The sequence below is a fragment of the Ambystoma mexicanum genome, chromosome 2q (assembly GCF_040938575.1).
Source record: "Ambystoma mexicanum isolate Mex_15411 chromosome 2q, UKY_AmexF1_1, whole genome shotgun sequence".
NCBI classification, from domain to species: Eukaryota; Metazoa; Chordata; class Amphibia; order Caudata; family Ambystomatidae; genus Ambystoma; species Ambystoma mexicanum.
The window spans coordinates 1,351,895,191-1,352,471,906 of record NC_090924.1 but is presented as its reverse complement, the minus strand read 5'-3'; the positions used below and the strand labels follow the sequence as shown (position 1 = coordinate 1,352,471,906).

General features: G+C 47.1%; 1 protein-coding gene across 1 annotated transcript; it reads right to left on the bottom strand.

The window, feature by feature from the left end:
- Positions 1-137,721: 137,721 nt before the first annotated feature.
- TRIM71 (tripartite motif containing 71) lies at positions 137,722-509,127 on the bottom strand. Its single transcript, XM_069648819.1, has 4 exons — positions 506,436-509,127; positions 270,797-270,964; positions 168,551-168,685; positions 137,722-147,870 (listed from the first exon to the last, which is right to left on the bottom strand). The coding sequence occupies exons 1-4, from the start codon at positions 507,222-507,224 to the stop codon at positions 146,419-146,421; spliced, it is 2,544 nt and encodes an 847-aa protein (XP_069504920.1). The 5' UTR covers positions 507,225-509,127; the 3' UTR covers positions 137,722-146,418.
- Positions 509,128-576,716: the final 67,589 nt, after the last annotated feature.

Genomic DNA, 576,716 nt, shown 5'->3' with positions numbered 1-576,716 from the left:
TCTGGTTACATATGGCGTTTAGGTCGCCACATATTATAATGTGGAACGTATTGTAGGTGGTTCGTATTTCATCGACTGTGGTTTCTATTAGGGTCAAGAAGTTTTTGGTCGATTGCAGCTGGGTTCCAATAGACATTTAGTATCGCTACTAGGATTTGATGTTGAGGTACTCCATTTGGAGAAGACTGTTTCCATGTTAGTAATAGTGCGAGCAGTGAGTAGTTTGAGACGACAGTACTTGTTATAGACAGGCCACTGTTGATGCGGCATGCGGTAAGCAAGGACGGACGACCAATCAGGGGTTTCGATGCTGGGGCCAAACGGAGGTCAAAGAAGTCAAGAGATGGAGTTTTAGTCAGCCAGGTTTCCCGGAAGCACCACAGATCGACTGATCCTAGGTTGACGTCGCCGGGTGAGGTTAGGTGCTTGAATCCTCTAGTGTTCCATGATCCGAGTCTAAGATCGTGAGGTGGGCTTTTTTGAGTATTCGTCGAGTCTTTTCATGAGTTGCTACTTTGATCGATGCATTGCAAGAGCATTTGGAAGCCGTGCCCAGAAGTCAGTTGAGGTTGATTATTTTGTATTGAGTGTTGGTGGTTGTTCTAGTGTTGGATGGATGGTCTTGGTAAGATTCTTATGTTGTTCATATCGTTCTTTGCGGAAATCTATTTTTGGATCCTGCTCTTCTTTGGAATCATCGTCGAGCTTAGTTAAGGTTTGGGTTGATTGAGGTGGAACTTTGGTCTTTGTCGATGGTGGGATATTTGGGTTTTGATATGCAGAGTCTGAATTTTCTTGCTGCGAGTGTCTGTGTTCGTAGGGACCTGTATTTGCCTTATGTTTTGGTCTTGAGTGGCGACCGTTTTCGTTGTTTTCTGATCGCTTTTTTCGTGTCGATTCAGTGGTTTTGAAACTTGAACGTTCGGAGATGTTTTTCTGTTGTGAGAGGTGATATCCCAGAGATCTAAAGTCTCTTTCTTGGTCTATCAGCTTGTTTTTAATCCTTCTTGAAGTGATATGGAGTTGGCATCTAGCTCTTCTGTGATAGTGACTTGGTTCGACAATCCTCAGATCATCTGTTGTGATTTGGGTCAATTTTGGGATGAGATGTATGAAGGTCAGGACTCCCCTTCTGTTTAATATGATTTCATCTTCGTTGTCTTTCGTTTGTTCCAGCTCCAGAACCCATTTTCCATAGAATTTTCAAATTTAGCGTGTTGTGAGTTTGTTGTAGGGTATTTGGGTCGTGGAGTGTAGACGGTGGATTTTCTTGGGCTCTTTCTTCGTTCGCGACTTCGCCGTGGTGGATCGTGCAAGTATTTTGTAGTTGGTCTATCCGATTTGTTTGTGCGCTCTAGTTGGACACTGTTTCCTCTTTCTACTCTTGGTTCACATTTTTTTTGGTCAACCTTCCAATTGACGCTTCTGATTTGTATGTTTATTTCTGTTTTTTGTTTATTTAGCGTCGAGCGTTCGCTCTTTTTTCTGCGTTCTTCAAGTGTTAGAAAAATCGGTGAATTTTCTAATAATTTTTTGTTGGTGTTGATGTGTCTCGCTTCGGTCTTGGATTGCGAGTCTAATTTGGAAAGAATGGTTTTATTTTCTTGTTGATGAGATGGGGTGCCCGAATCGGAAGTATATCCAGGTGCTCTGTGAGATCCATTAAATCAGAGTTTAGTACGGAGTCCACAATTGTTTTTGGAGAGCTCCTAGCGACCTGTCTTGTAGCTGAGGATCTGGAACTCATTTGGTTTTCAGTGTGTTGTCGGGGTTTGTTTTGAAAAGTCTGTTGGCTTGTAAGTAATGCACTAGATTTAGAGGCCAGGCTGGAATTGAGTTTTGTTGTCAGAAGTGCTTTATTTAAGGTGGCAAAAGAGGTGCCTCTACCCCAGAGGGGGTGTTTAAGCTTTTGGGTCTAATTAGGTCAAAGATTGAGCAAGGTTGTTCCATTGAGTCTTTTGCTGCTTTGCTTTTGTTTTCTTCGTCATCAATTAGGAGGGCAATGTTGGTGATTGATCCGTTTGTAGGCTGTGATGATGACTGTTGAAATTTTGGAGGAATTGAGATCGTTTTTTCAGCTTCGATATTTTTGTGTAAATTTTCAGCTGTAAGATCGATCGTTGGTGCAGCGACGTTGGGTTGATTGATTGTTCCATTTACTGATGATCGTTTTTCTAGAAGGCTCCTGGTCACTTCTATTTTCTGGAGGCGTGCATTTATATCGACCAAGCTCGTGCAAGGAATTTTCGGTGTATTTTTTTGGGTTGTGTAGACTTCAAGAAAAATAAGTTTAGTGTGGATCATGGATTGAAGTACTGTGTGGTCTTTCAGTGTGTCGTGGAGAGATTCGTAGAGCTTGGTGAAAGGCAATAGTTAATGCTGACATATATGACAGTAAGTCCGGTTTCTTTGAGGGTGTTTCACTTGTAGATGTGGATCGTTTTCTGGATTGACCATGAGTTGGGGTGGAAGGGATGTAAAAGCTCAATCTATCATTGCGCGGGTCATGGGCGTGGAATGATTTTCTCTTTTCTTTAAGTTCTTGGGGCAGGTGATTTGTGTGACTGGTTTTGTTGGCTTCTCGTTGTTTTTCTAGCTCCTGTTGGTTAAGGTTCTGCTGCACGATTAGGGATGAAGGGGGTGAGGTGATTTCATCCTGTAGGGTTAAGTAGAGTAGTGATGACATTGGAGGGGAGATCGTAATAGCTGTTTGTTTCTTGTGTTGAGGAACAGTTGGCACGGCCCCAGGCTCCGTGGCACGTTGTGGCTTATTTGTTGGTCGAGTATGGGGGATGGTCGATGGAGGTAGTGAGGGGGTTAGGTTGGAGGTAAAAATGGAATTTGGCCGAAGAGGAAGTAATCCGGAATCACTATGGAGATAGGTTTGTCTGGTATACAACCACTTTCTACATCAGTAGGTTTGAGTTTTTTTTTTCCCGTGAGCAGTTGGTTGGTTTTTGAGGGGGTTGATGTAATCTTTTCATTTTTATCGGTTTCCTGTGCTTGCTGAGTGGTTGGAGTTCCTGGACAGCATCCAATAATTCAATGTCCGTAAACTCATATGGGCTGCTTGTGCAGCTTTCGCCACTTTGTTTTTTCTTTTGGAAGAACTTTGTCAGTGTAGATAATGGGGAGAGTTTTGCTCCTACATTTTTCTCATTTGATGATTTTCCTTTGTAATTCCTTACTTTTAGATTAGCAGTGTTTTTTGTATCTTTTCCTTATTTTTTTAGTGATGTTGCTTTTAAGATGTCTTTTTCTTTTTCTTTTGGACATCGATTGCGTTTGACGTGGGCGTTTTGTTGGGTTGGTTGAGCTTGTTTTTGTGTTTTGACTTAGCTGCGCTTCCGGGAGGCGGGGGACAGGATCTTCAAAGGTTTCTGGCCGCTCCTGCTCCGATGACGCCACTGGCGGGATGTGCAGTTGACGGTCCACAGTAGAGGCTACCGGCTCCAGCCCGGGCGTCTCCCCTCCGTCCACACGCAGCTGCGGCAGCACCACTCTCCCACCGTCCACATGTATGAGGGCATGGACGACGCGAGGGGCCGCAGGCACACCACCGCCTACCGGCTCTGCGTCTGCAGATCGGGGGAGTCCTGAGTCTTCGATGGCCTCATCAGCCGAACTCCACGTGGGCCTCGTACCAGGACAGACGGAGGGGATCAATGGTGCTGGAGGGACCGCCGAGGTCTCCGTTGGTGATTTCAGATGGCAAGATCCGGACCCGCAAGAGGTCTGCTCCTCAACTGTTAACACAGCACTCCCTCTGGGGTGAGTCGGGAAGCGAGTGGGGAGAGACTTGGCGGCTGGGGTCATATTTGCCGGTCTGAAAATAGAGTCTGTATTTGTTTGTTCAGTGTTCGTAACCGATGTTTCCAACTCCTCTGTTGGTTTCAGGAAAGGATCAATAAAGGGTTGTGAGCCATTTGATGTGGACCACATGCTTTTGGTAGAAGTCCATGTGGATAATTTGGAGACTTTCTTTCCCACTTTGTTTCCAGTAGTTTTAGCAGTGGGTTGTCATGATGCCCGCTCCCGGGGAGCCGGTTCAAGCCCTGCGTCCCAGAAAGCGGACATCCAGTCCCCAAGGAAGGACCCAGCAACCCCATATAGGGGCCCTTTGGACAGTGTCCTGGCTCCTATGGCGCCAGGCTCATAAAAGGCATAAGTCCTGGTGCCACAGGCGCCAGGCTCATTATGGATGTGCTTGGGTGCACTTACCTGATGCAGACTAATTTACCATCGCGGCGTGGTAGGGGAAAGAAACATACCTGATTGGAGGAAGGATACATACCTGGAACTTCTTCCAAGGCTATTTAAACCCCACCCGAACAGCCACACGTGCTTCGCGTTGTTCTGCATCTAGTAGCTGGACGCTCACCGTGTCTGCTCCTGCATCCTGACTTCTGCCACGCCTGCCAGCATCCTGGATCACCTGCAAAGGAAGAGAAGAAGAGAACAGAAGAAGGAAAAGTCCTTACCTGCTAAATCCGCATCCCGGAGACATCTCGCCGACAATCCTGAAAAGGAAGACTTTTATTTAAAAGCTCATCGCGTCGATCGCTGCAGCGCCGCATTCCACTCACCTTTACTGTGCACCTCCATGTTCAGCAGCGATCATCCGGATTCGCAGTCACGCCCCAGCGCCTAGGAAGAAAAAGACCAGAACAAAAGGTGAGAGAGAGAAGGGAATAAGGAAAGCTAAATCTCCATGTTAAGATTTACCTGTTGATTCATTCCCTCTTCATTTCGGGTCCGCGCCGCATCCTGGCATTTCCAGACCCCGGCCCCTAAGGGGAAAAAGAGACATCAGCGTTAATGAGCGAATTAAAAGACATTACCAAAAAACGCTCATTAAAGACTTACCTGATTTCTACAAGGATTTCACCTCTCATCTCGGGTCGGTGCCTGTTCCCTGGCATTCCGTACCCCGGCCCCTATCGGGAAAAAGACACTAGAATTAGTACATTAATGCATGGATAGAAGGGGAACCTCTTATCAAAAAACTTACCTGGAAGCCAAGCAAGTTTGGTTCTCACCAATCTGAAAATCCAGTGAAGTAACTGGATACCAACGCGCCCCTGCATCAGAAGCAGGATGGAGAGCTCGTCCTTCCAGACCCTAAAGTGAGACGCTACGAGAAATCACAGAAGGGTTTCGATGAGGGTGAGAGGGGAAAGTGGGAGGCTGATTGCATTACCCCGCAGACAGTTAATCCCCTATTTTCGCCTACAGAAGGATACTTCTGCGAGCCAGACAAGCCAGATTTGGGGGCCCGGTCCAGTCCGTCTTCCGAACCCTGCGCATCACATTAGAAGAGGTCACAGCAGCGCGAACCAGGCCAGCGCCTCCGTGGGAGTCAGGTTAGCGTTACATGGGTTTAGCTAATTTAGTGAAGGGTGCTAAACTGCTTGGTGATTTTTGAAGTTCATCTTGAAGGAGTTTGCCGCACTGTGGGCGAGGTCGCAGGCTTTTCAAACGTCCATTTTCATCCTCCTGAGTGGTATGGGGGGGAGGCAGTCAGTCCAGTCATGTCAGTCATGCCAGCCATGACTGCAGGACTGCCACTCTCTGCCACTCCGCGTCCGCTCCGTGGTAGGTCCAAGGTTTTATGGTGTAGCTCCTCCTTCAGGTAAAGGTAGACAGAGAAAGCAGACCAAACAGAAGGAAGACTGCAGGACTGCCACTCTCTGCCACTCCGCCATACTACCATAATTATGTCCTGGATAGAAGGTTGATCATTCGCATTCACTGTTGGCACCAGATTGGCCTTGATGGCTCTGAGCCTGATTGGCCGTGTGGGTAGAGAAAAGTGATGTCCACTGCTCCTTAGCTGTTGTAATGGCGATCCTGTCCTTCACTTGCTCCACCGGGTTGTTATGGGCCTGTGCACCATTATTCTCTTTCCCTTTTTTAGTGATCTTTGGAGAACGCAATTTATTCATTATGGATTAATTTGTCATGGATAGAACTCTTTCCTTCATTCCATCGCTGGTTCCCACCGCTATTTCACTGAAAGTTTTTGTTATTCTTTTCATATCGAAATAGCTGGAACTGAATATATCAATTTTTACATTCAGCTCCGATAGGATCAACATATGCGATCCCACTTCATCTCTGATATTCTCATACAAAGCTACTTGCGCACTCCGAATGGAATTAAGCACCGACATTGATGCAGATGATAATTTTATAAACTCATCTGCTACATGTAGCGTATGGTGACGTATATTTGATCTACTTGCTTCCGGTCCTTGAGCTAGATTGCTAAGGGACATCAATTCAACCAATTCTGAAGGAGAACCTGCCAAAGGATCAGACTCCCCATAAAGCTGTCCTTGAGGGCTAGAAACCTCCCAGCTGGTTGTCCCTTCCTTCCGGATTGCCCCTGTAGCATGCGCGTATCCTCTATAACAACCTCTTCCACACAGCCTAGTTCTCCAACACCTTCTTTTAAGAAGCTGATATCACTCAAGTTTCTCTGACCTACATTCAAAACAGCATGCTGTTGAGTAGACTTAGCAACAGTGCTAGCTCCCACGGGTTTGAAGAAACTTTGGAGTCTCTGCAGAGCACTGGGAGTAGTCATGTTCTCCTCCATTGTATTGTCTGCTGGTCGTAGTACTTGTGCTGTATGCACAGAGACGTCATTTCACCAAAATGCCAGGGGTAGCGGAAGTGACATCACCAGACCCTTGACCTCTGGTCACATCACAGGAAGTGATGTCATTTGACCCCACCCCGAAGTGACATCTCAGGAAGCGATGGAACACGACTTTTCACTCCACAACAAAAAAGGAAGTGGCATCACTTAGCATTATTTCTGAGTACACTACGAAAAAGCTGGCTAGGATATCACTGTAAAGTGATATACATTTCATACAAGAATGGATCACCATATGTATCGTTAATATCAGTGCGTATAGGCCCATATTGCCAAATCACTGTGAACGCAAGCAGACATCCAAGGCCAAACGATAATGATGTGCTATTATGTAGCACGTACGCTTAATCGCTTCATATGGAACAAATATACATACAATATCACCCAACCTGTGTTGGTACTCATTTATCAACCTCGGCAGGATGAAAGGCTGAGTTGACCTTGCTGGGAATCAAACCTGCAACCTGCAGATCACATACTATGCAGCAGCCAGCGCTCAGCCCACTGAGCTATTTTACCAGCTATAGGCATCATTAAACCACCCACTCCAGATACAAAGAGCCACATGCTGCTGGCCACAGCCCATGAGCTGGAATGTTAAAATAAAAAACCTTTTGGGGGAGTTTAGGGGTAGCAAAGGAGACCACAGTGGTAGCAAATGACGACCATGCTTTGTGGTGATTCAAGCCGTTTGGTGCATTTGTTGCGTGAGGAGTGTCCCACAAGATATGTGGAGCTTAGCCGCCAGGTACACTGGTGTGCTACTTGTGACTGCTTTGTAGATGATACATGCAGTCTTTAATAGTATCTTTATCTGGAGAGGAAGCCAATGTAGTTTGCGTAGGCCGGGGGCGATTGTCAAATTTCCATGCACCCATAATAAGACGTGCTGCTATGTATGGACTGCTTTTAGGAGGGGTAAATTGAGCAACTGGGAACTCTGTCAGGAGAGCATTCCCGTCCCCCCCTTAGATGTGCGAGACCACAAGAACCTGCACTGCAGTCCGGAAGTCCTGCAGTGGGATAAAGAGTTTGATTTTTCAAAGGGTGGAGATTCGGAGCCAGGCTCTTTGGCCCTTCTTGGCTGTATGTTTCTGGATGAACAGGCTGCTATCAATGGTGAAGCATATGGATTTTACGGAGCCCAAGAGTTGTGGATCAAATCCTTCTAGGGGCACATCATTGGGCCATTGTTGAAAAGCAGGTTTTTAGTGGGCGGAACGATGAGGATGGATTCAGTCTTGGATGGGTTTAGTTTGAGGTAGGCAGACAACATCCAGGACTGGATGATGGCTAGCTAATCACAGAGACAAATGATGTCCTGGGCGCCATTTGCTCCCATGTACAACTGATCCGTGTATTGGTTGATGGCTATATTGGAATCCTTGAGGAGATTGTCCAGAGGCTCCATGTAAAGTATAAAAAGAATTGGTGAGAGGATGGTGCCTGGGGGGACCCCGCAGGAGACCTGGAGTCTGTTAGAACGCAACAGGATTATCTGGACGGCCTGGTGTCTGCCCAAGAGGTAGGCGGTAGACCAATTCAGGACAGTGCCAGAGAATCCCATTCTGTCAGCAAGGAGGGTGAGAAGGATGCAGTGGTTGATGGTGTGGTGTGCAGCCGAGAAGTGAAGGAGGCATGGATCGCCCTTATCCATTATTTGACGGGCATCATTCACCAGCTGGATGGTGGCTGTCTCGATGCTACACTTGTGGTGCAACTATGTCTGATAGTCATTTAGGAAAAGTTGTTAGATTCCGGCGAGTAGTTGTGTAGCGAGTACTTTAAGATTTTGCCAAAAACAGGAGGTTCGTAATGGGCTGGTAGTTGGCTAGGTCATCTGTTTTTTTCAAAAGAATTCGTATAAGACCAGTCTTGAGGGTGTCCGGGAATGACCCTTCTGTGAGGGAAGCAAAACAAAAAGGTGACCATCGTTTTTCAGCCTGTCAAGCCCTTACAGAAGGGGAAAGACCATATGCAAATCAGGCTTGGTCCCCCTCCAAAAAGGGCAGTCCAGCCTGAACTGCTTGGTCACAACCCTTCTGCACTAGATCACAAGCATGCAAAGAAATATTTCGGCCTTGTTGGGCATCATCAGTGAAGAGTAGCTTGGGTCTCCAGACCCAGCAGGCTCAGGACCCATGTCTGGGCATACCTGTACCACATTACTGTATAATACTGTTTAAATTCTATGTTTGTGTATCTTTACCAATTCGCATCTGCTGAATCCATCAAGTCAGATTTTCTGTAAAACAAAAGGGATCATTTTTACAGGCTGCTTTCAAGGGAGCAGATTTCTCTGCCAGAGTCAGATGTTGGGTTGGTTAAAGTAATCTGCAATTTGATGTTGCAGTTACTGACTGACACCATGCTGAACTTGTTGACCTTCAAATCAGCTTAAAATAAATACGAACATGAACTCATCTGGAACACTCTGGGTACACACAACTGTGTTCCTTTAACATCTTTAATGGGTTAGTGGCAGCAATGGCTAATGGGACTTGCACATTCCTTTTCTCAGGAGTGGAGTTCTGCATAAAACATGCAGCTTAGTTTAACCAGTGTTCAAACTGAGCTCACCATTTCAAGGTTACATGCAAGAGGAAACTGTTCTCTGTAATTTGTACTGGTAAGGACCATCAAATAAAGTGTAGGCTTATCCCCTAATTTAACTATCAGATGATTTAACACACAGTCCCATCTCCTCGTAGATTAAAACACTTAATATAGTTATGCTTAACATTAGTTTACATGATATTTCAGTGGAAGATACAATTCTGAGCTGGCATTCAAGGATTGGCATTACATTTATTAAAATAAGTTCTTACAGCTTCCATCATACCAGGCTTATAAAATGTTTATATTGCAACCTGCTGATGTAGCTGTTTTCTTTCATCGTCATTTAAGCACTTCTCATGAAAGCAGGAGTACATGACCTCTTTCATGCACTCATCAAAATCATGGAGTCAGACACAGGATCATGTCGAACTAGGACAAGATCTATGATTCTGGCATGTATTTCCTTTCAATGCAGCACATTCTCGCTGTGGCTGGGTCGAGTATTGTTGGCTTGACCGGTTTTTCATCTTGTGCCATTAGTGTGAGCTTTTCTACTGGTCTTTGTTCTGTCAATGTTTCCACCAAAGAACAAGTTACTTACCAACTGTAATGTTCTTTCGACTGGATGTTCCTCCCAGATATTCCTCATCTATGATAATTTGTGTTTCCAGCTTCGCTGCTTCTGAATACCTTTTTTGGCAGAGGGCACTGTGCACAAGGTTGAGGTGTCGATGTCCCTCGGTGGTCACCATAGGATGTTGCCATCACTCTCAGCATAAATAGCTTGTGCCGCGCCTGTTGGCTCCAGTTCTGTTTTTTCATTTGTTACATAGCGGAACCAGATAGGCGTTCTCTAGACAGAAAGCTCTTCGCAAAAACGCAAGTGTAAACCCATAACTAGTACTGTGGGGTAGGATGGGTGGGGCGATGAGGAATACGTGGGAGGAACATCCAGTCGAAAGAACATTACAGTTGGTAAGTAACTTGTTCTTCGAATGGATTATGTCCTCCCACGTATACTCGTCTATAATAGACTCCCAAAGCAGTTAGAGAATTGGAGGTGGGAGTACTTTTTAACTCCTTTCTTGACCAGAATTGAGTCCCGCCTTTGCGAATAGACCCTCCTGGGAGGATGAAGAGTCTAAGCAGTAATGCTTAACAAATGTGTGGATTGAGGTCCACGTTACAGCTGCACAGATGTCGGTCACTGCGACTCCCCTCCAAAGAGCCGCGATAGTAGACCTGCCCCTCGTGGAATGAGCTTGAAGCCCTTCCGGCGGATCTTTCCCCACCAGTCTGTAACACTCCATGATGGCTAAAGTTATCCAATGGGATATAGTTTGCTTTGTGACTGCTTATCCCAATTAGGGACCTGTATAACCAACAAAAAGCTAGTCATCTTGACGCAATTTGACATTCGCATTACATAAAAACTCAGAGTCCTTTTGGATCGAGTCTGTGTAGTCTCTCCTCTTCTTTACCCAAAGGAGGAGGAGGGTAGAAAGTTGGGAGCATAATTTTCTGCGACAGGTGAAAGTCAGAAACTACCTTCGGCAAGAAAGATGGTTTAACTTTAAGTATGACTGTCTTAATGAAAAATAGTATGGGGTGGTTTACATGAAAGAGCCTACAACTCGCTTACCCTGTGGGCTGATGTTAATGACACAAGAAGGGCAGTTTTAAATGTTAAGAGCCTTAAAGAACAGGAATGTAAAGGCTCAAAAGGTATGCCTGTCAGACCTTAAAAACAAGGTTTAAATCCCAAGCCAGGACATGGAATGGAACTGGGGGTACACGTTAGTGAGCCCCTTCAGAAACTGGATGACCAATGGCATTTTGAAATATGAAACCTCCTCAGAGGTTCTCTTAAAAATTGAAAGCGCAGCTAAATACCCCTTTATTGCACCTACCTGGAGCCCCAGATTGGCCAGATGTAAAAGGAAAGAGAGCACCACAGGAGTGCCACATTGAAATGCGTGAAGGTTGAGTGTTTTGACGTGTGGATGGAGAACGTGACCTTCCTCTTGCGAGAGAAGATCCTCTCTTTTGGAAGACATATTGGAGGGCAGATGGACATGTCCAGAAGCTCCAGGTACCACTTTCTCCTGGCCCAAACCAGAGCAATTAGGATCATTGATTTCCCAAACTTTCTCAACCTCCTGATTAAATGAGGAATCACGGGGACTGGAAGAAATGCATACAGGAGCGGAAAATCCCAGTCCACTACGAATGCATCCCCTTGAGCTCCTCTCAGGGGAAATTCCCTTGAGCAATACTGTTCGCAGTTCCGATTCACCTCGGTCGTGAACAGATCCACTTGAGGGGTTCCCCAAAGGGCGAAAATCTCTTGAAGGACTTTCTGAGCTAGCTCCTACTTGTGGAAGACTGTGCTCTGCCTGCTCAGAGCGTCCGCCGCTATGTTCTGCTCTCCGGCTAGGTGAACTGCCGATGGAGAGATTCCTTCTTGTAATGCACAGAACCAGAGCTGTATTGCCTCTCTGCACAGTGGTAGTGACCTTACGCCTCCTCTTTTGTTGAGGTAGTACATTGCCATTGTGTTGTCCGTCATTATCAGGACATTCTTTCCCCGTACAGAGGGCAGGAAGGCCTTCAGCACTAGCCTGGTTGCCCTCTGCTCCAAAAGGTTGATGTGTAGTTTGGACTCCGATGGAGACCAACGGCCACTGATTGTCAGACTGTTGGTGTGGGCTCCACACCCTGTGACTTATCTCCGTCCATGGTTGCCAAAAAGATTCTCCTCTGAGGATATTGTCATTGCAAGCCCACCATAGAAGGTCCTGAGCAACCCTGCTTGAAACTTGCAGAAGATCCGACATATTCCCCGAGAATTGGGACCACTGTGTCCTCAAGGCCCATTGAAAGGATCTCATTCTCAGTCAGGCCTCTGGCCCCAGAAAAATGCAGGATGCCAGGAGGCCCAGCAACCTCAGAAAATCTTAGGCCGACAGATGCTCTGCATTTTGGAATTTTGTTACCATCTGCAGAATCTGAAGAGCTCTTACCTCGGGAGGCGAGGCTTTCCCCTGAGGAAGTATCCAGGACTGCTCCAATAAATTGGGAATCTTTGGGATCGTATCATATGGGACTTCTTGAAATTAAGGGAGAAGCCCAGTCTGTGTAGGGAGTGGCAGGTGATTGTGAGATGTTCCTGGGCTTGCTCGGGGGAACGAGCCCTGATCAAACAATCGTCCAAGTAGTAGTAAACACGAATTCCCCCCCTCTGCTGAAACTCACTGCCACCACCACCATCAACCTGGTGAAAACCCTTGGGCGGAGGTTAGCCCGAATGGCAGAACTCAAAACTGATAGTGAGAACCGCCAACCGCAAACCGAAGGTACTTTCTGTGCTTGAGATGGATTGGCATATGAAAGTAAGCATCCTGAAGGTCCAATGATACCAACCAGTCTTGGAGTTGGAGAGCCTGAAGGATCTGAGAAAGGATTACCATCTTGAATTTGTCCTTCTTGAGGAACTTTTTCAAGTTTCTTAAGTCCAAGATGGGTCCCAATCCTCCGTCCTTCTTTGGAATGAGAAAATAAGGGGAGTACCAACCCTTGTTCCTCTCTGCTACAGGTACATGTTCTATTGCACCTTTATCTAGCAGGGTTAAAATCTCCTGCACAAAGTGTGGATCTGGAATTTTGGCAGAGCTGGCTCCCGGTGGATGATCCGGAGGCCTTTTCAGAAAGGGAAGGCAATAACCTTGGTCCACTGTTTCTAGTGCCCAGGCATCTGAGGCAATGCCCCGCTATTCCTTCAGATGCTGTGAGATTATGCCTTCCACCATGGTTTTGTGGGATAATGCCTCAGACCGGTCTAGGGGCGGCTGCAGCAGTGGCTGAGGGCAAAGATGCCACTGCTGAGGCTGATTTTGCACCTTTTCCTCGTCCACCTCGAGGAATCTTTATTTGTCCTTTCTGCACTGCCTGTCCTCTTCCTCTACCAGATGAGGGGTAGTATTAAAAAGAACAACCTCTCCAGGAAGATGACCATGAGTAGAAGTGCTCAGGTTGCAGAATGGAGGCGCTAAGACTTACCCACTGCCCTGGAGGTCTGCAGCTTCTCCAAACTTTTGTCCGCCTTGCTGCCGAACAACCTTGAGCCATCGAAAGGCATGTTAAGAAGTTTGGTCTGCACACCTGGTGCAAAGCCTGACTTTCTCAGCCACGCAAATCTGCATAGAACTGTGCTCGCAGCCATGGATCTTCTGACACTGTCAGCTGTATCCAACCCTGATTTGGTGGCACTCTCCCATCGCCTCCTTGCCGTCCTTCACAATATTCAGAAAGCCTTCCCTTTCCTCGCCTTCTGGAATATTTTCAGCTGCCCCTTTAATGCAGGTCCCACAGGGTATGCGTAAACCTGGCCAGGGTACAAGTGACGTTTGTGGACTTTAAGACCATACTGCACCAGGTAAAAACCTTCCGGGCCCAAGCGTCCACTTTCTTATCCTCCCTATCAGGGGGGAATAGAGGGATATGCCGACTGCCTAGACGCAGCTTGGATCACCACATTTTCAGGTGTGGGTTGTTTCCTGAGGTAGTCAAGATCTGAAGACTATGGTCTGTATTTTCTGGTGAGAATTACATCTCTGGCAGAACTAGATTCAGGTGCTTCCCAGTTTGCCTCTACCTTTCTCTGCAGAGCCCTGTGGAAAGGCATAACTGGATCTTTCTGCTGTCCCTGATCCAGAATATTGGTCATATCGTCTTGTTCAAAAGTAGGTGAATACCTAGTCCACCCCATACAACTCGTCACTCTGTTCATGAGGTTTCTGTACCCAGAATCGGCATGATCCATAGGGTCAGGTTTAGGGAACTCCAACTCTGGAGATGTGTCAATACCACTGGCAGAGTGGAGGGAGTCGGAGAGATCTCTGAATTTTGATTCTGGATCAACTAATTTCTCAGGTACATCCCTAGAGCCAAACCTGACTCCTAGAGGGGAAATATCTTCTTCTGAGGCACTCTCCTCCTCAAAAATGGAGGACATGGTCTTAAAAAAAGTCAGATCTAGGGATAGGTTAGGTCTATATACCTTTTCTTTCTCTGCTAAAGTCATCGAAGAACTCGACAGAATCGGCAAATGTGACGACGGTTTACCCGATGATGCGGTAGCCATCGAGGTCTTCAGAGTTGAAGTTATCGGCGCCAATGGAAACTTGAGGTCTTCGGCATTGAAGTAATCGACGACGATGGCGTTGACGAAATAGTCCAGGCCTTCGACGTCTTCGATAGAATCGGAGATGTACTCGATTCCCAGGCCGAAATCTTCTACTCCTTTGCGTCGGGTCATTGATGTTGAGACTCTGACTTACTACTTGTCGAAGTAGTTTTCGACCTGTCTGCGTCGTCCATCGGAGCGACCACGGTCTTGCTCTTGCGAGGCTCCTTTGAGGGGGTTGAGGCTGCGTGCTCAAAGATTTGCATAATTTGTGATCAAAATTCATCCCATTTTCTGGGAGAATCCGATTTGGTCAGACAACGAACCAGCTCCGTGGAGGAGTCTGAAGAAGGAGACCTATGGTGTCTCTTTTTTGATCTCTCAGAGGAGTTCGTAAAATGTTCTGAACGACTCCTTGATCTGGACCTCTTCCCGTGTTTATGTCAAGCGGAATCTTTGATTCCTCCGATCTTTTCACCTTCTTCAAAGAGCCCTTCAAAGCATCCCGACCCACCGCAAGCTTACCCTTATGTTCGCGAAGAGCTTTCTCTGTCATCGACTGGCAGGGGCCCGAGTCGCTGTTCCGGTGGTCGGGACCTAAGCACCAAAGACAAACTCGGTGGGGATCTGTGATGGACTCTTTGCCCCACAGTCCTTACACTTATTAAACCCCAAATTAGGGGTCGAATGAGTGGATAAAGACGACATTTTCTCTCATGAAGAAAAGACAAAGCGCGTCGTGTTCTCGAAGCAAAGGTCGGGAAAAACGGAACTGAAGCCAACGGGCGCGGCACAAGCTATTTATGCTGAGAGTGACGTCGACATCCTATGGCAACCTCCGAGGGACATCGACACCTCAACCTCGTGCACAGTGCCCTCTGCCAAAAAAAAAATTTCCGAAGCTGGAGATACAAATTATCATAGATGAGGAATACGTGGGAGGACACAATCCATTCGAAATATCAGTTTTGTCTTTCTCTTCCTGCAAATTAATATCAAATTGGTGTGCAGCACTGACGAATGGCAACACAGCACTGATTAGTCATCAGTAGGGAGAAGAGGATACTGGTTTCCTCCTCAGTAAATCTAGTATGCAATTGCCCCAGAAACATTCTTTTCATCCGGTAATTTTTCCTCATGAGGAAAATATTACTTCTTCTCAAGAGAATTGGTTTGAACGAAGGTTTGTGAGATCACATTTAATGTATTTTGTACCTTTTAGCTAGTACCCTTTATTTGGTGGTTTGAGTTTTGTAGTGCCTCTTGGGAACACCAACAGGTTTTTGTCTTGTGTGTTTTCCATTCATGTGCTTCCATAATTGCTTTTGTGTCTGACTCAATTTTAGATAGACCTGCCTTATTCGTCCTCTTGGTCATACACATGTGTATAGGTGTAGAATGCTTTAAGTGTTGAATTTCATTGCACAGAGATGAGTAACACCTGTTCTTGTTGGAACTATTTTGGTGAAAGACTGAGGACGACGTATCGGAATCATGGATTTCCAGATTGATATTTTATTGGTATTGCGCTCGTACACAAGTGTGTAGAGAAGGAACCAAGTACCCCCACCTCAATCGACCCGTCCCTTTTACCTGTATGCTGGAAACCAGAGTATGTGACATATACAGAACAGCTGAATCGACAAAGAGCAGAATATGGACTCAGTCCAGTGCCAGTCAAAGGGCCAGTACCTAAGAGAATCTGGGAGCCAAGGTACCCATTGAGATAACCTTATCTGCATTCAAAGAAACATGAAGGCCATCTGAACGAGATCCCTGAAGAAGCAGAACCAATAAACAGCAAGGATGAATGGTAGTATTACTAGCCATTGCCAGGTATGTGTTATATGGAGCTGAAGATGAAGTGCATAAAAAGATGCAGTGATCAGAGAATGCGGATATTCTAGAAGGCATCAAGAAAGCAATAAGGATAAGTGACATCTTGGGCCCAAGGTGAAGAAACTTATGCCACAGAAACAGATGAAGATATTAAATCATTTTACACTTGTACAGATGCAGAAGAAACACAAGCAGCAAAGTAGTCGTGAAGCTAGCTCTAAGCTTATAGTAAAATAGATTGCAGCAAGTGCCACGTATACATACAAAGGAATGAGAGAATTATGGACGTTTCCACTAAATGTATTAAAGCAGGTTGGATATTAGCACAAAGGCCTCAGTTCAGCGTGTCACAGTTAAAAAAGCAGACATTGAATTACAGAAGCGGAGCTCAGAAAGGCGAGGTTGGATGAGCCCCGGGAATTTAAGGTTTTATCAAACTGGAGTAAACTGACTTACAAAATCGTGTGAAAAAACAAACCTCCTGTCCAGAAGGAGTGAATATAACAAGGAAGACGTCAGAGGTATATTGGAATAAAATATTAAATACACGAAAAGGCTTGATTTTTATGGTCTCTAGTCACATGGAAGCATGAAGTTGGACGAACAAGATGGTCGCACCTACACCTGAAGGGAGACTGTGCTGCTCCCTTCCTAATTTTCTCAAGAGCTAAGAACACTCTCAAGGATGAAGTTAAAAGGCATAATTGACAGTAGACCACTGAGGTCATGATGGATTGATATGCTCATTGGTGGGAAGCCAAAGTTATGGCAACCTCACCAGCATCGGGACGGCCAGCCTGCAGGCTGCTAACGTAGATGGAAAAAAAGTACTGAAGACAGATAGAGTGCCAACCAATTGTAGAGGACCTGCATATTCAGGGGTCCTATAGTGTGCAAACCAATGGGACGTTGTGTATATAGTGACGTTCATAGTGGTCATTTTTAGAGGAGGGCTTATTTGCCCATCTGCTGTTAAGTAACACAGTTACAGTTACTTTTCTAGACTAGTATGGATCATATACTTAGATGTTCACTCAGAGAGCCAATCACCCATGCTTATACATTTTTGTAGTTTGCCACGTAGGATGATGTTGGTAGTGACGTAGGTCAACGTCATTGATGACACATTTTGCTTATAAAAGTAGTTTTTTCTTAAATGCATTGAGTTTGAAGATCGTGCGTTTGCATCGATGTTCGTTATGCTCCCCGTTTTAGATAATTGACATTAAAACAGTCTTCCTTTTGTCAACTTCCTGTCATGATCTCTGCTTCCAAAAGGTCAGGGTTTTCCCAACTCCCTTGGAAGCAGATTCATAACCCAGGTTCCGAGTGCCAACCAGTCCCAATTGGGACCTTTTGGACCCAGTCCTGGCGCCAGTGGCACCAGGCTCATAAATATGCCCAGTCCCAGCGCTGGAAGCGCCGGGCTCATAATGCTTGGGTGGACTTACCTGCAGCAGACCATGCTGCTTACTTGCCTGCCAGTTGAGCCTCTGATCCTCTTCTGTTTGGAACTACTTTTCCTATTGGGTGGGGCAGGAGCCACTCCCTAGGTTCAGAACACTGGAACTCTTCTGGAAAGCAGGAACTCTTTTCTTACCTAGGCGTGGCTGTGGAAGGAGACACCTAAGCACTACAGGAGGCTATTTAAACCACACCCGATGGATGAATCTTGCTTTGCGTTATTCTGCATCCTCTGCAGCAGAACGCTCATCGTGTCTTCTGCATCTGATCCTGGGCCTAAGGAAAAAGGCTTACCATCCTGAATCCAGTCTTCAGCAACACCTATAAAGACAAGAAAGAACAGGTTAGCATTACGGTCTTCAGTGACAGCTCTTCACTTACCTGGGCCATCGGCTGTCACCAATGCCTCGCGCTGCATTCTGAAAGACAAAGGCTTACCTACTCTTCGTGCGCTCCGGAGGTCTTCACACTGCATTCCGGCATCTGAAAGACAAAAGCTTACCAACTCTTCGCACGCTCCGGAGGCCTTCGGCGCTGCATCCCGCATCTGAAAGACAAAACAAGGTGCGTTTAAAGACGTTGGGGAACTTTAATACTCATGTGCCATTACTCCTTTCCATATCTAACCCAGTGGGTATTCCGGCACCCTGCAGCCGCTCCGAACTTGTACCTGCAAAATAAAAAGACAGTTAGAGCGCATCGTGAAGCAGGCAACAAGCGCTTACTTACGTGCTTCCAGGCGCTTCTATTCATCACACGGGCTCCATCTTCAACTCACTTCAGCCCGTCATCCACCATCGCCGGAATCCTGAAAAACAAGAGACATCATTACTAAAGACTTTAAAGACATTAGAATTACTCGAAACTTACCGTTCGTGCAGTAAACGACGGACAGCAGTCCTCTGAAGTCAAGAGGCCTGCTCCCCTTATCCAGTGAAGAAACTGGTTACAGCACCCTGCCCCGAGGCAGATGGAGAGCACGGCGTTCACTTACCTAAGACATCTTACCCTTCGAGTCAAACATACAGTGCACAGAGGTCAAGCCCAAAGAGCCAGCCGTGTGTTACACATCACCTTTGAAGATACGGTATACGCCCAGTCAAGACCGGCGCCTCTACGGGAATCAGGTGAGCGTTACAGAACGCAAAGCCTACCACAAAACTCCCGTCCAGGCGCTATGGAAACCTCGGATACCGACCAACTAGCCCAGTTACTTGGGGAACTAAGGGTAGAAGTGCATGCAGCCCGTCAGGAAACGAACGCTCTAAGAAGGGAACTGATTATTTCCAAGGAGCGAACAGATGATCTCGCTAGACAATTGCTACAGTCACAAGCCGGACAGACCCCGTTACCCGCATCTGGGGGAAATCTTCCTTCTACATCCTCTATGAATCCAGTGCAGATCAACCTACCTGGGAATGTACCTCTGGCTCCGCCCGAACGATTTTCTGGTGACCCAAAGAGGTTTGCAGTATTTATCAATCAGTGCCGGTTGCATTTCTTATGCCGGCCAGCAGCCTTTCCAACTGATCAAGCTAAAGTAGCTTTCGTGCTTTCGTACCTTAGTGGCAATGCGGCAGACTGGTCGATCCCTCTAGTAAATCAAGATGATCCGGTCCTCCATGATTTTCAAGCTTTTCAGCTCAGTATGGAAAAACTGTTCGCAAGACATTCACAGGGGCAGGCCTTGGACAATGAGCTTCTTTCGTTGCGACAAGGTAATCAAGACCTTTTGGCTTATATTGCGTCTTTCAACAGACTGATAGTGGAAACTCAATGGCCTGGGGACAAAAGGATTACGCTGTTTTATAGAGGTCTACGTGGAGAGCTCAAAGATGTGTTAGCCCAAGCAGTGAATCCCCCACAAGATTGTTCGGACTATATAGACTTAGTCGTTCAAATAGATCACAGACTGCAGAACAGGAAGGCCGATCGTTCCAAGTTTGATGCTCGAGTATTTTCCAAACCGCCAACTCCTTCCAAAGGAGTAGACTCCGGGGGAACCCATGCAAATAGGGGGTCGGAAAGGTCCTCTAACACAAAAGGAGCGGGAAAGGAGAAAACAGTTGCAATTATGCCTCTATTGCGGAAACTCAGGGCACCTTCTTCGAGACTGTCCGGTGAAACCTGCTAAGAAGGCAGTAGGAGCTGCAGTTACCAAAGTTACAAACTCTGAGCAGGGAAACAACCTCGCCCGACAAGAATAGAGGTCCTCTTGCCGAGCGTGAAAACCAGTTCCGTGACCTCGCATTTCGTGATACCTATGGTCCTCATTAGCCCTGATAATCCGGATCGATTACATGCAATTGAAGCTTACGTCGACAGCGGTGCCATCGGCAATTATGTGGATCATGAAATGGTTTTGAGGATGAATCTAACTCTTTGCCCCAAGGCTGTAAAGGACGTCATTACTACGGTGGATGGTACGGAGATAGCCTCCGGGCCAGTAACGCATACCACTCAAGAAGTGACGCTAATAAGTCAACATGGACACCATGAGAAGATCGTGTTCGATGTGATCAAGGCCCCTCAGTTTCAGATTATTCTAGGAATACCTTGGTTAGAGAAACACAATCCTCTGATCGATTGGCGAGCAAGAGCGGTCCAGTTTCCAGAATGTGTCTCTACTTGTCACCCTCCACCTGGTGTTGCACTGGCAGCAATTTCTTCAGAGACTCCCCAGTTACCTCCCGAATACCTAGAATACCAAGATGTTTTCCGGAAGGATCAGGCTAACTCTCTACCTCCTCATAGGTCTTATGACTGCCAGATAGACCTGATACCTGGATCTACTCCTCCTTGTAGTAGAATTTATGCCCTCACCGAGCCTGAGAACCTTCACCTTCGACAATACCTGGATCAATACCTGGCAAATGGGTTTATTCGTCCTTCCAAGTCCCCTGCTTCTTCAGCTTTGTTCTTTGTTCCAAAAAAGGAAGGAGACCTTAGAACTTGTATAGATTATTGCTCCCTGAACCAGATCACCGTTAAGAATAGATATCCGTTACCTTTGATCCCTGAACTCCTGGACCAAGTCAGAAAAGCATGCATATATACAAAGCTGGATCTTAGAGGAGCTTAGCACTTGGTACGAGTAAAAGAGGGCGATGAATGGAAGACGGCCTTCCGCACCAAGTATGGGCTATTTGAATATCAGGTCATGCCCTTCGGACTTTGCAATGCCCCGGCCGCCTTTCAATATTTTATGAACGATGTCCTCAGAGAGCTCATAGATGTGTGTGTTGTTGTTTACATTGACGACATCCTCGTTTATTCTTCATCGGAATCTGAACATCGGAAACACGTGAAAATGGTCCTCGAAAGATTGCGTCAACACAAACTTTTCGCTAAGTTGGAAAAATGTGTTTTCAACGTGACTGAAGTTGAATTCTTGGGATTCATATTATCACCTGGCGGAGTGCGTATGGATTCAAAGAAGGTCGATGCAGTTCTCAAATGGCCATCACCATCCTATGTAAAAGGTGTGCAAAGCATGTTAGGCTTCGCTAACTTTTACCGCAGGTTTATCCCCGAATTCTCTCGAATAGTCCAGCCCATCACTGCCTTGTTAAAGAAAAACAAACGTTTTGAATGGTCTACCGAGGCGGAACAAGCTTTCCAGGATTTGAAGACTAAATTTATCTCTGCACCAATCTTAAAACACCCTCGCCCCAAACTCCCCTACATCGTGGAAACTGATGCTTCAAGCCTTGCCAAGGGGGCAGTTCTATCACAAAAGGACCCGGTAACCAATCAGTTGCATCCCGTGGCATTTTGGTCCTGCAAATTCTCGCCTCCTGAAATCAATTACACGATTACTGACAAGGAACTTCTGGCTATCAAGTCTGCCTTTAAGGCTTGGCGGCATTATCTGCTGGGGGCCCGACAAACCGTTACTGTGATTACGGATCACCGAAACCTGCAATATTTGAAAACCGCAAAAGCCCAATCCTCTAGACAACTCTGTTGGGCATTATTCTTTGCCGAGTTTGACTTCATAATTACCTATCGACCTGGTACAAAAAACGGTAAAGCTGATGCCCTTTCTCGGATGGGAGTGGAAGAACACTTGATCAACCTTAAACCTGTACCAATCATTCCCGAACAAAGAATTCTGGGTGTAATCGCCACACAATCCATAGAGGAAGTTAAGGATAAAGCCAGGCAACTTGTAACTCCAGCAGACATACAGAATTGGCATCTGCAAGGAAAGGACTTTGCAGTAAAGGACAACTTATTGTATTTCCAAGAACGATTATACCTACCCAGCACAGATTTACAGAAAGAAGTAATCTCTTGTTATCACGATTCTTTAATGGAAGGACATCCCGGTATAGCCAAGACCTCAGAAAAGATCAAGCGCTACTTCTGGTGGCCGTCTTGGAAAAAAGATATCAGAGACTTTATAATGTCCTGTGGAGTATGCGCCCAAAACAAGAGTCAAAAGGAAAGACCAGCAGGCCTCTTACGCCCTATTGTCATCCCACCTCGCCCTTGGCATACGCTTTCTATGGACTTCATCACCGATCTACCTACATGCTCCGGATACAATACGATTCTAGTAATCGTGGACTTATTCTCCAAGATGGCGCATTTCATTCCGCTCAAAGGCTTGCCAACAGCAGCAACTCTGGCCCGAGAATTTCTCGAAAACATCGTCTGACTGCACGGTTTTCCTTCGGTTCTAATTTCGGATCGAGGTAGTCAATTTATTTCTCATTTTTGGCGAAGTTGCTGTCGGTCGGCTCAAATTGATGTGAGACTATCGACCAGTCACCACCCTCAGACCGACGGACAAACCGAGAGGACCAATCAAACTCTGGAACAGTATTTACGCTGCATGCTGCAACAAACTGAAAAAACTTGGAAAGACATCCTTTGGATAGCCGAATATGCCTACAATAACTCTGTCCATTCGGGAACTGGGAAAACCCCGTTTTTTCTTTTGTACGGCAGTCACCCTCGAACCTCGGAGTTGGATCCCCTCCAAGATCTTGAAACACCAGCAGTAGACTACCTGCATTCTACAATCACCCAAGCCTTTAAGGAAGCTGTTTCTCACCTTCAAAGGGCTGAAGAACAATACAAGAGAGGAGCAGATCAACATCGGAAGGAAGCCCCTCAATATCGAGTAGGGGATCAAGTCTGGTTATCCACCAAATATCTACCTCTAAAAGGGCCACGCACATTCAACCCAAGATACCTTGGTCCCTATTCCATCACTACCATAGTAAACCCAGTAGCGGTCAAGTTGGACTTGCCCCCGCACATGAAGATACATCCGGTCTTCCACGTCTCTCTATTAAAACCCGTGCAACCTCAAACCCGACTAACTAAATCTCCAAAACCTATCCTAGTTGATGGGGAACTCGAGTTTGAAGTCAAAAGCATTCTGGACTCCAAGATCTCCAAATCTAAACTATTTTACCTAATTGACTGGAAAGGCTACGGCCCCCAAGAGAGATTCTGGGAACCTGCTGAATATGTCCACGCTCCTCGCCTAATCAAAAGATTTCACCGAACATTTCCTGACAAGCCAAAACCCCCGGAGAAGCCCGGTTTGGGAGGGGCCTTGAGGGGGGGTACTGTCATGATCTCTGCTTCCAAAAGGTCAGGGTTTTCCCAACTCCCTTGGAAGCAGATTCATAACCCAGGTTCCGAGTACCAACCAGTCCCAATTGGGACCTTTTGGACCCAGTCCTGGCGCCAGTGGCACCAGGCTCATAAATATGCCCAGTCCCAACGCTGGAAGCGCCGGGCTCATAATGCTTGGGTGGACTTACCTGCAGAAGACCATGCTGCTTACTTGCCTGCCAGTTGAGCCTCTGATCCTCTTCTGTTTGGAACTACTTTTCTTGTTGGGTGGGGCAGGAGCCACTCCCTAGATTCAGAACACTGGAACTCTTCTGGAAAGTAGGAACTCTTTTCTTACCTAGGCGTGGCTGTGGAAGGAGACACCTAAGCACTACAGGAGGCTATTTAAACCACACCCGATGGATGAATCTTGCTTTGCGTTATTCTGCATCCTCTGCAGCAGAACGCTCATCGTGTCTTCTGCATCTGATCCTGGGCCTAAGGAAAAAGGCTTACCATCCTGAATCCAGTCTTCAGCAACACCTATAAAGACAAGAAAGAACAGGTTAGCATTACGGTCTTCAGTGACAGCTCTTCACTTACCTGGGCCATCGGCTGTCACCAATGCCTCGCGCTGCATTCTGAAAGACAAAGGCTTACCTACTCTTCGTGCGCTCCGGAGGTCTTCACACTGCATTCCGGCATCTGAAAGACAAAAGCTTACCAACTCTTCGCACACTCCGGAGGCCTTCGGCGCTGCATCCCGCATCTGAAAGACAAAACAAGGTGCGTTTAAAGACATTGGGGAACTTTAATACTCACGTGCCATTACTCCTTTCCACATCTAACCCAGTGGGTATTCCGGCACCCTGCAGCCGCTCCGAGCTTGTACCTGCAAAATAAAAAGACAGTTAGAGCGCATTGTGAAGCAGGCAACAAGCGCTTACTTACGTGCTTCCAGGCGCTTCTATTCATCACACGGGCTCCATCTTCAACTCACTTCAGCCCGTCATCCACCATCGCCGGAATCCTGCAAAACAAGAGACATCATTACTAAAGACTTTAAAGACATTAGAATTACTCGAAACTTACCGTTCGTGCAGTAAACGACGGACAGCAGTCCTCTGAAGTCAAGAGGCCTGCTCCCCTTATCCAGTGAAGAAACTGGTTACAGCACCCTGCCCCGAGGCAGATGGAGAGCACGGCGTTCACTTACCTAAGACATCTTACCCTTCGAGTCAAACATACAGTGCACAGAGGTCCAGCCCAAAGAGCCAGCCGTGTGTTACACATCACCTTTGAAGATACGGTATACGCCCAGTCAAGACCGGCGCCTCTACGGGAATCAGGTGAGCGTTACACTTCCTGAGTCGACTATTATTTAATGTGCAAGTAAGATCTGCATCCTCATCCATCTCAAGGGTAATTGCTTCTCATCAAAGGGGCTGGACTATCCAGTTCAAGTGTTTCAGAGTGCAATGAGGCAAGGGAGGGGAACAAGGGAGAACAAACAACAATCTTACTAGGCCTAGTGACATTGAGAATGCGCAAGTGCATGGGAAAGGGGAAAGAGCATGGGAGGGGGGAGAGGTGGAAAGTGCTAAGCAAAAGGAATTCAAATAAATAAAACATGAATAAATAATAAAAGCAACAAACAGTGGTAATGCAGCCAGCAAGTGGCAAGTGCTAGGTTTAATGCAACAGACTGTGTGTCTGATAAGTGCATAAAACGGGGTCGGGGGGTTGTAGGGTTACAGATACAGACCCCAGTGCAAGGAATTGCCACGAGGCAGTGCGGGTGGGAGGCAGGATGAGCAGGTACCTGGGCCCGAAAGTCAGAGGGTGACCAGGTGCACGATGCTGAGACAGAACAGATCAGCAGGGGAGAGGAGGAGAGAAGGCAGAAGCAAAGAGGAAGGTCTTGAGGTGCTTCCGGGAACCGGAGATGGTGCTCCTCAAGTTTCAGAGTGGCAGGGAGGCTGTTCCAGAGGGCGGTCCCAGCCGAAGACCGAGATCTACCCCCAGCTTGTTTCGTTGAAAAACGACTCACCCTGAGGGAGGTGGAGGAGCGAAGAGCTCGGGAGGGACGGTATTTATGGATAGACAGCTGAAGGTATTTTGGGCCCACACCACATCCAAGTAATGAGCTCTTACACTGTTCTCTGGGTCATACATTTTGGGGCCAGTGGCGCACATACATGAGGCAGTCCGAAAGCCACAGATGTTTATTTTAGCATGGAAGGGTAGGACAAGGTTTTGGTTTCTGTTGCAGAGGTGACATGGTTTTGGCTGTTTTTCTCTGCTTTTTGTCTCACCCTCCTTGGGGTGTTTACGTACTTCATATGTTTTTTTTTTCTTTTGCTTTCTTATACCACTCTTATGTGAGGTATCTTAACTGGAACAGATGACATCCACCAAGCGGTTCCCTTTACTACTCAGTGCCTTATTTAGGTACTCCCACCCTCCCTCCACCCTCCACCAGCTAGAGAGCCATTTCCACATGCAATTCCTCCTTCCCGCTGGGGATCTCTCTCAAACTCTCAACTTACCAGCCTCTATGCCATACACTGTTCAACACATTTCTGCTCCTGAGCCTGAGATTTCTGCATGCTTCACACGTGATCCAATCTTGATTGCATGGAAGAAACTGGCTGCCCCAGCTAGGATGGTGGCAACCCAAAAGGAGAAAATGAGATGTGTCCATGGGCACAAGACACTGCTGACGGAAGTACTCTATATTTGTCAAAAATATTATATGCATTATTTACGACCTGGCTGTTTCGTGGCTGAACAAATATGAAGTCGTTGTGTCTCGAAGCAGTTTCTTTCTGGTGTTTTCTCATATGCTATTCCATTCTGTGATTGAACTTACAGCTAAATAAAACAATCTAAAGAAGCCATGGACTTTCAGCAACATTGCGGAAAGTGCACATTGGTTATACAGGGAGTCCATTACTGATTTCCTCATTAGGACATCTACTAAACAAACTTTAGTAAACTAGGTTAAATGTTCTGGACCCACTAATAACGCCACTCTATGTATAGCTTGTGAACTCATGCCAAAACAAATACGGTGACACCCACATCACAGTTGTGGTTAATGTGGACTCTCCATAGGAAGAACCTTCAAATGCTAACCACTTTGTGACTGAACGGATGACAAAAAACATGAGAGTAGTCCATCGACTGGGAAGAGTACTGAGGGTAGGCTGTACACTAGTTCAAGGATAATATTACAGGAATGCCTCGGTTGACACCTAACTTTCAGTTTTATCAAACAAGTTAATACTCGGACCAACCTCTACATCGCGGGTTATGCACAGCATAAGACGCAAACCCCTTCATCCAACACTACAAATTAAACCTTATCTCACACTACCCCAAGGCTCACTTAAACCTACAGCCGCGATGTGAGCAATCGAATACTTCAAAAGCCTGTTAATTAGTGGAGTGGTGAGAGTTAGCGTTTCATTTGTAGTGCGAGATAATTATGTCGGATAAATACTTACCTTGGACAGTGTTAGTAAATAAACACTGACATTGCTAACCTGAGTGCTGAATTGTATTGAGTGCATGTTATGTACAAGTGTATTGTTTATTATTCTCTGTACATTAATTGTATTGTATGGGTCATGAAAATCCCCAGAACATGTATTAGTGTAGGTGTGCTTTCATTAAGAGTCACATTAGGTCTCCTATAGGCGACTAGAACATCACTGCCAGAGGTTTTGCATGGGGACAGAGGGCATTTAACAGCCTATTGAAATTCTGATTTTTATGGGAACCTTAGGATTGTTTTGTTCAACTGAACTTTATTTGATGGCGTCATATTTTCTGCATGTAGTGCAATGGCTATATGGCACATACATCTTGTTTAATAAGGCTAACTTTAAAAAAAATGTTTTTATTGGTTTCCAACAAAATAACGTAGACATTTGTAAATAATAGTCAAATGATATAGCCCTAATTTGTCCCCCCCACCATTCCTCCCAAACCCACCCACCAGCCTTTTCCACTTCAACGTCTACCTATGGTGGACGACTCTGCTAATAATAGTCCTTAATTGTGTCTTAATAGTCCTACACCACTGTGTGTGTTGGTGTATGTGTCTGAGTCTGGGTGTCATCCAGCATTGGGGCCATCAGTGCCTGCAAAATATGTGTACAGGCCTCAAACTCTACATTCTGGTCTTCTAGCCCCCGACGGGATGCTTCTTGCCATACCATGGGTTCCACAAACATCCATTTCTGGAGGTCTCTCAACCATCCACTTACTATTGGACCACTATGCGCTTTCCACCCCATTGCTATCCTTCGCTTCGCCAAAATGTATGCTAGGTCTTTTAACTTACTAACATGTCTCGCATGTTTTGGCCTCGGAAAGATTCCAAGCAAGCATGCTGTGGGGGAGATCGGAATCCATTGCCAACCCCACCTTTGCCAGGATTGGTGCTACTTCTTCCCAAAATTGGTCAATCTTCGCACAGGCCCAGAACATGTGTGCTTAATCTACATTACTCATGCCACACTTCGGGCAAAATTGTTCTGCTGCTTTGTTGAATTTGGCAATTTTCTTTGGGGTTTGATATGCCCCATGAGTAACATATAATTGGATCAACTGTAGTCTCGCATTTCTGGACACTTTCTTGTGATACCCTATAACTCTGCCCAAACTCTGTCAGACATCTGCTCCTGCAAGTCTACTTCCCAGCTGTGCCTCGTCTGCGCTAATGCTTCATTTGGCCTTGCCGTTAGTAGTTCATATAGTCTTGATACTGTGTGTCCCCCTTCTGAGATGCTATAAAGTGTTTCTATCGATTCATCTTCCACTAGTACCCGGTTTAATCCCAGCCATTTCAGCTTTAGCATATGGAGGAGTGAGGCATAAATGATATGTTGTCCTTCCTGTACTCCAGTTACTAAAGCAACTTCCCCAAAAGATATCAGTTGCCCTTCTTGCAATCAATCGCCTATAGTTGCCACCTCTCTGGGTTCCCAATACTTCCTCGCATTCAATCTGTGCTGCACATCATCACACTTAAGTTTCTGGGGAGAGTAGGGTGGTACCTTGTTCAAATCACAACAGGCCATATGGTCTTTCCAAGCCTCAACAAGGGGGGTTTGGAATCTCGTGCGACTGTGGTCCATACTATCTCCTTCAAGAAGAATGGGATGCATACCTGTTGTAGCAACTCACTGTCCCGGGTCTGTGGATCTGACAGCCAATTCACAACAAATTGGAGTTGACATGCCACGAAATATGTCTCCAAATCAGGCACCTTTCCCTCCCTACTCGTGTGGTCTCTGTAATTTCTCCAACACCAGTCTGCATCTCGAGTTGTGCCATAGGAAATTTCGACAGATGTTATTCAATTTTCTAAAAAAGGCTTTGGATATATTAGACGGAACATTGGTAACATAATGCAGCAGCATCGGAAGCACCACTATCTGTAACCGCGCTGCTCTCCCCATTAATGCAAGCATACATTTCTCTATTTTGCTCAATGACTTTAGTGTGTTTTGTTCATGTTCAGTTTTAGGGTTGTGAACAATATTTACTCCTAGGTATCTAAATGTATCTACTTCCCATTGGATCAGTAACACACTTCGGGGTTTCCCTTTGTATCCCGCTAAGGGAAACAGGCACGATTTCTGCGCATTTATTATAATACAGTGGACAGGTCCGTGTAGCGTTCTAGCACAATATGTATGGCAGATTTATTTATTTATTACATTTGTTACACGCCCAGACCCTTGGGTATCACAGCGAGGTTACAGACAGTTTGTTAAATTAAAATTCAGTGGGGATCATTTGCAGAAGAATTACAATCAGAAAAGTCATAGCAAGTTATTTACATACAGTGAAAGATAGAAACATCAGAGTATTTACAGGTGCTGAGGTAGTAGCATTATTCGTATTGGTTGAATAGCCAGGTTCTGAGTGACTTTTTGAAGCCCAGAAGGGATTCCTCTTTTTTAATGCTAAGTGGGAGGGAGTTCCAGTGTTTTGGAGCTAGGCATTGGAAGCTGCTGACCCCGCTCTGGATTTTCTGAATCGAGGTGTGGCGAGAAGTAACAGATTGTTAGATTTTAGAGATCTGGTGGCTTCTTATTTGGCAAGAACTTTGTTTAGATAGGATTGACCTTTGTTTTGGTTGCATTTAAATATGATGCATAGTGTTTTGAAGATAATTCTGGCTGCTATGGGGAGCCAATGGTGATCTCTTCTGGTTTTGGAGATGTGATCTGATTTTCTGATTCCTAGGGCCGCCTGTAGGGCTTTATTTTGTATCGATTGGAGTTTTTTTTAGATTGGTGCTGGAAGTGCCTAGCAGAAGGACTTTGCAATAGTCTAATCTAGACAGTATCAGGCCTCTAGCCAATATGATGCAGTTTACAGGGGAGAGGAATTGCCTGCTAAGGGTGATTAGTTTAGCTGTGTAGGTGGTGGATGATGAGAGGTTAGTGATGTGCTTGGTCATCGTGAGATTAGCATCCACGTAGACTCCTAGTGTTTTGACTTGCCTTAGAACTGGTATCGTGGAGCCGTAAATGTTAATGGAGGCGTAGTCACGGTGTAGGGCCCCTATTTTAGATTTAGACCCCACAATGGGAATCTCTGTCTTCTCATCGTTGAGGCATAGGCTATTTAGTGCCATCCAGTTTTGGATAATGGCGTAGATTTTGTTGATTGTTTCTGTGTCTTCGAGATAGTTCCCTGAGAGTAGAATGAGGATCTGGGTGTCATCTGCAAAATTCGTGTAGATGACACCCATATCATCTAGAGTAGAAAATAGAAGTTTGGTGTAGGCGTTATAGAGGGTGGGGTATAGGCAAGATCCTTGCGGTACTCCAATAGGGACTGGAATGGGGTCAGCGGCTTCTTTACCTATAGCGACTCTAGAGGTTTGTTCATCTAGGAACGATTTGATGCACATGGTGACGTTGGTGGAGAAGTTAAAATATTTAGCTAGGGTGGAGCAGAGTTTGTCGTGGTCAACAAGGTATAATGCTGCAGAAAGGTCTAGAAGTAGTAGTATGCAGAGTTGACCTGAATCCCTGATAGAGTCCATCTGAATTTAAAGGTCCAGTAGGGTGGTTTTGGTGCTATGGTTAGGCCTGAAGCCAGATTGTCTAGACCCTAGGAGTTGATTTTATTCCAGATGTGTGTGGACTTGATTGTACGCTATTTTATCCAGAATTTTCAGAAGGAAGGGGACTGTTGTTATTGGACGGTAATTGGTGGGTATTGTGGGATCTAGAGTGTGTTTTTTTTTAGTAGAGGAGTGACCCAGTCCTCTTTGATGTTGTCTGGGACCTGATTGGTGTTGAAAGATGCATTAACAAAATTGTTAATAATGGGTGTTAGAGGGTGGACACATGATTTGACTATTTGGGCTGGCGCAGTATCTCCTTTGCAATTAGAAGCTTTGAGTTTGGTGATGGTGTCCATGACTTGGACTTGGGAGACTGGAGTGAACGAAATGATGGGGATGGTATTGAAGATGGGATTAAGGGCGAGGTTATCCTTGGGAGGCTTGGTGGCTAGTAGTTGCTTTTTTGTTGATATTTTGGTTTGTTGGAGATTAGTTTTGGGGGCTAGGGCGTCTTGAATAGTGGTGCACCTTCCTTTACTGGTATTTATGGCGGCTGAGGTCGGTATGGGGTTTTCCAATTCTCTCAAGATTGAGAATAGCTCTTTGGAGTCAGAGGTAGCGTTATTAATTCGGTCGATATAAGCGTTGGCTTTTCAGCTGATGATAGCTGTTTTGTAGTTTTTGTTTGCTGCTTGAAAAGGGCTTTCAGTCTCTATAGTGGGGTGTTTTCTGTGTGCATGTTCGAGGGCGTGTTTCTTTCTCCTGAGTGTGACTAATTCTTTGTTAAACCAGAAACAAGACCGTTTCTCAGAGCGTTTGGTTTTGGTAGTTAGGGGGGCTACCGCATTAATGGTAGAGGAGAGGCATTTTTGATAAGTGTCTGCTAGAAGACAAGGGTTGTTTCTGGTAATAGACAAGGTGTCTAGTGTTTTGCTGATGATAGGGTTGAGACATTCAGGGGTGAACTTGCGAAGATCTCTAGCTTCGTATGTATTAGGGGCATTGGGTTCAGTGCAAGTAGGTGTGTCAGGGATGATGGTGAATTGGACATTGTGGTGATCAGTCCAATCTAATGGACAGATGGAGTCAATAGCGACTGTGGTATTGAGAGTGAGGATCCAATCTAGGGTTCTTCCCTTAATGTGAGTGGGCGTGTTCACTAGTTGAGTGAAGCTCATGTCTGTAAGGGCCGGGTGTAGGGCTTCAGCTTTGTAGTCTAGGCTGTCATTAAATCCTAAATTGACATCACCAAGGATGATACATTTGGTGTTGGGTTTGATGAGTGGGGTGAGCACTAGAGGTATGTCTATTTCGGGGTGGCTATTGGGGTTGGGTGCTCTGTAAATTACTATGAGGTTTATAGTTGTTTTGGCGTCTATGGCTGGTTTAGCTAGAAGAGGTTTATAGCCTGCGAGGTTTTCAATGGGGCAGGGTCTCAGCTGGAGTTTGGTTTTGGCTATAATGGCTACTCCGCCTCCATATGAGTGCGTTCTATCGGTTCTGAATATGGTATAGTCAGGTGGAATAGCAAGTGAGAGGAGGGGGCCTGAGGCTTGGTGTAGCCAGGATTCAGTGATTACCAGTAAATCTAGTTGCCGTTCTAAGATGAGGTTGTGGATTTCAATGGCGTGCGCTCCTAGAGAGCGGGCATTGATGAGGTCACCTTGAAGGTTAGTACTTGGCTTCAGCAGGGGCGTGACTGTTACCGTGGAGGTCTCATGGCATGAAATAGTGGGATCGATTTTGGATGTGGGTTTGGGCTTACATGAGTGGTGGGCTGCCACAATTGGTGACTGTTCCGAGGATGTGGGGTGTGATTTGGCTGCGTAGGAGTGGGCAAATGTACGTGATCTGAGGCGCAAACGTCTGGTCCTGCCTGTGACCGGACGGGGAAGATTTTCTTCCATATTGCTGTGATTGGTGATATGCTCTGAGGTATGTGCCTGTGTGAGTGTTTTGGTATCGAGTCTGGTATCGTTGGGGCTAGTGGTATTAGGCTGGTTGGTGATGGGTGGGAAGGGAGGAAGGGCTGGCAAGAATGGTGTGGGGCAGGGTATGGGGTGATGCCGAGGGCAGGTCTCTTTGAAGAGTCCATTTTTATGACTTGTATAGTAGTCACATAGGCAGGGCACACTGTAATGGATGATGCAGAAGGGGAACATAAGGACGGTCATAAAGCTTAGCATAGTGAAGGGGTACTCTGCGTAGACTATGAGGGGCTATCACGAATCACAATTTACAATCACAAATCAGTACAATTTGAAATCCTAGCGTGTAGAAGTATCGATATTACAGTAATCAAAAGGAGCTGGTTGTGGCTAACTCTTACCCACGTAAGTGAACATAAACATTTGAGTCATGCAACATAACGAATGCATTGGCTATATACTCTGTGTCGCTTATGAGACTGATTGCAGCACGGATCACTTGGGCTAGGCGCCTTAGTAGCGATATAGGCTCGGAGACATTTGTTCATGTGTATGAAGAGTGGGATGGGGCACGAATCAGCTAGACAGTTCATACACATTTATGCTATAGGAAGTAAGCTGTTGTGCAGAATGGTGCATATACAAAATGAGGTAGGCGAAGGGAAACTTTTCGGAGTGTTATAGTCTCTCGCTCAGCATAGGCATATGGGAACACTTTCACTGTGCGGAGCAGAGTATGTGAAGAGTAGCTGAGTTAGTTTAGCAAAAGTCTGGAGGTGAGCTAAAACACAATGTTCGTGTTGTCTATTGTGAAGAACAGGAAAAACTATTGCAAAGGTAGAGCTGGCGGCACTTACCGAGTCTTGGAAGACATATAGTTGCCAGCGCCTAACGTCCCGCCGCGGACAGGCGCAGACAGGCAGCACCATTTGTGAACGCCCTTAGTGATTCGGCCGGCTCACGCCTTCCGGTGGCCCTGCGTCACGGAAGCAGAGATGAGCAGCCTATCGGCCTTAGTACTAGTTGCCTGGCAACGATATAAACAAGGTGATGGTGGCCATTTTGGATATCCTCCTCGTGGTGCATGGAATCGGCGTGCTATAGCACCACTTGATAGCTGGTATTGGCACAATGTGGCACAGTGGCTTCCGGTATGGGGAAGCGTATGCAGCAGGCTTACCCATGACAATAAGGTAGGCAGAGGGGCAGGTCGGACGGCGGTAGAATGCACAAGGCTCAGCAGGGCTCTCTCTCCAGTGAGGCACGGCAGCAGTTTCAGGGGGCTCCTGCCCTCCTGAAGGCGAACAGGGCAGCATTTCAGGGGGCTCTCTGGATGTTGTAGATAAAGGTACGTATCGTCCACATATAAAGAAATCAGGTGGACGCCGCTGTGTATTCTAATGCCAGCTTCGCAATATTCTTTCCGTAAATATACTGCCAGCGGATCCAAGGCCATTATAAATAGCATAGGGGACCATGTACAGCCCTACCTCGTTCCTTTACCTAACCGCCACTGCTTTGAAATAGTGTTGCCTGTTGACTCTTGCCACTGGGTTGTTGTAGAGCACCTTTACCCATTTAATATATGTGGGACCTATACTGAAACTTTTCAATACCGTCAGTAGCCATGGCCATCTGACTGAATCAAATTACTTGACTGCATCAAGCAAAGCAACTGCTAGCGGTTTAGTGGTATCCTGTGTCTGATCTATGATATGGTGCAAACGTCTTAGGTTACATGTAATATTCCTATCTGGAACATATCCTGACTGATCCGGGTGTATGAGTTTGTGAATAATCGGCTTCTGCCTATTAGCCGTCAGGCCTGTTAGTATCTTCCCAACTTGATTGAGCAGCAAGAGGGGTCTGTAGGAACCGTGTTAAGTTTCGGGTTTGTTCGGCTACGATAATGGGACTATTAGTGACTCCTTTAACAACATGGTTAAAATGCATGTGTCCAGAGATTTATTCAGGATTGCCAATAGCGGGTCGTGACCTCAGCTACAAATTCTTTATAAAATTTGCTTCGTAGATCGTTTGCACCAGGAGTTTTACCAGTCAGCAACCCTCTTATATATATATATATTTCAGCTCATCCGAGGTAATGGGAGCCTCTAGTTTGTCTACTTCTTTGGCTTCCAACTTTCGCCAGCTCCCGAATCATACTATGCTCGGATTCGCTTTTATATAACCAGGGTAGTAAGCTTCCAGGTTTGTCCCATTCAGCGTGTTGTCATTCAACGCATTTCTTATAACTCAGCTTGCTCAATCTATCCCATTGTACTAGGCACTCCTGCTGTAGGCCGATGGTTTGAGCCTTTTTACCAGGTGGGTTCCTGGGGCCATTCATTGCCTCTAATTTAGCCTCTGCTTTTCGTAGGTGGCTCTCTATTGTATCTTGAACCCTGTTCATTTTTTGGAAATTGCCATCCCCCTGATCATTACTTTGAAGGCTTCCCATAATATACCTGCTGATGCAACACTTCCTGTGTTAGATTATCTTTCATGCCTTTCCTAATATGCTCCCGAAATGCTCTGTCCTTCAGGGATTTGCTTCTAAGTCTCCATGTTGGGATGCGCGCTCCTGGTAGTGGGGTGGGGGGCGGATCGCAAATTAATCACCGGAGGAGCATTATCCAACAGCACACGTGCGTTATATTCCACCCCCTCAAATTCGGCCCAGGTCTCCCCACCTGTAAAGATATAATTCAATCTGGTGTATAGATCTAGGGGAGCAGTGTAGTGCAAATAAACTCGGGTTTGCAGGTGTAAAGCCCGCCAGCCATATCTCTGAAAGTTGAAATGCTTGCCACAGCGCATTCAGAGCCTTGCCGATGGGGGCAGGATGTGCGTATTTGTCGTCAGACCTATGTAGCATTGGGTTAAGTGTACAGTTGAAGTACCCTACACATATCAGTGTACCATCTCTGGATGGGCTTATTTGTGAGTATAACGTGGAAACGTAGGCAGCAGTATCCTGGTGTGGCACAATGTGTTAATAATACAATATTGTCTGTGTTCCACCCTTCCTCGCATTCCAAACATCCGGCCTTCTTTGTCCTGAAAAGTCTCGAGCACCTTAAGTGGCAGATACAGTGCCACCCATATCAATACCCCACTAGCATACGTCGAGTATGCCAAGCCCAGCGTTATGCCTCTCCATTTCTTAGCCGGACATTTTGTGAGGTGGGTATGTTGAAGAAGTGCAATTTCCTTTATTTGACATCTCAAATATATCATGGCCCTGTTAGGTTTAATGTAATTGTTAAGACCACTGCCAGTATGTTATTTTAAGTTCCGCCATCGCACTTGCATATTCTAACACGTCTAGGAAGTCTTATGCCTCAGTTCAGCATACTATGTGTGGATCCATAGACTAACTCCCACCTAACTACCCCAACTCCCCTGCCCTCCCCCCCAAACAGTTGCCCAGCTCAATACCTTGTGCTCAGGCATTCCCACTTCTCGCATCCGCTCCAGGTACTTGTCCTAGCGTGCGGGGAGCAGTAGGCAGATACGGAACTGCTAGTATCCAAAAAAACAAATCCAATCTGGGGTGTAGGACGCTCCTCCATAGTGCAATCTAAGCTAGGCACTATGTTGTTGACTCCTGTAGTTCGCAAGTCTTAGTTCCTGAGGCATCTGCCTGGATGCCATAATACACTAGCGACTTCTTGTTAAATCCGTCAACTTCTGTCTACCCTGTATGGCCACTACTTGCTTCATCATCTCCATTCGCTTGTGCGTCTGTTCCAGTTGCCAAATTCTCCATGTCTATCATTTATCCACATCTTCGGGGTTATCAAAGAAAATGGCTCCCCCCTTATGTATAATTTTCAGCCTAGAGGGATATGCACTTTAGGTTTGATGCTTGCAGTCTTCTCTTGACTGTTATGTAGTTCATCCTATGTTTCTGTACTTGCAGAGTATAGTCTGGATATGTCGTTATAGTGGCAGACGCACAATGGATCGTACCTCCTTTACGGATCTTACCTTCTTCACGGAAGTGTTCTAGGATCTTTTTATTAACCTTATAATTCCGTATCCAAGCTATTATTGGCCACAGGAGGGCTCCAGGTGGAGGTTTTCTCATCCAAGACCTGTGCCCCCTTTCAACCGTGAAACCTTGGGTGAGGGTCTCCAGGGCCTATTTCTTTTAGCAGCAAGGTCTTATAAACTAGGTCGGGTTTGTTCCTTCTTCCCTTTCCGGGAGCCCAATGATCCTTACGTTTCTACGTCTGGCCATTCCTTCTGCACCTTCAGCTCTTTCCTCCCGATTACGTATTTGCTGCTGTAGTATCTTGACTTCTCCTGTGTTGTCGATCAAGCCGCTTGCATTTATTGCAACCTCCTTTTCAAGTGTCCCAGTCCGTTCAGCCAGTGCGCTCATGTCCTGTCTCATCAAGTTCACATCTATGCTGATGGCATCCATTTTGGACTGGAGGGCCACCTTCAAAGCTGCTATGGCCTCTAGGATCTGCCGATCTCCTTTCTCCTGCGACTGCTCCCCCCGTAATATTCGGGCAGTTTGCTTTTTTGAGGTTTGGACGCCATGGCCTGTTGCTGTGACGCTTGAAGAACTCCCAATCCCTGGGTGGTTGGTCACCTTAGGACTTCAGTGTCTGCTCACAGTTCTGTCTGAGTGAGCTTGTTGTCTTGCGTTTCTAGCCATATTATTCAACCCCCAGTGGACCTCACCCCTTTATGTATTCACCTTGTACATTTTAGGGTGTCACCCATCTTCAGGTCTGCTAGTGGCATCCTGCACGCAGTCTCTGTTGGATTGTCCCTTGCATGTGTCCCACCCACTCCTTTATTGAGGGATTTATCAAGCCTGTGGACTGCCACTGTAATTCTGTAACTCTTCCAATACTGCAACGTTAGATCATGTGCAAAAGAAGATTCCTCACAACTTGCTGCTGCAATGTTACATGTTTATGGTCGATCCTTGCGCCGCTGCCGCAATCTCAACGTCAATCAGCTTGTTATGTCCAGCCGGTAACTTGTGTCCGCCGCATTTTGTCTCCTTCCGTTTGCTTATTGTGACATACTTGTACTTCGCAAGCTCTTGTTCGTATTCCTGTGTAGCTTCACAGCTGGGACTTTCAAACAACCCTTTGGCTGCCACACATGGATCACTTCCAGCACCGCTGTAACTTGATCATGAGTTTGACCCAAGCACCCCTTATCTGTCTGGGGTAGTCTCTGTGCATGTAAATGTTTTGCAGACCACACTTTGTAGCCGGGACGTGGCCTCCGTGCGGCCAGAATTGTAGCTTACCACTGCTGTCGATGCTGTGACGTCGTCAGTGTAAACGACGCATGCGCAAGACTCGTTTTGGGTCGCGCATGCATGTTTTGAATAAAGAACGTCCGTGCGGCCGTTGCCGCCGGGACCCTGGAAAGCACGGACGCATGTGTCATGTCTCAGTGATTGTGTGCGTGTGAGTACAGGGTGGCACGAGGCACGGGCTCGCCCATCACATTGGCGATGAGGCGGGAGCCAACGGAGTGAGCGATTTGACACGCACCGATGTGTCAATTACCGGCATTTTCTTCTTTGTGCATCCCGAATCCAACGCAAGCAATGGCGATCATGTTATCTTCAGTGTGTAAGGCAGTAGCGGCCCGCGAGGGTGCTTGTGCGCTGCCCACGTGCTAAGGGATAATAGAACACCACATTTTTGGAACTTCTGCAGTTCTCCGTCCCAAGAGGACTGCAGTGCAACCTGTAACCAGAGGATTCTTGGTGATAGGATGGCCATCTAAGCACAGAAGACAGCCAGGCATTGGAACATCATTGCAGCACCGTGCCACCTCTGAGCATTTGACCAGGTGCGTCAACAATCTGTCCAAGTCAGGTTTGCGGCCTCTAATCCTGTCTAGAGGTGCCTGTGCGACCTGTGAAGATGACGGACAGTGATGGAGAAGCAACGGCGGCGCAGACAGTGGTGCGCAGACAACAGGGTTCATTGTTACCCATGCAGGAATTTGACACTTCGGGTCCACCTTCAAAATTGGGCCCAAAATGGTTGCTGTGGATAAAAAAAATTAGACATGTATTTCACAGCGACCGGAGAGACCAATGACGATGCTATGAGGGCGACACTGCTCTATTCGGCAGGGATGGACGTTCTCCGCATATATGAGTCTAAACCTGCAAGTAGTGACGTATGGTGCTGTTAAAACGGCCCTTAAGAACTATTTTATTCCTTTATCTAACGTGGACTTCAACAGATTTCTATTCTGTGGCGAGAAACAGCGGGAGGAGGAATCACTTGACCAGTTCTGCGCACGTCTGCGGCAGATGGCTACCACTTGTAGGTGGGACAATGAAGACGCTATGGTCCGCGATCAACTGATCCAAAGGTGCAGTTCGGGCAAACTGCGCAGACAGGTACTGCGGGAGCCGGGTTTGTCTCTTGTCCAAATATTAGACAGTGGCAGAGTGTTTGAGTTGGCTGAGAGGCGCAAAGATGGATGCAGCTGTGCGACCGGGCAAGGCTGAAGAGGAATTTGCAGTGGGGAGGCAAGCATTGCCGAAAGCATGATGGGACCAGAAACGCAAGGATGCAGCTCCAGCGCATGGATCAGCGACTATTTGCCAGTACTGGGGGTATGATCTGCCCCACTCCGATGACTGTCCCACCAAATCGAGAACCTGCGGCAGGTGCAATGGTCCTGGCCACTATGCCAGGATGTGTCGAGCCCCTGCACAGGTTGCCACGCAAAGAGGACCAGCAAGGCCAAGTGACGATGGGTTTAGGAGACAACGCAGTATTGCAACACTGGCGCAAGACGCCCAAAGACTAAATATCGCAGAAGAAGAGGAGGAGGAAGAGGTTTTTTTTATTTCGAATCTTGTGACAGGAGCACAGAAAAAGAGGCAGCCTAAATGTGTGGTTGACATTCAAGGTGTTCCGACACAGGTACTGATGTACACAGGCGCCTCTGTCTGTGTGCTTGCCACCGACCACTATAAGGCAATCCCGGGGCCACCACCATTGGATGTGTCAACGGCAAAGATTTTCACCTTTGGAGGCAACACTCCGCTACCCATTCAAGGGGTGTTTGTGGCACCTGTTACCAAGGGGACCAAGACCATCAAGGCCCGATTTTTCATCACAGACGTCAGCCCGCACTCACTACTCAGCTGCGCTGCATCAGAGGCGTTGGACCTTGTGCACTTTGCCCTCGAGGTTTACCAGGTGGACATAGACCAACTGCTGGTCAAGTTTTCTGGTATCTTTCAGGGAGTGGGCAAGCTGAGGGGTCCCCCAGTGCGTCTTCATATTGATGACACCATCCGGCCCACTGCCCTCAAACATCGACGAATCCCGTTCCACCTCAGGAAGCAAGTGGAGAAGGAGCTTCAGCTTCTAGTCGAAATGGACATCATTGAGAGGGTGGAGGGGCCGACGCCCTGGGTCTCGCCCATCGTAGTGGTGCCTAAGCCGAAACAGCCGGGTGCGGTACGCATCTGCATGGACATGCGCCTCCCGAATGCCGCCATTAAACGAGAAAGATATTTAACACCTACCCTCGATGACATCGTGGGGGAACTGCATGGGGCCAGAGTATTCTCGAAGTTGGATCTGAGGTCGGGCTACCACCAGCTAGAGCTCTACCCAGATTCCAGATATATTACAACATTTACCACACACAAGGGTCTCTATCAGTTTAAACGCCTGAGTTTTGGCATTTCAAAATGCCATCAGGGGAGTGCTGGCTGGCCTAAAAGGGGTACTCAATATGAGTGATGACATTTTGGTTTTTGCTGAGTCCAAGGCCGAACACATGAAGAGACTGGAGCATACTCTACGAAGGTTGAGCGAGTTGGGACTTACTTTACACCGTGAAAAGTGCGAATTTTTCAAGGACAGGATTGTTTTTTTTGGTTTCATCTTCCATGCCAGCGGCGTCTCGCCAGATCCTGAAAAGGTCAAGGACATCCGAGAAGCGGCGGCACCCCAGTCCCCCACGGAGGTACGTAGTTTCCTGGGGATGGTTACCTACTGCTGGCGATTCATCAAGGGGCTGGCGTCCCTGTCCGAGCCTCTCAGAGCACTGAGAATGAGGCCACCTCGGTCTGGGACAGGAGCGAGCAGGAGGCGTTTCAGGCAATCAAAAGAGCACTGACCGATCGAGACGCGATGGCGTACTTTGACCCCACCGCAGAATCGGAGATTGTGGTCGATGTCAGCCTGGTGGGACTGGGGGCTGTTCTTATGCAGGCTGATAACAGAGGTGACATGCGCCCCATTGCATACGCGAGTAAAGCTCTCGCGGACACGGAAAAACGCTACTCGCAGATCGAGAGGGAGGCGTTGGCCATTCTTTGGGGCTGCCGCCACTTTTGGCTGTACATTCTGGGCAAGCCAGTTATGGTTGTGACCGACCACAAGCCGCTCCTGCCCATTCTAGCGGGCTTGTCGTCAAAGCCCCCCCAAGGATAGAGCGCTGGATGCGTGCGCTCATCGTGTACGCGGTCAAGCTAGTATACAGACCGGGGACTAATAATCCTGCGGATTAGCTCTCACGCCACCCAAACCACGAGCAGGCAGAAGGTCCCAGTGAGGTGCTGGATTGCCAAGAGTTGGTGTACCAAGTGGTGGAGAGCGCGATGCCCATGGCTCTGTCCAGGATAGCCGTGGCCAAGGAGTCGTTGATGGACGAGGGGTTTCATATTGTCAAGGCTGCGGTGAGAAATGGTGACTGGAAGGAGGTGCTCCAAAACAACTCCAGTCGGAAAGTGAGGGCTCAGAAGCATCTTCAGGCACTCTGGAGGGTGAGGGACGACCTATCGATATCAAAAGATGGACTACTGCTGCGGGGAAGGCAGATCGTCATTCCACAAGCCCTGAGGAACCGCGTCCTGGAACTGGCACATACGGGACATCAAGGAATCGCCAAGACAAAGTTCCCCGATCTGGAAAGTCTGGTGGAATTGTATGTGAAAAGGTGTTTACCGTGCCAAGCGGCAGGTCCTGTTGAGAGGGCTCCGCCCATCAGTTCCATGGAAAGGAGTGAGAAGCCGTGGGGCATCGTCCATGCTGATTTTGGATCAACGGAGAGGGGCATGTACTTTTTGGCGGCGGTCGACCAATGGTCGAGGTACCCGCAGGTGGAAGTGGTAGAATCAACAGCAACCAACCACACCACCAGGGCGTTGGACAGAATGTTTGCAACGCATGGCTTCCCTGAGATGTTGTGCTCGGACAATGTACCCTCATTCACGGGGAGCCAGTTTGCGCAGTACTTGAAAGGAAAAGGCATCCAACACCGGAAGGTCTCGCCCCTCTTGCCTTGGGCGAATGGGGAAGCTGAAAGAATGATGCAGACCCTTAACAAAGTGTTCAGAATATCAGCCAATGGGGGGAATGACCTACAGCAGAGATTGGTCGAGTTCCTAAGGGAATACAGAACCACGCCCCATCAGTCCACGGGGGTCGCCCCAGCCGATGCGCTGTTTGGACGCTGCCAGAGAGGTTTGATACCCGAGATGGAGGGCCGGGAACCCGGGGTTATCGACAACGAGAAAATCCGGGAGGAGCGAGCTGCACGCAACGTGAAGGAGAGTGTGAGGAAGGGTTTGCAAGGAGGTGGCCGTAGGTGATTCGGTGTTAGTGCAGAATCGTACGTAGACCTGAAGGGAAGCTGTCACTACCATACGAACCCCAGCCGTGGACTGTTACCCATGTGAAGGGGACCATGGTCACTGCGGCCAATGAACGAGGTACAATCACCCGCAACCAATCTTTTTTTAAGAAAGTGGACGTTCCCTGTGAGGAGGCGGACCCTGACAACAGAGCCTCATTGGAAGCGGGGGCTGAGAGCCCTGTAGCGGATGCGCCACTGGATGTGCTGCCACGGGTGGAGAGCCCCGGTGTGATCCCCCAGAGCAGCCGTCGATACCCTGTGCGACATGATCGCAGACCGCCTGCTCGTCTCAAAGAGTATGTCCTGGACTCAGGAGACTGAGCCGGCGTCCAAGTCAGGTCAGCGACCCATGTTGGGTCCAGTTATCCAGTTATCTTTTTCCATGTTTTACTGTTGTGTTTGATGCACGTTTGTTTTGATTAAAGAAAAAAGGGATGTGACATCGTCAGTGTACAAGATGCATGCGTGAGCCTCGTTTTGGGTCACGCATGCGCGTTTTGAATAAAGAACGTCTGTGCGGCAGGTGCCGCCGGGACCCTGGAAAGCACGGACGCATGTGTCATGTCTCAATGATTGTGTGCGTGCGAGTACAGGGCGGTCCGAGGCACTGGCTCGCCCATCACAGATGCCATGTCCTTGGCAGCTCTGTTTCGCCACTCACTCCTCCTAGGGATAACACAGCACCAAAGATAGTGCCATGAGCATTCCAGTATTGCACAAAATACACTAGTGCTGCGGCTTCTCGTGCGTTTCCTGCTCTTTTCCCATGTCAGCAAACGCTTGGGGTGATTACTGTATCACAGCAGCTTATGCTCGCAAGCCCTCCTTCTGTTAGTTCAACTCATGTCAGTTGCAGCAAGGCCATTGTCACTCCGGCACGCCCACATATCAGCCATGCCGTGCTGCAGTGTCTACTCCTATGGGCTCCACAATCTCATGCCGGTGTTGTATGCTATCCTGCATCCCATGGTAGCTTGTGGGAGGCAGTGTTCGGCAATCTTCGGAGTCACGCTCACTTTGATTACCCCGCCCACCCACAGATGGCTACAGCCATACAAACAGCATCAAAATGAAAAATGAGAAAATACAGCGGCATAGCCCGCCCTCCAACAGCTCCCTTCCTGGGATTGGCCAGTGATGTCTTTGTAAGGTCCGCCCATGCTCATTCCTGTCATCTGTAGGTAGCTCCGCTCCTGCTCATTCCTGTCATCTGTAGGGGATGCAGAATATCATACAAACCAAGAGCGCAATGAAATGTTAGCTGTGAACAGTTCAACTCGTCAAGTACTACCCGTTTCCCAGTGTCCCATCCCCCCTGAGACACAAAGGCTGCGTAATAAACCCGACAACACGTTTCTTGTATCATAAGCAGCAGAGGCTTTCCTATGCATGATGGTGACTTTCCAACTGAAATGCCCCAGTCACCATGCAAATCTGTGACATTTAAAGCGAGCAACACAAAAAAGCACCATTTGAAAATGTTTTCGCACCCATAACGTCTAATAGCTTTATATCCCAAAACGTAAAGTGTGCTTTCGTGTCCTTAGTTGAATGTTCTTAAAACCATACATAACAACACGCTGGAGGTTTGTGACAAATCTCCCAACCTAAGTGAGTTTTTTACGCCTCTTTCATTGTGTGTCTGAAAGCGCTGAAAATAAATTGGGTAAATGGATATTTGGCATCTTGTAGTTTTCCATTGAGGATGTGGAAAATAAAGGTACGCTGATATTATTTTGGCATAACATGCTACTATAAGGATTTACAGGTTGCCATGATGCTTTACTATGCAATTTGTGGATTTTACAAGTAAACTCTATAGGACAGTATTATTGTAGGTCTTGACACCCAAAACTTTAATATTTGTTCCAAGTAAAGCGCGGAAGAAGGTGGCCGTGCCCAAATTGCACTGTGGTTTAAAATCCCTGCTTCGCTGTTTAGTGAAAGTGTGTGATCCTGGGCAAATAATGGAATCTCACACTGGGCCTCATTACAAGTCGGGCGGTAACCCTGCCGTGCTACCGGCGGGTTGCTGTCGGACTTGCAAAATTTACCAGCACCTGGCTTGCCATAAACACCAGGGAATTACGACCCCGGTGTTCCGGGAAGTCAGGCGCTGGTAAATGGCAAATCCCCATTCCCATTGAGTACCATAGGACTCAATGCAATGGGAATGGGGATGACGGAAGCACCGGCTTCTGTGAAAGTCTGCAGGCGGGTGCCTTTCTGCCCGCCAGGTCTGACCCTGGCGGGCCGGATTGCACCCGCCCGCAGACTCGTAGAGTGCTGGTCCGGTAACAACTATGCCGGTAAGCTTACCGGTACCGTTGTTACTGGTCCGGCACACTCGTAATGAGGCCCACTGACTTCAACTGCATAAATTGGAGTGCTCATAAGTGATTACATTTACACCCTCACACTAGGACAGTTTTAATAAGTATAGGGACAAATTAGTTTACCCTGGTGCTCCTCTGCTAGTGGCCCCAATACTGTCACATAGAATTGCATTATTGCTGCACTGGCCCTCTCCCAGTCTCGTATCACTTGATTTGACAGGCAGACATAGGGCCTCATTATGAGTCTGGCGGTGGCTGTGCCGGTAAAAACGGCACGGCTCCCGCCAGAGTAATTTTTGTTCCAGTGCCTGGCAATGGGGACTTACTGGGGCATTACGGCCCTGGGGGTCCCTACGCAGGGCGCCGGAAAAAGAAAATTCCCATTCCCATTCGAGTCCCATTGGATTCAACGGGAACGGGGAGGACGGATGCGTCCTTTCTATATTGCTCACTTTCTGAGTCTTACAGAGTGCACTTGCAGTGCTCGCCTTAGCTGCTGCTGGAGCCTGTCCTGCCGTCACTTTGAGGAAAACAGAAATATTATCACCTACTTTCAACACTGTTACCTCCACGTCAGCCACTTTCTTATGAAGAAGGACCATTCACAACTATTCAGCGGTCATTCAGTGTTTCAGCTCCCTGCTGGCTCGTGATAATTGGCAGCTATTAACATTATTTTTACCTCCATTATAATGTATGCCCTCCACCCTACAGGAGCCTCAGACTGATTTCTGCTCTAAGCAAGGGGAGCCCCCACCATCACGTTGAAATGGTCCTCCACACATCTTCACCCGTGCCTGCAGAGAACATTCCATTATGTTTAGAGAGGACATTATATCAGACCTATGTGCACCACTACATCGAAACTATTTTGCCGTTGAAAATCATGGCCCATACCGCACATCATAATGTTGAATATGCACATTTACCAGAGGTGTAGCATTCATACACTTACAAGAACAGTACGAACGATTTTGATAGCGCGGGTGCAAGATATCACGGCCTGAACGGACCTACAGTAATTTGCATCCCCTGTCTCGCTGAGGTTAATTCACACTAACAAAAGTGGTCAACCTGTTTTATATTTACTCAGGTGCCAACCAATGTAGAGGCACCATCTATCCCTTCCCTGGACACCCCATACCTTTTGATTGTGGGGGGTGCAACATATCATTGCCTGACACACCTACAGTAATTTGTATCCCTTACTTCCCTGGGGTTAACTCACACTAACACAAGTGGTCATCCTGTTTTATGTTTATTCTGGTCCCAACCAATGTAGAGGCTCCATCTAGCCCCTCCCGGAACACCCCAATACCTTTTAACTGTGGGGGGTGTAAGATATCATGGCCTGAATGCACCTATGGTAATTTGCATCCCCTGCCTTCCTGTGGTTAATTTACAGTGACACAAGTGGTCATCTTGTTTTCTGTTTACTCTGGTACCAACCAATGTATAGGCACCATCTAACCCCTCCCGGGAATACCCCCATACCTTTTGATTGTGGGGGTGCAAGATATCATGGCCTGAATGCACCTATGGTAATTCGCATCCCCTGCCTCCCTGGGGTTAACTCACACTAACAGAAGTGGTCATCCTGTTTTATGTTTAATCTGGTCCCAACCGAAGTAGAGTTACCATCTAGCCCCTCCCTGGACACCCCAATACCTTCTGATTGTGGGGGTGCAAGATATCATGGCCTGAATGCACCTACGGTTATTTGCATTCCCTGTCTCCCTGGGGTTAACTCACAATGACACAAGTGGTTATCCTGTTTTATGTTTACTCTGATCCTAACCAATGTAGAGGCACTATCTAGCCCCTCCCGGAACACCCCAATACTTTTGATTGTGGGGGTGCAAGATATCATGGCCTGGACACCTACGGTTATTTGCATTCCATGTCTCCCTGGGGTTAACTCTCACTAACACAAGTGATCATCCTGTTTTATGTTTATTCTGGTGGCAACCAATGTAGAGGTACCATCTAGCCCCTCCCGGAACACCCCAATACCTTTTAATTGTGGGGGGTGCAAGATATCATGGCCTGAACGCTCCGATGGTAATTCGCATCCCCTGCCTTCCTGTGGTTAATTTACAGTGACGCAAGTGGTCATCCTGTTTTGTGTTTATTCTGGTCCCAACCAATGTAGAGGCACCATCTAGCCCCTCCCGTGAACAACCCCATACCTTTTGATTGTGGGGGTGCAAGATATCATGGCCTGATTGCACATATGGTAATTGGCTTCCCTTATGTCTCTTGGGGTAATTCTCACTAACACAAGTGGTCATCCTGTTTTGTATTTACCCAGGGCCAACTAATATATCAGCACCATTTATCTCCTCACTGGACACCCCCATACCTTTTGATTGTGGGGGGTGCTAGATATCATGGCCTGAACGCACCTATGGTAATTTGCATCCCCTGCCTTCCTGTGGTTAATTTACAGTGACACACGTGGTTATCCTGTTTTGTGTTTACTCTGGTCCTAACCGATGTAGAGGCACCATCTAGCCCCTCCCTGGACACCCCAATACCTTCTGATTGTGGGGGGTGCAAGATATCATGGCCTGAACGCACCTATGGTAATATGAATCCACTGCCTTCCTGTGGTTAATTTACAGTGACACAAGTGGTCATCCTGGTTTGCGTTTGTGCTGGTCCCAACCAATGTAGAGGCACCCTCCAGCCCCTCCCGGGAACACCCTCATACCTTTTGATTGTGGGGGTGCAAGATATCATGGCCTGGACACCTACGGTTATTTGCATTCCCCGTCTCCCTGAGGTTAACTCACATTAACACAAGTGGTCATCCTGTTTTATGTTTATTCTGGTCGCAACCAATGTAGAGGTACCATCTTGCCCCTCCCTGGACACCCCATACCTTTTGATTGTGGGGGTGCAAGATATCATGACCTGATTGCACCTATGGTAATTTGCATCCCCTACTTCTCTTGGGGTCATTCTGTCACGCTCACCTGATTCCCACAGAGGCGCAGGTCTGGCTTCGAGTGCTGATGCTTCTTCAATGGTGAAGCGCAGGACTCTGAAGATGGACAGGAAGGGGCCCCTCTACTCTGGCTTCTATGGCTCGCAGGAATATTCCCCTGTGCGTGAAAAGGGAGTATTACCTACTGACGGAATAATGCTCAAGCCTCCCACTCCCTTCCAACCCTCCACGATACCCTTCCACGATTCCTGTGAAGTCTCACCTTAGGGTCTGGAAGGATGAGTTCTCCATCCTGCTTCTGATGCAGGGGCGCGTTGAAACCCAGTTACTTCACTGGATTGAGGTTTGATGGGAGTTCAAAATAAGCTTGACTATTCAGGTAAGGCGCTGTAAGAGTTCTGTTGCAAGTTCAAAAGTTCAAGCTTAATAATAATGTTCATTGTCTTTTTGCAGCAACCGCTAATGCTTATGTCTTTTTCCCCTTAGGGGCCGGGGTTCGGATTGCCGGAGATATGGCGCCGACCCGAAGTGAAACTTGCAGTTCCAGTAATGACAGGTAAGTTCTGGATGAGCGTTCAGGTAATGTCTTTGCATTCGCTCATTCAATGTCTTTGTCTTTTTTCCCCATAGGGGCCTGGGTCCGGAATGCCAGGAAGCGGCAGGACCCGAAATGAAATGGGAATGACCCAACAGGTAAGTCTTAGAAGGAAACTGAGCTTTTCCTATTCCCTTCCTTCTCTCACCTTGTTTTCTTGTCTTTTTCTCTCTAGGCTCTGGGAAGTGGGTGCGGATCAGGATGATCGCCGCTGAAGATGGAGGCGCCCAGGAAAGGTGAGTGATATGCAGCGCTGCAGCGATCGAAGCGAAATGCTTTTAAAATGATGTCTTCCCTTTCAGGATCGTCGGTGTGATGTCTCCGTGATGCAGCTTTAGCAGGTAAGGTCTTCTTTCTCTCCAATTCTCTCTTATCTCCCTTTGCAGGTGACCCAGGATGCTGACAGGCGTGGCTGAAGTCCAGAAGCAGGAGCTGACACGGTGAGCGTCCAGCTGCGAGGAGCAGAACAACGCGAAGCGTGAGTTGCTGATCGGGCGTGGTTTAAATAGCTTTGGAAGAAGTTCCAGGTATGTATCCTTCCACCGATCAGGTATGTATCCTTTCCCGACCACACCCAGGCGGAAAGTAGTCCCACAGGTACAGTAGTTCCATTCAGGCTTCAAGAGGGCCTGTATGTAGAAGCATGGTCTGCCTCAGGTAAGTGCACATTAAAACACTTGAACACATGTCTTGCTTTATGAGCTTGGCGCCTAAGGCGCCAGGACAGGGGTCCAACATGAGCCTGGCGCCTAAGGCGCCAGGACTGTGTCCAAAGGGCCCCAGCTTGGGCCCGCTGGCACCTCCCTGGGGGGAATGATGCCTGCCTCTGGGGTTGCTGGGTCGGACCTGGCTCCTTGGAGGTAGGCATCATGACACATTCTCACTAACACAAGTGGTCATCCTATTTTAGATTGACTCTGGTTCCCCTTAAGCGATGTATATGCATCCACTAGCCCCAAATCCTTTTGATCAGTGAGGTGCACAGAAGGTTGAACCAAGTGCTGAATAATCTGTGGATGACTTGCGTGCACTCTGTGTGGGAGTGGTAACCAGTGACTCCAGAGAGAGCTGTGTATGTGAGATGGGGTGGTAGTGTTGTGGTGCGCAGGATGTAGAAGAGGGGTAGGTGAAGAGTGTAGATGACAAAGGAGTTTGTTTGTTTACAATTTGTTTGTTTAGAATGTATTGTGTGCGCCAGACCCGGAGGTATATGGGCGCAAGAGCATAAGAAAACGTACATCTTAGTGGCAGGTTACAAAAAACGTACAGCTTAGTGACAGGTTACAGAGTACAGAGGTGTCGTTAATGAGCAGGATTAAACAATACAACAGTTTAAGTTAGACAAAATGGCACAATTGAAGCATGATTGGAAGTATATACAGTAGGGTAGGTTTGTAAGTTTTTCATTGGTTTCTATTAACCAGCTGATCAGGTTTTGCCTAAATTTGGCAAAAGATTGTTCCATTCTCATTGAGGTGGCTATCTCGTTCCATAGTTGTACAGCTGGTCCCTTCTTAGTTCAGTAGGGCGTTCCAGTACTGGGCTGCTTGCACAGGGAAGCAGTTTTTTTTAGTCGGAATCTAGGGGTTTGGAGGCAGAAAGAGTTGGCTGTTCTGGTTGGTTGTGCAGTGGTTTTTCTTATTATTCTATCCCTAAGGTGTGAGGGGCTGCATTGTTCAGACATTTGAATGTTAGTGTGACAATTTTGAAGGCGATCCTATCGCTCATTTTTAGCCAGTTGTATTTTCTCTGCACATTCGAGATGTGCTCTCTAGCTGGGAGGTTCAGGGCCGTTCTGAGCATGTTGTTTTGTAGGGTATGAAGTTATTTGATGATGTATTTATTTGTTCCTGCATAAAGTGCATTGCAATAGTCCAGTTTTGAGAGGATTAGTGCATTGACTAGGATAATGCAGCTAGCTGGTGAGAGGAAGGGTCTGCATGCTTTAATAAGTTTACCGGTATAGGCTGTGGATGAGGCCAGGGAGTTCACTGTATGTAGGCTACCTTATCCAGAATCTTCAAGAAGAATGGCACAGTTGTAATTGGTCTGTAATTGGTGGGTACAGCTGGGTCTAAGGTTTGCTTTTTGAGGAGTGGGAGCACCCATGATTCCTTTACGTTACTAGGAATAGTGCCAGTGGTGAAGGAGGCATTGATCAGCTTGGTGATAAATGGGGCTAGATCCCTAGCCGCATCTTTGATCAATTGTGCTGGACATAGATTGCCTTTGCAATTGGATGGTTTGAGTCCAAGTATTACTTTTTCAACCTCAATTATGGAAACTTTAGAGAAGTGATATTGGGTGTGGGGTTTAGTTTTGGGCGGTACTGTGGTTTTAGGAGGTGCTGTGGTAGCTAGTGACTCTTATTAATTCCATTTAATTTGGAGGTTTAGGACTTTATTCGCTAGTGCATGCTGGATTTCTGAGTACTAAGTTTTGTCTTTGATAGAATTGTCTTGGGCAGTTATGGGGCTTTCAAGTTCTCAGAGTATGGAATATAGCTCTTTCATACTGGAATTAGCTTGAGTGATTCTATTGTTATAGGTTTCTTATTTGGCTAACAGGATCTCCTTCTTATATTGTGATGAGATGTTTTGTAGTTTTAGTTCATTTTCAGGTGTAGGGGAGAGTTTCCAAATGTTAGCGCGTTTTCTTTTTTCTAGTCTAAGTTTTTTTAGGTAAGGAGTGAACCAGTTGTTCAAGTGATTAAGAGGTTTAATATTTCTTAGTTTGAGAGGGATGATGTTATCAAGAGTTTTGTTCATAATTTTATTGTATTAATCAACTATAAGGTTAGGATCTAGGTTATTTAGGGGTGGCAGTTTTAGTGTCTAATGTAAAGGATATCAAGTGGTGGTCTGTGCAGATTTGAGGTGAAATAGTCAGGGTAGATATATTACAATTGTGGTCTGCGACCCAATCTAAAATTCTCCCTCTGTTGTGGGTTGGCTTATTCACTCTTTGGTTGAAGCCCAGTTCTGTCAGAATGTTAGCTGATGCTATGGCTTGTTGGTCATTGAAACCAATATTTAGGTCATGTTTGGGATGTGTCTTTTAGGTTTTCTGAAAGAATCGTGGACAGTTCTTCTATGAATGTCTTGATGGGACCAGGGGGTCTATATATCAAGTGAATGTTCAATGTTCGGGAGTTGGCTGTGTGTATTTTAATGGGCAATGTTTTGCACGCTTCAGCGATAGGTGATGTAGAGCGTCTCATGCCGAGCTCCGTTTTGGCAATAATGGCGATGCCGCCGCCTCGAGTTTCACATCTGTCCATTCTGAGGATAGTGTTGTTGTTAGGTATGGCTAAGGATAATGCTGGGCCTGATGCTTCATGGAGCTAGGATTCAGTAATCGCTAAGAAATCAATCTTCAGTGGAGATGACTTCAAATATTTCTATGGCATGGGCGACTAGAGATCTGGCATTTATTAAGGCGCCTTTAAGTTTAGGTGTGGGTTTGACTGGGGCAGGATGTCTTGTTGGGCAGCTCATAGTTCTACCACTTTTTATCTGTAGGTTGTTGTGGCTATTATAGTTATGGTGGTTAGATTTAGGTGTAGGTTCAGATGCAATTTTTGTTCAGTATGGTATTGGTCTCGTATCTGATCAGAGGATCGAAAATTCTTGGTAGTCGTGCCCTTAGTCTATTGTTTCTAAGGAATGTATTGCACGGTGTAGTTTGGTATGGTGGCGTAGGTTGATGGTTGACTGGTTTAGGCGGTGGTAGTTGGTTTTTGGCCATGTTTATTATGCCTCCTGAGGAGGACATTGTATAGAGTATTACTAATGTAAGTAAGATGCACTGGAGTACTAGGTTGGACAGTGTCACGTGCATGATGTGTTCAGTGGATCTGTCTAGGGAAGTGCTCTGAGTCTACTAAATGTGTTAGATGGATGGATGGATGTGGTGGCGGACCTCAGAAATATTAGTGCCATATTATGTTTAATAGTTACTTGGTTAATACTGTGGGAATACCTAGGTTCAGATCATAAGGTGTGGCACATTCCACAATTATCTAGGCGATTATCAGAATGATATCTATTCTGAGCTATGGACATACTTAAATTCAAGTTTAGGTAGGTATAACCAAATTCACTGGAATGCCTGTTTATGGCGGTCATAGGTATGAAAGCAGTTCTAAGTAACTTATTAGTTTAGTTGTAAGTACATCTAGATTCAAATTTCAAGACATGCATTGGGAACAGGGTTGTATCTACACATGACAATAATAGGTATAGAGTAGCAGTCACACATATAAAATACAATTTACCAGCATATGGGCTAGCATACGGTGTGCATGCACAGGTGTGCACTTAAGTCGGTAGATTTACCTCCATTCAGATGCGCATTGGAGGCAGAACTAAGCTTATTAGTTTAGTTGTCGGTATATCTAGATTCGAATTTCAGCACATGCAAAGTGAACGGGTTGGACAAGGTTATGTCTTGGAGGAATACTAAGCAACTTAATAATTTAGTTGTAAATACATCTAGAATCAACTTTCAGCACATGCATTGGGAACAGGGTTGTATCTACACATGGCAATAATAGTTATAGAGTAGCAGTCACACATATAGAATACAATTTACCAGCATATGGGCTAGAATACAGTGTGCAGGCACGGGTGTGCACGTAAGTCAGTAGGTTCACCTCCGTTCAGATACGCATTGGTGGCAGGACTGCCGAGGGCAGGCGGGGTTGCAAGGATTCCAGGTCCCAGTTAGATCGTGCAAAAGTAAGAGTCACAGTGTGGGGTGAGTCACTTTTAGTTTTAGCCTAAATTTGTTAAAGAGTAGGTTAAGATAGTGGGTAGCACAATACAGCAGGCAGTTTGCTACTGCCCTTCCTCCAAGGCCCAGCCTTCAGACCACCTTTTTCATCAGACCCAGAAACACTCGCAACAACCTATGATGTTGCCATTAAAGAAGCTATCAACTCCATTGCCCCTCTCAAACCTCGCAAATCCAAACCCACTACCCACTCCAACTCTTGGTTCACCCCTGACCTCCTCACACTCCAAAATGAGAAAAAAGCCGCACTCACACAGTGGCAAACGTCCCACTCTGAAAAAGACAACATGATCTTTAAAGCCCTATCCACCAAATACAAAAAGGCAATCACCCAAGCAAAGGCCAAATCCTTTGAATACAGAATCTCAGAAGCCCAATCTAGCACAAAAGAAATCTTCGCCATTTTCATGGAGCTCGAGACACCCACTCCCGCTCCCCAGAATTTCATCAAAGACAAAGACTGGTGTGATGAAATACAAACGGCCATGCTAACCAAATTAAGCCTCCTCAAAAACAAAATACTAGCCACTAAACAAGCCTTACCCAATAAGCATATCCCCTTCCCACCACCTGCCCCAGATCTCCCCTACCCTTCTCCTTCAAACCCATTCAGGAAAAAGACATCATCAACATAATGAGGAACATCAAACCCTCTAACTGCAAAGGCGATGCATGCCCAGCCTCCATTATCAAAGACTGCACGGAAGCGCTAACTCCCTTCCTAACAGCCTTTGTGAATGCCTCCTTGACCACAGGGAAAGTTCCCGCCTCCCTCAAGGAAGCTTGGGTACGCCCTCTTTTGAAAAAGCCAACTCTCGATCCCACCTCACCCAACAATTAGAGACCCATCACCACTGTCCCATTCCTCCTCAAAATACTGGACAAAGCAGCCTACCTGCAGGTCCAGCACTTCATTGAAGAGAACAAACTCCTTGGACTCCGCCAATCTGGCTTCCGCCCCAGACACGGGACCGAAACCGCCCTACTTGACCTGAAAAACCAGATGGACGATGCTAGAGACTTGGGTAAACCAGCACTTCTCCTACTCCTTGACCTATCCGCGGCCTTCGACCTCGTGGATCATAGTGTCTTATGCCACCACCTTTCCTCCACTGCCAAATTCTCCCCAGAGGCCACAGCCTGGATCACCTATTTCTTACAAGACAGAACCATGCAAGTATTCTCTGACCTAGCCGCCGCATCACCAACCATTATACTTTGTGGTGTACCCCAAGGCTCCTGTCTCTCCCCCACCTTTTACAACATCTTCACACGACCCCTCTTCCTCATCCTCGACGCTATGGGCATATCCTACACCAACTACACCGACGACACGCAGATCCTCCTCACTCTCACAGGGAACTATGACACTGACTCCCTGACCCTCAACAACCTCTACAACACCATCCAAGCCTGGATGGCAGACAACGGTCTATGCCTCAACTCTGACAAGACAGAACTCCTCCTGGTAGGTTCCCCCGACACACTAAAAAATCTAGATGCCCAATTCAGCCACTTCACCATTGACTCCATTAAAATTCCGGTCTCCGACTCCGTCAAAACTCTGGGAGTCTACCTGGACTCCAGCCTATCCATGGATAGACAAGTCAGCGCAATAGCCTCAGCAGCTGCATATCATGCCAAACTTATCAACGCAGTCAGACCCTTTCTCTCCAAAGAGAACTGCACCAACACAGCCAGAGCCATCACCGGCTCTAGGCTAGACTACTGCAACGTACTCTTTCTAGGAACCTCCAACAAAAACTTAGAGAGACTACAAGTAATACAGAACAATGCTCTCCGGGCAGCCCAAGGCATTGCTAAAAGAGAACACATCTCTGAAGCCAGAAAACTAGCCCACTGGCTCCCAATAAATGAAAGGATTGTATTCAAAGCCCTGACACTGACCCACAAGTGCATTCACCTCACTGCTCCAGCATACCTCTCTCAAAGGATCCACCCCGTCTCCACTACCAGGCCAACCAGATCACCATACACCAACATGCTCTCGGTGCCACTAGTAAAAAGAGTAAAAGTGGGCAGATCCAGCTTCCCCTGTCTAGCACCCACTCACTGGAATGCCCTACCTCCCACTATCCGAGGGGAGGCCTCCCTCACCACCTTCCGCAAAACTCTGAAAACTACCCTCTTCACATAAGACCCGACACACCAGCATGAATACTTATCATATATGTTGTAATATACGTCCCAATGCAATATCTGTAACACCAGTATGATATCTTGTAGTATTCATAATGTGTTATCAATCGCTTTCATGCCTGTACCATGTAACTAAGTTATTGCAAATAACAGCGCCTCAATGCCCCTGGGCTTCTTGCGCGCTATATAAATATAAATAAATAAATAAAAATTTGCAAACAATAACAGTAATAGGCATACTAGCAGACTAAGGTGCGATCATTATAGCAACTAGTTAAAGGTGAGTGGTCAGCACAGTTTTGGGGTTGACTGGGGTGTCTGGACAAAGAGTTATTGGTACAGGGGCTCCTGGGCACCGTTAGATATCCTGAGCAGCAGCTAGGATCTTGGTTAACAACATAAGTTGCTGCAAGCGGGGGTCTTATTGCAGCGCTGCAGGAATTAGGGCGATACAAGGTTAAATAGGCTCGTAACCGTACTGCAGAAGTCAATGACGGTTGGATGGGTTATGAGGGATTTCAAGGAACAGTACCTTTGGAGATGCAGGAACAGCGTTCCTGGCAGACGGCAGGCACTGGCAAGGAATAGGCATGGACAGGCGTTGGGCCTTTGTTCTGGGACCGGCTTCGCCTTCCGGCGATTTCTGATTGGCTATTTGGTCCGTGGTACGCCCAATTAGCAGGTGGGGCGGGCTGCTGGCAGACAATGAGCCTTGGATGGAATGGCTCAGATAGCGGCAGCCATCTTGGAAAAGATAGAACCCTCGTGGTTCTGAATGGCGACGTTTAGCAGTGGAGGCTTTCCCTATGTATCTGCCTCTATTTCAGCAATTATATGGTCATCACCATATAATTATGTTGTAGTAGAGATGGTTAAAGTTCAAATGAGAGGTGAGTAGTGAGTGGTAGAGAGGGCAAAGGATATGGAGGAGTTGTAGAGGGGGGGGCATGACCGCCTGGTTGTCAGAGCTCAAGTTGGAGGGGCCCACTCCGGCAAAGAATATTAGGCACCATAAAGAGACCAAAAAGTGATCACATTAGCACAGTCATTCCTCATTCTCCTCTTCCCATAAAAAGAAATGGCGTCATTGATGAGTGTAGAATTACGGTTCCTCTGATGTACGCGTTAAGTCCGCTTCAGGGCCTACATCTAGGACCGAATGGGAGGTTTTTAAAGAGCAAATGCTCAACATGTTTAAGAAAGCAACTGCAGGTACGGGTGACTCCTCAAAGAAGCACCCTCCATCGGCTCCAGTGGTGCCCGGCCCCAAGGAAACTATGTCGGCATGTGAGCCCTCGGGTTCGGCGCTGACTGCTGGCAAGGTGTTGATGCAGCTATCAGTGCCAGCTAGTGTGGATCCGTCGGCGTCAATGTCTGACTTATCATACATGCCTCAGTGCCGATCTGATTGTTTTTGGGCACTATGGCTTTGATTTTCGGTGACGATGTCCACGAGCTGTTTGATGTTGATCTCGCAAATTCAGGCAATGGAGGCAAATACCTTTTCTCAGATGTGGCTGATTTGATGGTCGCCGTGGGAGAGGGGCTTTGAGATGCAAGTGGCTTGGACACTTCCTCTGATGTGGGGACTCAGCAAGTCCACCCCTATGGTCATGCAAGTGCAAAGTATCGTTCCACAGTGGACACGGGAGTGGATGCACTAGGTTGCAGTGCCCCAGCCAGAACTCGGTCAGGATATGATCTGACTGACATTTTGGATGAGGGAGCCTCTACAGAAAAAGCCATGCCTTTCAATATGGCCATTGCTGACTCCATCACCACCTTGTGGCAGAAGTCGTGTACCACAGCACCTGTGAATTCTTTCTTCACAAAGCAGTATAAGCTGGCAAGATGTGACCCAATATACCTCCCGTCTCATCCTAAGCCCGAGGGATGGTCATAAAAGCAGCCACCGTTAATACTGGACCATCCACGTCAACTTCCATTCTACCGATAGACGAAGGTAAGATGGAGTGTGTCGGTCCCTTCACTGTGGCCAAACAGTGCTCATTCCCCTGGATGGAAGTACCAGTCCAGGGGTGCCTGAGGGGCTAAATAAAAAAGAGCGCTGTGACTGGTGAGTTTCATAGAATGTGAGAAACCCGGTGCGTGTATGAAAGTTGCTGAGTTGCATTGTATTGAAGTGGTTGCATGCGATCGGCATGTTCTTGAAAGCCTCTGATCAAAGCAGAAGAACGAAATGAATGCAATGTTAGAAGTGGATTTTGTAGAAACAATATATCAGAGCGGTCACGTCTGAAGGAAATATACCTGTTCAAAAGTCTCTGATCAATCAAGGATACTAAGAAAGTAATATCAACTGTTAATGCTATGAAAACAAGAATGAAATCTGTGAATGAACAGCCGAGGGGAGCCAATGAAGTGTGAGAAAAATGCTGAAAGAGCAAAAGTAACCTGAACAAGTGGAAGTAAAGGCTGCAAATGAAAGCTAATGAAGTGGAATTTGGAAAAGAGAGGCAAAGAAGTGCCAAGAAAGAGAAATCAATAATCTATGAACTTGTGAGCTTCTGAGTTGGTCGTGAACCACCAAACCAATCTAAACCAAGGTGGAGGAAAGCTGGGGCAAGGGTAACTGGTTGAGTGACTGCTAATGGGTGGGGCGTGCTGCCTGTCAACTGCACCTAGACCAGGAACCCCCAAGAAGTCCAGGACAATTGTGAACACAACCCTGAAACAAGATAAAGCTGAACATTGTGAGGTTGTTTTGTGAACCAGTGCTTGAAGCTTGAGGAAGGGAACCCCGAGCTCCTTTGTAACATTGTTTTGTGAACCAGTGCTTGAAGCTTGGGGAAGGGAACCCCGAGCTCCTTTTGAACTTTGTATGGTGAAATCAAGTGTTCTTGAAGGGGCGTGGCTACGAGGGCCATGTAGGAGGATGCGATCTGGAGGAGCTCCCGAGATCCTGAAATGATCCTGGCGAAATAGTGCATAACAACGTGCCTATGACTGCTGAAAACACACATGTCGGTGTGTGAACGGTCTGACTATGCTTGGTGAACTTTTGGAAGGCGTGGGAGAAACGGTGGTGGAGTTTTGTGCGAAAAAGATAAGGAGCGCCGGAGACGGAAGACGAAACAAAATGGCCGATCAACGACCGGAACCAAGGAAGGAGCAGGCGGCACGGTGGTCGGGCGATAGGAGCGGACTGTGTGCGCATTTGTAACGTGCGTGGAACGCAGGTCCCCTGGGTCATGTCTAATAGAACAGTGAGACCGAAGGCAAAGCAGCCCACGTTGGACGACTTCGCCAAGACGTCCCCTGGTCTGGAAAGTTCCAAGAGCAAGGATAAGTCGCCTGCAGGCGGCATGCCTGTGACGGGTACTAACCAAGAGGTCCTGGCTGCCATTGCGGACTTGAAGGCGGCCTGGGAGGCTACGCTTGAACTGGCCGTAACTGAGCTGAAAACGGCATTGGACCTTAAGGTCGGTGAGGTGCAGGAGGAGGTGAATTTACTCCGGCAGGACCCTCGAGAAAGAGGCGAGCCCGAACACCGCGGATTGTGCCTCCCATAAGGCCGAATTGCATGCCCTGGTGCAGAGAGTGGGCAACTTGGAGAACAGGGCGGAGGAGGCGGAAGGACGCGCCCGACGGAATAACATTTGCATCGTGGGCCTGCCAGAAAGATCGGAGGGCCACGTTCCCACAGAGTTCATCGAATCTATGTTGTTGCAGGAGATACCCGGAGGAGACTTATCTCAAGGATTCGCGGTGGAACGTGCGCATAGAGCTCTAACAAGGAGGCCGCCGCCGCCGAGAAACCCACCTAGGCCAGTAATTGCCAAAATCCTTAATTACCGGGAGAGGATGCTAGAACACTTCCGCAAGGGAGGAACGATTACACGAGGAGCGGCAAACATAACGGCCTACCCGGACTATACCCTGACTGTGCAGCGTAGCTGTATGAACTTTGGGACGGTAAAGCGGAGATTGAGAGAGGCGGGCCATAAATACATGTTGCTGAAATTGAAAGTTTTTCCCAAACACAAGACTTTGTTTTTTGAGACTCCGGAGGATGCCATGGGATGGCTCGACGCGCAGGGATGTCCCCAGGAGCCTGACGTTCGGACGGGAAGAGGAGATGGAGGAGATAAGTAGTGCACGAGGAGGGCGCTACAAGATGGCACGGAATAGGTCTCTGGGACTTGATTATAGTCATTTGAGCGGCCTTAGGCAGAGAAGGTCAGACTGTTGCACAATATATTATGAGCAATGTGACTATTGTTGTAATTAGGGGAGCCTTGCAGAGCGGATCTCTTTACCCCACTTAGTAACCTTAGTTAAGTGGCCATTAGGGCGACTTCACCCTACTGAGCTCTGGGCATTGGTGATTGCAGGGCTAGATGTGCGGGTGCCTGAGTTCCATGGATGGAGCTGGGCAGCAGTTGGCGAGTGTGGTGTTGGGGAAGGGATGGGTAGAGGGTGGGGACGGAAGTGGGGAGGTTGGGGTGTACATAGTTATGGGGAGTTTGAGTTTGTACATGAGGCTACAAGAAAAAGCCAGAGGCTGTATCTGTATCGTGTGGGCAGGTGGGATTTGCTGCACGGAAGGGGGGAGGATACTTATGAGCTATGGGGGATCTTAAGATCGTAACGTGGAATGTCAGGGGACTCAATAGTTACTTAAGGAGGAACAAGGTCATGATGTATTTGAAAAGACAGAAGATTGATATTGCACTGTTGCAGGAGACGCATCTGACTCGGGAAAAGCTGGAACTGGTGGGGAAGAAGTGGAGAGGTACTGTAGTGGGTTCTCCGTATTCTGCCTACACTAGGGGATTCTTGGTCTGGGTGGCACTGCATGTTCCGCTCCAATTTACACAAGAGGTGGTGGATACAGAGGGGAGGATGGTCATATTGAAGAAGCACTGGTGGAGAATAAAGAGGTGTGCATTGTAAATAACTATGCCCCCAATCAAAACACGGCGGCATATTTTAGGACTCTGTGTACCAACCTGGGCACGTGTGTGGGTGGGGCGGTTATTTGGGGAGGGGATTTTAATTGTGTGCTGAACCCCAGGGTAGACAGATCTGATAAGATTGATAGGCCCAACCCAGCGGCCAGGGCATTGCAGACACTGCTCGACGACTTCAGGCTGGCAGATGTTTGGAGGCTGAAACATCCTAATGAGGAACAGTATTCGCATTACTCAGCCCCGCAACAACTGTATACGAGACTTGATTATTTTTTTGCCACGCCAGATGTGGTGGTAGAGACCACCCAAATAGAATACAAAGCGAGGGTCCTGTCGGACCACTCGCCTCTGGTCCTGGGATGGCAGTACTGCCGCCCCAGAGCGCGGATACCGACGTGGCGCCTCCGGGCTGAGGTGCTCAAGGATCCGGTCTTCAGAGAGGATATCAGGGACGAGATCATACATTATTTCGAAGAGAACGCTGGCAGTGTGGATTCGGTGGGCACGCTCTGGGAAGCCTTTAAGGTGGTATTGCGGGGTGCTGCCATTGCTAAATCAAAGGGCTTGCACGGTGGGGTCCTAACGGAGTTAGGAGAAGCTGAGGATGAACTGGAACGGGAACTCAATAGGGGAGTGGGGGATGCAGAGCCAGTACTTAAACTACAGCAGCGGTGTGCGGAACTCTGGGAAAGGCTCAGCAACCTTAACTATAAGAAGTATGTTGAGAGGCAGCATGCAGGTGGGGATAAAACGGGCCGTCTCTTGGCGTGGCTATACAAGAATGAAACCCCTAGGCCCCCGATTAGGACGATAACCAGAGAGGATGGAGAGGTAGCGAACACCCAAGAAGGAGTCAATGAGGCATTCTTAGATTATTACAGGGCACTATATGAGGACAAAGGGGGGGGGGCAGCCGAGAGGAGATAAGGGAAACTTTAAGAGATATGGGATTACCTAAGATTAGTGCCGAAGAAAGAGAGGAGCTGGATGCACCAATTACTTTGGAGGAATTAGAGGAGGTGGTGAGGCAGCTGTCCACCAGTAAGACCCCGGGTGCGTACGGACTTCCTAGCAAATTTTATAAAGCATATAGAGAGGAGGTACTCCCCCCCCCCATGCTAGAAATGCTTAATGAATCGTTTGAGGTGGGCCGGTTGCCGGAATCGCTTAGAGAAGCGATAATAATACCACTCCCTAAGCCCAACAAACCAGGGCATAGTTGCGGCTCCTATAGGCCCTTGTCAATCCTGAACCAGGACGGCAAGATATTGACGGCGGTCCTGGCTAATAGATTGCGGAGAGTTACTAGTAAATTGATACACCCGGACCAAACAGGTTATGTCCCCAACAGGAATATAACCCACAACCATAGGCGACTCCACTGGGTGATTGAATGGGGGAGCAAGAGCGAGGGTGAAATGGCGGTTGTGTCCTTAGATGCAGTCAAAGCTTTCGACTCAGTCAGGTGGTCGTGGTTGCTGGAGGCCCTGAGGGAATACGGGTTGGGGCCGGGCTATGTTAGGTGGGCGAAGTGGCTGTACAATGAGCCGCTAGCTAGGGTACAGGAGCAGTGATATCCGAGAGTTGGCAACTTAGCAGAGGCACCAGACAAGGGTGCCCCTGGTCCCCGATGTTATATATTCTAGCCCTGGAGCCCCTGGCAGTGTACCTTCGGCAAAAATATGACATGATAGGCATTGAGGTAGTGGGAGAGAAACACCCAATATCCCTGTATGCTGACTATTTGCTATTATATTTGAAATATCCGGAGGAAAATCTTCAATATATTCTGGAGGTAATGGAAAGGTATGCAGAACTGTCTGGCATAGCGGTGAACCCCAAACAAATCGAGCATATTCCCATTGGGTCGCTACAGAGGAACCCTTCCGGAGCGGTTGCCAGTGTTGCCGATACCATGGGCGGTTGGTTCCTTCTGCTACCTCGGAGTAGATGTGTATCACACGGTAGAGGAGGAACATTTGCATAACACCGAGGTGGCTGTGGGAAAAATCCGTATAAGTATGACGTTTTGGGAGAAGTTGCCGTTTGCGATGATGGGACGAGGGGTGATGCTCAAAATGGTGGTCCTGCCTAGGTTCTTACATTTTTTCAGCAATATTCCGTATATGATACCTAAGAAGTTTTTTGCCAAGCTGAATAGTATGTGCAGAGACTTCCTATGGTATGGCACCCGGAATAGAGTGGTGCTATGGAAGTTGCAGAATTTCTATGAAAGGGGGGGTATTAAGCTGCCTAATTTTGAGGCCTATTATGTAGCTGGTCAGTTGCAATATGTGGTCAAATGGCTCTCTGAAGAGGTAACTCCCGAATTTAGGCTGTTTGGACAGGACTGCACTCCGTTCTACCTGAAGGAAATTATTTGGTTGCCTAGGTCAGAAATGAAGGAGCGCCCGGGAATGATGTTGCTGGGGTGGAAGACGTGGCGTAAAGTATGTCGAATGATGGAGGACCCGTACCCGTGTTCCCCGCAGGTGCCGCTGGTTGCTTTGGCAGGGGAAGACAAACAACTAAGGGTGATAATCAGGACCTACTGGGAGTCGGTCGGGCTGGTTACATTGGGGGATGTCTGGCAAGAGGGGGCCATTAGGGATTTTGAAGGACTTATGTCACATACCTAAGGCTGGTGCAGAATATTCGTAAAATCTGGCCTGAGACTGTATTGGAGGAGGAACCAGACGCCACTATTGGGACAATATACGACATATCAGAAGGGGGGCATGAGATCTCTAGATTGTATGAGATGGTGATGACCCGGGTTGGGAAGGAATTGACGCATTTGAGGTTGGATTGGGAAACAGAGGTGGGAGCACAGATGGAAGATGGGATGTGGGAGCGTGCTATGGGATACCACAAGGTGGTGTCAAGAAATGCTAGATTACAACAAATACAGTTGTATATAACGCACAGAGCTTACATGACCCCGATGAGAATATCTAAGTTTGTAAATGTGGGACGACAAGCGTGCCCAAAATGCGATAAGGAAAATGCTGATATGACACACATGTTTTGGTCTTGCCCAGTGTTGAGAGTTTCTGGGGAGAAGTGGCGCAAAAACTAGCGGACAAAGGGGTCACGCTCATTATAGATACGGCCTGGGCCTGCCTGTTGGGAGGGTTTCCCAGACCACGGAAACTTAAACATGTTGGGAAATTGAAGGACTTGGCATATGTGCTCGCAAAACGAAGGATTGCCATGGGATGGAAGCAGTGCCATAAGCCACGGGTGGAGGTATGGTGGCGGGAATTGCAGAAATGGGCGGAGGCTGAAACGGTGGTATGGCAGGAGGCATGTAGCATGTGTGCGGAAGAAGAAGTGAGTACCCTGCTGGTATGGAGAATATTAATAGCAGGACTGTTTGGAACAGTAACAGATTCTGCAGTCTCAGAAGGAGGCGATACCCTGCCACACGCAGCAGATACGGAATGAGAAGGACAAACGAGCTCTTGAGGGGGGGAGGGATTGGGGGAGAAGTGGTCTTGACTAATTGATGTTCATGTGATTGTTGCAAAAAGCACTGCCAGTTTGGTTTGTATTGTTTGTTTTAAAAAAATAATAAAAACCGTTTAAAAAAAATAAAATAATAAGTGTTCTTGAAACTTGGGTAAGAGAACAGAACATTTGAAACCCATAATTGTTGGAACTGTATCCTGAACTTGGGGAAGGGAGCTAGAGACTGCTCCAGACCTTGGGCCTCATCATGAGTTGGGCACCAATACCGCTCCGCCGGATCACTAATACAAATCCTGCCGGCGCAATTATGGTAGTACAGCCGGCTGTAATAGCGCCAGCTGTAATAGCGCCAGCACCCAATCGCACTATTACAGAGTCATCACGAGTCCGGCGTAGGTGTTATTAGTGCCAGAAAACCTGTGGAAAATTTCCCGAAAATACCCCTAGCCAAATGCTGGAGGTAAAAGAACACAGGAGACAGCAAAAAGTGCCCAGGTGAAACCAATGCACATCAGAGGTCTACACAGGACCCACCCATGCACAACACACTCTCCGCAACACCATTACACCAGCAGGAGCAGGGAGGAGACAGCAAAAAAGTGCCCAGGGGAAACCAATGCACATCAGAGCCCTACACAGGACCCACCCATGCAAAACACCCCCCCCCCCCCCCCCAACACCATTACAGGAGCAGGAGCAGGAGCAGGGAGGAGACAGCAAAAAGTGCCCAGGTGAAACCAATGCACATCAGAGGCCTACAAAGGAACCACCCATGCACAACACACCCTTCCCAACAGCATGTTGCCATTTGGAGCTGGGAGCCTTGATGATGACACCTATTTGCTGCACCTGGAGCTGCAGAGGCCTGTCAACCAGCCCAGGGCCCAGGGGGTATTGGGGGGGAGGAGGAGGAGGAGACCAGCACCAGCAAGGCGGCCAGCCATCTCCAGTGTCAGGCCAACACCCTGGGCCCTGACTGAAGGGCAGCTGGTGACAAGTACAGGCTGGACAGGGCAACCATCACGCAGTTGCTGGACTTAATCCAGGCTGACATAAGCAGCCGTATAGCCATCAGCACTGCTGTGCCCCCATTTGTCAAGCTTGTGCCAGTACTACAGTACCTGGGGACTGGCAGCTACCAACAGACCGTTGGCATGATGCACGGCATGGCCCAGTCCACCTTCAGTGCTGTGTTAGGACAGGTTCTGGATGCACTGCTGCTCCATGTCAATGAGCAAATCGCATTGCCAGCCACACAGACACAGGTCACCCAGCTCAAGGGCCAGTTCAATGCCATTGGCCAAGTCTCGAACATCATAGCAGCCCTGGAATGCACACACGTAGCACTAGTAGCCCCCTGGCAACATGAGGCAGCCTAACGGAACCGTAAGAATTACCATTCAATGAACGTGCAGATGATGTGTAGCCCTGACCTAACCTTCACCAACTGCTGTGCCCGCTACCCAGGATCCACCCACGACTCCATGGTTCTTCACAACAGTACTCTGCCGGCCTACATGGAGAGGCACCAAGGCCAAAACACATTGATGTTGGCGAGTACAAAACTAGCCTCAAATGCATGCTAAAATTTCATCTGCTGGGGGCATACACAGAGGAATCCCTGCATGCCAGCATGCGACACAGGCAGCAAAAGCACTGCAACATTCCCATGGCAGAGCCTTGCACGTGAAACCTTGCACACGTTCAACACAGCAGAACACAGTCTGAATGTCACATAACAGTAAAAGCACAGTCACATACGGAAGCACAACTACCACTGAGCATCTTGTGTGTCACAGTGCTGCACCCCACCATGACACAGAAGAGACATTCCACCCTGGCCACTAGACAGCCATGCCAATAGAGTCCTAATGTAGGCATATTCACAAAGCCACCATACACGAGTAGTTGGAGTCATAACCATCCCTGAGATACTGACCCTTGATTTGGCAATCACATGCCTGGCCAAATGTACATGACCGTGCTAAGTAGCAAACGCAACACCAGCCATAGCGAATGCCATGACACATGGCCTAACAACGTGTTACATGAACATGCAGACATAAGGCTACCCCCATCAATTGATAATGGACAGAGAACTGTGGCATTTCGACACTGGGGTTGTGCATGCAGTAAATGGTCCATTAATGGATTCACCTTGCACAACACACACCACAATGAAAGTAACCAAATAGGAACTAGCGTGTGTATACAACATGAGAGTGACACACAAAGGAATCCACATATCAATTGATACACTGCTGCATGTAAACCTCAGGCCATGCACATCTCAGAAGGTGATGGATGTATGCCAACATTTCACTGAGATAGCAGGAACCTTCACAACGCATACTTGATTGTGCTGCCAATGTCACTGGTGACCGAGCCTTGTACACCCACTGAACCAACCTTGCCCTAATGTGCACATTCTCTCCCGTGCAGGTGAGACCAAGGTCCAAGGAGAGCATTCCTTGCTATCACCCCACCTTCTCTCTAAAATGCTAAGATCTTTTCTCGGTCCTTAAAGTTCATAATCTTCGCAATCATATGTTTTGGGGGTGCTCCTGTGTGAGGTTTCCTGGTCAGGGCCCTATGCACTCTCTCAATAACAAATCCCTGGGATAAGTTCCCTGCCCCCACCTTCTGGAGCAGTAGATTCTCTATGTAGTTTGTGGGTTCTCTCCCTTCCTCACGCTCCGGCAGCCCCAGTATAGGCTCATAGTTACGCCTGGCTCTTCCTTCTGCATCCTCGGCCCTTTGCTCCAGGGTGCGTATACGATCTAGTGCCTCCGTCATTTCACTTTGGGTGCTAGTTAAGTTTGCTGTATTACTCTGCACTTGCTGTTTTGCGATGTTGACCCTCTCTGACAGGCTCCTTACATCTTGCCTTAGAAGTCCCACGTCCACCATCACCGCGTCCATCTTATATTCGAGTGATGTTTTCAGCGCTGCTATGGCTTCGAGTATGCGGTCCTCCTCTTTTTCCCTTTTCGACCTGTGTGGGAGCGGATGCACTAGAACCAGCTTCTCTGGTGTCTTCATTTGGGGCGCCTCGTTCTTCCGGGTGAAGGCCTCCATGCTGCTTTGTTTTCCTTTCCCTCCTTTCTGCTTCTCTGACATGCCTGCGCTGGTGGCACTTTTTCGTTTGTGTCGGGGCCCAAGTCTCACTTCCTCTCTGCCGCCGCTTTCGTTTCCAGCGGGTGTCCTGGAGCAGCTCTCTGTCTACCAGTGTGGCCTCCTGTGTCGTGGGAGTACTCGTGTCGCTCCAGTGCTCTCCTGCTGCAGCTCTTGTTGCTCTGCACCTCTCTGCTTCTTCTGTGCCTTGCCCCACCAGGTCCGGTCAGGGCCCCGTTTGTGAAGAGAGACTATGGCGTGACAGCTGTGGTTGTTGCTGTGGCTCGCCTTTGTGCCTTGCTTGCCCGTCTCTGGTCCAGGCTCCCCTTGTAGCGAGTACCGTGGTGCACTGGTTGCTGGACTGGGCCTCCCCTTACATAGTCATTATTGGGGTTGTTTATGCTCCCATGTCCATTTGAGTCCAGGCACTCCCTTTTGCGGCTAGTGAGTGTGAGATTATGTGCCAATGGACTGTGTTCTCCCTCGTAATATAGCTTTTTCTTGCTATACGATATTGGTCCTCCTCGTCTACTGGTGCGAGCCACTGGCCACATGCTGATTGTCTGTGGCTTCTGGGTCCTATTGGTTATGTCCTTCCTCACTTCTGCCGTCAAGCTTCGTCCTCCTGTCCCACGTGCTGGGTCTAGCTGGGCTGGTTCGGGGATGGCCCCCACTGCAGCAAGTAACTGCGGTGATGTGACCGGTGGACTGTGTCTACCCTCCTGTGCGGGGTGTCATCAAGCGGCTCTGGTGGTCTCTGCCCAAAACTATGCTGCAGGTGGCCTGCTATTGGGCTATTACTGCTGGCGTGAGAAGCCTCAGTGTTTGCCTGTCTGCCCCCCTCTCCTCTCTCTTCAAATCATGTTTGTGCTGGTTCGGGCCAAGGTCCCTCCTGGTGAGCGGCCGTGAAGCCACAGTTCCCTGGGCTGCCCTCTCTCATGCAGGGTGCTGTCCGGTGGTAATTGGCCCCACTGGATCATACTGGGTAGTGGCACTCCTTGTTCTCCCTTCCTCTCTTTTGCCTCCGGTCACTTTGCGCGCCGCTGCCGCTCAGGTCCCCACCGCAATGTCTTGTGAGCGCCCCTGTTCCCACTAGATCTTCCTCTTTTCCCTGGGGGCTGTTTGTTACTGATAGTTCCCAGTGGGGGTGTAGGGGGTCCCTCCACCAATGTAGTGCTTACTGTGCCTTGTTTTTTTGGCGCACCTCGCAGCCCGATGCAGCCTGGCCTGCGGCTTCTCGTCCTCCCTGCTGCCTCTTTACGCAGCAGCACTCAGTCTGTTCACTTTGGCACTGGGGCTGTACCCAGCTTAAATGTTCACCCAAGGATAATGCGGCGGGCGTGCTTGAAGAGCCTGTGAGCGAGCTCTGTGTGCTCTTGGATTTCAGCTCACCCCGGCAGGTCTGCCATCCAGGTTCCAGCAGGTTTGCCTTCTCGAGCTGCTCGGCGGCGTTCTGTGCCCCGCTTGGTGACGGTGAAGTGTCTCTAGAGTGCCTTCTGCCTACCCACCTTTCCGGAGTCCCGACACTGGGGGCCCTGCTCTCCCCTCTCTCTCTCTCTCTCCTTACTCCTCGGCTCTATTTGTTACAGCCTCTCATGGGCTTCACTCGCCCGTTGTCCTTCGTTGCGGGTCCTCCTTCTCGCTCTCATTCCCGTGCTGCGGAGATCTGGTTTCACTTGTTCATGCAGTAGTGCGATCCCTGTCCGTCAGCCACCCCGGGGTGTTTACGGATCGCCTTCTTCCAGATAAGGGTCTGATTTCGGTGTTGAAGTGCCCCACTGTGCCGGCGCAAGGCGTCTGGTATCTCTCTTGTCCACCACGATGCCACTCGCAGGGCTAATCGAGCAAGGGCTCACCCACTCGATGTTGCATCTTCCATTTTGTGAGGCAGTGCAAGTCTTGCTTCGGGCTCTCTTCTGGCCTTTCCGTCTTCGCCCTGGCATCTCCCCAACTGTGCCTCAGACCTTTAGGCACCCTTTCTTCGAGTTGGCTAGGGTTGGCGTTGCGTTTTGTGCCATCCTGTCCGATCGGCTTGCCGGATCATGCGGGAGCCCTAGGGAGCTGCATCTCTATCGCATGGCCGCCAAGCCATGCCCCCTACAATGCATTTGTTATGCTCAATTGTAAGTGTTCATGCAATTCGGTATTCATGATGCACTCATATGTAGTTTCAAGTTTCTGCTCAGTTCGGTATTCAATATTTGTTTCAAAGACCGTTACCATTTCTGGTCTGTTCGGAGCGCCCCAGTGCCCAAGTGTTCCCTCCGACACTCACCGGCTGATGGCAGCTCCCTCTGACGGCCCTCGCAGCCTCTTTCTAGATGCAAGGCCGTCAGGTCTTCTGATGCAAGCCCTGCTCGCCTGCCGGTCAGTCTTCCCTGCACTCAGAGGCTTCTCTCCCGATGCGGACGGTGTTCTCTCTCTCTCCAGGCGTCTCCCACAGCCTCTGCTGCTCGCACTCTGTATTGGAGGCTCCCACACCTGTGCCACGACACGGCCCACTTGCCTTGGGCCACACAAGTTCTTCAGTGTCTCCGCGGCGACCTGGCTCCTGCGCTGGTCCCATCACAGCTGCCTCCATACATAAGGATTCTTCTGCTGGTCTCTCCTGCGCAGCCTCCCTGTTGTGCTTCTTTAGACCCTCATTTTATACACCTGCAACCAGCTAACAGGTTGCAGGTGTGTGTCTTTACTTGGGGTTGCCTGACCATGAATAAAGGGACATGCCTGACTCTCTGCAGGCATCTTCTTCGTCCCAGTACCAGAGTGGTAAAAGGAAGGTATAGTGTTTACTACTCTCAGTCTCCTCTTCCTTGTCCTAGAACATTTAACAGTCACAAGTGGGGAAATGAGGGGAGCAGTCTTGTAGTAGCCCATAAAGGTTGGGGGCGGGTTAGGTAGGTCATTTTAGGCAATGGGGGATACCATGTCCCTCCTAAGGGTACCCCAATTTTAACCCCTTTTTCTTTTCCACGTCCTCCCGCTGCCTCTAGACTGGCAAAATCTTTTATAATTTTCTTTGTCAATGGGGTAGGGTTAACAATATCCTATGGGGTAGGGTTAACAATATCCCATGGTTGTGTTTGGGATAGGGGATTCTTTGAGAAGGGAGTGTGCAATACTGTATCTCACCTGAGGACATCTCATCTCCAATCCCCAAGTATTCTCCACCCAGGTGCTCCCCCTCGCTTATCTGCCCCCATGGTTGGGATCCAAGAGTGATGGCCTTTCCCTGGCCACCTGAGAAGAGGTTCCAAGGGAATTGCATGTAAGGACGGCCTCAGGTTTCACGCAGTACCTAATGAAGCTGATACACAGAGCCATCATATGACAGTGGGTCTGCCACTTATGTGCTTGTCACAGTCTGTACAGAGCTATCACATGTCAGCGCGTATGTCTGCACAGTGCCTGACACATGTTATACACAGAGACTTCACATATCAGCGCATCTGTTGGCTATGTGCCAATCACATTTCATACACCGAGCCATCCCAAGCAAGTGAGTCTGACTACTATGTGCCTATCACAGATGATACACAGAGTGATTACAGGTCAGTGAGAAGGTGTGCTGTGTGCCTATCACGGGAGATACACAGAGCCCTCACATGTCAATGAATATGCCGGCTCTCTGCCTGTCACATTTTCTACACAGAGCCATCATATGCAAGTGAGTCTGTCAGTTATGTGCCTATCACACATTATACACAAAGCCATCTCATGTCAGCAAGTCTGTATGCTCCATGCCTATCACAGGTGGTACACAAAGCCCTCACATTGTAGCTACACTGTCACCAGTGGGCTTATCACACGTGATGCACAGACTCCTCATATGTCAGTGAGTCTGTCTGATGTGCCCCTTTCACATGTAAAATGCAGAGCTGTCAGGTCAGTGAGTCTTTGCCTATACTGGATGACACACAGAGCTATTACATTAGTGAATCTGCTATGTATTTATCATACACAGAGCCATGTCAGTGAATCTGCTGTGTACTTATCACACACAGAGCCATCAGTGAGTCTGTCTGCTGAGCTCCTCGCATGTTATGCACAGATCTATCACATGGCATTGAGCCTGTCTGACAGGCCAATACTATACCCATACCATCCAACGGGTCCTCCTTCGGCACCTGGGAGTCAATCTGATCAGAACCTAACAAGGTTTATACATATGTCTGTGGGGCCGTGTAAGGAACACATGGCATCAAACAGTAAAACAGACACAAGCGATCACAGTTCAAGGGTGTTTATTGAACTTTAATTGGGTTTGAAAAATCCCTATCTAAACCTAAATGTAAAGATGGGAGCAAGCTACGACCATTAAATCATAATAACCCAGTCCTAATCAAGTCTGTGAAAATAAAAGGGCCTATACTAATAAACCCATTGCCAATCCTTGCCTCTAAATACAAATAGTGTGGGAAACAATGTTATGCAAAAGAAAAATGTTCAAGAAATGATATGTCAGGATATTCAAGCCATTTGCTTCCCTTCCCCACGTTTTCAGCATGGGACAAGGCGTCAGACTCGAGCTTAGCACACTCACTGGGCTCTCTAGCACAAGGATGCAGCCAACCTTCAACATCAGGGCCTTCTGTGCCAAAGTCTCTTTGTCATTCAAAGTCTCTTATTACAGATGGCCTGATCCAACACAACAAACATTAAAGTTCCTTCCTTCTTAGGATTTCACATATACAACTTCTCAAGTGATTTACTGTTCACCCCGGGTCTTCCTCTGCCGCACTCAGACCCACTTTGACACACAATCTACAATTGGTATCCCTCTCCAGGGTCTTGACCAAATATTTCACATATACAACATCTCTACTTCTTCAAAATTGAAGACTTTCAACAGTGCACAGGATTTTACTTGACATATCGCAGAACCACTTCGATTAACAATTACTCGTTATCTTCTTTATATAACATTTTTTTCACTTTCACTTTTGCCGCTCCTCAGCTGAATACCTTACAGAGACCTTCGGTTTAGCACCCATGCGGCGGCGGGCCACTCTTTCAAAAGGTATTGTATCTTGTTTTAAAGTTGTCAGTCATCAGCAATTCACCTTTACTCTTCTTATCACACATGTTTTAACAATGTTCGTTCCAGCGCGCGCCATACAATGTTGCTACTTGCAATGTTGGCTTCAACACAGACCGGTCTTGTATCAGTCTCCCCAACTCACCTGCTGTGTTGATTTCACTCACGCTGCTTTGTTCTTGGAGCCAAGGATGGTACCACGGTGGCTGGTGATTCCCCCCGCTTTGGTTAGTGACGCGGGAGGGCCCCGGGTATCTCCCACACACAATGCAGGATTCTTCAGCCTGGTTCGTGGTTCCTGGAAAGAAATAGTTCCTTGTCGAAAAGCTTGCAACTAGCCAGGCACCGGAACATCCCACCACCCGTGACCTGGCTATGCACGCTGAAAACACACGGGAGGCACACAGAAAAAGAAGAGACACACCAAGAAGAGAAATGAACGAAACAGACGCTGTCACCCCCACACATCACAAAAACACAAGGACCCCTCCCCCAAATGCAACAAAATATAGAAGTGGAAGCAGAAGAAATCAGCAACCCAATAATTAATCGAACAGACCAATGCAATGAAGAAACAGTTCACACTGAACACCCACCACATCCAGAGAGCAACATGGAAGCATACCGACATAACAACCACGACACAAAGCCAATATTAAAAATGAAAATAAACTGCATCAAAATGATCCACTGCAATCTAATCAACGCAAAATCGATGTCCAAACATGCCACAGAGATATACGACCTACTGTGCGAACGAGGTATCGACATCCTATTCATTACAGAAACATGGCTAGATAACAACTACAAAATCACACTACACAGCTGCCTTCCTGACAACTTCAAGTGCTCACAGATAAACAGGAAAGACAAAAGAGGTGGAGGACTTGCAATGGCACACAAAGAGCATCTGAAAATAAAAACAGACGAACCACTAAACATCGTAAACTGTGAATCCCTAATCCTTCACCTGCCAATGGACCCCAAAACAAATATCAAATGCATTCTGGTTTATAGACCACCAACATACGACACAGCATTCGTGGACAGCTTCACAGAAGCCATCACCAACTTGGCCATCGAACACGAACACCTGACAATCCTTGGGGATTAACATCTGGTTTTAAGAAGAAAATGCAAACTTAAAATTTGCTAGTCAAGCAATCCAAGACAATGAGATTACATCAGCTGGCTAAAGAAGGAACACACGCAGCAGGACACATACTTGATACAATCTTCTCTAACAAACCTTATCGCCACGCCACCGCCAATACAGATACTCTGGAGCGACCACCTCATCATTCCATTTGTGATCAGGCAACCTGCCAAAGCACCCAAACAACCCAATAAACGTCTGACTGTCATGAGAAGAAACCATAAAAGATACTAACTTATTAGAACAACTAGAACTCACAATACCATCAACCATGAACCTCAACTAAATCGAACTCGATAGACAGAAAAACTTCATAAATGAATCACCGAACAATCAACAATATCTCCAAGGAAAAACCCTTCACCCCATCACACAAGAGAACAATGGCAAAATGGTTTACTCCCAATCACAATTTCAATGACAAATCCGCTCATACAAAAAGGAAATCCAAAAGGCAAAAAAGAAATACTACGACAACCGAATCACCAAAGCCACAAACACCCAAAAAGAACTGTTCAACATCATAAACTAAATGAGGAACCCTATTGGATGCAACAACACCCCAGTGCCTTCAGTGAAACTATGCAACGACCACACAGACCACTTCAAAATCAAAATCAGTGTCATCCACCAAATCATACAAAGCAGACCAGTCAACCAAAATACGCAACCCACTCCCCCAACCGAGGATCCCCAGAACACACTCCAAAGCTTCCCCCAAATATCAGTAGAGACTTTTGTGAAGCTGGTAAAAAATAGCAAAAAAAGCAGGCTCCCCATTGTACCCCTGCCCTACAGACATATACAAATGAATCCTCACACAAGGCACACCCTTGGAATGTTACAGAAACCTCTTCAACCAATCACAACAGGGAAAGTGCTGCGTTCTTTCAAATCGGTGTACATCAAACCACTGCTCAAGACGACGGCAGGCCACGTGGAAGACTTCTCCAACTACAGACCTATCTCGAACATCCCATACCCAGCAAAACTACTTGAAACCTATGTCTATGGTCTAACACAGGAACATATAGAAAAATACCAACTGCTGGACCAGGCACAAGTTGGGTTTAGACCTAAGAGAGGAACTGAGACGGCACTCTGCTCAATCTGTGATGATCTAAAGACAAATGCAGACTCTGACACAAGTTCAGCTCTGATACTTCTGGACCTCTCTGCAGCGTTCAACACAGTCAGCCATGACTTCCTCATTAAGACACTCAAAGAAATAGGAATCACCGACCTGGCCCTACTCTGGATTAAATCATTCCTAACAGACAGAACGGAAACCATCTGGAATAAACCTTTCATATCCACTCCAAAAGACACCAACTGTGGAGCACCACAAGGATCATCCCTAGCCCCACTGCTCTTCAATATCTACCTTATTCCACTAATCAAGCTAATTAAAAAAACACAGATTTACATGCTACAACTATGCAGACGACACACAAATCATCTACAAAATAGAAGATGCACAAGAAGAAAACTCAATGATGGAAGGATATCTACAAGACCTCTATGAATGGATTAACACTCTGCAACTCATCTAAAACAGGGCTGCAAGACTTGTCCTTGGCCTCAAGCCCAGGCATCGTATGTCTCCAGGACTGAAATCTCTACACTGGCTCCCAGTGGCGGAGAGGATTAAGCTCAAAACCCTTTGCATTGTCCACAAGGCCTTCTGGGTACTGGGACCTCAATACCTTCAACTCGCTCTTCCTAAATATCTTCCCCTTTGAGCTTTTCGCTCATCCACCTCCAACTCCCTCAGGGTCAGTCGCTTCTCCAAGCAGCAAGTTGGTGGTAGATCTCTCTTGTCTGCTGGGGCCTCCCTCTGGAACAGCCTCCCGGCCCCTCTAAGACTTGGGGAGAACCAGCTCTGGTTCCGGAAGCACCTCAAGACCTTTCTCTTTGCTTCTGCTTTCTCTCCTCCTCTCTCCTGCCGATCTCCTGACTGAATCTGAAACTGCACTGGTTACCTGGCTACCCTCTGACCTCGGACCCAGGTCCCCTCCCTGCCAGTTACACACCTGCACTGCCCCCCTGGAAACCCTTGCACTCAGGGACTGTTCTGTTATCCCTACAGCCCCGACTAGCACATGACACCTGATGGCTGCACTTACCGTTGCCACCTGCTGGCCGCACCTATTAAATTATTTATTGCCTTTATTGCCTTTATTTATCTTAATGTTATCCTATGTACCGCACTATCCCCTCCACTTTCCCTCTGCACTTTTCCCCTCCCCAGCATTTGCGCAATCTCAATGTGACCTGGCCTAGTAGGATCACTATCTTTGTTTTCCCTCTGTTTCCCCTCCCAGGCCTCGTCGCGCCTTGAAACACTTGTGTACAGGTGCGTTATAAATGCCATATCATATATCATATCATGGGTCAGGGCTTTGGCATTTCTTTGTCCTGTCGACTGTAGTGTGTGTCTATGCGGAGGCATATCTAAACAGAACCCAAAGACATACAAAGCAATGCCAGGACTGGCGTTCTTAAACCCTCCATGGGAGTATCTACCTTACTCGAGGGGCAGTTCACCCTATTGACACAATAAATAGTCTGTTGTTAGCACAGCAGGGTTTGGTTAAACTATGCGAAAGGGCAGTTCAAGAGACCAATTTGTTTCTACCCCAACCCCTCAATGGTAATTTCTGTTATGCAAGTCTGTCCACTCACTGACCATTTGTGTCTAAAACTCACCAGGGGCTATGCTATCCCTGATGCAGAAACACTCCACCTCTTCAAGGACTTTGCTCATGAATCAATGAGCCATACAAACATTGCATATCTGCACTAATAGTTGTATGAATACGTAAATGAGTTGTCTCCCCTGAAATTTAGAAATAAAATAAAGCCTTGTGCAAGCATATAGGTATGGGAACTCTTTCCGGAACAACTTATAACTGAGCATTCTGCTCACTTCTGCACTGAAACAAGTCCTGCCAGAAAAAACCTGCAAAATAATGTACTCTGACAGGTCATTGCAGCTGTCAGTCAGACTCCCAGGGTATGTGATGACAGCAGGTAAAGCTTTGCAATCACAGTTGTCCTAAGTATTCTCTGAAAAATCAACCCACCCCACTGGGCTTCATGTGTTCTACCTACAGGGTCCCAAAATCCAAATCCTAACCCACATTTTCTAGAACTGGAGTTGAAATAGTACATGATATCCTTCTAGAATATTCAAGGGTAAAAGGACACACATCTATCTAAGGATTGTTTGTATAGTGCCGCTCGCCCAAAGGCCTCTCCAGTGGTTTTAATTTAATCTGCTTACTTCATAGTAAATAACATTTTAAAATGTGACTGCAATATGCCCCCAGGGTGTCAAGTCCCCCAGGGGCACTAGTGAGAGAACACTTGGTACTGTGCAACTGTAAGGATGAATGTTGTATCACCTTTCTCTCAGCTGACCAACGAGAATGACCACTGCTTACCACTAAGAAGCCCCAAGAGGAAACACTTGAAAGAAAAACATATATTGTTATGTCCTATGCACCTGACTGATCAGGTTACATAATGAAGGTATTCCCAGACAGATAACTACACAAATTACTTTTTATTTTCCTTTAATCCCTTATTCAGATATACGCCCCTGCCTCCCTTTCCTCTACTTGGGTTTTCTGCCTCAGAGATAGCTATGAGCATGTAGGGTCAGAAAGTGATTAAGCTTTCAAATGGACCAACATAAATATAAAGCAGGATGACCACTTGTGTCATTGTGAGTTAACCCCAGGGAGACAGGGGACGCAAATTACCGTAGGTGTGTCCAGGCAATGATATCATGCACCCCCACAATCAAAAGGTATGGGGGTGTTCCCGGGAGGGGCTAGATGGTGCCTCTATATTGGTTGGGACTAGATTAAACATAAAACAGGATGACCACGTGTGTCCACGTGACCACGTGTGTCATGGTGAGTTAACCGCAGGGAGATGGGGGATGCGAATTACCGTAGGTGTGTCAGGCCATGATATGTTGCACCCCCCACAATCAAAAGGTATGGGGTGTCCAGTGAGGGGCTAGACGGTACCTCTACTTCAGTTGGGACCATATTAAACAGATTGTGTTGGTGTGAGTTAACCCTATGGAGGGAGGGGATGCGAATTACCATACCATAGGTGTGTTCAGACCATGATATCTTGCACCCCACAATCAAAAGGCATGGAGGTGTCCTTGGAGAGGCTAAATAGTGTCTCTGCAATGGTGGGACCATATTAAACATAAAACAGGATGACCACTTGTGTCAGTGTAAATGAACCCTAGGGAGGCAAGGGATACATATTACCATTGGTGTGTTCAGGCAATGATACCGTGCACCCCCACAATTAAAAGGTATGGGGGTGTCCAGGGAAGGGATAGATGGTGCCTCTAGAATGGTTGGGACCCGAGTAAATATAAAACAGGGTGACCACTTGTGTTAGTGTAAATTAACCTCAGGGAGTCAAGGATGTGAATACTGTAGGTTTGTTCAGGCCATGATATCTTGCACCCCCACTATCAAAATTGTTTGTACAGTTCTTGTAAGTGTATGAATGCTGCACCTCTAGTACATGTGCATACTATTCAACGTTATGACGTGCGGTATGTCAGGGCAAAATAGTTTTGATGTAGTGGTGCACATAGGTCTGATATAATGTCCTCTCTAAACATAATGGAATATTCGCTGCAGGCCCGGGTGAAGATGTGTGGGGGACCATTTCAACATGATGCTTGAGGCTCCCCTTGCTTAGAGCAGAAAGCAGTCTGAGGCTCCTGTGAGGTGGAGGGCATACATTATAAGGGAGATAAAGATAAGGTTAATAGCCGCCAATTATCACGAGCCAGCAGGGAGCTGAAAACACTGAATGACCGCTGAATAGTTGTGAATGATCCTTCTTCATACGAAAGTGGCTGACGTGGAGGAAACAGTGTTGAAAGTAGGTGATAATATTTCTGTTTTCCTCAAAGTGACGGCAGGACGGGCTCCAGCAGCAGCTCTGAAAGCACACACTAAGACTCAGAAAGTGAGCAATATATAAAGGAATATATTGCTGTGTTATTACACTGCTGAGTGGCAATATGGAGGCTGGTGCTAGCGCCCCCCCTGAGGCTCGAGGCCCCTTTTATTTGAAAAAGCTGAAAGGCCATGCCGCCGTCCCTGATTCTCTGCTAATGTGATGTCCTTGTTGCTTACTAGCAAAGTATACAGCAAACATGGCTGGGAAGAACCCAGCAGCTACGCACCCGGGATATACAGCTGCAGAGTCCTGTTAACATAAAACGATAAGTTCATAGCTGGTTTATAAATACACAAGTCCAAGCTGAGCCAAATACAACTCTTCCATTGGCCTGGATGTGGACGTTTGGCAGTAGATTGTGTTGCTGCAAAGCTTGCTTCGTGCCCCCATCTTTCCTCCAAGACTAGCTTGCAGAGTTTAAGTAAAAGGTATTACGTGCAGACGTAATGTTCTAGTTCCTGCGCACTGTTTGTTTTGAAGGGCTATTCCTGGCACCTTTGCTCCCAATGTTTGGTCCAACTCTTAGAGGCTCAATATCCTTGCATAACAGGACATAGCCGAGTGTGGGGCAGTATTCTGGAGGGCTCGAGCAACTTCAGTGGCTGGAAGCAACAGGGGAGAACATGTAATGTTGGTTCTACCACAGTTACTGGCTGGCGAGACTATGGGCCTCATTACAAGTTTGCCAGTCTGGAAACAATGGTACCAGTAAGCTTGCCAGTACCGTTGTTTTCGGACCGGCAAACTACGAGTGGGTCACCCGCTCGCAGACCTTGACGGATGCACCGGCACTGTTGCACACAGTGCCAGTGCATCCGTCCTGCCCATTTTCCGGCACCCTGCCGTAGGGACCTCCAGGGCCGTAATGCCCCGGTAAGTCCCCATTGCCGGGCACTGGAACAAAAATGACTCTGGCGGCGGCCGTGCCGTTTTTACCGGCACAGCTACCGCCGGACTCATAATGAGGCCCTATGTCTGCCTGTCAAATCAAGTGATATGAGACTGGGGAGGGCAGTGCAGCAATAATGCAATTCTATGTGACAATATTGTGGTCACTAGCAGAGGAACACCAGGGTAAACTAATTAGTCCCTATACTTATTAAAACTGTCCTATTGTGAGGGTGTAAACGTAATCACTTATGAGCACTCCAATTTTTGCTGTTGAAGTCAGTGGGCCTCATTACGAGTGTGCCAATCTGGTGACAATGGTACCGGTAAGCGTACCAGCATCGTTGTTACCGGACTGGCACACTACGAGTCTGAGGGCGGGTGCAATCCAGCCTGCCAGGGTCAGACGAGGTGGGCAGAAAGTCACCCGCCGGCAGACTTTCACGGAAGCCGGTGCTTCCGCCATCCCCATTGAGTCCTATGGGACTCAAATGGGAATGGGGATTTACCATTTACCAGCACCTGACTCCCCGGAACACCGGGGTCGTAATTTCTTGGTGTTTATGGCAAACAAGGAGCCAGTAAATTTTGCAAGTCCGACGGCAACCCGCCGGTAGCACGGCAGGGTTACCGCCAGACTTGTAATGAGGCCCAGTGTGAGATTATTTGCCCAGGATCACACACTTTCGCTAAACAGCGAAGCAGGGATTTTAAACCACTGTGCAATTTGGGCACAGCCACCTTCTTCCGCGCTTTACTTGGAACAAATATTTAAGTTTTGGGTGTCAAGACCTACAATAATACTGTCCTATAGAGTTTACTTGTAAAATCCACAAATTGCATAGTAAAGCATCATGGCAACCTGTCAATCCTTATAGTAGCATGTTATGCCAAAATAATATGAGCGTACCTTTATTTTCCACATCCTGATTGGAAAACTATAAAATGCTAAAGGCAAAATATCCATTTGCCCACTTTATTTTCAGCGCTTTCAGACACACAATGAAAGAGGCGTAAAAAACTCACTTAGGTTTGGAGATTTGTCACAAACATCCAGCGTGTTATGTATGGTTTTAAGAACATTCAACTAAGGACAGGAAAGCACACTTTACGTTTTGGGATATAAAGCTATTGGACGTTATGGGTGTGAAAACATTTTCAAATGGTGTTTTATTGTGTTGCTCGCTTTAAATGTCACAGATTTGCACGGTGACTGTGGCCTTTCAGTTGGAAAGTCACCATCATGCATAAGAAAGCCTCTGCTGCTTATGATAGAAGAAACGTGTTGTTGGGTTTATTACGCAGCCTGTCTCTCTCAGGGGGGCTGTGACACTGTGAAACGCGTAGTGCATGAAGATTTGAACTGTTCGCAGCTACCATTTCGGTGCGCGCTTGGTTTGTGTGATATTCTGCACCCCCTACAGATGACAGGAATGGGCAGGGGCGGAGCTACAAAGACATCACTGGCCAATCCCAGGAAGGGAGCTGTTGGAGGGCGGGCTATGCCGCTGTATTTTCTAATTTTTCATTTTGACGCAGTTTGTATGGCTGTAGCCATCTGTGCGTGGGCAGGGTAATCAAAGTGAGTGTGGCTCCGAAGATTGCCAAACACTGCCTCGCACAAGCTACCATGGGAGGCAGGATAGCATACAACACGGGCTCCTCCTCCGGTTCCGGGCATCGGCTGGCCTTTAATATATTATGCTTCTGTTTAAAGGGGAGCTCCGGCTGTACGTCTTCTATCCCTTCAGACGGTGCTGAACTCGCCGAAGCTAGTGCCCCTTATGTCCCACGTTGCTTTTCACCATCCAAACACAGAACAGTGCGCTATGCTATTCCGTGGGAAGTCTACAAGCAGGGGCCCCTCTTCCAATGCTCGTATCGCTGTCACGTCGCAGCCTTTGCATTTCTTTTTGTGACATTGTTTCATTGAATTTGAAACAGCTTGCAAGAGTTGGCATCAAGGGCATACAATTGACGTTTTTGTGGGCCAATTGTTCCATAACATCCGTAGCACATGCATTATCGCCATAAAGTGCATGAATGTGCTGGGTTTTCAATATTGCTTGTGCTTCTTGAGATAGTATACCAACTCTAATACTTTTTAAGATGTTGGCATAAGTGAGATCTGCAGATTGCCGCATGTCTTCTGTTAATTCTCTGTATTGGAAATGTTGCCAAAGGTTGACATTTCCAATGCTGCCAACAGTTTTACGGCAGAGTTTGTGTCCTAAGGTTTTAAAAATAGGCTCACCTTTCACTGGTGAAAACAATAATGTGTTTTCCTCCAAAGAGCTCTTCGTAGTTTGTTTTGAGTACTTCTTGTAATCTGAGGTGAATCAAAGCCAACATTAGGTTGGAGACCATGCTCACTTCGTCCATTAGTAGCATTTTCATTTGTTTTAATACGCTGCGTAGTTCCATTGCAGCTTCTGCAGAAAGTTTGTAATAGTCTAATTTGTTTTGGTGTTCTACTGGCAGGAGTAGTAATCGGTGTAAAGTGACACAGCCGATGTTGTAGGCAGCTAAACCTGTGGGGGCAGTGACACCAGCTGACAGTTTGTTGTTTGTCAATTGTTGAAGGAATTTGCTGATGATTTTGATTAAGAATGTTTTGCCAGAACCAGCTTCACCACTGACGTACAGTAGTATAGGTTTGTAATTTTGGCAGGTGCATTCTTTGTTTTCATGTTGTACACCACGTGCAGTTTCTTTTGTTACTTCCTGAAAAATGCTACGTTGCTCATTGTTTAGTTTTGATTGTAGTATAGTTAAGTCTTCTTTATCTCATACTGACACATTGGGCCTCATTACGACCCAGGCGGTAAGGGATTACCGGTACCGGTAAGGGCACCGGTGCCGGTAATCCCTTACCGCCCTATTCCGAGGTCCCTTTGCAGGTCCTCCCTTAATGGCTGGTAAAACCAGCTGTTAAGGACGGGACCTGCAAAGGGACTTTAGCGGTAATAACGGTACCGCAATTTGCGGTACCGTTATTACCGCCTTCCCCATTCTCATTGAGCTCTATGGGGGCTAAAATGGGAATGGGGAATGGCCATGGTGAATGGGGAATTACCGCCCCCACCAACCTTGGAATGGGGCGGTAATTGCTCCATTCACCATGGCGGAATCGGTAAGGTTTTGGAGGCAACCATGGCGCTAATAGCGCCATGGTTACCTCCAGGTTCGTAATGAGGCCCCATTTCTACTTCCGTCATAGCTAATTCTGCCTCATTTGTTATTAGTGGCTGTCCCAGTGGTTCTTGGCTTCCTGTTACAGAAGGTTAACTACTGTCAGGAGTGTCCTTATCTAGTTGGGCCTGGAGTTCTTCTTCGTGTTGCTGTTCATTGTGCAACATTGTTTTGTAGTGTGTTAAGTTTACATTGGTTATAGTGCTTTCATTTGCTTTGAAAGCGTCTTCGTAGGAGTCATAGTATTCTAGTATTTCTTCTTCTTTTCTCCATGGTTTAAAGAGTTGTAGCAGGGACATGTAATATATTTCTTTATGTTGAGGAGTCTTTAATGACAATTTGATATGATTAATTAAATTTGGTTTGGTGAGTTTTACTAAGCTACCTTCACAATTTTACACTCTGTATCTACCTTTTTTCATCAGGTTTTATATTATTTTTGTATGTGAAGTTTTGGGCTATGTGGTATAGACACATAGTTTCCAAAGTGGTACTTCTGTTTGGGTAGTATGTGTCCAGCAAATTGTTTTTTAAAATGTCTTGGCTATTGGGATCATGTTTGGCTATTGTTTCTATGTCGTTGTATGATTTCAGAACTCTTTTTCTAGATTTAGCAGGACCGAGACTTAGCCATACTATATTTTCAGATTTTCCATACAAAGCAGTACCGTTTAAACAATCTGCTGCTTCATAGGAGCTCCTATGGGAGAGCATTTTTATGCCCAAGCTGTATAATTTCTGCGACAGTGTTTTGTCTGATGACAGATCATTCCAGAGGTCTTGGAGCTCTGTTTTTTCTGCTTTGGTTAAATATGATGTAACCTATTGTGCAACTGCAGTGGAATTGTCTGCAATGTACTTCACATCTATGTTTGCATTCCATAAGTGGGCAATGATTGCATTGTAATCATTGATATATTTTTCTTCTTCTGTTCTTTTTATATAATATGTATTTTTAGGTGATTTACCTTTAACACTGTCTAACTGAAGACATGACGTTGTTTACTTGACCTGTTTTTGTAACTGGGCTATGGACACCAAAGTGCATTTGGTGTAGTATTTCCCTTTGTTTTTGTGACAAAAATATTTGCCACATTTATGTCTTTGAAATTGTAAATTTGTGCATGAAGATCACCATTTGTTGCTTCTGATGAAATTTCACAAGTGACATATTTTTCGATAAACTGTAACACATTGGCATCATTGTCTTGACCAAATTTAGGAGCATCTTTAATCCATAAAAGCATGTGGATATGTGGTGCTCCTCTGGCTTGGTATTCTTTTCTCCAAAAGAAGTGTTGCACTTCTCCAAGGGGAGGAACAGTTTTATTACAAATAAAGTGTAGCAAAGGAATGAAGCGATAGTGAAAATATCTTGAAACATTAACAGGATCTAGAGAACAAAGTTCTCCAGGTGTCAGTATATCTATGTTTGTTTTGTTTTTGTTTGATATGCGTAGGAAATCATGTAAATCTTTCAATGCATATTCTGCATAACTTAATGTAACAAACCAAGTGGGTGGGCCAAGGTTTCTGATCATACAACGTACATCTCCATGACTTCGGAACCAGTACTCTTTAGTACCACGCATGTTTGCTAATAGATTTCTAATACTTGATTGTAGAACCTCATCTTTTTGTTGCACTTTTTGTAATTGTGTAGCTGACATATTTTGAAAGTGGGTTCCTGATCCTAATGTGTGTGCCACTCTGTAACATAGAGTTGCTAGTTCACTTTCAAAGAGTAGGTGGAATATGTATTCCACATTTTGTCTAAATCTGGGATCTTCAGAATACATCTGTAACAAGCGGTATTCTGATGCTGTTATTTGAATAGGTCTTTTGTCTTTTGTACGTACACCATTTACTAAAATAATTAAAGATTATTACCTCTTCTCAGGTGGCCAGGGAAAGGCCATCACTCTTGGATCCCAACCATGGGGGCAGATAAGCGAGGGGGAGCACCTGGGTGGAGAATACTTGGGGATTGGAGATGAGATGTCCTCCGGTGAGATACAGTATTTCACACTCCCTTCTCTTAAAGAATCCCCTATCCCAAACACAATCATGGGATATTGTTAACCCTACCCCATTGACAAAGAAAATTATAAAAGATTTTGCCAGTCTAGAGGTGCAGGAGGATGTGGAAAAGGGAAGGGGTTAACATTGGGGTATCCTTAGGAGGGACATGGTATCCCCCTTTGCCTAAAATGACCTACCAAACCCTCCCCCAACCTTTATGGGCTACTACAAGACTGTTCCCCTCATTTCCCCACTTTTGACTGTTAAATGTTCTAGGACAAGGAAGAGGAGACAGAAGTAAACACTATACCTTCCTTTTACCATTCTGGTACTGGGACGAAGAAGATGCCTGCAGAGAGTCAGGCATGTCCCTTTATTCATGGTCAGGCAACCCCAAGTAAAGACACACACCTGCAACCTGTTAACTGGTTGCAGGTGTATAAAATGAAGGTCAAAGAAGCACAACAGGGAGGCTGCGCAGGAGAGACCAGCAGAAGAACCCTTATGTATGGAGGCAGCTGTGGTGGGACCAGCGCAGGAGCCAGGTCGCCGGCGGAGACCCTGAAGAACTTGTGTGGCCCAAGGCAAGTGGGCCGTGTCGTGGCACAGGTGTGGGAGCCTCCAATACAGAGTGCGAGCAGCAGAGGCTGTGGGAGAAGCCTTGAGAGAGAGAGAGAGAGAGAGAGAGAGAGAGAGAGAGAGAACACCGTCCGCATCGGGAGAGAAGCCTCTGAGTGCAGGGAAGACTGCCCGGCAGGCGAGCAGGGCTTGCATCAGAAGACCCGATGGCCTTGCATCTAGAAAGAAGCTGCGAGGGTCGTCAGAGGGAGCTGCCATCAGCCGGCGAGTGTCGGAGGGAACACTTGGGCACCCGGGCGCTCCGAACAGACCAGAAATAAAAAGCCACACCCCAGACCTCATCCTCATTGTGTTTCTGGCTATCTTACAGAACACAGTTCATTTCTGCTGCCAATTTTCCAGATTTATTTCTGAAACCTGATGGCATCCATGGCTGCGCTACTGCCACCTGGCGCTACATCTGCCTCAGCACCACCCCCATCCCCTCCATCACCACCACCTCCCCAAGGGCCTGAAGAGGGGAACAGGAGTGAGGATGCAAAGGAGGATGAAGAGGATGACGAGAATGAGGTAGTGGAAGTCACTACTACCAGCACTCGCCGTGAGTCTTGGGTGTGGCGGTTATTTACCATTCATGGTAACAGACCTAAGGCGCGTGCGAACCAAGTCAGCTGCAAAGAGTGCAAAATGGTGCTCAGTCGCGGGAGGCTTGGTTCGTACAGCTTTGGTACGACTACTATGAAGCAACACCTAAGGTCGTTCCACGCTGGGGCCAGTTGTAAGGTTGTAACTTGCGAAGAGCGTAGTAGGTTGACTTCCTCTACTACAGCATCCGTTTCCGATCCTGTCACCACAAGGAACACTCCTGTGGTACAGCGTATTCCTCCAGCTGCCTCACAGGCCATTCGCAATGCTGGTGACCCTTACCTTTCGATGGTCACAGTTGTGTGTATGTACTGTGACACAGTACTCTGCAGGGGGGAGAGACTTCGAAGTGCTTTTGAGACTCTGGACTCAGAGCACGAGAACACCTGCTCACTACTTAAGTCAGGCCCACTCTACATCTTCTTCTCTCCACCCATCCTTTCTTATCCCTGTGGTTGGTGACCACCCTTACCCTCCTTTACCCTCCTCTCCTAGTGTGTCGTGTGTAAATAAACAAAAAAATATATAAAAAAAACAAAAATAAAAAAAGGCTCTTTTCAGAGCCGCCTTTCACAGTTTAAAAATAGAAGTGAAAATAAATGAAGCAGGGCCTTGTGTATTTTTTTAGAAGTCCACGGACAGTCCGCGAACATCTAAAATCTTGGGGTGCAGCCCTATCATAACCATGCAGTTTTGTCTGGGAGGAAGTGGTGGCTCTGAAAAGAGCCTTTTGGTGGTGTTTTTTTGTGTTTGTAAAACTTGAAATGGTCAACACCTACTACAAAATGGATGCTGTAATTCCAAAAAAGGTCACAATGCATTTTGTACATTTCTCAGAAAAATCTGATTGCCAGCATAAGTAAGATGGACTCCATCTCTGCGAAAAATGTATGTGCTACGAAACAGAATATTTTCATTGTGAAAAGAGGACATGCCAACATCTCTTAGAAAGGCACAAACAGCCTTATTGACATTGCGCCTCGCTTCCTCCATTTGTGGACCAAATGAAGAAGAACGCAGCCACATTTGTCTCTGCGCAATCCGAGAAAAAATTACTTGAGAATTTGGAAACATGTCCATGACCTTCCCAAGTCCTTCTTTCATTGCAAATTGCAAAGAAATTCCAGACACATGTCCTAACCTGTTCCCTCCACAATGAATTACAATTATGTCTGGATGACGCTCTGTCTCCAAAGTAGCACAGAGAGGTAGCAAGTCCAACCACTTAATTCCACGTACTCCATGCCAGTGCACTTCCACATGTGGGAATCCAAGATCTACAGCTACTCCACAGCCTTCTGCATGCACCTTCAACCAATGTATCCACGAGTCTCCCAAAATCCAAACAATCTGTTTTCTGAAACACACAGATATAGCTATCTGTTCTTCTCTCAGGTAAAAGAGTATCTGGCAAACTCTCTCCTGGCACAACACACCCACTAAACTTTACTGACCAATCCCTTGCTCTGCTCATTCTCATTTGCATGCCTCCCCACCCCAAAATCCCCGGATGTAACACGCGATGTCCGCGGACTTCCGCCATGTCCGCGGACATATCGTAACATGGACAGTCCTTCTACTATTTCCATTTCACTCTCTGTGCCATTCCCTCATTGGACATAGCTAAGCAGTCACACGCCCATCCACCAATCACATCCAAGACCTCTACATCTAACTCCATCATCATAAATCAGCACTTCAAATGTACTGTTAATCACTCTGAGTACAAGTGTCATATCATTGGAAAGCACCCTCTACAAGAAATACTGTACAAGTCTTCAAGATTTCTACTTGCAGCTGCATGCATATCCATTTGCATGAACACAAACTACCGGTATGCATATTTTCAGTATAGTACACGTACAATTCTTATACATTCATATAAACAGATTAACTGACTTTTAGCTTGTATAACCTATAAAATGAACTTACTGTCATTTTTCCCATCTACTATAATCAACTGTCACTTCCAAACCTATCTGCTATTTAATTTCTTTTTACACACACATTTGCAAAGCATGTTGAACTAACATATTTAACGTAAAATATAAAGAGTGCACATAGTCAAACAAAATTGCATGCACACACTATGTTCAAATATCAAAAAACAATACTTGTACAAAAACATAAAAATCAATGTCCAAATAAACATCAGTGCTATATACAAACAAAATTACTAATTTGTTTCCTTTAAAATTGCAGTGAAGACCACTCTCCTGAAAAGCAGCCGCAGAATTTGAAGTACAAACAACAAGTAAGAAGAAACCTGCTCATTCCACAAAAAAAGTAAGTTAAATACCACCATAATATTTGTACTATTACTCAAAAACACTGTAGGGTTAATTCATGCTATTTCTGCACCTAAAAATCGAGATTGTGCCCCATACTGTCCACAAATCCCCATTTGTTAAACAGAGATTTACGGGCAGAATGGCGCACAAATTCCCATTTTCCAGCTAACAAATGACACAACCACTGGGCTTCATGTGTTCTACCTACAGGGTGCCAAAATCCAAATCCTAACCCACAGTGGTTTTAATTTACTCTGCTTACTTCATAGTAAACAACATTTTAAAATGTGACTTCAATATGCCCCCAGGGTGTCAAGTCCCCCAGGGGCACTAGTGAGAGAACACTTGGTACTGTGCATCTGCAAGGATGAATGTTGTATCACCTTTCTCTCAGCTGACCAACGAGAATGACCACTGCTTACCACTAAGAAGCCCCAAGAGGAAACACTTGAAAGAAAAACATATATTGTTATGTCCTATCCCCCTGACTGATCAGGTTACATAATGAAGGTATTCCCAGACAGATAACTACAAAAAATACTTCTTTATTTTCCCTTATTCAGATATACGCCCCTGCCTCCCTTTCCTCTACTTGGGTTTTCTGCCTCAGAGATAGCTATGAACATGTAGGGTCAGAACGTGATTAAGCTTTCAAATGGACCAACATAAATATAAAGCAGGATGACCACTTGTGTCATTGTGAGTTAACCCCAGGGAGACAGGGGACGCAAATTACTGTAGGTGTGTCGAGGCCATGATATCATGCACCCCCACAATCAAAAGGTATGGGGGTGTTCCCGGGAGGGGCTAGATGGTGCCTCTATATTGGTTGGGACCAGATTAAACATAAAACAGGATGACTACATGTGTCCACATGACCACATGTGTCATGGTGATTTAACCGCAGGGAGATGGGGGATGCGCATTACCATAGGTGTGTCAGGCCATGATATGTTGCACCCCCCACAATCAAAAGGTATGGGGTGTCCAGTGAGGGGCTAGATGGTACCTCTACTTCGGTTGGGACCAGATTAAACATAAAACAGGATGACCACTTGTGTTGGTCTGAGTTAACCCCAGGGAGGGAGGGGATGTGAATTACCATACCAGAGGTGTGTCAATGGGTCAAGAGATGTTTTTTTTAGTAGTGGTCGGACCCAGGCTTCTTTGAGGGAAGTAGGATTCAGCTTTGGCATGTGTGATGGCTGTTTTATATTCTCTAGCAATGGTTATGAAAGCAGTTTTGTTGGGTTCGGTAGGGTTTCTTTTCCATGTGGCAAGCAATACCCTCTTTTTGGAGCGAAGATCCAGGAGTGCGTGAGAGAACCAAGGATTCGAATGCTTAGTTTTCCTAGCTTTTTTGGCAGTAAGGGGGGGCGATGGTATCTACTGCCGTAGTTATGACCTGGTTAAAGGTGCTAGCTAGGAGGACAGGATCATTGGGGAATTATGGTTGCAGAACTGGAGCAAGCAGGTGAGGTAGGAGAGTATTTCGTCAGCTTCTTAGAGCTCCTTGAAAGTGCGGCAGGGATAAGGATGGTGGGTTTAGATGGTCCTGTGGAGGTATCGATGTGAAAGTTAATACAGAAGTGGTCTGACCAAGGGATGGGGGAGATGGTAGAGAGGAGAATGGGGCAGTTCTGTTGTGCAACCCAGTCAAGGGTACACCCTTTAATGCAAGTAGGCTTGGTGATGGCTTGGACAAACCCTAGCGCGGCTAGCCCTTTTTGTAGGGCAGCGGCATTGGTATCCTGGGTGTCGTCTAGCCCTAGATTGAGGTCACCCACTACTACTACTTTGGTTTTTTTCAGCTTGTATGAGAGTGGATGAGGGCTTCTTGGAAGTCAGTTGTTGGGCCTGGAGGGCGATACACAAGATGGAAAGCAATAGTAGAGTTGGGTGAAGTTTTGAGTTTGATGAGGAGGTATTCACGAGCTCCGTTTGCAGCGGAGGGTGGTAGGCCCCTCTTGGGAGCCTTTTTTCATTTATTGCTACTCGGCCTCAGGCCCTGGTGAAAGCCCCTGCCCTCCCCCTGTAGCCTGCTCCCACCCCGCACCCTCTTCCTGTTTGCCTGCACCCTCCCGACCCACCTCACCACCTCCTACTCATCCCTCGAGACCTCCTTTTGGCCCTTTCTCAAATTTCGTAAAGTGCCCCTGAGCACCCGTGTGGCCGTCTCCCCCAGCACTCCCCTTCTGGCCTCGCCTGTAGCCGCCATCTCCCCAACCTGCCCACCACCCTGATTTGCTGACTCACCTAGCCAATACTGACCCTCCCAGGTCAGCCTTCTGCCCGGCAGCCCCACTGCTAAGGACCCCAAGGCGACCCAAAGGCGAAGGACGGCTCCTGATATCTGCAGGTATCCACAGGAGAAGCAGGAAACCAGTGACCTGACGTCAACCAACAACTACTAAGTGTGGCAAGAGGGGGGGGGAGCGTGGGGGACTGAAGCAATTACTTCACGCCATACATCCTGCCACTCATACCTACAAACCCACTGTTGCAATTCTACAGAAAGTGTACATAATATCATCCAGTGATATAGCTGAATTTAGAAAGTGTACTTAACCACAGTATAGTCAAACATAGAAAGTGCAAATAACATCATCCTGTGCCATAATTGATTTTAGAAAGCATCCCAAAGTGTGGTATAGTCTAACTTAGAAAGTGTGAATAATATCATGTATTACCTCATTGTATCAAAGTTTAATTTAGCGGTGTCCCTAATAGCGTAACTGCGGTCTAGTCCAATCTACAAAGTGTTTCTAATAACCTCATTGTGCCAAAGTTGAATTTAGAAAGTGTGCCAGTAACATAGCTGTGAGCTAATTCAATTTTGCCAAAGTTGTATTTAGAAAGTGTGCCAGTACCGTAGCTGTGACCCAATTCAATTTAGAGAGTGTGCCTACTAGCGTAACTGTGGTCTAGTCCAATCTACAAAGTGTGTCTAATAACCTCATTGTGCCAAAGTTGAATTTAGAACATGTGCCAGTACCGTAGCTGTGAGCTAATTCAATTTAGAAGTGTGCCTAATAGCATAACTGTAGTCTAGTCCAATCTACAAAGTGTGTCTAATAACCTCATTGTGCCAAAGTTCAATTTAAAAGTGTGCCAGTAGCTGTGAGTTAATTCAATCTAGAGTGTGTACCCAATAGCATAAATGTGGTCTAGTTTGATTTAGAAAATGCATCTAACAACCTCATTGTATCAAAGTTGAATTTAGAAGTATGCCAGTAGTGCAACTGTGATCTTGTTCAATTTAGAAAGTGTGTCCAACAACCCCATTGTGCCAAAGTTCAATTTAGAAACTGTACCGGTCGCGCAGATGTGGGCTAGTTCAATCTAGAATATCTGTTTAATTATCCTCACTGTGTCAAAGCTGAATATAGAAGTGTCCCTAATAGCCTAAATGTGGTCTAGTTTAACTTAGAAAGTGGGTCTAATAACCTCATTGTGCCAAAGTCAAATTTAGAAAGTGTGCCAGTAGCGTAGCTGTGGGCTAGTTCAACTCAGAAAGTGTGTCTAATAACCCTCACTGTGTCAAAACTGAATTTGGAAGTATCCCTAATAGCGTATCTGTGGTCTTGTTCAATTTAGTAAGTGTGTCTAATAATCTCATCGTATCAAAGTTGTATTTTAGAAGTATACCAGCAGTGCGAGTGTAGTCCAGCTCAATTTAGAAACTGACCCCATTGTATCAAAGTTCAACTTCGAAGTCTGCCACTACTGCAACTGTGGCCTAGTTCAATTTAGAAAGCGTGTCTAACAAACCCATTGTGCCAAAGTTGAATTTAGAAAATGTACCAGTAGCGTAGCCGTGGGCTAGTTTAATCTAAAAAGTGTGTCTATTAACCTCACTGTGTCAAAACTGAATCTAGAAGTATCCCTAATAGCGTAACTGTGGTCTATTTAAATTTAGAAAGTGTCTCTAATAACCTCACTGTACCCAAGTTGAATTTAGAAAGTGTGCCAATAGAATAGCTGTAAACTAGTTACATTTAGTGAGTGTACATAACAGCATAATTGTGGTCTAGTTCAATTTAGAGACTGTACCAAATACCATAACTATGGTCTAGCTCATTTAGAAAGTGTGCCTTATTATCGACATTCTGCCAAAGTGGATTTTAGAAGTATGCCTAAAATAGCGTAACTGTGGTCTAGCTCAATTAGAGTGTGTCTAATAACCTCATTCTGTCTAAGTTGAATTTAGAAGTTTTCCTGTAGCGTAACTGTGATCTAGTTCAATTTAGAGTGTACCAAATAGCATAACTGTAGTCTAGCTCATTTCAGAAAGTGTTTCTAATAACCTCATTTGTGGCTAAATTGAATTTAGAAAGTATCCCAGGTGCATAGCTGGTGGCTTGCTCAATTCCAGAGGATGTACCCAATAGCATAACTGTGGTCTAGCTCATTCTAGAAAATCTAATAGCGTAACTGTCGACTAATTCAATTTAGAGTGTGAGAATAAAGTGTGAACAACCCCACCCAATGGTATAGTCGAACTTAGAAAGTGTAAACAATATCATCCTGTGGTATTGTGACCTTTAAAGTGTGGATAGTATCTTCCCGTGCTACTAGCGAATTAGATTATGTACCCAACCGCGATATACGTAAACTCAGAAAGTGTGAATATTATCATCCTGTGGTTCAGTTAAACGTAGAAACTGTCCCGAAATATAGTATAGATAAATCTAGAGTGTGGATAATATCATGCTGTCGCCCAACTGAACTTAGAAACTGTCCACAACTGTGGTATAGAACCACATAGAAAGAGTGAATAATATCTTGCTGTAGTTTACATTGAACCTAGAAACTATCCCTAACTATAGTACAGGTAACCATAGAAAGTGTGAGCAATCAATTTCCAGTGGTATAATTGAACTTGGAATGTGTGACCAAAATAATCCTATGCCAACTGTAACAGTTCAAACTTAACCACGCCATGAGTCTACCCAACCCACCAAGGTCCGTCGAAAGAGTGCCGCTCGCGCCCACCTCCTTTGCCTCTCGCCCTACTTCCCACCCCCACATCTTCAGCCCACTCCCTATCCAACCCTCAAGGCAGAAGAACCATTTCATCACATTCAAGCCCACACCTCATCCCCTATCCAAACACCAAGCCAGAGGATCCCGATGGCGAGCAGACCACCCTAAGACCCCAGTTCATCCCATCCCCTCCACCTACCCACCCCCTATCATCATACCCACTCCCCCGGCCCCTCCAACTATCGACCCGCCCAGCCTCCCAAGCACACCCCGCCATGCATCCACACCCCCGCCCTTCCCCTCATCATCTCCCACCAACTTCCTCCTCCGACCCCACTCTTTCCCCTCCCTATAAAAAGCACTTCTCGCCCTGGCAGGAACAGTAGCCGCCTCCCTTTCACCATCCAACCCCCCCCCCACCCTCTCGCACACCCCAACTGCAACAAAAGCCCTGAAGAGAAAATGCTCCTGGTCTCCCTCAATCGTTCAGTACCCCTCACCACTCCTCCCACGACCCACCTTCTCAATCTCCCAACCTCGATCATCACCACCCTCCCCGCCTCACCCTGCCTAAAACCCCTCTCCCTTGAATTCTCACCATCCACAACTGAAACTCCTAAACCCCTACACCCCACCTTCAAGTCCTCCGACCCAAATCCAACCAAACCCACACACCCATCCAACACCCCCCCCACACCCACCACCTCAACGGTCTTCCCATCGACCACCCCCTCTCTCACCAGTTTGCACACTCTCCCCTCATCCGCCTCCTTCCAACCCACCGCCTCCTTCCAACCCACCACCACCCCTCCAACCTACTGCCCCCTCTCCCATCCTCCATTTCTGCTACACCGACATCAACCTCCTGTACCGAAGTAAGATGCATCCTTTTTAATGCCCGATCTGTAGCAAAAAACAGACACAGCATCTTTGACCTCCTCGGCCTCTGACAAACCAGACCTAGTCTTTATCACGGAAATCTGGTTCTCCGACGACTTTGCCCCCATCCCCAATTAAGCCTTCCCCCCGGACTACTCCCTCATCCCAATAAACCGACCCACTAGAGGAGGAGGAATAGCAATTGCTTTCAAGTCACACTTCTCCGCCTCAATCATCGACAGCCAACCAACCATCCCTTCCTGCGAATCGCTTCTCGTAAAACTGTCCCTCTTCCCCCCCCCCACCCCGTTGGTTCTCCCACAGCTTGCTAATCATCTACAGACCTCCTGGCTATGACATACAATTTTCAAAGAACCTCTGCGACTCGATAGCCACCATCCAATTAAACCATCCGACCCCCACCCTTTTAGGAGATTTCAACATCTGGCTTGACATCCCCACAACCCTATGACCCACTCTCTGGTTGACTGCCTCGACGCAATTAACCTCCATACCCACATAAACGGAACAACTCACTATAAAAACACACCCTCGATGCCATCTTCAGCTCCCACGACCTGATACGTCTAAATCCTCCCACCCCTATCATCTGGTCTGACCATTTCATTTTCTCTTTCACCATTCGCTCACCCACCCCCCTCCCCGTGCCCAAACCAGAAACTCCAAATCTACGCAAATGCGGGTAGAAACTAAAAATCCTTCCCGACCTAGCCGACGCTCTCTTTCAGTATCCTCCCTCCTACCTGCCCACCCAATGAACACTTAACCTCTGACGCCTTTGACTCATGGATCAATACCGCATTATTCCCGCTCAACCCCACTTACAAACCATCCACTCGCCATGGTCCTTTTCGTAGATGGTTTACACCAGAACTGAAGACCGCAAAACAACTATATAAATCCCTCGAACGCAAATGGCGGAAAGACAAAACCCCACTGAGCAGATGCACCTTGGCTCATCGCCATCACCACTACAAATCCGAAATCCGGAAAGCAAAAAAAGCCCATTACAACTCCCGAATCCTGAACTGTGAAAACCCCAGCAAAGAACCCCACAAAATCATCTCCGAATTCACCAAACCATCATGTACCACCACCCAATCGTCCCCCTCACACACACTCTGCGACTCACTCTCTCTCCACTTCTACACCACTGCCCGCAAAAAACACATTCTCTAACCAACAAACTGGCCCTCCTGCACCCACCACACAATCAATCCACCCTACCACCACCCCTCACCTACAACCGCAATCCAACCGACCTTCGATCTTTCACTCCAATATCAACTGACCAATTTCTCAAACTTCTCTCTGCCCGCAAACCATCCGGCTCCCCGATAGACCCCTGCCCAGCTACAACCCTCAAAGAAATATTTACATCTACCTGTGCAGTAGAACACGCAAGAACCATCATAAATGACTCCCTCTCAGGAATTTTTCCCGACGCCTTCAAAACCGCTCATGTCAAGCCTCTTCTAAAAAACTTTCCCTCAACCCTCTCGACCCCAAAAACTACCGCCCCATCTCAAACACCAGGTTCCTTGCTAAATTCATCGACCGAACCGCCTACTCCCAACTAAATGCCTTTGTCGAAGCCAACAATCTCCTTGACTCCGTTCAATCAGGTTTCAGATCCTAACACGGAACCGAAACCACCCTAACCTCAATCTGGGATGATCTTAAAAACACTGCAGATTCTGCGGGATGCGCTGCACTAATCTTCCTTGACCTATCCGCCTCCTTTGACACAATCAACCACTCAATCCTCCTCAACCGCCTCCACTCCCTAGGAAATCGTGGAAACGCCCTCAGATGGATAGCATCCTTCCTCAACAATAGAAACCAAATAACTCTACTCTCCTCCTATGCTTCAGCCGCCAGACCAGTCAATACTGGAGTTGCACAAGGAGCGTGCCCATCAGCCCTCCTGTTCAACTTCTTTATGTCTACCCCTTCCACGAATAATCCACTCTCACAATATCCTGTGCTACAACTACGCCGATGACACCCAACTAATCCTAAAACTGCTTAATTTAAAACCCAACTACAAACCCGACCTCGCTGCCTGCCTCCTTGATGTTTATCACTGGATGACCACAAACCACCTCCTGCTAAATCCCTCCAAAACTGAAATTATTGTATGCGGCAACACCGAACTTCTTCCACGACCCCTTACCCTGGCCATTTGCCATTGGCAATTGCCCGACAACCTCAACCCGAGTCAAAAACCTAGGATGCACTCCCGACTCTGACCTAACCCTCTCGCACCAAGTCAACAATGTCTCGAAGTCCTGCCACTACCACCTTAAAATTCTTAGGGGCATTTTTCCATACTTCTCCTTTCCCAACAGACTCTCCGGTAATGTCAAGACTGGACTATGCGAACCCCACTACCTCGAAGTCCATGCGTACAACCTGACTAAAGTACAAAGAGCACAAAATGCTGCAGCCAAACCGCTACTAGCACTTGGCCCAAGAGAACACACCTCCCCAGCTCTCAAAACTCTGCACTGGCTTCCGGTTGCCCGAAGGGTGACCTTCAAAACCTTATGCATCTCCCATTGAGCAATGCATAAAACCGGACCTCAATATCTTCAGGACAAACTAAAACCCTACCATCCACCACACACTCTAAGATCAAGCTCTGCCGCCTCCTAGTAATAACTAAACTAAATAACTCAGTCAGGTTAGGTGGATCATCATTCTCAACCCTGGCCCCCACTCTGTGGAACTCTCTTCCACCCCACATCCGACTCACCGAAGACCTCATGTCTTTCCGCAAAATACTGAAAACGTGGCTCTTTCTCTAAAAAATCGACTCCTAACACAATCAGTATAACAGCAACAATAAACAGTAGCCCCCGGCTGCTGTAGATGAAGATGGAATGGAAAAAAAAAAAATAATTCAGCATCAAGACCGCGCCGTGAAAAATGAAACACTAAAACGGCTAGTGTAAATTAAAACGGATAAACTGAATAGAGCAAATGTAATGGATGAAATTAATGAAGTGGGTGAAACAAATGATGTAGATGCAGTTCAGTGAAACAAATGCAGTGGATGAAATGGATGCACTGGATAAAACGGATGAATCGGACGCAGTAGATGTAACGGGTAAAGAGGATAAAAGGCATGAGGCGGATGGATCGGACGAGGTGCGTGGATCGGACAAAGTGTGTGGATCGGACAAAGTGCGTGGATGGCACGGCTGGAATGGATGGACAGCTGGAATAGATGGAACAGCTGGAATAGATGGAACATGTGAAATGGATGGAATGGCTGCAGTAGATGGAACAGGTGAAATAACTAGGTTACTCACCATAGTGACCACCTTACTCCTAGTCCATAGTCCCCTTTCCTCCATACTTATGGGACATTCCTCCGTCCTGTGGGACGGGACCAGAGCGCTTTGCAAAAGCATCCAAAAATGTCAACATTTTTAGTCCTTCCTCTCTTTCTACACGGGGCCCGGCACGCGGCTGTAACCCCGCCCATCACAGCTCCGCCCCATGCATCGCTCATCAGTCCTTTTCTATCGCCAGGTCAGAGACCTTTTAGCAATAACAGAGGAACCTTATTAGAGGGGACGTCGAGCAGGCGTATGGAGGAAAGGGGACTATGGACTAGGAGTAATGTGGTCACTATGGTGAGTAACCTGGTTACACTCCTACGTCCCATCCCCTTTCCTCCATGCTTATGGGAGATTCCCAAGCACTCCTTACAGGAACTATGGGTGGATGGAAAAAAAAACATTACTGAAACAGGTTCTTCAGCACAGCTTGACCAAACTAAGCATCAGCTCTTGAACTCAGGTCTAGACAATAATGTTCACAAAAAGCTGATGGGGAGGCCCAAGTAGCTGCCTTTGCAATGGTCTCCCAGGGGACATATTTCTGAAAGGCGGCTGCCTTGCCCCGCACCAGGTGTGCATGAATACCTTTAGGAGGCTTCAGCCCTTGAACGGTATAAGACTCCGTAATGCAGGCCGCGATCCATCTAGAGATGGTCGCCTTAGAGACCTGGTTACCTTGTGGATTACCAAAGGTGACGAACAGTTGAGAAGAGCTCCTAAGTTCAGAAGTTCTGTCGACATAGAACTTAAGAGTCCTTCTAAAATCCAGACAGTGTAGAACCCTTTCCGCCTCTGAAGCGGGGTTCAGGAAAAAGACTGGCAGGGAAATAGACTGGTTTAGATGGAACTCAGAAACCACTTTCGGCAAGAAAGCAGGGTTTGTCTGTAGGACCACCTTATCCTTGTGAAAAGCCAAGAAGGGATGTTCCACCGACAAAGCTTTGAGCTCACTCACGCGCCTTGCCGAAGTGACGGCCACCGAAAGGACACCTTCCATGACAGGTGCTTGAGGTCCACCGTGGCCATTGGTTCGAAAGGCTTATGGCACAACGCCGTCAGGACCACATTTAGATCCCACGCCGGGTGCGGACTGCGAATCGGAGGATAAAAGCATGTCAAGCCTGCAAAATGTCTCTTAACCACTGAATTAGACAGTGTAAGAACATTGGTCCATAGACAGGTAGGCGGAAACCACCGAAAGATAAGTTCTCCATGACAGAATGTGAACTCCCGACTCTGCTAAGTAGGATACAAAGGACAATACCGTGTTGTATAATGTGCATGTTATCCGCAGACAGGCTAAGATGATCTAAAGACCTGAACTCAGGCACCATGCTGCCAAGCTAAGCGATTGTGGGGAGGGGTGCCACAGTTGTTGTTCCCCCTGGTGAAGAAGATCGGGGGGGGTCACCGGTAGCCTGATCGGCGGATACATTGACAGGTGTTGAAATTCTGAGAACCAAAACCTGGCTGGCCACCACGTGGCTATGAGCAGAATAGAACAGTTCACCGAGTTCTTCAATTTGCAAATCGTCCGATGAACTAGAGGCAGAGGCGGGAAGGCATAAGCCCTCATATTGTGCCACGAAATTTAAAGAGCATCCCCCAGAGAGGAGGCTCCCAGTCTGTTTCTGGAGGCATACAGAGGAAACTTCTTGTTTGCCGCCGTAGCGAAGAAGTCCACTTCCGGAGTGCCCCAGCGCAGGAAAATCCATGAGAGGACCTCCGCCCACTCGTAGCTGACTATAGTCCACCGACTGAGGGCATCTGGGGTGACATTCAGCTGGCCCGGAATGTGTACTGCAAGTAGCCAGACACCATGCTGAACCGCCCACTCCCAAATCTGGATTGACAGCTCCACGAGCGGGGGAGACTTGGTGCCCCCTTGCTTGTTGATGCAAAACCGACACCACATTGTCCGTGGGAATCCGGACCACCTTGTTAGCTACAATCGGTCTGAACGCCTTGACCGCTCGGAAAATCGCCAGGAGCTCCAGATGATTTATGTGGAGGCGCTTGTCCTGGGGCGACCAAAGATCCGAGACCTGAAGAAGATCCAACGTCACACCCCACCCCAGAAGGGAGGAGTCCGTTGTGACCGTTAACGTCAGAGCTGGGTCCTGAAACCCCGCCCCACCGTCAGGTTGCTGAGAGACGACCACCAGTCCAGGTCTGCTCTCATGGAAGCTGGAATCGTTATTAATTTGGAGTCCGGATCCACAGCCTGAAGCCAAGAGCTCCGAAGAGCCATCTGAGTCCGCCTCATCTTGAGGCGAGCAAGGGGACGCACCAAAACGCACGAAGCCATGAGGCCCAGAAGCCTCTGAAACCACCAGGCCGACATGCTCTCCGACTGTGCAAACATCTGACACATGGCCAACAGATCCGCCATTCTGTCCCCGGTCAGGTACACTCTGCAGTCGATCGTATTGCAGCGAAAACCCAGGAAGATCAAGTCCCGAGAGACCATCATGGAAGATTTCCGCCAGTTCACCGACAGCCCGGGGTGGAACAGGAGCTGGAGGAGAGACTGAAGATTGCAGGCGGCTTTCAATGGGCAAGGGCTGCGTAAGAGCCACTCGTCCAAATACAGATACACATGGATACTATGCAGAGGAAGATAGGCCGCGATCACCGACATCATCTTCGTAAAGACACGTGGTGCCGAACTTAGGCCAAAAGGAAGCACTCGAAACTGGAAATGCTCCTCTCCCACAGAGAAACGGAGATATCTCCTGTGTGGGCCCCAGATCAGGATATGCATGTAGGCACCCTGAAGATCCACCACGCTGAGCCAATCGCCCATCTGCAGGGAAGACCATATCTGGCCGGGAGTGATCATCTTGAATTTCTCTTGGGGTAGGAAAAGATTGAACCAGGAAAAGTCTAGGATGGTGCGCAGGCCAGCCAGGTTGGGTTTGGACACCGTATCCAGCCGGGAGTAGAAGCCCTCCCCTCGCTGCCCAAGAGGAACGGGTTCCACAGCTCTGAGGTCCTGCAGTTTCTGGACCGCAGCTTTTAAGGAGGGTGATCCCAACTGCTGGAAAGGAGGGTTGAAGGGTGGGGTAGGGGTAAGCGGAAGCCCGCCCGAGCGACTGACAAGACCCACCTCTCCTCGGTGATGGTCTGCCGCGCCTCCCAATGAGATGCAATGCGTCCTCCCACCGGGATCTCGTGCGATTGAGGATGACCCTCATTTGGAAGGCTTTTCAGTGGTGTTACCACCTGAACCGGAGGAGGAGGCTGAGGAGCGGGAGAAAAACCGAGTCCGTTGCTGCCTCCAGTGGTTATTACCCGAAGGAGTATCCCACTCTGCAGGATTTCCAGTCTAGGAAGCCCCTGAAACCAGAGGATGGCCGGCTTTGAGACAGCGTCTCTGGGTTCTAAAAGGGGTTTTAACCAGGACTGACAAGGACTTAGCTGTCTAGGTGCTGTCCTTCGTTTTGGTGAGCTCCACATCCGTAGTGGAATGAAAAAGCTCCTTACCGTCAAACGGCAGGTCGAACACCTTATCCTGCACCTCCTTCAAGAACTTGGTGGCATGCAACCACGCCTGTCGAGAGGTGTCAACACCCAGCATAAGGCCCCGAGCCGACGTGTCGACGTGATGAGCCGCGGCCTCAAGCAGATCCTGGGCCAAGACTCTGGCATCAGATAAACCTGCCTCAAAGTCTTCCAGCTTCTCGACCAGAATGAATTCCTCTAACTCCGACAGACCTTTCCACATCTTCATATTCGCCCCTGCTAACACCAGTTCCGCATTAGCCTGCCAGAGCTGCAAGGGCGAGTTTGCGAAAATCTTCCTCCCAAGGGAGTCCAGGAGTTTGTCCTCTTTCCCCAGAACCTGAGTCGCCGTCGTAGAAGAGGACGCTGCAGGTCTGGACTGCAAAGTGGCCGCGGCCACCACTGTGGAGGAGGGAGGCGGACAAGATGACAGGGCCACCTCTTACGAAGAATGCAGCCTGTATCGCGCGTCAATTTTCTTATTGACGAAAAGTCCTAAGTGTGGCTTTTCCCAGACCATGTGGACCTCTGCCAAAACGTCCTTCTACAAGAACACGCTCCGAAGGAGACAAGGTGAACGCCCCCAAAAGCACACCCTCCTGCGGAGCGGGTGCCACGGGCACTGGAACATCCAATAGGCACATGTCCAGTACCCAGTCATGAAAGGCTCTAATAGAGCGGGGCTGGTCTTCGCTACCCTGCTCGCCCTGCGCATCATCCGACAGGTCAGGATCCTGTCAGGCACCGCCTTGTCCACGGGGGAAAATGGGGGCAAGGGCACAAGGGTCGGTGGTGGCACCATAGGCAAGGGTGGCGCCGGCGGAACCACTGGTGGAACGGGTGGTGCCGCAGGCGGGCATATTTCCCTAAAAAGACCCTTGCAATACTCCCTCATGGGGTCGGTACGCATGAGCGTCTGAAATTTGCCGCAAAAGTCGTCCTCCGTAGACAGTTTTGGAACTGCCACAGAAGGCCTCTCATTAGGAGGATAATTCCAGGGACGCAGAGGGGAGGGTTGCCACACAGGCCCATCCCCCAAAGTGTCCACAAAAATCAAAGGTGCCAAACCCACAGGCAATGAGACATTGTGCGGAAGGGGCATCCGGGCGTTCCAATCGTAAACTGGACGAAACAGATACGCACAAGGAATTTTATGTTCACCCGTGGAACCAACTCCTACACCTGAGGCCGATGACGTAGTTGTAGGGGAAGCACCCAAAATGGCCACTGTGGTCGTGGCGTGAACGGCCGCCATTTTGCCATCACCTGAGGGGAACTGCGGCACATGTGTGTGAGGCAGGGGTCCCCGTCGGTGGGTCAGGAGTCTTAATTTTAGCCTTAACATAAGGAACCTCAGCCGAGCTGGTACTATGAGGCCTGGAATGTTTCTGCGACATACCAATAGCCAAACTAGCCTTCACAGGAAGGACCTCGGCACTGCCAGTAAACGAAGAACTTTCGCTCCTTGCCCCCTCAACAGTTCTGGCATCGCCACAAGGATGGGAACAGTGAGGAACAACTTTCACCGATTAGGCCTTGGCAGGCCTCTCAGAAATGTTGGTCACTTTAGCCTATGCACGAGGGACCTCCGACCCAGGTCCGGTAACAGCCTTACCAGCATGGGCCTCGAACATCCGTTCGGAAACACCAAGCCCAGCTGAGACCTCGGGGCGCACCCCGGTACTTTTGAGGGAAGCTGATAGCGAGGCCTCAGAGCGAGCTCCGGTACCCCACGACTCAGTAGAACTGGGTCTACAGGCAGCCCCCACAGGAGGGGCCTCGGAGCGTGCTCTGGTATCCACAGGCCCCTTACGGAGACCCTCGGAGAAAACTCTGGTACAATTATTAGGCCCAGAAGGCACCTCAGAGCAATCCCCGGTGACAGAGCGATCAACGCTCCTCCCGGCTCGGGAAGAGCCTGGAAAGGCATCTCCTGGCCGGGGTGCTCTGAAAAGTATCGAACTTACCAGGCGTTTCTTCTTTTCATCGATAAATGCCTGAAAATGCGAAGGAGGAGTACTTTCGAAACACCTCCTCCCACCGCTCCAAACGATGTTGCAGTGCCCGGACCGAAAGGGAGTTTCAATAAAAACAGGAGTCCCAACGGTGCTCCGGACCCAAACACTCTAGATAAAGAGGATGGGGATCCGCCCTCGCGAAGCATTGGTGACACGATGAACAATCTGGAAAGTCTAGTTTGAACGACAGACAGACTAGTACACGATCGCTAGCGAGAGCCAGAGAGGAGGAAAAAAAGGGAAGAAGATCTTCCGAGGATGCAAGCGCGTCCAGTCCCAAACGAGTGGAGAAAAGGACTGATGGGCGATGCGGAGTCGAGATGGGCGGGGTTACCGCCGCGTATCGGGCCCCGCGTAGAAAGAGAGGAAGGACTAAAACTTTTGACATTTCTGGATGCTTTTGCAAAGCGCTCCGGTCCCGTCCCACAGGACGGAGGAATGTCCCATAAGTATGGAGGAAAGGGGACGGGACGTAGGAATATGGATGCAACGGCTGTAGTAGATGGAACAGGTGAAATGGATGCAACGGCTGGAGTAGATGGAACAGGTGAAATGGATGGAACTGGTGAAATGGATAGAACGAATAGAGCAGATGGATCAAACAGAGCGGAGCGAACAGATGGAGTGGCGGGAACGGTCGAAATGGAGGGAGCAGATGGAACGGATAGAGCAGATGGAACGGCTGGAGTAGATGGAACAGGTGAAATGGATAGAACAGATGAAGTGGATAGAACTAATAGAGCGGATGGAACGGATGGAGCGAAGGGAACGGATGGAGCGAAGGGAACGGATGGAGCGAAGGGAACGGATGGAGCGAAGGGAACGGATGGAGCGAAGGGAACGGATGGAACGGATAGAACAAACGAGTATATAGAACAGATGGAGTGGATGGAACGGATGGAATGGACGAAGTGCATAGAACGAATGGAACGCTTGGAACGGAGGGAGCACATGTAACGGAGGGAGCGCTTCGACCGGAGGGAGCGCATCGAACGGAGGGAGCGCATCGAACGGAGGGAGCGCATCGAACGGAGGGAGCGGATGGGAACGGAAGCGCATGGAACAGATGGGAGCGGATGAGAGCGGATGGAATGTATAAGTGGCCAGAACCGATGGAGCGCATAGAAGCTGGAATGGATAGAAGATAGAACAGATGGAGCAGATGCAACGGAATTAACGGATGGAGTGGATTGAACGGATGAGTAGATGGAACGGATGGAATAGATGCAACGGAATTAACTGATGGAGTGGATTGAACAGATGGATTAGATGGAGCGCATAAAATGGATTGAGCGCATGGAACAGAGTGGATAGAACAGATGGAATGCTTAGAACGGATGGAATGGATGGAACGGGGAGAGTGCATGAAACAGAGAGAGTGAATGAAATGGAGAGAGTGAATGAAACGGAGAGGGTGCATGGAACGGAGGGAGTGGACGGAACCGATGGAACAGAGGGAGAGGATAGAATGGATGGAGCGGATGAGCGGAAGCAACTGATGAAGCGAGTAAAACACATGGAACAGTTCAAATGAATAAAAGGATAGAACACATGGAACTAAACAGATGAGGATAAAATGGATCAACAGATTGGATAGAGTATTTTACCTAGATGAAAGATCAAATGTTAGAATGGATGAAGAGACTAGTAAACTAAATGATGAACCAGACGAAATGTATGAACAGACGAAAATGAGTGAACGGACAGAGTGAATAAAACAGATAGAATAGATCCGTACTGTCCTTAGCTATAATGGCCACATCTCCCCCCTTTGTCCTACCCGATCCTGCCTAAATATGGTATAGCCATAGGGGACAGCCAACGAGAGGGCAGGTCCAGAGGTGTCTTGTAGCCAGGTCTCACAGACAAAGAGAAGGTCGAGCTTATCCCTAGTGATAAGATCATGCACATCAAGAGTGTGAGCTGGGATAGAGCGGGCGTTCACCAGGGCGCAGGTAAGGAGTGTGGAGGAGAGGCTAGATGGTTTGGCTGCAGAGGGTTGTGTGGGCCTTTGGTTAGTGACCATGGCAGGTGGGGCGACAAGCAGTGTAGAATCGCTATTTTCAGTAACAGCATTAGTTAACATAGTAACCAGGGCATCATTGACCAGCAGAACATCATTAGCATCAGTGATCAGCATGGCATCAGGGGCCTCAGTGACCAACATAGCAGTAGGGGCCTCAGTGACCAACATAGCAGTAGGGGCCTCAGTGACCAACATAGCAGTAGGGTCTTCAGTGATCAGCATTACATCATTAGCATCAGTGACAAACATGGCATTAGGCAGTGAGAATACATTCGCACAGATAGAACTTACATGTTGTGCTGTAGACAATGATTCAGCACGTACATCATTGGGGTTTGCGTAGCCTTTTTAGATGGCTGTGGATAAGCGCACAAGGGTCTGTTGTGGGAAAGAGGCATGTAGGGGCATGTACAGTAGTGACTCTTCCAATTTCTGGAGGTCCGTAGCTATGCATCTTACGGCCTGAAGTCACGCAGATACCATAAGCTCTGGGGGCATTGTGCGCGGCTTACAGGAGCACCCCGGTGTTGCTGTAGGTGAGGTATTTGAGTCATTAGGACTCATAGCATCTATGAGAGCGAGACGACTGACAGGGCGGGCCCTTTGGATAGCAACGGAGTTGCATCCGGCGTCGGAGAGGAGATTGTAGATGATCTGGCAGGCAAGCAGGCTGGCGTGGCGGTTAACGAGGTGTCGCAGGGCACACATTATACCGAGGTGGGCGTCCGAATAGCGATGCTGGGCTGGTAGGTGCAGAGCTGCTGGTTAGTAGTGTGCAGCAGAAGGTGCTTGTTTCACCATGTTGTGGGGGTGAGCAGTAGGGGCAGATGTTACGAGGCAGGCAGTGTGACCCTTAGCTTTGCGGTAGGCACGGTCTCCAGCATCCAGCAGCTCTGAGCAGCAGAGAGCTGCAGAGCGGGGCGACAGCCTTTCCAGTTGGCCTTCCCTCGGCGGCTTCGCCTCATGGCACACCTCTCCTCCATTTAAGTCTTCTGATGCTTGTGAATCTGCTTAGAATCTCATGCAGTGCACAGACTAGCGGGCAGTACCCAGAGTTGGTTGAGGGTTGTGAGAAGGAACAGTAGTAAAGACATGTCTTAGTACCACTTGAGAATCAGACCTAGAGTGAGCATCTAGGCAGTAGTGTTTTGTAAAGGTGTGTATAGAACTCCAGGTTGCTGCTTTGCAAAATGTTCCTCTTGAGTCATTTGCAATGAATGCTATGGATGCACCAGTGCCGCGTGTAGAGTGTCCTCTAGGCTTGAAGGGCAGCTCTCTCTTGGCAAGAGTAGCAGAATGTGATGCAATTTACAATCCAATTTGAGATGGCTAATTTAGAGACAGGGTCCCCTTCTCTACCAGCCGCCACTGAAACAAAAAACTTATTTGTTTTCCATAGTGGTAGTGGGGTTCTGGAAGAAAGTGGGTAGTTCCATTGATTGGTTGACATGACTTTTTTATTAATTGAGGCGCAAACCTTGGTTGAGTGCGCAGAACCACCTTGTCTTTGTGAATTGTGACAAATGGTTCTTGAACTGAAAGGGCCTGTAACTCACCAACTCTTCTTATAGAAGTCACCGCCACTAGGAAGGCGGTCTTGTGAGTGAGTGCCTTACGGCTAGCCTTATGCATAGGTTCAAAGGGAGATCCCAATACCACATTTAGGTCCCATCCGGGAGTTGGATTTGAAATAGGGGGATGAAGCCTTTTTAATCCATTCCATAAAAGCCTTCATTACTGGTATCTTCAACCACAACACCTTGTTCTGGGACGTAGTATAAGCTGAAAGTATAGCTAGGTGGACCTTAATTAAAAACTAGGCCCGTGTCAAGTAGATGAGTCGGGTATAGAACAATATGTGTTGGTGAGCAGTCTATGGGATTGATGCTCTTAGAATGGCACCAGATGACAAAGTGTTTTCATTTATTGGAATAGCAATGTCTGGTGTTCGGCTTTCTAGCCTCTTTTAGAATGTCCATGCATCTCTGAGGAAGTTGGAGGTGCCCGAACTCTAGGACTTCAGGAGCCAGGCCGCTAAAATGAGAGTTTGCGTGCATGGATGGAGTGTTTGCCACCTGTCTTGTGAGAGCATGTTGTATGGGCAAGGTAGCTTAATCGGAGGAGAGATAGTCATTGCCATGAGATGGGAGAACCAAGGTTGGCGGGCCCCCATCAGGGCCACCAGAATCATCCCGACTGGTTTCTGGTGCATCTTGTGCACTATCTTGTTGAGTAGGGGAGTCGGGGGAGCTGGGTGTTGGGAAAGCATAGATAAATTTCCCTAATTATGTTATCCAGAGACCGTTCCCCTTGACGCGGTTCTGTGGTTACCTGGAGGTGTAATCGGGGCATTAAGCGTTCTCCAGAGTTGCGAACAAGTCGATCTCTGGGAAGCCCCATTCCGAGACGTTGGAGACTATGTCTTAGTGTAATTGCCATTTGTAATCTGTCGGGTGTGGGAAGTCTCTGCTGAGCCCATCTGCCAGAAGATTGTGTTCCCCTGGAACGTGTTGAGACAGTAGGAACATCTTGTGTTTGAGAGCCCACTTCCAAATGTACTGAGACAGTTTGGATGGCCCTGGAGAAGTGCCCCAGTTTGTTCAGGTAATACATGGCCGTGGTGCTGTCCATGAGGACCAGTACTGTCTTCTCCTGTAGTTTTTGAGAAGCCTTCAGGGCTTTGAACACTGCTAACAATTCCAACAGGTTTATGTGGTTGGATGCTGCTGCTGGGGACCAAACACTTCACCGTGCAATGAAGGAGGTGAGCCTCCTCATCCCGTCAGAGATGTGTCCATAGTGATTGTGGCATCTACTGCAGGGCTGGTGAAGGTTTTCCCCTTCAAGAGGTTTTTCCTCAACTACCACTGCAGAGAGGGAACGAGGGCTGCTTAGACAACCACTGGATCGTCCCATTGTCCACTGGCCTGACACCATTGGCTGTTGAGCCACTCTTACATGGAGCACATGCGCAAACGTGCGTGTGGGACTAAGTAAACACAGGAGTTTATCATCCCTAACAGTTGCATGGCTTTGCGTACAGTCACCTTGTGACTGGCTACATAGTGAGGGATCTGGAACAGCATGTTTTAAACCCTCTCGTTGGAGGGGAAGATGAGGCGTCTTAGGTCTAAATTAGAGGTCCCAGAAATTGTTTGACTTGGCTGGGGTCTAGGCTGGACTTTTTCTCGTGTATTCAGAATCCCAGACTGAAGAGTAGATCTATCGTCTTTTGGGTGTTTGACAGCATGTTCCGTATGAATCCCCTGTTATTAGCCAGTCGTCGAGGTAAGGATAGACTGGAATGGGCTGCCTGTGCAGGTGAGCCTCTACTACCGCCAGCACCTTTGTAAATACCATTTATCACGCTTACCTGACCTCTGCGGGAGCGTCAGGGACCTCTGATGGATGGAAATGCTGGAGCGTGTTGAGTGGTACAATCTGCAGGGGGCTGCACCTACAGTAAGTGTACCGCTCACCTGGCATCCACGGGGATGTCACTCAGCCTGTTCTGACTTCTTACGACCTCAAACCCTTCCCTGGAGGCTATTCGACTGGAGACTGAGCCTGACACACAGGATTGGTAGAGTTTAACTCCCTATTGTCTGTGTGCTTGAACCCCTTCTTCCCCGGGGTCCAACCCTTCCCTTTGATCCACAGCTCACCTTGTTTTCTTGGATAGTGTGTCCTCCGTCCTGCTTTCAGCGCAGGGGTGCTTTGATTGATGCGGGCTCGTTGCTGCCTAGTTACTTTACTGGCAAGAGTCCGACAGGTAAGTATAATGAGTCTTTTGAACAGTTCTCTAACTTCGTTCCTTTCCTTTCTTAGATGATGGCCGGCGTCCGGGGATGGTGGCGTGCTACTGAGATGAGTAGCGCTGAAGGTGAGTGAGAGCGCGATGCGTGATGCACCCCTTTCGTATTTGTATTGAACTGAGTTCTTTTTCTGTGTCTTTTAGGTGCCGGGACGTTTTCAGCGTGGATGCCGGTTATGAAGAACAAATGCGGTGAGTAAGCGCGGTATGCGGCGCCTCTAGATGTTTCCACACTAACCTGGAGTGTCTTTTCCCTCTTGCAGATGGATGAGAAGTTCCGGAGACAGAGTTCCCCCAGAGCGGCTGGGATTCAGGTAAGCGTTTGAAGCTCGTACAGTATTTAAAAATAAGCAAAAATTTGCAGAATGCTTACTATGCCTTTTTTCTGTTCTTTTCCCTTTTCCTTAGGAAGCGGCTTGCCGGGATGGGAATGACATCGCCGAAGATGCCCGCAGAACAGAAGGAGTGATGAATGATGGGCAGAAGCGCCGCAAGGTAAGGCTGTTCCTAACGGTGTTCTTGTTCTTGCAGGAGCTGAGCCCAGAAGAAAGATGCAGGCCTACTGGAGACCGATCCGAACACGGTGAGTGTCACGCTGCAGGTGCAGAAAACGCAAAGCATGTTTCTCAGCCTGGGCGTGGCTTAAATAGTCTCTGGGTATCCCAGGTGCCTCTGGGCTGAACCACACCCAAAAGACTAGACTGCACATGCAGTTCTAGGAACCGAAATGTATGGAGCATCCATCTTGTCCCCATCAATGCACTACAAGCCCAATCCCCAATGTTATCCTATGGGAGCGAGTGAGTCTGGTGCCACAAGCGCCAAGTCTGACTCCAAGTGGGTCTTTGGAGGGATGGAGAGGCCCTTGAGGGCCATGTAGGTGATCGTGGCCTGGCTCCAGCCTGACATTTTGGAGGGCTGGGGATATGAGGGACAGGAATCATGACAGTAAGGTAACAAATGTTACCTAAAGAAATCCCAATACCTCCCTTCACCCCTGGTTACCTGGGCACTCCAACTGGACTCTTTAGCTCACCTGGGTTAGCTCACCTGGGCTTTGGCAATGGTAAGCTCCCGGTCCTGCCGTCTCATGCAAGGGCTCTTATCTTCTGTGGAGTTCGTAGATGCAACACCAGTTGCTTCATTGGTGATCAAACCCAGACTAGCTGCAGCTTGAATATGCAACTTGTTAGTCTATTAATGTAAAAGTCTTTCTGATACAGAAGCCTTTCTAATGTGAAAATCTTTCAGGGCCAGTTTCCGTTAACTTGGCTGCTTTGCCTTTCTGGAAATGTCATGAGGAAACAGTTGCCCTAGGAATGCAGGGACACAGTAACGTGTCTTCCAGGTGAGTCTTATTACAGGCACTGCTTGCGCGAGAAGCTGCAAAGTATTCTGATCAGCTGTGCGTAAGCCGCTGCTTGCGGTTTGCCTGGTATATTGTTATGCGCGCGTAGGACATTCGCATTGATTGTGTTTCACCTTGCCTTTCTTTCCACAGGAGCGCCGTGGTTCTGCGAGCTGAAACGCTGAGGTTGCTGGAGCTTCATTTGCCATGAGGTGAAGAAACGTGAGCACGTCAGCGTTTTAGAACAGCTGATTGCTTCCTAAGCGCGTTGGAACAAAGAAACTCTTGTGTGAAACAAATGATGAGTTGACTACAAGTCTTTGTGCGCGTATGCTGTTCACCTTCTAACGTTCTTGCTTTTTGCAGGTGCTGAGGATCGCCGGTAAACGTCACGCTGCTTACTGCAGAATAACGCGAAGCGTAGGAGGGAACCTGGGTGTGGCTTATATATCCAGCCACTAGAGAAGCTCAAAAAAGGAACCATGTCCCTCTGCACGGCCATCTTGGTGGAAACCAGGAAGTCCACCAGTAAACATGCCCTGAGAGTTAATCAAGCCAAACAGTGTCTATGACTAGGAATAATGCCATGCTTGCCAGGAGTGAGCCCAATTAGCCCTAATAAGTGTGTTATTGGGCCTAAAAAGTACCAAGATTATAGGATACCCACCCCTAGATGGTCTACAAGTGCATGCCTGCAGAGTAACGTTATTGGTGGCCATGACAGTATTCCCCCCACCACACTCCCAATGCCCCTCTCAAGGCTGGGTCCCCGGGCCCAGGTTTGGTTGGTTGGGGTTGATGGAATCTCCTGAGCAATCGGGCTGCATGGATGTTCTCACTGGGTTCCCATGATCTGTCGAGTGGTCCATACCCTTTCCAATCTACCAGATAGTATACATTTCTTTCGATCTATCTTGGAATCCAGGATATCTCTGACTTCATATACTCCTACGTCCCGTCCCCTTTCCTCCATACTTATGGGACATCTCTCCGTCCTGTGGGATGGGACCGGAGCACTTTGTAAAAAGCACCCAAATTTTCCCAAAAATGAGTCCTTCCTCTTTTTCTTGCGCGGGGCCTGGCACGCGGCCGTATCCCTGCCCTCCTTGGCTCCGTCCCACGCATCGCCCATCAGTCCTTTTTCTCCGCTCAACCGGGGCCGGATGCACTTGCATCCTTGGAAGATTCTTCCCTTTTTTCCTCTCTGGCTCTCGCTAGCATTCGTTTACTAGTCTGTCTATGTCGTTCAAGCTAGACTTTCCAGATTGTTCATCGTGTCACCGTCGCTTCGCGAGGGCGGATCCCCATCCTCTTTGTTTAGAGTGTCTGGGTCCGGATCACCGGTGGGACTCCTATTTTTACTGCGACTCCCTTCCAGTCCTGGCACTTCAACGTCGGTTGGAGCGGTGGGAGGAGGTGTTCCGACTAACTCCTCCTTCACATTTTCAGGCGTTCATCGAAGAGAAGAAACGCCCGGTAAATTCTTTACTTTTCAGAGCACCCCGGCCGGGGAATACCTTTCCGGGTTCCTCCCATGTCGGGAGGCGCGTTGGACGCTCTGCCACCGGGGTTCGCCCTGAGGTGCCCGTTGGGCCTAATCATTCTACCAGAGTTTTCTCTGAGGGTCTCCGTAATGGGCCTGTGTTTACCGGAGTACGCTCCGAGGCCCCTCCTGTGGGGGCTGTTTCTAGACTCAGTTCTACTGAGTCGTGGGGTACCGGAGCTTGCTCTGAGGCCTCTCTGTTGGCTTCCCTCAAAAATAGGACCGGGGGACGCCCCGAGGCCTTGGCTGGGCTTGTTGTTACCGAACGGATGTTCGAGGCCCGCGCAGGTAAGGCTGTTACCGGGCCTTGTGGTCCAAGGTCCCTCGTTCAGAGGCTAAAGCTACCAACAGTTCTGAGAGGCCGGACAAGGCCTTGTCGGTGAAAGCTGTTGCTCACCGTTCCCGCTCTTGTGGTGACACCAGACCTGTTGAGGGGGCAAAGAAGCAAAGTTCTTCTTTTACCGGCAGTGCTGAGGTCCTACCTTCGAAGGCTCAGTTGGCGGTTGGTATGTCACAAAAATATTCCAGGCCTCATAGTACCGGCTTTGCCGAGGTTCCTTATGTTAGGGCTAAGATTAAGACCCCTGATCCATCGATGGGGACCCCTGCCTCACGTGCCGCAGTTCCCCTCAGATGAGGACAAAATGGCGCCCGTTCCCGCCACAACCACGGCAACCATTTTAGGTGCTACCCTTACAACTACGCCATCGGCCTCAGGGGTAGGGTTTGGCCCCTTGGGTGAACATAAAGTCCCTTGTGCGCATCCTTATCGGCTGGTTTATGATTGGAACGCCCGGATACCTCTTCCGCACAATGTTTCATTGCCCACGGGGTCGGCACCTTTGATTTATGTGGATACGTCGGTGGAGGGCCCGGTGTGGCACCCTTCCCCGTTACGTCCCTGGATTTGTCCATCTCATGAGAGGCCTCCTCAGGTTCCGAAACAGTCCCCGGAGGACGCCTGTTTCAGTAAATTTCAAGCACTTATGCGCACCGACCACATGAGGGAATATTTCAAAGGGCTTTTCAAGGAGATATGTCCACCTGTGCCTCCGGCTCCATCCGTTCCTCCGGTGGTTCCGCCGGCACCTCCCTTGCCTGTGGTGCCTCCCCCAACTCTTCCGCCTTTGCCTCCATTGTCCCCGGTGGACAAGGCAGTGCCTGACATGGCTCAGCAGGATCCTGACCTGCCAGATGACCCTCAAGGCGATCAGAACAACAAGGACCTCCCCCGCTCATTCAGAGCTTTTCATGACCGGGTACTGGACGTTGCGGTGCCCGAGCCACCCGCTCCGCAGGAGGGCGTGCTTTCTGGAGCGTTCACCCGGTCTCCCTTGGAGTGTACCGGCCTGTCCTTACAGAAGGACATTCTGGCCGAGGTCCGAAGAGTCTGGGAAAAGCCACACTCGGGACTTTTTGTCACTAAGAAGATAGACACGAGATACAGGCTACATTCTTCGGAAGAGGTGGCCCTGTCCTCTTGTCCGCCTCCCTCCTCCACAGTGGTGGCTGCGGCCACTTTGCAATCCAGGCTTGCAGCATCCTCTTCCACGTCGGCTACTCCGGTCCTGGGAAAGGAGGACAAGCTCCTAGACTCCCTAGGGAGGAAAATCTTTGCCAACTCGGCCTTGCAGCTCAGGCAGGCCAACGCTGAATTGATATTAGCGGGAGCTAACATGCGGATGTGGAAAGGTCTGTCGGAGTTTGAGGAGTATAGCCCGGTCGAGAATCTGGAAGACTTCAAAGGAGGCCTATCCGACGCCAGGGTCTTGGCACAGGATCTCCTGGAGGCTGCGGCTCATCACGTAGACACCTCGGCTCGGGGCCTTATGCTGGGGGTAGATACCTCATTGCAGGCATGGCTGCATGCCACTTAATTTTGAAAGGAAGTGCAAGACAAGGTGTTGGACCTTCCGTTCGATGGTAAGGAGCTTTTTCATTCTACAACTGATGTAGAGCTCACCGAGACGAAGGATAGCACTCAGAGAGCTAAGTCATTGTCTGTCCTGGTTCAGGCTCCTTTCAAATCCCAGAGACCGTTGTCACAAAGTCGACCTTCCTCAGGTTTTAGGGGCTTCCTCGACCGCAAATCTCGCAGAGTGGATACCCCTGCGGGGAATAACCGCCGAAGGCAACAGCGGATGCGGTTTTTCTCCCACTCCTCAGCCTCCTCATCAGGTTCAGGTGGCACCACCACCGATAAACCTGCCAAATGAGGGTTTTCCGCACTCGCACGAGACCCCGGTGGGAGGACGCATTGCGTCTCATTGGGAGGTGTGGCAGACCATCACAGAAGACAGATGGGTCTGGTCAGTCGCTCGGGCGGACTTCTGCTTACCTCTACCCCATACCCCACCCCTCAACCCTCCTTTTCAGATGGCGGGCTCACCCTCCCTCAAGGCCGAAGTTCAGAAACTTCTGGACCTCAGAGCTGTGGAACCCGTTCCCCTTGGGGAGCGAGGGGAGGGCTTCTACTCCCGGCTGTTTATGGTGCCCAAACCCAACCAGGCTGGCCTGCGCACCATCCTAGACCTTTCCCAGTTCAATCTTTTCCTACCCCAAGAGAAATTCAAGATGATTACGCCCAGCCAGATACGCTCCTCTTTGCAGATGGGCGATTGGCTCAGCGTTGTGGATCTTCAGGACGCGTACATGCATATCCCTATTTGGAACCCACACAGGAGATACCTCCGCTTCTCTTTGGGAGAGGAGCACTTCCAGTTCTGGGTACTTCCTTTTGGCCTCACCTCGGTGCCGCGTGTCTTCACGAAGAGGTCAGTGATTGCGGCCTATCTTCGCCTCGAGGGTATCCATGTGTATCCATATTTGGACGACTGGCTCTTACGCAGCCCTTGTCCACTGGCAGCAGCAGGGCAACCTCCAGTCTCGCCTTCAGCTCCTGTTCCATCTGTGGCTGTTGGTGAACTGGCGGAAATCCTCCATGATGGTCTCAGAGGACCTGATTTTCCTGGGTTTTCTTTGGAACACGATCGACTGCAGAGTGTATCTGACCGGGGACAGAATGGCGGACCGGTTAGCCACGTGTCAGATGTTTGCGCAGTCAGAGAGCATGTCGGCCTGTTGGTTCCAGAGGCTTCTGGGCCTCATGGCCTCGTGTGTACTGGCTCTTCCTCGTCTCAAGATGAGACAGACCCAGATGGCTCTTCGGAGTTCCTGGCGTCAGGCTGTGGACCCGGATTCCAAACGGATAATGATTCGGATTCCATGAGAGTGGACCTGGAGTGGTGGTCATCTCTCAGCAACCTGTCAGTGGGCCCGAGGTTTCAGGACCCAGCCACCGCGGTGACGATCACAACGGACTCCTCCCTTCTGGGGTGGGGTGCGACGTTACATCTTCAGGTCTCGGACCTCTGGTCGCCTCGGGACAAGTTGCTGCACATAAATCATTTGGAGCTCCTGGTGATCTTCCTAGCGCTCAGACCACACATTGTCAACAAGGTGGTCCGTATACGCACGGACAATGTGGTGTCAATGTATTACATCAACAAGCAAGAGGGAATGAAGTCTCCCCCCCTCGTGGACCTGTCCATCCAGATATGGGAGTGGGCCGTGCTTCATGGTGTCTGGCTGCTTGCGGTGCACATCCCGGGCCAGCTGAATGTCACAGCGGATGCCCTCAGCCAACGGACAGTGGTCAGCTACGAGTGGGAATTGAAGGCGGAGGTCCTCTCATGGATTTTTCTCACGTTGGGGCACACCTGAGGTGGACCACTTCGCTGCAGCGGTAAACAAGAAGCTTCCTCAGTATGCCTCCAGAGGGGGGCTGGGAGCTTCCTCTCTGGGGGATGCTCTCGAGATTCCATGGTACAACATGAGAGCTTACACCTTCCCGCTTCTGCCTCTAGTTCACCATGCAATTTGGAAGTTGAACTCTGTGAACTGTTCCCTTCTACTCATAGCCCCGTGGTGGCCGGCCAGGTTTTGGTTTTCAGAACTTCAACACCTGTCGGTGTATCCGCCGATCAGGTTACCAGTAACTCCCAATCTTCTTCACCAAGGGGAACAGCAGATGTGGCACCCCTCCCCACAATCGCTCAGCTTGGCGGCATGGTGCCTGAATTCAAGTCTTTAGAGCACCTGAATTGGTCTACGGATAACATGTGTATTATCCAGGCAGCCAGGAAACCCTCGACCAGATCTCAATACAGGAGTAAATGGCTCAGGTTCTGCGATTGGTGTTTGGAGAAGAAGTTGGATAGACGGTGTTGTCCTTCGTGTCCTCCCTAGAAGAGTAAGGGGTTCATGTTCTGTCTTGCAGGACTTGCCTCTCAGCGGTTTCCGCTCATCTTTCCACAGACCAGTGTTCTTATACTCAGACTAATTCAGTGGTGAAGAGGCATTTTGCAGGCTTGACACGCCTCTACCCTCCGGTTCGTAATCTGCACCCACCATGTGATCTAAATGTAGTCCTGACAGCGCTGTGCCATAAATCTTTTGAACCAATGGCCACGGTGGACCTCAAGTACTTATCCTGGAAAGTGTCCTTTCTGGTCGCTGTTACGTCAGCAAGGAGAATGAGTGAGCTCAAGGCCTCGTCAGTGGAGCATCCTTTCTTGGTCTTTCACAAGGACAAGGTAGTCATACGGACAAACCCGGCCTTTCTACCGAAGGTGGTGACCGAATTCCATTTAAATCAGTCGATCTCCCTACCAGTCTTTTTTCCGAACCCTGCCTCTGAGGCTGAGAGGGTACTGCACTGTCTTGATGTCTGAAGCGCAGGTTCTACCTCGACAGGACTTCCGAGCTTAGGAGTTCTTCTCAACTTTTTGTGACCTTCGGTAACCCTCAGGGCAAGCAGGCGTCTAAGGCAACTATTTCTCGGTGGATTGCTGCCTGCATCACAGAGTCTTTCACCGTCCAAGGGCTGAAACCTCCTAAGGGTATTCATGCACACCTGGTGTGGGGTAAGGCGGCCGCGGTTGCCTTTCAGAAATATGTCCCCTGGGAGTCCATCGCTAGGGCAGCTACTTGGGCCTCCCCGTCTGCTTTCTGTAAGCATTATTGTCTCAACATAAGCTCAAGAGGTGACGCTCAGTTTGGTCAGGCTGTGCTGAAGAATCTGTTTCAATAAGGGGTATTTCCATCCACCCATAGTTCCTGTAAGGAGTGCTTGGGAATCTCCCATAAGTATGGAGGAAATGGGACAGGACGTAGGAGTATAACCAGGTTACTCACCGTAGTGACCACCTTACTCCTAGTCCATAGTCCCCTTTCCTCCATACGCCCGCCCTCCGTCCCCTCTAATAAGGTTCCTCTGTTATTGCTAATGGTCTCTGACCTGGCGATAGAAAAGGACTGATGGCCGATGCGCGGGGCGGAGCCAAGGAGGGCGGGGTTACGGCCCCATGCTGGGCCCCGCGCGGGACAAATTTTGGGAAAAATGTTGATGCTTTTTACAAAGTGCTCTGGTCCCGTCCCACAGGACCGAGAGAGGTCCCATAAGTATGGAGGAAAGAGGACTATGGACTAGGAGTAAGGTGGTCACTACGGTGAGTAACCTGGTTATTCCATTTCCCTTTCTACCACAACTGGGGCTGGTGGTGTTTTAACTCGAGTACCTGGTTGCACTGGTTTAAGTAAGAATGCGTCAAACACAGGTTGTAGCCGCATTCTGGAAGCTAAAGTCAGTTTCATCGCAACTGGATTGATCCCTGCTTCCATGGTATAAGGGCCCAGGTAATTCGGATGGAATTTTCGTGGTCCTTTCAATGGAATGTGTTTAGTGGCCAGCCATACATCATCACCCACTTTGTAATTTGGTGCTTATTTTCGATGGCAGTCAGCGAATATCTTGTGCACTTCTTTTGCTGATGAAAGTTGCTCAGTGGCTTCTTTCAATGCTTGTGAGATAGTGTCATGTAGAGTTTTTACCGCTGGCATCTCCAGAGTTTCAGGTGGATCAAAAACGGATCGTCATGGATGTCATCCATAAGGCATATAAAAAGGACTTAGTCCAGCAGAGCAGTGTGTTGAATTATATGCGTACTCTGCAATCCATAACACATCCACCCACGAGCTTTCTGTCTGATGGAGCATGCATCGAAGATACTGTTCCAGTGTCTGATTTGTTCGCTCTGTTTGTCCGTCGTTTGGGGATGATGTCTTGTGGATAGCTGTACATCTACATTTGCCAATTCGCAGCTTTTCCTCCAGAATTTTGATACAAACTGACTACCCCGATCTGACACTACCACTGCGGGAAAACCATGTAGTCTAACTATCTGTTCTAAGATATTGTTGTTCCCAGCAAAGGCAGTTAAGTCTGTGATAAAATCCAGTGATTTGGTCGTGCCATGACATAGGTGGTATCGGCAAAAGTCGTAAAGGGCATGCTGGTTTGTTTTTTGTGCCTTGTTCTGTGCACATATTCCATATGATAGGACATATTGGGTGATGTCCTTACGCCACGATGGCCACCAGTAGAAACGCTTTATCTGGGCCATCGGTTTGGTGACGCCTGGGTGTCCTTCCATCAGTGTGCCATGATAATCTGCCAGGATTCGTTCTTGCAATGCGTGCGTTGGGAGATATAGACGCACTTGATAATATGGTAACCTGTCTTTTATTACATAGTGAGAGTCTTTAGCAACCCAGATTAGTAACTCCTCTGCCAGGATACATTGTTGTACTTCTGCTTTCAGTTCTTCGAGAGGTGAGATTGTGGTTCCTAGTATACCCAGAAGCTTTTCCCCTGGGATGTCGTCTATGGGTTTGGGTGTACCATAGGCCAGGTTACCCTTACCTAACCGCGATAAGGCATCAGCTTTGCCATTGTGAACCCCTGGTCGGTATGAGATTACAAAATCGTATTTCCGCAGATATTGCACGTTTCTATGGTCTGTGATGATTGTAATAGTGTGCCTGGCTCCTAGCAAATAATGTCTCCATTCCTTGAGCACGGCTCTGATGGCTAATGATTCTGTTCGGCCGTGGAAAACTATTTAGACCAAAACGCCACAGGATGTAGTTGGCCAGTGTATGGATTCTTCTGCGAAAGCACTGCTCCCATAGCAACATTAGAAGCATCCATTTCTACCACATATGGGAGGTCCGGTCGCGGAAGCTGCAGGACTGGCGCTGTGGTGAATTTACACTTCAATGTTTGGAAAGCCTCTTCAGCTTCTGGAGACCGGTACAATTTCTGATGTTTTCGAAGCAAAAAGGTAATTGGGTTTGTTTTATTCACTTTTTATGCGCGCCAGACCCAGGGGCAGCAGGGCGCAGTGGCAAGAAAATGGAAAACTTATATGGTTACAACATAGCATAAGTACAATAAAAGGTCTTTAGAACACAAATAATTACAAAAAGTACAATGTTCCAGAGAGGTCAATCAAAGTCGCAGATGTAAAGAATTAATGTGAGTAAATACAGTGGGAGGTAGGTGATGCAGGTCAGCGAAGGTCAGTCTAAGTGAGAAGTTGAATGACATTTTGTCTGAAACGGGGGTAGTCCATTCTCAAGTCTTGTGGCAGTGAGTTCCAGGTTTTTGCAGCCTTTACCGGGAAGCTATTTCCACCGATCATGGTGAGTCTAAAGTTCGGTATTGTCAAGCAATTGGAATTGACAGCTCTAGTCGGTCTGAGAGATGTTCTCGTGTGGAATTTGTCAATCAGGTGTCTGGGGGCGGAATTATTGAGGGCCTTGTGGGTCAGGGATAACATTTTGAGTTTTATTTTGTTGTCCGTGGTCAACCAATTGTGATGGCGTCTGGCGGCAGATATATGGGATTGTTTGTTTATGCCTAGTGCTGCTCTCAGGGCATTATTTTGTAATATTTGAAGTCTGAGTTATTGTTTTATTGGCTCCGGAGTATAGTGCGTTGCAATAATCAATTCTGTAGAGTATTAAGGCTCTAGCCAGGATTAAGCAGCTCTTATTGGAGAGGAATGGTTTACTGGCTCTCCTCAGTTTGCATGTGTAGGCCGTGGCGGAAGCAAGGGATTTTAGCTGTTTATCAAGTGATATGGTGGAATCAAGATAGAATCCCAGGGTTTTTACATCCTTGGACACTTGGATGATATTCCCCATCTATGTTGAATGAGGAGAATTCCTGGCTTAGTTTTTTGATATTAGCTTGGGTGCCCAGGATAATCAACTCTGTCTTATTATCATTCAGACAGAGGCCATGAGTGGCCATCCATGCCTGGATGAGAAGATATACCTTGTTCACCAAATCCGTGTCTTTCACATGATCCCCAGAAAGCGGGAGGAGGATCTGTGTATCATCTGCATAGTTAGTGTAGGTGATACCGAGATGGTCCAGATCATCGAAAAAGTGCTTGGTGAAGATATTGTATAGAGTTGGGGAGAGACAGGAGCCATGGGGGACACCGCAAGAGATGGGGGTAGGATCTGCGCTGCTGAGGGGGAGAAGACTCATCGTTCTTTCACTCAGGAATGACTCGATCCATCTAATGGCTTCCGGGGAGAAATGGGCGGCGGAATCCAGGTGGCTGCAGAGGACTTTATGGGTGTATTAACTCGGTGAATCCAGGAATGAATCGACAGTAAAAAAATGTGCAAACCCTAAAAAACTCTGAACCACTTTCACAGATGTCAGTGAGGGCCAGGTGAGGATTGCATCTACTTTCCGATTGTCTATTCTGACACCTTGAGGAGTTAGGACAAAACCCAGAAACGTTACTTCCGAGACATGGAAGGAGCACTCCTCCAGTTTTGCATAAAGCTGATGTTGCTGCAATTTTTTTAAGGACAGATCGTATGAGTAACTTGCTCTTGGATGGTAGCAGAGTAAATTAAGGTAATATCATCAATGTACACTACTGCATAGACGTCTAACTCCTGCAGAACGTCATTCATAAAATATTGAAACGCTGCAGGGGCATTGCAAAGCCTGAAGGCCATTACCTGGTATTCATAAAGACCATATTTAGTGAAGAAGGCGTTCTTCCATTCTTAACATGCACTAAATGGTATGCACCCCTAAGGTCTAGCTTTGTAAAGATCCACGCATCCTTTGCCAGGTCCAAAAGTACCGGTATGAGCGGGAGTGGGTACCGGTTTTTGACTGACACGATTCAATGAGCGGTAGTCTATCCACGTTCTTAGGTCTCCCTCCTTCTTTGGCACGAAGAAGAGGGGAGAGGCTGTGGGGGATTCTGGTGGTCGGATAAAGCCATTAGCCAAGTACTGGTCAATGTAAGTCTTTAAATGATGATCTTCCTGCTCAGTTTGCATGTAGATCCTGCTGCAAAGAACCTGAAACCCTGGAATGAGGCCAATTTTGCAGTTGTACGGTCTGTGCGGTGGAAGAATGTTTGCCTGTTCTTTTTGGAAGACATCCTGGAATTCTGCATACTCGAAGGGCAACACTCCCACCAATCCTAAGGTTAGGCCGGCTTTATGGATGGTTTTTATCTGGTCTCCCGGAGCACGACCGACCCAATAGCACGAATGTTCACATTTGTCAGAGAAGGTTAAAGTCCTTGCACACCAATTGATGCAGGGTTTATGTGTTGCTAGCCAGGTTATACCAAGGATGATCTGGAATTGTGGAGCACTGACGAGATAAAATGAGATCTTCTCCCCGTGTCTGTCCTGACAAAGTAACGTGACCTCCTCAGTACAATGTGTCACTGGTCCTGATAACGATTGAGTGCCGTCAACCGCCAGGACATTCTCGGTTACTGGGTTGGGTCATATAGAAACCCTGATCTTATTTCTTGATTGTAATCCATGAAGTTGCCCAATGCGCCACCATCTATGTATGCTTCAAGAGCATGCATGCTGGAGGGCTGTTGGTGACAAATTTGGATCACAGGGACAATGAGGTGTGAGGTCATCTGTGCCTTCCCCTTGCTCGACAAGCGTACCTCTATGCTTGCCGGGCGTTTAAGTTTTCCAAACTGTCTCCTTCCTCTCCTTTATCTAAAGCTCCCACCGTCTTTCTTGGTGGTTTTACAGGACACTAGCGAAGAAAATGGCCTGCCTATCCACAATACAAGCTGTTGTCTCCTCTCTTTCACCCTTTGTAAGTGGACTTTGAACCCCTCCCAACTAGGCCAAAACAAAGTCTACTTTGGATTGGTCTGTGGGAAAAACCCCTGCAAAGAAAATGTAGGTGGCACTGAATCATGAACACAGCAAACTTATTGGGATCCCCTGTGAACCGTTCTGGGGGAACCAGTGGAATTGTACCTGGTACGACCAACTGAACGGGAGCTACTGAAGGTGGTGCTGAAGGGCCACCACTAGGTAGTGGGGCCTGCCCAGCCTGGGTTTGAAGCAACTGTCTGGCCAATTCCTCAGTATGATCCCTATTTACTACCAGCTCACGTCAGAGAGAGTTTGTCTCTGTTCGGGCAGAATGCATCTCCGCTCGAAGCTCTCCTAACAACTGGGACAGGTGATCAACTTCAGACGTCTCCATGACGCTCAGGCAGTGTGTTCAATTTGAGGCTTTGCGTTCTAGCACGCTTACCTGGCCTCTGCGGGAGCGTCTGGGACCTCTGATGGATGGAATCGCTGGGGCTTGTGGAGTGGTACAATCTGCAGGGGCTGCACCCAGAGGCATTGTGGCGCGGTTACAGTATATTCACTTAAGTACAGCTTAAAACAGATACTTCAATGGCAGTATTACAATTCAAGGACAGTGTTGAGGAGGTGTTCCAAGGTTACAGAGGAACAGTGTTGGAGACAATATGGTAACAGTCTAGTTGCAGTATTATAATTCACTGACAGTGTTGAAGGGGTGTTCCAAGGTTACAGAGGATAAGATATATGGCATTTATAATGCGCCTAGTGCATGGGAAGGCAGAAAGGGAAAAGTGTGCGTGTGGGGGGGGGGGGGAAGAGGGAGTGCAGCACATGGGATAATAGAATAAATAAACAATATGTCCAGCTAGTGACAAGTGCAAGGTAAGTGCAGACATAAGTGCTGGTAGGGAACTGTAGGGATACAGAAAACAGTACCCAGATGCGGGGGTTGCCAGGGAGGCAGTGCAGGTGTTCAACTGGCAGGGCCTGGGCCCGAGATCAGAAGGTTTGCCAGGTAACCAGTGCAGTTTCAGTCAGGAATTCAGCAGAGGAGAGAAAGTAGAAGCAAAGCGGAAGGTTTTAAAGGTGCTTCCGGAACCTGAGATGGTTCTCCTCAAGTTTCAGGAACAGTGTAGGGGACAATATGTTAACAGTCTAGTTGAATAGCTTGGTTTTTATCGCTGGTAAGCTCTCCGTCCTGCTGTCTCATACATGGGTGCTTATCGTCTGTGGAGTTCGTAGATTCGACACCAGTTGCTTCACTAGTGATCAAACCCAGACCAGATACGGCTTGAATATGCAACTTGTTAGTCTATTAATGTAAAAGTCTTTCTGATGTGAAAGTCTTTCAGGGCCAGTTTCCGCTGTTAACTTGGCCGCTGTGCATTTCTGGAACTGTCATGAGGAAACACCTGCCCTAGGACTGGAGGGACATAGTAACGTGTATTCCAGGTGAGTCTTATTGCAGATACTGCTTGCGCGAGAAGCTGGGAAGTGTTCTGATCAGTTGTGCGTAAACCGTTGCTTGCGGTTTTCCTGGTATATTGTTATGCGTGCGTAGGACATGCGCTTTGATGGTCTTTTAACTTGCCTTTCTTTCCACAGGAGCGATGTGGCTCCGTGAGCTGATACGCTGAGGTTGCTGGAACTTCTGTTGCTGTGAGATGAAGAAACATGAGTGCCAGAGTTTCAGAACAGCTGATAGCTTCTGGAGCATGTCGGAATGAAGAAACTCTTGTGCGAAACAAATGGTGAGTTCAATACAAGTCTTGGTGCACATATGCTGTTCAACTCCGAATGTTGTTCTTCTTGCTTTTTGCAGGTGCTGATGATCGCTGGTAAATGTCACGCTGCTTACAGCAGAATAACGCGAAGCGTGGGAGGGAACCTGGGCCTGGTTTATATAGCCAGCCACTCCCAGCCCTTAGAGAAGCTCAAAAGAGGAACCATGGCCCTCTGCACGCCCATCTTGGTGGAAATCAGGAAGTCCACCAGTAAACATGGCCCGAGAATTAAACAAGCCAAACAATGTTTATGACTGGGAATAACGCCATGCCCGCCAGGAGTTAGCCCAAATAGCCCTAATAAGTGTGTGCTTAGGCTTAAAAGTACCAAGATTATAAGGATACCCACCCCTAGATGGACTAAAAGTGCATGCCTGCAGAGTAACCCTATTGGTGGCCATGACACCCTTGGGGCTGAGGTAATGCTGAAGGGAAGGACCTTGAACTGATAGCGTTTGCCCGGGAGCATGGTGAGATCCTTTTTGGGTACAAGGAAGTCCACTGAATAAATACCCTCGTTTACCTGTAGAACATGAACGACTTCCATCGCACCCTTTTCTTGCAGGATCTCGTCCTCTTGCAGTAGGATCTTGAGATGTTCTGGCAATACGGGTCTGAGCACCTACTGGTTTGTGGCAATTCCCTCCCATTCATGCAAGAATGATACTATACGTCCCTCGACCGGAGAGGAATGGGAGGGGACCTGGACCGGCAAGTCATTTTTTAATTTGAGGCCGGGGAGCCTCTTGGGGTGGTACTTTTACCCCTTCATTTGCCACAGCGTTGCCCTTTTTGCTGATATTGGCTTGTGGCAATTGCCCCCTGTCCTGAGGACCATGATGTATTTCCCGTTACCTCGCTGATAGGGTCTTTGTGTAATCTGGTTTAGAGATTTTAACGTTTCATGTTTCTTTGTTGCTGTCTCTAAAGCCTCATCCACTGCCTTTCCAAAGCGGTTTGATTCTTCTACCAGCTTGTTAATGAGGGATGCCTGGATTTCAGGTTTAAATCCCGAATTTTGTAAACATGCGTGCCTCTTAAGCAAGGTACCTTGGGCCAGTGTCCGTCTCACTGATTCTGCAGCATCCAGGGTGTTTTTTAGGTTGTTCTGATTGACCTGCCTTCCCTCCGACACAACCGCCAGCAGACGTGATTGCGTTGGCTCTGGGTGCTTCTTGCAGGACCTCCTAGAGAAAATTCCACTGCACATTGCTGGAACAAGCCAGCAATGTGGTGTTAGCTAGCCTAGTGGAGTAGGCTGCGGATGTTGTAATGCACTTCCCAAGGGCATATAACATCTTGCAGTCCTTGTCTGGCGGTGTTCCTGCTCTCTACCTAGTAGTCCTTGTATATATAACGGGTCTGTTGGAGAGGGGCAAAAAGGTTTTTTGACTCTTGGCTTTACAGCTCTTGTTTGAGATGGAGTCAACAAAAAGAGGGGGCAATGCGCCTTTTGATAGAGTCCAACAGAAGTATCGCTTGACTTGAGCGTGGTTTTTCTTTTAAAATATCCTCTACAAAGTCTGTGTCTTGTACCGCCTCTTGAGTGGCAATCTGAAAGTGTTCAGCTGCTTCTTTAAAGATAGCATTGAATGCCATCTGGTGATCGATAAGAGAGACTTGTCTTAGAGGAGGTGAGGAGGGAGGATCTAAAACACTGTTTGGATCAGGGGTAGTGGACGGTGACCGTCATGGTGCCTCGCCTAATGGTTGTTCATCACCCCAATCTGGAGACTGGTCTATTGTCTCGTCAAAGGGACACTCTCCCTGATCATAGGGGTCCTGAAGGATATCCTCTGGCTCAGTTAGGTCAAACACCTCCTCATGAGGAACTTGGCTGGAAGTTCTTTGAAGTTTGGACAAAGTAGGATAGGAGTCTTCCTCTCTTGGCCTTTTAGGGGCGATACATTTTTCAGAAAAGTCCACAAACTTGGAGAGCTTGTTCATGTATCCCTCAAACCTATTTCTGGTCCACAAGGATGAACCAGAGGGATGTGGAGGTGCTTCAAGAAGGACTCTTCTTGAGGACTTGGTGTCTAGGCCTCCCTCTCCTCTGGTGTTTTACCCGACACATTCAAACGGTTCATGTCAAACCTTCTTGACCCTCTCAAGCCCAAAAACTACCGCCCCATCTCAAATACCAGGTTCCTTGCCAAACTCATTGACCGAACCGCCTACTCCCAACTAAATGCCTTTGTCGAAGCCAACAATCTCCTAGACCCCGCCCAATCAGGTTTCAGAGCCCGTCACGGAACTGAAACCACCCTAACCTCAATCTGGGATGACCTTAAAATGACAGCAGATTCCGAGGGACGCGCCACTCTAATCCTTCTTGACCTATCCGCCGCCTTTGACACAATCAATCACTCAATGCTACTAGACCGTCTCCACACCCTAGGAATTTGTGGAACCGTCCTTAAATGGATAGCTTCATTCCTCATAGATAGGTATCAAATAACAATACTCTCCACCAATACCTCCCAAGCCCGGCCAGTCGACACGGGAGTCCCACAAGGAGCATGCCTATACGCCCTCCTGTTCAATCTCTACTTGATCATCCTCCCACCAATAATTTATTCACACAACATCCTGTGTTACAACTACGCTGACGACACAACTAATTCTAAAAATCCTGAACGCAAAACCCAACTCCCGACCTGACTTCCTGTCTCCATGACATAGAACTCTGGATGACCCAAAGCCACCTCTCGTTAAACCCCTCCAAAACAGAAATCATTGTATGTGGCAACTCCGAACTTCTTCCTCACCCAGTACCCTGGCCATCCGCCATGGGCAACTCTCTGACCCCCTCCAACTCAGTGAAAAATCTTGGATGCACCCTTGACTGACCTAATACTCTCGCGCCAAGTCAACAACGTCTCAAAGTCCTGCCACTACCACCTTAAAACCCTTAGGCGCATCTTCCTATACCTCTCCTTTCCCAACAGACTCTCTGCGGTCCAATCAATCATTATATCAAGACTGGACTACGCAAACCCCCTATACCTCGGAGTCCACGCGTAACAACTGAATAAACTCCAAAGGGCAAAAAACACAGCAGCTAAATTGCTACTTGCGCTCGGCCCAAGAGATCACATCTCCCCAACCCTAAAGACGCTGCACTGGCTCCCAGTAGCCCGAAGGGTGGCTTTCAAAACATTATGCATCTCCCATCGAGCACTGCATAAAACTGGACCTCAATATCTTCAAGACGAGCTAAAACCCTATCACCCCCACGCACCCTAAAATCAAGCTCGGCCGGCCTCCTAGTCATACCGAAAACAAACTCAGCCAGGTTAGGCGGATCATCATTCTCAGCCTTGGCCCCCACACTATGGAACTCACTCCCACCCCACATCCGCCTGAGGATTTAATGTCTTTCCGCAAACTGCTGAAAACCTGGCTCTTCCCCTAAAACCATCCCGTACCAAACTAACCCAAACAGACTAACAGCATCTCAATAACTCAATCCAACAAACTACCTGACGCGAGAAATTGAAAGAAATTGAAAGCCAATAACCCCGAATATAAACTAGAATGGCAACCAGAATTACATGATTGTAATGATGATTTAAACTCCTAAAATGGACATAATGCATGAGGAGTGAACAAAGTGAATGGCGTGGATGAAATAGTTAGAATGGATGAAGCGTGTAGAACAGATGAATGCGCCGAGTGGAAGAATGCATGAGTGGAAGAACAGATGACTATATAGCTTGAATGTGTGTGTAAATTGAATGAGTATGTAGATCGGAGAAGTGTATAGAATGGATGAACATGTAGCACGAATGAGTGCGTAAATACAGAGAAGCGAGTAGAACGCAGAAGTGCGTAAAACAGATGAATATATGTGCAGGACGGAAGAGCGTAATCCGGACGAGTATGTGTAGAGCGGACGAGTATGTGTAGAGCGGACGAGTATGTGTAGAGCGGACGAGTATGTGTAGAGCGGACGAGTATGTAGAGCGGGTCAGTGTGGTTAGCGGATGAGTACGGAAGTGTGTAGATCGCTGGAACAGATGAATGTGCAGACCTGGCGAATGCATAGAGCGGATAAGTGTACAGAGCGGGACGAGTGTACAGAGCGGGACGAGTGTACAGAGCGGGACGAGTGTACAGAGCCGGACGAGTGTACAGAGCCGGACGAGTGTACAGAGCCGGACGAGTGTACAGAGCCGGACGAGTGTACAGAGCCGGACGAGTGTACAGAGCCGGACGAGTGTACAGAGCCGGACGAGTGTACAGAGCCGGACGAGTGTACAGAGCCGGACGAGTGTACAGAGCCGGACGAGTGTACAGAGCCGGACGAGTGCACAGAGCCGGACGAGTGCACAGAGCCGGACGAGTGCACAGAGCCGGACGAGTGCACAGAGCCGGACGAGTGCACAGAGCCGGACGAGTGCACAGAGCGGACGAAGGTATAGAACAGATGAGTTTAGAGATGAATAGATAGAACAGGATAATACTGTTGAATGCGTGGAAAGCACAAGTGCATAAAGTGGATGAGTGCGAGGAGCTGATGAGGGCGAGGAGCGGATTCATAGATGCATAGAATGGATGAGTGCGGGGAACGGATGAGTGCGGGGAGCACGGGAAGCGGGTGAGCGCGGGAAGCGGATGAGGGTGAGGAGCGGATGCACGCGGGGAGCCTCTGAGTGCAAAGACCAGGTGAGTGCGGGGAGCAGGTGATTGCGTAGTTTAGACGAAGGTGTAATGCACGCGAAGGATAAAGCAGACAAACAGCTAGAGCGGATGAGTTAGTAGAACGGATAAGCATGTAAAATGGATGAGTACCGAATGCATACAGAATGCGAGGAGCGGATGGATGTGCGGAGAGGGATGGATGAGCTGAGCAGAAGAATGTGTAGAGTGGAGGACTGCATAGAACAGACTAGTGGGTAGGGCCGGCAAATATGTAGAACATACAAATGTATACGAGCGAATGACTGCATATGAAAAAAGTGGAACGTAGAGGGGACGAGTGCGTAGAGGGGACGAGGGCGTAGAGGGGACGAGGGCGTAGGATGAGGGCGTAGAGGGGACGAGGGCGTAGAGGGGATGGGTGCAGACCATATAACCCCATCATATCACACAACCACGCTTATTCTCTCCTTTACACCACCACTCAGCTAGAACACAGAGATACTATGACACCATTCGGTAGAACTGTTCTCATACCAACATCCGCGGCACACTCCAAATCATCCTAAATAAACACTGCTGGTTACACACCCCCCAGCCAGGCGTTCTCAGGCCTAACACAGCCACATCCGGTCTGGATCAATCCTGCCAGAACGAACACATACTCCAGATCTCTCAACCACCACACCTACCGCTAAGAAGCAGCTATTACACGAATACTGCACCAGCTGCACACATACCGGTGCTCACACGCACCTTAACTCTCTCTACTGACCTGAACTTCAGTTCCCAAGGGCGTTCAACCTACCAGCGCCTTCAGACCATACCAATGGTATATAAGGTGCTATATAAATGCAAAATAACAATAACAATTTGATAATGCGCACCAAGCCCTTGGGCAGCTGGGTGCAGCAGTACAAGACGTCTCGAAGCTTAATTACAGTGCCTGCCATCGGCTGATACATGCATGTAAATATAAAGTAAACTACAGTATATAATACAGTACAGAGAGTTGCCAGGGGTAAAAAAAATAGATGGAATATCTAACATATGCATAGCAGGATCAGACTTAACATTGCGTATATTAGGTGCCGTAGTGGTCATGGAAGTATCAAGAGGGTAGAGTGGCCATGGGGGTGAGGGGGAAGGTTACAGGTCGTTGGTATGAAGTCATTTGAGAGCGTTACTTCTAAATCTGGCATAAGGTAGTGGGTGTCTGTTCCATGAGCGCGCAGCTTTGACCGGAAAGCTGGTTCCTCCCGCCGTAGTCAGTTTATATCTAGGGATTTCAAGCATAAATGTGTTAGCGGATCTCGTAGGTCGGGTTGAGGACCTCCTGGTGATTTTTTCAGAAAGGTACGGAGGTGCTAGATTATTTAGGAATTTGAAAGTGATAGATATGGTTTTAAGAAGGATTCTGTCTTATTTTTAGCCAGTGGGCCCCTGACCGGTATTTATAGATATGCTCTCTACATGGGATGTTCAACGCTGCTCTTAGGGTGTTATTTTGCAATCTTTGAAGTTTGTCAGTGACAGACTTGTTGGCTCCTTAGTATAAAGCGTTGCAATAGTCAGTCTAGACATGATAAGAGCATTGGCCAAGGTGAAACAACTGGCGCTGGACAGGAATGGTCTAGCAGCTCGGATACTTTGGAGGTGTAGGTTGTAGTGGAGGAGAGGGAGTTAACTTGCTTCTTAAGGTTGAGAGAGGAGTCCAAATAGAATCCTAGAGTTTTTACCTTAGGCATAACCTTAATGATGCGGTTATCGATATTGAAGGATGCGTAGTTCGGGGTGAGTTTTTTTAGGTTATGGTCAGATCCGAGGAGCAGGATGGGTGGCCATCCATGCCTGAATGAGGATGTATCTTATTCACCAAGGCCAGGTCCGCTTCATAGTTGCCCGAAAGGGGTATGAGGATCTGGGTGTCATCTGCATAATTTGTGAATTATGCAGATGACACCAGGCATTCAGGTGGGCTTCTTGCCTTTGCGTAGTTTGGGTGGTGCAATAGGGTCTAGTGCAATGGTCATAGCTTTGTTGAAGGTGCCCACTAAGGTGTCTGGGTCAGCGTTCTTCTCCAGGCCATTAATAGCGGGAAGGAGGAGGGGGATGAGTTTTTCAGTAGTAATATCTTTTTTACTTCTAGTAGCGAGTGGTGGTATCATTCTGATGGATTTGGGGCGGAGGAGATCAAGTGTGGCAGTGAAGCTTATTAAGTAGTGGTCCGTTCAGGGTTGAGGGACGATGTCGGTAATGGCAATGTTGCAGTTAAGTTCGGATACCCAGTTGAGGGTTCTACCTTTGGAGTGTGAAGGGGCGAGGACTTTTTGGCTGAGCCCATGGTCATTAAGTAAGGCAGTAGTAGAGTTTTAGACTCTAGACAGGGGTTGGGAACCCTCCAAATATTCTTCGACATGTCTTTCGACGTGTCTTTAGGCCTTTTTTCTGCTGAGATGATGTTTGCGAGACTCTTGCGGATCTCTAGCGTATCGGAGTGATTTCGACAGGCCGTTCGAGGGCGGCCGTTCATAGGGATCGATGGCCTTCCCGATGAGTCTGTTGACGAGGATCGGGGGGCTGTGTGCTTTCCTTTATGTGGTGTGTGTGTGTCCTTGTCGCCAAGGTGTACTTTCCCCATAGCAGAACCGGTGTCCTGCCTGCTGGGGACGGACATCTCAGAACTTGGCTGTCGCGCAGAGAGGTCAATGGCCTCTGCATCAGAGCGCACCCACTCTCTGGAACTCTCTCCCCCCTGACCTTAAAAGTGTGTCTATTACTGTCTTTAAAAAACAACTAAAGACATGGGGCCTCATTACGAGGTTGGAGCCAAGTACCAGTCATTACCCGCATGGAGCAAATACCGTGTCCGTGCTGGTAGTCGACCGCTAAAGGCGGCCTATTACGACTTCGCGGCCACGAGCTTTGCGCCATGCCGCTAACGACCATACCGCCCTGCCGGTAAAGCGTGAAAAATCGCCCTTACCGGCATTGCGCAAAGCTAGCTCCACCGCCATCCAAGCCATCACTATTAACGGTGACCGCTAATAAACGGAAACCGGAAATGGCGTCATCGCACAGAAACGAGAAACAGCATGGCGGCCATCTTTAAAAACACAATCCATTGCCATCCTCTGTAACCAACATGTCCCGACCCGCATTGCTGCGCAAGAAGGCCATATGGGCGGAGGTGGCGCAGAAAGTGAGTGCTGTTGGCACCACTCCGTGCACACCGAAAGACATCCGGAAGCGCTGGGACGGCCTGCGCTTACGCGTGCGCAGCATCCTCTCGGTCAACCGGAAACAGGGGATGGCTACAGGTGGTGGTGCAGACTCCCCCATCAAGTTGCAACCGTGGGAGGAGATCTGTGCAAGCACAATTGGGATGGAGGCCATAGAAGGAGTGGGGGACATGGAGCGAGGAGCCCAGTCATCAGCAGATGCAGGTAGGTGTCACAAAATAAACCCTCTAAAGTACAACATGTTGATGTCCCCCTGAACGGACAGTGCAATGATGGAAGGCAGTGTCCACCAGACACATTTTTGCAAGACTGCCTGCAGGCAGTGCACAGCACCAACTCGTCCACAGGCATGATGCACCCCATATACGTCTCTTCCCAGACGCATCCCTTCATTACCCACCCAAAAGCCAAGCAAACCGTATGTCACTACCCCAATGGCAATCTCCTGCCATTCCATAGAAAAACAGCAACCCCAATGCATGCCTGATGCACGTTGACCCATCACTAATGCCCTCCCTCTCTTGCTCCCCCACAGGCACGCAATCAGACACCGATGACCAGGACACCAGGGAGGATGCCTCAACGCCCCACAAGAAGGCCAGGGGTATGGAGGGACCAAACTGCTCCTCTACATCAAGGGGAAGAGGGCAACCAGCAGTATTGAGCAAGGGCAAGACACCCAGTACCTCCAGCACCAATGTCCATTACGGCCAACACCACCGCACCCACACCAGCCACCAACACCCAGGAGCCAGTGGCTGAAGGCACTGTTTCGGGTGCCAGGAGTATTGTTGGGGAGACAGCTGCCACAGCAGCCGTGTCCGATGATGAGGCAGAAAATCTCACACAAGGCACAATTGCTGCTACAGGACCAATGCATTCACCACAACTCTCACCAACCAGCATTGACAACATCAACAGCCAAGAGCTGTCACCTGGGAAGTCATGGGCCGCCAGTTTCAGCCCCCCGCAAAGCCTGCATGAGGAACCAACAATGGCAGTGGCACCTCATAGCTCCACCAGTGTCCCAATCAGCCAAGAGGGGATGAGGGCAATTCAACAGCGGCAGGAGGAGCTGGCAGGGCTGTTAACCCAGCATATCACAGAATATGGACATGCAAGTGATGAGATGAGGGAATGCGCCTCTTCCATCAAATCTGCTATTGAGACAAGCTCCAAAGACATTTGTAGCGAATTGGCAGCAATGAGGCAGGTCCTCTCCCAAATGGTGGCAGCAATGCAGGCCATGGTTCCGGCACAGGTGGCCGAACAACCTGCCCCATCGTCGAATGCCAGCTCCACAAGGTCCAGCCCCCTGCGTAGGTCTGGGCGAAACCTGTGCAGGTCGGCCAAGGGTCCACCTGATGCCGGAAGGGGTGTAGGTTCTGGCAAGCATCCTGAACTCATGTTGACTTGCGGTGCATGCGTTGCACACCATGTGTGGGGAAGTTGAGGGGGGAGAGGGTGTGTGGGGGAGTTGAGGGGGGAGAGGGTGTGTGGGGGAGTTGATGAGGGAGGGGGAGTGTGTGTGGGGGAGTTGATGAGGGAGGGGGAGTGTGTGTGTGGGGTGGAGGGCTTGTGCACTTTATGTTTCTTTAATACACCCGTTTGAAAATCATAATTCACATGTGCAGACATTGCTTATTGTGTACGTGTGCTTTATTGGTGAACAGTCTACAGTGTCCGTGTCCCTGACACACCCAGTGCCCCGAGTGCCACCTCCATGTCACACTCCCCATCCATGTGTGCTAGACACATTGGTTAAATCAGAGTCAGACGCATGTCACGTCCCTCCTGTGCATCGCTGCCTCCCTGAAGTGCAGCCCCATCTCCACCCTCCTCATCGTCAGGTGGTTGCAGTTCAGTATCAGGGGGCAGAGGCACATTCCGTCTGATGCACATATTGTATAGCATAACACATGCCATGAAAGATCTTGCCCACCTTCTCATGGCCGTACAGGAGTGCCCCACCAGACCTGCTGAGGCAGCGAAACTGCCTTCAAGAGGCCAAATGTCTGCTCAATCACCACACGAGTACGTGTATGCGCATGATTGTAGTCTTCCTCGTGCCTGTTTTGTGGGTTCCGGACTGGGGTAAGGAGCCACCTCTTCAAGGGATAGCCTGCATCACCTGCATGTGCGCACCAATGTATGTGTAAGTCATCACATCATATGGGACCTGTATCAATGACACCATAGCATGCATTTATTTCCTGTTTGCAACCACATATCCATGCATGAATAGAGACACACGATGTGACCGCTATGTGTATTCCTCTTATGGACAGGTGTGCCCGCCATCGTCTAGTAGGCGCCGGGGGTTCCTATTCCTTGCGAGTGCTCATGCACTGTGTTAGTCCACGCTGGTTGTTCCCATGATCTGGTTGATGTGCAGTAATTTCTATGCTTTCATCCTGTCATCGTTGATGGCAGTCTCATGATGATCTCACTATGCACGACAAATGGTGACATGCAGTTTTGGTGGACCTCTGTTAGTGTAGTGGTGTTTTAATGTATTTGGCCCTCATGTGACCCCTTTGTACGCAGCAATGGAGGACTGTCCTTTCTGTTGATGGTATTTAGCGAAGTGCATTGGCCATACTAATTGCTTGCATTGTGTTGCGGGGGATACGGTCCGATTATGTACAGTGCACATGTTGATGGCTATGGAATGGTTGTAACACTGAATCATTTTCATGGTAGGGCAGCTTACGTCTTGCATTTTGGGGTCAGGTCCAGCCTGGCCTGCTTTGGGGTATGAGCATGGTCCATTCTCTCAGGCACTCTCAGCCAGGTGAAGTATGCATCCCCCTCTATCCCCCCCTAATCTCAGCCAGGTGCACCCTCCCTCCCCCATCTCAGCCAGGTGAAGTATGCATCTCTCCCCCCAATCACCTACCCACATTGCATTTCCATGAGCCTAACATGCAACTCACCGAGAAGCCAGGAACTTTGCCCTGCATGTCGCTCCATGTAGCGTGGTATTGTGGAGTTCCGCATGACCATTGAATCATGGGTTGATCCAGGGAAATCGGGCACAACAATGTGTGATGATCTTGTTTGAGTCACATACCATTTGCACGTTGGAGTGGTATAACTTACGGTTGAGGTACACTACCTCCATGGCGTGTGGGACCACCAATTCCACATGGGTGCAGTCGATGGCGCCAATGCAACCAGGGATGCCGGCCAGTGAATGGAAACCAACTTTGGTGTTTGTGATCTACTGGGCTGTCCGTGGTAGGAAAATGTGGTCGCCTGTGTGCTTCAGGAGGACATCAAGCACTTCGTTCAGCGTACGAGAGAATAATGGTTGTGATATGCCATGCATGTGCCCCACTGTGTGCTGGTAGGTGCCTGTGGCCAGGAAGTGGAGCACAGACACTACCTTCAGAAGGGGTGGGATGGCGGTGCGTATTTCAATCAGGCTGACAATGTCGTCATGTATCATGTCCACAATGGTGGTGATGGTGTCCCGGTACAGGGTGCGGATCTGCTCAGGGGTTAGGTTGAATGGACTGGCTCTGATGCGAGGGATTGGGGGCTGCCTGTGTGGTACCACTGGCTGCACTGGTGGGGTATGCTGGCCCTGCCTAATCCTCATTCTCCTCCTGCGTCTCCTCTGTGCTGCCTGTTGTTGATGTTGCTGGAGTTCCACTGCAATCATGTCCTCCAGCCCCAGCATTGCTAGTAGTATGGGAATCATTTTGGTGTGCGACTGGGTGTGGGAAGGGGTGGGGTGTGCTCCTTTTGTGCTGGCCCAGTCTATATTGCCTCCATCTGTGCCGATTGTGTGCACCTATGGCAGTTGGGAACACTGCACATGGCCGTTTACGGGTGGTCTGCGTTGCCGGTTTTTGCTCCATGCCAGTAAGGTACTTTTCGGGCTTCAGTAGGCCGTTATTTGCATGTCCGCCTGACTTGTGATGTTCTCCTGTTTACGCCATGCCGGTATTGCCGGCATGAAAGGACGCATGCCGCTATTAGCGGCACTGTTAATTACGGTGCTGCTAATAGCGGGTTGGCGTGTCATAATCGTGCGGAGCGGTAAGCGATGCCGTTAATCCATTACCGGCATCGTTTTTCCCTTACCTCCAACCTCGTAATGACCCCCATGGTTGTTTGACAGAGTAACAGCCTAGCCATCCACTCTAACACGTCCTAGAATGCTAGAATCATTCTGTTTTAGGTTTTCCATCACTGTCCATACGAGCGCCCTGAGGGCGAACGGCGATACACAAAAAAATATATAGATTGATAGGCTGTCACTTACATCCTCGTCACTTAAGGCGCCGGCGGGGGAGCTACTGTTGCCCTGCTGCATGGCGCAGGCCGCCCACCACTTTACTTGCCATTCTTTTATCATTTTCGGATGTAAAAATTGGCAGGACCAGCAGGACTGCTCGTTGTGATCTCGAAGTAGACACTTATTACACCTCCGGTGCGTTTCTTTCCTTGGCTACTTGCCGTTAAAAGAAGGGCAACATTTAAAAAGGAGTCCTGTCCATAGCTCAGGTTAATAGCGACAGCGAAACCAGAAGGGAAAAGAGAGGGGAGAAGGAATGCATTCTTAAAAAGAAACAGAACCCTGGTCCTCACTCTCCCTACTGTGCAAACCTGGCTGGAGGGCCGAGGCCACACGGTCGACAGCATCGATCCAAGCACCAGCCACCGAAATCTGCAGTTGTCTTCAGCATTGCTTCAGAAGTCGTTGCCGGTGATGGATTGATGAATATTAAACGACCGAAGGTCGTGGGCAATTAAATTTAAACGTAGCAATTTTAGAGCTGTGCATAAGGCGACCAGCTAGCTGGGTGGAAAAAAACAATCTGAGGGACCTCGAAGCGCGAGGGATTTTGGGTACACTACACGTCAGGGATAGTGTTACAAGCACGCCCATGTCGACGTCCCCTTTCGATCCTGGAAAGACAAGTTGCAATACTCCGCGATTACCACTAATGTCAGACTATATGCACAGCATGTGATACTAATCAGATTTACAAGCATCAGAAATTCTGATATGTATAGGATTCATATAATTTAACACTAGTTACTAAGTGACAGAGCAATGTACAAAACAGGGTTGTGAATAAAGGGAGAGAACATTGAGGAGAGCCATGGGATGGGAGTACAATTAATAAAGTTGATCCCCTTTGGCTACCTGTATGCATATTTTCAAATTCTGGCAGGGGATTTTCAGCCTTTCAGTGCTGGGTTGAAATAGTGCCATTTATGAGGATTGTTTTGGGCATAAGACCATACAATTTACAAGTAACTCTCTAAAACATGTAAAAGTCCAATAGATGCCTGGTTACCAACAGTACGCAAAGCTGTGCCAGCACTGCTCCCGTGAAACACATACGAATGCCTTTGCAAACAATAAGTCATAATTATCATTTTAAACCATTTTGATGCTGCAGCCCTAAATATGTCTGAGGGAGCTGTACGTGAAAGCTACGCGTGTCCCATTGGTCATGTATCACAATCACCTGCATGATTCCTGCAGGGAAGGGAAGCGATCCTGTGAGGTGTTCTATGTAATACTGCCTCCTTCATAAAGGGCAGATGGATGGCAGGTTGCCACCCATTATAAATAAGTCGCACCTTGCAACACCCATACTCTGCTCAAAATGTTAATATAATGATTCATATATTGTCTGGTTGGGTTGTTAAATGATTTCTGCACGTTTCAAGTCATCACTATAACATTGAATGTTCTTTAGGCCCTGTGATTTACACCTTTTTAGCACATAACTTGATCATATGGTTTCCACATGTTCATTTTGTCAATCTTGCCAATTATTTTGACATACAAACCTTTAAGGGTAGTCAAAGTAGACTTTGGCTTTTCCTTGGCTGAATTCTGTGACCTGGCAATGGGAGCAATGTGGATAAATTGGGGCCATGCTAAACTGGATTTTATTTTTTTCACAAAGCAGAACGTGGTATGAATGTTTTAATACTGTATAACACACTGATTGAAATGGCGCTAAGATTGTTTTTGCACATGCAGCCTCCAAAAAAACCTACCCTTATTGAAATCCTGGGTGCAGATGCAGACACACCAACCAACAAAATGCAAAATATCTACCGTTCCCCTCTAGAGTGGAAATATGATTTGTTCTCTTCCAGCGTAAAAAGAAAATGTGCTTCTTTAATCTACTGTGCCGAAGTAACAGTGGGGGAAAAAGAGTAAGGTTGAGAGGCATTTTACAAAAATACACACAAATTGTAAAAATAATGTTCCCAAAGGAAGTTCTTTGCGATCGTAAAAATTACTGTAATGCAAAAATGCTGGTACAGAAGCATCCTTCAAAGTTGCCAATTAATTGATGGAAAACAATGTACAGTTGGTGCAATTGTGAAGAGCGCGGCGACTCCCATCGGTGAGTCGGTTGTAAGATTTTAAAACTGGTCCTGAATTTATGTCTGCCATGTCAGGTGTGCAGTTTGGTGAACTATGGTCTGCACTATCAGCCAACGTGATAGCCTATGTCAGCAAATCTGCCCTTTACAGACATGAACTTCCCGAAATCAAAAACATTGATCCCGTCTGACAGCATCTAAGTTGCAGTTTCAAGCTACAACCAGTTACTGAACACTGGTAGATAGCTGCAGTGTCAGCCTTTATAATGAATGTCTGGATTTGTTTCCTACATTCCGATATGCTTGCCAATTTTTAGGAGACGGCTACTGATTAAAAAATGACAAAGATGCTTTTGGAATTATTAATATCATGGTAAATGCATATGTTTTTATTTAAAGCACAAATAAAATGCACAAAAAAATCTTGGTATAAACTCTCATACTCATGGATATCACCACACCAAGTAGCTCTCGGTAGTAGCTCCCACCCATCGCCATTAACTGCAAGTAGCTATTGCTAATGTAAAGGTTGGAGACCTCTGGTCTAGGCCTTCGTGCATGCAGGTACGGTTCACTGTGCCATTTGCATGCTGCAGGTCTTGTGTGTGTTGAAGCTAGGTTACCTGCAAGGTTAAGTAGTTAATTAAAAACGTACAAAATAATCCCTAAAATTAAAATGGAAAGCCAAGTCACTTTTTAGCATTTATTTTGTCATGAGAAGGGCATGGTGTGGAAAGTTATTGTTGCATTGGCAACCATAATTCACTTATTTTATTTGCAAATCTTGCATTTTTACCATCATCTCCCCTCACATTTTCTTTCTCCTCGAGAATTCGAAAGGTTTTTCTTTTAGCATAGTTTATTATTTTGCCACCAATGTTTAAGCAGCAGATCACGAAAGGTATTATCAAGTCAATGAGCATTTCACCAGAAGCAAATTAAAAAGATAGTAACTGGACAAGAACCATTTCAATAACCACCATAGAACCTTTGATATTGGCCCACCCCAATATTGCACCCAAAACAAACAACATAACCCTGTTTTCATGAAAAAGAACATTTATTGATTACACAAAGTAAACTGCATAGGAACACTTTTAAAGTCCACAGAGACACTGACTTTATTTTAAGGCTGCCAGTAGCTGATATACCATCTCTTTGCTACGCCATTCAGCCTACTCCATGGACCGCGATGGTGGTGATGAATCGATGATACATTCAAAAGCCTCAATTTAATATATCTAAGTTCTAACAAGTCTTCTAAATTGATGTACAAAAACTGTCATGCATCCCACAAGCAGTCTGCAACCCCTCATGTTGAGAATTAGTGTGCACCCTAGTGGTAAACTTAAATGGATTCCTCACTTCTGTCTTTACCTGCCCCAGTTAAAATGCCATGGCCTGTGCCATTAGGATCAACCATCGCACTCTGAACAGCCTATTAAAACAGATGCGAGAGCTGCAGAAGCCTGCTTTTATGAACAGGAAGAGGCATCTATTAATCACAGAAACAAAAAGAGCCCGTGTGTAGCAGGACAGGATCACTACAAAGCAATTGGCTCAAGATGCCAAGCTTCCAGTATGCTTAAGACACCCGGATGGCAGCAGAGTTTACTGGCATTGTGCTTCAGACTTGGTAGTTTTATGAGGATAGCCACAGTGAAAAGGACCATAAAAGTGGCGACCAGGGGAGGAGGTAGGGGAAGGAAGCCCAGCTGCCATTTTAAGCATTTACTGCACTTCAGTCTAAAATGGCAGCAGGCTGGTAGAGCTGCCCTTGCTCTAGAGTCTGCACACGTCTCAGTTCTTTTGTGATTTCATAGCGAAATATAGGCCTTTCTTCTGCTAGGGAAAAAGCGCTAATGGGAAACATGACAGATAATGTACATTACAAGTATAAAAGGATACAGTCAAGTCTAGCTTCAGAGAAAAACAATGCAACACAGTTTTGGTGCCTAACATGCATATTGTATGCTTTATTTCACCTTTATTTTCCCTTGCAGTTTTCCAGTAGTAAATGTAGAGGGTAGAGGGCAGTGTCCCTGTCTGTCGGTGGCAGTCAAACAACCAATAACAAGCACTTTACATACTTCATTCTTAGAAGAGCCTGTGTAGGAAGCTTAGTGTTTCAGCAATAGTGGGCTCTGCGAAAGGAAGGAAATCATTTTAGGAGAGTGCGGTCTGCCGAATTATGATGCACACTTTGACATCTAGGTCTGTAACAAATGCGTGCTTAGGACCACCATTCAGTCAAAAGGCTTATGAGAGGGAGGCAAAGCACTGCAGGCACCTTGACATTAAGAGTCTAGGTGATACCTAAGTAGTGTGTGCATTTAATACACTGCCCAATCGGATTTACAGGACACAATATTGGCCCACAGATAGCTGCATTAGCTGCTGTCCGTGAACAAGATTTTTTTGTAGCTGCTTTCCAACATTAAAGTTTTCATATTGTTTACACACCGTCTTTCCACAGCTACTTGCTGGTGTCCAGTGACTACTGTGCAATACAGTGCAGATTACTGAAAATCTGACCGTGAATGGATGAAAACAGCACACATGCCCTGATTTTGGCTACACTAATAGATCTGGGTTTATACAACAATGGGTCACTGGTCTCTTACCCTACATAAGAGGTATACAAAAAGGGCATCTGAGGACCAAACACTATATAGTCATTCTTTAAGGTTCATGGTAGTAGGGCAATTTCGCCAGCAATAGAACTATTGGAAAAACAAGCTCTTCCAGCAGTACTTTATGTTTCAGAGATTTGGGGATATTCTAATACAACGTTACTATCTCCAATAGAGAATACCTTTCAGAAAAAGCTATTGCTTTTACCGAAAAATGCCCAACTTGGTGCAAATGGACCTTCAGGTGTGGCCTAGAGCTGATCCGATTGCACTTAAACCTGCATTATATTGGGTAAGACTTTGGTCCCCTCCAAGCTTAGTTCCCTATAGAGAGATGCCCTGACAAACTTTCTGCAACTGGAAGGTGCAAAGAGGTGTGATTTGATAAATTCATGTAAGTGTAAGGAAGCTGCTGTGTAGGCTGAATGCCAAATCCTTATGGGACAACCCTCTTGAATGTCAATATCTAAAGTCGAACTTGGAACAGCTAGAGGCACCAAGGTGCTCACTGAAGAATGGGCTAGAGTTTTTGCCTAGCAACAGGGTGGGAAATTGTAAACACATGCTAGACAAAATTCACCCCCCCTATGAACGCTCCTTATATACCCGTTTTAGGCTCGGGATTCTGCATACAGCTTCGAACACCCGGTCATGGTCGTTGTCAAGAAGTGGTGATTGCCCCCTTTGCGAATGAAACACTCATTTTATGCTAATTTGTCCTGTCGCGCAAAAATTAAGAAGTAGATATTTGAAAGCTGTATTGATTGGAGCAAGGGTAAGGAGCACCCGAGAAAATATGATGTTTTTAACTTGCACATTGGAGTGGAAAGTTCTGTTTGCCTCCGCCAGGTACCTGGTTACTAAGAAGGAGGATGATGGGTACTTTCTAAATTTTACACTGTAAGTGAGATGAGGCTGCAAGCTTGCTCTCCTCATAACAATGTACGTAGATTCTATTTTTAAGATGCATATATGTTTCTTAAAGTTATTGCGTGTATTACTATATAAAATTCTGTATAATTTGATTATCGATTGTTGTAATGAATTGTGCTAAGGTCTAATTCGAAAGAAGATTTAAAATAAAATTTATATGGAGCTACTACTAAAAAACAAAAAAAAAAACCTGTGTGTAGGAGGCAGATTCTGTAGAGGGGCAAAGAAGATAGAGGATGAACTGCAGTACATTATGCACAGCTGACCTTCAACCATGCTGTGCACAGAAACGCATTAGCTCTTCATGCAGTTTCCAACATAAACGGAAAGGGCCACTAAAATATAAATGGCATCTTACCCCATTGCCCTCCACCAGTGCAAACAGAGATTGTTTTAAAAAAATGTTCTCATTGCTTAGTATGATAAGCCCCATCGACCCTCCCCCTCCCCCCATGCTAACAACTGAAAATACATGTGCTCAAAAAAGCGGAAAACATGGCCACTGAAAAGCCATGTTCACTAACAACATTAAATAGTCTATCTTTTCCAGTACTTCTCAATAGGTCGTCAGGAGTGGGTGCTTTTTTCCTGTGGCAGTTCTCCAGTTGAAAATATTGATCATTTGTTTGCGAACATATTCAATTACTAGGACAAGCTGAATACCTCTTTTCCTGTACTGAACTGTAATCCTCTGTTGAAGTAACAATGGAAAGAATTTGTTGACTTTGTGACCAGAGTGGATCTGGTCACATCTACCCTTCCCTAATAACATTTAATAGGAGATATGAATTGCTCCAGGAAGAAGGAAGTGGTGCAGTAGTTTTCCCAGCATTTTCCCAACAATGGCCTTGAAATATTGCCAAAGCTTCCAGGCCATTCATTGAATTACGATATGCAAGGTGGTCCCTGCTGCATCAATGTCCATTAGGAACACATGTCAGGAAATATTGCAGCAAATACAGGGACTGTGCTTCAGAAATTGACACTTTTTTGCAGCAAAGCAAACATTTGTTTAACCTAGTTTGTCAATATAGTAATGACTTTATTCTCCTAATTTGTTGAATAACTTGTAAAGGAAAACTGCAAGGGGAAATGGCACAATGGATTCTGACCCAATTGAACACACTAAGGAAATGGGGGAATGAAATTGTAGAACTAGAAGCTGCACTTGATTGTATCCCCACACATTAAAGTATACAAAGGAAGACAACTGTCGGTTACTACATCTATAATACAAGTATCCTAAAAACATTTTCTTCGGTCTTAGTTATAGACAAACTTCAACACTAAAAACGACTCCCCTCCCGCCCCCAAACCCGAAACCCAATCAAAACAGAACATCATTGCCTTCAGAAAGGAACTATTACACAGATCTGCAACAAACATTTGGTTAAAGAAGTTACAAGAATGTTGGTTAAAGAAATATCACTACTTAAACATTCAGTCTACAAGCTCCGTCAAGAGTGCAGAGCTTCAAAAGGATCTACCTGAGTTTAAGATAATACAATCATTTGGGAGATGGTCTATGACCATGCAGACACACAAAGCTTTTAGAACCATTCTTGGTTGAATATTGACAGTTCGCCAATCTGGCTGGTTGGTTAACCCGTAAAATAACAAACCGACCCAAAGCAAATGTTTCTCATTAACTACAACCATGTTCAGGTTACCTACCATGAGAAGCAGCAAATGTTGCCATTCATCAAAAGCAATAAAGCAATTTCCAGAACTCGGAGATCACTAGTTTTTCAAACTAAGGATTTTTTTTTAAAATAGAAAAAAACCCAATTTCAACGTGATGATGACAAATACATGATGTAGGTGAATACTGGATTATATAGTCTGAGACAACATTTGTTTGGGCCCAGACAGGTAATAATCACAAATTGGAACAATGTTCTTTCATTTGAGAATTTGCTAAAACGTTTTCTTTGTGCATTTTAAGGATATCATACCAATACAATCGTTGCGATCAGGAAATCTTCGCGCATAACTTAAAATATTTTTCTCTTGTAGAGAGCAGACCTAAAGGTCTTAAGAGGATGCATGTATTATGCAAACAAAACCACTTCAAAATATGTTTTAAACAAACAACCAGTAGTTCTCCATAATACTGAAAAAGCATATTTTAAGGTTGCATAATTTGTAGTGGAACAATAAAGAGTCAAACGAAAAGCACCAGTTAAAGTTGCCTGAGACTGTTGTCTTTCCATACTAACAGGTATAAGCCAAATCAGAGTTTAATGACAGTGCATGTCTGGCATTTTTTGGTAGATACTTACATACAATATAAACATCTTTTATGCCAGAGAATGTACATTTTCAGTGCCATGCAGATTCATATCTATTTCAGAGGGTTAGTTTGATAAAAATTGAGGTAGATTGTTCGTGTGGAAGGGGAGAAAATGGAGGTAAAGACTTGGTCTGGTTGTTTGTATTTCTGTGTAGTGTTATTTTTTTTATCACAGTGACTTGGAATTACTTAAAGCATTGGGAACAAATACTAAAGTGAACACAACTACCATATTTGACAAATGCAAGTACCAGTGTTTTTTATACAGTTCCTAACTGTTTACTTAAATATCCCTCTGCATTTTGGCACTATGTGGAGATACTACATTTTGGCACATCTTCTGTTTAACTAGAACTTATCAAAATGCCAACCTAGAAACTAAAGCAGAGGAGAGCCAGCTGGATTAAATCTTACCAAAAAAAATAATAATTAAAAAAAAGAAATACATCATAAAAAATAAATATTGTTTGGCTTTACCACAAATGTGCTGGTCTAGCAAACCTCAGGCTATTTCAGAAGAGCCCTGATCTCATCTTCATTGTCAAATTCGTTCAGCCCCATTGTACTTTGCATTTTGATATTTTTTCTACAGTTTCCGCAATAAGTTACACTTAAATGGGTACCACAATGCAATTCCTACCTGAGATCACTGCATTTGATGAAAAACGATAAGCCAGCGATTGGGATACATTCAATTCAAATCTCCACACTATAGGCATTTTCTATCAATCGCCACTCAGTCACCAACATATCAATTCCTAGATCTCATGTTGGTTGTAATAGAGCAAACCCAACCATTAGTCCCACTGTGAAAGAAACATCACGTTATGGACAAAGTGTATTAAACATATCTAATTCTTTAGAATTAGAAAAATGTTGGATCAGGCCTTATTCGTTAGTACTTCCCGATCTTGTGTGTAATAAATTCCTATCCAACTTTGTGGATAATTTGAAGGGTGGATCTGAGAGAACAGGCATTTTCTTTCTTACTAAAGACTGGACTTGCAATGATCCTCCAAGGAACATGTAGAATTCCTTGATTTCGACCTACTGGTTGATCATCATCCTTTGTTGATATATTATTCCAACATTCCACTGCCAATGCACCGTTGAGAACAGTACAACATTTTTGTAACTCTTGCGGCAGATTCATTCTGAAGGCTTCCGACTCCTAATCCTTCAGTGGAATGCATAAAATGTTCTCCTTTTAATAGAAAATACTATCTATTTCAGTGGCAACAGTTACAATGGACAATCCCAATGGCAGAAGCATAACCAAAAATAAATTATATTTGGATTTAGACAGACAAGTGCTGGTTATGCCTTCTTCAAGTTCCCCTGCACTCTGGCAAAGGCTCTTTATTTCACAGGGAAAAAAATAGTAGGTTTGGGATTTTAATTATTTTTTAGAAACAGCACATTCACATTTTCCTCATCTACTAAACTCTGCCTCAATTGTTTGCTCTCTGTATGCGTCATATGGGCCAATTTTGCCCTGTTGCTAGATGTAACTAGATGCTACTGGGCGATGCATTCAATTTTACAGACTGAACTTCAAAGTCAATCATAAAAATTATGCCAAACCATTGCCTTCCAATGCTCGTTTCCACCCTTTGTTACACACAATAAATTTTGTTATATATTTTTTTTAAACAAAGATCCTTGGTAGGATATGCAACTCCATATTTTTTTAAATAGCAGAAGAATGCGCTTAGCACTATCCATCAACAAAATGGCTATAAGAATTACTTAAGGATATCATCCTGCCCACAATGCACGAAAGCGAGGACAAGACGCACTTTGGTGCAGATATCCATGTAAATGATCGGTGTATTTGTCAATACTGCACTAGAAGCAGGAAGACCCTGAACACGCAGGTTACCAAATTACCACCAGGGGAGAAGGCTGTGGGGGTCAACTGACTTTCAACCAGAACTGGTTCAAAAGAATGAAGACAGAAGGACTCCACCCCCACCCCCCCAGCCATTCCTATAACAGCTTAGAAAGACAATGTGCCTGATGTCGATTAGGAACATTGGAACTAATTTATTCAATACTATCCTCAATATGCTATCCAGGCTTCTCCCTGCCCAGTTAGGGTTCTAGAATAAAAATTAAAAACCCCATACATTTACTTAAATGTATGAGGAAAATGTTCAGTAACTAACGTGGAAGTGCCCTAGCAATTTAAGTTCTTTGGTATCTATGTGGGCATGTGTTGAACTGGAATCTCTCTAATCCCAAAATATCTGTGCAGCAAGTAGCCCATGCATAACTGCAATACACTAACTAGAATAAAACGTTGGAGGCCAGGGCAGCTATAACTAAAGGAACAACACAACCTGAGCTAATTCTCACAAGTTTAAACAGCCTTGTGAATTTGAAGAGACATTCTGGTGTGTATATATATATATATCCTCTTAGAAAGAGAATGTAATGTCTGTGTTGGTCAGCTACTGTTCTGCCACAAGACCTAGCAACTCTGACTTCAACAAAACAAGGGCAAGATACAAGTTAAGATATAAATAGAACTGCAGACATACTCAGGACATGCTTATCGAGAGGCTTGACTTCGATCCTTTTGGGGGATGGATCGCCATTACGGCAAAGTAAGCCTTCAGTCTGAAACAAAGGTATACAGTGCTGTTAGAGCCACTTCGCCCTTGATCGAGTAAATTAGTTAACACTTACTCATTGTGGTCTTTGGTGTGGTCCTAATATTAAACTTCACATTGTCAAGTGGTTGCAGTGACTGCCTTTGAGCATGATGGGGTAATGCAAATCTGAGAATTAGCTGGAAACACCCTACTCTTGGGGGTTGTGAGAAAGCCTTATTGACACCCAAACAGGTTTGCTACAACAGCATGTATGCTAGTGCTGAAAATCAAAACTGTAGCAAATGTTTGGAGATAAATCTAAATGCAGCAGCTTTCCCACTGTTGGGTGTACATTATTCAATACATGCCAAACAAAAACTTTGCAAAACCATGTGCGATGGCTGGAAAAACCGAGACTTCAAAAATCTGTAGAAATTGTGCTTTTAAAAAAATAAAAACATGATCTGTCCCAACACATGCAAAATAACCTTCTATTAAAGTCTGTGCATTTTAAAAATTAATACTTTTTTTGAAGCCATATGCACAAAACTGACAGAAATTAAATGTCAAACAAGGGTACGGTTTGGGGAAGCTGCCTTCTGCCTAAAAAATGATTTTCATTTATAAAAAATAAAATACTTATGTTTTGTGCATGTTTGGTATCAACTTCACTTTGAGGTATGAACATTAGAAAAAAAACCTTCCCACTCTCCCACCCGTGTTCCATACACCTATTAACAATTGCATCTCTTGCCATTTGATCCTAAAGCATTTTCAGGGCGCAGAGAGAAGGTCAAACTTCTAGGAAGTAGACGCTTGTGAAATAGGAACAAGCTAAGGTATATGAGACAGTGGAGGCCAATATATACTGAGCAGCATTAAGAAAAACAATAAACCATCTTTAACAACAAGGACACATTTCTACAAACAACTGTACATCTATTCTTAGTTTTTTGTTTAAAGTTTATCTTGTCACTGTTATTGTCCAACAATTAAATCTCCTGATGCAAACGCACATTTTTATGCAAATGCCCCCTTTCCTCCGAACCTGGGGTGGAGACAATCTATTTTCTGCACATTTTCTGTATAAAATAAAAGTTTTTTAAAAAAATGGAGGAAAAAAATAAAGATAAATGAGGTAGATATAATTGAATTAACGGGCTCATTCCCTGCAGAAAAAAGAGTAGTACACGTGTTTGCCAAAACATGTACGATGAGGTAGGTCTTAAGCAGTGTTGTATTTATGTTTTGGATCCCTGAGACATTTCTTCTTCACAACTTGTTAGAAGGCAAGAATTCGGTTGTTTCCAAAGTCCACCACAACAATCATGCCGTCTGGTGTAACTGCTATTCCTGAAGGGCGGTCCATCTGCCCAAAACCACTTCCTTGAGTCCCAAACTTGCATGAAAAGCTGCCATTAGACTCAAAGATTTGCACTCGATGGTTTCTAGAGTCTGCCACAATAATTCGCCCTTCTTGATCCACTGCCACGCCCTGAGGACGCAAGAACTGGCCATTGCTTGTGCCTTCTGAGCCAAGGAATCGTGCTGACTGGCAGTCTGGGTGAATGACCAATAGACGATGGTTGTTGAAGTCCGTTACAACGAGATGTCCCTCATGGTTGAATGACACGCCCCTGGGTGAGTCAAAGTGTTTCCAAAGAGCTCCCTCAAAGCCGTACTTGTTCAAAAACACCCCATCAGGCCCAAACAGCTGGATGCGGTGATTCCGGGTGTCAGACACCAGAATTTTACCTTCTACATTGACTGCCACATCCCAGGGGTAATTGAACTGCCCATTTTTGGTGCCCTTCTCCCCAAATTTTAGAATGAACTGCCCATCGAACGTGAAGACCTGTATGCGATGATTGTCCTTATCTGCTACCACGATCCTCCGAGAACCGTCACAGGCTACACCCGCAGGTCGATCAAATTGTCCGGGTCTGGAGCCCAAAGTTCCAAACTTGTGATGGAAGGTACCACAAGGCTTGAACACCTGTACGCGGTTATTACTTCGGTCTGCGACTATTATGTAACCTTCCTTGTCCACACAAACTCCCCAAGGACGGCACAACTTGCCTTCATGGTCTCCTTCCCCACCAAAAGAGAGTGCTGGAAGACCAATTCCAACATAACTGCGGCCCGATTTCACATTAACTTTGAATGGGCTATTTTCAATGTGTTGGTTACATACCATGACTGAGAGAAGATGCTCACCTTCTAATTGTGGCCGGTAGCTTACAAGATAGGTTCCATTCTGCTGATCACTTACATCAGCCCCAAATAAATTCCCATCAGGGCCTACCAGCAGCACTGTGACCATGTCTCCTCCCGAAAGACGCGTCTCCCCATCGTGATCATACCCAATTACAGTGAATGAGGCTACCTTGCCTTGCAGTGCACGCTTCAGACCTTCGCCACTTGCTTTGGTGAGTGGAGCAAAAGCCCCACTGCTAACAAGACCAATTGACTTAATGGCCAGATATAAAGCCTGGTCAGGTGGGGTAAACATGATTCTGTCGTCTTCTTGGGGCTGCAGGATTCCTCGCACAGTCTTCAACTCCTGGACCTGGGCCAGCATGCGATCACGGGCTAGAAGAATGTCCATGCTTCGTCCTTCTTCCAAAACTTGCTGAACTGCACTGATTGTATTGTCTAACTTGTTTAGATTTTGCCGCAATTTTTCCACTTGTAGATAGAGAGACTTGGCTTTCACTTGACGTATTTTTTCGACCTATGAAAAGAAATGAAAAAAAAATGTTTTAAAGAAATGTGATGAAACATAGCATGTACGTAGGATTTGTTGAGATGTACCCCTGATGTACAACTAAGCATTATCTTAAACTGTGGTGGTTCCGATGAGTAGATTTATATGAAATGTGATACAGTAGTATAAATTAAAAGAACAGGGTTCTCCAGTAAGAGGCAACATTTTACAAAACCACTGTACATCAAAGGAAACGTGAAAAAAATAAAATGCAATACACAATTGAGACAATTCTCTCTCTATTGTTCTTAAACCCTTTACCCTTGCCGTAGTTAGCCATACAGATTAAAGATTCAGTGTACCAGCCACTTTCACTCATTAACAATAAAATAAGCACATTCTCCTAGCAAAAACATGAAACAGACACATGGGAGTCTGTCTAGGTTTTTAGCCAGAGAGCAGCACAGATTATCGAATCAGATGAATGTCCTCACCTCGGAAACAAGGCAATACTGTACAAGGGTTCCAAACTCTGGTCAGGGCTGCCTCGGCTTGACGACAAGTGGGTAAAACAAACATCTATTATTACAGTGCTCAGTCTGTGTGCATGGAGTGCTATATAAACACTGCAAATTATTATGATGGTTGTATAAGTGAACCATGAGAGCAGTGGCAGATGAAGGAGCACTGATGTTATTACTGCTGGATCTAAAGAGGAACATTAAGTTAAATAAGATTCACTTACTTTGCATGAATCACGGTGTAAAGTAGTATTGATTTAAAAAAATGGTTTCAGAGCTAAACATTCTTTTACTCTCCTAAAAGCACCACCCTTTGGAACGGGAATTCTATTTTTACTACATCAAAAATCGATTTCACTACCTAACACTCAAATTTTACCCAGTGCCCTGCCTGGTTGGTCCACTTAATAGCTCCTAAACACATCTATCCCAAACATAGTTGATGCGTAAAGGGTGAAAGCGTGGAATTGCCTAGCTTCACTTGTATTATGTTGAGAAAAGATTTTAAACACTGAAGGAAACAAAATGGCACCAACATCACTGAACAATTCTTAGCTCCCTCTTACACAATATTGTATAGGTCTTACAAGATGTTTTGAAATCCATTACGGTTCATACACCAAGTCGCTAAAAAAAAAGTGCCTCGAGAACGACCTCTAGGTCGAAACATGTGTGATTAAATTGAGACTTCAAGAAGACTCATTTTGAACATTTCAATTTATTACACTCATGAGATCATTTGTCACTACTTTAGAAGGCAGTGCGCGAATCGCCTGTATCCAACCCAATTCTTTGCTAGAATTTGTTCAGATCCCTGGCTAGGGTGGGCTCTGTGGAAGGGTGTACGCTGCAAGCCTACTTTCGGAATAGTAGAGAGTGGTCATAAGCGCACAAGTAGGAACAAGTTACTTACCTGTAACTGTTCTCCAGCATGGGTCTGGCATGGATTCACATGCTCATGAATATTCCCCGTCGTCTGGCCGGGAATCCTCGGTATAGAAAAAAATCAGTATCAGTTTCGTTTCTGATCTGTCTTTCTTAGTAGTAATCAATCACTGGTCTCTGGGTCATACTGCCCACAGCCAATGACTGCCCTCTCCCTAAGCCCCGCCTTTGGCAGCCATCCTCAGATTTGGTAGCACGTAAAGTGGCAGCATGACCAAGTGAAGAGCCGCAGAAGGGTAGGCGGGAGGGTTTGCATGTGAATCCATGCCAGACTCATGCTGGAGAACAACAGTTACAGGTAAGTAACTTGTTCCTTCTCCAGCATGGGGTCTGGCATGGATTCACATGCTCATGAATAAGAGAATACATAGCAGTACACACATGCACAACCACCGGAGGTGGCAACAGGCTCAACATTAAGCAATACAACAACTCAACATTAAGCAACTCTTACCTCCTCACCAGGCTCACCTTAGGCTAACAGGTTGCGCAGCACTGCTTGGCCGACCCTGGACTCCTCCCTGGAGTCCCGATCGACGCAGTAGAATCTTGTGAAGGTGTGCGTCGACCTCCACGTCGCAGCCCTGCAGATGTCCAGCATGGGCACACCAGACAGGAACGCCGTGGTAGCAGCGATCGCTCTGGTCGAATGGGCTCTCGGATGGCCGGGCAGCGGTCGGTTTGCCAACCGGTGACAGTGCATGATGCACCCGGAGAGCCATCTGGAAATGGAAGTCTTCGAGAGAGCCTTCCCTTGATTCACAGTCCCAAAGATCACAAACAGCTGTGACGTCTTCCGAAAACTCTTTGTGCGGTCCACGTAGAACTTCAGCGCTCTAGCTACATCCAGCGAGTGCAAAGTCCTCTCGGCCGGCGACGGGAAGAAAACTGGCAACACCAAGGGCTCGTTGAGGTGGAAGTCCGACGGCACCTTGGGCATAAAGGAGGGGTGTGTCCTCAGCACCACCCTCGTGTCATGAAAAGTCAAGTATGGAGGCTTGCAAGATAGGGCCTGGATCTCTCCCACTCGTCGTGTAGAGGTGATGGCCACGAGAAAAGCTGTCTTCCATGACAGAAACTTCAAAGGCGCCGAATGCGTAGGCTCGAATGGGGCCCACATGAGCCTGGTCAGCACTACATTGAGCTCCCACGCCGGGCAGGAGCCTTCACCGACGGGAATGATCGGAATAGTCCCTTCATGAATTATTTCACCAGGCGATGAGACCACAAGGACACCCGTCCCCTAGTCCTGGTATATCGGGAGATTGCAGCCAGATGTATTTTGATGGAGGCGTGAGCCAGTCCAGCTTTGGCCAGCGACAGTAGGTACGGCAGTACTTGAGGGGCCGTAATCCGCTGAGGGTTAATCTTCTGTGCACGGCACCAGACAGAGAACCTCTTCCATTTATGTCCATAGCACTTGAGAGTTGAGGACGCCCTGGCCTTTGCAAGAACCTCTCTGCAGTCGGCCGGGATGTCGTATCCTCCAAACTCTAGTGCTGAAGGAGCCAGGCCTGCAAGTTCAGCGACTCCGGGTTGTGGTGAAGAATGGCGCCTCCTTCTCTGGAGAGGTGGTCTGCGTCCGTCGGCAGCTTAACTGGTGTGGACGTTGACAAGTCCAGAAGGTCCGGGAACCAGATCTGTCTCGGCTACGCCGGTGCGACAAGGATCATCCTGCACCGGGACCTCTTGAGCTGGTTGATGAGCCGGAGCAGCAACGGCAGCAGAGGGAACGCATAAAGAAATAGGCAGTCCCAGGGGAACGAGAAAGCATCGCCCATGCTCCTCGGCTGGGGGAACCTGCTGGCGAACCTCAGGCACTTGGAATTGTCGCAGTCGCGAAGAGATCGATTTGGGGTTCGCCCCATTGTCGGAAGAGTCGATCCACTTGATCCTGGCGTAGTTCCCACTCGTGGCACAAGCGCAGCTCCCTGCCGAGTGATTCGGCGATCAGGTTTTTTATTCCTGCCAGATGAAGAGGCCCCAGAAACATCCCTTGGGCGACAGCCCAATGCCACAGATCCTGGGCTTCCTTGGATAGGGCCGGGGACCTGGTTCCGCCCTGCTTCCGGATGTAGAACATTGTGGTGGTTTTGTCGGTGAAGATACTCACCCCCTTGCCCTTGAGGGACGGAAGAAAGGACCCGAGGGTCCAGAACACTGCACAGAGCCCAGCGGGCGTCGAGGAACTCTTGTAAGGGGCGCATCCGAAGCCTGCAAAGGCGCACCAGATAAATGCAGGAGGAGATCATCCCGAGGAGGGATTTGATAGATCTTACCCTGGCCATGTCCGTGGCCAGCAGACGCTGCACCTTGCCCAGAATGGTCCTGGTCCTTTCCTCCGACGGCGAGGCCAGCCACGCCACTGTGTCGAGCTTGGCTCTCAGAAACAGGGCGACTTGCGACGGAACCAGTTGGGATTTTGGAAAGTTGATGGAGAATCCCAGGTCCGTGAGCAGCTGGACGGTCTTCACAGTGTGCTCCCCGGCGAGCTCCCTTGCCCTTGCCCGGATGAGCCAGTCGTCCAGGGAGGGGTAGACGTGGATCCCCTGTAGGCGCAGCCGCGCCGCCACCGGTGCGAGACACTTGGTGAACACCCTGGGTGCTGACTTCAATCCGAATGGGAGGGCCTTGAACTGGTAGTGCCACCCTTGGACCACGAACCTGAGGAACTTTCGGTGTCTTTTTAGAATGGGGATGTGGAAGTACGCATCCTCCAAGTCTAACCATGACAGGAAATTGCCCTCCTCCAGCTGTCCCAGCACGTGCTGGAGGGTGACCATACGGAACTTCTGTGCCTTGATGTACTTGTTCAGTCGTTATAGGTCCAGGATGGGGCGCCATCCTCCTGTCTTCTTTTTTACGAGGAAGTACCTTGAGTAAACTCCAGAGCCCCGAAGCCTCTTTGGGACAAGCTCGATGGCACCCTTCTTGAGCATCGCCCTTACTACCAACACCTAGTTGAGGGACGTGATTTTCATTCCTGGCCACAGGTGGAACACGAGGGCACTTCTTATGAACTCGAGGGCGTGCCCTTGGGCCAGGGCGTCCAGCACGGTCGGTGGAGATGGACTCCCACACGCTGTCTAACCTCACCAGCCGGCCTCCCACCGTGGTGCTTCAGCGGGGGCCCGACCCCACGGTCGGTTTAATCTTGTTTGGAGGCCGCCTTGCCTCCTTGACCTCCCTTGTCGACGAGGGGCACCACCTGACTTGCCGCGTCCCCTGTAGGCTTCCTGGGACGAAGATCTTGCCGCTGGTCTGCCTCCGGAGCTCCGAAAGGACGGCCGTCGTTGTTGGAGCACTCCCAGTGCCCAGGCAGTCTCTGTGTCTGTCTTGATGGCCTGAAGGGACTCGTCAACCGCCTTCCCAAACAGATTGTTCCCGTCGAAGGGCATGTCCAAAACCTTGGTTTGTACGTCCTGGCGGAAATCCGTGGCCTTGAGCCATCCTCGTCGTCTAAAGCAAACGCTGTTGCCCAACTGACGGAAACCGGTGTCAGCGATGTCCGTTGCCACCGTGATGGCGTGGTCCGAAGCAATCTCACCCTCCTGTAGGATTTCAAGGGCCTCAGCCCTTTTGGCGTCCGGAAGTCCAACAGAGGGGCGATTTTGAACCACAACTCCCTGTCGTAGCGGGCTACGATAGCCATGGCGTTGGTCGCCTTGATAGTCGTCGCTGCGGATGAGATGATCCGCCCCATTGTGTCCAGCTTCCTGCCCTCGCCGTCCGGCGGGGAAGTTAATGTCTAGGCCGATGCCCCCCCCAGCTTTCTTCTTTGCCGCCGCTGAGACGACCGAATCCGGGGTAGGTTGCGCCCGAAGGCACAAGGGGGCAGCGTCAGGGACCCGGTACTACTTCTCGTACCGGTCCCTCTTTGCCGGCGTCGTGGCCGGGTTCTTGAGGAGGGCGAGCCCCTCATCCCAGATGTCATCAAGAAGCGGTACGGCGAGGACCATCTTCCTTTTAGCCTCGCGCCGTTGGTAAAGGAACCCTTCCTTCTCTTCTGGGCAGAGCTGGAAGAGCTCGGATGCCCTGGAAATCATGGTATGAAAGGATCCAATCTCGTCGGACGGGGACGCCCGAGCAGGGAGCGACGGGGGACACGTCCCGTCGTCGCCTCCGTCGTCATCTGTACCTGTTGTAGCCGTGTGCGTGCCTGTATCATCCCCGTGGGTAGTAGACCGGGGGAAAGGCAGAGCAGGCCGCAGAGGTGGCGTAGGAAGCGTCCTCCTCTTCTTATGCGGTGGACTTTCTGAAGGTCCTGGCTCCGGTTCCCCCGTCGGGTCTGGCTCAGGTACCTCCGTCGGGGGGAGGGGCAACCTTGTCCTTATCTCCGAGCAGAAGGACTGAATCGCTGACAAAATGGCCGCCGAAGTGTCCTGCGGCGCCGGGAACGACGGGCGCGAGGGCTCTTGAGGAGCCTTGTCGGCGACACCGTCGCTCTCGTCGTCGCCCTTGTCGGGATCCCTCCCGATGGGCTGGGCCTCTTCCACGCCTTCGATGAGCTCTTCTGCAGAGGTCGTGTCCGTATCCACGATGGCCACCAGCCCCTCCCCCACCTTTTCCAACGAGGACTTAGTGGGGGTCTTCTCAATGGGCCTGAAAGATGACTCCCTCTGCGGTGGCAGGGAGACTCTGGGTCCTGAGGTCGCCTCCACAGACAGAGCCAGGGCCGCGGCGACATCCTCAATCGAGGTCTCAGCAGGGTGAATTAAGGCCATCGTCACCTTCTGGACGTCTGGGGCCTTCACCTTGGGGGGAGGGTCCGAGCCTCGTTCCCCCTCTGCTGGAATCTTCGAGATCGACCGAGGCCTCTCCAGAAGCTTCGCCAGGTTCTTGGACTTCCTCTTACCCGAGCCAGAGCGTTGGCTCGTGGTTGATGGCGCCGGGGAGGATGCGCCCTGCCTGGCAGCCAAGGAACCCGACCGTTCGGCTCTCCCGGTGCCCGCGGACTCGCGGTGCTTAGCCTTTTGTTGGGCCCCCGTCGCCGGGGCGCTCTCACAGGACATAGAAGACCGCTCAGACTTCTTTCTCTTCTTCTCGCCTGACGGACTCTTCCCTTCCAGCCAGTTGGCGAGACGGAGGTGGCGATCCTTCATGGTCCGCTCCGACATGTTCCCACAAAAGGTACAGTCGTTCTCCGTGTGAGTCGTCCTCATGGAGACAGAGGCATAACGAATGCTCATCCTCCTTGAAAACATTCTGAAGCTGGCATCCAGGGCAGGTCCTGAACAGCTTCCCGGGCGTCGAGCCTCCTTTCTCCTGGGCCATGTCCGGGGTAGGCCCCAGAACTTCTGGAATCCTCCAAAAGCGTAACTCGACGAAATCTTCACCCTTGAGGGGCGTAGAAAACTCCGAAACAGATCCCCGATGAATGGATGTAGAACCGGGGGAGCTTGAGGCTCTATTTAACCGAAAAATGAGAAAAATCTCCCGAAAAAGCGCGAAAAACGCAGCAAAAGCTCGAGAGCTACAGCACGAGGACTCCCAACACTTGAACGTGCGGTAAAAATCTGAGCAAGGCTGCCAGAGGCGGGGCTTAGGGAGAGGGCAGTCATTGGCTGGGGGCAGTATGACCCAGAGACCAGTGATTGGTTACTACTAAGAAAGACAGATCAGAAATTAAACTGATACTGATTTTTTCTATACCGAGGATTCCCGGCCTGACGACGGGGAATATTCATGAGCATGTGAATCCATGCCAGACCCCATGCTGGAGAAAAATAACTTCCCTCGACCCAAAAAACTACCGCCCCATCTCAAACACAAGGTTCCTTGCCAAACTCATTGACCGAACCGCCTACTTCCAACTAAATGCCTTTGTCGAAACCATCAATCTCCTAGACCCCGCTCAATCAGGTTTCAGAGCCCAACACGGAACTGAAACCACCCTAACCTCTATCTGGGATGACCTTAAAAACGCTGCAGACTCCGCGGGATGCGCCGCATTAATCGTTCTTGACCTGTCTGCAGCCTTCGACACAATTAACCACTCAATCCTCCTTGACTGCCTCCACTCCCTAGGAATTTGTGGAACTGCTCTCAAATGGATCCCATCCTTCCTCAAAAATAGGAACCAAATAACCCTACTCTCCACCTACTCCTCCCAAGCCCGACCAATCGACACAGGAGTTCCACAAGGAGCATGCCCATCAGCCCTCCTGTTCATCCTCTACATGGCCACCCTCCCACAAATAATTCTTTCACACAACATCCTGTGCTACAACTAAGCCGATGACACTCAACTTATTCTAAAACTCCTGAACTCAAAACCAAACTGCCAACTTAACCTTGCTTCCTGCCTCCTCGATAGAGCTCTGGATGACCACAAACCACCTCCTGCTAAACCCCTCCAAAAGGGAAATCATGGTATGTGGCAACACCAAATTTATTCCACACTCACTACCCTGTCCATCTGCCATGGGCAACTCACCGACCCCCTCCAATTCTGTAAAAAACCTTGGTTGCACCCTAGACTCTGACCCCAACACTCTTGCGCCAAGTCAACAACGTCTCAAAGTCCTGCCACTACCACCTTAAAACTCCTAGACACATTTTCCCAGACCTCTCCTTTTTGCGACAGACTCTCCGTGGTCCAATCAATTGTAATATCAAGACTGGACTACGCTAACCCCCTCTATCTCGGAATCCACGCATACCAACTGACTAAACTACAAAGAGCACAAAACGCTGCAGCCAAACTACTACTAGCGCTTGGTCCAAGAGACCACATCTCCTGAGCCCTCAAAACTCTGCCCTGGCTTCCTGTTGCCCGAAGGGTGACTTTCAGCACCTTCTGCATTTCTCACAGAGCACTGCATAAAACAGGACCTCAATATCTTCAAGACAAACTAAAACCCTATCACCTGCGTACTCTAAGATCAAACTCAGCTGGCCTCCTAGTCATTCCAAAAACAAACTCAGGCTAGGCAGATCATCATTCTCAGCCTTGGCCCCAACGCTGTGGAACGCACTCCCAACCCACATCCGACTGACTGAAGACCTATTGTCTTTCCGCAAATTACTGAAAACTTGGCTCTTCCCCTAAAACAGACCCCAAACTCAAACTAACAAACTTGAGAACTGCACCGCAATGACTTTGCCAAAATGCTTGAGCATAAATAACAATGCAGCATCATGATCCGACCGAGAAATCTGAAACTAACAACCTCTATTGGTTAGCTAAAAAGGACAAACAAAACAGAATGAGTATTAAAAACAAAAGAAAACAAATCAAACCTGCAAAGTAGATAAAAAGAGTAAGTTGTACGAAGAGCAGTAAAGTGGATGAAATTAATGAAATGGACGAAATAAATGTTATGGACAAGAGGATCAATGTGGACATGAGAAATAAAGTCGATTAAAGAATAGACGATCCGAATACATGAGACAGGGGTAGTGCATGGGAAAGATGGCGAGCACGGAACGGATCGAGTGTGTGCGACAAGTGACATAGGCTGAACCGATAATGCAGAATGAATGAACGAAGTGAGTGGAGCGTATGAAGTCGGTGGAGTGGATGAAGCGCATAAAGCGTAAGAGTACGCTGAGCAGACGAGGGCGTAGAGCGGACGAGGTGCAGATGTAGGTTGTGGTGCGGATGTAGGGTGTGAGTGGATAATAGAGTGGATGTAGGGTGTTGATGAGACGTAGGGCGTGAGTGTTGAGCAGATGTAGGTTGTTGAGCAGATCTAGGATGTTGAGCAGATGTATGGTGTGATGGTGTTGACACAATGTGTGTTGAGCGGATGTAGGGTATGGTGCGGGTGTAGAGTGCGGAGCGGGTTTAGAATGCGGAGCAGGTGTTGAGTGCGGAGCAAACGGATGATGTATGAGGATGGAACGAGTGAAGTGGTTGGAGGGAACGGGTGAAATGGTTGGAAGGAACGGGTGAAGTACGGAGAAGAAACAGGTAAAGTGGGTGGTAGGAACAGAGGATGGATCTGGAAGAACGGGTGTTATATATGGACGAGACGGGTAAAGTATGAGGAAGGAATGGATGAAGTATGTGGACAAAAGTAGGGTGGATGGAACAGGGACAAAGTGGAAGGATCAAATGAAAAATGTTGGAACGGAAGAAGTATGTGAGTGGAACAGGTGAACTGGGTGGAAAGGGTGCAGTATGTAGATGTGGATGGAGCGAATGAAGCATGTGGATGGAACGGGTGAGGTATGTGGATGGAACAGGTGAAATACGTGGAAGGAAAGGATGTAATATGTGGAAGGAACTTGTGAACTATGTGGAAGGAACGGGTGATGTATGTGGATACAACGGGTGAACTGATGTAGAATGGGTAAAGTTGGTGGAACAGATGAAATGGTTGAATGGATGAAATAGGTGGATGAAGTGTTCGGATCCAGTGAAGTGGGTGGAACCAGTGAAGTGGGTGAACGTGTGAAGATGACGTATGTGGATGGATGATGCATGAAGAAAGGATAACGTGGCTAGAACGAATGAAGGAGCAGTGCATAAATTGGTTGGAGTAAATTAAACGGTTGAAGGACCGGGTTGGAGTGCTTGAAACGAAGTGGAGTGCATGGAACGGATTGGAGCACATAGAATGGCGTGACCTACGTGGAATGGTTTGGAGAGCATAGAACGTTTAAAAGAGCATTGAAAGGAACGGTTTGACAGTGCTTGGAACTGTCTGAGTACGTGGAACAGTCGGAGTACTTGGAACAGATGGAATACATTGAACAATTGGAGTGGGCTCCATCTCAAGCACCTAATTAAACCACCATATTCTCATCTCCACGCTTACTCTCTTCTTTACACCACCACTCAAATAGAATACAGCGATACTATGACACCATTCAGTATAGCCGTTCTCATACCATCATTTACCACATACTCCCCATCACTCTAACTAAACACTGCTGGTTACACACCCTCCAGCCTAGGCGTTTCTCCTCAGGTCTAAAGCAGCCAAAATTGGTGTGGATAACAACCTGCCTGAACGAACACATGCTCCTGATCCCTCAACCTCCACATCTACCGCTAAGAAGCAGCTTTCACACGAATGCCACGCCAGCTGCACACATTTCCAGTGCTCTCACACACCTTTTGACTCTCTCTATTCTCTCTACTGACCTGAACTTCGGTTCCCAAGGGCGTTCAACCTACCAGAGTCTTGAGACCATACCAATGGTACATAAGGCGCTATACAAATGCAAAGTAACATAACAGCAAATTCCAAGGGATTTTGGCCCTCAGACCTAGGTTCAGATCTCCTTGGTTGGAGTCCTCCCTCCTCACCAGCTTAAGAGTTGCCCATTCCGCAGCTCCCTCAGGACCCTGGCAATACTTACCAGTGTTTTTCCTATAGCCACCCAACAAATTAGTCCCAATAAGGTCTACAGACAGACTTTCTAAACTATCTAAAAGTACTTCAAGATTATACTTCTCTCTACAATTGTGCTGAATACTGGTTTAGATTGTGGTTTGGGATGTTTAGGGACACTTTACACTTTGTATATATGCATTCTTTCTGATTTTAACCCCTAAAGTGCGTTCGGTGGGCTCTCATCCTCCACACTACGTTCAGAGTGCGGAGGACGAGATAGCTCGTCCCGGCACTACTCATCTCTGGGGGGAGGGAGGGAGCGGATCCCCACTCACCCCTGCTGCTGCGCTTCTGTCCCCGACCCCCAGGCTGTGAAAGAGAAGACTTCCCCTTCTGAGCCTGGGGGTCAGGGCTAAGCCCTGATGGCATCAGAGCACGGTACGCCTGTAAGGTATATCCTCGACCAGCAATCACCACTGGACCACCAGGGAGTTGATTTTGTGAGTGGACCCCCAAGCCAAACAGCATCCCACTTAGATCGTGGTTCTACAGGTACGCGTTTCGTTTTTTCTGCTGCCCAACTCCATCTGAAGCAGCATGGCGCTCCAATTCCACACAGCCATCCCTGCCGCCCTCGATTCCCCGGTCCAGCTTCCCCTTCAGTCCCGCCTCCGGCATCCTCCCCCAGGCCCTGATTGGCTACCCCGACCGTGTTGTGCTGCAGGGCCTAACCCGTTGCACTCATGCTGCCTGAGCCACTTAGACCATGGTTCTACAGGTAAGCGTTTCGTTTTTCTGCTGCCCAACTCCATCTGAAGCAGCATGGCGCTCCAATTCCACACAGAGCCATCCCCGCCGCCCTCGATTCCCCGGTCCAGCTTCCCCTTCAGTCCCGCCTCCGGCACCCTCCCCCGGGCCCTGATTGGCCTATCCCTCCTCAACCTGGACACGACACGGGCAGCCCTCTGCCCAGCAGCCCCAATGGCTAAGGGCCCCAAGGCAAAGGGCGGCTCCAACAATGGCGGCTCCAAGATGTGTCTGCAGGTGTCCGCAGGGGACGCCAAGGAGGCCTGCAGCCAACAGACACCAACAAAAAACCGTGAGTGTGGCATGGTTGGGGAGTAGAGCAATCACTCTACTCCAGAAAACCCCGCCACTCTATCTTACCTACCAATAACATACAGTGCCATAATACTAGCATGTCCACTCTTAGACGGAACTGTGAATGTTAGCATGTCCACTCTTAGACGGAACTGTGAATGTTAGCATGCCCACTCTTAGACGGAACTGTGAATGTTAGCATGCCCACTCTTAGACGGAACTGTGAATGTTAGCATGTCCACTCTTAGATAGAAGCGCCAAATCTAGACAGAAGTGTGATTGTTAGCATATGCCACACCTAAATGGAGTTCTCAAGTTCGGCCTGCGCCAAATCTAGACGGAGATGTGATTCTTAGCATGTGCCACACTTAGATGGAATTCTCAAATCTGGCCTGCGCCAAATCTGGACAGGAGTGTGATTGTTGGCATGTGCCACACCTAGATGAAGTTCTCAAGTTCGGCATGTGCCAAATCTAGACGGAGATGTGATTGTTAGCATGTATCACACTTAGATGGAATTTCAGAAATGTGAATCTTAACATATGCCATTCTCAGTTGGAACTTCAGAAATGTGATTGTTAGCATATGCCACACTTAGATGGAATTCCCAAGTTTAGCCTGTGCCAAATCTAGACAGAAATGTGAAGGTTAGCATATATCACACTTAGATGGAATTTCAGAAATGTGACTGTTAGCATTTGTAACTCTTAGCATGCACCACACTTAGAATTGTGAACCTAGCTTGCACGGCATCCAGATAGAAATGTGACTGTTAGCATGTACCGGACCTAGATGGATTCCCACAATTGCAAGGACAGCAATGCCAACTAACCAACCAACTAACAATTCCACCCCTCTGCATACACCTCTCAAACTATAACCAAACACAACCACAAGCCTTAAACGCAGCATTCCGCACAAAATACACAACAACACAACAACAAAACAACAAAACAAACCACACATAGACTTGCACAACAGCACACAATGACTACGGACCATAAAACACCAAGCCCAGCCGACGGACTCACCGGGCTGAGGCTGTCAACAGCACATCACTGCTCTCTTGCACTTTTCCAGCTTACTCCCACTAACCCACCCCCTCTCCTCCCCTTTTTCAGAGCCGCCAGAGCGCCAGGGGACCACTTCGGTGGTGATAATGCGCGGTACAAATGTCCTTTAACATTAACATTAACACTTCCACCAAAAAAAAAATAAAATAAAAAAAAACAAACAAAAACAAAAAATGGTTCACACTGTTTTGCCTTCTTTGAGGGCAGATAAGCACCAGGGAAAAGATGTTGGGGTTTGTTTGTCCGTTGCCAGTCGCAGTACACCACCCGTCCTGGATCTGTGGCTGGCCACGTTAGAGCTTCACCCTCCGGAGAGCCTGCCAGAGATATATATGGGATACATTACTCACCGTAATCCTATTTCTGATGCTTGTATCTGCTTAGATTCACATGCTGTGCATAGGCCTACATCTAGTGGAAGCTGCAGAGTATTACAGTTTGTTTTTCGAAACTCGAAAAGGGGCGAACTAGGGTGTGCCAGTAATACTATCCCTAGTGTGACGTCCACTGTACCCATAAGATTGTTTTTTTCCTCTGTACTTGTCGGAAGCATAGTTGCAGAGTTCCCTGGCTTTTAGCCATTTATCATAAATTTAACAAAAAAACCCTGTTCCTCAAGTCCCACATCGAGATTCTGAAGATCGACACTGGTACTGGAGAACAAACAGCCGTTGAGACTGCACGATGGACTTTGGGTCTCAGAAGGCCTCTGGCCTCGGCCCTGCAAGTAGGGAGAGTGGGGTGTGGACATACTCGCACTCGTTTATTTTCCTACAAACACTCGCCCGCTGCCAGATATTAACATATCGAGAGTACTCCATTTAAATTCTGCCCCAAGTGCAACCGTAAATTCCCGTGGGTAGATAAGCATAACACCTGTAATCTGTGTCTTCCTAGGGATCACCCCGAAGCAAATTGCAGAGCTTGTAAGCTCTTCAAAGCAAAGACACTTAAGGACCGCTCCACCAAACGTTGGGCCCACTACGCCAGGCAGCTCGAGGCAATGGACGCTGTGCGTTCCTTCAGTGATGGCAGCAAAGCCGCCGTATCGGACGGCGAGGGCACAGGCGTGTCGTTAGGAACTCAAGCGCAAGCCCCCGACCTCGGAGGACTGTCCGGCGGGTCAGTTATGGGGACAACACCTGGCAGCAAGAGCACTACCCACACACCTTCATCTAAGCACACTAACCCCACCGAGACTCGACAAGTGTGTCGAGTGATCAGCAGAAAAAGGCACCGCAGCGATCGCTCTGCTTGACTGGGCCCTCGGACGGCCGGTTTACCAACCAGTGACAGTGCATGATGCAGCCGGAGAGCCATCTGGAAATGGAAGCCTTTGAGAGGGCCTTCCCTTGGTTCACAGGTCCAAAGTTCACAAACAGTTGTGATGTCTTCTGAAAACTCTTTGTGCGGTCCACGTACAACTTCAGCGCTCTAGCCACAACCAGCGAGTGCAAATTCCTCTCAGCCGACGACAAAGGCGAAACGAAGAAAACAGATAACACCAAGGGCTCATTGAGGTGGAAGTCCGACGGCACCTTGGGCATGAAGGAGGGGTGCAGCCTCAGCACTACCCTCTTTTAGTGGAATGTCAGGTATGGAGGTTTACAGGAGAGGGCCTGGATATCCCACTCGTCGTGCGGAGGTGATGGCCACAATAAACGCTGTTTTCCATGACAGGAATTTCAACAGCGCCGAATGCAGAGGCTCGAATGGCAGGCCCATGAGTCTTGTCAGCACCACGTTGAGTTCCCACGCCGAGGCTGGGGCCTTCACCGGCGGGAACGAGCGGCACAGTCCTTTCATGAACTCCTTCACAGTGAAACCACAGCGACGACCGCCCCGGAGTTCTGGTGTAGCGGGAGATAGCCGCCAAATGGAAATTGATGGAGGCAATTGCCAGCCCCGACTTGGCCAGCGATAGCAAGTACGGCAGCACTTGAGGGGGCGTAATCCGTAGAGGGTTGATCTTCTGTGCACGGCACCAGACAGAGACCCTCTTCCATTTATGCCCATAGCACTTGAGAGTCGAGGACACCCTGGCCTTTGCAAGGACCTCCTTGCAGTCCGCTGGGATATCGTAGCCTCCAAACTCTAGTGCTGCAGGAGCCAGGACTGCAGGTTCAGCGATCCCGTGTCGTGATGCAGGATGGCTCTTCCTTCCCTTTGCGAGAAGATTCGCGTCCGTCGGCAGTTTGACTGAGGAGGGACGCTGCCAAGTCCAGAAGGTCCGGAAACCATACCTGCCTCTGCCACGCCGGTGCGACGAGGATCATCCTGCACCGGGACCGTCTGAGTTGACTGATGAGTCGCAGAAGCAACAGCGGGAACGCATACAGGAACAGGCCATCCCAGGGAAAGGAGAATGCATCGCCCATTCTCCCCGGCTGGGGAAACCTGCGGCACTTGGTATTTGTCGCCGTCGCAAATAGACCTATCTGGGGATTGCCCCATCGTCGGAATAGCAGACCCACTTGATCCTGCTGGAGTTCCCACTCTTGGCACGAGCGCAGCTCCCTGCTGAGAGAGTCGGCGACTGTGTTCTTTACTCCTGCCAGGTGGAAGGGTACCAGGAACATTTCCCAGTGCCACAGATCCTGCGCTTCCTTGGATAGGCCTTGGGATCTGGTGCCCCCTTGCTCCCGGATGTAGAACATCATGGTTGTGTTGTCGGTGAAGACCCTCACCACCTTGCCCTTGAGGGACGGGAGGAACGTCCGGAGGCCCAGAACACGGCTCGGAGCTCCAGGACGTTGATGTGCAGTGACCTCACCTCCGGGAGCCAAAGGCCTCTTGCGTGGAGATCTCCAGTGTGCGCTCCCCATCCTTCCAGGGAGGCATCAGTTGTCACCGTCTCCCGATTTGTCGGGGTCTGGAAGTCCATACCTGCCGCTAGATGCGCACGATTGAGCCAACACCGGATTGCTTGGCGGAACGTCTCGTTGAGGGAGATCTTGTCTTCGAAACTGCCTGCTTCTTGCATCCAACGGGTGTCGAGGAACTCCTGTAGTGGTCGCGTCCACAACCTGCAAAGGCGCACGAGGTAGATGCACGATGACATCATGCCGAGTAGGGACTTGATGGACCTCACTCTGGCCGTGTCCATGGTCATCATCAGCCGTTGTACCTTGCCCAGGATGGCCTTCGTCCTTTCCTCCGACGGCGAAGCCAATCGCGCCACTGTGTCAAGCCTGACTCCTAGGAACAGGGCGTCTTGCGACGGTACCAAGTGGGATTTCGCGAAGTTGATCGAGAATCCCAGATCCGTGAGCAGTTGGACGGTCTTCGCTGTCTGATCGATGGCGAGTTCCCTTGACTTTGCTCGGATGAACAAATCGTCCGGGTAGGGGTATACGTGGATCCCCTGCAGGCGCAGCCGTGCCGCCACCGGCACCAGGCACTTGTTGAAGACCCTGTACACCGACTTCAATCCGAAGGACAGGGCCTTGAACTGGTAGTGTCGCCCTTGGACCACGAACCGTATAAACTTTCGATGTCCTTTGAGTATGGGGATGTGGAAGTAGGCGTCCTCCAAGTCCAGCGACGATAGGAAGTCGCCCTCCTCCAGCTGTCCCAGCACGTGCTGCAGGGTGACCATCTGGAATTTCTGGGACTTGATGTATTTGTTTAGACGAAGATCCAGAATGGTTCGCCAACTGCCGGTCTTCTTTTGGACGAGGAAGTACCGCAAGTATACTCCGGAGCCCCGAAGCCTCTTCGGGACGAGTTCTGTCGCACCCTTTTTCAGCATTGCTCGTACCTCCAGAAGTAGCTGTGGCACGTGGTTTTCCTTCCTGGCCACAGGTGGTATATGGGGACACTTTCCTTGGAATTCTAGCATGTGCCCCATGGCCAGCGCGTCCAGCACCCAACGGTCGGTCCACAGGTTGTTCCCGTCGAAGGGCATGTCCAGTACCCTGGTCTGAACATCCTGATGGAAGTCGGTGGTCGTGAGCCAACCGGGTCGGTGAAGGCAAACGCTGTTGCCCATCTGTCGAAAACCGATGTCCGTGGCCACCGTGATGGCGTGGTCCGATGCCACTTCGCCTTCCTGTAGGATTTCAAGGGCTTCCGACCTCTTGTCGTCCGGCATGAAATCCAGGAGGGGAGCGATCTTAATCCACAGCTCCGTCTTGCGCGCCGCGATCGCGAGGGCGTTGGCTGCTTTGATGACTCGTCCCATGGCGTCCAGCTTCTTCCCCTCGCTGTCCGGTGGGGAAGTGGAAGTTGATCCCTGTCGCCCCTGCCAATTTCTTCTTGGCCATTGCGGAGACCGCCGCATACCGGGACGGCTGAGCTCTAAGGCACATAATGGCGGAATCCGGGTCCCGGTACTACTTCTCATACCGCTCCCTCTTGTCAGGAGCCTTGGATGGGTTCTTGAGCAGCAACAGTCCTTCGTCCCAGATGTCGTCCAGTAACGGTACTGAGAGGACGGTCTTCCTCTTGGCCTCCGTCGTTGAAGAAACCCTCATTCTGCTCTTCGGGACAAAGCTGGATAAGTTCTGATGCCCTGTCGATCATGGCGTGAAAAGAGCCAATTTCGTTGGGGTTTGGGGGGAGGTGGGCCCGGGCAGGGCCTGATGGGAGATTCATCCCGTCGTCACCACCGTCGTCTGTTCCCGTCGTCGCCATCTCCGTTCCTGTCTCATCCCTCGGTAGAGGGAAAGGAGGTGAAGGCTGGAAAGGAGGGGGAGGATGGATTTGCCTCCTCTTGTTCGGTGGGCTTCCCGACGGTCCAGGCGCCGCTGGATCGTCCGCTGGGGGTAAGGGCAACCTTGTCCTTATCTCCGTACACAGGGTCTGGATAGCCATCAAGATTGCTCCTCAGTTGTCCAGTGGTGTTGGCATAAGTTGCGACAGGAGCGACAGCTGGGGAGTGGGGTCCTCGGTCTCTTCCACGGCATGCGGCTCCTCGTCGGCTCCATCGTTGCTCTCTACGTCCGCCTCGTCGGGATCCCTCCCGTAGGAGTGGACTTCCTCGAACCTCTCGTCCAGGATCTTTGCGACGCCAGCCAGCTCATCTTCATAGGTTGTATCTGTGTCTCTTATGGCTACTGTGCCCCCCTCCCCTCTCTCCTCCCGGAGTTTCACGAGGGTCTTCTCAATCGGTTGAAAAGATGATTCCCTTCGCCAGGGCTGCCACGACTATCGAGGCCTTAGCCCGGTGAATAAGGGCCTTCGCCACCTTTCCGCGCCTGAGGCCCTCACCTTGGGGGGAGGGTCGCTGCCTCGCTCCCCTTCGGCTGTCACCGTCGGGATCGACCGGGACTTCTCCTGAAGCTTACCCGGGTTCTCAGACTTACTCTTCACCGAGCCAGAGCGTTGGCTCGTGGTTGATGGTGTCGGAGACGTGGCGCCCTGCCTGGCAGCCAAGGAGCCCGAACCTTCGGCGCACCTGGTGCCCGCGGACTCGCAGAACTTTACCTTTTGTTGGGCCCCTGTCGCCGGAGCCCCCTCAAAGGTCTTAGAATTAGAAGACCGCTCGGACTTCTTCCTCTTCTCACTTGCTGCTGGGCTCTTCCCCCTCCAGCCAGTTGGTGAGTCGAACGCGATGGTTTCATTGTCCGTTCGGACATGTCCTTACAAAATGCACAGTACTTCTCCACGTGCGATTTGTCGTTGTGAAGGCAGTAGAGGCACCGGGAGTGCTCATCTTCCTTGAAAACATTCTGCAAACCGCATCCCAGGCAGTTTCTGAATAGCTTGGATCCAACAGGCGTTGTGTTTCCTTTGTCCTGGACCATGACCATGCGGGGTAGGCCTCAAAGATCTTCCGGAATCCTCCAAGAAGTGAAAACTCAACAAAAATTCACCCTTGAGGGGCGTAGAAAAAATCTGAAACGGGTCCCCGTTGATCGGAAGTAGAATCGGTGGAGCTTGAGGCTTTATTGACTGTAAATATAAGAGTAAACTCTTTGAAAAAAACGCAAAACGCAGTAAAAGCTCGAGAGCTATAGCACGAGGACTCCCAATACTCGAACGTGCGGTTAAAAATCTGAAGATGGCTGCCAAAGGAGGGGCTTAGGTAGAGGGCAGTCTTTGGCTGGGGGCAGTATGACCCAGAGTCCAGTGATTGGTTATTAGTAGAAAGACAGTTCAGAAACGAAACAAACTGATTTTTCTTTACCGAGGATTCCCAGCCTCAAAACGGGGAATATTCATGTTCATGTGAATCATGCCACACCCCATGCTGGAAAAATATGGCAATACCCAAGTCTTACTCTGAAAGAGCCCAAAGTATAAATCAATGTGCAAATGATGACCAGGGGAATAGGTATCCGGTTGGCCCAATTCAAACGCTACAACCGTGTCAGTCTTCTAATAATGGAGGAAAAAGGAAAGAAGCCATTCATGGAATTATCGTCGAGGGTATATTACCGGAAAACTATTCTGTTACGCTGAGAAGAACTGCAATTTAGCAGTTGTTCACGGCCTTACCAACGTTGGCTAGTATCTCCTCAGATGATTTACAAAGGGTTGATTTTGTTGATCGCTTTAGAGCTTATCAATCTATTGTCTTCATACAATCAAAGTTTATTCGTGATAGTATTATGAATGAACGAGAGAATTTCAGAATTCTTGGTTATGACATTTCTGAATACCTATGGGATCAGAGACTTGATCTGGGTGCGGTAGAGAGACCTATTGATGCCAGAGCGGAAATACAGCTCTTGAAAGATAAAATTAAAACTTCAGAGCAAACCAATAATTGGTCATAGTTAATGAAGGCATCCCAACAAAAGGGATTCTCAAACATCCGGGAAGTATGTACAAGTCCAGGCCTCACATTGATTTCCTGGAACACCATAGGCCACCATATGCACCTTTTCCAAACGCAGAACTGGGTTGTAAGCTTCAATCTTTCTTAATTGTTATATTACAAGAGACATGGTTGCTGGAGATCCCAGCGATGGAGGGGTATCATGTAATGTGTCAATTGGCAAAGCAAGGTACTGCTGGACGACCATTTGATGATAGGCGTTCTTTCCAGCCCACAAATACCAGACGCTCCTGCATAGACAGAATAAACCGGAGCAGGAAGATGAAGGACAAGGGAACAAAAAAGAAAAATCTCCCTATGATGCAAGAGCGTCTGACCACACTGAGAAAAGGACTGAAGGGTGAGGCGCGGGGCAGAGCTCACGGAAGGCAGGTCTACAGTCACGTGTGATGGCCCTGCATTCAAATAAAAGAATGAGACAAAGTTATTTTGATGCTTCAAAGTGCTCCGGTATTGTCCCGATGGACGGTATGTCCCAAAAGTATGGAGGGAAGAGGAGGACGTAGGAGTATGGCTAGCACTAACTTTGATACAAATTTAGGAAAGGGATTTAACACCAGAGTGTATCCAAGTACTGCATAGAAAGAACTTAATATTATCCAACTCAATGGTACTTATTTGATGGTAGTCACAGGAAGCAACACATTCAGCCACAAAAGAATTTAATCTTATTATACATAATACTCAATCTCTGAAGTAGGTACATTAACCCAGTGAGAGGATATCGGTTATAAAATACAAATGAAGCCATTAAAGAGGCTACTGAAGTTTATAATTTTGGGCAAAATGGCACAGCCGTCTTTTATAATGATAGGAAAAGGGGTAGCCAAGATGGCTGTCCGACAAAGGAAACTCCTTCAGTATGTTGACTTGTAGAATAATGCTCTATCTTACCAGCCAAGAACCCACTATTATTTATGTATTTGCAAAATAAAATCAATTGAAGCAACCACGGTTGTTAGTGTTTAAACAGAAGTAACGGAAGAATCATTGTACCTTCCACAGGAGCTCACATTCCCTTTCTTCAAGAGCTTTTTTATGTCTGCAAGTGACCGCCTTGACCTCTGATTGAACGACTTTGGCTTTCATTTCTACTTGGTCAGCCACAGCTTGGGCCTGCTCAATACTCAGCTGAAAGAAAAAAGATCAATTGAGCGAGTTTGGCACAACACATCGAAAGCAATACGATTCTACCTCATAACATGGTTTCTCTGAATGATGAAACCATTGTAGGGAAAAGCAAACATCTTTTAAATATTCATTCAGATGGAACCGACTCCTTGGTGAGAACATATTAATCCAGGAGCTAAGCACCATTCAAGGAAAGGAAAAGGTTTTAACAAGGGCATGTTGCTCTTACCCATACAACAGGGATTAAGACCAACGAGGGAAACAGAATCTACACTCTCCTCTACATGCAGCATGCTCAAAAGCTACACTAACTCGCCATGTGCATTAATCCTACTTGACATCTCTGGGGCATCGGTGCCATCAGCCACAAAATTCTGCCAAAAAGATTGATGGACATTGAATTAAAAGGAACCACACTTCGCATTGGATCACTTTTTCGTCACAGACAGGATAAACATCACACATGGCCCCACACCATCACCTGTGGAGTAGACCACAGATGCAGCCTCTTTTCACTTCTCCAATATATATGGGCTCCATGTTTGGAATGTAATAACTCTGGCCTCAACTGCTTGGAATACACAGACAATATCCAAACCATCTGCAAGCTCACAAACAACTCCACATCAAAGAAACCAGGTCCTAGCACATGCTGTTAGGCAGAGTTTGTATGCAGTACCCTTTGGGACCACTGCACACAACTAGGACTACAGCTGCAAGCAAAACCAGTTTTTGGTAGCGAGCTGAGCAGCCAGGCTGCTCTCAAGAGGGAATGTGAGCTTGCAAGGTGTTACACAAAGGTCTACAATGACAAGTATTCAGATAGACACCTATACTCAAGGTTTCTTGGTAAAAACACTTATTTATTTATTCCACAATCATTTATAAAGCATTGACTAAATGAGGCAACCAATATCACACAGAAATTATACTACAATACTCATTACTAAGCAGTTGAGCTCCCATGAAGTAGGAGCAAAATAGAATTGAATTAGGAGCAAAAAAAGCACAAGTTAATAAAACGAATAATACAGTTACTCTAAAACAGTGCAGATAGTTTGAGTTCACCAGAGGAGTTCATTCAATGCAATAGGTAGGCCAAAGTCAATGGGCTAGTGTTTTGTAAAAGTAAACACGGTTCTGGTCTTTAAAACGGAAAGTTCTTTGCCACGGTTCTTAGAAGTAGTTCACGGAGGAAAGGTTTGCATGTCGGGTCAGAAGCTGACTAGGCCTTCAAGTTGCCAAAGTTCCACAAACTTTCGCAGTGAGAGGTTAAGTTCTCTTGGTCTGGTTTTCACATTACCTTATATTGGAAGAAAAAGATGCAGCTGAAGACTTCTGTTACTGGAAGTTCCTGCATATTTCGCTGTTCCTGACCCTCAGTCGTGGGGACAAGAGGACATCGGGGGGCTCCTGCACTGCACGGGTAAGCTGGCAAATAGGAAAATCTTCGATTCCGTTTGCTGTTCTTCAAGCACACAAGCTGGTGCCCTTTCCCCCAGGTTAATCCTAACCAGCTCTGAAAATGGTATCCAGGTGGCTTACGAGTTGATCGGTCCTACCAACTCAAAATGAAGAAGTCGTCCTTGAAGGGCTTCTCTGTTGAGATGAACTTGGCGATTCGGACCCGCAGCAGGGCTCCGCTGGGCAAACCAACAGTCCAGTAGTTGCAGCAGCCGTCTTCTTCCAGCTCGTCTTCGGTTCTTTCGTTCCAGTGGTCGACTCTGCCTTCCAAGCCAAGAGACTCGCCTTTTAAACTGTTTTATCCCATTCATTCCAGCCTAGCTGCCACTCACCCAGCAGGGTGGCTGTCCTTGCTGGACAGTCAGCCAGCCAATCACTCCAGAGTGCATTTGGGTCTCCTAGGAGACTAAGCACAGGGAGTTTCGGGCACCTCCCTCACTTCATGCCCACCCCAGACACTCAGGTGCCAGAGGCGGTCTTCCGTCCTGAAGCCGCCAAAGGCACAGAAACAAAGGGACCAACCCTAGTTTGGCGTGCAGACAAAATCTAGAAGGACTTTTGCAAAATGAAATGGAGAAAAAAGAAGACCAGGACCTGTTTAAACAAAGGGGGCTTAAGCGCAATCTTGAAAAACATGGCTCCCACGATTTAACGCTACTGGTGTTCGTGGTTGGGAAAAATAATGGTAGTTCGTTGTAAAGCCATTCCACCAGCCATTTCGATAGGAAAGGGTAGCACTTGTCTGCTACATGAGTTTCTAGACATAGGGGATATTAGGTAACCCCTCCAGCTCTCTATTGTAAGACAGTGTGTGCTGGGTCTAGGAATTAAAAAAGACTAGTAACGTAAATTTACATTCGAGTGGATTGTGTCCTCCAATGTATTCCTCATCTTAGATGTATTCCATCCAGCTTTGCTGCTCTTCGGAAAATAAAATTCGCCAGAGGGCGCCGTGCGTCGAGTCGATGGTCCCTCGAAGGCCTCCGTCGAGGGTGACGTCATCGGGTGTATAAGTAGCATGCGTGGCGCCCGTTGGCCTCAGTTCCGTTTTTCCGTAGTTACGTTGCTTCGGACATTCGGCACGCCTTGAGTTCTGTGAAACTATATATATATATATATATATATATATATATATATATATATATATATATATATATATATATATATATATATATATATATATATATATATATATATATATATATATATATATATATATATAAAATAATGTCCTCGGGGTCGTGGTCGGTGTCGATGACGGGATCGGATTTCAAGAAATGCAAGTCGTGCGGCTCAAAAATGTCAATCACGGACCCGCACCGCGAGTGTTTGTGGTGCCTCGGAGAAGGGCATGACATAGAGGCCTGTTCAAAATGTCAGGCGATGACGGGGAAGGCCTTGCGAGAAAGGAGAGGAAAGCTACAGGTAGGTCGGAAGGATCGAAAAGCCTCTAGCGTCGAGTCGAGACCCCATGAGGAGAAATCTCCTCGACGCGAAAGGCATCGATCTAGATCCCGAAGCGATTCTCATCACTCGTCTTCGTCAAAAAAAATCAAAGAAACGACGCCACAAGCCTCCCTCCACCTCGCCAGACGAGTCGACGAAAAAAATAAAATGCCCCACGAAACATTCGTCTTCCGACGAGTGGGAAGCATTCAGGGTCAAAATGATGGAGGTGTTTGAGAAGGCGAAGCCTCGGTCCGCGGCTTCTTCGGAAGCCGGCCGGGAGCGTCATCGCCCCTACACTTGCGCGCCCTCGAGTCTGGGTGATCGTAAAAGGAAGGATAGGGAACCTTCCAGGACGCCGAGCGATAAACGCTCGAGTAGAGTCGACCGCTTGAGGTCACCGACGCTGTCTGAGACCTGTCACACCTTGAAGGGAAAATCGTTGAAGACTGCCTCGATGCCCTCGAAGCAGACCCTGTCGACGACCACTATGTCGTCGACGCCTTTATCGACGTCGAAACCCTCGGTGCCAAAGGCTGCAACCAAGCCAGGGCAGCCAGAAAAGGAGACAGTTAAAAAACATGTAATTTCTTCAGAACCTGGTACTAACACCTCTTCCTCCTCCTCCTCCTCCTCCTCCTCCTCTCCCAGAGAAGGTTTTCAAACCTCTCCCTAGGAAGGAGTTTTTCAAATCCTTGACCTCAATTTTTGAGGAACAGGAGAGATCCGAGGAGGAAAATGTACCTTTTGGATTGGAATATGGCACCCCAAATGTCCCAGAATGCTTGATCTCAGAGGAAAGCAGAATGAGGGATTTGGTGGAGTCTTTACATAACGCAAGTGGTATTGACACTGCTGAGAATGACTTTGGTAGACCAGATCCAGGAGAGCATGCCAGTCCATCCTGCCGTCAGTTAATGACCAAGGTGGTATTTTACTTGGGATGGGCTAGACCACCAGCCCAATTCGTCCAAGACGATTTAACAGACATATTGGACCATGGTCCCACTTAAGACCCAGTACTACCTTTTCATGTAGCCTTACAAAACAGGGTGGCCAAAAATGGGAAAACTCTGGATTCTATTCCTCCGGTAAATAAGTCCCTCGCATCAAAATACCGCCCAGCCAGTAGCAACCCAGGCTATCTGTCAAAACATCCAACTCCCTAGAGTCTGTTCATACAGGCAGCCACAGCTTTCAACAAACCTGCGTACCCGTCTATCCCTCCAGACAGGGACGATAAGCGTGTGGATGGTTGGGCATGGAAGGTATTTTCAGCTGGGAGCATGGCATTAAAATCTGCCAACTCCACATGTGCCTTGGCAAAATTTTCGTACACTCTGTGGGAGTGCATCGCAATGGCGGCGGAGCACATACCAGAAGGGGAAGAAAGGGAAGGTTTCCTAGCCATCGTTAGCGATGGAAAGGAGGCCATGCAGGAATCCCTTCAATCTGGATTGGACACTGCGGACAGTGTAAGCAGGTCCATGGGCACTAGCACGGTAATGCGCACGATTGCGTGGTTACAAAAGTCGGGTTTTGCACCGGACATACAGAACCGCCTTCTGAACATGCCTTTTGACGGGTCTCACCTTTTTGGCAACAAGGCTGACAAGAGCCTTGAGAGGTTGCAGACCTCAAAAGCAGCGGTCAAATCTTTAGGAGCTGCTATTAGGCAACCTCAGCCTTTTTGTGCGCAAGGACAATCATGGAGTGGACAATCCTATCATTATTACACCTCATATGGAAAGACGAGCGGAATGGCCAGTCAAAGGCGCCAAAGAAAGGCCACTCGTGGTGGACGAGGAAAACGTGCTAAGCCAGCTCCAGCTGCAGCCTCTTTGCCATCAGCGGCTGCAACATCCGCCACAAAACCACTTTGAGGACTTGCACCACAAAACACCTGTAGGAGGCAGGCTGTCGCACCATCTGCAAGAATGGCGAGCCATTACTTCAGATGTTTGGGCTCTAGAAATAATAGCCCAAGGCTACTGCCTTCCTTTTCTAAAGCAACCTCAAAGCAATCTACCAGGGAGACACCCGTTGAAGTCTTCAAACCCGCTCCTACAGCAGGAAGTTCTAACCCTGCTGGAGAAAGGTGCTATAGAACCAGTACCTGCAGCGGAGAGGAACAAGGGATGGTACTCCCTGTATTTTTTGATCCCCAAAAAGGTTGGAGGACTGAGACCCATCTCGGACTTATGAAACTTGAACAAATTCCTCAGGAAAGACAAATTCCAGATGGTTACCCTTTCTCAGATCCTTCAGGCCCTTCAACTTCAGGACTAGTTGGCGTCATTGGACCTCCAGGATGCTTATTTTCATGTGCCGATTCATCTCAAACACAGAAAATACCCGAGGTTCGTAGTTGGCGACTCACACTATCAGTTTCGAGTCCTGCCATTCGGGTTGACCTCCGCCCCGAGGGTCTTCACCAAGTTAATGGTAGTGGTGGCAGCGCACCTCAGGAGAGGGCGGATTCATGTCTACCCCTACCTGGACGATTGGTTGATCAGAGCGCGCTCTGCCGAGCAAGCACTGGATCATCTGAAAGTCATCTGCCACTTCCTCCACAAACTGGGCTTCTCCCTCAATTTCAAGAAGTCTCAAATGACACCTTCCCAACAGCTTCAGTACATAGGAGCTGTACTAGACACATCCTTGGGAAAGAGCTTGCCTCCCAAGACGAGGGCTCAAGACATTCTTCAAATGGTTTCCAAATTACAAAATGCCCAAAATCTCCAGGCTTACGACTTAAGGTTGCTCGGCCTCATGGCATCTTGCATCTTTCTGGTGCCAGAGGCATGCTTGAGGATGAGATACCTTCAATGGGCCCTAAAGACTCAGTGGTCCCAGTTCTCGGGTCAAATGACGGATCTTCTTCAGATACCGAACAAGGTCAGACAAGACCTTCTATGGTGGACCTGTACAGAGGACATCCTAAAAGGAGAACCTTTTTGGCAACCATGGCCGGAGATCACAGTAGTGACAGACTCCTCACTCCTGGGGTGGGGAGTTCATGCCAACGATTTGACAATCAACCGTCGTTGGTCTCCATCGGAGTCCAAACTACATATGAACCTTTTAGAGCTGAGGGCAATCAGACTAGCGCTGAAGGCCTTTCTGCCATCTGTCAGGGGAAAGAATGTACTGATAATGACGGACAACACAGTGGCCATGCACTACTAAAACAAAAGAGGAGGTGTGGGGTCACTACCCCTGTGCAGAGAGGCAATGCAGCTCTGGTATTGGGCGATTCAGGAGGGAATCTCTTTAACGGCAATTCATCTAGCCAGGGAAGAGAATATGACAGCAGATGCTCTGAGCAGGCAGAGCACGGTGTCCCACGAATGGGAACTGGCTCAGGAAGTCATTCAAGAGATCTTCGCCCTTTGGGGAATCCCTCAGGTAGACCTTTTCGCAACCAGTACCAACCGAAAATGCGAAAGGTATTGCTCAAGGGAATTTCCCCCGAGAGCAGCCCTGGGGGACGCGTTCGCGGTGGATTGGAATTTCCCACTATTGTACGCGTTCCCTCCAATTCCCGTCATTCCTCAGGTCATCAGGAGGCTGAGACGCTTCGGGAACTGCATGATCTTAATTGCCCCGGATTGGGCCAGGAGAACATGGTATCCGGACCTTCTAGATATGTCCATCTGTCCTGCAGTACGTCTTCCTCAGAAAGAGAACCTTCTCTCTCTCAAATGGAAGGTCAGGTTCTCCACCCAGAGGTCAGAACACTCAACCTTCATGGTTGGTATCTGAAAGGCTGAGATACAGGGATTGGAACCTTCCAGATGATGTTATGGAGGTGTTGCTTTCGGCAAGAAGGCCAGCAACAAAGTCTCTATACCGTTGCCGTTGTAAAAGGTTTTGCAACTGGTGCAGGGAAAAGAATGTCAATCCTTTTCGATGTTCTATTCCGGAAGTACTATCTTTCCTTCTGACCCTAGCACATAGAGGTCTGAATATCGGAACAATAAAACGTTACCTTGCAGCGCTTTCCATTTTCAAGCGCTCATCGGAAGAAAGCTCCTACTTCAGAATTCCTTTGATAACACAGTTCTTAAAAGGTCTCACTAATGTGTTTCCTCCTCACCCATTTCAAGTACCGATTTGGGATCTAAATTTAGTCCTAAAATTCTTAATGTGTGCCCCTTTTGAGCCTATGCACACGTGTCCATTAAGATTACTAACATGGAAAACGGCCTTTTTAGTTGCTCCAACATCGGCAAGAAGAGTGAGCAAATTGCAGGCACTGTCTTCTGGGCCACCCTATACTGTGTTCCATACGGACATGGTTGTATTGAGGGTTAAACCATCATTTTTTACCAAAAGTAATATCTGATTTTCATTTAAGTCAGAAAAAATTGTTTTACCCTCATTCTATCCTCCACCTCATCCTTCTAAGGAGGAAGGAAGATTACACAGACTGGATCCAAAAAGAGCTTTAAGCTTTTACATCTCTAGACTTTCTAGACTTAAGAGTGGACAACCAGTTGTTTATAGGCTACACAGGAAGGAAACTGGGTCAATCAGTAACAAAACAGACAATTTCACGCTGGATTGTACTTAGCATTTCAGAATGCTACAGACTAGCACAAAAAGACCCACCAGAAGGGTTGAGGGCTCATTCCACCAGAGGCATCGCCTCTTCCACAGCCCTTCAAAGAGGTGTCCGAATAAGGTCCATTTGCGAAGCAGCAACTTGGTCTTCACTTCACACCTTCTCAAAATTCTATAGCCTGGATGCTTCCCAGTCTAGGGAGCTGACTTTTGGAAAAGCAGTGCTTCATTCCGGCATCTAAAGGCATTGATTAAAAAAATCTGGCCCCTCCTCCAGAGAAAGTAACAAAATACTGCTTTGGTAGTCTAAGATGAGGAATACGTTGGAGGACACAATCCACTCGAAGAACAAGTTACTTACCAACTGGTAACGTTCTTTCGATTGTATGTTCCTCCAACGTATTCCTCATCGCCCTCCCAACCTACCCCTCTGTAGATTTTTCCAGGTAATTGCTATTTCAAATCTCGCAAGGCTGATACCTGTCTGCACAATCTACACAGTATAAGATCACAGGCAAAAAAAGGGGGAAAAACAGAACGGAGGCCAATGGGCGCTGCGCGTGCTACTTATACACCCAATGACGTCACCCTCGACGGAGGCCTTTGAAGGGCCATCGACTCGGCGACATCGACGCACGGCGCCCTCTGCCAAATTTTTTTGTCCGAAGAGCAGCAAAGCTGGATGGAATACATCTAAAATGAGGAATACGTTGGAGGAACATCCTATCGAAAGAACGTTACCAGTTGGTAAGTAACTTGTTCTTCTCTGGGAAGCAGTAGTTTATCCCATAGAAGGTATTTAAACCTTGGGATAGCCTAAAAAGGCTTTCCTGTGTTAATGCACTGAGGGTGCTGTGTAACACACATGAAAAGATGATGCCTATGGAGTTGTCTAAAACTCCATATTCAAAGAACACAAGAGTAAAACACACATCAAAATACGAGAGTGGGGAAAAGGGCACACACTCTCCAGGTAAAAATAAATCCAGTCCTAAAAATCCAGCAAAGTTTCTGGGAGTCTCTACGGTGAAGGGAATTGGCACATGTATGAGAATTCTCCCTAACGCATGACTCAAGCTTGTCGACACAAACAACCACAGATAAACTCAACCTAACCAAAACAATGTATGGTTGTGGCAGCACAGCCTGAAAACATGAAACCATCTTCCAATCCCTAGGCCCAAAGAAATGAGAACCTGTCAAAAGGTAATGACCAGAAACCTTAAACTCCTCATGGACAGCACAAACCTTATTTGACCTTGATGCACAGAACAAACGGCAGTCACTGCTCTTTTTTTAAATTATTTTTTTATTGTGTTTGATTCAAAAAGAAACTTTACAATTTATAACAATTCTTTCTGGCATAAAACTTTAAAATTCACGGTTCTTTTCATATTTACAGTAAACTTAAAAGGAAAAAAAGGAAAAAAAGAAAAGAGAAAAAAGGGAAAAAAGATATTCCATCAATTCCATACATAATTTCAAACATTATCACAATCATATAAACAATCCAATTGGAGATATAAAAACTTCAGTTCAAATTAATTCATTTAGAGCAGAAGAACAAGTTACTTTCTTACCTGGTAACGTTCTTTCGACGGGATGTTCCTTCGAAGTATTCCTTATCTTTGATATACGTTTCCAGCTTGCTGGCCTCGGACATTTTTTCTCTGTAGAGGGCGCTGCCCGTCGACGTCCGCCAAGTCGATGTCCCTCGACGGCCACCGTATCGGCGCCGACGTCACCATGCTCATAAATAGACACGCGCTGCGTCCGTTGCTCAGTTCCGTTTTGTAGTATAAGACAGACATGCCTGAATTGGTTAGTAACCTTGAAGGAGCGAAAGCTGCAACCACGATGGAAGTTATCACTGCGGGGATGGATGGGAGGGGCGATAAGGAATACGTCGGAGGAACATCCCATCGAAAGAACGTTACCAGGTAAGAAAGTAACTTGTTCTTCGAAGGGATTGTGTCCTCCGACGTATTCCTTATCTTTGATAGACTCCCATAGCAGAGGTATGTAATTAGAGGAGGGAGTGATAGTGTTATATATCCCTTTAGGGATGGACTGAGTGTAATACGGCTTTGCCAAATCTGGTCTCTTGAGCAGTGGAGGAATCCAGGTTGTAAAATTTTGTGAATGTATGTGCGGACGACCATGTGGCAGCCGCACATGTGTCCCGGACCGGTACCCCTCTCTGGAGAGCCGAAGAAACTGCGATACCCCTGGTTGAATGTGCCCTGAGGTTTTGGGGTGGCTCTTTCCCTGCTAGTCTATAACATTCCAGGATGGCCAAATTAATCCACCTGGAGATGGTTTGTTTTGTTATGGGTAGTCCCAACTTGTGACATGAGTATCCTACAAACAGCTGGTCTGCTTGCCTTATTCTAGCCATTCTGCTGATGTAAAAGCTGAGAGCTCACCTAGGGTTCAGCCTGTGTAGCCTTTCCTCCTCTTTCCCCGGATGGGGAGGAGGGTAGAATGAAGGCAAGGTAATTTTCTGAGTAATATGGAATTCAGAAACTACCTTTGGGAGAAAATTAGGCTTCACCTGGAGGACAACCTTGTCCTTGTGGAAGATTGTATGTGGGGGTTTACAGGAGAGAGCTTGAAGCTCACTCACCCTTCTAGCGGATGTTAGTGCTACAAGTAGGATAGTTTTAAGTGTGAGAAATCTTAATGCGCAAGAGTGAAGTGGCTCGAATGGAGTGCCCATTAAGAAGTTTAAGACTAAATTTAAGTCCATAATGGAACCTGGAATGGTTTTGGAGGGTAAACATTAGTCAGACCCTTGAGAAATTGTACCACTAGAGGAATTTTGAAATACGATGGTTCCTCCGGAGTGCGCTTGAAGATAGAAAACGCTGCGAGATAGCCTTGAAGGCCTGAGTTTGCCAAGTAGAGTAGAAACGATAGCACCGTTGGTGTACCGCATCAAAAAGGGTCGATATTCTCTTCCCTACACCAGATGCAAAACTTGTTCCAACGGCAGCGGTATAAAGACTTTGTTGCTGGTCTTCTGGCCGAAAGCAACACCTCCATGACGTCATCAGGGAGATCCCAATCCTTGTACCGCAATCTTTCAGAAGCCAAGCGTGAAGGTTGAGGGTTCTGATGTCTGGATGGATAACCTGACCTCCCTTCTGTGAGAGAAGATTCTCTTTGAGTGGAAGATGGATTGGAGGACAGATGGACATATCTAGGAGGTCCGGGTACCACGTTCTCCTGGCCCAGTCCGGGGCAATTAGGATCATGGTTTTCCGGAATCTTCTCAACCTCCTGATCATTTGAGGAATAACAGGGACTGGTGGAAATGCGTAGAGGAGTGGAAACTCCCAGTCCACTACCAACGCGTCTCCCAGAGCTCCTCTTGGGGGAAATTCCCTTGAACAGAACAGATCGCACTTCCTGTTGGTGCTTGTGGCGAACAGATCCACCTGAGGGGTTCCCCAAAGGGCGAAGATCTCTTGAAGGAATTCCTGAGCTAGCTCCCATTCGTGGGAGATTGCTCTGCCTGCTCAGAGCGTCCGCTGTCAAATTCTTCTCACCGGCTAGATGGACTACCGATAGAGAGATTCCTTTCCGAATTGCCCAAAACCAGAGCTGCATTGCCTCTATGCACAGTGGTAGTGAACCTACGCCTCCTCTTTTGTTGAGGTAGTGCATGGCCACCGTGTTGTCCATCATTATCAGGACATTTCTCCCCTGTACTGATGGCAGGAAAGCTTTCAGCGCTAGTCTGATCGCTCTCAGCTCTAATAGGTTGATATGTAGTCTGGACTCCGATGGAGACTAACGACCGCTGATGGTCAAGTCTTTGGCATGGGCTCCCCACCCTGTGACCGAGGCATCTGTGACTACTGTTATCTCCGGCCATGGTTGCCAAAACAGTTCTCCTTTCAAGATGTTCTCTGAATAGGCCCACCACTGCAGTCGTGGGCTACCTTGTCCGGAATCCGGAGGAGGTCTGACATTCTCCCTGAGAATTGTGACCACTGACTTCTCAGTGCCCACTGAAGAGATCTCATTCTCAGGCGAGCCTCTGGCACAAGGAAGATGCAGGATGCCATGAGGCCTAGCAACCTCAAAAAGTCGAAGGCTGGGAGACGTTGGGCATTTTGAAACTTGGTGACCATCTGTAGAATATCTTGAGCCCTCACCTCTGGTGGCGAGGCTTTTCCCAGGGAAGTGTCCAGGACCGCTCCAATGAACTGGAGTCTCTGAGATGGTATCATCTGTGACTTCTTTAAATTGAGGGAGAAGCCCAGTCTGTGAAGGAAGAGGCAGACATAATCTAGCTAGATCCAGGCCTGTTCCGAAGAAACGGCCCTGATCAGCCAATCGTCCAGGTAGGGATAGACGTGGATCCCTTCCCTCCTTAGACTCGCCGCCACTACCGACATCAGCTTGTTGAAGACCCTCGGGGCGGAGGTCAGCCCAAATGGCAGAACTCGAAATTGATAATGAGAGTTGCCAATTGCGAACCTCGGGTATTTCCTGTGCTTGAGATGGATTGGCACATGGAAATAAGCATCCAGAGATACCAGCCAGTCCTGGAGCTGGAGGGCCTGAAGGATCTGAGAGGAAGGACAAGTTCAAGATGGTAACTCTCTGAGGAACTTGTTCAATTCTCTTAAATCCAGGATGGGTCTCAGTCCTCCGTCCTTCTTTGGTATGAGAAAGTAGGGGGGAGTACCAGCCCTTGTTCCTGTCCGCTACAGGTCCATAATTTCCTGCAAGAGGAGTGGATCTGGAACTTTTCGGGAGCTGTTCCCCGGTGGATGACTCTGAGGGATGTGTAGAGAGGGTAGGCAGTAACCTTGGGCAACTGTCTCCAACGCCCAAGCATCTGACGTTATAGCCTGCCATTGCATCAGATGGTGAGTTAACCTGCCTCCTACAGGTGTATTGTGTGCAAAGGCCTCAGAGTAGTTTGGGGGCGGCTGATGCAGATGCCGAGGGTAAAGAGGCACCTGCTGCGGTCTTAGTACTTTTGACCCGTCCACCTCGGGTGGATCTTCTTTGGCCCCTTTGAGCCAGCTGTCCTCTGCCTTTTCCGAATGCGGAATAATAACGAAAGAACTTTACTCTCCCAGAGGTTCCTGAGGGGCGAAAAGGAGTTTGGCGGATAGCAGCTCCTAAGGATTTTGCTGCTGCTTTAGAAGTCTAACTTTTCCAGACTGTCATCAGCCTTTTTTCCGAATAACGAAGAGCCATCAAAGGGCATATTCAAAAGTCTGGCCTGTACATCTGGAGCAAAGCCAGACTTTCGCAACCACGCATGCCTGCGGATTGTTGTACTAGCCGCCATGGCCCTGCTGATACTGTCAGCGGAATCGATGCCAGTTTGAAGAGACTCGCACATGGCATCTTTGCCATCTTGAATGATGTTAAGGAAGGCTTCCTTCTCCTCTCCATCGGGTATGCATTCAGCCGCTGATGAAGCACACTCCCATAATGTGTGACTGAACCTGGCGAGCGTACAGGTGGCGTTGATGGACTTAAATGCCATACTACAGGCAGAGAAAACTTTCTTTGCCATAGAGTCGAACCTCCTGTCATCCCTGTCCTGTGGGACAGTAGGGTAAGCAGTCCAACTGCTGGATGAAGTTGCCGCTTGAACCACCAGGCTCTCTGGGGTCGGGTGTTTTGACAGGTATTCAGGGTCAGCAGCCGCTACCCTATACTTTGTCGACAGTCTTTTATTGACTGCTGGGATGACTTCGGGAGTCTCCCAATTGGAAGCAATTTTTCTTTGTAGGGCTGCATGGAAGGGGACCACCGGGTCCTCCTGTGGGCCTTTGTCCAATATATCTGTTAGATCATCCAGTTGGAAAACAGGTAAAGGCGCAGACCAACCCATAAACTCAATTATTCTTGCCATCAGGGTTCTATATGGTGTTTCTGCATATTCCCCTGGGTCTGGCTTTACCAATTCCACTTCTGGGGAAGTGTCAAGTCCACTGGCCTCATGAAGTGAGTCCTGTAGTTCCTTCAGCCTCCTTTCTTCAGAGGTGAAATCCTCTGCAGCAGGCAGTGAGGATCACTGTAAACCAAAAGTTTCTTGGTCAGAGTCTTCTCTTTCTTCATAAATTGAAGAAAGAACAGGGTATTCTCTCTGAAATGGAGTGAAGCCCATCTCTAGGGCTGAAGGAGCCAAACTCGTCGTCATCGGACGAGTAAATGTCGACGCCGATGTAACCGGTCCTAAAGGCGCTGAAAATGGCGTCGAAAAAACTGGAAGGGGCTTCAAGGAATTCGAGAGGATCGGGATCCTACTCGAGGGCATCGACGACGGTCTCGCCGTCGTGCCGGAGGCCCTTGAAAACACCATTGGCTGTGGAGCCTTGGTCCTCTTTCATCGGCGGCGTCGATGGCGTCGAGCCGATCGACCGATGCGTCGAGGAACCCTTCGACAACGGCGTCGATGGCGCCGACCCGTGCGTCGAGGGAATCTTCGACGACAGCGGCGAAGGAACCCTCGACGACGGCAAAGACGGTGCCTTCTTACCCGATGGCTCATGGCGCTCTCGGGTGGAATATTTTGCCGGGTGCTGCGACTCACTGCGTTTTGATTTTTTGGGTTTTTCACCCGGGCTATCACCCTCAGCTGTGTTCGAGGGGGGGTCGAGGCCGCGTTCTCAAAGACGCTTAACATTTTCTTTCTGAATTCCTCCCACTCGGTTTGAAACTGTGTTTGGTGGGACAGGAAACTCTTTCTGGGGACACTGAAGACGAGGAATGGGACCTTCGACGTCTTTTTTTTGTGTGTCTAGATCTCGACGAATGGTGGGAGCTGCTTCAAGATCTACAATGGGAGTGTTTGACGGCGAGGAGACGAATGCCTCGGCCAACAAAACCTTCGAGGAGGTTTTGGCTGACTTACCTCTCTCGAGCTTCCCCTTTCGCTCCTTCAGGGCTTTCGCCGTCTTGGACATACAGTCCTCACACTCCAAACAATGGTGTTCGGACCCTAAGCACCATAAACAGACCCTGTGTGGATCCATTCTTGATATTTTTTTACTGCAGTCTCGACATTTCTTGAAGCCGGATCGCAGCGTCGTCGGTTCCGATGAAGAAGCCATCGAGAACGCTCAGGAATATTCGTCGAATTAGATTTAGATAAACTGACTGAACTGAGCAACGACGTTCCGAGGCGCCACGAAGCGCGGAAAAACAGAACTGAGCAACAGACGCAGCGCGTGTCTATTTATGGGCATGGTGACGTGGGTGCCGGTACGATGGCCGTCGAGGGACATCAACTCGGCGGACGTCGGCGCGCAGCGCCCTCTACAGAGCAAAAATTTCCGAGGCCAGCAAGCTGGAAACGTATATCAAAGATAAGGAATACGTCGGAGGACACAATCACTTCAAAATATCTTTCGCAATTACTTTTAAAAAGTTGGTCAAACTAATTAGCAGCTTATAACTGTTCCCCCACATACACCTGTTCCATAAACTTAACCTCGAAAATTCAGTATCAGAATACAAAAAACTCCCCAAATGTCTAGTTCTTAATACATCGAAATGTTTACAGTAGATCACCAAATGTTTCAGCGATTCGATGTTACCATGCATTTGACAAAATCTACAGTTCACACTCTTGGAAGTAATCTGTGCACCTTTATCAACCCAACTAAGAATGCGTTCATTGGTAGAAAATTGATTTAATCGAAACCGCATGTATAAGTTCCTTTCTATAAAATTTGGAAATTAGAGTATATACCTTGGTAGAACGCCCATTTTCCTTCTGAATGGTGCACATTCTTTATACATCTTAAAGTTGCCAATATGATCAGATTGGCGACACCAGGTCAACAATTGAAATTTATGCTTGTTTGCAGGCGGACACAATATTGTTACGCTCACCTGACTCCCACGGAGGGGCAGGTCTGGTTTGGAGTGTTGTCGCTTCTTCTATGGCGAAGCGCAGGACCCGGAAGATGGACTGGACCGGACCTTCGAATCTGGCTTGTCTGGCTCGCAGGAATATATCTTTCTTTATGTGAAAAGGGAGTATTAACAATCTGCGGGAGAAAAAATAAGCCTCCTGCTCCCTTCTCACCCCTCTACGAAACCCTCCTGCGACCCCCACGTGACGTCTCACCTTAGGGTTTGAAAGGTTGAGCTCTCCATCCTGCTTCTCATGCAGGGGCGCGTTGTATCCAGGTCCTTCACTGGGATATTAATTGTAGAGGGTTCAAGTTTTGTTTTCCCGGTATAGTACCGTAAGGATTCTGTTAATGAGTATGATTCCGCAATAATAATTGCTCATTGTCTCTTTTTCAGGTGCGGAAACTATTCCGAGAAGAGCTGTGGAACCGAAGAATGAGACTCTGGTGAGCTTGATGAGAGTTCTCAGTGTCCATGTATCAATGCGCTCACTAACGCTGATGTCTTTTTTCCCCATAGGGGCCGGGGTCCGGAAATGCCTGGATGCGGCACCGACCCGAAACAAAGATCAATCCAGACGAAATCAGGTAAGTCTTTAATGGGCGTTTGGGTAATGTCTTTTCATGCGCCCACTAACTCTGATGTCTCTTTTTCCCCTTAGGGGCCGGGGTCCGGAAATGCCAGGATGCGGCACCGACCCGAAATGAAGTTGGAATAACCCAACAGGTAAGCTTTGCAATGGAAATTAAGGTTTCCTTGTTTTCTTTCCCCTCTCATCTTTATTCTTGACTTTTTCTCCCTAGGCGCGGTGATCTGGCTGCGAGTCCAGATGTCACTGTAGAACGTGGTGGTACCTTGTACAGGTGAGTGAAATGCGGCGCTGCAGCGATCGATCCAATGTGCTTTTAAATGGATGTCTTCCTTTTCAGGACCGCTGTCCTCGGAATGCGTTTTAGCAGGTAAGGACTCATCTTTACCCTTTTCTCTTCTCTTCTCTCTTTGCAGGTGTTCCAGGATGCTGGCAGGAGTGGCAGAAGACAGAATGCAGGAGCAAACACAGTGAGCGTACAGCTGCTAGATGCAGAACAACGCGAAGCGTGAGTTGCTGCTTGGGCGTGGCTTAAATAGCCTTCAAAGTAGTTCCAGGTATGTATCCTTCCTCTCAGGTTTGTATTCCTCCCCTGACCACACCCGTGTGGTTAAGTAGTTCCAAAGATAAAGTAGTCCCATTCAGGCCTCAGAAGGCCTGGATGTTGCAGCATGGTCTGCATCAGGTAAGTTAACACTAAGCACCTTTAACACTAAGCACCTTTAACACAAAGTCCCCTTTTATGAGCCTGGCGCCTATGGCGCCAGGACTGTGGCCCATATGTGCCTGGCGCCAAAGGCGCCAGGACTGAGTGCAAAGAGCCCCTACTTGAGGCTGTTGTGACTTTGCTTGAAGACATGATGTCTGCCTCTGGGGTAGCTGGGTCTTGTCTGGCACCTTGGAGGTAGGCATCATGACAGTACCCCCTGCCAAGGCCCCTCCCAAGGTCGTCCTTTCCGGGGGTTTTGGCTTGCTTGGGAATTTCCGGTGGAATCTTTGCACTAATCGCGGGGCGTGTACATGGTCACTTGGTTCCCAAGATCTTTCCTGAGGTCCGTACCCCTTCCAATCAACTAGATTGAAGAGTTTTGATTTTAACATTTTGGAATTCAATATGTCCTTAACTTCAAATTCTAATTCCCCATCGATTTGAATTGGTTCAGGTGGTTTGCTTAGTCTAGTTCCATGCTGCACCGGTTTTAACAGTGATGCATGAAAAACGGGATGAATTTGCATGTTGGCTGGTAGATCGAGTTTAAAGGCCACCGGGTTAATTATAGCTTTGATGGGATAGGGTCCAATGTATCTGGGATTAAAAGTCCGCGGTCCTTTGAGAGGCGAATGCTTGTGCCAGCCACACCTGGTCTTCAATCTGGTACGAAGATCAGCATTTTCTTTGTATTTTTTCTTGGCTTGTTGCAAATGAGTTGTAGCTTCCTTGAAGGCTCGGGTTATAGTAGAATGCAAATGATCAACTGCAGGCATTTCCAGGTTTTGAGAAGGGTCTAGGTCTGAGGTTCTAGGATGATGACCATACAAGGTGTAAAAAGGCGTTTGTCTTGTTCCAGAATGTACAGAATTGTTATATGCATACTCTGCGATCCATAGAATATCTTTCCAGCGGTTTTCAGATTGATGCAACATGCACCGAAGATATTGTTCAAGGGTTTGGTTAGTCCTCTCGGTTTGACCATCGTTCTGGGGGTGGTGACTAGTGGATAAGCGTACATCAATTTGTGCCAGATGGCAACATTTCCTCCAAAAATGGGAAATAAATTGGCTTCCTCGTTCTGAGATTAATATGGATGGAAAACCATGCATACGAACTATGTTTTCCAGAAATTCCTTGGCCAAGATGGAGGCTGAAGGTACCCCTTTTAAAGGGATAAAGTGGGCCATCTTGGAGAACAGATCCACGATTACCAAGATAGTGATATATCCATAGCAAGGAGGCAGGTGTCATGATCTCTGCTTCCAAAAGATCAGGACTTGCCCAACTCCCTTGGAAGCAGACCCATAACCCCGGTTCCGAGTGCCAGCCAGTCCCAATTGGGACCTTTTGGACCCTGTCCTGGCGCCAGTGGCACCAGGCTCATAATGATGCCCAGTCCCAGCGCTGGAAGCGCCGGGCTCATAATGCTTGGGTGGACTTACCTGCAGCAGACCATGCTGCTTACTTACCTGCCAGTTGAGCCCCTGATCCTCTTCTGTTTGGGACTACTTTTCCTGTTGGTTGGGGCAGGAGCCACTCCCTAGGTTCAGAACACTGGAACTCTTCTGGAAAGCAGGAACTCTTTTCTTACCTAGGCGGGGCTGTGGAAGGAGAGACCTAAGCACTACAGGAGGCTATTTAAACCACACCCGATGGATGAATCTTGCTTTGCGTTATTCTGCATTCTCTGCAGCAGACGCTCATCGTGTCTTCAGCTTCTGATCCTGGGCCTAAGGGAACAAAGGCTTATCATCCTGGAATCCAGTCTTCAGCAGCACCTGTAAAGACAAAGAAAGAACAGGTTAGCACTACGGTCTTCAGTGGCAGCGCATCTCTTACCTGGTCCATCGGCTGTCACCAACGCCTCGCGCTGCATTCCGGCATCTGAAAGACAAAGGCTTACCTACTCTTCGCATGCTCTGGAGGTCTTCGCACTGCATTCCGGCATCTGAAAGACAAAAGCTTACCAGCTCTTCGCACGCTCCGGAGGTCTTCGGCGCTGCATCCCGCATCTGAAAGACAAAAGGTGCGTTTAAAGACATTGGGCAACTTTATTACTCACGTGCCATTACTCCTTCCCACGCCGAATCCAGTGGGTATTCCAGCACCCTTCAGCTTCTCTAAAGCTCCGAACCTGTACCTGCAGGATAAAAGGGACAGTTAGTGCGCATCGTGAAGCAGGCTACAAGCGCTTACTTACGTGCTTCCAGGCGCTTCTATTCCTCACGCGGGTCCGATCCTCAATTCTCTTCAGCCTGTCATCCGCCATCGCCGGAACCCTGCAAAACAAGAGAGATCATTACAAAAGACTTTTAAGACATTTGAAGTGCCCAGAACTTACCGTTCGTGCAGTTAACGACGGACAGCAGTCCTCTGAGGTCAAGAGGCCTGCAACCTTATCCAGTGAAGAAACTGGTTACGGCACCCTGCCCCGAGGCAGATGGAGAGCTCGGCGTTCACTTACCTAAGGGGAGGGCGTTAACCTTTGGGGTTCTACAGGAGAAGAGAAAGGGAAGAGGAGAGAGGCACCCAATAACCCCAGTTTAGTAATCCCATATTTTCTATCTGCAGACATCTTACTCTTCGAGTCAGACATACAGTGCACAGAGGTCCAGTCCAAAGAGCAAACCGTGTGTTAGACATCACCTTTGAAGATACGGCATTCACCCAGTCAAGACCGGCGCCTCTGCGGGAATCATGTGAGCGTTACAGCAGGTCGGTAATAAAGTCCATTGACAAGGTGTGCCAAGGGGCCGGTGGAATATCCAAGGGTTGTAGGAGACCGGCTGGTCTCTTCTTTTGACCTTTATTTTGTGCGCAAACTCCGCAAGACATCACAAAAGATTTTATGTCTTTTCTCCAGGATGGCCACCAGAATTGTCGTTTGATCTTTTCCTCAGTTTTTGTGATACCAGGCTGTCCTTCCATTAATGTATCATGATAGTGAGCAATGACCAATTCTTGCCGTTCTTTGTTGGGCAGAAATAACCGCCCCTGGAAGTACGGTAAATCGTTATTAACGGAAAAGTGTGACCCCTTTTGAGTCCATTCTTGCAAGGCTGTGGAATTTAAAAGTTGTTTAACTCGAGTTTGAACGTCCTCTATAGTTTGTAAAGAGGTCAAGCCTAAAATTCTTTGTTCGGGTATAATTGGTACTGGTTCCAAGTTTGAATTTGTTTCATCCATTCCAATCCGGGATAAAGCGTCCGCTTTGCCATTCTTGCAACCAGGGCGGTAGGTGATTATAAAATCAAATTCTGCAAAGAATAAAGCCCATCGGGGTTGCCGGGATGATTGGGCTTTGGCCGTTTTTAGATATTGCAAATTCCTGTGATCTGTAATCACCGTAATGGTGTGTCTTGCGCCGAGGAGGTAATGATGCCAAGCCTTGAAGGCGGACTTAATAGCTAGTAATTCTTTGTCAGTGATTGCGTAATTGATTTCAGGAGCCGTGAATTTCCTGGACCAAAAGGCTACAGGGTGCATCTGGTTATTTTCTGGATTCCTTTGAGACAAGACAGCACCCATGGCCAAACTGGAAGCGTCGGTTTCAACAATGTAAGGGAGATCTGGGCGCGGATGCTTCAATACAGGGGCGGAGGTGAATTTGGTCTTTAGTTCTTGAAAGGCCTTTTCTGCCTCAGGAGTCCATTCGAAACGTTTATTCTTCCATAAGAGGGCTGTTATGGGTTGAACCACTCAAGAAAATTCCGGGATGAATCTTCAACAGAAATTGGCAAAGCCAAGCATACTCTGAACCCCCTTAACAGAGTTAGGAGATGGCCATTTGAGGATGGCGTCCACCTTTCGCGAGTCCATTCGGACTCCTTTAGGTGTCAGGATGAATCCGAGAAACTCGAGTTCTGTGGTATGAAAAACGCATTTTTCGAGTTTCGCAAACAGGTTGTGCTGGCGCAATTTCTCAAAAACTGCCCTGACATGTTTTCTGTGTTCGGATTCCGAGGGGGAGTATACCAGGATGTAATCGATATATACGATGACACAAACATCGATAAGTTCCCGAAGAACATCATTCATAAAGTATTGAAAGGCGGCAGGTGCGTTGCATAATCCGAAGGGCATCACCTGATATTCAAAGAGCCCATATTTGGTGCGGAATGCAGTCTCCCATTCGTCGCCTTCTTTTATATGTACCAGGTGATAAGCTCCTCGGAGATCTAACTTGGTGTATATACAAGCATCTTTTACCTGGTCAAGAAGTTCAGGGATCAGAGGCAGAGGATTCTTAATCGTTATTTGATTTAGGGTGCGGTAGTCAATACATGTTCTAAGGACGCCTTCTTTTTTCGGCACGAAGAACAGAGCTGAGGAAACGGGAGACTTTGACGGGCGAATAAAACCGTTGGCAAGATACTGATCTAAATACTGACGCAAATGAACGTTCTCCGGTTCAGTAAGAGCATAAATCCTACTACAGGGCGGTTGAGCATTGGGTACCAGGTCGATTTGACAATCGTACGACCGGTGGGGAGGTAACGTGTTCGCCTGTTCTTTTTGAAAAACGTCTTGGAACTCTTGGTATTCAACCGGTAGTTGTATCGTGGTGGAAGTTACTGTGGCCAGAGCCATATCTGGATTTCTTGGATAACAAGTCAGTTCACAATCAGGAAAGGTTATTCTCTATGCTCGCCAGTCAATTCAAGGATTATGTGTTTCTAACCAAGGGATTCCTAGAATTACTTGAAATTGTGGGGCCTTGATTACATCGAACACAATTGCTTCCCGATGTCCATCCTGTCCCACTAGTGTCATTTCTGTAGTGGAATGTGTTACCGGCCCTGAAGCTATTTCGGTTCCATCTACTGTAGTAATGACATCCTTGTTAACTTTCGGACGGAGAGGAAGATTAATCCTGGAGGCCAATTCACAATCTACGTAGTTTCCAATAGCTCCACTGTCGATGTATGCTTTTATAGCATGCAACCGCTGAGGCTGTTTCAGGTCCACGAGCACCATTGGCATGACAAAATGCGAGGTCAAAGAGTCTGTTTTCAAGCTCGGCAAGCGGACCTCTACGCTTGTCGGGCTTGACAGTTTCCCGATTCAGGTTCTATTAAATTGTTGTCCGTGGCTCCAACCACCTTCTTAGGTGGCTTTACCGGGCAGTCTCGTAGAAAGTGACCAGAAGCCCCGCAATAGAGACATAGTTGCTTTTGCCGTCTTCTCTCTCGTTCCTTCTGCGTCAATGGTCCTTTAACACCGCCGATCTGTATAGGTTCTGAAACGTCGGTACTCTTAGGGTTAGCGTGAGTTTTGATCAGCACTCGAGTTTCGAACTTGGACCGATCTGCTTTTCTAGTTTGCAGTCTGTGGTCAAGTTGGACCACTAAGTCTATGTATTCTGCGCAGGCTTGAGGTGGATTTACTATTTGAGCTAGAACATAGTTCTCCGCGCAGGCCTCGATGAAATAGTGTGATCCTTTTATTTTTGGGCCACCCCGTTTCTACAACCAGCCTATTAAAGGTGGCAATATAAGATAAGAGATCTTGGTTACCTTGTCGTAAGGATAGTGGTTCGTTGTCAAGGGCCTGTCCCTGAAAGTGTCGAGCGAATAATCTTTCCATGCTCGCCTGGAAGCTTTGAAAATCCTGGAGAATTGGGTCATCCTGACTTACCAACGGAACAGACCAATCGGCAGCACAGCCACTGAGATAAGATAATACAAAGGCTACCTAGGTTTGATCATTAGGGAAGGCCCCAGGTCTGCATAGAAAGCGTAGGCGACATTGGTTCATAAAAACAGCATATTTCTTGGGGTCCCCCGCAAAACGTTCAGGCGGGGCCAAAGGCATGTTTCCAGGTAGATTGATTTGTACCGGGTTATGCAAAACCATTGACGAGGCATTACCCCCAGAACTAGGTAAAGGAGTTTGTCCTGCTTGACCCTGCAACAATCGTTTGGCCAGGTCATCAGTTCTTTCCTTGGATAAGATTAATTCTCTTTTGAGAGCATTAGTTTCCTGGCGGGCGGAGTGTACTTCTGCGTTTAATTCCCCCAAAAGCTGAGCCAGCTGGTCTGTCTCGGAAGTTTCCATAGCGCCCGGGTGGGAAATTGTAGGTAGGCTTTGCGTTCTGTTACGCTCACCTGACTCCCACGGATGCGCAGGTCTGGTTTGGAGTGTTGTTGCTTCTTCTATGGTGAAGCGCAGGACCCGGAAGATGGACTGGACCGGACCTTCGAATCTGGCTTGTCTGGCTCGCAGGAATATCTTTCTGTATGTGAAAAGGGAGTATTAACAATCTGCGGGAGAAAGTATAAGCCTCCTGCTCCCTTCTCACCCCTCTACGAAACCCTCCTGCGACCCCCACGTGAAGTCTCACCTTAGGGTTTGAAAGGTTGAGCTCTCCATCCTGCTTCTCATGCAGGGGCGCGTTGTATCCAGTTACTTCACTGGGATTTAAGTTTTGTTTCCCCGGTATAGTACCGTAAGGATTCTGTTAAGGAGTATGATTCTGCAATAATAATTGTTTGTTGTCTCTTTTTCAGGTGCGGAAACTATTCCGAGAAGAGCTGTGGAACCGAAGAATGAGACTCTGGTGAGATTGATGAGTTCTCTGTGTCCTTGTATCAATGCGCTCACTAACGCTGATGTCTTTTTTCCCCATAGGGGCCGGGGTCCGGAAATGCCTGGATGCGGCACCGACCCGAAACGAAGCTCAATCCAGAAGAAATCAGGTAAGTCTTTAATGGGCGTTGGGTAACGTCTTTTCATGCGGCCACTAACGCTGATGTCTATTTTTCCCCTTAGGGGCCGGGGTCCGGAAATGCCAGGATGCGGCACCGACCCGAAATGAAGTTGGAATAACCCAACAGGTAAGCTTTGTAATGGAAATTAAGGTTTCCTTGTTTTCTTTCCCCCCTCACCTTTATTCTTGACTTTTTCTCCCTAGGCGCGGTGATGTGGCTGCGAGTCCAGATGTCGCCGTAGAACGTGGTGGTACCTTGTACAGGTGAGTGAAATGCGGCGCTGCAGCGATCGATGCGATGTGCTTTTAAATGGATGTCTTCCTTTTCAGGACAGTCGGCGAGATGTCTCTGGAATGCGGATTTAGCAGGTAAGGACTCATCTTTACCCTTTTCTCTTCTCTTCTCTCTTTGCAGGTGTTCCAGGATGCTGGCAGGAGTGGCAGAATGCAGGAGCAAACACAGTGAGCGTCCAGCTGCTAGATGCAGAACAACGCGAAGCGTGAGTTGCTGCTTGGGCGTGGTTTAAATAGCCTTCAAAGTAGTTCCAGGCATGTATCCCTCCTCTCAGGTATGTATTCCTCCCCTGACCACATCCGTGTAGTTAAGTAGTTCCAAAGATAAAGTAGTCCCATTCAGGCCTCAGAAGGCCTGGATGTTGCAGCATGGTCTGCATCAGGTAAGTTAACACTAAGCACCTTTAACACAAAGTCCCCTTTTATGAGCCTGGCGCCCATGGCGCCAGGACTGTGGCCTGATATGAGCCTGAGTCCAAAAAGCCCCTACTTGAGGCTGTTGTGACTTCCCTTGAAGACATGATGTCTGCCTCTGGGGTAGCTGGGTCTTGTCTGGCACCTTAAAGGTAGGTATCATGACAAATATAAAATCATCTTTAGAAATATTAGTAACTTCTAAAATGCTATCCATTTTCTTAGCAAAGTTAGTTAGTATCGATAAGGATCCCGGTTTTATTATTAGGCTGAGATCTACATATAACGAATTCCTAGGAGGACTTAACATCTTTCTATAATTATTCAATTGTCTCCAGTTCCACTTGGCAGAAAGCGGTAACAGTCCTAATTCATGTAGAAAAATTTCATTTGGAACCGATCTAGCAAGACCTAAAACTTTTTTCCACAGTTGCCCTTGAATCATATCCAGGAAATCTTCCATCCCAACCATGCATAGATCAAGAATGTATAGTATGCAAGGTTCGATCTTCCAACAAGTAAAATTGAATAATTGGTATTAAGGTGAAATTACAATATTTTCTGGACAAAATACACATTTGAGATATCAAAGGTTTAATTCGATCTCTCAAAAATTTAGACCACCAGGTCTTGGAATTCTGGTCTACGAGAGTATAACCTAAATATCGCAGCTCTCTAACCACTTCCAGCTCTTCTGTCCCAATTACCCAGTTGTATTTTTTAGTTATTTTCTTGCCATCTGAGAAAATCAGGATTTTAGACTTAGCTCGATTTATTTTTAGATTGTGATCCTCTGCAAAAAGGTAGAAAGCATCCAGCTTATTTTGTAACCCAAACAGGGTTCTATCAAGGAATAATAAATTGTCTGCAAAACTAATACTATTCAATTTAAGATGACCAAGTCTCACAGGCTAGCATATAATGTCTTTCCAAAGTATTTCAATCTGAGAGAGGTAAATATTAAATATTGCAGCCATAGAACATCCCTGTTTGAGTCCGATTTCAGTCGGAATTTCTTCTGTTAATGTTCCTAATTTATTTACACGCACCATATAATTAGTGTTCGAATGTAATAGTGCGATCAACGCCACCAAATGTACTGGGATCCCCAAGTAAATCATAATCTTCCATAATAAGCATCTTATGACAGTGTCGAATGCAGACCTCAGAACAATCGCAGCCAATAGACCGCTCCAGCTCCCTTTTTTTTTGTTTGACACTGAACAATTGATAGAATGGTAGCATTTAGAGTGCACCCCATATCTTTTCGGAAACCCGCTTGAAATTTAGACCGAATGTTAACCCTAAATAGAATTTCTTGGAGTTCCTTTAAAATAAGCTGGGAGAATACCTTAGCAGAGGCATCAGTTATGGCAATAGGTCTAAAATTTTGACAATCGTTTGAGGCACCCTTCTTGTAAATTGCAACTATGATTGCAGAACACCATGTAATCGGAATACTTTTTGTGGCAAAAATTGCGTCAAATTTAATCTTTAAAATAGGAGCCCAGAATTGCGGATCATGTTTCAACACACATGCTGGAATACAATCCGGACCAGATGCTTTAGTGTCATTTAGTTTAATAATAACTTCTGTCACATCCTCTATCGTCCGAGGACAACATTCCAGCATAACTTCCGAGTAATCAATAGAAGCAATATTTTGAAAAGATTTAGGAAGTGTGAATTTATCGCAGATATAGGTTACCCACGTAGCAGCTAAAATAGAAGGTTCACTTAAAAAATTTGAAGCATGCAATATCTGATCAGCGACCAGATGTTCCTGGTATCATGAGCCACTATATTATGCAGCATGCGCCGATTGTCCTTACGTGCCATATCTTGCCTAAAAACCCTAATCTGGTTCCTAAATGAAGAAATAACACGCTTCTTTTCCACACCAAACTCTGTAGAACTTCTATTTAAACTCCGTAATTTCCTCATTTTATAATTTTTTAGGCGTTTTAAATTATAAATTCTTTGATCAAATACATGTAGATGTCCGCTCAAAGGAGTGGACGGAGTACGTTCGTGTGCAATATCTAGCAAATTAGCTTGAATAATGTTACTAAGTTTGACTTCCATTTCTGGTTTCATTAGCTCAGAACTCCAATTAATGGATAAAAAAATGTACATCCTCCTTAATTTTAGAGATCAATTTACTACAAATGTGTCTATTCCATCTAATTGACAGACCTGGCCTGTCAGTCTCTATCAATCGTAAAGATTCTTCCTTTTCTAAACTCCAATTTGTTATATTTAAGCTAATGGAAATAGCAAAATGGTCCCCATAACCAAGATTTAAAATTTGAGTTGGTTCACATAAGGTATACAAATGTGATGATAGAAAAAAAATGGTCAATATATGAGCTACGATCGTCTCGTTTCCAAGTATACAAGTAAGATCCCTGATTGGGGTTGACTAATTGCATGTCCAACCCAACAAGTGTCACACCCACTTTTGACCATTTATCGTGGTGTTAGCCTCCCATTTTCATTACACATTAGATGAGGTTCAGCCCTATAGCAAGAAGAATTAAAATCCCCACCTATGATAATCCCAACAAAGTGTGTAGTTGCAAATATGTCTTCTATAATTCCATCTAGTACTTGCATTATTTGATCCCAAGTTATACAGGCTCTATTCCAATACAGGCTAATAATTACAAGAGTTAAGTCCTGAGGTCCCTTAGATTTTAATTGAATTACCAAGAGACTTTCATCTTGTAACATTAACTTAACATAAAAATTACAGCGATTGTTTACAAGGACTGCAATACCACCAGACGGCCTACCTTTTGGACCCCTGGTTGCTTACATAATATATGAACTAAAGCCCTCAATGTTAAAGGGAAACAGATGCATTGTTTCTTGCAGAAGAATTATTTCATGATTTTTACAAATTTTCTTTCACAGACCACCTCTGGAAATTTGCAAATCCGCAACAATTTCAGGATGTAATTCTAAGTTTGCCCTTGCTACGCTAATGCATCACCATTAGCCTTGACAGTTGGACATACAGTTCCACTTGGGCCAGATGTAACTCCATTTAGTGCGACCACTAATGCAAGGAATTGCTTCAGTGTGTTTGCACTGATGTTGAGCTCTGGAACCACCTGAGTATTTACTACTTTAGGAGTATCAATTACAGGCGGGGTTACTAGAAATTCTTCTGCATCCTTGGCATTCATAAAGACTGATGGAGTAAGACCCAATTCCATAAAATTCACTCTTTGCTCCCAGACCATCTTCATGATTAACATTGACTGGAAACCACATATACGATGATTAAAGTGATTGCCAAGCCGTATCCAGTCCAGATCATCTGAGCAAAGCGTTCTTAAGAGAGGAATGGATTGGAAAGTTTTCAACATAAATGCTCTGTTCAAACTAGATCTACCATTTATTTGCACATCACTTTCCCACCCCATAATGACTGGCATTCCATGGACCAGTATCACATCCTGTGCCAATTTATCACCACCAGACGAGGAATCACCTTCTTCATTAATCAACTCTGGTTCCATTTGCTCATCATTCACATAAGTTTTGGGATTGAGTCCAGATGTCACACTCGAAGCATGCTTCTTTAATTTTGCCAAAGATTTATTCTTTCCCTTAAAATCAGGATCCCCATTCTCATCTACAATCATTTCATCATCAGATTGATTATCACCATTAGTCTTTATATTTCTGTCTCTTTCACCAATTACCTCATTAATATTATCCTGGTTACCATCAGAATTGGTAACCAACGTAGTCAATTTCTTTTTCTTTTCAGTTTTCTTCCTATTTACTGGGTAGAATTGTGAGAGTGCAGATTGTACGCCCATAGTACCCATACTCAAGGATAAAGACTGACATTTTTGTAGGCAAGAGATTGCCATCTTTACCAGTCCTACTACCACTAGGACCATTTTCAGAGTTCAGATGTTTAATCTTTTGCGTACATTTTTTTGGCTTCAATACGTCTTTATTAGTACTATCTGGAATCAGATTGAAATGTGCCTTGTACTCATCCAATTGGTGAAGGTCAATACCCTTCTCCTCAACCGCATAAATTCATATATTATTACATGCACTAGATAATTTCACCTCAGCTCCTTTTTTTAGTTTCGCATCCATTTTTTTTTCTTTTGCATTTTGGGATTTGTTTCTCTTTGCTTCCCTTTTCTGTGCACATGCTAAAGTTTTCTTCTCTCTCCTTGTCAATACCACAATCTGTTTTTCGCACTCACTATCGGAGTCATGATCATTCAGACTGCCACTCATCTCTTCGTTTCTATCATCTGATAAGTCAATTAAATCCAAGAGCACTGATGGACTGTCTATTGCATCCCCACCAGGCACCGGCTCTACTTTCGGTGACAACAAAAACGTATTCCCATTGATAGATTCTCCTATAAGGGATTTTTTTACCACCTCAAGATCTAATTTCAAGAGTTTGAGGTCACTGCTTAAGGTACCTATAGCATTTATTAAGGAATCAGGATATTTGGGTTCTGGGTTAGACAATCGACCTGAAGTAGGAACCGCCATTTCAGCATATGTCTTCAACTCAGTATTCACCATTCTTCCATCCCCAGGAGTTTGTGTATAACAATCTTTAGGAGCTAATCTGCTTTTATTATATACTAAGTTGGAAACAACATCCCAAGTAAACAACAGCCCCCCTACTTTATTAACCCTACACAGGAGCTCAGTTACAATTGCTCTCGGATCAATTAAGTCTCTGTGCGTTCTTTCATGTCCCTTATCTAAAAGGTCCAATATCCTGGTAAGAACGGGGAAATCTACACCAAAACCTGGAGGATCACGAGCTCGTAAATCCAATTCCTCATCCACTCTTGCATCTTCCCGTACATCACCTTGATACTTCAAAACAGTCTTTTTATCAAATTGCTCAATTTGTTCAATAGGATTCATAAGAGGATTAATCATAGATACTGATGGCTTTGTAACATACTCCGAGGGTTTATCCTCAAGTCTATCTCCTTTGAGAGATTTTCCAGCATAATCACCATTCTCACTCAAATTTCCCGCAAAGGAGTGACAATTATGACCATAATGGGTTGGTAGACTGAACATGTGAACATCCTCTCTGCCCACCATTCTATTTGAGACTGGAGTGGATGGCCCCATAGAGAATCTCATTCTCTTACCCACTTCCATCTCAATAGCAGGACCGAGAATAGAGCAATCATTCAAGCCTCCTATCCCTCTGCTAGAACGATTTTTTGAATCCAGCTTGCTTCTCCTCCACTCATCAAGCACGGTCTTACTAGGACCAGTACAAGCAGGCAAGATGAATTCATTCACCTCTTTGACATTATATTTGATAGGGGAGGAGGCAAGATAGGTGGAGGCTCGAAGTACAATTTTAGGAACCTCAATTATGCCACTCGCCTTGTTATTGCTATGCACCTGATCGATTTTAGAGGCTTCAAAGGATGCCCCACCATCCTCGTTCAAACTCTAACTGTTCAATTTTTGAGGCATTCAAAGTGACCACTAATGCATCATTCGAACATAAGGCCTCCTCATTTTTAGAGGAATTCAAGATTACACCTTCCTCCATCATGCCCGGAAGTTGAGACGGATTATTGAGACTGTGTAAACTACATTCATAATCTATAACCGCTTCCTGATTAACCAAGTTAGCAGGATCTTCATACGAAGATCTTTCGTTTGATAACTCAATAGATGCCATAGCTGGACTCAACACCCCCTTAAGCTTCCTACCACTTCTAAGCCCATTAACCATTTTCTTGGGGCTAAGAGCAGCAGCTCGTGTAGACACAGTTCAAAGGCTATACAGTGTACAAACACTTAACACCCAAAAACAAATTTACAAGTTACAAATTTGGCCCGATTAATTACAGGCCATTGTGTGAAATGTATGAAATAACAAAAAAGAAAGAAACATTTCAATTATTACCAGCGTGATAACCGCATACCCGCCACCACGCCAAACAGCCCAACAGCCACTTCTTCCCACTTCCGATGCGCACGCGCGACGCTTGAAGTAGGAAGTGGCTTGGGGGCGGGCAGGCAGGGGGCAGAGCAAGCAACCACTGAGCAGGAGAAGAGAAGAAAAAAACAAAGGCGGGATTAATAACTTGAAAAAAAACGCCAACAGAGTGAATAGACGGGTAGAAACCGCGGTAGAAACCGCGGTTCGCAGTAAGAAACACAGGAAATGAGTCCACAATGTCATTCACCTTGTAAATGCGACCAATGTTGCGGCCAAAGTCAAAACGCATGCGGCTTCGACTTGCCGACAGCGCGTGTGATTCCAAAGCAATTCAAACAATCCAGGGAAACGTTCACGAAGCAGTGAGCAGTGAAGCAGAGTAACACAGCCCAACAGCCACTTCTTCCCACTTCCGATGCGCGACGCTTGAAGTAGGAAGTGGCTCGGGGGCGCGCCGGCAGGGTGTGGAGCAAGCAACCACTTGTAAATGCGACCAATGTTGCGGCCAAAGTCAAAACGCGTGTGGCTTCCACTTGCCGACTGCGCGTATGATTCCAAAGCAATTCAAACAATCCAGGGAAACTTTCTCGAAGCAGTGAAGCAGAGTAACACAGCCCAACAGCCACTTCTTCCCACTTTCGATGCGCGCTCTAGTACTCTCAAGACTGGACTATCCCAAAAGGCCTACCGGATTGTTTAACAGGTTAGGAGTACAAAACGCAGCTGTCAAGACAACAAAAATATGAATTACCCCAGCCGCCCTAACAAGCCAACCAGAATGCTATGGTTCAATAACGGTACATTGGCAGCGGTGCTAAATGTTAATCGAAAATGCCAAAGAGGATCGTCCTGCTCTTTTCTCTCTCACCCAAGCTTCCGAACTCTACCCACAGATGCCTTTGCATAGAGAACAATTACAGAGCCATTGGAAAATCCCAGAATAACTGGCTATTCAAATGAAACACTTAAAGGCACTGTTAAAAACTTTCATAACCCAGCCCCCTTGGACCAACACCAACAAACAGATCTCCCAGTCCTGGAGACATCGCCCAGATGGAAGTTACTCTTTCTTACTCTCTTCAACATGCCATGCATCCAACACAATGCTTCATCCAAGGACTTTGGGAGGTCAAACTCCTTCGAATCAATTTTAGCAACCCTGTTCCACACACAAAATTTTCACGAAAGAATTCAAGAGATCTGACTCATTAGGATCAATCTCCAAACACCTCTTTAGACTGATTCAGCATAGGGACTCTTCTCCCACAAGCAACTGAAAATGTTCAGCAAAACTTCAATATTCCAGAACCAAGAGTCTCCAAGAGGTTCCTTTTCACTTATCTAATCCCCTCTCCCCCCCTTCCCCCACAAGGCCACTTGCCCCTCAATCTCTTGCCACCTTACACAACGTTCAATAATAAACCTGTGCACATGGCAACAAGCTTCCTAGACAAAATACACACTAACAGAGAAACACTACAATACCACTGCTCACTCCTCCAGTCCAATCACAACCCGCCATGCTAGCAGGATTGACTTCCAATTGACTGGTTGTGTGCTCTCCCCTCTGAATGAAACATCCACCCCCAAGTGTCCCCACACTAACCACGTTTTCATAATGACTCTCTGGTACTTCAGTGCAGCACATATCAATTTCTCAGGATTCACAACTGCCTTTCTCCCATCCCACAAACATACATTTTATTTTGACGCGTCATGCTTAAGTCCACCAAAATAGCAGGAGAGCTCTACAAAAACAACTTTCCATCATATCTTGACAAGTTTCCCACAAGTCTATTCAGTATTCCACCAAGTAGAGATGCTCCACTCAGGAGCATCATGTCCGACTCCGTAGCCACAAGTATTCACCCATCCCAAAAGGTTTTTGAAGACGCATATCCATTTTTGTTGTTTAACGTCTGTAGAGCACAATATGCAACCACCAAGGATAGTCTCTTTTTAATAGGGCAAGATGGTGAGCAAAATGTGGCTTGTTCCCCTCTAACTAATAATTTCCTCCACGTTTTGACAGCCGTTTGGAAAGTAGAGCAAGCAGGAATGGTGGGTATTGAAGCTTTAGAGGTGTATGGCTTAAATACATTTGGTACAACATTCAGAAGTGGGTTTATTACATAGGGGCATGCAAAGCAATAATGGTGTGGAGAAGGGGCCTTCAGTAGGAGTCAGAGTACGCGAGAAGAAGCAACAACAAATCATTATGGTACCTTCTTTAGACTAAATGAATTAATTAACAAGCAGTACATTTGATTTTAAACTCGCCCTTACCCCTGACAACACAAGATAATTCAAGATGAGCCAGCCGAACAAAGAACTGACTCGTTTTAAGTTTTAACAAAAATTAAAATGTGAACCCCAAGCAGAAACTAAGCAGAAGGTCATTCAAGTGGAGCGAAGTCCCGAAAAAAAGCACAGTCTCTCACCCCGTTGGGACCAGAGTGGCTGGCAAAGGTCATCAAGTTTATGGAGGCGAAACATATTCACCTAGAGATAGGCACTTGAGTAACAATCAAGTAGCACGCAAAGAATAGTACATCTAATGCAATGTCAAGAGTATCCAAATAAAGGATGCAAAACTGGACAAGTACTTAATCCACCCCCTAACAATCCTGAATGGAAAACGTCAGACCCCATTCTGCAATTTCTACAACCAGTAGAAAAGGGTTTTAGGCAACCTCGTGCCATGTTAGGTCATATTAGATTTTTTATTTATACATATAGCAAAACAAATGCTTTGTATAACAGCAGCAAGTCATCAATACATATAGCCCAAGGATTAAAAACAGGTTGGATCAAAATCAAAGACATTACTCACAATATATATATATATATATATATATATATATATATATATATATACACACACACACACTACAGTACATTGTATAGTCGCTCAAGACAGTTTAAAATCAGTACTATCTGTTTGTAGAACATTGTCATAAAATATATCAGATTCAGATCCTCGCCACACAGGAATTGAGGCCATAGATCTTCTATTTCGCTGGGATCATAGCAATTGTTATATGACTTCATGTGTTTATAACGAACAGCATCCAAGCTTTCACAAGTAATTAATAGATGATGTAATGTCTCAGTTGTATTATTTCCACATAATCGACACATACGCTTCATATTGGATAATCGTGCACCTAGAGTATCGAGTGCCACTGATTTATTAAATTTCAGTAGAAGATATATTCTAACAGTTTGCGGGCTAGGGTATGCATTAATGTATTTTGGTGTTCTTGTTCTTAGCATTCGCTCTTGACAGTAGGATCCACTATGGGATTTAGTGGCAAGATTAGTTAACTGTTGCTCGTAACAGATTTCTTTCATTATTCCTTTGAGTTTTATTTTTATGCTCACGATGCTAGGATTACATTGTAAGGGCGATGAGCCAATCCACTGTAAGTGGATTTTTATCAGTTTGCCCATTATTCCAAATGAAGCAGGTCCATCCATGCTCAATATAGCAGCAACATATGGGACAATTATGGTGTCAACATTCAAACGTTTTAGTTTTTCAAAGTTAAGCACACAGTGACTTATAAAAACATGTGACATTCCCATTAGGTCAAATTCTAAGTAGATATATTCTGCGCTTACAGTAACTGGTAAACTGAATAATTTACGTAACAATCGAACTTCAAACCGTTCCACCAGCTTGATAATGTTATGTCCCCAGATGATTATTGCGTATAGTAATATGGCTCTGATTTTAGCTATATATATGGTCAGTAGTGCGGATACTGAATAGCCACAGTTTCTGCCAATAAATATGCTCAGAGCATTTGTCGCAATGATGCAGCGATTTTGAAGAGAAGTCCAATGGGAGTTCCAGTTCAAATGGTCATCCACAATGACGCCCAGATACTTGTAAGAATTTACTTGTTCTATCCTTTTGTTATTCAATTGCCAAACATTGTTTAGGATTTCTTTTTTAGTGAAAACCATCACTTTGCGCTTATCAATGTTTATGAGAAGCCCATTCTCTGAACAATATTTTTCTAATGCATTCAGCATATACTGAAGACCAGCAGGGGTATAGTCCAACAAGATTAGGTCGTCAGCATAGGCCAACCAGCCAACAATTACCTCTGATATTTTCACTGGGTTTGCTTTGCTCAAACAGAACGCAGATTGCATGTCAGACAGGTATAGATTAAAAAGAACTGCAGCTACTATGCAGCCCTGCTTGACCCCACTGGTCGTTGGCATTGTGGCCGATAGTTTGCCCTCAGCATTCAAGCGTATCTGTACTTTTGTATTAGTGTGCAACATCATCAGCATACGAAGAAGACCTAAAGGGATCCCCCAATTGTGTAACTTTTGCCACAGACTATTTCTCTGCACCGTATCGAATGCTGCAGAGAAATCGATGTATGCACAGTACACGTCAAGATTACGCTTGTGCTTGTGCTCGACCGCGGTAGTCGGCAATATCAGACCATGCACGGTTCCAGATCCCTTGCGAAATCCAATTTGGTTTGGAGGTAGAATATCTTTCTGTTATCCATACATTAAGTTCATGTAGAAGGACACGAGCAAAGATCTTGGATGACGTGTCAAGCATCGCTAACATACGGTAGTTATTAGGGGAATCCCAGGCACCTTTTTTATGGACTGTCAGTACATGGCTAGATTGCCAGGACTGAGGGATCAAACCAGCTAGGTCATATTACATATCTTTTATAGATAAATTCAGTGTCCATTTGCATGGCTTCATAGCGATTCAAGCAGTCACGTGAGCGGACCAGTTTATAGTGTTTTTAGTTTTCCTAGGACCCTAGTCCAACATTGCATAATAAAAGGCAATGTGTAAACACTGCATGATGGCAAACATTTGGCATACGCATGCTTTGCAGATGGCACTTAAGAAAGCACAGCAAATAGCCAGCTCATAGTAGACACTCCTTCGAACACCTGTCGGCCTGGGCATTGGGTAATGTGGATGTTCAGAAGTAGGAGGCGGATGCTTTGAGGACATTTTTACTGTATAGTTTATTTAATGTAATATCAGGCCTCACTTTCTCTGTGTCTATGTGGAGTTTCTACCTATTTTACTAAGGCGCTCATCAGTCAGCGTGAATGTCCAAAACAAGTATGTTCACTGTTCAAATCTAACCTGTCTGATCCTACCCCTAATACGACTAAGGCCAGGAGAATGGCTCCCTTCTCCCAGGTGCTGTTTTCCTTCGCTGGGGGTTTTTCTTGATTATTTGTTCTACTCAATAGACCATGTGTAAATAGTCGCTGCTTACCCTTCGAACTAAGTTCTGCGGTTCTTTTAGGGGACTGGCAGCTGCCTTGTTCTCTTTCGTAGAGATTATCTTTGTTATGCTTAAGTTACTTCTCTCTTGTAGGACTTCTGACACCCTTGTATATGATCCTCCTTTCTGAGTGTTTGTTGCCCAAATTTCACGTATTCCTGGGATGCTCTTTAGATTCTGTTATTTCTCATCTTCAGGCTACAAGGTGACCTTTCCCTCCCCACCCACCCCATGGCCCCACAAGGCCTTACGATTTCAACTCTTTCTATCCCACTCTGTCATTTGTGTGAGTCTCCATCTCATGAATATAGTTTTGGATTCATCTGCTTATTTCCAATTCTTTTTCTATTAGTACTGGGACGAGTTAAGTTAAGCTAAGTCGATTTTAACATTCCGGTATTACCTTTCCCTGTATTACCTTCCGTCCGGGGTAACGTTGCTGGTGAGCAAATATTGATTACTCTTAGGTTCACACCACAGAAATGGGTTTATCTCATTTAATCTCCTCCAAGAAGACCCATATTAGGGACACCCACTGGACTACCCCAGCAATATAAGCCTAATAAAACCTCCCCAACCGGACAACCCTAACTCGAAGCAGCAAGTGACCTACCCCTCCGATATCGCCTGACTAGACCACCCCCAACAGAGACCAAGTCCTATCGGACAATCCCCCATACCCAATCCCCCACACCCAATCCAACACCATAAGACAGCTCGGCCAAAAGCACAAAGACCAACTCTCCAACAAAGAACCGAAGAAAACCCAAACCAAAAACACACAAACTCAAAATGCCATGCAAATGAATTGGACCGAAGGAAAGAAAGAGCAGAAAGAACAAACCCCACTGAACAACACCGAAGACTCATGACGGCAGAACACCCCCCCCCACACACCGCTCACAGACAGGAACGACAACAGAAACATTGCAGAAATTAGAGAGATATCTCTTTACCCAACTCAATACCTTGCAAATAATCACTTACCAGAACAAGCCGACCCAACGTACAAATCAAGAACAAACAACCAAACACAACCGTGCGGATGAACGACGGACAAATCTAGAAATAACAAGAACATAATCAACGCCATCACTCCTTACATCACCAAAACAAGAGGACCCTCCGCTCAACAGCCACAAAATTTAGAAGAGGAGCCGGATGAAAACAAAAACCCAAGACTGAACCTAGAAGAGCTTTTCGACGACACAGGCACAACCGCACCAACACCTCATCTAGATACCAACCTTAACACCAGTCAGAAGACAAGGCTGACAGTAAAGCACAAAAATAACGACACCTTCAAAATCCACTGCAACCTAATAAACACAAGATCAATGTCAAAGCACTCAGAGATCTTTGACCTTCTCTCCGAGAAGGTCATCAACATCCTATTCAATCACAGAAACATGGCTGGATGACAACTACAAAAATCACACTCCAAAGCTGCTTCCCCACAAACTTCAAATGCCTTCAGATAAACAGGAAAAATAAAGGAGGAGGCCTCGCAATAGCATTCAAAGAACACCTGAACGTAAAAACAGACAAACCTCTCTACATCAACTGCGAAAACATGGTCATACACCCACCAGTGAATCCAAAAACAAACATCAAATTAATACTGGTTTACAGACCACCGACATATGATGCAACCTTTGTCGATAATTTCATAGAAGCCATCACCAACATAGCCAGTGAGCACCAACATCAAATAATCCTGGGAGACTTCAACATTTGGTTTGAAGAAAAACACGCCAACTCTCAAAACTAACTAATTGGACAGCTAACAACCATGAAATTACAACAGTTGGTCAAAGGGGCAACACGCTCGGCAGGACACACCCTTGACGCAATGTTCACCAAGAAAAAAAATGTTTTGAATGGATCGTGTCCTCCAATGTATTCCACATCTTTGACATGCAATGTCCACAGCAGTGCTGCTTCAGAAATGTTTTGGCAGAGGGCGTCCTGCATCGAGTTAATGTCCCTCGAAGGCCTCCATCGAGGGCGACATCATCGGATGTTATAAGTAAACGTGTTTGCTTCGAGAACTCTGCGTGTCTCGTGTTATCTACTTGGATAATGCTGCTTTTTCTACTCCGCCGACCCAGCGGTCAGGCTTCAGAAAATGACAGGAATGTAAGTCCAAGATGTCCATCACAGATCCGCACTGTATCGGTTTGTAGTGTCTGGGCGAGAGCCACGACACGGACGGCTGCTCGAAGTGCCTGTCATTGACTGCCAAGGCCTTGCGGGAGCGTAAGGGGAAATTGCAGGTAGGTTGGGTGTCCACACCCTGTAAATCCAAAAAGACTACTGATCTTTCCACTGATTACTTGAGGGGTGACTCTCCCCGTCTGAGAGTCCAGGGGATCTCGGTCCCGGAGTGGTCCCCGCCACTCGTCCTTGTCCAGGCACTCCAAGAAGCGGTGTCCCGTTCGCCTTCCCCGTCCTCGTCGGATGATGGCTCTGCGAGGAAAGTGGCTTGTCCCACTAAATACTCTACTCCGGAGGAATGGGAGGCATTCAAGGAGAATTCAATCTCAGGGCACTGTTCCGTCCGCGCCTTCGGTTGAAGCCGGCAGGGCACGGTCTCGGCCCAACGCTCACGCAACCTCGTGCCCGGGCAGTTGGCGCGATAAACAATCGGGAACCGCAGAGGTCCTGTTCTGACAAAATCGGCACAGACGTGCCAGATCCAGGTTGCGGTCTTCGTCCCCAACAAAACCGTCAACGTCTGGGAAGGTGTTGAGGAAGGCGTCGGCGCTGTGTCCATCAAGTGCGGCTGTTGGGCTTTGCCTGCGGTCAGGCCCTCTGAGCCTTTGTCGCCCTTGTTGACGCTGAGGCCGTCGACGCCGTCAACGCCATTGGGGCCTACAGGCCAGAATTTGCTGTTGGAGACCCCAGTGGCTGTGTATCCTTCGAGAAAGGCTCCAAGACTCAAGCCTATTCTTGAATCCAGGTCTGCTCCTGTATCTAGGTTGGAGTTCTTTCATTCTCTACAGAACATGGATGAGGAGAGGTCTGATGTGGAGTTGGAGCCTTTTGATATTCCTGGTGAAACACCTGAAGCTCCCGACATTGTCTTTTCTGAGGATAGTCAGATGGAGGATCTGCCTCAGTCTTTACATGCCGCCAGTGGTCTTGACACATCTCCTGAAATGGAGTTTGGAAGGCCAGTGCCTGGGGCTCATGCTGAATCCTCCTATAGGAGGTTGATGTCGAGAGTTACGGAGTACCTAGGGTGGTCCAGCCCTCCAGTTGAATTCGATCAGGATGACCCGACTGATATTTTAGATCAGGGTCCGTCCACTGACCCAGGGTTGCCTTTTCACATGGCGTTGCAGAAAAGGGTGGCTGCTACTTGGAACACCCCGGAGTCTCTTCCGGCGGTCAACAAGATCTTGACTAAGAAATACCGCCCATCTAGTAGCGACCCCATCTACCTATCCACACACCCCATTCCTAAGAGTTTGCTGGTTCAGGCGGTGACGGCCACCTCGAGGCAGGCGGCTTACCCTACCATCCTCCCGATAGGGACGGCAAGCGCTTCGATGGATGGGCACGCAAGGTATTTTCGGTTGGGAGTATAGCACTGAAATCGGCCAAACCCCACTGTGCCTTAGAATTTTTTTTCGCACACTCTGTGGAAATGTCTCTCTGGCGGCTGAGCATATTCCCGAAGGGGAAGAAAGGGATGGGTTTCTTGCTATTTTACAGGATGGCAAGGATGCCATGTGTGAATCCCTTCAGTCTGGGTCAGACACGGCTGATGGTGTCAGCCGGTCTATGGCAGCGAGCACCGCAATATGCAGGTTTGCCTGGTTGCGGAAGTCGGGTTTGCACCGGATGTGCAACTCCTAAAGCGAGTCCTGGCAACAGTTCTAGCCACAAGACGAGAGTTGGGTACATATGAAACAGCCGTTACGGAATGTGAACTGTGATGCTACCAAAATGCTGAGAGTCCAAAGTCTTACAGGTACCTTACGTTCCGTCCCCTTTCCTCCATACTGCATGGGCGATTACAGCTGAAAGCAGCCCCAAGGTGGAGAGGAGACCCTCCTTAAGGAAATGTCCGACAGCCGCATCTGACCTAGAACCGGTGTCCAAACAGTAATGCTTACAGAAAGCAGACAGGGTGGCCCAGGTGGCCGCCTTGCTGATGACCTGCCAAGGTACCTGCCATTGGAATGCAATGGCCGTGGCCTTGGCTCCGACAGTGTGGGCATGAATGTTGGCTGACAATGGCCTGTGCTGCCCCTCATATGCCTCCTTGATGGCGGAAACCATCCACCATGTGACAGAGGCCTTCGATGCTTGATACCCGGGCACTGACCCCCTGAAGGTTAACAAACAGTGGGTCCAACTTGCAAAGCCCTTGGTCATGTCCAGATAGCATTTCAGAGGGCGTCTGACTTCCAGACAGTTCAAGACCATCTGAGCCTACTCCTAAGGTCAGCAAAAAATGTAAGCAAGACTATTCCCTCATTTAAATGGAAAGCAGAGGGTACCTTAGGTAGGAAAGCGGGGCGAGTCTGCAGGACCACCCTATCTCTATGAAAAGTGGTGTAGGATTCTGAGGCCACCAGAGCCTGGATCTCGCTGATTTTGCGAGCAGAGGTGAAGCCCACTAATAAAGCAGTGTTAATGGTGACCAGCCTGATGTCCGCGGACGCCATTGGCTCGAAGGGCTTGTGCGCCAAGGCACCCAGCACCACATTGAGGTCCCACACGGGGTGTGGTTTCTTGATGGGCGGGTAGAACCTGGAGAGGTCTGCCAACGTCTTCTGACAATCAGGTTGGAGGAGGAGACGTTCTCCTCCTCGGAATCTCTGCAGGCCCCTAGTGCTGCCAAATAGGTGCAGCATGTGTCCACCTGCACGCCCGAGGGCGCAAGAGGGCAGAGAAGGAGAGCACATCATCCAGTGTGCACGCAAGTCGGTCGATCTCTTCAGAGTTTGCCCAATGACAGAACCTAATTCATTTGCTTTAGTACTGGCTCCTGGTAGCTTTGCTCCTGGCCCCCTGAATGAGCTCTAGGTTAGCCTGCAAGAGGATCAGGTGCTTGAGTGTGACCTGTTCAGGAACCACACTGAGAGGGCTAACTTCTGTGGAGCAGGGTGGACGACCCTGCCCCCTTGCTGCACCAGGAAAGGAGCTGGTCCCCTACAAAGGTGAATGGATGGTCTGTCCGTGAGGCTGAGGAGTTTGGAAAAACCACAGTCTCGCAGGCCACCATGAAGTTATCAGAATTACGCCGAGGTGACCAGATTCCTTTATCCTGCAGATCAGGCACACGCTGTCATGTCCTCCCAATGTATCTGGAATGCGTAGCCCTGGGAACCGGGGCCCTGCCCCTGCGAGGACGCGAACTGCTGGCACCTCCGGTTGTTGAAGGACTCCAGCAGTACCTGGTAGTTCAATTGCCACTCGTAAAAGTCTGATCCCAGATGGCTGAGCCTGTCCGCCTCTGGGTTGGACTGGCCCGGGAGGTTGACAGCCATAAGGTAGTTATCGTTATCCAAGAGAAAGTCTCTGAGCTTGTGTCCCATATGAGGCCCAGAAACTTCAGGTTCTGCATAGGTTGCAGCCGAGACTTCTTGAGGTTGATCGTAAACCCCAGGTCGTGGAGTGTGTTCATAAGTGTGTAGGAATTGTGGTGTACCGCCTCTGGGGATCTCACCCTGACAAGCCAGTCCCCCAGGTATGGGTAGACGTGGTGGCCCTGGGCCCGAAGAAGGGCTGCCACCGCATTCATGAGTATGGTGAATACCCTGGGGGCTGAGATGAGGCCAAAGTGTAGCACCTTGTACTGGAAATGGAGGCCCAGAATCCTGAAGAGCAGGAAGGCATGATGCGGCTGCCAAATTGCGAGGTGTAGGTAAGCGTCCTACAGATCCAGGGAGCACATCCAGTCTCCCCTGTCCAGTGTCTCTGCAATGAGTGCTGGTGTAACCCTGTTGAATTTTTGTAGAGGGAAGGAGAGGTTGAGGATGGGACAACTCTCTGGCCAGCCTAGTTCTTCTTTTGTATGGCGAAAATCCTGGAATAGAAGCCCGATGGGAGGCTGGGACTTCTTCCACTGCCTGGCTCTCAGCGAGCGACCAAATTTCCGCCAACAGAGTTGCTGTACCAGTCTGTGGGAGTGGAATGGAGGGAGGGACCGGTAGGCAAAACTACAAAAAGGATACAGGGGTCTGGAAAGTTTTCGCGCCAAAATTGCATGTGAAATGCAAGCCTGGCCCCCACCGGTGACGCATGGACCTGAAGGGACGCGTCATACCTTCTTTCCCTCAGGCTGCTCCAGGGGAGGGGGATTCGAAAAAGCCCTTTGCCCCTCCGCCCGCCCCCCCCGCCCGACTTCCTTTGTTATTTGCACCAGTGCTGACTAGAAGACTGGCCAGGCTGCCTTGACCTCTGCTCCTGGAAGCCCCAGAACCCGCTGAACGCCCTCCCCTTGTCAGAGTTTTGATGCGCGACTGGGTGTACGCCTTGGGCGTGGCCTTCGTTAGGATAGAAAAAGAATTCGCAGTTTGCAAGCTGTTCTTCTCTTCATCTAATTCCTCATCAGTGGTGGAGTGAAAGATCACTACCCTCGAATGGAAGGTGCAATATGAGTTCATGGACATCAGGGTTAAACTTTGTAGCCTAAAACCAGGCAGTCCTCATATCCGTGGCGATGCATATGGCCTGGCCAGAGGTATAGATGTGGGCCACGGTGGACTCCATGATGTCCTGCCATACCAGCTTGGCTTCTCCTAGCCCTGCCTTGAAGCATGCTTGGCTCTGCACCGGACGTTCTGGAAGGAAGTCCTCTATTTCCCGCCAAAGCCTTTGGTTAAAGGCTGCCTGCATGGCATCCGCGTTGGATTGATGCAGGTGCAGCTAAGTGGAGTACAGCTTCTTTCCGTACGCCTCCAAGTTCTCCCCCTCTTTGTCTAGCAGCGCCAAGGACGATGGAGGCTTAAAATAGAGTGACGCTGCAGCGATCACCGAAGAGTGCAGTTTAGGGTGTGCCGACAGCAAGAGTGGATCCCCCTCCATCTGCCTATACTTGGCGTTGAGGTTCTGTCCTCTTTTGTAAGCTATAATGGGGGTTTTGGAAATAGTGTCTGTAGTTGTGGGAACACTTACCTTATCAGTCGCTACTGGTTGACAGTGGCAGTTTTCACAGGTGAACACGGACAAACACCGATCGGAGCGGCTACTTCGGGAGCTACCTTTTACCTAGTGGCTTTTAGCCAATGGACCGGCTGCTGGGCTGGGGCTGCCCTGGTTTAATGTTCTTTAAAGGGTCTCTTGGGCCAATCAGATCAGGGGGGCATTGCGGTAGGTGGGAGAAGCAGGAGTCGGGGGAGGCACGCAAAGCACACAGAGCGTGAAAAGGGAAAGCAATCCAAAAAATGAATTCAAAAGGGCGTCAGACAGCACAGAGGACACCAGCTATACTGATGCACTGAAGCGAAAGTGGCGGAGAAAGTGCAAAGCAGGGCTTAGACCCTTGTTGTTGGCTTGATGGAGAAGGCCAATCAAGGAAGAAGGGCATTGCAGGAAGCAGGGGTCGGGGGAGGCATGCAAGGCGCACAGAGCATAAAAAGTGAAAGCAATCAAAAATAGGTGGTGTTACGTGGCTAGACTGGCCTACATTGGTGCAGCTAGTCTGGATATATATTTTAACTGCAGATGTCCAGACACTTGTGGAACACTCCTGTCTCCTGCACACCTGTTTGTATTGTGATCCTACACACGTTTATATATTTTATATCTTGTATATTAAAAAATAAGAGGCATTCAGTATTTCCTAAAATCAGCAGATTGTTTATATATGTGTATAATCAAACTACCTCATGTGAGAACATATATTCTTTCAATGATCATATACATATTTTTTCAAAATTCTTCTAGTACACAGAACACCAACAACCTTAATCTTTGAACAGAATGTTATTGATACATATAGATCTGGTGTTTTTTTCACTGTTGTGTGTTGCTCTGCATGTTTCGGTAAACAGTCTTCCCTTCATCAGAAGCTATCTATTCAATTTCACTTCTGTTTCTAATGTTAACAAATGCATATATAAATGAGAACTAATAGAAATACTTTCTTTCTTATAGATGGAACTGACAGAAGAACAAGTTACTTCTTACCTGGTAATGTTCTTTCGATGGGATGTTCCTCCGACGTATGCCTTATCTTGATAGATCATCTCCAGCTTGCTGGCCTCGGAATTTTTTTTCAGTAGAGGGCGCTGCGCATCGACGGTCCTCGACAGCCTCTGTATCGGCGCCGACGTCATCATGCGTATAAATAGACTCTCGCAGCGTCCGTTGCTCAGTTCCGTTTTGACGTTAAGTTGTTTTACATGAATTGGTTAGTGACCCAGAAGGAGCGTAAACTGTAACCACAAGGGAAGTTTTACTGAGAGGATGGATGGGAGGGGCGATAAGGAATACGTCAGAGGAACATCCCATCGAAAGAACGTTACCAGGTAAGAAGTAACTTGTTCTTAGAAGGGATTGTGTCCTCCGACGTATTCCTCATCTTGATCGACTCCCATAGCAGTGGTGTGTAACTGGAGGTGGAAGTAAAATTGCCATGTTTCCCTTCAGGAGTGAACAGAGTGCAACACAGCTTTGCCAAATCTAGTCTCTTGGCTAGGGGAGGAATCCAGATTGTAAAATCTTGTGAAGGTATGTGCAGACGACCATGTGGCAGCCGCACATATGTCTCGAATCGTTACCCCTCTTTGGAGGGCCAAAGAGGCTGCGATACCCCTGGTTGAATGAGCCCTAAGATTTTGAGGAGGCTCTTTCCCTGCCAGTTAGTAACATTCCAGAATGGCTCAAATAATCCATCTGGAAATGGTCTGTTTTGTTATCGGTAATCCCAATTTGTGCCCTGAGTAACCTACGAACAGTTGGTCTGCTTGCCTAATCCTAGCAAGTCTGCTGATGTAAAAGCTCAAAGCCCGCCTTGGGACCCTCCTATGCAGCCTTTCTACCCTTTCCCCGGATAGGGAGGGGGATAAAATGAAGGCAAGGTAATCTTCTGAGGGATGTGGAATTCAGAAACCACCTTTGGGAGAAAATTAGGCTTCACTTGTAGGACAACTTTATCTTTATGAAAAATTGTATGAGCGGGTTTACAAGATATAGCCTGTAATTCGCTCACCCTCCTAGCAGATGTCAATGCCACTAAGAAGACAGTTTTAAGGGTGAGAAACCTTAGTGAACAAGAGTGGAGTGGTTCAAAAGGAGTACCCATCAGGAAATTTAAGACTAAATTTAAGTCCCATACGGGAACTTGGAATAGTCTTGGAGGATAGACATTGGTTAATCCCTTCAGAAATTGTATTACTAAGGGTAACTTGAAATACGATGGTTCCTCTGCAGTGCGCTTGAAGATAGATAGCGCTGCGAGATAGCCCTTGATAGTGCCAACCTGAAGGCCCGAATTTGCCAAATAGAGTAGAAAAGATAACACCGTTGGTGTACCACATGAAAAGGGGTCAAAATGTTTTTCTCTACACCAGCTGCAAAATTTGTTCCAATGGCAACGGTATAAAGTCTTTGTTGCTGGCCTTCTTGCCGAAAGCAACACCTCCATGAGGTCACCTAGGAGGTCCCAATCCTTGTATCTCAACCTTTCAGATACCAAGCGTGAAGGTTGAGGGTTCTGATGTCTGGATGGAGAACCTGACCTCCCTTCTGCAAGAGAAGATTCTCCTTGAGTGGAAGACGAATTGGAGGGCAGATGGACATGTCCAGAAGGTCCGGTTTCCACGTCCTCCTGGCCCAGTCCGGGGCAATTAGGATCATGGTTTTCCGGAACCTTCTCAACCTCCTGATCATTTGAGGAATGACAGGGACTGGAGGAAACGCGTATAGCAGTGGAAACTCCCAGTCAACTACGAACGCGTCCCCTATAGCTCCTCTCGGGGGGACATTCCCTTGAACAAAACTGATCGCACTTCCTATTGATGCTTGTGGCAAAGAGATCCACTTGAGGGGTTCCCCAAAGGGTGAAAATCTGTTGAAGGACTTCCTGAGCTAGTTCCCACTCGTGGGAGACTGTACTCTGCCCGCTCAGAGCGTCCGCTGTCAAGTTTTTCTCTCCGGCTAAGTGTATTGCCGATAGAGAGATTCCTTCTTGGATTGCCCAAAACCAGAGCTGCATTGCCTCTCTGCACAGAGGCAGTGATCCTACGCCTCCTCTTTTGTTGAGGTAGTGCATGGCCACTGTGTTGTCCGTCATTATCAGGAAATTTTTCCCCTGTACAGATGGCAGAAAAGCCTTCAGCGCTAGTCTGATTGCTCTCAGCTCTAACAGGTTGATATGTAGTCTGGACTCTGAAGGAGACCAACGACCGCTAATGGTCAAGTCGTTGGTATGGGCTCCCCACCCCGTGAGTGAGGCATCTGTGACTACGGTTATCTCCGGCCATGGTTGCCAAAACAGTTCTCCTTTCACGATGTTCTCCTGGCAGGCCCACCACTGAAGGTCTCGAGCCACCCTGTCCGGAACCTGAAGGAGGTCTGTCATTCTCCCTGAGAATTGCGACCACTGAGTTCTCATTGCCCACTGAAGAGATCTCATTCTCAGGCGAGCCTCTGGCACAAGGGAGATGCAGGATGCCATGAGGCCTAGCAACCTCAAAAAGTCGAAGGCTGGGAGACGTTGGGCATTTTGAAACTTGTTGACCATCTGCAGAATATCTTGAGCCCTCACCTCTGGTGGCGAGGCTTTTCCCAGGGAAGTGTCCAGGACCGCTCCAATGAACTGGAGTCTCTGTGATGGTGTCATCTGTGACTTTTTTAAATTGAGGGAGAAGCCCAGTTTGTCAAGGAAGTGGCAGACATAATCTAGCTGGATCTGAGCTTGTTCTGGAGATACAGCTCTGATCAGCCAATCGTCCAGGTAGGGGTAGACGTGAATCCCTTCCCTCCTTAGACTTGCAGCCACTACCGACATTAGCTTGGTGAAGACCCTCGGGCGGAGGTCAGCCCAAATGGCAGAACTCGAAATTGATAATGAGAGCCGCCAATGGCGAACCTGATATGATATATTATATATGATATATGGCATTTGTAACGTGCCTATACACAAGTGTTTCAAGGCGCGACGAGGCGGGGGGGGGATCACGGGGAGACAGACAACGATCCTACTAGGCCAGGTGTCATTCAGACCGCGCAAGTGAAAGGGTAGAGGGGACTGGGAAAGTGCAGGGGGAAGGGCAGAGGGGGAAAGTGCTGTACATGGTTAGTAGAATACAAGATAAATAATAGGGCCAGCTGGTGGCAAGTGCAGGGAAGTGCCGGGAGAAGGGGCTGTGGGATACAGAGACAGTCCCATGGTGCAGGTAGGCAATGCAAGGGAAGAGTGTCTGGGCCAAGGACCAAGATCAGTGAGTGGTCCAGTAGCAGATTCGGTGCAGGTTCAGTGGTTTTAGCAGCGGAGAGAGGGAGAGAAAGCGGAGGCAAAGAGGAAGGTTTTGAGGTGCTTCCGGAACCGAAGATGGTTCTCCTCAAGCAGGGAGGCAGGAAGGCTGTTCCAGAGGGAGGCCCCTGCTGCGGAGAGAGATCTACTCCCAGCTCGTTGCTTGGAGAAGTGGCTGACCCTGAGGTAGTTGGAGGTGGATGAGCGAAGAGCTCGAGAAGGAGGATATTTAGGAAGAGAGAGTTGAAGGTATTTTGGCCCAAGGCCCCAGAAGGCCTTGTGGACAATACAGAGCGTTTTGAACTTAATCCTCGCAGCCACTGGGAGCCAGTGCAGTGATTTCAGTCCTGGAGAGATACGGTCCTTGGGCTTGAGGCCAAGTACAAGTCTCGCAGTCCTGTTCTGGATGAGTTGCAAAGGGCGAAGAGTAGAGGCAGGAAGATTTAGATAGAGGCTGTTGCAGTAGTACAGCTTTGAGAGAACCAGGGCTCTGGAGACAGTTAGCTTCTGGGGGAAGGAGAGGAAAGGAAGGATCCCTCTGAGGAGGTGTAGCTGGTAGTGTGACTTCTTAGAGACGTCAGATATGTGTGGAGAGAAAGAGTGTGGAGTCGAAGATGACCCAAAGGTTTTTTGCCTCGCAGGTAGGCACAGGAAGAGGGCCAAGGGAGGCCGGCCAGAGAGCTGCAGGGAAGGATGGAGTGGGTGTGCCGATAAGTAGAATCTCAGTCTTACTGGCATTAAGGCAAAGGTCGTTGGCGGCACACCATTCCTGGATAGCAGAGAGACAGTCAGAGATGAGGGAAGGGGAAGAGGAGGCTGAGGGTAGCCTGAAAATGAGCTGGGTATCATCCGTGTAGCACTGAAAGTAGGGACAGAGAGCGACTATGCGGTGAGCAAGAAGTGCCGTATATTGGCTGAACAGCCAGGGGGAGAGGTTAGAACCCTGGGGGACACCACAGGTAGTGAAAAAGATGTCAGAAAAGAAGGAACCCAGTTGGACCTGGGAGGGTCGATTGGAGAGGAAGGAGGTCAGCCACGCCAGAGCCTGACCAGTGATACCCAGGTTATCACGGAGACGGTTGAGCAGGATGGTGTGGTTGACAGTGTCAAAGGCAGAAGAGAGGTCGAGCAGGTCCTCACTGATGTTCAGGAGAGCAATTTCCGTGCTTCTGGCAGCTCTGAAGCCAGACTCATGGTCATGAAGACTACCAACAGATTCAGCATGGAGATTAAGTTGGGAGATGGCCAGTTTCTCAAGGAGCTTGCCCAGGAAGGGAGTGATAGAAATGGGCGATAGTTAGCTGGGCAGGAGGGGTCGGAGGAGTGTTTCTTAAGAAGGGGGTGCACAAGGGAGTGCTTGAGGGGGGGGGAAGGGAAGACTCCTGAGGTGAAGGAGTGATTGCAGAAGTCAGCCAGGGCAGGAGCCAGGGAGTCAATGTGTTCCTCGATATTTCTGGAGGAACAGTGGTGGACCTGTTTTGACGAGACTTTCATAGATCGGACTTGTCTCGAAACCTCGTCAGCAGAAAAGAGGGGAAAGGCAGAGAAGGAGGGAGGAGGGGTGGCTGCAGAAGGGCCAGAGGGAGAGCAGGGAATAGAGGGGGTGGGGGGAGGTGATAGGAAGAGAGTGAGGACAGGATGTCCTGAGTTTTTGAAATGAAGTGAGAGGCCAGTGCCGTGCAGGGGGCCTGAGAGGGGACAGGAGAGGTGGAGATTGCAGCAGTGTTGGCTAGCTCCTTGCAGATTTTAAAGAGTTCAAACGAATTGTTAGATGCCGCAGAGATGCGAGCTTGGATAATGGCTCTCTTCTTAGTGAGAACGGAGAGCCCGTATTGCCTTTGGAGCAGGCGACAGGCCAGTTTGTCAGAGGATGAACATGAAGCACGCCATTTCCTCTCTGCCACTCTGCACTTGTGTTTAAGAGTGACGAGATCCGAGTCATACCAGGAGTTACATTTGGCTTTGGGCTTCAGGCGGATCCTCATGACAGGGGCAAGGATATCAAGGGTATCAGATATAGCAGAGTGGAGAGGGCTGTGTCAGGGTGGGAGTCAGCCGAAGTGGGGAGGAGGGGGCGAAAAGGTGGTAGCAAAAGCTTCAACTGACACGCGCTTTATGGGTCGGATGACCGCGAAGGTGGGTGGCAGTGATGAGGGTGGCTTTGCCTGTGGGGAAGGGAAGGTGAGGTGGGAGGATAGGAGAAAGTGATCACTCCAGGAGCGAGGAGTGGAGAGAGGGACAGAGAGGGGAAGGTCCGAAGAGATCAGAGCATCGAGAGTGTGCCCTGCAGAATGGGTCGGCCCAGACGGGAGAATAGAGAGAGAGAGAGTCGCATAGGTGGCGAAAGAGTCCAGAGGGAGGACAGGAGGCATGAAGATACCTCAGGTATTTCCTGTGTTTGAGATGGATTGGCACATGGAGATAGGCATCCTGAAGGTCCAGAGATACCAATCAGTCCTGGAGCTGGAGGGCCTGAAGGATCTGAGAAAGAGTTACCATCTTGAACTTGTCCTTCCTGAGGAACTTGTTCAATTCTCATAAGTCCAAGATAGGTCTCAGTCCTCCGTCCTTCTTCGGTATTAGGAAGTAGGGGGGAGTACCAGCCCTTGTTCCTCTCCGCTACAGGTACCAGTTCTATGGCACCTTTCTCCAGCAGGTCTACAATTTCCTGCAAGAGGAGCGGATCTGGAACTTTCCGAGCGCTGTTCCCCGGTGGATGACTGAAGAATGCGTAGAAAAGGCAGGCAGTAACCTTGGCAACTGTCTCCAATGCCCAAGCATCTGACGTAATAGCCTGCCATTCCGTCAGATGTTGAGTTAGCCTGCCCCCTACTGGTGTCTTGTGAGGAGAGTCCTCAGAGTGATTTAGAGGCGGCTGATGCAGGTGCCAAGGGTAAAGAGGTACCTGCTGCTGCGGCTTTTGTATTTTTACCCCGTCCACCTCGGGTGCCTCTTTTTTGACCTCTTTGAACAGACTGTCTTCTGCCTTTTCCGAATGCGGAATAAAAGCAAAAGGACTTACCTCTCCAAGAGGTTCCTGAGGGGCGATATGGCGCTTGACGGATTGCAGCACCCAGGGATTTTGCTGCTGCTTTGGATGTCTAACTTTTCTAGGCTGTCATCCGCCTTCTTAACAAACAAAGAAGAGCCGTCAAAGGCCATATTTAAAAGTCTGGCTTGTACATCTGGAGCAAAACCAGACGTTCGCAACCACGCAAATCTGCGGGTTGTAGTACTTGCCGCTATGGTCCTACTGATGCGGTCAGCAGAATAAATGCCAGTTTGAAGGGATTCGCACATTGAGTCTTTACCATCCTTAATGATGTTTAGAAACACATCCCTTTCTTCTCCCTCTGGGAGGCAGTCAGCCGCTGATGAAGCACACTCCCAAAGTGTATGGCTGAACCATGCGAGCGTACAATTAGCATTAATAGATTTCAACGCCATGCTACATGCAGAAAAAACTTTTAGTCATAGTCGTATCTTTTGTAATCCCTGTCCTGTGGAACAGTAGGGTATGCCGATCTACTGCCTGATGCAGTTGCTGCTTGAACCACCAGACTCTCTGGAGTTGGATGTTTAGACAAAAATTCAGGGTCAGTAGTAGATACCCTGTATTTGGCTGACAACTTCTTGTTAACCGCCGGGATAACCTCAGGAGTTTCCCAGTTAGCCAATATTTTTCTTTGTATGTAATGCAGCGTGAAATAGAACCACGGGATCCTCCTGTGGGCCTTTGACTAAGATGTCTGTAAGGTCATCCTGTTGGAATGCAGGTGAAGGTGTAGACCAACCCATGAATTCTAGGATTCTTGCCATTAAAATTCTGTAAGGGGTCTCAGCATGTTCCCCTGGGTCTGGTCTGGCAAATTCTATTTCTGGGGAAGTATCTAACCCACTTGCCTCATGTAAGGATTCTCTAAGGTCCTTCAACCTATTTTCCTCAGAGGTAAATTCCTCTGGTTTTGGTGTTGCAGATCTCTGCAACCCAAAGGGTCTTTCTTGATCTGAATCCTCCCCTTCCTCATAGATTGAAGACAAAGGTCTGAAATGATCAGACCTTGGAAATGGCTTAAATCCCATTTCCAGAGCAGAAGGGGCTAAATGTGTCATAATCGGTTGGGAAAACGTCGACGTCGTCGCGGACATTAAGGCTTCGAAAACACCGAAAAAGGCGTCGAGAAGATTGGAAGTGGCCTCGAAGAACTCAAGAGGATCGGGATCCTACTCGAGTTTGTCGATGACCTCTAAGTCATGTTAGAGGCTCTGGGTATGACCACTGGCTTTGAGGTAGTGACGGCCGTGGGTTTGCTCTTTTTCGGCATCGATTCGATCGACCTATGCGTCGTTGAGCCCTTCGACAATGGCGTCGATGACGTAGTCCCTTTTCTCGAGGGTTTGTGACGCTCTCGAGTAGTTTCTTTCGCCGGGTGCAACGACACGCGGCGTTTAGATTTTTCGGGTCTTTCACCCAGGGAATCACCCTCAGCTATCTTCGAGGGGTTCGAGGCCGCTTTCTCGAAGACGCTAAGCATCCTTTTACGGAATTCCTCCCACTCAGCCTGAGAGCTATGTTTTGTGGGGCAGGTGACTCTTTCCGGAGAAACAGAAGACGACGAGGAAGGGGATCTTCGACGTCTCTTACTTGAATGCTTGGATCTCGAAGAGTGATGGGACCTGCTTTGAGACCTAGACTGGGAAGGTTTCCTGTGTTGGCGAGGAGACGAATGTCTCGACTCTGCCGAGGAAACTTTCGAAGGAGTTTTAGCCGGCTTACCTCTCTCAAGCTTCCCCTTACGCTCCTTCCTGGCTTTTGCCATCATGGACATGCAGTCCTCACACTCCGAACATTGGTGCTCCGATCCGAGGCACCACAAACAGAACCTGTGAGGATCTGTCAATGGCATTTTCTTTCCACAGTCTGGACATTTTTTGAAGCCGGACCGTGGAGTCGTCTGTTCGGGTGAGAAAGCCATCGAGTAAGAGTTGGTTTATTCGAGGAATTATGAAGAATATATTCTCTGACTAACGAACTGAGCAACGCGATTCTGAGGCCCACGAAGCACAGGAAAAACAGACTGAGCAACGGACGCTGCGTGAGTCTATTTATACGCATGATGACGTTGGCGCCGATATGGAGGCTGGCGAGGGACATCGACGCACAGCGCCCTCTACTGAAAAAATATTTCCGAGGCCAGCAAGCTGGAGATCTATCAAGATAAGGAATACATCGGAGGACACAATCCCTTCGAAAGACATATCTGTCATGATTCTTCAATTGATAATCACCTGGATATGTTCTGTTTCTGCTTTCAAATCTGCTGGTTTTCTACTGGATTATGCAACCTAGTGTCAAGGTTGCTTTTCTCCCTTGCACCAAACTACATTTTATAAATACCTAGAGTGACAACAAAGAACGAGGTGTGCACCTAGACAAACAAGGATTGGGCATTGTGAAAACTTTGCTCACATGAGGGTGTGACACATCAGCTTAGGGAGTACCCCACAAGAAAGACAATATGTCTTTTTCAACAATCAACACAATCACAAACATGCGACAACCCTAGCATTCGACGAAAATGAAGCAAACTGCATTCTAGCACTAATAAAAGATATAGAAATCATTACACCAACAACCCACAATCCATAACGGTTGATATAGCAATTGGAGAAACTCATTAGAAGGGAGATATCTCACAAATGACATGCAACTACCCTTGCTCAATACTATCGAGCCCCGAGTCTTTTGGTTGTAGCCCCGGATAGAAGCTCAGGGGTTACAACCAAAAAGGCTAGCTAACCCTCAGCCCTGACAGTCCCAAAATGAGCATAACCCCGGATCTTTTCCAGACCTAACACCCCTGCTTAAACGTATATCTGAGGCTCACACTATAAAGAGAACCCTGACTTTGTGAAGAGATGGGAACATATATTAAATAAATGTTCACTAGATTTAATCCTATTGAAAAGATAGCGAAATCAGTCACAAATTGGGATAGTGAAATCAAAGAACAGAACTAGCAAACTTCAAGAGTAAGGAGGAGCTACAAACTATCCAAGAGGAAGTCAACCAGAAGGTTATAAAAGAGACATCGAGCAAACAAAGGTAAAAAAATTCAGAAGGAGCACACTTTACTACTCACAGGATATTGTATATACGTGGCAAAAACATTACCAATTATTGAGACCAACTCGGAATAGAAAACACCACAACACCCAAAAACACCAGGACAGGAGGAGAGTGACCAATAAAACGAGAGGAGAACGGAAACATGACATTGCCGAAAGTAACACATCTAGACTCATCGCAAGAAGCTACAATCTCTAATGCCCAACCGGCCTATTTTTTAGAAAAAGAAAGACAAGAAGAGGTAACAAGACACTTAAGGTCAAGAAACAAACAGAACAGCTAGTAGTCAATATATCCTTCAAAGGTTTATCAAAAATAAACCTGGCGTGTTAAACGTATGTTTATTATTTATTCTGACAAAATTCAAACCTATTGGAAGAAAAACATCAATTTACACAGATTGATATGTAAAATGAGATTGAAGGTATTTTTTTATATCTACAACCACCAATAGAAGAACCGATAACACATTAAATTGTGCAGATGAAACCAAGGAGCCAGGTTGACCCATAGGTCAACTTGGCCATTAAACTGTTCGAGGGACAGATGCTGAAGGATCTGAAAAAGGTGAACTTCACTAAAACATCTAGATACAACATCAGACGTCACCAAAGTCAGATCATAAAAGATCTAGCAGATCTAGCAGTACAATAACATTGAAACCTGCTGACAAAGGAGGAGCTATTATCATGGACACAACCTTTTATGATAAATAATAGTTACTCACTGCAGTGACTAGTCCCCTTTCTGCCATACTGCACTGGGGCCTCCCTCGCTAGGGACGGGAGACGGAACCTTTTTCATCAGTAAAAACCTACTTCCCTTTAAATTTAGAGGCGAGCGGGGGCGCGGCCCTGGAAGCATGCGCTCCTCTGACTACACCCACCGGCGCCACTCCACAGTCCCCATTGTGTCGACAATATTAGCATTGCCTAATGACGCCAGTATTATTAGGGGGGAGGATCTGCATTTGTATTTTATTTATTTGTAAAGCGCAACCGAGCCCGGGGGCATCTGGGCACTGTTCGTAGGTTACACACAGTTAAGCACAGGCAGGAATGACAGAACTGGCTTACAGAATGATACTCAAGGTTATATAGATATGTTACAAATATACAAAGATACAAGTTCCCAAGCCAGGTCGAAGATGATATATGTACAACAGGGAATGTAGCTTAGATGGTTAGTTGAATAACAAAGTTCTCACTATAGCTCAAGCTTAATCGCAGGTCGGTTACAGTCTTGCGCATGGAGCCATCATTTATCCTTCTTGCGGAATATAAAACTATGGTTCACCAGGCCAAATGCCCCTGATAGATCGAGTAACAGAAGCAAGGCTGATTTACCCTTATCTTTTAGAGTCTGAATTTGCATCTTTAGATCAATCCGCACCGTTTCCGTCCCACGTCTAGGTCTGAATCCCGATTGTCTCAGAGCTAGCAGGTTGTTGGATTGTCTTTAGCTTGGATAATGGCTACTTTGTAATTGAATGAAGCTGCAGTAAAGATATCCTTGTTAGTTACTGAAGGTGAGCTTTTCCAGGAAGATTCTGCTTTTCTTTTCAATTTTCTAAGAGACTTAAGGTGGGGAGTGTACCATTGAGGTGAGCACAAGGTTTAGATTTGCGTCGTTTTAGGGGCGCTATGGTCTGGATGGCCTTCAGGATGGTTTCATTGTACAAATCAACTAGTACTGTTGGGTCGGAATGCGATATAGTTGCGTGAGTAATAGGATGTAATACTGGTAAGAGATTCTCTAAAGTGAGACTAGGTTTTCTTCTGGTCATCGCAGCAGGTGCTTGAGTTTGAAGTGTAGGTGGTGCTACATCTTCAATAGTGAATGTGGTTAGGTGGTGGTCAGTCCAGGCACAAGGGATATTAGAGAGTATATCGATGTTTCAGTTAAGGTCTGCTAACCAGTCTCACGTCCTTCCTTCATCATGGATTGGATTGGTAATGCGATGTATGAACCCATGTTCGGCAATAGTGTCCTTAAGGGCGCCCGCTTTAGGATCATGAAGACCTAAATTAAAATCACCAAGGATGATGATTTGGGAGTTGCTTTTAGTCTTGGTGGATAACAGATGTGAGATGTCATTTATTTTCAAAAGGTAGAGGTTGGTCCTGTAGGTCATAGATCAACTGAATTGCAATGGTGGATGCCGTGGAAGTAGATTGTTTAAAAGTTAAAGGTTCTGCTGTAGGTAGAGGTTGCTTGTTAATCATTCTTAGGCTTAGGGCTATTTTATAAATGAAAACGAACCTCCTCCTTTGGAATTGTTGACATCTCTATCAGCGCGTAGGGTAGAGTAGCTATCCAGGATGCCAAGTGCAAGAGAGGGGCCCGATGTTGGATTTAGCCAGGTTTCTGTGATGGCAATGAAGTCCAGGTCATGAAATATTATAATATCAGCTATGTCTAGTACTTGAGCTTTGAGTGAACTGGCGTTAATGAGGCCCACTTTGATGGTGATAGCCAGGTTACTTAGTTTGGCCTTCGGTATCATCCGATTGTTCCTAGGTGTAATAGGTGCAATAAGTGGCGTAGTAGCCTCCGCAATAAGTGGCATTGTCTGAAGCGGTAGTTACTGCAGTACTGTCTTTGTTAATCTGTGCGTAAAGTTGGTGTGGAAATCTTAACCAAGTCTGGGATTTCGATCTGGTATAGAGCAGATGGCGGTGGGACGCCGTGTCGGTGTAGGTGCAGTACTGCTGTCTTTGTGGTGGGACGTATGGAGGAAACGGGACTATGGACTAAGAGTATGTCAGTCACTACGGTGACTAACTATTAAGGAACAAGTTACTTACCTGTAACTTTTGTTCTCCAGCATGGGTCTGGCATGGATTCACATGCTCATGAATAATCCCCGTCGTCAGGCTGGGAATCCTCTGTAAAAAAAAAAAATCAGTATCAGTTTCGTTTCTGATCTGTCTTTCTTAGTAGTAACCAATCACTGATCTCTGGGTCATACTGCCCCCAGCCAATGACTGCCCTCTCCCTAAGCCCCGCCTCCGGCCGCCATCCTCAGATTTGGTAGCACGCCAAGTGGCAGTATGACCAAGTGAAGAGCCGCAGAGGGGGAGGTTGGAGGGTTCGCATGTGAATCCATGCCAGTCCCATGCTGGAGAACAGTTACAGATAAGTAACTTGTTCATTCTCCAGCATGGGGTCTGGCATGGATTCACATGCTCATGAATAAAAATACATAGCAGTATACACATGCACAACCACGGGAGGTGGCAACAGGCTCAACATTAAGCAATACAACAACTCAACATAAAGCATCTCTTACCTCCTCACCAGGCTCAACTTAAGCAAACAGGTTGCGCAGTACTGCTTGGCCGACCCTGGACTCCTCCCTGGAGTCCCGATCGACGCAGTAGAATCTTGTGAAGGTGTGCGTCGACCTCCACGTAGCAGCCCTGCAGATCTCCAGCAGGGGTATACCAGACAGGAACTCTGTGGTAGCAGCGATCGCTCTGGTCGAATGGGCTCTCGGACGGCCGGGCAGCGGTCGGTTTGCCAACCTGTGACAATGCATGATGCAGCCAGAGAGCCATCTGGAAATGGAAGTCTTCGAGAGAGCCTTCCCTTGATTCACAGCCCCAAAGTTCACGAATAGCTGTGACGTCTTCTGAAAACTCTTTGTGTGGTCCACGTAGAACTTCAGCGCTCTAGCTACATCCAGCGGCCGGTGTCTAAGGCGATGGGAAAAAAACTGGTAACAACAAGGGCTCGTTGAGTTGGAAGTCCGATGGCACCTTGGGCATGAAGGAGGGGTGTGTCCTAAGCACTACCATTGTGTCATGAAAAGTCAAGTATGGAGGCTTGCAAGATAGGGCCTGAATCTCTCCCACTCGTCATGCAGAGGTGATGACCATGAGGAACGCGGTCTTCCATGACAGGAACTTCAAGGGCGCCGAGTGCATAGGCTTGAATGGGGCTCCCATGAGTCTGGTCAGCACCACGGGGCAGGAGCCTTCACCGGCGGGAATGAACGGAATAGTCCCTTCATAAATTCCTTTACCAGGCGATGAGACCACAAGGACGCCCGTCCAGTAGTCCTGGTATATCGGGAGATGGCAGCCAGATGTATTTTTATGGAGGCGTGAGCCAGTACAGCTTTGGCCAGCGACAGTAAGTACGGCAGCACTTGAGGGGCCATAATCCGCAGAGGGTTAATCTTCTGTGCACGGCACCATACAGAGAACCTCTTCCATGTATGACCGTAACACGAGAGTTGAGGACACACTGGCCTTTGCAAGAAACTCTCTGCAATCAGCCGGGATATTTTTTTTTTTATTTATTTTAGTTGCATAACAACTTTTCAAATATTTTATCACCATTTATACAACAATTACACAATTCATACAACACAAAAGTTTTCCTAAAATAACAAATATACAAATAACAAATGAATCCAAATTGCATAACAAATATAAAAAAAAACCGATAAAAACGTATTCCCCCTAACAATTTAGACTATTCCCACTCCATTAGGCCAAAGGAATATTAGGGTCCAACCAATCCTCTTAACATAAAATTCACTCAAATACCAGATCGAAATCCCAGACTTGTGAGTCTAAGGAAGCATTATGTCAATATGACCCCCTGTAGCTATGTCAATATGACCCCCTGTGGCTTCAACTTTCGGGAGAATCACTCTAAAGAATTGTACCACTGCAATTTGGACACGTTCTCTTGAAGATGAAAATATTATTTGCCATCTACTCTCACTTGAGGTATGAATGTGAAAAGTGAGAATATTAAGGAAGCATCTATTCCGGACCTTCTTTAAAGCCGGCAGTCAATTAAAAGATGCTGACGGGTTTCCTTTTGTGAAGTATCTAAGCAATATCTACAGTAGTTCTGTGCTGCAGTTATGACTTTACGCCGGGCCAATACCTCATGCGTGCCCCACAGATTAAGTCTGAACCTTAGAAATTCAGCCCTGCTCTCGGGTGATGGACATTTTACCAGGTACGACGCCATTCTCCTATAAGGTTTTATGCCAGAAGACCAGATATCAAAGTCTTTATCAAGGTTGCAAGTAGCAAGCGTCTCAGCCCAGTCTACGTAATATATCTTTCTTTTAGCCTGGTCCGGATTCAGCAGCAACAATTCAAGTGATACCTCCGCCTTGGCAAGACAATTTAACACACAATTGAGCCATTCTCTCGCAAATTTAATTCTTAATTTCAGCAGGGCAGAGGCTAACACTTCTAAGATGGTACTAGTGTTGACCCCAAATAAGCATTTTCGCAATAACGCACATTGTCTCCAACTTGCCTGGGCGTGGAAGGACAACAGACCCAGCTCGTACCTAATCAGTGCAATCGGAACTGCCTTTGGTACTGATAGTCTCTTTCCAATATTTGGATTCAAGAGCGTTCCATGGGTGAGATTTATTTAGTACCATTCCTTCCACCCTATACAACAAGATCGGGGACACTCATCTTTCTGCCGGGATATCGTACCCTCCAAACTCTAGCGCTGCAGGAGCCAGGCCTGCAAGTTCAGCGACTGTGGGTCGTGGTGTAGAATGGCACCTCCTCCTCTGGAGAGAAGATCCGTGTCCGCCGGCAGCCTGACTGGCGGGGACGTTGACAAGTCCAGAAGGTCCGGGAACCAGATCTGCCTCGGCCACGCTGGTGCGAGGAGGATCATCCTGCACCTGGACATCTTGAGCTGGCTGATGAGGCGGAGCAGCAACGGCAACGGAGGGAACGTGTATAGAAACAGGCCGTCCCAAGGGAATGAGAAAGCATCGCCCATGCTCTTCGGCTGTGGGAACCGGCTGGCGAACCTCTGGCACTTGGAGTTCGTCGCTGCGCGAACAGGTCTATCTGGGGTTTGCCCCATCGTTGGAAGAGTCGATCCACTTGATCCTGGCGCAGTTCCCACTCGTGGCACGAGCGCAGCTCTCTGCTGAGTGAGTCGGCGATGGTGTTTTTTATTCCTGCCAGGTGGAAGGGAACCAGAAACATCTCCTGGGCGACGGCCCAGTGCCACAGATCCTGGGCCTCCTTGGATAGGGCTGGGGATCTGGTCCCTCCTTGAGATCCTCACCACCTTGTCCTTGAGGGACGGGAGGAACGACTTGAGCGCCCAGAACACTGCACGGAGCTCCAAGATGTTGATGTGACGAGACCTCTCCTCCGGGAGCCAAAGGCTTCTTGCGTGGTGATCTCCTGTGTGGGCCCTCCAGAGAGGCGTCCGTAGTTTCTGTCTCCTGAAACGCCGGGGTTTGAAAGTCCGTGCCCGTCGTGAGGTGAGTCCGGGTGCCACACCATAGGATCGCCCGACGCAACTCCTTGTCGAGGGGGATACTGTCCTCCAAGCAGCTAACAGTCGCCGTACCTTGCCCAGGATGGTTTTGGTCCTCTCCTCTGAAGGGGAGGCCAATTGCTCCACTGTATCGAGCTTCGCCCCCAAAAACAGTGCTACTTGTGATGGAACCAGGTGGGATTTGGGGTAGTTGATGGAGAACCCCAGCTCCGTGAGCAACCGGACGGTCCTCGCCGTATGATCGACGGTGAGTTCCCTTGACCTTGCCCGGATTAGCCTGTCGTCCAGGTAGGGGTAGACGTGGATCCCCTGCAGGCGCAGCCGCGCCGCCACTGGTGCCAGGCACTTGGTGAAAACCCTGGGTGCCGACTTTAATCCGAACGGTAGGGCTCTGAATTGGTAGTGGCGTCCTTGATCCACGAACCTGAGGAACTTCCTGTGCCTTTCTAGAATGGGGATGTGGAAGTAGGCATCCTCCAGGTCCAGCGACGATTGGAAGTCGCCTTCCTCCAGCTGTCCCAGTACGTGCTGGAGGGTGACCATCCTGAATTTCTGCGCCTTGATGCATTTTTTTAACCGACGCAGGTCTAGGATGGGGCGCCAACCGCCTGTCTTCTTCCTGACGAGGAAGTACCTTGAGTACACTCCAGAGCCCCGGAGCCTCCTGGGGACAAGCTCGATTGCACCTTTCTTGAGCATCGCCTTTACCTCCAACAGCAGTTGAGGGACGTGATTCTCCTTCCTGGCTAAGGGAGGAATGCGAGGGCACTTCTTTAGGCATTCCAGTGAGTGCCCATTGGCCAGGGTGTCCAACACCCAACGATCGGTGGAGATGGACTTCCACACCCTGACGAACTTAGTCAGTCGGCCTCCCACTGGGGTGCTTCGGTGGGGGCCCGACCACCCGGCCGGGTCACTTTTGCTTGGACGCGGCCTTGCCGCCTTGGCCTCCATGGCGATGTCGGCGGGAACCCCCTACCTCTGTAGGCCTCCTGGGAAGAGGAGCAGGCCGCCTGGCGGTAGGTGGAGGAGCCACCGCTGGATCCTTTGGATGCACCCTGTCTGCCTCCAGAGCTCCGAAAGGGCCGTTGCTGCTGAAGCACTCCAAGGGCCCGGGCCGTCTCCGAGTCGGACTCGATGGCCTGTAGAGACTCATCCACCACCTTACCAAAGAGGTTGTTGCCGTCGAACACTCTGGTCTGGACGTCCTGGCGAAAGTCTGTCACCTTGAGCCATCCTCGTCGTCGGAGGAAAACTGTTGCCCAGTTGGCGAAATCCGGTATCGGCAATGTCCGTTGCCACCGTAATGGCGTGATCCGACGCCATCTCGTGCGTGATCCGACGCCATCTCGCCCTCCTGCAGAATTTCTAGGGCCTCTGCCCTTTTGTCATCAGGCAGGAAATCTAGCAGGGGAGCTATCTTGAACCAGAGCTCCCTGTCGTAGCGGGCCACGATCGCTAAGGCATTGGCCGCCTTCCCATAGAGTCCAACTTCTTGCCCTCGCTGTCCGGCGGGGAAGTGGAAGTTGAAGCCGCTGCGCCTGCTGCCTTCTTAGCCGCTGCCGAGACGACCAGTCCGGCGTGGGCTGGGCCCTGAGGCACAAGGGGGCGGCATCGGGGACTCGGTACTTCTTCTCGTACCTGTCCCTCTTGGAGAATGTCGTGGCAGAGTTCTTGAGGACAGCAAGCCCCTCGTCCCAGATGTCGTCGAGTAAAGGCACTGCGAGGACTGTCTTCCTCTTAGCCTCTCGTCGCTGGTACAGAAACCCCTCCTTTTTCTGTTCTTCAGGGCAGAGCTGGAAGAGCTCGGATGCCCTGGTTATCATGGCGTGGAAAGAGCCAACCTCGTCGGCTGGGGATGCCCGCGGGCACGAAGGGCGGAGAGGGGTGGACTCTCCTCCGCTTGTTCGGAGGGTTTCCCGACGGGCCTGGTTCTGGATCCTCCGTCGGGGTCCGTGGTAATCTCGTCCTTATCTTGGTACATAAGGGTTGGATTGCCAACAAAATGGCCGCCGAGCTATCCTGGAGCTCGGGCAATGGCTGCGACGGACGGGATGGGATGGCCGTTCCAATGGGCCCTGTTCGTCCTCCTCGTCGCTATCTTCGATCACGTCAGCAGTGACCGTCCCCTGGGATCGAACCTTCTCGAACCTCTCATTGAGGTTTATGAACCTCTTGTTGAGGCCTATGGACCTTTCGTTGAGGCCTATGGACCTTTCGTTGAGGCCCCTCTCGGTCTCCACCAGTTCCTCCTTCCGAGTCTGTAGCGGCCACCGGCCCCCCCTCTTTTTCAGCCGGGGGCTTCACAGGGCGTCTTAGCGGTGGGCTGGAAAGAGGATTCCCTCCGCGGCAGCAGGGATACTCTGGGCCCAGAGGCCGTTTCCATTGGCGTAGTCTCAGCCGGCTCCGCCATGGTCGCAGAGACCACTTCGGTAGAGGCCTTAGCCAGGTGGATCAAGGCCCTCACCACCTTAGGTGCGTCCTGGGCCTTCGCCTTGAGGGCAGGGTCAACGCCTCGCTCCCCCTTTGAGATCGACCGGGTCCGCTCCAGTGGCCTACCCGGGTTCTCGGACTTCCTCTTCCCCGAACCAGAGCGCGGGCTGGTGGTCGAACGTGCCGGGGAAGTAGCGCCCTGCTTGGCAACCGAAGAGCCCGACCTTTCGGTGCTCCCGGAGCCCGCAGACTCGCGGTGCATGGCCTTCTGTTGGGCCCCCGTCGTGCCCTCAAAGGACTTAGAAGCCCGCTCAACCTTCGCCTTCTTACTTGCTGTGCCATTCGCCAGCCAGGAGGCGAGGCGGGAACGACGATCTTGTTTGGCCCGTTCCAAAAGGTTCTTGCAGAACGCACAGTCCTTCTCCACGTGCGTCTTGTCCCCATGGAGGCAGTAGAGACATCGCGAATGCTCGTCCTCCTTGAAAACGTTATATAATCCGCATCCAGGGCAGTTCCTAAACAGCTTGGATCCGGGCGTCGAGCTTCCTTTGTCCTGGGCCACGTCCGTTGAGGTAGGCCGCAGAACTTCCGGAATCCTCCAAGTGTAAACTCGACGAAAACTTCACCCTTGAGGGGCGTAGAAGAATTCCGAAACGTGTCCCCGTTATCGGAAGTAGAAACGGTGGAGCTTGAGGCTCGATTAAACCTAAAAAATGAGAAAATCTCTTGAAAAAGCATGAAAACGCAGTAAAAACTCAAGAGCTAAACACGAGGACTCCCAACACTTGAGCGTGCGGTAAAAATCTGAGGATGGCGGCCGGAGGTGGGGCTTAGGGAGAGGGCAGTCGTTGGCTGGGGGCAGTATGACCCAGAGATCAGTGATTGGTTACTACTAAGAAAGACAGATCAGAAACGAAACTGATACTGATTTTTTCTTTACCGAGGATTCCCAGCCTGACGGGGAATATTCATGAGCATGTGAATCCATGCCAGACCCATGCTGGAGAATTACTCTTACGTTCCGTCGCCTTTCCTCCATACTGCACGGGCAATTACAACTGAAAGTAGCGCCAGGGTGGAGAAGAGACCCTCCTTAAGGAAATGTCCAACACCCGCGTCTGACCTAGAGACGGTGTCCAAACAGTAATGCTTACAGAAAGCCGACAGGGTGGCCCAGGTGGCCGCCCTGCTGATGACCTTCCACAGTACCTGCCGTTGGAATGCAGTGGCTGTGGCCTTGGCTCTGACAGTGTGGGCATGAATGTTGGCTGACAATGGCCTGTGCTGCCCCTCCTATTCCTTCTTGATGGCGGAGACCATCCACCGTGCGACAGGCCTTGGATGCCCGATACCCGGGCAGTGACCCCCTGAAGGTAACAAACAGTGCGTCCAACTTGCGGGAGCCCTTGGTCCTGTCCAAATAGCATTTCAGAGCGCTTCTGACATCCAGACGGTGCAAGTGCCTCTGAGCCTACTCCTATGTAAGGAAGACTATTCCCTCATTTAAATGGAAAGCAGAGGTTACCTTAGGTAGGAAAGCGGGGTGAGTCCGTAGGACCATCCTATCTCTATGAAAGGTGGTATAGGGTTCTGAGGCCACCAGAGCCTGGATCTCATTGATTCTGCGAGCAGAGGTAAGGCCCACTAATAAAGCCGTCTTAATGATGACCAGCCTGAGGTCCGCGACGCCATTGGCTCGAAGGGCTTGTCTGCCAACTGTCTTCTGATAATCAGGTTGGAGGAGAAGTTCTCCTCGGAATCTCTGCAGGCCCCTATGGCTGCCAAATAGGTGCGGCATGTGTCCACCTGCACGCCCGAGTGCGCAAGTGGGCAGAGAAGGAGAGCACATCATCCAGTGTACATGTAGGGGGGTGGGGGGTCTCGATCTCTTCAGAGTCTGCCCAATGACAGAACCTGCTTTAGTACTGGCTCCTGGTAGCTTTGCTCCTGGCCCCCTGAATGAGCTCTAGGTTAGCCTGTGAGAGGCTCAGGTGCTTGAGCGTGACCTGTTCAGGAACCACGCTGAGAGGGCTAACTTCTGTGGAGCAGGGTGGACGACCCTGCCCCCTTGCTGCACCAGGTATGGAGCTGGCCCCCTACGAAGGTGAATGGGTGGTCTGTGAGGCTGAGGAGTTCGGAAAACCACGGTCTTGCCGGTCAACATGAAGCTAATAGAATGACGCTGAGGTGACAATATTCCTTTATCCTGCAGATCAACATGTGAACCAGGGGTGTGGGAGGGAAGGCAAATGATGTCATGCCCTCCCAATGTTTCTGGAATGCGTAGCCCTGGGAGCTGGGGCCCTGCCCTTGCGAGGACGCAAACTGCTGGCAACTCTGGTTGTTGAAGGACTCCAGAAGTACCTGGTAGTTCAATTGCCACTCGTAAAAGTTCAACCCCAGTTGGCTGAGCCTCTCCGCCTCTGGGTTGAACTAGCACGGGAGGTTGACGGCCATAAGATAAGACAATGCATTACTTACCGTAAAAGCATTTCTGATGGTTGTATCTGCTTAGATTCACATGCTGTGCATAGGTCCGACATCCAGTGGTCATTGCGGAGTATTGCATTTTGTTTTTCGTAGTCGAAAAGGGGACGTCGACAAGGCGTGTCTAACACTATCCCTATAGTGACGTGCGTTGTACCCACAATCCCTCTCGCGTCGAGGTCCCTCTGTTTGTATTTTTCTGCCCTGAGGGAGCCTTCTAGACGTGAGTGAGTACAGAAAAGAGAAATATAGTAGAGGATGTCTATGTTCCTTCCATCCGAGCGGGGAGGAAGGGCGGGCGCATGTGAATCTAAGCAGATACAACCATCAGAAATGCTTTTACGGTAAGTAATGCATTGTCTTCTGATGTTTGTTAATCTGCTTAGAATCACATGCTGTGCATAGACTAGCGAGCAGTACCCGGAGTTGGCGGTGGGTTATGAGAAGGAACAGTAGAGAAAAGATGTCTTAATACTGCCTGTCCCACCTGGGAGTCAGATCTAGAGTGTGCATCTAGACAGTAGTGTTTTGTAAAGGTGTGCACAGAACTCCAGGTAGCCGCTTTGCAGATGGACTCAAGGGGAACATTTGCAATGAATGCTATGGAAGCCCCAGTGCCTCGAGTGGAATGTGCTCTTGGCTTGAAGGGTAGTTCTCTCTTAGCAAGAGTGTAACAGAGAGTGATGCATTGTACAATCCATCTAGATAAAGTGGACTTAGAGACTGCATCTCCTTATCTTCCTGCTGCCACCGAGACAAAGAACTGATTAGTCTTTCTCAGTGATCTGGTTCTTTCCATGTAGAACATGACAGCTCTGCGTACATCTAGTGTATGCAGACTTTTTTCTCCCAAGCTGGAAGGGTTTTGAAAGAACGTTGGTAGTTCTATAGATTGGTTTACATGAAATTTTGAGATGAATTTTGGTGCAAACCTTGGGTGTGTGCGAAGAACCACCTTATCTTTGTGAACTGATACGAAGGGGTCTAGTACAGAAAGAGCCTGTAGTTCACTTACTCTCCTAATGGATGTGATAGCTATTAGGAAAGCAGTCTTAAGAGTGAGGTATTTAAGAGTTGCCTTGTGCATGGGTTCGAAAGGAGTGCCCATGAGTCTAGAAAGTACCACGTTTAAGTCCCATCCGGGAGCTGGGTTAGCTATCGGGGGGTGTATTCTTTTTACCCCTTCCATAAAGGCTTTGATAACTGGTATCTTCCACCACGACACTTTAAGTTGGGAAGTGGTGTATGCAGAAAGTGCCGCTAGGTGGACTTTAATGGAATTAGACTAGACCTGAATCCAGTAAATGGGTCAAGTACAGAATAATGTTAGTGGCAGAGCAGTCAACCGGGTTGATGTTCTTACTTCTACACCAGATGACAAATCTTTTCCACTTGCTAGAATAGCAGTGGCGAGTATTGGGTTTTCTGGCTTCCCTGAGGATGTCCATACATCTCTGAGGGAGATGTAAATGTCCAAATTATATGATCTCAGCAGCCAGGCTGCTAAGTTCATGGTCTGAGGGCATGGATGCAGTGTCCTGCCCTCGGCTTGTGACAGCATGTTGTACGGGCAGGGAAGTTTCATTGGGGGAGATAGGGACATCTCCATCAAGTGAGCGAACCATGGCTGCCGGGCCCACATTGGGGCTACAAGTATCATGGTAACCTGCTCTTGGTGCATCTTGTGCACCACTTTGTTGAGGAGGGGAGTCGGGGGAAAGGCGTAAACAAATTTCCCTGACCATTGAATCAACAGACCGTTCCCCTTGGACTGGTTCTGGGGGTACCTGGAGGCGTAACTTTGGCATTGTGAGTTCTCCAGGGTTGCGAACAGGTCTATTTCCGGGAAACCCCATTGCGTGAAGACGTCTAAGACGATGTTTTCGTGTAATTGCCATTCGTACTCTTTGGGTAGGGGGAAGTCTCTGCTGAGTTTGTCTGCTAGCAGATTGAGTTCCCCTGGTACATGTTGTGATAGTAGGAACATGTTGTGTTTGAGAGCCCACTTCCATATATTCTGAGACAGCTTGGACAGTCCTGGAGAGCGAGTGCCCCCTTGCTTGTTGAGATAGTGCATGGCTGTGGTGCTGTCTGTGAGGACCATCACTGTCTTTCCTTGTAAGTGTTCCTGAAAGGCTTTCAGTGCTTTGAACACTGCTAATAGTTCCAGCAGGTTTATATGCTTGGATGCTAAGCTCGGAGTCCACACTCCGTGAACAGTCTGATGGGATAGGTGAGCCCCCCCATCCTGTAAGGGATGCGTCTGTGGTTAGAGTGGCTTCCACTGCGGGTGTGGCAAAAGTTTTCCCTAATAACAGGTTTTCCTTTGTCCACCACCGTAGCGAGAGAACCAAGGCCTGCAAGACTACCACCAGATCGTCCCATTGTCCGCTGGCCTGACACCACTGGCTGTAGAGCCACTCTTGCATTGGGCGCATGCGCAGGCGCGCGTGAGGTACCAAATAAATACATGACGCCATCATCCCTAGCACGCGCATTGCTTTGCGTACCGTCACCTCTCGACCTGCCACATATTGGGGGATCTGAAACAGCATGTTTTGGACCCTCTCGTTGGAGGGGAAGACGAGGCCGTCCTGTGTTCAAATTAGAGCCCCTAGGAATTGTTTGATTTGGCTGGGGTCTAAGCTGGACTTCTTTTCGTTGATGGAGAAGCCCAGTTGGGACAAAAGGTCTACGGTCCTTTGGGTATTGGAGAAGCATGTTTCGTAAGAATCCCCTGTTATGAGGCAGTCGTCGAGGTACGGGTAAACCGGGATGGATAATCTGCGCAGGTGGGCCGCTGCCACTGCCAGTACTTTCGTAAATACCCTTGGTGCAGATGCTATCCCGAAGGGTAGTACTCTGAACTGATAGTGTTTGTTCTCTATCTTGAACCTGAGGTATTTTCTGTGCGCTGGCAACATTAAAATATAAAAGTATGCATCTTTCATGTCTAGTGTTGTCATGTAATCCCCCTGTGATAACAGTGGGATTACTTCCTGCAAGGTCACCATACGAAACTTTTGGGGTATGACAAAGTTGTTCGCTGGGCGCAGATCTAATACAGGGCGCATGGTTAAGTCCTTTTTGAGTACAAGGAAGTACACTGAATAAATACCTTCTGTTACCTGAGATAGGGGGACAGCCTCTATAGCTTCTTTTTTCAGTAGCTCTTCTACTTCTTGAAGAAGAATAGTGAGGTGTTCCGGTGTCATGCGTCGGTTCCGTGGGGGTCTGTATTTCGGGGAACCGTTGAATTCGATGCAGTATCCGTGGGCTATGTTGGATAATACCCAGCGGTCTGACGTTATTCCCTCCCATGCTGAAAGGAACGATGTTAGCCGGCCCCCGACCGGTGATGCATGGGAGGGGACCCGAATCTTTGGGTCATTTGTTTTTTATTGGGCGTGGGGCCTTTTGGACTGGAGCCGCGCCCTCTTCCTTTGCCACGACGTTGGCCTCTTTGACTGAACTGGGTGCTTTGGTTAGAGGGCCAGTTGGTAGCAGAGTAAAATTGTTGTTGGCTTTGCTGCTGGCGTTGGCCACGAAAGGAGCGTCTATTGCCATAGCTGCGTCTGTTAGGTGGCCTAGAAATTTGGTCAAGAGTCTTGATGGTATCAAACTCCTTCTTCGCATGTTCTCGGGCCTCATCAACTGCTTTCCCAAACAGATGTGTTTGCTCTATGGGCTTATTTATTAGGGAAGCCTGGGTTTCTGGCTTAAATCCCGAATTGCGCAGCCAGACATGGCGTTTGAGAAGTATTCCCTGAACCAGGGAGCGGCCAGCTGTCTCTGCGGCATCTAAGGAGTTCTTTACGATGCCCTGGTTTACAAGAGTTCCCTCTGATATAGTAGCCAACAGGCGTGAACGCAGGGGTTCTGGTGCGTCCTCTGCTTCGCTGCGCAGCTTGCTCCACTGTGCATCTGCGTAGCTAGCTAGTAGGGAATTGTTATTCGCGATCCTGGTTGAGAAGGCGGCGGATGTCGTGATTCTCTTCCCAAGTGCATAGAGCTTCTTGCCCTCTTTGTCAGGTGGTGCCTCACTAGTAGATAGTGGTACCCATGCTCTCTTTCTTGTGTTAGTCACTACAAGAGAGTCCGGGATAGAATGTCCCCTGATGTACAAAGGGTCAGAAGACGAAGGGCTGAAGAGCTTTTCTATCCGAGGGTTGACCCCTCTGACTAAGGCCGGATTGGAAAGGGAAGGAGTTATTCTTCTCTTTATAGAAGCCAGGAGCGGAATGGACTGGCTGACCGGGGCTTTTTCTTTAATAACCTTTTCTACAAGGTCTATGTCCGGAAGGGTCTCCCCTGTGTCTATTTCAAAATGCGCTGCTGCCTTGCGCAATAGTGCATTAAGTGAAGGCTGGTCATCTATGGGGGAGGTGTTCCCAATAGGTGAGTCCTTGGGAGGAGAAGGATGAAAGACATCAGGGTCTGGGTGCACTGATGGGGATTGCCAAGGCTGCACTGATGGGGAGTGCCAGGGCTGTGAGGTAGCTGTATCTTCTTCAAAAGCTCCTGCGCTAGTGTAAGGGTCTTCCTCAAACCTCTCCTCCTCAAGTTCTTCCTCTCTACCTAAACACTCCTCATCTTCCTGGAGGTATTGCTCCTCTTCAGTGAGGTCATATGCATCTGTAGAAGTGGTAAACAGCCTAGGAATCTTGACCCTAGGGTCATCCTGGGTCCATTCTACTGGTCTTTTGGGTGTGGGTGGGTTTTGGCTACCCAAAAACCTCTCCATCTTTTCCATACAAGAATGGAGTCTTTTCAGGGTCTCATGGGGAACCCCTGAATAGTCTAGAGGGGGGAAATCAGTGTTTTCGGCTTCAAAACACTTCGAACGCTCCCACAACGTCGACGAAAGGGTTCCGTCGCCCTCAGAAAAGCCCTCCGGTAGTTCAGAAGTGCCTTTAGATGGATGGGGCAGTTCCTGGCTACTCTTGTGCTTTTTCGGCGTTTCTATATCCTTGGGTGTGGTATTCGACGTCTGTTTCGTCGTCCGCTTACGTTTGTCCTCGGAAACAATTCTCGCCAGACTCTCGACGACGAGTTCGTCAGTCGAGGGTTCTGGAGTCGGCGTTGCCTGCGTTGCGCGTTGTTTTTCGACGGCCGCTCTATGGAGCGTTACGTCGGATGTTTTTGGGGTAGCGCCCGTATTAGATAAAAGCCCAATCGCTGGTCGCGGCTGCGTTTGCGGGTGGGGCTTGAGACCCTTGCGGTCTGAGGTCGACGCCGGAGTGCCCTGCGTCCCCTTCGGCGCTGGTGGATCCTTCGTCCTGGACGAAGAAGAGCCGTGGGTTGTGTGCTTAGGCCTATGGGGTCTGTGTGCGTCCTTGTCGCCGGGGTGTTCATCCCCATAAGCAGGGCGTGAGCCGAGCCCGTCGGGGCCGGGGACGGACGTCGAGGAACGCGAGCGCTCCTTCTGGGGGTTAATGACTTCCGTAACGGACGTCGAGTTATCACCCTCCTCGTCACTTTCTGTAACAGCGGCGGCGGGTGAGCAAACTGACTTCGACATCGCGTAGTCCGCCCACCTCATAACTTTCCGTTCTTTAAGAGTTCTTGGTTTCAAGAGCTTACAGGCCGCGCAGCTGTCCTCTTTATGATCGAGGGGCAAACAACGATTACAGAGCTTGTGTTTGTCCTTCCAAGTGTATTTGCCCTTACAGCGTGGGCAAAACTTAAAAGGTGTCCTCTCCATAGCTGAGGCAATAAAAACTGGTGATGATAACCCCAAGGGAAAGATAGGGGAGAAAGAAAGACATTCTCGACGAGAAGGTAAAAGTTCGAAACCCCCACTCTCCCTACTGTATGTTGGCCGGCGAGGCCTGGCCACGTGTTCGGCAGCGCCGAAGGATCTCCTCCGTCTCTTCTCCTCCGTCGAAAACTTGCTCGGCGGGGAAACAGCTTCACAGCTAACGTCGAGGGGAGGGATCTTTAACAATAAGTATATATTAAGGACCGAGGTCCGTAGTAATTGTTTAGCAATGTCTCTCTAGGAGCTCCGCGTAAGGCGACCATAAGATGGGCGGAAAAAAACAATCTGAGGGACCTCGACGCGTGAGGGATTGTGGGTACAACGCACGTCACTATAGGGATAGTGTTACAGACACGCCTTGTCGACGTCCCCTTTTCGACTACGAAAAACAAAATGCAATACTCCGCAGTGACCACTGGATGTCGGACCTATGCACAGCATGTGATTCTAAGCAGATTAACAAACATCAGAAATATTGTTCTCGAAGGGAAAGACTCTCTGAGCTTGCGTCCCATAAGAGGCCCAGTAAAGTCAGGCTCTACATAGGTTGCAGCGAGACTTCTTGAGGTTGATCGTAAACCCCAGGTCGTGGAGTGTGTTCAGAAGTGTGGAGGAATTGTGGTGTACCACCTATGGGGATCTCTCCCGGACGAGCCAGTCCACCACCGCATTCATGAGTATAGTAAATACCCTGGGGCTGAGTTGAGGTCAAAGGGTAGCACCTTGTATTGGAAATGGAGTCCCAGAAGCCTGAATAGCAGGAAGGCACGATGCGGCTGCCAAATCACGAGGTATAGATAAGCGTCCTACAGATCCAGGGAGCACATCCAGTCCCCCCTGTCCAGTGTCGCTGCAATGAGTGCTGGTGTAACCCTCTTGAATTGTTGCAGAGGGAAGGAGAGGTTGAGGAGGGGGCGGTCCAACACAACTCTGGCCAGCCTGGTTCTCCTTTTGTATGGTGAAAATCCTGGAATAGAAGCCCAATCCTCGCTGAAAGGCTGGGACTTCTTCCACTACCTGGCTCTCAGCAAGCCACCGAATTTCCGCCAACAGAGTTGCTGTCCCAGTCTGTGGGAGTGGAAGGGAGGAAGAAGGAGAGGGAGTGACGGGTAAACAGTACCCTGAGGAAACAACCGAGAGGATCCAGAGGTCCGAAAAGTTCTTGCACCAGAATTGCATGTGAAAAGCAAGCCTGCCCCCCACCGGAGACGCGTGGATCCGATGGGACGCGTCATGCCTTCTTTCCCTCTGAGGCTGCTGAAGAGGCAGGGGATTGGAAAAAGCCCCTTGCCCCTCCGCCCCCCACTTCCTTTGTTATTTGCACCGGTGCCTACTAGGAGACTGGCCAGGCTGCCTGAGTGATGGAGTGAAAGATCACTACCCTCGAATGGAAGATGCAATATGCGTTCCTGGACATCAGGGTTAAACTTAGTAGCCTGAAGCCAGGCAGTCCTTTTCATGTCCGTGGTGATGCATATGGCCTGGCCAGAGGTGTCGATGTGGCCACGGTGGATTCCATGATGTCCTGCCCTACCAGCTTGGCTTCTCCTAGCCCTGCCTTGAAGCGTGCTTGGCTCTGCACCGGAAGTTCTGGAAGGAAGTCCGTTATTTTCCGTCAAAGCATGGCATCCGCATTGGATTGACACAGGTGCTGCGAGGTGTTGCCTAGCAGCGCCAAGGACGATGTGGCTGAGGATGACTGAGGCTTAGAGTGGAGAGACGCCGCAGCGATCACCGAAGAGTGCGGTTGAGGGTGCGCCGACAGCAAGAGTGGATCCCCTCCATCTGCCTATACTTAGCCTTGAGGCGCCGATTGACAGGTTGGGCTGAGTGTGGCTTGAGCCACCCCTCGTTGGCCAAGGCAACCACATCCTTCTGCATCGGGATACCGGTTCTGGTAGGGGGTCGTAGGGTGAGGATTTCTGCCAAGACCCCCTCCTCGGGATGCTCAAAGTCTGGTTGAGGAAGGCCCAAATAGTCTGCCAAACCGCAAGCCATTTGTGGAAGGACTTGGCTGACAACGGCATGTCAGGGTCCCCCTCCTCGTCTGGGTCCACCAGAGTGTCCGGCTATTCTGGAGCGGGTGGAGCGATGCCGAGCACCGTGGGCTGCGGTGTGGAGACCGGAGTCAGAGGCTGCTGCGGAGGCTGGTGTGGAACTGCCTGGACTGTGGGAGGAAGGGGAGCCGGAATCGAAGGAACCGGCAGGGGCTGCGCTGGGGCCTGTGGAGCCGGAATGACTATGGGCACCGTTGGAGTGACCAAAGGGAGAAAGTCACTGACTGCATCCCGCAGGATGGTCCCCATCTGAGGGGTTTGCATCAGCACCAGGAGCCTTTCGAAGAACCTGTCTTCGGAGGCTGAAGAGGTGGCAAGTGATATTGACGGAGTGGCTGGAGGCTGCTGGGGCCAGAGCGCACACTTTCTCGGTTGCCGGGGGAACCCCCGCTGCGCTGCTGATGGATAAATTGTAGGCCACGTACCTGGTTGACACCAGTCCCACCCTGGTTCTCCCGCCTGCTCCGATTCTAGGAGTGGCATCGGACGAGCGGCCATTTTGTCGAGCTGCGTGCGACATGCCAAAGTCGAGGTGTTTGGCTCCCTGGGCCCGGCCTCCTTCAAGACTCTTGGCGGTGGAGTATGAGACCTATCCTGCACCTCGGGCTGGGGCCTGGAAGGCGTATTGCCCTCGGCAGTGTCGCTGTTAGCGCTGTGTGCAGGTGTCCCCTCGGACATTAGGCCGGTACTAGGGCATTGCTCCTCGTGTGTTCACTCGGTAAAAGAACCTTGCAGTCCCTCAGGACTGCGTCCGGAAGGATCTACTGACCCCTCGGCCGTGAGCTGGACTAGCCTCTGTGTGTGCTGGTGCGAGAACCAGAGCGGTTCCTCCTGCTCGGGGGCTTGGGTCTTTATCTCTGGTGAATTTGATACGGTCATGTATTGAGTTTAAGAATTCCTGAAATGCATCCAGTTCTGATCATTCTCCTCTCCAGATGACAAAAAAATGTTATTGCTGTATCTTTTCCAAGATATCATTTTTATTTGCCAGCGTGCAGCTGTAAGTACCTGAGTGGTCTCTAGATGGTATATGAATTGATTTGCATATACCGGTGCCATTGAGGACCCCATGGAGGTACCAGATGCCTGTAAATATAAATAAAATTGAGTTTGGTAGCAAAAGTAGTTTTTCACTAATATGATTTTACTCATTTCAAGTATGAGTATTTTGTTGGCTTTGCTGTCGTTATTTCTGAGGCGTGACCATTCCAATGCCTCTAATCCATCTTGAGGTGGAACTGATGTGTACAAACTTTGCACATCGAAAGAAACCAATATGTCGCTTTCCAGTATTCCCCGCCCCCAATTTCCTTTAAGGTGTTTAGAAAGTGGGTAATGTCTCTTAGATAATTTGAAGTGACTTGTACTATCGGCTGTAGTGCCTTGTCTTTGTACACTGCTAATGGATATAAAAATGCTGTTGGTTCCAGCCACTACAGGTCTCAAGGGTGGATTGTTTAGAGCCTTATGTATTTTTGGTAAGCCACAAAATACTGGAGTTATTGGGTGGTTGTTTGTTAAAGTGTTTCGTTTTCTCTGTTATCCATTCATTTTGGTGTGCCTTTTATTATTGGTGCAAGGGTACTTGTTGGGTCTTGTTCAATCTTGATGTATGTATTTTCATCGTCCACAGTTTCTTAATCTCGTACTCTTACGTCCCGTCCCCTTTCCTTCATACTGTACGGGGGCGTCCATCGCTAGGGATTGGAGACGGAACCTTTTTCACCAGAAAAAAACTTTTTCCCTTTAAATTTAGAGGCGCATCCCTGGGCGCATGCGCTCCGCTAACTCCGCCCACCAGCGCCACTCCTCAGTCCCCTTTTCTCCCTCGACAGGAACGGGCCGATTTCCCCCAGCGCCCCCGGGTTTGGCTTCGGCCATGTAATTCCACACACTCTTCCCCGGATACTTCTATCTTTTTGGCTTCTTTTTGTCAATCAGCTACTTGGTCCTGAAACACCAAGCACTTCCGCGGCGCATGTCGACTTCAGTGGGCGGCAGCAGGTGTCCAACCTGCGAGGGGCTCTTCCCTACATCAGACCCCCATGCTCTTTGCTGCCTTGGCCCCCGACCACGGCTGGGAAGGATTTACCGCGTGACTCCACACGCACTGAAGAACAGGCTAACTAGATGGGGGGAGTTCTTCGAAAGGTCACCTCCAGAGGACTTAAAGGACTTCGTCAGACACCTAAATTACACTTCCTGGATGTTGAATTACAACTGTGAGGAACTGATATAACTAACATCTTCCACAAAACCACAGATGTGAATTATTCACTACATTATCTGAGCCATCACCCGCAGCACCTGAAGAAAAAACTCCCATATAGTCAATTTTTACGACTGAAAAGGATCATGCCAACGGAAGAAACATTGAAAGAAAATCTTAAGATGGCAGAGAAATAGGGCAAGAGGGGCTATCCGAAGGAAGTGATAGAATCAGCTTGGGAAAAGGCAGATACTTTGGACAGGAAGGATTTGTTAATATCTAAAACAAAGTCGAAAGAAGTACCATTCCTATATGCCCTTAGGTACTCCAGCCAGAGCCATCACTTTACGAGACATCAAAAAGAATTGGCAACTCATTTAAATGTACCCACAACTACAGACACAAAGTCCAAAACCCCCCAATTATTGGCTACAAAGGAGGACGGAGTTCAAGGACCAGTTGGTGAAGGCAGAAAGACCTGAAGCAGAAAAATGGCAGATGCTTAAGAAAAGGAAGACAGGCACGTTTCCTTGCCTGAATTTTAACAACTGCAACAATGTGATGAAATGCAGCTATGCTAGGCACCCACGGAATGGGAATAAAATAAAACTAAATGACTTTGCAACTTGCGACTTGAGGTCAGTAATCTATGGACTCAGTTGTCCCTGTGGAATGTTCTATGTAGGACAGACAGTGAGTAGCCAAAGAACGGTGGAATGAACACAAGAGCAATACACAAACAAATAATATCAGATTACCTGTGGCAAACATTTTGCAGAGAACAGACAATAACCAAACAAGTAGTGAAAGAACCACAAAGAGGTAGGAATGTTGGAAAATTAATGGCTCAGAAAGACCTGGTCTGGATTGGGAAATTGGGCAGTCTAGCCCTCGACTGGATGAATGAGGAATTCAACTTGGGACCTTTTTTATAGCCGGTAAATAGCGTATATATAGTAGCTTTGCGGTGCACTGATTAAGTACCATTAAGGAATTCTTAGTAAACAAACACAGTGAAGGTTGACTATTAAATCACTACTTATCACAATACCATAGTAGCACACACGGAGACTCATCACTTGATCTCTCTTCTGCCTTTGATACTGTCAACCATACCATCCTGCTCAACCGTCTCCGTGATAACCTGGGTATCACTGGTCAGGCTCTGGCGTGGCTGACCTCTTTCCTCTCCAATCGACCCTCCCAGGTCCAACTGGGGTCTTTCCTCTCTGACATCTTTTTCTCTACCTGTGGTGTCCCCCAAGGATCTAACCTCTCTCCCTGGCTGTTCAACCAGTATCTGCCACTTCTCGCCCACCGCATTGCCGCTCTCTGCCCCAACTTTCAGTGCTATGCGGATGATACCCAGCTCATTTTCAGGCTACCCTCGGCCTCCTCTTCTCCTTCCCTCATCTCTGACTGTCTTTCTGCTATCCAGGAATGGTGTGCCGCCAACGACCTCTGCCTTAATGCCAGTAAGACTGAGATTCTACTCATCGGCACACCCACTCCCTCCTTCTCTGCAGCTCTCTGGCCGGCCTCCCTTGGCCCTCTTCCTGTGCCTACCTGCAAGGCAAAAAACCTTTGGGTCATCTTCGACTCCACACTCTTTCTCTCCACACATATCTGACGTCTCTAAGAAGTCGCACTACCAGCTACACCTCCTCAGAGGGATCCTTCCTTTCCTCTCCTTCCCACAGAAGCTCACTGTCTCCAGAGCCCTGGTTCTCTCAAAGCTGTACTACTGCAACAGCCTCTATCTAAATCTTCCTGCCTCTACACTTCGCCCTTTGCAACTCATCCAGAACAGGACTGCGAGACTTGTACTTGGCCTCAAGCCCAAGGACCGTATCTCTCCAGGACTGAAATCACTGCACTGGCTCCCAGTGGCTGCGAGGATCAAGTTCAAAACCCTATGCATTGTCCACAAGGCCGTCTGGGGCCTTGGGCCAAAATACCTTCAACTCTCTCTTCCTAAATATCTTCCCTCGAGCTCTTCGCTCATCCGGCTCCAACTCCCTCAGGGTCAGCCGCTTCTCCAAACAACGAGTTGGGGGCAGATCTCTCGCCGCTGCAGGGGCCTCCCTCTGGAACAGCCTTCCTGCCTCCCTGAAACTTGAGCAGAACCATCTCCGGTTCCGGAAGCACCTCAAAACCTTCCTCTTTGCCTCCGCTTCCTCGCCCCCCTCTCCCCTGCTAATACTACTGAAACTGCACTGAATCTGCAACTGGGCCACTCACCGTTCTCAGTCCTTGGCCCAGCCACTCTCCCCTGCACTGCCTCCCTGGCAACCCCTGCACTAGGGTACTATGTATGTATCCCTGCTGCCCCCCCTTCCCAGCAATTGTCTGCACTTACTTTGCACTTGCCACCAGCTGGCCCTTGTTATTTATCCTGTATGCTGTATGCCAATAACCCTGTACTGCACTTTCTCCTTCCCCTCTACCCTTTGCACTTACGCGATCTGAATGACACCTGGCCTAGTAGGATCGTGGTCTGTCTCCCCTTGTTCCCCCCCTGCCTGGTCGCGCCTTGAAACACTTGTGTATAGGCGCGTTACAAATGCCATATCATATATTAACAGAATGTAGAAGTTTAGACTATGTAGCAATAACTTATGTACAGAATAATCACCACATGTAACAATGGACACAAAAGGTTCCTTAAAAATAAGCAAGAATTGCACCATAAAGGACATTTGTATACCCATACATACATGATTGATATGGATGCAAACTGGTGGATCAAGGGGAAATGAATATGTTATTTAGCATGATGAACCATAGAATGGGAGCATGATTCGATCTACTGATAATCATATGCATTTATTTTATTTATTACATTTGTTAAACGCCCAGACCCTCAGGTATTACGGCGTTGTTACAGACAGCTTATAATGAAAACATCACAGTAATACAAGTACATAGTCACAGGCATAATGACAAGGAAGTTTGCATGGGTTAAGTACACAGTAAATACAAGTACATAGTCACAAGCATAAAAACAAGGGAGTTTGCATGGGTAAAGAATTTAGTAGTAATTTATAGTGATGAAAGAAATTCGGTTTCAACCGCCGGAGGGGCAGTGGGCGGTTGGATCTCAGTATGTCTGCATGTTGATTTGATTTTGGTTAGTATCAGTTGAAGAGCCAAGTTTTTAGGGCCTTTTTGAAACGAGGGAAGGAATCTTCACTTTTTGTGTTACGTGGAAGCTCATTCCAGAGTTAGGGGCCATGACCAAGAATCTACTGCCTTCTGCTCTCAAGGTTTTGAAGCGGGTCCGCCATGAGCGTCTTGTTGTTAGATCTAAGCAATCTCTTGGAATCTTTTTTTGCTAATAGAATTGTTTAAGTAGATGGGGGCTTTGTGAGACATTTGTGGGCGATGCAAAGTTTTAAAGGATGATTCTGGCCTTGATGAGCAGCCAGTGGGTTTCCCTCCTAGTCGTAGAGATGTGGTCAAATTTTGTAATTCCTAATGCAGCTCGTAATGCTTTGTTTTGCATAAATTGGAGTTTCCCCATGTTTGGACATGGAAATCCATAATAGGAGTATGTTACAGTAGTCCAACTTTGAGTGTATTAACGCTCTGGCTAGGGTGACAGTTTGTAGGTGTGAGGTACTGGCGACTCAGGGCAATCAATTTGGAAGTGTAGGCAGTAGATGAAAGAGCGCCGATATGTCTGGTCATTGTTAGGTTGGCGTCTAGATAAACTCCTAAGGTTTTTACTTGAGTAGTCAGAGTGGAGGGTACTGATTTTGGTTTGGGAGCCTACAATGAGAATCTCTTTTCTCATCTTTTAGGCAGAGGCTGTTTAGTGCCATCCAATTTTGTATTATGGCAGTGCCATTCAATTTTGGATTAACGCATAAATATTGTTAATGATCAAGGTATCTTGATCATAGTCACCTGTGATTGGTATAAGGATCTGGGTGTCATCTGCAAAGTTGGTATAGATGACACCCATGTTATCCAATGCTGAGAATAGCAGCTTTGTGTATGCATTGTACAGGGTGGGCGAGAGGCAGGAACCTTGTGGTACCCCAATGGGGACTGGTGTGAGGTCTGCAGCCTGTGCGCCGATACTAACTCTGGACATGCGTTCCGGTAGGAACAATTTCACCCAGAGCGTGGCATCCTTAGAGAAGCGGAAGTCATTTTCTAGAGTGTCACATAGTTTATCATGGTCCACTAAATCGAAGGCTGCAGAGAGCTCTAACAATAATAGAATACAGAGTTTGCCTCCCTTTCTGAAGGTGTCCATCTGAATTTTTAGGTACAGGAGAGACGTTTGTGCTATAGTTTGGTCTGAAGCCGGATTGTCTAGCACCTAGGTGGTGATTTTGGATTTGGTTATAAGCTATTTTGTCGATCTTAAGTAAAAACGGTACTGTAGTTATTGGTTGGTAATTGGTAGGGATTGTAGCATCCAGTGAGGGTCTTTTCAGCAAGGGGGTCACCCAGGCTTCTTTTATGCTTGCTGGGACTGAGTTTGTGTTGAAGGAAGCATTAACGAATTTGGTAATGGTAGGGGTGAGGAGCGGAGCGCAGAGTTTAACTAAATGGGCAGGGAAGTTGTCACCTTTGCAATTAGAGGTTTTTAGTTTGCGATGGTGTCTGCCACTGTGTCTTGGGTCACTGTAGTGAATTGGAATTGCATTTCTACAATATCCTTATTGTTATTCAGATTGACCGTGGTTTCATTTTTTCTGCTAAGATTTTTCTTTTAGTGAGGATTTTCTTTTGGAGTAGCTCGATTTTGGATGCTAACACATTTTGTATGGTAGTACACCAATCCTTACTGGAATTTCTAGGAGTAGTGACTGGCCTCTGCAACGCCTTGTCTTTCTTTCGGATCAAGATTGAAACTATTTGCAATGGTATTGGAGTGGTGGCCAGTCAATCCCCCCCTATTCTAACCCCTGTCCTCTGCCATTGCCCAAGTCTACCTGGTCCTCTTTCCCTGTATTCTGTGAATTGGACATCTCAGGGGCCATTCAGCACCTTAAATCTGCCACCCCGGCTGACCCTATACAGCTTACTTTGCTTAAGACGTTTTCTGAGGGATCTATTCCTAGTCCACTGAAACATGCTCTGGTCATACCTCTGCTAAAAAAGCCCTCACTTGATCCTGGGCTGCTTGAACATTTTCACCCCATTTCACTTCTCCCTGTAATGATGAAGGTCATGGAGGCCCTCGTCTCGCCACTTCTATCCTCCTTGGCATCCTCCAGTTGTTTTGACATCTTCGCCCAGGAGAGGTACTGAGTTGGTGCTAAATTCTGTACTCTATGATCTTGCTCGCCTGGTTGACCAAGGTGGAGTGGGAGCAGTACTGCTGCTGGATTTATCCGCGGCTTTCGACATGGTTCACCACACCATACTTATCTCCCGTCTGTCGGAAGTCAGGATATAAGGTCTTAAATTGGTTCTCTGCCTTTTTGGTCGACTGCTCTCAGTCCGTCTCCTGTCTCCCTTCCCCCTTTCTGTTCTGAACCAGTGGGGCTTACTTGTGGGGTTCCTCAAGGATCCGCACTTTCTCCCATACTCTTCAACATATCTATCAGATGCCTCTTCCTTCTCATCCGCTTCCATGGATTTAGATTTTACTCCTATGCCGATGACACCCAGCTGTTGGTTTGTCTTGACTTCACTCGTCCCGACACTGCTGCCCGGGTCAGGAGCTGCCTGGAGGACCTCGGAGCATAGATGGCACTAAACTCACCGAAACTGAACGGGAACAAGACAGAGGTCTTGGTAGTGGGCACTACCTGCCCCCTCTATTTTTGGACTCCAGACTTTTGGCCTATCTCCCTTAGCCGTTTCCCCTTCCGTCCACCACTGTGAAAAATCTTGGGTTTTTTAATTTTATATTTTTAAAGCGCTCACACAGCCCGCATGCATCGAGGTGCTGTTACAGGAATAGTTTGTTTTGTAGTTGCATAAATATATTTTTTTCTCTTAGTTGCATATTTATAACGCGCTTAAACACTGAGGTTTCTAAATGCGGACCCTGGGAATCGAACCTGTGTTCCTTTGTGTTGTCTTGCTTCCAAGGTGCGCACGTTGCCGCTGAGCTATCCTCCCGGGACGGATGGTTAAGCTCGCCTTCTCCTTATCTATGGCCGATGCTACTACTGATCTCTCTTTGCGTCGATCACTCAAAACCCTGCTCTTCTACTCCCTTCTGCTCATCCTCTACTCTCAGTGTCATGGAGTCCCTGGGTGTACGTGCACTGTATAAATCTGTCTAACAGAACATAACTGGGATTGGGTTTTTTATTTCCTTGAGAATGGAAAAGAGTTCTTTGGAGTTTGACGTGGCGTTATTGATACAGGTATTGATTGTATGCATTGGCTTTGTGGTTGATAATTGCGGTTGTGTAATTATTATTGGCAATTCTGTATGTGCCAGCTGAATCTAATGTTGGGGCTTTTTTGTGAAGGTGTTGGAGCGCTCTTTTGGTTAGTCGTAGGGCAACCAGTTCCTTACTGAGCCAAAAGCGTGTTCACTTATCCGCATGTCTTGTTTTAGTTGTTAACGGGGCTGCCGAGTCGATGGTGGTTGTGAGGCTCTTATGGTAAGCTTCTGCCAGAAGGCTGGGGTTATTACTTGTGACCATATTAGATGAGTGCATCGAAATGGGGGCTAGATTCTTGGCTGTTAATTTCCGAATATTTATTGTAACATAGGTGTCCATTGCTTTGGTTGCTAGGGGGGGGGGGGGGTTGTCTCCTTACTAGTGATGGAGAAGTTTATGCTATGGTGGTCCGTCCAGTCAAGGGGTACAATTGAGTCAATAGTTATTTGTGAGTTAAGCGCGAGTATCCAGTCCAAGGTATGGCCTTTGATATGAGTGGGGGTATTCACTAGTTGGGTGAAGTTCATATCTTTGAGTGCTGTATACAGTGCGTCTGCTTTGGTGTCCTGCTCGTCATTGAACCCAAGGTTAATATCACCTAATATGATGTATTTGGTGTTGGGTTTGATATAGGGTGTTAGCAACAGAGGCAAGTCTAGTTCCGGATGGGTATTGCCATTGGGTGATCTGTAAATAACTAAGAAATAAAGTGTGGTTTTGTGATCAGTGGCGTGTTTGGCTAAGAGAATCTAGATGGCAATATGCAGTGTCTTGACCCGAATATCATAATATACAGAACTGCATTCCAGATGACAATATTCCATAGACAGATTGTCATGTTACTCTTCAAGAAGACCAAGGGAGAAGTTGGGTTGCGTGTTAGGGAGAATTCTCTGTTTAGGCTGAATTTCCTAACCTAGTGAGTCCCCCCCAGCAGCTTTGCTGGATTTTTGGGGTTTATTTTTTTCTCCTGCCAAGAGCGAGACTCTTTTACCCTCACTCTTGGGCATGATTTGAGTGCGTTTCTTTGACTCTAATGGGCTATGGGGTCTTTTACTCCATAGGGCTTCATGTGTTTTTGTGATATGCGTTACACAGCACCCTCAGTGCAGTAACACAGGGGTGTCATAGTGACCCCCCAGTATAGACTCCATACCCTGGGACTGACTACTGTCTCCCAGGGCATGTAAAGTCACCAATGACTTTACGAGTCTTGAATTCTGAACAGAACCAGTACAAACCATCATATTGTGGACGTACTGGCTGGGGCAATTCGATTGCCCCGGGGTCTGTTAGTCGAGGGGGCACGTCTCTATCCCCCCTGATCGAGTTTTGGCTGGTGGCAGTGGATACTACTTTTTATATTCGACCGCAAATATTTCTCTATGGGATTTTCCCCATTGTTCGAGGCTACTATCTTTATTTAATTACGATAGCCTCGAACATACCGCCGGTTTATTTAATTATTAATTCTCCGGTTGGTATTTTTTGCCAAAACTCGGTTCTAAAATGGCGTTTGTGTTCTCTTCTGTGACTCCAACCTAAGTCGAGCCCTTTGTTCCACATTTTGGCGGACTTCTCCACAGAAGCCCTCCAAAGTGGTGCCACTCTGTCTGGGGTACTTAGGAGGGGTGGAGGGGGATTTAGGCACCCTGGACTGAGTTGCCTAGGCAACTCAAGTCGCACTCCGTCCTGATTGGCCCAAGTGGTGAGCCGGCCGGCTCACCACTTAGCATGTTTGAGTGACAGCTAGGCTGAGTGAATGGGGGTTTTCTGCATAAAAGCAGGGCTTTGGAGACTGGAACCTCAGAAGTCGCCACAGGACCTAAGAATCCGACGAGGGAGAAGCTGAGCCGACCTGCCACGACGACACCACCGGTGGAGCCCTGCTGGACCGTCTCACCACTTTTCCCAACGACAGAGGAGATCTCCCCGCCTGAGAGTTCTTCCTTTGACTGGTGGGGATAACCAGTTTCACCGTCTTTTCGCCTTCCCGACGCATCTCGTGGCTGCCTTGCCTGTGCCAATCACCCCGGCAACCTGAATACCACGTTTTACCACGACCGCGAAATAAAGGGGAATACCTTTAACCAGAAAACTCCGCGGCTGGTTTCTTCCTTGGCAGTGCAACGACCTTTATCTTTCCTCCAAGTCAAGATCTTCTCTTCCCCTGAACGAAGACGAGACTTGCACCCGCTGCCAGGAACAACTGCCACCGCTGGAGGATCCTTCCCACTTAAGGTACCGTGTCCCGCCTGGCTTCCCTTGCCACCGACTGTACGGGGTAGATTTAGCCCCCGGCTTTCGAACCTGGGTTAGCATGGGACACCCTGGCTAAACTTTTCTGAACCTCTCTAAACTCTTTTCCAACTCTCTGCAAGACTTTCTAAGCCTAGTGTAACTGTGTGATCTTGGGCGCATTTGTGCTCTGCTCTCTCTAAGAGTGGGCCCAGCCTATGGACTTTGGCTCACCAGTGACTTTTGCTCTTCTGCCTTGCCAATAGAGTTCCTAAATCTTAGAGTGGTGTACCTTTCCATATTCTGTCTTTTTCCCTCCCTTCTTCATAAACTTATTGGAGTGCCATCTATAGTTAAGCGCTCACCTGTTGTGTTAACTAAGACTTATCTGATAAGGAATGAGGGTTGTATATATTATAATAGTAACTGTATTTCGAGTGTTTTACAATAAGAGTGCTGGAGTGTTTCAAACAGTGTATTGTTAAATAATTTTATACTTTGATACCAAAGCTCTGGTCAGTGTTTGCTTGTATTATTGTGTCTGAGTGCCTATTGTGTATACTTTGCATACTGCCTAACTCTTCTTGAGGGATGTCTGACTGCTCAGCCACAGCTACCAGGTAAATCTGGTTGGTACAGACTGCTACCAAGTGGATTTACTGCTAACACCTGTAGTCCTTAATCTTTTGCAGTGTTCCCAAAGGGAACTGCACAGGTTTCTGCCTAACATTGCGTTATCACCATAATGACGTATTGTAAACAAAACATCATGGCGACTATCACATCACATCACGCTAGTGCATGATGACGCCACAACATAAACCACTGCCATTTTGGATAATCGTGGTAGAACGCAGCACAGAAAAGATACACAGACCGAATGAGCTACCCTTGGTAAGTCAGAAGCAGTTTAACTAATAGGAATCTTATATTATGTCCATAAATACAGCTAAGGGCAAAGATATACTTGCACATATTCCCTCCTTAGGAGATTGACACAGGAGCATTGGATTATCTCGGGGAGTAAGACAGCACCCTTCGGTGCTTGTAACGTTCTCAGAAGCAGTGAAGACATGTGGCAATCTGGGCCGTCCCCTAAATGCAATAGTAGGAATCTATTGCCTTCAACATATAGGTAGTAGTGGACACCCTTTTTTACATTTGATTGATGAAAAGAAGACAAAGGGGTGAATTGCATCTAAAGTAAGTGAAGCTATTTTTCACCTCTAGGGAGATTCCCGGTGAACAAGATTTGAAAGCAAAAAAGTAGAAACAGAATATATCCAGGTGATTATCAATTAAGGAATCGTGACAGATATAACAACTGTACATAGAAATGAGAACTGATCAGAAATATTTTCCTACAGATGGAAGTGACAGAAAGACATTAGAAACAGAAGTGAAATTGAATAGATAGCTCCTGATGAAGGGAAGACTGTTTTCTGAAACGCGTAGAGCAAAACAGTGAAAAAAAACACTAGTTCTATTAGTATCATTAACATTCTGTTCAAATATTAAAGGTTATTGGTGTTGTGTAATAGAAGAATTTTGAAAAAATATGTGAAATATATATGATAATTGAAAGAATATATTTTCTCAAATGAACTAGTTTGATTATATATATATGTATATATAGATAAAAAAATGTGTTGATTTTATAAGGAACAAGTTACTTACCTGTAACTGTTGTTCTCCAGCATGGGTCTGACATGGATTCACATGCTCATGAATATTCCCCGTCGTCAGGCTGGGAATCCTCGGTAAAGAAAAAACCAGTATCAGTTTCGTTTCTGATCTGTCTTTCGTAGTAATAACCAATCACTGGTCTCTGCGTCATACTGACCACAGCCAATGACTGCCCTCTACCTAAGCACCGCCTCTGGCAGCCATCTTCAGATTTGGAAGCACGTGAAGTGGCAGTATGACCAAGTGAAGAGCCGCAGAGGGGTAGGCGGGAGGGTTCGCATGTGAATCCATGCCAGACCCATGCTGGAGAACAACAGTTACAGGTAAGTAACTTGTTCCTTCTCCAGCATGGGGTCTGGCATGGATTCACATGCTCATGAATAAAGAATACATAGCAGTACACACATGCACAACCACGGGAGGTGGCAAAGGCTCAACATTAAGCATTGCATCAAACTCAACATTAAGCATCTTACCTCCCCACCAGGCTCACCTCAGGCGAACAGGTTGCGCAGCACTGCTTGGCCGACCCTGGACTCCTCCCTGGAATCCCGATCGACGCAGTAGAACTTTGTGAAGGTGTGCGTCGACCTCCACGTAGCAGCCCTGCATATGTCCAGCAGGGGCACACCAGAAAGGAACGCTGTGGTAGCTGCGATCGCTCTGGTGGAATGGGCTCTCGGACGGCCAGGCAGCGGTCGGTTTGCCAACCGATGACAGTACATGATACAGCCGGAGAGCCATCTGGAAATGGAAGCCTTCGAGAGAGCCTTCCCCTGATTGACAGGTCCAAAGTTCACAAAGAGTTGTGACGTCTTCCGAAAACCCTTCGTGCGGTCCACGTAGAACTTCAGCGCACTAGCCACATCCAGCGAGTGCAAAGTCCTCTCAGCCGGCGACGAAGGCGACGGGAAGAATACAGGCAACACCAAGGGTTCGTTGAGGTGGAAGTCCGACGGTACCTTGGGCATGAAGGAGGGGTGCGTCCTGAGCACTACCCTTGTGTCGTGAAAAGTCAAGAACGGGGCCTTGCAGGAAAGGGCCTGGATCTCTCCCACCCGTCGTGCGGAGGTGATGGCCACAAGAAACGCTGTTTTCCACGACAGAAACTTCAACGGGGCCGAGTGCAGAGGCTCGAACGGAGGTCCCATGAGCTTGGTCAGCACCACGTTGAGCTCCCACGCCGGGGCCAGAGCCTTCACCGGCGGGAACGATCTGAACAGTCCCTTCATGAACTCTTTCACCAGACGATGAGACCACAAGGACGTCCGCCCCGTGGTTCTAGTGTATCGGGAGATCGCAGCAAGATGAATCTTGATGGACGCGTGTGCCAGTCCAGCTTTGGCCAGCGTCAGCAGGTACGGCAGTACTTGGGGAGCCGTAATCCGTAGAGGGTTAATCTGTGCGTGGCACCAGACAGAGAACCTCTTCCATTTGTGACCGTAGCATTTAAGAGTCGAGGACGCCCTGGCCTTTGCAAGAACCTCTCTGCAGTCGGCCGGTATGTCGTATCCTCCAAACTCTAGCGCTGCAGGAGCCAGGCCTGCAAGTTCAGCAATTTCGGGTCGTGGTGGAGGAGGACGCCTCCTTCCCTGGAGAGCAGATCCGCGTCCACCGGCAGCTTGATTGGCGGGGACGCTGACAAGTCCAGAAGGTCCGGGAACCATATCTGCCTCGGCCACGCAGGTGCGACGAGGATCATCCTGCACCGTGACCTCTTGAGCTGGTTGACGAGCCGGATTAGCAGTGGCAAAGGAGGGAACGCGTAGAGGAACAGGCCCTCCCAGGGGAACGAGAAAGCATCGCCCATGCTCCTCGCCTGGGGAAACCTGCTGGCGAACCTCCGGCACTTGGAGTTCGTCGCCGTCGCGAACAGGTCGATCTGGGGTGTGCCCCACCGTCGGAAGAGGCGATCCACTAGATCCTGCCGTAGTTCCCACTCGTGGCACGAGCGCAGCTCCCTGCTGAGTGAGTCGGCGATTGCCAGATGAAACGGCACCAGAAACATCCCTTGGGCGGCTGCCCAATGCCACAGGTCCGGCGCCTCCTTGGACAGTGCTGGGGACCTGGTTCCGCCCTGTTTCCTGATGTAAAACATGGTGGTGGTGTTGTCGGTGAAGATCCTCACCACCTTGCCCTTGAGGGACGGAAGGAAGGACCTGAGGGCCCAAAACACTGCACGGAGCTCCAGGACGTTGATATGTAAGGATTTCTCCGTCGGGAGCCAAAGGCCTCTTGCGTGCAGATTTTCGGTGTGCGCTCCCCACCCTTCCAGGGAGGCATCCGTGGTCAGTGTCTCCTGGTGGGCTGGGGTCTGGAAGTCCATGCCCGCCGTCAGATGCGCGCGGGTGCCCCACCACCGGATCGCTCGTCGGAAACTCTCGTCGAGTGTGATCCGTTCCTCGAAGCTGCCCGTCGTTTGGATCCAGCGCGCGTCCAGGAACTCCTGCAACGGGCGCACCCGGAGCCTGCACATGGGAATGAGGTAGATGCAGGAAGACATCATTCCGAGGAGGGACTTGATGGACCTCACCTTGGCCGCGTCGGCCACCAACATCCGCTGCACCTTGCCCAGGATGGTCCTGGTCCTCTCCTCCGACGGGGAGGCCAGAAGGGACACTGTGTTGAGCCTCGCTCCCAGAAACAGAGCGTCTTGCACGGGTACCAGGTGGGATTTGGCGTAGTTCACGGAGAATCCCAGGTCCGTGAGAAGTTGGACGGTCCTTGCCGTGTGAACCACGGTGAGCTCCCTTGTCTTGGCTCGGATGAGCCAGTCGTCCAGGTAGGGGTAGACGTGGATCCCTTTGCGGCGCAGCTGCGCCGCCACCGGTGCGAGGCACTTGGTGAACACCCTGGGTGCCGACCGTAGTCCGAAGGGGAGGGCTTTGAACTGGTAATGACGCCCTTGGACCACAAACCTGAGGAATTTTCGGTGCCACTTTAGGATGGGAATATGGAAGTAGGCATCCTCCAAATCCAACGACGACAGGAAGTCTCCTTCCTCCAGCTGACCCAGGACGTGCTGGAGGGAGATCTCGAGCGCGTGGCCCCGGGCCAAGGCGTCCAGCACCCAACGGTCGGGTGCTTCGGTGGGGGCCCGACCCCACGGCCGGTTCAATCCTGCTTCGACGAGGCTTTGCCGCCTTGTCCTTGGCGACGACGGCGGGGTCCGCCAGACTTGCCTCGTCCTCTGTAGGCCTCCTGAGACGACGAGCGGGCCGCTTGACGGTAGAGGAGAAACCGCCGCCGGAACCTTTGGAGGCGCCTTTGCCTCTGCTGCTCCGAAAGGGCGTCCGTCGTTGTTGCAGAACTCCAAGGGCCCGGGCCGTCTCGGTGTCCGCTTTAATGGCCTGAAGGGAATCGTCCACTGTTTTCCCCAAACAGGTTGTTCCCATCGAAGGGCATGTCCAGGACTCTGGTCTGAACGTCTTGACGGAAGTCCGTAGCCTTGAGCCATCCACGCCGCCTAAGGCAAATGCCGTTGCCCAACTGGCGGAACCCAGTGTCGGCGATGTCCGTCGCAACGGTAATGGCGTGGTCCGAAGCCACCTCACCTTCCTGCAAGATCTCCAGGGCCTCTGCCCTCTTGTCGTCCGGCAAGAAGTCCAGCAGGGGAGCCAGTTTGTACCAGAGCTCCCCGTCGTATCGGGCCACGATAGCCAAGGCGTTGGCAGCTTTAATCGTCGTCGCTGCAGACGAGATGACTCTGCGTCCCATAGCGTCCAATTTGTTTCCCTCGCCGTCCGGTGGGGAAGTCGATGTGGAGGCCGCACCCCCCCCCCGCTTTTTTCCTGGCCGCCGCGGAGACGACGGAGTCCGGGGTAGGCTGCGCCCAGAGACACAGGGGGGCCGTGTCCGGGACCCGGTACTTTTTCTCATACCGGTCTCTTCTAGCTGGCGTCGTGGAAGGGTTCTTGAGGAGGGTGAGGCCCTCATCCCAAATGTCGTCCAATAGAGGCACTGCAAGGACCATCTTCCTCTTGGCCTCGCGCCGCTGATAAAGGAAACCTTCCTTCTTCTCCTCACGGCAGAGTTGGAAAAGCTCGGATGCCCTGGTGATCATGGAGTGGAACGATCCAATCTCGTCGGGCGGAGAAGCCCTGGTGGGAGGCGACGACGGTACATCCTCGTCGTATACCTCGTCGTCCGTACCCGTCGCTGCCGTGTCAGTCCCGGGGAGGAGGGCTGGAAGGGGCGCGACGGCTGAAAAGGAGGAGGAGGGTGGATCCTTCTTTTCTTGGTAGGGGGAACCCCAGAAGGTCCCGGTTCTGGGTCCCCCGACGGGAGAGGCTCCGTCGGCAACGGTAGTCTCGTCCTTATCTCTGAGCATAAGGACTGTATAGCCAACAAAATGGCCGCCGAGCTGTCTCGCGGCGCTGGCAGAGGGGAATCCGACGGGCGATCAGGGGCCCCGTCGGTACCCTCGACGATGTCGTCGTCACCTGAGTCGGGATCCATCCCGACGGGCCGGTCTTCTTCCACGCCGAGGCCGTGGCTTAAGACTTCGACCAGCTCCTCCTCCGAGGTTGAGGCCGAATCTACGACGACGCCCTGCCCCCTCTTTTTCTTCCCCACGGGGGATTTCACGGGGGTCCTATCGATGGGCACAAAAGAGGACTGCCTCCGAGGTGGCAGGGAGACTCTGAGCCCCGAGGTCTCCACCACTCGCGTAGCCTCCACAGGCTGAGCCAGGGCCGCCGCGACAGACTCGATAGAGGGCTTGGCCGGATGGATTAAGGCCTTCACCACCTTAGGTGCGCTCACCGCCTTATCCTTGAGGGGGGGGGGGGGGAAACAGTGCCTCGCTCCCCCTCCGCCTTCGAGCTCGACCGGGGCCTCTCTAGGAGCCTCGCCGGGTGCTCGGCCTTCCTCTTACCCGACCCAGAGCGTTGGCTCGTGGTTGATGGTGCCGGGGAGGGTGCGCCCAGCCTGGTGCCCGTAGAGCCCGACCGTTCGGCGCTCCCGGTGCCAGCGGACTCGCGGTGCTTGGCCTTATGTTGGACCCCCGTCGCCGGGGCATCCTCAAAGGTCTTAGAAGACCGCTCGGATTTCTTCCTCTTCTTCTCGCCGGACGGGCTCTTCCCTTCCAGCCAGTTGGCGAGACGTTGATGGCGGTCCTTCATGGTCCGCTCCGACATGTTGCCGCAAAACGCACAGTCCTTCTCCACGTGCGTCTTGTCCTCATGTAGGCAGTAAAGGCAAAAAGAGTGTTCGTCCTCCTTGAAGACGTTCTGCAGCTGGCATCCAGGGCAGACCCTGAACAGCTTTCCGGGCGTCGAGCTTCCCTTCCCCTGGGCCATGACCGGGCCTGAGAAACTTCTGGAGTCCTCCAAAAGCGTGGCTCGACGAGATCTTCACCCTTGAGGGGCGCAGACGAATCCGACACGGGCCCCCGTTGATCGGAGAGTCGGTGGAGCTTGAGGCTCTTTTGACCGAAAAAACGAAGTTTTTGAGAAAAAACGTGAAAAAAATAGCACTAACGCTCGAGAGCAATAGCACGAGGATCCCAACACATGAACGTGCGGTAAAAATCTGAAGATGGCTGCCAGAGGCGGTGCTTAGGTAGAGGGCAGTCATTGGCTGTGGTCAGTATGACGCAGAGACCAGTGATTGGTTATTACTACGAAAGACAGATCAGAAACGAAACTGATACTGGGTTTTTCTTTACCGAGGATTCCCAGCCTGACGACGGGGAATATTCATGAGCATGTGAATCCATGCCAGACCCCATGCTGGAGAACAACAGTTACAGGTAAGTAACTTGTTCCTTATAAAATCAAATATATATATATATATATATATATATATATATATATATATATATATATATATATATATATATATATATATATATATATATATATATATATATATATATGTTTAATCTGTTCTGGCTTCTGAATTTAAGACAAAACCAGGGCTCCCGTCCTGGTCCTCGCGTGCATAAGGAAAAGGAAAAAATACCTGCGTTTGTTTGCAAGTCAGGAGAGCAACAGGGTGCAGTGCCATTTAGGCTTTAATATACGAAAGCACCCCTTCCAGAAAATCAAAATACAACGGATTATCTGATCATCCCTGCACCACAAATTGAACACGTTTTTACCCATTGCAAAGTGGTGCTCTCATGTCCCGGCAGTTTTTTTTTTAATTAAAAAAAGCTTCCTGGGTTAAAGCTTCTGCTAACCCTTCTATTTAGTATGAAGACAACCATGCCATTTTCCATTGCAGGAGGTATGAAGTAGCCCTTTTTGTCCGACACTAAATTCCACAGAAGTGTTATTAACCAACTAATCTAGACTGACAACAAAGAGCGTGATACTCGTGTAAATTGACTGCAATTCAACGATCCTACACAGACCTTAAAAGGCTGCGAGCGGGCCCCTTACTTTCTCTGTTGGTGCAAAAGGAAAAACAGATTACGTACAACATAGAAATCCCACCCTCCTCCCCCATCAGCGTTAGGCACGCATTTCTATTCATTTGAAATGAAAGGAAAACGTGGACAAGAAACCGAACACATCCCCTAAACCGAACACAACCCCTATGATTGACTGTGCAATCCCATGGATAGATTGATCTCTCCCCTCCCCCAATCGTCCGGAAGGACCCAGTACATCGACATATGACATGAACATTCGGTGCGCTCATTAAAAAGTAAACGAGTGATACAACACGCCGCACATCCTATGTCATTCTGCGCTATACATAGCTAGAATTTCCCAAAATTAACATGTGCGACTGTGTGGGTGTATGGTGACGGGATATGCTCAAGCCTGCAAAACGAGGTACAATGATAGGAATTGCTAAATTGTGAGTTTGTGCCAACCCCTTTAAAAGTAATAAAATCACAGGGGCCTCCAGAGCAGGGAACAATTTTGTGCTCGGTTCACATTATACTCTTTCGGTGGTAGGTGGTCACAAGACCCCGCCCCCTCAGCTCCCCTGCTGAATGCCCCATCATTGCCTTGCCAACAGGCCCATACCATAAGCAGTTCCCCCTATAGAATGTATTTCAATGGGACAAAAGGGGTATTGCCCTGCCGGCTCCGCCCCCAGCTCCAAACTCCTAGCAGTCCTTTGATGTGCAGAGATAACAGAAGCACTTCCTCTGGGTCTGCTAATGGCCTCTCCCCACTGCAGCTTGCAGCACTTAAATAACACAACTGTCAAGCCAAGCGGCAGAGGCCAGCAGGCTCCATTCAGCAGGGGTGCCTTTGGAAGGCGAGTGCATGGAGCCACTGCTAAATTCTCTCATTTATGGCATCCTTTTCAAATTCAGCTTTACTATAAATGGATTTCCTCTCAAACCCGGAGAAGGGAGCGCAAATTAAATTACCCCTCCTCCGCAAACAAAGCATTTAATCAATGTATTCTGCATATTTCCCAGATGGCCTAGGCTTTTTTTGTTATTGACATTTTTAAGAGGCGTTAGCCGTTTGCCCTGCAACGAATTGAGGAACGAAGTGTGTAGCTGTCTTAAGAATAATGCTGATTTCACACCATTTACGTACAAAGGTGGTTGATGGGCGATAGAGAGGCGAGGCAATAAATAAATAAATAAATAAATAAAGTTAACGTGTGGAAGGTGTTAGCAGTTTAAAAATATAGGTTAGACGGACCTGGGTCTCAAAATTATTAAGAAAGTCTAGACCAGAGTATACATTATGCAGGTAAAATAAGGAACAAGTTACTTACCTGTAACTGTTGTTCTCCAGCATGGGTCGGGCATGGATTCACATGCTCATGAATATCCCTGTCCTCAGGCTGGGAATCCTCTGTAAAGAGGAAATCAGTTTCAGTTTCGTTTCTGAACTGTCTTTCTCCTAATAATCACTGGTCTCTGGGTCATACTGCCCCCAGCCAATGACTACCCTCTCCCTAAGCCCCTCCTCCGGCAGCCATCTTCAGATTTGGTAGCACGTAAAGTGGCAGTATGACCAAGTGAAGAGCTGAAGAGTGGTAGGAGGGAGGGTTCGCATGTGAATCCATGCCAGACCCATGCTGGAGAACAACAGTTACAGGTAAGTAACTTGTTCCTTCTCCAGCATGGGGTCTGGCATGGATTCACATGCTCATGAATATAAGAAAACATAGCAGTAACACACATGCACAACCACGGGAGGTGGCAAGGCGCAACATTAAGCATTTCATCAACTCAACATTAAGCATCTCTTACCTCCTCACCAGGCCCACCTTCAGGCAAACAGGTTGCGCAGCACTGCCTGGCCGACTCTGGACTCCTCCCTGGAATCCCGGTCGACGCAGAATCTCGTGAAAGTGTGCGTCGACCTCCACGTAGCAGCCCTGCAGATGTCCAGCAGGGGCACGCCAGATAGGAAAGCCATGGTAGCAGCGATCGCTCTTGTCGAATGGGCTCTTGGACGGCCGGACAACTGCCGGTGTGCCAACCGGTGACAGTGCATGATGCAGCCGGAGAGCCATCTGGAAATGGAAGCCTTCGAGAGGGCCTTCCCTTGGTTCACAGTTCCAAAGTTCACAAACAGCTGTGATGTCATCCGAAAACTCTTTGTGCGGTCCACGTAGAACTTCAGCGTTCTAGCTACATCCAGCGAGTGCAAAGTCCTCTCAGCCGGCGACGAAGGTGACAGGAAGAAAACAGGTAACACCGAAGGCTCGTTGAGATGGAAGTCCGACGGCACCTTGGGCATGAAGGAGGGGTGAGTCCTCAGCACCACCCTCGTATCGTGAAAAGTCAAGTATGGGGGTTTACATGAGAGGGCCTGGATCTCTCCCACTCGTCGTGCGCATGTGATGGCCTCAAGAAACGCTGTCTTCCACGACAGGAACTTCAACGGTGCCGAATGCAGTGGCTCGAATAGCGGCCCGATGAGCCTGGACAGCACCACGTTGAGCTCCCATGCCGGGGCCGGAGCCTTCACCGGCGGGAATGACCGGAACAGTCCCTTCATAAACTCCTTCACCAGGCGATGGGACCAGAGAGATCGCCCCGGGTCCTGAAGTAACAGGAAATCGCCACTAGATAGATCTTGATGGAGGCGTGAGCCAGCCCCGCCTTGGCCATCGACAGTAGGTACGGCAGTAACTGAGGGGCTGTAATCTGTGCACGGCACTAGACAGAGAACCTCTTCCATTTGTGTCCATAACACGAGAGTCGAGGGCGCCCTGGCCTTTGCAAGCACCTCCTTGCAGTCCGCCGGGATATCGTACCCTCCAAACTCTAGCGCTGCAGGAGCCAGGTCTGTAAGTTCAGCGACGCCGGATCATGGTGGAGGATAGCGCCTCCTTCTCTGACAAGGAGATCCGCGTCTGTCGGCAGTTTGACTGGGGGAGACGCTGACATGTCCAGAAGATCTGGGAACCAGATCTGCCTCGGCCACGCCAGTGCAACAAGGATTATTCTGCACCGGGACCGTTTGAGTTGGTTGATGAGTCGCAGCAGCAACGGCAACGGAGGGAACGCATATAGGAACAGGCCGTCCCAGGGGAACTAGAAGGCATCGCACATGCTCCCCGGCTGGGGAAACCTGCTGGCGAACCTCTGGCACTTGGTGTTCGCCACCGTCGCGAAGAGATCGATCTGGGGATTGCCCCATCGTCAGAAGAGGATGTCCACTTGATCCTGCCGCAGTTCCCACTCGTAGCATGAGCCCATCTCCCTGCTGAGTGCGTCGGCGATGGTGTTTTTTATTCCTGCCAGGTGGAATGGTACCAGAAACATCCCTTGGGCTACGGCCCAATGCCACAGATCATGTGCCTCCTTGGAAAAGGCTGGGGATCTGGTGCCTCTCTGCTTCCGTATGTAAAACAACGTCGTGGTGAAGATTCTTACCACCTTGCCCTTGAGGGACGGAAGGAACGACCGGAGGGCCCAGAACACAGCTCGGAGCTCCAGGACATTGATCTGATGTGAAGTGACCTCTCCTCCGGTAGCCAAAGGCCTCTTGCGTGGAGATCTCTGGAGTGAGCCCCCATCCCTCCAGGGAGGAGTCCGTCGTCACAGTCTCCTGATGGGCCGAGGTCTGGAAATCCATACCCGCCGTCAGATGTGCGCAGGTGCCCCACCATCGGATCGCTCGTCGAAAGGTCTCGTCTTCGAAGTTCCCCGTCACTTGCATCCAACGGGCATCAAGGAACTCCTGCAGTGGTCACATCCGTAGTCTGCAAAGGCGCACGAGGTAAATGCAGGAGGACATCATGCCGAGCAGGGACTTCACGGACCTCACCTTGGCCACGTCCATGGTCGACAGCCGTTGCCTAGGATGACCTTTGTCTTCTCATCCGACAGAGACGCTAGTCGCGCCACTGTATTGAGCTTGGCTCCCAGGAACAGGGCGACTTGCGACGGTACCAGGTGTGATTTTGTGAAGTTGATCGAAAATCCTAGATCCGTGAGCAGTTGGACGGTCTTCCTTGTGTGCTCGATGGCGAGTTCCCTTGACTCCGCTCGGATGAGCCAATCATCCAGATAAGGGTAGACATGGATCCCTTGCAGGTGCAGCTGCCCGCCACTGGTGCTAGGCACTTGGTGAACACCCTGGGCGCCAACTTCAGTCCGAAGGTAAGGGACTTGAACTGGTAGTGCCGTCCTTGGACTACGAATCGCAGAAACTTTTGATGTTTTTTCAAGATGGGATGTGAAAGTAGGCGTCCTCCAAGTCCAGCGACGATAGGAAGTCACCTTCCTCCAGTTGTCCCAGCATGGGCTGGAGGGTAACCATCCGGAACTTCTGATGTACTTATTTAGACGATGAAGGTCCAGGATGGGTCACCAACCGCCGGTCTTTTTCCTTACGAGGAAGTACCGAGAGTATACTCCGGAGCCCCTGAGCCTCTTTGGGACGAGTTTGATGGCTCCCTTTTTTTTTTTAAGCATGGCTCGTACCTCCAGTAGTAGTTGTGGGACGTGGTTTTCCTTTCTGGCCACCGGTGGAATACGGGGACACTTTCTTAGAAATTCCAGTGTATGCCCGCGGGCCAGAGCATCCAGCACCCAGCGGTTGGTGGAGATGGACTCCCACACCCCGACGAAGCTCGCCAGCAGGCCTCCCACCGGAGTGCTCAGGTGGGGGCCCGACCCGACGGCCGTTTCAATCCTGCTTGGTGGCGGCCTTGGCGACGACGACTAGATCCTCCTTGCTTGCCGCGTCCCCTGTAGGCCTCCTGCGACGAGGAGCGAGCCGCCTGGCAGTACGTCGAGGAGCTGCCGCCAAATCCCTTGGAGGCACCTTGCTTGCCCCCAGAGCCCCGAAAGGGCAGCCGTCCTTGCTGAACACCACCTAAGGCACAAGCTGTCTCCGTGTTGGCCTTGATGGCTTGCAGAGAGTCGTCCACTGCCTTGCCAAACAGGTTGTTCCGTCGAAGGGCATGTCCAGGACCCTGGTCTGCACGTCTTGACGGAAATCGGTTTTCTTGAGCCAGCGGCGTCGGCGAAGGCAAACGCTGTGCCCATCTGGCAGAAACTGGTGTCTGCGATGTCCGTGGCCACCGTTATGGCATGATCCGACGCCACCTCTCCCTCCTGTAGGATCTCTAGGGCCTCAGCCCTCTCGTCATCTGGGAGGACATCCAGTAGAGGAGCGATCTTAAACCATAGCTCCCTATCATAGCAGGCCATGATCACGAGGGCGCTGGCCGCTTTGTTGGTAGTCGCCGCTGACGAGATGACCCGTCGTCCCATGGCGCCCAATTTCTTCCCTTTGCCGTCCGGCGGAGATGTCGAAGCTGACGCCATCGCCCCCGCTGCTTTCTTATTGGCTGCCGCGGAGACAACCAAGTCCGGGGTAGGTTGCGCCCTAAGGCACATGGGGGCAGAATCCGGGACCCGGTACTTCTCGTACCGGTATCTCTTGGCAGGGGCCGTGGATGTGTTCTTCAGGAGCAACAGCCCCTCGTTCCAGATGTCGTCGAGTAACGGGACAGAGGCCAGTCTTCCCTTTGGCCTCCCATCGTTCATAGAGGAAGCCTCCCCCTTCTTCTCTTCCACGGGGCAGAACTGGAAGAGCTCGGATGCCCTGGCGATCATGGCGTGGAAGGAGCCAATTTCGTTAGGCGGGGAGGCCCGAGGAGGTGGTGATGGAAGGTCCAACCCGTCATCACCACCGTCGTCATCCGTCCCCGTCGTGCTCTCTGTTCCCGTATCGACCCTCGGCTCGGGAGAAGGGGAAGAAGGTTGTGCGGGCCGAGAAAGCTGGAAAGGAGGGGGTGGATGAATTCTCCTCCGCTTGCTTGGAGGGCTGTCCGACGGTCCACGCTCCGCTGGGTTGTCCGTTGGTGGTAAGGGCAACCATGTCCTTATCTCCATACACAAAGCCATCAAGATCGCACCCGAGTTGTCTTGTGGCCCAGGGACCGGCTGCGACGGGCGCGACGGTTGGGGAGTGGACTCCCACGCCTCCACGTGCTCCTCGTCGCCACCGCTGTCGCTTTCCTGGTCCGCCTCTTCGGGTTCCTTCCCGTGGGACCGGACATCTTCGAACCTCCTGCTCAGGACATTTACGACTGCAGCCAGTTCTTCTTCAGAGGCTGTATCCGTGTCCGTGATGGCCACTGCCCCCCCCCCCGGTGGCAGGGAAACTCTAGGCCCCGAGGTCACCTCCACTGGGGTAGCCTCCACAGGCTTTGCAAGGGCCGCCACGACTCCCTCGATAGAGGCCTTAGCCGGGTGAATCAAGGCCTTCACGACCTTGGAGGCGCCTGAGGCCTTCACCTTGAGGGAAGGGTCACAGCCTCGCTCCTCCTCGGCTGTCGTCGGGATCGACCGGGACTTCTCCCAACGCTTACCCAGGTTCTCCGCTTTCCTCTTCCGAGCCAGAGCATTGGCTCGTGGTTGATGGCGTCGGTGAAGTTGCGCTCTGCCTGGCAGCCGAGGAGCCTGACCGTTCAGCACTCCCAGTGCCCGCGGACTCGCAGTGCTTAGCCTTTTGTTGGGCCCCTGTCGCCGGGTCGCCCTCAAAGGACTTAGAAGACTGCTTCGATTACTTTTTTCTCACCCGCTGCTGGGCTCTTCCCCTCCAGCCAGTTGGTGAGGCGGGCACGACGATCCCTCATCGTCCGCTCGGACATGTTCTTACAAAACGCACAGTCCTTCTCCACGTGAGTTTTGTTTTCATGAAGGCAGTAGAGACATCGAGAAGACATTCTGCAGTCCACATCCAGGGCAGCTCCTGAAGAGCTTGGGTCCGGGCGTCGCGTTTCTTTTTTTCCTGGGCCATGTCCACGTGGGGTAGGCCTCAAAGATCTTCCGGAAGCCTCCGAGAAGTGAAACTCGACGAAAATTGCGCACTCGAGGGGTGTTGAAGAATCCGAAACGGTGGAGCTTGAGGCTCCATTGACTGGAAAATAAGATGTAATCTCTTTGAAAAGTCACAAAAAGCAGTAAAAGCTCGAGAGCTACAGCACGAGGACACCCAACACTTGAACGTGTGGTAAAAATCTGAAGATGGCTGCCGCAGGAGGGGCTTAGGTAGAGGGCAATCATTGGCTAGGGGCAGTATGACCCAGAGACCAGTGATTGGTTATTAGGAGAAAGACAGTTCAGAAACGAAACAAACTGATTTTTTTCTTTACCAAGGATTTCCAGCCTGACGACGGGGAATGAGCATGTCAATCCATGCCAGACCCCATGCTGGAGAAAGGAGTGTTTCCGTGTCAGTTTTAATGGTCTTCAATGCCTCATCGATGTTGGGCCCAAACAGACATTCCTTTTTGAATGGCATGTCTAACACTTTGTTGCACATCCGGTCTAAAATCTGTGCAACAAAGCCATTCTTGCCTTTGTAGCACCACGCCCTAGTTGATCTGCTTAAAGCCTATTTAGGCTAGATCCACAGCAATATTGATATTATGGTTTGTGGCTTCCTCTTCTTCCTTTAAGATAGCAATTGCTTTGGCGTGTTTTTGCCCCACTTAGTTCTCTAAAATAGGTGCTAACCTGTGCCACTTCTCACAGTCGTACCTGGACATAATTGCTAGTGCGTTGGTCGCTTTCACTGTGGTGGGACCCAACGTGAGCACCTTTTTCCCCCAGTGCATCTATTTTCCAGCTTTCGGCCTATGGTGGCACCGTACACTTACGTGCTTTAGTGTGAGATTTCCTGCTTGCTACTGCTGAGACGACAGATTCTGGCAAAGGTTGTCAAGTGAGACACTTAGGGGTGGTGTTTGGCACTTTGAATTCTTTCTCCAGCCTACCATTAAAAGCTGGCTCAGTGAAAGTGCGTCTCATGGTACAGAGCCCCTCTTCCCACACATGGTCAAGGATTGGGATTGCCACTACTGGTGTTGTTCTTTTGCTCATATGGTCGCACAGAAAACCCTTTTTTTCTCCTCTGAGGGGATGAGGCCACATTCTTGCCATGCTTTTGTGATTAGTGTGTGGGGAATGCCCCAATTTCATCGGGTGGCTATGGCTTCGGAGCCTCGTCTGCCTGGTCATCTAACTTGTGTTCGATCGATCATATCCCTTTGGCTTTCCTGCTGGGGAGATCCAGTGGAAGTGATGGACATTGTAGCTTGCGGCCCTTGGTCCACGTCTGTATTGGAGAGTTCCTCTTGCTCTAACACAGCACAGAGCCTTTATCCCTGGATGCAGGCTGTTTCCTGGGGCCATGATGGTACGGGGAGCATGACCTCTCGTTGTGTTTCCGTTTCCGGTCTGCTTTTCACCGAGGTGACCCTGTTTTTTGCGTCTGTTGGCGCTGAAGTGTGGGTTTACACTTGGTGTTCCCAGCTGCACCACAGGATCCTGCGGTGTAGTTGGGAGTCTGGTGTCTAGTTGGGTGAGCAGTTTCTGAAGTGTGGACAGAACTTGCAGCAAAAGGAATGACTGCGGATTGAGTAGCGGCTCTTGTGGGCGCACTAGCGCAATATCAACCAGCTTCCTGGGGGTATGAGACAGTTGTGGGAGACATGGTGATCTCAGTGGTGGAGGAGTTTGTGTAGGCTTCTCAATTATTACAGAGTCAGAGAAGACTGGGGACATTGCGTGCTGAGCTTGAAACTCAGAATCCACTTGATGCTGTAAAATGTCTTCAGGCATGACCTGAGAGTACGTAATTGGAAAGACTGGTGCAGTGATTGGTTGGAGCTATATTTGTTCTCGCTCCCTTGATTGGTGTTGTGGCACCCGATGGGCTGTTTCTGCATTGTGAGCTTGCCCACCCGATTCTCCTTCCCATCTTGTTTGCTGCTGTGACGAGGTATATTCCCCACTTTTAGCCAGAGCATGTGAAGGTTCTCGTTTACGTGCGGATGAGCGCTTCTCTTTATCTGCTCTGTGCGTTCTCTATTGACAAGCACTTCTTGTCCATTGACGAGTGGGTCATTGACAAATGTTTGCCTGACGTCGAGCGTTGGCCAGTCAACAAGCATTTGTCTGCCGCCGAGCAGTCCGTCGACAAGTATTTGCTTGTTGTCGACTGGTGTTTCGATGACTGCTTTTCTGTCACCAAGCTAGTCGATGGGATAAGCCCCTTTTGCTGTAACCGATCCATCCGTCGTAGACCGTTTGTCGACTAACTCATTTTTGGCTGCTGTGCCATCGGCATGCGAGGAACCGTTGGTGGTACTTTTGCTGTCGGCGAGAGGGCCAGGGGTTGGGCTTTTGCTTCCGCTATTGTTGACAGCGGTGCTTGGCTTTTTGTTGAAATCCGTTTAATTACCAATTTAGGTGCTTTTCTTTGATGGCATTTTTTCAGATTTAGCCCTTTTTGTTTCAGATTCTCTTTTCTCTGTGCGCCTGGGGGCTGGTAGGCTCCTTGAGGACCATCTCTAAAGGGTGTGGCCCTCATTTAGCCAGCTTACCAGTTGCCTTTCTGCCTTTTAGCGTTTTTGTGCTAAAGGTTTTATACATTTCATACTGTTCTGAAGAGTGCTGTGGGTGAAGGCAATAAATGTATTGTTCAAGCCTGTCCCCTTCAAAAACGTCTTTTTAAGCCACAATAAAGGCAGACTTTAAAGAGGGATTTCTTCCATTCCATATTTTGTTTCCCCCCTCCTTTTACGTATCTGACAAAGAAGAATGTCCTGAAGTTTTGCAGAGATGAAGTGTGGAAATTTCTCTCAGGGGAAAACCACAATGACCCCTTCCACCATGACATGCGGTTAGAATCTGAAGGGAGGCTGCAGGGGAGGAGCTACATACTTGACGTACCATTGGTGTACACCAAAAGCCCCCAAAAGATGGGAGATATGATACAAAACAAACACATACAAGTTTTGCTATATTTACTATGGTAAAGTTAACAAAGGAATCCCAGCCCGACGCCAGGGAATTGTTCATAGCATGTGAATCTATGAAACATCCAATGCTGGCGAATGGCTGGTGAGCATATCAATATGGAGGGCAGAGAAAATACCCTCCCCTCAGTGTGGGTGGGTTGTGAATTTCTTCAATTCTGTTAACTGAGAATGGCCCAAAATTGAGAAGAGTAGTCCTGTCCTTGCATCGTGGATGGTTGGTAGTGAGCTTTAAATGTTGGTGGGTACATGGTATACATGTCCAAGGAAAGGTGGGTGGTGAACAAACCTCAATATTGGTTTAATGATTGGCCAGGATCTCGAGGTGAGGAAAGATGGGTGGCAGTGGCCAAAAGACTGGAGTGATTCGATTAAATTGGCAAAGTGCAGTAGAAGGTGGTTAACTTCACTATGGAGCTTTTTTACTCACGTGCGTGATCAGAACTGCGAGTATGTTTGAGGGCCAGCCATCCCTCAACAAGCATATACCTAGTTCAAACCAGGTTTTTGACTAGAGACACACCACCTTTGGGTGCAAGAGAAATCAAACCGATTGACAGTGAATGTTGTACTAAATTCCAGTGTAGAGTAAATGTATCAAGACAAAGCTACCCAGCAAAGAATGCTGCAACAATTATTAGCTATTTTTAATCACACAATGGAAAGTCTGATTTGTGGCAAACAAAAATGGATTTCAAAATGGGCGTGGGGGAAAGGCATTACTCCAAAGTCAAGATCCATAGATGCAAGAGAGGCTGGCATTAAGTATTTCTGTATCTGAGTGAGGATGGCTCTAGTTTGGCACTGGATCAGAGGACAAGTCTCATAAGGTGTTTTGTGAAAATGTTCAGGAAGCAGGATGGACAAGCGAGAATTAAACCCCTCAGTTATAGGAAGCAAATGAATCCCTTTAAGGGCAGCATTGTTGTGGTGTTGTGGCACAGTGAGCCTTCTAATGAATCCTAGTGCAAGCCCACGAAACAAAAAGCACTCTTCCACATGCAGAAACTCGTAGCGGAGTCGACGCTTGAGTATTTGGCAGCCAAAATTGAATTCCTCTCAATTCGGTAGCTAAATATATCTACAGTTTAATTGATTTGCATTGCCAATCAGTACAAATACTTAAAATAAATGAACCATAGAATTTGAATAAATTGTATGGTCAAAACCATCTCCCACCACCCCCCCTCTTTCTGAATTCAAGGATTTTTGGAAACCTAAAATCCCTTCCCAAAGACCCAGCATTAGAAATAGTTATAGTCTGCTTCTGGATTTTCAGAATACATTCAGATCTTCAAAGATCAAGAACCTTTAGTTTGAATGAGTGAGTTGTACCTGCTCAATTTAATAGATTTATTTGCACCTCTAAGAAAAAAGGTCTTGTTGAAAACTTAACGGGGAATATAAATTGTAAATACAATGTGTCAACTTCTAGGACAGGAAAAAGGCTTACCTGAATTGCTTGGCGCCCTTGCTGAGCATCTGCAAGCAGCTGAATTGTGAGTGCCCGCGAGTCCTGGAGAGCTTCTTGGAGGTAGATAAAGCTGTGACCAACATGCCGTCCCATGGTGCACTCCCGGCAAATGGGGACAGAGCAGGTGTCGCAGTAGAAGTGCAAAACCTGGTAAACAAGAAGAGGAAGGGCATGAAGACAACGGCAGGAAAAAAAAAATATTTCGCATCAACAGAGGGTATCATCCAAGAAGGAGTCCAATCATGCCCATCGGAAGACAGTGCAAATAAACCATAAAAAGGTAAATGGTTTTGTTCCATGATGATTGGAAGCCAAACAACAAATCAGAATATCAAGTCTGTGGCAACCAAGACCATGAATTTTGTTACATATTTCATCCGACAGTTTAATATGGTACATGGCCAGTCATAGAAGCCAATGAAAAAAGGTGGCTAGGATGCATGTGTCCGATATACCGGGTGTGCTTACCACAACATGCCAAATATTGACATTTACAGTGTACTAAAAGGGAAAAGTTACTCACTGAAGTGACTACTGTACTCCTAGTCCGTAGTCCCCTTTCCTCCATACTTCCATAGCAGTCATCAAGTGCTGTACAAATAGCGACCACACATCAGGAGGTAAAGGTGCAACCGCATAGTCCGAATAAAGGCTGACTTCATACAGTACGCCAAATCCCGTAACCACACATGCATACTGGTTGGGGGTCCCCTCCACCAGGATAAGGCGACACTCCGTCTGGCACTCTGGAAGTGTATTTTATAATATTTAGGGATGGATTGCATTTGAGCATCAGGTGTTCACCAAAGAGGAGTTATTTCTATGTTTGTTTAGTAAGTGCTTCCATGTTAGGTGAGCAATTGTTGCAATAACTACATGACAGAAAAAAATCTCTGTGCTTTTAAAATCTTCATTGGACAAGCTCAGAAAACAGTGGAAAAATGTGGTAGGAGCTACTTAATGGTTTGGTGCCTTGAGGAACATTAAAGGTATAAAAAAAATGGTTGCACTTCTTCCGCCCGCCTTTACTTTTTTCGATGCACTTACTCTATCGGGATTGTCCCTGGACCTAGTATGATCGCAACAAATGTTTGTCTCCTCCCGCCCTCCCTTTACTTTCCCCCCAACCTCCTCCAGCACTATCTGAAATTTCGTCAGGCCTAGTACGGTAGTCGCTTGTTTTGTTCCTCTCCCTCCTTTCTCCTCCCCCCCTCCTTCACCTCTTGTTAATCTCCGGCTCTACCAGAAATGTCATCAGGCCTAGGACGGTTGTCGCTTGTCCGTTTCCCATTTCCTTCCTTTCTGTGTTTTAGCTCTTGCACTATCTGCAATGTCGTCAGGCCGAGTACGATAGTTAATTTCACATTCTTGTTTTTCATGGCCTGTAAGAATGCCATTGTATTTTCCCGTGTTCCCTTCCTTGCCGTGAAGCACTTTGAAACACATTGTGTATAGGCGCTATATAAATAAACTATCATATCATAACCAAAAAGTAGGTCGAGCAGGTGCCTGACCGCACGCGGAACCCCTCATACACCTTAGTAGTGACACCAAATGATCTGGATCGATTTACTCCCCAACAATCAGCTAAATCTTGGCGAACACGTCCCCCCAATACTGGGATACCTGCAGGCACTCCCAGGCTAAATGGAGGAACCCGGCCGGGGTGAGATCGCATATGGCACATGTGCCTGGGGTAGTAGCAAAATGCCTGTGAAGTCTAGAGTTACAATGAATCAACTTTAATTTAGGAGTAGACGGACACAGTTTTACTTCAATACATATTCCCCCAATCCTCATCCGCATTGTATCTACCCAGAGCCCTCTCCCAGCGCAACCTTGATGCCGTCCCATCCCATGGGATGTCGGCCACAAAACTACTGTACAGACGTGAGGTGACGCCCCCCCCCCCCCCCCTGCGACTGTATTAGCCCATGTAAGGTTGCCCACTTAGGGGGTTGTCTGGGGAGTGAGGGGACTGCCCCCTTAAGGACATTCCGTACCAGTAAATATAAAAAGATATCCAGAGAGGAGATCCCCACCCCTCTTCCCTCGCCTGTTGTAGACATAAATGCACCATGCACAAAAAGTCACAGAAGGAGGTGATCCCCAGCTTGTCCACCCATTTTAGATAGGCCCTCTCCCCGTTGATCACTATACTGGCTGCATGTCTGCTGGAAGCAGTGGCGAGTACAAGGTGTCAATCCCCAGCCTGCTTGCCACCTTCCGTCATATCGCACAAGTCACCTTCACAATATTCAGGAATCCGACCAACCCCCGGAGGCTCTGAGGACCACATAGGAGGTGAGGGGCAGCCAGTGCCCTCTCCACCTGGACATTAGGGTGGACAAAATGTGTGGCATACCAATGCGGCAGAAAGTTACCCTGTACCGCCCAGTAGTAACGCTCCAGGTCCGGAAGGGCCAGTCCCCCCACCCGCCTCTTATAAGGTTAAGTGAGCATGGCGTAAGCCACTCTGGCCTGCTTCCCCGCCCAGATCAAATCCAGAATGATGTCCTGCAACTGAAGGAAAAAGCCGGAGGATAGAAATAGGGGAACATTGAGAAGCCGGAAAAGTAACTTTGGGAGAATAATCATTTTCGCAATGGAGATCCGCCCCAACAACATAAGCAGGAGCCTCTGCCACTGTGCCATTTGCTCCCGGAGGGAACCAATAGCCCTGCCATAGTTGTCACTAAACAGAGTGTCCAGGTTAAGCGAAATCTCCACCACCAAATATCTAGACCCAGTCAGCTCCCAGACTAACCCAAAATCATCCTCAAAAACTGCTGTCCTGTCTGTAAAGGTGGGGAGACACCACAGATTTACTGTGGTTTATTTTCATTTCAGAGAACTCCTCAAATCTTATTACTTGAAGCATCAAAGGAGGAAGGTTATGTGCCAGGTCCTGCAAGAATAGCGCCACGTCATCTACATATAGTGATACGATTAGTCTAGGAGGACCTAGCTGCAGCGCCCGCAGACTGGCCATAAGGGCCTCCATAGCGAGCGTTAAGGGGAATGGAGACAAAGGGCACCCCTGCCTCACCCCACGACGCATATCAATACTCTCGGACCGAGGGCGCCCAACCACTGTCCTAGCCGTTGGACCATGGAGAGGCTAAGCTTCTGGACAACAGCAAAGAGTTGAATGCCTTCTCAGCATCCAATAGCACCATAACTGCCTGCGTCTGTGGTGAAGCCAATAAAATCCTGAAAGAAACGGTGCGGTCCAAACGTAGTGTTCCAGCCAGGCACAAAGCCTGCCTGGTGAGTCAGCAATCATCAACATTAATCAAGGATATTGGCCATAGGAGCCACACACTGTTGGCTTCCCTTTCTTATGCAACGAATCACATAGGCCTCCCAGAGCGACGGTGGAAGGAAACTGCACACCAGTGATTCCTCCAACAAAGGCAACAACACAGGGGGCCGGTATGGCGGCATACACTTAAAACTCCCGAGAGACCGTCAGGACTGGGGGACTTAGAACCAGGAAGCTCCTAAATGGCCTCTAGAATCTCCGACAGCAACACTTCACAATTAAAGGTCTCCTGAAGCAGGGAGTCCACCCAATGCAATTCAACCTCCTCCAAATACTCGCACATGCTTCCCTCATCCTGCGCATGGCAGGAGGCGTTATTAGCATCCATAGAATATCCGAAACACAGCAGCGATGTCCCCCCTCGGAATAGAAAGGCCTCACCTGGGGGTCACAGAACCACTCCACCTGCGGCAGTCTCCCATCTGTCGCCAGCAGACGGGCCAGTAGGGCCCCTGGTTTCTCCCCCTCGCCATTTTGTCGCACAGCATGACCCTTACCAAGAAATGTAATCTCCCTATCGGCATTCGATCAAAACATCGAGTTCCTGCTGCAACGCAGCCAGGGCCCTGTGGTCCTCTGTGGATGCATATTCCTCCTCCAACTGCTTCAAAAGCACTTCACTTGCCTCAAGCTCCTTCCTAATCTGTCTGAGAATCCCATTTTCCTTACCGATACAAATGCCTCTAATGTTACATTGTGTGGAGACAGATGCATCGGTACACGAAAAATACGCTTCAATTTTCTCATGCACCTCTTGTCGGAAAACAGTGTCAGCTAGGGCGTCTGACTTAAAGCGCCAGGCGCGCACCCTTCCCCCATCCTCGAACATTCCAAGACAACCGGCAAGCAATCAGAAAGTCTGGGGAAGAATCTGACTATTTCCAAAGCTCACCCCTCACCAATTGACCCTTCCCCTCGTACTGAATTTGCAATTTTGCAGGAAACAGCATGGAGTATTGTATGTTCTAGCATGCATGGAGTATTGTATGTTCTTGTCTCAAGAGTCTACGTTTAACCCCAACAAAGAACCTCCTGGACACCAGCACTGCAGCCGAAAAGCGTGGAATTTATCTCCATCAAATTGCAGACCCCCCCCCCCTTCTGCCGCGCCAGGCGGAGGATGGGGTCCCGATCCCGGTAATTCAAGAGGTGTGCAATGATGGAGAACTGGCCTCACCGCTGGGACCCGGTGCGCCCTTTAATCAAATAGGGATGGGAGCTCTACTTTCCTGAAAACAGCCCTGCACAGATACCACAAACGCCTCTGTTTTGGACTGGCCCTGCTGCTCATGGATCCCCAACCAGCCGGATGTTATTCCTGCGGGTCCCACCCTCAGTCCTCTTTCTTGGCCGAGAGACTCGCATGGTCACCCTGGCCGTAAGCGACACTGCCTCCAGACCAGACACCCTGTGCTTGACCTCATCCAGACGTTCTCCATGCTTGTCCAGCCGGCCTTGAGGTCCAACAGGATCGCCCCGATGTCCAACTCCGGCTCCTGGGCCGCCCCCCTTCAGTGGCGTCTACTGGCCCGGATCCACCTGCTGGGACTGGGCGCGGGGTGGCTTAGAGCGGGATCTCTCTCTTGAGGACCAATGGGCGCAAGCAACAAGAGCAAGAGGACAGCGGACCCCAGCCAAACAGAGGACAGACCACTTCTCCCATGTATGAGTCTACCAACAGCCGCAGGACTCAGCCCTCCAGCAGACACTGGCCAGACAACCCCTTACTCAGATGGACCACCACACCTCCCTCCAGGCCCCTGGCACGCCACGACATAGATCTTCCAAGGACAGACTTCGTCCAGCAGGGGACACCACACCCTGTGGCTGATGGTCACAAGAACTCCCAATCAGCGCCCCGCTACCCCCCCCCCCCGACCTGCAAAAATGGCAAGAGTTGCGTTGGCCCATGCCAGCCAGGGGCGCTGTCACACAGATCCCTTCCCTTCCAAAGCCCCCGGGGGGGGTGGAGGGGGGAGGCGGGATACCAGCGGCAACAGGCACCAAGAAGACAGGCTCTGCTCTGCCTCCAATTCGCCGTCAACAGACACTGGGTAGTTACAGCCAACATGCTACAAACTGCCCTCGGCCGCCAAGTCCAGGCCCTGCCAGCACAGGGCCCACTAGGATTGCAGGCAGGCATGGCCCCCACCCACTGTCAAAGGTCCTCCTGCAACATAGATGAAGATCACTGCAGGCGTCTAGAAGGGCCAACCTGCCAACCACCGCCAGGGGAGTGCGGCCCGCCCCACCATCAACACACAGGCTCCGGAGTACCTCAGCATACAGGCTCCAGTCTGCCTCCGTCCACCACAGGGTACTTCATCGTTTCTCCTGGCACCGCCGGGTATATACAGCCCCAGTCACGCAGCACCAACAGGCCCGCAATGAGCCTGGCCGCTTCCCTCATCTACAGCGGTCGGGCCTGCCGACCCCTGTCCATCTGCCTCTTGTACAGGGGCCCACCCGTTGCCACCAGCTCGCCCGTTCTTTGAAGCACTGCGTGCAGATCGCACACCCACTCCGGAAGCCGACCTCGACGCACAGCAAACAAGGTGATGCTGTCAAGCAGGCCGCCGCCCAGGTCCCCCTCCTGCTGAACAATGGGTGGGTCAACCAGCCCGAAACGAGCCGCAACTGGTACCCCACAACTTCCAACCCCCTCGGACACCAACAATTGCAGTTGGGTTGCCACAGGTGCCAGCGCTAAACAGGATTTATAGCAGTCAGCTCACAGGGAGTCCACCATTCGTGGTCAGGCTCTCTAGTGCCACCACCTTTTCCACCACATTTAACTTGTGGGAGAGAGGGCGAGTCATGGGAGTAGAGGAGTCTAGCCTAGGTCTGGCCTTAACTGATAAGCTAAGGCATTTTAGAGGGATGGAGGGAGGGCATATGGAGGAAAGGGGACTATGGACAAGGAGTACAGTAGTCCCTACGGTGAGTATTATTTCCTTGCTCCTCCGTCCCGTCCCATTTCCTCCATAGGCCGAGGCGAAGGTGGAGGCCCAAGTCTCTGCTTTTGCAATGGTATCCCGGGAACATGTCTTTGAAATGCAAACAGTGCTGCTTTGGCTCCGACTAGCTGAGCACGAAGCCCCTTAGGGTGAGGGTGTAGAATGTAGGAACCTAGAATTGCTGCCACTACCAAGAGCTGTAAAGCCCTTGTTTGTGCCACCGAATGTTACAAACAGCTGAGGCGATTACCTGAACTCCTTGGTCCTGTCCGGGTAAAGCTTTAGAACCCCCCCTGACATCTAAGGCATGCAGGAGTCTTTCTGGTTCTGAAGTTGGATTTGGGAAAAAAAAAACAGTAAATTTGGTTAATAGGGAACTCCGACACTATTTTAGGAAGGAATGACGTGAGCGTGTAGAACTGCTCTGTCACAATGAAAGACTAAAATGGCTTGTCACGAGCTATAGCCTTTATCTCGCTTATTCTCCTGGCTGAGGGGATTGCCATCCTGAACGGTTTTCCATGCTATCACCCTGATGTCTGCAGAGGTCATTGGCTCAACGATGTCAGTACTACATTCAGATCCCATTTGGGATGTGGAGGCTTGACTGTTGGAAAAGGTTGGCAGAGACCATCAAAGTGCAGCTTTACCACTGGGTTTGCATTTGAAAAACATTGATCGTCTGAATTTAGATAAGCGAGAAGCACCGACATAAGTTCTCCTAGTTTGGGTCTTATACCCTGAAGCGGCCAGATTGGAAATTAAAAGAGGACATCGCCCAGTGAAGCAGATATGAGACTTTTGTGCTACTGAAGGCGCCAGTGACAGAACCTAAGCTGCTTGCTCTTATACTGTGACCTGGTGGAATCCTTCCGAGCTGCTTGCAGCATTTGCATGTTCTCTTCCGAGCGGCCCAAATGGCCTAGAGACCTGACCTCTAGGCCATTTTCAGTGAATGTGGGGAGGGGCGATTTATTTTCCACTCCTCCAAAGATAATAATTCCTGGCGAAATGGTAGATATATCAGCGTCTCCTTGCATAGGTACACCAGATTAGAGAATCAGAACCTATCTGGCCACAATGGCGCAACTCTTATGAGCAATCTGCTTCCTGGAATTTTCGCAGTGCTCGATGTACCAGTGGAACAGGAGGGAAGGCATAAGCGGTCATTCCATCCCATGGACTTTCCAAAGCATCTCCGAGAGAACCCTCTCTTCCCCTGGAGGCATACATAGGACAGTGGTTGTTCAGATTGGAGGCAAAAAGGTCCACCTGAGAGAAGCCCCAAAGGTTGTACAGACCTTCCACCACTTGTGGGTGGAGTTGCCACTCGTGGTTGGCTGCTGCGAGGTGGCTCAGTTGATCCGATTCCATGTTTGACACTTCAGGTGGTAAACTGCTTGAAGCCATATACCCTGGAAAACAGCCCATTGCCACAGTCAGGTGAATAAGTTGGTGCGGGGGGACCAGTTTGTTGATTTAGAACTTCGAGACAGCAATGTATCCTTACTGATACCATTTTGCCCTGAATATTGGCTAGAAAGGCCTGCAGTGCTATGAAAATGGCCTTCTGCTCCAGCCATTTGATATCCAAGGAACCCCTTGTACTAGATTCTGAAGGTCCAACTATGAAAGAAAATCCTAGATTAAGTCCTGCGCAATCTGACTCTGTTGCGATTGAGGGTCTGATCCCTGTGAGCAAGAGAGCCTCGGGGTAAACTGGGTCCTTCACATCTTCAACCTGGCCAGAAGGATCACATGAACGCAAGATGCCACACGCAGTAGTGTTGTCGTAAGAGAGGAACATGGAACAGTGTTTTGGATGTCCGTTACTCTATCCATGGTCATAAAGACCGTGGCCAGTTGGGTGTCCCAAATGAAGCTAATGAAGCTAATGAAATTCAGCCTCGGATGCTGCCAAGCATAACCTCTTCCAGTTCACCGACAGACCTAAATTGAAGAGCAAATCCAGACAAATGCGGAGCTGCTCCTCACCCACTATATCCCCACGAGCTATTTTTTCACTCCCCGGGCGCGCAGTGTCTGTCTGTCTGTCTGTCTGTCTCTCTCCCTCCCTCCCTCCCTCTCCTTTTTACCCGTCTCTCACCATTCTTCACCTTCCCAGATGCTGCCCACTCAGCTTTTCCCTCTCCTTCTCTTGGTGCCCCCCCACCCTTCATCTATGGGTACTCTGCAGGCCCCCCCAATACTTGAAGTGGTGTTCCTAGCCTGTATGCCTACCATTGATGCCCTGCCTTATGCCCACAGCCGAGTGCAGACAAACCATAAACCCTGTTTCCAGTGTGCCTAATGTACTCTGCAGGGAATACGTTCACTTCTCGTCCACAAATAAATCTGTTCCCGAGTTCTGAGCTGAACAAAGACTGTGGTGTATTCTTTGGTGCTTGCACTGTTCCATGTAACCTGCCTGTTCTTACCAGAGAGCGGAAACCCAGTCCCCCTGCATACACAAGACACCCTCACTGGGTCCGTTAATCCTGCAGCCAAAATTGTGGCTCTGCCTGGGGTCTCCCACATGCTCACCGCCATTTTGGCATGCCTGCCTCGCCCGCATGGCTAAAGCTAGAAAAACCTGTTTTAGTAACGACAATGCATGGATCTGGTGTACTGTAAGGTTTTGAAATGAAAGAGCAGAGAAAAAAAACTAATAATCCATGATCAAATAACTTCTTACATAATAAAAACAATGTATGGAATGGGAAGAATTAATTAATTGCAGCATAGTTAAATGACTCAATGAGGCAGCTGTGGTGCACACATGATAACAGAGGTTATACTTCCTAATGCAAATTCTAGAGGGGATTTTCCCTATTTTCTTTTTTTTATTAAGGTTGCATAAAGAGAGCTCTAACCTTGAACTGCATTCGATGCCTCAGACCAAAGAGATTATTGAACACCTTTTTGCAAGATCAGTTTGGCCCAGCATATACAAGTTATAACTGATAGTAACCTTTAGTTCGTCAAGACGAGGACTTCTTAGAGACCATGTGCATACCAGCACCTCCTCCTTAGGGCTTCATTCTGTGACAAAATCTTAGATAAAGCAACGGATGGAAGGGTGTTAATGGCTGCAGATAATCACCAGACAGGTGCATTGGTTTCTGCACAGCCAAACAAAAAAGCAGCAATGGGAATCCAAACTCCGGAAAACCTAAATTACCAATTAAGGAAAGCTACTGTGCCCCTAACCCCCAACAAGGTATGGTGGTCTATTTCAGGTACAAATCGCCCCATAGGACATCCCATGTTGGACTGAAAAGTCATATTTCATGGTAAGGCCTCACTCATGCATTCCATCACTTTCATGTTCAATTCTCCCAGGAATGCACTGTGCTTAGGTGAACCCACAAACGGGCGCATGCACCCAACCCACCACATTTGTGTACTGTCCGCACGATTCCAGAAATAAGAAATACCTGCTCAAACGGATGGCGCGTAGGGTCATTTTGTATGGCAAGAAAAGGTGATCTTCACTGCTGAAAACGAAGTAGACAAGCCGCTGTGATATTTTGTACATAGCACTCTGCAAACGTAATGCGGTCATCTCTGGAATGCAAGGCCTGGGACTGTTGTCTGGCTAGCACACGTTTATGGCCGTGGAAGAAATTCAAGGAATGTGATTTTGGAAAATTGGGGCATTAGTAGTTTAGTGTCAATGGTGGCTTCTTTGGAGCAATAAAGACTTGGTGGTTGTAGCAGATTTATACAATGCATTCCTCACCCCTCATGCCCTGTAACCCCAAGGAAGTCTCCAGATTCAAACCGGTTTCAATGGGGATTTTCTTGAAAGCAGTTGGGTAAAATGTGGTCAAAGACATGATTATCCATCACTGGCCTGCGCTCGGTCTCTTGTCCTATTCAATTTACCAATTTTAACACAAAAAAAAAAAAGAGTCCCAAAAGGTGTACCTAGTCAGTAGGCCCGATTCACTAAGATTTACACTATGGAGATGCTCATCAAAGTATAAAACTGAATCAAATCTGATGCCAGTAGCATCTTTGAAATTTTTATGGGCAAAATATTGAGATTTTCTCATTGAGCGCTCACAGATGCTCCATGCAGCTCCAGACATGCCCCAGTTTCAGGCTTTGTAAATCAGGTATACGGTGCAAATAAGAGATGCTCTCACTGCAGTACTATTTTTTTGGGGAAAAGAGAACAGTTAGAGAGTAGTTGCACGAAAGTACTGACTCTATGGCCGGGTTTCAAAATGTGCACTGGTCACTAGCCATTGGCTAGTGGGGTGATCATGGATTCTTGCCAAGTAGGAAACTGTGTGCAAGTGGAGAAATGAGGGAGAGAGTGACTATGCCAGGCTAGTGAGCAGCTTATAAATGACATTTTTACTTTTTACGGTGAATATATTTCTCATCATGGGGAAAATATTTTGTTGGGGATGGGTTGCCCTGGTCTTGCGTTTTGCTTTTTAAGCAATTGTGAATATTACTATTGCTTGCGATTAAGTAGGCACGTTTGAGCAAGGCTCTCTGTTATCCATTCTGGAGATGGCATGCACAGACCTCATTTGGAGGGTATCGTCCATCATGGAGGAATTTTAAACCCACTCATCCCCCAAAAAAGACCACCCACAGACTTCAATAGCAGTGACAAAAGTTAATCTCCATTAACTTCAGTGAGACCAACTTATAAAATGTACCCGACATCACCTTTATTGAGCAGGTTGAGAGGTATGCAGATCTGGGCATTTTTGCCAACTCGGCTACAGATGCAGTTTTAACATGAATAAATCGGATCTCATGCACGAAGACTGTAGTACAGAGGAGAAGGTCTGTGTGGTGTCATTTTGTAGCATTTTAATGCTCCAGGTAAAAAAATGCAGCCTATGGCATTCACCTTCTGCCCCCTTTGGAGGAGAGGGGTGGGAGTGGACAGAGGTTCAAGTGGTGGTAGGCAGGCAGGAGCAAAAGCAGCAGAATGACCTAAAAGTATAAGATCGGTGTATTTGAGCTTCCAGGTTGCAGTGATGAATTTTAGAGCTATTTTCAATATGGGAGTGATTGTTCAGATTTCAATAACAGATGGAGGCGGTTTGTGCTGCGGTGCCAGAACAGAGAATGTTCAACATTTGAAGGATGTGCTTGGAGACTTCTAGAAGGCGCTAGTTAATTGAAAAAAGTAGGCGTGGGGTGGCGTATATTGCCTGCACTGTCAAAGTAGCTAGAGAAATGGGCTCCCTGGATATGCCAAGTGGTTAAAAGCTAGATTTACAGGTAAAACTAAAGAAATAAGCAATGCCCGGGAAACGAAACGCAATCCATTGTCCACCGAAGAGAGTTAGAGTGCAGTCAGACAGCACAACTAGGGTTTCATTTCTATAGAGATTCTTGTCTTGCTGTTATGGGATGCAAGTCTCATTAGTGGGACAGTGGGTGAGGCAGATTGGCGACTTCTGGTGTTGATGGGTCTAAGTACCCGGTTCCTGTTCTGACCTATTGCCATTTATGTTATGTTACTTTGCATTTATATAGCGCCTTATGTACCATTGGTATGGTCTGAAGGCGCTGGTAGGTTGAACGCCCTTGGGAACCGAAGTTCAAGTCAGTAGAGAGAGTAGAGAGGCATAGGTGCATGTGAGCACCGGATATGTGTAGAGCTGGTGTGGCAATCATGTAATCGCTGCTTCTTAGCGGTAGGTGTTGTGGTTGAGAGATCAAGAGTATGCGTTCGTTCTGGCAGGATTTATCCAGACCGATTGTGGCTGCGTTAGACCGGAGGAGAACGCCTGGCTGGGGGCGGGAGGGTGTAACCAGCAGTGTTTGATTAGTGTGATGGGAAGTATGCGGCAAAAGTTGGTATGAGAACAGCTATACCGAATGGTGTCATAGCATCTCTGTGTTCTAATTGAGTGATGGTGTAAGGAAGAGAGTAAGCGTGGTGATGTGATATGATGGGTTACATGCTCTTTCCAACATTCCATGCACTCCAGACCATTCCATGTAAGTTGCGCAATTCTATGCCCTCCAATCTGCTCCACGCACTCCAATCCGCTCCACGCACTCCAATCTGTTCCGTGTATTTCAAAGTTGTTTTATGCACTCCATCCACATATTTCACCCGTACCATACACATACCTCTCCATACCTTTCGCATATTATCCTTGTTCATTCCGCATACGTCACCCGTTCCATCCGCATACGTCACCCGTTCCATCCGCTCTGGGCACTCATTAGCTCTGGGCACTCATTCGCTCTAGGCATTCATCCGCTCTATATGCTCTGCACACTCATACGCTCCGCACACTCATCCGCTCTGCACACTCATCCAAGTAAGCCTTCCTAACAGCGCCACAATGCCAAAGGGCAGTGGGCGCTTTACAAATACAAATAAATAAATGCAAAGCAACACAGGTGGGAAGTCCCGGAGAGGCAGAGAAAGTATATAGAATCACTGTGAGGAACAGAGGAAGAGAGGGAACACGGAGGGTGGTCACACCTTCTCCGTGAAGGGACATCCTGCAGTTACCAAGAGTTTAGAGATTCTGGTGTTGACTCTGGTTATTACAAATGTGAAAGGAGGCCAGTACTCTAAGCTTCCCGATACCTGGATCCAATGGCCGTCGAGGAACTCCATTTATGAGGGTGGACTCATTCTCGATGCTTACTAATGCCACATGAAGCAGATTCACTTTAAGTGCCAGAGTCACAGAACACTTTTACAATGGGGTGATCCCGTTGGACAACGCTCTGTGGATCAGGCCCTATATCTGCTGTTACTAGTGAGAGTGACTTTCCTCAGATTGCATGAATACCACTAAACAAAACCGAAGAAATCAAGCTCCCTCCTTCCACTGCTCACCCCCCACCCCCTTCTATCCCGTAGCCCACCCCCAGGCTTTGTTACCTCATCTGCTGCTGTGGCATTCATGACACCCGCAAAATAAATATAAATAAAACCAGGACAATGTGCCAGCATTTTACCCCTCAATCCAACCACCAAAACCCTATCCTGGTTAATCTTCTTGACAACGGAGGTAGCCTGGTTACTGGGCCTACCCATCAACCTCCTTTCAACCGTGAATTAAGCGCTCAACTTTTGCTCCATGTACCACAAAGCCATTTTAAAATGTCACTTTCTAGTCCTGATGTCTGCTCCCTTTGGCTCAGCAGATGTGTTGGACGACAGCTCCCATCAGCACCAGCTAGCATTGCCTATATAGTTAGGCATCCTGGCAGTCACAATACACAACCTCTCAATAGCCGCAGGTTGTAGACCCCTGTCCTAGTCTAAGTCCATGCACTGCCACCCTCAAAACTTACCTGGGAAACTCCAAAGCACACTACCCCCACCCAGGATCGGACTAGGCCCTGGGCATAGAATTGGTCGACCAATCAAAAAGTAGCCGGTAGTCACAAATGCCAATTTGTTAACTTTGCAACAGACTATTTAAATAGTACTTAAAATGGAGATTTTTGGTTAAACGTGTTGCAAAATGTGCTTTTTAAGGAATATTTCCCCATTAAGTCTTGTCAAATCTATCAGCTGCCGTGAAGCAACTAAAACTACCCATTTTGACCTTTCACGTGGCCCCATATGACCAGAGAAATTGGCCCATGCTAGCATGTTGGGCCTGCACTTCAGGCATTGCTGTATATGCCATTCCGAGCCTGCCCTCCCACCCCACACACTTCCATTAAACGCCTTTCAACCTCTTTGTCCAAGTCCTCTGCACTATCTCCCGATTCAGCACTCTCAGTACTGCTACCTTCACGCTAAACCCCCCCTCTCCACCGACTCCATTAATCAAGAATACGACCAGTGGCCAAGCTTTTAAATCCTCCCTAAAGTCAATATCTCAACCAGGAGGGGAAAATATGCAATCATATAGAATTTCCTTGAAATATTGGGTCATGCCCAGTAAATAGCTACTCCAGAACGAATTAATGTCATCCAGATTTTACATAGCACACCTCCCTAAACGGTTTCCCTGGCAAGCACACCCTGTTCTCCCTACCATGCAACGCACCCTTTTATCGGGCTGCTCCAAACTGGTTTCTTTGGTAAAGTGTTTACGATTGAAGCACTCTTCCGCCATCTTGGATACATTTAAATCCGTAAATAACATTGGATTCAAGTCAGAGCAGCCCAATACAACGGTGAAACCGTAAAACCCCAATTGCTTCGGGAAACCAGGGTTCGCTTTAAGCACTCCTTGACGACAGCAGGAATTCCTGGGATGTCCCTTGCTTGCCCTTTTCACTCTATCCATCTGCTTTCAAAAAGAGGAGCAGGGGGGCGGGCGGTGTTGTGCTCGGGGACTCCACGGCAATCAATCACTCGGTCTTCCAAACGGCATCAAAAGCAGCACTCTGGCCTAAATCTGGGACTGTGCTCATTGCAGCCTTCGCCTGCCCCTCTCCAAAAGATGCGTGAACCCTCCCAATTTCGACTCTGCTCAAAATGCCCCACAAACCTAGCCTGAAGGCAGATGAATGAGCGTGGCGAGTTTGTAACGTAAAGCTCTGGACGTTCTATAACCGTTTCTAGAGATGCTTGAAAAAAGCAAATCGACAAAACAAAAAAACACTGCATTTTTTGGCAGATAAGGGGCAGGATGCACTGGAGAATGAACCGATGCATCTGTGCCATAGTCGCTGAATGTGGTGGAACCACGTTATTAGGAGGTCGATTTACCCGATTCCAGCGTTGTAATTTATGCTCTAGGCCTAATGCTTTCATTGTGGTATCCGAGAACTATGGCTTTGCCAATATACCGAACCAACCTTTCGTGTTATTAAAATAACAGCATATCAGTTTGAGATTTCGATGATTTCGATAAAGTGGAATGTGCACCGTAGTGATGTGTACACAACCTCCAAGCTCGATTTCAGCAGGACTGATTCGACATGAACGTTGAATCGGTAATAACACCTGTGTGAGCAGAACGAGATAATGGTCCTGATTTAGAAAAGCTTTTTTCAATTGGAAATTTGAATTGAAAAAAAGCTTTGCAAATCATTCAATTCAGTTTGTGGTGCGCATTATATACCGGCTTAGTGTTAGTGGAAAGGCAACTCACGTCTTTATGTAAGGGAGAAGGGTCGGCGAGCAGGAGGAGGGGTGGGAAGAGGGGGGAAGAGGTGGGGAAAGGTCTGTAAATCTATTTCCTGGCCCTCCGATCGCGCAATCAAAGGCCTTTGAAAACATTAATACCCGTGAAACTTGTAGCGCCAAAAGAGGGCAGACTGAACCAATTCATCTTGAGGCAACAGAGAAAAAATGAAATATGAAGCCGGGGAAAGGACGACTCTCCAGTAAACGTTTTATTGCAGAGTTTAGGGTGTTTTCATCTTTGCTTTTTGAACACTCCAGATGTTTTTACACCAAGGCCCTTTCTCCTTTCATCAGAACCCAGGGTAAACATTTACATCCCCAGTGGAGAGGGGGAGCCCCTGCTCAGCGCGAGTGAAGCATGTCATTGCGGTTTTGGAAAACTCACCATTATTGGCTTTAAAGTGACAGGTGTAAGAGAATCCCCAAACTCGTATAGGAGCGAGAACGAATTTACCAACAAGGCTACACCTTTGCAACCAAGCACATGGTGCAAGTTCACCAAGACAGCATCTCTTAGTGATCGCACTAGTGAGAATGATGGTCAACCTTTGAATTTCCTGGAGAAACAGGGCAGACTGATGTCATGTCCAGTGATGGCAGTTGCAAGCAGTGCTGTGGAATTGGGAGGCAGACCAAAGTGGGGAAGGCCGTGGGGGAGCACCCAGTCAGAGCCACAGTTTTTGACCATGGAGTCAACAGACCCGGTGGGGGTGTGTTGTATACGCAGATGGACTGGGTCCCCCTTCTGGTAATAACAGGCAGGTTACATGGAAAAGTGGGAACACAACGAAGACACCAAAATATTTTCAGAAACCAGGAACAGATTTATTACAGGAAGAGTAAACTAATTGCCAAAAGGATACATCTGACACACTGGACTAGCTAGGCACACCCACTAACATGGACCACGGAACCTGGGAGTACCCTTGGATGCAAAGGTGGGGAAGGGACACCAAGGGAGAAAAGGAAGGGTTGGAGGTGGTGAGGAGGAAAATGAGAGAGAGAGACTGGTGCAGACAAACTCACAGGGACAGACCCACTTGGGGACAGACACAGACACAAGGGGACAGAGAAACAGTGAGGAACATGGAGGCGCAGAGAGGCAGTTGTGGGATGTTTTTATCCATGCATCCAAGCCCTACCTCAAAACTGTGCAGTACTGACATGGAAAACATCATGATGGCCAGAGCTTCCCAGAAAATGCACAGGGAAATGCATGAAGAATAGGCTGCCACTCATTTTTGCCGATGTTATGGGCACAGAAGGGCACTGCCTAAAACTACCATTGGACTACCCACACAGTAGTCTGAAACCATTGGGAATGGCAATGCTGATTGCCAAAAGCAACCTAGAATTTTGGGGAATTCATTTTCTTAAATCCCAAAAATGGGTGCAGTACCAGTACTCACCACTATCAGAAAGCCGGCGTTTTAAAACCACCAGATTTTGTTTAAAACTGAATAAATGAACCCAAGGCAAGCCAAAGAAAGACTTACTGAGAGGTGGATACAATCTAAAGTTATATTCTGAAGTGACTTGAAGGTTTATAACAAGACTGGCTGTGCTGTGGATTTCAGAGGTTTAAGTAAATTTGGACTGAAAGACACTAAAAACCTAAATGTTTAAAAGAAATGAGTGACCTACTTTTGAGTGTCACATAGGTTGCAATTGTTTAAATGTCATAGTTTTAAACTTAGAATCAGCATCCTAGCTGCATATGTAAAAAATGTCTCGACTTAAACTGGGCAACAAAAGTGACATTAGCTGGGGCCTGGCTTAAGGAACTGAATTCTGCCCACCAGCTACCCTTGACAGGAGTTGAGACTTGCACAACAGCTGTGTTCCCAGGCCTATCTGCCTTTTGCTGCTCCCACCAAAAGGGATATGACACTTCCCTGATTGAATTACCTGGGCTCTGCAGGAAATTGAACAAAGCCCTGTCCTGACTCAGGCAAATGTTTTATTATGGGGGCCGTAAAAAGTGGCTTCCTCCTGGAAGTAAAGGGGAGGAGCACTGCCTGTGAGAGCAAGCTGGCTTGGCAGAACTGGAAAAACCAGAAATTCAAGCTTGTGCTGGGGGGAAACCACACCCCTGTAGCCAGAATATGGTTTTAGAAAAAGATGAATAACTCATAGAGCGGACTTGTGAAAATTATTTAAATGATACCATAATTCTTGTGATTTTTCTGCCCACATTTTGAGAGGTTTTTAGAACCGGTGGCATGATCTGGGGGCAAGCTAGCAGTTAAGAGGATATTACTTAAAATGTATGCATGTTAAACATCTGACACTTCATCAATTAATGTCCATACTCCTTGCGCACATGTGTGTAAATTTGGGGTTAATGTCCGATATTGCGAAACCAGTTAAAAAGTGCAAATGTCGCCATTTCTGAATGCAAGCTCCCAGGAAGAGCAGATTTGGACAGGGTATACCTCCTGTGATATGTGATGGGTGCATGTAATTTTAAACAAATGTGTACCTGTGCAAATATGTCTTGTGGGTCAAAATATAGATTGTGTGTAATTTGACAGAGGTGGGTTCTCTGTACCATAAACAGACCTCATCATGATGACACTTCATTTCATTCCCCCAATCAAGGGGAAGAGGCTGAAGTGGCCAATGACAAGTGGAGAGGGGTAGAGCCTAGTGATGCTGCACACACACCCATTTTCAAAACACATAAAAGCAGACAGTCAGGACAGATAGGGACCTTCAATTCCATTTGCTGCAACGCACTCTGCCGGACCATCCCACATCCAGAGATCCAGACTTCAAATCCATCAATCTTCAGAATCCAGAGAGAGAGCAGAGCTGACCCAGACCACTGTTAGCAGAACCAGAGAGCTGACCCAGATCACTGAAGTGCAGAGACCAGACCAGAGTCCAGTCTAAAACCTGACCAGATCCGTGGCGAGGCCCATTCTAATTCAAGAATATAGTGTGAGTACCTAGCAAGACTGTGCAGAACCAATCTCTTAGTTAAAATAATCTAATGCAAGCTAGTTTAACTGGAGTAAAGCTGTCACCTGTCATTTTCTAGTTGCTGTCACCTGTCATTTTCTAGTTGCTAGCTGTCACTTGTCTTTTTGAACTTTAAAATTTCAAATCTGAAAAACGACCTTTACCATATCGCTCATATCTCCGTGACCATTTGTCCTAGAGACTTGCAATAACTTTCATCTGGAAGCTGAGATCCTAGGCTGTCCTAGGACCCCGATAGTGCCAGTCCTTGTAGTTCCTCTGTAATCGCGAAAAACGCACTCGCGAATTTTTCCGCGATTTGCTAATTTCTCCACGTGTGAAAACAGAAGATTCTTTGCGTTCCTTGCTAAAAATTTGTTTGCCTCTTAAGAACCATCACTGTATTATTGCTAGAGTGAGCCTGGACTAATATTAACTTGACACCACTCACCCTGAATCTCTAGAGGGAATTAAAAGCATTTTAGCATATTTTTCACTTCATTGCCAGCACATATAAAAGCATTTTGGGCCTGTGTTTCCAACTTCTGTAGTCTAAGCTTGCTGGGGTGAACTGAATTACATTTGATAGCATTTCTGAGAACTGTGTGCTTTCCTTCCATTTCCTTGCATTGCATAAAGGGGGGAGGGGATTGCCAGAGAAAAGTGATTACATTGTTTTGTTGAAATCATTATGAGTATTTTCTGTATTGCATTTTCATTCAACATTACATCCATCTGAACTTATATAAAGCATTCTCTACCACCTTCTTCTTCTGTTCCTATTCACAAGTGTGCTAGTGCCAGATTCTCCGTTGTTAATCTTTATCATATCAGATTAAGTGTGATATCCAATTATTAAATTATTATAAAGTGTGATATATCTATATTGTTTAAATTCCCAAATAAACCTTTTAACTTGCAAAACAGAACTACTCCTTGGCTCAGTGGGGTCAGAGGGATTCCAAGAGAGGGGTGTTATATAGGGGTAGTCATCCAGAACGCATGAACGGGACATAAAGATATATTAATAAGGGTTTCCATTCAGTATCCCAGACTAGGCATTGACTTAGCTGTAGTGTTGAATTGAATCCTCTTACAAATTGGGGGCTCGTGCCGGACGTTTGGGTTAGATCTACCATTTGTGCAGATTAATACAGCGTGCCAGCTGACCAGATACACATATCCGGTCGGATCACCATGCTGTGTTACGCTGTAAAGCACTCCTCAAAGGAACGCTCTAAGGAAAAGGTCTGTTTTGCAAAAATAAAATACAAACTTCTGTAAGTCAGGAAGGAACTCAAATTCCAGAATGACGACCTTAGTAGACATGAAAATAGCCAGAGAGCACTTCTTACACAAGTTATTTGTGAGAGGTGAGTGGACTCACCAGGACCGCATGGTCTGGTTGCAGGCCATCACGCAACAGGTCACGGAAACAGGGTCAGATATATGGAGAGATCAGGGTCCCTTATATGTGGCCCTGAGTGAACTATACATGGCTCCTAAAGCTAAGGATGAACAAGACAAGATGGTTAGGATAGCGGCGTACCTGTACCTATATATGGGAGACATGCAGGATAAATGTACTGAAAGCCAAGATCTGGCGAATAAGCGACAGATGGCGTTAGAGAAGGTCCAATCTGACCTGGTCTCTTCTGAGCAGAGGCTGCAGGGGAGCCAGGAGTCAGAAAACGAGAGTAGACAGCGCATTATTAAAATAAAGAAGGATATGGACATCCTGCAAAAGGAAAAGGCTGACCAGGATACCAGATTTCTGGCCTTGCAGAGGGAGTACCAAGAAGGTTTGGACTCCCTACTGCAGAGCCAGAAAAAGCTGGAGCAACAGTTAGACTTCAATAGGATATGTGCTGAGCAGGTAGTCACTCTGCAAAGCCACCTAGATAGGGAGAAGGCAGAGAGCAATAAACTGATTCTGAAAGACCTGGATACCCAGGCAGAGTTTGATCAGGAGCGCCAGAAATCTGGTGCCTTCCAAAGGCAAAGGGACGACCTGACGGTACAGATGCAGACTCTTAGTCAGGAAAGGGACACCTTAGGCCAGGAAGTCTGCCACTTAAAAAGAAAAATGGAAGAAAATCACCTGGCCCACCAGGGACAGGGTGACCTCCAAAAAGAACACGAGAACTTGTTAGAGCACACCAGGAGGGTGGAGGATGCTCTAGCAAGAAAGGAGCAGGCCAATTGGGAGACAGCTCAGGAGGTAACCCTCCTGCAGCAAAGACTGGCCCAGTGCTCCAGGACCAATCAGGAGGCACAGAGAGAGAATGAGGCTCTCTGCCAGCACAATGATAGACTCCAACAACAGGTAGCGATGCAGGAGAAACTGATAGAGTCTAGTAAGGCCTTAACTGAGGAACTGAAGGCGCAGGCTCTTGCATTGCAACAGGGAGCAGTGGCGGATAGAGAAGAGGTTCGCTGGGAAAGAGAAACTCCTGAGCATAACCCCAGGAGCCCTAGTACCAGAGGCCTTTATCTCTCTCAGTCCCTGGACTCTGCCACCCCCATGTCCCCTGGTGCACATGAGCACAGGGCGACAGGGATGGCAGATTACTATCCAGCCAGAAGCATGGGGCTCATAGGCCAGTACCACCCAGGAATGGAGGGGCGGGCATCCGGGTATGGGCACCCAAGCACAGTGCAATTTGATGGGGAACCCCAGGAGAGTAGGCCCATTAAGGGCATCCTGAAAACCTCTGCCCAGTTAGGTCAGTGGGGGGGGTACCCATCAAATCCTGGCAGCAAGGAGGGATCTGAAGACTCCTCTGAGCAGTGCAGGACACAGGAGACCAGGTCCCCACATTCTGCCAGCCATTCCCAGGCTCGCAGAATCCAGGAAAACCTGGAAGAACAGACGGGAACCTCTGGGAGCAGTGCCTCTGAGTCAGAAGATGAATGGACCAGGGTTACACGGACCAAAAGGGCCAATAAGACAAAAAGGGCCCTGCTTAAGGACCCCTTAAAGCAGATTAAGGAAATCAGGAGCGTCATCACGCCGTATCATAAGAACGCCAAGTACTCTGTTTGGGAACACTTGGAGCTCTATGAGCAAATGATGGAGACTTTTCATTTGAAGGACAGCCAAAGCTGTATCCAATATGTAAAGTGGACATTCTCCCCAGAGTACTCCAGTTTCTTTGCAGGGCTGGAGGACCAAAATCATTCCAGGTGGTCCACCTATAGGGCGGCCATATTAAAACATTTTTCTACTCATAGAAATCCTCAAGAGGCTCGCAAGGCAGCCTACAATTTACAATGTGGGGAGGATCAGGCCCCACAAGAATTTGTGCAGGAGTTAAAGCGTGCTTTTGCACAGACCACAAGAAGGGTGCGCACGGATAGCAGAGAATGTATTAATACGTTTTTCCATGCCTTGCCCAAATACATAATGACCCAGCTTGTGAGGGATTTTCACGAGAAAAGATCTTTAGACTGGGTCATTGAACAGGCGACCCGGATCTATGAGGTGCAGAAGCCAATAGAAAATAAAAATAATACCCAGAAAAATCACAAAACCAACAGCACCCCTGCTGCTGCCAAGGTGGCAGAGGTAAAGGTCACCCCCGTTTTGGATTTGGAGATGGGGGGCCTAAAAACCTACCTGCACCTAATAATGCTAGGTCCAGAAGGGCCTCGGGCCAGTCACAAACCGGAGTCAAGGAGGTAGTCCCACAAATGGGGTCCCTCGCTCTCCTGACTATGTAAGTCCCCGTTATAAGGGTAATCGACCCATCCTGGGCTATGTGTGGAATCCTCCAGCCCAAGGGGGGGGGATCCAGCCAAGCACCTAACCCAGGGAACTTCCCTCCCAACTTCCCACAGGAGGGCAGAAATTCTCCAAATCCTGGGCAGAACTTTTTCCCCAGGTATCCACCCAATTTCCAGCCCCAAAATCCTCCACCCTTCTTTCCCCAATTCCCTGAGCCCAGACAACCGAATCCGGGAGAGGGGAGGCCAAAGGTGGGGGGGTACCCAAATCTTCCCAACCCGGGGTACTACCAGAGAAGTGATAGCTACCCTTCCCGGGATCAGCCCAGGGGAGAAAACAGGGCCCCGTATCAGCCTGAGCGGGTTTCCCAGTTAGAGCGCCAGGTTCAAAACATGGCGCGGGATCTGGGTCACATACTGAGGGCTCAGCAGAACCCTCAGATCGGCATGCCGGCGCAGAACGCACCCAACTCTGGACCTGGTGCCCCAGAACAATGACGGGGGCAGCACCCCGATCACTCACCGGTTCCCAGGGAGGAGGCACAAAGGGAAGGGGGGTGTAAAGCCTTGGAGGAAGCTTCCTTCCTCACTTGTAAACAGCCCCTGGAAACCCAGGAACCGGAAACAAAATCTCTTGCCCCTGAAAGTCTGCCTCCTAAGGAGCAGAGGGGGGGTAGGAGAAACAAAAGACCCAAACAGACTCAGTTTGAGGAGAGGTACAGATCTTCCAATTTGAGGGAGAGGGATCCTCAGAGGATCCTGGGAAAAGGATCTTCTCCTTCAGAGAGGGGGAAACTCCTCCCAAAGAAAAATGGGTCCCTAGGGATGCAAATCCAGACTGGGGAGATGTGGAGACTGAGCTACTGCCGCCCACCATCTCATCCCAGAACCAACAGCAAGAAAATCCCCTGGTTCAAACCCATCCTGGTGACTGCCTCCAAAAAGGGGGGGGCGGCCCGGAACCGGAGCCAGGGGAACCCACAATGGCTCTTATCTCCAGTTGCCAACTTTTTCTTTCAGATTCCCAAGGCTCTCCACAGAAGTCTGCCCAAATTTCTTCTCTTGAAATGTCCAAAACCAGAAAGTTAGCCCACCAGTTGTCCAAAAATGTGCATTATCTGTGCCCCCTTGAGGAGAAGGAGGGAAGATACTATGCCCCGGTACAAGTACAGGGGCAGGGTACAATTTCAGCGCTGGTGGACATGGGATCTCAAGCTACCCTTCTGTCCAGAAGGGCCTTTGATGAACTGGATGCAGGAAGGGGAGGGAATTACCAAATTCCTCTCACCTCCCTTCCTGGACAACTGCAGAACTTTGACGGGAAGGAAATTCCCGTTGAGGGGACTGCAGACTGACTTGGACATTAAGATCGGGCGACACAAGGTGAAACACCCGGTCATAGTAGTGACTCCAGAGGGCACCCCTTGTTTACTGGGGAATGACCTCCTGAGGAGGTTGTCACCCTTAATAGATTGCGTAAACAAGGTCCTCTGGACCCAGACTAGCCGACCAATAAAATTAAAACAGAGTGTCAACCATGTTAGTTTAAACGGCACCTGCCACATGGTTGAACAAAAATCTGACCAAGTAGAATTTCACTTCCAGAATAGCCAAATTCCAGACGGGACAGTAATAGCAGTAGGACAACAGACTGGTGATGGGGGGTCCTCTCTATTTCTGAAAATCAACCTTAATTCCAGTCTTAAGTGGTACTCCACGCTGGAAGGAAACACTCTGAGATTCTATACTAATCCACAATCAGAAACTCCCACTCCTATAGTCCAGAAAGATGTGAAATCAGCTCAGAGCCTGGCTGATATTGAGCAAATTGGAGAGCAGTGGTTCATCCCTTTCCAATTAAATGATGGGAAGGACTCTGTTCTCGCTCGAGTGTGTGTGAACAATGGTAAGAGCTTCATCAGCAAAGCCATGTTTCGCCAACTCCCAAAAGATCCAGGCATTCCCACCTTCAAACTGATAAACAAATGGGAAATGGACCTGGAAGCACCCAATTCCAAACATCTCCTGCCAAACAGGTGTATGCTCAAAATCTCCATTGGCAACAAGAGCATAGTCCACAATTGTTGGGTCGTGCGAGACGTCCCTGCCGCCTTTTACTTAGGCAGTGACATTCTCAATCGCTTTGCCATTAGTTTGGACCTAATAAACTTCAAAGCTTGGTCCCGATTAGCGGATAATACCATGGGCTTTGATGATCCAGAAAAAGCATTTAGGTCAGCTCAATTGCTACCGTTGAAATTCAGATCAAAGAGGAAGTCACCATCCCAGAAATGACCCGACAATTCTCCCTGGAAGTGAAAGCTAAAAGAGGACAACATTTGAAAAACCCTGATGCTTACATACATCTAAACGCTTCTCTCCAACAGCAAGAGTTAGGGGTAAACCCAACACCATTAGTCAACATAGAACATGACACCATTCTAATAGAGGTGGATAACAGCGACTTGAAGAGTATTACTCTAGCCGCAGGCACCATTATTGGAATGGCGGTTGATGACCGACATTTTTCCATAGATTTAGGTAATGAACTGTTAGGGCCAATCCCCAAGGACTGCTTTGACAGTGACGACAATACAACACCAGACAGGATTTTTACCCGGCATGGGGGGGGAACTTCCTGGTGTACACTTCTTGCCCTTATGGTAAGGAAGATGTGACTTGTGACTTCAGGAGGGATGAGGTGATTTTCCAAGTCCATGAGGGCTGCCTTTCCCACTTGAAGCCCCCAGTCCAAATCAGCACTCTGACCAGGCACTTCTCCACCCAGCTGGAGGAGGCCGCTGAAATAGCCAAACCAGAAGTCTTTCCAGGCTTCAGGCAGATGGTGGAAGAGAGTCAACCTAGCTGACGCCTGTGTGACTCTGGAACAGAAGCAAAAGTTGAAACAAGTTTTCTTGGATTTCCAAGATCTCTTTGCGGTAGACTCATATGACTGTGGTCGCACTGACATCCACACAAAAACAATCCCCACGGACCCTGGCATGACTCCTGTGTTTGTGAAGCAATATCGCTTGCCTCTCGCATCAATGGAGTCCCTTACTGAAATAATTAAGAACCTTGAGTCCAGGGGAATAATCCGTCCCATCCACAGCACCTTCAATAATCCGGTGCTGGGAATATTAAAGCCAAACGGCCAGTGGAGACTCTGCGCTGACCTTAGGGAGCTCAACAAACGGGTCCATACTTCCCGATGGCCTCTTCCCTACATTGACCAAGGGCTGGCCCAGATTCAGGAGTCACAGGTATTCACTGCAATAGACCTGACCAATGGATACTGGACCGTGCCGGTCAGTAGGGAGGACCAATACAAGCTGGCTTTTACCTTTGGGGGCCAGCAGTATACATGGACCCGGACCCCCTTCGGATACCTCAACTCCGGCAATGAATTCAACATTTTCCTACATAAGGCCATGCCCGACCTGGGTGCGAGGGGTACCCTGGCTTATGTAGATGATGTCCTCATCAAAAGTTCATCTGTGGAGGAACACATAACGGAGATCTGTTATGTTCTGACCCAGTTGAGGGCCGTCGGAGCAAAACTTTCCTTTCAGAAAGCACAGTGGTGTAGAACCCGTGTTAATTTCTTGGGGCATGAGATTACTCCTCAGGGTCTCTGTCCCCAGGAAAAGAAAGTGGAAGCACTTCAGAAACTGAAAGACCCCACAACTCTGCAGGAACTAAGGAGCCTCCTTGGACTGACGAATTACAGCAGAAAGTTCATTGAGGGCTACGCAGAGATCACCAGCCCCCTGATCCATCTCCTGAAGGGTGGGGGGTCAAGTGGGAATGGGGTCCAGAACAATCCGAGGCAGTAAGACAACTCAAAAGAAGCCTGTCACAAGCGCCCTGCCTAGCTTACCCTGTCAGAAACAAGGAGTTCTTCCTGGAGACGGGGTTCTCTAATACGTGCTTGACGGCAGTATTATACCAAAAGCATGACAAGGTCAATAAAGTAATCTCCTATGAGAGCAAAACTTTATCCTCTGTGGAGGAAAAATTCAACGATTGTGAGAAGGCACTCCTGGCAACGGTGTGGGCATTGAAGAATTACCACCCGTTTATCCATGGGGAACACATCATAGTGGCGACTCCACACCAGCCTCTGCAATATCTCCAAAGTGACAGAATCCGGGCCGGAAATGTGAGTAATTCCCGAATTACTTCCTGGATTCTGTCAATGCAAGGCTTTCCTGTGGAGGTCAGATATGGCCAAAACAAGAAGAGTCCCCTCGCGCAAGGTCTGGCTGACTTGCATGATTGTGCCAGAGAAAACTGTCTCGAGGACGAAAGTCTAAAAATCAAGGACAACACGGAGGCATACCTTAATTCCCCACACAAAGTCTTTGAAGAGGACAAGTGTGAGGGAATGCCCACTGTCTATGTGGATGGATGCTCGTACCATGTTGACAACAACGGGGAGAAAGAACTGGTGGCCGGCGTAGGGAATGCATGGGTGAATGAGTCCCCAGAACCCTCCGCTGGATACAAAATTGGTCCCCGAAGTAGTCAGGTGGCAGAATTGATGGCTGTGCATCAGGCCATCCTCACTGCTGTCCAGCATCAACTCCACAAACTGGTCATAATCACAGATTCGGATTATGTACGTAACGGGTTCGTGGAGCACCTGGTTAATTGGAAAACCAGAGGCATGTTATGTGCTAACAACAAACCCTTGAAACATGGGAAGTTGATCCAAAACATTGATGATCTGGTCACCTCGAATGAGATGACCATCTACTGGAAAAAGATCAAGGGTCATTCCAAAGTAGAGGGACCAGACAAAACTGGAAATGGCTGATCAGCTGGCCAAAACCGGGGCCATCCAAGGGGATCTAATTGAGATTGAGTCCCTGTTGGGGGAAATCCAGGTCACTGCTATCACTAGGTCCCAGACAAATGCTCACAATGACCTTTCAATTGCACAATGGAGCAAGGAGACCCTTGATGCTGATTTGATTACCGCTCAGAAGGGGGATCCAATAATTGGTAAATTTTACCAGCACCTTGAAGACCCTGAGAACTTTCCCCTGACGGATACCGATTACACTGGGAAAGAGGACCTAAGAGTGTTGATGTAATGTCCAAAAATGTTCCGAATCCAAGACGGTTTGCTGGTAAGGAAATCCAAAGCTGGCCACGATCAGTGGGTGGTTCCTACCTCATTCCGAAGCCTGATGTTAAGTCACGCCCATGATGCGGCCACCGCTGGTCATAGGGGGTTTCACACATTGGAAATCTTAAGAGAGGTTGCATACTGGCCACACATGGGGCAGGACCTCGACCAATACTTGAAGGGGTGTCTTGTGTGTGCACAATTTCAGCCATCATCCCTCACGAACCGTGCGCCTCTCCAAAAGAGGGGATGACACTGCCATGGTCAGATTTACAAATCGACTTTGTAGGCCCCGTGATTCGCTCTGCTAGGGGGAATAAGTACATGTTGACTGTGACATGCTTGTTTACCAAGTGGGTGGAATGTCTCCCAGCCCCAAATTGCAAGGCAGAAACCGCAGCTGCCCTGATGATTAACCACATCTTTTCCCGTTTTGGTCTACCTCAAAGGATTGAGTCAGACAGGGGTAGCCACTTCACCAGTGAAGTGATGACAAAGATGTGGGAGATACTGGGGGTCAAAAGGAAGTTGCATATTGCTTACCGGCCAGCTTCTTCTGGGGCAGTAGAGAGATATAACCGAACCATTGTGAGCATATTAAAAAAGTTTGTGGCAGATTCTGGGCCAAGTTTGGATATCCGATTACCTCTGGTCCTAATGGCCATCAGATCTACCCCTTCATCTGCAACCAAAATGTCACCATTCGAGTTGATGACTGGACGCAAGATGGTGCTTCCTCAGCATTTGCTCTACAGGACCCAAGAGCAGACACTAATAAATGCCTCCACAACTCATGAGTATGTGGAGAATTTAAGGAAACACCTTCAACACGCTTTTGCCTATGCTCAGCGGAATCTAGAAAGATCAGCTGATAGCATGAAGACCCACTATGACCTGAAAACTTCCAGGAAGGAATATCAGGTGGGGGACCGGGTATATCTATACAATTTCCAAAGGAACCAGGCCAAACAGCGAAAGATTTTGCCTACATGGAAAGGACCCTTTGAGATTGTAGACAAAATCTCCCCTGTGGCCTACAAGATCTGCATCCCCAAAGGCGGTTTGGCAGAGGGGGAAGACAAGTGGGTCCACATTAACCAGTTGAAGTGTTGCCATCCCAGGCACTCTCTGCAACAACTGGAGGAATCCTCTGGAATCCTAGAGGGTACTGTCTCAGATTAATTCAGTTCTAACTTAAACTATCCTACATATCGCCTATCAAATTCTGAGTTTCTCAATGTGGGTGTTTTCGTTTTTGAATGCAAAAAAAAAAAAAAATGTGCATGTTCATATCTGCTGAGTTCTAAAATTTATATGCCACCCCACTATATCAATGGTGGGGGAAAAATGTCCATGAATAGGTATTGCCGCTCTTCCTTTGTCTTCCTAGGAGAAAGAAAACCTGGAGACGGGCCAAGGAGGACGATCCGGAGACCGGGAGCAGAGGCGCAAGGGGCCCGGGGTACCGCCCAATATTCCCATCAGGACCGGCGAGGAGAACCGATCGATCAGTACCGGATGGAGAAAAAGATGCTGAACTCTGCCATCTATTGGAAGAAGATGAGGAAACATCCCAGGTCTTGCGAGTCCCATCAGTGAAACAGAATGGCCATCGCAAGAGGGGGGCTTGTGGGATGTTTTTATCCATGCATCCAAGCCCTACCTCTAAACTGTGCAGTACTGGCTGCCACTCATTTTTGCCGATGTTATGGGCACAGAAGGGCACTGCCTAAAACCACCATTGGACTACCCACACAGTAGTCTGAAACCATTGGGAATGGCAATGCTGATTGCCAAAAGCAACCTAGAATTTTGGGGAATTCATTTTCTTAAATCCCAAAAATGGGTGCAGTACCAGTACTCACCACTATCAGGAAGCCGGCGTTTTAAAACCACCAGATTTTGTTTAAAACTGAATAAATGAACCCAAGGCAAGCCAAAGAAAGACTTACTGAGAGGTGGATACAATCTAAAGTTATATTCTGAAGTGACTTGAAGGTTTATAACAAGACTGGCTGAGCTGTGGATTTCAGCAGTTTAAGTAAATTTGGACTGAAAGACACTAAAAACCTAAATGTTTAAAAGAAATGAGTGACCTACTTTTGAGTGTCACATAGGTTGCAATTGTTTAAATGTCAGTTTTAAACTTAGAATCAGCATCCTAGCTGCATATGTAAAAAAATGTCTCGACTTAAACTGGGCAACAAAAGTGACATTAGCTGGGGCCTGGCTTAAGGAACTGAATTCTGCCCACCAGCTACCCTTGACAGGAGTTGAGACTTGCACAACAGCTGTGTTCCCAGGCCTATCTGGCTTTTGCTGCTCCCACCAAAAGGGATATGACACTTCCCTGATTGAATTACCTGGGCTCTGCAGGAAATTGAACAAAGCCCTGTCCTGACTCAGGCAAATGTTTTATTATGGGGGCCGTAAAAAGTGGCTTCCTCCTGGAAGTAAAGGGGAGGAGCACTGCCTGTGAGAGCAAGCTGGCTTGGCAGAACTGGAAAAACCAGAAATTCAAGCTTGTGCTGGGGGGAAACCACACCCCTGTGGCCAGAATATGGTTTTAGAAAAAGATGAATAACTCATAGAGCGGACTTGTGAAAATTATTTAAATGATACCATAATTCTTGTGATTTTTCTGCCCACATTTTGAGAGGTTTTTAGAACCGGTGGCATGATCTGGGGGCAAGCTAGCAGTTAAGAGGGTATTACTTAAAATGTATGCATGTTAAAAATCTGACACTTCATCAATTAATGTCCATACTCCTTGCGCACATGTGTGTAAATTTGGGGTTAATGTCCGATATTGCGAAACCAGTTAAAAAGTGCAAATGTCGCCATTTCTGAATGCAAGCTCCCAGGAAGAGCAGATTTGGACAGGGTATACCTCCTGTGATATGTGATGGGTGCATGTAATTTTAAACAAATGTGTACCTGTGCAAATATGTCTTGTGGGTCAAAATATAGATTGTGTGTAATTTGACAGAGGTGGGTTCTCTGTACCATAAACAGACCTCATCATGATGACACTTCATTTCATTCCCCCAATCAAGGGGTAGAGGATGAAGTGGCCAATGACAAGTGGAGAGGGGTAGAGCCTAGTGATGCTGCACACACACCCATTTTCAAAACACATAAAAGCAGACAGTCAGGACAGATAGGGACCTTCAATTCCATTTGCTGCAACGCACTCTGCCGGACCATCCCACATCCAGAGATCCAGACTTCAAATCCATCAATCTCCAGAATCCAGAGAGAGAGCAGAGCTGACCCAGACCACTGTTAGCAGAACCAGAGAGCTGACCCAGATCACTGTGGTGCAGAGACCAGACCAGAGTCCAGTCTAAAACCTGACCAGATCCGTGGCGAGGCCCATTCTAATTCAAGAATATAGTATGAGTACCTAGCAAGACTGTGCAGAACCAATCTCTTAGTTAAAATAATCTAATGCAAGCTATTTTAACTGGAGTAAAGCTGTCACCTGTCATTTTCTAGTTGCTAACTGTCACCTGTCATTTTCTAGTTGCTAGCTGTCACTTGTCTTTTTGAACTTTAAAATTTCAAATCTGAAAAACGACCTTTACCATATCGCTCATATCCCCGTGACCGTTTGTCCTAGAGACTTGCAGTAACTTTCATCTGGAAGCCGAGATCCTAGGCTGTCCTAGGACCCCAAAATGATAGTGCCAGTCCTTGTAGTTCCTCTGTAATCGCGAAAAACGCACTCGCGAATTTTGCCGCGATTTGTAAATTTCTCCACGTGTGAAAACAGAAGATTCTTTGCTTTCCTTGCTAAAAATTTTTTGCCTCTTAAGAACCATCCCTGTATCATTGCTAGAGTGAGCCTGGACTAATATTAACTTGACACCACTCACCCTGAATCTCTAGAGGGAATTAAAAGCATTTTAGCATATTTTTCACTTCATTTTGGGCCTGTGTTTCCAACTTCTGTAGTCTAAGCTTGCTGGGGTGAACTGAATTACATTTGATTGCATTTCTGAGAACTGTGTGCTTTCCTTCCATTTCCTTGCATTGCATAAAGGGGGGAGGGGATTGCCAGAGAAAAGTGATTACATTGTTTTGTTGAAATCATATTGAGTATTTTCTGTATTGCATTTTCATTCAACATTACATCCATCTGAACTTATATAAAGCATTCTCTACCACTTTCTTCTTCTGTTCCTATTCACAAGTGTGCTAGTGCCAGATTCTCCGTTGTTAATCTTTATCATATCAGATTAAGTGTGATATCCAATTATTAAATTATTATAAAGTGTGATATATCTATATTGTTTAAATTCTCATATAAACCTTTTAACTTGCAAAACAGAACTACTCCTTGGCTCAGTGGGATCAGGGGGATTCCAAGAGAGGGGTGTTATATAGGGGTAGTCATCCAGAACGCATGAACTGGACATAAAGATATATTAATAAGGGTTTCCATTCAGTATCCCAGACTAGGCATTGACTTAGCTGTAGTGTTGAATTGAATCCTCTTACACAGTCCGGGGGATGGCGGGGGCTGAGAGGCCAAGAGAAGCAGGGGAAAAAGACAGGCCAGGAGACGCACTGTTGGCAAAGTAGAGCTGGGTTGGGGAGGAAGGGAACCAGGGGAGAAGGATAAGGGCAGACAGGTAGAAGGGTACCTGCCAGAAGGGCTTCTGCCGCAAACCCACGTAAGCACACCACAAGCAGCCAAGAGGAAAAAAAAGAAGTCCCCCCAGTCCCTTTTCTCCACAGGCTTATATAAAGCTTTTGTTCCCGCCCACTGCAGAGCCGGCTTCTCACTCAGGCAAGTGTTTGTTTGGGGAAGTGTTGCCAGGGTCATTTCCAGGGCCAGCCCTCTCACCCAGGAGTCTTTGTTTGGCTGTTGATAGGGCCTGTTGTGGGATTCCCAGGTCAGGGGATTTGAGCTCAGAGGTGTTGAAGTTCATTGTAGGATAAAGTGCAGGGAAGTTGGGCTCAAAGGGGAGGTTACTTTTTGGAATAGGGAAGTGAGGAGGTTCCCAGAACAGGGACTAGCTTGGTGACTCGGTTATTACAGGGTGTGCTTGCCAGAGCCCCCTCCCCCACCAACTGTCAGTGGGTCTCAAAAGAGCAGATTAAAGATTCAGCCCTAGGTGGCAGAACAGGTTTTTCGGCAATGGGAGTTGGCAGGCTTACTGTCCACTGTGCCACAATCAAGTACAAAATATAGTTATCAGGCAATGTGGGGACCACGCACAGTGTATACAGGACAAAATACACAAGGCACTTGACAGAAATATACAGCAAGCATATGCTGGAAATGGAAAAAAAAAGTCTGCAGTTGTGCTCGCTTTTCAGGAGTGCTGTAGCCGCAAAGCAAACCAGGAAACATGAAAGTCACGCACAGTCAAGAAAAATACAGCTTGATGTACTTTGGGATCGCTAAGAAAAATGCTTTGATAATGAAGAACTATGGTGTGCTTTGAAACAGTTTGTACATACAGGAATGGTGAACTGATGTGCTAATTCTTGTGTAATTTATTTGAATCCTGCAACACCACCGTGACCCTATATCCTTTTTTCTACAGGGCCACAATTTAGTCTCCATTTACGGCAAACTAATCACTGTGTAATAAGAAATCGTGCACATGCTCGTTATTAGCAGAGACTAGTAAGTACATGTCTGTTTTTTTACCCGAAGACTGTCCTGAAGAAAGTGGTCACTAGAAGTCTACGCCACTGAAACCGGTAGACAGCAAAAAAACTGAAATAGGGGCAGAAAAGAATTTACCAACTCGCACATTTTTTATCTGATCACGTACCGGACCAGCAAGCCATGCAGGGTCCGGAAGTAGATCAGATATAGATTCTTCGCACCTATACAAAAAGCGATTTTATATTGTAAATGATGCGTTATACCTGATAGTTTGTGGATAAGCCCGATCTGCCCATGGAACAATAAACCTCTCGATACCACAACTTTGCCACATTTCTTTTTCCATCTAATTTTAGATAAGCGGCACACGAGTGCAGCCTAGAACTAGTGTAACCTTTAGGTAGGACTAATCATTGTATCCTTGTGTCTTTTACATACAGATATGTAGATGACCGCCCTCTTAAACTCTGAATGAATGTGGTGCACGTTGCAGTGCACTTCGTGTTGGTGTACTAGCCTTTCTTTATGTTAATACCTTAATGTCAGGGTGTACCCTGCCTACTTGGATAAGAAGCTCCCCCCATTGTGTTAATCTCTCCTTGTAGCCAGTCATTTGTTAGTGACACCACCAGAAAACTTTCCCAGGTCAAGCAGAACACAAAACAAGACATCTGATAATGAAATGGACAAGGGTCCTTGACACATACAAAGTAAAATTACAGGTGGTCAAGATGTGAAAATGGAAAGAGTTTTAGAACTGTACGCACTTTATGGGATTTATAAAGTTTACATAAATAATGATGCAAGTGTAGCCATTGACAAAATGGCTAAAGAAGGGTATCAGTGTTAAAGTTTTAGTTCTAAATGTTGCATTTTTTTAATGTGAAAGATGTGGCTTAGTGGTCCTTGTGTAAACACCACCACTAGTGCCAATTTCATGGACTACAGATTGCACTACCAGCCCATCAGTGGGTTCAGCGGAGGAATGGAGTAGAGGGGTGGGGGGGGCGATCTTTGCATCTTGTCCTTTTCTTCTCTGGCTCAGCAGATACACTCTAGGTATGTCTAGTACAATGCTTGGTTGCAAAGTGGTAACTTTGTCGTGCTGGTTTGTGAATTCCTTCTGTTAAGTCAGACTATCTAACAAAGTGGATATTCCCTCCACCCCCACGTTTATTATACCCTAAGAAGAATTACTTTGATGATGAGTTCTAATAATAAATTCCTCTGTAATGGCTTGAACATCCAGATGTGCAGCTTCAGCTTTGTGCTCATGAAGCTATGTGACAACTGTAGAAAAGTAGCTTCCTACTCTTTGTAGGTCAAACACTCAAGGTTTATTCTTAGTTACATCAAGATCTTACATTAGAGGACACCACTGGGTCCCATCACCCAGGTAGGCCCAGCTCCAACTGGCATAGGCTGGAACGTTCACACATACTCACAGGACAACATTCTACAGCAAGACTCCCAACATTCTCGCATCTCATGAATTCACAGATAAGCACTTTAAAACAACATTCAAACCAGCTTTGCCCATTGTGGCTATGAAGTAAGTCTTGATGCGCTAAAGGCAAGAGAAGTACATGACGACACCGGAATAGTTACTGCAATCGCAATTGGACGTGCATGTCTGATAAAAAAAAAATGGACCTATTCGAAGATGAGCAGGTTTGTCATTTGTGCAAAGGCTTCAAAAAATACAAAACTTGTGTCCCATCCTGCTGCACAAGTTCACGATTTTTAAAAATGTTTATGCACTCATGGAAATCTTGAAATCCAGGACATGCTTGCTGCGGATAGTCCCTGAAACAATGCTTTCTAAATTAGCTATATAGTCACACGCAACGTTGCTGAAGCATTCTGACAAAAGCTACCAATGTACGGCCCATACATTTATAGTAGCTCTGTATGTAGCGATTTCTATCAGACTAAAAACCATGAGGTGCTGACCATTCATCCACCTGTCACAGGATTCTTCTGAACCTTTTTTTTTCTTCAGAAAATGGCAGTGCTCTTCTAGTTCCACATGGAAAGCATTGGCAGCTGCTGTGGTTTTATCACAGACATCATTGAATCCTTACCAGAGTTGAGTAATGAGGTCCTTCAAGTCCTCAACAATAGAAGATGCTCCATGGAAACTTCTGCATTGCAGTGTTTCAACCAGAGAAAACTACATGTAAAGAAGATCAAGTCCACAATCTGTTTCAAATGTATGCAGCTGTACATGGAGCACAGCCTTTTTTGCCAGTGTAATGTTTGCCACTGGCTGTAAGTCTTAGACATTCTATTATAGTTTTGTAGTTGGTGAGCAGTCTTCAAATATCAGGCTTCAATAGGCCGTAGAGTTGGTCAAAATGGAAGCAATTTGATACTAGCTTCCTCTTGACATCGTTAAACAAAATCCAAGGTGTTCATGGGTTTACGATGAACCCTATCAAGTCCATAAAAAAAAAAAAAGAACAGATCGCTGAACTTGTAAATTGCCATACCTAAATCCGGAACTACCAAGTTTAGATTATGCACACTGCAGTAGACTTAAATTACTTGAGAGTCCACCTCTTGTACCAAGACTGAAAAAAACATGGACAGCCATATTAGAACCTCCATCATAACCCAGCCATGACCATTTTCCCTGTTAAAAGCAAAATCTTAGGGGAACATTTTTTTAAATAATAGAGTTTGTAATGTAGTACTGGAGGTTTCATAAAATTCAAAAACAACCTGCTCCACCTGAAGATGCTCTTGTGATAGTAAAGACTACAGAGACCTGCATTTTTACTAAAACATTGGCAGACTCATTTAAAATATTAGCAAAGTAATTTGCATCCTAAATTTCAATCAGTACATGGAGCAGTGCTCCAGATAAGATTTGGAAGTGTGAGTATTTTACCCCCTATTTTCTAAAGTTGGGAGTAAAATGATTTTTTGAGAGTACAAATCTAAGTCAAATTCCCAATGAGAGAATTTTATAAGAAAGTAAAATATGTATTAACTCAAACACAGAAAGGTTTTGTAGTAATTATTTATTTGCACCTACTTATTCATGCACCTTAAAAGATACAGGTTTACTTCTCCCAAGTATGCAGTTAAAATAGTAGTTTCTTCCTGTAGTACTATGTGCACTACAGGTCCAAACAAATCCATGGTGCTTTAAGGTTGAAAGCACAGGTAGAAGATTCCACAGGCCTTTTCCCTGTATTTTGTTGGGAGTATGATTTTTACTCCCCATTTTTAGGGAGTAAAATGGTTGATACACCCCTTATCGGCAGGGGAGACATGGAGCAAATGATACAGGATAATGATCAGCATTTAATTTAATAGGTAATGGACATCCATTTGTACTCTGTTTTTCTGGCCATGCTTGCAGCTCTCGGTTGTTGCTAGAACGCAGCAGAAGCACCTCTAGATTAGACTCCTGATCAGTATGGCGTCAAATAGCCCCGGCCATGCCTCCATTTCTATCGGAGGATGCCTCCTTGTTTAAGGGTCATCCATCCATTTCGAGAAGGAAAACTGGGTAGGATAGTTCCTTGATCCTGAAATGGCTTTGAGTGCCAATTCCTCACCTTGTCCATCCAGATCACGGAGTGCCTAATGTCATCAAGGACTGTTGATGCTAAATCGGTCTACATAACTTAACACTTCTGCTTTAAGCACTAAAGATTTTGCAAACAAAAACAGACTATCAAGATACTTTCTGGATCATCTAAATCAAGCATCTCATTTTTAAAAATTAGGCTGGGGAAATGATAAGTGAGGGGTCTGGTGGGGGCAGTGAGTGGAGGGAGTTGAAGTCCATCTTCCAGCACCACACCGCCTGATCCCATCTAATCCGTTCTTCTGGGGGGTGCTCGGCCTCCGTGCTGCTTTTGAAATGTATATTGTGCATCTGGCACCCTGATTACAGCCATGGGAATACCAGAAGTAAAGATTAAGGTCTTTACCTTCTTTCCCCCTTTTTTACCTTCCTTCAGAAGTGGTTAACGTTAGGTCTACCCCAACGCAGAAGTTGGGTCGTACTTAATTAGGGTGTTGATCAAAGAGCAGCATCCTGCTCGGTTTTGGCGAAACCACAAGCATACCAATCCTTGCTTGGCACTTGTGTCAAAATGTGATCCTGGGAAAATAACCACAGTAGTCTCCACAGCACAATCTGAATAAATCAGCTCCTCAAACTCGGAAATATCCCAAACCCCAGTTCGTACTGAGGTAAAGAGGGATCAAAACATGAAGTCAGATAGTGACACAGGCAGGAATTAGTGTCAAAATGGCATTGGTCAAAACCATTTCACTATGTCGCGGACCTCAGTGGGGGCACATCAGAATCCGAAGGGGGCACCTGGATGGACAACCAGAGCCCCTTAAACCCTGCCTTAACACAACCACTCAATTCAATGTTTATCGAGATATTTGCGATAAAACAGTCTTAAGATCAGATCACACTGACAAGCCACAGAATGATCATAAATGAACTGGAGCTACTACCACCGGACACCAGACATTGAGGAGATCCAGTTGCTTGCTCCTAGTACAGTAGGCCTGCAATTCGGCCCTTTTGTAACCTTAAGGAGAGAACTTTCTGCAAGGGCCACTGTCTACATGGCAAGCAACTTGCGTACTTTACCATAAAATGCACGGCTTGTTTTGGTCTGGATCGTTTCAAGGTTAAGTGATGGTGTTATCACACATCCCTGCACATTGTGGCCTCATTCTAACAGTGTCTTATGCATTTTCCAGTGGCTGCATTAGTCATCATACATGGCTTGAATGAAAAGATTTACTCTGCAGTGACACATGTAGAGCAAATCTCCAGCATCAACTATCCCACACACTACACAAACAAACATCATTCTAATTAATTCCAACCCTCACATCCACTCAGACAGGACTCCACTAAAAGTTATAACGGAATTTCGTGAGAAACTCCATGCCAGTGTTTAGTGACAATGAAAATCCAACGAGCATCCAGACATCAGATTCTGGTCGATCAGACTACTGAGCTGTTTAACGAATGCACTTGCAGACAAGGATTCAGCAATACAAGTGCGTTATTTACATAGCCCTTTTGCCAAAATGCCATACATCGAATATTGACATTCGATTATTCTCATCCAAACGGAGTTGGTACTCATTTAGACACATCGGAAAAATGACAGGTTGGGTTAGCATTGCCAGGATTAAAAACTGCGACCGGGAGATCAAACAAATATCTCAGCAGCGAGCATTCAATCCACTGAGCTATCTCACCAGCCCTCCAATCCAAACAAACAGCAAATGGGCACTATAAAAAAAAAAAGCTGAGTCAGTATTATAAATAAGCACAGTTGATGTAAAGGGGGCATTAATTAAACTTTCATGTTTAAGTGGTAGTGAGGGGAAGTAAAAATGTCAAGAAGTACATCGGTCAAAGAAACAATGTGAAGATGTATTTGTGGTCCAAGTACAAATATCCAAAAATAACAAGATACTATAGGTGGCAGGTAGAAGGTATTTGTCGTAGGGCTCTGGCCATGAAGCCATACAAAAGGCGGAAAGAAGCATTTCAGTTTCTTTTTTAAGCCAAACCTACCTGGTCATGTATTCAGGTCACAATACCAAATAGATTGCCCCCTGGGAACACTAGTGACCTGTTCAACCAACAGTTTTTGTGCCAGATAAGCCTCTGCTTACAAGATCAACCAATAGGATAAGTCCCAGACACACAACTGCTCTACAGTGTAGCCGGCAGTGATGCAAAGAACCTGCACCCACAACAGCAACCAGTGCCTTTAATCTGACCGCTTTCGCCACTAGGTGGTGATGAATTTCCAGATTGCGGTACCGCGGGCCAGAATGGTGGATTGGGCAAAAAGTTTGCCCCATCCATAGAATCTCTTTTTTTATGTATTGTTAATGTCATTACTTTATTATGAACTTTGCACATACATATAGAATAAAAATAAAATATTTCACACAATACATACCATCAATTGTTTTATAAAAAGAATACAATTTAATTCGATTACCATATAAAACTTCAATACATTACATCCCATTCTAAGACAAAATACATTTAATTTGATTTTTCCTTGATAAAACTAAATTCATTCAATTTTTCTTAGATCATTTCTTAACCCATTTAACATTTTTCCAACACAATTATAATTCATTCAACTACGCTATTAAGCAGATGGCACAACTCTTCATCAAGTTCTCCTCTTCCTCCTCCATCATCCCAGACTTCCTGTCTGCTAGTCAGTCTTGGTGCACCACCAATGATCTCGGTCTTAATGCCAATAAGCCAGAGATCTGCCTATCTGGACACCTGCTACCAGTTTCCCTCTGGTACCCTCTATGGGCTCATCTCCCTCTCCTTCCACCGAGGCCAGAAACCTCAGGGTTCTCTTCGACTCTCTCTCTCCTTCACTCCTCACATGTTGGACCTTGCCAAGAAGGCCCACTTTCAACTTTACCTTCTCAGAGGAATTCTTCCTTTCCTCACCTTCCCCCAGAAGCTCAATGTCTCTAGGGCTCAGGTCCTCTCCAGGCTATACTACTGTAACAGCCTCTTCCTCAAACTACCTCTTTCTTCGCTCTGTTCTCTTCAACTAATCCAGAATAGCACTGCAAGACTTAGCCTTGGCCTCAAGCCCTGGAACAGTATCTCTCCAGCACTAAAATCTTTCCATTGGCTCCCAGTTGCTGCAAGGATCAAATTCCAGACCCTCTGCATCATCCACAAGGCCGTATAGTGTCTGGCTCCATGCTACCTGCAACTCTCTCTTACTAAATACTCTCCTTCCAGACCTGATTCTATCTTCTGGCTCCAACTCTTTGCTGATCAAACCCTTCTCCAAGCAGAGATCTGGGGGCAGTTCGCTCTCGTCTGTTGGCTCCCTTCTATGGAACAGTATCCCTCTTTTTCTCAGTCTTGAACCAGACCACCTCAAGTTCTGCAAACAACTCAAGACATGTCTCTTCTCCTTTCTCCTCTTCCTCCTGTGCAAACCATCCCCTCTGTTGCCTAGATTGGCGGCCTGGCCCCTCAAGAGTCAAATAGGGTCCTGGCCTTCTGCCCAATCGCCCAGCACCCCCTGACTGCCCACTAAGCCAACATACACCTAGTGGGTAGTTTCACTTCAGACAGCACTTACTTGTTGGGCGGTAGACCTCCCTCTTCCCCTGGGCTGTCTCCGCCCAGGCACTTACCTGCTGCCTCCCTAATCTGGCACCTCTGGCACAGACTCCCGTAGGGCATACTAATAGCACCTATGCTCACCAAACCCCCCCCTTTTCTCCTTTTTTCACTGAACTTGCACGCTCCAAATGACAAGGACTAGTATGACTGCAGTTTCTTTCTATTTATACATAGTTATTTCCTTCCATGTTCCCTTCCCTGTGCCTTGTGACTCTTTCAAACACTGTCTTGTTGTATAACCACCTTATAAATGTCCAATAAATACAAAACAATCCTGTATTCGCTGCCACACCCGATAAAGTGCAATGTGCAAACTTTTATTCTGTGCATTTAGACAGTACTGCCAGAAAGCAATTTCACGTATACTATCATGGTTTATGAATCTCCCTAAGGCACTCATATTGAGCCATTTACTTTACATTTGGTTATAACGCGCCTGACAGTTTCCCTCATTTCAGGTAATTTACTCATCCGACAATATCGCTCTACATAAGGTATACCAATCTCGGGACCTGTTACCCTAAACACCAGGAGTCGATGTATTCATAATTGCAACACAAAGCTTTGCAGACACTTGGCTGATGACAACATTAAATAACTTTGTGGGGGTTTTAAATATGTGCGACCCACCCATAATTTAATTGGAACACTTCACTTTGGCTATATCCGAGCAATTGGTCACCCAATCCAATTTTCTAGCTTTTTAATAAAACTCTTCTAACACATGATAACCATATTGCCAATTGGGCTTCGATTGTATTTCCTCAAACGTTTTCTCAGCCAATTCAATAAATGTATCCGTTTCTTTCGAAGGGGAGCCCAAACATTCCAACAAAGGGCACACTGGTCTGGTTCTAGATTTGATATACAATAAACATCTCCTCTTAATCGCTAATGCAGGCAGTGATATCAGCCCCAATTCTAGTCCGAACAACTCAATAGAGACGGAAAGAACAACACCCACAAACTTCCTTCAGAATGTCCCTTCTATAACCTATAGCCATGCCAAATCCTTTATGGCCTAGGTCTATATCATTTCTCTTTTAGCAACAGTTGCCCTCTCAGATTTAGCAGACGGCCACACAATCAGAAGCTGAAAATCTCATGAGACACTCATGAAAGTGAAATTTAGAGGTTTCTAAAGTGCAATACGAATGAAGTTAAGATTTAGTCTATTTTTGGGGAGAGGATGCTGAACTATGTTCCATTGCATCTCTTTTGATACTACACTGGGTCCCCCTAGGTGGTTCACACCTGAGTGAGTGACCCACCTAATGTGCTTATCGGCACGTATGTAACCTTGTGTGCCTCTGTACAGAAGCAACATAAGTGTCACTAGTGCATTATCTTCCTCCTCAAAAACTTCACATACGCATGAGAATAAAAACAGAACTAGGTGGCTCCTTCGACACTGGTGACGATTTAAAAAAGGTATTGTGATTTTAAAATTGATTGAGGTTGCCCAATTGACCTATCATTATAAAAGTCTCCAAGTCTCCTACCCAAGGTCTTTCTGAAATTTTCCATTGCAGATTTGGTCGAAAACTGTTGCAGAAGAGAGGTTGGATATATTTAATTTCCACAACCATTTGAAATGGGACCACAACACTACATACCACTCTATTCAGGTATGCGTACTCAGTAAGTATCACCTGAACCCACTATGTGCTACTGATAGCTCATACATATATGGACTCCCTTTCATTAGAAAGATATGCGTAAACATCTCGAAATTCGTGTTTTTAAAGTGTGAAATACTGCAGTATACATTGTCTATTAATGAATTATTGTGGTCCTTAAAGCAGGGTCCATTTATATAAATAACATTTTCTAAACCCTATTTTAGTAGTAGCTCCACCCACACCCCAGGACTCCACCTCCACTCTTCCCAACCCTTCACTTCTATCCTAACTCCCCTTTGCCCCCATCCTCATCAGTGCGTTTAGATAATGCAGAAAACTTCCATTTATCTCGACGAAAATAGCAACTCTTTCGATACAGACTACGTGAACATTGAAGAATAGGTATTTGGGTTCTTACTCGGAGAAGACCCAAACCCCCACTGAAATGTAACAGGCAGAATGGATTTAGTAGTAGAGCAAGAGATGCGATTCAGAGGCTACCATGAAGTCTGTGAAACGTCACCACTTGACCACACTGCGAGCCTTGGCAAATCCTCTTCCGATGCCTAGCTGCCAAAATTGGGAGCACTGATAAGACGGTCAAATAACAGTGGTGTGCGTTTCTAGGTTACAACATCTGCATTAGCGCTCCTGAAATAGCATGCTACCGTTGCTGCAACAGACCGGAAACGGCCCACTCGAACAGACTCCTCCCCTTGCAAACACACGTGAGCCAGGTATCTTTACCACTAGTGTCCTTCTGGACCCACTAGTTCTCTGAACAGGGGCCGCATCTGGAAACGGACAGCAACAACAGCCGCCTTACTGGAACATACGAACGCTAGCCCAGATTTATACAACGGCCTCGGAGGTCAAAGGTCAGGGAGGCATATAAGCATTAGCTTTCCAGCTGCCACCAAGGCCTGAAGCTGACCTCCGATTCTTTTAAAGATTTTGTTGATACGATTTACTACCGGCAATCTTGAAGTGCGCACGAGCACATTGTAAGCAATAATTGGGGAGAGTGGGAGGCAATATCTGGGGGCTGCTGGTTCGGCATGTTAATCTCAGGCAAACACCATCACTTTGTTTTCATGAAGATATCTGAAAAACGTGTTTTTAGCATGGATTATTCTCAGTTACATAAAAATATATAGACGCCTCTGTATGTAGCACAGAAAGGAGTTTGCACACTTGCGAAGAGCACTTCTAGGCAATGAAAACTCTAGGTGCTGGCGATTGTGAACAAATACTAATCGTTTATCCTACCCAATCCTGCAGCTTTCCGTGTAGCAAGCAGTGCACTCGACTGTCTTAGAAACGGAAGTACATGCTGTGGGCTCACAGGAAATTACAGCACATGGAGGGATCTTGGGAAGGAGTGATGGAACCTAGCACTGGTTTAGGAGTGTCTACTGTCTTCTCAACATCCGTGGATCACCAAACGGAAACTGGCAGTGTAAGGAGAGCAGACACAGGGCAGGGCATTCATATAAGTGTGTACAAATGGAAACCCACTCTCACGAGGGACCAACTACAGACCAGGTCATTTAGGAGTCATCTGCGGGTACCCCTCCCGCTCAGAGGCTTAGGAGCTGGGACCCAAGTACGAATGCCAGGAGAAAGCACGATTTAGACAGCTGTAGTTAACTGGAGTCAGAAGTCAGCACTACATAAAACATCAAGAACACGACAATGTATTCCAGGTTGGCCACAGTGTCCCCCAGGTTAGTACATCTGGACCAATGTGGGTTCATTGGGAGGTGGGACACCAGTATGAATCTACACAGACTACACCATGTGATGGACCTGGTCAAAGACTCAGAGTGAGATGACGCTGGCTGCACTGGATGCAGTCCATGCGTTCGACTCGCTGGAATGGCCCTGGTAGTTTAGGGTGTTGGGGGCTTAAGGGTTTGGAAGTGAAGTTCCGAGATGGCTACGCTTGTTATATCAGGGTCAAGATAGGTGTTTGGGAATCGCAGGGATGGTTACTGGAGAGAACACAACAGGGTTTCCCGGTTTTATTCTCTCTGGAACTCGTACTGCTAGCAAAGTACTTTAGAACATACACCCCGAAAACAGGTACATGGGCAGGCGGGGTGACTCACAATATCTCAATTTATGCAGATGACGTTCTGCTATGTGGATGACCCCTCTGGAAAATATGCCGGTGATTCTGGATATTTTAGATAATTTCTGTAAATTGCTAGGATTCCAAATTCTTAGAGAAAAGTCGCTGCTGGTCACGCTAGCAGGCCTCAGGGCAAGGGAGTGTGGAACTCTTCTGGACTGGGGACTCTGATGGAGTGAGAGTCCTTAAGGTATATGGGGGGAGCAATACAGGTTTTACACGAAATGGAAGAAACATTTGTATTCAATACGGGCGTGCACTTCGCGCATAGGAGACGTGGTGCACTTTTGGAAGAAGCTGCCCCTCTCGTTAATGGGAAGGGTCGTGCTTTGCAAGCAGGTGGTCCTGCCTAGGCTCCCGTTTTATTTCACGAACATCCCATATGTTATCAAGTCAGTATTTTTCAAGATACTGGGGGAACTGTTGTATAACAGGTTGTCGCCGCGTGGCTATGCAAATGTTACGGCGTAACCACGTGGAAGGAGGGCTGAACATGGCAAACTTTGAATTATATTTCATGGCAGCATGGTTACAAGTGGTAGCCCACTGGAACACAGCCCCAGAGTGGGAGACTGAAGGGCTGCTAGGCGGAATCACAAAAGATAAGACAGGGCATAGAATTACTGTGGGGTCCCATGGGGAAGGGAGACACACGTCTTCAGGGCGGCGAGGCCAGTGTGGAGAAAACTTCAGGGGAGGTTGCAGGTCAAAGGCTTATATGGGAGTGAACTACCTATTGGAATCAATGCCACCATCAGGACAGTTTTGAGGAGCATAGGTTTAGGGACTTTGAGGGAGCGATGGTGCACCACATTGAGACTTCTTTGTAGGGGCAAATTATTAACCTTTGATTAATGGAGACGGACATATGGCTTGGCAAGTGGCCACATTCTCACGTATGCCAAAGTAGTGTGGCAATTGTGGGAGGGTATCCCGGAGGTGCCAGAAGCTGGCGGGTTGGAGGATATCTCGGGTGTATGGGGCCCTACAGATGGCATGACAGGATAAGGGACTGGTGATGAAGGAAAAATTAGAGAGACAGGTTCACCCATTGCGTAAAGGAAGTCGGTGTAATGTCGGAAGTTAAGAAGGTAACCAGGAATGCACGGTTCCAGCTTACTAAAGTTATCTACGTAGGGTATACTGGACACCAGAGAGACTGCATATCATAAATAGTGCCCCATAATTGTCCAAGGTGTGGGTGGGACCATGCTGAATTGTGGCATATGGTTTGGGATTGCCCGGTCATCACCAAATAGTGGGGGGAGGTGATGGAACGCTTGAATGCTTTGAGGAGCAGGTACGAGTGTACACATGTGTGTTTATGGCATCTCCTACCGGGGGCAAAGTATAAAACGAAGAACAAAATGGCCAGATTTGTATTGGTCTTAGCCAAAAGGCAAATAGCGATAGCGTGGAAAAGGTCTGTGGACCCGTGGTTTAAGCAATGGCTCCAGGATGTCCACAGGTGGGGTAGTGCGGAGGTGGAATATCTGAACAAGCCCAGAGACCCAGAAGGGTGGGAGGGGGGCAGTATGTTCTGGTGGTAGACCAAGGACAATTGCTAAATGAACTGGCATCTACTGAAGACTTACAACCTTAGTGAATTAGTTAATAGGAACAATGGAGTGTCAGAGACGAATGATTCATTGGAGAAATATGGTAGACAGTTGGGGAAGCGCATAGAGACAGTAGGTATTGTGGGGGGGCTGGATCGCACCTGAGGAGGAGAGGGTGACGGATCATTGAGGGCTGTGCGTGGGGAAGGGGCATAGGGTTGAAAGTGGCTGGAATGGGTGGATGGCCTGGAGGGGATAGTTATGTTATTGGTTTTGATGTTGCATTTAATGACATGTCAAAGAAAAAAGAAGAACACGACAATGTATACTTATTCAAAGAGCAAGCGTTTCCTGAAGGCTTGGCGGTTAGGCTAGAACTCATTCTCCAAATGCCCCTTGGATTTTAACCAAGTTCCAAAAGGCCTCTGGACAAGAAAACCATGCTACCAAAGCCAGTCATGGAAGAACGGTGAAGGGTCACTGAAATTAGGTGTAGTAAACAAAGCAGCAGCAGATGGCAGCAACAGTCTTGCGGAAAATAAAATCAGCTCCTGTCGAGTTTGTCCAGTACTAGCCATAAAGCCATCGACCATTAATCAGGCTTGAAGCCACCGTCAACCGGATAATCACCAATGCAACGACTACCAACAAACCCGAGGGGTATGTGGGGGGGGGGGGGCGTGGTGGAGGGCAAGGTCAATAGGGCCGTTGAATCGGACTGAAACTCCGTAGATGGGGGTACTGGGACGGGCTGCACTGAGAAGAGGTTGTGCTACATTTCTTAAATAGACATTTTAAAAAGTAAGATAAGGAACAAGTTACTTACCTGTAACTGTTGTTCTCCAGCATGGGTCGGGCATGGATTCACATGCTCATGAATATTCCCCGTCGTCAGGCTGGGAATCCTCGGTAAAGAAAAAACCAGTATCAGTTTCGTTTCTGATCTGTCTTTCGTAGTAATAAACAATCACTGGTCTCTGCGTCATACTGACCACAGCCAATGACTGCCCTCTACCTAAGCACCGCCTCTGGCAGCCATCTTCAGATTTGGAAGCACGTGAAGTGGCAGTATGACCAAGTGAAGAGCCGCAGAGGGGTAGGCGGGAGGGTTCGCATGTGAATCCATGCCAGACCCATGCTGGAGAACAACAGTTACAGGTAAGTAACTTGTTCCTTCTCCAGCATGGGGTCTGGCATGGATTCACATGCTCATGAATAAAGAATACATAGCAGTACACACATGCACAACCACGGGAGGTGGCAAAGGCTCAACATTAAGCATTGCATCAAACTTAACATTAAGCATCTTACCTCCCCCACCAGGCTCACCTCAGGCGAACAGGTTGCGCAGCACTGCTTGGCCGACCCTGGACTCCTCCCTGGAATCCCGATCGACGCAGTAGAACTTCGTGAAGGTGTGCGTCGACCTCCACGTAGCAGCCCTGCATATGTCCAGCAGGGGCACACCAGAAAGGAACGCCGTGGTAGCTGCGATCGCTCTGGTGGAATGGGCTCTCGGACGGCCAGGCAGCGGTCGTTTTGCCAACCGATGACAGTACATGATACAGCCGGAGAGCCATCTGGAAATGGAAGCCTTCGAGAGAGCCTTCCCCTGATTGACAGGTCCAAAGTTCACAAAGAGTTGTGACGTCTTCCGAAAACACTTCGTGCGGTCCACGTAGAACTTCAGCGCTCTAGCCACATCCAGCGAGTGCAAAGTCCTCTCAGCCGGCGACGAAGGCGACGGGAAGAATACAGGCAACACCAAGGGTTCGTTGAGGTGGAAGTCCGACGGTACCTTGGGCATGAAGGTGGGGTGCGTCCTGAGCACTACCCTTGTGTCGTGAAAAGTCAAGAACGGGGCCTTGCAGGAAAGGGCCTGGATCTCTCCCACCCGTCGTGCGGAGGTGATGGCCACAAGAAACGCTGTTTTCCACGACAGAAACTTCAACGGGGCCGAGTGCAGAGGCTCGAACGGAGGTCCCATGAGCTTGGTCAGCACCACGTTGAGCTCCCACGCCAGGGCGGAGCCTTCACCGGCGGGAACGATCTGAACAGTCCCTTCATGAACTCTTTCACCAGACGATGAGACCACAAGGACGTCCGCCCCGTGGTTCTGGTGTATCGGGAGATCGCAGCAAGATGAATCTTGATGGACGCGTGTGCCAGTCCAGCTTTGGCCAGCGTCAGCAGGTACGGCAGTACTTGGGGAGCCGTAATCCGTAGAGGGTTAATCTTCTGTGCGTGGAACCAGACAGAGAACCTCTTCCATTTGTGTCCGTAGCATTTACGAGTCGAGGACGCCCTGGCCTTTGCAAGAACCTCTCTGCAGTCGGCCGGTATGTCGTATCCTCCAAACTCTAGCGCTGCAGGAGCCAGGCCTGCAAGTTCAGCGATTTCGGGTCGTGGTTGAGGATGGCGCCTCCTTCCCTGGAGAGCAGATCCGCGTCCACCGGCAGCTTGATTGGCGGGGACGCTGACAAGTCCAGAAGGTCTGGGAACCATATCTGCCTCGGCCACGCAGGTGCGACGAGGATCATCCTGCACCGTGACCTCTTGAGCTGGTTGACGAGCCGGATTAGCAGTGGCAAAGGAGGGAACGCGTAGAGGAACATGCCCTCCCAGGGGAACGAGAAAGCATCGCCCATGCTCCTCGCCTGGGGAAACCTGCTGGCGAACCTCCGGCACTTGGAGATCGTCGCCGTCGCGAACAGGTCGATCTGGGGTGTGCCCCACCGTCGGAAGAGGCGATCCACTAGCTCCTGCCGTAGTTCCCACTCGTGGCACGAGCGCAGCTCCCTGCTGAGTGAGTCGGCGATGGTGTTTTTTATCCCTGCCAGATGAAACGGCACCAGAAACATCCCTTGGGCGACTGCCCAATGCCACAGGTCCCGCGCCTCCTTGGACAGTGCTGGGGACCTGGTTCCGCCCTGTTTCCTGATGTAAAACATGGTGGTGGTGTTGTCGGTGAAGATCCTCACCACCTTGCCCTTGAAGGATGGAAGGAAGGACCTGAGGGCCCAAAACACTGCACGGAGCTCCAGGACGTTGATATGTAAGGATTTCTCCGTCGGGAGCCAAAGGCCTCTTGCGTGCAGATTTTCGGTGTGCGCTCCCCACCCTTCCAGGGAGGCATCCGTGGTCACTGTCTCCTGGTGGACTGGGGTCTGGAAGTCCATGCCCGCCGTCAGATGCGCGCGGGTGCCCCACCACCGGATCGCTCTTCGGAAACTCTCGTCGAGTGTGATCCTTTCCTCGAAGCTGCCCGTCGTTTGGATCCAGCGCGCGTCCAGGAACTCCTGCAACAGGCGCATCCGGAGCCTGCACATGGGAATGAGGTAGATGCAGGAAGACATCATTCCGAGGAGGGACTTGATGGACCTCACCTTGGCCGCGTCGGCCACCAACATCCGCTGCACCTTGCCCAGGATGGTCCTGGTCCTCTCCTCCGACGGGGAGGCCAGAAGGGACACTGTGTTGAGCCTCGCTCCCAGAAACAGAGCGTCTTGCGCGGGTACCAGGTGGGATTTGGCGTAGTTCACGGAGAATCCCAGGTCCGTGAGAAGTTGGACAGTCCTTGCCGTGTGAACGACGGCGAGCTCCCTTGTCTTGGCTCGGATGAGCCAGTCGTCCAGGTAGGGGTAGACGTGGATCCCTTCGGGGCGCAGCTGTGCCGCCACCGGTGCGAGGCACTTGGTGAACACCCTGGGTGCCGACCGTAGTCCGAAGGGGAGGGCTTTGAACTGGTAATGACGCCCTTGGACCACAAACCTGAGGAATTTTCGGTGCCCCTTTAGGATGGGAATATGGAAGAAGGCATCCTCCAAATCCAACGACGACAGGAAGTCTCCTTCCTCCAGCTGACCCAGGACGTGCTGGAGGGTGACCATCCGGAACTTTTGCGCCTTGATGAACTTGTTCAGACATCGCAGGTCCAGGATGGGGCGCCATCCCCCCGTCTTCTTCTTCACGAGGAAGTATCTTGAGTAAACTCCGGAGCCCCGAAGCCTCTTTGGGACGAGTTCGATGGCGCCCTTCCTGAGCATCGCCTTTACCTCCAGGAGAAGTCGAGGGACGTGAAGTTCTTTCCTGGCCACGGGGGGGGGGGGGGGACACGCGGACACTTTCTTTGAAACTCGAGCGCGTGGCCCCGGGCCAAGGCGTCCAGCACCCAACGGTCGGTGGAGATGGACTCCCACACGCTGACGAAGCTCGCCAGCCGGCCTCCCACCGGGGTGCTTCGGTGGGGGCCCGACCCCACGGCCGGTTCAATCCTGCTTCGACGAGGCTTTGCCGCCTTGTCCTTGGCGGCGACGGCGGGGTCCGCCAGACTTGCCTCGTCCTCTGTAGGCCTCCTGAGACGACGAGCGGGCCGCTTGACGGTAGGAGGAGAAACCGCCGCCGGAACCTTTGGAGGCGCCCTTGCCTCCGCTGCTCCGAAAGGGCGTCCGTCGTTGTTGCAGAACTCCAAGGGCCCGGGCCGCCTCGGTGTCCGCTTTAATGGCCTGAAGGGAATCGTCCGCTGTTTTCCCAAACAGGTTGTTCCCATCGAAGGGCATGTCCAGGACTCTGGTCTGAACGTCTTGACGGAAGTCCGTAGCCTTGAGCCATCCACGCCGCCTAAGGAAAACGCTGTTGCCCAACTGGCGGAACCCAGTGTCGGCGATGTCCGTCGCAACGGTAATGGCATGGTCCGAAGCCACCTCACCTTCCTGCAGGATCTCCAGGGCCTCTGCCCTCTTGTCGTCCGGCAAGAAGTCCAGCAGGGGAGCCAGTTTGTACCAGAGCTCCCTGTCGTATCGGGCCACGATAGCCAAGGCGTTGGCAGCTTTAATCGTCGTCGCTGCAGACGAGATGACTCTGCGTCCCATAGCGTCCAATTTCTTTCCCTCGCCGTCCGGTGGGGAAGTCGATGTGGAGGCCGCACCCCCCGCTTTTTTCCTGGCCGCCGCGGAGACGACGGAGTCCGGGGTAGGCTGCGCCCGGAGGCACAGGAGGGCCGTGTCCCGGACCCGGTACTTTTTCTCGTACCGGTCTCTTCTAGCTGGCGTCGTGGAAGGGTTCTTGAGGAGGGTGAGGCCCTCATCCCAAATGTCGTCCAATAGAGGCACTGCGAGGACCGTCTTCCTCTTGGCCTCGCGCCCCTGATAAAGGAAACCTTCCTTCTTCTTCTCCTCAGGGCAGAGTTGGAAAAGCTCGGATGCCCTGGTGATCATGGAGTGGAACGATCCAATCTCGTCGGGCGGAGAAGCCCTGGTGGGAGACGACGACGGTACATCCTCGTCGTATACCTCGTCGTCCGTACCCGTCGCTGCCGTGTCAGTCCCCGTATCATCCCCTCGGGTGGACGGGGAGGAGGGCTGGAAGGGGCACGACGGCTGAAAAGGAGGAGGAGGGTGGATCCTTCTTTTCTTGGTAGGGGAACCCCAGAAGGTCCCGGTTCTGGGTCCCCCGACAGGAGAGGTTCCGTCGGCAACGGTAGTCTCGTCCTTATCTCTGAGCATAAGGACTGTATAGCCAACAAAATGGCCGCCGAGCTGTCTCGCGGCGCTGGCAGAGGGGAATCCGACGGGCGATCAGGGGCCCCGTCGGTACCCTCGACGATGTCGTCACCTGCGTCGGGATCCATCCCGACGGGCCGGTCTTCTTCCACGCCGAGGCCGTGGCTTAAGACTTCGACCAGCTCCTCCTCCGAGGTTGAGGCCGAATCTATGACGACGCCCTGCCCCCCCTTTTTCTTCCCCACGGGGGATTTCACGGGGGTCCTATCGATGGGCACAAAAGAGGACTCCCTCCGAGGTGGCAGGGAGACTCTGAGCCCCGAGGTCGCCACCACTGGCGTAGCCTCCACAGGCTGAGCCAGGGCCGCCGCGACAGACTCGATAGAGGGCTTGGCCGGATGGATTAAGGCCTTCACCACCTTAGGTGCGCTCACCGCCTTATCCTTGAGGGGGGGTGGGACAGTGCCTCGCTCCCCCTCCGCCTTCGAGCTCGACCGGGGCCTCTCTAGGAGCCTCGCCGGGTGCTCGGCCTTCCTCTTACCCGACCCAGAGCGTTGGCTCGTGGTTGATGGTGCCGGGGAGGGTGCGCCCAGCCTGGCGCCCGTAGAGCCCGACCGTTCGGCGTTCCCGGTGCCAGCGGACTCGCGGTGCTTGGCCTTATGTTGGACCCCCGTCGCCGGGGCGTCCTCAAAGGTCTTAGAAGACCGCTCGGATTTCTTCCTCTTCTTCTCGCCGGACGGGCTCTTCCCTTCCAGCCAGTTGGCAAGACGTTGATGGCGGTCCTTCATGGTCCGCTCCGACATGTTGCCGCAAAACGCACAGTCCTTCTCCACGTGCGTCTTGTCCTCATGTAGGCAGTAAAGGCAAAAAGAGTGTTCGTCCTCCTTGAAGACGTTCTGCAGCTGGCATCCAGGGCAGACCCTGAACAGCTTTCCGGGCGTCGAGCTTCCCTTCTCCTGGGCCATGACCGGGCCTGAGAAACGTCTGGAGTCCTCCAAAAGCGTGGCTCGACGAGATCTTCACCCTTGAGGAGCGCAGACGAATCCGACACGGGCCCCCGTTGATCGGATGGAGAGTCGGTGGAGCTTGAGGCTCTTTTGACCGAAAAAACGAAGTTTTTGAGAAAAACGTGAAAAAAAAATAGCACTAACGCTCGAGAGCAATAGCACCAGGATCCCAACACATGAACGTGCGGTAAAAATCTGAAGATGGCTGCCAGAGGCGGTGCTTAGGTAGAGGGCAGTCATTGGCTGTGGTCAGTATGACGCAGAGACCAGTGATTGGTTATTACTACGAAAGACAGATCAGAAACGAAACTGATACTGGTTTTTTCTTTACCGAGGATTCCCAGCCTGACGGGGAATATTCATGAGCATGTCAATCCATGCCAGACCCCATGCTGGAGAATTACAAGTCCACAATTCTTTGTGCAATCACATGTACACACACGGGCTGAGAACTAGACCTTTCTAAGCCCTTAATTGATTACCCAGTTACATTTGCCAAACTTGGATGGTTGATTAGTTATTCGAGCCCTGGCCAAAGATCGACCTGGGTAGGTAGAGCTATGAAAGATTCAGCTACAGTCTACACACACTTTTAAGCATGTAAAAAGGGTGCTAAAATATTAGGAAACCAACATGTACTACAAAAGTGTTGTTGGGCAGAAATGCGGTCTGACTCAATCTATTCCTCTGTTGATGCTGAGCTGGGCATGGCGTTCAATTTTGTTAGATCTGGTGTCTTGTCTTAACCTGCCGCAACCTTTTTACTTCTAAAATGCATCATCACATATAAGCATAAAAACATACATGAAACAATGATGTCCAATTATACTTCGCACGCTTCGAACGGTCTTCAGGTGATTGAATAATCAGCATTATGTCCTACCACAGTGCTAGAAATTGTATTGTTCTAGGGCCCACCTGATAAACAGCATACAGCCTAAGGCCCCATTTCCGAAACCGGTGGAACTAGACTGGGCACAGGAAGGACAACTTAGGAGCAGGCTGGACCGGATAACATCATACAGTAGAGATGAATGACCTGCACGAGACAGAACCTACTCTGTCCATGCAATGACACACACCGGAACAGTACATTCTTAAAATCAAATACTTCAGGTTTCAACGGCTTTACACTGGACCGACACACTGGTTCGGGGTCAACCAGGCAACTCCGGGGCTTTCCTTGTAAAAAATATTTGCATCGAATACTCGAATCCAATATGTCCGACTTTAGTCAAGACTGCTGCTCCCAGTTAACTACTTTGTACAAGGTCCACTCGAACAACATCTTTTCGTGAAAGTTTCTTTTACCCCAAAACAAAATTATTAGCTCTGGAGAGCATGCGTGATGGGTAATATTTTAAATAATGACATCTCTCGCGATTCACTATAGAAGCTGGAAACCAACCCAACCATTGAGTTTTGAACGGCGATTGGTGACTGATTAAAAGGAACTACCAAGAGGCAGCAAATTGCAGCGATGTATGCTTAAAATTACTAATGCGTGGACCAGCAACGTTGGCTGTATCGAATGTCAGGAGCCGGCTTATCAGGTCGGCGACCTGGCTTGTAAGTGGCAAAGCAGGGTGGAAGAATTCGATAAGTCCCCTCCCCCAGACCCTCAACCGGGTCCCTGAGTGACTCAGAAGGGAGACTGGCGACTGCCCTCTGACTCAACATCCGCAGGGCAGGAGGAAGGCGTGTGTGATGGATGGAAAGGCGAGGTGGCATCTCCGGTAAAGCAGCGTCTTAAAGATACAGCACACTACATTTCCTAGCTAGGACTAATCGTGCTGGGCCCATTGTCCGATTGCCCTCTCTTGTCACCCTTTTCTGAGCTGGTATTGGTGTAAATAAAGTTGGTAGAAAGGGCAGAAGCGACAAGCCAACTTGAGATTTGATTCTCATTACCATTTCAGCTTTTAGTCTGCCCGATCTCTAGCTATATGCAAATGTATAAAACTATACCAGTGTGTGTGCATAATTGTAGAGCCACACACACGTGTTTAATTCTCATGTCTATATCAGTTATCCAAAGATTGAAAAAGCGATGGCCGACTATGGGTGAAAGGTATTTTCCTATGGAAGTGCAGCTATATCCTCAATGGTGGGGTACCACAGATACAGAACGCATATTAAACTAAACAGTATTTAATAGAAAGTAAAGTGCCTTGGGACCACGATTAAGGTTGTTGACCTAAATCGCTAATGATGGAAAATGCATAATGTCGTCATATAAGAACTAATTTTCCACTTAAGTGCATAGCCCGTATGGCTTTTTCTCGTACAGTTGCGGGTGGGTTTAGCTGCAACTTCTGCACAAGCACTAGCTACGCTACATGTTAAAGAGGCTAAGCAATGTACGGAACACCACTAAATAGGCAAAATATATTAAAAATACTACAAAAGAAAGTTCAGAATCGCTGGCGTTAGTTATTAAAGTTTCTTGAAGCAACTTTGATGAAGGTCGTGCAAGCTTGAAAATGCATGGATTTAGTTATCCTAAGGTCCTAATTACACTATATATATATATATATATATATATATATATATATATATATATATATATATATATATATATATATATATATATATATATATATATATATATATATATTATACACCATCTGAAGAGTTCACTGGCTACTTTGGAGGTTTTGACTGCCAGCTTGGGTTCACTTTTGCATGAATAAATTGGGACTTTGAAAACAATATGTAAAGTGAGCCTGTTCTTTAAAATGGAAAAAATGTTGAATGATTAATTTAGCGATTTACTTCCAATGTGCATGGTTTTAATACTTAGGAGTATATTCAGGTTTCACTTCATTATTGCGAATGGTCAATGCATGCATTCTCTTAATTGAGGTACATTTTTTGTTCAGCTTTTTTTTGTATTTGTATTTTTAGAAAAGTGGTAATATGACGCAAGCAATCGCATAGGACAAATTAACGTGGAAACCAGATGTGCTGAACCAATAAAAAAATTGTGAAAAATAAACGTATCGTTAGCAAGTTGTGTTCTGGAAGCTTCAAATCACTGCATACTTTAAAAGTGCAGTCGTAGCAAATAAGAGCATTCGTCGTAAACAAGGGGTGTAGGCCCAAAGTATAGAGCTCTAACCTGACCAAAGACTAATCCCAATGGACGCACAGACCACAACTCACAGTTCTGCGCTATTGTTAAAAGATAATACCCCAAAACCCAGTACAGCGCTCCGCTGCTCTCGAGCTTCAAGCAAAATAAAAATGTTTAGAAAGGTATCATACAAAAGACCATTGCTTCATGCAATTATGATAGACACGGTGTGCAATTCGCCTTCTACAAGCTATAAACTCGAAAAGAACAACTGTGCGACTCCAGCTCCTAACCAAGACCAGCAGAACCACTCTGGTGTGGCAATTGTTTCAAACAATCCGTCCATCGTTAATTGATGCATGAAACGCACAGCCAAACACAAACTTCTCTACAAATGTAGTAGTCGCACAGAAGAACGTTTAGTCACCGTAGAGCATTTTTTTTTAAACGGCATCGACTTCGGCATTGAGCCTAACTTGCAGTCAGAGAAATACATCAGCCAGCATCCTCCTTTAACGTGCTGGCAAGCAGCACAGTACTTTGCAGAGCGCAATGCACGATTTCCCCAGGTGTGATGACGTGAGGACACCCAACTTCAAGCATTATATACGGACATAAACACGTCACATCCGCGCTAACTAAGGCGGTCCTGTTGCCTAGAAACTCCCCTTTGCCTGTAACTTCCTTTGACTGGATGGTGGGTGGAGGGGGCTTTTTTAATAAAAAGGGGTGTCATTTTTATGTAAAAAAAAAACCCACCAATTGGATTTATTCTGCTGCCACAAACACTTAAGAACTGGTTTTCTCCCTTCTTCCATCCATAAAGGCGATGCACCGCTTTCCTGGTCATCAAGCTTGGCTCCACTGCAGCAGTGGGAGTGGGAGGGACTAATCAATATAGGACATGTGCATTGCAACTACCATGCTAATGCAGGATGGATTATACAGAGTATATTTTATTGAAAAAATCGTTTATTTAATTTCAAAGTCGCACTCTTATTTAAGTAGTTTAAGTACCTTTTCCACCTGAGACCATGCCTTTCTTTCGACTTCTATGCTAATTACTTGTTATATTGTTACTGCACACTGCAGAAATCGTTCCAAGGGCTGGCAGTCATGTGTATACGTGGTGCCACAGAGATCAACATATTAATATGCTGTACAAAGTTGCCTAATTTATTTGAATATATATGCGTTATGAGCATCACCAGGTTTTCTTCTGTTTCAATGTAACTCTGTACAACCAACTTTATAAGCTGTCTGTAACCTCACCGTGATACCTATGGGTCTGGGCGTGTAACAAATGCAATAAAATGAAAAAAATAAATATGTATCTGACATGTACACTCAACCTGCAGGGAAGGCACGGTGCATTGCGTGCTCCTCAGTCACAAATTTAGTCTACACATAGGTGCCCAGGTCAATGGCTACAACACTTGCGCGATAAGTACAAACAGAAATATGCATTAGGTTACTAATTCATCTACGGTTGCCAAGAGCTGCTTCACCATTACCTGCACACAACTTCGGACTTGGTATAAAAAATCGTCTTAGTTTTTTGCACTAAATTCCATTAAACAAGACTTTCTGCAAAAGAAGCAAAATATGAAATAAATGGTACCGGGGTGCTCAACTGACCTGTTCTAGTTTCCTAAATATTCTTTAATCCTCGATAAATTATGTGAGGAAGAATTTGTGATTAGAACCCAGGATATAAAAACAGTGCCCTATTGTGTGTTCATCTATCCACTTGCACTCCCTGCTTGTCAGAGCCCCGGAAACAAACATGACAAAGTTCATGCCTTCCTAGCCTCAGCGTCCAATTCTAATATTTTTTTTTTGCTTTCAAAATGGACAATACACTTGCTTTTGGGGGCTTCTTCTGTGTTGCCGATGTTGCCTGAAAATGGCAAGCACCAGTTCTTCTACATTTGAGGATTTTTCATGCTTTATACATTTTAAATGCATGCTGTATCAACGTTTAGCAGAATACATTTTTTAAAACAAACACTACTACTCATGGCAAATGAAATTCCATTAACAGGGTGGCTGCCCTCCTATCACTTCACTTTATTACCTTCCGTCACTTCCCCCATATTGGTCCCAGTAGGTGCTCCAGATAAGATTTGGACGTGGGGGTATTTTACTCCCGATTTTTTAAAGTTTGCAGTAAAATGATTTTTTAGGGAATAAAGATGCAAGTCCAATTCCCAATAAGAGTATTTTATAAGGGAGTACAAATATGTTTCAACTGGAAAACAGAAATGTTTGTTATAATTATTTCTTTGCACCTAGTTATTCATGCACATTAAAAGATGCATGTTTACTTCTTCCGATCAGGTAGCTATAATAGTAGTAGTTTCTTCCTGTGGTACTATGTACAAACATTCATGGAGCTGTGTGGATGAAAAGCAGGGGCATATGGTTCTACATGTCAGTTTACTATTTTTCCATTGACAGCATTTTTACTCCCAATTTAAATTTTTTGGGAGTATTTGCCAATTTTTAGGGAGTAAAAGTGTCCAATACACCCTTTATCTGTAAGGCTGGTCCTAGTGCCTGGAAGCCAACCGCGCACAATCCAAAACCTGCATTTTAGGTTTCTGAACACGCATCTCTTTTTGGACTCTACGATCATCAAGGACTAAGCCGACAACTGCCCCCTGCGCTGCCTCCAAATGCCTACAAGACAACTCTGCCTCGAACCAAAACATACATTTGTCTCATTCTACAGTATGCATTGTAGAAGAAACATTTAATTGTGTTACAGTGGTCAATACTGTTGATTTAACAGAGTTCCAATGAACCCGAAGGAAAAAAAAAAGACAAAAAAAAAATCTCAGGATGGGACTCTCATTCTCGACTTTAATGCCTGCAATTATTATTCTTTTTTTATATATAACAATCCTTATGTATAACTTTGGTCACTCGAATCCTAACAGATTGACTGCGGCCACAAATCTACTACATAAGCACATGATATAGGTACATTTATTTTACAATGTGTAACATTTCCATTAGTTAAATCACAATTTTGGAAGCAGAAAAAAATGGTCGACATTTCTACCATCAATTGACCTCCATAATAAGCAGTTACATAAAGTAGCAAAAAAAAAAAAATACAGCAAACGGGAGAGGGACAGGGGCACGGCAGGTAAATATGCTCAACTTCTGAAGCAGTAGTCTTTTTTTAAAAAAAAAAAAAAAAAAAAGCAGTAGTGTTTAAATGGAAACGTAAATGTAGCACTTCTTTGGGTCAACCCATTCCTATAGGTACCCACAATTGGACTTAAACAAAGAAGGGCAGAGACCGCGATATTTACATTGTGTAGCATTTAAATGATTTACTTTAGTTGAGCATTTTATCAAATGGGGGGGGATGCTGCGATAACAACCGAGACGTTCGGAATCCACACACGGCAACGTTCAAACTAACCCCGAGCCCTTTCAATAGTTAACACGCAATAACTTAAGAAACGTTTTGAAAATCAAGAATATAATTTTCTACTACGTCAGAGCACTGAAAGGTGGGTATTTTTTATAGAGGGGAGTACGCTTTCCGGATCTCCAGGAAACACTATCCTACCGGCAGCTATGACTAAACCCTACTGTACATTACTCCGAGGAAATTGGCTGTCGATTGTGTCAGGGTGGCGAAGAGGAGGGGGCATTTACTGTAAGGAACACACACACCAGGACCTCAAGGTGTCTTTGACAGCACTGTAAACTCGGTTTAATGTTTCCTTTGTAGCCTTCCACTCATGGGGTGGGAGTCGTGAGAGGGGACGGGGATGTTGTGGTGGGTCAGAGATGCGACGACCATTAGCAATGGGAAATGGAAGAATAAAAGCAGTATAAAGGGCGCCTGGCGGTGAGGCACGATGCGTCATTTCCTGGGGCCTGGATGGCAAGAGCTAGGCAGCCAGGCGGGTGTCTGACGTGCTCTTCCGATTGGGACAAGGCATCCATTTCCCCAAATAATAAAAGTAATTATGCTCATTTCTTGGAACTCCCTCCCTGCCCCCTCCTTAACAGTCTTTCCCTCTTAAGCTTTCAGTTAGCTTAAAATGTGGCCTGCACATCCGCATTAGCTTCGTTTTTACTGCCACGGATCTGGGAGACCGAAAACCCAGGGATATGAAAGGGAAATTGACCGGATTTATTTTTTTTCCAGGCATTTAATATAGTGCGGCCATCAGTCCAAAGAACAGAGCACTTTACAGAGGGTGTTTATTGGAGTGGGGCATCTCAAACAGGAGGCGCTGTACATAAAACATGTGGGTCTGGTTGAGACTAGATTACAGAAACCAGGATGTGGGGTGAGAACATGCAATTAAAACAGTATTAGGGGTACCGTTTTATTCTCCACGTTTACATCCAGGTGCCTAAAAACATAGTGGGTAAGTTGATTTGACAAGAAACACCCTTTTTTGGGCAGCTGATAAAGCAGGCATTTGAACTCCAGAATCAAACCGAGATTTTTGTGCTTGCTCGTTACTTGAGCACAGAGGCTTGGCTTGATGCAACACGCTAAGAGCCACTGGACCACACACATGCTAGATCAAGGCTTGCTTGACCCCAAAATAGCAGCCCGCTTTTTCAATACTAGGACGTGCACATCAGCACACAGGTGAACACGATCAATTCATGAAGCAAAAGGGAACAATAAAAGTGTGAATGAAGATAAGCAACAGGATACCTGATTTATGAAACATTACTACACAAGCCACTAAGAATTCCTCAACCAAATAACCGCCAGTTTGTCAGTCAAGAGAAGGCAGGAAGAGAGCAAAATGCCAGCAAGCAGGAAAGAAAGCACCATGCAAACTGTGCAGGTTACACTGGCTAATGTACCCGCAAGCACTGAAAGACAGGACAGGAGGATGGAGAGACATCCGAGACACTTTGAGGCATAGAAGGGGCCTGGGAGCCCCAACAATCCACAAAATAAGTGAGACTATAGATGGGATTGCTGAAGACAAGCTCCCTATCTGAGATTTGCTGCTTTTAAGACAAACCCAACCAGAGGTTAAGGCGTTTCTTTGGTTAGCAGAAAAAGCAAGTGGACACGCTTTCGCAAGTAATAGTGGACCAGGCCCTATATTCCCGAGTTGAAAAAAGAGCGAGCAGGACACCTTCTCCCATTGAGTTTACAAAAAGCGCCCCAGGCAGTCCACTCGAGATTTTGTTTTGACTAGAGTTTGGGTTTGACTGCAGCAAGCTGAAAGCCATAGCCACAATACTGTTTAGATGGGCAAACGTTTTCTGGGCAATATTACGCAGAGATTGTGTTTTGGCAAAAGACTGTTTGAACAGCTAAATTAGAAGAGCCCTTCATGGAGCGGACAACTTTGGTAAACAGGTTTACCCTTGTTCATCGAGAACCATCAAGGACAACATTGGCTATCTTGCCCCAGCACTTGCTGATTTCTGTAATCATTTGTTTGCGACTGGATCTTTCCCATCCTCCCTCAAGCACTCTCGTGTGCGTCCCCTCCTGAAACAAAAACCTTCTGTAGTCCCTACCTGTCAAACCAACTACTGCACCATTTCCATCACCCTCTTCCTGGGGAAACTGGAGAAGCTGGCTTTGCCCCAAATCAACTCGCAACCCAAACTTGTTGTTGGTCTCCACGACCATCAATCTGGATTAGAGCATTCAGAGGCACGGAAACTGCTCTTCTGAACACCCATGAAGAACTGCTTGCATCTCTTAACTCCAACTCCCCAGCTGTACTCATCCTACTTTATCTCTCATCTGCCTTTGACAGTCAACCATTCCATCCTCATACAAAGGCTCCACAATACCCTTGGTATCTCGGACCGTGCACTGGTATGGCTGACATCCTTCCCAACTGACTGCACGTCCCAGGTCATCCTGGATTCCTTCTCCTCCCTTACTTCCTTGTCCCCCCGTGGGGTCCCCCAGGGCTCTATCCTCTCCCCTTAGTTCTTTAACATCTACCTTGCTCTGTTTGCTCGCCTCATCTCCTCTTTCTCTCCAACTTCCAGTGTTATGCGGATGACACACAACTCTTTTTCAAACCTCCTGCTGACCCTTTTGCACCTTCCATCATCCCTGACTGCCTATCTGCCATCCAGTCCTGGTGCACCGCCAATGATCTCTGTCTCAATGCCTGTAAAACTGAGATCCTTCCCATTGGGGCCCCTGTTCCCTCGCTCCTTCCCCTCACTCTGGCCTTCCTTCATGAGCCCTCCCCCTGCTCCTTCCTCTGAAGCCAGAAACCTTGGAGAAATCTTCAACTCCTTACTCCCTCACACTCAGGACATTGCCAAGAAGTCCCACTTTCAGCTTTTCCTTCTCAAAGGAATTCTTCCTTTTCTCACTTTCCCCCCAGATTCTCAATGTTACCTGAGCCCTGGTTCTCTCCAAGCTTGACTATTGCAATAGTCTCCTCTGGAATCTACTTTCTACCACTCTGCGACCCCTCCAGCTAATCTAGAACAGGGCAGCGAGATTTATCCTCGGCCTTAAGGCCAGGGACTTCATCGATCCTAACCTAAAAAGTCTTCACTGGCTCCAGGTTGCTGCACAGATTAAATTCAAATCCCTCTGCATCATCCACAAGGCTGTCTGGGCCCAGGGACCACACTATCTTCAACTTTATCTCACTAAATGCTCTCCCTCTAGATCCCTATGTTCCTCTGGCACCAACTGTCTGCGTGTAAAGTGTTTCGCTAAACATAGTAGGTGGTCGATTATTGAACAGCCTCCCCCTCTTTCTGCGCCTTGAGCAGGACTGTCTTAAATTCAGAATCTCCTCAAGACTTTACTCTTTACCTCCTCCTTCGCGCATCCGGAAGTGCCTGCGAAGTGCGGCTGTTGGGCTGGGTTCGCTGCTTCGTTGCCCCTGGATTCTTTTGCCGCAGTGCCGTCGGCAAGAGGAAGGACTCGACTAGAATTTTGCGCGTAACGCGCACCTGATCGGATTGAAGTGGACTTTCACATTGGCCACGCCCGCCCGCTTGCCCGCCCACAAACTCGCCGATCACTTCCTTATCTGCACTCGGACCCGCGCATCCGGCGCGCGCATCCGGAAGTGCCTGCGAAGTGCGGCTGTTGGGCTGGGTTCGCTGCTTCGTTGCCCCTGGATTCTTTTGCCGCAGTGCCGTCGGCAAGAGGAAGGACTCGACTAGAATTTTGCGCGTAACGCGCACCTGATCGGATTGAAGTGGACTTTCACATTGGGTATTTGCTGAGGACTCTGCACCCATTACTTTAGTGTCCGCGGGTTTCCCGCGGGTTTTGTAAGTTGGGCAACCCGTTGATGTTTCTCTTTTCTCTTTCCCCCTTTAGCCACGCCCCCCGAACCCGCCCGCTTGCCCGCCCACAAACTCGCCGATCACTTCCTTATCTGCACTCGGACCCGCGCATCCGGCGCGCGCATCCGGAAGTGCCTGCGAAGTGCGGCTGTTGGGCTGTTAGGCGGTAAGGTGGCTTGGTGGTAGGATTACCCTTTGTGGCCCTCATACAGAATATCAAATAATTGCTGGGAGGGGGTTATAGTGAGCAAAAGTGGGGTGCTTTGCATTGCCCTTTATCTCCTAGCCTATAATTGAAATTAGAACTGTTTTGGTCATGGCAGAGGGGCTTCGCAGTATAAAAAAAAAAAGAGTCCCAAACTAATCCTAAAAAAACAGAGGAGGACTTTAATATAGTAAAATTGTCTGCTGCAAAGCCTTCAAATCAGCCTGAAAAAGAGATGAACGAAGAATATAAACCTCTACTTGACTCCAATTATAGCAGTACATTGCCGTTTGAAAACCCTATAATGGCCCTAAAATCAGAAAGCAATGTTGAGAATAAAGCTATTCTCACTCCTGCCTCTTTTGAATATAACACAAATCAGGAATGGAAAAATAGATCGGATGCCAAGAAATCTGCTTCTGTGCCAACGAAATACATGATAGAGAATTTCCAATGTGATGATTTACAGAAATCTAATAAGGATGCCCCTGTCGTTGTCACCCCTGAAGTCCATGAGGAACAAATTCCCTTGGAAAAATGGTCGGTGCACATCGACAGTGCGACTCCCAAAACTACTTTGGCCGGAAAAAACATGGATTCCAAAATTAAACCAGTATACATGTCGGTCAAAGAAGTGAACAAATGTTCCTCAAAGGATTGGGAAATTGTTGATTGTAACTCTAATCAGAGTCTTGACAGAGATGAAATAAAAAAAATAAAGGGAATTGAGCAATTTGATATGTGTACTGCAGATGTCTCTATATTAGCCCCGGCAATTGAGATAGAATTAGGCAAACGGATTCGTCTATCCAACGAACCCTCAACTCCAGTTAATAGAAGTAAGTATGGGATTGAGAATGTATTCCTATTTAATAATCCCCAAGCATACTCCTACTCTGTACCTTCACACTTTAGTGCACAGAAGGAAGCACGTATCCTTGGGGGAATTAATACTCCAAGCAATAACTACATAGGAGGACCCCCCATGATGGTAAATAGCTCCCCGATCCTGGAACAACCGACGATCCCTACTTGCCAATATCCTGATAGACATGAAGGAAATAGAGCACCCAGTCTTGACTCCAACGAGTCTACTCACTGTAAGACTCATCCACTGCCTAACTGTCCTACCGCTGAACAAGAAAAATGGAATGCCGAACTGCAGCACTCCATCGAATCTTTTCCGGTCATGACCAGAATTCTCAATTTACTTGATAAAGGCCATGAGCAGACTCATGAGGCAATAAAATTTCTACAGATTCAAATGTCTGACCTCACGAGTTCTCTTGGCAAAATGGAGGGCATGTTATTTGCCTGCCATATGTTTTCTTCCATCATAAACAAAAAAGATTTGATGGCCCATGTTCAAACTATAGGCACTCAAACAAAATTGTTTTCTGAAGTAGTGACAGAAGAACCATCCATTAAATTAGAAAACAGTAAGGTTGTGAACCCAAAGCGGATGAATTTGGAAAATACCAGTGAACCTAACCTTGCTGTCTTGACTACCCTTGTAAAGGAAATGGCAACTAATCTTGCCATACTTTCCAAATGAATTAACAAGGATCCGCTGATGACTCCATGTGTAGAAGAAAGAGTTCCTCCAGACAGTCCTTCAGCTTTAACTGATCTTATTGATCTCACTGGAATAGATCATATCCCTCAGGAAGCAATAGAAATACATGATATTGAGGAGGTGCATTATCAAACTCCTCCCATTGCCCTTACTAGAAAACAAAGAAGGGCTTTGGCACGAGCTCAAAAGAGAAATCTTCTTGCCAAATTACAAAAGGGAAAACAGGAAAATAAAACAAAGAACCAACCACGTGATAAAAATGATACTCATAATACACATATTAAAGATATCTGTAATCTTTCAGTGGGAGATAACATCATCGACTTAAATCAGTTGAGCGAGGAATCTAAGGCCCTGTTGAATCTTCCTGAGCCAGACTTGAATACTGTAGCTACCAAAGTCCCCTGCAAATCTCCACTAAAAAACAAAAAAATTAAAGAAAACGAGGACTTAATTAATGAACCAGCTTGGCAAGAATCTAACAAATCACGATCTAATGTAAACAAAGGAAAGGATAAAGAGGAGAAAGGACATATTGACCTCGGGGTGGTGGCTAACCCAATAGCTGGACCCCCACACTGCGTTCAAACTGACCTCTCCAAATATTATCCAATGTTGAAAATTAAAAAAACTACGAAAGTGATTTTGGGTAAAGCCAATGGACAAAGAGAAAATAAAATACTTACTTGTCCTAATCATCCAATTGAATCCCAAAAAAAAAATTTGGAGGGTGTAAGTTCAAGCGAGCCGGAAGAAATAACCTTAGATAATAATGTTGACCCTCGTAAACAATTAATTATCCATGAAACTGAGAGCCTAGTTCATCTAAATACTAGCCCAAAGTTACCAACCTTGAGTTTGCAACGTCCACAAGCCAATGAGCGCTCCAAATTGACCAATCTGAAGCCCATTACGGACAATCAGGAATCCCTGACTAACCATAATTATGGCGACCTAAAATCTGCTATAATTATGGGCTGGGAAAGCGATGAAGCCCGCTATGGAAAGGCTCGCTTGAACCGCACCTTTATGATGACTATTTTTCAGGATATCCCTGCCCTACGAAACATTAGATCTGACGACATAGATTGGGTGAAATTGGCTGATATTAATAACAATCGAATGATTTGTAAATTTATGTCTCCTCTTATTATGAAGATGTTATGGGATCATTCTGATGATTTGGCATTTATTGGTTTAACTGCATCATTCTTTTCATCTTTTGACGATGCAGAAAGTTACCTAGAAACTACTCCCTTGAGCGTCGAAAGTGTCACTGATAATCTAATCCAGGGTACTCCTGTAAATATTGATGCCAATACTATGAAACAATTCATGTCATTCATGTCTGCTTTAAAGGAGATGTCTTGGAGGGACCCCATTAACCCCACGCAAGCAAACCAACAAAAGGCAATGAAACACTCGTAGCCCACTTCGACTCCACATTATTTCGTGGAATTCTTGTGGTATAAATAATTTCAAAAAATGGTATCACTTAAATCAGTTCAATCGACCTGATCTTATCTTTATTCAAGAGACCATGAATCAATCCTCCTTCTTTATAGATGGATACTCAGCATATATTCAGCCTGCTAAGCGAGGCAGTGAAGGTCGTCCTTCTGGCGGCCTGGCCATACTGGTTAATTCTGCCCTTCAATGCTCTTTGGAAAAGATTAGCAGTTCAGATTCCATTTTAGCAATCATTATGAAGGATGATTTGGATCCCTCTATTATTCTTTTATTGGTATGTATTTATTGGAATAAATTGTCTATACCAATTGAGACCATTATTGAGGAAATGCATGATGTATTAGAAAAGGGACTGATATCATACCCCACGGCGAGAATTACCTCCTCCTTCCCTTCTTCACTCCTCTGCTAATTTGCACAGCTACTGCGATTGGTGTCCTGGGCCCTCATGTATCCTTGGGGCCCCTGACCTCCCACACCCAATCGTCCCAGCTCCTGTCTACCCCCAGCACTTGCCCTTGCTCTCCCTCTGCCTTGGAGGCTCCCACTTACCAACCCAGGCCATGTAGCACTCTGCTCACCATGAACTTATCTGTGGCTCACCCACAATCATAGGCACTTCTGCACTCTCCCCCCTCCCTCTTCCCTGCTGCACTTGCACGTTCTGAATACTCACAAAGCATCGTAGGTTCATCCTCCCCACCCTTCACAGTTTAATATTTTGTGTTTACTAATGTGTTTCACTCCCTTGTTCTCTCCCTTTGCCCGGTGGGTGCTTTGAAACGGCATTTACTTGCAGTATAGACGCCTAACAAGTGAACAATATGGGCCCAATACAACCTCTCCATTCTTCAAGAACTAAACATCAACCTGAAAACATTAATACAAAATCCCAACCAGGTATCAAAGAAACTTCTCGAAGCTGACTGGATAAATACACTGGAAGTTGCAAACAACTACTCGATGACAGCCAATTTACCCAGCATGCCGATGAAACTTGACGGGGTACGTGGATACCTACGCAAGTTCCCAGATAAACGGCTAAGCAGAACTTTCCTAAGGTTCAGACTGAACCAATTGAAAACAAATGAAGTCCTATCGATTCGAAATCAATCCAGCTCAAACAACTACCGGTTTTGTGAAACATCGGACATTGTGGAAACTACTAAACATCTGATCCTTGAATGCCCTGGCCTAACAGGGAACAGACACCGATTTTTGGCCGACCCACTGAAGAATTACCGCACCCTCGACTTAGAAAATCTATGGGTCCTATTGGCTAGCGGTAACAACAGAAGGTGCACTATCGGTCGGTCTCTGTTTCTGGAAAAACTGAACTTGTGAAATTGGCCTTTCTGCTAAAAGATCTCACTCAGAATTAAGAATGAACAATTCAACAAACTATCATCGGTCGGATTTTTGTAAAAATTGTAACAATTAAATCAATAAAAAAAAAAGTGAACAATAGATAAAATAAATAAGCAAGCATGGCTATTGGGAGAAGGAGAGTAGTAGTAACAGAAGGGGTGTGGTAGGAAGACGAGTAGTGGTGGGAGTAAGAGTAGTTGGAGGTGAAGGGGAGTAGTTGGGGTGGAGTGGAATAATAGTATGGAGGGAGGACATAGTAGCAAAGAAGAGGAGTAGTGGAGTGGGAAACCTAACATCAAAGGGTGGGGACGAGAACTAGGAGGACTGAAACATCGGAAGGAAAGAAGATTGGAGGAGGGTGGGTTCATAAGAGTAGGAGAGACGGGGTGAGCATGGACGTGAATGAACCAACCTGGAACTAACCTAAGTAAGTGCACAGCACTATCCCAGTTCCCAATAAGAACACCAATCCTTGGATAGAGTAGGGGCAGCTGGCAGGTTTATGGTGGAAGTTTACATAGCCAGTACTTAAGAAAGCACCCACAGTATAACTAGACAGTTTGGTAGCACTACCTAGGAGTTACGGACACTATGGTTTCGAAAGAGGGTCAATACAAGATGAGCGACAGAGGGATAGCCCTCGGCCACACAACAAAAAAAGAAAATCCCTTGAACTGTCCAAGACAGTGTCTGTGCCACACGATGGAGTATCTGAACATTAGATCAGAGATACTGTCTTCAATGTCCTCCTTTCCATGAAAGCTTTCCTCATGCACTAGGGAAGATGGCAGGGTAACAGTTTATTGCTTGCAATTTGGCCATTGTGGTGGCAGCCATGTCAATGTGTCGGTCGAATTATGGGACATTGGCAGAGTCAAATGGGACTCCTATAAACCACACCCGATTTGCAAGATGGATTAAAGAAGCCGGTCGGGGGTCTCTGGCTACTGATCAATAACTAGTTGGGCACCCTGTTCTTGATGCTTCAAAACTGTAGATCAGATCCTTCCCATTCTCTCTATTGTACAATCTCAAGTACACAGCGCGTGGTGAGGAAATAACATGGGGCAGTGAATTTGGAGTAAAGAGTGAAGCGTCAGGAAGGTCTATGAGACTGCATAGCACCAACAATTGGAGCATGGTATCAATATTTGAAGGCTCCTCATGTTGTGTTCAGGCATAACATAGAAAGAAGCACATAACTTCCTGTACGTGGTCTTCTCAACCAAAGATGTTTCAAAGGACTGCCGAAGCGAGCACCTGATCTCAAGCTGATGTCAAGAGTGGGGATTAGCCAGGCTTTGCAGATATCCTCAAGAGGCTCATGTCTCTGAAACACCTCTGAGACTGACTATACTCTTGACAGATGAGCTCACGAAACCCCCGTTGGACCCCCTTCAGCTAGTATGCGTCCAGGATGCAGTCAACCACCCAGCTGGCAATAGTGGCTTTGGAACCTACAGAGTGTCCCCCTCAAACACTAGGTGCGGGGAAAAAAGGATGTTCTGAAGATATCATTTGGCTTGTCCTATCCAGGTAAGGCCAGAGAGCCCCTCAAAAACATACATTATATAGAGGGTCCTTTCAGAGTCTGATGTAGGATTCAAGAATAAGGTCAAAAGACAAAATGCTTGGTTTAAATGAAAGTCGATAGAATCTTTGGCAAAAGGTGTGGATGAATCCAAAGGGCGGTCTTGTGGAAGACCAGGCAGGGAGGATTTGCAGAGTGCTTAAGGCTAGCTGACCCCTCCCCCCCCTAGAAATGTGATAACGAACTGCACAGGACGTAGGCTCATAGGGCCACTTCATGAAAATCGCGAAGACTATATTACGATCCAAGGGAGCATGCAGAGGACTTGCAAGCAAGTGCAATGTTAAAAGACCTGCAAAATAGCCTTTGCCGACCGGATTTGATGAGAAATTAGTTTCGTCTTTAGATGGATAAGGACAGATTGTCGGAAGGTAAGTTATGCAGCAATCAGGTTTGATACCAATCTCAGATAAGTTTTGAACAGGATAACACAATACAGAAAGCAGAAAGTAGGTTTATGTCCTGCTCCACATTTCAGTGGCAAAACCTCGTCCCACTGCCAGCATATTGACATCTTGTAGAAAGGTTACAATTTGCAAGGTCTTTTCCGAAAGAGCAAGGTCACCCTATACTAGGTCCTCAAGAGCCAGACAGAGGGAAGGTCCAGCAGAGGGTACCAAAAAATGCTTGGCCATGTGTGTGCTAGAAGAATCATCCTGACCAGTCTGCTGCACCTTGTAAACAACATTCAGTATCAATGATAGAGGAGGGAATGAAAAAGGAAATCGGGGTCCCACATCAAATCCCCCTTTTTAATGGCCGGGCACATTAAGATACCAACCCACCCCCGGCAGGTTCAGTGGTGCGGTGCCAGGACTTCCGGTGCCCATTTCCTAGCTCCCACTCCCACAAAGAATCACCCAGGGTTGTATGACATATGAATTGTAAATGTCCACACTTGTGCAATAACCGCTTACTGTGCCTAATCTCCAGCCTACATTCCCAATAAGAACTACCAAGGGCTGTATGATGTGTGAATTGAAAATGCCCCAGGTTGGGCTATAACTTAATTGTAAGAAATATACCCTACGTTCTAAAGACAATCTATGGGTAATCCAGTGAAGAATGTAGAATGCTTGGACTGGAGAGAAGTACCTGTGGTCAATATATGAATACCCTTGACTAATAGAAAGGAAGATTTACAGTTGGCAAAAATAAGTGTCCAACAGAGACTAGTTGGTGTCCAAACCAGATTTGTATGACATGTGAATTGAAAATGTCCCCATTTTGTACATTAACTGCTTAATGTGCCCAATTCACCAGCCTTCATTCCCAAAATGAACCACCAAGGGTTGTATGACGAACAAATGGAAAATGTCCTCATTTGAGTGACTGTAAGAAACATTCTTTACAGTTTAAGCTACTCACCTGTGGGCGAACTTACCATTAATGTTAAATGCTTGGACTAGATATTAGGACTTGGGGTCAATACATGAATACGTACTTTCGATGGGGCACCCTCGAATATTAGGAAGGCAGATATACAATCGGCAATAAATACGTGTCCAACAGAGACGAACTGGTGTCCGTTTTTGTGCACCTTCTATCTTTGTGCACCTCGCACTGTCTTTTGCCGCCTAGAAACAGATAAACTAAGCAACTCTAGCTATGCTCCCCATAGATATAGCGAGATTATTGGCCCACCTATAGTCAGGCGTAGTAGAAATATATAAATTAGGAGACTGGGTAGGGATTTCATTTTTTGGCGATCATCCACCTTGACGAGCTACGTAATATGAGTGTACATCTCTAGATACGAATTAACAATAGTATCAATGCCAACCAGCAGTGTGCGGATAGTCCAGCTTTCCGAGACGTATACAGCTCCCACTACCTTTTGACTACTCCAAGATGGCGCGCACTATTATCTCACACGGCAGCGAAACAAAAAAGGTCCAACATACGCTATTCACAAACCGGTTGCCTTGACAACGGTTGCTAAACAGAGGGAGATGCCGCCAGCCGCCACACACAAACCGCTGGCAGGTCCACTCGCAGAGCAACTACTTGCCTGGTAAGAACATTGAGCCCCCAGCTCGTCAAACTATTCTAATATACACTGCCTGCAGATAACGATATAAATAACGCTCGTTTCCTGATCCCATTTAGCCTTAATCTCTGCATAAGCGCAGATTAGTAAGAATTTCTGTGAGACAATTGAACCCACTGCTACGGATGAACCTGTCCAGTTCTCTACAGCCGGCAGTATCGACCGTGATTTACAGCTAGAGGTACTTCTTTGGTATTAATATACTAACCTACCATGGGTTATTCATTCTTGGGCTAAAAATAATGACACTGGTTTTACAATTCCCTGAAATTTAACACTATGATCATAGCAAGACCCATTGCCTCGCATTGTGACCTACAGGGCAAGCCGGCGACGGCGCATTCCCGCCTTACCAGAGCCTTTACAGCACTACTGCAACTAAATCCTCTACAAGTGAGGTGAGTAGTGGGAATTACACCTCCACACCGGGTCCTCCAATTAGAGGACATTTGGCAGTTTAAATGTGGCACCAGGGGATAGTAGCCCTCTGGTCCAAGTTTTAGCAATATCTTAAGCATACATATCTTTTATGCTTCCCTATTTATCAGGTATTAGGAAGGACACAAAATATCGCCTATCCACATTCCCAGGAACAGGATCGCCCTCTGAAAAACACCTGTCCAGGTAATATTGATACCCTTCACAGGTGTTATTCTATTAAAAAGAATTAAACTGGACTAAGAAGCATCACTAGCTCACACCAGCTTTTTCTTGTTTTTGTTTGATAGGGAATGGATTGCACTCCCCACAGTTTGTTACATCCTCAACACTAACTTATGCAGCAAGCCAATACTACTGCCAGGGTCCACTCCTGAATAAAGTTGTAATTTTCTTTCTCATGAACTGAAACATGTTGAGACTTTTACACTGTATTAACAGTACTGCAGTGAACACTTGATGCAATTAACCACCAAAACAAGTGGAAAACTCGACGGTATACTGAATCATTTGTGTAAAAAAACCTGAGGCTAACAGGATAAAACAACCCATGTTTGTTAAAAGCACCCTAACATTCACAGTCCTATCCAGATGCGACACAGGCCAATCTTCACAGTTCTCTCTAGGTGTGGCACTAGTTAACATTGGCAAGTAAGTTAGTGTGTAATGCAATGCAACATTTACAGTCCAGCCATGAATAGATTTGGGCTGGTAGCCAAAAATCTCTCCAAGTATGCATGGTGTAAGTCTATGGCAGTCTACATTATGGAAATGCAAGGCAGAGTGGCGGGGGCTTTCTGGAGCAGAGTAACCGCTCCACACCCCACCCCTGCCACACCCACAGTTTCTGTCGGTGTCTGCCGACCACTGGCACCCTCCCCCGCCGAAACCCGCACACACGTCCCGGAGCCGCCAATGCAGGAGCCGCCCCCTGCCTTGGGGCTCCTGCCTTGGGGCCCCTAGCCACAGGGGCTGCCGGGCAGTGGGCTGCCTTGGGGCCCCTAGCCACAGGGGCTGCCGGGCAGAGGGCTGCCCTGGGAAGGTGACCAGGTGGATGTACCAATCAAGGGAGATGGGCGTGTTGGAGGGCGGGAGTGGGAGGGTGGGACTGGTAAAAGGCCAGACACAAAGGACTACACCCCATGGACTGCACCCTCTGGATGCAGCCCAGCACAAACAGGCTCAGAGGCCACAAAAACATTAGACAAACACACCAAATTAGCACACAGTGCTCACCAAAACAAAAAGAACCCACTCACACCGCTCCAATAGAGCGCATAAAGCAGGCCAAAAATAGAATACAATCATTGTGAAACTACTCACTTGGCATTACCCAGCCCCGAAAGATGCTTCCAAACTGGATTCCCTGCCACATCCTTCCACATGGCAGTCTACAAAGCAAGTGGAAAATGGCTGCTGGAGCCAAGGTACCTGACTTTCCCAACAACTACACCCCATGGACTGCACCCTCTGGATGCAGCTCAGCACAGATAAACAGGCTCAGAAGCCACAAAAACACTAGACAAACACACCAGATTAGCACAGGGTGCTCAACCAAAAAAAAAATACAAATAAAAAAGGAAAAAAAGATTGAAAAAAACCCTCACACCTATCCAATAGAGTACATTAAGCAGGCCAAAAACGTATTACAATCAGATACAAGCATCAGAAATATGATTACGGTGAGTGATGTATCCCTTCTGAGGCTTGTGGAATCTGCTTAGATCATATTCTGTGCAAAGATTAGTGAGCAGTATTAGGAGAAGGTGGTGGGATGTGAGAAGGTTCATGGGTGAACAGATATCTTCGAACCGCTTGTCCCACCCTGTGTAGCGCGTGGAGTGTTAGTGTGCAGTGGGTATGGCTCTCCCTCCCCTCCCACTTGCCGAGTGTGCTATCGAGTTCTGGCTTGTATCGGAGGTATGAAATCATGTTGCGTTGTAATTATTCCTTCCTGCGATACATATTGAACATGAAATCCTAGGGAAGCGAACATGGAGTCCCACGAAGCGCATTCGCGGGCTGAAAGACGCCCCTCGTTAAACAAAGACACATAATAAACCCAATATGATTCCTGCACTACAATAACAAATTACTGTTTTTCTCGAGACAGCAACTGCTCCTTTCTCAGTTCGTAGACACAGCAAATGCTTCTTCCCAGGCCGTATAAACTGTGCCAGAGCACCCTCCTCCCGTTGATGCCCTCAGAAATCCAGATAGTAGCACTCCCCATCGTGCCCCTTCTATAGACAACAACGGTTCCTTACTCAATCTATGTCTGAATTTAACGAGAAACTCTTTGGGGCCAATCTCAGCAAGTTTTAAAACCATTATTGGCTCGAACTTGTAAGCAAGCCCAAACCTTGAAGAGTTAGTTTCCAGTTCAGAGTCCTCTAGTGATGAAAGGGACAGCGATGGCGTTGCTTTGATTTCATCAATGAACACTTCTTTTGCAGGGGCAGCACCTTCTTTCTCCTTAATCAACACGATTCTTTCTATAATTGATGCTTTATTTACACTCTGCTCTAGTATGGCTGCAGAGCAGCATGAATTGAAATTTATTGTAGCGAAAGTTGGTGTCATTCTCGACTGCAATCAGGGCTCTAATATGCAGCAGTTTTCCGATTCAGAGTTTTTTTTTCTCCAAGAAACCTAGCTCATCTTGTGAACTTCAGCGAACTAAGGGCCATTTGAACACTGTTGATCAAACTGGCCCAGAGACGGAACCCTCTCCACAAGACTCTCTTAATATCATCGCCGACACAGAAGATGCTATTGAAGCTTTATGTAATGAGCTCTCTGATTAATAGTCCCTCTAATATGCGCAATAAAAAGGTTCCAGAAACACCAGTTAGCTCGTAAATCATTGCAATCTTATAAGAGAGTCGTGTTTTCAAAGATGGTAACCACATGGTCCATCTGAGAGGCCCTACCTCCCGACATACCACATTTACTAAGCAACGGAACAACCAGACAAGTTGTGCTGCAGGGGCCCCTGGATAAATGGATACACCCCAGCAGCACATCTCCACTGCACACGGTACCAAATTGGATTGAATCTGCTTATAATCAAAGATTCTGATGCTAATTTACCATCGGAAGCTAGGTCGGTTTCTCAACCAACTATCACAACTTCATCTAGTATGACATACTGAGTGGTTGCACCTCTTTATTTTTTTATTCCATGGTGTCTATGGATAATTTATCGAGAGATTGCAATCGCTACCAAGAGCCCAATGCTATCTCACAGTTGGGAAAATTGGTGAAGCTAGAAGAACTATTGCCAAAAGCTGACAGGCCATTTCTTAATCATACCTTTCTCCTAGCTATGTGGAAAAGCATCCCTTAGCTCTCTTCTATTAGAAGTGATTACATATTGCATATTGAGCTACCTAAGGGGCAGATCCCCACCAACTGGGTCCTAATCGAACTTACTTCCCCAACAGTTGTGTCTTTGTTGTGTACATGTGCTGGAAACCTGTTAAAATTGGGGTATAAGCTTACGGTCTACCGTAAGCAAACCATTGGGATACCTGACAACTTTGATTCCCATACTCGCACTTTCAGAAATAAAGCTTTACAACCACGGGAGGTGGCAAGGCTCAACATTAAGCATCTCTTACCTTCTCACCAGGCTCACCTTCAAGCGAACAGGTTGCGCAGAACTGCTTGGCCGACTCTGGACTCCTCCCTGGAATCCCAGTCGACGCAGTAGAATCTCGTGAAGGTGTGCGTCGACCTCCACGTAGCAGGCCTGCAGATGTCCAGCAGGGGCACACCAGACAGGAATGCCGTAGTTGCAGCGATCCCTCTGGTCGAATGGACGCTCGGACGGCCAGGCAACGGTCAATTTGCCAACCGGTGACAGTGTGTGATGCAGCCGGAGAGCCACCTGGAAATGGAGGCCTTGGAGAGGGCCTTCCCCTGGTTCACAGGGCCAAAGTTCACAAACAGCTGTGACGTCTTCCGAAAACTCTTCGCGCGGTCCATGTAGAACTTCAGTGCTCTAGCCACATCCAGCGAGTGCAAAGTTCTCTGCCGGCCACAAAGGTGACGGGAAGAAAACAGGTAACACAAAGGGCTCGTTGAGATGGAAGTCCGACGGCACCTTGGCCATGAAGGGGTGCATCCTCAGCACGACCCTCGTTGCATGGAAAGTCAAATACAGAGGCTTACAGGAGAGGGCCTGAATCTCTCCCACTGTCATGATGCCTACCCCCGGGGATCCGGATCGAGTCCATCAGCCCCGGGATCAGGCATCCAGATACTTATTAAAACTCCAGCAGCCCCGGCTGGGGGCTGTTTGGGTTCCGTCCTGGCGCCTTAGGCGCCAGGCTCATCTTAGAAACCAGTCCTGGCGCCATAGGCGCCAGGCTCAGACATTACTTACCTCATGCAGACCATGCTGCAAATGAATCCAAGCCAACGTGAGACCTGGATGGGACTATTTTATTACAGGGACTATTTTTTACTCGGGTGTGGTTCTGGGGAACTTCTTACCTGGAACTACTTTGGGGGCTATTTAAACTACGCCCGAACAGCAGCACACGCTTCGCATTATTCTGCATCCTGCAGCGTAACGCTCACCGTGCCTGCAAGTCAGCATCCAGTCTTCTGCCACACCCGCCTCGAATCCGGAGCTCCTAGAAAAAGGGTAAAGAAGGAGAAAAGTTTAGATCACGGACATATACACCCTTTAATACGCCTCATCTTCACATGCCGCACCTATAAAGGGAGAGAAAACAACAAGTTAAACTCATGCAACTTTTGCCGGACAGTGTTGGGTAATACAGACTCTTACCTGAATGCCATCAGCTGCCTCCAGGCAATATTTCTTTGGACCAGCTGGAATTCAAGGGAATGGAACAAGAGTGAACATCCGACATATTGAACTCTTTGAACTTTATAAACCCCGGAGTCAATATTCCTCCGGAACTCCTCCAGTACCTTCAAACCAGTGAAGTAACTGGTATCGATGCGCCCCTGCATGCCATGCAGGATGGAGAGCTCATCTTTTAAAAACATAAGGTGAGGTTACTAAAGGGGGATATCGGAGGTGACAAGTGGGGAGAACGAGGACAGTGGGAGGGGGCCATCACTAAAATCCACGGGTGGCTAAATTCCTTTCTCCACTTGCAGGAGAATACTTCTACGGGTCAAGCAGACGAGATTAGGCGGGCCATTCGAGACAGTCATCTCGGCACTACGCATCACGTTGGTGGAGATCGCAGCTGTCCGGGTCCGATCGACGCCCCTGTTGGAACCAGGTGAGCGTAACACCCACTCGTCGTGCGTAGGTGATGGCCACCAGGAACGCCGTCTTCCACGACAGGAATTTCAGAGGTTGCAGAGAATGCAGAGGCTCGAACGGGGAACCCATGAGCCTAGTCAGCATCACATTGAGCTCCCACGCCGGGGCCGGAGCCTTCACTGGCAGGAACGAGCGGAAACACCCTTTCATGAACTCCTTAACAAGGCGATGCGACTACAGCGACGATCGCCCGGAGTTCTGTTGTAGCGGGAGACAGCCGCCAGATGGATCTTGATAGAGACGTGTGCCAGCCCCACCTTGGCCAGCGACAGCAAGTACGGCAGCACTTGAGGGGCCGTAATGCGTAGAGGGTTTATCTTCTGTGCACAGCACCAGACGGTGAACCTCTTCCATTTATGTCCGTAGCACTTAAGAGTCAAAGAAGCCCTGGCCGTGGCAAGCACCTCCTTGCAGTCCGCCGGGATCTTGTATCCACCAAACGCAAGTGCTGCAGGAGCCAGGCCTGCAGGTTCAGCGACGAGTCGGGGTGCAGGATCGCACCTCCTTCCCTGGCGAGAAGATCTGCGTCCGCCGGAAGCTTGACTGGAGGGGACGCTGACAAGTCCAGAAGATCCGGGTACCTTATCTGCCTTGGCCACGGCGGTGCGACGAGGATCATCCTGCACCGGGACTGTCTGAGTTGACTGATGAGTCATAGGAGCAACTTCAACGGTGGGAACGCATAGAGAAACAGTCTGTCCCAGGGGAATGAGACCACATTCCCCATGCTCCCTAGCTGGGGAAACCTGCTGGCAAACCTCCAGCACTTGGTGTTCAGCGCCATCGCAAACAGACCGTTCTGGGGATTGCCCCATCATCGAAACAGTAGGTGCACCTGATGCTCCGAAGTTACCACTCGTGGCAAGAGCGCAGCTCCTTGCTGAGTGAGTTGGCGACAGTGTTCTTCACTCCTGCCAGATGAAAGGGTACCAGGAACATCCTTTGAGTGATGGCCCAGTACCATAGGTCCTGCGCTTCCTTGGAGAGAGCAGGGGATCTGGTGCCCCCCTGCTTCCGAATGAAGAACATTGTTGTGGCGTTGTCGGTGAAAACCCGCACCACCTTGCCCTTGAGGGATGGAAGGAATGACTTGAGGGCCCAAACACGACCCGGAGCCTCAGGACGTTGATGTGCAACAACTTCTCCTCCGGGAGGCAAAGGCCTCTGGACAGATCCTAAAACGCTTGGATCCAACGGGCGTCAAGTCTCCTTTGTGTTCGGCCATGTCCATACGGGGTAGGCCTCAGATCTTCCGGAATCCTCCAAGAAGTGAAATTCGACAAAAACTCGCCCTTGAGAAGCGTAGAGATTTCCGAAACGGGTCCCTGTTAATCGGAAGAAGAATCGGTGGAGCTTGAGGCTCGATTTGACCGAAAAAATAAGAGTGAACTCTTTAAAAAAAACGCAATACGCAGTAAAAGCTTGAGAGTTAAGCACGAGGACTCCCAACACTTGAACGTGCGGTAAGACTCAAGATGGCTGCCAGAGGCGGGCCTTAGGAAGAGGGCAGTCATTGGCTGGGGGGCAGTATGACCCAGAGACCAGTGATTAGAAAGACCGTTCAGAAACAAAACTGAAACTGATTTTCTTTTTTACTGAGGATTCCCACCCTGAAGACAGGGAATATTCATGAGTATGTGAGTTCATGCTGAAGAACTGGATAATTATTGACAACATAACCAATTTGATACCATCAAGTGCATCTGCTGGAATACTCCTGGATTCCACTTTTTTGGGGTACACCCTGAGGGCATTGTATATATTAAATCTAGTTAAGTTTTTATTTTACAAGAAACATGGGCAATTGAAGCTTTTAATATTGAAGGCTATAATATTCTATACTGTCCTGCCAACTGTGGAATCAGGGGCTGTCCGGTGGGTGGTCTTGCAATTAGACAGTCCAAATTAAGTTTAAAACCCTTCTGTGTTAATATTATTACAACTTTTGTTATGTCTGCAATCTCTAGTGAGATTTCTCCTACATGGATTAAGATTCTAAATGGTTTCAACTCTATCCTGGTGGTAATATTGTTGTCGCTGGTGATCGAAGCACCTCTCAATTGTTGATAGCTAGCCCATTGTCTCCAGATGATTCTAGTTATGAGATGTGGTGGAAAAACAAATGATCGCTGCCTGTGGGCGATTCGGGGTGGCCAAAATGTGTTAACACTTCTGATTTGGTATGCCTAAACAATAAGCGTAGAAATAGGGAAACACACTATTCCTGGACTAATGGGAAAAGCCTCTCCTGTCTTGATTATATTTTTGTAGATGGGAATCTCTGGCAGCACTGTGGGACTTGTCTGTTGCATTCACCACACGTAACGACCATGCAATATTATCCTGGACTCATAAGCTTTTAATTCCTTGCAACTTTAATAAAATTCACTATCATATTACCTCAAATGTTCAGGCGAATCGTATTGTATCAACTGAGAAGAACGTTTCAAATATTTGCAATTTTGTATGTATGTAATCAGGTTTTCCTCTTAGGGTGGCTTGAGAGGAACCATTGGGATCTCCCTCGTCTGATATTATTCCTGAGAAAGTGGCTGCATTTGGGTTGTAGGGCCTCTGTTGATTAAACCAAAAAAACAGTATTGCTGCATTGCTATACATCATGCTAAGAAATCCTATCGTTAAAAATGCACCACTAGTAGGAATAATTCTAAGTATACATGGTGTCAGAAATAGAAAATGATTGCACATGCCACCACACAATACAAGGATTGGCTTAGAAATCACACATTTTCTACCAGCAGTGCAGAGATTGGAAATTCCTTTTTGGACTTCTTAAAAAAGTAATGATGAAAAGAAGTTTTGGGCGATGGCCAGAAATATTGTTAATGGGCAGTCTAGGGTGGAATTCAATCCGATCAGCAAATCTGAATTGTCTGCTGCTCTGAGGGACCTTTTTTTACGATCCTGCTTGTCCTCTTACTGAGGACACTTATTCATCAATGGCGCATTTTTCAGCTGGGTTTGGGAGGGATGATATCATCCCGATTATTGAATCTCTAAATAGCTCTAGTGCTCCCCAGCCCAGATTCTTTGGCCAATGTTGTATTTAAGGAAAACGCCCCTTTTTGGGCCTTTGTCGTAAAGCAGCTTTATCACAAAATGATTATCTGTGGTTTAATCCCTGAGAGTTGGCGGAAATCAATATTGATTCCGGTCTTTAAAAAGCTATCGTGCCAACCCATAAGACTATAGATTTTGGCAATGTCAGATATAAGTCAAAAGATCTTTGCTACTATATGGTTTTAAAAAAAAAACTATCACAATGGGCTAAGTGAAAAGGATTATTATCCCCCTTTCAGACAGTCTTCCGTAAAAGGCCACAGCACATTGCATAATATCAGTGCCCTGCATTTCATTATCTCTGCCTGTAGGGGCAAAGCGAGTGGTAAACTTGTGTTTTGTAGATTTCAGAAGGCGTTTGACACCATTTGTCACCCACTGCTCAGGACTAAATTGAAAAATTGGGGAATTGATCCATCTCTATTACATTTTCTTATTCCTTTATATTCTAACACCACTGTGGTAGTTCGCACCAATCAGGCACGAGAGATTACGTGTGAAATACCCACCAATCTAGGTCTGAAACAGGGCTGTGTTTTTATAATTCATAGGTTACTGACATGCGCCCTGTCATTTAGTCCGCTCATAATTTTCTGCCTTGCTTGGAAATATATTGGTGCCTTGGATTGGGTATGCGGACGATATCTTATTAGACCAAACATTGATTGGTCTGCAACACTCGCTAGATGACCTTTCCTGTAATGCCAATAAAATCTTTAAGGTTAACATTTCAAAAACAAACAATTCGATCACTGGTGGAAAATTAAAGAAATCCAGGTTTTGCTGGCATCTTAAGGGATCCTCTTAGAAATTGTGGATAAATATATCTACTTGGGAGTCCCCATTTGCTATTCTCCCCCATAAGACATTTATGGTGATTTTATTAGAACTAAAACATTAAAGAAATTGTTGCTGCTCAAGCGTTTTGTCAGTTAAAAAAAAAGGTGGTTATAACATTGACAGCCTTGTTTCGATCTATCGTCAAAGCATATTACCTGGGATACTCTACGGACTTACTGTCTTACCTGAAATTATAATTACTTGTGTGTAAAAATGTGAGGGCAAGCTCCTGAGTTCCATCTTGGGCGTCCCTTGTTCTGTGCCAGTTGAGGCACTCCGTTGTGAGTTCCATCTATTCGTTCTCTCTGACTTATTCAGCGTTGTAACCTTTTTCTTACTATTCATACATCCCCATCTTCTTCTTATACCTTAATTAGCTTCCTGGCACATCAATATCCTCAGAAACATGCTAATAATATTTTGATGCAGCTGCGTTTTACTGCTTAAATCACCTAGAGCATGTTGATGGTGTTTTTGAGGATCTGGTTCAGGCACCAGATGCGTCAGTTATATTAAAAAAACAGATTACAACATCATTACCAAAATAGATTGCCTAGAAAAAAAAAATATATGCAGTCGATTGTACTTGGGGCTTTCGATATAATCTTCTGTCCTTATCTAACCAAATTATGCTCTTCACAAATAAGCAGATTTAATTGTCTGCCTACGTTTTAACATCTTACCCACTCGCAAGCAAATTTACCTCGAAAAGCGGATTTGCTGACTTTGTAAGGCTATATAATCAGCACATCATCTCCTCACAGAGTACCACAAATTGAAGCCTAGCTATTTAAAGTGTTACTCCCGTTTCGTAACTGACGTTGATTTTATGGAGTCTGATCAGTTATTGAGTTCTACTTTTGGGGCAGAGTCAATCGTTATTACAGCGGTTGCATGTCACATGTGGAAAGAACCGCTTTGTCAAACTGCATTACTGTCACGCCACCTGTCCTGGGGTCTCCCGTTACGGCGCTCCACGTCTTGGAGGGTGTATCCTCGCTTCCGGCTTCGGGGTTCGGGGGTGTCCCGGGTCTCGGGCGCTTCCGGGTCTCCTGTGCACGCTGCTTTGCGCATGCGCGGGCGTCCGCTCGCCGCGCTTCGCGCGTGCGCAGGATGCTCGATTCTGGGAGGTATGCGGCCCAAGCCTCGTTGTGGGGTATCCAATGCCTGGGAGACGGAACGGCTTGCGTTGCAAGCCTCCCAGGTGTTGGTGGGCCTATTTAAGGAGCCCTGATCCTTTTCCAAACCGCGTCTCAACGCGGTTTGTTCGGATCGTGTCTTTGCTGCCTTGTGTGGAATTCCAGTGTTCCTGCTTGCTTCCTTCTTCCCTTGTTCTGCCTGGGGAACCCCTGTCTCTCTGTCCTTGCTCTCCCTCCTTCTAGTTCCTTCCTGTTCCTGAGTCCTCCCTGGCTTCCCTTGTCCTGGTCCCTGCCTGTCCCTCCTTGTCCGCCCAGCTCAGTCATTCCTGACTCCATCCCGCTCCAGTCCCAGTGCTCTTCTCATTACCAGCCTGCCCTGCTTGCTTCCTTGCCTTCGTCCCTGGTGGTACAATCTGCTTCCTGCCTCCGGATCTGCCTTACGCCGGAATACCTCTGAGGACTTTGAACCATCTACGCAGAGGCTCCCCCTGCCAGTGCTTGCACTGTCCTGACGCCACACTAATCAGGGGTGAGCAATACCGTGGCGTTGGGAGCCGGTTCGCCTCCAATCCGGTTCTATTCGGGCTGGGGTTGGGCTGGTTCCCCGTGCCATTAATCACGTCTCTTCGGATCCTCCGACAGCCTGGCCTCATCATCAAGAAACCCAACCGGACGAACAGGTACGCAGCGTTCTCGTGACGCTAGTTACAACAGATTGAGACGCCTGTCTTCTGACACCTCGGACTCTACGATGGAAGAAGATCCGGGTCTTCGTAATGAACTTCAAGCACTTCGTGCTGAGATGGCGGCGCTTCGTCAGGAAAATGTAGCCTTACGCCAAATGATGACACAGAATGTTGGTGCCATTCCACAACCCGAAGGTCCCATGGCTCACACGGCTCCCATCAAGTTCGATGGAGATCCCCGCCGTGTGGGAGAATTTTGTAATCATTGCCGTATACACTTTCTCTTCCGTTCATCTCACTTTACCAATGACAAAGCCAAGATCGGATACATCTTGGGCAACTTATCTGGGAACGCGCTTGCCTGGGCAACTCCATTGGTCGTTACCAATAATCCAATCCTGAATGATTTTCTAGCCTTCGAGAAAGCATTCTTGGATGTGTTTCAATCCCCCAATCTGGCTTCAGCAGCGCAGAATCAATTGATGGACATACAACAAGCCAATACCGATATCATCTCTTACATCAGCCGTTTCCGTCAGTTGGCAACTGACTCCTTATGGCCAGAGGTAACGCAGAAGACCTTGTTTCGCCGTGGATTAAGAGAAGAATACAAAGATGAATTGCTACACATTCCGGAACCTGACGATCTACAGAAACTTATTGAACAAGTATTAAGGATAGACCAGAGGTTGGCCGAAAGAAGAGGCGAAAGACGACGTTTTGAGAAGGGAAACCTCAGACCACTGACTCATCCTACCGGGATGTCAGCACCTTCGGATGCTACCCAAGAACCAATGCAACTGGGAGCTGTAAGGGGCCCATTATCGGAAGAAGAGAAGAAGCGCAGGAGAAGTCTGCGATTATGTTTATACTGCGGGGGTGCTGGTCATTTTCTGGGAACCTGCCCTTTGCGTCCTATCAAGAAAGGGGGAAACTAGAAGACCTGTCGTCTAAGGGAAAGGCTACGACAGGTCCTTTCTTACTTTCAGACCTTTCCAGCCCTGGGTTACAACTGCCCCCAATGCAGCCTGCCGCCCTGATGACTCTGGGGATAACTTTGAAGTGGCTTGATAAAACGATTGATGTCCAGGGTCTATTAGATTGCGGGGCCTCCGGTAACTATATTGATGAGGCATTCGCCATCAACATTGGTATGCCTTTACTTACCAGGAGAACTGTTATACCAGTAGAGGTCATCGATGGTACACCTTTGGCTTCCGGTCCCATCCGGTTGCATACCATCGGCATGCTATTACAGGTCATGGGGCATGAAGAAAGGATAGCCCTCGACGTCATCAAGTCACCTTCGTATCCTGTGGTTTTGGGACTGCCCTGGCTTTTGCGACACAATCCTACGATCAATTGGGAGTCCCGTACTTTGACTTTTGTTTCTGCCTTTTGCCTAAATGAATGTCGCTGCCACAACACCTCCTTGAAGTCTACAACCTTGATCCCTCTAGTTCCAGGGGAGGACTCATCTGCTTTATGCTCTCTGTCCCAGATTCCAAAAGTTTACGCCGACCTTTGTACGGTGTTTTCGGAGCCCGGAGAAATACCTCTTCCTCCTCACAGGACGTTTGACTGTTCAATAGACCTGATTCCTGGTGCTGTGATTCCTCATGGGAAGTTATACTCTCTAACGCAGTCTGAAAAACAAGTACTCCGGAATTATCTAGATGATTGTTCTAAGAAAGGTTACATCGTACCCTCCAAGTCATCCGTCGGTTTTCCGCTGCTCTTTGTTAAAAAGAAGGAGGGGACCCTGCGACCCTGTATCGATTACCGTCAATTGAATGACATAACACTCAAGGACAGGTACCCTCTACCATTGATTCGGAACATCATGGAGTCCTTACGTTCTGCCAATATCTTCACTAAGTTGGATCTCCGAGGAGCCTACCACCTGGTTAGAATCAAAGAGGGCGACGAGTGGAAGACAGCATTCAAGACACCCTTTGGGCACTACGAATACAGGGTAATGCCCTTCGGGTTGTGTAATGCCCCTGCCGTCTTCCAACGGTTTATGGACAACGTGTTTGGTGATTTGGTGGGCATTTCGGTCTGGGTTTACTTAGACGACATCCTGATCTTCTCGGACGATCCAAAGTTACACGTCTCGCACGTTCGTGAAGTACTTCTGCGATTGTCACAGAATCACCTATACGCCAAAGCCGAAAAGTGCTCATTTCACCAGAATAGCATGGAGTTCCTGGGATACGTAATCAGCAATGCAGGTATACACATGGATTCGGGCAAAGTGAAGGCTATTCTGAATTGGAAACAACCACATGATTTGAAATCCCTTCAACGGTTTTTGGGGTTCGCCAACTTTTATCGGCGTTTTATCCCACAGTTTTCACAGTTCACGGCCCCATTGTCACGTCTAACCAGTGTCAAGATACCTTTCCTTTGGGATCATGTGGCATCAACTGCTTTCGAGCACTTAAAGACGGCGTTTAGTACGGCTCCCGTTTTGCGTCATCCTAACGACGAGCTGCCATATGTCATCGAAGCAGATGCCTCCGACTTCGCTGTTGGAGCGGTCCTACTGCAGAAACATCCTACATCTGGCGACGAACACCCTGTGGCCTATTACTCGCGGAAACTAACCTCCAGTGAGCTGAACTACGCAGTCATTGAAAAAGAACTTTTGGCCATCAAGACGGCATTCGAAGAGTGGAGGCATCATTTACTTGGTGGTCGTTTTCCTGTAGAAGTACGTACTGACCATCGCAACTTGCAGTTCCTACGATCATTGCAGTGTCGCACTGCTCGTCAAGCCCGATGGGCCTTCTTCTTCTCTCACTATGATTTCAACATCACATACATCCCTAGCTCCCAGAACCAGAAGGCTGATGCCTTGTCCCGATCTTTGGAAAAAGAAGAAGTGGGGGACAGTTTGAACATGCCTATGATATCTCCCAAACACTTTCTACTAACCTTAGCTCCGCATCTTCAGAGGATCATTCGAGAGACCTTGAGGGATCCAGAACGTATCGACCTGCTGAAGAAACCCCAGATCTGCGAACGCAATGGGTTTTTGTTCTTTCTGAACCGGTTGTACATACCTTCGACTGCTCTTCGCTTGGACATCCTACATGGATTTCACGACTCTCGAGTAGCTGGTCATCGTGGTATCAAGGCTACCCAGGAATTAATCTCCAGACAATTCTGGTGGCCCGGATGGGCCAGAGAAGTGAAATTATACGTGGAAAGTTGTCCTGTCTGTGCTCAGACGAAGACACCCAGAAGAAAGCCTTTGGGGCTCCTCAAGCCTACTGAAACACCTCCCTACCCTTGGCATACTATCGCCACTGACTTCATTGTCGAGCTTCCGCCCTCTGCAGAACACACTTGTGTCATGGTGGTTGTGGACTGTTTCACTAAATACGCACACTTCATTCCATTCATGAAGATTCCAACCTCCTCCCAGATGGCATTGGCTTTTCTACACAACATATATCGGTTACATGGACTCCCTGAGAAGATCATCTCTGATCGTGGTTCGCAATTTCTTTCTTCTTTCTGGCGTCAGTTGTGTACTCATCTGGGTATCCACAGGGCCTTGAGCTCAGGCTACCACCCGCACACCAACGGCCAGACCGAAAGGACGAATCAGACCCTGGAGCAGTACTTACGTTGCTATGCCAATGCCACTCAGTCAAACTGGTTAAGGTACCTGACCTGGCAGAAGTTTCCTATAACAATGCGACCCATGCTGCCACTGGCATCAGTCCCTTTTTGTGTTCAGCTGGACAACATCCCAAGTTGGTTCCCTTCTCACCTGTGGTGTCCAGTTCCGTTCCATCTGCTGATCACTTGGTCTTCAAGATCCAGAAAAAACATGACCTGGCCCGGAGAACCCTTACGAAGACACGCGAACGCATGAAGGAGCAGGCTGATAGGGGTCAAACCACGGAGCCCAATTTCCAGGTGGGCGATCTGGTTTGGTTGTCTTCCAAAAATGTACCTGTTCGTAATTTACCCACTAAGTTGGCACCCCGATTCTATGGACCTTTCAGAATTGCCAAACGTTTGTCTTCGGTGGCTTTTCGATTGGTGTTGCCCCGCACTTGGAAGATACACCCAGTATTCCATGTCTCCCTTTTGAAGCCCTATGTGCAGGATGTCTTTGGACGTTCTGGTCCTCGACCCTCCTCTGTTCTGGTTCAGGGGGTTCCTGAGTTTGAGGTCCAGGAGATCTGTGATTCACGGATTCGTCGGGGTGTACTCCAGTTCTTAATCGACTGGAAGGATTATCCTGCTTGTGATCGCACCTGGGAGCCGCACTGTAATGTGCACGCTCCCCGGCTTGTCCGTGAATTCTTTCTTCGCTTTCCCTGGAAACCTGGGGCCCCGGGTCTTTCTGGGAGGGGGCATAGTGTCACGCCACCTGTCCTGGGGTCTCCTTACCCGTTACGGCGCTCCACGTCTTGGAGGTTGTATCCTCGCTTCCGGCTTCGGGGTTCGGGGGTGTCCCGGGTCTCGGGCGCTTCCGGGTCTCCTGTGCACGCTGCTTTGCGCATGCGCGGGCGTCCGCTCTCCGCGCTTCGCGCATGCGCAGTGCGCAGGATGCTCGATTCTGGGAGGTATGCGGCCCAAGCCTCGTTGTGGGGTATCCAATGCCTGGGAGACGGAACGGCTTGCGTTGCAAGCCTCCCAGGTGTTGGTGGGCCTATTTAAGGAGCCCTGATCCTTTTCCAAACCGCGTCTCAACGCGGTTTGTTCGGATCGTGTCTTTGCTGCCTTGTGTGGAATTCCAGTGTTCCTGCTTGCTTCCTTCTTCCCTTGTTCTGCCTGGGGAACCCCTGTCTCTCTGTCCTTGCTCTCCCTCCTTCTAGTTCCTTCCTGTTCCCGAGTCCTCCCTGGCTTCCCTTGTCCTGGTCCCTGCCTGTCCCTCCTTGTCCGCCCAGCTCAGTCATTCCTGACTCCATCCCGCTCCAGTCCCCGTGCTCTTCTCATTACCAGCCTGCCCTGCTTGCTTCCTTGCCTTCGTCCCTGGTGGTACAATCTGCTTCCTGCCTCCGGATCTGCCTTACGCCGGAATACCTCTGAGGACTTTGAACCATCTACGCAGAGGCTCCCCCTGCCAGTGCTTGCACTGTCCTGACGCCACACTAATCAGGGGTGAGCAATACCGTGGCGTTGGGAGCCGGTTCGCCTCCAATCCGGTTCTATTCGGGCTGGGGTTGGGCTGGTTCCCCGTGCCATTAATCACGTCTCTTCGGATCCTCTGACAGCCTGGCCTCATCATCAAGAAACCCAACCGGACGAACAGGTACGCAGCGTTCTCGTGACGCTAGTTACAACAATTACTTTGAGGAGTCCCGTGGGTGTTTATATCAAATCGTATATACTGAAGTACATCTGTATCAATTTCTAGAATGAATACATTGAAGTGGCATACTTTCACATGCTATTTTTATATCCAATGAAATATAATTTAATTTATTGTGCACATTTTAACTTTGACTTTGTATTTGGTTAAGTGTTTTAAATTCATTGCTGCTACTATTTTTATAATCAATTTATATTTATTATTATCTTGTAATTGTGATTATAGTATGTTACTGTCTTGTCTATAAGCTGCAAAAAGTCTATTGCATTTATAACCAAATTCACACAAAAAAAGATTTACTTTTAAAAAAAAATTGAACAAAGAAGAGCTACTAAGCAAAATAATTAAATAAACATTAAATCAAATCACAACGTTATATCCTGTGGGCATAGTGCACAATTACTTTAGACCATCCAAATCTGCACCTGGCACTAGCGAGTGATAATTTGCTTTTGCCGACTAAGACATTATGAGCGTTGTGCATGTGGAGAAATGGCATCCATGCCAAGGGTAGAGTGACTAACGCTACTTTTCACAGTCCTCTAGACATTCTACAAAATGGGGAACAGACAATGTGAAAAAGAAATCCGTCTTCTGAGAAAGCTGTTCGTTTGCTAGTCAGATAATTACATTGGCAAATTAAGATATGCCCTATTGCGGTCAACACTAAGTAGGTACTATTACAGATAACGTAAAAAAGGACTATATGACAGCTTCACATTAAGCAGCAAGTCACCCACAAACGTATGTACAGTGCAATATAAACGATTGATTGTTCAAGCACATGATTAACTATTATTGCAAGAACTTATGAATTATTAAGCAAGATCTTTTATCGAGTCTTCCAGCATCATCACTGCCCAGTATGCAATTGCTGGGTTCAATTTAAGGTGAGGGCAACTAATGGATCGACTTGACCGTTGGTAAAGTCCTATTCCTTGATATCAGTCTACCAGGCTCACCCGGATTACCTTTGTCAGGTACGTGTAGCTGCTGCAGTTCTTTTTCTGGCAGTTTTTTGCGCTTATTCAGACACTTGAAACAATAAACATTGTTTTAAAGTTTTCTTTAATGGTCAGAATATCATGCGTCACAAAATGAACATAGCCCATCGAGTAAGATGACTGAGCAAGTTGTGTGGTGCCTGCACAGATATGCTAGGACCAACTCAGCCCTTTATCCTTCCAGGTTTGATAGCAGTTATAACCAATTTAATGGTACTGCCATTGACAGCACTTAGAAGTGTGCAGAGCCTGGCATAAAGCGCAAGGCAGAAATTCGTTTTCCAAAAAATCGATTTGCAGAGTTTAATTATTAAACTGATTAGTAAACACAATGATTTGATTAGCAATGTTTTATTCATATTTTTAATGTCACCAGAAGTTATTTGTACCCAAGATATAAAATGAGCAACAATTAAGCATTTTTGTGTATTGTTAAATGAGGGTCTGTAAAATGTAAAGGTTAGCTGCATATGTGGACACAAGTAAATAGATATGAAACAGGTTTTGGTGCAAGGCTCTGTGCAGTTGGTGTTGCATAGGGCAATGTTGTGTAGATGTTATACTTGACTCATATTTGCTGTGCAAGAAGTTCAGAAGTTTCATGAATCAAAAAGTTCACAATGTTAACTGAGTCATAGCCTGAGATTAAGTATGTAGCATGGAGCTGCTGCAGGTTAATTGTCGACTTCAGGCGGACAACATGGGACCTTGTCTGTTATTGATATGAACGGTTTTTAATATAGCCTTAAATAGCACTTTCTGGGGGAGGGCAGGGCAGCTAAAGATCCTCAATCTCTAGCCACATAGGCCCAAGCGCAGCATTCCAGCCTGGCACATGCATGAAAGCTATATTTATCGCTGTTGGCACCAAGAGCTGCCATCTGTGGTGCAGATACTTTTTTTGTTTGTTTTTAATAAAACCATGCTTTTCCCAATTCATGCTTCCCTTAAAAAAGCAATTACACATATGTCTGACAGATTCGCATTTCCTGGACCTGGATGTGAGCCAGGAGGTGCACAGGTAAATGTGCAAAAGGGAGAAGGTCCAGGCGTGGCACTTCAAGCCTAGGGCACTCCCTCAATGGACAGGGTGAAGCCTGGCCAGAGGCCAAGCATGAAATGCGGGCAGATACTTCAGATTTTGCTTGCGTTCCCAACCTCCGATTTCCCAGCTCTCTCCCGCAGGTGGTAATATAGAATGCAAACAATCATGCAGCAAAGCGAGCTCTGGAGGCCAACTACAGTGTATGATAGTGCAGTAGAGCTGTAGATGTACAGAGTGGATGGACCCATTGATCACTACTTTGCGTAAACATCTATTTAGCCTTGAGTATTAATTATGAAAGAGGAAAGGAAGTAAGAGACTGAGCAGAGTGGATGGCGTTACAAGCAGCAAAATGGTCTATGTAGAATGTTGTAGTTTGCGTCCATCTCACTTTCAGAGAAGCTTGCACAAGGTGATAAGCTAGAATGTCAATGAGTTTTGGGTCAGCTCATCGAACGAGCATCAGTTACACAGATGTATGCAACCAGCAGGTCACAGAACTAGGACTGCCATCAAAATCATTTGGCCATTTGATCATGTACATTTTCAAAAGTGTTAATACATTTGATTTTTCTGGTCTTTGCCAAAAGGTTATAGTTGGCTTAATAAAAGTAACATCCGGGGGCGTGGCCTGGAGCGCCAGCGATGTGGCTGCTCCACTGATGGCCTCCGCATGGGTCCGTGGCCATTAACACAATTCCTCCGGTTCCTGCCATGCCACTCACCTGCACGACCTGAGATGTGCTGCGGAAGCCTCGCCTGCATCCCTGTCCGTACTCTGGGTGCTTAAAGGGCCCGGGCTTGCCGAAACGCGCCGAGGGCGGCTCTCTGGCGCCGGAATGATGATCCCCCAAGATGGCGACTGCTCCTGTGTGCCCCTCCCCCCACGGATCTAGCCTGCCGGGGCCTGGCTTCAGAGACCGAACCCCCTCCAGCTTCAACCGGAGGTACGCCGATGCGGGCGCTGCCTAGCTGAGCGGCCCCTCCCTTCAACTTCGGCCGGCCCAGGACTTTTGGCCCGGGGTTGGCGCGGTGGTCCTCCGCGCGCACTAGCCTGCCTGCGGGGCCTGAGCCGCCGGCTCCATCTTCCGGCCCTCACTCGCTGCCTCCCTCTAGCGATGCGGCTTGGCGTTTGCTTCTCTGTGGCCCAGAGGAGCTGCTCCCCTTCTCCTGCAGCCTAAGCTACGGCACTGACTTCCTGGGGCGCCCCTGCCCACCTGCCCACCCCCATTCCTAAAGCCGAAGGGAGCGGACCTACGACCCCTGCAGCCCGACCTAATCCACGGAAGCTGACCTGCGGACCTGCAACCACCCGGCCTCTGGGAGTGGCACCACCAAGGTATTTGACCACTATTGAGGGGATTTGACGATTGACTATCTGCACAGCCTCCTGGGGCGCCCCGGCCCACTCCACCTCTCTAGCCCTTGCTATCCCCGGACCCTCCGGCCGGCGCCTGGAGTCCCGCTGCGCAGTTGCATAGCCCCCTGAAGCGGCCCTTCACCTTGGAGCCATGTCTAAAGCTTTAAAAACCACTAAATCTGGTGACATCTCCACCATGCTGCTGGCCCCGGAGAGGGGGAAGAAGACCGACCACCCCCCCCCCCAAACTCACCCCCCAGAAATCCACCGAAGATAAAGGGTCGCTCGCAACTAAAGAAGACCTCCAGGCTTTCATGACCGACATCAAGTCGGAATTCAGGTCCTGCATGGCCGAACTAACGACCAAACTGGAGCAAACAGAACGAATCGGCAACTTCGAACATAGATTGGGGGAGTCCGAGGAGCTGGCTATGGATCACTGATGCATTGACGGAGGTCCAGCGCTCCATCCAGGCACTAATGGACAGAACCGAAATCCTTGAGTTTAAACAGGAGGATTTGGAGAATCGCCCCCGGCGCAATAACCTCTGCATTCGCGGGATCCCCTCCGCGATCACTGATAAGGAGCTTCCCGGATACATAAGCCTCTTTTTTCAATCCTTGCTGCCAGACCTGGATGAGACGCAGCTCCTGCTTGACCGGACTCATCGGTTGCGCCCCCGCCGAGGATCGGATACAGATCCCCCTCCGGACGCCATCACAAGAGTGCACTTCTACACTACCAAGGAGGCCATCTCAGCGATGGGCCGCTCAAAGGATGAACTCTCATTCCAGGGCTCCCCATTACAGATTTTCCAGAATCTCTCCCCCTTAACCCTTCCGAAGCGCAGGCTGCTGCGCCCTCTCTCGCTCTTCCTGCGAGACCAACAGATCCGCTATCGCTGGTTGTTCCCCACAGCACTACAGTTTTCGTATAAGGGCACTCCCCGCACCATTAGTCACCTGGATGACGCAGCATCCATCCATCCATCCATCCATCCTCCACCCGGACTCCCCTGGGACTACAGAACTGCACTCTTCAAGCCAGACAAGTTCTGGACAAGACACCGCCTCTCCCAAGCCAAGGCGGAACCCGTGGTCAAGGGTGCAGAGAAACCATAAACCTAGATAACAGGGGCTGGTAGCTCCGAAGCACACAGCGCAGGAACTACCAGAATACCTGCAAGCTCGCCGTGGACCCAATGCGGTCCATACCCTCCTCCAGGGTGGATGACACCTTTTTTACCCCTGGAGAGACTCCTATGTTGGAGATGTCACTTTGTGACATCCGGAGTGGCCGGGGGAGCCACCGACTGATCAAAATCAGCCCCCCCGGTCACAGTTTGGCCCTCCCGTTGGAGGCCGCCGTTGAAAGTTCTCATCTTCCGTTGGAGACCATTTCTAAAAAAAACTCTGCCACAGGAGACCCCAATGCAGCGTATTCCTCACAGCTATGGCCGACCTAATCCGTTCCCATCGCCCCCTCCACCCCCCGCAGAAATAGGACTTGGAGCACCAAACCCCACACCTAAAATTAAAGTTCACCACCTTAGATGTCAGAGGCTTGAATTCCCCCCCGAAGAGGAAATCCATCCTCCAAAGACTGCACAACGAGGGGACCTCAATTGCTTTCTTACAAGAAACGCACCTACTCCCAGCAGACTTCTCTCGCTTACGAAGTAGACTATCCTCTCCAATTCCTAGCCTCCAACGGAACCAAGAAGGGAGGCACTGCTATTCTTTTCGCTAAGGACCTATGGCCCCAGATCCTGGACTCACCGAGTTGCCCCGAGGGCCACTGGCTCTGTCCTCGGCCAACTTTACGCCCTCGTCTCGGCCTACGCCCCGAATGAGCACCAGGTGGGATTCTATCAGGACTTGGAGGACTCCCTTCTTCCATTTATCGAAGGGCAAGTGGTGGTCGGCGGTGACTTCAACTGGGTCCCGGACCCCCTCAGGGATAGATCTCACCCCCCACCCCCCAACGGCCAGGGTCCTGAAGTTGGCAACAGCCCTGCTCCGCTTATTCCACGCCCTGAACGTCGTTGACTCCTGAAGAGTGGTATCACCAGAGGAGAAAGACTTTACCTTCTATTCGTACGTCCACCGTACCTTCTCCAGAATCGACTTATTACTGGTTTCCCCTCAGATCCTGACCTTGTCACAATTGGCTCCCGGATCCTCTCGCTGCCAATGGGCCTTGTACGACCTTATCTTGCGGAACATGGCGACGAGACACGATCGCCAGAACAATCAGAAACTTCTTTGTGGAAAACCCCGATGAGGGCACCTCCCCGGCTAATACCTGGGACGCCATGAAGGCGGTGCTTAGAGGAGAGCTGATCGCCCAAGGAGCGGCGTACCACAAACTGATGAGGGAAACACGTGCCACTTTGGAAGCCGAGGTTCATGAGGCGGAAGCCACCCATAAACGTAAGGGCTGGTCCCCGAAGTCCTATAGGGTCCTACAAATGGCAAGGAAAAGACTAGAGGCGCATTACGCCGATGCTACAGCTAATCTGCTGACCAGAACCAAACAGTGGTATTACGCTCATAACAACAAAGCTAATAAACTACTGGTCAGCAAGCTGGCCAAGGAAAAGAGCAGAAACGTCATCTTGGGACTCCACGACGCACAAGGGAAGATCCACCACACGGAGGGCGAAAAACTACTGCTGGCGGTCGCCCACCAATCAGAAATAATGATGGCTGTCCGGCAGGACCCAGATGAGCATTCAGGAGGCGTTGCTACCGCTTTTGAAACCAGAGGCGAGAGAGGAACTAGAGACACCTATCACCAATGAGGAAGTGGAGGAGACCACTAAGAGTCTAAAGTTGAGGGCCCCCGGCCCGGATGGCTTCTCCACACGCTTTTATAAACTCTTCCGCCCTCAACTGGTGGCTCCTCTGACCCTCCTATTCAACTCGTTTGTGGCCTCTGGCACACACAACCCATCAATGCAGGAGTCTATCATGGTGTTGGTTCTCAAGCCTGGAAAGGACCCCCAAGAGAATAGCTCGTAAAGGCCCATCTCCCTGTTGAACTTGGACGCCAACATCTACTCCAAGGTCCTGGCCAACCGCCTTGCTCCTATTCTCCCAAGCATAATAGACCAAGATCAGACGGGGTTTATCTTCCACAGATCAACGAAGGACAACATTCGCAGGGCACTAGACTTGATTTAAATCACCAGTAAGGACTCCCAGCAGCTAGCCCTGATTGCGCTAGACGCCACTAAGGCCTTCGATAAGGTGGACTGGCCCTGTCTCTCACCCTAGCGGCCTTCGGCTTTGGACCTACTTTTATGAGGATGGCTCTGGCGAACTACCAGGCCCCTAGGACCTGAGAGAGTCAATGGCCGCCTGTCAGACCCGATCCCTCTCACATGTGGAACACGACAGGGGTGTCCGCTATCCCCCCTGCTTTTTGCCTTGGCCATGGAGCCGCTGGCCCAGCAAGTTCGCCAGGATCCCCTGATCTCTGGCCTGATGATCGGCACGACCAAACACAAAATTGCTCTCTATGCGGACGATGTACTGCTGACCATCAAAAACATCAGAAACTCCATGAGGGCGGCCCTGGCTGAATTCCGGGCCTTCGGGAGAGTCTCAGGTTTCGCCATCAATTTCCACAAATCGATTGCACCCGGAGTGGGTCTGCCCCCGGGCAAAAGGGAAGCCCTAGAGAGCCACAGCCCGTTCCAATGGAGCACCCAAGCAATCCCATACCTAGGGGTCCAGATTCCCGCCAACCCTACGTAGGTCTACCAGGTCAACTTCCCCTCACATTTCGCAGAATTGGAAAAGGACCTAGCCCGCTGGCAAACTCAAGAGATCCAATTCCGCGAAAAGTGAGGGGAAAGATCTTGGCCCTCTACAAACTATTGCTGGAAGACCCCTCCGTGTCAGGCCCTCCTATATGGGCCACTGGGAAGCGGACCTGGGCCATGCGATTGAGGACCACACATGGGTGGATGTCTGGACCAGAACACGCACTGCATCCCGCTGCATCACCAACCGGGAATGCGCCCACAAACTCCTGTTGCGTTGGTATTACCCTCCCCTTCACCTCCACCACTTTGAGCGCCTTGGACCCCCCACTGTTGGCGCCTCTGCGGCAACCCAGGCTCCTACTTCCACATGTGGTGGTCTTGCCCTAGAGTGAAGGAATTTTGGCCCCAGTGTCTGGCCACCATTCGGGACATCACCCAGGTCGTAATCACCTTGATGCCCGAGCAGGTCCTCCTGGGAATCCCACTCCCGGGCGTATACCCGAGAACGGGTAGGAGGGCGGCGCTGATATCCCAACTTCTGTTGGCTGCCAAAATCACAGTGGCCTACACCTGGAAGTCCACGGACGGACCACTGATGACCCTATGGTGGCTTAAAGTATGGGACATATTGATAGCAGAAAAGGTCATGGCAGCCAAAGTGGGTCTGCTCTACCGATTTACCGACATTTGGGCCCCGGTCCTGGACTATGACCAGAACTACACTTGATCGCGAGAGCCCTCCACACGTTGGGGGAGGACTCGCCGCCTGCCCTGGCCGAATGAGACGCATCACTGCCTTCCGGGAATTTGGGGGTGGGGTACGGGACACTATGGTCTGATATGCCCTGTGAGATGTAAGCATCGTTAATGCTCCGTTATCCTGTGTGTTGAACTATAAATAAACAAGTTAAAAAAATGTTGTAACATCCGGATTACTTCTAGTTTGAAATTATTTTAAATTTTTAAAAAAGAACCTTTCTTGCCCAACACTCCCACACAGGCCTTTGGCACTTGAGTGGAGGAGACAATTACTGCTGCACTCACTCTCCAATAACTTCTTTTGACTTGCAGTGAACAGATAGAAAATGGTGGAGAGCACCTCAAGGGCAAGACAGGAACGCAGAGTGAGCTTCTGTTTAATTGAACAGGGTTAAATAGCCAACTGTGCCAACTCTAAGCCCGGCCTCACAGCCTGCCTCCTAGATATCAACTGTTGGATGACTACAAACCACCTCCTCCTAAACCCCACTAAAACCGAAATCCTGCTGTGCGGCAAACCATGCTTCTCCCTCATCCACTCCCTTGGCCCCCTTCCATGGGCCACCACCCACCCCCTCAGTCTCAGTAAAAAATCTTGGATGCACTATGGACGCTGACCTAACCCTCTCTCGACAGTTCAACAACGTATCTGAATCTTGTCACTATAATCTCAAAATTCTCAGGCGCATTTTTCCCTACCGCTCCTTCCCAAACAGAAGTGCTGCTGTTATGTCCATTGTAATGTCCAGACTGGACTATGCCAACTCTCTTTACCTAGGAGTTCCAGCATATGACCTTAAAAAACTCCAAAGAGCGCAAAACGCTGCTGCTAAAATGCTACTAGCACTGGGTCCAAGAGACCACACCCCTCCAGCTCTCAGAGCCCTCCACTGGCTCCTAGTTGGATGAAGGGCCACTTTCAAGACCCTGTGCATCACTCATCATGCAGTGCACAAGACCAGCCCTCTATACCAAGTTAAGCTAAAACCTTACCTCCCACCCCACACCCTAAAACCAAGCTCTGCCCTCCTTTTAGTGATCCCAACCACCAACTCCGTCAGTATCAGAGGATCCTCCTTCTCAGCATTGGCCCCGACTCGGTGGAACTCGCTTCCATCTCACATCCGACACACCCAAGACTATGACGTTTCCGCAAATTACGGAAAACATGGCTCTTTCCTTAACACCAACGACGAACCCTAAAGATATGCCTGAACTCCCAACAATCCAATTACCAAATACACAATGAGATTCTCTACCATGTGTTCATTGACCTCTGATCCTACCCTCAGATTAGGAAGGATCAATAGAATGGATGAAAGGATTGGATCAAGGGAATAGATGGATGAAATGGAGGGAATGAATCGACGAAATGGGTGGATGGAATTAATGGTGTGGATACATGTACAGAGTGACGGATGGAGCAACAGATGGAGTGGATGGAATGAATGGAACAGATAGACGCATATGAAATGAAGGGATTTAATATATGGCACTGATGCATGTGGAATGAATGGAAAGTATGTATATAGAGTGAATAGAATGGATGAACTAGAGAAAATAGACGAAATCAATAGAACTGATGGATGGAGTTGATGGGTGAATGGAGTGTATGGATGGAGGAGATGCATGCAGAATGCTCGGAAGATGGAGCACTGACAGAGGGTGGAATGGGCGGAGCAGGTGGAATAGGTTGAGTGGATGGAATAAATCAAGGGGATGGATTAGATGGAACGCATGGAGTTGATGAACAGTGTGGAGTGGATGGAATGGATGAGATGGATAAAGTGGGTGGGCTGCATGGAATGGTTGGAATGGATGGATCGGAAGGAGTGGGTGAAGGGGAAGGAGCGGATGGAATGGATAGAGTGGATGGATGGAATGGATAGAGTGGATGGAAATGGATAGAGTGGATGGAAATGGATAGAGTGGATGGAAATGGATAGAGTGGATGGAAATGGATAGAGTGGATGGAAATGGATAGAGTGGATGGAAATGGATAGAGTGGATGGAAATGGATAGAGTGGATGGAAATGGATAGAGTGGATGGAAATGGATAGAGTGGATGGAAATGGATAGAGTGGATGGAAATGGATAGAGTGGATGGAGTGTATGGAATGGATGAATGGAAAAGATGGAGCGGTTGGAATAGATGGAGTGGAAGGGACAGAGCGGATGGAAGGGACAGCGTAGACCGAGTGGATCGAGTGGACGGAATGGATGGAACGGATAGAGTGGATGAAACAGAAAGAGTAGACGTGATGGATAGTGTGTACGGGATGGATAGTGTGGACAGAATAGATGGTGTGGACAGAGTGGATGAACGGACAGAGTGGATGGAACAGAAATTTATGGTGTGAGGAGCCACAGTGAGCACTGCATACAGCGAAGGGTTATTAGCATAACAGTGCACAGCAATGATTACAGTTATAGATGTGTGTTCTGCCGGTTTAGATGACGGGTTAACTGGGGGAGCCAGCAGCATTTTATAAGTAATGTACGTGTTGGCGTGTAGCATCGTAGCAGGCGATGGTCAGCACAGCCAAGGGGTGTATCAGTCAGGTGCGGCCAGATAGTAGACGCAGCCAACGTAAAGTTTTTTGGAAATACGTACGGCGAGGAGTGCTGGATCACAGTCATAGGGTGGGTGAGGGTGGACGGAGGCGTGAGGGTGATATTGGAGATCGCTGCTGGACAAAGGGTACGTAGGGAGGGACAATGGGAGGGGAGGTAAGGTATACGGAAAAGGGAAGGAGAGAAAGGAAGGCAGTGGAGTTATCTTACCTGTCAAGAGGTGTTTCAACTTAGGCAGGCTATCTGACGAAAAGGCAAACTCATGGCAGCAATATTTCTCCTCTGTGAAGGGTGCAGTGAGCTAAAAACGTGGTTGTAGACCCTCCGGAGAGGAAGAAATTCCCTAGAAGGACAAGTTATTTACCCCTGGTAACGTTCTTTCGACTGGATGTTCCTCCCACGTATTCCTCATCTTTGATTTCCACTGTCCAGCTTCAGCTGATTAATATCAAAGATGAGGAATACGTGGGAGGAAACAACCCCTTCAAACAGGGTATTTGTCCTATGTGCGTTCTCAGTTGACTTCTTCGTAATCATGGTGGTAACTGGTGGCAAGGCAGGGCCCATCCATAACCATAACCGCACAGACACCAACGCAGACAGGGGCTATAGAAGACCCTTCAATGGGGCCCTTGGAGGGGGCCGGCGTCGCCTGCCGGCTCCCGGTCTTGGAGGCAGAAATTCAGGCACACTGCCAATCTGCAGACAGCGGTGGCGGGCTGAAATGGGCTGCAGGACTCTGCAGCATTAAGCCTGGTCCGGCGGCCAAGATGGAGAGGCCCGCCAGCAAACTCATAGTAGTAGTAGCTCGGCAAGGCTCATCAGTGGCACGATGTTGTGAGCAGGTTGACTCTTCTGCATGTATGGTGGTGGTAACTGTACAAACACCATCAATGTTGTTGAATAATATGTTTGTTTTTAATTCGCACATCACAATTCATAGTATTTTTCAGATTGCTAAATCACCATTTATGATTCCTTGACATTTTCAATATTATCGTTTGTATACGTTTGCAGCAGTGCATATTATAATTTCTTTGCCATTGACCCAAAAATATATATTTTATTTTTGAAATTCACTACTTGTAGGGTTTCACGGAGATGTTAGACCCTTTTGGGCTAGCAGTGTCTATGCTTTGACTTTTTGTGTTGCGATGTCATCACACCATGGTAGTAGAGCAATGACGACATTGTGCCCGAGGCAGATTGCACCATATTAATCATTTAAGCATGGCGTACCGAGGCAGGGGGTAGGGGGTTAATTTACTATTTCTGGGTCTGCATGATGCTACTATTTATCATCTTTCCAAAAATGTATTGTTTTAGCTGGCCGGATGCTAGAACCCTAGAGCCCCAATTTTTAGTTTTAACCCGATTTGTACAGTTCAAGCAATATTTTCCTCACGGTTATTTACTTTTTGATTCTGCTCAGATAATTTGAAAAGGGTCATGGACTCAAACACATAATGGAATGAAAGGAGTTCTATAACTTGGTGAATCCCTTTCAAAATGCATCATTGATAATTCTACTCAAATATTTTGTTCTAAAAGCGCTTAGGAATGGTGGTGATTTTTGGTGCGGGTTACCAAGCCACTGCATTTGGTTCACGATTTCTTTTCCAAAACTTAGATCCTATACAAGTTTGAGGAGGTTGTGGATCAGCTCACCATTACTGCATTATTTAATATGACGTTTTTATAAAGCGCTTCATACCAGATTCTCTGATGCAGAAATAAGTGTTAGGATGGTATGAGTTTGTCCCACTGGCATTCAAATCTGGGAACTCGCCACATATCGAAGGTGTAAGTTTAACTCGCTGAGCTACCTTCAAGAGTTTGTTATGCACATTTTGGCACAATGCACTGCATGTTTACATGATCTATTAGAGACAAACAGCCCAGGATCCTAAATCAAAACCGAGAAGAAGCAGAACAAGTTCACCATTCAACCTCTCACCACTCCTCTCTCTTAGACTGACCACTTACTGCTCTTCTCCCACCTGAAACTTCTTGTCCCGCAGACAAAGCCTTCCCCAGCACGGCCACCTTCCTTCTCGGTCATTCGGCCATGAAGCGAGTCAGTCGAAGCATTTGCCTCTACTTTCTCAGCCCCTTCTTCTCCTGCGGCTGACTCACACTCTGACACAGCCCTCTCTAACCTGCATCTTTCTATCTCCAAAACTCTGGACATCCTTGCCCGTCATGAGAATCCGCCTGAAACCTACCTCCAAGTGCAACTCTTGGTATGATTCGATCTTGCCACCCTGAAACGCAAGTGCACCACCTGAAAGGCCACCCCTGGGCCTGAGAGGAAGTGGAGGGCTTCAGGTTTATCATCTGACAAACTGGCCTGCTGCCTGCTCCAAAGGCAATACAGACTCGCTGTCCTCTCCAAGAAGAGGGTCCATATCCAAGCCCGCGTCTCTGTGGCTTCTAACAATACGGTCGAATTCTTTCGAATTTGCAAGGTGCTGGCCAATCCTACTGCAGTCTCCACCTCTCCTGTTCCCTCCCAGGCCCTCTGCACAGCACTGGCTTCTCATTTCACCAGAGAAAACTCAGGACATCTGGTCCTCACTTTCCCCTTACTCTACCTCTCTCAGGCCCCCTTTGGCCGCCTCTCCCTCTCCACTTCCTTTTTCCTCCCATCTGAAAAACCTGACGATGTTTCTAGACAAGTCCGATGTATGAAAGTGTCGTCCAAACAGGCGCTTCCCTGCTCTTCGAAAACCATCAAGGATCACATTTCCACCCTGCCTTGGCTGATTTGCAATCACTCTTTCGCTACTGAATCCTTCCCGTCTCTCCTCATTGTGCACCCCTTCCCTTAAAAAAGCCTTCTGCCGATCCTACCTGTCCGGCAAACTATTGTCCGATTTCTATCACTTCTTTCCTGGGCAAACTACTGGAAAAGCTGGCCATCTCCCAGCTTACTCTCCACACCGAATGTGTTGGTTGTCTCCATGACCATCAAGTCTGGCTTCAGAGCAGCCAGAGGCATGGAATCTACTCTCCTGAATACCCGCAAAGATTTGGATTCCTGCTCTCCCTCTGTCCTCATTCTCCTTGACCTTTCCTCTGCTTTCAACATGGTTTATGATGCCACCCTGATCAATCGACTCTGTGAGAACCTGGGCATCACATGGCTGACCACCTTCCTCCTGGACAGATATTCATTCTCTCCCCCTATCCCTGTCCTTTTTTTTGGCCCACTTGATCTTCACCATCTCTTCTAACTTTGTGTTATGAGGATGACACTCTGCTCTCTTTCAGCTGAGCTGCCTCATCTCCCTCGCTCATTCCTGACAGTCTATCCACGATCGAGGATTGGTGTGCCTCCAACGATCTCTGCTGTAACAGATGATTGTCCTTGGGACCCATGCTCCTGCTTTCCCTCTCTCACTATGGCCACCCTCCTTGGGCCTTCTACCCTCGCCTTCCTGTGAGGCAAAAAACCTTGGTGTCATCTTCGACTCCACTCTCTCCTTCTCACATCACAGACCTTGCCAAAAAGGCCCACTTCCAGCAGCACCTCCTCAGAGGTATTCTACCTTTTCTCACTCCCCCCACAGAAGCTCACTGGCTCCAGAGCCCTGTTCTCTCCAAACTGGACTACTGCAACAGCCTCTTTCTCAATCTGCCTGCCTCTACTCTCCGCCCTCTGCAACTAATGCAGAAAAGGACTGCGAGGTGTATCCTTGGACTCAAGCCCAGGAACCGCATCTCTCCAGCACTGAAATATCGCCATGGGCTCCAGGGGGCTGCAAGGATCAAGTTCAAGACCCTCTACATCATCCACACAGCTTTCTGTAGCCGGGGCCGCACTACATCCAACTCCCTCTGCCAAAATACCTTCGGTCGAGTGCCCTTCGCTCTGCTACCTCCAACTCTCGGAGGGTCAGACGGCTCTCTAGACAAGAGTGGGGGGTAGATCTCTCCACTGCAGGTGCCTCCCTCTGGAACTGCCTCCTATCACTCTCAGACTTGGCCGGATTACCTGATGTTCCAGAAGCAGCTCAAGACCTTCCTTTTCGCCTCTGCCTTCTCTCTGTCTCTCTCTCACTTCCCTGCTAACTTTCCTGTCTTCTGAGTCAACTGGTTGTGAGATATCCTCAGAGTCTCACTGGGTACCAGGCTCCTCCTTGACTAGTCTTCTTGCACCTCCTCTTGGACTACTGCGCACTTAAGAGCTGTAATCTGTAACCCCTACAGCCACCCTGCCTCTTTGCACTTACCTAGAGCCACGCTGCCCTGGCTGCACTTACTCAGAGCTAGCTTCCCTGCTCTCCCTTCCCCCTCTCCCTTCTGGTTGTTGCACTTGCACGATCTGAATGACAAGGCCTAGTAGGATCATTTGTCTCAGCTTTCCTCCATCTTCCCTCCCTTGTCTTGTGGCGCCTAGAAACACTTGTTTAACGGCTCAATATAAATGCCATATCATTCAAAGTGGTAATGCCAGTTTTCGAATGCTGGCAGTAAAAATACCTACAATTTTCATAAACATGTTGTTTACAGGGGGATACCTCCTGTACCTCCATTATTCCCTCTCCTTACACCATCTAAACCCCTGGGCCTCTTACAACCCTGGATAGGAGGTGTATGAAATAGTATCAGCCGACAACATTTAACACTGACATTCTTGCATAGGCATAATCTACTACGGGGATTAACATTTTCTCATGGACAACTATGGATGTTTAGAACAGGCCTGTAATGTTGCCTTGGACGCAAATGTGTCTGTACCAATAGACGGCGGAGAAGAGTGTTCAGATACACCTGTAGGAGACTCCACAGCGCCCCCTCACCAAATAGTTTCCATGCTCAACTTGCTGTTTTTGGGCACTGCAACACACTCTGTCTCCAGGAAGATAGTAATCTGCTATTACACTCATAATCAGTAGGCGGATAGGAGATGAGACATGTTTGGCATGGCATGCAAATCGGGGCATAAGGCAAGTAAATGGCAGAGTCACCGCAATCACCCATGGACCAGAAAACAGAGGATCATATGCTTTAATTACAATGATTGCAGAAAGCAATGCACTGTCTGCGCTCTCGCCTAAAATACAGACACAATCCATCTAGCAGCTGGAACCAAATTAAACAAAAATACCAATAAATTAAGGCTAGAAATGTTGATCCAACACTTAACCATTGGTAAATCCGCTTGGGTAGAAGTCCATTCGACCAGTTTTGGCTCGTCTGCGTCATTACACAGTGTGATCAGTCTGGACCAAACTGCTAAACCAAGCCTTAGTAACTCTAGAACAGTACTAATTCATTATGCACATCACTACAAAAGCGCAACATGCTTCTTTCATTACTTGCAGTGTCAAGCGCATCTGGATAGCGCTCAGCTACACGTAATTACAAACAACTGTGGCCTGTGAACCAAAACACAAAAAAAGGGTGCACATACCCCAAGAGTATTTCCCAATCTAGCCATGATCTTCATAAGGGTCTAGACGGCCTGAATATGCAGACAGCTTAGCCATCATGTAGTATGTTCGCGGAACTCAAGCTTAACCCCCAGGCACCACAAACTCAATAATTCATGTCTTCTCAGCCAACTCCCTCACCTCTGCCTTACCACGGCCCCCAAGGAAGAATCTGCTACCTGTGCTGATGTGCAAGAATAGTATGCATCTTCTAGTCTAAATGCAGGCGGTGCTTGACGAGTGCAATATCACAGGATTACCGACTGGCAACTCAGATGAGGAGAACAAATGAGATGGCATCATGAACCAGTTTTAGAACTTACTTTCACACCCCTGCTGATTGAAACTGAAGAAGAAAGTTGAGAGACAGCGCACATTTTGAAAAACGAAAATGCGTTCAGTATCAAACTGGAAGCAAAAAAAAAATAATAATACTTAAATAGAATTCATAACCGGTATCCTGAACAGGAGGCATTTTATCAGCCTTCTGCCCGCAGATCGATGGTCAATGCTGAGCTAATCACTTAAGGTGAGCAGATGACCCAAGGTTACTGGATTTCTAGTTTCCAGCCCTCGGCCTTCCTTTTAAAACTCTAATTACAAGCAAAGTTAACTAAGACTACAATGTCCAGAATGCATTCAATTAAAGTGGGAGACAATAAAATTGGATGAAGTGGGTGGAACGGATGAAGTGGGTGGAACGGATGAAGAGGGTGGAACGGATGAAGTAGGTGGATCAGAAGGAATTCATGGAACTGATTGAACAGATGGAGTGCATAGAACTGGGGCAGTACATGCGACGGATGAAATGCATGGAACAGATGAAGGGCATGGAATAGACTATGTGCAAGAATGGTTGGAGTGCATGGAACGTTTGAAATGCATGGAGTAGTCACAACGGTTCGCGCAGTTGGGGATGGAGTTGAACAGACAAAGCCGACTGAACAGAGTGAGTGAATAAAACATATAATAAATGGTTCAGATGTGCGCTTGATCTCAAGCACCTACTGAAAACCACCATATCACATCACCACGCTTACTCTCATCTATACACCACCACTAAACTAGAACACCGCGATACTATGACACATTTGGTATAGCTGTTCTCATACCAAGACCTGCCACATACTCGCCATCATCCTAACTAAACACAGCTGACTGCACGCCAGCCTAGGCGTTCTCCTCCGGCCTAACGCAGCCAGAATCAGTCTGGTATCACCCTGCCAGAACGAACACATACTCCTGATCTCCCAACCACACCTACTGCTATGAAGCTACCTCTATGGGACCCACTTCACTGTGCAAACTGACCATAAGCCCTTAAAGTGGCTAATGAACATGAAGGGAGAGAATCCAAAGTTGCTTAGGTGGTCCATAAGTCTGCAAGGCTTTGACTTCACTATTGAGCATAGGCCAGGTGTCCAACATAGCAATGCTGATGGGTTGTCCAGAATGCTTAACCGACCTGAACAAGAAACTCATCCAGGGGTGGATTAGTTCCCCCCTGTCCTTAGTCTGGGAGGGGCGAGAGTTAACTTTTTGCTGTTTTACACCCTGATCTAGACTTTGCCAGAGAAGCGCAGCCTTCCGCCGCACTCCTTTGGGCTTTCGCTCCATTCTTCCGGGGAAAATGACATGCCCTTAAGACAGTCAGTACCGGGAGACTTTGTTTCCCTTAGTCCTTTCCTCATGTTGCAGCTTTTGAGCAACATGAAACAAGAGTGCACTGTAACTTACATTACTGCGCTCTTGGGTCTTTAGTCATTACAATGGCCCTAGAAACTCTCGCTGGACTTATGAAATGTGCAAGTGTGTCACGGACAGGACTGGTGGCAGCTATCGTTTCTTTGTGTTTTGAACCCCCTTTTTGTCATGTTAACCACGCTTCCCACGTTTGGCCCAAATGGGTGGCCTGGCCTCCAAAATGGCCATGCCACGAGGTTCTTTGTCCTGTCCAATGACTGTCTTGCCCCTTCACCTTCCCCCAGGTCGAGCCGACCCGGGGCAGTCCTTATTTGCACTTTCCCGCGAAACAACGCTTTCGTGGGCTTCTGCATGCCTTGTGTGTGCCTCCAGGATGTGGGCTGGGATGTATGTTCCCAATACACATCCTGGGTGCCAGAGAGTCTAGAGTGTCCTAAATGGTTGGGACCACCGTGGTCCGTGATAGGTCCACATATGGTGTGAGTGTTTGTGAGCGGATCTCCCATTGGGCCCTCCCCGTTTTGGCGTGAAGGGAACTCTGGATAAGAGGAGGCTGAAAACCCCACTACCATGTCGATCTCCCAAGTTCTCATGAACAAAGGGTAAGGAGCCACTATCCTGCAACTAAGACGCTGAGTCGAGGAATCGCTGGTGACCTGCTGAAGGTTTGGCACCCTGCACTGCTGTCGTCCTGCGAGACCCCTCGGCCTCTGATCGAACGAGAAGGTCTGCAAAGGCGCTTCGACCCTTTAGAATAGTGGGAACAACTATTCTCGGCATCTTCACCAAATCCTGTACGTAAGCCTTCAGAAGCATCCCTGGGCCATCCAGTGGACTGACCAGCCTACACAGGAATCTTGCTCCGTCACCGCCATCTGGCTTCTGCTAAATTCCGAGCCCTCGGCACTCTCACACGATTCGTACACTTAGCGTTCCCAGGTCTGAAGTGAGACGTGTGCTTTGGGACCGGAATACACGCGGGTGCGAAGTTGCCCTGCTGTGGTAACAATCTGAGCGTGTTCGCTACATTTGGGACACCCTCGAACCGGACTCCTGCTGTCGCAGAATCCACACGGCGTGGAGACATCCTGCTGATCGCATCTGAACCTGCCAGTACCGAAACGGAACCGGAGAAGCCTGGGTCTGCCTGCACCTGGGACCGGTGAGTAGTCCATTCCCTAACCGGTTGCCCTCCCGCAGGAGCCTGTGGCTTTCCATCGCTGTCGTAAACAGCAACCCTTTTCCGCACTCGCGCCCTGCTTCTGCCCACAAGTGGAGGCCGCGCTTGAGTAGCAGGGAACTGTTCATCATTGTTGTGTTCACCTCTCGTAACTGCCTGATTTCACTGAAGAGACTCCCCTTTGCCCGTTGGCCCCCGCATGTGCAGGTACTTTTAAGCACAAGGCTCCACTCTTCGTAGGGCTCGGACTTCCTTCTAGTTAGGTGGCCTCTGATGTCGAACTGGGTCTATCGATTACTTGCACTGCCTGTTTTCCTCCCCATCTAGGTGGTCTGCATATTTCGTGCTTCTAATTCCTTAGACCCCTTGGTCTTGTATATATTGTATTGCTTGCGATTTGTTGGTTTATTGGAGTTTTGCTGTGATTCTTTACTATGGTCGATGTTACAAAAGCCTTGTAATAAATGTGTCTATATTTTTAATATAACACGAGTCTGGAGTAATTTGTAAGCGTCCTTGCTTTGTGTGCTCATTGCGGGCTTTCAGTCACCCTCACCCCTCTTGAGACCTAGTCTTGACCGCCGCCATCACTACCCTGATTGGTCTGGCTTGTCCAGAGGTTACCCTGTTCCAAGAAACTAGGCTGGCCTTCTGAACCTCTGCCCCTCCAGGACTTGGAGGGGCAGAGGTTCAGAAGGCACATTTATTACAAGGCCTTTGTAACATTGACCATAGTAAAGAATCACGGCAAAACACCAATAAACCAACACATCACAAGCAATACAATATACATACAAGACCAAGGGGTCTAAGGAATTAGAAGCACGAAATATGCAGCCCACCTAGATGGGGAGATAAACAGGCAGTGTAAGTAATCGTTCTCTCGTGTTCGTTCTCGCTCCCTCTCTCGTTCTCGTGTTCGCTCTCTCTCGTTCTCTCTCGTACACAAGGCACTAACATACTCTTTTCTAGAAACATGGACTTACTTATCCTACAACAGACAATACCAGGCTCTCACAGATGAGTGATTGAACACCATGGAAGAAGCACATTCCATGTTCTTAGGAGCTAAATAATTTGGAAGGGGAAAAATAGCAGAGAACAAAACCGGTCACAACTAGTATGACCGGGATAACAAGATGGCCGCCACATCTGGAGGACGTGTGCGCGAGCGCTCTGTCATTTGCAGATCGAATTAGGACAGTGCACCCCACCCCCCCAGCGACAACATCAAAGCGTGGCATCTGTCGGGGAAGACCCCAAGCATTCTAGAACTGCAGCATTCTATCACCAAAACCACTGCGGTGCGACGTGTGCGCCGCAGAAATGCTAGCCCTTTGGAAAGGTGTGGTCTGCAGGACCGCATACCAGCACGTAACGATGCTCTCAACAAAGACTCTCCCCAGTTGTGGGGTTCCATAGAACAGTAAGTGGACACTGAAGCGGGGACTTGGCACTTAAACATGGGTATGTCAGCAGGGCATCACCCGCCCACCGCGATCAGGCGATTTTAATAGCAGCGACCGTCCTAGTCTTCGAGTACAGACCTTTGCCACCCTGGGGATCCCTTGTAGGTGCCAAGCACAGCGGAGGGGCCGCACAGCTGCAATCACAGTCTTCAGTCTCAGCTTTAACAATATGAGGGACAATCACCAGGATAACTTAATGCATATCTCTTTCACTTGGTGGGGGTGCCAGTCTCCACAGAATCGTTACAAAACTAATAGGGGAAAAACAATACAGTATCCTGTGCATCACATGCCGAGGGGCAGAACGAAGATTACCCAGGGGGGGGTGTGCCCAATCGCCTCAAAATATGATAAATCTGCTACAAAGACTGGGCTATGGGCCAGGTGACACCCTTAGCCAGAAACATACCAGCAGCTAACCGGCGAAGCGTCTACCAGACTCAGTCCAGAAATTGCTGCCTATAAGGAGGACTTTGCAACTAGTTTGCTGGAATTCCAGGACAGGTTTCTTGCTTCATTTCAGGTGCAATTCACTTCAGTTACTGCAGAAATCAGGCAGTCACTATGCGATTTCAGCAAATCGCTTTCTTACCTGGGAGAGCGTGTAGACATCAATGACCAGGCAATCCAGGAATTGACACAGGATAGCAAACAGTCTGATATTGCCGCCTTAGAGGAGTTGGCCAGGCTTACACACAACCAGTGCGACGCTCTAACGTATAGATACGAAATCTTCCGGAAACTACCTTAGATGCTGGTCTGAAAGACACTAATTCACATCTTGTCGCAGGCGAAGAGACTGCTATTGTTCCGCTTGACAGGGTACATGGAACAGGCCCGAAAAGAAAGGATCCCAGTGCTCGCCCACACGATATCTTAGCAGCCTGCACATAAACTCCCACAAAAGGAACAGATTCACAGGGAGGCACTGGCCTCATCTCATAATGGGAGTGAGATCCAACTATATCAAGATCTCTCACAGATTACCCTTCAGAAACGCTGGGAGATGCAGGCGGTGGTGAGAAAATTACAGTCAAGAGAAATTAAATATAGATGTTTGTGACCTATCCTAGTGTGGTGAAAGGTTGTTATTTTGTTACGCTCTCCTCCGTTTGCTGTTTCCTTTTTATGGCCTTATTGTGAAACTCTCTCAGGATCAATTATAAGTCAAGGAAAGCCGTTTTATGTAAGGGTCAAAACTTAATTGTGATCATTTGCATGAATTGCACCAATTCCCTAGCTGCTACTGTATTGTTTATTCGGCTACCTTACAGATTCACCACTCATCATGAACTCGTATTTTACGTAAAAATAACTAATCGTCTCCATTATTTGATTTCTATTTTGTAAGTTTCTTTATTCCAAAACAGAATTAATTGCGTTTTAATCTACTTAACATTTTTCTTCTATGTATATTGTTGCTCTGCGTCACTCACATTCTGTAATTTTGTACATTTGTTGTGGATTCTTTTTATCTTTTTGTAAAGGTTTATTACAAACCAAAACAAATAAAAAAATATAGATGGACATTTCCTTTTGGATTGGTTTTTGCTCTGGAGCTGAGACAACATAGGATCATCTCTCGAGAATCAGGTATGGCCTTATTACAAATCGAAGAAGATATCACTGGGGGCCTATCGGGGGCCGCCTGTGGTCGCTTAGCTCAGCATCTAAACCCTGGGAGTGGACAACTTCAACTTGACGTGGGAGGAAAAACAAGATTAAACACCAAGAGGATTGAAAGGCACGACTCGGAGGGCATAACTTAAAAAAGCCAGGATAATGAAGCTTGGATGAAGGCAATCACAAGAGCACGGATAAAGAACGGATTTCTTTGTTGGAATTGTACAAAGACGGAGCACACCACTTTGGATCTGTTCCGGTAACAGATGGGGGTACTAGGATACCCTGCACGTTGCCCTGGGGTTTAAGTTGATTCAAAGCTGGGGTTTTGTATCCCGGGCTATGTTAGGTACTGTGGCTCACACCAGGGGACAATGCTTGGGGAGATCGTTTGGACAGTTTGGGTTAGGGAGGGAATGTAGATAGGGGTGGGGCAAACAAAGTGGCGGAGGGGTCAGGATGCATGGTTTTTAAGAATATCAAAGAATGCAATGTCTGAACGATGTAAGCTCTTCATGATATGTTATTTTTATCAAGATAATTCAAGTGTTTAACATTGAATATTAGGGGTCTCAATGCACCAGCAAAGTTCAGGAAGCTGGCATCTCTTCTGGGGCGCTACCAACCAGACTTGGTGGCACTCCAAGAGACACATTTTTGTCTGCCCGATAGATCCAAACTTCGATTACAATGCTAACCGGTTGTATTACAGACAAATGCAGCGGGTAAGATAGCTGGGTGGGCCTGGCCCTCAGATTAAAGTGCTTTGAACAAAAATCCATAAAGAAGGCTGTCATATTTTCACAATCTTTGACACTTGGCCTAAAGAAATTAACGGTGGCTTCCAATTATGCTCCTAACACTCATCAGGAGGGCTTCCTAAAATCGATTCTTATGCTATTGAAATCTTTTAGTGAGGGCAAAATAATTCTTCTAGGAGATCTCAATATGGCTTGGGATCCTGTACAGGATCGGAGTATGGTTACCAGTTTCATGCAACCCCCTGCCATTCCAATTGCTAATACAAAAATGTGCAATGTTGACTTTGGTAGATGTCTGGCCATCACTTATGGGGTCGGCGAGAGGATATACCTTCTATTCACATGGTCACCAGTCCTTCTCACGCATAGATTATGCTTGGGCTTCGAAATCCCTTTTAGGTAGCGTCACCCAAATTACTCCTCAGACGATTACACTCTCGGATCATGCACCTCTTTCATAGACCTGAACATAGTTGGGGTCTGTGGGGGAGGGGAAACGGAGGTTGTGAGGGCTTGGCTATTCCAATCTGAAGTCATGGCGGGCTCAGTGCTAAGATATAAAATTGAAGGAAAGATCAGGGAGTTCTTTGAGTTTAATCAGATGCAGGAGACTTCAGTAAATGTGACATGGGATGCGTTTAAAGCAACTCTTTGCAGAGTTTTACTAGTAGAAGCAGCTCTCAGATGCAAACAAAGAATTACATTAGAGATAGAGTTGGAGGAAGAGCTGCGACGGGTAATGGGGCAAATGGAAACAAATGCGGACCCCTCTATACAAAGAGCATACAGAACCGTGGTGGGCAAGCTAAACCTACTTCCGGCAAAAAAGTCCTTATTATATCTTAAGCAAAAGTATTATGTAAAAGCCAATAGGGTAGACCGCTTGTTAGCCAGACAATTACTCCAAAGAAGGGCACCACAAATTATTCAGAAGATTGAATTACCCTCAGGTGTAAAGGTTACGGAAACCTCGTAATTTGTTTCACAGTTTTATACATTCTATTTAGATCATAACTGATCGGAATCTCAGTTCGCATACTTAGATGCGGTTACCCTCCCCCGGATAGCCCTGGAGAATGGGGATCACCTTGAGCGGGATCTCACCCAAGTGCTTATGGTTATAAATGCTCTTCCCCTGAATAGATCACCTGGCCTGAACAGATTTGCTGTCTTGTTTTATAAGATCTATCGGAAGGTGTTAACTCCTGAACTCACTCACATATATAATCCATTTAAACAATCAGGTTGCATATCCTCTACTACGGATGAGGCAACGATTGTGCTATTTCCAAAGCCTGGAAAATATCCTAGCAGATGTGGATCATATCACCCCATAGCCCTTATAAATTTGGATGCTAAGACGTGTACTATAATATTAGTCAATAGGATAGAGGATTTACTCCCCACAATCATACACCCAGATCAAACAGGTTTTATACAACACCGTCAAACGCACAATAATATCAGGCGCAACTGCCACCTTCTAGAGAAGGTTGAAAAAAAAGATATCACAGCGGTCTTGCTTTCTCTCTAACGCAGAGAAGGCCTTTGACTGGGTTGAGTGGTCATTTCTCTTTCTTACCCTGGCAAGGATGGGCTTTGGCTCGAAGTTTATAGATAAAGTTAGGGCAAACTATAGACCAAGGCATAAAGTAGTTTTCAAAAATTGATTTGCAGAGTTTGCGAATTAAAATTATTTTGATTAGCAAGCAGACTCATTTGATTAGCAATTTTGTACTAATATTGTTAATGTCATCTGAAGTTATTCGTATCCAAGCCATGAAATGAGAAACAATACAGCAGTTTTGCATAGCGCTGAAAAACATTGGAGCAGTCAGGCCTTGCAAATTCTTTAAAATCCAGCTAGACCTGCAGGTCGGGTAACTTAGTTCCCCTATTCAATCTAAGAGAAATGCACAAGACCCATAGCAATGGGGGACAACAATTTTAAAATGAGATTAGTGTACAATGGTGCATGTCACTACAAACCACTTTGTTTGGCATACTGATGCCACACAGAGACCAGCCATGCACAGTGAAATTTTTGTTTGACATTTACTGCAAACAAAGTAAACGTTACATACAAGTTTAAAAAATCTCTTGCAAATGCTACTGGCCCGTCATAAAGTGTACTAGACTATGCAAGTGGGCGAAAAGACTGAGCCACAGCTGAGTGTCTATAAAATGTAAAAGGTTAGCTGCATGAATGGACACAAATAAATAGATATGATAAAAAGGCTCTGAAAACAGTTTGACCAGCTGTCTCCTGCAGGTGGTAATATATAATGCAGACATAATCATAAAGCAAAGCATGCTCTGGACGCCAACTACAGTGTTTGGTATTGCAATAGATTGTAGATGTACAGATTGGATGGAAGTATTGATCACTACTTTGCATAAGCAATTAGTTCGCTTTGTTTATTCATTGTGCACAAGGAATGAAGGAGACTTAGCAGCGTGGATTGCGTAGCAGGCAGAGAACTGGGCAAACTAGATGGAATATTGTAGTTTGCGGTCATCTCAATTTCAGAGTACCTGATTTAAAGCAACTGGGTGATGATGGCGGAGTGAGCAGAGTGTTATTCGTGTTGGGACACTGCTGCCTGCTGTTTGGAAATAAAGGGTTTTTACAGCCTAAAAACCTTGTTGTGCAAGGAAGTTCCTTTTCTCATAAAAACTCTACCCCCGTCGCAGAGCGACGCAGAGTGAGCAGAGTATTATTTGTGTTGCTCGGGGTGCGCAGGTGTGCGACCTAACCAACATGTTGAGTGGCGACAAAATGAAGAAGGCTCGGATGTCTAGTTTTGCAGCGGTTTCATCGGACTCCATCTGCTGCAGCGTGACTGGAGCGAGTGACTGCATCTGTGCAGACTCTTGCATAGGGAGTATGCTCCCCCCGCCACCCCCCCCCCCACGCGGCGACAATGACGATTTTTAGCCCCAAGAGCAGGAGAGGTGCACGGAACCGGCCAAGTACTTTGGTAAGTTGCACCGTGTCTGAGGTGAAGACCTGCCCCTCTGTCTCCTCACTAACTACGGACACTTTCTAGGACTACATCGCTAGTACTCCCGTCCTTACATATGTAGGAAATCATTGGGATCTGCAAGAAAGTAGCCCGTCCCCTGTAAGTGTCATCTCTCCTTGTAATGTTTTTACACCCATCGATGACCCCCACTGCCTCAGATTTATGTTGTCCAATTACTGGCACGAAGGGGGACGTGCAGGAAGACGCACTATTGTCTGTAAAGCGAACAGTGACCAACTGAAGGTCTTGTCCTTACAACCTTTAGCGTCTCGAGCTATACTGCCCGTGAACGAGCCCAACAAGAAGATCCTGTGTGAATCAGATGCTATGGCCTCGACATTACACAACGACTCAGGTGATAGTGCAAGTGTGGTGCAAAGGGTATTGTCAACTGTGGCAGGAGTAAGAGAGATGGCTAGCAACGAATCACCCAAGGAAAATGCCAGTCTCATTGCTCCTTTAGTCTCTAGTAGTCTTACCCCTGTGCATATAACTGATGTAGATCCACAGTTAGACCACGGTGTCTGTGATAAGTGGCCCACACCTCACACGTTACTAGAAGGTCTGGTGAGTCCCAGAGTCACAAATACAGACAGACGCAGCTCGATTGCAACTGTAGACAAAGTCTTGAAAGATCTGATTGAAATTAACGCTAGTATTGGAAACCAGCAAAGTAATGAGACTAATGGTAAAGTTGACAAAGATGTGAGACCCCAACAGTCAGTCAGTGATCATAGTCGCAGTGAACAGCATGTTCCTGATCGCTTAATAGATGCAAACGGCAGTGCAACTAATGTAAAATGTGCATCTAAGCGCCCAGCAAAAAGGAGAAGTTTGTTGTCTAGCTCGGACGAGAATTTAACCGTCTCACAAAAAAGACATACAGTGAAGATACAAACACAACCCCAGAATTCTACACTTGAGGACTCTGATACATCAGCCTCATCAGAAAGTTCTGTTAATGAAGAGAAGTTGGCAACACATACAAACATCAGAAAAAAGTGCATTCCTATGCAAGTTTCCCAGGAAAATAAAACTCTGAATGCATCTGAACCCTTGGCATGCAACCCCTCTACAAGCTCAGCAAAGATCTGAACCCTTTGATAGTGGCAGCCCTTAATATAACTATGGCGCCTTTTACTAAACTTTATGAGCAGTTAAATGAAAATATAAAAGAACAACACTACTAGCTCTGTTGAACACAAAAATTATATCTGTGGAGTAGGGACTGGTCGCGAGTAAACAAGTATTGACAATTGACAGCGCAAGTTATGAAGCACAGTTGAGACTTATGTTAGAACATACCAAAAATAGAGCAGCGGATAAGCGAATGATTGCGGAAATGGCACGAGAAGCAATCACACTACTGAAAATGCAAAAAACGGATCCTAAAAATCCAATGAAATCGGACAATGATCTCACTGCTAGCAATATAGTTTTAAGCGAGCTAGCTGGTAGTAATCATGCTGATCAAATACAAAATGGCTCCAATTGATACATGAAGGGAATAATTGACATGGATGAAACTAATGAGCTGATTGATGTTGACCTAACCAGAGAATCAATGCCTGGAGGTCAACCACGAAAACAAAAGGATAAAATGAAAAATACATCCAAGGATGAAACCCTGATAAAGAAAGCAAAGCAGGCACCAGTCCGTGGAGGAGACAATAAGTCTGAAAAGGCTGTACTAGTACAACTTGTGGGCTCCGAGCAGCACAGATTGAATTGTGAAATTTTACCTAAACAGCATCTACTGAACTTGCCAATGCGAGAACATGCGAGTGAAAGCATATCTTTAATCTCTGAACGCTGAAGGTCCTAGAGAATGTTTCCCCACTACCTCTGTGAATGCTGGAGGGCTGATGGGCATCCCTGAGGGCTTGAATTTGTCCCAGGACATTGTTGAAAATAGACCGGAGAAAATCACTCAAGAAAATCCGCAAGTCAAAGCTATACAAACGAAGGCTAAAATGTTCCCCATCTTTAATTTACATAAGGTCGAACCCATTAAAAAAAAAAATGTCAAACTCTGTACTATTGGAGAAGAAATCAAAAACATGAAAAAAAAGAAGAAAGCCACAAAGAGCAAATGTTCGATCATTCTTGAGGAACACCAAAGCCTTCAGTATCACAACTACATCCAATAATATCTGTGCAAAAAAATTGAACACTGGAAAAGTGTATGGAGGTCATAACCCCGGATATGCCAATGGAATTTAACCCAGATGAGCATCCTAACTTATCCCAGGATGACTCCATACCAACTGACCTCTTGGATCTGTCCACGTATGAATCAAGTGAGGGAGAAGGTGAACAGAGCGAAGTGTGTGAACCACATGATTCGGAAATGAAGGTTGGAAAGGGTGCGACTAAGCCTTCTATCAACATAAACTACCAGTCCATCTCGCACAGATCAGGCAAAAACAAGCTTCAAAATATGTGTTACATTTGAATCTATCAAGAGTAATGTTCCTGCTCTGGAGGATGCTGGTGAGAGTCCATGTAAATTTCTTACTTTGGATGCGAGAAGAGCACTTGAAGCTGCTAACTGCCCTCAAGTGCACCAACCACTCTACTAAATATGAGCACAACGATCAACCTAAACATGGAAATTCACCACGACCACATATGATCAATCAAAAAGTGAAGCCTCAGATTCCAAAAGGCACTAGCCGGCAAGTATTAAACGTGAAAAAAGTGGGAAATACCTTTTACGGTTGGAACGAATCCAAAAAGAAAAAGGATGAACTGATTCTAAATAGGAAAGAAGGGGTTTGTTAATGTTTGTTACCATACAAAGTGCCAATAAAAAACAACTTAAAAAATCTAATATGTGACCTACACCCTAATTTCTTTACCAATAGTTTGCCAATTTTAAAGCCGTTATATTTCGAAGAACACACTTAAGGAATTCCGGCATTTACACATCTTACTCAGTATTACTCAGTGCCTGCTATACAACACATACCCACATTTCAGTATTGGATGCTGTACATGCGATTCATTTTCTCATTTGCAGAAGTGTTTTTTTCTAAATCCATTTGTTAGAAGGAGAGGTTTTCATAGTCCGGCTTGTTTTTGGCTGGACAACTTTATTCATTGCTCAATGCTTCAGTTGGTCTGTCAGCATGTTTTGGTCACTGACCTAGTCATTACATTTTTCGGATGACAAACCTTTAGTGCTAAGCTCACCATGTTTAATTGATAGTAGCTTGACGCTTTGCAAGTTTTTGATCAATTAAATCAAATAACACACGTTTAGCATATGAATATTTTTATGGTTTGTTGAGAGTCCCCCTCACCCCCATTTCTTTTTCGTCTCCTAGGGATATGCATTCTGTTTATTTCATTGCGATGTTTCTACACTCTCCGGACCAGTGGTATAAAACTTGACACTGAGCGCCCTCCCACACCCGCTCCCCTAAACCCACCACCCCACCCTCCCCCCCAAAGTACAAATATTGTTTTCTGGCCCCCACACAAGCTATACCCCCAGTCACTAATTCCTTGTTGTTGTTTTGCCAACCCGGACAACATTTGGGCACCCCCCTAGGGGACCAGACCCAGTTTGAAGACCTCTGCTCCAGAATGTGTTTGCAAGGCAGACAATCAAGTCATGGTCAAATTGGAGCACTCCTTTCATAAACAAACTGGAACTAATTCAAACCACAATAGGAAAATACAGAAGGATCACATCGCTCAGCCCACACGTTCCGTTCCAACTCCAACACCAATTAACTTTTGTTTCCGGTCTTTGTCCATGCTTTACCAGTGTTATAACTGCAACCATCGCTGACCCAGGACTCAAAATCTGCAGTAGCTACTAGCAAATCATAAATAAAATCACTTTCTACCTAAACTATACATATACACAACACACCATGTCTTACTTGTCAATGGCTAGTGGCAAGTGCACATTTTGCACCATGCTCTAATCAATGATAATTTGATTCACCAATATTTCAAAATGTACATGAGCAAGTGTGTTGGCCTTGTAGACAAAAATGTGCCGTATTTGACCATACAAAACTCACTATACCTGCTCCACTGAATAACGGGAGGCCAGCACACTTCACTTTAGAGTGCATACATTTTTTTTCTAAGACACAGAAGCTATTAAATGCTGAAGGTTTTATGTTTCCCATCAGGTTTGTGACAGTTCGGTTTACTGATAAATAATATATCTAAATAAATGCAGAGGGCATAGCCTTTCATGCTCTTTTGCCTTTTCACTAATAGAAACCTGAAGGATGTGAACCTTTCCAGATGCAGATATTTCCAATGACTGGTGAACGTTTGTCCCTGGACCATACTGCTAAACGTTCGGCGAGTTTAGATAATACGAGATACACATTTGTCAAAAAATGTAATATAAACTCCTTCTAGGAGTACGTCCCTCTACGGAAATTCTCTAATGCATGCAGTCTGCCAAATTAACAATGCTATTCTTAGCCCCAATGCAAGAACATGAATTGAAGGATTTCATTGCACGCATTTGTAAAAGTTCCCAGTGTATTGAAATGTTAGGACATTATGTAGCAGTGACCAAACTACATTATTGCACCTGTTATGCGCATTTCGGGAACAGTGGAGGAAATCGGGGCTATGGACCTTCATTAGCCAGGGATAGCAATCGGCATAAGAGTTCATGACCTTTTAGAAGAGGAAACATGAAACTGCTGTAATACTTAGCTAGGCGAAGGTCATTTACCGTTTATACATTTCTTATTCTCACTTGCAATTGTTACTTTTAAACCCAACAGGTACTCAATAAGCTCCATTTGTCCAATTTGATTTTTTTTAAAGAACTAATTCTTAAATCACACAAACCTACAAGCGAGGCCACTAATCCCTTAACACCAGAAATCTGTTCATCTGAACATGGTGTGGCTTTGCAATCCTATAAAAGGACAGAATATAGGGGACAAAAAATGTGCATCCCCATCACAACTATTACCAAATGATTAGGTCCAGAGGTAATTCTAATGTTCCTATTGCCGACCGAGCGCAACAACAGTAGAGTGTAACGCTCTTATTATGGGGGTACCACCTTAACACACAATATAGAACCCTCAAGACACATATCGGCTGAACCTCAGGCCTAATACTGTGATAACTATGCAGTTGGAAGGCCCTCTGGCGAGAGTTTTACCAAGGGGATATCGTAGGAAGCAGGATTATTTAACAATGGATTACTCTTCACAGAATGCTGGGAGAGCTGGGGATTGGGGCTGTTTGTGTGGGGGTGAGGGGAGATTGGGTATGAAGACAGTGCTCATACTCCACTCCATACTTGGTGTCCAGCAACATTTGCACAGCATAAATTCTTCAAAATATAAATATTTTGGGATGTGGCCCCAGCGTATGCCAACTCCAACTGGAAACGGCCACTAGTCCTTTTCCACACCGACTGGGCCAGTCATTGCACTGCAGCAGACCTTTTTTCCTTCAGCGTTTTTCCACATCTTCCAACCATGTTTTCTTAAATTCTCTTGTTTGCCAGGGTTCTCGCTTGTCCCCCCTACCCACTCCAGTTGACATCTGGGATAACCGGTTTCTCCATCTGCAGGTTCCGCAGCACCTCAGTGCGGGATCTGCACTCCCTATGCCCGGAGTGTCTCAGTCCCGACCACCGCTGGGATGTGTGGGTAACCTGCAACAATTTCCCAATACAAGATACTTTTATTAACATGACAAGTTTGGCAATATTTGTCCAAGTAAATGAATGTCGTATATAAATGTTAAATTCTCTTCAGTAGTGTTCATTTTGGTGTTCAGCTTTTTTTCTAAACATCCGTATTGCTTTATGCACTTCTCTGGCAGCATGCAAAAACATGTTGCTGTTCTCTCTGTGGCGGTGGTCCATCTTGGCCAGTCTTACTCGTAAAGACTTCCTAATTCTTGCAACATGTGGAGCAATAAGTGTCCCTGAATGTCTTTAAATGCCGGACAGTGCAGAAGGAAGCGTCTCATTATTCTATTTCTCGGAGTCATATCGTTAACAGATTCGGTCCTCCCTAGGCTTGTTGGAGATGCGTACAGCCTCGATTTCCGGCCTCTGCATGTATAGCATTCTAGCTTGTGCAGTCCAACCTCTGCTCTCCATCACCGTGTGTAATGGTATTGAGGCCCTGCTACAAGTCCCACATCAGTTTCTCCTCCTGACTTTTATTCACTAGGCTTTCAATTTGTGGGGCACTGCTGCTAAACAGCAATTTTGTGACATTGTTCATGGAATTGTTTTGAGGGTATTACCATTTGGTCTTGCAATGCCTTGTAGTGGAGAGAATTTGGGTTACTGTTCTTAATATGGCCCCCTTACCAGAATTTACCAATTCACTTTAGGATGCTGAGCAGGGGGTGGGGGGTCTTTCTACGTCTGCTGTACATCCACCCATGGTATAGGTCGTTCTATGGACTCAAAGTACCTGTTTAAAGAGTGGAGGTGAAGAATGTCTGGACAGTTGTCACATTCTGCATACTTGTTTTAGTGTTGGGCCACACACACACACCTCTCTCCTGTAAAGTAGCATAGGGTAATGGTGCCATCAAAACCTTTAACATTAATTTTACTTATTAACGTAGGACTCTTGCTTCTTGATGCTACAGGATGCCCGGAGAGCTGCTTCTTGAAATGCTTTTATTGTGCCAGTTTAAAACTTCCAGATTTGCTTATTCTGCAACCTAGATCGTTGCAGTCTGTAACATTTCATTTATGTGCCATCCGGGGAGCTTTTGGCGCATTGTTCAAGGTAAGAGGAAACAGAGAAGTACACCACTTCTCCAAGGCAGCCCAGGGGGTGGGGAGGAATTACTTCACGGGGGTGGGTGAGCTTCATACAGGAGGAATCCATTGGTCTTGCTGCAGTTGGCATTATCTGGATACATGGAGTCTAGTTCAGACCCTATGGGCGCTTATGCCGAGGATGCAGCCGAGATTTCCACCAGTAATCTCACAGAGGGTCTGCTCAGGCCTTCAGACTTTGACAGCGGCTGCACGTCCAGAGGGTATCATGCCTACTACTAGAGTTTCCTCAGATGTCTCCACCACCTCTAGCGGAGACCGCCCCTACGTTTATGTGAAGAGTAGGAAATCTTTGAACAAACTTGTGTGTCACATCCTCCGCTTAGCAGTGTAGGCTGGGGCACAGCGGGGATCTGTTTCCAGTACCACTAACTGTGCCTCTGCCAGATACTCACCAATACTTGGACCAGTCTTTGCCTCATGACACAAGAGCTTTGCTCATGCATGTTTGAGGGGGCGGAGCATGTAGTGCCAAGTGCCGAGTGGTCGCTGTATTGCACCACACCCAAGTCAATTAACAAAAGGAATCTGTAGCGGGCTTGCTTAGATTTTTCAATTCATGGCATTACACAGCCCTACAGATAAGGGGTGTATGAAGCATTTCTCTCCATAAAAATAGGCAAATACTCCTAAAAAATAAAAATAGGGTGTACAAGTACTCCAAACAAAAAATAGGACACACACGTAGGACCTTTGCGCTCCTGCTTTCACCCACACAGCTCCATGGATATGTTTGGACCAGTAGTGCACATTGTACCACACAAAGAAACTACTATTATTACTGACAGATTGGAAGAAGTTAACATGTATCTTTTTTATGTGTATGAACAACTAGGTGCAAAGGAATAATTCTTACAAAAATATTTCCATTTTCCAGTTAAAACATTTTTCACCCACTTATAAAATACTCCCATTGGGACTTGGACTTATATTTTTACTCCCTAAAAAATAAATTTTACTCCCAACCTTAAAAAAAAAAAAAGAGGGTAGAGACCGCAGAAAATATGGAAATTATCGGCCTATTTCACTACTTAATGTCAAATGTGATCGTTTTTTGTTAAAGTGTTAACGCATATGCAGGATAAATTTATTTGGGAGTCCAATTCATGCATCTCAGGTTGGATGTATGAGTAGATTCTGGTATGATAATATAAGGACCAATATTGATATAATGGGTCTTCGCCAAACAAACCCTGGATACTGTGTTGATATTCATCGATGCAGAGAAGGCTTCTGGCAGTCAGCTGGGAATTTTTGAAATTTACCATGAGAAGGATGAGTTTTGGCAATCATTTTATTAAGGCGGTTGGTTGTCTACAGGATGCAGGGAGGGCTAAAATATGGGTGAATAATGAATTATTGGACACATTTGCTCTTGAACTGGGAGCGAGGCAGGGTTGCCCTCTGTCACCCTTTTTGTTCAATGTTGCTTTAGAAACTTTGGAGGCTCACATCATGGGTGAACAAAGAATAAGCGGGCTAGCGTTTGAGGAAGTTGAGGTCAAGGTTCTCTCTTAAGCAGATGACATGGTGGTTATCCTTTGTAACCCAGAAGAAGGAAGTGCAATTTTGAAGAATGCTTTTCAGATGGTAGGCGAGTTTTCCAGCCACAAAGTTAACTGGGACAAAACAGAGGTTTTCCCACTTTCAGCAGCCTATAGGAGAAGGGATTTTGCAGGTTAGAACTGGAAGTGGTCAAATTCACATGTGAAGTATTTAGGGATCTACTTGATCAGGTATCTGAAGAGAATTGTACAAATCAACCTAAATAGGACATCAGAGACTTTGAAGGACATAAGTGGGAACATTCGAATTTGGGTATCTGGGCTAAAGTCAATGCAATAAAGGGGACTGTTACCAAAAGTGATTTATATTATACAGTCTCTACCAATGAGGTTCACAAAAAAGATGTTGAAAATTACTGATCAGATCTTTCAAAATATTCTGTGGGGCGTTTAGAAAAAACAAAAAATCCCAAATACAGAAGAGGGTGGGGGCGGGGGTTTGGTTACCCTGATTTGGATAAATATTACTGAGGTTTCATATTGAAGAAAGCTGCACATTATAGATCACCTGACTATCAATTGAGAGGTGAACCTTTAAAACGTATAAATTTGATCAATATTTACTCAATCGATGAAGATACCGAATGCGGTTGAGAAGTTGTCCACGACTACTGTGACTAGAGAAATACTTAATTGGTGGCTAGCGAACTTTGAAGGTAATGTCTATCTTTTATAGCGCCTCCCTCTGGCATAATCATGGTCTTCAAATTGCTAATAGGACATTGTATTGGCGTAGTTTGGTTTCGAGGGGACTGCTTGAGATAGGGGATGTGCTGAGGTATGGACGAATAATACTTTGAGGAATTGCAATGGTTATATGGTCTGAGCAATAGAGAAAGGGTTAGATTCAAAGGACTGGAGTTTCTTTTCTTACAGAGACTGGGCAGGTTATCTATGATATGATATTTTATTTGTATCGCGCTCATACACACGTTTTTCAGAGCGCGACTAGGCAAGGGAGGGGGAACAGGGGAGAACAACACGAACGATCTTACTAGGCCCAGTGACATTGAGAACGCGCAAGTGTATGGGAAAAGGGAAAAAGTGCATGGAAGGGGGAGAGTGGAAAGTGCGGAGCAGAGGAGAGCAGATAAATAATAATAAATAAAAAATAAATAGAAAATGGGGGCAATAAACAGTAGTAGTGCAGCCAGCAAGTGCTGTGTTTAAGGCAGCAGATTGGGTACGTCTGAGAAGTGCAGAAAAAGAAGAAAAAGGTGTGGGGGGGGATTAAGGGTACCGATACAGTCCCCAGTGCAAGGAGTGGACGGGAGGCAGGGCAGGAGGGTGGCAGGGAGAACAAGTACCTGGGTCCAGGGGACAGAGGGTGGCCAGATGCAGTGCCAAGAGAGCAGATCAGCAGGAGAGGGGGGGGAGCGAAGGCGGAAGCAAAGAGGAAGGTCTTGAGGTTCTTCGGGAACCGGAGATGGTTTAACTCAAGTTTTAGATTGGCAGGGAGGTTGTTCCAGAGGGAGGCCCCAGCCGAAGATAGAGATCTACCCCCAGCTTGTTTCTTTGAAAAACGATTGAGCCAGGAGGTACTTGCGGAGGGATCGCTGAAGGTATTTTTGACCCAGGCCCCAGAAAGCCTTGTGGACAAGGCAGAGGGTTTTGAATTTAATCCTTGCATCCACTGGGAGCCAATGGAGAGATTTCAGGGCTGGAGAGATACGATCCCAGGGCTTGAGGCCAAGGACAAGTCTCGCAGTCCTGTTCTCGATAAGTTCCAGAGGGCGGAGAATACAGGCAGGTAGATTTAGAAAGAGGCTGTTACAATAGTCCACCCTAGAGAGAACCAGAGCTTGGGAGACTGCGAGCTTCTGAGGGAAGGAGAGGGAAGGCAGAGTACCCCTGAGGAGGTTCAGTAGGAAATTTGACTTTTTAGAGACCTCAGAGATATGGGCGGAGAAGGAAAATGTGGAGTCAAAAATGACCCCGAGGTTCTTAGCCTCGCAGGTAGGGGTAGGAGGAGGGGCAAGGGAGGTCGGCCAGAGTGTGAGGGAGAAGGATGGAGATGGTTTGCCGATAAGGAGGATCTCCATCTTGCTGGCATTCAGAAAAAGATCACTGGCGGCACACCAATCTTGGATGGCAGTAAGGCAGTCAGAGATGAGAGAGGGAGAGGAGGTCGCCGAGGACAGCCGGAAAATGAGTTGAGCATCGTCAGCGCAGCACTGGAAATATGAGCAGAAAATGACAATGCAGTGGGCGAGAGTTGCCAGGTATTGGTTGAAGAGCCAGGATGAGAGGTTAGACCCCTGGAGGACCCCACAGGCAGAGAGGAAGATAGATGATACGAAGGACCCCAGTTGGGCCTAGGAGGGTGGGTCAGAGAGGAAAGAGGTCAGCCAGGCCAGAGCCTGATCAGTGATGCCCAGGTTATCACGGAGACGGTTGAGCAGGATGGTGTGGTTGACTGTGTCGAAGGCAGAAGAGGGATCAAGAAGGGTGAGGACAGAGGGAATGTTGGAGTCCAAGTTGGAGAGCAGATCTTCACAGATATTTAGGAGAGCAGTTTCCATGCTTCTGGCCGCTCTGAAGCCAGACTGGTGGTCATGGAGACAGCCAACAGAGTCTGAATGAAGGTTAAGCTGAGGGATGGCCAGCTTTTCCAGGAGTTGGCCCAGAAAGGGGGTAATGGAAATTGGGCGGTAGTTAGCTGGACAGGAAGGATTAGCTGTGGGTTTCCTGAGAAGATGATTCACAAGGGAGTGCTATAGAGAGGAGGGGAAGATCCTGAGGAAAAGAAATGGTTGCAAAAATCGGCAAGGGCTGGAGCGAGAGTGTCAATGTGGTCTTGATGGGTTTAGAGGAAAAGGGATGAACCTGTTTTGACGATGCTTGCATAGATCAGACTTGTCTAGCGACCTTGTCAGGGGAGAAAATAGGAAAGTAAGAGAAGGACGGTGAGGGGATTAAGTGGGGGTTATCTATGCCAATACAAGATGAACCGCTAGAGTGCGCTATATTTGCTTCGTCACCATGTATGGTATCCACATGTGTGGAGCCTCTCGTTGATGACTGTTGGAATATTGTTTAGGAGATGTGGGAACAGATAGAATGAGTAGTTTTTAGGAGTAAGTTAGATCTGAATTTGAGACTTGCACACCAGAGAGTTTTGGGACGTCTGTACTGGACTCCGGTGCATATGCATGGTTTGGGCTTGATTGAAAATGCTGTTTGCTGGGGTTGTGATAAGGAGAGGGATACTCTTAAGCATATAGAACAATCTCGCGCCCCACATTCAGTGCAGTAACAACAATGTTCCTAATCTGGCCTTATCCCTCGGCCTCCTAAATACCAGGTCGCTATTTAAATAAGGAATTGAGGTAGCCGACCATCTGTCTGAAAGGGGCCTGACTTATTCGCCCTCACAGAAACATGGCTAAATTATGCTATACCTAGCAATTCAACTCTCTCTTTTCCTACCAACTATGTGATTTTCCAAGCAGATCGAGAAAATAGCAAAGGGCGAGGGGTGGCCATTATGCGCAAGGACCACCTTCACTGTCACACTATCCCTCATACCAGTCCTGATGACTGAATTGCTTTGGATCAAAGTCAAGACCTCTCAGAACTCCTCATTAAATGTGCCAACTCTATATAGACCCCCTAGAGTAATGCCACACAGAGGAACAGATCATGAAGGTGCTTGCCTACATTACTAAAATCAAAAAACTCGTTAATTATCTTGGGTGATTTCAATTACTGGGCTAAGGACCCATTGGATATGCAGGGCCTTTCTCTCACCGACTCTTTCTCCTCTTTAGGGCTTAGACAATGGGCGGATGTGGCCACTCACATAAGCGGCCACACTCTAGATTGGATGGCCTCTCGAAATATATCCATCTCCCATCTGAAAGTGCTTCCTTGCGCATGGTCTGACCATTTCTTGATTGAGGCCACACTCAATCTCCAAACCTCTAGCCAAAATGAACACCCTGCCTCGAACTACCAAGCATGTACGTAATTGTAAACATGTAAAATTAGCCAGTCTTCTGACCCATTTGTCTTCTAGCCTAAAATCACGGTCGAGCTTCTCTCAGTCCTCCTCTTTAGTGCAGCACCTTACCTCTTCCTTAAAACAAGCAATCTCCGACCTGGCTCAGCTGAAGCGGAAAATTATTAAGCCTGAGGTGCACCATAACACTTGGTTCTCTGAGGATGTCATCTCCGCTAGACAAGCGAAGAGGGCTTGTGAAAGAGCGTGGCGTAAAAATCCAAATTCTTTGAAGAAATGTAAGACTGCAATAATATCATCCAAGTCTTGTTAAAATAACCGGATTAATAATGCTTGCTCCAATGTCAGTGAACTCTTTGGGATACGGATGGATTTCCAGGACTCGCCCCTTACTACTAATGATGTAATCAAGGACTCGGCTTGGTGCCAAGGAATCCATGATGGTTTCCTGGCTACAAACTCCCCTCCCTGATATGAATAATATACCATGCTTCAGCTCACTACCCAGAGGAACAAGTTACAAAAACCATCCAGGATCTTAAACCCACTTTCTGCCCAGTAGACTGCTGTCCCGTAGATATCTTTAAGGATGCACATTACGTCCTAGCACCATGGATGACAGGCTTATCAACCTCTCCTTTGATGAGGGTGTAGTCGCCTCCTCTGTTTAGACGGCATGGATCATGCCCTTACTGAAGAATTCCAATCTTTGACATTTCAGTGATAATTACCGCCCCATGGGGAGGTTGCTCATTGTTCCAAGTGGATCTCTTCATTCCTTGGTTCTCGTACTATCAGAGTGTCTGTTGGTGAGGAAAGTTCCAACCCCATTCTCCAAACATGTGGGGTCCCACAGGGCTCGTACCTGTCCCCAACCTTTTTGAATATCTACATTCAACCACTCCTAGACCTGCTGGACGCATTGGGGGTCCGGTATAAAAACTATGCCGATGATACCAAAGTCATCTTCCAGCTCAGTGGAAAGTATGAGCAGGACTCGGGTGCCATAAATTCTATCTATAAAGCCATTCAGGCCTGGATGGCAGACCACTCACTCGCCTTAAACTGTAAAAAAGACAGCTCTTGATTGTGGCATCTAAAGTCAGTCTGGGCAAAATAGACCCCACCTATGCCAACTTTACTATTGCTGATACCACCATCCCAGTATTTAAAAAAGGTGAAGACGCTGGGGGTTAGTCTAGATGACTACCAATAACTGCGCCCTGCTTGCTACCGCACTAGTCAACTCTAGACTTGACTATTGTAATAGTCTCCTAGCGGGCACCTCGCAGTCTAACAAACAAGCCTTGCAAGTTGCACAGAACAACGCGGGTTTGTGCCATCCACGGACTGCCCAAATGTGCTCATATCTCAGAGGCAAGGAGAGTCCTTCACTGGCTGCCTATAAGACAAAGGATCACTCATAAGATCTTGACCTGGTCTTTTAAATGTCGAACAAATGCCTGTCCTGTTTGTCTTATTGACAGATTAAAATCTCAAGTAGGCGGAAGGAAGTTACGCTCCTCCGCCTGCCCCACACTCATCCAGCCTAGATACAAACTGGTCCGTTTTGAAAGCACCTCCTTCAATACCCAAGCACCACTGCAGTGGAATCTACTTCCAGGACATATACGTATGGCCGAAAATCTAGCCCTTTTTAATAAAGAAATAAAAACGTTTTTGTTCAATCTTAACCCAGGCTGAACCTATCCTTGCTCCCGTTATTTGTTTTTGGTGCTCCCCGAGGCCCACGTGCGTGTGGCGCTTTATAAAAATTGAAATAAATAAATATGTTGTGGGAGTGTTTTAGGGTGAAGGAATTTTGGGGTGGTGGTGTATTGGACGGAATGTATATATTATTACCAATTACCTTTCCTAGGATGCCTTTGCGAGTCATATAGGAGGACTAGCCAATAGAGGACGGGGTCGGATTGCTAGGCAGTATAGTCAATGGATTGACAAAGTGTTAGTAGTGGCTGTAAAATAAATATAAAAATTGTGGAAAACGAGGGGAAAAAAATGGGAGTGGAGAGTTGGGCGAGTGATGTGCAAGTATTATCCGACTTTGAGAAGGTTTAGTTTCAAAAACAAAATAAAAAGGATGGTTACTTTGAACTCTGGTGAACTTTTAACAGCTTCCATAGGGCGTAGGTATTTAATCACTTTCTTGTGAAGTAGGTTAGTGGAGGATTTCTGGTTAGGGGGAGGGTATGTGTACATTTGTTTTTAAAAAAATATATTTTTTCTTTTTCCCTCTTTCTCTTTCTTTATTTTTTGATGTGTTCCTGTTTGATGTGTTCCCAAAATATTTATATTGACAAATGTATGAAGTAGAGGACAAATCCACGGTTGCACATTTCAAGGCAAAGAAACGCCTCCACACAGACTTATTTTGGTTCATCATCGAAACGGTAAAAAATCCTTATAGAGGAGGTGACCGCGATATGATGCTACATCGCCCCAAAGAAAAATAGATCTATTGTCTAGTCACTGAAGAAGGGTCTAAACGTTTCAATAGAGTGGAACCTTTTTTTTCAACTAAACTTAACTGTTTCCACTATAGAAAGACAGACGGTGAAACAGTAGGGTCTTTTTCCTTAAATTCACTAAGAGACTACACTAGGCAAACAGGAAAATGTGCTGTTTCAGTCATCACCAATTAATCTATCTCTCAGGCAGTATGTATGATGTTTGATTTTGTTACAATTGTTTTTCCTTACTGCTATTATTGAACTTATACTAAAACATATGTACCTAGGCACTGAGCACTTTACCTAGTGATATTATCCATGTAACTATACATCTGTGTTCCACAACATACACAAATATAACAGTGCCCCACGATGACCGATTTATCCTTTTTGTCAAATAACTTGTAGGTAGAAACATATGCAAATGTTACCGATGTTCAACACCATATATGCAAATGAAACGGCATTTTACGACCGATATTGATCCATCTGGCCGATTTTCATATATACTGTTTTTGTTGTCTATGTCCTCTCGTGTCCCTGCATGAGGTGGTACGTCGGGAGCACTACATGCAAGCTCAAATTAAGGATCCTGCAGCATCTGAGGGCGATTAAAAATTCAGATCCTGCATACCCTGTGGCTAAGCACTTCTGGCAGGAACATGAGAATGACCTGAATTTGCTTACGTTTTTTGCAGTGGCACACATTCCCATTCATCCCAGGGGTGGGGACCGTGTTTTAAAGCTAAGACAATTGGAAACGAGATTTATTCTGGACTTCGACACCAAGTTTCCCAATGGACACAACATGGATGCGGAGCTATATACTTTCTTGGGCACCTAAGCTTAATATATATGCATTATTGATGTTTTCTTTTATTTAATGTTATGATTTCTTTGTTGGTTTAGGTGTTTTTTTCTTGGCATTCATTTCCGTTTACTTCCTCCCTGGCTTGCTTGCATTATTATTTTTCACCTCATTTCATGGGTGATTGTCTTTTTGTTTTAGACTTATTTTGGTCTAATTTTTGAGCTGTTGCAGCACGATTCTGCGGGATCTGAGCCCCTTATTGTTTCCTTCGTTATGTTTTTGTAGTCCTTTGCTTTTCTAATTTCAGTTGTTCCATCCCCTTTTTTTGCTGTCATCCAGTTGCCCACTCCGTTTTGCATATTTGTAGAAACAGAGGCTGCCATTTCCCACTATATTTGAAGTCCATCTTTCCACAGCTTGTGTCAGGATCATGACTATTGTTATTTTCAGCCAATATGTATGCTTTTTATGGCTAGAAATGTATTTTGCATTTTTGCACATGTATATGCTGCTATGTTGATCTTGCATTTTGCACATTTTGATACTGCCACTTTGGCCTTGCATATTTGCACATTATTATGTTGCTATTTTTGCTTGCACGTTACTCCTTCTGTTATCTGTGTCAGAATGCCATATTAATGTTTACTTATTAGTCATATTTATGAGCGGTTTTAATCCTAACATGGGGCCGGAAATGGTGGGTTCATGCTCTAATCAATTGTTATTGATGTATTTCTTAGTCTCTCCATTGTGTGTGGAATTTCCACTCATTCAATTGTATGCGTACTGTGACTTTTGATTTCTTCTTTTAAAATTGTAAATTAAACTGAATTTTACAGTGGAACTGTGGGTGTGCCTGGCGTGGAATATGTGCTTCAGACCACTTTTGTGGATCCTTCCTATTCATTTTCTATGGCTTTTATTCTGTGCACTATGCACCGCCTAGTTACCTGGCTCACATTGTTGGCCATGGTTGCCTTTCCATTCCAACATGGCTGCCACCTATTCCATTTTCCCAGGCACCTACCAAGTTCCACTGACATAGCTAAAGGACTACATTTGTCACTATTAATGTGCTCTGGTCCTTCTTTCCTTCACGTGACCAAGCGCTCAGTTGAGCGTGAAATGCGCTGTGTGCGGGTCGTGCTCACGGGCACCCTGCCTCTGTTGTTGCTGCTGCCTTTCCGGCCTTTTCTTTTATCTGGGATTTTTGTATTCTACATTAAATTCCTGACTTATTCTTTGCTGTGAGCTGCGCTATTTTTACCCATATTGGTTTTCCAAATAATATTTTACATGTTTGTTAAATATGTCCCCAGAACCCTGCTGTGCAAATTTAAGCCAATGAAAGGAAGGAAGGAAGCAATATCTGGTTTTGTATACATGACTTTTGGGATGCAGATAATGTTTTTTTTGGATCTCCGCACCTTTCGTGTGCTAATTACAAACTTTCCTCCGAATTATTTCAACTCGCCAAGAGCATTGCAGCAACAATTGACCTACACAGCTCCCTCTTGTTATCGACGCGTAAATCAATAAAGCTATCTTTAGATTGAATGTCCCGGTCCCAAAGCACGTCTGCACATGCGCGGGAGCCGGGACACTGCGTTCATTGTGATCACCAACGCTGCCAAGGTAAGTTTCCCTGTTTTTGATCGATCCACCTCCCCTTTTCATTTCTGAACCACTGGTAAGGCACTCAAGCCTCCTTTTTTGTTAAACACATAAGCATGGGCTCTCAGCCCCATTAATTTCTCCTCCGGGCTGTAGCGCGCCCGCCATTACTCAGACAGGTAGCCGAGCTTCCTTAGTTACCACGCAGTTCTTTGTATTTGCAAAGTATACCGCAAGCGTGTTTAAGACATGATGACATAAGTGATTTGTAAGAGCCTTCTTTATTAAATACAAGCAGCTGTGAGTGCATATAGTGGGGATCCTAATATATATTTCTGCTCTATTCAGGTGGGTCCGTTGCCTGGCCCTGGGGTGTTTGCGGCCGGTAGTCGTTGTGTACTGTTGTGCAAGTCTATGTGTATTTTATGTTTTGTTGTTGCAGTGTAGTGAAGTTTGTGCGGTTTGTTGTGCTGTAGGTTTGTGGGTGTGTTTGGTTTGGAAGGTGCATGCAGAGGGAGAAATTGTTAGTGGAATTGGTTAGTTGGCATCTCTATCCTGAATTGACGTGGTGGGCTTGCGTAGTCTCTCCAGACGGGGAACGGGGGCACCCTGCGCCTCTGTCCTGATCAGGGCCCGTCCGGCATTCAAGGTCCCCTTCACATCTCGCTCCCACCTCCACCAGCCTCCCTCACAAGCCCACCTGTCCTCCTTTCCCACTTATATGGCCAGTGCACATGCCAGTGTCCACAACGCAAGTTAGTGTGGAGATTGGCAATATCCCAACAATTCCACAACACTGTGGTACCTAGTAGCAACTAAGGGGTGAGCGAAGATGTTGGATGGGATTGGCTGGGGTTGTCGATTACGTCTCCATGGGTGTCGCCTGTGTTCCACTCTACCAGTCATCAACAGTCGGTTCAGGGAGCTTGTCAGTGTCCTTTCCAGTTTAGTCATTCTTTTCCTTTCTGTTGTTTCGGTTTTCCGTTTGGAGTCTGTGTGATTTTAGGTGATCTTTGGAGTTTTATTTCTTTTGGGATGTTGTTCCAGGTTTTTGCGGCTAAGGGGTAGAAGGAGGTGCCTCCAAATTTTTTCTTAAGGTATGGTTTTAGTTCCAGGCGGATTTCGTTGCTTGACCTGAGGAGTCTCTTTGGCTTATTTTCTTTTGTAGAATTCTGCTCCTTGTCCACAGATGGCCCTGTGCGTTATGCACATTGTTTTGAAGGGGATGCAATGTTTTACTGGGAGCCAGTGTAGTGTTTTTAGGGCAGGAGTAATGTGGTCTCTTCTGGATAGTTTGAGGAGTAGTCTGGCTGCTGTATTTTGGATCCGTTGTCGTTACTTTAGGAGGTATTCTGTTATTCCGAGGTAGAGGCTGTTTGCACAGCCGATTCTTGACATGAGGGTGACGATAGTGAGTGTTTTGTGTGTGAAGGAGAGGAAAGGTAGGATTCTTCTTGCCATGCGGGGGAGGATGAAACATTTGATTGTTGCATTCATTTATGGTTTTAAGGTCACGGTGTTGTCCATCAGGACTCCCAGATTTTTTACTTCCTTAGATGGTGAGGTTCCCATTTCCGTTGGCCAAGGGATGGCAGTTTCGTTCTCTTGGTTTTTGGATGTAATCATGATTTCTGTTTTTCCTGGGTTGATTTTCAGGTTGTTGGCATTCATCTAGTTGAAGACTTCTTTTAGACAGTCGATTAGGGTTGAATGATTGGATTAGGAGTCTTTGATTTTGTAGATGATTTGAGTATCATCTGCATAGTTGTAGCATGTAATGTATTTTTTGAGGATTCTGATAACTGGGGTCTAATAGATGTTGAAGTACAGTAGTGCTAGTGAGGATCCTTGTGGCACTCACAGTCGTTAACTCATGGGGTGGATTTGAAGGGTTTAATCCATACGGTTTCTGCTCTGCTAGGAATTATTTAGTCCTGCTGTGTCTGTTATGTCTATGTCTTCTAGTCTTTTGGTTAGGGTGTCATGGCTAACTGTGTCGAAGGCTGTGTAGAGGTCGAGCAGAATAAGTGCTGAGGTTGTGCGAGTCTGCGTTAGTTTTTAGGTTGTCCCAGATGGATAGTACTGCTGTTTCAGTTCCTCTTGCGGGTCTTCATGGTTGACAACAGTGATTTGTTGTCTTTTTTGTTTGTCGTTTTTACATATGATGAAGTTTTTGCTGAATTAAACTTGTTATGACCACAAGTGTGATCGTCAATAGCTAGTTTTAATAATTTCTAGCACTGAATAGGTTTCCCACCTTTGTGCGCCTAAGGGAGGGGCAGCCTGGTCTCTACTTTTTCTCTTCCTATATTTACTTTGCTTTCCAGAACCAGCCCTCCCCCCCCAGTTAACAATTACCTTGCGACGCTGGGTTACACAAATCGGGAGGGGTGGGGGTGCCGACACTCCTCACCAAGGATCCGTTTGTTAAAGAATCATCATAATAAACCTTTAGTCGACATTTAGCCGTTAGGTACAAATACATACTTCACATTAAAATGATAAAACACTCGATAAACATATTACAAAGATTAAAAAACATTGCAAAAGCGTAATAAATCCAAAATGCTACATATAACAAGCATTCAAATAAAAAATAAACATACAATAAAATATTAGTGCAAGGAAAGTTCATGCAGAATTCATTACATTTTCCTCAACTTTTTACTTCTTTTTAGCCATGACCGATGAATATACGAAGAGAAAATAAACTACATTCAGGTTGTCTGTCAGACTGCAGAACTAAACAGCCTCAAAGGTCGTACCTATTCCATGCATGTTAAACAGAGGTTTCAAATATATTTTCCTGTATTCGGTATAACCCTCACACAAGGTGGGGCAGTGAACAAAATTTTCAAATGCAATACCACAAATTGGGCAAGTAGTACCCTGCAAATTCGTCTACTTGCCATTATCGGGAGTGAACCCACCCTGAATCTGATGAATAAAGCTCGAGCATGCAATGGAAAAATGTTGTCAAGATAACTTTCATAACCAGGTGTGTGCTTATAGCATATTCAAGGCCACCATAAAGTGCACTACACCAGGTCAATGATCTAGCTCTCTTATGATCCACGAGCAATCCCTTAACTTCCTTCGCATTCTTCAAGATTGCTGCAGGATCTTCCCAGTAGGCCTTCATTCCAAGAGCTAACAACTTGTTTTTTTACGTGTGCAATCCAGGGGATCGAACGTCCACCTCCGATGGACATCACAAACGTAAGCGCTTCTCTATATTTAACAGGTTCAGGGGTCTCCCAGACCCTAAGCCAATAAACAAAAACAAAACAAAATCGGCCTCATCGCAACCTCCTCACTAGCCGGATTCAGGTCACATTTTAAACGTACTGCTGCACTTGGTGTACTCAGTGACAGTAGCAATAGACTCAAGAAACGGATTCTCTATCACAGTCAAAAACATACTGTTCACATAGCCGCCTATCTCAGACCCGTAAAAGGCTGCAGCTTTAGCCTGCGCTTGGTCGACTAAAAAAGCACGCCCCCCTCCCCCCCACAATGCTTCAAATAAAAAATGTACAGCGCCATTCGTTTTCTCCAAGCCAGCTGTTTTGATCAGCTAGCATTACTTGAAAATCTTATCCCCAGGTAGTCATACCAGGAAACCTGTTCCAGCTCTATGCCTCCCACTGAAATATGCAAATTCATCCTTTTGTATACACCGCTACCACTGGGACAATGTATTTCATGACCGACTATCTGCGGGGACATAAACACCCTTATCTGGCAGCAAAAGTAATGGTGTGCTGGTGAACATGATCGCATTTATTGGCCTGAATTTGGCCACCTGCCAAGATTCTTACATGCAATTGCACTCTATGGGCTTAGCCCTGGCTAATGGGCTGGGATTGGTTGAAGTGACCAGGCCAGTAAACTTCCAATATCGTCTGTGGGTCTGGAACTGCCCTATTTGAGCACAAGGGCATGTTTTTGCATCACCACGCATTGTATTGGATTTATTATTGTCAATTTGTTTGCCCATTTTATCTAAAAGTATTTGTTAAATGTATCATTCTGAGAATGTGTGAAAAGTGCATATTTGTACTGTAAAGCACAATAAATAAAATAGTATTTTTTTTGACTGAGGGACTGCAGATAACAGGTGGAAATTATTTGTTGGGGTAAAATTACTAAATGTAGTCATTGGGTTTAGAATTATCAGATTTTTTTCTATACATATTTGTAAACATGAATACCGTAATTTTGTTTTACGCAGGGGTGTTCAGTACTCTTCTGAAGATAGTGACCACGTGCGTCGATGCCGAGCAGCCATGACAAGACTTCCTGAAGTAAACTACTTACATGTAAATACTTCAGATTCAAATCATACATTAATAGGAGCAGTGGGCCTTTACATAGCAGCATTCTGGATTTTTTTTTATATGGGACTTTAACCTAAAGCGCTTTATATAGGACATATTTACTCACATTACTATTACGCAATCGAAACGGTTACCCATTTGTCGACCTCGGAAGGATGAAAGGCCGAGTTGGCCTTACTGGGATTTGAACCTGCAGATCAAACACAGATCATAGCAACTGGTGTTAAACTCGCTGAGCCATCTTACTGCCCATTATCAGAATTAATAGGAAATAGGGCGAGTGACTTTAGGCCTGGCTAGTAGCTTCCAACTTGTAAGGTTTACCCCTGGAACAAAATAGTATTATTGTTTGCAAGTGCCCCAAAGCCTTTCTGTGCATATCACAGACCCACCGACCATTCTTTTCCATACATAAATTATGATATATCCATAATTTGTATTCGTTTCCCGTACAGGTTTCTAGGAGCTGTAAAGTGAACGCTACTACGTGACGTTCATTATGGGCACGTAATCGTATACAAGCGACATTTTCCTACTATCACTATTACACCCCCACGACAACCTCCTCCACCCACCCACGCCGCTCACATTCCAGAAACTAGCACGCGATGGGGAGAAGCAAGATGTACTTAACAAAATGCTAGATGGCGTTCTAAACACCTATCCAATATGGGTAAGCACCTTATGATTTTGTTCAGAGTTACACAATTGTTTAATAAAGTGATTGAAACACGATTAGTTTCTCTGAATCTAAAGCTCCAGCAACATGATCTACTAATGACAAATAAAAACAAGACTGCAACGGTTCTTTTAAATGGTCACACATGAACCTAATCGCATTCATGACCTCAAAAGCTGCAGGCATCCAAACCCTCGGGCGGCAGCAACATCTGATCCACTGACCATTTAAGAATGCACTCAACACAAAGGTGCATGCGTGTGGGGCCCCAAGCTCACAAAAGTCTAAGAACGCACGGATTTACATTAACAGCTTCAAAGCTCCACGGCATTTCACATAATCCCCCAAAACATCCAAGTCGAGGCGGGCCCAGGGCCACGGCGAGGGAGAGATTTCTGAAGTGGTCACTGTACACGAGGCGGAAGCTACAGACGGGATCAGAGGTCGACGGCAGCGCCAGTGGACCGTAAAGAGGTCAACATTCCAGCGGGAGAAGGATGCTCCTTTCATAGCCACAGGGGCGGCGAACAAAGCATTCCTGGAAGGAGGGCTTCCTCCGGAGGGACACATGGGAATGGAAACGTGATGGCTGTGACAGCTCATTCCGAACACCCAGCCTCAGGAAGCCCGAGAAGGAACACCCCCATGGGAAAGGCGCCCTATTTATCTTAGCAAATTACTTGGGTTCTGCACACAAAAAGCATTGATCCTTTCTTGGCTTGCACCACAAAGACACCAGTAAACACTCTTTTATGCAAGGCACCAACCTAAGTAGGGAAATCATACATTCTGATCAAGCAAGGAGTTCAAATCGTTGATTACACATTCTGTTAACATAACCGACTCCTGTGTGGAACACAATTCTCGGCCATTCTTTCCAAACGAAAAGTGCACATCATTTCAAACAAGACATGCAGGAGTGCGCAATGTGCATTTCTGGCCAGTCTGCTATGGACACAGATTCTAACTGCACATACTCGGAGCCAGGCATTCATCCATTAAGTACAAGTAGCCAGTATCTTTTGACAACAAAAATCCAGAGCAAGTTAAATGTCATGTGAACATTAAAACGGCATTACATTGTGATGTGCACAACACTGGCGCTCTCTCCATTACAGTAAATGTGTAGGTGAACAGAGGACCACAGACAAACTAGCACACCCAGGCAGAGGGCAACATTTCCATTTGCAAACTTCTCGCCATCCACCTCAATTCAATATTTATATACACACAGTGCACTATTTCTTACTATCCAAGAGTCAAATATTACACGATCAATCTGCAGTAAAAACTACAGGATATTAAAACGGTCCGGCGTTCTAGGTTACTGTATGAAAAAAGGATATTTCGATAATATCCCACTACTGCGCTTACTCTCTCCTATGCACCATCATTCAACTAGAACACAGCAGTACTTTGACACATTCGGTAAAGCTGTTCTCATACTAACATTACCTATCTAATTACCCATCATCCTTATAGAACAGATAGCTAGCACACACCGGCTAGCTTAGGCGTCTCATCAGGCCTAACACAGCAAGAACTCAGTCCGAATGTCCACCCTCCAGACTGAACACATTCAACTGATCTCCTCAGCACCACACCAACCGTTAAGAAGCAGCTATCATGCAACAACCACACCAGCTGCACACATACCTGGTGCGCCATGCACTTTACGACTCTCTCTCTCAACTGACTCGAACTGCGGTTCCGGAAGTCGTTCAACCTACCAGCGCCTTGAGATATGATATGGCATTTATAACGCGCATATACACAAGTGTTTCAAGGCACGACGAGGCAGGGAGGGTGGACATAGGGAAGACAGACAACGATCTTACTAGGCCAGGTGTCATTCAGATCGCGCAAGTGCGTGGGAAGGGGGGAAAGGGAAAGTGCTAGGGCAAGGGATAGGGGAAAGTGCAGTACATGGGATAGTGGAATAATAAGATACATAAAAAGGGACCAGCTGTGGCAAGTGCAAGTTAAGTGCAGAACAAGTGCTCGGAGGGGTGCTGTAGGGATACAGAGACAGTCCCGCGGTGCAGTGGTAGCCAGGGCGGCAGTGCCGGGGGCAGGTGGCTGGGCCAGGGACCGAGATCAGTGAGAGTGGCCCGGTGCCGATTCAGTGCAGTTTCAATCAGGAATTTAGCAGGGGAGAGGGGGAGAGAAAGCAGAAGCAAAGAGGAAGGTTTTGAGGTGCTTCCGGAACCGGAGATGGTTCTCCTCGAGTTTCAGGAGGACAAGAAGACTGTTCCAGAGGAAGGCCCCTGCCGCGCAGAGAGATCTACCCCCAACTCGTTGCTGGGAGAAGAGGCTGACCCGGAGGGAGTTGGAGGAGGATGAGCGAACAGCTCGAGAAGGAAGATATTTAGTAAGGGAGAGTTGAAGGTATTTCGGCCCCAGAAGGCCTTGTGGACAATGCAGAGGGTTTTGAACTTAATCCTCGCAGCCACTGGGAGCCAGTGAGGAGATTATAGTCCTGGAGAGATACGGTCCCTGGGCTTGAGGCCAAGAACAAGTCTCGCAGTCCTGTTCTGGATGAGTTGCAGAGGGTGGAGAGTAGAGGCAGGCAGATTTAGATAGAGGCTGTTACAGTAGTCCAACTTGGAGAGAACCAGGGCTCTGGAGACAGTGAGCTTCTGGGGGAAGGAGATGAAAGGAAGAATACCTCTAAGGAGGTGCAGCTGGTAGTGCGACTTCTTAGAGACGTCAGAAATGTGAGGAGAGAAGGAGAGTGTGGAGTCGAAGATGACCCGAGGTTTTTTGCATTGCAGGTAGGAGCAGGAAGAGGGCCTAGGGAGGCCGGCCAGAGAGCTGCAGGAAAGGAGGGAGTGGGTGTGCCGATGAGTAGAATCTCAGTCTTACTGGCATTAAGGCAGAGGTCATTGGCGGCACACCACTCCTGGATAGCAGACAGACAGTCAGAGATGAGGGAAGTATAGGAGGCGGCCGAGGGTAGCCTGAAAATGAGCTGGGTATCATCCGCATAGCACAGAACGTTGGGGCAGAGCGGCGATGCGGTGGGCAAGGAGTGCCAGATATTGGTTGAACAGCCAGGGAGAGAGGTTAGATATCTGGGGGACACCACAGGTAGAGAAAAAGATGTCAGAGAGGAAGGACCCAAGTTGGACCTGGGAGGGTCGATTGGAGAGGAATGAAGTCAGCCACGCCAGAGCCTGACCAGTGATACCCTGGTTATCACGGAGACGGTTGAGCAGGATGGCATGGTTGATAGTGTCAAAGGCAGAAGAGAGATCAAGCAAGATGAGAACACACAGTGTTAGAGTCAAGGTTGGAGAGCGTTCTTCACGGATGGTCAGGAGAGCAGTTTCCTTGCTTCATGAAGACAACCCACAGATTCAGTGTGGAGATTGAGCTGGGAGATGGCCAGTTTCTCCAGCAGCTTGCCCAGGAAGGGAGTGATGGAGATTGGGCGATAGTTAGCCGGGCAGGAGGAGTCAGAAGAGGATTTCTTAAGAAGAGGGTGCACAAGGGAGTGCTTAAGGGGGGGATGCGAAGACTGCAGTGGTGAAGGAGTGATTGCAGAAGTCAGCCAGGGCAGGTGCCAGGGAGTCAATGTGGTCCTTGATAGTTTTGGAGGAACAGGTGGTGAACCTGTTTTGACGAGACTTTCATAGATCGGACTTGTCTGGAAACCTCAGCAGCAGAGAAAAGGGGAAAGGCAGAGAAGGAGGGAGGGGGGTGGCTGCAGAAGAGCAGGGAGTAGGGGGAGGGAGGCGGTAGGAGGAGTGCGAGGACAGGATATCCTGAGTTTTTGAAATGAAGTGAGAAGCCAGTGCCGCGCAGAGGGCCTGGAAAGGGACAGGAGAGGTAGAGACTGCAGCAGGATTGGCTAGTTCCTTGCAGATTTTAAAGGGTTCAGCCGAGTTGTTAGATGCTGCAGAGATCATACCAATGGTATGTATGCATCTTAAATTTACAATGCTATGGAGATGATTGTACCTTGCTATGTCCGCTGTGTATAGTGAATTCCAGGTGTACGCTACTACTGCCATCATCAGCAAACCGGAACGTTTCAAACCACCTCGGGTCACTGAAGTGAACGTTTAATGGGCACGAGATGGACACGCAAATCAAATGGACATCAAGTCAAAACACAGTCTCCAAGTAAAACTAATGTAGCAAGGCACAAGACTTAAAACGTCCTCCATTCTCGACATGTAAAGTAAATGAACGTGGCAAAATGTTCCCATAAGCTTCAATTTAGGGCACAATGCAATAACTATATTTGCATGGATATTAAGAAGAAACCTGGAAGCGGGGAGGGATGGGGCTGGGTAGTAATTACGTAAGTGTAAAGGAAGTAACACATTGCAGTCAACGCTCTCATTCACAGAAAGGCAAACACCCCCCTATTACAGAGATGTCGCATTCTGCGGACCAGGGGCAGATTGGGCCAGGAGGGGCCAGGTGAGGCCGGTGGCGCCACTTCAAACTGGTTCCTGGCGGTGGATGCCAGCCATGGTTGCTGGTGGGGCCCCAGCAGGGGGTGGGTTGTGGCGCGAAATCTTGCATAAAGGGAGGGCGGAGAGAAAAGTGGTTATTGGTCACCACTCCTGGGATCGTATGTGCTACCGTGCTCCCACTTCCTGTGCCCACACCGTCACAACCGCCCTTCGTTTGGACGTTTCCCATTCAACCCATCCTGACTTTAAGGAGTTCGGGGAGGGGAAGGAATGGAGGAGAGAAGGAAGGCAGGCGGGGGAAGGGATCATGACGACACCGAGCTGCCACTTCCTGGAGACTCCAGAGCTGGAATGGTGTTGAGGGGAGAGCAAAAGACGCCCCCATCATAATGTTTGAAATGGCCAGCGGGGGAGGCAGCAGGAGGCAGTTAGGGCCGTTATCGAGGGGTCTGCTTCCTGGAATTGGCTTGGTGGGGAGGGGACAGTGTCCTCACCACCATGCACTGTTCTGGGGCGGGAGTCATGGTCCACCTGTCAGTTGGATTATAACGAGTTGTGTTGTGGGGAGCGTTTTTATGGGGACGTCAGATTTTGTTGTGTTCCGTGGTAATGGTTCAGGGTTTCTGATGATTTCATGCTTTAATAAAAATGTGTAACAAGGGGGTTGTCCTCCCCTCTATAAATCTAGGTGGTGTACAGGGAGAATTCAGTGTGCACTGGTTATTTAGACCGTAATGGAAACACATCATTCTGGGCAACCATTAAGAAAAGAAACATGCTTGCTGATGCTAAACACATGACTCAAAGATATATGTAAAATGAATTTTAATTTATCATTTAACTTTCTATTATGAGCTTTTTTTTAATAAACTTTATATTGCAAAAAATTCCAGTTGTTTCTTTTCATAACAATCCATGATGTCCATTCATGAAAAAACATATAGTTGAAAATTCACTATATAAAAGGAAACTGTACTCAGTGACATGAGATGTAGGTTCATCATTTTTGCATATGACCAACAACTTGAAAATCAAAATGTCCTGTCATTGAGAATGGAGAACACACTGTGAGAATGTAAGATGGGGAGACGGTTGAATCTATGTCTCCTGTGCCCGGCTAAAGTCTGACCTTATATTCGGTGTGGCCAGAGTGGTATCCATATGCATGCTTAATGTGTTCACCCCTGGCGCTGCCCCCTACTGAGCCCACAATACAGAGGAGCGTGGAGAAAAAGGGCAGGTTACAATAAAATCAAGTACCTGGCAACAGTGCTGTGGTGATTGAAAGAGATCGAGGCCTTGAGGTTTGACATTTGCCACAAACCACACTTTATCCCCAACCATACGAGGAACCCCAGAAAGTGCAAATCGGGTCTGCGATTGGCTGCACTCCCTTGCAAGATGCCAGTGTTTCACTTTCACAAGCTGGCATTTTCAGAGGATCTGAGTTTGGAACATTGTTTAGGGCTTTTGTGAAAACAAAGGCGTGCTCTTTGAGAAAAATTGCAGAACCACGCCTTGAGATTCGGTCTGTAGTCAACGGTGAATATCCCTGGTGCAAGGATAGAAGGGAAGCTCGTGGTAGGTGAATCCTCCAAGGGAAGGTCACTTTGCCAACAGATTTAATCCACGTAAATGCTACTGCAAGGATGGGAGCGCTGACTAATGAGATCGCGATTGAAATGAAGAGTTGGTAACTTTAGATCCTGAGCACTGGTCATCCATCACCTGTCAGCAGGAGGGACCACTTCCGAATTAGAGATTTTGCGCTGCATGCCCCAAACCCAACGTCTCATGGAATTCAAACAATGTCACTCTTTCCTCCAAGTACATCATTACGTTTTTAAGGACTCCAAAATTAGCAATGTAAACATTAAAGCTTTCTAGTGCGGTTGGCAAAATTATGCACATTGAAGAAAGCAAACGCCCGCTTACTACGGTCTCTACATCAACACCTAATTTTGGGCGAATGTAAATTAAAACGCACACGCGGTTGATTTGTTTTATTTCTCAGTGTAAATATTACAAGCATAGTTTGCAGCAGATTCAGGTTTATGGGAATGCCAAATCGGGTGCAATGCCACATGTATATTTGGCACCGGCTGTCCTGGAGTAAAAAAAAATAGCTCCAGCTCTTTTAAGCTAAACCAGGCTCTAAACCAATAGTAAGAGTTAAACAACTCTATTGCAATCCACAATCTAGTTGCACCATTGCCCCAGGGCATTTTCACACTGCGTCATTGGTGTTAAATGTGGAGTAAGATGTGGTTATAGTGGAGAGAATGTCTAAACAATCTTACACAGACATGTTCGGTGTGTACTGATAATATGCTTCCTGCACCTCCCACCAATGGAAGGCGGTTTGGTCTATGGTCCCTAGTGACATAAATTATGCGCCGAGGCACAACAGTTTCGAGGACACATAAAAAAAATAAAGTCTTCGGCCTGGCTAGGAGCATTGTAGTGGCCCTGATCCACTCTGAACGACCTTTGACCAGTATTACGTTTCAGGGAAGTAAACAATGTCTATCCCACCAGCATTAGATTAGACGTCCAGGCGGAGATGGCCAGCGTAAACTGGTTCAGCAAGAACGCTGGTCTTTAAGGCCAGGATGGGCTTAACCAAACTGAAGGCTGTCCGTATTAATTTGAGTAATGCATGGCAAGCTTCCGTTTTATTTGAGAAAACGCGCAAAGCATCAATGAGCACATAAAATCTGTGTTTGAAACTAGATTGCAATAAAAAAAATGCATACCCCGTTCATACAAACAAGAACCATAATCCATTTCAGTAGGATACCACCAGTCAAAACCAAAATCCGACGATTTCACGTGCGGAATATCTTATTCCAAGTAAATCTCATTGTGATAAATGAAGGGGGATAAATAATGTGGGATTTGTATTACATAACTTCGTGGTGCTGAGCAATTTGTATAATTAAGCTATTCTAAATATTGCTAGTCATTTTCTTTATACCGTAACAACTGTGCATAAAATATAATTTAAAAAATGGATGCGCATATTCACTCTTCTGGAACGAAGGGGACGGTTTTGGGGGCACCAAACCCCCATTTCTCATTTCATTTCGCCAGAAAGTTGAACAGTCCCATGCACCTTCCATCTACCACAGAACTGTGCAGCATTTCTGTATGTAGCATCTCTCAAAGGTAATGAGGGTAGTCTGAAACAAAGGGCATTAATGAATATATTACGATTTCTTATACCGGACTTAAATAAGGGTAGCATGCATCCTTCTATTTGAGCCTCATCAGGTGCGACATCTTGAAGAAAAGCATACCACATGGAAAGATATAAATCACTCTATAAAACTAACCCTCAAATGTACTCCTGTGGGGAGCCATTTAAAATGAACCTTTGCCAATTGGCATCAACATTTACAAAATAACGAAAAAAGACAGATCACTGAAGTCTGACATTGTTCAGCGAAGTCTACACCAGACATGCTTTTCTAAATGTTTGCATTATCACTGTACTCTGGCAGATCAGACTTTTTTGAGGTGTTAAGGGAGGCGTGGAAGCAGGCTGCGTGTGGTCAATGGGGAAATAAGTTACCCGTGTAAAGCCCCGTTAAGTCCCGCTTTGCCGCGGACGCTTCTCCAGTACTACTGCGACTGACAAAGGATTTGCTGTTATACTCACTACAAGATCCAGCAGGCTTTGCTGCATCAAGGGCTGGGTGGAGCTATATAAGCTCAGGATCGCGCGCACCGCGCGCGCGCACCCGTGTAAAGCCCCGTTAAGTCCCGCTTTGCCGCGGACGCTTCTCCAGTACTACTGCGACTGACAAAGGATTTGCTGTTATACTCACTACAAGATCCAGCAGGTGAATGGAAGAGTGAACTGTGCACTACTTGGAGATAATATAGCCTTAAAACAGACTATATAACATACTTTCTCTCATTTAGGCTTTGCTGCATCAAGGGCTGGGTGGAGCTATATAAGCTCAGGATCGCGCGCACCGCGCGCGCGCACCCGTGTAAAGCCCCGTTAAGTCCCGCTTTGCCGCTTCGCCGCGGCAACGCGGCTAGTGCTGGTTATTTTAGCGGGTGTTTTGTTTACAGTTGGACGCTAGGGAAGCACACTGTAGTTAGGTGCTATAAAAACTCTGTGGAGTCCGGAAAAAGGCATCCTAGTGTCAAGATGTTTACACTCCGTACTGGCATGCCTTGCACTGAACGAGTTCATGCCTTGATGGAGTCTACTTCAAGAGACAGCCCAGCGTTGTCTACAAACACGGTACGACCTTCTGCCAAAAGTGCACCGTGGGACAAGCGAATAAAGAAGAGAAGCTCACGACTGGATTTCGCCATGGGCGACTTAAGGAACTTTGGGTTCAACAGTTGTCGGACATTACGCTCTGTAGCCAGAATGCCTGAACTTAACAATTTAAGTGTATCGAATATAGAAGCACAGCCCCTTTGTAATGACGTAGGGGCGTGCTCTGCTCAGCAATCTGTGGTGAATTCACAAGTGACACAGGTCACAGATGATGACAAGGAAGTGGGAAAACAGCCATGTAATATTTCATTGTCTGATTCAATGATACTCCAAAATGCTCGTTCAGGGGTTGTTAGCTCAGCTCCCCTTCCGATAGGAAGCCAGGATGTTGGTGCTGCTAAAGATGTTGTAATTATTGAGTTGGAATCAGCGGACTCTTGCTTTGTGGCTAAGGACGACACCTTCGATCTTTCCAAATCGCCAGCATTGTTTAATACTGGAGACATCACAGATTCCGAAAGTTCGATCTCATTTATCCCGCCAACTCCCAGGAGACCGAATGGAAATAGTTCGATTATAAGTCCGGCTCTCGTGTTAAAAAAAGCTGACCCTTTAACACTTGAAAAAATGAATATGGCTTTGATGGCTCTAGCTAGATTGTTTGAAACTTTAGACTCCAAAATCAATGTAATACAAGATAATGTTGACAATTTCCAGAGATCTCAAAAGGTATTCAGTTTGTCCTTGGCCCGAAAGCAAGAGGCTGATGCTGATCAGGCAGCCCTTTTTTCTAAACAGTTGGATATGATGTTATTATCCTGCCAAAACATTGATGACCAGCTGAATGGCAAACTGAATCCAGTCACAGTTGGGGGAAATATACAAAGTGTTAACACTGTTGTGCCCTTTGTTGAGGGCATTATAAGAGAGGTGACAGATAGGGAGACAATGAATATACCAACGAGACCACCATCTGACCCAAGAATTGAAATAATTAAATCTGTTCACGGTGGGAAGGAAGGAAAGTCTGTGAAGTCCGTAGAGATGACATTGGTGAATCCCATACCCGATCAGTTGATACTGAGGGAAAAGGAGGCAGGGGTTCCCATGGTTGATGAGTCAAAAGTCAGAGAAACACAGCAGTTAAAAGGGGCGTACACGATATTTGCAAAAAAATCTAAGGGCCCCTCCAATCAATCAATGTTAAACCCAAAGAAGTCAAAAAATCAGAAGTCCAAAACAACGGCTGGGAGTGGGTCCACGAAACAATTTTTTAAATCCCTGTCTAAACCAGATAGAAGCTCAATGTTAGCTTCTAGTGCTATCACAAAAAAATACCAAAATCTATCCCAGGAAAGACAAAGAGTGTTGAACAAGGGTAAGGATCCCAACCTCAGGACTCTCCCTTATGCTCCCTTAGATGAGTTGGTGCATGTTGCGCAAGAGTTGGGGAGCGGATCTACTAATGTAACGGCCCCAACCCAAGCGCCACCTGTACCGAGAAATAACCGAGTGAAAGCTAATTCAATGCCCAATGTCACAGTCAATACGCAGGACCTTAGGAAAGCTGTGGATGAGTATATGAATCAATTCCATCCTAAGCCACATGTGACTCACCCTCTGTCTCAGACTTTTAATCCATCACTGGAGAAACCTGAATTAGGGGATGATGAAAACACTAATGGCGAAAGGACCCTCCCAACTCAGGAAGTAAAGTCCTCTAAGAATGATCTACCAATAAATAAAACAATTTTAGATGCACAAGACACCCTACAAAATAATATTCTATGTACAATCAAAGACTGTCTAGTTGCCTTGACCACGGAACAAAAAAGCCTTAAATCTTCCTTGAAGGCAATGGGGAGTGGCCACTCTGGTGTGGGAAATCCATCTCATGAAGAATGCATCTCTAAGAATGTAACGTTTAAATCCCCACTGGAGGAGACCCAATGCTACAAGACTAGAGATTCACTTAGTAAACAGAATTATTTTGATGTTAAGGTACCACACAAGAGTAAAAAGCCTACCCAATTATTTTCCCTGTTCCTTAGTTGTCGGGGGGGTTCCTTTCCAACATACATAATGAACAGAGGAAGCATCATGCAAATATTTGCAGATATCCCAAATTTGGAAGATATTTCCTCTGGTGATCTAGTACAAGTGGAGTTCCCCGATGATAATGATCCAACGGTGTCCTGTATGTGGTTAAGTTCTCGCATCATTTACAATATCATTTGGTCCGCTAGATCTGAATTCTTTGATTTGGGTTTTGATCTAATTCCTACTACTAAGGAATCCCAGCCGGTGGAAGCTATCACTAAACCAACTAGTCAGGCAATTAGTGGTGAGCATACCTCAGGTAGGGGATGCAGCTGTGGGAAAGCTTAACTAGGAATTGATGACCCTGATGTTCGGGGTCAGAAATTGGTAGTCACGAGCTGGAATACGAGGGGATATAAACATCTGTTAAATAATGCTAAGTGTGATCTCAAAGATTGTGATCTAGCCCTTTTGCAAGAAACCTGGTTGACTGCCCCCCTATCGTGGAACAATCATTATGTCCATTTAGTTCCAGCAATTAAGGGACAGAAAGGTAGACCAATGTCTGGGTTGGTGACTATCTCCAATATGTCCACGATAACCAATATCTCTGAGGGGCCCAACCCAAACTCCTATTTGCAATGTTCAGTAATTATGTTCCAAAAGCTGAAATTTTTAGTTATAAATATATATTGGAACCCAATTGCAATTTCATCCTCTACTTTCCTTAATGATTTGAATACATTAATCGAAGACCATATAACTATCCCGGACATCGCGCATGTAATATTAGCCGGGGATTTGAATATGCATTTGTTGACATCATCTAAGAAAAGGAGTTTGGATCGGGTTTCGCCGTGGAGAACCTTTATTAACACGTGGGATCTAATTATGTTGAATGGGGCAGTGGAAACTGATAATCCTCCATCATACACGTGGTCGTGTGGCGCACAAAATGCTACAATTGACTATATGTATGTTGATAGAAGGCTATTTGAGAAAATCTCCGAGTTTAGGGTAGTTCCCACCATAGCGAGTGACCATTGGATCTTGAGAGCCGAGTTTGTGATCCAAACCAAGGATGAACTTCGCTCCAGTCCAAATCAATTGAGTGGTCTCATTATTAACGCCCAACGAAACAGACTTTACTGGTCAAGCGATGCACTACAAACATTTGCACGCAGTCTAACGAGTGACCAACAGCAATTGGTAAGAGGTATGGATGTTGCTGATTATCATGATAAAATGCATCTCTTTGCCCCTACTTCAACCACAGAAACTAATAAGAGCAGGCAGCAGCATATCCATATGTTCGATTTGGCCATTAGAGATCGAAAGAGGCAATATCGTAAACAGAAAAGACAGATTTCTAACTTACCGGTACAGTATCGTGAATTGTCTTTACGCAAATTAAAGACCAAATATAGAAATTGGATTCGAGGTCACAAAGCTAATATGTTCCAACATGATGGGGAAAAATGGTTACAGATGGTCCGAACCAAAAATACATCACAAATTTGGAAAATGATAAATAACGGAGCAGGAGCTCCGCAGCTAACGGCACAACTTAATGGCGTGTCGGAAAAAAGTTGGGTCGCCTACTTCACTAGCATTTACGCTCTTCCGGCGAATAGTACCTCAAAGTTGAATCTAGAAATATTGAATTCAGCCTTTCAGATTAATTTTGACCGTGAAGATGTTCTGTTTTATATCAACAAAGCTAGCTCTTCGAGCTCCTGGTCCTGACGGTTTATCAAATAATGTCCTAAAACAGAATCCGGAGCTATGGGCATCTATTCTCTATACTATCTTCCAGGTCCTGCAAATAAAACAGGCAGTCCCTCTGTCGTGGTGCAAGGCCATCACAGTGCCAATTTATAAGAAAGGCGACCGAACAAACCCGGCCAGTTACCGTCCGATTTCTCTTCTTGACGCTCCTGGCAAGATCTTCAGCAGAATTGTTTTAAGAGATCTTGACAATTGGGCTTCAAAAGAGAATCGACGAGATCCATTTCAAACTGGTTTTGTGCGAGGTCTTGGCACAAGCATCAATATAACGACCCTCAATGCAATTAAAGAGTTATACGCCACAAGGAATCAACCAATATATCTCGCGTATGTTGACTTTCGAGTGGCCTTTGACTCGGTAGATCGGAACCTATTGTTGGAGAAGTTGCTGAAATTTGGCTGTCCACCCTCACTTGTGCATTTGATACATTTGCTTCACTCGAACACTTCAATGAAAGTTAAATTGAATTTAGAAGGGCTGCTATCAGATGAAATACCAACTAAACGCGGCCTAAAACAAGGCTGTATCTTAGCCTCTACATTGTTTAATTTGTTTATATTTGATCTTGGCAATGAATTCAACAATGTTGTGAATGACGCCCCGAAACTTGGCAACCAGGTAATTGCTTGGCTCCTGTATGCAGATGATCTAGTTCTTATCTCTAAAACACCGAGAGGCCTGCAAAATATGCTTGATAAACTTGACCAGTACGTTGCCAAAAACAACTTGATCTTAAATTTGGAGAAAACACAGGTGATGGAACTGGGGAGACTTGGACTTAGATCAAAGAAACAGTATTGTTGGCTTTTGAACAAACAGAGGTTAAAAATAGTCAATGAATACAAATACTTGGGAGTCATATTTAGCAACTCCTCCACTAATATACCCCAAAGAGTTGGCTTAGAGAGTAAATTGTCCACTCTAATCTCGCAAGCGAGAGTCTTACAATATAAGTATGGTAAGTTCTCTTGCAAACATATTCTTACCTTTTATCAACAAAAAGTAATCCCCATTGTTACCTATGGTTCAGAAGCCTGGTCACCTCCACAGGCTGGTTATTGGAACAAAATTGAGGCTAGGTTTTGGAAGAAAGTTCTGAATCTTCCAAACTCTTGCCCAAACGCACTCCTTCGTTTTGAGTTGGGAATTCTCTCCGTGAACATACAAGTGTCCTGGAAGAGATGCTGCCTATTCCGGAAATGTGTGATGGGCTTATCCAGCAATAGTGTGCTAAGAATCCTGGCAGACTATTTATTGCGGTCAGAACATTTATTCCCAGTAAATTGGAGAGCTGCTGTTTTGTCGGATCTAACAGAAGCTAATATCACATTAGATCTACTACTATCCAATCCTACCAAAGCTAAAACCAAATTGTATCATTTAGATTGGCACATAACGCAACAGAACTGTATGAAGCTAAAAGATTTTGATAGAGCTATGTTTGGGCATAAAAAACTCCAGGGAACTGCCGATTACCTATTAAAATGTCCTTCCCATAAATTGAGAAATCAAATATTGCGATTTCGTTTGAATCTATGGCCAACGAAACAAGTCTTGCTAAGAAGGGGTATCATCAAGAGAGACTGTCTTTTTTGTCGATTCTGCAATGATGCAAAAGTCGAAGAAACATTGAAACATCTATTGATAGAATGTGCTGCATTACATTCACAGAGAAAGGATTTGGTTGATAAACTAACAAGGCATCATTACATAAGACGATCTAATGATGAGCTATGGTATGAGCTGTTCGCAACCTCAAAGATAACAATAAGAATAGCCACTATCCATTTCCTAAACAAAATATTATGTCCCATACTCAAGTAAGTAACTAATCTGCCCATTGGAAGAAATGGAAGAAATGCGATAGTATTTGGCTCTTTATTATATCTTGATTGTGGCATAGTTGTATCTGATTTTAACATGTAATCTTAACATGTGATGTTTTTTTTCTTTCTTTTAACAATGTATGTATCTTGTTTTAAACCTCGTTTTGAAAGGTTGATTTAATCAGCCATCCAAAATAAAAAAAAAAAAAAAAAAAAAAAAAAAATAAGTTACCAGACAACTTTGCTGCGTTGTTGATGCGTGCAGATCGAAGTACCTGGGTATTGTGTGGGGTTCTGTTTTAGGTGGTTCAAGTCGAAAGCACTTGAGGTATCCTTTATCCAGCGGGGAGCCCCTTCTGCCCCTGTTACAAGAATGTGTCGATATTGGCTGTGGCATAAGCTGGATAGACATGGCGTCCTGATGTGTGAAGTCTTATGTATGGGTTGGGGAGACTTCAAATGCCACAAATAGGTGACTTAGTTCAGGACAAAAAATGTGCACCTGCTCGTTGCCAATGGCCAGGACTCTTGGCGATTAAGAAAGGGTGTATGTGAAGGATTGACGGGCCAAGTGACATTTTATAGCTGGCTAGTATCTTGCAACTTCACATTTTCAGCCATTACTTATTTGGTATGTGTATTGATGCAGTGAGCAGTCAGTGAAGACCTCCAAGCGCATTAGATTCATACATTGGGTGTGGTCATGAAGGCATCCATGTAGTTTGTGCACCTCATGCAGGTTAATTGTAAAGATAAGGCCTGAAGCCTAGAACTGGGGTTCTGGGCAGCATCTAGGTCATAAGTCAAAATGAAGAAACGCAGGCGAAGACATTCGGGAACAGGCAGGTCCACAGTGAGGAGAAAACGCCCTGTGGGGAAAATACTAGCAGAGACACATATGAGCAGAGTCACGGTGGGAACAAAAATGCCCAGCAACATAGGAATAACAGTGGGCAAAAATTACAGTGGAACATGTGGGAACAAATCTAGAGTGGGCCGAATACTGACAGACACCTGGAACCCAAATTGCAGGGGGGCCCTTAGAAGTAGAAACTATTCTGGGACACCGTTTAGCAGAGTAACTCTGGGCCGAATTCACATTGGGGCAGAATTGCAATGGGGGCACCCAAGACAGATGCCAGTAAATAAGCCTTAGTTTCCTGGACAGGGAAAGGTAACAGCGATGTGCAGCTTTCCAAACAACATAACGACCAGCCAACAAGCCACAGGAGAAGCCAATCAAAGCCACCCACCTGGGATAACAGGCTACCTTGTGCAACCGCTGCATCCAAACTGGGTCCCAAGGGAACACAATGCACGGTTACTGCTGGGACTAAAGTCCTAATCTGTAACTTGCTGCAAGTTCCTGGACATATTTGCTTTCTCTGGCCCCTTTTCCAAGTGAGCCTCCATCCAGAGCCACACAGGCAAAGTAATTGTGTTGTCACCAGGAGTTCCCAAGGTTCCGAGGTCAGGTAGCTCCAAAAAGGCATTGTGGCACCAGCTTCCTTTTTCAAACTCATTAGGCTGCCTACGCTACAGCCACCCAACCTTACCAGGAAACAAGGCAACAAGGCTTGATCCCAGCAGATCCCATTAAAACAGCAAACGAATTTTAGAAATCCAGTTAGACTCCACAACAAAGCAATATTAGTTGACAAGCACGGAAAAGACAGCATGGCCTTAGAAGGTTATAACCAACTTACTCACCGTATTCACTATCTTACTCCTAGTCCCCTTTCCTCTATACTTGTGGGACAGGACCGGAGCACTTTTGTCAAAAAGCATCACAAATGTAACTTTTGTCCTTTTATTTTTACGCAGGGTCACAGCACGTGGCTGTTACCTCACCATCCTGAGCTCTGCCCAGCGCATCGCCCTTCAGTCCTTTTCTATCGCCAGGTCTGGAATATTTAAGCAACAAAAGAGGATACTTTTTAGAGGGGACGGCGGGCGGGCATAGGGAGGAAAGGGGATTATGGACTAGAAGTAAGAAAGTCACTACGGTGAGTAACTTTGTTATACTCCTACATCCGTCCCCTTTCCTCCATACTTGTAGGAGATTTCCAAGCACAACCAGCAGTAGTTTGTTTGTTTATTTATTTGATAATGCGCACCGAACCCTTAGGTAGCTGAGCGTAGCAGAAATAAGTATACTGAAGGCTTAGTTACAACATATACAATGATTACACACATGGACATTGACCTTAGTTACACAGATGCCGGGGTGCTATAGGTCACAAAGAGTGGTTACATAGTACAATGGGGCTTATTGACTAGGTTACAGTAGATACAAAATGTGCTAAAGCCATAAGCCAGAGTTACCACCTGAAAGTTGTAATGAAGCAGTGATACTAAGGTTAATTAGTACCTTAAGGAGAGGCGGAGATAGGGGGTCCATAAGCAGGGGAGAGCTCGGTACCGGATTGGTGTCCGATATTAGATGTCGTTAGTATGAAGCCAGTGTGACATATTGCATCTGAATTTTAGGTAAGGTTGTTCAGATCTCAGGGCTGGAGGAAGTATATTCCAAGATGTGGCCGCTTTGATCGGGAAACTGGATCCACCTGCTTTGGTTTGTTTGAATCTAGGCATCTCTAGAAGGTGGGCATTGGCTGATCTAATTAGGCATGTTGAAGTTCTCCTCGTTATTCTTTATATGAAGTATGGGGATGCTATGTTGTTCAGACACTTGGAGGTTAATGATACTGTTTTAAGAAGAATCTTGTCGTTTATTTTTAGCCAGTGGTGAACTCTTCTGAAGTTTGAGATGTGTTCTCTGAAGGGTATGTTCAAGGCCGCTCTTAGGACGTTACTTTGCATTTTGTCCAGGATGTATTTATTGGTGCCTAGGTATAGAGCATTGCAGTAGTCCAGTTAGGACATTATGAGTGCATTGGCGAGAGTGATGCAACTAGTTTCAGAAAGAAAAGGTCTGCAGGCTCTGATAAGTTTGCAGGTATAGGCTGTAGGAGGCTAAAGAGTTTTGCCAGGTTACTCACCGTAGTGACCACCTTACTCTTTTAGTCCATAGTTCCCTTTCCTCCATACTTATGTTCATCTCTCCGTCCTGTGGGACGGGACTGGAGCACTTTGTAAAAAGCATTCAAATTTTTTCCCAAAAATGTGTCCTTCCTCTCCTTCTTGCGTGGGGCCCGACACGCGGCCGTAACCCCGCCTATCTTGGCTCCGCCCTGCGCATCGCCCATCAGTCCTTTTCTATCGCCAGGTCAAAGACCCATTAGCAATAACAGAGGAACCTTATTAGAGGGGACGGCGGGCGCGCTATATGGAGGAAAGGGGACTATGGACTAGGAGTAAGGTGGTCACTACGGTGAGTAACCTGGTAATACGCCTACGTCCCGTCCCCTTACTTATGGAGATTCCCAATCACTCCTTGCAGGAACTACGGGTGGATGGAAATACCCCTCACTGAAACAGGTTCTTCAGCACAGCCTGACCAAACTGAGCGTCAGCCCTTGAGCTCATGTCGAGACAATGCTTACAGAAAGCAGATGGGGAGGACCAAGTAGCTGCTCTAGCGATGGACTCCCAGGGGGCAGATTTCTAAAAAGCAACCGCGGCTGCCTTGCCCCGCATCAGGTGTGCATGAATACCCTTAGGAGGTTTCAGCCCTTGGACGGTGAAAGACTGTGATGCAGGCGGCGATCCACTCAGAAATAGTTGCCTTAGACGCCTGCTTGCCCGGAGGGTTACCGAAGGTCACAAAAAGTTGAGATCAACTCCTAAACTCGGAAGTCCTCCTGTCCAGGTAGAATTTAAGAGCTCTTCGGACATCAAGACAGTGTAGAATCCTCTTAGCCTCAGAGGCAGGGTTCGGAAAAAAGACCGGTCGGGAAATTGACTGATTCAGATGGAATTCGGTCACAACCTTCGGCAGAAAGGCCGGGTTTGTCCGTAGGACTACCTTGTCCTTGTGAAAGACCAAGAAAGGATGCTCCACCGACAATGCCTGAAGCTCACTCACTCGCCTTGCTGACGTAACGGCAACCAAAAAGGACACTTTCCAGGACAAGTACTTGAGGTCCACAGTAGCCATTGGTTCTAAGGGTTTATGGCGCAGCGCCGTCAGGACCACATTTAGGTCCCACGGCGGGTGCGGATTACAAACCGGAGGGTAGAGGCGTGTCAAGCCAGCAAAATGCCTCTTCATCACTGGGTTAGTCAGGGAATTAGAACACTGGTCTGTAGAAAGATAAGCGGAAACCGCTGAGAGATAAGTCCTGCATGACAGAACATGAACCCCTGACTCTGCTAGGGAGGACACGAAGGACAGCACCGTGTCAACCGTGGCCACCCGTGGATCCAACTTCTTCTCCAAACACCAATGACAGAACCAGAGCCATTTACTCTTGTACTGAGATCTGGTCGAGGGTTTCCTAGCTGCCTGGATAATACGCATGTTATCCGCAGACAAATTCAGATGCTCTTAAGACTTGAACTCAGGCACCATGCCGCCAAGCTGAACGTTGAGGGGAGGGGGAGCCACAGTGGCTGTTCCCCTTGGTGAAGAAGATCGGGAGTTACTGGTAACCTGATCGACGGATACAGCGACAGGTGTTGAAGCTCTGAGAACCAAAACCTGGCCGGCCACCACAGGGCTATGAGAAGAAGGGAACAGTTCACCGAATTCTTCAACTTTCAAATTGCCCGGTGAACTAGAGGCAGAGGCGGGAAGGCGTAAGCTCATGTTGTGCCATGGAATCTCGAGAGCATCCCCTAGAGAGGCGGCTCCCAGCCCCCCCTCTGGAGGCATACTGAGGAAGCTTCTTGTTTACCGCCGTAGCTATGAGGTCCACCTCCGGTGTGCCCCAACGTGAGAAAATCCATGAGAGGACCTGCACCTTCAACTCCCACTCGTAGCTGACCACTGTCCGCCGGCTGAGGGCATCCGCAGTGACATTCAGCTGGCCCGTAATGTATGCTGCAAGCAGCCAGACACCATGAAGCACGGCCCACTCCCATATCTGGATAGACAGGTCCACGGGGGGGGGGGGGGGGGTAAAGACTTCGTTCCCTCTTGCTTGTTGATGTAATACATTGACACCACATTGTCCGTGCGTATGCGGACCACCTTGTTGGCAATGAGCAGTCTGAACGTCTTGAGCGCCAGAAATATCGCCAGAAGCCCCAAATGATTTATGTGTAGGAGCTTGTCCTGACGCGACCAGAGGTCCGAGACCTGAAGATCTAACGTCGCACCCCACCCCAGAAGGGAGGAGTCCGTCGTGATCGTCACCGTGGGGGCTGGGTCCTGAAACCCCACACCCACCGACAGGTTGCTGAGAGATGACCACCAGTCCAGGTCCACTCATGGAATCCGGAATCATTATCCACTTGGAATCCGGGTCCACAGCCTGACGCCAGGAACTCCAAAGAGCCATCTGGGTCCGTCTCATCTTGTGACGAGCAAGAGGAAGAGCCAACACGCAAGCCTCTGGAACCACCAGGCCGACATGCTCTCCGACAGCGCAAATATCGGACACGTGGCTAACAGATCCGCCATTCTGTCCCCGGTCAGGTACATTCTGCAGTCAATCATGTTCCAGCAAAAACCCAGGAAAATCAGGTCCTGCAAGAATGTCATGGAAGATTTCCGCCAGTTCACCGACAGCCCAAGATGGAACACGAACTGAAGAGACTGGAGATTGCCCGCTGCTGCTAGCGGACAAGGGCTGCATAAGAGCCAGTCATCCAAATACGGATACACATGGATACCCTGGAGACGAAGATAGGCCGCAATCACCGACATCATCTTCGTAAAGACACACGGCGCCGAGCTGAGGCCAAAAAGAAGCACTCGAAACTGGAAGTGCTCCTCTCCCAAAGAGTGTGGGTTCCAAATCAGGATATGCATGTACGCGTCCTGAAGATCCACAACGCTGAGCCAGTCGCCTGTCTGCAAGGAGGAGCGTATCTGGCTGGGCGTAATCATCTTGAATTTCTCTTGGGGTAGGAAAAGATTGAACTGGGAAAGGTCTAGAATGGTGCGCAGGCCAGCCTGGTTCGGTTTGGGCACCATAAACAGCCGGGAGTAGAAGCCCTCCCCTCGCTCCCCGAGGGGAACAGGTCCCACAGCTCTGAGGTACAGAAGTTTCTGAACCTCGGCTTTGAGGGAGGGCGAGCCTGACAGCTGAAAAGGAGGGTTGCGGAGGTAGGGTAGGGGGTAGAGGTAAGCGGAAGCCAGCTCGAGCGACTGACAAGACCCATCTGTCTTCTGTGATGGTCTGCCACGCCTCCCAATGAGACGCAATGCGTCCTCCCACCGGGGTCTCGTGCGAAAACCCTCATTTAGTAGGTTTATCGGTGGCAGTGCCACCTGAACCTGAGAAGGAGGCTGAAGAGTGGGAGAAAAACCGCGTCCGTTGTTGCCTATGGCGGTTATTCCCCACAGGGGTATCCACTCAGAGATTTGCGGTCGAGGAAGCCCGTAAAGTCAGAGGAGGGGCGACTTTGTGACAACGGTCTCTGTTTTGAAAGGAGCCTTGACCAGGACAGACAAGGATTTAGCTGTCTGAGTATTATCATTCGTCTTGGTGAGCTCTACATCCGTTGTAGAACGAAAGAGCTCCTTACCATTGAACGGAAGGTCCAACACCTTGTCCTGCACTTCTTTTGAGAATTTAGTGGCATGCAGCCACGCCTGCCGTGAGGCATCAACCCACAGCATAAGGCCCCGAGCTGAGGTGTCCACGTGATGAGCCGCAACCTCAAGGAGATCCTGGGCCAAGACCCTGGCATCGGATAGGCCACCCTTGACATCTTCAAACTTCTCAACCGGGATGTGCTCCTCAAACAGACATTGCCACATCTGCATATTAGACCCCGCTAATATCAACTCAGCATTGGACTGCCTGAGCTGCAAAGCCGAGTTGGCAAAGATTTTCCTCCCTATGGAGTCAAAGAGCTTGTCCTCCTAAACCAGGACCCGAGTTGCCGTCGTGGAAGAGGATGCTGCAGGTCTGGATTGCAAAGTGGCCGCAGCCACCACTGTGGAGGAGGGAGGCGGACAACACAACAGGGCCACCTCTTCCGAAGAATGTAGCCTGTACCTCGTGTCAATCTTCTTATTGACAAAAAGTCCCAAGTGTGGCTTTTCCCAGACTCTTCGGACCTCGGGCAAAACATCCTTCTGCAGGAACAGGCCGGTACGCTCCAAGGGAGACAGGGTGAACGCCCCAGAACGCACGCCCTCCTGCGGAGCGGGTGCCTCGGGCACCGGAACATCTAAGAAACTCATGTCCAGTACCCGGTCATGAAAAGCTCCGATAGAGCGGGGAAGGTACTCGTTGTCCTGGTCGCCTTGAGGGTCATCTGACAGGTCAGGATCCTGCTGAACCGCGTCAGGCACTGCAAAGGCGGAAGAGCCGTGGAGGCACCACGGGCAAGGTAGGCCCCGGCGGAACCACCAGAGGAACGGGTGGAGCCGAAGGCCTAGGTGGGCATATCTCCCTGAAAAGCCCTTTGAAATATTCCCTCATGGGGTCGGTGCGCATAAGCGCTTGAAATTTACCGAAAAAGGCATCCTCCGGAGACTGTTTCGGAACCTGAGGCCTCTCATGAGGTGGACAAATCCAAGGACGTAGCGGGGAAGGGTGCCACACCGGCCCATCCACCGACATATCCACATAATTCAAAGGTGCCGCCCCCGTGGGCAACAAAACATTGTGCGGAAGAGGCATCCGGGCGTTCCAATCCTAAACCGGCCGGTAAGGATGCGCACAAGGGACCTTAGGTTCACCAGAGGCCGATGGTGTAGTTGTAGGGGTAGCACCTAAAATGGCCGCCGCGGTCGTGGCGGGTACGGGAACCTTTTTGTCCTCATCTGAGGGGAACTGCGGCACGTGAGGTAGTGAGGCAGGGGTACCCGTCGATAGATCAGGGGTCTTAATCTTAGCCTTAACATAAGGAACCTCGGCAGAGCCGGTATTATAACGCCTGGAATGTTTTTGTGACAACCAACCGCCAACTGAGCCTTCGAAGGAAGGACCTCGGCACTGCCGGTAAAAGAAGAACTTTGCTTCTTTGCCCCCTCAACAGGTCTGGTGTCACCACAAGAGCGGGAACGGTGAGCAACAGCTTTCACCGACAAAGCCTTGACCGGCTTCTCAGAACTGTTGGTAGTTTAGCTTTAGCATCTGAACGAGGGACCTCGGACCCAGGCCCGGTAAAAGCCTTATCTGCGCAGGCCCCGAACATCCGTTCGGTAACCACAAGCCCAGCCAAGGCCTCGGGGCGAACCCCGGTCTTATCTTTGAAGGAAGCCGACAGAGGCCTTAGAGCGAGCTCCGGTACACCACGATTCAGTAGAACTGGGTCTACAAACAGCCCCAACAGGAGGGGCCCCGGAGCATACTCCGGTATTCACAGGCCCCTTACGGAGACTCTCGGAGAAAACTCTGGTAGAATTATTAGGCCCGAAGGGCACCTCAGGGCGAACCCCGGTGACAGAGCGATCAACGCCACTCCCGGTCCGAGAGGAACCCAGAAAGGTATCCCCCGGCCGGGGTGCTCTGAAAAATAAAGAACTTACCGGGTGTTTCTTCTTCTCGTCGATGAACGCCTGAAAATGTGAAGGAGTTAGTTGGAACACCTCCTCCCACCGCTCCAACCGACGTTGAAGTGCCCGGACCGAAACAGAGTCACAGTACAAACAGGAGTCCCAACAGTGATCCGGACCCAAACACTCTAAACAAAGAGGATGGGGATCCGCCCTCGCGAAGCAACGGTGAAACGATGAACATTCAGGATAGTCTAGTTTGAACAACATAGACAGACCAGTAAACGAACGCTAGCGAGAGCCAGAGAGGAAAAAAGGGAAGAAAAACTTCTGAGGATGCAAGTGCGTCCGGCCCCGATCGAGCAGAGAAAAGGACTGATGGGCGATGCGTGGGGCGGAGCCAAGATGGGCAGGGTTAAGGCCGCGTGCCGGGCCCCGCACAAGAAAGAGGAAGGACACATTTTTGGGAAAAAATTTGGATGCTTTTTACAAAGTGCTCCAGTCCCGTCCCACAGGACAGGGAGATGTCCATAAGTATGGAGGAAATGGGACGGGACGTAGGAGTAGACTGGTTTCTGATTGTTAAGGTAGAGTCTAGGTAAAAACCTAATGTTTTTACTTCAGACATCACCTTAATTGTGTTGCCGTCAATGTTAAAAGTGGCATAGTTGGGACTGAGTTTTTTTAGGTTTGCTTCTGAGCCCAGGATCAGCATCTCCGGTTTATCGTCGTTCAAGCAGAGGCCGTGGGAAGCCCTCCATGCCTGAATGAGGAGGTATACCTAATTTACCAAGGCCGTATCCTCAACAAAATTGCCCGAGAGGGGAATGAGGATCTGGGTGTCTTCTGCATAATTTGTGTAGGTGACACCCAATCTGTCCAATTTGTCAAAGGGGGGCTTGGTAAAGATTTTATAAATAGTAGGAGAAACGCAAGATCCCTGCGGTCACCACAGGTAATTTGGATTGGGACTGCAGAGGCTGAAGGGGAAAAGACTCATCGTGCGGTTAGCTAGAAAGGACGGGACCCATGTTATGGCATCACTTGAGAAATGGGCAACCGACTGGAGGTGTTTGCATAAGACTGCATGATCCACCAAGTCGAAGGGCACCGATAGGTCAAGGAGGAGTAGCAGAGACGTTTTCCATTGTCCTTTAGATCATCAATTTGGGTCTTTAGGTCAATTAATGCCGTTTAGGTACCATGTTAAGGGCGAAAGCCAGATTGACGGGAACCTAGTAGGTGGTTAACTTCAAGGTAATCCTGAATTTGAAGGTAGGCTACTCTATCAATTATTTTGAGGAGGAAGGGGACTGTGGTAATCGGCCTATAGTTTGTTGGGATAGAAGGGTCGAAGGTTTGTTTTTTCAGCAGAGAGAGAACCCAGGCATTTTTAAGGTTATTAGGCACATTGTTGGTGCTGAAGGATGAGTTGATGGGCTTAGAGATGAATGGCGCTAGGTATCTAGCTGCATCCTTTATAATTTGCGCCAGGCAGTTGTCTCCTTGGCAGTTTGATGGCTTCAATGAGAGTATAATTTTCTCAGTTTCTAGAATGGAGATTTTTGTGAATCTAAAGGGCGTGATAGTTTTGTGGGCGGTGGGAGGAGGGGTGGGCAGTGGCTCGTTCGGGGGCGGTGAAGCCTTTTTATTTGCTTTTTTAATTTGGAGTGATGTGATTTTGTTTGATAGAGCATTTTGAATGTCGGTATACCATTGCTGGTCTTTGGAGACATTGTCTGTGGGTGGAATGGGGGCTTCCATTTCCCGTAGGATATCGAATAGTTCCTTGGTATTAGAATTGGCCTTTGAGATTCTATCATTGAACGTGTTTTTTTTTTGTGAGCATCATTTCCTTTGTATACATGCTGGCAAAGTTAGTTAATTTAGCTTTGCTCTCATCCGTGGGGAAGGGACGCCAGGTGGCTTGGAGCTTCCTTTTTTGGAGTCTTAATTCTTTAAGATGTGGTGTAAACCAGGCATTAAGGTGCGATTTCTGTCTGCTTTTGCAGAGTTTAATGGGTGTGATATTATCACAGGCCTTGGCCATTGAGTTGTTGAAAACCTCCACTAGGAGGTTGGGGTGTGTATTAATTGCCAGGGCATTAATGGGTGGGAGGAGGGGAGGTAGTCATTTTTCAGCTGTGATATCCTTTTTGCTTCTTGTGGGGAGTCGGGGTGCCATGGCAATAGTTTTAGGACTGAAGTTCTAGGGTGGAGGGCAAACGGACTAGGCAATACGGGTGGATGGAAAATCCCTTTACTGAAGACTTTGAGGACAGCCTGGCCAAAGAGGGCATCAGCCCTGGAGTTTAGGTCTAAGCAGTAATACTTGCAGGAAGCCGATGGGGAGGCCCACATAGCCACCTTGGCGATGGACTCCCAAGGAACATACTTTTGTAAGGCAACAGCTGCCGTTTTTGCCACGGACTTGATGTGCATGGATGCCCTCTGGTGGTTGAAGGCCTGGGATCTTATAGGCTCTGAAATACACGCGGCAATCCAGCGGGAAATGGATGCTTTCGAAGCTGGTTTCCCATCGAACGTAAAAAAAAAAATAAACAAAAAAAAGAGTTGCGAGGAGCTTCAGAGTTCACTCCTTCTAGCAAGGTAAAACTTCAGGGCTCGCCCGACACCCAAATTGTGTAGAACTCGCTCGGCATCAGATGCCGGGTTTGGAAAGAAGACCGGTAAGGAAATAGATTGGTTCAAATTAAAGTCAGTAATCGCCTTAGGAAGGAATGAAGCATGAGTGCGAAGCAAAACTTTATCCTTGTGGAAAGTGAGGACCAGTTGTTCCACCAAAAGCGCTTGGAGTTCGCTTACTGGCCTTGCAGATGTTATTGCAGTCAGAAAAGCAACCTTCCAAGAAATATACTTAAGATCAGTAGTGGCCATGGGGTCAAACAGATTATGGCATAGAGCGGTGAGGACCACATTTAAATCACACTTTTTTGATGACGCGTTTTGATGACTAGATTAGTCAATGAAAAGGAACAGCTGTCCGTGGACAGGTAGGACGCAATGGTGGCTAATTAAATCCTGCAAGACAGAACATGAATGCCAGAAGCTGCCAGGTGAGACAAGGATGGAACAATGTCGACCGTAGCATGCCTGGGACCAAGCTATTTAGCTAAGCACCAGTAGCAAAAACAGAGATCTTTGCTCCTATTTTGGGCCCTTGTAGAAGGTTTCCTGACCGCTTAGATAATGCACATATTGTCGGACAGATTGAACTGCGTTAAAGATCCAAACTCAGGCACCAGGTTGCCAAGCTGAACGATTGAGGGGAGGGGTGCCACAGCTGGTGATCACCCTGGTGAAGAAGGTTGGGTATCAGCAGCAATCTGATCATGGTAGAATCGACATGCTGTAGTTCCAAAAACCAGAATCTGGCTGGCCACAAAGGAGCTATGAGAGTGCAGTTCGATGCAGTCCTGAGCTTGCAGAGTGACTGATAATCAGTGGCAAAGGAGGTAAAGCGTAAGCCTTCATGTTGTCCAACGGAAACTTGAGGGCGTCTCCCACAGAGGACACTCCGAGCCTGCCCCTGGATACCTAAAGAGGAGGTTTCCTGTTTGTAGAATTTGCAAAGAGGTTCACCTCTGGAGTGCCCCATTGATGGAAAATGTTGGAGAGGACATCGCTGTTCACTTCCCACTTGTAACTGGCTGCCAACTGATAAATGAGTGAATCTGTAGTCACAATGATGTGACCCAGGATGTGTACAGCCTGGAGCCAGTTTTTGTGATGGATGGCCCAGTCCCAAATTTGTATGGCAAGATCCACAAGGAAAGGGGACTTGGTGCTGCCCTGCTTATTGATGTAAAATATTGCCACAGAATTGTCTGTGCGAATACAGACTACCCTGTTGGTGATAGATGGTTGAAAAGCTTTGCGCGCCAGGAACACAGCCAGAAGTTCCAGGTAATTGATATGAAACTGTCTGTCCTGAGGCGACCACAGGTCAAAAACTTTGAGATGACTCAGTGTCGCTCCCCACCCCAGAAGGGGTAGTAATAGTCACTTGTGGGCAGGGCTCCTGGAAGGAGGCCCCAACTGAAATGTTGGTTGAGGACCACCATTGTAGATCCGCTGTCATGCAGGATGGAACTGGAATTATTTTGGATTCCGGGTCCAATGCCTGAGACCAGCAGCTCCGGAGAGCCAGCCGAGGGCGCCTCACCTTCAGACATGCCAGAGGTAGAGCTAGCACGCAAGAGGCCATGAGACCAGGAAGTCTTTGGAACCACAAGGCCGTCATGTGCAAGGACTGGAGGAAGAGCCAACACATGGCCGATAGGTCTGCAATACTGTCTGCCGTTAGGAACACCTTGGTACCGACTGTTTTCCAACGGAAACCCAGGAAGATCGGGTCTCGTCAGACCGTCATGGACGATTTCCACCAATTCACAGCCCAAGATGGAACAGGAGCTGAAGGAGAGACTGAAGATTGGTCAAAGCTGCCTGTGGACAAGGACTGCGTAGGAGCAAATCGTCTAAGTATGGGTATACATGAACCCCACTGCAGTCTGAAGAAAGCTGCGATGACCGACATCTTCATAAAGACGTGCAGCACTGAGCAGACCAAAAGGGAGTACACGAAACTGGAAGTGTTCCGTTCCCACAGAGAATCGCAGATATTTCAGAATGTGCATGTATGAATCCTGGAGGTCTATCACGCTAAGCCAGTCGCCCTTCCGGAGAGAGGACCTTATCTGGCAAGGCGTGATCATCTTGAATTTCTCTTGGGGAAGAGAAAGATGGACTGGGAACGATAGAGGATAGTGAGCAGGCCAGCCTGGTTGGGTTTGGGCACGGTGAACAGACAGGAGTAGTAGCACTCCCCCTGCTCCCTGAGGGAACAGACTCCACCACTCTGAGGTCTAGAAGTTTCTGTACCTTGGCTCTGAGGAAGGACTACCCAGTCGTCTGGAAGGGAGGGTTGAAGGGTGGGGCAAGCGGAATCCCACCCGAACGATTGACAAAACCCATCAGCCTTCGGTGATTGTCTGCCACGCTTCCAGATGAGACAAAATCCGTCCTCCCACCAGAGTCTCGTCCGACCGACCAACTTCGTAACATGGAGCCACGCTTGGTGGGAGATGTCAACCCCAACCATAAGGCCTCGAGCGGAGTCATCTAATTGGTGTGCTGCAGCCTCCAACAGATCCTGTGCCAACACTCTGGCATCCGACAAACCAGCTTTGAAGTCCTCGAGCCTATCCGCAGGAATACATTCCTTGGAAATCAGCTAGCTCCCTACACACAGCTTGACATTGGCCGCCACCAGGATAAGCTCGGTGTTAGCCTGACGAAGTTGGAGCGCCGAATTGGAAGAGACTTTCTTGCCAATGGCGTCAAAAAGTTTGTCCTCCTTGGAGAGGATTTGGGCCCTGCCGTGGAGGGTGTAGAGGCCGGTTTGGACTGGAGGTTGGCTACTGCCACCACTGTTGACGATGGAAGCCGACAAAGATATGTCCTCCAAGGTATGAAGCTTGTATCAAGCATCAATCCTCTTGTTGAGATGCTGCCCGGAATGTGGTTTTTCCCAGACCTTGCACCCTCAGCCAAAACACCCTTCTGGAGGAACAGGCCGGTGCGCTCGAGACGATAGTAAAGGCTCCAGAAATCACCCCCTCCTGCAGAGCCGGGGCCTCAGGTACTGGATGGTCAAGCACAGCCATCAGGTCCAGTACCCGGACATGAAATGCTCTCAGAGCAGGGCGGCTCATCACTGTCCTGGTCCGCCTGGTCCGCATCCAGTTAAGCGGGAGCAGAAGACAGATCTGCTGCACGTGGCACCTCCGATCCAAAAGTATTGTCTGGCAGAGCACCTGACGTTTTTTTCTATTGGGGAAAGCGGAGGCAGAGGAGGAAGTTGTGAAGGAGGTCCTGAAGGAAGAGGTGGAGGAGGCATCACCAGGGCCTGCGTAGGATCTGCTGAAGCAGGAGGCGATACGAGAGGTCTAGGCGCTGGAATGGGCAAAGGCAGCTCGGAAGGGGCACACCCCCATGAACCAATGCGGATGGTTGCCAGGAAGGACCTCCACCAATTGGGTCCACATAGATCAGGGGAGTGGAACCAGGATGAAGCAAGACTGTATGAGGCAGCGGTGCCCGAGCACGCCAATCAATTGAAGGGTGGAACAGGTTCTTGTTATCTACATGGCGTGGAACAGGCTGCTCTGTCCCAAAAGATGTCTCCCCCAGCACCAGCCATAGCAAACGTTGGCATAAGAGAGGTGATCAAAATGGTTGCCGTGGTCCGCGGAGGTTGGGCCGCCATTTTGTCGACACGTGAGGTGAACTGCATCACAGGAGAAAGTGAGGCAATGGTCTCCTCAGGGGAGTCAGGGGCCTTATGTGACATCTCAGCCTTAAGATAAGGACCCTTGGCAGAGCCGGTACTGGCAGATCTAGGGTATTTACTGGACACCTTAGGGACTACCTCACAATTAGCCCCCAGTGGAGGAACCTCGGCCGAGCCGGTACTCAAAGGCCTGCGGTGCACGACTGCATTCTTTGCCCCTCGACAGAGCTGGGACGGTTGAAGAATATACCTCACTGCCAGGACCCTGGAAGAGGATCCCTCAATTCTGCCCGTATTGGATTTAGCCCCAAGAATGGGAACCCGGTACGTTTATCTCCCTCAAGAGGGGCCTCGAGCCAAGACTCGGTGTGGAAAGCTCCAGAAGCAGAGACCTCAGGGCGAACCCCGGTACCCAGACCCACAGAAAATCTGGGCTCAACTTTGGCCCCCAAACGGGGAACCTCGGAAGAATGTCCGGTATTGGCAGGCCCAATGCGAGGACCCCCAGAGGAAACGCTGGTGCACCTGTTAAGCCCCTTGCGAACACCTCAGGGATAACCCCGGTAGAAGAGCTACTCGAGTCCTTTCCCGAGTCCCTTTCGGTCCTGGAAGTCCCCGGGAAGGAGTACTCTGGCCGGGGCACACTAAAAAGTAAACGACTGACCAGGCATTTCTTTTTCTAGTCGATGAAGAGCTGGAAATGTGGTGGAGGAACGCGTTGAAACACCTCCTCCCTCCGGACAAGATGACGCTGGAGTGCCCGGACAGAAAGGGAGTCGCTATAAAAGCACGAGTCCCAATGGTGTTTCGGGCCTAGACACTCCAGGCAAAGAGAGTGGGGATCCGCCCTCGTGAAACGGCCTTCGCAGGATGAACAGGACACGAATCCCAGACGCTCTGGCATAGACAGAGAACAAGATGATCGTAGAACCGGAGCAGAAAGGAAAGAAAAGAAATAAAAAGAAAAAATTCCCAAAGATGCTAGTGCATCCGGCCCCCGACTGCACAGAGAAAAGGACTGAAGGTTGATGCGCGGTGCGGAGCTCAGGGGGGCGGGGTTACAGTCACGTGCTGTGGCCCCACTTAAAAATAAAAGAATGACATTCAATTTTTTATGCTTTTTGACAAAAGTGCTCCGGTCCAGTCCCGAAGGCCGGAATGTCCCACAAGTATGGAGGAAAGGGGACGGGACGTAGGAGTATGACGTTTATGAGACCCAGGTTTGGGAGATCCGAGTAGCCATGATTGGATCTGGTTGGAAGTGGAAACGGGTGGCTCAAATGTACTGCTGAATCCACATTCCAACTGTTTGCCCGGGTGAAACCTAGGAAATTTTAAATGTGGTGAACATCCTAGATTGGGTAGTCACCCAAAGTCTGAATTGTGCAGTGCAGTAGATTAGAAGCTGCATGTGTATCCAGCTGTCTAGTGCGCTATGTAGATTGAGGTCTCTGCATGATATTTTTGCCAATCACTGGGACTCATCGCAAAGCAGCTGAAGAATTTACCAGAAAATGACAGTCTGCCACTAAAGGCAGTGTACCACTGGTCTATGTGCAATTCAGACTTCTTTCACACCGCTGTGTGTTCAGTGCTCCATTCTTCTTACCAGCAGGACCAGTCTCTGAAAAGAACTTTCTTCGGATGATTTTCTGCAATTCATCTGGCTGAGGCCTAGGAATAGACTCACACATGTAATCAGCTGAGCAGTGAAGCTCCACTCCCAGTTGGCAATGAACTCTCACATAAGCACACTGTAGAGCAGGATAGTCCAACTCCAGGCCTGGAGGGTTAGATCCACGTTAGATGTTCAGGATACCCCTCAATATTTATGAGATAGGTTTGCATCCAAGGATTCTAAATGTATGCAAATAGTGTCTCATGAATATTAATGAGGGATATGCTGAAAACCGGTCAGATTTCCGGCCCTTGAGGCCTGGAGTTGGACAACCCTGCAGAGGAATGTGCACACAGTAGAGTACTTAAAATATACTCTTTAAAAGTCGTGCGTTAAGTAATATCTACAGGTAGACTTCAAAACTAGAGTACTCCGTATAAAAACAGTGACGAGACAGACAATCTAAAACAATATTCAGCATAATTTTAGTAGGCCAGTAAACTTGTAGACACGTACAGAAAGTTTCCACAGGAAGTACCGCTCCATAACCAAAGGTTCTTTGAAGGAGGAATGCAGACAAGAACCAGATACAGTGATCACTGCATCAGACCCAAAGAGATGTGCCAAGTTTCAAGGTATTAACGAGGCTCACGCCACCTTGTAACGGCCACTGTGGTTGTATTTATATTGCACAACCTCACGTATTACTTCATGACATTTTTACTCTTGGGATCCAGTGCACGTCTTTGTCCTGGAATAACGGAGTAGAAAGTCATTTATATGGTGCATACTTACTTACATCCAGCCTATGGTAGCATAGGTAATTGGATCTCCTACTGCTCGCAATATTGAATACATCCTCGTGGAAGGCATGCGCATATGGCTCTCCTTGGGCAGTTTCTACTGTCTGCTTCACTTTTCCATCTCTCCCATTGTGGTACCCCACATCCACCATTTTACAGACTCTCCTTGGCTCGGTTAAGTCCGACCGTTGGCATCGCATTGCCACATTTTATACCTGGTATTTGAACAATGCACCTAAAACTTTTTTTAAATAAAAGAAGAAATAACTACGGCCTCCACACTTCAAGAAGGGCTTCTCGGGCACATCACAGACCCATCACAAAACCACTAATTCTACTTCTTCCAAAGTACTAGAAAATGCCACCACAGAAAAAGGCTCATTACAATTTTTCATAAACGCTCCCCTTCTAGATCAGCAAACCACCCAATCCTGCCAACAATTACACATGCACCCCACACGCTTCTTGATACAATGAAATATCTTCTACCACAATCCCAGTCTCTTCACAATGTGGTAGATCTGTGTTGCCCTATTCCATTTTTGCATCTCCCCCAGATTTCCTGTTGTGTTTTCCGTTATTCCTCCAGAGACTACGAATACCTCCGGCCAAGAGCACAATACGTATTTTGTTTTTTAAGACAAGGTACTGGTACTGTAAGTTCGCTCGAATGGCGATTGGCACATTATAAAAGCTTCATAACAAAGTGATTAGGATACCCCGGTCAGGATGAGCCACTGGAAGTTCCGTCATAAGAGGAAGCAACAGGTCAGCACTGACTAGTCCAGCCATTATGCAGTAGCTTAGGACAGCAGCAACGTCATCCAGGTGCAGGAGAGCATTTGTGCACTCCAGTGATGCACATGGTCCCGGATATTCTAGGCGGGGGAACACAAGGCTGCAGAGGAGAAGGATCCAGTGGGGACAATTGCATCAAAGGAATTCTGCACCTGAAACAGCATCCATCATTTTGGAGAAAAGTAGAGATTCGGCTCCAGGACGATCCAACACGGCTTCCAACAAGGTAAAGCAGCAATATCTTCCCTTAGCTAGTCGGAGGGAGTAAATTAAGACATTATTATTCCGGTGGTGGGGGCAACAGACCAGCCCAGCCCGCCCTCCTGGGAGCGTTCTTGGCCTGGCTTCCATACCCATCGAAAAGGGGGTAAAAATCTGAGAAAAATCACTCTTCGTTCTCTTATCTGCCCGATTTGCATGTACTCATTTTATTTCATGGCAAACGCAGGACATTTCCACAGCCTCCACCTTTGGGGACTTTGAGGGGCCCACATGGGTGCCCGATTTTAAAAAGTCTAAACAGGCCATGAGGTTTTATGGTGTACTGCTGAGGCTCTAAACCTGCTGCCTTGCTGTTGATGAGTACATTCTGCTCATATCTATTAATTAGGTAATGCGTTCTGTGTTCACTTTAGAACATACTGTTTGTGTGTTCACTATAGCACAACACCTGCAGCATTCTCATCTTTCTGTGACGAATAGTAGTAGTAGTAGTAGTAGTAGTAGTAGAAGAAGTCTTCGTTTATATAGCACCTTTCCCCCTCCCCCCCATTTGTATGGACTCGGCGTCCTTTGTGGTCGGAACGCCCTCGGGACCCGAAGTCCAGGTATGGGAACATTCTCAGAAAAGGCTTAAAGTGCCTGTGTGCATTTGGTCAAGATTAGCAATTGGGTGGGCTGCCTAGGCTCCAGTAATTCCCAATCTTCTTCTCTGAAAGGGCCGTCCTCTCCTTGCTTTTAGTTCTCAACTTCTCCTCCTCCGAGACCTCAACATCCACCTGGAAGCTTCTAATCCCTCCTCTGGGATTTTCCACAACCTCTGAGACAATCCCTCTCTTCCCATTCTGTCCTCTGGCACGACACTCTGCCGGCCATCTTTTGATGTTCTATTCACCTCAGACACCCCCCCCCCTTCTCTAATCCTTTCACCACTCCTCTCTCTTGGATGGACCACTTTCTAATCTCATCTCATTTGAAACTCTATCCCACCTACCTTCTCGGTCATTAGGCCCCCCGAACCTCTACTTTCTCTGCTCCCCCCATACTCCTGTGGCTGACTCAGACCCTGACACAGCCCTTTCTGATCTGCGTCTCTCTATTACCAACACCCTGGACATCCTTGCCCCCGTCATAATAATCCTGATGAAGCATGCTGTGATATGGCATTTATAACACGCCTATACACAAGTGTTTGAAGGCACGACGAGGCAAGGGGGAAAGGTGGGAACAGAGGGAAGACAGACAACGATCTTACCAGGCCAGGTGACATTGAGATCGCGCAAGAGCAGGGGAGGGGTTGAAGGGGAAAAGGTGCGAGGGAAAAGGGGGAGTGCAGTACATAGGATAACAGTACATAACTAAAAACAATAAATAAGAACAATAAATAAGTGCGCCCAGCTGGTGGCAGGTGCATGGGCAAGTGCAGACATCAGGTGTCTAGTGCTGGTAGGGGGCTGTAGGGATACAGAAACAACCCCAGAGTGCAGGGGTTGTCATGGGGCAGTGCAGGTGTGCAACTGGCGGGAAGGGGACCTGGGCCCAAGAACAGAGGGTAGGCAGGTGACCAGTCCAGTTTCAATTTCAGCCAGGAGATCAGCATGGGAGAGGAAGAGAGAAAATAGAAGAAAAGACGAAGGTCTTGAGGTGCTTACGGAACCAGAGATGGTGCTCCTTAATTTTCAGAAAGGTGGGTAGTCTGTTGCAGAGGGAGGACCCAGCCGAAGAAAGAGATCCACCACCAACTCGTTGCTTGGAGAAGCGCCTGACCCGGAGGGAGTTGGAGGTGGATGTGCAAAGACCTCGAGAAGGAAGATATTTAGGAAGAGAGAGTTGAAGGTATTGAGGCCCCTGCCCCCAGAAGGCCTTGTGGACAATGCAGAGAGTGTTTAACTTAATCCTCGCAGCAACTGGTAGCCAGTGCAGAGATTTCAGTGCTGGAGAGAAATGGTCCCTGGGCTTGAGGCCACAGTCTGGTTTTGGAAGAGTTGCAGAGGGCAGAGAGCAGAGGTAGCAGATTTAGACAGCGGCTGTTGCAGTAATCCAGCCTAGAGAGAACCAGAGCTCTGGAGACAGTGAGCTGCTGGGGGAAGAAAAGGAAAGGAAGAATACCTCTGTGGAGGTGCAGCTGGTAGTGGGACTTCTTCGAGACGTCCGAGATGCAAGGAGAGAATGAGAGTGCGGAGTCGAAGATGACCCCAAGTTTTTTACACTCACAGGTGGCAGCAGGAAGAGGGCCAAGAGAGGCTGGCCAGAGTGCAATAGGAAAAGAGGGGGCAGGTGTGCCGATGAGGAGAATCTCAGTCAGGGATCATTGACGGAACCCTACTCCTGGATAGCAGACAGACAGTCAGAGATGAGAGAAGGAGAAGAGGTGGCATAGGGGAGCCTGAAAATGAGCTGAGAGTCATCCGCACAGCACTGAAAGTTTGGACAGAGTGGCAATGCGGTGGGCAAGACGTGCCAGGTATTGGTTGAACAGCCAGGGAGAGAGGTTAGACCCCTGGGGAACACCACAGGTAGAGCTAGAGATGGGGATAGAGGAGAGGAAGGACCCAAGGTGGACCTGGGATGGTCGATCAGAGAGGAAAGAAGTCAGCCAAGCCAGGACCCGATTGGTGATACCCAGGTTATCACAGAGACAGTTGAGCAGGATGGCATGGTTGAACGTTGCAAAGGCAGAAGTGAGATCAAGTAAGATGAGGACACAGGGGGTGTTGGAATCAAGGTTGGAGAGCAGGTATTCACGTATGTTCAAGAGAGCAGTTTCCATGCTTCTGGCAGCTCTAAAGCCAGACTAATGGTCATGGAGACAACCAACAGATTCAGTGTGAAGATTAACCTGGGAGATGGCCAGCTTTTCCAGGAGTTTGCCCAGGAAAGGAGTGATGGAGATTGGGCGATAGTTAGCTGGGTAGGACGGGTCGGCAGAGGGTTTCTTAAGAAGAGGGTGCACAGGGGAATGCTTCAGGGGGGGAAGGGAAGACTCCAGTGGGAAGGGAGTGGTTGCCGGAGTCAGCCAGAGCAGGAGCTAGGGTGTCAATGTGGTCCTTGATGGTTTTGAAGGAACAGGGGAGAACCTGTTTGGACGAGACTTTCATAGATCGGACTGTCTAGAAACCTAGTCTGGGGAGAACAGGGGAACGGCAGAGAAGGAGTGAGGAGAGGTGGCCGAAGAAGGGCCAGAGGAAGAGCAGGAAGTAGAGGGGGAGAGGAAGAGAGAGGACAGGATGTCATGAGGTTTAGAGATTAAATGAGATGCCAGAGCTGTGCAGAGGGTCTGGGAGGTGACAGGAGAGGTAGAGACTGCAGCAGGATTGACCAGTTCCTTGCAGATTTTAAAAGAGTTCGGCAGAGTTATTAGATGCCGCAGAGACTTAGGCTTGGATGTGCGCTCTCTTCCTGGTGCAAACAGAGCCGGTATTGCCTTTGGAACAGGGAGCAGGCCAGTTTATCAGAGGATGTACCGGAAGCACAACTTTTCCTCTCAGCCACCCTGCACTTGCGTTTGAGGGTGACGAGGTCCGAGTCGTACCAGGAGTTGCACTTGGCTTTGGGTTTCAAGCGGATCCTCATGACAGGGGCAAGAACATCAAGGGTATGAGATATAGCAGAGTGGAGCATGGAAAGGGCTGTGTCAGGGTATGAGTCAGCCAAAGGGGGTGGGGGGGTTGAGATAGTGGCGGCGAAAAGGTAGATGGCAGTGCTGGAGGTGGCTTGGCCTGAGAGATATAGAGGGTGAGCTGAGAGGAAAGGAGAAAGTGATCACTCCAGGAGAGAGGAGTGGTGAGAGGGATAGACTAGGGAAGGTCTGAAGAGATCAGAACATCCAGTGTGTGCCCTGAAAAGTGAGTCGGGCCAGGGGGGGAGAATAGAGAGTGAGAGTAGCAGAGGTCGCGAAAGAGTCCAGAGGAAGGACAGGAAGCATCCAGGTGGATGTTAAAGTCTCCAAGAAGGATGAGATGAGTGGTTGAGACCAGGAGGGAAAAGAAGAGGTCCACCCACTCAGAGAGAAAGGAGAAGAAGATCAGACCAGGTGGCCGATAGATGGTAGCCACAGTAAGGGAATGGCCAGGAGAGAGAGCCTGCAGACGAGGCATTCAAAAGAGGAGTAGGCCTGCGTAGGAATGACAGAGGCAGGGATCCACTCTGGGAAGATCAGGGCTACACCCCCTCCGGATAGGTTGGATCTGGGCACGGAGAGGATCTTGTAGCCTTCAGGCAAGAGCGTGTCAAAGCTTGTGACAGAGCTGACCATGAAGAATGTCTCGGTGAGACTGAGAACATCGAGGTCAAGTTCTTCCAAGAGGCGGCAGATGTCAGGAGTGTTTGACAGCAGAGGGAGAGTCGAGTAGCAATATGGAGAAGCACACCTCCAAGTGCAACTCTTGGTACGATTCCAACCTCGGGAACTGAAACCTAAGTGCATTGTGGCTGAAAGGCAGTGGATGGCTTCTGGCGCATCCTCTGACAAACTGGCCTGCCGACCAGCTCCACAGGCAATACAGACTCTGTCCTGTCCAAGAAGAGAGCTGTAAGGATATTTGGCGTGTTACAGCACAGAGTACAGCACTACTGCACAGGTAGCAAACAGCACAGAGTACAGCACTACTACACAGGTAGCACATTTTTTTTTTGCAGCACCAACACAAGGGTGCGGTGCATTGCTATATGTGTTACCAGATTAACAAGGAAAGAAAGGCCATTCAGTCAAAAACGATTTTAACATATAAGATGCAAATCTATTTTTACAGTTAAAAGCACACGTGCACATTCAAAAACGCACACTATTTTTCACCTGAAATGCCTATGGTGCAAGAGACACATTTCAAAATAATAATAACTAACATTACTTATAACTAACCTAACTAATGAAACATAATCCACTAATAAAAATGTGTCTCCACTGCAGAATTAGGCCTATTCTGAAAGTGAACTTTTAAACGCACATCTTTTTTTTTTTCTTTTCTCTGCTGCCCTGTCCACATAAATTCAGGAAGCAAAAGGGCTCGAAAGAACAGGAAATCAGTTGGTTACAAAGTATTAATATAAAAATGAGCCATTGTGTAGAGAAGGAGGAGATGGCATGATTGATTCTGATTGGAGCAACGTCGTAGCAAGTATCATGCTAGAGGGAGTGATCAGAGTTTTGCTGGGGGGAGTTTGAGGAGAGAGAAAGTCAGTCAAGATTTGGCAGAGCTGGGAGAAGGACCTATTTTTTCCTGGTTGGAGCATTCCTATCTGCAAAGGCTGAGAATTCCAGGCAATGACCCCGGTTTGAGAAGGAAAGGCGATCCTTTTTACTGGGGTTAATCTTCAAGGGAGCCACATTCAGAAAGAGAACAGCTGAAGAAAACTCTGAACAGATAAGGTAATTACATAAGTGTGGGAGCTGAGTGTGTACGAGACGAGAATGTTCAGTCAGAGTAGGAAAGGAGATTCCGGTGCCTTAATCACACGTTAATGTTGCAAATGGTGTTCTGTTCTCCGCCAGTTTTTTTTCAGTGTATTACAGACAATGCTGTTAATGTGCTGTTTTATTTATTTCTGTAAAGAGTGAAATCGTGTTTAAATGCAACTTTTATAATACAGAAAAATATTTGAAAGCAGACGGGTGGTGTGTCTTCTATTTACCAATACAGTGCTGATGATGAGGGGAGATTTTTAAACAATGCAATTGTCATTTTAAGACAGATGTGTGCATGATCATATTCAGTATGGAGAGTTGAGTGATTGTTTGTAGCATAGCTCGTTGGAGGTACATGAGCCTACATGAGCCAACGGGTAAGGGACTCTCTGAACATAGTTCCCTACCGTATATAAGGTAGTGGAAATTACCACAAAATTACCACATATAGCTCTCTGTCGTAAATAAGTCAGTGAGATCGCCCATGGTGGCACACTAACACTGAAAATGTGGTATTCCTAAAATGTAGGTCTGAGGTCTCTCTAGTGATTACACGAAAAATCTAAGCAAAGATAAGGGATTCTGGACATTGGGGCCACAAATAAAACAAGGGAATTATGCTCACCAAAATACCACCAACCACGCATACCAACCACGTATACCAAATATGCATGTCTGGGTGCTGAAATAATGCATGTCCACTGTATTATTGTTGCACATGGCCAAATCTGAATACAAAGAGTGATTATTGCTAAGTTATTTTTCGGCGGTAATAAAATACCGTCAGGCCCCAAAACTCCACAAAATACCCTACATATTTATGGTGCGTTGCAGGCCGGGAAAGTGATCATAGAGTACCTACTGGGCGTGCAAAGCGTGTCTCACACTGCCATTTGCACATTAAAGGGAACCCATTTTATAATAACAGTGTGCCACTAAAAACGAATTTCAGAATGTCACAAAGGGAAACCACATTCTCAGATCTAGTGCAATATTTAGAGGCAAAGTTGTTTGCACATGGGAATTGGTCGTCAAATAGCACGTTAGAATGGAGTAACCGCATTCAGGGTGAGGTGCAGAAAGAAAAACTCGACAATATTTTTGCAGAAGGCAGCATAATTCAGGTCTGCCTTACAAGATTATTGAATGCAGCCGCGGTAAAATATGGTTTATTTTAACCAAGTCCCTGCGAATGCAAGAGAATGATACTCAGCTAATTAACAGGTTAAAGACTGAATTAGATGGGGCAAGTAAAAATCAGGAAATGTTGAGAGCAGAATTGGATGTATGCCAAAAAGACATGCAATTAAAATGCAGAGACTTTGATACTCAGTTATCCAAAAGCAAGAAACAATTTGAAGATAGTGAGCAAGAATTGGCACACTTAAAAGCCTTAGTGGATCACATTAGGCAGGATAAAGATGAGGTTGTTTCAGAAATGCAGATTTTACAAAAAGAACATTGTGAAAAAGAAGGTGATCTCCAGAGTGCAGAACAAGAAATGATTAAAATGATCCAAGAAAGAGACAAGAGAAATAAAGAGTTCAATGAATGCCAAATGCAAATGTGCGACATGCAGGAGGTGATTAATAAAATGAATGGTGAAAACAACTATTTGCAAGATGAAGCCAATAGACTCCTTAAAAAGTGTAGGGACTTAGAACAGCAAATGTGCATTCCCAGGTCCCAGGAGAGGCGGCAGGGTACCACATTCAATGGAGTGGAGGTGAATTCTAGCTCTGCCCAAAGAGCTAGTGCTCCAGTGACTGGGCCGGTGACTGAACTTGGTTGCAGCGCCCTTGGGGGATTTGATATTCCCATTGGGGGTGGCCACCAATCTCATACACCTGAAAACAGGAGTGAATCACAAAATAGTGCAATTCCATGCATTGCAACAAGTAGCCCCATAAAAATAATGAAATCCATTAAAGCCCTGATCAAACCATTTAAAAAGGGAGGTGAATGCTGCATTGAGGATCACTTAGAAGCGGTGCATGACATTTTTAAAGCACTCCAGATACCTAAGGAACAGTACAGACAATATTTTCATTTAACTTTAGGTGCCCCGACGGCCAGCATCATAAGGGGATTAAATGAACAGCAGAATATGACATGGCTGGAGTTTGAAAAAGAAATTAGGCGTCAATTTTCTCCTTTTCAGTCATTGCAGGAGGCAAAGAAAGTCGCGTACACAATTACTGCTGGACCTAATATATCCCCTCGCCAATTTTTACAAGACTTAAAAAGAGCATTTTCTCGCTTTGATGTATCTTTTGACTCAAATTCCAATGAGTTTAAAACTGCATACTTCTATGGGCTACAGAAAGACATCATATCCCAATTGGTCCGTGAATTTGACCGTGACAAGTCCCTTGAATGGATTGTACATCAAAGCACAAAACTATATGAGGTACTCTATTGTCAGGGTAGAGAAAGTGATAAAATGAAAGATACTAGACCTAAATCTAAAGAACCCTCAGCCACAGTAATGGAAATCAGGTCAGCCAAAATGTACCTTGAGTCTGCTCAAAGCCAAGGTAAAAATAATGTGACACCTGAACAAAGGGGTAATCAACAAAGATCGCCATTTCCTGTACCAATGTTCCAATCACATGATCCTAGTAATAGAGAGAGCTACATCAGCCCTAGGTATTTAGGGGACAGACCCCTGGTAGGATACCGGCCTGATATGGCAGGTATGAACAACAACCAGAGACAAAATCAAGATCAAAGAAATGATGGTCCCTACCAGTCATTGGGGACACAGCAGATTTGATCCCAGCACCATGATATATGGTAATCAGGATAGGCCCCGATATGTGGATCGATTTACTGATAATGGAAATCAACATAGGGGCCAGTACCCACAATCTGAGAGACAGGACATGAGGCAAAACGTGAACTACAGTCCACGCCAGTACAAGGATTCCCCACCAGGGGACTGTAATCAAAGAATGGGTGCAACCCGCTCCACTTCACAAATGAATCAAGAGTTCAGAAACCATCCCAACTGACATCAATCACCTGAGAGGTATCAGAATAGATCCAATCAAGGGGAAAACAACCAATATCGACCTAGGCCACAGAAAGAGGATCCTAGAGAGATGGAAATGTTCCAGTGCCTTGAGGCCCAAGTGAAAATGTTAGCTGAGCAAATAGGAAAGCTCTATACAGCGCAAAAACAACCTTCCAAAGAGGGGGCTGATGGCCATAGCAATGACCGGGGGGCTTCCGAAAAGTGACTAAGTACTCATGATAACTGCAGTGCCAAAATGACAGATTGCTCTGATATAATTTTGCATAACGACTCTGAGATGCCTAATGGATTAAAAATGAAAGTACCAGTAAATGAAATTGTGACAGAAAGTGCAAATACTTCTAAAAAAGAGGTACGGTTTAACTTAGAGCTAAATAAAACAGTAAAGATTTGCACAAATGAAAAAGAAACATTAGGAATTCCAAAAGAACAAAGGAACAGATTTAAGAAAAATGACTCATGCATGGGGAATACCAGTGAACAGGGAGTAAGTGGGGATGCTATAGCTCCTTCCCTGGGCAAGCAAAACAATGACCAAACACAGACAGAAAAAGGAAATACTCACAAGGAGGGTACAAGTCAATCACCTGAAGAATTCTTTGAGCCACATATTTTTGAAGAGGCTGAAAGGGCTGGTATCACACTAAATGATCACAAATGCACAGAATTAAAAAATGACAAATTGCTGAATGATGTTGTTACACATGTTCAGTTGGAGGATTGTAATGTGGTCTCTGATGTTACCCAGATGGATGGGCGAACAGTGGCCACACTCAAAAAAACCTCTGATCATGGAGAAATGAATAAAAAATCTTGCGCAGAAATGGGTAAAAAGGAGGGAAAATTTCTGCTTAGCCAAAAGTGAAAAAGACCTGAGAAAGGTGAGCCCTGAAATCAGTAAGAATTCACATTTCTTATGTGTATTAGAGGAAGTTGAGGACAGATATTATGCACCCATCACTGTAGAAGAAAAATGCCACACCTTTGCTATGATTGACACTGGCGCACAGGCCACAATTATGTCCAAGGAGCTGGTAAAGAGTATCAATGAAGGGAGACCTCCACAGAGTCAGATCACAGTGAAGGAAAACCAAGGCCCAGTGCATAACTTTAATGGGGAGGAGGTGCCCATCATAGGTGTAACTGAGGTTGACATAAAAATAGGAAAGCACAGAATGAAACAAGAGGTATTGATCACATCTATTTGTGAAATTCCATTTCTGATGGGGACAGATTGCCTGAAAAGATTGTCTCCTCTCATAGATGGGGTGAATGGAGTGCTGTGGTCCTTAACCAAAAAACCATTGAGGCCTAAGAAACTAAAATCACAAAACAGCAATATAAATGAATGTCACACCGTTGCCAAAACAAATGATGCTGTGGAGGTATATCTCCAGAATAGCTGCATACCTAGTGTCACTGTCATATTAATGTGTCAAGACAAAATGCAGAGTGACAATGAAAAACTACCTGTACAAATATACTTGGACCCAAGGAAAGATTGGCAGACTGCCATAGATGAGCACACATTATGTTTTTATCTAAAAGAGAAAACGTGCAAACAGAATATTGCTCCTAAAACAGATTCAGAAAAACACATTACCACTCTGGCAGAAATACACATGGAAGATGAGCAACCATGGGTTCATGTTGGTATAAATGATTATTTTAAAACAATAAAAGCCACTTTAGCGCTTGAACATGAAAGGAGTTTCATTAATGAGAAATTGTTGCAAAAAATAATGGAAAGGGAAGAAATCCCGAGATTTAGGATTAAAAACCAATATGTTTCTGGCTTGGACAGTCCAGACTTTGAAAACCGAATTGCAGGCAGATGCATGCTTAAAATTAGCATTGGGCGGAAAACAATTTACCATAATGTATGGATAGTGAGTGGAGCACAAAATGAATTTTACATGGGAAATGACATCATGCACAGAATGTGTATGGTGTTAGATTTCCTTAATCAAAAAATATGGTCACGTCTAGGTGGTCCGGCACCTGAATTTGAAGACAAAAGAAGGGTTTATCATTGTGCACAACTGGTTCCTTATGCAATCGAATTACAAATGAGGAAGAAATACTATTATTCCTGCATTTACAAAACAGTTTGCAATAACACTGAAATGCAAAAATGGACAGCAGATGAAAGGCTCTGATGCATTTGTATGCCTGAATGAATCCATAAAACAGCAAGGCCTGGATTATGAATACATTCCATTGGTAGACATTGGTGAGGGATCTGTAAAAATCATGGTAAATAATAAAGGTTGTCAGAATATTCATTTAGAGGAAAACTCCCCATTAGGAATGGCCATACAAAAATCGCATTATACGGCAGATTTAAATAACATGGTGATTGGGAATATTCCTGAAAAATATGTAGATGCCAAGGGCGAATTGCCAGAACACCTGGACTCTCAGCCCAAAGGAATATTTAAAATTCATTCTGTGTATCCTTATGATTCAAATGAGACAGTGTGCTGCCATCAAGAGGATTGCATAATATTTAATTTAAATGAAAATGAAACAGAAAATCAGCCCATTGAAGTGGAAGCTGATATGCCAAAATATTTAAAAGTGGCAGCTTTACAAAAAGACACAGCCACACAGTTAGAAGAAAGCGCCGAGATTCCCTTACCAGAAGATTTTCCAGAATTTTCCAAAATGGTAGAAGAGCAGATCTCCTTAGCGGATGCATGTGAAAGCAATGAAGAGAGGGACAATCTGAGGGAGATATTTATGGAGTTTAAGGATGTATTTGCAAAAGATGCTTATGATTGTGGTTTAACTGATTTACATGTGGCCACACTACCAGAAGGGTGTAGCAGAAACCCAGTGTTTGTACGCCAGTATAGACTACCGCTGGCATGTTAAGAATCATTGGCAGAGATTATTAAAAATTTGGAATCACGGGGAATCATCAGGCCCATTCATAGCACATCCAATACACCTATTTTAGGTGTATTGAAGCCAAATGGTCAATGGCGGCTGTGTGCAGACTTGAGAGAGTTAAATAAAAGAGTACCAATATCTAGATGGCCACTGCCATTCATTGATCAGGGCCTAGCTCAGGTACATGGTTCAAATGTATTTACCACATTAGATCTCACCTCTGGATATTGGTGCGTGCCATTGGCAGAGGAGATACAACATTTATTTTCCTTTACATTTCACAGGACTCAATATGCCTGGCTTAGAACTCCGTTCGGGTACATCAATAGTGGGAGTGAATTTGGCATATTTTTGAGAAAGGCCATGCCGGATGCAGCGGAAAGAGGAACAATAGTTTATGTGGACGATGTCCTGATAAAAAAATGAAAGCCTGAAAAGCCGTTTTGATGAAATAAGACATGTACTTGGCCCATTGCAGAAAGCAGACGCCAAAGTATCTTTGCAAAAAGCACAATGGTGCAAGAAAAAAGTGAACTTTCTAGGACATGAAGTGACTGAACATGGGCTAAATCCACAAAAGAAGAAAATAGAGGCCATACAAAGATTAAAAGATCCTAAAAATGTGAAAGGAGTAAAAAGTTTATTAGGGATGACAGGCTATAACAGAAAGTTCATTGAAAATTATGCAGAAATCACTCAACCATTGACTAAACTGCTTAAACTGAATGCTCCCTGGAAATGGGAAAAAGGGCAGTCTGATGCAGTGGCTAAATTAAAGGAATGTCTTGTAAAGGCACCATGTTTAGCATACCCCATAAAGGACAGGGATTTCTTTATAGAAATAGGTTTTTCTGAACATTGTATGTCAGCAGTGTTATCACAAAAACACGATTTGAATCACAAAACCATTGCATATGCAAGTAAGGCATTTTCCCAAGTTGAAATGAAATTTAATGAATGTGAAAAGGCCCTATTAACCACTGTGTGGGCGCTACAACATTTCCGCCCCATTGTTCAGGGAGAAAAGGTAATTATTGAAACAAATCATCAACCTTTGCAATTTTTAGAGAGTAAAAGAATTAGATCAGGTAATCTAGCGCAATCCAGAATCACTTCATGGACGCTAGCATTACAAGGTTTTCCCGTAGAAGTGAGATATGGACAAAATAAAAATAACCCAATTGCTCAAGGGTTAGCTGACTTACATGACTGTGCAGCTGAACAAATACCAAATGAAATGGAAGTAGAAACTAGTTTGCAGGAATTTGAACAATCACCACACAAAGCTTTTGATGAAAAAACATGCAAGGATTTGCCAACTGTATATGTGGATGGTTGTGCTTTACACATTGAAAATGACAGTAATAAACAGTTAGTGGCAGGAATAGGAAATGTCTGGTTGAAATGTGAAGGTGTCCCCAGTATAGGGATGAGGATTGGAGATAGGAGCAGTCAGGTGGCGGAATTGGCAGCCATTTATAAAGCAATTGCTACTGCAGTTGATAAAAAAAGTTCAGTGAAATTGTCCTGGTGACTGATTCTGACTATGCACGGAATAGCTTTGTGGAGTATTTGCCTGGTTGGAAAGCAAGAGGCATGGTTACATATAACAAAAAGCCATTTAAGCATGGAAAAATGATACAAGCCATAGACAAATTGGTGTCAGAGAATAAGTTAACAATATGCTGGAGAAAAATTTGTGGGCATTTAAAAACACCAGGAGAGGATAAGGAGGGAAATGATAAGGCAGACCACCTGGCTAAGATTGGGGCTGTGATGGGAGAATTGCTACCTATTGATTATTTAGTGGGTGAAATACAAATTGATGCAGTCACACGTTCTAAAGCACCAAAGGAGGTGGATCAACCGGTGGTGCAGTGGAGTCATGACACGCCAGACCAAGATTTGATTGAGGCACAAAAGAATGATCAAATTTTGGGAATCTATTATCATCATTTGATAGATCCCGAACAAAATCCTTTAACAGAAAATGACTGTATGGGAAAAGAAGAGTTGAGGGTGCTATTAAAGAACAAAACACGAATTAGATTACAGGATGGACTCATGATTAGAGAGTCCATAACAGGACAAATACAGTGGGTAGTACCCCTTTCATTCAGAGGACTAATGCTACACCATGCACATGATGCCATAACCGCAGGCCATAGAGGTTCCCAAAAAACATTAGAAATACTAAAAGATTATGCTTACTGGCCACATGTGTCCCAAGATGTGGAATTATACACTAGAGGATGTCTAGTATGCGCCCAATTTAAACCTGCTTCACCAATGCATAGAGCACCATTGATGAAAAGAGGCCTAACTCTCCCATGGTCAGATTTGCAAATAGACTATGTAGGTCCTTTAAAAAGGTCGAGCAGGGAACACCGTTATATTTTGAGTGTGGTATGTTTGATGTCGAAGTGGATTGAATGCATTCCTGCACCGGATTGTAGTGCGCAAACAGCAGCCACATTGCTGGTGAACCATGTGCTCAAGGTTTGGGTTGCCACAAAGAATTGAGTCAGACAGAGGAAGTCATTTCACAAGTACTCTAATGAGTAAGGTATGGCAAATACTAGGTGTGAAAAGGAAACTACATATCGCATATCGGGCGGCGTCTTCAGGTGCAGTTGAAAGAAGCAATAGGTCTGTTGTGGATATTTTAAAGAAATTTGTGGCAGAAGCAGGTTCCAGCTGGGATTTGCGTTTACCATTGGTTTTGATGGCAATCAGGTCGACTCCTGCCAAAGCAACAGGTGTTAGCCCCCATGAGGTCTTAACAAGTAGGAAAATGGTGTTACCACAACACCTACTATACAGAACACATGAGCAAACCCTTGTGAGTGCATCCACAGTTCATGAATATATTGATGAACTGAGGAGGCATTTGCAACATGCATTTGCTTTTGTGCAGAGAAATCTGGAAAGAGCTGCTGACAGTGCAAAATCGTATTATGATAAAAAAAGAATACAGTGTAGGGGATCAGGTGTACAAGTTTCATTTTGGAAAAAGTAAACAGAAAAATTCTAAATTTCTAGCAGCCTGGCAGGGGCCATTTAGAATTATAGATAAAGTCTCTCCTGTGGTTTATAAAATTTTGAAAAATGAAGGTGAAACAGCAATAGAGCAGTTTGTCCATCTAAATCAAATCAAACCATGCCATCCCAGACATGAGATCAGGCAGCTTGAGCATGTAGAAACAGATAAAGTCCCTTAAACACAAAAAGAGAAAATAAATGGGTGTAATCAGGAGGCAGTGACAAAGAAGTTAAAAAGTTGATTGTTATGATGGCACATAAACACTGTAGTATATGTAAAAATATATAATATAAAATAAATAAATAAATGCACATATAACGGAAGCTCATGGTTGGTGTGCAGAGAGAAAATGTATTAAATATTGAATGCTGTTTATGTGTGCTTGTTTTCTTTTAACTTGTGTTTAATTTCAGAAAAAGAAAAAAAAAACGAAATATTTTTACCAAGCATGTTTTATTTTTGGCAAAAGGGTGAAGTTAGTATTGTGCTATGTACTTAATTTGTTTATTTTCTATTTGATTTAGAAAATTAACATTATTTGGTCAGAGGTTCCGGGATCAGAGGCCACGGGAGACGATGGAGTCCTGGAGTCCCCTGGATGAAGACAAAAAGATGCCTGTCTCCAGGTGGAGGTGAAGACAAGATAACGAGAATGCTGAAAAAGATGACTCCTATGGATCTAAGATTGCCAAGATGAAAGTGTACTCGAATGAACCAAATAACATCGCTGGTCGGGACATATCAGAGGCAGACAAGAGTGCTGACATATGGAGTTCCACATATTTATTATTTTAATTATTTATTTTAATTTGTTATATTAATTATTTGTTTTGGTTAGTTGTTTTATTTCATTGTTTTAATTGACTTGAAAAATCTAAACTTAGAGTAATGCCACTTCCACTGAGAAGGCAAATGTAGAACATTTTGTAAACTAATGAACTCAGATGAATACTGTATTGATTGCAACTTTTTCATTGATGCACATGAATATTCATTTTATTGTATTGATATATTGAACAAATTGTTTTTAGGAATTGGCTTGGATCGTAGCCAGATTCTAAAAAACAAAAGGAGGGTATGTAAGGATATTTGGCGTGTTACAGCACAGAGTACAGCACTACTGCACAGGTAGCAAACAGCACAGAGTACAGCACTACTACACAGGTAGCAATTTTTTTTTTTGCAGCACCTACACAAGGGTGCGGTGCATTGCTATATGTGTTACCAGATTAACAAGGAAAGAAAGGCCATTCAGTCAAAAACGATTTTAACATATAAGATGCAAATCTATTTTTACAGTTAAAAGCACACGTGCACATTCAAAAATGCACACTATTTTTCACCTGAAATGCCTATGGTGCAAGAGACACATTTGAAAATAATAACTAACATTACTTATAACTAACCTGACTAATGAAACATAATCCACTAATAAAAATGTGTCTCCACTGCAGAATTAGGCCTATTCTGAAAGTGAACTTTTAAACGCACATCCATTTTTTTTCTTTTCTCTGCTGCCCTGTCCACATAAATTCAGGAAGCAAAAGGGCTCGAAAGAACAGGAAATCAGTTGGTTACAAAGTATTAATATAAAAATGAGCCATTGTGTAGAGAAGGAGGAGATGGCATGATTGATTCTGATTGGAGCAGCGTCATAGCAAGTATCATGCTAGAGGGAGTGATCAGAGTTTTGCTGGGGGGAGTTTGAGGAGAGAGAAAGTCAGTCAAGATTTGGCAGAGCTGGGAGAAGGACCTATTTTTTCCTGGTTGGAGCATTCCTATCTGCAAAAGCTGAGAATTCCAGGCAATGACCCCGGTTTGAGAAGGAAAGGCGATCCTTTTTACTGGGGTTAATCTTCAAGGGAGCCACATTCAGAAAGAGAACAGCTGAAGAAAACTCTGAACAGATAAGGTAATTACATAAGTGTGGGAGCTGAGTGTGTACGAGACGAGAATGTTCAGTCAGAGTAGGAAAGGAGATTCCGGTGCCTTAATCACACGTTAATGTTGCAAATGGTGTTCTGTTCTCCGCCAGTTTTTTTTCAGTGTATTACAGACAATGCTGTTAATGTGCTGTTTTATTTATTTCTGTAAAGAGTGAAATCGTGTTTAAATGCAACTTTTATAATACAGAAAAATATTTGAAAGCAGACGGGTGGTGTGTCTTCTATTTACCAATACAGTGCTGATGATGAGGGGAGATTTTTAAACAATGCAATTGTCATTTTAAGACAGATGTGTGCATGATCATATTCAGTATGGAGAGTTGAGTGATTGTTTGTAGCATAGCTCGTTGGAGGTACATGAGCCAACGGGAAGAGGGACTCTCTGAACATAGTTCCCTACCGTATATAAGGTAGTGGAAATTACCACAAAATTACCACATATAGCTCTCTGTCGTAAATAAGTCAGTGAGATCGCCCATGGTGGCACACCAACACTAACACTGAAAATGTGGTATTCCTAAAATGTAGGTCTGAGGTCTCTCTAGTGATTACACGAAAAATCTAAGCAAAGATAAGGGATTCTGGACATTGGGGCCACAAATAAAACAAGGGAATTATGCTCACCAAAATACCACCAACCACGTATACCAAATATGCATGTCTGGGTGCTGAAATAATGCATGTCCACTGTATTATTGTTGCACATGGCCAAATCTGAATACAAAGAGTGATTATTGCCAAGTTATTTTTCGGCGGTAATAAAATACCGTCAGGCCCCAAAACTCCACAAAATACCATACAGAGCACAGATTCAAACTTGCATCTTTGTGGACTCGAACAACATGGCCAAACTCTAAAATCTGCAAGGAACTGGCCAATCCAGTTGCAGTCTCTACCTCTCCTGTTCCCTCGCACACCTTCTGTATGGCTCTGGCCTCTCACTTCTCCACTAGAACTCTCCACTTCCTCTCTCGACCCTTTCCCCTCTCCCCTTAAGCACTCCCTTGTGCAACCCTTCCTCAAGAAGAAGTCTGCTGATACCACCAGCCCGGAAAAATATCGCCCAATCTCCATCACCCCTTTCCTGGGCAAACTCTTGGAAAAGATGGCCATCTCCCAGCTTACTCTCCAAACTGAATCTGTTGGTTGTCTCCATGACCATCAGTCTGGCTTCAGAGCTGCCACAGGCACAGAAACTGCTCTCCTGAACAACCGTGAAGATCTGCTCTCTAACCTGGATTCCAGCATTCCTTCTGTCCTCATCCTCATTGAACTTTCCTCTGCTTTCAACATGATCAACCATTCTTCAACTCTGTGAAAACCTGGGCACCACAGATCAGGCCCTGGAGTGGCTGACCTCCTTCCTCTTGGACCACCCCTCCCAGGTCCAACTTGGATCCTTTCTCTCTGCCACCCCTCGGTCTACCTGCAGCATTCCCCCGGGCTCTATCCTCTAACTCTGGTTGGTTTTTCTACCTCTACTCAGCTCCTTTGACCCACCTAATCTCTACCTTCTCCTCTAACTTCAGTATTATGCGGATGACACTCAGCCTTCCTTCAAGCTCCTCTCTTCTTTCGCTCATTCCGGAATGCCTATCCACGATTCAGGATTGGTGCACCTCCTACAATCTCTGCCCCAATGACAGTAAAACGGTGATCCTTCTCATTGGGACCTCTGCTTTCCCTCTCTCACTCTGGCCGCCCCGTCTTCACCCTTCCTGCGAGGCAAAAAAAAAAAAAGTGGTGTCAACTTTGAATGCTCTCCTCACATGTCGGATGTCGCCAAGAAGTCACACTACCAGCTACACCTCCTTAAAGGGACTCTTCCCTTTCTCACTTTCCCCTAGAAGCTCAAGGTCCACAGAGCCCTAGTTCTCTCTAGACTGCACGTCTGCAGCAGCCTCTTTCTCAATCTTGCTTCCTCTACTCTCCACCCTCTGCAGCTAATCCAGAACAGGACTGCAAGACTTATCCTTGGCCTCAAGCCCAGGGACCGTATCTATCCATCCCTGAAATCTCTCCACTGGCTCCCGGTGGCTGCAAGGATAAAGTTCAAGACCCTTTTCGTTATCCACAAGGCTTTCTAGGGCCGGGGCCCGCACTACACCAAACGCTCTCTATCAAAATACCTTCCTTCTGGAGCCCTTCGCTCAGCTACCTCCAACTCTAAGCGTTAGACTCTTCTCCAGGCAGAGTGTTGGGGGGGTGGAGGGCTGATCTCTCTCCTCTGCAGGTGCCTCCCTCTGGAATGGCCTCCCTGCCCCTCTCAAACATGAACCGGACCGCCTGAAGCTCTGGAAGCAGCTCAAAACCTTCATCTTCTACTGTGCTTTCTCTCTCCCTCCCGTGCTGATCTACCAGTCTGCTGTTCGGATGGTTGCTTGGCTACCCTCAATGGGTACCAGGCTTTTTCTTGATCAGTCACCCTTGTCACCCTTGCACTGCTTCCGGACTACCACGCACTTAAGGGCCCTACAGTCACTTGTTGTCCTTACACTACCCAGAGCTGCACTGCCCTGGCTATACTTTAGAGCAGGGTTGTCCAACAAGCGGCCCGAGGGCCGCAATGCGGCCCTCCAAGCCATTTTATGTGGCCCTCGAAGCCCAAGAGCACAGACAAAGCTTTGGGGTTACTTTTGTACACTTTGCATTTATTTTATACGCAGTGAGTGTTCTGGCTGCAGTTTCAGGGTAGGAATCGTAGTCCACACACATTACGATTTCCATTGGCTGAGAAACAGCCCATGGAAATACTGTTACCATGCAAGGCAGGTCGCAGTAGTGGCAATAAATACATGCCTTGCACGGTAACACTATTTCCATTGGCTGTTTTTCAGCCAATGGAAATCATAATCACGTAATGTGTGTGGGTGGAGTTACGGGCACACAGAGCCACCTTCACACATCTGTGTTGCCGAGCCTGCGTGAGCCAGCAGCCCAGCCCAGGTTCACAGTGCCATGTGCGGTGCACACCGAGGCCTAGTTCTCCTTGTGTCCAGCAGTGCAAAGTACTGCCTGCTATATTTTCCGACGTATGTTTGCGGCATGCAGTGTTCGAGCCTCCAAGATACTGCTGGCCAGATACACCGAAACACAAATATCTGGCCAGCAGTATCTCAGAGGCTCAAAAGCAGCGCGGGCCGCCTTAATGTTTGCACATTCCACTTGCTGAGGGAGTGTACAATTTGCATCACGTTTTGACAAAAACTTCCCCCTTGGGTACTGTTCAAATTGCATCACAAAAGGAATGATTTTCCAGATTATTTTACCGCATGTGGGAATGAATTCTTTGCCAAAATGGCTAGGCAACACAATCACGCCATCCATACTCGGAAAAGCAGCAAGGCAGGTAAAATGCCTGGGGATCTATCTAGTTTTTGTTTTTGCAACTGACAAGTGCTAATCTGGAAGAGGCAAAACAGCCCTTGGGAGGTGTCCATGCCCCTGTTGGAGGAAGGCCAGCTGGGGAGTGAATTTTCAGAGCGCATAACACCAGATCTAAGACACTGTGGGCTTTACAGCAGACACCATGAGGTCAATTCCCTCCTCGGTTCCTACAACATGGCCCTCCGCTCAGCTGGAGTCATCAGAGTACTGGCGCACCGGCCGCCCCTGGGCGCTGGGAGAGGAGGGCATCCGGCCATGTCTAGTTCTTCATACTTTAAGATTGTGCTCACATTGTATTTCTTCAATTAGGTTCACCTTTGCGTGATCGCTTTTCCACATTTTATCTGTTGAATTGGATTATGCTTCTTTCATTAAAACAGAAGTAATTAATGTATTACAGTAGATAAGCTGCCATATGTATTGGCACAACACTGCACAGGCATCGATCATTAACACAGAAGTAATTAATGTGTATTACAGAGATAAGCTAGCATATGTATTGGGTACACTGCACATGCTCAGGTAGCATCAATCATGCTTTGTACAGGACAATGCTGGCCTAAATTGGGAACAGCCAGGATAGACATGTTGCTACAGAGGCATATTGTGAGCACAACCAGCATGACAATGTGTTACATCAGTTACAGTGCTGTCTTACACTGTGGACACATAGATCATTAAAATGTATTGTCTGCTGTTGGTGACATGGAATTTTCATGTTCCCCTTTAGAACTGATTGTAAATTTATGGCTTTTTGGTTACCTTTTCTGCTGTAAAATGCACCATTTCGACCCCCTATTTGAAAAACCATCCGTAGATCCTTATAGCTCCCTCGCTACGCTCGGTCACCCCCACTATTTCAGGTAAATATTAACACATATACACTGAAAGAAATCACAAGCAACTGACCTCGGATCATTTGATGGAGGACCCACCTTAGATACTCACTGCCCCTGACACCAAAAGCCATCTTTGGGACTGCATGGCTCATCATTGCCTGTGATGCTATTGTGTCAAAGGTCACACAATATTGTTTTTTTTTTTTTGTTTAGCAATTTTTATTAGGCTTTGTAATGGATAAATACAGGATATAATCATCAACAATTAACCATTAAAATACTTGCTAACCAAAAGTCCAAGATACAAATTTAGGTTGAGTTAACAATTAAAAGGCACAATGTAGTGTATCAAGGTTACAATAAATGTAGAGATGCACTAAAAGTGCCTTGCAAAATTCTAACATAAGAATTTATTGAGGTCAATATGGCTTTTGAATATATTGCTTTGAGTGAGGTTGTTGACTCTTTGCTCGCCGGCCCACTGGGTGACAAAAAGCTAATGCTTCGGCCCCACATTCAAAAAGGTTGGACAGGCCTGCTTTAGAGGATTGCTGCTCTGCTTTCCCCTCCCCTCTGCTTGCACTTCCCCCATCCCTTTCCCTTGCACTTCTCGCATAATCTGAATGACACAAGGCCTAGTAAGATTGTGTGTCCTCCCTCTGCCTTCCATCCCTTCTCTTGTCGTGCCTAGAAACACTTGTGTACAGGTGTGTTATAAATGACTTGTATCATAAGCAACGCAAGAGGTCAGGATTGTGCATCGGTGCCGAGGGAGGGCACGACAGAGTGCTAGTGCAAGAGAATAGATATGTGCCCAGCTAGACTGAAAATTGTTGTAGGTGGTTGCTGTATTAAGATGGCAGATGTGGTGAGAGAAGTCTGGTGTGAAGGTGAATCCGTTACATATCCAGCTAGACCGAATTGGTCATAGTCGTAGCTGCATTCTAAAGCGTGTAGATGGATAGCCGTGCCTGCGGCAGATGTTCACCAAAGAGGTGCGTTTATACATACCTTAAGCTCAGATGGAACTCATATCTGATCTCAATGTGTGATCCGGTCATCTGTGATGAAGACAAGCAACCCTCCTAGGCTCGTCTAAGCACTGGACCCTCAAAGTGTTTAGGAACACTAGGCCAGCTAACTTAGTACATATTCTAGGTGAGGCAGACAAGCTACCATAAGCTCTTGGGCTAAAAGGATTCTCTAAATGCAACAGACAGGCTACCCTTATAGTCTTACTAAATATCTTCTAAGTTCTGTAATGGGCTACCTATGCATATATCTTGACGTTACGTTACAATGGCTAACTTAAAGAACTTCTAAGTGCAATGGATAGGTTATCATCATATCTTCGAGCGCAAAGGACAGGCTAACATAGGCTGATCAAGCGCAATACAGAGTGTTGAAATGCATATTGAAAACGTTTGAATGTCATGATTGTTCAGACAGTAGCTCAGTGAGTTCAGTTACAGATTTCTGTTCATATGCCCGATCAATACCAAATTCCAGCAAGGCAGACTCAGCCCTTCCCATGTCTGAGGTTGATAAACTTGCGTTTATGTTTACACTTGTGTTTTAGTAACAACTTGCCTGCACCAGAAAGTATAACATAACATCAGTATGGTGCAAGTCCACAGCTTGGTCCTTACAAATGAAAGTTGTAAAAACAGGCAAACACCCACAATGAAGAGCATAGGGTGTTAGCCCAGAGAGGTGATTAGATAGTAACATTTGAGACGCTGGAACTAAGTGTTATCCCGGCTTTAAAATCCAACGATACAGTGCTCCTGGACAACCGATCTAGATCGGTTCTGCCTTCTGTGAAATGTTTGTCTTCTTACATACTGTTGGTATTGTTTATCCCAATGCCTGATCTTTCTTTTTATATATGTCATTTATGTAAAAGGTATCATGCACAGAAGAGAGCTGCCCAAATGTCACAGGACACTGGCAAGTATATTTTCTGCCCTGCCTATTTAGCACAAAAAATGTTTTTTTTTTTTTTTTTTAATACAATTTCAAAAAGGTACTTCTCCACATCTTGAATAACTTTCTGCAAGTCTGTGTGTTTGGGGTATTTATAGCTTTCAAATAAAATAGAAAAACCCAGAGAAAGTCTGAAGTTCACATCAATAAATATTCTGGTACTTACCATGATGTTGGAGAAAATTAAGCTAGAATCATTCTCCTTTTGCTAAACATGACTTATAGAAAAGAGGTTTCAATTATGGTCATGTTTAGTGTGCTTTTTCACATCAGTTCTACAAGAGTTTTTTTTTTAGTTCATGATGCACACAAATAATTGCACCCTGCTCTTTGAAATGCTCTATATGATCTGGGGGAATATGCGGTCAAGTGCAGAAATTGTAGATTGGGTTCAAATCCCAACTTTACCTCTTAACCAAGGTGTGAGATTCTGGACCAATACTTTCAATCACAATGACAAAACCTCCAGTCTCCAAACATTTCAAAGGGTCAGCCCCTAAGAAGGATTTAGTTCTCAAGCCTCGAGTGAGACTTTTTGTAGAGCAAAGTAACTGGCTAGAGCAGTGCTCCAGATAAGATTTTGTAGTGCGAGTATTTTACTCCCCATTTTTTTAAAATTGTAAAATGATATTTTACGGATTTAAAAAAGTTCCATTCCCAATGTATAAGCGAGTTAAATTAAAACTGTAAAACAAATATCTTTGTAATAAATATTGCTTGCACCTAGTTATTCATGAACATTAAAGATATTTTTATTTCTTCAGATCGGCAGCAATAACAGAAGTGTCTTCCTGTAGTACTATGTGTACTACTGGTACAGACAAACATGGAGCTGTGTGGATGAAAGGCTCCTTTGCGTTTGTTTCCAATTTTTTGTTGGGAGAATTCTGACCCCATTTTTCTTTTTTGGAGTATTTGTTTCGTTTTAGAGTTAAACTGGCTGATACACCCCTCATCTGTCATGGCCCGGCTCTAGTGGTGCTTCATAAAAAAAAGTGATCATTGATACATATTTTGTACACCACAAAATATTTTGTTTCTTTGCAAATAGCAATACCTTTTGAAAATAATGGCGTTCTAACCTGTCTACATGACGATATATGCAACTTTCTGGTAGTTTCCTATTAATATCTACCATCTATGCAATGGTCCGTGTACGTTTCTCTTGGCTTTCAATCTGTCCCCATGCTGGATAATGCGAGGTCTCTATCTGTAGTGGTTTAGGGTTTCTTTTTTTCATATGGCTACTTGACCTGTGCCCTGCGTCTTTACTGTTATTGTTAAGAAGTGCCCAGTACCTATACTGGAACAGGTGAAATAATGCCACTTGTAAGCAAATATGAAGATGGCAAGGGGGCTGGATGGGAACACCCATGCATATTTTAAGTGCAACGAAGTGACAACCATAAATTCTTGATCCCTTCATTTTTTTGGTTCGTGGGGAGATAAAGGGGACAAAGGCATCTGTGCCCTTGTCCCCAAGATTCCTTAAAATAGCCCTGCATGCACTGGGAGAGAATGCCATTCTCAAAAGTGGTCCTGTCTCTTGGTTGACCTGGGTGGAAGGGCGGGGTGGCAAACGATGTAATTGGAGTCATTAAAAAGCAAGACAATTAGATTCGATCAAAACGAAGGATTACAGCAATCCTAGCAATACAAATGAGACATGCTTTCAAATTCTCATTACAGGCAATGTAAACAACCTATTTCCAGGGGTACGCAGTCTTCATAACGAAAATATTATACAGAATGAACATATATCGAATATTTTATAACAAAACATTTTATGAAGAATGCACTTAGGGGTGGGATAAAGGGGTAAATCTTGTGGAGAAACGGTTGGGGTGGATTTTTAGGGATGAGAAACAGGGCTTTAAAAGAACCGCCCTCCACATTTTTAAAAATATTTTTCGTTGTAAAAGTTTTGTTACAAGTGCATTCTTCATTAAATGTTTCAATATAAAGACAGGTGATCTTTCTAGGCCACTGCGCTCCAGATGAACACCCTCAAAATGACATTACAGCAATACAATGAACCGTTCTGCTCCCCATCTTTTCAGAATGGAAGATCGGCGTCCAGCACGCACTCAGCCCAAGGCAACGTCATCGTAGCTCAGCCTACGTCGAGACACTGCCCAGTCACCCACCCATGTCAAGAGTCCCGCATCGTGCCCCTGCTTCAAACTCTACATGTGCGCATCCCCAACCCGCCCTTAACACAACACATTGTCCAGAGTCCCTCCCAAATCAAAAAGTAAAAAAGATGAAATACGTTCAGTATTGTAACAGAAATTAGTTTACAACACCAGGACTCGTAGGATTGAGAAGTTAGGATTTCTGCTGTCGCGTTGAAGTAAAACATTTTTTTTTAATCTAAAAAGTGCAGTGTGCGTTTGTAGATTTTATTTCTTTCCGTGTTTTTTTAGAACGCGTAAAAATGCAGGGGGCACAAAAAAAAAAAAAAAGATTGTGTCGGAGGCAAGTGGAAGTTGGTTGGGGGTGGGAGGATAGCTAGAATCGTGCGCTCGCACACACCTCGGAAACATGAATAATGTATGGACAGCAATGAAATAACAGGATGGATTACACACGAATGGTTCTTGTGGCCACAGACCAGGAAACCTGAACAGTCCAGTGCTTTAAAAGCCGGTACCCAACCCCTCCCTCGCCTCCATACCCGGCCGCAAGAATGCCCCGAGATTTCGTGCATTTTCCCCATTATGAAAATCACTCCCGTTTACGTGTTTTACTAAAGTTTAAACAAAGCACAACGCGTTGAATTAAAATGCCATATCAGCTTGTGTGGCATATAATATCTCTTTAATAGGTTATTTAATACGACTGAGCTGAGAAATAACTTTAACGAGAATTATTGCTTTGCCTTTTGAGAAAGTGATGGTAAATATTAAATGGTTGCATATTTAGCCATTAAGTGCAGTCCTACAATTTAATATTTCCATTAAAACATAATAATGGATAGTTGACATTAATCCCTAATGTACTTAATCAAAAACTCATCGCTACCCCACAGAGGCGTCTGTGACCAGAGGAATCGATCTATTTTCACGGGAGGTCTTAAGCCTAGACTTTGCTTTTGCAGTGGTTAGTGAACACAATAGAAAGGGAGCCATCAAGAAAAGCATAACTCTCGGCTCCCTTCCTCCCCGCGGCTCTCCGGATGAGCTCCTTCACTACACGTGCAGTGGGCGTAGCCGGAGGAGAGCGATGCACGGCAAGATTTCTAGGCAGAGACGACTTGCTTCTCACCAAATGAATCGGGCGTGGTATAAGAATGCAGAATGCCTCATATTTCCGCATTATGACTTTTGCAGTTCATAAGGGAGAATATTTATCAAAACAGCGCGCCTACAAAAGTGAATGGATCAGTTCTCTGCAATATGCTCCAACATGGAGACCATCTAACACCACCACCACCATCACAGACACCCACACCCACCCTACACTACACTACTTGAATGATTGTCCAACAGATTTCCCTGGCTTTGCTAGTGATAGCTGTGGGTGAGCAGTCAAGGGACAATTTGGGACAACATTGGACCATTACAGATGTGGCATACTACAGGCAAATACAGCAAGACTAAGGAAAGACCACACATGAGATTTTATTACCAACACATCCGAAATGTTCTGCTAAAGGATTACACGGTTGTGTTATTTATACTTTACTTTGAGCGTCACACTAAAATATACTTAAAAACAACAAGGTTATACAGACCTGCCCAAAAGGAAGGGGGTGGGATGTTGCCACAGAAGGAGAGGGTTGTATTTACCAAATGACTTGCACAAGACAGGCATATTTTTAGCTGACAGCAAAAACGTTTAAACATCGTTTTGCTTGCAATGGACACACATGCACTACACTATTTGTAGTGTAGTTGGACAAACTAGACAGATATGATGACAGGCAGCAGTGCCATTTCCAGGAAGTCCCTGTTGTGTCAATGTAACCACCGTATAGTAGTGTCGGAAGGAGACACACAAGTCACCTTCCAGCAAGATCGAAAAGAACATTCTCTGCATCAGAGCGGATATGTTTCTGGAGTTGCTAAAACATGGCATGTTTATGAAAAAGCTCCTTCAATGCTGCAGACAATACAGGCACAAATCTGGCATAAAATGCACAGACTAAACCAAGGTTGCAAGGTAGATATGCCAAGCAGCTGGCAGTGCTAGCTAGCAGACTTGTCCGTTCTAACCCTTCACAATCCTCATTTCGCTCTTCTCTCAAAGCTCACCTAATCTACTTATAATTTCTGCTAATTCATTACAATGCATTTAATTGTGCCGTTGCTTTTACTGTTAAGCGCTTTGGCGGAAGCACTATATTAATTCAATAAATGAAAGAACTTGGTTCTAATTCTGCCCTCCAATTGAGCCTGGGAAAGCGACATTTTTCTGATAGCCTGAGTTTAGGAGCACATACAGACGATTTTTGATTTACTAAAAACAAATTCACCTCATGGTTCGAAATTGCTGGGAACCATTTAGCCTTTGCTTCTAACCCTGGTTATAGTTAAAGCAACTGCTAGCAGGAGCAACTTTTGCTTCCCCAGGAAAACTGGTACCTTACAACCTGCATATGTGACATTAACTGAGTGTTTTCGAACGTTAGTAAAGAAAATGGAACACAATTATAAAGGATCCTACATAAAGGCCAAAAAGTGTGCATTCGTGTGTAAGTTAGATTTGGTGTGCGCCGTGTACTCACTCCCGATTGCCCGGTGGTAGCTCTTACCTACTGGTTGATGCTGGACACCCAAGAGCAGGATTTAGCTCCTGCTCCTCTGATCTTAAATCAGAACCCTGTACCCAATCATATAAACACGTTTAAATGGAGATTATAAAAAAAACTAAGAAAAAAAATAAAATGATTTAAAAAAAATAAATACATTTAAAAAAACCTCCTCACACAGCCACGGTTGTTCACCAAACAAAAGTTTAAAAATGGATAGTTTGCAACCCACAGATGCCCACCTCTTCGTGGTTAATCCCCACATTCGCCAGTACTCACGTGACACATCACTCTACACTGTTGAAGATCTTTAATTGCTGAGTCACTGCATACAGGGCACCGAGGGATGGATGGAGGATCACTTCCTCAAACTCAATACCTCCAAGCCAAAAGATGGAGGTGCTCTTGCTAACTATGTATGGGAGGTTCCTCAGGTGTCCACGAAATTCTCACCCAACTATGTGTTCTCATATTAAGAAACTGGAAACCTGCGCAAATTTCTGTTGTTAATATACAATCTAACTGCCACTTTATTCCTTCTTAAGATCTCCAAACTTTGACTCAGGGTGTGTTGCTTTCCACAGTTGATGTAGGGAACTCAGTCACGTCTGTCTACCAAATTCCAGACTTGCTCACCAGAAGGCATTTCACGCCACCGCGAGCTGATGGTATTGTGTAGCCTGCAAAGTTGCACAAACTCCACCAGTTATCTTCCCGACAAATTGAGCAACTCTGAAGGAATACCTCTTAATCAGCACACTTTTGGCAGGTGTCACTCACAGAGTTCGTTCATTCACACAGCAAGTCTTATAACTGATCATCAAACATTAATGGGCTTCCACCCACCAGAGGAAATTATCTGTACTCCTACGTCCGGTCCCCTTTCCTCCATCCTGTATGGGCGTCCCTCGCTAGGGACAGGAATGGAACCTTTTTCACCAGAAAAAAAACACTTTCCCTTTAAATTTATACATGCATGGGTTTGCGGCTCTGGTTTTCATTATATAAAAAAAAGGGACAGCACTCAGTACGATCAGCTGCATGTTATCATAGTGTGAACCCCACCATTCTAAGAAACTTAATCACAACTTATTTCAAAATCCCCTCTAAAACACTGACAGCTGCATGTTATCATAGTGTTTTAGAGGGGAGTTTGACCTAACTTGTGATTAGAGTAGTTAAGTTTCTTGGAATGGTGGAGTTCACACTATGATAATATGCAGCTGATCGTACTGAGGATATGGAATTAACAAGAATGTTCACTGGTTTAATTACTGTGGTCCCTTTTTTTATATAATGACACGTCCCCCCCCCCCTTTTCCCTTTCTACTTAATGAATTTGATGGTTTTAAATGAGGGTGAAATTAGCCTAGTATGTGTCATGAAAATTGTTTTGTTTTTTCTTCTTCTTTATGAACCTTTCTATAATTGTTTTAATTTTAATTTCTTTTTACTGTATTGCTTTGTATAAGGTTTTAAATAAACCATGTACATTTAATAAATAAAGAAGGCCGTGGTCATTGTGGGCATGTCTGAAGCGCTGGTTCACAAGGGACCTTCTGGGAAGGGTTAATGGGCGCTGGAAGAAGAAGTCCTCCTTTCTCAGGGGGAATCAAAGGGGCAGCTACATTGGCAGAGTCCTATAGGTCAGCTAATCCACAGTATTGTCATGATTGAATCACTGCAGGAAGCTTGTGGCCATATAATTGTGTAACCCCAGTAGCCACCATGTCGTAACTATACATTGCTTATATTTAGGAGTTTAATTGCTACCAGGCAGCTGGGGAGCACAATTAGGTTTTAACCAGCGATGCAAACAATTAAAAAGCTACCTCTGTCTTTTGGAACTTTATGTTCCAGCAGCTGTTCAGGAATGCACTTGTGACCTCTGAATCTGCGCTTCTGCCAACGGGGCCAAGGAACGTGGGTGCACTATATTTCTGGCATGGAGCACTATGGTGGGAGTGGGGTCATTAGCAGAAGCAGAATTGCCAGCAACATTTTAGTATTCAAAATACATTTTACAACACTTTGTAACCCCGATAGATTTTAGTCTGATTGTGTGCGTTTATAGCTCCTTCGTCACCCTGGATATCCAGCATCATCCATTAAACAGGAGCAACCTCTGGGAAACAAGCAGCTTGTACATAGCTTGCTGAAAATGCAAACCTTAACTTTGTATCCATTTAAAATATCTACTAGATGGGTCCTGGTGCTCGTTATTACACTTACACAGTTCATGTGAAATGGGTATTTTTGTACAGCTCTGGCTGACCCCTGGAGTCGAAAGTAACTCCTGGTATCTGGTGGCGTCAAGAAAACCACACTTTTTTAATGATAGAAGCAGGAACTAAATAGAACCCAGCAATTGCATATACACAGCCAGAATTAGAAGCAAACAAGTGTAACTAAAAGAATAGCCTTGGCCCACAGGATAAAAATTTGATAACACACACACACCTTGATTTAAAATCCAAGGTTTCTGGCATCACAAGTGTAGTAGCTCTGCCAAATTTCTAGTTGGTGTCCCAAAACAATGCTTGTTGAATAGTATGCCCCATTCGTCTATTGTCATTCGTGTCACAGGCGGGCTGCTATTTTAACCATCTTTCTTGGATTACATTTTGCAGAATAAATAAATACATACATAAAGATCAGAACAAGTTCTCCAGTAGTTTTATACAAAGGTTGCTGAATCCAGCTTTGCCAGATGATTATATAGGCTTTCAGATTGGTGCAAGCATATTTTGCTATGGAATTTCTTTTTTTTTTTTATACACTTCCTGGTGCTCATGCATCCAACAAAACAAAAGGGCGTGGAGAACACTCAATCACAGTCCTTCTTACTCCTGTGTCAAAGTCCTTCATCGGAGTCCATCGCCACAGCCCTTCTTTGCCCTAGTTGTGGTGCATGCAACCTGTTGCTCTAGATGTTTGGGACTACGATACCCATGATGCCATACTATCGACTGTACCGACTACAGCTGATGGGCAATGTAGCCTAATAAAATCCGGGGAACCAAAAGTTGTGTAGACCCATGTTCTAGCTCGACTGTCTCCTGCACAAGCTCAGTATCTTTCGCTGTGCGCCAGCTGTTTATCAGAATCTATCTTTTCTTCTACTCAACCCTCATATGCCTCCCTTTCTCTCTTGCCGGTCATCTTGCTCTCCTCAGCCATTTATTGCGTAGCAAAAGCTAAATACAGTATTATATAAATATACACTAAAAATACAACGGGTAGACCACAATCCACAGACATAACAAGATTCTCACACAAGCAATACAAATGACAAAAATTCAGGCAAACAACCCACAACCACCCTTCTTTCATCCATCCTCTGTCTTGCCAATAAATCTACAAATGAAGGGCCCTTCTTCCATGCATGGATACAGCAAGGTGGCGGCCACTTCCTCCGCCGCCCTCTCATTTTCAGTATTACACGGCCCCCCTAAACATGTATTAATATTGTTTGATCTACAGAGGAACAGGAGCCACTTCTGTCTATATCTGCAATAACACAGGCATAACAATAAGACTTGCACCATTATCTTCGAGGAGTAGCCATCAGCATCTTGCCCCAATTAGTAGCCAGATAGCCCAGAAGGAGGCATCATAATCTGAACTGCTTAAATAGCCATCTAGTAACCTTTTGTAAACCTGAAGCCACAAAAACATCCTTCCCCATATATCCTTTTTTTAATTACAATGACAGCATGGGACATTGGTCCAAGTTATCAAACATTGCCCCCTTCTCACGGCAACATCTCTCCAATTACTCCAGGGAACCCAGAGTATGCATAGCAGGGTACACTCACAGGCTCTCAATACATATAATGTTATCTTCACCCAGGCCAGTCATGGGATCTTCATGCAAGCAACTAAGCATAATGTATCTTTCAATGTTTCTTTGTATAGTTACCAACATGCAATTGCTAAAAGGGCGATACAATCAGCAATAGGACACAGTCCTGTCTCTAGATGCAGGGGCGTCAGTCCAGATTTTCCTTGCTTGACAATGAAGAGGCGTTCAATGATAGACTTTTCAGTTGTAATCACTGAGAAACATTGTGCATAGCCTTCCCAACTGCCCTACTCCCCCGGACCTCAGTACAAATATAGGTACAGGCATCCAGAGCCTGTCCAGGAGAACCTACTAACCCCCAATCTTCCTATTGAACCTCAGCAACAAATTGGCCCAATGCCTGCTTTTATCCTCAATGCAGACTTCCAAGTAGTCCCAGGTAAATCCGATCTCTAAACATCTTCCACTTGCACAGAAACCTGTTGTGGAGCTTGTAGCGGGGCTCAACCCCATTGACTTTGTTTTACTCTAGTTAATGACAGCTCCTTGCGAATACAGCAACTACAAAAAGGCAACCAGTAATTCATCCATTTCCATTTCCATTTCCGTGCAATTGATTAACATGGCATTTTCGTGAAATAGCTTGAGCAGAATACTCTGGCCTTCCATCGTGGGCACAGCCAGTTGCTGGCCAACCAGCAATTCCACTAAATCGTCCCTAAAACAGACTAAGTAAGGTGTGAGTCAGCACACATTCCAGAAACTCTTCAAATGTGACCAAAGCACAAGATCTCCGAAGATACTCTGCCCCTTCCCCTTGCGGTGTTACTTGGTTGGTTGTTCCAGAGGGCTAGCAACGCAGGATGCCGAGATGGGTGCCGGACTTGCTTTTCTTTGTGGCATTCAAAGATTGCCCTCTAGAACTCCGAAACTCCATAAAATGTCAACGGCATGCGAACAGCCATGGGTCATAGAAAGTCTGTAAGCCTGGCAGTCCGCAAACCGTGTCCGGTAAATTCAGCGGTTTCCCCAAAAGAGATGGCAGGCCAATATCCAAACCAAGAGGAGATCCAGAAGACAGCGAAGTCCAGGGGCAGTGAGGTCCAGTTTCACAAGTTACCGAAATGAAACACAAGGAAGTCCAAAGAGAGGTACAGAGGCTCGGCATACCAAGAATCCTAGATGAACTCCGCGCACAAAACATCTCAGTTCTAGAGCAAGCATATAGTTGGGGCCAACGCACGGATACATATAGTAATTCAGCTAAAGATGGCCGCCAGAGGGTCATGTGAAGGCTAGGTTTAAGGCCCATTCTAAAACAACAGCTAGGCATGGGCTGCCAGGAAAAGCAGTCCTCGTTGTAACCGAACGCACACAGCCAATTTACAGGAGCACTGGCGCTGCTCCTGCATCCAAGAAACACCATGCAGCAGGATCCAGGCAAGTGTGGGAAATAGGCCAGAGGAGAAAGGAAGGGGGGTGTGGGGGTCCTTGCAGGACCAGAGGACCATTCCCCACAGGTCCAACCTCCCCTGGGGAAAGGGCAGAGACACAGCGTGGCAGGTAGCCCACCAGCACCTCCTTATCCCCAGGAAAGTTAACACATGGCCGCGGCGCAGTAGCCGCCCCCCCCCACATAGCTGACAGTAAGGTGGCTCAATGCTGAAAGCATAACATGCAATGTAATGTAATGTAATGTTGATTATACTGAAACAACCTCTCCTGAACTAGTGTACTTGTCAGGGTCATTAAGGGGGGGTCGGGGGTGGAGGGCGAGAAGTGCATGGAAAGCTTGCTCTGTTATTTAGTTCAAAACTTGCAGGAAAGGCCTCAGTATTGCAACAGCCTCAGTGGTCCCGGAAATAAATGGTAAGGCATGATCACTGCTCAAATATTTCTTTGCCAGAATGGGCATACGATCTTTCTTAAATCAATTAGAATATGTTTACATAAATGGTGATGCCATCTCTGCATGACATAACTGTCAGACTAGCTAGCACACCACATTATTCTCATCTTGCAGCAAACAATTGTCAATGCCTTCCTACAGATTTATTTATTTTTTATTTAAACATTATTAATATTCCGCTCTAGGATTCTCCAATATCTTAGTAAATGCACAATATAACGTGTTGACATATCGTGTTCTGGGGCCACAAAACTATGCTCTCATGTAAACTCATGTCTATTACTTTTCGACTAATAAGATGTCTAGCATTCTACACTGCGTATACCATTTTATGATCACTAAGATGTTCAATATCATTATTGTTACCTTATCATATCAGCTTATTTGTGAAACGTACATTTGCGCGTCTGTTCTTTTTGCCTGAGGCTACATAATACTGTCTTTATATCAAATGATTACAATTCTTCGATCAACACCAAATTCATAAATTCATAAATTCTCATTGTTTATTTATTTTTAACAACACTTTCCTGTAGAATAATGGTAGGATCATCTACCTTGCGTTCCCTCAGATTCCCTGCTGTTAGGCATAAACCTGGGCAGTTCCCTCTGGGACCACTGCAAAAGATTTAGGACTACAGGTGTTGGCAGTAAACCCACTTGGTAGCAGTCTGTACCACACAGATTCAATTGGTAGCTGTGGCCGAGCAGTCAGACTTCCCTCAAGAAGAGTTGGGCAGTATACAGAGTATTCACAATAGGTCAAGAGCACACAATAGGACAAGTAAACACTGACCAGGGCTTGGTGTAAAAGAGATGACAATGTATTACTTACCGTAAAAGCATTTCCGATGGTTGCATCTGCTTAGATTCACATGCTGTGCATAGGTCCGACATCCAGTGGTCACTGCGGAGTATTGCATTTTGTTTTTCGTAGTCGAAAAGGGACGTCGACAAGGCGTGTCTGAAACACTATCCCTATAGTGATGTGCGTTGTACCCACAATCCCTCACGTGTCGAGGTCCCTCTGTTTGTATTTTTCTGCCCTGAGGGAGCCTTCTAGACGTGAGTGAGTACAGAAAAGAGAGATATAAAAGGAAGTCTATGTTCCTTCCATCCGAGCGGGGAGGAAGGGTGGGCGCATGTGAATCTAAGCAGATACAACCATCAGAAATGCTTTTACAGTAAGTAATGCATTGTCTTCTGATGTTTGTTAATCTCCTTAGAATCACATGCTGTGCACAGACTAGCGAGCAGTACCCGGAGTTGGCGGTGGGTTATGAGAAGGAACAGTAGAGAAAAGATGTCTTAATACTGCCTGTCCCACCTGGGAGTCAGATCTCGAGTGTGCATCTAGACAGTAGTGTTTTGTATAGGTGTGCACAGAACTCCAGGTAGCCACTTTGCAGATGGGCTCAAGGGGAACATTTGCAATGAATGCTATGGACGCCCCCGTGCCTCGAGTAGAGTGTGCTCTTGGCTTAAAGGGCAGTTCTCTCTTAGCAAGAGTATAGCAGAGAGTGATGCATTGAACAATCCATCTAGAAATAGTGGACTTTGAAACTGTATCCCCTTCTCTTCCTGCTGCCACCGAGACGAAGAACTGATTAGTCTTCCTCAGTGGCCTGGTTCTTTCCATGTAGAACATGACCGCTCTGCGCACATCTAGTGTGTGCAGACTTTTTTCTCCCAAGTTGGAAGGATTTTGAAAGAACGTTGGCAGTTCTATAGACTGGTTTATGTGGAATTTCAAGATGAATTTCAGAGCAAACCTTGGGTGCGTGCATAGAACCACCTTATCTCTGAACTGTAACAAAGGGGTCTAGAACAGAGAGCCTGTAGTTCACTTACTCTCCTGATGGAGGTGATAGCTATTAGAAAAGCAGTCTTAAGAGTGAGGTGTTTAAGAGATGCTTTGTGCATGGGTTCGAATGGTGAGGCCATGCGTCTGGTAAGTACCACGTTAAGGTCCCATCCGGGAGCTGGGTCAGCTATCGGGGTGTATTCTCTTTACTCCCTCCATGAAGGCCTTTATAACAGGGATCTTCCACCACGACACTGAGTTGGGAAGTGGTGTATGCAGAAAGCGCCGCTAGGTGGACTTTAATGGAATTGAACACTAGACCTGAATCCAATAAGTGGGTCAGGTATAGAAAAATATGTGTGGGAGAGCAGTCAATCGGGTTGATGCTTTTTCCTCTGCACCAGATGACAAATCTCTTCCACTTGCTAGAATAGCAGTGGCGAGTGTTAGGTTTTCTGGCTTCCCTGAGGATGTCCATGCATCTCTGCGGGAGCTGTAGATGTCCAAATTCTATGATCTCAGGAGCCAAGCTGCTAAGTTCATGTTCTGGGGGCATGGATGCAGAGTCCTGCCCTTGTCTTGTGACAGCATGTTGTACGGGCAGGGGAGTTTCAGTGGGGGAGATAGAGACATCTCCATCAAGTGAGCGATCCATGGCTGTCGGGCCCACATTGGAGCCACCAGTATCACGGTCACTTGTTCCTGGTGCATCTTGTGCACCACCTTGTTGAGAAGGGGAGTCGGGGGAAAAGCGTAAACAAATTTCCCTGACCATAGCATCGACAGACCGTTCCCCTTGGATTGGTTCTGGGGGTACCTGGAGGCGTAACTTTGGCATTGTGAGTTCTCCAGGGTTGCGAACAGGTCTATTTCTGGGAATCCCCATTGTGTGAAGACGTCGAAGACGATGTCTTCGTGCAGTCGCCATTCGTACTCTTCGGGCAGGGGGAAATCTCTGCTGAGTTTGTCTGCCAGCAGATTGAGTTCCCCTGGTACATGTTGTGACAGTAGGAACATGTTTTGTTTGAGAGCCTACTTCCATATATTTTGGGCCAGTTTGGACAGTCCTGGAGAGTGGGTGCCACCCTGCTTGTTGATGTAGTACATGGCTGTGGTGCTGTCTGTAAGGACCATCACAGTCTTGCCTTGTAGGTGTTCCTGGAAGGCTTTAAGCGCCTTGAACACAGCTAGTAGCTCCAGCAGATTTATGTGTTTGGATGCTACGTTCGGAGTCCACACTCCGTGAGCAGTCTGATGGGATAGGTGAGCCCCCCATCCTGTGAGGGATGAGTCTGTGGTTAGAGTGGCTTCCGCCGCGGGTGTGGCAAATGGTTTCCCTCTTTCCAGGTTTTCCTTTGTCCACCACCGTAGCGAGAGAACCAAGGCCTGCGAGACCACCACTAGATCGTCCCATAGTCCGCTGGCCTGACAACCACTGGCTGTTGAGCCACTCTTGCATAGAGCGCAGGCGCGCGTGAGGTACCAAATAAATACACGACGCCATCATGCCTAGCAAGCGCATTACTTTGCGTACCGTCACCTCTCGACCGGTCACATATTGAGGGATCTGAAACAGGATGTTTTGGACCCTCTCGTTGGAGGGGAAGACGAGGCCGTCCTTTGTTTGAATTAGAGCCCCTAGGAATTGTTTGATTTGGCTGGAGTCTAGGCTGGACTTCTTTTCGTTGATGGAGAAGCCCAACTGGAACAAAAGGTCTACAGTCTTGTGGGTATTGGAGAAGCATGTTTCGTAAGAATCCCCAGTTATGAGCCAGTCGTCGAGGTAAGGGTAAACTGGGATGGACAACCTGCGCAGGTGGGCCGCTGCCACTGCCAGTACCTTTGTGAATACCCTTGGTGCAGATGCTATGCCGAAAGGGTAGCACTCTGAACTGGTAGTGTTTTCCCTCTATCATGAACCTGAGGTATCTTCTGTGCGCTGGCAACATTAAAATATGAAAGTATGCATCTTTCATGTCCAGTGTTGTCATGTAATCTCCCTGGGATAGCAATGGGATCACTTCCTGTAAGGTCACCATACGAAACTTCTGGGGTTTGACAAACTTGTTCGCTGGGCGCAGATCTAATACAGGGCGCATGGTTCGATCCTTTTTGGGTACAAGGAAGTACACTGAATAAATACCTTCCGTTACCTGAGATAGAGGCACGACCTCTATGGCTCCTTTTTCCAGCAGTTGTTCTACTTCTTGGAGAAAGATGGCAAGGTGTTCTGGTGTCATGCGTCGTCCCCTCGGGGGTCTGTATGTTGGGGAACCGTTGAATTCGATGCAGTATCCGTGGGCTACGGTGGAAAGTACCCAGCGGTCTGACGTTATTCCCTCCCATGCTGGAAGTAAGGATGTTATCCGGCCCCCGACCGGTGTTGCATGGGAGGGGACGCGAATCTTTGCGTCACTTGGTGTTGTTGGGGGCTTGGGAGCCTCTGGGGTTGGACCCCCGACCTCTCCCTTTGCCACGGCGCTGGCCTCTTCTTTGCCACGGCGCTGGCCTCTTTGGCTGTACTGCCCACTATTGGTCTGGTAATTGGTGGCAGGGTACTGTTGCTGCTGATTCTGCTGTTGGCGTTGGCCACGAAAAAAGCGTTTGTTGCCATAGCCGCGTCTGGTAGTGGGCTTAGAGATCTGGTCAAGAGTTTTGATAGTATCAAACTCTTTTTTAGCCAACTCCAGAGCCTCATCCACCGCTTTCCCGAAGAGGTTTGAGTCTTCAATAGGTTTATTTATTAAAGACGCCTGTGTCTCCGGTTTGAACCCTGAGTTGCGCAGCCATACATGGCGTTTTAGGAGTATTCCCTGAACCAGGGAACGTCCCGCTGTCTCTGCAGCATCCAGAGAGTTCTTTACAATGCTCTGGTTGACCCGGGTTCCTTGGCCAATAGTTGATAGCAGGCGTGTCCGTAGTGGTTCCGGCGCTTCTTCAGCGTCTTTGCGCAGTTTGGCCCACTGCGCATCCGCGTAGCTAGCTAGCAAGGAATTGCTGTTTGCAATTCTTGCCGAAAAGGCAGCCGAGGATGTGACTCTCTTTGCAAGGGCATATAATCTCTTGCCCTCCTTGTCAGGTGGTGCCTCGCTGGTGGACAGCGGCACCCCTGCCCTCTTCCTTGTATTAGTTACTACAAGGGAGTCCGGAATAGAATGTCCCCTGATGTACAGCGGGTCTGAGGGTGAAGGAGTGAAAAGTTTTTCAATTCTTGGATTAACTCCTCTGATTAGTGCGGTTGTGGATAGCGAAGGGATGATTCTTCTCTTCACTGAAGCGAGGAGGGGAATGGTCTGGCTGACCGGGGGTTTCTCCTTAATTACTCTTTCCACAAAGTCTATTTCAGGAGAGATCTCCCCAGTGTCCAGTTCGTAATGTGCTGCTGCTCTGCGCAACAGGGCATTGAATGTGGGCTGATCGTCAATGGGAGACGTGTTTCTAACAGGTGAATTATCAGGAGGATTTAGATTCAGGACATCAGTGTCCGAATATACTGATGGGGATTGCCAGGGATGAGAAGGTCCTTTTTCTGGATTTTCTCCGAAGCCTTCTCCTACCATGTCTGGGCTGTCTTCCAGACCTTCCTCCTGGTTCTGGCCCTCTTCATCGTCCACAAATTCATCCTCCTCCTCCAAGTATTGTTCCTCACCAGTGATTGTCATACACATTATGGAAATCTGAGGCTGTGTCCTGCTGGGGATTGAATAGTCTCGGATATTTGGCCCTGGGGTCCTCCTGAGGCCCATCTCTTGTTCTCTTGGGAGTGGGAGGGTTCTGGGTCTTCATAAACCTCTCCATGGTCTCATGGGGTACCCCTGAGCGGTCTAGCGGGGGAAAATTACTGTCTTCTAGCTGAAAACGGCTCGACCTCTCCCATAACGTCGAGGAAAGTGTCCCGTCGCCTTCCGAAAAGCCTTCCGGTGTGCTGGGGGTCCCCCCCGACTGAAGGGGGTAGTCCCTGTCTTTCTTCTGGCTTTTTCGGCGTGTCTTTTAACCTTTGCGTAGTGCTCGACGTGTCTTTCGGCGTACGCTTCTGGGCGTTGGCTACAACGATCCTCACCAAGCTCTCTGCGACTCGTTTGTCAGCAGAGGGCTGTGGTTTCGACGTTACGGGTGTCGATCGTTCTACGGCGGCGTGTGCTCTCTGCTGGTGCGCGCCGGCCGATGGTTTGGGGGCGGCACCCTTATTTGCCGAAAGCCCAGTCGCTGGTCGCGGCTGCAGTTGCGAGAGGGGCTTCGAACCTGAACGGTCCGAGGAGGCCGCCGGTGGAGCCTGCGTCTCCTTGGGCGCTGATGCTTTCTTCGTCTTCGACGAAGAAGAGCCGTGGGTTGTGTGCTTATGTGTGGTATCGTGTGCGTCAGTGTCGCCGGGGTGTTCATCCCCATAAGCAGGGCGTGAGCCGAGCACGTCGGGGCCGGGGACAGACGACGAAGAGCGCGAGGACTCTTTAAAGGGGTCTATGACTTCCGTAGCGGAGGTCGTGTTATCACGTTCCTCGTCACTGACGGTGGTAGCAGCGGCGGGTGAATAATCGGCCTTTGACATAGCGTAGGCCGCCCACCGCTTGACCCTACGGTCTTTTAGAGTCTTTGGCTTAAGAAGCCGACAAGCCGTGCAACCCTCCTCTTTGTGATCGAGGGGCAAGCAGCGGTTACACCGTGAATGCTTGTCCTTCCAAGTAAACTTACCCTTGCAACGCGGGCAAAACCTAAAGGGTGTCCTCTCCATAGCCGAGGCAATAAATCGTGATAACGACCCCAAGGGAAAGGAAGGGGAAAAGGAAAGGCATTCTCAGAAAAGAAACAGAGATGTCCCACGACCCCACTCTCCCTACTGTATTTGGCCTGCGAGGCCAGGCCACGTGTTCGGCAACGCCGAAGGATCTCCTCCGCTCGTCCCCTCCGTCGAAGATCTTGCTCGGCGGAGACAGCTTCACAACTGCGTCGAGGGAGGGATCGATGTGTTATATATTAAATAGGAAAACGACCAAATTGTCGAGGAGATTAAATCTGCAATGTCTCTCGAGGAGCTCCGCGTAAAGGCGACCAGTAGCTGGGCGGAAAAAAACAATCTGAGGGACCTCGACGCGTGAGGGATTGTGGGTACAACGCACGTCACTATAGGGATAGTGTTTCAGACACCTCTTGTCGGCGTCCCTTTTCGACTACGAAAAACAAAATGCAATACTCCGCAGTGTCCACTGGATGTCAGACCTATGCACAGCATGTGATTCTAAGCAGATTAACAAACATCAGAAAATTATTTATTTAAAACCACATCTAGAAAAACACACAGGCACTAATAATAAGCAATTCAAAAACACGGTCACTAAAAGATATACACTCCCTTTAAAGAATATTAGACAAGTCTTAAGTAAAGCCCCACTTATTTTCAGACAGCGGTGAGCGCTTAACGTAGATGGCACTCTAATAGTTTGTTTTAAAAAGGGAGAGAAAAGCATAGAACAAATTGAAACAGATCCCAGCACTTTTTCAAGAACACAACAAGGGAGGAAGGCAAAGTAAAACCGTGAAGTTAGAGTTCAAGAGGCCGGATCCGCCTTCAGAGTATCCAAACGAAATGTGTTCAAGGTCACACGGTTGCAGTGCACAAAGGTCTTGTAAAGGTTCAAAAAGGAGTTGGACCACAGAAAGGGACCAGTTAGAGGGTCAAGGCGGCCAGCCCAGTCCAGAAGGTTAAGGAGTTATTATTACCTTGTAGCAATCTTTAGAAAGGAGGCCTGGCGGACACAGTACCTTAAAGTGATGAGAACGCTCCAGCGGGGGCAGTTCTTGGCAGCGGGTGCAAGTCAGTGCTTTGTCTGGGGAAAGAGAGGATCTCGTCGTGGAGGAAGACAGGAGTCCGTTGCACGACCAGGGAAGAAACCAGCCGCGGAGTTTCTCAGGTACAAGGAGCGGTCCGGTGATTCGCGGTTCAGTGGTGAGTGGCTATCCGGCTGCCGGGGTGCTTGGCACGGGCAGTTCGACCACAAACCGGGCTGCGGTGCAAAGAAAGAAAGGAAAACTGGTTGTGCCCACCAGTCAGGGGAAGAAGCCTCTCCAGCCGGGAGATCTTCTCTGTCGTCGGGAAGTGGCGAGTCGGTTCTGCAGGGCTCCACCGTTGGTGTCGTCGTGGTAGGTCGGCTCAGCTTCTCCCTCGTCGGATTCTCAGGTCCTGTGGCGACTTCTGAAGTTCCAGTCCCCAAAGCCCTGCTTTTATGCAGAAAACCCCCATTCACTCAGCCTAGCTGTCACTCAAACATGCTAAGTGGTGAGCCGGCCAACCAATGACACAAGAGTGCGACCTGAGTTACCTAGGTAACTCAGTCCAGGGTGCCTAAACCCCCTCCCACACTCCCTGTGGTACCCAGACAGAGTCGCACCCTTTTGGAGGCTTCTGTGGAGAAGCCCGCCAAAAAGTGGAACAAAGGGCTCGACTTGGGTTGGAGTCACAGAAGAGAACACAAACGCCATTTTAGAATCGAGTCTTGGCAAAAAATACCAACCGGAGAATTAATATTAATTAAATAAACCGGCGGTATGTTCGAGGCTATGAGAATTAAATAATTAAAGTTGGTAGCCTCGAACAATGGGAAAATCCCATTGGAAAATATTTGCGGTTGAATATAAAAAGTAGTTTCCACTGCCACCAGCCAAAACTCGATCCGGGGGGACGGAGACGTGCCCCCTCGACTAACAGACCCCGGGGTAATCGAATTGCCCCGACCAGTACGTCCACAATATGATGGTTTGTACTGGTTTCTGTTAATTTGGGACTAGTAAAGCCAATGGTGACTTTACATGCCCTGGGAGACAGTAGTCAGTCCCAGGGTATGGAGTCTATTGTGGGGTGTCACTACGACACCCGTGTTACTGCACGGAGGGTGCTGTGTAACACACATAGGAAAAACACATGAGACCCTATGGAGTAAAGGACCCCATAGCCCATAAAACACATTACCAATCAAAGGTATACCATGAATCATGTCCAAGAGTGGGAGAAAGAGTCTCACTCTTGGCAGGAGGAAAAAAACAAACTCCAGAAATCCAGCAAAGCTGCTGGGGGACTCACTAGGTTAGGAAATTCAGCCTAAAAGAGAGAATTCTCCCTAACACCTGCACATAGCAATTGAAAAGGTGTATGATATAGATACAACATTCTTTGCCCCAAGAAGGTGCTGGAGTATAATAAACAAATCCAAAATGGTGCCCACAGAACATCACATGCACATGATCACTATAAGGGCAGCTATATGTTTAGTGACTTTCCAGAGTCTGTGTGAGATGTTGCTGCAACCACAACCCGATTCTTGCAATACAGGTAGAGGAATTGGGAGGTTTCTACTCCGCAGATTCACATTAACAGTGACCCTTCTGGAAAAACAACCATATCTCCATTTGCTCATGTCCCAGTTACGCTGTAAACTTAACCCATTGTGAATTGCTCTTTTTTGAGCACCAGCTTAACTGGAAGGTTGGAGTTCTCTTATCTTTTAATCGATTAGTGATTAAGAACTAAACATAGTTTGAACATTCTTTTTCACTGGATTCGTTTTGGAACTTTCAGAGTAATTTGGAAGACTTGTTTGGGGACTTTATGGGAAAATCGTTATTGTGAATACCATGGGGGTCCTATAGGAAGCATACAGTAAATGACCATTGGCTACCCCTTATTGCATTTTATAAACACTCTTGAGACCTTATTACGGATGGTATCAATGTTTCTGTTAGTCTTACAGTTGAAATGTCCTCTGGAAGAAGTGACGGCTAAGTCCCGAAACGCTTTGAGCTGGATCCTACTGTTTTTAAGACTACATCTTCTGGATGAAGACAAGTAAGACTGGATATTACTACAGTTTACTCTATACAATAACACTAGGAAAACAACAGTATGTTTTTTTAAAAACTTTGATGTTTATTGGCATTTAAATTAAACAATTCAAACTTTTTCGATAAACACAAAAACAAACATTATTATTCCCACCCCCCTGCCCTTATTACCCCCTCACATGTACTACCATACCGTTCGCCCAATGGGACATTAAAGTGAGCGATCCCTCCCCGTGCAATTGAAAAGCATCTCATCATTTACCACTGCAGCCAGTTTCTTGTAAGTGAATATGTCCCACAATTTGGTTAATAGCTCACTCTTGGCTGGGGTGGCTTTGTCTTTCCACTTCTGGGCTAGCGCTACCCTCCCGGCTCTTAGCATAGAGTCAATCATTTTCGGGAACCTGGTGGTCTCCGTTTCAGCAGCAGAGACTCCCAGCAACACCTGGAGGGGGCAAAAGTGGGAGCTAATCCGATCAAGTCTTTAATCCAGCTGAGGACTTCTGCCCAGTATACCTGTACCTTCGGACACAACCGCAACATGTGGAACCACGATCCCGGCTGACCACATCCCCTTTGGCAGAATGGGGAGGATCCTGCAAACATCTTGGACAGTCTCAAGTGCCAACAGTGCAGGATTTTCAAATTGTGCTCAATAGCAGAGGCGTAAAGGTTGTCGGCAAACATGTATTCACAAATTCTCCCCCAGGTGTCCTCAGGTATATCCCCTCTAGACTTTTCCTCCCAGAATGGTTTGAACTTCTCCCTTCCCTCAGGGTTTGCCGTGACCAGCACCCTATACATTTTGGACAGCATTCCCTTCCTCGTAGTGGAATCACAAAGGATTTTCTCAAAGGGCGTGAGGGTGCGGTAAACTTTAGAGTGTCATTTCGGGTTGGTCATAATACCCTCCAGGCGCAAGTATTCAAAGACATTCGCCTAGTTCGCTCCCAGGTCCTCAGTCAGGGTCTCATACACGATGAAGCGGTCCTCCCTGAATGGTTGGGCTGCTCTCTCAAGGCCCCTGTCTGACCACACATGCGTCCGTCGGACACCTTTGTTTCCCATATCCAGTGGGTCGACCCACAGGGAGCTCAGGGGCAATGACCAGGAGGAGAGGGGGGAATTCCTGTTGACCTTTTTCCACAAGCCCCATAGAACAGAGACGGTCGGGTGGGTCTGGATATATAAAGGAATAGCACTGCTTGAAGCCCATAACAGGTCCCTGACTTTTTTGGATAAGCATGTATGTCCTCAATATACGTCCAGTAGGTACCCAGATCACCTTGTAGGTGCTGCAGCATAACTCGCAATTGCTGCCTTGTAATACTGCCTGAAGTAGGGAAGGCCGAAGCCACCAAAGTCTCTGGGGAAAGTCAGGGTAGTGGATCTAATTCTGGACCTCTTCCCCTTCCATATGAACTGAGTGACCATGGTTTGTAGTTTTGAGAAGAAAGTTTCCGGGAGAGGGTAGAGATGTGAACAAGTATAGGAGGCGGGGGAGAACATTAATTTTCACCGATACCATTCGCCCAAACCAGGACAGGGTGAGGGGAGATCAGCGCATGAGGTCCAGCCTTAGTTTTTCTAGAATGGCAGTGTTATTGAGCTCTTCCAGTTTTGTTATGTCTCTGGGGAGGTGAATGCCCAGGTATGGGAAGGACCAGCTCTCGACTCTCGTCCCACCTACCATTTGCCTACCTCTGGTCACCGAATTGTCCACCCTGAAGAGCATCATCTTCAGACCCGAGAAGCTGCCCAATATATATTTATCGGGCTTAGGAGATCAGGGAGGGATTTAGCCAAAAGGAGAGTTTAAAGTCCATGACCTCACACTGGATTCCCAAAACCCCTTGGTTTTCCACTAATAGCAAATGCCAGTAGCTCCGGGGATGGGGCAGCCTTGTCTTGTTCCTATGGCGAGATGGAAGAGGGATGAAATGGTGCCATTCACTGCCACTTTTGCTGTGGGGCTATTGTATAGAGCCGAGGTCCACTGCCTACAGATCCTACCAAACTGTAGGACTTTTCCCCATGTACTCCCACTCAATACAATCAAAGGCCATCACTGAGTCTATGAAAATCAAATATGCCCCGTGGCCCTGATGTTTCGATTCGTATATCAGGTTTATTGTTTTTAAACCCCAAACAGTCTCCATAAGCCAGCAAAGTCATCAGGTGACCAAGTCTGTTGGCCAGCACTTTTGCCATGATTGTAACATCGGTGTTCAGTAGGGAGATGTGTCTACAGGACTAGCACTAAGAAGGGTCTTTCCCTTCCTTTGGAATAACTACTATCAGGGCGGAGAGCATGGGCTTTGGAAGGTAGCCTATTTCCATTGCATTGTTAAAAAGCTTGGTCAGGGGGCGCTGTTGCGCCGAAACAAGATGGCCGCCTGAGTGTGAAGCTCCGGACGACGAGGGCACATCTTGGCTAATTTGACCGCTAAAATACAGCTTTACCAACCATTATTACTACAGCCGCGGTATGAGCTGAGAGTCTACCGATATCCTGGATCTGGGACCCGTAGACCATCCGTGGGCCCTGCTGTTGCTGTCTGGAGCGCTGCGCCGCGGACGCCTGGCTCTCCCCGTGGCGGGCTCCGGGGGTTGCGGATCTGTGCCACTACTCGACGTCCCGGCGCGTGCGGCCTCTGTGAGAGAGGCGCTGTGGCCTCCGGGGCGCGCGGGGCATCCCTGCAACCAGTCTACCGGACCAGCGGGAGGACCGGACTGCCCTGTGCTGATACCTGCTAGCGGCTGGAGCGGGGACCGCTATCTCCCTCCGCCTTGGGCCGCACGGCACTACGCAGCGGGCTTACTCATCTATCCACGGCTGCCCATGTCCCCGAGGCGTTCCTGAACACTACCTTAACAAGGTGAGGGTACCTAGTTGCTACCATTCTCTGGATACCGCGGAGTGCTGCGTGGGACCGCAGGGCCCATTATTAGCGTTGCTTTGGGAGGCCTTGTTCGGGGCTTCCCGTGAGTTTCGGGGGCTGCCTCCCCACTTGGAACTCCTATTCACCACGCCGGGAGCTCTCCCCCCCTCCCCTCCAGTTCACCACCGGCCTTGGCCCGCATTTACGCGAGTACTTTCATCGACGGCCTGTGTACCTGGATCAGCATCGTGTACGCATATTCGCGGGCTTTGAGGTCGAGGAGAGCCCGGGCCGGAGTGATTTGGGGCCTTGCGGTGCGGGGGTTGAGGCCTAGCCGTGTCCCATCCTTGTGCTCCTCGGCGGCGGACTCGACCTTCTGCAGCAGGTATTCACCGCACTAAATTAGCCACCGGGTGCTACGCTACTTGCTCACGCATTTTCTTTTTGGGCCCCTGTCCTTCTCCGGTTTTCATCATGACCAAGGGAGCCGGCGCGGGGAAAAAGCAAAGTTCGTTAAACATGTTTGCTAAAACGCCGTCCAAGCCGCCCTCCGATGATACTGAGGATCCCCTCTCCATCTCGGCCCCATCGACTTCAGATGACTCACAAAAGTTGTTGGAGTACATCCGCGATGGCTTCACCACTCTGCATACCAAACTAGACGATATGAATGGGTCAATTTTCTCCATAAAAGCCCACATTGAAAAGACGGATGGTCGAGTAACAGAGGTCGAGACTCGACTAGGGGCTGCTGAGGATGTTCTGGGCTCTCTGTGGGCTGAGGTCACCACACTAACCAACCGTGTGGCAGTGGTGGAGAAGAAAAATGATGACCTCGAGTCTCGCTCGAGACGTAATAATTTGCGTATAGTTGGCATTCCGGAGGACAATATTGCGGAACCAATGAAAGATTACTTGTAACGGCTTCTCACGACACTCCTAGACTCTCCTAAATTGTCCCCACAATTCACTATTGAAAGAGCACATCGAGCATTGACAGCGAAACCCAAACCAGGCGCCCCTCCTCGGCCCATTATAGCTAGGATTCTGAACTTTCGGGACCGTGATGCCCTTTTGCGTGCAGCCAGGATCAAGGGCGACCTTACCCTTGGAGCGGCCAGAATCCACCTCTACCCGGATTATTCGGTGGCGGTGCAACGTGAACGTCAGACATTTGTGGCTGTGAAGAGAAGACTCCGAGACCTAGGAATCAAGTACTCTATGCTGTTCCCGGCAAAATTGCGCATCGAACACTCTAACAAAACCTTTTTCTTTACAATCCCAGAGGAGGCTTCTAAATTCCTGGATGAACACTTTCCCGGCTAAACCCTTATTATCTTCAGCCTTGGAAGCTTCTTGCTGAGTTGGTCGGGTTGGTAACAGCCCGTATTTCACTTTATTCATGATAGCCCGTTGATAAGTTACCATTGTTGTATTTATCCGCTCTACCACGGCCCCTCTGGGCGATATTTGCTCACTATGTTTATTGGTTATTGGAACCCTAGCGGTGCATTATACACTAAATGTACCGAATGTCTTGTTTAGCGATTGTGGGAATGCACTAATGTGTTATGATCGAGTCTCCTTTTGATCGGTAATACCATGTTCGCATCTCATACGGTCCTCACTGTGCCTGTTAGAGACTCCAGCTGAATGTATTCTTTGCATACCCTCTACAGTCCGTTGCGCCACTGCTCGGTCAGCTAACAGCCCCCCAGGCGCTGATGCCGAGAAGTTGTTACTGTTGGGTGGGGGAGTGTTTGGGACTCATCCCTCAGGTTTGGGGAGGGATGTGGGTGGGTATTGGGTGGATGGGGAGTTATGTTTAAAAAAGTCTCGACACCTACCAGAGGAACCACGCACGGTTCGCCATTGCAACACAGAGGTATAAACCGAATAGTATGTTGGTTCTGGCTGCAGTTTGCAGAACCCACCCTCTTATGCAAAGCACAATCCAAACATACCATCCATATAGACGGTGGATAGCAACATAGCCTTCATGAGCTGGAACGTTAGGGGACTGGGCAATTACAAAAAGATGAAGCAAATACAACTTTACGCAGAGCGTCATTGTACACAAATCCTTTGTTTACAAGAAACACATGCCTGTGCTAAACAATGTGAGAGGTTTGCCAAGCAATGGGGACCCCAGAGATATTACACAATCTATTCCACCCAGAACAGAGGCGTCCTCGTCTTAATCCACAGAAACCTGAAATGTAGCTGTTCCCAATCACATATTGACCCCCTCGGTAGATATGTACTCATCTTTGGTACTTTACAGAATCAAAATGTAGCTATCCTTAATATATACGGTCCCAACATCGACGACCCTGAATTCTTTCTTAACCTGGCATCGCTTCTTGAGAGTTACCCGCAGATCCCAATTATATGGGGCGGGGACTTCAACACGATTTTGGATGTCACTTTAGATAGCTGGCGAGGTCTGGAACCCGATCTATCGAAGGCAGCTCGCACAATCCTGACAACCCTTCACCGGCTGGCGCTAGCAGATGCCTGGCGACTGATGCACCCTGACTCCCGCACGTATACCTACTACTCCTCGGTCCACGACTCTCATTCCAGAATAGATAGATGGCTATTGTCAGATATACTGATTAGATGCCTTACCCATCTGGCAATCCTACCCAGAACACTGTCGGATCACTCCCCGGTGGTCATTTCCCTGAAGTGGGGACATGACCTCGAAAGGTCACGGCAGTGGAGAATGAGACCCTCTGCTCTCCTTGACCATACCTTCGCCTCCGAACTTGAGTCATCTATTGAGGAGTTTTTCGAGGTCAACACGGATTCAGTCCCCCTCCAAGCTACCCTTTGGGAATCATTCAAGGCCTATATCAGGGGTATTGCCCTATCCAAGGGGAGTGGTATCCTAAGGAGTATCCGTGAGGACATCGCTGACAGCGAGTCGACCCTCGCAAGATTGGAGAACCAATACACACACGATCACTCCCCTGACGCACTGGCATCACTGGGTCGTGAATTAGATAGATTCCGCAATCTTGCTGAGCGCGAAGTTAAATTCCTTGACAATCCTCAGGCAGTTAGGCGCTACGGGGAGGGCGAGCGGCCGGGCCGGGTGCTGGCCAGGCTGATTCGGCACGAGTTTGGAGTACCCAACATCCCAGCAATAGAGAGATCCGACGGTACACTAGCCACTTCGCCCCAAGACATCAACACAGAGTTTCTTACGTTTTATGCGTCCCTCTACTCGAAGGTGGTTGGACCCCATGTCTCAGAAATCGATGACTACCTTGAGAAGCTCCCTCTTACAGCCCTATCCTTTGACGCTACCGTTTCCTTGGATAGACCCTTCACGCCGGAGAAGCTGACTAAGGCCATTGAGTCACTTGCTGCGGGGAAGGCCCCCGGCCCGGATGGTCTCCCTATGGACTTTTATAAGCGTTATAAATCAATCCTGGTGCCGCACTTGTTGGCTCTGTGGGAAGAAGCTTGTGAAACAGGCACGCTTCCCCCTTCACTCCGCGAGGCCATGATTACTGTCCTTCTTACTGTCCACTCGGTGTGGCTCATACCGCCCCCTTTCGCTAATAAACTGCGATGTAAAAATATTTGCTAAACTACTGGCTAACCGCCTGGCCGTGTACATGCCTGATATCGTACACCCTGATCAAGCGGAATTTGTCCCAGGTAGGTCCACATCACTAAACCTTAGGCGGCTTTTTAACGTGATCAGCAGAATTAATCCCCGAACACAAGCAGTGGCAGTCACACTGGATATGCAGAAGGCATTTGATTCGGTGTCCTGGGAGTATCTGTGGCGAGTCATGGAAAAGTGCAAATTTGGCCCCAATTTTCGGTCCTGGGTCAGACTGCTATACACCAACCCAGTGGCTAGAGTACGCACTGAGGATAGGTGTTCCGCCCTCTTCCAGGTAGCCAGAGGGACGCGACAGGGGTGCCCTCTCTCCCCATTGATCTTTGCAATAGCGATCGAACCCTTTGCCGACGTGATGCGACATTCGCACTCTCATAGAGGCCTGCGCTCAGCGGGACAAGCAGACATCGTTTCCCTATAGGCGGACGATGCCCTGCTATACGTCCGCTCTCCCGAAACGAACCTCGCTCCAATTCTCAATGATGTCACCCGCTTTGGATATATCTCTGGTCTTAAAGTTAACTGCTCTACATCGTCCATATTCCCACTCACGGACGGCACGCAGCCACGGATGGCACGCAGCCGCCGTCCGACCTGCTGGGCCTTACTTGGTCCCAATCCACTTTCACCTACTTGGGAGTCCTGGTCTCACGCCACGCTGAGAAACTACGCGCTGATAACTACCAGAATTACCTAGCCGCCCTGACCACCAAAACCGCGAGTTGGGCCAGTCTCCCTATTTCCCTTGCTGGCAGAATAGGAATTCTAAAAATGATTGTTCTGCCCCAACTCCTATACCACTTCATAAACATTCCATTGTGGCCAGGCGAGGGATTCTTTAAGACGCTTCGCGGCATTGTCAACTCCTTTCTCTGGCACTCTGGAGCGGTTCGACTTAAACTAAACACGCTCACCGCTCCCAAGGCACTGGGCGGGTTCGGTGCCCCTGATTTCCTTAGATACTGGATAGTAGCTCAGTCCCAATTTGCTTCCTGTTGGTTCAGCACGTCGAATACCCCTCCTCATGTCCGTCTTGAGGAACTTAAGGTTAAGGAGCGTGCGATTGGTTCCCTCATTCTTAAGCCAGCCCCATCAGATCCTGATTCTATAGACCCTGTGCTGAGCACATCACTTGCTTTTACTAAAATGTGGAACACGGTTGCTACCCTTGACCAGTTTCATGGTGACCTCCCTCTCTGGAATTTCCTCCCTGATGTCCCCTGTATCCCTCCATCCGTGGTCGCTCGTTGGACGATGGCAGGTTTCTTGTCCCTTCGTGAGGTCTTTGTTGAAGGCAATTTCCTGGAGTGGTCGGATCTCCCTTTGGCGCTCAAGCGTGGACCATCGGCATGGCTACAATACTCCTCACTCAGGAAGGTCCTAAAAACTAAATTCCCCGAATTTCCTTCGGTCCCACTGGATGAACCTTTGATAGCTGAACTCTGTGCATCCGATTCCTTCAGAGGGAAAGTATCCAGACTCTATAATTTAATACAGACCAGGGCCGCCCCCTCATTTGTTAAACTTAAAATGAAGTGGGAGGAGGATCTTGGAGTTGAGATTGACGATGTGCGTTGGGCCCGTATGTGTGCACGTACCCAAGAGGTATCATATAACTCCAGATTTAAACTATTGCAATTCAAGTTGTTACACAGGTATCACCACACACCGACTAGACTGCATCGTATGTTTCATGAGACCTCTCCTAATTGTCCCAGATGCGGCACTGGCCAGGCTGATTACATACACATAATTTGGAACTGCCCACACCTGACACAATACTGGCAAGACGTATGCTCCACTATATCAGACATATTAGACTGCACCATAGACCCCTCCCCAATGCGCTGCCTTTTTCATGACCTTCCCGGTTTGAAACATGATTCAAAGAAGTTGGCAGGTCTTTGTCTGATGTTGGCGGTTCACTGTATAGTGTTATGCTGGCTTCGCCCCAGGGCACCCACACTTGCGCAGTGGCTCTGGGCAGTCACCTGGGCGCATGATACCGAGGAAGCCTGGGGGGCGACACAACACTCGTATTCAAGACCAAGAGACATCTGGTGCAGATTCCGCGACTATATGTCTGCCTTGGCCACAGATTCGGAGACCTCTTCTCCGCCACGCTCCTCTCAGTAACGCTCTATGATGTATATACTGTCCTCACTCTGGTTGCAATCTCCCCCGATTATATGCACCTGTGCTTTGTTTAGATCTGATGCTTGTATAGTGATGCCTCTGTGTTGTGGATTGTAAACTGATTTCATGACTTGCTTGCATTAACTGTGTATCTCTGTGTGTTGTCGAGCTCAATAAAAACAAGTTAAAAAAAAAAAAAGCTTGGTCATAAACAGGGCCAGGGTGGAGCGAAATCTTTTAAAGTAGTAGATTTTCGGGGCAGAGGGGCTAGGGAGGGAGTTCAGGAAGAAGTCTACGTCGGTCCCGTCTCCCTTGTATTCTGAGGTAGAGAGGTTCTTGTAGTAAACCCGAAACTCCTCAGCTATCTTGGGGTCCTCGAGAAGCTTTTCATCCACTGGTGGGTGGATCATGTCCACCCTTCTACTGTTTCTCTGCTCTCGTAAACTCCATGCCAGTATTTAATCGTTCTGTTCCCCTTTTTCCATACATTTCTGCTTTAGGAATGTTCGTTTTCTCTTAGTATGGCCTACCATAAGGGCTTTCACCTTTGCTTTGTAAATCTGGAGTTTGGAACATTTTCCTGGGAACATCTGGGATTTCAGTCTCCCACCCGGCTGCAAAGACTCAATTTTCCCCCTAAGGTCTCTTTCCTCTGCTGTTCTTTCTTTTTTTATCAGGACTCCCCGAATTGTGGCTTTGAAGGCATCCCAGACCCTTGGGATCCCAACCTCTGTTGTCGTTGAATTCAAAGAACTCTGATAGCCTTCAGCAGAGTCTGGGCTAATTCTTAGCCGGGGACAATACACTAATTCTAACCTTCACCAGGTCGTGGTCGGACCACGGGATCACCCCCGTGGTAGATTCTCTCATCCTTTCCGATAGTGAAGATTCAACAAGGATGTAATCCAATCCATCCTTGAGAATGGGTCATGCACCCTAGAGTAGTATGTCAACGGAGGGTCCCGACCCTACTCCCTAACATGAGAATCGACCAGACCCAGTTCCGCGTTAACTCTATGGAAGTGCAAGGTTAGCCTGTGTTGCGATTGGATTGCTGTTTGGGGGCCTGTTTTCTTCCAGTCAAGATCAGGGTGCAAGCCCATGTTAAAGTTGACCCCAATTATCAGAGTGCCTTCTACAAAGCCTTGAATTTTACTCTCGACAGCTTCCCAATACTGGTCCTGCGCTTCGTTCAGGCAATAGATGGAGATCACTGAGCATGCAGCTCTTCACCTCCCCCTTCACCATCCACAAAGCGGCCCTCAGAGTCCTTCGATTGCACCTTCAGGGCAAAGTGAAGCCTACTGAAAACAGGAGAGCAACTCCTTTTTTTGGACTGACACGACCCATGGAACACTCCCCCCCCCCCCCCCCCCAATCGACCTGGCTCTCAAAAATGGCTCACTCCCCCTCAGCCAATGGGTCTCCTGCAAAAACCTAAAACCCAGCTTTAGCGAGCCCAACACCATCATGTTCATTGTGCTAGCCATCAGCGGGTGGGGGCAGGCAGATCTCTTATGTCTCTTAGCTTTAGCCCTATACTGTGCACCCTCAAGTCTGAGCGCCTGTTCTTCTGAACCCAGTCGATACAACCCCTCTCTGAATGAATCTGGCTTTAGGTAGTTTGCTTAACTTGAAATTCCCTTTGGTAAACAACAAAACTCCCAACTCCCCCAGCTCCCTCCCTGGCGCCTGGACTACCTGCTGCATCTAGCACATCTCGCAGGGCCAAACTACCATCATCTACCCCACTCTCCGGCTTAATAAACTCAACGTGACACCTCTGAGGGCCCCCCCCTGCTGAGCCTGCCTTTGCTGACCTTAAACCAACTTCTTCCTCCCCCTGTGGGCAAACAGAAAAAAAACATGACTCCAAAAAATTTAACAGGTCGGCCCAGAGGAACGCTGCCTCGTAACCGGTGGCCCAGCCTCCTAGGAATCAATCACTAATTTATGCCTTATTGTTTTGAAAGCGTTGCTTTGTGGTTCTCTCCCATGGACACCTCAAGTACTTAGCCCCTTTCTGCGGACTGCGAAGAGACACCGGGTTTAACTTCTTGAATTTCCAGTGGCCACGAACACGGCATCTGTCAACAAATCCCTTGACCTTCTGGGTTTCACTTAGCTCTCCTCGAGGCTCCGCCGTGGCCGTTGGGGCTGAGTCGCCTAACAGTTCCTGCGTCACACTGCTTATGTCATCTTCTGTTATGAGGCTATATTTATAGCCCTCGTATTCGAAGACAAGGGAGAAGGGGAAACCCCCAGCTATAACGCACTCCTTTGGAGCTAAGCGGCAGGTCCTAGAATGCAGTTATCTGAGAGGCTCCCCACTCCACCGGTCCCCTTTTTCATACCATTTACAGATCTTTGATTTATCTGCAAAGTAATGAAATCTTGCCAAAACTGACCTTTGACCTCTGGAGCTCCTCCACGCTCTATGCGCTCAGTCAATGGTGGGTTTGCTGGTGTTACCCTCGTTGAAGAGCTTTACAACAACCTAATTTCTGGCTTTAATTAGGTCTTTCTGCGTTTCTCCTTCTTGCTCCAGGACCCCAAAAAAGGTTGATGCAGCGTTCATGATTTTCCAGCTCCGAGAGACTCATATCGATTTGGGTTTCTAATAGATCCACGGATGATTGGTTTGCTTCAGGGCCCTGGATACGGACATCCGTACGGTCTAGTTTTTTGTCCAGCCTATCCAGTCTTTTACTAATGTCCGCCCTAAACACTATTATTTCACAAAGAAGCGTGCCATGCCCTTGCTCATCAATTGGGCCTCCTCGGAGTCCGGCGCAGTCCTACCTGGCATGGTTCCCTGTGTTGGGGGGTAGGGGGGTTGGCGGGGCGCCTGGTCATACTGGAATTTTCGCAGCAAGGTAGCGCAGCTCTTGGATGACTGAGCAAGTTCTGGGCTACTAGGCCACGGACTGGGGGTTCCATACTGGGCAGTGTTGGGGGGGCGTTACCCCCTTGCTCACCGGTCTGTTATATGACTGAGTTTTTCCTCGGGCCCCCACAGGAATGCATGCAGGCCAAAGGGGCCCCCGGGTCACAGTTGAAGGAGGGCTCCTCCTCTGCTGGTTGGGTTCTACCTCGAGCGGGGGCTTTTAGTGGGGGCTCCGGATACAATTCAGACCTTGGGTGAGGAGCAGCATGTACAGGCGTCTATATCTCTACACCCCCTGGTGGCCAAACTTTTTGATGATTTTAACCGTTGACAGAGTGCAGGGGACGGAATGACCCCAAGTTGGGGCACTCTTTTTTTTTTATTATGTATTGTTAAGAAATTTTGCCAAGATTGTTTGTTTATCTGCACCTTAAGTTTCTTCATTATTTCCTTGACGTTTTACTTATTTACAGAAGTATTTTCTTTAATAACAGGACTGCAGTGTAAAATGCACTTTTGTAATAAAAATGGCTTACCCAAGTTTGGCTTCAGCCACTTGATTTGTAAGTACTGTGTGTGCCCACACATCAGTTCAATGCACTGAAGTCATGTTAAAAACATTAACAAAGCAAACAGTTAATGATTGTATATAGGTATTAGATGGGCATTTGTCAGGCACTGCCATCACATGCCCAGGTACTCTCACCATTTTCCTGCTGCTGCCATCGTATGACCAGATAATGAATGCCATTATGGCAGTGCCTCGCTACAGCTTATGCTATCCCTACACAACAGCAATACAAACAAAACAACAAGAAAACGGTTGGCTTTGCCTATGCCATTTTATTCAGACTGAGCATCTCTGCTTAGAAAGGTACACATTTGATTTTGTGAGCTTTCATTTTGCACAACAGAATTGAGCAAAAGCCCAGCTGAAAAACAGGCTGCAAGAGACTCGTTTTCCAAGTAAAAGATTGCATTTGATAGAATCAAATAAAAATGCATGGACACGTTATCGTTTCAAAGCAGAGAAAAAAACAAATGCAAAGTTCTCATTGTAAACTGTACTTGAACATTTTGGGGAAAAATTAATGACGATCTAAAACCGTTATCGGAATGCCCCAGGCATCTAACCATGGCCCTAAAAAGCAAAGATGACGCGCTGCACCAGACCCAGCAGAGCATTAATAACACCTTTAAACAATTCTATGCCCAACTATACTCACATAACGCCCAGGTGCCCCCCGACGAGATCTCAGACACACTAGAGGAGATAAGGCTGCCCAGGCTATCACCCGCACACACCGAAGCCCTAGATGCAGACATCACCATGGAAGACATATCTGAGGAAATTAAATCCTTGGCCACGTGCAGGGCCGCGGGCAGTGACGTTCTACCCTCCGAATTTTAGAAGACCTACGAACCAACTCTAACCCCCATTACTGCATGAGGTCTTCCACGAGGCACTTGATGTGGGGATCCTGCCCGAGAGTATGCGTCAAACACTGGTGGTCCCGATGCTTAAACCCAACAAACCTGCGGAAGACTGACTCCTATCGTCCACTCGCAATGCTCAACTATGACGTTAAAATATTGACCACAATCCTAGCCAGAAGGCTCTCTAGGTCGATAGGAGAGATAGTGCACACAGACCAAAATGGCTTTGTGCCAGGCCGCAACACCACTGCTAACCTTTTCAGGCTCCAACAGGTTATGTCCCAGCCTAATCGAAACGGGGGCTCCTATGCCACGTTATCCTTAGATGCTATCAAGGCATTTGATTCCATCTACTGGGAATGGCTTCTAGCGGTTCTCCAAGGCTTCGGGGAGAAATTTTTCAGATGGATCGAAGTGCTTTACACCAAATCAAAGGCACAAGTAAAATCCGGAAGGTTTGTTTCTACGGCATGGGACATACAGAGGGGCACCAGGCAGGGATGCCCAATTTACCCCATGCTCTATATACTTGGGCTAAAACCTATTGCCATCTACTTCAGAAAACAATTCTTCGATGCAGGATACAGTTGGATGGGGTAGATCACAATCTCCCTATATGCAGATGATGTCCTCCTATATGTGGGGGACCCACACCTGAACGTGCCGACTATGCTAGAGGTCCTGGACAATTTTGCCAAAGTCTCTGGAATACGATTCAGCAGACGTAAATCCTACCACTTCCCATTGGCAGACCTCAGAAACAAACACATTGGGCCTCATTACGATCCAGGCAGTAAGGGGTTAACCGCACCGTAAAAGGTGTCGGCGCTGTTAAACCCTTACCGCCAAATTAGGTCCCTTTGCGGGTCCCGACCTTAACGGCTGGTTAAGGAAGGAACCCGCAAAGGGACTTTCGAGGTAATTACGGTACCACAATTACCACCTTCCCCATTTCCATTGAGCCCTATGGGGGAAAAAATGGGAATGGCCAATGGTGAATGGGGAATTACCGCCCCGCCAACCTTGGAATGGGGTGGCAATTCCGCCATTCACCATGGCGGAGTTGGTAAAATACTGGCGTCAACCATGGCGCTAACAGCGCCATGGTTAACGCCAGGGTCGTAATGAGGCCCATTGAAGACCTACATCCACTGGGTGTACAATGGCAACTGACCACATTCCGCTACCTTGGAGTCAACATATTGCACACGCCTGAGCTAATGCACGAGAATAACACCTTGGCGGCGCTAACCCCTCTACGTAAATCGGTAAGTTTTTGGTCCAAGCTCCCCCCGTCTATGATGGGAAGAGCGTCCATCATTAAAATGATTGTTCTCCCCAGGTTCCTCTACGGATTCCAAAATGTACATTAATATATTAAAGCCCCCTTCTTTCGCTTACTCGAGATGATACTTTAGGGACTTCTTATGGGGTAAAGGTAGACACAAGATGGTGCTAACCACACTAACCCTCCCGTATGACAGGGCGGCATTCAACTCCCTGACCTAGAGCAATATTTGGCAGCCCAGCTCAGCTTTGTAGTCAAATGGTTGGCTGATGACGCCACTTCTGAAACAGCATTACTACAGCACCCAATCGCCCCAGTCCGGCTGAAGGAACTCATTTGGGCACCCCAACACCTCCTGAGCGAAGCACCCCAACCACTCACCCTGGGAAGGCAAATGTGGCACAGGGCAAAGTCACTTCTTCACCTGGGACACACATATGTCCCAAATATTCTGTTGCTTTCAGACCTATGTAAGAGCAGTGTCGACTTAGTGACCATCAGGCACTGGGAAAGGAAAGGGGTATACACGTGGGGAGACTTATACAGCGAGGGCTCCTTACGTGACTTCTCTTCCCTGCAATCTGAAGAGGGCATACCCAGCGGCCAATTCCTGTGGTATCAAAGGATTCGAAAACTGGCACGAGCCCAATGGGATGCATGGCCTGAGGAACCCGAGGCCAACCCCTTCGTAACACTATTGTATAACTTGGGAGAGGGCTGGAGACCGGTGTCCCAAATATACAGCCACTTAATGGACAGGCCTAATCCCCGCAGCTCTGACCTAAAGTGGAACATGGGCCTGGGACTCGAAATGACCGACGAGGAATGGGAGAGAGCCCTGGCGTTCCCTAAAGAGATATCCAGGAACTCCAGATTTAGATTAATCCAATTGAATGGGCTATACCGCACCTACCTAACTCCATATAGACTGGCGAAGTTCAATATACAACCTCACCATAACTGCCCCTGGTGGAGCAGAGACAATGCAGATCTACACATGTTCTGGGAATGCACCAAGGCCTGCCGGCTTTGGGCCAAGGTGGAGTAAACCTGCAGGAATGCAAGCATGTCCAGATACAAATGGACCCCCAGTGAATGCCTCTTGGGAACTTACCCCAGATTCGCTAAAATCAAACACACCGTGAAGCTCATGGACATGGCGTGCATCCTAACTAAGTGGACCATTGCAATGGCATGGAAACAACCAGGTGGCCCACGATTCCAAGCATGGTATGGAGAGTTGGAGCGCTGGGTGGGAGCAGAAACCTCGGCTTGGGAAGACAGCGTTGCTAAATCCACCAAAGATGCGAGTCAGGCACTAGACGCTTGGAGAGCCCTGACGTGGGCAATGTTCCACCCTCCCGATAAGCCTGCCTGAACGATTTACATCCATGTTGTCTGTTGTCTGAACTTGCCACCGCAAGGGTACTTATACAAGCTGTTGCCTGAAACAGAACCGAACCCCCACTTCCACACTCCTTCTCCCGCCCCCCCCATTCCCTCACCCTTCTCGCTCCACCCCCCGATAATTCTTCCACTCTGAACTGCTCATCAAATCACATGGAGACAGTCACCGTTATCGTTAAATGTTTATGTTAATGTTGGTTTACTGTTTATTTCTTTTACTTCTGGTTATACACCATCCAAGCTATACTATGCCGCAGTTGGCAACCGGCGCCATACTGCTGTTGTACCTATAACAAATGCCAATAAAGAAATTTTAAAGTAAAAAAACCACTAATTTCCTTCCGACGAGGATACAAAAAGCCAACAAAACACTCTGATAATTATGGATTAACGCACAGCAACCAAAATAGGATTCTGCAATTATAAAAACGCAAAGGGTTTGTGGAAATGGCTGTGTGTGATTTCATGTTTCCACAAATATATTCTCTAACTTGCACTTCATGACTGTATATTTGCCTTTCATGTTTCCCAAATGTATTTTGCCACCGTGCACTGCATATTCACTACATGCAATTTCCATCTCCACTTTTTCCTGCCCTTCCTGATCCCTCCAAAACTAGTTCCACTTGTGTCTCATGTGGGCAGGAGGGCTCTGGAATGACACTTGTACCAGACCCTGTACTTATCCGGCCCTCTGCAAGTCACCAAGCTAGCTAATGACCTGCACCGTTTCTGGGAACCTCGTCCATTTCCCAGTCCAGCAATTACTCTCCCCTTGGGGCCCCAACTGTCCGGCACTCTATTATTTCAAATCCCCTGATCTGGGAATCACACAGAATGCCTGAAAATGTGTGGCCAGCCCTGCATCCCATCTCGCCTAGAAACAAAACAAAACTTGTCCTGGCAAAAGTCAAACAAACACTTGCCTGGTTGATAAGCTGGCCCTGGAGTGGGCAGAATGTTGGGGTGGTGGGGGGACGTTGGATCACACTCTTTGGTTGCTGGCGGTGGTGTTCTGGCGGGGGTGAGGGGAGCAGAGCTCATGAGGCCTTGCCTCAACCTGCTCTATATTTCCACCAGTAGGGCTTCCGCCCTGTCTGGCCCCCTCCCCCCACCTGTCTGTCTCTCTGTGAGAACCCAGTCCGTCTGCGTGCACAATGCACCCTCATAGGGTCTGTTGACTCCCTGGTCCAAAGCTGTGTCTCTGACTGGGGTCTCCCACAAGGCCTCCCCCATTTTGACTGGCCTCCCACAAGTTTGTTTAAACTTATGGGCCTATGGAAGGGAAGAGGGTGTGGTGTGGGAGGGATAGCCAAGCAGGGTAATAAGCATAATACGCACGACACTGGCAACTAATGCACATTGTACAATGTTTGTACTCCGGTCTTGCTTAAAAAGGAAACAAATGGGGGGGGGGGGGGGAGTGTGGCCAAGATAGTGACAGTGCAGGAGCGTCTCTTAGGAGTGCCATGCATCCGTGCTTGAGATAGACATCATATGCCAAGATTGCATAAGAAAATCATTTATTGTGCAACGAATGCCCCCAGAAAGGGGTTGTAAGCTCCAACGAGGAGATTGGTGTCCCTGCGCCCGAAGGGTGGGGCGTACTGGATTGGAGTTGGAGCAGCGCACCTCAGCACGGATCCCAGCATGAAGAATGGATATAGTCGTCAACCCCCATGACATGGTTACTGAAGGTGATAACATTCAGTTGAGCCCTGCTCTTCTAGCCCCTTCCTAGTCACACCATTGTGGTGCCCCAGACAGAGAACTATGGCGACTGGGAAGAATAAGAGTAAAAGGAACAAAGTCAGACTTGTTCGCGCCAAATAGCAGACAACCAAACCAGGACAAATCCAGGCCTGCTTCGACTTCTCGGGACCGTGTAATGTCAGCGCTAAGTCATACTGTGAAGTCGCGAGCGGGGTTGAATCGCAAATTTGATACAATGAATGAAAAAGTGCCACAACTTGACACAAGAAACTCCTCACTGAAACAGAAAGCCATTGACCTTGAACAACAGAGTTCCCAGAGTATCCCAAAACTGCAGAGTACATGTGGAAGCGGTCATTAAGAGTAATAGACTACTGAAAACCAGACAACACCTGGAAAACCTAGGGTCTAAGAGTGGTTTGCCTCCACTAGGGGGCAGAAGGAGATAACCCAGCTTCCTTTTTCGCCTCTTGGCTTGGCCCGATTTGCTTGACCGGGAGGACCCCGTATACATGGAGAAATAAAACGAATCCAGCCAACAAGAATGCAAAAATCGTCTGGGGGCACTACAGTAGTTAGCAAGCATTAAGATATTCGGAGAGAATATGGAGGGCGGCAGCTGCACGGGAGGACTTGCAATATCAACAGCACATTTTTTTTTGTTTCCTGACTAGGCACTGGTGACTAGGAAGAGGAGGAAGAAGCTCAACATACTTTTAAAAGACTTTCTTGTCCGAGTTGTGAAAGCGGGACTCTTGACCAGCTAAGTTGAGAGTCATGGAAGGACAAAGAATTTGTTCTGGGATGCTGAGAGAGTAGAAGAATTACTGAAGTCGATCCCAGAGAAAGCCACTGCAAAAGCAGCTGCAGAACGAAGAGAATGCCGGGACAGGTATGGTGGTGCTCTGTAGGTGCGACAGTCGGGGGCCTCACAGGCTATTTAATGAACAGGATCTAGACCTTGCCCGAGGGTCTGGTAATGTGGTTGTCCGCAAGTGGTATGGCTTTTGGAGAAGAGAGGCGGGTTTGGTACTGCGGATGCCCCTCTAGGTGCCAGTGTGATGGGTTTGGACATAGGTAATCTAAAAATCAAATGGTGGACCAATGTGTTGAGATGTGTACGGCTCACCTGGCCTTATTACAAGTGGAGCTTGTGGAGAGATACTTGGGCTATATAGCGGATGTTCCACGACCTGACTAAAAAGTAAGTCATGTGGGTTATTTGGCAGACGTGAGGTGGGGCGGAGTTAACAGATTGGAGTTATCTCGTTCGTGTTTTGTGGTATGGAGGGGTCAGTGAACGGTTTGTGTTTATGCTGTGGCGAGTGCCTTTGGTTCCACAGGGATGGTTAGGAAAGCTTCTGCAACTCGTTGTACAGATTACCCCCTCCCCCCCTCACATATGTTAAAGAGGACTATCAGAGATGCCCTAAAACTAATCTTGTTCCTTAAGTTACGTATTTGGAAAGTCTCATGTTGAGAGCCTTGCTCTTGTTTGCAATAAACTTTCTTTTTTTAAAAAAACGTAAGGATTCCATAACACTGAAGTACCATTTCCTGCGTCAACCACAAAGCACGTTTTGCACACTCATTTCGTGCAATGAGGTCTCCATTCTCCCAAAAAGGGCGAATGATCTCGTGTGATTCACTGAATAAAATGAAGAGGCAATTAGCATGAAAAAGTAAAACCAAACACTGAGTCATACCTAGGCAATATGCAAATAGCCGTGTGTAACTTTCATGTTTCCCAAATGCGTTTTCACCTTGCACTGCATATTCACTGCACTGTTTCCGGTAGCTGTTTATTTCTGTTAAGTGCTTAGATGTTCCCCGGTGTGTGCCACTGTGTTTATTCCACTCTGTCCCCTGCACCTATGGTATGTGGGGGTTTGTGGAATTCCTCCATCCCCGTGAAAGGACTTTAAAAAAAAAAAAAAGCAGTTACCTCCGTCAATAAACCTGTTCACCGCCCAGCTACCCACTTGTCCTCCATCCCCACTTTCTCTTCCTCCCTAGGCCCTGCAAACCAAGTTCCACGTGTGACCATCATGGGTGGGGTGCTCTGGAAGGCAACTTGTCCACACAATGTAATTATTCTGTGTCACCAAGCTAGCCCCTGTTCTGGGAACCTTCTCCATTCCCTAGTCTAACAAGTTATCTCCCCTTTAGACCCAACTGCTGTGCACTGTATAATTTCATCATCCCACATTCTACAATTAACATCCCCTCTGGGCTCAAGCTGCCAACTCCCCTGGCCTGGGAATCACACAGAATATCCGAAAGTGTGTGTCCCACTCTGCATCCCCTGGAAACGACTCTGGCAACACTTGCCCAAACAAACACTTGCCTGGGTGAGAGGCTGGCCCTGCAGTGGGCGAGAACAGCAGTCTTATATAAGACTGTGTAGAGAAGACTAGAGCCCCTTTTTCCTTGGCTGCTAAATCTGTTACAGGTTTCTATAAAGACGTTGGTGCCTTCATTGTGTTCCCACTTTTCAGTGTAACCTGCCTGTTATTACCAGAGAGGGGACCCAGTCCGTCTGCATTCACAACGCATCCTAACCCGGTCTGTTGACTCCCTGGCCCAAAACTGGGGCCCTGTCTGGGGTCTCCCTTACGGCCTCACCCATTTTGGCCTGCCTCCCACAAAGGGGCATATAAACATGATTTGATATTTTATTTGTATTGCGCTCGTACACAAGTGTTTCATAAACAGTTTATGTTTCGTAAACATAGTGTCACATTGTGATAGTGTCAGCATTTATCAGTCTATCCACTGAAAACCAATAACCCAAATGCTAATGAAAAATATCAGCTCATCTTGGGCGAACTTCACACTTCTGCAGGTCGCCTTTTCAAAAAAACTAGTGCAATAAATTAAGGCTATACGCAGCACATGAACACTTATTCTCAGTCTTTAGCATTCCCTTTCTTGGGAAAACCAATTCTGGATGGGGCAGCAAGAAAAAATCAAAAGACAGCCTTTATTTTGTATAATCAAGTAATAAATACTGCACTGACGAGGTTGCCATCTATTGGGCACACGCTAAGAGTTAAGTCCATATTCGCAAACAAAATTTCAACAGGAACAGGTTATTTTTTTTTTAGCAGTGCACATGAATCCAAATACTGTAGCTTCACCAACATTAGTGCTTCGGAAACCCATATTTCACGAAAATTACGTCACATCTGTAAATTATTCCCTGTAACACAAACATTGCATACCCCTATGAACTACAGATCTAAATGTATGGAACTAAAAAGGGTTGGTTTTCATTAAACATAAAGTATGCATAACAGGCTGCGCAGGCACTATAGAGCAGGGTACGAAATTGGAGGGGTGGGTGGGGAGCTTGGAGCGATTGAACGCCTGATTCTAGAATAGGAGAATCTGGTTAGCTTGAAACCAGAGGCTACTTTAGACTCCCTTGGCAATTGGTGCCTTACAATCAGTATTTGAAAATGCTAAGAAGAATCAGGACACATTTAAAAATAATAAAACCTACATAATGGACAAAACGTTACAGTACGCATCTTATCTGCAAATAAGATTCTGGGTGTACTCAGTATTTCCTTCTGGTTCCCAAGCGGTAGCTCTTGCCTACTAGGAATGCCTGACACCCAGGAACTGGTTTTATTTCTTGCACATGGAATCTTACATCACGCCCTGTGGAGCACTAATGCAAACAGTTCAGATTTCCGTTCAAAAGTTAGTTTATGATATCACTTTAACCATTATAGAACTGTTATATATAATAGTTACACGTAAAGTGGATTACAAATAAACAACATTTGCCTATTGTGCATGCACAGATGAGGATTTTAAAAGGGTCATATATCTGTGAATTACACACCACACTGTGTGTGTCGTCACCCTCATGAAGGAAGGGTTTTCAGCCAATAAAAAGTATGAAAATAGGTTTCCCAATAGAAGAACACAAGGTGATGTATATATTATGTCCCAAAAAGCCCTGATGAAAAAAAAATAGATATTGATGCACATAACAGTTGCAATAGTCCTTAGAATTAAGGCAAACCCTTATTTATATGTTTATGTTACTAAGCCATTTTTTTAGAATGCAAAAAAGACAATTAGAGACACTACATAACGCAAGACAAATAGCACTTTTAAAAGATAATGTTGTAAACGCGGCAGTGTTCATTTTCAGACAGGCTCTGAAAGACCATACTTCCAAAAATGTACGTAAGAGGCAAAGGCACTGGATCAGGGAGACATGCAGTGTTATTGTCTCCATTCTACCATGTTCCGCTTTGAATGCAAAATCCTTCACTATTTACATTCACATATTTCCTCTGCTCCTGTAATTCATTTTGCAATAGGATGCCAAAGGAGAAAAAAAATTGGAGTATCCAGTCAAATATTCAATGCATTTCTGTAGCTGCAATTCTCACTTATAGCATTGTGGGTCCATTTCCGACCAGCACGCTACAATGTAAACTCCATTTCACAGTGCCTTCGGAAGCTTCCACCTCTCTCGAATGACGATCGTTCATGAATAAGGCAGTCTATGTGGGTGGCAACACGTGCAGGTGGTCTCCAAGAACACACCGCGCACAATCTCTGTAAATTAGCTTTAAGAATAGTATTCCACTTCCGTAGATTAACTCCAATACTTATGTGGCATTGTAAACGCTAGTTTGGGGGTGAAGACTAACATTGCAATGTAGCAAGAGGTGTCTTGCTCAAACATTAAACTTCACATGCCTGAATCCTTACTGTTCCTTGACAAATTCTTTGGAACTGCCCCACGTTTCTGCCGATTTCATTAGCGCACGCTGGATGATGTAGGCGGATATTTTTTTTTATTATTATTATTATTTTTTTTTTACATAGCACAAACCATGCATCTGGATTTCAAAACTGCTAATAAAACACTGTGACCGCGGCATACTATATTAAGCAATAAACGTATAGATATGTCACTTTGCTACACCTTTAGAGCGCAAATAAAATTAAACAAGTATTAATCTTCCTTCTAAATGCATCACCGTTAAATGTAACCCCGTTTTGCTCCTCGTACAATAAATGCATGCAATGCGCACCAACATGCTCCTTTGAATAAAAGCGCTTTTCACACATGTAAACACATGGCCCATGGGGAAATATGTTTAAGACACCCAAATGTCGTTTTCCCTTCTGCATAAACATAAGTCCTCCCTCACCGTAACACAAATGCGCATCTAACTGAGGGTTCAAAAGTATGACGCCGACTGGTCTGGACTGGATTGAACACCTCGGCGGGTGTATCAAGAGCCACACCGATATCCTAGAACCGCGCACGTTCCCAAACAAACGTGTGCACTGCGCCATGCCTCAAACGGGCGACAGGCGTCACGCTGGCCTGAGCCAACCGCCGCCTCGGGATGATGCTGCTGCTGCTGCTGCACGCAGCACGCGGGCTCCTCGCGCCCCCGCAGCCTCGGCGGGCACGGGTCCGCGCGCGCGATGCAACGTTTCCGGGTACACCAGAGGGGTGAGGAGGAGACGTCCAACCGCCTTTGGCTGGACCGATCGTTGGCGTCTGGGAACTGAGTGGACCACCTTGTATAAATACCTTCCTCTGTTAGTAACACGAGGATGTCAAAAGGAAGACTGCGCTTCATGTGGCATGGCGGTGTTAATCCCGAGAGCAAGCTGCCGTCAATGGGGGTACTTGCCGCGCAGGGCGTGTTTCACTCTCGCGGTTGAGCGAGTTATTCCTAAGGCACGGTGCTGGCGTGTACCAAGTGTTGTGCTAGATAAATTGTAGGACCAGTGGCACGAGAACGGGTTCTTATCCCGTCTTGGAATAAAATGGCTGCATTTAGATTTTTGATATGTCTCCCAATGAATCTTTCGCTGTACAGGTTTTGCCAACGCTCTACTTTCTACACTGCGTAGGTTCTTCGGAAACTGAATTTAATTTAACAATCGTAAACGTGAATCCTTAGTAAGAGTATGGTGCCCCTAGTCCATGGAAAGAGCGGTGGTGAGAAATCCACAATCTCAGCAGCGCCTTAAGCAACCCAGATCAGTGGTCGTCAATCTCATGCCTAGAATCTTGTCAGGTCATACAAAAGCCTATACCCATTGATCCCAGAAGCGGCCAATAAGGTAGGTTTCAACCAGAAATGTAATGCAGCGCAGGATGTAGATGACAACCCAGTGAGGGGGTCCTCTCCTAGAACAGGAACCACGTCCCCAAATATAAAAATACCCAACAGCAAAAGGACCATAATGGTGGCAAGAGTAGGTGCCGATCACCACAAGTCATAACATGGCTTCTAAAGTGATTTTTGCATGTTTTAGAATGCATAGCCCTTGCGGGATATAGGTCTTAAAGTCAGGCAACCCATGTGATGACATGAACACAGTTCACTATTCACATGAAGCACCCTGCTTATCAATGCAAGCAGCAGGACACCGGGTTCCTTCCAATGTCGAGTAGTTTCGAGCCCAGCGTGTGCTGTGAAGTATTAGTTGGCAGGAAACCAGCAGTGTTTATAATGTACCTAGCCTATTAGCATGCCGTGGACCTCAGTGGCTGATTAATGAAGTCTCACCACCAGACTCAGGACTGTCCAGATCCAAAGTCGCAGCTTTTTATTCAGGCTGTGGTGTACCAGCGCATTCCCCCTTACAGAGATTAGATAAGTCTTTTACAATTAATCTAATTGAACACGACATAAACGACCCTTCAAGGGACAGGGAGAAGAATTTGTAATTTATAGAAATACACATTTAGGGAGTGCTTGTGGAAAAAGAAAACACTAAAGTATTTGTTGCAGCAGAGGGCACCATCAAGAGCTTCTTCAGGAGGAACCAGCTATGGTCACACTTGGGTGTCGGAGGAAGGCGGCCACCATAATGTTCAATCCTTAGGAGAGTGTCCAAAGAAGCTTAACATCTTCATAGAATCTGGCTTATCCAGACATACAAAAACGTACTTAAGGTATTTAACCCAAGAGGGTTCTGGCATGTAAACTCTCCTCTGTCCCTAGCACAGGTTTCCTTTGCATGCTTAAACGCAAAAGGAGGTGTCAGACTGGCTCCATCTCACAAAAGAGAGCATACCTGAAACGCAAAGAGTGTACACCATGCTACCATCGTTTTAAACTAGTCCAGAATACATCCCTGTCTAGATAAGCTTTGACCCGCGTTTTCAATAACAAGGACATCGACTTCCTAAATAAGTTCTCTTCTCCCATCAAAATATTGAGACTAAAAATCCTGCTCAACCCTACATTAAAAAAATGGGCAACATGAGGACAGTGCCATGAGGGGCATAACTAATGTTACTGACCCATATAAAGAGTGCCTTCAAAGAAAAAGGTACAACTTTGCATTTATGAGAATTGCAAGACTAGAAAATCATAATTTGCATTTTGTTTTGATTTATATAGCATTTTCAAAGCGCTCCACGAGTTTTTAAAAACATGGTACAAAACAACATGCAAAGATTGAAATTACAACTGTTCAGGAGATACTTAGCATGGCGAGATAGAGGAAAGAAGATAGGTTTTTAGACGAGAGTGGAATATGTGAAGCGACAGAGATGAGCAACTAGACACTAGCTGCCACGAACATAAGAAATGTGCATGTAAGTTTATAAGTGCCACTTGTTCAATCACGTTTCCAAATATCTTGCAATCACAAGGCATGTTCACATGGACAGTGGTGTCTCTGAGATGAAAGGACAAAAAAAGTAAATAGGTAAATGTAACAACCAAAAATAAGACGATCACCTACCTCGTCATCATGCTGCTGACAATAGGTGTTCCGGTCTGGATAGAGGAGGTTGAAGGGTGGCTGCAGGTGGTGGAGGAACGCCTGAGAAAGTTGTGAAGCTGGTGTCGCCTGCGGTGGATGGTGGTTGTTGTGAGAACTAGATGTAGCAATTGAGACAGAAGAACCAGCTGGGCTATTGGTGGAAGTTGGGGCCTCATGCCCCACAATGGACGAGGATGATGGGAAACGCTCTACAATAAAATGGTCCTTGGTCAGTCGCACACGCTGGTGGGCACGCACACAACTTGTGCACAAATTCTCCTGGCAGTCCAAGCAGTGGGAGCTTGCTCCAGTTCCTTCATCACATGAGCTGCAGCGTGCACCAGTGGGGCTGGGTCCCGGAGTGCGACGGAGTAATGACCCACTGCTATGGTGGTGCTGCTGGCGGCTGCTGTTCCCATTGGTTCCCCCACGACCATTATTTTGTTGCTGCTCCTCAACAGCATCCAGAAGGCTGCTGAGGTGCAGGAAGGCAGTGCTATCCATGGTGGCCTCCTGGCAGTCACAAGCCGGACAATGAAGTGGTTCGCCAGGGCCACGATGAGCCTCGAGGCAAGGCCTGCAAAAGGTGTGAAGGCAGGGCAACACGTGCATAGACCGGCGCTGTGCAGATAGAAGACACGTGCCAGAGGATGAAGAGCAGGAGGATGAGGAGGAACCAGATGAGGTAGGGCCAGAGGATCCCCCACACAGCTCCTTGCACTGATGACAGAGCTGGAAGTCTGACTCTGGGAAAGCAGCCATGTGCATAGGAAAGCCTGCTGGGTGCAAGTTATGACCAAAGTCTCCAACCGGTGGAACGAAGGTCCTCTGGCTTTGGCGGATACACCTGATGCCCACGGGCACAAAGAGAATTTAAAGTACACTGCAGTGATATGACGGGGCAAATTAAGCTAACTTCCTGATGGGGAACCAAGGCCTACTAGTCTTAAAAATAATAACGAAATTGATGCAATCAATTGATATTAATTTCTTTAACTCTGCAAATGTATGTGGTCCAATTGACCAGGATGAACTACCAATGGTTGGGGTAGAGGATTAGAGCACAAATGGTGTAAAAGGGAAGGCAGAAAGGCGTACCTGACGTGAGCACTTAGTTATTGTGTCGGTCCCCAGCGAAGGGGGTGACGCCAAATTCAGTGTAGCCCAAAAATATAATATAATAAAAGTCGTGTTGTTCAGGTTTCGAACCAATACCAAGGTGGAAGTTGAACGCACACTGCCCAGAAGCTACAAATCCCCCTCTGGTGCAGACACAAAAGCTGTTCCAACACTCAGAGCCAAGGAGAGCGTTGCACTGTTGCCAAATCAAACGCCGAGAAGAGGTCAATAATACTCAATGGCAAAGAACTCTCATTGACTGCCCTGATCACAAAGTACCTCACCCCTGTCCAGGGGCGCTAACACCCAACCGCCTGCTTACATTGAATATGGGCATCGGTCAGCTTCAGGAGGGGAATTAGGGGGGTGTTTGGCCCCCACCCAGTCCTCGGGTCAGTCAGATGACAACGTACTGGTTACTGTGTCTCTTCAAGAAGGGGTTCAGCATACGGGTCAGATCCGGTCCCATGAGGAGCAAAACGCCCGTCACCCAGATACACATCTGGGGGAAATGGGTGGTAAGTATAATGGAAGCAACCGCCCGCAAATCTGTGTGCCTAAGGTGTTTCTTGTGCCAAGCTTAGGCGGGCATCCCAAAGCCAGGAAATAACAGTTTCAGGCTCCAGTGATCCATTTCGTTAAAGGGATTAAACTGGGATCCGTTTTTAAATATACGCTCAGGTGAAACATGTCCTGTTATTTAAAAGAATCCAATGGTGTTTTCTTGAAAGGGGAGACGGTCGGGATACTGGTTTTAAAGGGTGGCACCAGTGGTGCGTTTTAAAAGGACCGAGGGGCTCCAGTGATGTATGCGCAACAATGGGGGTCCGGAAACCCAAGTTTTAAAGGATGGCTCTTAATGATAAGACTCTTTCACAGGGATTCTTCGGTGATCCAGTTTTAAAAGTGGGATCCGGTGATGCGTTTCTTTAACCGGAGCTTCTTCTAAGGCGAGCCTCTAGTTTAATGCCATGCAGAGAGGCGAGGGTATGCAGAACCACCCTTCCGATTGCTTAGCAGCGCCTCACAGGCGGCTGCATCAACGTCTAGGCGCTCTCCACCCCGAGCTGTTCATCACTCTCCCACGTGCAAGCCATTGCGCCACTGTCGGAACCGTGCAAAAAAAAAAAAGACATTAACGTCGCCCCTCCCCGCGAAAATACAACTCACGTCCTGTCCTGATCAATACATCCAGAAGCGGTTTCAAGGCAGCAGCAGTTGCACAATCGAGGAACAGCACGCCGGCGGGACTCCAGGTATATTACTAGGGGCGGGGGTGTAGTTGGACCCACCCCTGCCCGCGCTGTGTGCAGGCGGTTCCTGCGGTGCTGTGCATCTGGGGCCCCTGGAACCGGAGCACACGCCCAGGTGCTGATCACGGGCCCCGGGCTGCTTGTTTTGCTGCTGAGCTGGAGCGGGCGGCGAATGCGTGCGTGAGCGCCGCTGGGAGTGGAGTGGAGTGTGGGGGTGGGACAGGGAGGGAGGGAGGTAGGTAGGGAGTGCGCGTGTGTGGCTTCCCAGGCCCCCTCCTGCGAGGCTGTGACTGAGCTGCAGAGCTGCTGAATCCGGAACAGTGTTGCCAGCTCTGGGTGAACAAAACAAGTCCCAGACCCGCCCACACAACGACTGGGACGCGCTACTCAAGGGAGCCCTGCAACTCCAACAACACCGCCTTCTGGCCACTTAGCTTTCTGTGCATATGTGGGACGCCCACTCTAAGAAATACGCACAGAAGCCCACATAAACACACGTGTATCGTTACATATAGATCTACATGGACATTGATATGGATGTAGCACTATCATTTATACATGTGTGTCCATAGCTATACATGTGGTAAATATACTTAGCTTTGCCACATTTCCTCCAAAACATTTGGTCGCCCATCCCTGATAATGGAGATCGGTCAACGGGGAGGGTTGGTTTGGAACGCGACGGGCAAGGATGCATGGTGGCTGTGCATTAGGAATGTCCACGGGGAAACTTTTCGTTTTATTTGTACTTCCTACGAACTGAACGGTTATTTTAATTAGTCACTTTTTAAATAAATAAACAAATTCCCATATTATTAAACGTGTTTTTCTTCAACGCTGAATCGAGTGGGTTTACAAAATAAACACGCGGACCCCCTTCGCCCTCGCATCACACGCGCACACAATTGTGAAATGTCCCGCAGAAATAAACATGGATGTAAATTTGTAGCAGGAAAACAACTCACTAAGGAAATTCCTTTAAAATAGGTGCAAAGTAGAACGAATGAAAGCTCACAAGCCCTTAGGTCCCAAAAGTAGAAGACCGCATGGCTGCCTGAGAGTGGAGCAACTTTTGCCCTCTTTGCGTGAAGTTTATACATTAGACATTGCCTTTTCTAATGTAGTCAGACGGTGTGCAATTATTTGTTTAGGATGAGATGTTCTTTTCTTTCTCACAGTGTAATATTTCAAATATGTCACGTTTTATTAGCCTAAACATCCTCAATATAAATAATACATGTAAAAAAAAAACTCTTTTATTAATTTCCCCGAGCATTATTTGCCATTTACTCGCTTCCCCCTTGTATCTCTGGGACCAGTGCCTTGTCATTTATTCGGCAAAGAGGAGGAAAAAAGAAAGGAAAGAGAAAACGAAAAATTGAGATATTACATTAGAGGTCTCTTTAACTAACATGCTGAAATATATACAAAATATCACAGGAAGGAATTCGAAATAACAAAATATCACTGGAAGAAATACAAAACACACAAGATATTTTAAAATCCTATATTCCCCTGCCACAACAAATCCCTGCCAGCCTGAGAACGTTGGAAAAAAGAGGCATCCTAGTTAGTTTTAGGAATTCTGTTAATTCACTTTTTTTTCAGTCAAGAGACAGGTTAGCATATTCACAGTCCTTAATCGTAAGTATTTTTTTCATAAGTGGGTTTTTGAAAATTATTGTTTTAAAAGTGAGTAGCTCTTCAACCTTTTGCCCATTAAAGGTCATTTCGCAAAGTGTTTTGAAGGAGCATGCAGCACTCTACACCAGCCCCCAAGAACATCACATAGCACGTAGTGCTTAAGTCTTCACTTACTATTACTAAACTTGCTTACTTTTCTGTACTATTCCTCACTGCTCTAATATCTATGGGTCTCTAGCGCTAGCGAAGAGCAATTAGCCAAACATAACAGCATAATGGATAACACAAAGAACACCAGAAGCCATAACAAAGCATAACCAGACCGTTTGGTCTATTTTTCATTTAAAAAAGGGTACTATCTATTTATTTATTTATTTGTGATTTTGTTCACATAGAACTTTACACAAACTGTTCTAAAAAATTTATTATTTTCAGCAAAAATAAAAAAAGAAGGAAAATATTTAAAAACGTATCTATTCTAAAAAGGTGCCTCGAAACACAATTCTGTTGTACGGGCACCTAACTAACAAATGCTCCATTAAAAAAAATAAAAAAAACAAGATAAAACATTGATCCATATGGTTGAATCTACAATAAATCAACCAGCAAAAATACAAACATGAAAGAAACAGAGATGAGAGAAAGCAAACAATTCACATATTTGAGGTAAGCTCTCCTAATTTTAGACTGGCCTTTAACCAAACTCTGTAGAGCTTTATATGTAAAGATGCACTATTGGTATTCAAACAATAGAAGTGGCTTCAAAGCCATAAAGTATTGCAGGGCAACTATACAGTCGGATAATGCCCTCAAGAGAATATCCAGCTGTCTGTTTGGCAAATCGTTCGATCAAGGCAGTTAATACTGCTGCCTTGCTTTATCTCTCAGCTATCAGAGATAGGTACTCACTCCTAGCATCGATCATGACTCCCAAATATGTATATCTGTCCATGTTTGTTTATTTGTTTGTTTATTGATTTATATGGCGCACCAAACCTGAAGGTATCTGGGCGCATTTGCAAGAGATAACCAGATATACTTTGGTACATGAATGTACTCGAGTCTAAAGCCCTGGAAGTGACACATACAGCGGGCTATCTTTTTATGTGCTGAAATGCATCACCTTGGTTTTACTGTGGTTAATAACTAGCTCATTCTCGTGGGCACACTTTGCTAGCCTTTCAAAGGATCGGGATAGCCCCCACAGTTGTGATCTAGAATAACTATGTCATCCGTATAGGATCATTAGATGATGTGTGTTGGGCCAATACGAAGGGGGCAATTTGGCACAGATCTCAAGGCATTTGCCAGGACAGAGAGGTATACATTAAAAAGCAGGCAGGGGCGAAACACACCCCTGCTTAACCATGTGCTTGGAGGCTATCTGGGCAGTGATATTCCCCTCTCCGTCCATTTTGAGCTGGACACTAGTCCCCAGATGTAACTCTCGGATCCAATAAAGAAGAGTCTCTGGGCAGCCTAATCTTTACATTTTTTGATTAACTGTATCTATTGGTAGCACATTCAATTCACTGCAGTAAGACAGCTCCTAAAGTGCTGGACTGTCACTATGCTAATAGCAGATTCCAGTGTGTTGTGACATCACTGCAGTAAGGGGAGCTCCAACTGTAATGTAAGGGCCCCAGAGTAAGGCAGATCCATGTGCGATGTGATGTCACAACACTAAGAGCAGCTGTCAGTATGATGTGATGTTACTGCACTAAGTCTCCTTCTACAGTGACCCAGCCCATACCCTGAACTGGGAAGGACACACAGAGAATATGCGCGGCTTGGTAGACCTTACACTACATAAATAAATCTCTTTGGGTGCATACACCCATCCGCTGTTACCCACGTTCATAACAGGCATGCATGACACTGCTTATTTACCTATATCCATTTTATACTATGTCTGGAATATTAGTCCATTAGTTGTAGCCCTACACACTCAATGGAAACATTGCTGTATAGGTATAATTCCTGGATTGCAATGTTGATCATTTATATCTTTGTCAAACAATTATTTCAAGGAAGGGCATGCTAGCCACTCCAATACAAAAAAGCTGAGTGTAGCACACGCGGCTAGACGGTCGCTCTCACAAGTGTACCTCAACTGAGGTTACTCGAAATTGTTGAAGAAAAATTCTTGAAATATTTTGCAAGAATATTTGATCTCGTTCCTATTTCTTTTCATAGGGCTAGTACAAAAATGGTTATATATTGATATTTGGACTCATTGCCAATGCATTTCGAAGATTGTAATCTCCTTCATCAGGGCTATACTCTCTGTTCACAGTGAACACGTACATTTCCATAATTTTATCATATATTTGTAGCCAAAAATAAATTTAACAAAAACAGCAAACGTGTGTTTCCATGTACATAAATAGAACAAATGTATACGTACCACAATTCAAATTGTTGATATAGATGTAATAGAAAATTCAGAAAAGAGAAAGAAAAACAAATCAGCGTTGCTTTCTGACTTAATTAGGCAAAATTATTTTATAGTATGATGAAAATAACTGCTACTTAAAGAGAACAAATTGTTAAATACCTTAGCTTCGTGTTCCACTATGTGTTGAGTCCTGTGAACTAACATAAATTCAAATGAGGGTCCTAAGGCATAATATGTAGTAAGTTAGGGAACATTGCACTTATGTTTCTCTTTGCTCAAAAAATACAAAAACATTATATTAAAAAAAAACTGTCACAAGAATCAAAGAAAGTAGAATTTAGTTCAGTGTAGGCGTGTATATCATGCGTGTTGTACAACAGGAGTGTTAAAGGTCTCACATTTTACCTTCAAAAGTATATAAACATGACATTAGCAAAACCCATCATGTACGCATAAGGATACGGTTGTTCATGTAAAAAACATTTAATTTAACAGAGCCCTCATCTTACTGTGTATCTCTGGCAAGTTCCTTGTTGCTGTGAAGAGCGTGCACGCGTCGCTCTAACAGCTGACTTTAAAGGTAACCATGGTTTGTGCTGTAAGCAACAAAAACTCCTGCATGAATACCTGCAATCGTGCTTGCACTTATCCTTAATAACCATGTACCCATTTTCATTTTAGGAAGTTCTCTTTCCTCAGCAGTTACACTGTTACTCCACTGTAACTACACAAATTTCTGAATGTCATGGTAGCGTGTTGCCATGACTACCTGGATTATTAGGGTCATGATTAGCCTTCTTTTCATGGATATTTCCTACAGTACAATGTTAACGGAATGGTTCCCCGACTTAACCAAATTAAAGGGGTACACTCACAGAAAAGTGACGCCGTATGTGGGATTGTAATACATACATACCCTACAGCTTGAGTAACATTGCAGCTCAGTGGCATTTCCCAGTTGTAGTTTGAACCTTAGATAACAAGGTTTTACTCATACGTTTATGGTCCCCTGGGTAATAAGAAATCTCTAGCTCTCTGCCGTACCTCATTTGCGATGAACACCTTAAACCAAAAGTACTTCATGTGTTTATCATGCTCTGAATAAATATGTTGTTCATAAATACCACTGAAAGTTAATCTCTTCATTAATGCTGGATGGATTAAGGCACCCCAATCGGTTGCTACAGAATGTTTCTCTTTGATCTAATTTGGTATTCAAATCCTCATGTGGGTTTCCGGTTTTAAAAATTTCTAGAATCTGGAATTTAATCTGAGACAGATTATTTTTTTCTCTAACCAATGTCTCGCTACTGCCAAGTTCATATTGGCGTTTCTTATGCAGGACCGATGCTCATTCCAATGTGTTTTCACCGTTCTTTTTGATTTGCCTACATAATGCATACCGCATGGGCATTTGATCAAGTAGATTATGTTGGTGCTATCACATGCAGCGTAATCCTTAAACTTAATCTTTTGAGTAGTTCGTGAATGACTGACATTCTCTCCTTTAATAAAGAAATTACAGTTGGCACAATATAGACACGCAAATGTTCATATTCTCTCATTAATAGGGCTTTTAGCTGGTGGTCTAGTAGACACAAGTTCATCTCACAGATTTCTACTTCTCTGGTAAGCAAACGTTGGCAGTTCCTTGATTAGATGTTGCACCCTAGTGTTGGATGTTAATATAGACCAATTTTTCTTGATGATCTTCTTGATCTGCTGACTCTGTACTGAAAACTTAGACACATACACTAAGCTAGGTGAATCTTTAATTTTGTCTTTGGTGGTCAAAAGCGTCTCTCAATTAAAAGGATTGACTCTCTCTGTCGCTTTGCAAATATCGCTCTCAGTGATCCACGTGCCAGGAATTTCTTGCACATTTCTGTATGCTCTTTTTCATATTCAGAAGGATCACTCACAATTCTTTTGGTGCGTAGCAACTGGCTAAATGGTAGATTTTGGAGCAAACTTGTTTGATGAAAACTTAAACAATGTAATAGGTTGTTTCTGTCAATCTTTTTCCAGTACAAAGTTGTTTTGAATCCACTCTGATCCATACTTATGAGTAGATCAAGAAAGTGAATCTGCGTAGTTGAAAATTCATGGGTGAACTGTATGCGTGAGTCTATAGTGTTCAGGTATTCAAAAAATTCCATGAGCTCATCTAATGTGCCTATCCAGATTCCGAATATATCATCTATGAACCTTGTCCATAGGTGTATCCGTTTTTCCATCTTATGTGTGTAAGTACGTGATCTGTTTCGAACTTAAACATGAAACAACTGGCGTATGTTGGAGCCATTGTTGCACCCATAGCTGTGCCGGAAACTTGAAGAACAAATTGATTTTTGAATTGAAATTAAGAATTCTCTGCTATAAATTGAAGCAATGTTAAAATGAACTCTTTCTAGGCCCGAATGTCTGGAGATGTAAGTAGGATCCATTCTATTGCTTCCTGTCCCAAGACGTGTGGAATGTGTAATTTTGTTAGTCCCCATTCCCATGAGTCCCATAGGACTCTATGAGAATGGCGACACAGGAGCATCAGCACCGTTAACAACGGTGACGGTGCTCCCGTGAGCACTCTGCGAGTGGGTGCCATGCCGCCCAGCAGGTCTGAACCTGGCGGGCGGGATGACACCCGCCCGCAGAGTCGTACTGTGCCAGTCTGGTAACAACGGTGCAGGTATGTTTACCGGCACCATTGTTACTGGACCGGCACAGTAATAATGAGTCCCAATGTGTCCATGTGTTGTAATGGGGCACGTCCATTATGTGCTCTGCGTGCCTAAAGCTTGTACCAAACAAAACTTAAAATATTCATCATCATAACTTTATTTTTCACTGAATACTTTCACGTCTAGTTCTAAGGTGTTGAACCTACAAGAAAAATTGCATCATGATGGCTTGTGGGATTCTTTCAGAGATGAATCTTGTCTTTGGATCTGCTACTAGAGGAATAAGCACTACTTGACTTGTCTTGAAGACACAGTAGCTATCTACTGTGAAATAGAGAATTGCATACAGTAGTACTCTTCAAGGCAACATCCAGTGTGCATTTATTTTCGTCAAAAGTGCACGTCTTATTTATGTGATGCAGGTAAAAAGTTCTTGAATTTGCTTGTGTAAGAAAGGACAGTGTATTGTTTATTTATCTTCATCCGCGGGTTGCTGTCTGTTTCTTGTAAACTGATTGGGTTTGGACTCTTGTCACCTCTTCTTTAGCTTCAACATCTGCCACTGGCGCTGCAGGGTCTCACCTTTGTAGGATTTAACATCATAGTGATGAAGCCAAGCACGCCTACCTTGGACCTTGACAGCAGTGAGAGTGATTTGCTCCACTACATACAGCCCTTTAACCTGGGTTTATGCAGGTCTGGGTGAAAGTCTTCACAAGAATGTTAGATTCAGGATATAGGGGGGAGGGGAGGGGTTGAGGAGAGTTTGTAAATCAGCTTGTTGGTCATATTCATAATTCCTCTTTGACACCATCATCCGTGCTTGAAGCTGTTGAGATATAAAGGAGACGCTTGCCACCATAGCTGCGAGGTAGTCATACAGTTCAGATCTGAGAACAACAAAAGCACTATCGGCATCAGTTTTCACTCTAGTGGGAGGAGCAAGAGCTATATGCATACAGTGTCCCATCACCAGCTCATGAGAAGTCAGGTGATGGTCTGAGCTGGGCTGATTGCATAATGCAAAATGTGCTAACGGTAGGCAATGGAGCCATCCTTTTGTCAGGGTCATTTTTAATTTGGCTCTTCTCTCTTTGAAAAGGCAATTGAACTGCTTCCAAATCTCATTCGCCTGCAGGTGATAAGTGGAGGAGAATTTATGCTTAATACCCAGTAGGCTTATGATGTGCTCAAGCAATTCATTCACAAAATGCGGTCCATTGTAAGACCAAAGGACTTTCCACACTCCCCATTGAGGGAATACCTCTCGTACCAGAAATTCTGCAGCACATGTGGCATCAGGGTGTGTGCGCGTACTTGCTTTGATCCATCAGGAGAAAGGGTGTACGACTACCAACATGTATCTGTAGCTGTTACAACTTTGGAGCATATCCACATAATCAATATGCAAATGCTGGAAGAGTCCAGTAGGACGGGGTATTGCTCCTCTCACTACTCTGTGTGCCCTGCCTTAAACCAATTAAAGGAATAGTGCGTTCAAAAATGTTATGTTCTTAAAAGATGGGCAATAATAAAAAATGTATAATAAACATCTTTTTAATGAAGGTTCCTATGCAAAATGTTACACAAATAATTTTTAAACCCCTTTAATATCAAGCATTAGGAGACGTCCATTTTGTGAAATAGACGGGCCTCCCTTGCGTGAGTTAATCTCTGCCCTCGCGGCACTAACGAAGCAAAACCCACTGTAATAAAAGCTACCAGCAGATGGCTTTTGCTTCATTAGTGCCGGAGATGCGGAGAGCAGAGAATGCAGGCAGGAAGGCTGCTGCGGGTAAGTTCTTTTTTTTTCTTTCTATTCTTCTATGCAAACCCCGCAATCATAAATACAACACTGTTGTATTTATGATTGCAGTGGTTTTCTTTCTAAGTTTCCCGGGCTCACCTGGCTCGGGCAGCTCAGGAAACTTAAAAAGAAAACCACTGAAATTATAAATACAACTGTGTTGTATTTAGGACTGCAGCGGCTTTCATTTTGAGTCTCATGGGCTCCTCTGAGCCGTGGGAGCCCGGGAGACTCAAAACGAAAGTACCTGCATTTAGAAATACAACGATGTTGTACTTATAAATGCAGTGGTTTTCTTTAGTTTCCAGAGCTCCCCCGAGCCGGGGGAACTCGGGAAACTAAAAAGAAAACCACAGAATTTATAAGTACAACAACATTGTATTTATGATTGCAGTGGTTTTCTTTCTAAGTTTCCAGGGCTCCCCTGGGCCGGAGGAGCCCGGAAAACTTAGAAAGAAAACCACTGCAATTATAAATACAACCACATTGTATTTATGATTACGCTGGTTTTCGTTTTGAGTTTCCCGGGCTCCTCGTGGGAGCCCGGGAGACTCAAAGCGAAAGCCATTGCAATTATAAATACAACTTTGTTGTATTTATGATTGCGCTGGGTATGAACCACTGTTCGGAAATTAGAGCTTCAAAACTCTTTTGTGTGATGGGTGCAGGATAGTGAAGCTGGTCTAAAGCTACTTTAAGTAATGCAAGGGGCATGACCAGTTTGCCGGTGCTGTCTTGTCGAAGCATTGCATTGGAGGGGGATAGTGTACACCCCTCCTCTTCCACAGCTCCTGCTCTTCTGGTGGTGTGTGTACCTGAAATTCTATTCTGTGTGATGGGCAAGGAATTGAAGCCTTCTTTCATTACCAGTTGCACACTCGTGTGTGCTTATTAGGTGGTGTATCAAATTCAGATATTTTAGGCCAAAAAAGAAGCCTATTTTCCCATCTGTCAGAAGCGTTGTTGCCGCAGGAAATTAAATCCCCTCCTCTGGTGTGGGTTACATCCTTCACCACAGTGATGGCCGATGGGAGCTGTAGTGCGTCTATGAGCCTGTCCAATAATGACGCTTGCTGCATTGGTGTGCAGTCGGTACGTAGGAAGCCAAGCCTTTTCCAACGTGACAGTCCTGCATGTACTGTTGACATCACGTAGGCAGAGTCACGATACACTGTGATCTCCTCCTCTTCATACATTTCAAGAGATATGATATGATATGATAAGGCATTTGTAACGCGCCTATACACAAGTGTTTCAAGGCGCGACGAGGCAGGGGGGGGAACAAGGGGAGACAGACAACGATCTTACTAGGCCAGGTGTCATTCAGATCGCGCAAGTGCAAGGGTAGAGGGGAAGGGAAAAGTGCATGGGGGAAAGGGAGAGGGAGAGGGGAAAGTGCAGTACAGGGTTATAAGCATACAGCATACAGGATAAATAACAAGGGCCAGCTGGTGGCAAGTGCGAGTGCTGGGAAGGGGGGCTGTATGGATACAGACACAGTCCCGTAGTGCAGGGGTTGCCGTGGAGGCAGTGCAGGGGAGAGTGGCTGGGCCGAGAACGGTGAATGGCCCAGTTGCAGATTCAGTGCAGTTTCAGTAGTATTAGCAGGGGAGAGGGGGAGAGAAAGCAGAGGCAAAGAGGAAGGTTTTGAGGTGCTTCCGGAACCGGAGGTGGTTCTCCTCAAGTTTCAGGGAGGTAGGAAGGCTGTTCCAGAGGGAGGCCCCTGCAGTGGAAAGAGATCTGCCCCCAACTCGTTGTTTGGAGAAGCGGCTGACCCTGAGGGAGTTGGAGGCGGATGAGCGAAGAGCTCGAGAAGGAAGATATTTAGGAAGAGAGAGTTGAAGGTATTTTGGCCCAAGGCCCCAGACGGCCTTGTGGACAATGCAGAGGGTTTTGAACTTGATCCTCGCAGTCACTGGGAGCCAGTGTAGTGATTTCAGTCCTGGAGAGATACGGTCCCTGGGCTTGAGGCCAAGGACAAGTCTTGCAGTCCTGTTCTGGATGAGTTGCAAAGGGCGGAGAGTAGAGGCGGGCAGATTAAGATAGAGGCTGTTACAGTAGTCCAGCTTAGAGAGAACCAGGGCTCTAGAGACAGTGAGCTTCTGGGGGAAGGAGAGGAAAGGAAGGATACCTCTGAGGAGGTGTAGCTGGTAGTGTGACTTCTTAGATACGTCGGATATGTGAGGAGAGAAGGAGAGTGTGGAGTCGAAGATGACCCCAAGGTTTTTTGCCTTGCAGGTAGGAGTAGGAAGAGGGCCCAGAGAGGCCGGCCAGAGAGCAGCAGGGAAGGAGGGAGTGGGAGTGCCGATGAGTAGAATCTCAGTCTTACTGGCATTAAGGCAGAGGTCGTTGGCGGCACACCATTCCTGGATAGCAGAAAGACAGTCAGAGATGAGGGAAGGAGAAGAGGAGGCCGAGGATAGCCTGAAAATGAGTTGGGTATCATCCGCATAGCACTGAAAGTAGGGGCAGAGAGCGGCGATGTGGTGGGCGAGAGGTGCCAGATACTGGTTGAACAGCCAGGGAGAGAGGTTAGATCCCTGGGGGACACCACAGGTAGAGAAGAAGATGTCAGAGAGGAAAGACCCCAGTTGGACCTGGGAGGGTCGATTTGAGAGGAAAGAGGTCAGCCACGTCAGAGCCTGACCAGTGATACCGAAGTTATCACGGAGACGGTTGAGCAGGATGGTATGGTTGACAGTATCAAAGGCAGAAGAGAGATCAAGCAAAATGAGAACACATGGAATGTTAGAGTCAAGGTTCGAGAGCAGGTCCTCACGGATGTTCAGGAGAGCAGTTTCCGTGCTTCTGGCAGCTCTGAAGCCAGACTGATGGTCATGAAGACTACCAACACATTCAGCATGGAGATTAAGCTGGGAGATGGCCAGTTTCTCGAGGAGCTTGCCCAGGAAGGGAGTGATAGAGATTGGGCGATAGTTAGCTGGGCAGGAAGGGTCGGAAGAGGGTTTCTTAAGAAGGGGGTGCACAAGGGAGTGCTTGAGAGGGGATGGGAAGACTCCAGAGGCGAAGGAGTGATTGCAGAAGTCAGCAAGGGCAGGAGCCAAGGAGTCAATGTGGTCCTTGATAGTTTTGGAGGAACAGGGGTGGACCTGTTTTGATGAGACTTTCATAGATCGGACTTGTCTTGAAACCTCGTCAGCAGAAAAAAGGGGAAAGGAAGAGAAGGAGAGAGGAGGGGTGGCTGCAGAAGAGCCAGAGGAAGGGCAGGGAATAGAGGGGGGGAGGTTATAGGAGGAGAGTGAGGACAGGATGTCCTGAGTTTTTGAAATGAAGTGAGAGGCCAGTGCCGTGCAGAGGGCCTGGGAGGGGACAGGAGAGGTAGAGACTGCAGCAGGGTTGGCCAGCTCCTTGCAGATTTTAAAGAGTTCGGCCGAATTGTTAGATGCCGCAGAGATGCGGGCTTGGATAAGGGCTCTCTTCTTGGTGAGAACGGAGAGCCGGTATTGCCTTTGGAGCAGGCGACAGGCCAGTTTGTCAGAGGATGAACATGAAGCACGCCATTTCCTCTCTGCCACCCTGCACTTGCGCTTAAGGGTGACGAGATCTGAGTCATACCAGGAGTTACATTTGGCTTTGGGCTTCAGGCGGATTCTCATGACAGGGGCAAGGATATCAAGAGTATCAGATATAGCGGAGTGGAGAGTGGAGAGGGCTGTGTCAGGGTGGGACTCAGCCGAAGGGGGAGGAGAGGGCAAGAAGGTGGCAGCGAAAGCCTCAACTGACACGCGCTTCATGGGTCGGATGACCGAGAAGGAAGGTGGCAGTGATGGGGGTGGCTTTGCCTGAGGGGTAGGGAGGGTGAGGTGGGAGGAGAGGAGAAAGTGATCACTCCAGGAGAGAGGAGTGGAGAGAGGGACAGAGAGGGGAAGGTCAGAGGAGATCAGGGCATCAAGAGTGTGCCCTGCAGAATGAGTCGGCCCAGACGGGAGAATAGAGAGTGAGAGAGAGTCGCAGAGGTTGCGAAAGAGTCCAGAGGGGGGACAGGAGGCATCCAGGTGGATGTTGAAGTCTCCAAGAAAGAGGAGTTGAGTGGTTGAGGACAGGAGTGAGGAGGAGAGGTCCGCCCACTCGGAGAGGAAGGAGGAAATTTGACCAGGTGGCCGATAGATAGTAGCCACGGTAAGGGAATGGCTAGGAGAGAGAGAGAGTCGGCAGACAAGACATTCAAAAGAGGAGTAGGTCTGCATGGGAGTAACAGTGGCAGGAATCCACTCAGGGAAGATAAGGGCCACACCTCCCCCCGCACGGTTGGGCCTGGGCACAGAGAGGATCTTGTAACCGTCGGGTAGGAGTGTGTCAAAGCTGGTGACAGAGCTGGCCGTGAACCATGTCTCAGTGAGACCGAGTACGTCAAGGTCAAGTTCCTCAAGAAGGCGGCAGATATCAGAGGATGTTTGACGGCAGAGCGAGAGTTAAGAGTGGCAATGTGGAGAAGTTTGCCATCTTTGAAGGACTTCCGGCCCGCTACAATAAGCGCTACTAATTCTTCAGTTTGCACTGAAAAATGTAAAGACAATCTTGCACTCGCCACTACTTCAAAGTTTGCATTCTGTTTTAGTTTTACCACTGCAGTTTCTGTTTGCCTTTCTCTCTGACATGGGGTATATGGTCATAATATTCAGTATACTTGGTGCAATCATGCACGTGATCTCCCTCTTCCACTGGCTCTGCTATAAACATTGCTGGGTTCACTACTCTGCATCCAACAATCTTAATTGCTGGGTTCAAGATAATCACCTCGTATCCAGATGCTCTATGTGTGGTCAATGTGCTTTTGGGTTTCTCAAGAATGGCGAACAGGGCATGCTCCACGTATAACGTTACTTCACAGCCCATCGTGATACTGGACGACGTCTCAATTTCAAAGGCTGCTGCAGCCAACTATTGTTCTCAGGCATAATGGCTTGTCATCACTGGTTCTAAGAGCCCACTGTAATATGCTAGTGGTTTGTGTCCCAAGGTAGTCTTTTGTGTGAGCACTGCTGTCATTACCACCCCATTTGAGTGTGAGAATAGGTAAACGTCTTCATTGTAAGCAGGGATCCCTAGAACGGGTGCTGTGCATATTGCTTCTTTGAATTTTTTTAATGCTTCTGTTATTTTGCATGTCCAGGCTATACTATTGTCATCTCTCAGTGCTTCTTTGAGTCCTTTCAGAAGTGGTCTAACATATGTACTGTAATCCACAGACTCATGCCCTACAGTAGTTGCAAAGACCCAGAAATTGTTGCATTTCCTTCACTGTTGTTGGCTGAAGTGTTTTCATGAGTGCTTCTGCTCTTTCAGGGGTCATTTATGTGATGAATTCTACAGATCCCTCCCTGTACCCCTGCCCCCAAAGTCTCCTCACAGGTGGCCAAGGGAAGGCTCAAGCTTCCTGATCCTGACCTTGGGGGTGTTATACTGCGGGAGGATCACCTGGGAGGAGACAGAGATCCCGTGGGATAAGACACATTATTCTCCTTTTGTAAGTGTGAGAAACCATAGGGTGTCAAACCAGCTAGTCCCTGGGGATCTCTCTCTCTCTCTCTCTCTCTCTCAGGTGGCCAGAGCACAGACATCGCCTTTGGATCCAGACCCTGGGGGTGGACCAGTGCGGGAGGATCATCTGTGCTGTGTGAGGAGTCTTCAGGGAGTGGGGGTGAGACAGCCGATGGTGAGACCCAGTATTCCCCCCTTTTTTGTACATGCAATCCCTCCTATTTTTTAGGATCCGATGTCCCAACCCCCTTTCTGCACAAACACTAGGCCGAGGAAGTGGGCGACTATGAGTTACAAGACTAACCCTTATACATCCTACTGGACATGTCCCGCTAATTGGGTCAGCCAAAGTAAGGCACTTGACTTTAAGTGCATACACTTGACAGCTCTCCTCACATGGATAAAAAGCAGAATCTAGAGACACACTCTGAGCAAGGTGGAACACGACAAACAGAACTTTAAGGGCGAAGGCGTACCTACTGGAGCAGAGCAATCGACCATGGGACGAGAGCAGCGGGTCGAAAACCCCAAGAATTCCCTACTGGAGGTTGTTGCCTCCACAAGGCTGCGAAAGACACGTGGAGAAAGCAGGATCCCAATATAGAAGACTGCATTGTGTTTCAAGGACGCTAGCAACCCTCCCGGGTGAACGGCGGAGTTGGGGAGGCAAGGCCAAGCCTGTGGTACTAAACTTGACTTGTGAATTGGAAACCGAAAAAGCAAGAAAGAACCGCACACAGCCAGTGAGTTGGCAAGCGACCTAACAGACCGGTGTGTGCTAAGAAAGGTTGAAGTTTGCAACAATATATCACAAATGAATGCTGCATGCGTGTGGATGAGACGTGAGGAAAGGCAGACCTGTGAATTAACTTTAAAGTAAGGACAGGTGTGGAATCGGCGATACTGAGTAACGGAGTGGTCCGGCAAAAGGGAATAGCCCACTCAAAAGTCTCTGTGAAAGATGCATTGTTTGTAGTGATGAAAGTGAATTAACTGTAAAAGTGAAATGAAATGAAAATGAAATTATATTTTATTTATATCGCGCTCATACACAAGTGTTTCAGAGCGCGACCAGGCAAAGGGAGGGATCAGGGGGGAAAGTGCATGGAAGGGGGGAGAGGCGGAAAGTGCGGAACAGAGGATAGAACTGAAAGAAAATAAATAATTAAAATAAATAGATAGATAAATAAGGGTGATAAACATTGGTAGTGCAGCCAGCAAGTGACAAGTGCTAGGTAAGCAGATAGGGTATATCTGATTAGTGCAGAAGAGAAAGTGTGGCGAGGGACTGTATGGGTACAGATACAGACCCCAGTGCAAAGGGTGGCCCGGAGGCAGTGCAGAAGGGTGGCAGGGTGACCAGGTACCTGCGCCCAAAGGACAGAGGGTGGACAGGTGCACAGTGCCGAGAGAGAAACAGATCAGCAGGGGAGAAGAGGGGGAAAAGGCAGAAGCAAAGAGGAAGGTCTTGAGGTGCTTCTGGAACCGGAGGTGGTTTGGTTTTTCTCAGGTTTTCAAGTTTCAAGGTGGCAGGGATGCTGTTCCAAAGGGAGGCCCCAGCAGAAGACAGGGCTCTACCCCCAGCTCGTTTCTTTGAAAAACAACTGACCCTGAGGGAGTTAGAAGTAGAGGAGCGAGGGGCTGGAGAGGGAGGTATTTACGGAGGGATAGTTGAAGGTATTTTGGACCAAGGCCCCAGAAAGCCTCGTGGACAATGCAGAGGGGTTGAAATGTAATCCTTGCATCCACTAGGAGCCAATGAGCCAACTGAGAACAAAGTTAACCCCAAGAGAAAGGGAGAGGAAAAGCTGAACATTGAAGTCTGAGTTAAAGTGGTCTTGCAGTGGTCTGTAAAGAAAGCCACACACATTCAAAAGTCTTCGACATCCAAAACGTGGTCTGACAGAGGCAGACAGTGTAAAAAGCATGGGGAAGGGAGCCCCAGCAAGTGTTGTTGAACTGTACAAGGTCTGAGCCTGGTAGAAGGGGACCAACATTGAACTTTTGTTTTTGAAGAGGTCTGAGTCTGACAGAGAAGGGGGGGTGGACCGGTGTGAATATTTTGTGTCGTTGTCTGGGAAAGACTGGAACAAGAGCCTTTAACATGGAAGGCCAGACAGGCCTCGATCCACGTTCTGAACTGTTTCAGTGTTAAAGCCCGAGCCAGAGTGTATCACCCTGCCTACAGAGACTGCCTTATTTTGTGCTGTCTAAACGTGGGGAGGAGAGCTGATTCAGCCACATTTATTCTTTGTCGAACACTGATTTTCCTTTTGTATACATACCTCCTTTACACACTGTTTTGTACAAGAGATAGGGCAGGCATTATGTTTTGTTAGCAAAGGCCATTTTGATTTGACAGACACAAATACGACTGTTTTCTTTATTATTTGATGGCCGAGGCAATTCCCATCCTAGTTATAGGGCAAAGCAGGAGTTTTCCCAAACCCCATGAAGTTAATACAGCTTTGAAAAATTGCATATTTTGTGTTGGTGTCATACTTGTGATACCATGCCTCCTCTACAAAAAGAAGTAACCTTTCGTATATACTAATTCATACAATGGCTTATTGCCATTATAATGTGTCTGACCCCCATATTAAGTTTAGAATTATGGGTGAAGTGGGAGCAACATCTTTAAATACCCCACTTATGGAGGAACCCATTAAACCTGATGTGGTTAAACATCCCCCTTACTCCCAAAGGAATGGAGAAAGGAAATCTGTAAATGGTGCCATGAGTGAAAGGCCTGTCCCTTCTGTGACAAAACATGATGAAGTATTTGTAAAAGTGGATAAACAAAATAAAGTTAAGAATAATACATTACTAGGTAGAACTGATTTTGGCCCTCATCAGAAGTTGGCCGGTATCCCAGCAGTAAATCCACCAGGATACCTCCCAATGCAAATACTGTTACTGCAACTTGGTCCGGTGGTATTAACGCTGTATCCCAAGTTGTGGTAGCGCAGAAAATCTCCATTTATTTTGAGTCCATAGAACTCCATGAGGTGATTGCACTGCGGTTATTGCATCAAAAATGGGTGGAAAATCGATGCATTTACCCCCAGCTCAAAGCTGGAGGTGTGTGCTTCGACTCTCCCACAAAGTCAGGAATCGACAGAGTGGTAATGCAGTTGTAATTGCATTGCCGTTGCATTTTTACGGCTCTGCCCAATCTCTGATGAGGCCCTTTGTTACTTGGGACTCCAAGTCCCATAATCCCAAGAGTACTGGGACGAAAACAAAGGCTGAAGATCAATGCAGGCCTGCAGGTCAGGCAATTAGGCTTAACAGCAAACACATGAGGGAGGCTGGGAGGCTTAAAAAGCTCCCTGAGGAGCAGGCAAGTAGATGCAGTCATGGTTGGATAAGCAGTAGCAGCAGGCGTACTGGCTGGGGCAGGAGGAGGTGGCAGAAGAAAGTACGTTGCTGGCAGAATCCACAGAAGTGGGAGGAAAGAAAGAACACTGAGATTTACCATCCATTTATTCCAGTTTCCAATCCCGAGTTGGTCCCTTGCCACCAACGTTTGGATTGCAGAGGCTGCTCAGCAGGAAGTGTGAAAGCATTCCCCCATGTGAACCTAATTGCAGTGCTTTCGCAGTGAAATGCGTGTAGCTGACCATGACTGGAGGCTGGTGTGTTCCAGGGGTCGTGGTGAGCCGAACTCCATGCCTGTGTGGTAGGACCAAAGACAGCTTTCAGAGAGGAGTGTGTCTGGTTGAGAAAAAAAACGACTGTCATAGAAGACCTGCTGCCTGTGATAAGAGGCAGAGGAGCCAGTGAGTGTTTATGCGCTTTCCCAAGCCCTCAGAAGTGCAGGCGAGAAACCGAAACCAGTTGCTTTCCATTCACGAAGGAGTTAAATTGACGAAAGCTGACTGGAGCGTGTCAGTCAATGGAGTGCAACAAATGTAGCACTTGCATATAAGTGAATTCGCTGTGGAAGGAAGTTTTAAACCTTGCACGTTAGAAAAACAGCTTTAACAATGTTAATAATGGTCACATGCACTTAAACGTGACTTTAACACAAAGACCAAGCCTCTGTAAAGCCCTAACTACATTGTATCTTGTAAAACCAAGTGTTGAAACTCAATAAGGTGAACAGAAAAGAACAAACAAACCTTAAGCAAAGAGGTGAACAAACATTGGCCTCAGCTAAAAGAGACTAAAATAAAGGTTTCTTTGGGAATAACTATTGCTACCAGAGGAAAAGAAATAACATCTTAAAGGCAGAGCTTGTAAATGAATGACTGTGGTGTGGAAGAAACAGCTATTGGTCATGAACTCACGTTTCCAAAGCCAATAAAGGCTGAATTGAAAGTAGCTAAAAGAGCATTGGTGTGAACCTTGTCTTTGCTATAATGTTGTGAAGAAATGTTTAAAGCTATTGAAGTGGAAGAAGTATTAACCTTTGGAAGTGTCATTGGAACTGAAACTTCAAAAAGCAGAGAAGTGAAAACTGTATGGTGTACATCTGAAGGAGTAAGGTCTGGCAGGAGAGTGGACCAGACAAAAGCAGAGGTAGAAGACCGGGAGTGGGTCACACCAGTAGAAGTTGAAGTTGTGTTTTATGGTGCCAAGAGAAAATCACGCTGAGGAGAGCCTGGTGTTTCATGGTGGCAAGAAAATAGCATTGTGAGCAGTGGTAGAAGTGTATGAAAAGAAGTAGTAGAACTATGTTCCCTGCTGGCCTGCCCCGCTCCCCACAAACCCCATCATCACACACCCCCCACCCACAATACAAATTCCCAAACAAATGCACCTGCTGTTTAAAGTAACATTCAGTGCAGTGCAAGCTTCAACTGCTTCCTAAACCTTTATTTGAAAAACAAAACCATTCCAGAATGGTTTCTTTTTAAAATAAAAGTATAGGAACAGTAAAACGTAATTTTTTTACCGCTCCCAACCGCTCCCGCCCACTTCGACCACTGATTGTGAGGAGAACCCTGCGCTTCATGGTGTCAAGAGAAAAGCACTGTGAGGAGAACCGTGTGTTTCATGGTGCCAAGAGAAAAGCACTGTTAAGAGAGTCATAGAGGAAGTTGGTGTGTTTCATGGCGCCAAGAAGAAAGCAAAGTGATATTTTCTGAGTCAAGAAGTTATTGTGTTACATGGTACTGCAAGAGAAGCACAACATACTGTTTAGAGAACTTTTTAAACTATATTTCCTGGAGGAGAATGATCTTTTCTGGGTTAAACTGTGAAGTGTTGGAAGTTTTCCTCAACAAAACAGACTTTATCAAGAACTGGGTTGGAACTCTGTTTCAACCTTGGATTTCTTTGGTGTTTTTTGTTGGACCTGACTTTGATTTAAAACCTGGGGGAGGGGAATTTGCTCAGGTTACAAACACAGAATATTGACGGTGTTACAAATATAAGTGTTTATTTTTACGAATTACCATATACTTTCTTGTTTATGTTAATGTATAAGTGTGAGGGCCAGAAATGTTATGTTAGAATGTCTTTCCTTTGTTTATTTATGCACGGAAATCCCCATTAGAGTAGGGCAAGTGGGTGTTAGATTTATATTTTTGGTTTAATAAAATGGCACTGTTTGAAAACCCCTCTAAAATATGTCTGTCTCACATTTCTGACCCCTCACACCTTTCTGCCCACTTGGGATATCAGCTGTCCAATATACAAGACATCCTCCTGACTCTATTGTAATTTCACCTTGTCTGCCAAGACTGTCATCAACCGTATTGAGTCTTTCATGCACTGTTCTTCCATTTCACTGCACACTAGAATGTTCTCTACATACTGAATTACTGTACTGTGAAGGTACACATTTCCTAGATCCATTTGGAACACCCTGTTGAGTATCGAGGGGGACTCACAGGATCCCTGAGGTAACGTATGTTTCCAACCTTTTATTTCTATATGAAAACAAGATCAGGTAGTGTGACTCCTCATGAAGAGGAATTGAAAAGAATGCATTCTTTAAATCAATCACTGTAAAACATTTGGCTTTAAATGGGATATTGCAAAATATCGTAGCTGGGTTTGGAACCAATGGGAACTCTGCTTCAACAATATCTTTGAGGTGGCATAAATCCTGAATAAATCTCCACAACCCCCTCCCCCCATCGATTGTTTCTTTGTGTACACTCCTGTTTTACATGGGGACTCTGATGGCACTAATATTCCCTGTTGCACTAGCGCAGACATTGGGACTCATTATGAGCTTGCCGGTCTGGATAGAATGGTACTGGTAAGCCTGCCGGTACCGTTGTATCCGGGCCGGCAAATTCTGAGTTGTGCTCACGGGTGCCTTTCATTTCGCCAGGTCTGACCTAGCGGAATGAAAGGCACCCACGAGCACAGCATGTCGAATGCACCGGCACCATTATAAACGGTGCCAGTCCATCCGACCTCCCCATATAGGGCTCAATGGGAATGGGGAAGAATTTTTTCTGGCGCCCAGGAATTGGCAAATACCGGTTCCGGCAAGGCCGTAATTACCTGGTAATTGTCAATTTCTGGGCACCGGAAAAGAATGAATATCGGCGGCAGCCGTGCCTGTATTACTACCGCCAGCCTCGTAATGAGGCCCATTGTCTCAAAAATACCCTCATCTGCTTCTTTCAATATGGGATATTATTTCACTCTTGGCAAGATTGCTCCTGGCTTCAATTTGACTTGAAATTCAACTACTGCTTTAAGCAGGCTAACATCATAGGGATTGGAGGTCCACAGTGCACTTGGTATGTGTGCCAAATTTTCTTGGAAAAATGACAGTGTCTTCTTTATCAATGCCATCCCCTGTTGCACTTCCCTGTTCTCAATCTTCACCCAATACCTGAAGCCTATGAAGAATACTACCTCATCATCTGACTTTTCAGCTCTGAATAGTTCCTAATCTGTCAAATCAGTCAGTCTGTGCCCTTCGTCAAGGGCTATTACCACTCGTCATGCTTTTCCTTCGTCCTCAGTCCCGTGAATAATCACTCTCTCTTCCCTCACTATACCGGTTTCCAATTCTAGTTGGAAACACCTCATCCATGGGAACTTATGGCCTGAATAAAAATTATGCATCTAGCCTTAATACCTTGCACCTCATCCCATGAAGCCATGCTAATAACAGGTTCACTCTCTATTGAAATACTTCGGGATCTGTGGGCATGCCCCTCTGTGCTTTCTGTCCACAAAATGCTAATACACATTCTTGTGTGTTCATGTGGTGAATCCCTGGAGTGGAGCACACTATCCCCTGGTCAGTGAATGAGATGGTCATATAAAGCTTACTCGTTATATCCCTCCCTGTTTACTGGCGTCTGGTGGGAGTATAATAGTGGCATGGAAAAACCATGTTCTTCCATAGTGATAGGTAAATCGTCAGTGAATTAAACCAAATTTGTAGCCCCAGAAATACTGTGTGCATTAATGGCAATGCCTGACATTGGGTAACTCCCCTCCCTAACACAGGCCCTGGTCTCCCCCGTATCTGCAAGGAAGGAACTTTTTTTGTTACTTATAGTCAAGCCGACCAGTGGATCCTCTTGTTGGTCAGGTGTTACAGATAGGATTGAACACATGAAGTCAGTCTGTGTGCTGTCCTATTGCGGGTATAGGTTCATCCCTGTCCCAGTAAAAGAATTCCCTCCCACTACTGTCACAATCCCTACTCTGGGTGTAGGTGCCTGCGCTCCTGCACCTGCGGTCCAGGTTGCCATAGTATTCTGTTGTATTGGGTTTTGTGGTTGAATCTGTGCATACTGTGTCTGAATGGGTGTTTGCTGTGTTGGTGGCTATTGTACTTTCATCAGTGCTTGTTGTATTTGTACGCATATGTGTGATCTTGGGTGTAATTGTCGGTTGGCTCTGCACTGTATGGTGGAGGATAGGGTGTCCCCCTCTTGGGTCCTGCCAATTCTGTTTTATCCCTCGCTTGCTTCTACATACTTGAGCGATGTGTCCCATTTCCCCACATGGCCAACATTGCTGAGGTGATCCCATAGGTCTGCGTGGTCCCCCATTAAACCCCGCTCCTTGCAGAGCTTGAAATCCAATCCCTCTTTCTCTAGGTACAACCCTGTTTCCTTTTGGCCAGTGTGATGAATCAGAGGTAATCATCTCAAAAACCCTGCCCTGGAAACCGTCCCATGTGGCCAGGGAAAGGCAGCCGCTACCTGATTGATCCTGACCCTGGGGGTGGTATTATGTTGGAGGATCATATGGAAGGGGACTCTGGTCAGGAGGAATGGGAGAAGCCCCTTAGCAATTTCCCTAATGATTCTACAGTCCTAATGGCCTATTGTAAAACTGATGATTCTGTTTTTAAAACAACTAGGAACATTATGGACATCAAGTCCCATTATGTTCTTAGTACTGAGATGAGGAATAGGGTTCTAGAGTTGCACAACTCAAATGTGCGGTCTAGTTGTTATAATGACCCACACCTGAGTGGGACCTATAAAACATTTAAAGGCCTTTAAGGTGTGGGCCATTGAAAAGGAGCAGCAGAAGCATCGGGAGAAGGCAGAGGTTGGAGCTGCTGCCATGTCAGTAGCGGGACACTGTGCAGTGAACTTACGGAGGTTGGGGGTCCAGCCAGATGCAGAGGATGTGCAGCCGGAAGCGGTGTGGAGGCCGGCTGGCCCAAAGGAGAGAGAAGCTCTCTGTGTGCCGCTTCTCATTCCGGTGAGAAGTCTACCCCGGAGCACTTGTGGAGCAGCGGGTGCTTCACTGACAGATAACTCGAGCAGAAGAAGGCTGACCGGAGCTGTCACATATCTGAAAGATCCCGACATGCGAAGCCGAAGCAGCAAATCCGTCAGAGACCCCAGGACACACCGGTGAGTTGGACCAATAGAGGTGACCCAGGGCGCTCCGAAATAGACAACTGTGCAAAAGTGCCCCATTTGAACATAAAACCTTTAAACTAAAGGTAACCGAGTGGAACTCTCCTGTTGTGAGATGTCAAACAGGAGAACATTGTAACCCATGTTGCCAAAGCCAAAAAGGGCGGAACAGAATGAATGTAATCTCTCAAAGAGGAGACATCAAACGAGAGAACATTGTAACTCGCGTTGCCAAAGCCAAGAAGAGGCAATAATTAAACAGAGTGATGAAACCATGCCAGAGAGAGATGTTGAACAAGAGAATATTGTAACCTGTATTGCCAACAGCCAATAGGTTGTGTAGCAAGAAATCAGAGCAGACATGAGAAAAGCCCTCCATATAGACATGATCAAGGGGGAGAGAACTATACCAATGGCAAACAAATCAATGTGAGAATCATTGTCCGATTTGAACAACAGAAATGCAAACGAAGTTGTAAGCTAATTGTGTTACAAGTCAAAACACTTACCCAAGAAGCAGTTGTTGATTCAACCTTCCCCATTAAAGAGTTAAGTGTGGAAAGTTTGGAGAAAACCTCACCACAAAGTACAAATTGTAGTAATAGGAGCTTAACACTGGCAGGCGAGAGGTGGCAAAGAAATGGCAATTCCTCTATGGTGTTTTGCTGAACTATTATATAATCCATCCTGACTAAAGTATTGCTTATGAAGAAGAATTAACTGTTGTATAATACATCCTGACTAAGGTATTGTTTATGAAGAATAAATGCAATGTGGTAGAAGGTGATTGGTCCTTTAAGAATAAAACGTTTTTCCATTGGCATTTCAATTTGATGTATGAAGGAACCTACAAGCGCCGGCCCAATACTGAAGTCAGCTGCATTACTACACAACCTGACATAGTCATGTCCTAAACACTATAACACTATTAACCCCACACAAGTTACGTCCACAGCATGGGCAAGGACAGTTGATATACACGGCACAGAAACACTGTACCATCCGAGTATGCCAGTCTGGGGCGCCCACCACATACCACCCACTATGGACAAAGAAGTAGCGACACACTGGGGTGCAAGAGGAGTTACGCAGTAGCGATAAACCTGGGCCTGGGATATATGTTTACAGCGAGAAGGGGAGGATATCAGCATCGACACCATTATTCAAACTCGCCCGCCAGAGACGCATAAGGCCAAAGAAAAGTGGGAGCATGACCTGGGACAAGTTATCACCGACAATCAATGGTCACGAATATGCGCCTTATCCAAATCTATATCCTGCAATGCCAGATACAAACTGATTCCTTACAAGGTTATACATAGACTGCATTTCACCACAGTCAAACTGAAACGTATATATCCAACTACTGAAGGTCAGTGTCCAAGATGTGGCTCTGAGATGGCTGACACTTACCATATGTTCTGGTCATGCACACAACTGAGGGAGTACTGGGAGGAGATCTGCAAAGCATTGGATGACATGGCTGGGGAACCTGTTGAATGGTAACCAATGTTATGCCTACTGGGGGCCACAGGGAAGATGAACCCAACCTGGCGGAAATTATTGAACGTGAGTTTACTATTAGCCAACAGAGCGATATTATTAAAATGAAAAAGCAAAATCCCCCCCTCTAAGAGTGACTGGGACAGTGACATGATATGGGCGAACGGCAACGAAGAAATATATATTGACTCATTGCAAGTAGCTACGAGACCTAAAAACATATGGACCATATATAAACAATACCTGGCTGATAAAGCTGAAAGGGAGGAAATGTTATGATGCGTTAAGGTCTCCCTCCTCCTTTTCTCTTGTATTTTTCTCTGTGTTTAATAATGTATAAATGGCAGGGCTGACATACTCATAAGGTTTGATGTATCTGTGTGATATAATAAATAAAGTTTTTTAAAAAAATGTGATGTATGAAGAAAGAGTCCTTTTGGTTCAGCAAATAGAGGTTGTGAAAACTTTAACAACTATCGTAAGAGTGAGGAACCTTGTTTTGAAACTGAGTTTCAAAACTTCACTTTGCGAAGTAAAGGACATACTGGATAAAGCAAACCGTGCATACTACTTGGGGTGGAACTTGGCTAATAAAAATAACTTTCTTACAATTGAACTTTGATTTGAAAGAGGGGGCATGGCTAAATGGCCGCAAGCTAGGACGTGATCTCCGTGAGCTCCTACTGATCCTTCCATGATCCGATGAAAAATGAATATCCAGAACTGACGGAGAGCTGTGTAAACACCTGAGAAGCCACATGAAGATGACAAGTATGCAGCGGTGCTGAGCGTCGGATGAATGAAGCAATGGGAGCTACGCAGTGACACAGCGAAAACTAGAAGAAGCAGTCCGAACTGCAAAGAAAATGGCGCCCTGCCGAGAACAAAGGGGTAGAGGAGCATGGCTGGAGCAAACAACTGGGAGCTGAGAACGTTGCCTGATACAGCTGACCCGCGGAACTGAAATGATGTGAGTGGGAAGGACTGGGCTGCGAGATTGAAGGTTGAAGCCGGCTAGAGCATAATAAGGATAGATAAAGCGGTGCGTGGCGGAGCAGCGGGCACATTGTTGCAACACACCGCAAGCAGGTGCCAACGCAAGCCATACAGCACGGTGCCGGAACATTATAATAAATAGAGACGGGGCGTGTGGGACCGCCGGCGGCGAAAGAGCATGAATAAAAGCATACGGCTGCAATATCAGAACATTATAATTTATGAGCCACGTAAAATCCTGCAGGGGAACTGTTGAAGACAGAGCGCACAACCTGAGGGGGGAACACTGCTGAAATCTGATTGGTAGGCTGATATCTAAAGTCAGCCAGACAAAGAGGCAGCAATGGAAATGGACACGGCAACTCTTCCACCGCCCATTGACGAAGGTGGTGCTAGAGATAGCGAGTGAAAGATCCCGACTCGCATAAGTGGAAAGGAGCGCACACTTCGAAAGTAACATGCACTGGGAGGAACTAACGCGACGGAAGGGATAATAGCAGTGCGCAGCAGAATAGACACGAAGAAGACCAGACAGACTGCAAGAAAGGTACTGGAAGTGAACCGAAGGGCTGGAGGTGGCAGGAGGAAAATATCTATGCTGATGACAATGTGCCTCCCAGGACAGAGTGTTTTGCAATGGACTATCTGGTCGCACGAGTCTGAAAAGTCCTTTTGAGCGTACACTTGTATACGGCGCAGACAAGACAATTATTACAAATACTGGCCTGGCGCGCCCGAGCTGTAGCGACAGGGTAGGAGCACCCTGCGGCCGCGAGCATGCTCAAAGCCAATACAAGCGCAGATACAATCGGTGCTGCGCACCCCAAAACCCCTCTGGACACGGATGCCAAGGGCCCAGAGGGAAGACTGACGCGGCCGGTGCAGATACCTCACTAAATCAACTTTGATTTGAAAGATCCTGGATTGTTCCAAGAGAAGGGGATCCAATGCTGGTCACAAGAACTCCTGTGTTCGGTAGGTTTGAATGTATATGTTGAAACAGCCAATTCTGCAAGTATTTGGAAACTGCTCAAACACACAAATTGCATACACCAATTGGACACGCAGGCAAATGGAGTACAAGAAGCCCAATGGGTACTACACTTCTTGGAGTTATATGCCGACTCGCCCTTCGAAAAATATGTTTATCAAATGCAATCAACTACTAAGTGGACACTAAATTGTGATATTGATACCATCTGTCACTATATCAAAATGTCCAAAAAACTCTAGAGCAGTTGGACCTGATGGTTTAAGCAACATAATGCTGAAGAACAATCTAAAGTATTGGGCCAAAATACTGTTCTCACTATTCCAACATATATTAAATACAAAGAAACTACCTTCCTCATGGCACTCTTCCATTCTCGTGCCAATATTAAAAAAGGGGGATTGGTCATCTCCCAAGAATTACAGACCCATTGCGCTTCTTGACATCCCGGGCAAAATCTTTGCCAATTTCTTACTGCATGAATTCTCCACATGGACTCTAAACCATCATCATTGTGACCCCTGCCAAACAGGGTTTGTGGCTGGTATGGGCACGGCGGTCAACTTGTTTATTTTGAATGTTATAAAGTCACAATGCCAGGCACATAAACAGCAGATCTACTTTGCATTCGTAGATCTGCATTCAGCTTTTGTCTCCATTTCAAGAGTCAAACTAATGACCAAACTCATCACTGACAAATGCCCACCAACAATCTGTGATCTCATCTATCACTTTCATTCAAGTACCTAAGTTCAAATCAGACTTACTCTGAATGGCCTACTCTCACGTCCCATCTCCACATCACACGGCCTCAAGCAAGGCTGCCTATTGGCATCGGCCATCTTTAATTACTATATACAAGACATCAAATTAAATTTTGAAAAAATTCTGTCTTATTCGCCTAGAATCAATGGTTCTCCCATAAAAGCACTTCTTTACGCTGATGACATTGTGCTAATTTCTAAGACTCCTAGTGGCCTACAAAAGTTGATAACCGCTCTGGATACCTATATCGCAGAGAATGAACTGAAAATCAACACAGCGAAGACATAAGTGCTGATGTACAATCCCAACCGTGGTCTTCATACCCTGAAACATTGGGCCATTGGTGTCGATACTCAATTGTCTATGGCCCCGGTACATACAAATCTGGGACTTATTTTTGAAGCCACATTAAAATTGTCAACACATATAAATCAGATAGATACTAAACCTCTTACTGCTATCTCTCAGACACGCATCCTCCTTGCCAAATATGGCAAAATTTCCGTAATTCCGGTCATCACATTTTGGCAAATGAAAGTGATTCCCACCATACTATATGGTCTGGAAACGGGGCTACCTATCACCTTTACCACACTTGACAGATGGGAAGCAAAACTTTGGAGAAATGTGTTACATTTACCTCACTGCATTCCAATCTCCTGGCTATGATACGAACTAGGACTCACCTCGCTATCAGCCATACTCAATTGGAGGCAGTGTGCTTTTTTTAGGAAGTGCCTAATATCAACCCAGACAGATACTCTTCTCAAGGTACTTTCGACATATTTATTCAGCACAGATCATTCATTTGCTCGAAAATGGCTACTTTCGGCATATAAGGTTTTGGTGCACGCAGAAGTCACAATTGAGCTCCTAATTCTAAATCCTGATAAGGCAAAACTAAAAATCTATCAAACATCATGGATTATTAACCATCAGAAATGCCTCTCATACAAATACGCGTCTAGCCAACGTTTTCCCCCTAATGCAGAGAGGCACCAATCACAATTATCTATCTAAAGCACCATCACCTCAATATAGAAATCTAATTCTTCGTTTTCGCTTACACATATGGGAAATCCGAGATCTCTTATGTACGAGAAAACTCATTTTGCCTGCACGGAATGTCTGTCGCTTTTGCCAATCTGCTGACTCCCCTGAAACCATAGAACATCTCATTTCCCAATGTTTCGAGCTAATTAGTCAAAGACAATTGCACTTTCATAAGTACTGCTCTGAATTTTCACTGTGTTAAGCTAGTGAATGTTGGGATCACATATATGGTTCTCCTCTTTTGGCGCTCCAGATCGCGACTGTTAATTTCTTACTCTCATTACGTTTGGATCATCCTAAACACTAACATTTTCAGCCGATTACAATGTATGCTCCTTCATTGACTTAGCAGACAAATTCAAATTGTTTCTGGTTCTATTGCTCTTAAATTGTTTATTTCGTTCAATGTTTATGAAACTCAATCTAAGGTTATCATACTATTGTATATACTTGCTTTTACATGAATGTTACCCATTCATGACTAGCTAAAGACTTACTGTATGCCTTTGCTAGCAGAGATAAATTGTTTTATATCCTAATTTTTTTATATTGAAAAGTTGTTAAATTCAATTAAAGCAATTAAAAAATGTTTTTTTTTAAAAAAAAAGACAAATGAACTCTGCATGAATTTTGCTGTATGTATTATTTTGAGGGACAGGCATTTTGCAGAGACTAGGTCATTTTCCTTTAGTTTTGCTTTGTTAGGTTAGGCAAAGTTAGGTGTTTGTCGCACCCTTTATTATTTAATAAATGGCGACTTAAGAGAAAACTCAACCTATGTGTTTGCCTTCCATGTCTGACTCCTCACACCTGTGATTCCTACAAAGCTTCCTCCTGCCATTGGCTGTGCCTGTTGTGTGTCTTGTGTAACTTGTCAACATGGCTCCTTCCCTTTAAAACTGCAATACATTTTTCTGAATAAACTTTGCTTCTTCTAGCTTTTTTTCCTCAAATTTCTTTCTGGCTTTCTCCTTTAATAACTGACAATGGTGAAATATAATCAACGGGATCTCTGGCTATGGTTTTGCTTCCATTCCCAATGGTTTCTTCAATTTCTCTGCACTGGCTCAGGTAACTCTTCCACAATATGTGTTAAAAAATAGCTAGTTTTTTGTCCCACAGTTCACAAGTCTCAAGATGCTAACGCTCTTTAATCTCTTGAATGCAAGCAACAGTGTCTTCATCATGCAACTTGCGCATCATGATCGCGCTCATGTCTGATGTATCGGGATCTTGTACTCTGAGTGCCCTCCATACATCTGCCCTGCAATTATTAAATGGTACTCCGTCATGAGCCATGTTCTGTGCGTTCATTCCTGGGGTATCCTGCTCATTTCCAAATGTCGTCGGCTCTCTCCCAATAGTGGCAGCGAGCAAGCTTTTTATGTCGCCCACTGCTAACGTCATTCCCAACATCAATCTGAAGAGAGGGTCCCAGGAATGGCCCTCATGCCCCCAATGCATATGCCAGCCCGAAGGATGGGAAACGAGAGATGAAAGTCACTGTTTGGCCAACCCCCAGGTGGACCGGTGCATTCCATGTATGTGAGCAGATATTATCTTAAGCAACCGTTCAAACCCTATCCAGCTGATGTCTTCGCAGATACAGGTACCCCATCACTGGACCAGGTTGACTATTGATAAATATCCAGCTGTTCTGACGTCATTAGTGACACCATGACATAGTAACGTTAGTCACAAAGTAAACTCTCATCCCTGCACGAAGTTACGCAGACACACACATGCACACATGAAGAACATGCATACACAGTTATGTAGATAGAGGACAGATACATATACATACTGTCAGAAGCCTTTCCTTTTCACTAGCCAAACACAGAAATGCAAGAAAGCAAAAGTCACAACAAGCAAGTTTGCAACTGCTTTATTGCAACTAACCATTTGGAGCTACAGGGACGTATCAGGAACTTGGAAGAGCTGAATGCTACTAACCTCTAAGGAGAATAATACAATATATATATATATGGAAACCATAGAATGACTGTAGTGAATTCACATGAAGCAACAGGCCTCGGAATAAGGGAAAAAGAGATACAGACTCTGCAGCACAGAGCCAGTGCTCATAGCCAAGGACAAGGGTGGGAGGAACAAAATAACAGAATAAATCCTCACTAATTGCAGCCTGAAAAGTTCAGTTTTACAGTCCTCTCCCACGTGACTCAGCAAAGACGAACAATGGCCATCTACCTGCAGTGGGAAGAGAGGTAGTTCCCAGCGAAGACAGACATGTGCATGCATTGTCCAACAGACATTGCAACATGCAGGCACTCTCCCAGGCTAGGTGGCTATACCAGTGGCAACAATGGGGACTCATAGTCTTTCTCATTACCTTGAAAAGGTACACTCAGTCCTGTGAAGAGAACGGGGTCCCAGGTCTGGGGAGACCCGCTCCAGCCAATCAGGGAGCACAAAACCTGGTGTGGTGTGTAATGGGGCAAGGGCCAATGGCCATCTTGCGATCATGCATCAATGTAATAGATCATTTTTGAGGAAGTCTCAGGCGAACCCATCTGACATGGAACGACCAGTTAGACAATTTATATAGGCAATATCTATAGGTGTTACTACTCGAGCTGCTTCCCAATAGAGCTGGCTCTTAGGTGTTTGGGGAAAGGTTGGCGATTGTCACATAATTACTGGATAAAAGCTTGTGACACAGGCTCAGGAGCTGTGATTGGCAGAGATTTTTGCATTTCCTGTATGATCCCTGTCTGTTTGGAAAATAAGACAGTTCTAACCTGCCCTATGGCTGAGTCCTTCATCATTGTCAGGGGAGGGTTCGGTGGGCCCTGGGTACTCTGCTAAGCTGTGATTTGTGATGCAAACCTCTGGTCCTCTGAACTGCCTTACAATTCTCTTTAGCTCCTAAATCCATTTACCTACCCCTGATGTTAACATTGGCAATTTACATCTCAGATTACCTTTATTCATCTGTGGCCATCGTATCATTGTGGCCATCCTCCCCCCTTTTATAACAATGGGAATTGCACTAATTCTGCATTATATTCAGGTTCAATAGTACCCTTCGTTTTTGTGAAGGCGCACATCATGCTCACTTTCTTTCGTCCTGGTAATGCTCTTAACCTATTCGCATACAGGGTTATTTCTTCTAAACTGTGCGATCATCGTTTTGGCCGCTTGGGAGTGACACAGGATCAGGCTTTTCCCCTTCTAGTTCTTCCAAATTGGGCCAGTCTGTCTCCCTTTCTGGTCTCACACCCGTGGAAGGCCCTTGCGTGGCTCCCTCCTTATCCTCATGTTCACATTCTTCCCTTTCCTTGTCCAAACACATTGTCACTTTCTTTGTCTTCCCTGTCAACAAAATCAAATCGTTTTAGTGGGTCTTTGCTGTGGATTCCCTTCAGTCCCTTTTCCAACAAACGCGGTTCACCTCTCTGTGGAGATCAGACTATACTCCTCTTCACCTTTCTGGATAACTCCACTGTCCCTCCTGCTTCTATACCTGTTACCAATCCTCTTTCGTATTGCTGCTCCCTCATCTTCGTCTGAAAGAGTATAATTTTTCATTATCTTCTCCAATTCTCTAAAGGGTAATTCTAAACTCCTTTCTCTTGCCTGCTCCTGTACTCGTCTTTTCTCCTTTCCCCGAAGTATGTGCACCTTAACAAGTCTCTCAACTTCCTTTCGCCGCATCTCTTGGATTCACTCTATCTGTCTCTCCCTTTCTTCTTCTATTACCCTCTTTCTCTTCTCTGCTTCCTTTAGTCTGTCCTTTTCCTCCTTTTGTTTTCTCAGTCTTGGCATCTTCTCTCTCTTCCTCCTTTTCTTTCTTCTAGTTCGCTTCTCATTTCTTCCTGTCGTTTCTTTGTTTGTGTTATGTTTTCCTTCCCTTTCTTCCCCTATTACCTCGCCCCATTCTCTTTCTTCCTTCTCTAACTTCCTTCTCTGTCATACCTCTGCTTCCTCTTTTTCCTGTCTCCATTTAACTTCCCCTTATTTGTCTTAAGGATTGTCTATATTCCTTCCGTCGACATTTCTGGTAGATCCGGAGATTAACAAGAGGTGAGAGATGGGGGAGGAGAAAGGAGGGAGAGGAACAAAACAAGCGATTATCGTACTAGGCCTGATGACATTTCAGATAGTGCTGGAAGGGGGGGGGAGTGAACAACTAAAGATGGGAGGGAGACAAACATGTGTTGCTATCATATATATATATATATATTCACTCAAAAAAAACGTTGTTAAGGGGACGTTATGGTTAAATTGCACTACTAAAAACCTGTGTAATTCACTAAAACCACTTTACAAACGTGCCATTATGGTTCAAAGTAAAACCGAAAACCCCCTGAAATTCGCCAGTTATGGTAGGCTAAGCACCCATACCTGCCCGCACCACTGTGCACTGCTAGCACTAACACCCAGAACATAAAAGATGGCATCACAAATGTCATTGATGATATCACATCACTGCTGATATCACATGTGTAGCACCTTTGTTTTTGTTCACTGCCATATATATATATATATATATATTCAATGAAAAAACATTGTTAAAGGGACGTTATGGTTACAAGTAAAACCGAAACCTGCCAGGAATTTGCCAGTTATGGTAAGCTAAGCAACCATAACTCGTGCCACCACCGTGCACTGCTAAAACTAACACCCAGGACATCAAAGATGACATCACAAATGTCATTGATGACATCACTGATGACATCACATATCTGTGCCACTTGTTTTTGTTCACTGACATATATAGGCCAGGTGGTCTTCTTCACTGACAGTCAGAATATTACAATTGAAAAGGTGCTATATAGCCAGCCGTTAACCTTGTCATATGTTCTTTAAGTACATTCGTACCCAATCGTAGAAATACTAAAAAATTTGGAAGAACTACTTGAGAAAGCAGAAGAAAGAGAAATGATAACGAAGAAAACCAAGGCGTATTTACTCAATCTGAATCCTAAGACTCCTCATTTTTATCTCTTACAAAAAATCCATAAAAGCCTCAATAACCCACCTGGAAGACCAATAGTGGCCGCCACAGGCGGCATCCTACAACCATTAGGAACTTATATTGACTATTTTTCACAGCCATTGATACAGAAAACACCTACGTATGTAAATGATAGCACCCACTTTTTGAACATTCTGGAAGAAATACACTTAACAGAACAAGATATCCTTTTCACCATTGATGTAACCAATCTATACACAAGCATCCCTCATGATCTGGGGCAGGAAGCAGTGGAGTGGCTACTATTACAAGAAGGGGTGAAAGGAGCAGTAAAAGAATTCATCCTTACTTTACTCACATTCATATCAATGAACTCATATTTTGAGTACAAGACGGACTTCTACATACAAACCTCAGGAACTGCTATGGGCGCAACGATGGCACCAGCGTATGCAAATGCATTTATGCACAGATTTGAAACAACACACATATTACAGAAACCCGAATGGAAGAGTCAACTAATAAAATGGGTACGATATATAGACGATATATTTGGCATTTGGCGAGGAACAAAAGAGTCATTGGATAATTTTTTTGTTTACATCAACAATATAGACCCGCGGATACAATTCACTTCAGAAATTGGATCTCCTGGTATACATTACTTGGACATTAAAGTAAATGTACACAACAACCAGATCACAACTTCTCTTTTTACCAAACCTACTGACAGAAACAACTTATTGCACCGTATGAGCTTTCACCCTCAGAACACCTTAAAGAATCTACCCTATGGACAGATGTTATGTTTGAAAAGGATCATCAGTGATCATCAAGAATGTGAACAAGAGCTTGAAAAACTTAGAGAACAATTGAAAGAAAGGGCATATCCTAATGAGGATTTGCAAACAGCTAAAGATAAGGTAAACGCAAAAACTATAGAAAGCACACTTACACCTAAAGACAAGAAACAATCACCAATCCTTGTATATGTATCAAAATTCTCATTGCAGAGTATGCAAATTAAAAGATGCATCAACAAGCATTGGACAATACTGAAAAATGACGAAAGAACGAAAAATCTTTTCTCAGATGCCCCTACTTTTGCCTATCAGAGATCTAGTAACTTGAGAGATTTGCTAGTAAATACCAGAGACACAACAAAGAAGAAGGACAAACCCAAAAAAACAGGAACCTTCCCTTGCCTGAGCTGCGGTAACTGCAATAATATCATTAAAGGAGGACTGGTTCTCCACCCGTACAATGGAGAGAAGATCACAATCAAATGTTATGCTACTTGTAATACAGAAAATTGCATTTACTGCATACGATGCCCATGCGGACAGTACTATGTAGGGGAAACAGGCAGAAAAATAAAAACCTGCATGAACGAGCATAAGTCATGCATACGCAACCACAATACTTACTTAGCTGTCGCAAGACACTTTAATGAAAAGAAACACAACATTGCACAAGTTAAGTTTCAAGTCTTGGAAATTATTGAAGCACAAGGTTCCGATATGGACATTAAAAAATGAAGGCAACAGAAAGTAGCCTACTGGATAGACCGACTAGAGGCTCTATCCCCAAAAGGACTAAATGAAGAATTGGACCTTAACTGCTTTTTATAATGACAATGAGATTGAATGTGTTTCTGACTGCTTTTTATAACAAAAATGTGATGATGTGAAAAGTAATCTTGGTACGATCCATACCCGCACAATTATTTAAAGCAATGTTTGATTAAAATACCAAATACTACCATTATGAATGCATATATATCAGCATTCTGCTTTCCAAATAACAACTTGATCGCTAACTTTTTTACTTATTCATTAATAATGTTGTATTCAAAAATACCCGCACTTGACTTTTGCGTTTCTTACACATATGAATGTGCACAAACAGTACCCATTTATCAAAATGATTTGCATTTCCTTTGCGTAATAAATGTCTCCTAAATGCTCACAATGTGTAACGCTCACCTGATTCCCGTAGAGGCACCGGTCTTGACTGGGCGGATACCGTATCTTCAAAGGTGATGCGTAACACACGGCTGGCTCTTTGGGCTGGACCTCTGTGCACTGTATGTCTGACTCGAAGGGTAAGATGTCTGCAGAAAATCCCAGAAAATATGGGATTAATGAACTGGGTTATTGAATGTCTCTCTCTTCTTCCCTTTCTCTTCTCCTGTAGAACCCCAAAGGTTAACGCTCTCACCTTAGGTAAGTGAACGCCGTGCTCTCCATCTGCCTCGGGGCAGGGTGCTGTAACCAGTTTCTTCACTGGATAAGGGGAGCAGGCCTCTTGACTTCAGAGGACTGCTGTCCGTCGTTTACTGCACGAACGGTAAGTTTCGAGTAATTCTAATGTCTTTAAAAGTCTTTAGTAATGATGTCTCTTGTTTTGCAGGGTTCCGGCGATGGCGGATGACGGGCTGAAGTGAGTTGAAGATGGAGCCCGTGTGATGAATAGAAGCGCCTGGAAGCACGTAAGTAAGCGCTTGTTGCCTGCTTCACGATGCGCTCTAACTGTCTTTTTATTTTGCAGGTACAAGTTCGGAGCGGCTGCAGGGTGCCGGAATACCCACTGGGTTAGATGTGGAAAGGAGTAATGGCACGTGAGTATTAAAGTTCCCCAATGTCTTTAAACGCACCTTGTTTTGTCTTTCAGATGCGGGATGCAGCGCCGAAGGCCTCCGGAGCGTGCGAAGAGTTGGTAAGCTTTTGTCTTTCAGATGCCGGAATGCAGTGCGAAGACCTCCGGAGCGCACGAAGAGTAGGTAAGCCTTTGTCTTTCAGATGCCGGAATGCAGAGCGAGGCGTTGGTGACAGCCGATGGACCAGGTAAGTGAAGCGCTGTCACTGAAGACCGTAATGCTAACCTGTTCTTTCTTGTCTTTATAGGTGTTGCTGAAGACTGGATTCAGGATGGTAAGCCTTTTTCCTTAGGCCCAGGATCAGATGCAGAAGACACGATGAGCGTTCTGCTGCAGAGGATGCAGAATAACGCAAAGCAAGATTCATCCATCGGGTGTGGTTTAAATAGCCTCCTGTAGTGCTTAGGTGTCTCCTTCCACAGCCATGCCTAGGTAAGAAAAGAGTTCCTGCTTTCCAGAAGAGTTCCAGTGTTCTGAACCTTGGGAGTGGCTCCTGCCCCACCCAACAGGAAAAGTAGTTCCAAACAGAAGAGGATCAGAGGCTCAACTGGCAGGCAAGTAAGCAGCATGGTCTGCTGCAGGTAAGTCCACCCAAGCATTATGAGCCCGGCGCTTCCAGCGCTGGGACTGGGCATATTTATGAGCCTGGTGCCACTGGCGCCAGGACTGGGTCCAAAAGCTCCCAATTGGGACTGGTTGGCACTCGGAACCTGGGTTATGGATCTGCTTCCAAGGGAGTTGGGAAAACCCTGACCTTTTGGAAGCAGAGATCATGACAGTACCCCCCCCCAAGGCCCCTCCCAAACCGGGCTTCTCCGGGGGTTTTGGCTTGTCAGGAAATGTTCGGTGAAATATTTTGATTAGGCGAGGAGCGTGGACATATTCAGCAGGTTCCCAGGATCTCTCTTGGGGGCCGTAGCCTTTCCAGTCAATTAGGTAAAATAGTTTAGATTTGGAGATCTTGGAGTCCAGAATGCTTTTGACTTCAAACTCGAGTTCTCCATCAACTAGGATGGGTTTTGGAGATTTAGTTAGTCGAGTTTGAGGTTGCACGGGTTTTAATAGAGAGACGTGGAAGACCGGATGTATCTTCATGTGCGGGGGCAAGTCCAACTTGACCGCTACTGGGTTTACTATGGTAGTGATGGAATAGGGACCAAGGTATCTTGGGTTGAATGTGCGTGGCCCTTTTAGAGGTAGATATTTGGTGGATAACCAGACTTGATCCCCTACTTGATATTGAGGGGCTTCCTTCCGATGTTGATCTGCTCCTTTCTTGTACTGTTCTTTAGCCCTTTGAAGGTGAGAAACAGCTTCCTTAAAGGCTTGGGTGATTGTAGAATGCAGGTAGTCTACTGCTGGTGTTTCAAGATCTTGGAGGGGATCCAACTCCGAGGTTCGAGGGTGACTGGCGTATAAAAGAAAAAACGGGGTTTTCCCAGTTCCCGAATGGACAGAGTTATTGTAGGCATATTCGGCTATCCAAAGGATGTCTTTCCAAGTTTTTTCAGTTTGTTGCAGCATGCAGCGTAAATACTGTTCCAGAGTTTGATTGGTCCTCTCGGTTTGTCCGTCGGTCTGAGGGTGGTGACTGGTCGATAGTCTCACATCAATTTGAGCCGACCGACAGCAACTTCGCCAAAAATGAGAAATAAATTGACTACCTCGATCCGAAATTAGAACCGAAGGAAAACCGTGCAGTCGGACGATGTTTTCGAGAAATTCTCAGGCCAGAGTTGCTGCTGTTGGCAAGCCTTTGAGCGGAATGAAATGCGCCATCTTGGAGAATAAGTCCACGATTACTAGAATCGTATTGTATCCGGAGCATGGAGGTAGATCGGTGATGAAGTCCATAGAAAGCGTATGCCAAGTGCGAGGTGGGATGTCAATAGGGCGTAAGAGACCTGTTGACTCTTGTTTTGGGCGCATACTCCACAGGACATTATAAAGTCTCTGATATCTTTTTTCCAAGACGGCCACCAGAAGTAGCGCTTGATCTTTTCTGAGGTCTTGGCCATACCGGGATGTCCTTCCATTAAAGAATCGTGATAACAAGAGATTACTTTTTTCTGTAAATCTGTGCTGGGCAGGTATAATCGTTCTTGGAAATACAATAAGTTGTCCTTTACTGCAAAGTCCTTTCCCTGCAGATGCCAATTCTGTATGTCTGCTGGAGTTACAAGTTGCCTGGCTTTATCCTTAACTTCCTCTATGGATTGTGTGGCGATTACACCCAGAATTCTTTGTTCGGGAATGATTGGTACAGGTTTAGGGTTGATCAAGTGTTCTTCCACTCCCATCCGAGAAAGGGCATCAGCTTTACCGTTTTTTGTACCAGGTCGATAGGTAATTATGAAGTCAAACTCGGCAAAGAATAATGCCCAACGGAGTTGTCTAGAGGATTGGGCTTTTGCGGTTTTCAAATATTGCAGGTTCTGGTGATCCGTAATCACAGTAACGGTGTGTCGGGCCCCCAGCAGATAATGCCGCCAAGCCTTAAAGGCAGACTTGATAGCCAGAAGTTCCTTGTCAGTAATCGTGTAATTGATTTCAGGAGGCGAGAATTTGCGGGACCAAAATGCCACGGGATGCAACTGATTGGTTACTGGGTCCTTTTGTGATAGAACTGCCCCCATGGCAAGGCTTGAAGCATCAGTTTCCACGTTGTAGGGGAGTTCGGGGCGAGGGTGTTTTAAGATTGGTGCAGAGATAAATTTAGTCTTCAAGTCCTGGAAAGCTTGTTCCGCCTCGGTAGACCATTCAAAACGTTTGTTTTTCTTTAACAAGGCAGTGATGGGCTGGACTATTCGAGAAAATTCGGGGATAAACCTGCGGTAAAAGTTAGCGAAGCCTAACATGCTTTGCACACCTTTTACGGAGGATGGTGATGGCCATTTGAGAACTGCATCGACCTTCTTTGAATCCATATGCACTCCGTTAGGTGATAATATGAATCCCAAGAATTCAACTTCAGTCACGTTGAAAACACATTTTTCCAACTTAGCGAAAAGTTTGTGTTGACGCAATCTTTCGAGGACCATTTTCACGTGTTTCCGATGTTCAGATTCCGATGAAGAATAAACGAGGATGTCGTCAATGTAAACAACAACACACACATCTATGAGCTCTCTGAGGACATCGTTCATAAAATATTGAAAGGCGGCCGGGGCATTGCAAAGTCCGAAGGGCATGACCTGATATTCAAATAGCCCATATTTGGTGCGGAAGGCCGTCTTCCATTCATCGCCCTCTTTTACTCGTACCAAGTGGTAGGCTCCTCTAAGATCCAGCTTTGTATATATGCATGCTTTTCTGACTTGGTCCAGGAGTTCAGGGATCAAAGGTAACGGATATCTATTCTTGACGGTGATCTGGTTCAGGGAGCGATAATCTATACAAGTTCTAAGGTCTCCTTCCTTTTTTGGAACGAAGAACAAAGCTGAAGAAGCAGGGGACTTGGAAGGACGAATAAACCCATTTGCCAGGTATTGATCCAGGTATTGTCGAAGGTGAAGGTTCTCAGGCTCGGTGAGGGCATAAATTCTACTACAAGGAGGAGTAGATCCAGGTATCAGGTCTATCTGGCAGTCATAAGACCTATGAGGAGGTAGAGAGTTAGCCTGATCCTTCCGGAAAACATCTTGGTATTCTAGGTATTCGGGAGGTAACTGGGGAGTCTCTGAAGAAATTGCTGCCAGTGCAACACCAGGTGGAGGGTGACAAGTAGAGACACATTCTGGAAACTGGACCGTTCTTCCTCGCCAATCGATCAGAGGATTGTGTTTCTCTAACCAAGGTATTCCTAGAATAATCTGAAACTGAGGAGCCTTGATCACATCGAACACGATCTTCTCATGGTGTCCATCTTGACTTTCTAGCGTCACTTCTTGAGTGGTATGCGTTACTGGTCCGGAGGCTATCTCCGTTCCATCCACCGTAGTAATGACGTCCTTTACAGCCTTGGGACAAAGAGTTAGATTCATCCTCAAAACCATTTCATGATCCACATAATTGCCGATGGCACCGCTGTCGACGTAAGCTTCAATTGCATGTAATCGATCCGGATTATCAGGGCTAATGAGGACCATAGGTATCACGAAATGCGAGGTCACGGAACTGGTTTTCACGCTCGGCAAGAGGACCTCTATTCTTGTCGGGCGAGGTCGTTTCCCTGCTCAGAGTTTGTAACTTTGGTAACTGCAGCTCCTACTGCCTTCTTGGCAGGTTTCACCGGACAGTCTCGAAGAAAGTGCCCCGAGTTTCCGCAATAGAGGCATAATTGCAACTGTTTTCTCCTTTCCCGCTCCTTTTGTGTTAGAGGACCTTTCAGGCCCCCTATTTGCATGGGTTCCCCGGAGTCTACTCCTTTGGAAGGAGTTGGCGGTTTGGAAAATACTCGAGCATCAAACTTGGAACGATCGGCCTTCCTGTTCTGCAGTCTGTGATCTATTTGAACGACTAGTCTATATAGTCCGAACAATCTTGTGGGGGATTCACTACTTGGGCTAACACATCTTTGAGCTCTCCACGTAGACCTCTATAAAACAGCGTAATCCTTTTGTCCTCAGGCCATTGAGTTTCCACTATCAGTCTGTTGAAAGACGCAATATAAGCCAAAAGGTCTTGATTACCTTGTCGCAACGAAAGAAGCTCATTGTCCAAGGACTGCCCCTGTGAATGTCTTGCGAACAGTTTTTCCATACTGAGCTGAAAAGCTTGAAAATCATGGAGGATCGGATCATCTTGATTTACTAGAGGGATCGACCAGTCTGCCGCATTGCCACTAAGGTACGAAAGCACGAAAGCTACTTTAGCTTGATCAGTTGGAAAGGCTGCTGGCCGGCATAAGAAATGCAACCGGCACTGATTGATAAATACTGCAAACCTCTTTGGGTCATCTGAAAATCGTTCGGGCGGAGCCAGAGGTACATTCCCAGGTAGGTTGATCTGCACTGGATTCATAGAGGATGTAGAAGGAAGATTTCCCCCAGATGCGGGTAACGGGGTCTGTCCGGCTTGTGACTGTAGCAATTGTCTAGCGAGATCATCTGTTCGCTCCTTGGAAATAATCAGTTCCCTTCTTAGAGCGTTCGTTTCCTGACGGGCTGCATGCACTTCTGCCCTTAGTTCCCCAAGTAACTGGGCTAGCTGGTCGGTATCCGAGGTTTCCATAGCGCCTGGACGGGAGTTTTGCGGTAGGCTTTGCGTTCTGTAACGCTCACCTGATTCCCGTAGAGGCGCCGGTCTTGACTGGGCGTATACCGTATCTTCAAAGGTGATGCGTAACACACGGCTGGCTCTTTGGGCTGGACCTCTGTGCACTGTATGTCTGACTCGAAGGGTAAGATGTCTGCAGATAGAAAATATGGGATTAATGAACTGGTTATTGAATGTCTCTCTCTTCTTCCCTTTCTCTTCTCCTGTAGAACCCCAAAGGTTAACGCTCTCACCTTAGGTAAGTGAACGCCATGCTCTCCATCTGCCTCGGGGCAGGGTGCTGTAACCAGTTTCTTCACTGGATAAGGGGAGCAGGCCTCTTGACTTCAGAGGACTGCTGTCCGTCGTTTACTGCACAAACGGTAAGTTTCGAGTAATTCTAATGTCTTTAAAAGTCTTTAGTAATGATGTCTCTTGTTTTGCAGGGGTCCGGCGATGGCGGATGACGGGCTGAAGTGAGTTGAAGATGGAGCCCGTGTGATGAATAGAAGCGCCTGGAAGCACGTAAGTAAGCGCTTGTTGCCTGCTTCACGATGCGCTCTAACTGTCTTTTTATTTTGCAGGTACAAGTTCGGAGCGGCTGCAGGGTGCCGGAATACCCACTGGGTTAGATGTAGAAAGGAGTAATGGCACGTGAGTATTAAAGTTCCCCAATGTCTTTAAACGCACCTTGTTTTGTCTTTCAGATGCGGGATGCAGCGCCGAAGGCCTCCGGAGCGTGCAAAGAGTTGGTAAGCTTTTGTCTTTCCGATGCCGGAATGCAGTGCGAAGACCTCCGGAGCGCACGAAGAGTAGGTAAGCCTTTGTCTTTCAGATGCCGGAATGCAGCGCGAGGCGTTGGTGACAGCCGATGGACCAGGTAAGTGAAGCGCTGTCACTGAAGACCGTAATGCTAACCTGTTCTTTCTTGTCTTTATAGGTGTTGCTGAAGACTGGATTCAGGATGGTAAGCCTTTTTCCTTAGGCCCAGGATCAGATGCAGAAGACACGATGAGCGTTCTGCTGCAGAGGATGCAGAATAACGCAAAGCAAGATTCATCCATCGGATGTGGTTTAAATAGCCTCCTGTAGTGCTTAGGTGTCTCCTTCCACAGCCACGCCTAGGTAAGAAAAGAGTTCCTGCTTTCCAGAAGAGTTCCAGTGTTCTGAACCTAGGGAGTGGCTCCTGCCCCACCCAACAGGAAAAGTAGTTCCAAACAGAAGAGGATCAGAGGCTCAACTGGCAGGCAAGTAAGCAGCATGGTCTGCTGCAGGTAAGTCCACCCAAGCATTATGAGCCCGGCGCTTCCAGCGCTGGGACTGGGCATATTTATGAGCCTGGTGCCACTGGCGCCAGGACTGGGTCCAAAAGCTCCCAATTGGGACTGGTTGGCACTCGGAACCTGGGTTATGGATCTGCTTCCAAGGGAGTTGGGAAAACCCTGACCTTTTGGAAGCAGAGATCATGACACAATGCCCATACATTAACATTATGACTGTACAAACAACAGCATCATGCACTTTAAGTTGTACCTCGATCTATAATCTCATCATGAAGGCATTAAGAATTTGTCATCCGTAAATGTCTGCACCTGCTTTAGGCGCTTCTCACATTGTGGAAACACACACAAATAGCATATATAAATTGATTTTTTTAGTGTATCAAACAACATCTTCGCATTCGAAAATGTTTGTAATCGCTCTCTGCGATTTACACATAATAAGATCATAACTGACCGTTTATCCTGTAGCTAACACTAATACGTAGTCATTAGATACAAGGATGTAGACACAACAACATTCTCACAACTATTTTGCGAGCCAATGACATAAATGAAGGAATTATGTTGCCCCTACCAAGATGGCCGACGCAGGTAGCTACGTGCGTCCACGTTGGTACCTAGCATTGTCATAGCAACGCTCAGAACTGTAGCAAGCATTTGCAGCCGGCGCGTGAGAAGGAACGCACGTATGCCTGTGAAGGGTAAGTGACTATAAATGTACGGCGATCAGCGATCGCCTTAATAACACTATGCTTATCCTGTTGAAACGGATAGGGACCCGTTAACACGGTCTCAACTTCCTTTTTTAGAGCAAACATTACGAGATAGTGTATCTCGTTATACAGAGAGATATAACGGCAAACAGGTCAGTGGCCCACACAAGGTGCGCATTGCCATGAGCATAAAAATAATTCACAAATAGTTATATGATACTATATGAGAAAAGAGAATAAGAATAATAGCACTGGGCACATCGCATTCAATTATGTCAGCAAGCTAATACCGATACAGCTTAATACACATGGTTAAGCACAGCATCAATACGGTTATAATCACAAGCACATTGTACGACAACACATGCACTGGGCAGAAGAAACAAATATGTTTTACAGGTGTCACAACTAATGGTAGCTAAGAGCTACTGGGCTGAATAAATAAAGATGATTTATAGGTGTCACAACTAATGACAATTAAGAGTTGCTATAACAAAATGTATTTGTGTTTATGTTTTCTCTTATCTTTTCTCTTATCTGTTGATTGTGTGTTTGTAACTGTGGTGCCCGGTACATTTAAAATGGATCAAATATGTTTCATTTACGTCTTTAATTGATTTGTACATTTCAAAAAAACAATGTATCCTTTGTGTTCATGATTTAGTTAACATTGATAACCCGGCTCTGAAGAAGGATTTCAATCCGAAATGCATTAGCCAAATAGGGTTGATTTTTTGTTTGCCTCAGACACTGCACTAGCCTAATTGGTGAATCTGCAATGCTAAAGATTTGGATAATTGAAATCCAAGGAATACGTGAAAAATAAAGGATCTTAACATAACCACATTGGAATGAACATATATTAACAAAGTTAAACAAAATTGTTGAACCCGAAGTGGGTATTAAAGGATAGTTCCGGGACTTTTTTTTTATTGTCCCTACGGTTCGGCCATGTGTTTTTAAGCATAAATCGGTAGATCGTAGAAAACTTTCCTATGGACCTTACCCGACTTTTTGTCCATTAACGCACTCGAAATCAGCCGCCATTTTCTGATAATCCTATCATTTCACCCCATCGCCCTGACTCACCTGCTTTTGCGGCACTAAATCAAATCCCCCGCCCCTGAAACAGACTTTATCAAAACATTCATATTCCCCGCCTCTATCCGTGACGTGACTGTGCTGCGTAGGCAAACGCGCCCAGGCGTCTTCTACGCGACTCCACACAGAACCCGGAAACCAACACAGATTAGCTCACCACACAGCGCGCCACAATTCGGAATATGAAAGTGTACTTTTAAATCAAACCGCAAGATTGTAAATTTGGTAAAGTACATTTATTTGACATCAAATGTTTAGAGAATATTCAGCGATTTGCATTTTTATTTGCTCACGTTCCAAAAAGTTCGTTTTGAGGCACGCGATGTTCCTTTGCTGTACACAGGGTCTTAGATCATCTCACAATACAGCGCCACAATTCGGAATATGAAACTGCGGTTTAAAAGCAAACGGTAAGATTGTCCATTTGGCAAAGTACATTTATTGGACATTAAATGTTTAGAGAATATTCTGCGATTTGCATTTTTCTTTGCTCTCGATCCAAAATAGTTCGTCTTGAGTGAAGCGATGTTCGTGTGCAGTACACAGGGTGTTGGTTTACGATAAAATAAGCTCTTCGGTCGCACTGATAATCGCATGGCTGTTCCAACAACGAGGCACTAGGCCACCACAACGGTCTGTATGTTGCATCTAGCCGTTAGTACCGCGTAAGGGCATACTTGTACTTGGCGATCGTCCCATAAAATGGTCAGGGTGGTAACGTTGTTCACGCGGAGAAGCAACTGGCAGTTATAAAAGCCATCCGCCGGTGTTTGGTACTCGTGACACATACAATAATGAAGGATGTACCTGTTTTAAAAACATAAAAAATGAAATTAGTCTCACCATCAGATCTTTATTAAAATTATTCATTTTATATATTAGGTCGGGAAATTATTTCATAGCTAGGACAGTGCAACTGGGTATTATACATCAAGGGGGGGCTGTAGGATACTGAGACAGTCCCCCAGTGCAGGGGTTGACAGGGAGGCAGTGCAGGTGGAGAGTGGAAGGGCCCAGGACCGAGGTCGCAGACAGTGGACCAGTTGTAGCAGGGGAGAGGGAGAGAGAAAGCAGAAGCAAAGAGGAAGGTTTTGAGGTGCTTCCGTAAAAGGAGATGGTTCTCCTCAAGATAGTGCGCGGTCCAAAACAATATGCCACATAGAACGAACAAGTACAACTTAACCCGTCTTTAAAGCTACTGTATAGTAATTAAATTGCGGTATAAACTCATCTAAAGAGTTACTTACATTATATTTGCATTTTCCATTGTGTCTGTGCGTAGGGCAGCCCCGAAATACCACTCCTTCTATGCCGACGTTATTTCTTCTAATGAACGAACATTAAATGGCTTTCGTTTCTGAAATTATATTCATTATCGTTTCTTACGTTATTGCCCCACACCCCCAAAAAGAAGTCTTTCGGGATGGTCCCGGCCTGTCAAGGTCAAATAACAATAGAACCTTATACTGAGTCGTGGGCCATTCCGGCACCCAAGCAAAAAATCAAAGCAGCTGACCTTCACTTTGAACGAGCACACATTCCTAGTTAGCTACATTCAGTGTAAGGCCATCTCACAGGACTTGAAATTTACACTCCATCTTTGCATTTTGTCTGCGTGCATTTGCAGCCCCAGAGAACCATAAATACGGAGACATTCTATATTTTTTGAAAAATGATTTATATTACTGTTTGGTTTAATTTAATGCGCAAATGAACAAGGTTGGATAGACACATTGCATGTACATTGAGCAATCACTTTTATTTACACAATACATAGCTACACATATTCAATGGGCCTGCAACATGAGGAGACTCCAGAGCAAAGTCACAGGTGACACCCGGGTGGTTCGCACAACTGCACGGTGAAGGGAGGGGCAACGGTGGAGAGACACATTGCATGTACACTGAGCAATCACTTTTATTTACACATTACATAGATACACATATTCAATGGGCCTGCGACATGAGGAGACTCGAGAGAACAGACAATCAAATTACAATCATTTAAACCGTGATGTGTATTTCTCAATGAGCTCTTCTTTAGGTGGACATGGAACAGAGGCAATGTTGGGTGGCAATGCAGTTGTCCCCTGCACAGGTTCGTTCACAACTCCATGTATGTGCCTATCTAGGACATCAACAATAAGTCTCTCAATAAACTCATATTGCATATCCTGAAACACTGGTTTGATCACCCATTGTTTACTTCTTTTAGTGAAGGCCTTATTGTAGCGAAGCGTCCCTAAAGTTCCGGTCGTCCTACTTTGTTGACGGCCAACATTATGGTTATGTGCCAAGACCGCTAGAAGAGTCCGATTTATCATGCCCTCCATGCCAAAATGCAATCGTTTTGGCCTGTACTTTAGGCACATATTGTGGAACACCTCCAAATCACCTGTGTGGCAGAATTCCGTGAGTCCCCTCAAATCTCTTGTTATAGTTTTATCAAATACAATCTTTTCAACGGCTTTGTCAGTGGGTGATGAAGGAATCAACCACTTCTTCTTCCGTGCCTCCTCTGTGGACAAATGGCCATGTTCACAATTGTGGAAATGTTGGTTTGTGGTCCAGCGGTGAACGTTGCTACAGTGTAGCATTACTGACCGCCATTTTTCCAGTAGAATTTCCAACGACCCTCCACATGTTTTTGAGCTCCACCAAAGATGGTTGCTGATTGACTTGGACCACTGTGAAATACCTTGCATATCTTTTTTTTTTACCTGCAGCCGACAGTTTTTTATTGATTGTTTTTGCAAGATGCCAAACGTCAAATTGGTGATTTATATTTTTGTACTCTTCTCTCATTGTCTTGGCAATTGAAACGTGTCTGTCCGTGGCTATCAGGTCGATCACCATTCCCCGCGATTGTAGTTCTTGCAATGATGCTACAAAGCCAACTTTCTCCATGGCCACTGAGGATGTACTTTGTGACACCTGCACGACCACCGAACTCACAATTTTCTTACTTTCCATGTCCTGAAAGTGGTAGGTGCAGTACTTAGCTGAAAATCCTGGGCTGTCGCACTGTCCATCACCGGCTAGCCTGAACCGTTTGCCCGCGAATGTACTATCAATAGACATTTTTTCCATTCTCCAAGCTTCGCTAATGGCTGGAAATAGATAATCGGTTTGGTATTTGTAGAACTGAGTTTTCGCAATGAAATGGATTCCCACAAACTGAAAGAAAGACTCTAACTTTTTAAAACTTGAACCACTAAAAAGTGCAGCCGCTGCACAAAGTAGATTGCCTGCTGGCAGTTGCCCCAGCATGGGTTGTGCAGACCATGAGAAAGGATGATATTTTGTACAGGTGGCATGTATTTTAAGGTTAGTGCCTCGAATTGCACGAGTCACATTAATCAATGGCTCCCCACATACTTCCCCACCAACCGAATGCCCACATTTCATCCGAATAATAATATCAATCAAACAACTATCAAATACAATGAATTTGGCCTCTTTCCTTATACTGTCACTCTGCATCCCAGCTGGTTCGGCCTGTAACGTTGAGGACATGTCACTCACATGAAAGGTAGAATCTCTGATATCGTCTTCCGCTATGTTCAGTGATATTGATGGTGTTTCATTGTCGTCCACTTCATTCTCTTCCATTGCAACATCTGTTCCTTCTCCGGCGATGGGTGAATAAAACAATTTCTTCAACTTTCTCGCGGTCTTAGTTTTTGCGGGTGTGGATTCTGTGAATTGATCTGAGACTGCATCCGAACTACCAGGAGGACATTCACTATCAATGGCTGGATGTGGTATAGCTCTGTTGTCAATCACTTCATATTCTTCCCATTGGCACGATGCATCTCCAGTCTCAAGTCCCTGCCAAAAGGTTTGACAAGCAACATCTCTCGTTCGCTTCACTGTCTGTGTAGATCTAGTTCGTACACCCACTCGCAACTAGAGGACAGATTGGAAAAGGGATGTTCAGTTTAAACACAACTTGAATTATTGAACTATTAACAGTGAAAAACAACATAATATAGTGACCAGGACACTAACCTTCTTTTGCTTTCTTTTCTTTGAAACTTTCTTGCCTCGAACTTCAACATCGGGACGCTGTTGCTCCGACTCGTGTGTGCATGTCTCCACTTCCTCTTGCTCTGCAACGACTATATTTTCATGATAAGCACATCCATCACGCACTGACGCTCCATCGACTCCCTGAAACATAGAACTTTCATTAGTATGTATAATAATATTGAAAACACAAAATGTACTTGGGGACCAATACCCACGTACATCTCAATAGCAAAACACGAATGAACGCTTTGTGTAGAACATTCAAACGACAATTATTCACGCATTGTTGATCTAGTTAGATGGAACTGTCAAGATCCATACCTCGGGCTCCTCATAGACTTCCATTGATGATATTATTGAAGATGATGCTTCAGTAACTCCCTGAAACACAGTAATTGCATTAGTATGGTTTTCTATTTTGTTAAAAAGAACATACACTTTGTGCAGGCGTCAACGGCTCATCTAAATAGACCTGCACAAATGATCAGTTGTCTAAAATAAATAATGGATATCTAAATATGATTCGATTTGCTCGATCGTTGGAAGTGTCACCACCCAGAGATCTGCATCAACTACTAGGGGTGATGTTCTTGTAGAAGAAGCTCCGTCATCTCCCTGAAACATAGTACTTGCGTTAATAAAGAAGGAAGTATAGCGGATGTAATCACGTCATATGATTTCGCTTGATCGAACTGTCAGTATCCATACCTCGAAATGCATAAGAACATCAAGGGACGATGTAACTGCGGTGCACACTTCTGCAAGCTGTTGCGCCGACCCGTAACTGCATGCTCCCCCTTCTTCTTGGACTAATGCTCCATCGACTCCCTGAAACATAGGACTTTCATTAGTAATGAACACAATATTGAAAAAAGAAGACACATAGGAGGGCGACGACAGAAGGACATATCAATGGCTAAAAACGAAAGAAACATTGTGTGTAACAATCACGCTACAAGAATGCAAGATCTGATGATCTCCATCGATGGAACTGTCCGGAAACGTACCTCGAGCATCTGAGTGACATCAACGGTTGTCGTCAATGCGTTGGACTCCTCAGCATCTCCCTGAAAGACAGTACTTGCATTATTTTGGATAACAATAATTATAACTGAAAACAAAGACTAGAGGACGAGTACAAGGGTGTACCATTAGGTAAAATAATCACACGATAAATTAAAACTATTGATTTACATGCCTAAAACAAGTCAGTGGCAGAATAGCTAAGTAAGATTACCCGATAGGCGCTTGAAGTGGCTGATGACTGCAATAACGACACGGATGGAGAATCTTCCGCCTTCATATTGAGTGGATACATAAATGGGGAAATTATTGTTAGCTAATGCTACACACTACCGCAAGGCCGAGAGATAAATACGTAAACTTGACTCACCAGTGGAGGGATGTGGACGAATAGAGTGGGAATAGCGGTTGAGAGCAATTTTCGCTTCGCTCGCGGTGTGTTCTTCTTTATTAGCAATGATGTGGAGTACATGTCAGAGGTAAAGTGCCTGCTGCAGATGCGGTATCGATCATCCCTCTTGTCCGCAAAGACTTCTAGGACTCTACTTTCAAGCTCAGACGGTGGATATCCGCAATATCGGACCCATTCTCTTATCTGATCTATTGTTTTAGGGAAAACATGCATTATAGTACCTTCAGATTTACTATGGCCCTCATTACGACCCTGGCGGAAATCAACTGACATGACCGCCATAGCGTAAATAGCGTTTCCGCCACTGCACGATGGAGGAAAGTGCGGCCAATTCTGACCCATCGGGCACGAGCATTACGCCATGGCGGAAGTGCAAAGTCCGCGATGGCGGAAATGACCCCAAAACGCCCCTTACCGTCGTCGTACGTCGCCCTAGGTGCAATTCCGCCACCCATATTAGCGGTCATCGTAATGAGCGGTCAGCGCAAAATACGGTCACCGTAAATATACGGAAACGGAAGTAAAAACATGGGGCCGGAACGGGAAACAGCACGCCGTACACCTATAAAATCAGAATCCCAACACAACCATTAAAAATCCGACGCTGAGACACATCCCAACCCGTTAGCCACCCCAGTTAAAAAAATAAATATGGGAAAAGTTGCTAAAAAAGCGTGCGATCGCAAGCGGCAGGTCCACTTCTCCCACGAGGAACTCACCGTGCTCACAGAGACCCTCCAGGAGAACGCAGCCGTCGTCTTCTCGACGCAAATGACCAGGACGGCACTTGCGAAGAAGAAGGCCATATGGGCGCTGGTGGCACAGCGGGTAAGTGCGGTGGGGACCGCACCCCGCAACCCACAGCAATGCAGAAAGCGATGGGACGACCTACGGATACGCGTCCAGAGCATACTCTCTGCCAACCGGAACATTGCCACAGCTACCGGGGGAGGATCGGAATCACCCATCAAGTTGACCCCCTGGGAAGAAATCTGTGCCTCCACAATTGGAATGGAGAGCATAGAGGGAGTCGGAGGAATGGAGAAAGGAGTGCAGACATCAGAAGAATCAGGTAGGTGGCCCAAATAAAACTATGCCAAATCCACAATTACCAACCATGTGAAGTACCATGTGTCCCCATAGTGCACTAGAAACACATGTCCAGGAGAACGACCACATACATTGCCATGACAGCGCCCCTTAAAAGTCAGATTAAATAAATAAATATTTAAAAATCCAAAAAACACACTCTACATGTGCAGCATGCACACCCTAACTGCAGACTGCAAAATAACTGCATCCCCAATGCACAAAAAAATGAGACCACCTCCAAGGCCCTGACCCAAATCACCCCCAGGTACCACCCCAATGCATGTGATACAATTGCCATTACAATTACCACAGACCCATGAATAACGCTCGCCCTCCTTTACTCCACCACAGGGTCAGATTCCAACGACGAGCTTCAGGACACCCCTACCAGCACACCTGCAAAGAGGGCCAAGACCAACGGCCAAAGACCCTCCACCTCAGCTGCACGGATCAAGACACGGCAGCAGCACGAACCGAGTGGCAGCACACTGGAGGGGACATCCACAGGCACCCCAGCAGCCAGCATGTGCACAACAGCAGCACCACAGGTCCCCCCAATGGATGCCACAGAAGGCACTGCTTCTGGTTGCAGCAGCACCATAGGTGAAACTGCTTTCATGCCAGCATGCTCCGACACAGAAAACGGTGCTGTAGATGTAGGATCCATCCATGACCTGTCCCAATCCCCCTGTATGTTTCATCCCGTACACCATGAGGACACCACGCAGGGGCACCCACAAGACGACGACTGGCCAACCCCAACAAGGCCTGTTGGAAGGCAACATGAGGCGTCCAGCCCCTCTGTGACACCACCGCAAATGGCCATGGCCCAGCAGAGGCAACAGTCCCTCGAGCAGATGATAGTGCAACAGCAGCAAATGGCCACGCTCCTCAAGGAGCATGCTGATGAATGTGGGGGTTCCAAGGCAGCCATTGAAACATCTACTGAGACACTTAGGGCAGAAATGGAGCGTAGTACAGAGACACTAAGGGCACAAATGGAGAGAAGTACCGAGAGCCTGAGGGGACAAATGGAGAGAAGCACCGAGAGCCTGAGGGGGGAACTGCATGCGACGTCCAAAGACGTATGTGGTGAACTTGCCGCTGTGCGCCGTGTGCTCACTGAGCTCTCACAAACCCTTAGGGACATGCATGGACGTGAGCAGGCAGAGACATCATCCGTTGCAAGTTCCGTCCAGGGCAGCCCCCAACGTAGATCTGGGAGGAACCGGCGCTCCACAGGCAGGGGTGCCCCTGATACCCGGAGAGGGGGCTTGCAATAGCGTCTGCCCACTGACAATGAGCGTCATTGGACACTGGTGTTCGTGGGGGGGGGTAGGAGGGTGGAGGGGGTGTGTTGTGCTACTTTGGGTGGCGGGTCGATTGGGTGTGTAATGTCATTTCACATCTGCAATACAAATCTTCATATTCATCCAATGAGATGTGTGGACATTGATCTCTGTGTACGAGGCCTATCTTGGTGTACAGGCCACATTGTGCATGTTCCCGACACACACAGTGCCACAAGTCCCGTGTCCATGTAACAGCCACCAGGCGTGAGTGCTAGAAGCATGCATCTATGAGATTCTGACGTAATTCACGGGCCTCCTGTGCCTCGCGGAACCCTTGAGGTGCTGCCACATCCCCACCCTCATCATGACCATCTTCAGGTGCTAGCAGTTCTGCGTCGGGGGGCATGGCCACATTCCTACGTACGCACATGTTGTGTAGCATGACACATGCCATGACCATCTTTGCCACCTTCTCATGGTGGTACAGGAGTGCCCCGCCAGACCTGCTGAGGCAGCGGAAACAAGCCTTCAGTAGGCCGAATGCCTGTTCTATGACCACACGGGTACGTGAGTGGGCATGGTTGTAGTCCTCCTCATGCTGGTCCTGTGGGTTCCGGATTGGTGTGAGGAGCCATCTCTTCAGTGGATACCCGCAATCACCTGTATGTGGACAAGAAAGGATGTTTGTGGAATGTCATTGCTACGTACGCACCCCCCCCCTTCCTGCCAGGTCATTCACGCATCACCTACCCCACATACTCATGCATTAAATGAGACTCACCGAGTAGCCAGGATCGGCGCCCTGCGTGTCGCTCCATGTAGCGTGGTATTCTAGAGTTCCGCAAGACCATAGAATCATGTGTTGATCCTGGAAATCGGGCAGAACAATGTGTAAAGATCCTGTTGGAGTCACACACCATTTGTACATTGATAGAATGATATTGTTTCCGGTTGCGGTACTGGGCCTCCATGGCATGTGGGACAACCAATTCCACATGGGTGCAGTCGATGGCACCAATGCAACCCGGTATGCCGCCAAGTGCATGGAATCCCACTTTTGTGTTTGTAAGCTCCTGCTCCGAGCGTGGTAAAGTGATGTAGTCGTCTGAGTGCTTCAGGAGGGCATCAAGCACTTGGAATAGTGTCCGTGAGAATAGGGGCTGTGAAATGCCATGCAACTGTCTGACTGTGTGCTGGTAGGTGCCTGTGGCCAGGAAGTGGAGTACAGACACCACCTTCAGTAGGGGTGGGATGGCGGTTGGGCTATCTATCATGCTGACAAGGTCAGCGTGTGTCATGTCGACAATGGCGGTTATGGTGTCCCGGTCCAAACGGTAGAGGGTGTGGATCTGCTCAGTTGTGAGGTTGAACGGATTAGCTCGGAGGCGTGGGATTGCGGGCTGTCTGCGTGGTGGTAGTGGCTGTGCTGGTGGGGCTTGCTGGCCATGCCTTGCCCTCCTCCTCCTCCTCCTGCGTCTCCTCTGTGCGGCCGGTTGTTGCAGTCGTTGGCGTTCGTCTTCTTCTTGAAGTTGGAGTACCTGCAGTGCAATCAGGTCCCCCAGGCCCAACATCGCTAGTCCTGCCGGTAGCATTCTGGAGTGGGTGTGGTTGTGGGAGGGGTTTGGGTATGCAATTTATGTGTCTTCAGGCTGTATAGCCTTCACCTGTGGTGATTCATTCCACCTGTGTCAGCTGCAATGCCTTTCGTGCGAGCACGTCCCGCACACGACGCTGCAATTCAACGCATGGCATCTTGCATTTGCATTCATGTTCTTAATCCCGAAGGCTGTGGAATATTGGTTTATATGTTAATTCTGCTATGGTCCCATTGTTGCACATACGATATTAGCATTCGCGAGCAGACTTGTGAAGGGTCAGTGGAATGTAGTGCTCGATCAACGGTGGACCCTCATGCAGCACTGTACCGACGTTCACCGACGGCGGGGAGTCCCATCAGTGATTGAGGGCAGTTACCATTTTCACACGCAGCCGCACTGCATAGATGTATTTGTGAATACTAGCGTTCACAGATGCCTATTCAACGTGATGTTGCAAATTAGGAATTCGAAGGACAGCGCTTTCGGTCTTCGACTAGCGGCGTGGAGACGCCCACAGGTCTGACTGGAAATGTAACGTTCTATTGTTGAATGTCCTTGGGACAGGGCCCATGACGGGAATGCAATGATTGATATGATTTGAATGGGATGCGCTATAGCGGAGTGGACGATGAGGCAGGACGTTCCCAAATACATGTGACTTCACTACACAAGGAATCCGGGCAGGAGCACAGTGGATTATGAAGGCTGCATTACGCACAGACTCAATGGACATTTCGAATGTTATGTGAGTGAATATTCAGGCGTTTTCATAACGGGATGAGGGAATGATGAATGGATGCATGGGAAGATGATTTAATTGGGAGTCGGCCATGTACATGGCTATTTGCAATGTATCCCATTCCCCTGCGCTATGTGATGCAAGGCTGCCATAGTCGGAACATCGTCGGTCTGCCCTTGTTGAACCCTCCCTGTCTCGACGCGCCTTCAATCACTTGTGTCTATGCACGTTGATGATCCCATCTGATGGATCCTGTTCTGACAGGCGCATGCACACAGAAACTCGTTTGAAATGGTGTATTCACCTCGATTTGTGTCGTCATGATTCGCAAGTGATTTTTGGGTGCAATTGATCCTTATGAGTGGGCTAGCATGCATATGGTTGTAGGTTTGGTGTATTGAATGTAGTGAGTAGTACATATGAAGTTCGGATGCCCATACTATCTTTTTTTTCATTTGGGTGACAGGTATCTCCTCCCCTTCTGCCGCTGCCATCTGTACGCCACTCCTGCAGATGGCTTCTACAGTCGACACCTGCAGCTTCGAGTTAATCAGTGGAGCACCATTACGATCTTATGGGACGATCGCCAATGGCCCACATGCCCTTACGCAGTACTAGTGGCTAGGTGCAGCATACCTAGCTTCCAGCTGGACTAGTGCCTACTTCATGGGACGGGCCTGCGGTCCTAGGCGCTTCCATGTTGCCTTTTTGGACGTGGATGTAGCCCCTGTGTGCCATGAAGGTACAGGGCGTCACACATGGGGAAGCTGGTCATTTATTGCGGATGCAGCCCACAGTAATGCTGATCATTTGTGAGTTTATGCTCAAATGGCTGTATGGCCTTGGTGATTTTGATGTGCATTACATTTATATTCAGATATTAACCGTGTAGCGTTATTCTTTACTAGTAATGTGGCATATTCCGATTTGTGGCGCGATGTATTGTGAGGTGTTCTGCATTGTGCTCCGGCTTCTGGGTACAGTTGTGTGGTACGTGCTTATGCTGATGGTTGGTTTGACTACTGCCATGTGTACAGGGCTGGTGCAGTCTCCCTCAGGTTACTGCTTTGACTGTTGGTTTACACTGGTGGCAAGCGATGGGGGACTGTTGTTGTTTTGTGTCATGGAATTTTCAGTTCATTTTGTTGTACTTGCACCTTCAGATTCCTGTGCTGCATCAGTACGGCAATGGTGTGTTGCCAATTGGGGATGGCCACTCACAGGGCACTTGGGGCACCTGCATGCATTTGTTCGTTGGCATGCATGGGTGACTTGTACATTTCACTGGTTGCATGGTGTGACTGCATTGCGCCTACCAGTAGTTGTGCAATGTGGCCAGGGAGTGGAGTACAGGCACTCAGTAGGGCCATTACGGTTGGTTCGCGATGCCGTAGTTCTCGCCATGGCGGAATGGTACTTTCCGCCATGCTTGATGGCGTCAGGTGAATGTCCGCTGGGGTCAGCATTCGCGTACCGTTGCGCCATGGCGGATATTGCGGTTTTGCACGGCGCGCGTGCGCGTACTTGGTGCAGTTAGCGTTGGCGTTCATTACGGTGTCGCTAATCGCATCGTACTTTACGGTGATGGGTCATAATCGCAACGGGCGGTATTCGATGGCGGTATTACATTTCCGCCATCGTTTATCGTATTCCGCCAGGGTCGTAATGAGGGCCTATGAGTCTTCGAAGGGCAACCGCCAATGGAACAGGCAGGCATTGTGGAAAGTTCTGAAAAGTAAAGATCAACAATTCTCTATAAAAAATAAAATGACACATAAAAGGTTCAATGCAAGGTTCGTTTTGGTTCTTGGAACTATACACGTTATTCACATGCGGATAAGTATTTGAATAACATTAAAAAAATAGAAAAATAATTTCACTAAACTCAGAACATGTGACTAGTTCCTTGCATGTACTGTCTTGAACGAAAAGAAATTGGACGCAAAATGATTATGGTACATGGCCTTACCTTGACGAACAAACAGTTAGATGCAGGGATCAGAGTAGTTTCTTGTCGTAGAACAGGGAGCAGTTCACAGGTTGCAAACTGACGAGTTTCCTCGAAGTGGTCACGGAAGTTCACAGAGACGAAGAGCAGATAACCAGCACCTTCACGGGTTGACTAGCAAAGCGCAAAGAAGTTCTCATTAGAAATATGAAGTGGGTTATAAAGAATTCGAAACAGGGGTGTGTTTGTGAATGAATGACGTGTATATGTCGTGGCATTATGCGGTTTGCAGGGGGGCGTCCAGCGTGAGGGGGGATGCTTGGCAGGAGACACGGGGTCTGGAGGTAGACATGGGAACAACAACCCATGCTCTATAGACCACTTTGAAGTGTACATGCTATTTGGCACCTCTTGGCCTTTATCGCTCCCTGACAGCTCCACTTGCCAGCACAAGTACCCCGGTGCGAACTGCCTTTGATAGGGCGGGGGGGTGGATTGGGGCGGTGGTCGTGCAGACAAGACTCGTTTGCCGCAGGGCCTCACCAAGGAGAGGCCATCTAACTGCATGTAAGAGGCAGGCTGCAGGATCTAGTACATGGAAGGCAGGGTGGTGAGTTTATAAATACCTCAGCCTCCCAGGAGAATATATGGGTGCAGTTCACCCTGGAGACCCTGGATGCCTAGGCAGTTAGTCAGCAGCAGGCTGGCCTGTGGTGGCAAGGCGGCACAGGCCAGAGGGGGTCATCTCTGTACCCGCTGCCCAAAAGGATGATTTATTATGATCAACCATATTGATTATTTACCTATAACCATGTTTTGTATCAATAAAATCCAACAGCCTTTTATTGCCAACGCTTGAACAAAGTGGTGTGGTAAGTATTTTTGGGGGAGGAGGCAAGGCCGGGAGGCTTGATGCCAACCCGCAAAATAACATATGTATGTCTGCTGCATATGGGTTCAACGGTTATGTGGATTGAAGGTGGGCGGCCAGCGTGAGGGAGGATGCTGGCCGGAGACATGTGGTGTGACAAGTCAAGGCACAGGAAGACTATTCTATTCAATGGAGACACACTAGATTCATTTAAAAAATCAAAACAACCATTGTTAAAATATATGTTGGGTTTTATTTTAGATCTTAATTTCAATTGAACATAAATAATAAACATTACACATTGTAAAGTTCCGGTTGCAGCACATCCAGGGAAAATCCGCGGTATTGTCCACTGTCGCTGGGGAAATGTTGTCTAATGGCAAGTACCGCACAGGCAGGTATTACTCTTCGAACGCGGTGTCCGAGCCTCCCGTGAAGCCACCAAGTGAAGCAACGATAGGCCAACAGCCTGTACCACCTGTGAAAAAGAAAGATGCAAACTGTATTAAAATGATAAAACTTTCTTATCAATGTCGATTCAGGTAAAAAATGTCATTCTGCTTTGAAAAAAATTCTATCTAGAAAATGCACAATATGGAACCAATTTACATGCGTTCGAATGATATGTAGATGTAATTTTATATGTGGGAGACGACCATGAAATAGTAGTGGCATCACTGACATCACAACCAGAGTATACTTACTCGTTACTCGGATTACGCGGACGAACAGTGCCGCGAAGTTCGTGCATAAGCACCATCATCATCCTCAACACGGTCCGTGAGAGGCAGGCTTCCCTGAACTCTGGCAGCTCGGTGGTGCATTGCGGACTTGGCTCGCCTTCCGAAATGTAGGCCAAGCACCCGGAATTTTCACGGCAGCAGCAGTTCTCCTCCTCAGTTGGCATTAGCTCGCACCGATTGCACGTGCACCAGGTGGAGACGCCGTCCATGCGACATGGTCCAGGCTCTTCATCCGTTGACTGGTCCTCCCAACTGCCGTCCGAATCCCCATCGTTTTCGCGTGCTTGCCTTTCCAGTAGTTCCTCCTCGGTGTACTCGGGCTCGTACATATACGGCATTATTGTAGCCATTGTGTGGTAAAGAAAGTAAAATAATTTACAGAGATGGTACAGGTGTTCACAAGGCCTAGAAGCGGCGAAGGTAGCTGACCAGAGCACAGAAACGAGTCACAGAATACTCAAAGTAACACAGAGAGAGTAATGGAATCGAAAATCTGCTGCTGTGTGTTGTGAAACGGTGTGTTTATACTTATTGAGGAAAGAGGCGTCCTGCCATTTCCATGGCGACACTTCATTAGCTGAGGCGCAGCGATTGTTGACACGAAACGTGCTTTGGCGTTGGGAAATGGGCGGTACGCGTCTGCTGATGTCAGGCTCAGGGGCGGGGGATTTGATTTAGTGCCGCAAAAGCAGGTGAGCCTGGTCGATGGGGGGAAATGATAGGATTATCAGAAAATGGCGGCTGATTTCGAGTGCGTTAATGGACGAAAAGTCGGGTAAGGTCCATAGGAAAGTGTTATGATGTTGTTCCCTACAGGAGAAATCTGAGTCACCCAACATAGTGAAGCTGGATGGGATGGAATGTTAAGCACCTCCAGTTCCGATGAGGTCATACAGCTGGAGATGTACCTCAGTGTTCTTAATGTGTCAGTTGATCTTTCTTGTGTCAGTGTAGGGAGTCTTGTTGTGTTGGGGGTCTTATTTCCCATTTAACTTGAATAAATACTTGTTAGATGAACTTACCTGTGCCATGTATGATGCTTCCCAACAATGGCGACGAGGATGGGATGTGGTAAAGACCCCCAGCAACTTTAATGAAGATACTGCCGCTCCGTGTTCCCCCCAGCGTTGCAGTGGCAGTTAAGGGCAGATCTGAAGATACGAGGTGTGCTGGCTGCTCCGCTCTGTCCCAGCATCGAGCGGCCACCAACCAAAGGAGAATCTTCAACGGCATCTACCAAAAAAGTAAGTGCGCTGCCCGCCTGGCATTGCAGCTGTTGGCTTTTGACTCGGGGGGTCCCGGCCAAAGTGCGCCGGTCTTGCCGTGGGCGTGTCGCAGCTCGGGGTGGCGTTTGTAGCGCTTTCAGGTGGAGCGCGGATGCCGAGTGTAAAGCGCAAGGTACCGTGTGAGGAAGGAAACTTCCGCGCAGCGTAATGCTGTCAACCAACGCGCGGCCGCCGAGTGGGAAGTGAAGGGCGCCGTGTGAACTAGAAGAGGACCACGCAGCGTGTAGAGAAGGCGGTGTGGAGAGGCCGAAATAAATTCCTCGCAGCGTTTTGTATACCAGCTGCGAGGCCGAAGAAATTTCTGCAACGTCTGAAGAAAGGAGATTACCACGCAGCGTGTGGTATGAGCACAGCGCGAATTGGACAGAGAAAACTAACACGCTGCGTGAATGAACTTAAATGAATTACCACGCGGCGTGTAGTGTAAGCGCGGCGTGAATTGGACAGAGAAAACTGACACGCTAGGAAATTACCACGCAGCTTATGGTAGAGGAGCATTCAGAGGTAATATTAGTGTGTTCAAGTGGAGAAGGAAGGAGCATCAGAAGAGTACTATCCGGCATATGTATTATTAGGAAGATTGAGATCAAGAGAAGACCGGATTTTGCCGCACTAAAGAAAAAGAAAACAATATTACCAAGGGTGAGAGTGGCGAAAGGTGAAGCAGTGACAGCCAATCACTAGAGAGGCACCACCAGCGAAGTGTCACACATAACAGCTGATCACAAGAGAGGCACGACCAGCGAAGCGAAGCATCATACATACAGTGAGGCATAGGTGCTACGTCTAGTTGAGAGGTGAGAAATCTGAGAACACAACATGGCAGGCTTGCCAGGGATAGCTGGGCCACCGATTTTTATGCCGATACCAGGACCCGCGAAGATAACATGGGCTCAATGGCGAAAGGGATTTGCACATTACTTAAAAGCTGCTGGGGGGACGTCTTATTCCAGTGAAAGGAAGTTGGCATTACTGTTGCATTTTTTAGGGTATGAGGGCCAAAGAATCTATGAGACTCTGCCACAGCCAACGGGAGGAGGCAGCGAGGGCGATGCTGGGAATGAGTTTGATATGGCTTTGGTGAAGCTGGACAAGCATTTTAATCCCAAAACCAGTACCATACTGGAACGATATAATTTCCGCATGAGGATGCAGGCACAGGGAGAATCAGTCGAGGAGTATGTGACGGCCCTGCGACATTTAGCATTAACGTGCAAGTTCCAAGGCACATTTGATGAACATATTCGGGACCAATTCATGACGCACTGCAGGTCAAATAAGATACGCGAAGAGTTATGGCTAAAAGATGATCCCAACCTGGATGAAGTGTTAGATTTAGCGAAGCGAGTTGAACATTCATTAGCGTGTGTTGCCAAACTATCAAAAAGTGAAAATAATGACCATAAGGAAAGCAAAGGTGAAGTTTTGAATATAGGAAATGACAAAAGCAAAAGGAGAGGAAGAAACAAGCAGTCGAACAGGATTGGGGGAGAGGAGAAGAAAAGCCAAGAGACAGTGCAGAGATTTGAAAAAAAAGAGGAGAGATTGTGCTTTCGATGTGCCAGCGGAACACATTTTGCTTCATCAATTGTGTGTCCAGGGCGTAAAGCCACATGTGCAAAGTGCAAGAGGAGAGGTCATTTTGCAAATTGTTGTAAAAATTACCAGTTTGGACAATTTAGTCAAAAGAAAGTACTATATGTAAATGAAGATGATGGGAGCAGATCGTCAGATGAAGAAGTGATGATTCCAGTGCCAAATATCATAGTTAATATTGTTAATGCTGTGATGGACGGTGATCCAGATGATTGTGAGCGACCGTATGCAACTGTGAAAGTGAATGGTCGTGATGTGTCCATGATGGCAGATTCGGGCTCGAAAATAACTTTGGTATCTAAGAATGTGTTTGAAGAAGAGATGGGTGGAGTGATAAGCCGTTTGACTTGCCCGGATATATGTCCCGGTGGATACAATGAAGACAGAATTGATTTACTGGGGTATGAGTGGAGTGATTTTAAGTTCAAGGGAAGGAGTTGTAAGGGCAAGGTATATGTCACTAAAAAGGGCCAGTCTCTTTTAGGATGGAGAGAACAGAAGAGTCTAGGTATACGTTTGGATCCCAATCATCCTGAACAGGTGCTACATGTATCAGGGTCATGCACAGGGTCAAGCAAATATGTGTTGAAACATAAAGGAGTTTTCAAGGAAAATTTGGGGAAGGTGAAGGGATTTCAACATCAAATTGTCCTAAAGAAGGGGAGTGTGCCTGTCACGGCAAAACTTAGATCGGTACCATTCGCTTTGAGAGAAGGGGTAAGAGATGAGCTCAAGAAATTGTTACAAATGGGTGTGATTGAGAGAGCAGGAGGTGTGGAATGGGTATCGCCAGTTGTTGTGGTAAAGAAAAGTACAGGTGATTTGAGGCTGTGCATAGACATGCGGGAGCTCAATAAGTGCGTTATGGTCGACAGGCATCCTTTACCCAACATGGGTGAGATGTTAACCATGGTGGGTAAAGGGAAGATATTTTCAAAACTCGATATGGCGTCAGCGTACCATCAGGTCGAACTGACAGAAGATTGTAGGAAAGTTACAGCTTTCATAACGCACGAAGGAGTATTTCAGTTTAGAAGAATGCCGTTTGGGTTGGCGACAGCTTCATCAGTGTTTCAGAAAATTATGTATCGGCTACTTGGATGTGTAGCAGGTGTGTTCTGTTTTCAGGATGATGTTTTGATATGCGGTGAGACGCTGGAGGAGCATGACCGAAGTCTGTATGCAGTCCTGAAGATATGCGAGGAGAGAGGTATCACTTTGAGGCAAGAGAAATGCAAATTTGCAGTGTCTAAGGTAGAATATCTGGGTCATGAGGTATCATGTGAAGGGGTGAAGCCCAAGGAAAGCATTATCAACTCTATAAAAGAGATTGAGAGACCAACGACCAAAAGTGAACTGCGTTCATTTTTAGGTATGGCAGAGTTTTACCAGAAGTTTGTAGAAAATTATGCTGCAAAGGTGGTAGAGATGAGGAAGATTCTGAGGAAAGGTGTGGACTTTATATGGAGTCGTGAATGTGAATTAGAATTTGTCAGAATCAAAGGAGAAATTGATATGGCGAAACCTTTAGGATGCTTTGATACCAGGAAGTTGACAATTATTACGGTAGATGCGAGTGAGGGCGGCCTGGGTGCTGTCTTAGCACAGAAACAAGATGATGGATCGGAAATTATAATAGCTCATGCTTCACGAGGGTTGAAAGGTGCTGAGGTACGTTATTCGGTCCTGGAAAAGGAGGCCCTTGCATGTTACTGGGCGGTGAAGAAGTTTAAGAATTTTGTCTGGGGGATGAAATTTGTGATCCGCACAGATCACAAACCTCTGAAAGTTATTTTTGAAACGAAAGGTCTGGACAAAATATCTCGAAGGGTGGCTGGATGGGTCACTCGATTGCAGGCTCACACGTTTGTTATGGAAGTAATCCCGGGAAAAGAAAACATTCTAGCGGACAGCCTGTCGAGAGTAAAAGTTCATTCGCAGGACGGAATAGAGACAGATGAGATGGAAATGGTGTTTGTAAGTACAGAGGGTATCGTATCCAAGGAAGAGTGGTTGGAGGAAATAGGAAAGGATGTGGCATTGAGCAAAGTGATGTCATATGTTGAGTCCGCAGTTTGGCCAAACAAAGCGGCGTTAATGGAGGAAGAAAAACCCTTTTGGGAAGTCAAAGATGAATTGTCAGTTATAGACGGTATATTGTTTAGATGGGAAAGGGCAGTGGCTCCCAAGGGGATTCGGGGAAGGATCATAGACTTGGCGCATAGTGGTCACATAGGTATTGCGAAAACCAAGGGAGTGCTAAGAACAGATTATTGGTGGCCTGGTTTCGACAGAGAGGTCGAAGTTCGGTTAGGTGAGTGCCAATTTTGTCTCCAAAGTGGTAGGGGGGTGGAAGCTAAGAAGCAACCCCTGGTGGATGTGGGAGTTCCGTCAAGAGTTTGGGAGGATATAGCCATGGACATACTGGGACCTGTTGATTTGGGATATGGTCGGGGAAGATTTGTTGTAGTGGTGGCTGATCTATTCTCTAGGTGGGCGGATTTTAGAGTTGTAAGGGAAATAACGGGAGAAAACATGGTAAAGGTGCTGCAAGAAATTTTTGCGAGTGAGGGTCTTCCAAGTAGTGTCCTCACAGACAATGGAACACAATTTACTGGTGGGTGTTTTCCTAAGTACTTAGGAAAATGTGGTGTGAACCATGTTTTCCTAAGTACTTAGGAAAATGTGGTGTGAACCATAAAAGAACAGCTTTGTACCATCCGGAAACCAATGGAGTTGTTGAGAGACTCAACAGATGTGTGATGGAAAGCATTCGTATGGGGGAAGAGTGTGGATTTGACAAGTTGGCAACTATTCAGAAGAGGATGTGGGCGTTACGTATGGCACCCCATGCTACTACCGGACTATGTCCGTTCGAACTAATGAGAGGTCGAAAGCCTTATTCTATAGCGTGCCCGCCTTGGTTGGGCAGAAGCAGGGAGTCTGACGTGGTTGTTGAGGAGGTGAGAAAATCCCTTACAAAGAAGAAGAGTGAGTGGGTCATGAGGGAAAACAAGAGGAGAGGAAGGAAGGAGTTGCGTGTAGAATGTGGTGATTTGGTAAGAATAAAGAAAGGAGTAGTGAAAAGGAAGGGTGAGATGTTATATTCAGACCCGATAAGAGTGGTGGCCGTGTTGAAGGGTGCTGTGCGGGTGGCCGGTGGTCAGGTTTGGAATATGAATAGAGTTGCCACGGTGAGGAGAGGTAATGTGTGAAACATTACCACGGTAAAGAGAGATAATGTGCGAAACATTTTATTGTAAAAAGAAAGATATTTATAAAAAAAAAAAAAAAAAAAAAGGGAAAGGAGATGTGTTATGATGTTGTTCCCTACAGGAGAAATCTGAGTCACCCAACATAGTGAAGCTGGATGGGATGGAATGTTAAGCACCTCCAGTTCCGATGAGGTCATACAGCTGGAGATGTACCTCAGTGTTCTTAATGTGTCAGTTGATCTTTCTTGTGTCAGTGTAGGGAGTCTTGTTGTGTTGGAGGTCTTATTTCCCATTTAACTTGAATAAATACTTGTTGGATGAACTTACCTGTGCCATGTATGATGCTTCCCAACAGAATGTTTTCTACGATCTACCGATTTATGCTTAAAAACACATGGCCGAACCGTAGGGACAATAATAAAAAAGTCCCGGAACTATCCTTTAAGGGTGTGCGGCCCACACCGAAGACTTAATAGTCTTGGTCTCTTTGTTTCAGTTTCCCAATTGGGATACCATATCTGATTCTGATTCTCTAGGCCACAAGCCAAGACCTTTAGCTTTGAATTTGGCATTGTCTGGTATCTTTGTCCTGAAAACCCGCTGGGAGTGACGGCCTCCGCCTGCCTGTCCCTGAAGCTAATGAATAGTTATTATTCTCCAACTGTATGTCTCGTGTGTGGAGACCACATTTTGGATTATTCCGCTTGGCAATTACTAGGATTTTAGCCCTTTAAAATGTGGGTGTCTTTACCCTTACTGACCACTGGAGACTTGTTCTAGCTACTTTCTTCTCAATACAAAGCCTTGATTAATGAGCACTTGGTCTTCAATGGCTGTTTGTTTCTTTACTTAATCTAAGAGAAATGTATCTTACACTTGGGAACTATTATCATCTCTTCTCTTCGGCACCAGTCCAAACCTCCCTTTTCCACGATAACCGTGGCAAGGGTTGTGCAGCTATTGTCTACTCTGTTCGGGTCTGAATTTTCTGCTAATGCAGCGTGTCAGGTCCTCCTGCAGCTTCAAGGTTTCTTTGATGCTTCCCATTCACGGGAACGTGGTTGTGCCGTCCATCTTTTCCAAAATGGCCGCTCATTACTGTTTAATTTCGGCACTAAACAAGCATTATATGTATTCTTATGCTTCTTGCGTTTCGGCGTATATATTCAGTATATGTTTTCTAGTGTCTATTGGATTCAGGTAACAATCGCCATGTATACATGCAAGTTTGACCTATTGTCTGTGTATCTTTGTGGTGGATACATATTTGCTTCGTGTCTAGTACTTCTGCGTGTGTTAGTTTCAGTAATGACGTCACTTGCTCTCATCATCTTTGGTTACAGTATGTCCAGGTCTGCTAGAGCTTGTAAGTCCATTTCTTCTTCAACTGATCCAGGATAGGTCGGAAGGGCTGCCTTAGTGAATAGCGTCTCTCATATCTGCGGTATGGCGGCGGAGAGATGAAGGATGCCATAAACGATGCACCCTTTTGTTTCCTTGATATCGAGGGGGGAGGGGCCGACGCAATGAATGACGCATTCATTTGCCTCTCAACACCCGCGATTGAAATGAGAGAACACATATGATGTCGGCAAACCCAGGCAGGAGAAGGGAACGCTGCCACTGAGGCAAAGAGACCCTGAAAGAGTGAACTGGTTGCCAAGAGTGGGGAAGAGAGTAATTCTCATTAGAATCAGTGTCATCTTCATCATCACAGTTCTTTGCAACAAACTAATTTGGGGAAGAGCCATGCACCCTTGTACTGAATGAAAAAGAGAGATTGCAACATTATGCCCTGGCAGGACAGTACATCAGATGAAATGCAGATCTGGGATTTGCACCCATAAGTGTTGTATAAAAGTCCTGGCAGGAGAGCATGCTAGGTGTTTTGCGGATCTGGGATTCACACCCAAATTTTGTACAGGAACTGTATAAGAGAACCTGACAGGGGAGTATGCCAGGTGTTTTACGAGTCTGGGACCTGCATCCAAATTATGTTATCTTGAAAAGAGAATCATAAGGAAGACTTATGCTCTTAAGATTTGCATTGTAGTAAAGGTGTAAACAGGGCTGGTGAAGAGAGTAATTTCCCCAGGAGTGAATTGCAACACAAGATGAGGAAGCGATCCTCTTTGGGCTATCATGAACTTAGTTATTCTTTGAAATTTTTGTTTTGGTGGAGGGAATCCTGGGGAAGGGAGCCATTCCCTTTGTAACTGTGAACATTATCCATTTGGAACTTTTGTTGGAGTTAAACATTTTTGTTGGACTTGAACATTTATGCACTTTCTAAGGTAAAGACAATACCCTTCACACCTTAGAGTTAGTTTTAGAATGTGAGGGCTAGGATCGAATTACAGACCCAGGACATTTTTGCTTTGGACATCTTGACACTTGATAGAACCTTAGATTTGGTTGATATATGGAAACATATCTATATTAGGGATAGTGAGGCATTTTCCAACCCCCTCATTTTTTGATAACATTTAATACCAATGATCATGAATCCTCTATGTCAGTGTCTCATTCCTGGCTCCTCACATATCCCAGGGACACAGAAAGTGAAAGCCGATGGCCCCTACCGTTCTACTAAGTGCATTGCGGTAAAGGAGCAAGAACTAATTATTGCTTGAGCATGAAGCATTTTTTGGTTGCAGCCCCTTCATATCTGGACCATATTCACCAAGCAACAATCGCATATGCTTGTTACATCGCAAGGGACACATAGATGAAGGATGTGTTATTGTTCTGCAACCGACAGTTATACGTCCCTACCGCCAGTCTCAGAACAGTTATCTTGCAAGGCCTTCATGATTCCCCTATTGCGCAACACCGAGGAAACAGTCTACCGTCAACTTGGTCTCTCATCAGTTTTGGTGGCCACACATGTCTGTACAGATCAGAAACAATGTTGTCTCATGTCCTACTTGTGCCCAAACCTAGAGTACCCGCAGCAGACCGAAGGGCCTGTTGAAGCTATTGGCAGAACCCCATACCCTTGGCACGCAATCGCCATGAACTTTATTGTTGACCTACCTCCATCTAGTAACCATACTTGCATCATGGTTATCATAGACTGCTTCAGTAAAACGTCCAATTGTTTACCGTTTGCCAAGGTACCTACATTCATGCAGATGGCCCGTGCATTCAACTATAACACCTATTTGCTCCACTGTTTCCCCGACAAAATAGTGTCTGACAGGGGGTAACAGTTGCTGTCTGGTTTTTGGTCTGTGGTCTTCCAGTCCTTAAAGATCCAAAAAAGCTCTGAGCTCTGTCTACCACCCCCAGACAAAGGGCAGACAGAGCATAACAATCAGACCCTGGAACAATACCTGCAGTGCTTTACCAATGCTCTTCAATCTGATTGATATGATCATTTGGATACTGCTGAGGTAACTTATAACAATTCCAGGCACTCATCCATAACTGTAGCCTGTATTTCTGCACCTACAATACCATCCCAAGCTTCTGCCCCTGCTACCAGTCCCAACTGCAGCAGTCCCTTCGACCCAGACCATGATTCAGCATCTTTAGAACATACACGAAGCAGCCGTCTCGACCCTTGAAAAGGCAAAGTCCAGCCATGCGTTGCAGGCCCAATAGAAACAGAGCCGGAACTTGCCTTTCAAGTCGGATACAGGGTATGGCTCTCTACCATCAACTTACCTCTGCGGAACTGTTCCCAGAAATTGGCTCCTCATTTTTTTGGCCTAATTCGTATCGACAGTCTGATCCCCGCTGTGGCCTTTCACCTCTAGCTTTCTTCTTCCTGGCATATTTACCAGGTGTTCCATGTGTCCCTCCTCAAGTCTATACACCTGGATTCCTCAAGACATTGCGTTAGCTGTCCTCCACCCCTTCAAGTCAATGGCAAAAAGGTGTATGATGTCAAGACCATTTGTTGGTTTGGCTATTCTACCTTTGCTGCCTGTTTAAGCCGGGTCCCCCTGTGCTTTTTGAGGGGGGCATAGTGTCATGCACTGTGCTGGATACCGGCAGGTGC

Coding starts and splice junctions, on each gene's coding strand:
- TRIM71 (XM_069648819.1), bottom strand. CDS start 507,224: ATGCACATGGCTGCTTTCCCAGAGTCAGACTTCCAGCTCTGTCATCAG. Junction 270,965..506,435: donor GTCAGCAGCATGATGACGAG/GTAGGTGATCGT, acceptor CTTGTTTACCAG/GTTTTGCACTTCTACTGCGA. Junction 168,686..270,796: donor AAGGGCGCCAAGCAATTCAG/GTAAGCCTTTTT, acceptor TTTTTCTTTCAG/CTGAGTATTGAGCAGGCCCA.